The sequence below is a fragment of the Pezoporus occidentalis genome, unplaced genomic scaffold, assembly GCF_034315485.1.
Source record: "Pezoporus occidentalis ecotype Australia unplaced genomic scaffold, CSIRO_AGI_Poc_V1 ctg38, whole genome shotgun sequence".
NCBI lineage: Eukaryota > Metazoa > Chordata > Aves > Psittaciformes > Psittacidae > Pezoporus > Pezoporus occidentalis.
In genome coordinates, this window is record NW_026915702.1 from 519,035 (window position 1) to 1,062,877 (window position 543,843).

Genomic DNA, 543,843 nt, shown 5'->3' on the forward strand with positions numbered 1-543,843 from the left:
GAGCTCCCTCACCGAGGTTAGCATCTACTATGGAGGGAACACCCATGAGAGGGTGTCTGCAGTTGTGGGTGCTGCTCCAGCACCAGCCCCTAACCCACCTGCACTGTGTACCGGTCCAATGAGGTGATGCTGCCTACAAATGGTCTATGGGGTCCAACTAGACTTGCTTGGACCTCATTTTCCAATGACTGCTGATGTTGGATGGGGAGGGTGGTGTGTACACAAATGCTGCTGGGGTATTGGTGCTTGTTCTCCTCTGTGGGCTGGGCCAGGGGCTGCTGTCTGCTTTTGCACCAGCAGTTAAATACCATTGTGCTTTAAAGCTGATCTGACCCTTCCTAGAGACACCCTCACAATGTCCGTCTCTTCCTCGTCCCTTTTGCAGTGTTTCCTACCTTGCTTCTGCACTCAGCCATCCCCAAAGCCCCAAGGGAAAGCCCACATCCCAGTTTCTATCTGCTTTTTTGCCCAGACATCCACATGGCTCGTAGGAACAGCCACCAGCTCTGGGCTGGGGCGGTGAGGGCTCTCCACGGGGTGGGCAGGCTGAGCTGTGCCTCATGTAGAAGTAAGCCTCCTCCATGAAGCCTTGTGAGCAGTTTGGGAAGGTGGTAATTCGTGCCCAAGTGCTCTCAATGCAGAGCTGCTCTTTGTTACTGCCCATTTGGTTACCACATGGGAAGCAAACCAGGCACATGGGGGTGGGCGATGCCCCTCTGCCACACTCCCTGCAGCGCTGCTGCTCACCCTACAATGAGCCACCTCCTTCCCCTCCAGCCCCATGCTGATGACATGTGCTTTGGTAGGCGAGCCTCATGCCTTGCATTGCCCACTAGCATGCTGCTTGTGTCCTTCACCCTTTGTAGGTCTTCTTTCTCCCAAGTCTCATCGCACCATGCTGAGCCTGGGCATTCCCCCATGCCAAAAAAGCTTTGGCAGAGACATGCCCTGAGGAGAGCTGCTTCTGCAACACAGATGGCACCAGCCCAACCCCATGATCACCATCAGGAGGCTGCTTTGCCCCATGCACATCCTGTGCTTTCCTGCACCAAGATCCTTTCCAAGGCTTGAGCCTATAAATAATCAAGGAGCCTCTCCTCCTGCATGGCTTTGTGAGCTGCTCCCTTCTTTGTTTCAGATAGGGCTTGCCATCCTGCCAGCCAGACCTGCAGCCACCCGATACAGGCTCCCTTGGGATAAGCCTTGACTTCCCACATTACAATCTGGAGCGATGGGTGCAGCCGAGCTGAGCCAGCTATCCTATTCCAGTTGCTGGCACTCGCTGGAACATCTGCCTCGCCTGCACTGTGCTTGTTGATGAAGCTGTGAGCAGCTCCCAGCGTGTTGTTTGGGAATATAAATTGAGTTCCTCCGAGCTGGAACCACCTGCTTCAGAAAATTTCTTTGGCAAGGAGTCTTCTTACTTACTCTTCATCCAGGATTTTTCTGCCTCCCACTGCTGCCAGCCTGACCTAGCAGCTGGGGGGGGTTGGTGCTGATGGGTGGGAGTTTAGGTGGACCCATGGGAGAAATGCTGTCCTGCTGCCAGAGCACAGCAGAAGGGAAACGTGCTGTTTAAACCATGTAATTGTAGAATCACAGAATGGGTTGGAAAGGACTTCTAAAGATTATCTAGTTTCAATCCTCTGCCATGGGCAGGGACACCTTCCACTAGCCCAGGTTGCTCCAAGCCCCATCCAACCTGGCCTTGAACACTGCCAGGGATGAGGCATCCACAGCTTCTCTGGGTGACCTGTTCCTATGTCCCACCACCCTCATTATTAAAAACTTATTTCTTATCTAATCCAAATAATCTATCCAATCATAATCTACCCTCTTTCATCTTAAAAGACCTCTCAGACCTTCCAGCAGGAATGGTGCAGAGGGGCTGGGGCTTCATCCAGAGGAGTTTGCCCAAGTCCCATCAAGATGCAGGTGGGATGTGCGCCACTTCACCACCACTGACGGCCTCAGCTTGGACTCCGTTTTGCTTTGGGTGCTTTGTTTTTTGAGGTTCCAGGCACTTGCTGATGCTGAACTGAGGTTGGTTGGATGTGGGAGCAAAGCAAGCAGCTCCCAGGGAGAAAAGCAACTGTTGAAGGGGCAAAACAACCTCAGCAACCCTGATTGCTTTCCCTGCTGGGAACCAGAGGGTGGTGATGAGTGCTGCTGCAGCTGTTTCCTTTTCCCCTCCACTGGGTGACAGACACATAGCCCTCCAGGTCTGTCCCTGCCTCTGCTCCTTCTTCTGCCCCAGGAGTATCCACTAATAAATGTCTAATACGGATCCATTTAACACGTCTGAATTATTGGTTGCTGAAGTAGAGCTGAATCCCACCCTGGGATCATGCAACCAGGCACCCAGAACTTGAGCTAACAGGGAATAGAGGTTTATACCCCAAATTCCTCCCTTGGGAAACAGGCACCATGCCAGCAAAGTGCTCTCAGGGCTGCGGGTGAGGTGCCCTGGAAGAGGCCACATGTTTCCGATGCAAGTGCTTGTCTCTGCAGTGATCACTGCTATACAATAGTGTATTTTTCCCATTGGAAAAGCAAAAACAAACCAAATCCCTGAGCAGGGGTTCAGTGGTTTGCTCTCCTTGAGGGGCTGAATGTGAGCTTGTTACCATTATAGTCTCACAGGGACCATCAGTGAAGCTGCCAGGAGGTGAAGTCTCTCTGGTGGGGCTGGATCTCCCACCATGCTGAGACATGTGGATGGATGGATGGATGGATGGATGGATGCATGGATGGATGGATGGATGGAGGAGGGCACTGGGGCTCCCTGCAGCCTCTGCACCCCCATATGCAGCCCTGCACTCTGTGGGCATGCCCGTGTCAGTGGGGAGTGCTGCAGTGCGGTGGTGCACATCCTCTCTAAGGGCTTTTTTTCCAGCATTTAGAAGAAAATAACCCACCAAAACACACAGGGAGAGCAATGATCACGCCATTAAATCTTCCCATTTATCCATCCCTTGCATCCCACTGCTTTCCCATCCCCTGCTGCAGCCAATTCCAAATGCTTTTCCCCAGGACTGGCACAAAATAAACTTGCCTTTGCAGGACCTCATGCTTGGGCAGCAGCATAAGCCCATGGACAGAGGCGAACGCCCAGGGGCAGCGTGGGTGCCCCTGCGGATGGATATCCCTCCAGGTGGAGTATTGTCCTATGCAGATGGGAAGGCAAAGGTGACTGCGGGCAGTGCCTGGGGGGTAAGCAGCAAAGCAAAACCCAGCAAACAGCCCCAGTGCCAAGCTGCTTTGATTTCCAGAAATGCAATTAACACCTGCACTGATGCAACTCCGTGCCTGAGAGCAAAGCAGCGGGAAAGGGCTGATCTTCCCAAATGCAAAGCATTGCCCCAAGCCCCATCCACCGCTTGCTCAAATGATGCCTGTGGAGTCCAAGGAGTCACTGCAGAGCCAAGTCTGAGCATTGTTTTTAACTCAGTTATTGCATTTAATCCAAGCTGTAGAGCCAAACCTTGCTATGACTAATGTTCTTAGAACTATTTGTGTCTATGGTGTAACTGGTGGGTCAGGGAATAGATGTGGGCTCCAAATAAATGGGTTCTCTGCCCTTTTAGGGACATTGATTTAATTTAGGTGGTTCTGCAAAACGTGCTGTGGAAGTTGGAGAGTGAAGATCAGCTGTGGGATGGGTGGATTGCAGCAAAGAAACATAGGGGGCTGCTGGCAGGTCTGCTTGTGCCACCTAAACTGCCACCAACCACCACTGAAATTGCCACCAGACATCAGCCTCATGTGCACCTCCTGATACTCGGCCGATAGCACCAGAGACAGAGCAAACCAACCCAATCTTACCAGTTTGGACAAAGACTATAAGCACTGGCATGGCTCTTGCTTATAGAATCACAGAATGGTTTGGGTTGGAAAGGACCTTTAAATCTCATCTAGTCCAACAGGGACATCTTCAAAGAGATGAGGTTGCTCAGAGCCCGGTCCAACATGGCCTTGAATGTTTCAAGTGATGGGGCATCTACCAACTCCTTGGGCAACCCTCATCATAGAACATTAATTCCTAAATCTAGTCTATCATGGCCATGCCCATGATGATCTTGGTGGTGCATAACACAGGCGGGTCAGGGTGGTCCTGCACAACTGGTGGTGCTGTCCTGTACTGCATCCCCAGCATCCCACCCAGGGGCACCATTGGCATGACTGGGATGGGCACGGTTTGCTCCAAGTGACTCCCCACTGCCCACAGACCCTGCAGTGCTCACAACAGAGTCCAAATATCCTTGTTGTGTGAGCTGACTGGTATTAGAAGCAAAGATAATACTTTAGAGTTGATCTCCTTGAACGGGCAACAATCTTCCGGTGAGTTCTAGACCGAGGAGGCAGAGTTCAGGGTAGGAAATTGCTTTTAAATTCAGCCATTTAAGATATCAGTATTAGTTTTGCTTCTAAAACTTCCCGAGTGTGAGCAAGAATCACCTCGGCCACCCACATCTGCTAAATATTTAGTCATTTTTAACAAGTTAAACAAAGCCCTTTGATTGGATTTATGCTAATGGCTCCTCCGTAGGCATTTCTGATTCATTTCCATTTCATTTTCAAATTGCCTGTGTACACTGCTGATTCTCACCAACACCATTAGCAGATAAAAGGAACACGTAACGGGTCACAGGCGCCACAAGATGGCAATAGTTGAAGAGCAATTTGTTTCTGGAGGAAGAGATCTGGCATTCACCAGCACACCCGGCTCTGGAAGGGCACGACGCTGCCTGCGCATTAACCTTTGCTCTTGCAGAGGTGTTTGTATTGGACGAAAGCAAAGAAGTTTGTGTGTGGGTTCATCTTCCCCACAGAGACAGGGATGGAGGAGGATGGAGATGACAAAGTTGTTCAAGGGCGGCCCAGCAGTGCTCCTGTTTCTTGGAATAAAACGTGCAGCCTGAAACACAGCCTGGAGATGGATCTTCTGAATCCTGGCTGTGGGTACAAAGGTTGGGCTTTCCTGGGACTTCCTCTTGCAAGGCAGGTGTGGTGCTGCATGCATCTACCAACACCTGATGTGTGGAGTCAGGAGAAGAGATCTCAGCCCCACAGCACCCCTAGACCCAACAGGGAGTGGGTTGCAGTGGATTGAAGCATCTCTGATTCCGTGGCAGGGATAGACAGGGAAAGACAGGTTGCTACCTGATGGCTCTTCAAACAGTGTTAGATCCTACAAACTGCAGTGATGGGGTTCAGGATTTCTGTAAGGCCTCTGGTACAGTCACCCCCCAACACTTCTGCTTCTAAATTGGAGAGATATGGGTTTGATGGGTGAGCTGTTAGATACATGAAAAATTGGCTGGGTGGCCAGATCCAAAGAGCTGTTGTAGTCAACATTTCAATGTCCAAGTGGAAACCTGTAACAAGTGGTGACTTTCCAGGATTTGTACTGGGACCAGCACTATTTAATATCTTCATCAATGACATAGACAGTGGGACTGAGTGGGATTGATTGCACCTTCAGGAAGTTTGCAGATGACACTAGCTGAGTGGTGCAGTTGATTTGTTAGAGGGAAGGGATGCCATCCAGGGAGACCTTGACACACTTGAGGAGTGCACATAATGTGAACCTGAAGTTTAATAAGGCCAAGTGCAAGGTCCTGCAACTGGGTCATGGCAATCCCCAGTATCAATGCAGACAGGGGGATGAATGGATTGAGAGCAGCCCTGCAGAGGACTTGGGGAGGGATGGACAGAAAACTGGATGTGAGCTGCTTCACCACCCTCAGAGGGAAGAACTTCTTCCTTATATCTAACCTGGACTGCCTCTGTTTAAGGTTGAACCTGTTACCCCTTGTCCTATCACTACAGTCCCTAATGAAGAGTCCCTCCCCAGCATCCCTATAGGCCCCCTTCAGATACTGGAAGGCTGCTATGAGGTCTCCACGCAGCCTTCTCTTCTCCAGGCTGAGCAGCCCCAACTTTTCAGCCTGTCTTCATACAGGAGGTGCTCCAGTCCCCTGATCATCCTCGTGGCCTCCTCTGGACTTGTTCCAACAGTTCCATGTCCTTTTGATTTTGAGGACACCAGAACTGCACACAATACTCCAGGTGAGGTCTCACAAGAGCAGAGCAGAGGGGCAGGATCACCTCCTTCGACCTGCTGGTCACACTCCTTTTGATGCAGCCCAGGACATCATCATCCTTGCTGCAAGTCCATCAGACCCGCAGATACAGCTTCAGCCTGGGCTTTTCCCTGCCACCCCAAAGGGGCAGCCCTTCTGCTGTGGAGAAGGATGGGGAAAGGAAGAATGTTGCCAAAGAGCAGGAGATGGGAATAAAAACCAAGGGAGAGGGGAGACAGCCAGGGAAGGAGAAGGTCCTCACTGCCTGGCCCTAGCCATGGGGCTGGATGTACACCTCAGGGATGCCACCCCACTGGGATGGGTGTTGGGAGACCTGTGGTTGAAGCAGGAAGTCTCCACTGCTCTAAGGCTTCTCCAAAGGGACATTAAATGAGAGGTGGGAGTGATTCATCACACTCGGTGAAGGGCAGCGAAGGAGCCACGCAGGAGCTCATGGCTGTAATAAACGTTAAATGCAAAATCTATGTTAATGCACTGGGGTTGGCACAATTTATGCTCTCCAGGTGATGAAGGTGGGAAGGTGATGTTCTAGTGAGCAGAGGAGCCAGGAAATGGAGGAGGTCTTGCAGCAGTACCCAACACTCCATCCCTGTGGGATGCAGAACATCCACTGCCATATCCTGGCTCCCGTCCCTGGGGACTGGCAGCACCTGCGTTATTCAGGGCAGCCATGGGCCATTCACCAGCCTCTGCCTGTGTCCCCTTAGCTCAGGGGGAAGGAGCAAAGGACAGCAACATCCCTGAACAGAGCATCTTCCCATGGTGTTGGACCACATGTGGTAGCCTGAATCAGAGGGACAGAAAGGACACATGCATTGTGAGTCACCTGGTGTCACCAATGCTGTCCTGTTGCCTGGCCAGACCGTGGTGGTTGAGTGTATTTTATGCAGGCAAAGGGTGTTTTTAACCTGAAGACAAACCCCATTCCCTGCAGTGTCCAGCCCAGCCTGGCTGCCTGTGGCTCTCTCCGCAGCATCAGTAAAGTCAGGGAGGATGGAGATGCAGAACATGGATACCCCACCAGCATCAGGCAGGACAACGTGTGCTGCAGGGAGGTGGAGAGGTCTGCAGGCTTTGGGCATTGAGCCATCACCAAGCAAGAAGTCAGGAAGACCAAGGGTGGATGGTGTCCCCATTCTCACAGCCAAGCAGTGGGTTGGAAGCTGCAGGCAGGACCACCACCACTGTGTGCAGCTGAGGTCTGAGCACACATGCAGGAGCTCAGGGAAAGGGAAAGCAGAAGGGAAGAGAGGTCCAGCTAAGAGCAGAGCAGTTCACACATGTGCTCTGTGCCATGGTGAATGGAGACATGAGATCCAGTCGGTGAATCCTGAAATCTCTCGGGATTAAATGATTACATTAATCTTTGCTTTCCCTAAGCCGTGATAACAGCAATAGCCACGTTGGGTCCTGTCCAGGTCCCTCCCTGCTAACTTCATGTCGTGAAGCTGGCATGGGTTCACAGTGTCCTGACACATGTTCCCCTCATCCCTTCCAGCCCACACTTGCTGTCACCTGGTGCCTCCAGGACAATGCTGGACATGGGGCTAAAGCAGAGCAGGGATGCTGTGGGGTGGAAGCGTTGGTGCCAATGAGATGTTTTGGACTGATTTCCTTTGCTGGAGCGCAGGACCACCTCCCAGTGTGTGCATGTGCTGTCCATATGATGGTTTGATGATCCAGCCCGGGGCAGAGAAGGTCCTCGAGGCCACCTGAGTGTCTGTGGATGGCAGGGCTACACAGGTTGGCCTTTTCCATCCACCCTGACCTGTCCAGGCATCACCTGAAGGTGACATTTCTCTTGGGTGTGGGTGATGGACACAACTAGGGGCATCCCTGGCCATGGTGGTGGTTGCCACCTCAAGCTGCCTCCATGGCCAAGCTCCAGCAGGAGACATGGGCCACCATGGTCCTCCAGCTGTGATGGCTCTTGCTTGGCAGAGGTAGATGAAGGTCTTCACCCCAATCTGGTTGGTATCTTAAGGGGCACTGTGGCACTGTGAACACTTTAACACAAAGATGTGCTGGGATGAGCTGCATGGGAGAGCAGCCATCAGTGGACCATTCACCTCCCCAGACCTTCATGAAAGATTATGGACCAATTTGGCAACACTATCTGCCACACTGGTTCTAATCCTTGGCAGAGGTCCCTCCAGAACATCTCACAGGGCAAGGGTGACCCAAAGCAGCTCCTTCTTGGCCTAGGCCCAGTGTTTCCAGCCACAGAGCCTTGATGGCTGAACTTGCTCTCCAAGTGATGCTATTACCATTTGCCAGTTGCACCTTCCCTGCTCTGCTGCAGTGCTGGAGAGCCACAGGGTCAGCTTGAGGTGGGCTTGGACACTGTGTGGGGATTTGTTTTGAGGGCAGTTTGGGGGCAAAATAGCTCATCTGAGGGCAGCTGGACAGGTCAGATGGGTGTGATGTAGGGCAAGCTTGATGTCTGCATCCACTTGAGGGAGTGAGAGGAGCAAAGGGGAGAACGCAGCCTCTTCTCTTACACCCATCCCTCTGGTCAACAGTTACTTGCAATTACAAGCTAGTGACATCTTCATTCCTAATTAGCTGCCTTGCTTATCCTGATTCCCCTGTACCTCTGAGGATCCGGGTGGAGGAAGGAGCCAGTGCAAACACACAAGAGATGTGTCTCCCTGGTTTCTGAGTAACCTCAGTGTTAGCTGTTTTCTGCTCCTGTTGGCAGCAATGGCACCTGCATGGAGAGGAAGGGAAAAAGCTGATGGGATTATTTCATATTTTAAAAGCCCAGAGTCAATGTTTACCCACTGGAGCTAAATTATTTATACACATAATGTTACAGGTTTCACTCTGGTGGCTTTTATTAGCATTCAATGGGTGAGAAATTACACCTGACCCACTTGTACCAGCCCCAGTGTGGTGGGAAGGATGAAGGTGCTTGCTCCAGCCCTGCTGCGGGGATGCTGGAGCAGTGGGAGAGGCAGTGGAGGGAGAAGGGATGTCTCAGCACCTCCTATGAGGCATTTTGCTGCTTTAGATTTGGGGGGAACATGCATGGGGGGGGGGGGGTGGTGGTGTTGTTATTTTTGAGGTACCTCTGTCTCTCTTTGTGCAGGATGTGGCCCCATAGGTTTCTCCTAGGACCATCCCTACTGAAGGAGTGATGTGCTTCACAGTGAGGCATCACGACCTCCACACAGGGTAGGGTTTGGGGGAGAAGGTTTCTCTCCAGGAGGAGGTGGCTGTGTCAGGAGCACCCATCCCCATCCTTTTGTTTGCCCCAGGAGACTCAGCCATCCCTCCCTAAACCAACATGTCACAGGCACTCGAGATGACTTTCTTCTCGTCTCGCAATTAATGCATCTTTTATAAAGCCCAGGCTCCGGTTTCCTTTCATGTTGCAGCAGGATATCCTTTTTCCTCTGAAGCTTCAGAAGGGTTCTTTTTCACCCAAAGCATTAATCTCTAGTGTCCTGTGCACAGCACAGAGGGATGCAGTGGCTGAATGGCCCCATGAGGGTGCTGGAGCTCAGCTGGAGCCCACATGTGGGTGCAGGTGGTGTATAAACCTGTCCCCTGTTTTAAAACCCAAGCTAAACAAAGCCACATTTTGGAGCATGACTTGGAGTGCAGAGCAGGTGAGTCAAAATACTTGTTTAGTAAAGGATGGGTTTGTTCCATCCAGCTGGAAGATCCCTCATTGTGTGAGTAATGGGTTACATTCAGATCTGAAGCCAGTCTGTAGGCACATGGAAGGCGCTGGCAATCGCTGTTGACCTTGTGAGGCTGAAGGAGCAGGCCCATGTAAACCTCATGAGGTTCAACAAGGTCAAGTGCAAGGTCCTGCATCCCTGTATCAGTAAAGGCTGGGGGTGAATGGATTGGGAGCAGCCCTGTTGAGACGGCCAGGCAGCCAAGAAGGCCAAGAGCATCCTGGCCTGAATCAGCACCAGTGCGGCAGCAGGGCCAGGGCAGTGACTGTGCCCCTGCACTGGGCACTGGTGAGGCTGCACCTCGAATCCTGTGTTCAGCTCTGGGCCCCTCACTGCAAGAGAGACATTGAGGTGGTGGAGCAGGGCCAGAGAAGGGCAACGGAGCTGGTGCAGGGCCTGGAGCACAAGTGTGATGGGGAATGGCTGAGGGACCTGGGGGGTTCAGCCTGGAGAAGAGAAGGCTCAGGGGGGATCCTATCTCTCTCTACAACTGCCTACAACCTGGTCTAGTGTGAGGTGTCCCTGACTGTGGCAGGCAGTTAGAACTGGATGAGCTTTAAGCTCCTTTCCAACCCAAACCATTCTATGATCTGTTAGTAGCTCTTTCAGTACTCCCAAGTGATGATGGCTGTGCTGACTCAGGCCATGTCACACCAATACAAGATGTTCAGTTGGCTTCAGCAGATCTGTGCAGCCACCAAACCATAAGGGAAACTCTCACTAGACATTTCACCAGCCATTTATCCCTGGTGCTCTTTACATAGAGTACAGAGGTGCGCCAAGCTGCTCTCACACTTCACTGGCTCCTTGTAATTGATGGAAGATTACCAGGAACATGTTTTTTGGAGGAAGTATTTTCCAGGGCTAAACAGTGTTTGATAAGGGTGCGATAATAAATTACCACACATCCCTCTATGCAGCTACTCCAAATTACGAGTATTGGTTTGTCCTTCCTCTGTGTTGTTTCCATAGAAGCAGAGCTTAACCTTTTAAGTGCAGATTATAAAGGCACCTAATTCAATTAAAATTAGACTTGGAGCATATCAGCACTTAATACTCGAGAGTTATTATGCGATTGGATATAGACGTTGCTGTGATTGGCAGGTGGCATGGTTTTCCTCTGAGCCAGCTGGGAAAGTAGTGTTGTGGTGGTAAAGGTTTAGGGTTTTCCACCCACTAATGGGTGGATAATTCCTCTGGAATACGGGAATGCAGCACAGAACACAGGAACCCACGTGCAATTAAAGTTATTTATTGTAGTTTTCTTTTCTTCAACTGACAAAGAGGGTTTCCCAGAGATCCATACCACGCCACAACGTTATACACCATGTCACAACTAGTCCCTTGTTGCTTTATTAAGAACATAGTCATTTAAAAATAGCTAAATATTTACATATTAATAAAACATATATACAGAAGATTGAGACGTTTTTACCTAAATATGGAATGATCCTTCTTTTTTTCTCTAATAAACCTATAAAAAGATTTCTGAAGAAAGTCTCAACAGTAGTCACAGGAAGGAAACACAAATGCAATCTTCCAAAGGTACAAAATGCTGATTCCTTTGCTGAAGGGTTACGATACGGACACAACGGAGCAGTGCCCCCTGCCTAAGACAGGCAACTCCAAGCCACGAAGGAAGGAAAAGACTCAAATCTTAAGGTTTGCAGTGCACATTCAATCTATTCCACAGCTTCAGAGAGAACACAGGCATTCCAAACAGTCCACAGGAGGTGTGTGGGGAAGGGCTGGGAGCCTGGTTTCTCAGGTGCCAAGAGACCAAAGCGCTCCCGTTGGCTTCGGTGTTATTTGCGGGCACTGGGTGACATCTGAGAAACAGGCTTTAGGATTGCTAAAGAAAGAGATTCAATATTTTGACAACCATCCCACTCTATAATAGCACTTCTGTTGAGACACTCAAAGGCCAAACAGTTTGAAACCCAAAAAAGATGCAGCTAAAATATCCACAGGGAAACGAAGCACAACGGTGAAGGCTCTAGCAGCTCTCCCTTGAATTCCAGGAAACACGCTCAGACTACCTGGTGATGGATGATGCAGGTTAAGACCCGCCAGACTTTTCCCCAACATCTTTAAAGTGAATTTAGTGCTGATGAAGGTGCAGAAGTGAAGGTTTGCATGGAGCGCACATACGATTTTACCTTAGCCCCAGCCCGAAAGGACTGACCCTTCCAACGTCTAAGAGGATAGTGCAATGTCTTGATCAATTCACTCATCTTTACTGCTGAGGTATCAATCGAGTGCCAGGGAAAAGGTGACTTGAGCTTCAAAAATGGTTGAACATTGTCGCCAAGGGCAGTGGCTGAAAAATCACAGTGTGCAGACCCTCTTCCTGGAAACCAGCAAACTGATATGGTTTGAGACTGAAGTGCAGGCGAGTGAGGGGAGAACGACCAGCCATCTGCACTGAAGAGATGCTCAAGAGCCATCCCAATAGGACCACAGAGGAGAATGTGTCTGAGGAACAGCTCCTCCTTGCTACAATTAGGAAACTGGGCACTGCTGGGAGGAATCCTGGTCACTGGTAATACAGCAGCCAGGAGAGGAAAAGTGGGTCTGAAAAGACCTTGGCCAAGTCAAATGCTCATCGAGCCCCTGGGGCTCCTGATGGAGAGAGATGCCTGGAGACAGGAAGAGTCACACGGCTGTGTGTATGGAACACTGCTGGCAAGCGTTACAACCACATGGAAAAACACAATCATAGAGGAGAAACAAAGGCAAGAAGATGTCTTCAGAGTGGATGCCCTGCTAATTAAATAGTGCATTGGATGAGGGAAATCATCTTTAATTAAGATGAAGAAGAGTGAAGCGATCTGGTAGCTTTGTGATTTGAGGTTACATGGAAAATGCATGAAACGACACAAACTTGAGATGAAAGCAGTGTGGATTGTCCATGTCTTGTACACTGAAGCTCTCGTGCCGATCTGGTGGGAATGTTATCCAAAGGAGAGGATGCTTTTATCCGCTACGAATACTGATGTGGGATGTGAAACTCAAGGGGAAAAATCCAGGTTTGCGTCTATCAGATGATCTGTTGTGGTGTCAAAAAGGCTACCTGAGGGGAGAAACAGTGAAGAAATCAGTTAAAAATATCAAAATTTGAAGAAATCAGTCAATTATCCCAAAAAAGGGAAAAATAAAACTGATGGAAATTACATATTTGAGTTCTAACATGTGCTGGGGCTGAGCAGCTGGTGTGTACACAGGCAGTGGCTGCTGATTCCCATTTAGAGTAGGGCTCAGTTGGCTAAAGAAAACCAAATTAAATAGTTTTTTGAATCCATATTTGCCAGCCAAGTTCCTCACACAACATCCAGTGCCCCCACTTCAGGTGTCAAGTGCTGCATTAGAGTCCAGAACAAACTGCTCTGCAATGCTCACCCCTTTGAAGTTAGGTTCTGAAGAAGGGAAAAGGCACCACATGAATTTTAAACCTCAAGTACATACTTTGGGATCTTCTTTGCAGCAGTCTAAATGCATATGGGAGAATACATATATATATAAATATCTATCTATATTATACAGAGATATGAAAAGGTGCACGGTATGATTATATCCCATCTTTTTTAAAGCACTTTAAGAATGTGCTTTTTCTAAACAGAACAATGAAAGATGGACAGAAGAATTACAAGGAGTGTGCTAAGAACACAGGGCAAATAGGAGACAGACATCAATCAGCCTGAGAGGCAAATGCAACCCAATGAAAAGGGTTGCATACAGTTGTGCACTGAAAGGATAAAGATTTATATTACAATAAAGGATTTGTATTTAAGGTTTCGAAAAGGTTTTTTCATTGTTTGAAGTTTCATTTTCTTGATATTGTATTTCAAGAGAAAAGCAGACAACCTGTATAGAATTGCCTCGTTGCTGTTTTCTTATCATCTGGCTCTTTACCAGGAGATTGCTCTCATCTTCTCACAAAACTGTGTCACCCCTGGCCCTGAGGATTGGGATGACAGTGTTGTGCCTTCTTTTAGGGATATCAGAATTCTTTCTCATTTGGAAATTAACCCCAGTGTGGAGAAACTACACAAGCTCTCAGCACAGCTGTGGCCCAAAGCAGGGGTATAAGGAGACATCTCACATGGTCCTGGGCTGCATATAACTTAAAAATCCAATATTCAGGATGAGGATGCAAGAACAGGGTGGTGCAGCTGCCTTGCATCGGTTTTCACATGCAGAATTTAGGGGTTACATGTTCCTGTTACACCTTCCTGTTGTTTCTCTTTTAAAACACAAGATCCAGATGCTTTATGTAAACTGCAGACCAAAGAAAGATGAGCCTTTCTGCAATATCAGCTTCTACAGAAAAGACTCTAAAAGCTGCCACATCTGTGAGATAAAGACCTATCTCCCTATCTCACACCTTGCAGATGCCTGTATCACAGAACCATAGGATGGTTTAGGTTGGAAAGGACCTTAAGATAATGAAGTTCCAACCTGCTGCCATGGGCACTGAGAAACTAATCAGTCTCTCTACTTAGTGAATGATATTTACCCCTGGAGCCGTCTGACCCGTTTCAGCTCTGCTCTGGACACAGCCTTCAGCTTCTGGTAGGTGCTGTGGAAGACCTGAGCTTTGATGACATTTGTTAGAGACAATTCTAGTATTTTCTTAAGATTTATCTGTCGATGCAAGTTTAACTGCCACAGTGCTTCCAATTTCCTTTAAACACCCTTCAATCAATGGCTTTTAAAGCAAAGGCCTTCTCAGCATTGATGGTGATTTTAAAACAGGCGCACACAAGTGCTTTCTGCTCACAAGTGCTAAAATCTAGTTGGAAAAAAATGTCCCCCTTAACTTTTATGGGGATGAACCAGCTCGGATGTTTTACAAGGCTTTAGAGTTCCAGAAGAGGGTTTAGAAAACAACACAGCCCCTGTGCTCCTCAAAGCCCAGCACTTTGCTAGCAGTAAGCAGGTGCAGACCCAGCTGTAGGCAGCTATTACTGCTCACAGAGCCCAGCCCTGCTGGCACCTCCTAACATGACCTGAGCAGACCTGACCTTCTCTCTGGAAGCAGCCCTCTTCCCACCAGTGATGAAGAGCGCAAGAGCAACCACACTTCTGACTGAGGTGTCTCCAGTGAAGTGTCAGACAGAGTCGTGATCCAAAAACACAAGGGTTGAGGCATCGCTAGTCCACATATAGCCAGATCTTGTGCACAATGTCACCAGTGTCGCAGGCAGCACTGACTGAGCAGCAAAGGCTGATTAAAGGCATCCTTTTTAGGCACCAGCACTTACCGTTGGTTCAGATCATCCACTTTGGGTGCTTTTGCTTCACAAGTTTGTTCAATTCTTGAAGACCAAGAGAGCAACCATATGATGTCTCCCATAGACAGCTTCTGTACCCCTCCTTTCCCCCCGCCCCCATCTAGTCTCCTGCAAGACCCACCTCCATCAAGCAAACCAATTGAGTCTGGTTTTATTCTACCAATACACCAGGTTAATCACTGATCATGGAATTATAGAATCATTTAGGTTGGAAAAGACCTTTAAATCAAGTCCAACCCAGCACTGCCAAGCCCACCACTAAACCATGTCCCTAAGTGCACATCTGCTCATCTTTTAAACAGCTCCAGGGACGGTGCCTCCACAACTTCCCTGGGCAGCCTGTTCCAGTGCCTGACAACCTGTTCAGCAAAGGAATTTCTCCTAATAGCCAATCTAAGCCTTCCCTGGCGCAACTTGAGGTGGTGATTTATTTGCTATTAGCTATCATCTGCAACCAAGGCCCACTGCACCAGGCACTGTACAAACATAGACTCTTCCCAAAGATTCTTCAAGCTAAACAAAGACAGCTGAATAAACCACACAAAGGCTCTCTTTAAAGAACTTGCCAGTGACCACCCCTTTACAAAACCAGCTATACTGACAGGGAAAGACCCCTGTAAAAGTTATATTCCACCTCTTTTGCTACAGTCCTTGATAAAAAGCATCTGTATTTTGGCTCTCTATCATAATTACTGTCATTATGCTGTCTGAATATCACTTTAGATCACTTGCTTCCAAGAACAGTATGATATTAACATGGATATGTGCTATAAAGAGGCATGTGAACACATATAATAATGGGTGGGAACCAAACATTTGGTTTACAGCCGTGAGCATCACCTCCCCCAGCAGTGCAGACTGCAGCGTGGTTTATTTAGGTGTCCTTCCATGGATATTGTGAAGTATACACTGCAAGGAAGTATGTCAGCCCAAAAACTGTATGCATGGATGCTCAGAGGTGTACAGGCAAGCAGAACACAGTGGTGATCTGTTGTGAAGTGGAAAGGGAGTTGTCTTCACTGCCACAACCACCTCAGCACACCATTACAGATGTACAATGCGAGTAGTAACTACAGAAACCGTGCTTGAACACCACAACAACCCAATAATTCTCCTTAACACGATCACTAGAGCAATGAAAAGATAACGCTGCATCGCATCAGCCACCTTTATTAGGGTCCTCTTGCACGAGAACCACTTCCCTCCCTGATAAAAGCAATGAACAGGATGTCACTTGGAAGAGACCTTTCAAACCAGAGCTTCCTGCATCTATTATTGCAGCCGTGCCCTGAAACGCTATTCAGTGCCTGGCCAAGAAAGCAGCACGGCGGCTCCCAGGCAGCGCGTGCTCCCAGCCCCCCCTGGGCCCATGCCAGGACTAGACTATAGCTGCTTGTCCTCCCAACTGCTTCGCTGGTCCTATTCCTTAGTAACTGCACGTGCTCCGACAGCGGGATTGCAACCGGCGGTGCTCCACGGCTGGCAGCTGCTGCTCAGGCACACAGCAGCAGTGTGTGAGAGCTCCTTCTCTCCAGCCCCTATGTAAGAGAGATTAGGAGGCCCTTGCACAAGATGCTGTGATAGTATTACTACTCTCCTGTCCATCCCCATAGCCTCCAGGTAGCACGGCCTGAGCTCAGCAATGCTGTCCTGCTCTTCACAGCAAGAGCACTGCTGATCTCCAACCACCCTTTGTTGTTATACGTTAGAAACATGATAAGAATGCACCATAACCCATGATATTGTCTGTGCAAGATTCCCCCTCCTTTTAATTTAGCTTTGGGGATAACATGTAAATCACAGGGAAATGACTTTGCAATGCAGGGAAATTCCCAACTCACTTTCCCCACACTCTGGCCCCACTGTATCTTCAGAGGATGGCAGCTCAGCTCCTACCATCAGGGCACCTGTTGACAGACTGACTCTTTAATGAGAAGGTGCTTCAAATTTCAGTTTCAGCCCATCTTGATTTCAACACCATGTGCAACAACATGCAAAAACCTTCTTTCCCAGCCCACCCAGCTGCCCAGATAAGCTGCTGTGCAGCTGCTGTCAGGCTTTTGAGGGTGGCTGCACTTCAAGGATAAGCAACCCAACACTTAACTAGCACATAACCATCTCTGCAATCTTTCTGTGAACCCAATATGGTTGCTAATACCTTGGACAGCTGAGCACATGCTACAAATGATTGTGTTTGTCCCTACCAGAAACCTCCCAGAAATACCAGGGGTGAGCACAAGTCTGGCGTAAGAAGGGTAACTTATTAGCTTAGCTGCTACCATGAACCTTGAGGTTTTATGGATATGAAACAGAGGAGGAAATGGTAAGATTCTGATGCCTTTGTTTTTTAACACAGGCCGTTGAAAACTCAAAGATAGCTGGGTCCTGTGTGCAATTACCTGCCTGTATGTGCCATGCCAGGAGCATTGAGAACTGCTTCTGTGCCATAAATAAACCAATACATTGGAAGCTGATAAAAATGTGAATGCATTTTACCTGTTTGTAGGAGAGAAATGTCCGGCTTCTCATCACAGTCAGGTGCCTCTGCTGATTGCAAATATAAACAAGAAATCTCATTACTTTGACTGAATATGGGAAGGAGATTAAAAAGCTGCATATTCTAAAAGTGGTTTTGCATTTTCTATATACTTTCCTCCACTGCAATTTGCTGTTGCTCTGTTTAAAACCTCACTGTTTGCTTGGAGGAAAAGGTCATATAATAAAAATGCAAACTTAGAAGAGGGGAGCTGGGTATTCAGAAGCAGTTGTGTGCCAGCAATGGGACGGGGAAATGCTTGTTCTTGTTAAGGTTTCTGGATATTCAGATGATTAAAGGAGTTGGGATCATTTGATAAAGTCATGTCAGGAATGTCACCAGCGGTCCTTGGAAGGCTGGATCTCCACCCTCTGACAGCTGCCATCATGGGGAAAGGTTGAACACCCCCATTCCTGCACCGTGACCACAGATGAGCTTGTTTTACGGGGCACAGATTTACAAGGGTAGTGTCTTCAAAGATGCAGTGATTAAAAACGCACATAACCAGCCAGGGACAAGAACAGTTACGGTGTGTGCATACACACGTGCTTTCAACCCACAGCTTATGCAAGATCATTTGACTTCATTTAGCCCACAGTGAAGGAAGGCTAAAAGCCTAATTTGTTCATTTCGTATTTGCCACAGGCCAAGGGTATGCATAAAGATAACTGATTTGGCTCAGTGGATGTGCAGTGACTTGTTAGACTCTAGTACCCTGGAGTGCGCATGTAAACCCCAAGTTATAGGCGTGTAACAGGAAATCAGTGCCTAACCTACACAAGCCTCATTCTAAATCCTGTTATCTTTGTCTTTTGGCATTTTAGCAATGGTATTTAAGGCCTATAAAACACAATGAGATCTTTGAGAGCACTTCAGCAAACTAGGTGTGGTTATAAAGGACCAGCCCATTACAGGGTACACGGTCAGTGTGATGAATATACGCCTACTCACATCCATTTATTGCACAGTATCTACAGGGATCAAATCTGACCAAGGCTACACATGCACTGAACAACTTAGTTCAGCTCCCACTTGGAACAAAGCTAACTGTCCTGATCATCTTTATCATGGCTCTACACATGAGGATGTTGAGTCGTTGCCTTTATGATGATATTGTAAGGACTAATCCAGCTCCTGATCTACATTAGTTTCCTAATGTAGAACCACCAACCCGTGGCTATCCATCCCTGGACCAAGAGGCTGCTCTCTCTTCCACATGCATGGATGTCAGTTTAGCTTTTACCTGTCTGCTCCCTACTCAGTTCAATTAAATGAACTAAAGAAAATAGAAACAAACTAAACCCCCTGATATTAAGCAGTTTTCCTCCCACAGGAGGTTTAAAGGGAGAGCACTGAAAAGTACAAGGCACAGACCTGTAAGTGACCCTGCGCCTTGCACTGATACCCGTTTCTGCTTTCTGTGAGAAAGTGTCACGCCGGGCAGAAACAAATCAGGTGCTTGGTACAGCTTACTGTGAAAATATTGAATATTGGAAGGACTGGGTGGCTCAATACATAGGAAGAGTTTACCTAGGCTGGTTTGGATGTGGACTGGACTCCCAGTGATGGAAGGACTGGATGTGCAAGGGAGGAGACAGCACAGTGAAACGAACAGCTGAGAAACAGCCAACAGGACAGACACAGCTTTAAAACTGACAGTCTGAGGCCAACTTCTACATTATGAAGAATCTGCACCAAGTGATTCTGTGGCACAGCTACTCAGCAGAGGCAAAGATGTAACTGGCCCCTTGGGTTAAAGAGACCCAAACTATGCAAACGGGGAAGCCAGATCTGAGTGCTTGCAATGGGTTGAAAAGTCTCCCCTCTATCAATACCAGGGTTGGAGCCAACCAGGCTGTTCACTCAAGTGATAGTTCTCTGCAGCAACCCTTGAAGTAGCTCTAGAGACGGAGTTACCTTTCTGCCTAACTGCTCTTCTGACATACGCTGAACTCAGAGGAAAGCAGTGATTCAGAAAGAAACAAATGGAAGCTAGGAAAGAAGGACTTGAGCCTCCAACTTTGCAGAACCAGTTTTGTGCCATTTTAATGTAGCACAAGACTAACAGGTGAGGTCCAGCTCTCCACCAACTGTCCCAGTCCTGTTCCTCATGCCAGCACAAATGTTTATATGGTCACCAAGATCAGATCTCATTAAAAACTGACAACACCACCACGTTAATGCTTGTGCCAGCACCAGAACAGGAGTGGGAGCACAGCAGATGCCCAGAGAAACTACTCTCTTCTTAATAGCTGCCTGAATTTGTTTTATGAACCTGGATGTGTAACTGCAGCTCCAGGTGAAGTACGACACAAAGGCATGACAAACACCTCGACCTCCCAACATGGCTGTAAACCACCACCTTTCTGTATGTCATTCCAAGCAGGAAAGAAGTTTGCCTTTGACAACCGCACCCAGAGACTGCCAGCCAAGCTTTGCTTGTCTTGAGCCAGCTTGCAAGACAAGGCAAGCAGGAATAGAGCCTGCTGTGAGAATTTGGGGCCTCTTTTCTGTCCTTTGCTTAGATGGAGCTCAGAAGCTCTTACAAAACAATCCCAATAGTAATTTCCTTAGAACCTTCCCCAAAACAACAGTAAAAATAACAGTTTAGCTTCTGATGTACATGTTTGTTAAGCGTAGAGCTGCTGGTTTGCTCCTTGCTCCATATCTCAGGCTGGGAAGATGAATGCAGCAGTCACTCAGTTTAATACTGCTGGTTTTGTCTAAGGTATCACACACAAAAGCACTGTAGCATGTGTTGGACTTGTATCCTCCATCGTTCGTGGCCCTGTGTGTACTACTAAGCAAAAAAACATGTACTTGATCTCTTCAACATGTACATATTGTATCGAAGACACAAACCGGGGAACTCAGATGAAGAGAAAGCAAAAAAACCCCCATACAAAACAATGGAAGCAGCAGTTTGAACAAGGATGTGCTTATTTCCAGAAAAGAAGGCAAGCATCTTTTCTTCCATCATTCCCACTGTTTTACAGTGCAACAAGGTGATGTTAATTTTAAACAACAATTCAAGGATGAAGTGGCACAGCATGTAATTTATTTAAATTAATCCTGCCTGGAAAATGTCAGCATGTTTTCTAACATTGCCATATTTTACTTTACGGACTAAGACAATCAAAAGCTTCCAGGTTATGCACAAGGTAATCACTTTGCATGAACAGCTCTTACACTTTGTACTTTGGGCACACTACTCACACAATATCAGCTTTCCTGTCTATGCAATGGACTACTACTGCTGAGTAACGGCTTAGAGGCTCTTCAGAACATAAAAAGGGAGGAAGAACTTACTGTGAGAGACGTATGGCCCCTGACCTACTGCTTATTAATGGATGGAGAGTTTAGTAATCAAAAGGCTTGGATGCTATGTGTGGCACAGAGGTGACTGGAACAGCCAGTCAGTTCCTTCTGATTGTACCTTGTTTGAGGTTTCTATGCTGATGGTCGACTGTCTCCCTCTGTGCTGCCACTGGCAAGGCCATGAGCCACCTACCCATGTGCTCTTCTGCAGGGTGAAAAAAACACACCATGGGAAACCCACTGCTGTAAATCCCAAGGCAATTTGCATTGTAATTCATGCTGCTTTAAGAGGGGAAAACCTTTGCACACGTCTTTTCGTTGACTCATTCTCTTCCAGGGCCGCTTTGCATCTCATCCCAGCAGCCACAAAGGTTCAGCTTCTCTGCTGGTAGAAGACAAGATCTGGCAGTATGAAGCCATGCCCCATACCCTGTGCCGTTGGCATGACATGGGACCAGTAGTCAAGGCTGAATATTATCACCCTCTTTAATTTTAAGCATAACATCTGTTTGTAACATTAACCTACAGTCTCTTCTCCCCTTTGTGACAGCCAACTTGTGAAATTCTAAAGAGACTGAACAAGGCCAATAAAAATTTAATGGCAGTGACAGCTTTATTCTCAGATCTAACAAATAAAAACCCTTACCCCAGTCTCAGATCTCAGGCTAGGAACTAACAAAACCCAAAGCAAAATAAAGAAATGAAAAAGAAGAATATTTCCAGCTATGAAAAATATTGTCACTGATTTGGAAGTTAAAGGAGTTTTTATTTGGCTCAGGATAACAACATTTCCCAATCTGCACAGGGGAACTATTTGCTGGAAAGCAGCATTTTTTTTTTAATAGCTTTCAAGTAGGGAGCTTTTCTATCCTTAATTCTAGGAGATGAGGCGAACATCATAAATAAGGTTGAAGCTGGGCAGCATCTATGTCCAGCAATCATGATTTCATTTAACCTGGAAAAACTCTGTTGAGTACACCCTATAGAAAGGGGTACAAGAAGCAGACCCACCCCACTCCCTTGCTAGAATTCTCTGAAATGGTGAGTATCACTGAAAACAAGAGCAGGATTTACGTTATCAGTCTGAAATGATGTTTCACAGGACAAAGCACAGAGGGTTGCTCATGAATGCAGTGTCTTACTTCTTGGTTTGAGATGACACACTAATCAGAGGATGAGCTAAGTGGCTCAGGGGAAGGCAAACAGGATGGAAAACCTGCCCTTCCTCTCTTAAATACTTCTGCTGTTACAATTTAGCCCACTTCAGTGGTGACTAAAATGTTGTCTTGTGGCTTTGATAAAATAAATGGATTTCTTCTTTGGGCACCTCAGTCTATTCCCACAAACTAAGCCAGTATACTTCAGTGAGCAAGTGGAGACAAAACTAAAAGAGGATGACCTCGAAGTATGGACATGAGGACACTTGTTCAGGAGGGCTCAAGCCTCTGCCCCACAGTCCACACACAGACTGGAAGAGCTCAGCTGGAAGTGTGTTGAATCCCACATCTCAGTGGCTGCAATTCCCATAGTTTTCAGATTCTCAAAAGCTAAGTTTTGTAACATGGGGTCCTGGGACACCTTCTTCCCATAGCAGATCAAACCTCGCTGCGCGCCTGCCCTCCCCTCCTGTTTTGGTCTCTGTAAGTTACACACAGCTGTAACAATTTTGGTATGGTTTCACAATGAATAGTTAATACGTGCATAGTTCCCACAACACCACTTTTATATCACAATACAGCTGCTGTGGGTTGTGAGACTGGGATAGCAAACATTCCAACATGCTTCCCTCGGTCCTATAGACTGCCCCAGGTATCTGCTAACATCCATGGCTGGAAACAAAATATGGGACTAAATGGATCTGTCGCTTGATCAGCTCTATATCCCCCATATCAGAAGCTCATGGTTGTAACAGAAGTATTAACAAATCTTATTTCAACAAGATGAAGATGTTACTGTCTGCTCCTGCCCCCCTCTGCTATCACATAGGCTGGGGAAACCTCTCATTTGCTTCAGTGCAAGGGCAGGCTGGGTTGGCTTCAGCCACCAGAAGATAGGGCAGTGGATAGGGCAGTGGAGGGTAAGATGCAGATGGCCACTGAGGTGTGTTCAATCACTCCTGCACCACCAAAAAGGGCATGTATGCCTGTGGTCTATGTCAGAGAGAAACCAATGCACTTCAAGTAATGGCCAATAAACTAAACACAAAAAAGAGATTTTCTATCAATCCAGGTACTATGTACTTTTCAAAAAATAAATTATTATTATAATTAAATATAATATTATACATTTTACATCTATTATATATATTATATTATCTATAATAATATTATTTTATTTAGTTATAAATTATTAATTCAAATAAATAAACCCAAGGGGCTGATAGGTTAATTGCTGCTCACTCCTCATCCACACACATTGAGTTACCTTCCATGTGCAGGGAAAGACAGGTATTGGAGCCTATCTTATTCAGTCACCCCATACTCAGCTTCACTTATTTCTTCCTAGTCTTGCTAGCTTAGAAACAATATCATTAGCTTAACTCTCTCCTCCTGAGAAAGGACCAGAGATGGAGATGGCCCCGTTTGAAAGGCAAAAGCTGAACATCATTGTCATTTTAATTAATATCCTGCAGAGACACCACGAAAAGCAAATAAAAAGGGAGGAAGGAAAATAAAAATCAAAACAAAATTAGGTCAATCCTCTTTCCAGAGGGATCTTCTGCAGTCAGCCCAAGGACCCTCTGCTCCCCACATCTCACACTGCACTTCCACCCTCCCGCCGTGGGGGAACAGACAGCCTTGGAAGGGGCAGAACTCAGTCCTGTTGTACAACACCAGTAATCTGACACTGTCTATAAAGAGATTATCTCCGATCCCTCTCTCCTCCCTCCCCCTATACATAAGAAACCCTTTTCAAGGCTAGTGCTGGTTCACTTCTACCCAGGGAAGCTTATGCTACTGAAAAATGTGCACTTTTTTTCTCCCCCGTGTTATTTCTGTTTCTGGGTGTTTCCCATTTTCCTCATTCTTATGCTTTTCCCTCCTGGCATTAATAACATGTAGAATGATTTCAGATGCTGGTCTAAGCGTGTGTTTCAGAGGCACAGCTCTGGACAGAAAACATCATCTCTCTGACACAGGGAGCTGGAGAGGACATCTGTGATCCTGCTCAGCCCTCCCATAGCCACAGGGACCACCAGCATTCCTTGCGAAGCCACCAGGTTCACCATCCCATCAGCCTGTGGATGCTAACAGGCACTTAATTGTGGTGATGAGCAGAAGGGAAGAGGGTAAACGGCAGGCAGTTTTTATATGGTAACAGAGAAGGACCGTGTTTAAGGACACTGGCACATGTGATGTGCCTCAGACAACAGTGTCAGATGCTCCAGGGAGAGATGGGCAAGAAATACAACCACAAGACAGCATTAAGAAAACACTAGGATAAGGTAGGGTAAGTGAAGCTTCATATGAAGAAAGTCCCTTGTAGGACAGAAGAGAAGATAGGAATGGACTAGTTAAGGTTTATAAAGTAATTACATGTCTCTTAATCAATGATACTGCTTTCCCATGAATGCTACCAGGGATTTCGACACTGCATGTTGCTGTTTGTTGCTGGAGCTGCGTCCTGCTGGGGTGAAAGCTTAGTGCAGAGGCCTCACCACAGGCTGGTCCTGGTCTCAAGCATGCAGGTTATCCCAGCCCAACTTGAGCAGCTCTGCTGCAACCTCCTACCTACATTACCTGTTACTGCTGGCAAGCTCCCTCCTGTGTATTACAGAACCTTGCTGGCACAAGCAGGGTGGGCATTTGTGGGTGGTTTTTGCTACAGTGATGCTGCTTCACAAGGAATGTGAGAAAACTCATCTATCCTTCCAGAGACACACAGTTTAAAGGGAAAGGCCATTTGGGTTACGTCTTAACAGTACAGTGAGGGGCTCATCACATCAAATAGCACAGAATTAAAGACTTCTACTTGCAAACCTGACTGGATCAGCTAGTTTAGCATTCAGATTTCATGAACACTGGGAAGAAGAGTTTGGATGCTAATGGAAATGGGTTAGAGACAACATTTGAGAAAGACTCAAAGTTAACTTGGCTGCAAAGACACTTCCTGAACATCCTACTATCCCAAACATAAGGAAACACACACTTCACACAGAAACCTGCTCAAATCTTCGAGGTCTTATTTTCATAGAGTGAACATGTGCAACTCCACAGTCAACAAGAAAACACTTGTGTGGGTACAAAGGCTCTAAACTTTTAACCTTACACTGACATGTTGCTCTGTATATTTTTACATACCTGAGCCTCTTTTTAACCGTCTTCTTGCAAGTTTAATTTGATCCTGAAGAATCTGGACCCAGTCCCTAGGACCAGGCAGTTTATCCACATGGTTAGCAGTGCAGTATTTTTCTGTAAAGACTGAAATAAAAAGATACCATTTTTTTTGAAGTGTTCCACCAGGATGGACAAAAGGAGACTGGAGAGGATTTGAAACAAAATACATCAAATTAACCACTCATCAAAAAGCATTTAAATGGCCAAATCTGGGATTGAAAGAATCACGTCCAACTCAGCGTTTCATGAGTTCATCATTCAGATGGCATTTGTGTGTATAAATATCACAATACCATAGTTACTCCTTACAAAAGCCTATTCCAGAGAAACAGTCTACACCTGAGCTCTTCCATTCATGAGTTTCACACAAAACCATCATAGAAGAATAGCAGTGTACTTTGAAAAGTCTCCAGATGCGGCAGGCACTTGTAAATGCTGCCTCCCATATGGTACAAGGAGAGAGTTGAAGATCTGCTCATTCAGTGGCTTCTTGGTCATGTTCCTAAGGCTTCAGGCAAACAGATGACAGATAGAAAACCTACCTCTGTGCAAACCTTTACAGTTTTCATACTGCCAAACTAACAGAATTTTTATAAAGCTACTAAAAAAGCCTTTTCTGGGAAAAAAAGAAGTATCCTATAGGTCCAATGTCATATTTGGTTGAAAAGATAAACAGGGGCTAAACATTATAGAATCATAGAATGGTTTGGTTTGGAAAGGACCTTAAGATCATCCAGTTCCAACCCTGCTGCCACGGGCAGGGACACCTCACACTAAACATGTCACCCAAGACTCTGTCCAGCCTGGCCTTGAGCACTGCCAGGGATGGAGCATTTACCACTTCTTTGGGCAACCTGTGCCAGTGCCTCACAACCCTCACAGTAAAGAACTTCTTCCTTATATCTAACCTGACCTTCCCCTGTTTAAGTCTGAACCCATTATCTTTAATTCCATATTTATGGCAGCTTCAGCAATGTTATACCCAAAATACAGGATTATAAATGGAGTGAAACTGATGCAATCGATTTTCATCACACAACTGAGAGGTATGCAAAAACTATATAAGAGCAGAAATAGAAAAATAATGCATTATTTCTGTTGGCATTACTATTGTAGTCCTGGTCAGAGGTCTCAGAGCCCACTGTCCCATTATGGCTGGGAAACAAAGACAGAAAAGTGGTCCCAGATGAAGGAATGTGTAAACCTTGAGGACTAATGTCACACAAATAGGATGGGGAAGCATGAAACAATAAAAAAGACAATTTCAGTATTTTACACACACCCTCTGAAGCAGTGCCAGCTGGTCAGTGTAAGGGGACTGAAAGTAATCCCACCCTCCAAACTCTGTGCATGTTAACAGCTTCACAAAACCACTGCATGAAAGGCAATAGCAATACTTTCCTCTGTAGACTGATTAGCAAGGATGTCAGACCAAATGTGAGGGCTTCCTCAGAAGTCAATGCAGCTCCACACATTGCCAGTGTCTGATTTGCAACAACTATGGTCTCTCTGAAAGCAGAAATAATGCTTCCCTTCTGAATGCATATGGTACCTGACACAACAGGAACCTGATCAAGACTCCTACTCACTTCAGACATGCAACTGCAGTTCCTGCTTGTGACCAGGGCATGAGGACAATCTGTGACACTAGGCTGTACCTAGTGCTGCAAGCGCCTACAGTGGGAATTACAAATACTGCCCACTGTTGCCTGCATAGGGAGCCAGAGCCTGGCCACGTTGGAGAGCCAATGTGTTAACTTGCTTCTCTAACTTGCTTCTTCTTTGGAATGAAAGTCAAAATAGTGCTCAGTATGTGGTTAGGAAAACACCAAGGTAGGCAAAAAGGAATGGGAATGCACTAGGAAGAAGGCAGGTGAAGTGGGACCTCCACCTTCTAGTCCACCTGAACTAACAACCCCTCTTATCCAACCCCCTGCCACAGGCAGGGACACCTTCCACTAAAGCAGGCTGCTCTCAACCCATTCATCCCCCCATCTGCATTGATACTGGGGAATGTCCCAGCCCAGCAGTAGGACCTTGCACCTGGCCTATGGAACTTCAGGTTCACATTATGTGCGCTCCTCAATCCTGTTGAGGTAACTCTGAATGGCATCCCTTCATTCTAGCAAATCAACTGTACCACTCAGCTTGGTGTCATCTGCAAACTTGCTGAAGGTGCACTAGAAACCACTGTCTGTGTCCCTGATGAAGCCACTAAATTGTACTGGTCCCAGTATGGATCCCTGAGGGTCCCATCACACTTATATTTGAACACAGCTTACTGAGCTCTGCAGCAAGCGACTTCACTGCCTGGATTTCCAGTCAAACACATAAAGGAAAAATAACAGCTTTTGATATTCCTTTTTCATCTTCCCCCCCCCCCCCCCCCCCCAAGTGAAAGATTGATGCAACTCACAAGGGGACCTGACTGCCTGGGAGAAACACTGCAACTGATTCAACAGGTGCCACTGCATCCCCAAGGTCAGAAGAGGATTTCTCCCTGGCTAATCATCCTGTTGCAGGAGCCTTAAATTACTTGTAAGGACAGCAGTTAAAATGTTTTCAGACAGGAAGAGTGATGCCCAAGCAAACAGATCTCTCCTTTAAGTTCTCTGCTAGGTTTTGGCATGAATATAGCCTTTTGTATTGGTGTCATGGAAAAGGACTTAAAGTGCCACTAAAAGAGATCTGGGCACGTGGTAGAGGAATGTCCTAAGGATAATAATGTAAACAAGATAATGTTGTTCTTGTGGAGATTTCATACTGGCTCAGTTATTTATTGGAATAAATGAAACCACAGTGTCCTATAGCCCAGCTCTTGTGAGGGAAAATGGGTTCTATTGGAACCAGGCTGAGGAGAGACCCACAGGACGTCAGCCCTTGGCATCTTATTCCATCACAGATTGCAGGGATGAGCTCTCCTGTCAGGAATCAGGCACTAGCACTTGGGCAATACTGTAAATACCAATAAAGATCACTGTTACTAAAGTGGTACCCAGTAGTACCATCAGAGACGAAATTTATCTGTTGGAACTATAACTCCCCCCTTTCTTCTCCCAAACTCAAGGGAAGAGGTTAAACCAAGCCTCAGAACTTGCTCCATTACAAGCTTAGCTCCTGAGAAACATTGATCTCCGCAGTGGGTGATGATGCTATTTTAATAGTGCTGCTGCATCTACTGAAAAACATTGCTTTTATCACAGTACTGCTCAAATTAGAGTTTGTTGGGTTTTTTTTCCTAAGTAATTTTGAACTCCTTTTCCTTCCATTTAACTTATTTATGAAAGCTTTTAAGGAAGAATGAGATACAGACAGAGGAAATTCACCTTCAGATTTCTGAAGATTACTGAGCTCAAGAAAGGAAAGTATAAGAAAGTGTTTGTGATTTAAACCTAATGATAACTGTAAGAAAGTCTGTCAGCAACTCTGTGTTAGGACTATGACACAGCCACAATATAGACTTTATCACACAACTGCACAAGTTGAAAGGATTGTCTGGTGGTCTCCATGTCCAGCCTGCTGCTCAGAGCATGGCCAACTAGATCATGATGCTCTGGACTTGGAATATTTCCAAGGATGGACATCCTGCAGCCCTGTTCAACCACCCTTATGCTGAAAAGGCTTTTCCTCGTATTATGTGGAAAATTTCCATGTGTCCAATGCTTCTTGTGCTTCTGAGAAGAGTCTGACTCCATCTTCTCTACACCATCTATCATCTTCTCTAGGTAGTTTTGGACAGCTGTAAAATTCCTCCTGAATCATCATCTCTTCCATTTCCCTCTGCCTTTCCTCACACTTCACATAAGTAAGTACTTCATGACTTAGCTGCTTCAATACCGTAAGTCTTGGTGGCTCTCCACTGGACTCAAGACAGTACATCAGTGTCTTTCTTGCATGGTAAGACGGGGCCACAGAGGTGGTTGCAAAAGGTTCGTTGCCTCCTTTAGCTGTCAATCGACTTACTAAAGATCTTCTCATTGCTAAGGCAATCCTAAATTGGCAATCTGTATGTCAGGGCAAGTCACAGCCTGTCTTTTGATAACTTGGGTATTTTCCCTGCTATCTATCTCAGATTTCAACAACAGAATCCAGTTCAGAACCTTTGGCCTAATACTAGTTCTTTGTATGTTGTGATCGGAGAGGTTGAAGGTACATGTGTTTTTCTGGCAGTGAGAAACTCTGACTGCTAAGAACGCCACCCAGCACAGGGTCCTCACACTGACTTAGGAAATCTGCTTCTACAAGAGAAGGACCACCACCATTCTTATAAGCATCAAACTCATCTCAGTCCCAGTGTTATCTTCCTCCATCTCTCCCCAATCCAGCCATCAACAGCTCAACTATTTACAGAGCAGACACAATCAGATGCAGTGCAAGCCCCAGAGTTTTGGCTGAAGATGATCAGTTACACTGTCATTATGTTTTCAAGAGTTCTTTGCATCTCTGCTATCTGAAAAAGAAAAATGATTACCTTATAGGAACATTGAGTTTCCAGCCTTAGAGCCTGACTTCACAAACTGGGATCACTGGCTTAAAATTAACACAAGCTCTCCCCGTAGAAGCTATTTTTAACAAGTGAATGAAAGGGAACAAAAATAAGACTGCATATTTTAATAGATTTAACACACATCAGAAATTCTAATCCCCTTACACTCTCTGTAGCTGAGAATATGTTCTAATTCCACATATGAAAGAAAGCAAAACCCATACCTTTTATTGCACCCACAATATTTTGGTCTAGTCCTTTCCGGTTGTCATTGAGCCCTCTTTTCCTTTTGCCGTTTGGTAAAGAGTTAGCCAAAGTCTTGTCATCAAAAAATGCACAGACCAGCTTCCTAAAGAGCAGACTTCCTGAGCGAGTATAGTTTGATAATATAGAGTCCAGCTGAGATTTCGGCATGAAGACGTCAAAGCCTTCTGCAAGTTGTACTTCTGGCTACCAAAAGAATACAAATGTTTTAATTAAAGGAGCATTCAAAGACGTTATTTTACTTCAATCATGCACTGGTGAGACTTCACAATCACTTAATCAAACCCTGAAGCTTTTGCCAACTATTCAGTACCACAGCAGCCTACTTCATTGAAATCAAACCCCATCAGTGAATAAGCACCTTAAAAGGCAAATCAAATAATCATACTCCTGTCTGCCCACTGTAATAGGTGACAATTACTGACATTATTTCTAAGCGTGCAGCTAACAAAAAGAACAGAGATACCTTTCAATATTGGATAATAATGACAAACCAGAGGATCATCCCAGAGCAATATTCCCATGCAATGATTTTTGGATATTTGTCTAACCATTTTATGGACTTGTTTCACTGCCAAATGATGGAAACAAGTGGGCTGTGGGGCAGCCAGGCACTTCCAAGAAGCACAAATGCAGGGTTACTGACTGTTCCACGTGGGCTTCCAGCACAGATACAGCCCATAGGAGTAGATGATGAGTTTGAAGGTTGCTTTTGGAGTCAGCATCTGCTGATCATCCATGTTTCCCTCCTTTCCACATTCCCAAAATGCAACCTTAGAAAAGAATGATGTCAGGTAGGCAGCTTATTTCAGCACAGTGGGAAATCACAGGGATTTACACAACCACTAGAAAATGAGATGGAAGGGATGAAGAGGAACAAAACCATCCTGTATTTCACAAGAGTCTCAAGCGCATTGTGGGCCAAAGCAGACGAAGTCCTTCAAGGAAGTCCCCTTATTAAGAGTCTTTTTGCTGCCCCTGTCTGTACATACCAGAAACTACACAATCAATATTTGCAGTATTTTCTTCTGTGACTACACAAGTTGTCTGTATGAAGTAATTATGTATCTAGAATGGAGATACATCATGAATAAACTACACTTTTTAAGGTATTATGTGGAAGTTGGGGGGCAGAGGGTAACAGTGGTCATGATGTGAGGAAATAAGCTTGCTCCTAGTAACCTGCTCTTTTTTCCCCCTTCATGAAAATATATCCATCAGTGGTGGTGTGTTGTCAAAGCTGTTTACAGAGCAAGAGCAAATGCCATCTCCCATCAAATCACCTGCAAATGTCTTGAGTCTAGACAGAAGAAAGGGCTGCCAATCTCTGGAGGATTTGGCTGCGTAACTCTTTTCCCATGGATGTTTAAAACCCAGTATCAAGAGAGTTACAGCAAACAGCATATTTTCAAAGCATGTTCTATGACTGGCTATGATTCTATGATATGCATGTGTATTTTGCAATAAAACTGGAGATTACAATGCTTTGGGAAGCCAGGATGAAGGATTTTTAAATATTCAGATAGCAATTAAAATCTAAAAAGCGTATTTCTCAGCTTCTTCTAGTTGAGAACATTCAAAATGCTGGATCCAGCAAAACAGTCAGAGTTACTCTATTTGACATTTGACAGTCTTCTGATGTAGGTGGGTTTTTAACATATTACTTCTGAAGTTGCTAGTGACAGGAACGATTTTCAGAAGTAAAAAACATGGGCTAAGTTTACAACTTGGGAAAGATTCTACTTCACAGTAATCAAAACAAAGAATGTAGTTGTCATGGTGATGAAGGTATCCTGTCCTATTCTGCTATTTGGGTCTTGGGTCTCATGATAGCGATCTAAGACAACCTCCATTGTACAAGATGCCTTGGGCAGAAAAACCATCTTCACTAGTCATAGAAACACAGAATCATAGAATTGTTTATGTTTAAAAGACCTTTAAGTCCAACCATTAATGCAACATTGCTAAGTCCATGTCCCTGAGCGTCTTTTAAACACCTCCAGGGACAGTGACTCCACCACTGCCCTGGGCAGCTTGTTTCAATGCCTGACTACCCTTGCAGTGAAGAAATTCTTCCTCATCTCCAATCTAAACCTCCCCATGTGCACCTTGAGGCCATTTCCTCTTGTCCCATCCCTTGTTCCTTGGGAGAAGAGACTGAACCCACCTTGCCCCATCCTCCTCTCAGGCAGTTGTAGGGAGCAATGAGGTCCCCCCCGAGCCTTCTCTTCTCCAGACTGAACCCCCCAGGTCCCTCAGCCGTTCCCCATCACACTTGTGCTCCAGGCCCTGCACCAGCTCCGTTGCCCTTCTCTAGCCCTGCTCCAGCACCTCAATGTCTCTCTTGTAGTGAGGGGCCCAGAAATGATCACAGGATTCGAGGTGCAGCCTCACCAGTGCCCAGTGCAGGGGCACAATCACTGCCCTGGCCCTGCTACCGCACTGGTGCTGATACAACCACTACAAGCCAATTACCACTGTGGTAACTTTTCTGACACCTCCTGCTTAAAACCCCAAAGCCAGGAGGATCATGAGGCCCTGACCTCATGGTCTGTAGTTTGCCATTATGCTCCATGGGAGATTTCCTTCCTCCCTGAGCTCACCTTAGGAGATCTGTGTTATGCTTTGAAGAGGTATAACCCCCCACTAATACAACTGTAAGATACACTTCAGACCTTTCCAATGAACCAGCATGGAGGAGTTAGTATTATTTCAGCTTTGACTATTTTGTTCTTAATATAGGAATCAATTTATATATCAGTGAAATAATTTGAAGGCAAAACACTGATTTATTCATATTTCCTTTAGTAGTAAACTGTTTTTCAGTCAAAGACCTAACTGAACTTTATGATCACTTTGAATGCAATTTCTCAAAAGAAAAAGCATTTGTTAGCAGATAATGATCATGGCATAAGGAACTGGTGGGTGAACTATTCATGTATAATAAAATAAATAAGACCTGAATGCCAAAGGCTTTTGCTGTGCTAAAATTAACAGGCAGTGAATTAGATTTAATACTAGACATTTTAGTAGGTTGTACTACCTAGATTAGAAACGATTAGGTTGTAAGTGAAATACTATAACAGTAAAACAAACACGAGAAAGTTTAAGTAAGAATAACAGATTATTACATCTAAAAAGCAGGTTCTATGATTCACGGCCCAGATCAAGAGTTGATCTCACAAAGACTTTTTACACCTCTGTAAGTAGCAGTATTTCATCTCAGCATCTGAACCGGTTGCTTTGGTTTCAGTAGCCTCAATTTTATACCCATTAAACAGAGATTTTTCTTAAAGTTCAATAAATGTTTTCAAAACAACAGCAGTGCCAGTGCTGGCATATGACACAGCACACACTAGAGACAACCCATGCAATATTCTCAAGGGAACATTTAGTTACGGTGCTGTGTAAAATGTCTTTCATTTTTTTTTCAGGCACACTGGTCCTGAGCACGCTAGAGATGCCTCTGAATAAATAGGAAAAGATAATACTGCCATTCATTGTGAAAGAAGAAGTGACTTTCTTCAGCCTTCTCTCGATGTTTAAGGTCACATTTTATTTTCGCTGTTAAATACATCTATTTTCAGAACTCAACTGTTTTCTTTCCAAAGATGAAACAAAATCAATTTGTTTGTCTCGGGCTTCTGGCTCTGTAAATTCAGTCAAACAACTACTGTGGCAAGCAGGGGCCAAAGCATGGGAGGGCAGATGAGGACCTGATTTATGAGCCACATGTTTTCTCTTCTTTTTTTTTATCTTAGGTCAAATTGGCACCTTCAAAGAATTGTGTCCAGCGATAGAAAACATTCATAAAGCCAAATTACATTCCATTGCAAGCACAAAACTCTTTTCAAACCCATGTTTCAAGCTGAAAAGAGTGCCACAAGCAAGGAAAAATTAGAAGCACAAATTGTGTACTGGAGATAAATTACCAGTCCCTCCCCCGACCATTCTCTCAAACATTATGAAGCATGATACTACAAAAGGAAAACCTCTGAAAAAGACTCAAACTAGTTACTTGGTATCACTACAAAGACTATGGCATGAGACTGCAATCTAATTAGTGGTGTGGTTTGTATCTGTGTAACTGAATTAGCATGACTGCTCTTTTTCATTATTAGTTCCCTTTTCCAGAAAGGTAGAATATTATCTGCTGCGTTGTTTTCATTTACGCTTATTGGTAATGAATTTAATTACGTTTTTCTAGCTCATTGTACTTGGGAAATTGGAAACTGCTTGCTCAAAATTAAAAATATATTAGAGAAATTAACGATCAGCTTACTCAATCAGTGAACTGGTTCAGATGGCATCTCTTTGGCCATTAAACAAAGCCAATCAGCCACCGGATACATGAAATTTCTATCAATGTGTATGTATTACATGAACCAAGAGAATACGCTTATTGCAATTTTACATGTAAAAGGTACATATTTTTTTAGATGGGCAAATGTTGGACCCTTTAATCATAATGACATCACCAACAAAGTCAAGGCCCTCGTCCAGCATCCACAGTGATGAAGACCAAATAACTGTATTGAGCAAAGGCTGGAGTATGAACTTTATAGAGGTGAGGAATGCCCTGAAGCCAGTGGGACCAGCCAGGCATGAGACACAGCACATAAATACACCTTGGCAGGATAAAGGCATACATGTAGACTACATGCACTCATCAGCAAATGACAGCGCTGTGAACGGTTTATACACAAAGCACTTTTCACAGCTCCTGATCTCATGGTGGCTCTTGGCATTAAGAGGCATGAAGAACAAGTTTCAACTGTAAGCTCAAACAACAGGCAGCCTTGAACTCAAGGGAGAACTACACACTCATGAAAGCAGAAAAACAAACCCCAAACCTTTGTAATCAGCACTTCTCAAGTCAAACCCTACTGTCTAACCCTACCCAAGATTTGCTTGTTTAACAAAAAGCAGGAACATCAACCTGCCTTGAGTACTCATTCTCCTGAATGAGTTTCAAAATCCTGTGATCCCACTTATTAAAATATTAACTTACATCTGATGAAGCTGATTCAAGGATAATGCCAAATCCTGAAACAGGGGTTTCTGGTTTTAAGGGGGTTTCAACTGCTTGTAGACTCGATCGCTCTGAGTTTGTTGATAGTTTCTTTTCGTTCTCTGCAGGGTTGGGTTTCTTATTCATGGTAATTGGTTCAACAGTTTTGAGGGGCAGTTTTTTCTTTTTATTTCTCTTTCTTGATATTGTTGACTTCTGTGCACAAATCAGAGGAGCAGGAGGCTGCTGTCTGTTTTGAGTCCCAACTGAATGAAAGAAAGCAATGAATTAAACTTATAGGCAAAAGCACATGTACAAGCACACAGACACATCATTAAACTACTGACATACTGAACTTATCCCCTGGATATGTGGTATGGTTTTCAGGGCTGTTTGTGCATGTGAAACACTTACGTTTTATCACCTTTGCGTAATTTTCCAATCTGTACAATGGGGAAAATGACACTGAGCTCCACTGTGAGGTTTTCCAAGACACACTGATGAATAGCACATTAGGAAAACTAGGAATACGTAGTTCTTTTTCCTAGTGACCAACCTAGGGGTGGTGACACAAAGGGCTTGAGCAATGATTAATTTGTGTACCTTGCTGAATGACTGAGAATCTGTCTTTGAGCATCTTTTCCGGATAACGTCAGATAATATAAGTGCTAATGCAATTATTTTTCTGAACAGTTACCAAGTTAATTAGCTTAGCAAGAACATTTCAAGTACCATTATGTCAAGAACAAGTGAAAACACTATTAAATAGTTTAATTTCTAGGGAAAAAAGTAACTCAAAGTTGCATCAGTTTGTTTCACTCAGACACAGAAACTGACAGGTCATGTGCTACCTCTGCAATCTAACGAGACCAGACTTATTTATCAGTATCTTGCATTTTCCACAATCATTTGTACAAATGAAGGCATCAATCCTGAACCAGTACCAATGCAAACAAGTCCACCAGCAGAATGATCTGCAGATACAATTATATATCTGGATGAATCAGGAAAATGGAGGTCAGAACAAAAATGGCCAAAAGTGCTACCCATGCTAATCAAACTCACTCGACTCACTCGAGCTAGGAGCGAACTACAAATAATCCTCATCTATAAAGCCTGAGGAGAAACCCAACCCTTGGAATACTGTTTATTAAAAGATTTCTGGGATATTTCATTTCTGGCAAGGATTTACAAGACTGTAATGCGTAGTTTATCATTTAGATAGAAGGGTGTTAGAATACCAAAATAAGTGATTACACTTTCACTTACATGTTCTTTTTTTGCTTTTAACAACACATGTGCCAAACAGTGTTTTTCTCTCTACAAAACCATCATTTCATGCCTACCAGAAAATATGAATCAAGAGATCCACAAATTAACAAGGTATTTACACTCTAGCTACATAATAAATAAGAAATGTTCCTGCTATTGAGGAGCCAGCTTTTCTGGCATAACCCCCAGTTCTGTACCTCTCACCCATACGCTATTTTTAATCATGCTTATAATTTCAATGAAATCAGTGCAACTGTGTAAAGAATTCCCTGTCCCAGCAAAGATTGCAAAACCTGTGCTTCTTTGCAAATCAGTGACTTTTAAAAGAGCATTTTTACTCATGTCAACTGATACTACAAAACCTGTCTGATCCTTCCTGTCACTCACTGAAACACGAAACACCATGTAGACAAGGAGTTTAGTCAGCCCTTCACTCCACCCACCTGCAGTTAATTGCTCAACACTCCCTTTTCTTAGAGGTCATATCCAGCACTCTAAGAGAAAAACCTCCACGGCTCCACTCCGCATCACTCATATTGGAAATCTCCAATATCTCCAGTTCTCATCAGCATTAACACTAATGTTTAGGAAGCCTGTGATGACCTACCTAACTCTTAGCTGCCATACTCTTGTTATCTTGTTGTCTCTAGTGCTCTGTGCTGTTCTGTTTCAGCTCCTAATCTAGCAGAAAACTTGGACTCAATAGTTTTTCCCAATGAACACATTATTGCTGGTTCAGCCAGTAGAAGGAACTGGTAAACCAGCCTGAAGAAGGGTGGATGCCGCAACATGCAGCAGCTAGCTCAGTTGAGGCTACCACTGAGCTGTAACTTGAAAGATCTTTGAAGTGTTATACAATAACTTTAAGTGGCCTTCCAAGTTTCTTTCCTTACCCTTAAGATTAATGAACTGGTAAGCAGCTAACTGGTAAAGGAGCATTTTGCACCTCTGTACAAATACACCCTGAGAACAAACTGGGGATAGTTGTAGCATATAGATGTACCCACCCAGTTCCCATTAGGAATAAATTTATTCTCATTAGGAATAAATCACATTACATTTATTTATTTATTTTAGCCTTAAAAGATTCCTACAGGTAACATCCCACGTTATAGGTAAGGATCTGAGAAGTAAAAATGACATTTCCAAGAAGCTTGTGAAAATTTGACTTTGAACAATGTGTCAAGAGAGCAGGAAACAGCTCAGGTTTTCCTGAGTTTACATAAAGTTCTGTCTTACTAGACCATTCCTCCTAACAAGAAGATCATGGAATCATAGAACAGTTTGGGCTGGAAGGGACCTCCAAAGATCATCTAGTCCAAGCCCCTTGCAATGAGCAGGGTCATCTTCATTTGAGATGCTTGTCATGGATAGGCACGTCTGGGACCGGCCATTGTACCTGCTTGAATCTGAATCAATTTTCGCATGGTCTTGAGCTCCTGAAGGATAGCCTGCAGGGTTGACTGGCAATTACATGTACAGCAGTTTGGTCCAATTGATGAATTCATCATTGGGATTTCTCCTGAAAGAAAGTGGAAAGAAATGGGGGAGAGGGGATGTAACCCACAAAAACCACCCAAACAATGAGCAGGCATTTGAAACTATTAGCAATACACCAGATCATGGAATTAGATCCAAAGCAAGAAGCAAATGATTTTCAACATGGTGCCTTTTAAGAGGAAGGGACCACTAGTTTTTATCCAATTACTAATATGTGCAATTATATACAGTAGGGAATGCAATGTTACATGGGCTGAAGAAGACTGAGCATGAATACAATGCACTCTTCACAGCAGGGCTGTCTATTGTCAGGCTAGTTCATCTTGAATAACAGTAGCACCAAACCTCATTATAAATATACTCACTTTATCACACACACACAAAAAAGCCCATCTCCCAGAACAGCCTTACAAAGAATGAAGACAGACAGCATAATAAAGGTTTACACTGTACATTAAATGAGGGCCTAAGAATTTTAAACTGCTTGAACGTTACATGTGATACTTTATCATGTGAAGAATTGAGAATGAAAATGAAACACCCTATTCCAAGGGAAAAATACCCACAAAAAAACCAAACAACACCTTCTCAAAACAAACAGGCTGGAAAAGAATCACAGCAAGAAAACCTTTCAAATCTGCTCTTCTCCTTCCTAGGCTGGGATTGTTTTCTATGTCATGTTTTCCAGCACTGTGACCTACAAGATGGGCTTTCCATAGTTTCCCTTTGAAAATGAATAGATTCAACGGGTACTTCTTTTCCAGTAATTCTTACAGTGTTTATCTGAATTTACATACTTCTAGTTCTAGCCCTTAGCAATGCTTTTATTACTGCCTTGCTTTCCAGAAGCTTTGCATTGGAGGTCCTGAATTAGGACAGGCTGTAACAGCTGGGAGATTTCAAGCTTTACCTGAACAGTTATATCCTGCATGTTAGTTTAAAATAGTTATATCCTTAGCTTTACTGCTGCAAATAAAACATTCAATATTCAACAGAACACCTAGCAGTATCCGCTTGAATCTGAGGCCAGTTGGGATGCACCCCCCTTCATTTCAAAACATGCTTACAGTCATTTACATTGATGGCTGTTTTACTGCTCATCAAAGCATGCAAGAGGGATGATCATTTTATGAAGATACGTACAAATGAATCTAACAAAAATCATCTTGCTTGGTGTCTCATGTGGTGGACTTCAGAGTGTATTTGCCTTTTTTCCCCATAGCTGACACTTATCAGGTACCCTTTAATCATTACCTAGCTAAATTTAATACCAGGCAACTCATTTAATCTTCGTTCATAAATCCTCCCATTTTTCATTTGCTTTCCTCTGAAGACAAACCAGTTTATTAATACCTTTTTAGGTCTGGTCTGTGTTCTTTTCGATGTCACACCCACACAGATTCCCTGACTTCAAACCCCATTTGAAATGGATGAAATATGGCCACTGCTAAATTGCTCAGACTCTTTCCTAGTTCTTCCAGTGTCATTCCTCCATCCTCAAATCTCTCTTCCCAGGCACACGTTTTCTATCTCTTTCCATTCAGTCCTTCAGCTTTGAAGCAACATCTATCAGACTTGAGCAAACTGGTGGTCGTTCTCCCAAAAGTAAGCGACTTGTGAAGCCAAACTCATGCATTACTTAAAAGACTATTGGCACCTTCTGGGTGTCTCCTCCTTTCCTGACAGATTTAGACTGTCCACACTACTACAATTACATATTTTGGTATTTTAAAACAGCACCCATGGACAAAACCTGTTAATACTGCACTAAGATAAACAGAGTAAGAATCTCTGCAAGTCTAGCAAATACAAATACAATAGTTCCATTTGCGGCTTTTCACCAAGGTTTCAGCTGTAAATAAAACAACTTTTTCAAAGTAAAAAGTGATCTGGAAAACAGGCTGAGTCTCAAATTAAAACAGAAAGAGGTTACTGACTCAGCAGGACTCTGCCCTGTTTGATCTCACCCTTCCTTTGTGCACTGTCTATTCACTGTAAGTTCCTTGGGGCACGGATGGGATTTTATCTTTCCAATGGTCCATAAAGTTCAGCCCATTGTTACAGGTACAGAGGGAAACAAAATATATGTTATCTTTAGCTTTGCAGCAGGTTACTCAGAATCCCTCAACTTGGCTCCACCAACACCCTTTACCCTAAAGGGTAAGGCAGACTTTAAGGGTTAAAGGGAGGGCAGACTTTAAGGTAGGGGTTAAGGGTGTTAAAGGTAGACTTTTAGATAGATGAGGCTCAAGGCTACTTGGAATTTAACAGCATCAGCATAACCCTTTACCTGTCAGTAAGACAAACAGGCACCCTAGAAATGGGGTCCTAGGAAATTAGGAGAGTTTTATTAATAGAAGACAAAGACACAGTAAAAACAGCCTTTCTCCAGTGTTTTTTCAATTGGTTTAAACTAGTAAGATCCTCAGGATAAAGCCTGTTCTCTCTCTTGATCAGAATCCAATATTCTAGTGGGCTTTTGGAAATGCTATCTGAAAGACTACAGCAGGAGACAGGGCTGGTGGGCTTCTGTTTCCTTCTTAATGAAGACTTCACATAGTGCTGAAGTGCATCTGAAAACTCAGACAAGTTATATCAGTAAATACCTGTACATCTTTCCTGTTGCAATACAACATGTTCCTAATGAAAGTACGCAGTCACGCAGGCTCCTGATGGAAAACCAAAGGGTCTATTTTCCCATTGAGACATAGGGGATTTACATTATAATCCCCATTAGCATTGATAGAAATTACCCATGTAAATCTACCACAGGTACTGGAAATGGGAAAAGAGACCACCAGTATTTCATATCAAAGCAGGATTCTACTGACTTCATACATATTCATGAGGGTTTTTTATTTTCTTTCTAGCCTCCCTCCTCTGATCAGTTATTGTGTTATAAGAAACATCTTGTAGAGTGTTCTCAGTCATTGTTCCAAGCACTACCTTTATCATTTTTAGAGGACAAAAGCAACCCTTTTCAACTTGTTATAAATCATTTTTTAATTTTAAAAGGAGAACAGACTTTTTATTTTTATGAAGGAGTCTTTAAAGAGCCATCTCCCTCTCTTTGGAAGCTAGCCAGCAGGCAAATTTGATACCAGCTTCTATAGTTGAGAGAAGGAGATGACACAAGTGCAGTAGTTGCTTCCCCAGTGTGAGCAGCAAGTAGCCCAGGACAGTGGCTCTTACAGCTGGGTCTGCTGAGAGTGAGTTTACCAGGTGTAACATTGCTACCATGAGTTTATATTTGAAAAGTATGCAAGCACAATCCATTGATGTAACTTGACATAACTAAAAAGCAATTCAGCTGCTGCATCACTGCCAGATTTGTTACAGAACATAAACTCAAATGCTGCAGACAAGCTCTATGAGTTTGTTGTGTCTTAACAAGCCAGACATGCTACTCACTGGTAGTAGCTCCAAGAGGCTTCCACTAAACACAGAAGGTCACAGGCTTCTAAGTAATGACTTGTGGAACCATTGCCTTAAATATGGTTCAGAATAAATCACTTTGCTTATCAAGTACGTTCCTACTCTTTCCTCTGTTGCAGCAATGCCCAGGCTCCCCCCATTCCTCCTTTTCCCTCTCTATTTTTGGCAATACCCTTTTCATAACTGCTTTCTAAACCAACACCTATTAAACATCCATTCCAGCCTCCCCTTGAACCACCTTTACCATGTGAGTAGATAACTAGTTAGATGGACTTGGCATGCTTGTTACAATCAACTTTGAGTAATTCAGGCAGCCTAAACCATATATCTTGGCTTCCTATATTGTATGTATCCACAATGGACAGAAACAGTTTCTGGACTCATCTGTCTGATAATGCCTGGACATCTCCCAGTGATGACTTAGACCTGACAGCCCTACATAATAAGCTTACACCCCACCTGAACAGTTTTGCTCTGATGAGTTTAAACACCATGGTAAGTACCAAGGAACAGTATCTTCCTTGGAGTACTGTTCAGCATTTCTACACCCAGCTTTTAAGGACTTTGTCCATCCTCTGAATAACATCTAAAATACTGAGTTAGATGCTCAGGCTTCCAATGCAAGGGATGGGGGAACGGCCACCCAGAAGAGCTGCGTGCTGGGTGAGGAGCAGTTTCAGAGCTTGCCCATGGCCCAGAAACACATCAAATGTTTTCCCTTCCCAGAGACCAGGCTTCAGAGCCAAAGCAGCATAAGTGCTTGGCAGGATCACAACACCCCACTGGAGGCAGACACCTCTAAACAAAGAGCCTTGCAGATCATCTTTTTCAAAGGTGGCCAGAGGAGAGGGCTCACACCCACCTTTATGTAATAACCTAAAAAACTGCATTCCTTTCTGCAGCAGGACAGCTGCACAGGGAGGGGTGGAAGGTGCCTCCTGGTGCACTCCCCCAAGAGCTGGGAGCCTGGCCATTCCTCTTCTCCAGCCCAGGAGGTCACTCAATCCAACCCTTCTCCTTGTCTCTCACAGACCATTCTAACCTATAAGAGATCATAGATGAGCCGAACCCTTCCTCTTTGTATGAAAAATCAAAGCACTGACATTTTCTTGCATATGTGGCCAAATCCTGTCAACACGTTTTAGTTCACATGCTGAATCAGGCCCCTGAGGGGACAGAGGTGCTGCTCCACCTACTTTCTGGATGCGAGAACTAGGCATGTGCAGGCTTGGGCACTTCTGTGCATGCAGCGAACTGTCCCTGCCAGTGCCCAGGGACTCTCAGGACAAAAAGAAAGATGCGCAATGAATTTCGGGTCCTTCCACACTTTCAGAAGGACCCGAAATGAGTGGGATTTTGAAAGCACAGCTTTTTATTCTGGCAGTAAAACCTCCATACTGGGGAATTTTAAACAACAAGAGAAAAGCATTTTAAGGGCACACTGCCATCTACTTCAGGGCAGAATCCTCTGCCAGCATAAGACGGACCATGCTCTATACACGTCATTCATAGGTAGACTCCATCATCTCTTTTCTCCAATAGTCCCATTGGAATAAAAGCCTAAGGCTGTGGATGGGACTTTGTACCTGTTATAAGGCTGATGCCATCTCCTTCTGAAAGTCAGTAGAATCCTGCTCCACAAGTGGTGTCACAACAGAGCTACATTACTCATTGCAAAGAGGAGTGGTAGAGGTTGACATTTAATTAGCTGTGAATATAGTAACAATGGCAAAAGCTGTTTTAGTAAGTACTGTATAGAAATTAAGCCTGCAACAGCATTGAGTAATGTTGTCCTATCACCAGGAATCCATTTTAAAAGCTAAGACAGATGGCAGCAGAATGCACCGTGCCCACTTTCACACCTTTTCAAAGTGATAACTATGTGCTCATTTGGTAGACTGAACTATAAAACTGCTCTCAGTGCAGCGGTACAATATATCATCACAACAAAAGCAGAAATTTAGTACAGTACAAGGAGAGAGAGGGAAAAAAAAAGTAGCATTCTCAGTAACTAATGCAGATCATACCATTGGATGCCACGGTTCGTGTCTGATTTTGGAACGTTTTGGATCGAGTTCCGTATTGCCCTGAAAAATGGCTGGCTTGGGGTGATAATTCATTCCATGCACCGCTCTGTGAAGGATGAAGGCTCGCCTGGGACTCTGCAGGGGGATTCAGGCGCTGGGCCCAGGCTAAGTCTAAATCTTGGGGCTCCTCCTTTAGTTTTTCTCCTTCTTTGCCAACTCGTTGATAGATTCTTCCAGTGCTGTCATTCAGTAATCTTCTCATCCCTGTAATTTGTTTTTTAATTTCCCGGCTTTCATCTCCTAATGAAAACAGAGCCACAGTTATCACTGTAAATTAGCAAAAAGGGTAATGGGTAGAGATTAGAGATTTTAGATGCCAATAAGAGTTCGAGTATAAAAAGAAATAAAGATGAGAAAGAAAAAGAGACGGTTGGGCAGAAGCTGGTATGTTCCAGGCTATGCTTTAACACAGAGATGGTTGACATCTCCCACGGTTGAAAGACCTGCTGAACTTGGCTTTCTTGATGCTGTTTCCAAAGCTTTGATGAGTAAGATTATTTTTTCTGCAGAAGGAAATAATAATAGCTACCGCAGTTTCAAATAAACCATCCTTTTAAGAGACTGATCCTATTCAGCTGTTGACATCCGTGGCTATTTTCCCCAAGTAAAGCCTAAAGGATCAGATCTTCTACATATCAGTTTGTTAAATGCAGAAGGTTAGATCCTACAAAGGAAAAATAAACCACAAAAAGCATCACCCCACACAGACACACAGAACAACACTGCATCTATTGATTTTAGGATCAGTTCCATAGGCCACAGAATTGAATACTACTGGTTTATACAGGAATAAATTAAACGGCAGCTAATACACATATAACCATATACAGCCTAGCATATACTGCTGGAGGTCTTAAAACTGTGGATTATGAAAACAAAATGAAACTTTAAACAAGAAAAATTTGCCTGTTTCAAGTAAATTCAGGGCATTTAAATAATAACAATTGCATGCTTTAATACTCCTGGCACCATTTAAGTATTAATTTTACATATGGAGCTGCTGATTGCACAATGAATATATGTGTTTTGAGCAGATAGCAGCTATTTTGCTTGTTAAAGCATACATTACATCTCACTAGTAATAAGGAAGTGATCACAGCCCCTTCTGAAATAGGAAGTTTCTATTTTTTTACTGGTAATAGAAAAATCAAACATCCTAAGCAAATGGAATAAGTGGAAGAAATTGCTGAATCAGCCTTTCTTTATAATGCACTTTATACAGTAATACTTGCTATCCTCTACTGAGTTTACATTTGCATGTCCCAAAGTAAACCTATTTTTGGCAAAGCAATAGTGCAAAGGAAACTTCAGAAGGAAATGCCAACCATCCAAAACCCAAGATGCAACGTTCATCATAGACTCGTGCAATGGTTTGGGTTGGAAGAGACGTTAAAGCTCATCTAGTTCTAACCGCCTGCCATAGGCAGGGACACTTTCTACTAAAGCAGGTTGCTCCAAGCCCTGTCCAACTCTGGTTCAACAAGACATTTGACAGTGTGTTAATGCCAGGCACATGAGCAATTTTATCAACCCAACAGCACTATTCAGTTGTATAAACCTAGAAGCATGCTTAGGTAGCTGGCTGAACCAGGCAGCTAAAGAGCAGCAACCCCCTCCACAACACAGGTCAAGCTCAATGTGGCTGCAAATTGCTGTGCAAGCCCAGCATACCCAGGGAGGCACCTTAAAGAGGGAGGTTTTGCTGTAGGAGGTGAAGCAGCAGAAGGGGACACAAGCTGTACAATCTGCTCCAGCCTCTGCTGAATCAGAGCATCTCCTGCCTGACCCGGTGCACTGGTTCCCTGGGCCAGAGCCAGCTGGCTCCAGCCCACCCTGATCCAGCGGGAAAGTGGGTGGTTTGCAAGAAAGCTTCTAGTACAAGCTTAGAGAAATATGTGTCAACCCTGCACACGATACTCCAGCACTGCTTCCACTCCAGCTACAGCAGCAAGAAACCCCTTTGCAAGGAAGTTCTGCATTGTGTTTGCTTTGTCGGTTTGCCTGTGGATTTGTGTGTGGGTGTGATTTAATTAGCAAATCACAGCACCAACTCCTCTAAAATGACACTTTCTGGCCCTGACCCAACTAAGGGTTGACTGTTTGTAGTTCCCAACCTCAAAAGGCCACAGAGTACCACCAGACTCCAATTATTAAGATACTTTACACTGCCTTTCCCCTGTATGTGGCTGTATCTGCCCATATCCACGCTCCAAATGCTGTTTGCTACAGCAAAGCATGAAGCAATCCCTCACCATCGCATCATTTAGTAGTACACCAAGTTTTATGTTGTCGATTTGGATTTGTATTCAACAGCAAAATGTATCTGAATATCAAACAAGCTTCCCACCCATCTCCTCCTGTCAGTGACTGTGTGCTACGTGGCTGGTCGGGTGACATGTTGTTGGAAAGATTAAATTTCCCTTTCCCAATTACATAAAATATTAATGTTAATTGAGCTTGTTCAGCCTTGATTCTGCTTCCTTGTTCCTCCATACAGAAGTCTTCCCACTGATGAGCACACTTACTTCTAAATAGAAAAAAACCCTACATTTATGTCACAACAAACCCTGAGCGTGCATCCTACATAAGCATGTCTTTGTGTTTAGGTAGCTCCCTACTTAAAACAGGGAGATTCAAACTTCGTGAACTTATTTGTTAAGTTTGTTTTTTTTTGCTGTGGTTCTTGGTTTTAGGGATTTTTCTGCTTGGGGTTTTTGGTGGTGGTTTTTCTTTGAGTTTTGGGGTTTGTTTGGGGTTTTTTAAATGTCTTCTGTTTTGTAAGGAAGGACATAAAAACCATGCAGGCTGTAACTGTAACCTTGACTTAGTCTTCAATGCAAGTTTACAATCCCCCTCTTGCAATTACGACTTTTAATCTGTAACTGGCCAGTGACAGCAGCATCCTTCCTGACACTGTCTAAATCTGCAGGCAGGTAGGTAGTAGTAACAGGTTTAACTTCATGCCCCTTGGTTCTCTCATCTGGCTATTAGCTCTAAAGCCCAATGATAGCATTTTGTCATCAGCTATCATCAGCTGATGATTTTCACACATAATAATCACGTAATTTTAAAAAAAGTAAATTAAAAAAAAAGGAAGATGGGGCACAGAAAAAAACAAAGAGCTCAAGATACTGCGTGTTACAGAGGAACCGGCCTTGCTGTTTAAATACTGAATAGGATAATCATATAGTTTAATACAGAAAAATCTGCATTGCCTACCTCTAAAAGCCCTCCTGAGATGGATTTTGAGGCCTGAGAGGAGTGGTGCCTATTTCAGCTTCTCCCTGTGCCAGGGGTTCTCACCACTTCCAAGGGAATGGGGACACCTCTGAAGGGCAGACTACATGAGTTGCTATTTGGATTCCCCGCTTAAACCCTCTGGTTTTACCTGAAGCTAATGAAATTACTTGCAAAACACTAGAAGACTTAAAAACTACCACCCAAAATAGATAAGCTTGGCAAATGACAGCCCTATTTAGGAATTTATATGTAAAGATGATAATGGTCATAACAAAAACATATGAACCATGTTTTAAAATGACTATTATAGTTGCTTCTATGATGGCCCCTTATACAGAAACTGTTTCTTCCACATGAATAAATGCTTCCACATGTTTCTAAAACAAATAAAAGCAAAGCAAAGCCCTTTCATAAATACTACATTAAATCCGCATTAAAAGCCATTTCCCCAAAATTCATTTCATTCTCTTTCCTTACTGAAAGGGATAAAAACTTCCAGCTTTGGAAGTTGTAAAAACGTTTAAAGTTACAAGTGCACAACTGTAAACCAGAACTGCCCTAGGATGAAGCAGCATCCACAGGCTGAGTGTGTACCAGTCTGAAGCAACAGACCTGCAAACAACTCCACTTAACAAAATGTTCTTGATAATTCATTAATTCCCTGCTTTGGCCCTATGTGCCTGACCATATTTTCACAATCATGCTTATTAAGTTTGATACAAATGAAGCACACTGCCTGCAAACAAGTTGTTCTACTTTTGCCAAATAATCTGTCAAGTTATCACAGTGCTACAAAGAATTAGCAAACTATATGCAACCATAACAATATGGTAAATATTGATTTTATTCCAGTATTAGAGAGCAGTAACCACATCGTATTTAATGTGTGTGTTTTAAGTGTATAAATGAGCGCATAGGGCTAAGGTTGGACTATTGTGTGCGTTTGAGGTTTTCTTCCTTTGACTTATATAAACAAATATATGTTCTCCTGGCCCAGTATTTAGCAAATAAGTTCTTTATCTTTTTTTATGTTTCTCATATGTTTTGGGAAATATTAATGAGTAGTTGACTTTTTTAATGCATTTTCTGTTGTGTTTGGGCAGATGGAACTCATGCAGAAAGTTTTCGTTTCTTGGTTATACAAACAAGGCTTTTTCCTCCCTCAGGCTGCCTATGGAAGATACTTTCTATCTCAGAGATCTGTATCAAACTAAGCTGAAATTGGTGGACGAGATGAGAAGCTATGGGGAGGGTAGAAACAGCAACAGGCAGCTAGGCAAGCACATGTGAAGTGACAACACTAGCTTGGTTTGTAAGGAAACAAGAAACTCTGAGGTGAGAAACAGTGGAAGTAGAATGCATAATGCCTGAAAGCTCAAAAGAAAATAAATAATGGCAATGAGTTATATAATCAAAGATATTAAATGCCAGTTTATTAGATGCCACTTGAATGCTGCCCTTCCTGGACGAGGGCCAGCAAAACTTGGCTGCTGTGTTTGAAGATTTTATAAGGGCTAATTCAGACCAGCTCCAGGAACCAGGAGGCACGTGCATGCAGGGCACACGTCTCTGCTGCACAGCCAGGCTGAACTCACCAAAACACCTTTCTGAATGTTATGCACTGGATGACGACAGGCTGAAAAGTTGGAGCTGTTCAGCCTGGAGAAGAGAAGGCTGCGTGGAGACCTCATAGCAGCCTTCCAGTATCTGAAGGGGGCCTATAGGGATGCTGGGGAGGGACTCTTCATTAGGGACTGTAGTGATAGGACAAGGGGTAACGGGTTAAAACTTAAACAGGGGAAGTTTAGATTGGATATAAGGAAGAAGTTCTTCACTGTGAGGGTGGTGACGCATTGGAATGGGCTGCCCAGGGAAGCTGTGAATGCTCCATCCCTGGTGGTGTTTAAGGCCAGGTTGAACAGAACCTTGGGTGACATGGTTTAGTGTGAGGTGTCCCTGGCCATGGCAGGGGGGATGGATCTGGATGATCTTAAGGTCCTTTCCAACACTAACTATTCTATGATATTCAAGTATTTCCTTCAAAGACAGTTATCCCAGAAGGGAGCTAAGCATCCGTTCCCTATACCCACATCAAACTGGAACTTGCAAAGCTCAAGATATTTTTGCCACTGTCATCTTGTATTGCAAGTGGTCCTGAAATAGAAAATTGTGAAGGTCAGTATGGGGAAAATAGAGGAGCCATGTGCATGATTCCTTATCAGATCAAAGGTTTCCTAAATCAGATGGAAACTTGTGACTGCTCTGTGGATAATTTGAATCTGGCATCTGTGTATCTAAATTGGTGGGGTAAGCACACATTTCTCAAATAAGGGACGCCCAGTCCTTGCTGGGGGATCAACCTTGTCAACCTGTATTGATCAAGTAACACAGGCAACAACATGCTTTGCAAATTAAAACCCCAAGTCAGCAGGGAGAGCAATGGAACAATGTCACAGAATCACACAAGCAACATGAGTTACGTGCAAGGGACTTTGAGTAGCCCAAGCTAATATACAGGGATATTTGAGCTGTCTTTGTTAAGGCACCTTAGCAGTACACTACAACACCATCTAAAAGCACCTACTCATCCCCATGTCACCACACAAAGCACTAAGATTGTATCTGCAGGAAAACTGGATTACCCTCAAATTAGACCCCCTACTCCCAAACCAAGCATGTAAGTACACAGGTTGATTGACACCCCTGCTTATGGAGAGACACAAAGTTAATAAGCATCACAAGCACTAATGTAAGCAAAGCAGAATCAGATCTTTGGAACATTGAGGATCTTGGGGGGGGGGGGGGGGGGGGGCGGCGGTATTTCCCTGGAAGCTGGATCAGCCCAGGTGGTCTGGCCACTACCACTACAAAGTAACTGAAGAGCTTGGTGACACAGCTTCAAAACACGCAACAGGAGCAGATACAGAAGCATAAGTTACACAGCTTCACTCCACACTGAAACAGGTAAATCACTCAGAAAAGGACAAGTGAGCAACTGTTCGATAAATGTATATATTAATGGGGTCATATAATGGAAAAAGTAGTAGTAGATATGCAACAACTTCCCCCAGTTCTCAGAAATATCCAAGGTCAAGATCATGCTTCAGCCCCAAAGGGAAGGTTCACAAAGTGAGATCACTAGAGAGCACAGATATATAAAATAACATTTTATGCAGTCTTAATTACAGAAGCTACTGGTGCAACAGTCAGACTTGGGATACAATTCTATTAAAAGTAACAAGTAACTTCAGAGACTTGTGTTAAGGCAACTTTTTCTCTGTGAATAACTTGCAAAGGCCATTATTTCTAGGACAGAATAAATTCTTGGTATTAGTGAGTAACTTACGCATCGCTCCCCTGCTCCAAGAAGACATTATTTATTTTTACCATAACATAGAGAAGTTATTAATCTGCTGCCTTCCATTTCAACAATGCAAAGTGCTGTAAAATGCACAGACACCTGCATTACAGTACATTTCAGTTCCACTTTATATCAGTCATAAACATCTCTGCTTTGGACATCTCTTCAAAACAAACGCTCCAAGCACACTGTGTGTAGCATTGGGTTTTATGAAACTATAAAAGTTCTTCACTGTTAATTACACAGACAAATGTCTCATCACACGTTTGATTACCAGGATAATATAATTAGTTTTCTACATTAACCTTTCCAACACAGAGCCTGAATTTCAAGTTGAAAGCATTGTAAAAACACTCAGGCTGGGGGTATATTATATTTCTGCTTTTTTGTGATGATAATAAAATACTAAGACTGGAAAAAAAAAACACTTAACCCATTGTAGTATACGCAAAAGACAGACAGATATATACACACAACCTAGGTTTGATCAGCACTGTCCACAAGACATGGGTGTACAGTCCCCTCACGGGCTTCTATTTCCAAGCCCGGGCTAGCAGCCCTGTGACAGAAGGTTTATGCTGATAACTGGCAAAAGCTGAAGTCAGGTCTGCCTTAAATCTTGCCTGTACTTGAGGTTTAAGCACTTCACTCTGGGCTGCTTCCTCCTTTTCAGGTTGAGCAGTCTCTCTTGCAATCAGATAACTAAGCCCTTCCCTTCCAAACAAAAGAGATGCCAGTCCTCATCTGCAAAATACAGCAGTGACATTCCTCCCACCCAAAGGCTGTGTTTAGTATGTCCTTTGTCTAGAAAGAAGTTCTTGTTTATCATCTTATCAGAACAGAGGACTGGAGGAGAGGACAAGCTACGACATCTCCCAGTCCAACACTGCACCACATGAGCAGACTTCACAAGCTTACCAAGCTCCATTCGTCACATCCATCAGAGGGTCACATCCAGTACCTTGTCCACTAATTGTGCTGAAGCTTCCTCCAACTTTCAGCCTACAAAGCTGTTCTGACCATCTATGCTGCTGCAAAAAAGACCATATAGGTTCAACAGGTCTCTCCTGATACTTAATTTATCTGCATGTTAAACATACTGGGTTCTTCCTACTTACTCATTTACCCTAGGAGCTCCCCTCTTCTCAACAGTACAGTTTGTGGTCACCCTTCTTAACTGTGAGACCAAAACATATGCACATCCCACTCCTGATAGAGCTTCACTCGTTTATATACTGGCATTAATATTTCACCTTTTCTAAAGCTAATAGTTTCAATGATGTATCTCAGCATCCATCCACATACTAAAGTCTGCGTCACACTGAGGTTTCAGCAGCTGACCCCATGAGCCAGTTAGAGAACAAACCTACACAGGAGAACACACTGAACTCTAAACCAACGAATTGGAGTGAACAACCTTCTGGGATGAATTTTGGCATAAATCAGTGAAAACAAGTAAAGAAGCAATTATACCCTGAAGCTCCTTATTAGTGGACATGACACTGAGCTGGGGAAAGTGTTGTGATGCCACCATCCCTGAAGCACAATGAAATATTACTCCATGCACTGCGACTTTTCTAAAGGAAAGCTGGAATGCCAAACACCAATCATCCCAGATCCCCACTGAAAGGTGGGAACCCAGATTTCAAGCGCTTTCAGCTAAGTTCAGTCCCTGCTACTGCTTTCCCTGCGTTTCAGATCAGTGTCTTTGTCACTAGGAATCTGGATGAAAGCAGACACCAAAGTAACCTACTGAAGATAAAGTGAGGAGATTATGTGAGCTCTGAGTAAATTACTGAATTGAACCCAATCCCCAAGGAGGGGGAGGGAAAAGTCTAGTCTACAAATCTCACACAGTCATTTGTCATTCAGCCTTGTCAAAAACAGCATGCTTTGAGGAAATCTGAAAGTTGGACACTTAGGATATTGCCAGGAAATAGCATCTTTTCATAGCAGCTGAAGGTGGGCCCCCAGGACTGCAACACCACGCTTCAGTACCTGATAAGGAAGATCCCTGATAGGACTTACATTCGTAAAGGTTAAATTCTGACTGGCTCTTGAAATAGGTGAACTTTAGGCACTTAAATGCCAGAGCACATTCAGTTTCAATGAAAAGCTGGGCATACTCAAACCCCAAACAAAATCCAAAGACAACACAGCCAGACCAAAATCAAAATCAACTGGTCTAACTCACAGTACAGACGTCAAAATACAGACTCCTGCAGATTCTTAGAAGCATCCTGGCTTAAGCAGCTAGATGCCTAACTCCTGCCAAAGCTTTATCATGACTTACGGTTGGAAGACAAAGCATTCAAAGTAAACTTTTGGTGGAGCTCACTCCATCAGGTTTATCAGACCCCACCAAAAGTGCTTACAGAACATGAAATCCAAACACAAAGCACAGCAGCTACATTTGCTGCTCTCTGGCAATGGGTGCAGGAAGAAATGTTTGCTCAAAATCCTAATGGTGAGAAGCTGAGAATTTAACACAGCTCTCACCCTCATGAAAATACTCCAGACATCAGAAGATTCCACACTGCCCAGGACATTCTCCTGTTCTCTCCCATTTACTTCTGATCTCTAGGAAAGGTTGTGGCACTATGAATTAAGGAGACAAAGGCATTTTGCATGCAATGAAGACCGACTTCAGGTGCTGATTTACACACTCCAATGCCTCTTGCTGGCTCCAGGAGGCAACAGGCACAGATTACAGACACCTTAAATCACCCTTCAAAACGTTTAGGCTCCTGGTGCACTTAAGGAGAGGCAGACACCCCTGAATTCCTTGCTCCAAAGGCACCTGCCTTCTCCAAAGCCTGAGCAAAGTGCCCAAGAGCTTGCTTTACATAACAAGAGTCATTATGGTAGCTCAAAAATCTGGCTCCTGCTCCTCTGAATTTGGCCTGCCAAATTTTTGCCAGGAGGTGCTTTACTCAGGTGAGGTCCTACATGAGACAGGAGGGGGCTGGAAGCAGGGAAGAAAGCAGCACTCTGCAGCTGGGACAAAAAGGATGCACAGGAAAGATAAAGGCTTGCTGATGACCAGTCCTACCATGCTGGAGTGTATATCTTTGGTATATACACTGTGCAATGTATATACACTTTGTATACTGTATACTACTACTTTGTTTTCTTTACACATTTTTAACTGTTGATTTAATTTCATTTTGCCATGGCAGGATTAGCAGGCAAGCTACAGAGGTGAAAGGACATTATTACATTAAGACAGCACATTAATCCTTTATCCCACCCAAGGCAGAAGCAAAACCAAACAAATAGCAGCTTCCTGGAAATTGAATTTCTGTTATCCAGATGTCAAAGATGTAATACCCCAATTACACAAACTATTGCCAGTGAACCATGCCAGGGAATATGCAATGTAAATGGGGTGAGCACAGAGCTGCAAAACTGCAGAGTCAGCATTTGGCTCTCTGAGTGAGTGATAATTAGCACTGTGTGTAGACACTAATAAACATTTATGTCTGAAATTACAACTTTTAGCAGTGTTAATAAAGGATATATTGGCAATTCATAGAATAAAAGGGTCTTGAAAAGAATGTCATATTAAACAATGGCAAGCTCTTCCTGTGCTTGCACAGAGAGTTTTTTCCTCCCTAATTGCAAATGGCCACGCTATGTTGCTCAGAAATTAATCAACACAAGCACATACCTAAAAAAAATGGTTGTGTTTCTTTGGTCTCCCCATTAACATCATTGCTGTAGTCAGAGATCTTATATATCTCAGGGTGGTAATCTGGAATGAAAAACGATAAAAAAAATTAGAACTCAAGTGATCTGGAAAAAATGAACACTGAACACATTGCTACAGTTTTACTACATAATTTATCAATATCTCTGCAGCTGATTTCATGTACATCAAATTAACCACAGAAAATGTGCTCTGTATCAGCACCTCCTAAAAAAAAACTTTGCTCACACTGGAGAGACTCAGCTCCGATATTTCACAGATTTTAGGGAATAGCTACGCCTGCCCTAAATTACTGTGTTCATTTTCACAGCAAATTATCCCACCAGATGCCAATTATCTGGCTTCTTGCTTTACAGATGGAAAGCAGATTTATAACAAAAACTTTACCTTCCCAGAGACCAAGGGGAACTTTCAAACTTCACCTCAATCAGAAAATCAGCAGTGTATGTTAGGGCTGCATCATTCAGTTACACTAATGTGTATTTGTGCCACTGGCCTCTGAGTTCTGAAGACAGGAGGATCAGGGACACCTTAGGATATTCACCTACAGAAACTAAGGATGGCCCTAAGAATAAACACCAGCATCTCTTATTCAGAGATGTTACAGGATTAAAAAGTAGTAATAATTAACTAAAAAATTCACCACTGGATTTCTATTTCAAATAAAAAAAAAAAAGAGTATTTTGCTGTGAAGGTGTCCACTGTAATCCCAGGCAGGTGCTCTGTAAAACCAGAGCTGTGTTTACACGTGCGTACAGAGGGAATAGTAAGTCCAAGGAACAAACCATGTCTAAAGGCAGCTCTCCTGGATGCTATTTCTGCCTCTGCTACTGGCACACACTTTGTCCTTCGGCAAATCACTCAAGACTGAACTATCAATTCGGTGTCTTGAAACAGCCACTTCCCCACCTCACTCCTTTAATGCCCTCTGAGTTCCCAGCGCTCTCTGCTACTCCCTCTGTAAACTGGTTTTTATGTTTACCTGCCTCACAAAAAGCAAGGCAGAGATTAACTCATGGAAGAGCACTTTGGGGGATTCACTTAAAAGGCACAACAGAAACACAGGGTGGCAGAAGCAGCTCCTCCTCCTGCAAGCAGCACACCTGCACCACTGAGAAAACAGCTACAGAATGAGAAAGGTCTCCTGGAAGCCAAACCTTTTTGTTAGGTGCTGTTTATTTGTACAGCACGAGTGTCTCGAGGGTGCAAGAGGAGGAACAACACAGTAAGTAAATGGGAATTGAGCCTAACACAGTAATGCAAAAACAGAAAAGGGCCTGGAAAAAAATGAGCGGGGAAAAAAACACAGCAGAGTTGGAGAGGTTAGCAATGAGGTGCTACATGAAGGGTTCCTCTGCCTACTGAGCACACCCAGCAAAGTGAAACAGGTAAAAGGTGAAGTTTGAGATATGACACTGAGGAAGTAAAGGCTCCTTTCGTAAGGCTGAAACTATGGGATTTATGCTGACTGCCTCCCATGGTCATTAGATGTCCTATTGAGGAGGGGGAGCAGCTTGGTGGGTACCTGGTGACCAGCCAGGGTCAACCAGCCACATTCAGCATTTTCATCCTCTCAAAGGCCTCCAAGATCCGTTGGGAATGAGCACGTGAGAACTAGGAATTAAATGACTTACAGACTCATGAGCCTTAGATCTATAGAGTACACGTGGTTTCTTCTCTAGCACTTCTCTCTGTACAACCAGCTGCTCACAATATTATTCTGATCTACAGCTTCTACCTTAAAGTCACCACATTTCACCTCAGAAACAGCTACATTTCAGTGCAGGAATGGATTTCCCCTCGATCTGGTCATTACTGATCACCTGGATAAGGTGCTCTGAAGTTGTTTTGGGGCGTGAATAAGCACTATAGGGGCACACATCGTTAACAGATGGTGTGTTACCAGCTAACTGACACAGCATACCCTATTCTCTTTGGTTTTCTCCTTCTGCTTCAGATGTCACAGTCCAGGCGCTGCGAAATCTGTATCAATTTCACAACAGTAAACACTAAACTGTGACATTACAGAATGACTCCTGCAAGCGGCAAAGGCCAATTACAAGAGACAACTATTTATACATAATTATCTTTATAATCAACTGTGATAGAAAAAAGACTGTGAGTGCAGACTCACATGCAAAATGTGATTTTTATCTCCTCCATTCTCAAAGTACAAAGGCGTAATTTTCTCTCTAGGATATGTTTTTAGTAGAGATTTCTATAAGCCTTTCTACATCCAAAAAGAGACCCCAGATAATATGAGAATTACTAACAATCTACCATCATAACTGAATTTATCTATTAAAGCAAGGTTAAATAGATTGCCTTATTCACTGAGGCATATCTAAACTTGTAACAAGTGGCAACTGAGGATTGGCAAAATAGTTACCTGTTTCTGATAGCGCACTTATTCTTTTTACAGGTCTATTAGGGCAGAAATAAAACCATGTCTTCAATTTCAGTTTTACTTTTCCACACATTTTGCTTTCACCCACCCCCCCACCCCCCCACCCCGGTTCCTGCGCTAATTCTGCCTCTGAGTCAGAAGCAAGTTTGATATCAAAACCCTACAAACCAAACCTGTTTTCCATAGAAATCAAACCCTAGATAGGTTTGCTAATGCACACAGACCTCCAATACCTTTCAGACAAGTCTGACAGGTCGCTGCCCTTCTAGTTTTAACAGGGAGTAAGTGCAATGCTCCAGACCCCCCCATGAGGATACGACAGTCATTATTTACTATTCCTGCCAAGTGAGCCTATTTCCATCTTTAAATTTCCTTGCATCAGACATAATTATGCCAAGCTCCTGCAAAGACATTGCTCTTCAGACAGCAAGCCTTGACACTTGCATGTGTGTGTCCCCCTTCCCAAGTGTGACATTACATCCAAGCAGTCACCTGCCTTGAACTTAGCATGCAGGACACACACAGCCGTTTCATGGAGATATCCTCACCCAATACTTGGAAACACAAAAGGAAAAACAAGATCTCAAGTCAAATGCATCAGAGCAAAAAGATCTTTGGCCAGAGAAGGGATGAATCCCCAACCAAAACAAATCCCTAGGGCTGGGAAGTCCACCTGTTAAAATGCCCACCAGCGGCTGCATCTTCTCCTATTACTATCATAAGAAACCCCCAACCAAACAAGACTGAAAACAGAGCTGTGCTCCTTCCTGTGCTCCTTCCCTGACATGAATCCAAGCTCCCCCCCCCCCTCCGCGATGCCTTTTCAAATAGCTCCTTTTCCAAAAGCAAACACACCCCGAGTGAACAAGTTACACGCCAGTGGCTCTCCCCTGCCCACGTACGATTAGTTACCTGCGTGGATTGTTAATAAAGCAACCTCTGTTCTGCTTTTCTTTGAAACACGCGGATGTACACAGTCGAGGGGAGGAAAAAAACCCACCCCAAACACAATAAATCCACAGGAGTTGAATACTAAGAAGGTCCGTTGTTGCTCAAGTGTCATTATTTTTCTGCTCGCTTCCTGCTTTTACCTTTCCTCCCCCCCCCCCTCCAGAAGCAGGATTTACCACGAAACACGATCTAACTTTATTTTGTGCAAGGGAAAAAAAAAACACGTCCAGCTTACTGGGGTGGTTGGGGGTGTTGCAACAACACGGAACACACATGCAGAAAACCCGGTTAAAATGAGGAAAAGGGGGATAAGAGCAAAGCAAATACAAGGCGTGCAATGGTTTCGGGGAGTTGAAGCACAGGATTGCGGAGTTAAATAACAGCGCCGGGGAAGGGGGGAGCGGCGACTCGGGGCGCGGAGCTCGGGCGTTTCATAACGCCCCGCTTCCCCCCGGTGCAAAACTCCGTCTGCCCCCGGCGAAAGAACAAAGCCCCAGCCACCCCCGGCCGCCGCCTTACCTTCGTTGATCAGTTTAAAGCTTTGGGATTTCCTGCTTCTCTTCCTCTGCGTGAACTCCATGGTGCGGGCAGGAAGGAGCGGGGCGGCCAGGCGGCCACCCGCCGGTGGTGGCAGGACCGAGGTCCGTGTCTTTTAATCAGCAAAAAACACGCGGGGGTTGGGAGACAGCGGCTCCGGCGCTGAATAAAGGGCTCCGGGACAACTTGGCTCCGCTCTTTCCCCTCACACCCCCTCTACCTCCCGCCCTAAACTTTGAGGGAAAGCGGGGTGCGGCGGGGGCAGCCCCGAGGGGGCGATGCCGGGCAGCGCCGCCGCCGCCGCCGCCTTCACCCCCCCCGCCGGCTGCGCGGCCGCGGCCCGGCGGCGAAGGGCGGCCCGCAATGGCTCGCCGCCGGCTCCGGGACCCCGGTGCCACCTGCTGGGGGAAGGCGGCGCGCAGCCCGGCGCGCCCCGCGGCGGTTCCGCCAGCCCCGGCCGTAAACTGCCACCCCGAGACTGGCCCGCCGCCACACGCCGCACGCCGTGGGGGGAAAGGCGGCCGGTGCCGCCGGGCCCCGCCGCGGGGGTGGTGGGGAGAGGGGCTGAGGGGGCAGCGCCATTTTGTGTACCCCCTCCCGCCGCCTCCACAGCTCCCCATCCCCACACACCCCATCCCCTCCCGGGCACTTTCGGGCTCCCCCTGCCGTGCCCCGCCGCCGCCACAGCTTCCCCAACCGCGGCCTCGGCAAGGCTCCGCGGCGGACAGCGGGGGTGCCCGGCCGTGAGGGAGCGGCGGCCTCTCGGTGCGGCCTTGCGCTGCCGCCGGGCGCTCGGGGCCGCGCCGCTGCCCACGGCCCCCGGCCGTGGCGGTGGGTTCCCTGCGGGGCTGAAGGGGGAACTGTCAGTGTTTAGCGGAGCCGTTCCTGGGACAAGGTCCGGAGGGGATAGGGCTGCGCAAAGTAGGTAAAGGCGAGAAACGGGGCTCGGCTGACGCCAGCAGCGGCTCGTTACCGGGCTCTACGGTCATTATCGCAGCGGTGTGCCCGCTCGCGTCGCGGACCGAGGCCTGGAGGAGCACGCCGGGCTGGCGAGTTAAACGCTGTACAAAGAGGGAAAGAGTCTCAGTCCTCCGGAGGAGTGAGATTTAGTGCCTCTCCGATGGTCACCGGGAGGTCACCGCAGCCGTACGGATGGCCCAAAGGCTGCTTGGATTTATTCAGCACTTGACACTTCCAGCAATACTTCCAGTTCTAAATTCGTTTCTGGTTAATGTGTTTGTTTTTATAGTCAGCAATACTTCTGCCTGTTGCCTGTAGTAGAGGAAGGACCCAGGCTTTTACAGTTATGACTACCAATAACTGAAAACACAGCTCCCGATCATCATCTTGTGTTTTACGTGCAGTCAGGCTGTGTTGTGACAAGGGGAAGAGTATGTGATAACTTGCAAACGCCTACCCGAACAGATGTAAATGCAGATCTTCCTTTGGTCTCGTCACAGTACCCAGGAGAATCCCATTGGCTCCGGTAATAGTGACTGACCCTAACACTCGGAATAAAAACATAAAATTAGTGTGAGGAAAGCAATTTGAATATTAACAATAGTGATTTGTATCCTGACTGCGTGTGTGGACACAGCCAGACCTGAATTCTCTTGTGCAAGGTGCTGGTCTGAACACCATAGACAGAGCATACCTGGGTCTGAAAAGCAAGGTAGGGAAATAGGCTTAATGGTGAAGCAATGTAAGAAAATATGCCTACTGGTGAAATTTATTAGACTCTGGAAAATTAAATTCATGAGGGAGGTTATTGAAACCTCACAGATTGGGTAAGGGTGTAATTTTCTATTAAATTGCTAAGTGGAAAATCCCAGAGGCAATCAATATGCTACTTTTGGAATTTTCCTAAACTTCGTTGTAAGGCTTTGTGAAAGGAAACTGGGCTAACGTACTATTTAAAATCCTGCTTTATATATTTTTGGGAAGATGCTGAAGCAGCAGAGGTAGATGGATGTCATATGCTGTTTGCTAAATTGTGTGGGGCCGATTAATCTCACGGTGAAGCCGGGTCTGAAATGCAGAGCAGTGTGCCTATATTTTGTGTACAGAAAGAGTACAGAAAGAGTATTTTATCTTTTTTTTTTTTTTTTTCCCCTTCCCCAAGCAGTCTGCTGATTCCTGCCTGCTAACTTTATTTGCAAAAGCATTGCTGAAACTGCTATGTTTGACTCTCATCCTTGCTGGGACAATAGGAGAATTTTCATAAAGCATAAGGCCTTCATTTGCTGTTGGACTCACATGATGGGCTTTACCCTGCATTTGCCAAAGGAATGTGCCACAAAAAGGTCCTTTCTGTTTTGTTCTGTTTTCTTCAATTTTGTGAAACATTTTGGGGTATAATTTATGAAAAAGCAATGGCACTGTTCTACCAACTGCTCTCTTTCTCCTTTTAGTTCTTCCTTCTCTGGATTTTTTTGTGTAATGGGTCACTCATGACATGAAATGACTTTTCATTCTGAACACTGGACGTTGCACTTTCAAGTAGGGGTTTATGAGAATTAGCACATCCCCTTTCATTAGTATTTCTCATTTTGCTTCTTGTGAATTAGGTTCATTCTTTTCTACATGCAGAATAAGCTTGAACCCTCCACGCAAACCTAATGATCGTTACTTGAGTACATCTTGGGATTTTCATTTCTGAAAGTATCAGCCAGTTTGCATAAAAGTGAATTAGAAACTGGGACAAGGTGACTTTAGGTCAAAATCTTCTAGTTATCCACATGACATGTAGGAGGATCCGGTGGCTAAAAATCAAGCTTTCTGTCCTGTACTGCTACAGTTTCTCAGCCATCACTTAGAAATGACCACTTCCAGCACTCAAGGCTCCCATGTACAGTAATTAATGAGCCTGCTGTGGGGCATTTTGGGGTCATCTGCCCATTTGTCACAGACCACTGTTGCATTGTTTTAGCTGGGGACACCCAGAAATGAACCTTGTCTTTATCCCATTGGAATGGCTTGCTTTATGTCACCCTGGATAGTCACCGGCTGCATCACTGTGGCAGCTGAGGGACTTAGGATAAAGTGCACAGGCTCCAAGGGGCAGCCAGCTTCTAATTTCATCTTTTATTTCAGTTCATGTCTCAGTATCCCGTTGTTATTATTACATATTAAGAACCCACAGTTCCTTTTTTTCTGGTGAAAATATGGACAATTCCGAGCATTTTGTGTATATTCATGAAGAGTCACAAAGAATTTCCTCAATCAAACCATTAATTGAGTAATTGTGTTTTTCGAAATGCCATGAAATTAGCCAACTAAATAAGGGCTTTATCTTGCAACATACCCTAAGTCATTATGATTATCCCTATTTCCTAGTTACCCTTTTATTATGCTGCAAGTTACTTTCAATGCATCCCCTCCCCATTCTAACTGATTTTCATTTTCCCAGCAATCTTCTGGTGTGTAAAATGCTTTTTTTTTTTCCATTTCAGTTGCTAGATCCCAAACTAACCAATTAAATATAATTAATCCAGTAATGCCTCAGTATTAACAGCAGCAGTGCTCTCCACATCAGGATGTTCCAGACTTTTTCTTTGCTTCCAGACTCACAGATGTGTCCAGTTAATTGCAGTATTTTGATTATTAGTCAGAAAGTAGATGGTGCAGGACAAAGAAGACTGAAGAATCCTGGAGCTGAGGAGAATTATACTGGAAAAAGTACACAGACTAGATGATTTGATCTGAAGCTTTACGTCTAATATCAAGGAATCCATGCAAGGTTGGGTGAAGTAAGAGGAGGCTGCTGGCTGTCACATTAATAGCACCATGATTACTACTCATCTTGGGGCCTGGAGAGGTTCAGTGTTAGGAGGCAGAAGGGGGCTGAAGAGGTAAATTGGAGATCAGGAGCTGCCCAGGTGACAGGTTAATCAGTTAGCTATTTTGGTTAGTTATGTGTAATGAATGTCATTGAGGATTTAGGTGCTAACTGTGGTAGCGCTTTTCCCTTGCAGGTTTCCAGTGCTGTTTTTGTGGTCACATGAAATACACAGGCAGTGTTTTTCTCAGCTCCCAGCATGAAAATAGGTGATGTTGATGCTGTGTCTTACTACAAACCTTCCCTTTTGGGAGGCCTTCATGTTGCCATATCCAAGGACTGGGTCATTACAGAGGTAGGTTTCCAGATGTCCTGAAGCAGTCTGAAGCTAGGAGTGCAGTTTAGCTTTTCTGACCCCACTTATGTTTTTCCTGTACCATTCCAGTTACAGTACTCAACATCCTTCCAGTACCTAAAGCGGGACTTCAAGAAAGCTGGAGAGGGCATGTACAAGGGCATGTAGTGACAGGACAAGGGGGAATGGCTTTAAACTAGAAAGAAGGTAGATTTAGATTAGATATTAGGAAGAAGTTCTTCCCTCCCCAGAGAAGCTGTGGCTGCCCCATCCCTGCAGTGTTCAAGGCCAGGCTGGACACAGGGGCTGGGAGCAACCTGCTGTAGTGGAAGGTGACCCTGCCCATGGCAGGGGGTTGGAACTGGATGAGCTTTCAGTTTTTTTCCAACCCCAAACCATTCTATAATCTTATTATGTCTCTATAGTTACTCTCTTTTTCCTTCAGGACACTGTATTGAAATGGCTTCTTGTCCATTCTGCTGCTCATTAATCTTCCTCATATAAATTTAAAAGAAAAAAACATACAGGACAATGTTTTCATCTGTTTGCCAGCTCAGGGAGACCAAAACATTCCAGAACTGTTTCAACAATAAAAAATATAACTGACTCTATGTACAAAGTGTTCTTTGTGTGTGTGGTTACAAACCCTCTGTATATTTCTGTATCGGAATGCAAACCCCGCTGTAAGGCTGGGCTTTTCCTCCTGTCTTTTTATGTGTGGCCTGGACTAAGACTGCGAGGAAGGCCAGCGTAGTCTAAAAGTCAAAGTTTGCTCTGATCAAATACTTGTAGGATAACTGGATATTAAGGTATTAATTCTTCCCTAGGACAATCCAGTTTTCGGATTTGAATTCTGGGATGAGTGGGTGACGAGGCTGAGCTCTAAGCAACAGATGTGGTTGGAGGATAAAGAAGAAAAGGACTCTACGCTTTTATGAAAGCTAATGTGGAAGAGTAAATGAAGTCCACCCATATACATGCATGCCCTGTGCTTCTCTGCAATATGGAAAAGTCATAAGCTGCACAAATTTTGCCTTCCCTCCCACTTACAAGGCAATGTGCTTCACGGGAACTAAGGGCAATGTGGGTAGGGCTCATTATTTTGCTTGGAACACTCTTTTTCTGTGCTTTATAAAGAGTAATAGTGCTTAAAATTTTAGTCTGGATGTGTCTTTACACCACTACCATCTCTGTCTAAAGGGATGAAGTGTAAAGCCAGGCTGGCATTCCAGGAAGGCGCATGTTCGAGCTGTGGGTAGTTCAGGAGTTAATCATGGTGGCCTGAGCACAGCTAGGGTAAGCAATCCCATTTCTGATGAATTCTGCAAGCACACATTGCAGCAAGCTCAGCTCAGGGCCCAGCAGCCCAGTGAGTCCCCTGCTAGGAGGAGTTCAAAGAGGTTATGCTACTAATCATACCTACATTTTTGTGTCAGTTTGCTTCAATCACAGCAGCTGAAGGCAGATGTAAAAGTGCAGCAGTGGAAAGAGTCAGTAACTGGAGCTATGGATGGAAAATGAATGCAGAATCAGCTTCAGGCACAATAGCATTTAGCAATGTTAGACAGCTCCTTGAGGGTGCAGGATGAAGAAGCCCAGACAACAGCCATACTCCTTTAAGTCCTGACTGAGGCTGATGTGGGGACATTGTGCTGTGTGTCCCCAGCCCAGTCTTCTTGCTGTTCCCACAGCCTGTGTCTCAATTCTGCCTTGATCCTTTTCCATTTCTCTTGCCACACATTAGTAAATGCACTTGCACTAAAATCAATGGGAGTTTGAAAACTAAAAGTAATGCGTGCTTTGGTATGCTACTAATCCACTTATTTGGATCCTCTTACTGCTCCTCTGGGCTGCCCTGATCCTCTCTATCAGCCCACCCAGCTGCTCTGATCTGCTCTCTAAACTTCTGCTGTGGCTATATTAGCATCCCTGTCAACTCACAGAGCTGCTGCCTCGATGCCTTCAATCCCCTCTCCCAATGAGAGTCTCTCTACTAAATTATAATCCTTGTAGCTCAGAATACTGATGTAAGCTAAAATAAATTTATGAAAAGTTGCTACAGCATCCTACTAAGATGTTCTATTTCCCTAAATGTTTTCAAACAGTCCTTACATTTCAGGCTGCAGAAATAGCTTAAGACACGTTCATAACCACCTGCCTGCTCTTCAGGTCTAAAAAAACATGAAATCTCATTGCAAGGTACAATGTAGTTCAAAATCTACTCACACATGCACTTTTTAAAGAGAGATTATGTGAATTTAATATCTGTGTCAGGCTGGAGACTGACAACATCTGAAAATGCTGCTTTTATTCAGCAGTAAGATATATGTAGCAGCATTTTCATTAATGTGCCCACCCCCGATTTCCCTTCAGAGATGTGTAGATACTGAAGACTCCATCACCCATTCAAACCTTGACCTCTCTGCTGAGGCAGAATGGGTATTTTCTCTGAGATGGACACATCCTGCAAGGATCAAACTGACAACACAAAGTATGATCATTTAGTAACATCTTTGAGAGATTTCTTGCCTGAGTTGAATAGAAGCTAATGAACTCTTAGAAGTACAATACTTGACACTCAACCATTTATCTTCTGTACACATAAAATTGAAGAATGATAGATGTTTTAATGAGCTTTTCTACCATCCATTGAGATCTTTTGGCATTGGGGGTGGGTGTCTCTGTTTATTCTCCTATAATTTGAATACAGTTAAAACATCTCAAACCTGATGTTTCTGAAGCGCAGACTTTGCTTTGGGGAAGGCTGAGAAGAGAGACAACTGTATGGATCTAAAACTCGGTGCACAGAATCTGACAAACCTGTGTGCATTTGCAGGGATCCTCTGTCATAACTAGAAGTTCAATCATCTCCCACAAATCCCAGTAAGCCTCTTTTTCTCACCTGGAACATCCTAAATGGTGCATGACTAATTAATGATGCTCAGATAAAAAAAAATTCTTTTTCATTTTATTTATTTATTCATTTACAGTGTAGACAATCTTAAAACATGAAAGGCTAGAATGTTTTACAGGTCTCTTACTCATTCTTTGACCTTCAGGGTAGTCTTGTCAGTACTATGGGATTTTATTCCAAGTTTTTTCAATGTTTCAAGTATTTTTAAAGTTACTTTATCAGTATTCTTCGCTCCCCTCAAACTCTTCTTTCCGAAGGAAATGATCTTGACTCATCTGAATCTTGGGTATGATTGTTAAATTAATGCAGAGACATCTTGATAAGATGATTTGGATCTTTGGGACCTTCAGTCTTGTTCAACAGGAGGAGGATATTCGGTAAATACCAAATGGTATTTGGTAATGGACAAAGGAAAGAATGACATTAATACATTTCACTGTCAGCTGTAAAAAAGTTGGACAAACTGTTTTGTCATCTTGCAGGGATTACTCCTGTATCCTTCTGGGAAAGAGTTTGCTGCTTGGATAACTGTAGTGCAGACTGATACTGAGAGTAAGTATGTTCACCGCTAATGTGAACCTACCATTGCAGTATTATTCTAGAAAGAACATCAACAGAAACATCAACAACAACAAAAAGCAGGATGATCATTTTCCTGGAAGGTGTTTTGAATTCTTTTAACAGTTACAAATGGCCACTGCTGTCAAAAGAGCGCAGTCTCCCTAGTGATGGCTTGGGATGGATTCATTGGATGCTGTAATGACACAGTGACATAGGCTGAATTACCAATACAACAGAATTTTCCTAAGGTATCTCCTGTAGCAGCCTGATTGGTCATAATTAGCCCTTCTTAAATGTAAAGCTTTTTAGAAGCAATAGTGAGGTTTTTATCCCACCTCAATTTTACAGATAATAAAGCTGCTGGGATAGGAATTGACCCATGCATCCTATAGACAACCTAAACAATCCACCTAAACATTCCTTTATCAAAACCTGGTCTAGTGGAAGGTGTCCCTGCCCCTGGCAGGGGGTTGGAACTGGATGAGCTTTAAGGTCCCTTCCAACCCAAACCATTTTGTAATTCTATGATTTTATGAAAACTAGAGGATAATTATGATTCAAATTGTTACTTCAAGTGTGTTTCTAAAAGCCATGCTAGCCTTACTAACCAGTAACGTCCATATGGATGTCACTACTTTCCTAAGTCTTTTAATGGTGCCTTACAGAGGTCTGTCACGGCAGACAGGAACTGTAGGGGCTGACTTACCATGAGAACTAACGATACTTTAAAAGGCAAAACACGCTGAATTACAGTGCCACCTGCTCCTTTCACCCCTAACAGTACACGGATGTCATATACCCTTTTGAAGACTTCTGTTAGAAATCTCAGGAACTTTTTTCTGCCATTGCTTCCCCTGTGAGCTTTTCTTGTCTTTGCCAGTGGCTTTTGGACACCCATGGTGGAGTCCTACCTCCTACTTCTTCCTCGGTCTTCCCTCTGGCTGAGTTTTTCTCAGCCTGTGACCAGCAGATTGTGTGTTACTGTTTATGCAGCTCTGAAATTTGTGGGTGACACAAAGCTGGGTGGGAGTGTTGATCTGCTGGAGGATAGGGAGGCTCTGCAGAGGGATCTGGACAGGCTGGGTCGATGGGCTGAGGACAATTGTATGAGGTTCAACAAATGCCGGGTCCTGCACTTGGGTCACAACAGCCCCATGCAATGTTACAGGCTTGGAGAAGAGTGGCTGGAAAGCTGTCTGGCAGAAAAGGATCTGGAGGTGCCCACTGATGGAACTGAACATGAGCAGCTTGTGCCCAGGCAGCCAAGAAGGCCAAGAGCATCCTGGCCTGTATCAGCACCAGTGCGGCAGCAGGGCCAGGGCAGTGACTGTGCCCCTGCACTGGGCACTGGTGAGGCTGCACCTCGAATCCTGTGTTCAGTTCTGGGCCCCTCACTGCAAGAGAGACATTGAGGTGCTGGAGCAGGGCCAGAGAAGGGCAACAGAGCTGGTGCAGGGCCTGGAGCACAAGTGTGATGGGGAACGGCTGAGGGACCTGGGGGGTTCAGTCTGGAGAAGAGAAGGCTCAGTGGGGACCTCATCGCTCCCTACAACTGCCTGAGAGGAGGATGGAGCCAGGAGGGGCTGGGCTCTGCTCTCAAGGAACAAGGGATGGGACAAGAGGAAATTGCCTCGTGGTGCACCGGGGGAGGTTTAGATTGGGTATTAAGAAGAATTTCTTCACTGAGAGAGCAGTCAGGCATTGGAACAGGCTGCTCAGTGCAGTGGTGGAGTCACCGTCCCTCGAAGTGTTCAAAAATGTGTAGATGAGGCCCTGAGTGACATGGTTTAGTGGTGGCCTTGGCAGTCCTGGGATAATGGTTGGAGTGGATGATCTTAAGGGTCTTTTCCAACCTAGCTAGTTCTATGATTCTATGAAAGGTAATAAGAAATAGCAAGCCTAGTATGAGAGGCTCAAATCCCTAAATGGAGGGGAAGGGCACGTGCCCAATGCAAGCATTATAGGGAAGTGCAATTTGTAAACTTCATAAAAAGTGCTACCATGCCTCCTTAGAACAAACTGTCATGCATGTGGAAGTGACCTGTGGATGTGACAAGCCATATACCTGTAAACAAAGTAAATGTGGGGGTGAAGAATAAGAAACTGGGTAGATTAACAACTGCCTTAATAAATGAAGAGTGAGACTGGATGTGGAGCTCCCTTTGCCAAAGCAGACACATTTAGTCATATTATGAAGGCAATTTTATCAAATATCTTTCTTTTTATAGTATTTTGAAGATGAATAAAAGGACCCATGTACCTATCTGAAAAAGGTTTCCAGGAGTGATCTGTGCCCTGCGTTACCTGAAATGAGTTCTTCTGCAATCACAGTCAGCTGTAAGGCATCAGTTCTGCCTCCTGTGTATGAGTGAAGGCATATGCTGGCTGAGCTGGGGTTTTCCCCTGTTTTAATATCAAATAGAAAAGTGAAACTGGATACCCATAAAGTACTGAATACAACCTGAAAACATCTAAATATAAACTGAATGCAACTGAGCACAACTAAAATAATTCTGATAGCTTTACCACTTGGCCAAATAGATGACATCTGGGTTGTTTGACTGAAATGACGTATTTCTGAGCTGCCTTCAATAAGCTTCCTGTAAGTTGACAGTTGGCTTACAGCAGATAAAGCTGAGTAATCACTTAATCATCAAGAAACTGGAATGAAACACTTCGTGTATGTTTTAAGCTTGTATTTCTATTACATACAAGGCTCTTATGAATGTTCCAAGATTTTGAGTAACTTCTAGATTTCCCTTTTCAGTCTTAGTTTCATATGGAATGTTGTGAAACAAATTACTTCAAAGTATCTTTGTGGTCAACTTTGTGGGGTTGTTCCAGAGGTCTGCGGAAACCTGGATCTAGGAAAAACATGGGTAACACTATTGCTTCCAGACCCATCTCAGTTGCAGTGTGCTCTGAAGACTCTGCAAGTGGTTTTGGGGGAGCTTAACAGCCCTAACAGCAAATATAACATATATGAATCACATGTGAGACAGAAATACGCCAACCAATAGCAAACCAGCAGTATAGCCCTGAAAAGCAAAACAGGAGCAGTGGAAAACAAGCTAAGGATTTATAGCAGTGATCTAATTGACTCTGATGAATAGAGTAATGCCATCTATGATAAATTGGTAGTTTGAAATACAGCTTGGAAAAGCACCCATTTCACTTATTAAAAATATCTGTGCATTCATATCAGCAAAAGGGTCATTGCATGGATGAGGGACTGGCATAGGAAAGGAATTGTCTGCTTTTGTAACACACTGCTAAGCAGTTTCCACAGTCTAAAGGCTCCTTGGAACAATGGAGACTCAGAGTAACCCTGTTATGGTGTGGAGGAATAGCTTCCATGGTGTCGTCCGTGGAGCACAGCTCATAGTGTGAGCTTTCGTGGGCACCTTTGTCCAGCAAGTGGTGCTCCAGATATCACCCTACAACCAAGAAGTGTGTGTGAATGCAGACAGTTAAAGGATGAGATCCATAACAAAGAAGGCAGGGACCATAATGAATTGCTAGTATATATATACCCTCCGAAATATGTTCTGAGGAACAGAGGATCTTTTAACTGAGTCCAGCTGAGACCTGACCGAACCATCTCAACTATGCATGTCCCTCAGAAAATCTTGCCCTGACCCCAGGGCCAAGAGGACTCAAACAGATTTGCCAACCTGGAAACCAGAGAGGGGGATTTCCTCATGAGTTGTCAGTGAAATAAAAAGAAGGTACTACCATTTCTTTTACTTCTTTTGTCTTCAAAAAGAGAAATCTTGAGGATGGATAACACCAAAGTGGTTTTTTTTTTTAGTTTTCCCTCTTCAGGGAGATACTGGTGAATACCCTGAGGACAAACGAAGCAAACATATATATTTTCATACATTAACTCCTTTGGGAGATGTTGTACTTTATAGATTGCCACTTCTCTTCTATAGGACAAGACAACTGTCTTGATTACAGAGGGGATTTACATTAAAGGATGCTTTGATTTGAAGGCAAGAGAGCACAGAACCAGGAGTACTGGGCACTAAACCGATCATGGAAGGTTTCGTCATTGTTAGTGAACTTTTAGACACCTTTTAGAGCTACAGCGTGAATTTCAAACATAGCCAAAGCTGATCTACCAATGTAAACTTTTCATCTGCTTTCCTTGTCCATTCACCCCTCCTTGCCACCTTGCTGGTTTGCTTTGATTTTTATAAACTAGGAGATCTTTGGTCTAGGTGTCACCTCACAGTAACTGCATCATTCTGGTGAACACTGTGGATGAGCTGGCTTTCCTCCATTTTGTACTGTCTCTAATTGAGATAAAATGCATGTTGTGGTTTAACCTCAGTTGGCAAATAAGCCCCATGCAGCCACTTGCTCATTTCTCCCCTGGTGGGATGGGGGCGAGAACTAGAAGAGTAAAAGTGAGAAAACTCATGGGTTGAGATAAAGACAGTTTAATGGGACAGAAAGGGAAGGAAATTATAATAATGATAATAATGATGGAATTAGAATATACAAAACAAGTGATGCACAATGCAATTGCTCACCACCTGCTGACTGATGCCCAGCCACTTCCCAAGCAGTGGCCCTCAGCCAGCTTCCTCCCTAGTTTATATACTGAGCATGATGCCATATGGTATGGAATATCTCTTTGGCCAGTCTGGATCAGCTGTTCTGGCTGTGTCCCCTCCTGGCTTCTTGTGCACCCCCAGCCTCCTCGCTGGCAGGCCATGAGAAGCTGAAAAGTCCTTGACTTAGTATAAACACTGCTTAGCAACAACTGAAAACATTGGTGTGTTATCAATGTTATTGTCATACTAAATCTAAACCACGGCACTGTACCAGCTACTAGGAAGAAATTTAACTACATCCCAGCCAAAACCAGGACAAACTGGAGAAGAAAATGAAGTAAGCTCTAAGGTAATGTCTACACTACAGTTAACTGAGGGGAGGGCAGTTGTCACTCAGACACAACCATCCAGATAAAGTTCATTATAGAGTATTCCTATAGCTTCCAAATTTACGCCTTTATCCAAGTGTGGGCACAACCCTCCTTGGGTGTCTTTACTGAGACATTCCCAGATCCTTTCACCATCAGATGTGAGGTAATTTCCTTTGAGCACAGCTATGAAAAAGTGTAGGTCTGTTCGTCCTTCCTCATTGCAGAGTGATGGCATTCAAGCCTGAGATAAAGCAGGGACTGGTTTCTAAATCCAGACCCCTCCAGCTTGGGTTTAAACAACACCCTTAATGCAACAGGCCATTTTCTGCAAGAAAGAGCCACGGTGCGACTTAGAGATGCAGAAGCTGTTTTGTGCCATATACTATGAAACTAGAGGAGACAGAGGTGCTGCCACCAGCCAGGCTCCTCCCAAGCAAAGCAGAGGAGCTGGTTACAGTGACTTTCACCCTTCACTGTTCTGCCTTTGTCTCCAGCGAAGGTGTAGCCCTGATGGATTTAAGCATAGTAAGAATTGGTTCTTCTTACTCATTCTTCAAAGCTTTATCTGGACCTCTTGGAGCTTACTAGCCACGGGATGGAAATTGCTGGGCAAAACTAGGTAAATAAGCAAACCAAGATTTCTTTGTGTTATTACTTGGATCACAAATGCTGTATGCCTGGTGACAAGGACTCCAGCTAGCAAAGGCAGTAGATTTTATTTCCAGGATATACATGCTAAAGGGCTCAGTCCCTACCAGCTACCTCAGTCATCCAGGCCTGAAGGAGGCAGAAAACAGGCATCACAGTTAAATCCCAGCACAGTGTCTCAGGTACACAGGAGAGAGGGAGTACAAACCTCTCCCATCTCAATCAAACCCTACACAGTGTAGCTTCACTCAGTAGGGCAGCATAAGAAGCTGAGAAGTCCTTGACTTAGTACTGCTTAGCAACAACTAAAAACATTGGTAAAAACACCTGAAACCGATGATCTAAAAGGTCTTTTCCAAACTAAGTGATTCTATGAAATTGTGATTTCCTTTGGGGCCCTTCCCTCCAATGGCCAGGCTGTGCATTCCTTGGGTACTCCTTGTGGCCAGAGATCAGTATAATGGAATCATTTAGGTTGGACAAAACCTTTCATATCACTGAATCCAACCGTTAACCTAGGCAGCACTGCCAAGTCCACCACCAAACCATGTCCCTAAGTGCACATCTACACACCTTAATATTCTCCCTCTTTAATACACCTCTGGGCCAGAGAGTAAGGACATGAAGGGTATGGCCATTCTGTGAGATTAAAAGCAAGCTCAAGAAGGGGTAAACACAATCTCTACATCACTTATCACTTCTGTTACCAGCAATTGGTAAGCTACAGCTGTAGTTCCAAGCATTCACCTCAGCTTTATGGAAAGCTGAGTTCTGGTACCTGTGGTGGATTCAGCAGTATGGTCCCATGTCTGTCCACAGCAACACTGAGAGCTACAGCTCCATGCTAAAGCTCTGCCCCACACACAGCTCTGGCGCTCTACCTAAGTCTACATCTTATCCCTTTTTAATAAACTCCATAATGGGTTTCTAGCTGGGCTGATGTGTACAGGTAATCTAGGGTGTCTTCTGTGGGGTGGCATAAAACCATAGTGTCATTTTAGGTTGGGAAAGATCTTTAAGATCAATGAGTCCAGCCATTAACCCAGCACAGCCAAGTCCGCCACAAAACCATGCCCCTGAGCATCACATCTTTTAAACACCTCCAGGGATGGTGACCCCACCACTGCGCTGGGCAGCCTGTGCAGTGCTTGACAACCCTTGTGTGGAAGGCATTTTTCCCAGTATCAAATGTAAACCTCCTCTGCTACAACCTGAGGCTATTTCCTCTGGTCCTATCACTTGTTCCTGAGAGAAGATCCTGACATCCTGACGCCATCCCTGGGTCCAGCGACCAGCGCTGATCATTCCCCTGTTTCAGTGACCAGCCCCATTCTCTCCCTGGCCCCAGAGCATCCACACCCACCTCGGAGCATCGCCCGGCCGTGCACAGAAACACTATCGCCATGTCGCGCTCTGTCGCACACTATCACCTACCCCCCATCGCTCCTCCGAGCCACCAGGGGGCGCTGCACGTGGCCTTGCGGCTCGCCCGGAAGCGACGCTACTGTTTTGCTCCGGCAGTTCCGGTGGTGGTGGTGGGGCCGCTATGGATATCCTGAAGGGAGAGATCAGCCGGAAGCGGCAGCAGCTGGAGGAGAAGGAGCTCCTGGGGGTGAGAGGGCCGCCACCAGCAGCTGCTCGGGTGGGGAGGGTGGCGGGACCGGCCTGAGGTGGACGGGCGGGGCGGGGTGAGGTGAGAGCGGCCCGGGAGGGGGGAGGCGCTCGGGTAAGGGAATCCGGAGCTGCCGCAGGAACGCGTTTGGGGGTATTAGGAATGGGTTGGGGAGGCACGAACGTCCCTGGGTGGGGTTTGGGGACAAGGAGCAGGAGCGGCCCAGGATAGGGTGGGGAAGGAGTTGGGAGAAGATTGGGGGTGCAGAAGCAGCCTGGACCTTGCTGTAGGGCCTCATTGTGTGCCTTTGCCTTTTGGGGGTGGTTTAGTTATTTATTTGTGCAGCTCGGCAAAAATTACCCTTAAACACAGGGTGAGTGACAAAGCATCGATATGAATGTTTTCAGAATGTAAGTGGACATGAAGAGGACACTGCTCCATCCCTGGCAGTGTTCAAGGCCAGGTTAGAAGGGGCTTGGAGCAACCTGCTCTAGTGGAAGGTGTCCCTGCCTGTAGCAGTAGGTTGGAACAGGGTGAGCTTTAAGGTCCCTTCCAACCCAAACTGTTCCATGATTCAGGCACTGAGAGAGGAGAGAAGTCTGTGTGACCTTTGGTGAACAAAGTGCAGTTCCCTTTCCTCAGCACTGCTGCATTCTGTGCATAGAAATAGTCAATAACAGAGAGGTTTGGGTGTGCCAAGTGTGTTAACTGAAAGCACTCACAGTACTGCAGTGCTTTCATAGAATCATAGAATAGTTAGGGTTGGAAAAAACCTTAAGATCATTCAGTTCCAGCCCCCTGCCATGGGCAGGGACACCTCACACTAAACCATGTCACCCAAGGCTCTGTCCAGCCTCACGTTGAATACCACCAGGGATGGAGCATTCACAGCTTCCTTGGGCAGCCCATTCCAGTGCCTCACCACCCTCACAGTAAAGAACTTCTTCCTTATATCCAATCTAAACTTCCCCTGTTTCAGTTTGAACCCCTTACCCCTTGTCCTATCACTACAGTCCCTAATGAAGAGTCCTTCCTCAGCAGCCTTATAGGCCCTCTTCTGATACCGGAAGGCGCTATGAGGTCTCCATGCAGCCTTCTCCAGGCTGAACCGCCCCAACTTTCTCAGGCTATCTTCATGGATGTCTTGAGTTTGGTTTTGGTGATAGTGGTTGAAGTAGGGAGCTGGGGTTGAAGGGTTTTGTAGGCAAAGTATGAAGGAAGAGCTGGAGCGCCTCTCATATGAAGACAGGCTGAGAAAGTTGAGGCTGTTCAGCCTGGAGAAGAGAAGCTGTGTGGAGACCTCATAGCAGCTTTCCAGTATCTGAAGGGGGCCTGTAAAGGTGCTGGGGAGGGACTCTTCATTAGGGATTGTAGAGACAGGCAAGGGATGATGGGTTCAAACTGAAACAGGGGAGGTTCAGGATAGGTATAAGGAGGAAGTTCTTTACTGTGAGGGTGGTGAGGCACTGGAATGGGCTGCCCAGGGAAGTTGTGAATGCTCCGTCCCTGGTGGTGTTTAAGGCCAGGTAGGACAGAGCCTTGGGTGACATGGTTTAGTGTGAGGTGTCCCTGCCTGTGGCAGGGGGGCTGGAACTGGATGATCTTAAGGTCCTTTCCAGCCCTAACCTTTCTATAGTTCTATGTCTATCAAGGGAAATGCTTCAGGGTGTCTGGGAGGTCTCATCAAACACATTTCTGTGTGCTTGGTGCACCATCAAGCTTACAACATGCTTTATACAAAGGTGATTTCTCACACCTCCTTAATTTACTATAAAATGGCATCTGTTGTGTGGTTTATTTCAGCAACTTTGCTGTGCTCCAACCTGGGCCTGGCTGTGCACATCAGCTTTGTGCTGATAAGTACCAAGGCCTTACATGGCAAAATATGTGGTTTGTTAAAGTGCTGGTGAACACATTGTGCTTTTAAGTCTGCTCATCCACATATGCTGCAAAGTCACTATATTGCAGATTTTCAGAGGTTCTTTCAACTAGTCCCCTTTAGATGACAATGTAGACATCTCTCTGAAAGGATGTAGCTGAATTCACCAAATCAAGTAAGGAAGTTTGAGCCATTTTCCACCAGGGATGTGAAACTGAATTGTTAACAGCTTTCCTCTCTTTTAGGGAAGTAAGAAATATTTCAAACGCAGTGAGTTAGCTAAAAAAGAAGAGGAGGCCTATTTCCAGAGATGTGGCTACAAGGTATGGCACCTGCTCTTCCAGGAGTTTGCATGTTTACTTTGAAGTCTGCATTTGATTATCAACAGTATAAATGTTGTTAATGATAATTGTTGTTCTTTGTTCAATCTGTTAATGGTATGCATAAGCCAGTAAATGAGAAGCCACCTGGAGAGGTATGAGTTTCCAAACCCATTTTCAATGCAGGAAAAGATGTGCATGATATACAGCTACTTAAGTTTGTGTTATGGTTTGGCTGTTCTTTCTTTTCTTTCCTTCTTTATTTTTGTGGAAAGCATGAAGTGGCTTAGGATCAAAGCTTGTCTTCCTTTCTTTTTAAGCTGTGCTGTTAGGCATGAACACTGGATCTGATACAGCCACCTTCCCCTCTCTCCCTGCTCCCTTATCAGGAAAATAATGGATATCTTTGGATAATTCTATCCATTCAGACAATTTTTACAGTCTTGTCAAATGTCCAGAAAAAATCAGTACAGTGTGGGTGCACACTGAAAAGAGCTGCCAGCTTTCATACTGTGTATTTGGGTTTTGGCCATCAACCATCCAGCACTGAAACTGTGCAACAGCAACATTTATTGTCTTGCTGGCAAAATATGAGAAAACAATTGGTAACCCAGGGTACATTTTGCAACAAATGAGTGATCTGGAAGGCTTTATCTGCCTTGTGATGGTGTCAGGGCGATAGTGTCCTGGACTGGAGAGAATGTTTGTTTTTGTTTACCAGTGTGTGTGTCTGCCTGCTGCCTGATTATCTGTGTATGGGAGGGGGGATGCATTCCCTTGGGGAAGATAAAGGCTTGTAATCTTGTTTGCTGTTACCGGGCACAAACAGGAGCTTTGTTTTCAGCTGAACTTTACGGAGTCAGTGGCTTATTCTGAAACCTTGATCTGTTTGTATAATATTTGAACATCAAAGCCAAAATGATTCTCGGAACCTGCAGTATATAGTCATGAGAAAATGTTCTGTGAATCCAGTCACTCTTCCAAGTGGAAATACTCCATGATGCTTCTGAGTATTGGTTTGAATCCTTCAGAACCATCCATGGTTGTTCAAACGGTGCTGTCTGTGCTGCTGCAGCACCAGGTTTGGTTTGAAATGTGACCCTGCATAATGGTTTTAAAATAAGTTGCTTTGTTTAGTTTAGTTCCTTTTTAGAGCCTCCCAGATTTCTGCATTTGATCTTTGCAATCTTCATGACATGTAGAATACAGACTGATTTCTTTTTTAATTCAGGAGCTGTTTTGCTTTGCTTAAACTTAAGGAATTGTAATAATTTGACTTGCTTGAAGAAAGCACTGAAACAAAAATAACTGTGGTAAAGATATCACTTGGAGTCTAGCTGACAGAATGGATCAAATCTTTTCCCTCAATGCTGCTGTCTCTTTATGATTTCCAGAGTGTTTGTAAGTTAAATTTTGTATATATCCTTCTGCCATGGGAGTGTACTTCTTTATACCTGTATATATTTTCACAGTTGTTCCTTATTTTCTCTCCCCCATCAATTCCTCCTTTCCTGCACTGGTGGAAGTTTTCTTTTTCCCTGCCCTTTGTGTTAAGCATTGATTGGATTGTCCTTCCCTTGTTTGGAGAAACAGCTGTGCTTGTAGGATTGTTTTCTGTGTTTGCTAGAATAGTTTTGAGTATAGATTTGTGGCCAAATCTTGTAGCTGGTGCCATGGGGGTGAATCCTTACAGCCACATGGAGTCATGCTGACACCTGTGTGCAAGACTCAGTCATTGGCCTGAAAGAATAGAAAAGCTTCTTTAAAACCAAATCATGTCTGATACCTTCATCAAATTGATCAGCCTGAATGCAGACTGGGAGTGACAGTGTGCTGCCCACACAAGGAGAATGCTGCAGAGTGCTGTAGGATTAAGTTTCCCTTTTAGCAAGTATGGAAAGGAAATAAATTCTACTAAGGAATTTAGGAAAAAAACAAGATATGAGTGAGTACTGGAAATGCCCTTATTAAAGGAATACTACCAACAGCAGTCTGCTCATGCTGTCAGAAGTGTCACACTTGAGCTTATAAAGGGATCTGTAGTTCCATGGCTGCTGTCTCAAAGTTCCTTTGATCACAGAGTTGGTTTCCTTTATTAAAATATGGAGTAATGAAGAAGGAAAGCTCTGTTTGATTCAGGGACCTGCTTTTAGATTAAGAGGAGTTGCTAATGAGATACTATCCCTATGAGGAGCTGTAGGTGTCTTTTTTTTCCCTTTTTTTTTCCTTTAACCCATAAGAAACTATGACAAGTTTGTTAGAAAGATGTTGTTACTGTATCAAAGCACTTCTCAAAACCTTGAAGAAGCCATGGATCGCTGCTAATAGTACTTGCCTCACTGAAGCTATGGGTAATAAACATTTTAAGCTGCAGTTGCACCAAAAGAAGCAGTCCCATTCTCTCCCTACCCTTGGATTTTCATTTCTGCCCTTGTATTCATGCATGTGCTGTGCCTGGTGAGCTGGATGAGGAGTTAAGTGGGCTGGGAAGGGTCCTTTCTTTGTGTTTGCCAGGTTGTTTTCTGTTTAAATCATTTCCCCCATCTGGTTCATCACATGGTAATGCAGATGCTTTTGCATGGGGAAGTAGTAAAAAGCAGGGGCAGGAATCAACAAGCAAAGGCTGGATTTGCTATTTTCGGCACCAGTGCTGACATCTGCCTGTTAAAGTGGTTGGCAAACTTCAGCAATTATGCTTTCCATTTGCTCTAGAGACTGCTACCTGCAACCTGCAGAAGTGTTACTTTAATACTGATACTTCTAAAAGCTTTTATTGTTCTGTGATAGACAACAAAATCTATGAAACTAAAGGTTTCTATTGTTATATTAAAATCTGTGTTAGAGTTCTGAATCTTCACATTGCTAGTAACATATAGGATTGTTTGCACTGAGAGCTTAGTAACTGTCTGTTGAATGTAGGTACAGGAGGAAGAAGAGGAAGAGAAACCACTGACTTCGTCAAATCCAGTGCTGGAGCTCGAACTAGCAGAAGAAAAGTTACCAATGACCCTTTCCAGACAGGAGGTAAAATCAATTGTCACAGTCCTCTTGATTTTAGAGCAAGTGCATCTGAAGTCTCTTGTTAATGCTGGTTTTCCCAGTGAACTGTACTTCTTATGGCAGCTGTATTAAACAGTGTCTCAGTTGATGATCATCTTCACTCATCAAGGATCTGCTGTCCAATTGAATGCATATGGAGGTACAGATAGGTAGAACCCCTTTGTCATATGGATATGCACAGATGTGCTATAATATTTTACAGCTCTTTCAGATGGCTTCTGGATTAGACCCTAAATATCACTATTTTCTTTGGATAATACTGATACTGAAGATGGCATACTGACTTTTTTTCCCAGGAATCCCTCCCCATGCCCCCCAGCTTCTTTTTCTTAATTGTTCTGAACCTAAAAGAAACTAAGTTTTGGAAGTTCACCTTGATTTCTAGAAGAAACATTCCTGAAGTCAGAGCAGCTGCTGTGTTCTTTGGTTTTTTTTTTTTTTTTGCAAGGTTAAAAATACCTGTGTGAATATGAGTTCAGAAATACATCTATGCCTCAAAGCAGAGGAGAAGCAGGAAGCTTAGAAGCACAGACTAAATTCTAATCTTGGAAATACTGAAATTCACAGCTGAGATAATCCAGTGATGTCACATGTCCCCTTAATTTTGCTGTTTTTCCCAGGGGCATATCACAAGACTTGCAATGTTGGCTGTTGGTTTCATGTTTGGTTTGAGGCTTGGTCTCTTACGTCCTGTGTAGTGCACACTATCTCACTGCTATTGAACTACTTGGGTGGATGAGGTTTAGGTGTTGCTGTGCCAGGAGTCTCTCCATCCTTGGTTTTGTGATATATCAGTAAGCCTGTTGCCTAATACACTAAATGAATAATGGTTAAGTATAAAGAGATTTTGCAGCAATGTGTAAAATAAGGAATCAGGAGAATAAAGTTTAGTTTTTGGCTCTGCCCATGATTTTGCAAGTCAGTTGAGGGAGGCTTTTTCACCTCTCTTATATCTACTTTAAAAGTAATTGTCCCATTGGATTAGGGACTTCATATAGCAGCCTTCCAGTGTCTGGAGGGGGCCCATAAGGATGCTGAGGAGGGACTCTTCACTAGGGACTGTAGTGATAGGACAAGGGGTGATGGGTTTAAACTTAAACAGGGGAAGTTCAGGTTAGATATAAGGAAGAAGTTCTTCACTGTGAGGGTAGTGAGGTGCTGGAATGAGTTGCTCAAGGAAGCTGTGAATGCTCCATCTCTGGCGGTGTTCAAGGCCAGTTTGGATGGAGTCTTGGGTAATGTGATTTAGTGTGTGGTGTCCCTGCCCATGGCAGGGGGATTGGAATTGGGTGACTTTAAGGTCCTTTCCAATCCAAACTATTTTATGATTCTTTGGTAAATCATAGAATGGTTTTGGTTGGAAGGAACCTTAAATCTCCAAACCCCTACCACGGGCAGGCACACCTTCCACTTGACCAGGTTGCTCCAAGCCCTGTCCAGCCTGGCCTTGATCACTGCCAGGGATGGGGCACTCACAGCTTTTCTGCTTAAGAATGAGAACTTTTAGCAAATCATCTTGCAGATGCGCTGGAACAACCTGCAGCCTGGTAACAGAGTGGTTTTGTTGCCCTATGCAAGTAGGTGAGTGAGATTATTGTCAGGCTCCTTGGCGATTTTGAGAACAGTTTGTAAGCTGGGACAGAGGGATGATTTTGTGTATTTGTGTAAACAAGTCAGAGCAGGAAGAAGTTAGGCTATATCAAACAGCCTGGGATTTTAGGCAAAACTGGTAATGTTTTGAATGACCTTTCCCTGAAATACTGTGGGAATTTTATATTTAGATTGTAAAGTGTCTGGAACATTTTTCTACTGCTTAAAATATTGCCATTTCCTTTCCAGCCCAGCTCAGGTTGTTATCCTAAGCAAAGTAAATAGATCAGTCATTCTGGATTGTATTTTGCTTCCTCTACGAGTTTGTGTAAGGGAATGCTTTGATTCTTCCCAGGTTATCAGGAGGTTACGAGAGAGAGGTGAGCCCATCAGGCTGTTTGGGGAAACAGACTATGATGCATTTCAGCGCCTGAGGAAGATAGAAATTCTTGCACCTGAAGTGAACAAGGTAAGACTGGCTTGTTATGAATTAGTTACTTATTTGTAGTGGGATAACCAGTGAGAAGCCCTATAAAAGTTACTGAAAATCAGTTTCAGTAACTTATAATTTTCAGGAGGGAGGTGTAGTAAAGAGCAAAGAGAAACATCTGCTCCCTCTCATTTATTGCCTGAGAAAGTATGCTAAATGTCATCATTTTGCTCACAATTGCAATTCCTTCTGTTAAAGAGTTAAACCCTCGAAACCTTTTCAGTTGAAAAATTAGCCTCTGGGTGGCAGTAATAGCCCAGCCTGTGCTGTTAACCTGCTTTCAACCAGCAGAGACAGTCATTTACTGTTAAAACTATCCTGTGTTTGTGATTATATGCATCCCTGAGAAGGTACAGGTAAGGAAGAGGAAGGCTGCATCCTGTCTTACTTGTATGTGATGATTTTTCATCAAAAACTTGTGGAAACTTCATTTCCCACCACTTCCCTTTAAAGTTACAACCAAATAAAAAAAAAGACTAAAAGAGACCATAGTTAACCTATTTATTCCTTTTGTCTTAATAGATCAGTTAAATGAGGAGATGCAGTTGAGGTTTGCATTCATGGTTCATCAAGTTTGCAACCCAGCTAAGAAAATGACAGTTGGGATTTTCTTCCCTAATTTGTGGCAAACTGAGTTGTTTGAAACATTTTAACTGGGGCTGCCCATAAAAGAAAAGCCTTTTCCTGTTCAAGTCTTAAATAAACAGAACTAAATGTTGAAATATGAGTATTTGAGCTAATGAAAGCTGCCCCTCCAGTGACAGCAATGACAGTAGTAGGAGTATTAGGAAATAGTGAGCTCATAAATAGGATTGTGATGGATTTTTGTGTTTGTATGTTTCAGCCACAATGTGTTGCTTAAATGTAGATAGTCACTATAACTGTTTGTGGTTCAGGCGTTTTTAGACTTCTAAATGATTAATAAAACCACTCCAGACAGTCAAGTCTGATGACGAAAGAGAGGAAATAACTGTGCAAAGCTGTTCCCAGTGGAGTGGCTAAATTTATCGTAGGGTAAGAAATGTCATACTCCTTTACATTTTATGTCTCAAGATAGTAATGTCTGTCCTTTAACTGTGACTAAGCCGAGTCTTACTCTATTTAAAAGCAGCTCTGAACTTTATATATGTGATTTTAAACTGATTCTATTTTTTAACCACCTAAAACCTAGGGGATTTTAAACACTTAATCTATATGAACCATTCTGCTATGCTTAAATTATCAGTAATAAAGGGAAACTACATAAATGTTTTATGGGATAGTACTGAAGGAGTGTTAACCTTATTTACAGCTCTTTTCAGGGCAGATGGGAAGACTTGTAGAACTGGTGAGCGTTCTGGTCTGTTTTCTGTTTGTTTGGGGGTGATTCAATGCATTGCTTCAAGTAAATGTCTTGAAGAAAGTCCTAGAAGTCGATGCAATCCTCCATGGTTTTCTGGTGAAAGTATGGTTTAAGTCTTTTTCACAGGTCTGAACATTGCAGAAGTTGATGCACCTGCTTTTTGTGAAGTGCTGAAGCAATCCAGAAACTGTTCTCTGAACTCAGTTTAAATTCAGACCACAAAGCTAAACCTTTATGCACGTTTTTACAGAATTTGGCTTCTCTTAAACAGAAGTTGAATGCTCACAGTGACAGTACTGAACTGCTTTTATTTACCTGAGGGGTTTATTGTAAAATGGTCATCTCTCACCTTTTCTAGGGTCTAAGAAATGACCTGAAGGCTGCTTTGGATAAGATTGACCAGCAGTATCTGAATGAAATCGTAGGCGGCCAAGAAGCAGGAGATGATGACTCACAGAATGACTTGAAAGTCCATGAGGAAAACACTACTATTGAAGAACTAGAGGTATGTGATGGGTAGATTTTAATGAAGGGATTTTAGATGTAGTACATTTTTGTGAGAAAGCTTTTTTGTCAGGTTTGTTTTGACAAACTTACCTTGTTTTCAGCATCGAGCTTGGGCATTCTGAAGTATCCTTAAATATGGTCTTGGGTTGCACCATAGGGGCCTACAGTATCCAAGTGGTCTTTGTTAACAATACCTCATCAAAGAGGGGTAAGAGTTGCCTGCAAGGAAAGTAATGCAGTTAGGATTCCCTCTGCAGAGGAGTTAGAGTTAGAATTAGAGAATTTGATACAAATACATTACCTGGTCATAAATTCTAAAGCCTTTCCAATAGGTATCTGAGAGGGTAATAGGCTTAGTACTGCTGAATTTTCCCTATACCAGAAAGATGGGACTCTGAAAAATAGACACACAGGAAGAATGTCTGATATAAAATGATCTAGGACAAAAAAAGAAGTGAATATCAGAAGTAGGCAGATCACAGGAGATATCAGAAATGCAGAGACCATGTGTCCCAGAAACTTCAGTGCAATGGCTCCTCTGTTCTGAAGGAGCACCATGGTATTTGTGAAAGTGAGTGGAGAATGAGTGCTGTGAAATGCATCCAGCACCTGGGATTTCAGGGTAAAATTTGGAACAGCACATTAACTTCAGCTGCAGACTTTTACCCTTAATCTTTAAAATCCTTTGCAGGAGTTAATCTTCATAATGTGCCTCCAAAAGTGTGCTTAAGAAATAATCTGATTTATAATGGAAAACTTAAATGATTGAATTATTATTAGGATATAGTCCTTGGCTTTTTTGTTAGGATACCAGGGGTCCTGGTTTAAAATAACAGTAGTACCAGCACTGATAGCAGTTGTAATGGGGCTGCATTTTACCCTTCTGTTAGCTCTCAAAATATCCCCTTTTTGGGGTTGTGGGGCAGGCTTGGTTTGAGCCATGAAAGTAATCTTTTGTTTGAATACACTTCAGTCTTAATTTTATATTACTTTAACTACTTACATAAAGGCTTACACTGAATTGGGTTCCAAATCTATGAGATACTTTAAATAAGACTCACATTGGTATTGTGAGAACAAGCAAAATAGATTATAAATCCAACTCTACCGCCTGGAAATGTTTCTCTAAAGGGGTGTTAGTGTTAGCAGGTTTGAGGTTTGGGTATTGGAGCACACTGCTGGGGATTTGTGGTGGTTTGTTGTTTTGGGGTTTTAGTAGATTTGTTCACTCAATTTCACAGTTGCAATGAAATGAAATGGGAAACAGCCCCACAACAACAGAGAATTGGAATAGCTTAACAAAATAATTAGGTTAATTGATGGCTTTGGGGATCTCAGCAAATGCAGCACACCCACAGTTCCCCTTCCTGCAGTGCTGTCAAACAGCTGCTAATGATGCCAATCATTTAGTGGTTAATGAATGAAAAATTGCTGTTGCAGTGACTTTGCAGAAATAATCATATTGGCTTTTTGACTGTAATGTTTTTAATAGATTAATGAATATCAGGAGCATATATAGCTGTTGCATTCCGTTTCATAACTTGTGTGTTGGATTACTGCTGGACTCTGTTAGAGCTCACAATGCAGAGAATCGTGCTCTGCTGTGGTGGTCGTGGCAGACTTCTAGACAACTTGGAACTAACTCATAGAATCACAGAATGATTTGGGTTGGAAAGAACCTTAAAATCATCCAGTTCCAACCCCCTGCAATGGGCAGGGACACCTCACACTAGACCATGTCACCCAAGGATCTGTCCAACCTGGCCTTGAACACTGCCAGGCATGGAGCATTTACCACTTCTTTGGGCAACCTGTGCCAGTGCCTCACCACCCTCACAGTAAAGAACTTCTTCCTTATATCTAACCTGAACTTACCCTATTTAATTACCTCTTTTCTTCTGTTCTAGGCTTTGGGAGAATCCTTAGGACGGGGTGATGATCACTATGACATGGACATCATAACAAAGTTCTTGAAGGTAAAAAACTCTAATAGATTAATAATTCTGTAGCTGTGTTGTATTTTTTACTATCATGCATATATATCTGGTGAATAGAAGGGATGGTTTTGGCTGCTTGTAGAGAAAAACTCATGTTTAAGATGTGGGTTTTTTAAATGCTTTGTACTCCACAGCTTTGGTTAGTCACAATAGTGACTTCTGCTAGAGCTAGGAAAGAGTGTTCTTCACAATCTGGTCCTGCTTTTTCTAGATAAAATAAATATGGTTTTGATTTCCATGTGGTCATTAAAGCAGTTGTATGTAGTTGCTTCTGTATACTACTAGGACATTAAAAGCTTCCGAGGAGTCCCTGCTTCCCTTCCCCAGGAACAGCACAAGCTGAAATGAAATGTCACGTGGTACTGTAATGTGAAATAAGAGCATTTTAAAGGAAATCCACTGGCTTTTCTAAGTAACCAGATTCAAGTGGATGGTAGAAAATTGTTTCCTTGTTTCCTGGCAAGAAGCCTGTATTGCCTCTTATTTGAGTCAGCTGGTCCTTGTGTAACTACTGTGATGATCACAAGTCACAGTAAGAGTTGGAGCTTTAGTTTGTATTTATAAGATACACCATCATTTTAATGTAGTTTGGGCTGGGCAGGGAAAGCAGGCTCAAAAATTGCTTTCCAGGTGGAGAGAAGGCACATTTGATGTGTTTTCCTTCTGGTGCGTTGAATTTTCACTGTGATCTTCACCATCCCTTAGGCTCCTATGCAGGAAAACTGCCCTGAAACGTCAGCATCTTCTGCTTAAGATTTCTGGTCTTCTTACGTATTCGTTCTCCTTCCCTGCAGTGATACCTGCAATGATGTTTCCTTGTGGTTTTTTTTTTCTGTAAACGCCTGTTTATACATGCTCCCCCCTCTCACCCACATCTTTTTGTACTAGGAGGGTTGTTCCTCTCCCTCTTTGTGTATCCTTCTGAAAGAGGCTTCTTGGAGTCTTATTTCAGATTTCTCCAGAGAACCTGATTTTGCCTTCGTGGCTTAAACTGTTCCCATCTGTTTTGCCGAGGAAGCCAGTAGATGGTACTCTGACATAAATGTGCTTGTTCCTCACACAGTTTCTTCTTGGCGTTTGGGCTAAGGAGTTGAATGCCAGAGAAGACTATGTGAAACGGGGAGTGCAGGGGAAGCTGAACAGTGCCACGCAGAAGCAGACAGAATCCTACCTGAGGCCACTCTTCAGAAAGCTTCGGAAAAGGGTGAATCACTTTTAAATGTCACTGTCCTGTAAGAGTTTACCTTCTGCTTTCAAATGTAGTGTCCTTTCCTAAGCTAATGTTACCTTCCCTGAAGAAGAGAGGATAAGTGAGTTTGTCAGAGTTTCTGCGTCTAGAGCACACGACTCCCCTGTTCTGACGTTTTTATCTTGATCAGTGAGTTCTGCCTACCCAGTGCTTTTCCAAGTGTTGCTGAATGTCTTACCTGTTCATTAGGTTGCAAACAGGATAGAATTGGAATTTTATTTTGCACTTTGCCGCTAGCTACTAGGTGTAACCACTTAACCTCTCTTTCTTCAGATCCCTTATCTAAATGTTTTCCTTTGTTAAAGTCCTCTAGCTAGGGTAGTTGCTAAACTCTGTATAAATGCTGAGTAGGATGATTTTCCTGAGCTGCTATTCTGAAGTAAATATGTCTTCTTCTTCTTCTCCTGTAGACACTTCCTGCAGACATCAAGGAATCAATAACAGATATCATTAAATTCATGTTGCAAAGAGAATATGTGAAGGTACGTTTGTTTGCACTCTTCCAGCATATTCAGACTGTTTGGTTCTAATAGATGGAGTTTCTTACTTCCAACATTCCCATTCTTTTTTGCATTTGGAAGATGCATAGCTGGAAATACACACAGTGTATATCCAAACAAAATGGAAACTGGCTGTGAAAGGTTTGGCTCCCAGTAGTGTTTGATCCACAGCCTGTCAGAAGATCTTTTGAGGTTGGTGAAACTGCAGAGCTTTGAGAAGGGAATTTTTCTCAGAGATGGTTATATTAAGTTGCAGAGAGGAATCCTCTGTGGGAAACCCGATATTGGAAGGTTAAATGAAGGTATTGAATTAATAGGGATAGGGTGTTGATTAATTAATTAGGAATTAATTGAGTCAAACTGAGTTATTGAATACGAGATGCTGTCCCTTTCTGTGGCGATGCTTACATTAGCCAGCCTGGTATGGTTGAGGTATGGTAATGAAAAGCCTTTTGGACAAAGTCTGCTTACTGGAGGAGGCAGAAGCACTTTGGCACACAAGATCAAAGGCAGTGTTGGCTTTTGTTTGTAGCTGCCTTCAGAAGTAGAACTCAAATACCAATAGCATTTGCTTAAGCAGCTTGTGTATACAGAGGAAACCAAGCTGTGTTTTGCCTTTAAATTTCTAGTATTTTGTATTATTCTTGTGAGGAGTTGGGGTAGTTTGTCAAGTAAGCAGTGAGCCTGCTCCTGAAAATAACTTCAGATAGCCCAAGGAAAGTTTAATCTAAATCTGAAAATAGAACTGAAAGTGTGGGATTTATGATAGTGGGGTTTTGTTTGGGGGCATTTTATTTTCTGTTGGTTGTCATCATTAGGTTGAAATTCCCTTCCCAATACCTCTTCAAACAAAGTAAGGAATGTGTGGGAATGTGGTTTATCTCATGGGTTAGTCAGCTGTGCTCTTCTCTCCTGGGAGTGCTTGGCTTTATGTAAATTTCATGGACTCATTTTGGGGGATTTGAGTATACATTTGGAAGTTTTGGGCTTTTCTTATTTGTTTGCTTTTTAATTAAGTTACTGAGCCTTTTACTTTTAAAGGTACTCATATCCTCTTCCATTTTGCTTCCTAAGAGACTTGCCTTTTACTCGCTGCTGTTGTCTTCTGTGCTATTTTGCTTTGTGCAGCCTAGTGAATGCTCAGCCACCAATTCTTACCGCTCTGTTAGATGAACAGCTGGAAAGAGTTAAACTTTGAAATCAACACCTGACAGCAGGCAAATGCCAGGATACAAGTTGTGCACTCAACCTTAATTAACCCTGTTGTGACAGTCCCAGAAGGGTCTTTAATTGCATGTTCACATGCTGGGGTTCATCATGTAACTATATTTAAATCAGTTAAGTAGTTGTTTCATGAAGACTTCAGATTCTGCTTCATGTCCCTTCTTGAGATTTACTTTCAGCTGTCTGCAACCCCCTGCTTTGTTCATTATTCACCTCCCAGTGCCAGCTGGGAAGAAACTGTGTGCACTGGTCATGATTGCTGCTTCTCACTGTATAGTCTTTAAATAGGAGATGGTAAACGAACACTGCATCAGTGAGTCTTGTGGCTGCACGCTAATAGTAGAGGAATGTCCTGCTCCACGTCCTTCCTGGAGCTTCTGTGATTGCATGTGTCTGTCCCACTCACTTCCTGATTCTCAGTTGTCGTGAGTTGTTCTAAGCTCTGTATTTCTCTTCCTTTCTCCCTTTCTTTCTGTTAATTTTGCCTTCAAATTTTATCCCTGTTCTTCCCCAGGGACTTTGTCTGCTACAGCTTTAGAAACGGGGTCTGCTGTCTGGATTGGGAAATTTCAGATTGATTTACTGCTGCTACTCCTCCCTTCGTAAATGTTGTTACAAATGTGCTTATTTAACCCAGTTTTGTGGAGTGCTGGTTCTCAGCCTCTTTGGAAGCTCACCTCCCTGAGGGCTGTTGGGCCCCAGTGCACTCCTCAGGTCCACGCACACAACATCAGCCTTCAATGGGTTGTGCTTACAGACAGGCTTCCTGGTCTAGTCTGCATCTGCAACAGATCTAAAGGTGATAGCAGAAGAAAAACTCATGGGAACCTGAGAAAGCTGAGTTGAAAACAGTCCCTGCTGAGGGCTGTTTACTAATTTTCATTTTAATCAAGGTGATTAAACTGTCTCATCCAGTGCTTTCTTTCATCAGGTAAGGTCCATGGTTCTTGCTTCTGTCAGAGTAAACATGATTTGTGTTAGGAAGATGCGTTGTGAAATTGGTTAATACCATGCACTGAGACCTGATTCAGAGAGACTGGAATAGGTGTTACTGTATCCAGCTGTACAATGGATGCTTTCTCATGCTCTTTCTGTTTTTCTAAGAGTACCTGCACTGTGTTTCTTCAGGCAAACGATGCCTATCTCCAGATGGCCATTGGAAATGCTCCCTGGCCCATTGGTGTCACCATGGTTGGTATCCACGCTCGAACGGGTCGTGAGAAGATCTTCTCCAAGCACGTAGCCCATGTTCTCAACGATGAAACTCAGAGGAAATACATACAGGTAAGGTTGGCTTGGGGAATCCAACTGATTCCCTTTTGAAGTTAGGGGATCTTTGAGGTGATGTGGTAAAAAGGTCCTGGAAATGGACCTTAGTTTGGGTCAAGCATAACATCCATTTAATAGCTTATCCTGGACCTGAAGGCTCTTCAGTGCTGGGCTGGGAATGGAGTCTAAAGGTTTTTTTTACCTCTTAATTGTTGTGATCCTACATGAACACCAAAGTAGCTGTGAAGACATGCTCCTCAGTTCCTTCACTGTTTAACTGTGCAGAATGTATTAAATTTAATCTCTGAAATACAGTTCTTCTGACTATTTCTGCAACCAGATAAATGCTTTCATTTTTCAAACATGTCCCTTCAACACCATGGATTTGAAAGTTTCAGGTTCAGTTCCTCCAGTGCATATTCATACTCATATTGTGAACTTTTGAGTTCGGAATTAGCAGCAGTGGTGTTTTTGTCCTCTAACCTTTCAGTGCAGTAAGTGTACAGGTCTGAGGAAACAAGTCTTCTCTTGTTGTATTTTGACATGTATTTGCCTCCTGCCAGCTACAGTTGCATTGAGATAAAGACCTTCTGGCTTAACTCTGAAGCCTCCAGAGCAGCATCTTGGAGCTCAAAGCTTCTGGCAGGGGAAGCTTATGTAAATGTCTTCCTGCTGCAGCAGAAATACTCTCTTTGCTCTTTGACTTCTGCAGATGGCTGCAAGCAAATTGCTTGCAAAAAGAAACTTCCCCTTCCACTTTGAGTCTCTTTGTGTTAGGGTTACAAATACAGCTTCTGGTTTCTCCTTAACTTTATTTTTTAATATCATCACCTGAGAAAATAGCATCTCCTCTCATATTGGAGATAACTTGGGACTTCAGAGGAAGAAAGGTTAATAAAACAACCAAACAAGCCCCCCATCCTAACCCCAGAACAGCAGCCTTTTCCTTTTAATTCTTAAGCTTTAAAACCCTGTAGTCTGTGAGGCTGGTTTAACAGCTGCAGGTTTATCACAGGATTGTCCTTGTGTTGTTAATTCCTAGGGGCTGAAGAGGCTCATGACCATTTGCCAGAAGCACTTCCCAACAGACCCGTCCAAGTGTGTGGAGTACAACGCGTTGTGAGGCTCTGCAGTGGTCAAGCCGTGACTCAAGTTTCCATCTCCAGGATCCAGAGAGGGTTGAAGAGACAGCTTGTGCTTTAACACCAACAGAACATGGGGGGGTGGGCTTTGAGGAAAAGCACAAAGCAGCAGGTTTTCCACAGCTTCTTTTTTACAAGCCCCATTTATTTAGATTTCTCTTTAAATCTATACTTTATCCTGAACACATCCAGTCTGCAGCAGAGGGGGGAGGTTCGAAGGGTTGACCAGGTATGTCCCCTGGTATGACCAGGGGACAGTGAATCCTTGCCTTTATTTCGCTTTGTTATTCAGGGAACCGTGCAGACTGAACTGTTTCCCGTATCTTAGGAGCTTTAGGTGCGACTCAGCCCTGCAAGGAGCATATGTGGAGCTTTTCTGGCTGCTTTCCCATTGGAGACTGATGCGGGGAGGTGATTAGAGGGAAGCAGTTGAAGTTGAATCTTGGTTGTTTCTGTAAATACGAAGACTTTATTGGCTAATCTTTCATGTGGTATTTATCAGGAGGGAAAAATAAAAAGGTTTCTATATTTCTCAGCTCAAAACTACAGCCTGGCTCAGTGCAAAGGGGTTTTGATCTTGAATGCATCTGATTTGGCTTTTTCTTCCTTTTGTAACAGTGTTTTTAATAGAAGACTTCTGGGCTTGAGGGAAGTCATCTCATGGCTCTTGAGGCTTTCAAATCCCGTTTTTATACATATGGAGAAAATCCTATTCTGCTGGGTATTGCAGAGAAAATAATTAGGACCTCCCATGACCACATACAGCATTTCTGGTAGCCAAAACTCTTTACTATTGTGCATCTTGATGGTGAAGAAACTCACAGAAAGGATGATGTCTGATTCAGATGAACTTTGGAAGTGGTGCAGGGCAAAAGGCTGAACTTCTGTGTGAGGGTGGTGGGACACTGGCACAGGGTGTCCAGAGAAGCTGTGGCTGCCCCATCCCTGGCAGTGTTCAAGGCCAGGTTGGACACAGGGGCCCAAATTATTCCATGATGAAATATTGTGGTTTAATTGCAATAGCAGTGGTACCTCTGCAACAGCGCTGACAGGTCCTTCTCCTAAGGAGCCTTTCTAGGATCTACAGAGAAGCCCCAAATGGGTTGCTGATCATTTCGGTGCTGCTCATAACTGCAGCTACACACACTTCTGAGCTTCCAGACCTTGCATCTGTCTGGTCCCCTAGATCCAGTCAAGCCAAGTGCACTCTTCTGCCTCTGGAGAACTCTTTCCTGTGCAGTCAGTGGAGGATAGGGTCTGGGGTTGGGTTCAGGCAGGTTTTTGAATCTGGCATCCCATTACAAGCCGTATCTCAAGGCTGGACAGAGCCTTGGGCAACACACCCTAGTGTGAGGTGTCCCTGCCCATGGCAGGGGTTGGGACTGGATGATACTAAGGTCCTTTCCAACCCAAACCACTCTGTGATTCTTCGGAGAGTCTCTGTGTTCTTTGTGCCTCTTTGGCCACAGCAGTTTTTCAGTCTGGAGCATGTGACCCCAGAGAGAATGTCAAGAGCTTAAACAGTTTAGAAGTAATAAAACTGAGGCTAATGAGACCTAACCCGTGCCTGGGGAGGGGCCTTGGGGAACAGGCGGGGAGTTGTGGGGAGAAGCCCAGCAGATGTCGGGAGCATGGAAGAGTTTCATTAACTGTGGTGTCTGGTGATGTTTTTGCAGTGCTCTACACAGGCACTCTTCAGAGGCATGGTTACAACAGGAAACATTTATAACGCTGCAACTTTATCCCTCTCTCCACCCAGATGATTTCCTGAGCTGCTTCTAAGGTCAGGACGAAGATTTAGTTTTGAACTCCTCCTTCAATAATTGAGGGACAATATTGTCCCTTGTTTAGGAGGGCTGTAATATCCTTGGGAAGCGCGGCAAGGGAGCAGCCAGGGGATGGTTTAAGGAGCATTGTAACATCTGTTTGCAATGGAATGGGATTCCTTGGGGCATCTGTAATAGTATTAGATAGATTTTCCCCTCCCAACAATTAGCTTCAGAGCTAATTATTGAGGAGAGTTTTAATGGTACCCTGAGTACTGGTTCTGAGTGGGGATGCGCTTCCTGATGGGGTGTGAATTTGGGGTTGGAATGTTTTAATCTGCTCAGGTTTGAAAGATTGTAATTTAAATAACGTGCCTCCTTGCTGACAGTCCCTGAAATACAGCCGCTGTGCCTGAATGAATCCCGTGACGGAAGAACTTTATCCCATTGCAATCCATGGAATGGTGCTGCACGGGGAACCCAGGGACTGAAAAGTACTTTCTCACGGCATATCCATGTAAGAGTTTCCAGCTGTCCGGCACGTGAGAGCCAGCTCCGGTCCCGGCGGGATCGCGGGCGGGGGGACACTGTTACAGCAGCTGCTTTTCATCATCTTTGCAGCTGGATGGCCCCAAATTACAGCTACCAGAGCCTGAGCAAATAGCCAAAACCAACCCCAAGCCCAGCCGGGCCCAGTGTGGGGACAAGCGGGTGTGGAGCTGCTGTCACATGCTGGAAGGGCTTTGTGGGGAGGGGATGTTTCGGTTCAGCCGTTTGGACTTCTCCCTCTGGGCTTCTCCAGATGTTCATTTCTGATAATCCTGGCATTAGGAGGAAATAACTCTGCTGGATACAAGAGTTGAAGCCTCAGGATGAAGTCATGCATTTGCCAGTGTCTGGAGGGGTTTGGGGACTTTAGTGTCCCTCATTGTTCGTTGAAGGCCCTGACCCCTTCCCCAGCCTGGTGGTGGAAGGTGCTCTCCAAGTACAGGTTATCTCCCTTGTATTGGTATTGCTGTGCCCAGTGGTAGTTGAATGCCTTCAATACCTTATTTGCTCTTTTGCTCTTTGTCGCTGCTGCAGGAAAGGCTTTTTGGGTAGGCCTGTGTGGGAGCAGTTCATTTTGATTGAGGGTCTGGGTTCCTCTCCTGTCAACTGGCATATAATCATAGAACCATAGAGTGATTTGGGTTGGAAAGGATCTCAAGATCATCCAGTTCCAACCCCCTGCCACAGGCAGGGACACCTTTCGCTAGACCAGTTTGCTCCAAGCCCTGTCTAGCCTGGCCTTAAACACTGCCAGGGATGGGGCATTCACAACTTCTTGGGCAACCCATTCCAGTGCCTCTCCACCCACAGTAAAGAATTTCCTTCTTACATCCAATCTAAACTTCCCCTGTTTCAGTTTTAACCCATTACTCCATTACAGCTCCCGTTCTTGCCCAAGGAACAAACCTGTTTGAGATGTGAATGTCTGTTCCCCAGGGGCAGGAGAGAGCCCTGACTCCCGGGCCCAGGGGTGAGCACACGGCATGGTGCCCTTCCAGAGGCTCATTGCTGGTATGGAATCCGGAGCAGGCTGTAGGTAAAGCTGCTCCTGATGGGCTGTAGATACTGCAGCAGTATTGGAGCCACTGGCAGTAAACTGGAGACAAAACCCAGGAGTTAGGGAAAAGTCTGTAAAATCCCATCATGGTCATTTTGTCCCTTCCCAAACCCTTTGGGGGATTTACTGCACATGACTGGCCCCTGTGCAGTGATGCTGGTGGTGGTCAGGGTGGGCTCCTGGCTCTTCATTGGTGCCATTGGTGGCTCCCTATGTGCATGTCGGGATTGTCTGAGAGATGCTGGGGTGGAACAGAGCTGCTGGGCAGTGGGGATAAATGGAAAGAATAGGAAGTGACTGCGCTGGGCACTGGGAAGCACAGACTGGTCCCATGTGGAAAGTGTGTGGCTGTTTGGAACTGAATGGAGGGGTGCTGGGCACTGCTTGGTCACCACTGCCTGCAGAGGGAGAAACAGGATAGCAAGTGTCAATCTAATGCTGCCTAGGGCAGGGTGCAGGTAGAACACCTCCTGAGCTCCAGCCCTGTCTGCTGGGATGGGTTCTCTGTGCTTCTGCCTCCTCAGCAGAGAGTAAACCAGGAGCATGGGGGTTCTTTAGGAATTTACCCCAAAGAGCTGGTGGTTCCTTGGAGCACCAGGGGTGAGTGTGCTGGTGCTCAAGCCTCTCCTGTGGACCTTTGTGTTGCCACAAGCAGCCATGTAGCTCCTGAACATTCAGTTCCTAAAAGTGAGCGTAGTTGTTCCAAATGATGTGTGTTGGAAGTAAACGTTAACTAGTATTAATATTAATTAACTGTTATGTTTGTTTTGTACTGTGGTGGGACATCAGTCACGCAGTTTCTCACAGCTCAAGGTCTCCTAAGACCAACAATCGAGGACACGTGGTGGAGTGACCACAGATCCACTGAATCCCAGGGGATCTCTAAAGGACAGGCTTTTTGAGGTGAATCACAGAATGGTTTGGGTTGGAAAGGACCTTAAGCTCATCCACTTCCAACCCCCCTGCCATGGGCAGGGACACCTCACACTAAACCATGTCACCTGAGGCTCTGTCCAACCTGGCCTTGAACACTGCCAGGGATGGAGCATTCACAGCTTCCTTGGGCAACCCATCCCAGTGCCTCACCACCCTCACAGTAAAGAACTTCTTCCTTATATCCAATCTAAACTTCCCCTGTTTCAGTTTGAACCCATCACCCCTTGTCCTATCACTACAGTCCCTGATGAAGAGCCCCTTTCCAGCATCCTAATGCCCAGTGTTTCCTGCAACCAGCAGCAAAGGAGCAGGTGCCATGGAAGCCCTGGCCAGCTGTGTGCACATCTGGAGCAAGGTCTGGCAGAGGTGGTGGTATAAGGAGTGCCCAAGGCGCTGTGCCCTCCGGAATAAGCGCACTGCAAGGTTTCATTTTGAAAATGCTTTAATAAGGAAGTGTTGACAACACCGTTCTGCAAAATGTAAAGGTAACTATACAAATTCTTAATACAAAAAGAATAAATTAAAAGCAGATCTGTTTTAATTCTGCAACTTTTTCTACAACATCCATATCTTTTTGCCTTGATTACAGTTGAACAGAATCCAGTCAAATCATTTTCCATGCTCTAAAGTCAATTTTAGGAGAGACCTAATGTTTTTTTTCCTTATTTTTCCTTCTTTTTTATTTTTTTTTAAACTAGAGAGTCCATTTTACACAACTCGTAATAAAACTATTGACATTAATATATATGTAAAACTTTACATCTAGTTAACTAAGCAGTAACTGGTCATCTGATAGCACCTGAATGGGTATCGGCTATGCCTGAAACTAAAACTAATACAGAGTGAAAACAAATGGGACTGTTTCAACATCTTCAACACTCGACTGCATATAGGATGATGGCAAAATAAACCCTGCCTCCCTCCAGCACGGCCCAGTGCGGGATTAGCTCCCGGCTGAGCATCAGACACGTAGACTCGGAACGCGATTGTGGCTTTATGTCGGATGGAGCCTTGGAAAACAAAAAAGGACAGGAGGGGTTAAGTTGGTAGTCAAGTGCTTGTCTATAATAGCTATGTATATACCCCTCCGCGTTATACTTAAATATGTTAATCTCATCTGATTAACATTTTATGTACATTTGTGTTTTAATTGAATTGAGCTAAACAGTAAAACCTGTTTTACTTTAATCTGTCTTTACTACCAGACTGGCTGCTCACGTGTGCCTCGACTGTGGAACAGAAAAGCAGAACACAAAGCAAAACTCAATCCGTTTCTAGAAAGCTTTTTTCTCTACTTGAGCCCCTTTGCAATTCAGGCCAAGCACTGGATTCCTGTTTACACCTAAGTTCAGGGCTGCCACCTTTTCACCTGTGCTGCAAAACTGCAGAGCTGGTCTTGGAGGAATTAACAGTTCTTCCTGTAGTGCCCAGAGGCATCATAGCGCCGCTGTTGTTGAATTCTTTTTAATTAAGAGAAGGTACACAGAGAAAACAGAAACCAACCAACCCCAAAGCCACTTACAGGGGAATTAAAAAGAAAACAGACAGTTGCTCAGAGCCCCTAAAAATCCATGGGCTGAATTACTTGCTGCTGCTTAATTTGGTCCTTAGTTAATCCTTTCACTTTAGCTCCTCAGTCTTACCAGGAAATGACACTAATCAGTGCTATCTTGTAGCTAAAAATCCAATTAGGAGCTTCAGATAATTCCCATGTTAAAGACCCCAAAGCACAAAGAGATGGTGGAACTGGATTTTGCACATCCAGGTAATGGGTGCAACCTCACTGCTGTCTTTCCACGGATGGGTTGTGAGGCTCCAACTACTGTCATAGGGGGTTCAATGCTTCCTGGAGGTCCAGAAGCTCGAGGCTCACATGGCCACCTTTAAAACCCCTTGCCAGGGTAAAAACTGTTCTGTTTTGTTTTTCCAGAGGAATAATAATGATGTATGGACACGAGAGTTCCCTTCCTGGCTCTGCTGTGGATTTCCCTAGACAAACACCAGCCCTTCTGCCTGCCTGGCACAAGAGAACAGCACCGATCATTCCTGGTACGTGCTGTTGTGTGAGCTGCTTGTGTTAATGTATAGAAACCCCGTCATCTTTCCAAGCCTAATTATGCAGAACCCATTCTCTTTTCAAGACTGGAATGCAGTTTTCCAGCAATCTTAATACCAAAAGGTGTGGCAGCCCCCCAAGTTGAGGTGTTTCATTGTCGCCTTACTTTGTCTGGTAGACGCTGTTGTTATTCTTGGAACACACACACACACACTCACACTTTAATTCTTCTTTTCCTTAAACTAAAGCTAACTTCAGTTTCTGCTTTTCACCAAAGTTACCCCCCTCCAGACGTTTCTTTTAATGCCTTTCCCATAGGAAATCATCGCACAAACGGGGGGAAAGCCAGGAGCCTCCCCCCATCTAGTGGCAATAAAAACAGCATAGCACCGCGGTGAAGCCTAGACGTGCCAGCTTCAACATCCACCCAGATTGTGCACTTGTTTGTTACAAAAGTGTCTTTGAGGCCTTTGAAAGTTCCATGGCTTGAACGTGTATAAAGCATTGCTCAAAAGTACGTGTAAACTTGCAGCTCCTTCCATGATGATTCCTTTTGGTATCAGCAGGCAGCTCTCGCTCATGTCCAACACCCCATTGAGTTGCTTCTCTTTCTTGTGGTCGCTTGCACTGGGAGGATCTGCCTCTGCTGCTGGGTGTTGAGCTCTTCCTGACGGACCGGTTCTCCCACCCGGCAACACACTGGTGACGAGCCCTTTGCTACACTGGTGCTTAGGAAGGGGAGAGGAGTGGAGCAGATGCGTTAATGCGGCTTCAGGTGTTGGTTTGATTGCTGTGTGCTCTCCCTTTGATTTCACCTTCATGCTTTGTGCAGGTATTGATTAGAATTTATTGGCTGTATCTGTTTGCAGAAAGGGTTTTTTTGGCAATTTTTATATTTATCAGAGTATTAAAACCCAACCAGCACAACCCAACTTCTCCATGTAGTGGTGTGCAACCGGTGCCAGCCCCAGTACTTGCCTCTGCTTTAGATAATGGCTCTGTAAACCTTGTTTGTCCAGTTTAAAAGTAGCTTGTGGACAGTGATGCTGTGATACCAGTCCAGACCTCCAGCAGGTCTTCAGCACACTGGGTTATTTTGCACGTAGGTGGGCTCAAAGCGATGAAGGAAATGCTGTTTGACAGGAGGTGGTTGTGTCTGTACCGAGTTAAAACAGATGTTCTTGTAGCTGGAACCTGCTGAGTGAGCTCATCCTGCTGTTGGCGTGGTGATCTTTGGCAGTGCAGATCTGACTGTGAGACTGACACATCTATGAAGTGACATGGTTTTGCTCTTTCATAACAGACATGCTTTCAGGACTGTTACATCCATTTCTCAGCATTTATCCCATTTTATCCCCCCTTTAAATTAATGCTTCAGATCACAGGTCATGGAAATCTTACTGCTGTTACATGCCGCAGAGCAATACAATTTGATGTAAGCCTTGAAAGGCTTCCATCATTCCAAAGGCAAAGCAGTAGATTGCTGAGTGCCTGTTAGGATGGCTGCTCATCACATGTGCTGCTCTGGCAGCGGGGTGCTGCTGTGGTGGATGTCTCCGGGCCAGTGTGGTGTGGATGTGGCCTTGAATTGCATCATGAGGAAAGTGCTTGGAGTGGAAGCTGGTGCTGGGTGACAGTGCATCTGGGTAAGGCAAATGAGAGGCAGTGAGGTGATCTCAGAATGGCATTGATGTGGTTAACTTGAGGTCAGGGGTTCACACTAGAGTCCCAGGCTTGGCTTTTTCCTGCCCATACCACTGGACATCTGCTAATTCTGGATAGAGGGGAGAATCCAGGAAACAACTGTCGTTGTAGCTCCTGCAGGAGAAAGGAAATTTCGTTAGGACAACAAGGGCTCCTGGAAACTTCAACCGGGGCACTAAACATTGTATTACATGTGGAAGGGAACAGAGGATATTCACAGACCCCACTGTGCTCTGCACGTACCCTCAGAGCTGATATTTGGGGTGCACTCAGCATGCAAGACCTGCTTTGCCGCAGTTTGCTCTTGCCTGGCAGCCCTGTTCACCCCACAAAGTGCCTGGTGTGAGGAGGCAGGAGGAAGCTGAGCTCCAGCAGCCTCTCTGTGACCAGGATGCCCTGAGTTTTGGGGGTTGGAATGGCAACAGGCAGAGCTGCTGTTGCTTTCAGCCCACTGCTGGTGGGATGCACTACAAGAAAGCAGTGTCTGCTGCAAGCACCTGTGGCCAACCCTGCCAGAATCATCATAGAATGGTTTGGGTTAGAAGGGACGTTAAAGCTCATCCAGTTCCAACCCACTGCCTACAACATAACACCATCCTTTCCACATTGGACCTGGCATGAATCACTTTCTAGCTCATCCCTGGAAAGCCACCTAACTGTGGCATTGCCAGGTGATGCACAAGCCCTTGCCTAGAGCAGAAGAGCTACAGGAAAGCACCACCACCCTTGTCCTTCCCTGTTCCCACTGGGTAATACTGTCCATGGCCAAGATCACTGCTCTTAGGACTTGTCTGACTGATTGACAAGCTATTGCTTTCTTCCCTGCATGGCTTTTTGTTTGCCTGTACTCAGCAGGTGAGGTAGTTGATGAGAATTTTCTGTGCTGTATCTGCATAATAAGAGTCAGAATTGATGTGGCCCCTCATATGTTTTGAACCAGCTTCCGAACTAGAGATTGTTTTGAGGCCAACAGTGAGAGATGCATATTGCCTTTACTGTGGGATTCTCACCCCTCAGCTCCCTGGACTCGCAGGGACTGATCCCCACAGTTCCTGCTTCCTCTCCCCTGTTTTCCACCTGCTTTCCTGGGACCTTGTTTTGGAGGAACCTGAGCAAGGACATCACCATCTGCATGTTAAAGAGCCCTTTGTTTCCCAGCTCTGTGCTGGAGTAGGGAGGTTTATGGGTTATCTCTTGAAAGCTGGGCTTGAAATAGGTGACACATGCCAGCTGTGAATGGTTGTAGATTCAAATCAGGGTGTCAGACAGCCATGCAGTTTAATTAAACTAGAAATACTCTGAGGAGCTTTTTGTTCCCTTTGCCCTCCCTTGTTTTCCCACAGGAACAGGGCCAGGATCACTCCTTGTTCCATGAAACTACGCTGCTGCTCCTAGGCTCTGCTTCACAGCTCTGCTCTGTCCGAGGGAAGGAGGAGAATGGGGTGCTCGGTGCCATGGCTGCAGCACTGCAGGGAGCTCAGTCCAGGTCCCCTGAGTTTCCACACTCTCTCCATAGCACTTTGCCCATGCTGCTTTGAATGTCCCCAGCCACAAATTGTCACTGTCGCCTGCTCTCTGCCCATTCACCTCCGCACAAGGGCAGAGCAGACTGGCCCAAAGTCCTCTTTCAAAGAGCACCACAGCCACAAATTTGCTGAAAAGGCACAGAGAGGGCATGGAGATGCTTTCAAGTTGTTCTTCCCAGGGCTGAAGGAAGCCTTGTTGCCAAACAAGGAGGGACATAACCACAAGGGCTGCTCCTCTGGGACAGCGGGATGCTGGTTATTCACACTGTGTTCACGGACTGTAAGGCAGGAGGATGAAAGAACAAAACGGCCCCTTACTATACCTCTATTCATCAGTACTTTGGTGGGTTGGAGACTGAGACTCATCCATAGTGGGTGAGTTGTCTGTTGCTTCTCTGAACAAAGGAGAGCAAAAAAGGAAGGAAAGAGGAGAGAGGAAATGTTAAAGAGAAGAAGTGACACAGACATTGTTACGAGCTTATTAATCCAGTGGGGAAACAAGTCAATGACTCATCTTTAGAAAGAGTTAGTGACACAAAAGCATGTTGGGGAGAAGTGTCAATCTGTCTGGGTCATGCTGGGAGGGCACAGCCAGCTCCTGCACTTTGTGTTGTTCATCTGACAGCAACCTGGACCTGAATTCGTAACTAGGGTATTATGCTCAGGCACGAAGCGCTGATTTGTCTCCAGCTCTGTTTGCACTGGTTGTTGGTGCAATGCTATAAATCTAAGATAACTTCACTTTCACCAGCTGGGAATTTGGCTTGATGCATTTTTGCTATGGGAGACAGGGTGCAGGAGTTTTCTTGAGAGGAAAAATGGGAGTTGGGATTTTTCCAAACAGATTTCTCAGCTGGCTGCTCACCAGGTTTACTGCTGAGCATCATGTACATATTTAGAGGAGTTAGGATTGGGATGGAGACTGAAATCTGAGTCTAGACTCAAACCCTTCCTAGTGGAAACTTTAGTGTGCAGTGAAGATAACTGCCGTTTGCCTGTCTTGTGATCCCTTGGCCTTTTGTGAAATGGGACCAGGAAAATCCTCCTTTTCTAAAGCTGGAAGCCCATGCAAAGCTCATGTGAGGCTGGATATCAAAATCTAAGGTAGGCCTAAGGGGGTTGTGGTTATGGTGCTCCTCATCTCCATTTTACAGCGCAGTCACAAGCAGAGCTGGAGTGAAACCAGAGTTCAAACTCGGTCACAGGTGCCCAGAAGAAATTAAGGAGTATGAGATTTTCCAGTGGCTGCACAGTGAAATGTTTGCAGTGTGAACTGGGACCGGTAACAGCTCAGGGAATCGTACCTGGTTTCCTGCTCAAGGACGTGGTATTTTGAGGCTGTAGTCTGAAACTTTATAGCTGATCTCACCAAACTCCATTTAGATGCAAAAATTTGGGATGTGCTGAATTAGAGGGGGTCTGGAAATGATCTTTATTTCATGTGGCAGGCCAGAATTACTGGAGCTTACTGCAGAATACCCATGGGTGCTTACAGAATGCTCTTTGCTTACACCTGGAACTCCCTGCCTCACAAAGAGGTGCCAAAGAACCCAATTACTGTGTTTACGTGAGTAATGGCTACCTGCATAGAATAACTCACTCATGGTAAGTTAGTGGTAGCTGAAAAAAGGTGCACTTTATAGTCATTAAGATGCACTGCCAGGAAAACCTAGCAGAAAAACTAGACACAAGTATGGCAGGCACCAAACCCTGCCTTTCCAACAAAGATCCTCCTGGTCTGCACAGCCAGTGGGATAGTTGCTACAGGAAAGATCAGCTATTTCAACACAGGAAGACTGGAGGAAGGAGACTGCCCAAGCAGGAAGAACCTGCAAGGCTTCTTTCCCTGTGGATCTGGCACTGCTTGGAGCAGTGCTGCTGGTGTGGGTGGCATGGTTGTGTCTTGGTCAGCCTGAACTACAGCTCCACCACTCTGGATGGGAATTGGGAATGCTCTGTGCAGATGTGCAGGCTATGGAGGACCTGGAAGATGCTCCCCATGTGTGTGCTGTCCCTGTGCTAGTGTGGCACTGAGTGAGGTGAGTTGTTTAACCCGATGGCACGGACACTCACCCGGTCTGCCACGCGAGGATATGGTGCGGGCTGCCCGGCGGCGTGGCTGCTAGCTCACTCGACGGTGTCGAACTCCTCTGGCTGTGAGGTAAGGCAGCTGGAAAACAACCCAAGGGAGCAGGCAAAGAACCAGTGAGGTGAGGGCGTGAGGGTCAGGGTGGTCAGACCAGCATTTCAAACATGTCTGGCTGTGAGCAAACACCGCCTGGGAGTCAGACCTCATCCCGAACGTGGCACAGGAGCAGCCAGCCTACTGCTGACACTGCTGTGGGTCATGGCTGGATCCAGCCTCAGCTCTGCAGGAATGCTTTGTTTCAGCCTGCGTGCAACCACCCAGACTCTCCTGAGCCAGCCTGGGAAGCATCATGTTTGTCCCAGCATGAAAGCTAATGGGTTTTGCTGCACATCTCCATGGGAGATGGAGGAGCCCAGCCTGTCCTGCTTCCCTTGGTGGTGGGAGATGCTCTGTGTCCCTGGGAGCCAGGGCTGGCAGTGGTGACAGGATGGACAAGGACACTGCTTCATCTGCAAAGGAGGGCGACAGCTCTGAAGACTGCAAAAGCTACAACTGCCTTTCACTGTGCATAGAAAACTGAAGCTGGGTTTTGCTGACGCTACTGCTATGGACCAGAGGAAGGTTCATCTTCAACAAAGATGGAAACAAGCTGGACTAAAAATGTGCCATTGGCAGTGGTTCTTGGAGGAATCCACCTGACCAATCTTTATTCCTCCTCAAATCCATACAGTGTTGACCTTCCAAATTTAATATATGCCTAGAACCATGACTTGCTGAAGGACAGTCTGCAGTCCAGTAGACTTACTGGCTAGGGCTCATCAGCTGAAATTATGGCTGTTTCTACCTGGCAGCCTTTTGTGTGCTGTTAAATTCTTCACCTGCTACCAAACGACACTCAAAGAGAAAACCAAACTCTAATTGCTCCTTGGAGCTGACAGCCCTGGAAGTCAGTATCCTCCCGTAGCTCTAACTGGACACTGAATGCAATCTACCTGCCAGCTGGTCACCACAAGCTGTGGTTACTGAGCACATTCACCACTGTGCTGCCCAGGTATCACATTTAGATTTAAAGACCCAGCTGGGTGGGGGAATGGGCTGCTTGACAGCAGCTTTTACATGCTCCCCCCTAAACCCCCCTACATTACCTCCTTGAACTGATATGGTTTCCAAAGCTAAGCAAGGCAAAGCTTTCCTATGTTCAGGCATTTTCTGCTGCTGGGTGGAAGAGAAATGCCCATTCATCAAAGGGGGGGAACACAGATTTTCATATGGAGACACAAGATGGTTACAGCAGCTGTGTCTTGGTCCACATCTGAGCCTCCTACAAGTGTTGGCATCACCCATAAATCAGCCTCTTCTCAGGCCCATGAGGAACCTGGCGTCAAACCTCCTCTCTGAGTGCACACATGGGGCTGGATTCGGGGTTTTAGCAAGTCCTTGATGTGTCCAAACTGGCTTGTCCAGCAGTGACTGATGACCAGTAAATATTTAACCTTGGGCTGTTTCATAGCACACAGTGGCCTCCTCAGCTTAATGAATTTGGCTGTTTTCTCACCATTTAATATTAACAGCACAGAGCTCTGCAGAGCTCTGTACCTGCCCGATGGACACAACACTGCACAAGTTAAAGTGCTCTGAATTGCAGGATGCTATCAGCAGAGCTGCTGGAGCTGCAAGGGAAAGCCAAGTCCCAGCAGTGCACAGAGATGTCATTGCTCAAGCATTTTCACTGGGGGTGGAGGGGCTGGAATGCTCCCCACTTTACCTTCCTCATGCTTTTGGTATTTCACCAAGGACATGCATTCTCCTGGTCTGTGCTGAGCCCTCACTTGCTGCATCGCTCTCCTCACTGTGGTTACTAAAAGACTCCCCACTCATGGTTTCTCCATGTTTGGCTGCTAGTGCCGTCATCCAAAACCCAGCTGCACGCTGAGGAAAGACTTGATAACAACAGGGCTTTGGTCCCTCAGTGTCTTTTGAGCCCATCATTGCAAAGTGATGATTTGCATGGAAAGAATTCCCACCCGATGAGTGTGTTGGACAAGGCTTGCCCCCGATCTTATGCCTACAGGCTTGGTGAGCAACATGTGAAGGCCAGATAATGTGCTTTGGTCTAGCTTTGCTCTCCAGCATGAACCCATATGGCATGAATCATAGAATCACAGAATGGCTTGGGTTGGAATCATCCAGTTCCACCCCCCTGCCACAGGCAGGGCACCTTCCACTAGAGCAGGTTGCTCCAAGCCCCTGTGTCCAACCTGGCCTTGAACAGTGCCACGGATGGGGCAGCCACAGCTTCTCTGGGCAACCCATTCCAGTGCCTCACCCCCCTCACAGTAAAGAACTTCCTCCTTGTATCTAACCTGAACTTCCCCTGTATCCCTCCACTTTGCCCAGGCTGGGCTCTCACCTGATGTTGCTTTACACATCTGAGGCATTCTCGTGACCCGGCTGTGCGCCACAAAGGTGCTTTGTGAAGATGTGCTGTACTGGGAGCTGCTGTCCGAGGAGGTGGAGCTTGTGTGCGAGAGGCGGCTGTGCTCCTTGTGGGAGGCCGTGGACCTCTGGTACCAGAGCCGCAGCTCGTCCGACACTGCAGTCCTACCCGAGCCTTTCTCGTGACCCTCCCTGCCCAGAGATGGAGTCCTTATGATTTGGGAGCGGGAAGGGGTGAGCCTGACAGAGTCCACTTCATCCCCATGCCAGTTCTCCTTAAACATCCCCCCCGCCGTGTAGGAGTTGGAGGTTTTGAATTGTGCTTTCACGCTGTAGTGTCCCTCCTGGTCGTTCTCCAGGCTCCGCACCACCACGGGTGTGGAGCTGCCCTCAATGTACAGGGGATATTCTTTGATCCTGTACTGGGAGGAGGGTTGGCTCTGGCTGTGCAGGTACACACGGTGGTGTCCTGTCCCGTTCCTCGCAGCCAGATTGGGCATACTCCCTGAATTGGAAGAGACCAAGTTGCCTGCCGATTTGTGCCTTTGCCTCTGCCGCTCTCTGGCTTTTGATGGGGAATCCTCTGCCAGGGTAGAGTAGTTGGGGTTCATCTGAGCGGGGTAGTAGTGCTCAGAGCTGGAATGGCTGGTGCAGGAAGAGCAGTCGTCCATGGGGTCAGAGCCATTACTGCTACGAGTCCTTGGGGTGTAGAAATCGGGGCTCCCTGTCTCGTTTTCAGAGCCGAGGAGCTTTCCTTGCGACTCCAAACTAGAGCTCCGGTGTCTAAAGTGCTGAGCTAAGCTGTGCAGTCTGGTTGGGCTGATGTCTACTGACCTGCAGGGAAGAAATCCAGGCTGGTAAGTCAACAGGACAGAGCACTCCCCATCCCCTTGTGCACACAAGACAAGCTTAACAGGCAATGGACTGAGGGCACTGAAAACCTGGACTCTCCCCCCCCCGCCCAGCACTGTGTGGGGCTGCTTCCCTGCTGCAGGGTTTGGAGTGATTAGGTCCTATTCCTGTTCCTCTCCAGTCTCTTTGGTGGTGGCATTCAGTCTGCAGCACCACATGGGATATGCCCTTGCCCAGCACAATTCCTCTGTGGCTTGCCACCCTGGGAAAGACCCAATCTGAAGGGCAAAACGGGGAACCTCAAGCCCCAGCTTTGCTGGTGTGGCAGAGCTGTTTGGATCAGCCCCATCCCTGTGTACCAGGTTCACCTCACTCCAGCTCTGCAAACCCCAAGACTTTAGCCTCAAAGGTGGGATTCCCTCACAAGTAGCCTTTGAATGGTCTGCACAGGTACAATTCACCTGGTGTGAGACAGACAAACAGACAGACAGACAGCCCATTAGCCCAGAATGCAGTGATTTCTACCCTGGTCACTGAAAAAGTCGTCTCTGTTGAGCAGTTCGGTTTTACTGGGGCCCAGCCATGGGTAGCATGTGTGGGACTGCTATTGGGTGATGGCCCCTTCAGGCAACTACCCCAAATCACAGCTTACAAGGCTCGATTCATGGCCAAGTCTGGGTGGTCTCTATTCACCCCAGCTGTTTGCAGAGCTTCAGCCATCTGTTCAGGGAGCAGGAACACTCCCCAACGAGCCACACGCTGTCATGATGGATGGCCAAGGCCAGGGCATGCAGCTCATGAATGAGCCACAGAGCAGGCAATGGTTATTTCAAATACCCAAATGGTCCCTACCCAGTCAAGGCTGCTTCTCAAGCCTTGTGCCAGGCTTGTTTCTTATGCAGCTTGGCTCCAGTGTAAACAAACATTGCACTTGTGAAAGGTATTCTCAGCCAAACGCTTCTAACACACTTGACCCAGGGTCTTAATGCCTTGTATTGCCTCTGCCCAAGTCTGATGTGTTGGCATGACTCTTGATTTATGCTGAGCTGAATGATGGTAGCACTTCCCCTTGGGGCAGGGTACCTAACAACACAGCTTTGGCTCAGCTCTGCTTCCTGCAGTGTCCATGGGATTTGTCACAAGAGCAAAACAGCAACGAAGCTGAACACTGTGGAAATCCTGATGAAAATTGGACTCAAATTGGGCCATGCACATCAAATCACATCCCTTACACACTTCAGCTCTTTCCTCTGTCAGCCTTGGGCTCATTCCAGTGCCACCTGGATCCTTGGGTGGATTGCTATACACAGGCTCTCTCTCCACACAAGTTCACATGCATGCCAGCATTTGAGAGAGAACTAACGCTACACAACAGTTCGTATCAGACAGGAAACAACATGTTCTCTTCAGGGATCCATGGAGGAACTTACTGCAGAGTTTATCAGTAGCTCTAAAAGTGGTGTGAGGTTTGGAGCACCTATAAACAGTCCCTGAGATGAAAGGTCCCATTGGAAGAAAAGGTTGGCTACTTCTGGGGAAGTGATGAGGGGCAGGATCATGCTGATGTGATTTCAGGATCTCAGTTCGGGAAAGATTCCCTACTGGCAACAACCGTACATGAGCCTTTTACACGAACAGGACTGGTTTATTTCCTTGCCTGAACTGGGAATTAATACATATCCTAGGGGAAGGATAAAGCCAAGAACATTTATTCCAGGTAAGGTGAGAGAAGACTTACCGCGTGGAGTGGACGTAGTGCGGACTGCGTACCCGTAGATCTGGCGTCGATGGCATGCTGGACTGGGAATTCCAGTGGGGAAGGCTCCGGATGGGGCTGTTCTGCAGTGAGCTGCTCCCTCCTGCCTCAGCACAGCTCCCGGTACTGGGGAACCGCTTGTGACTGCTGCAGAGCAAACACCCTGTGTCAATTTCCAGGCAGGGATGGGGGAAAAGGGCTCCCACGCCTCTTTCCAGATCTCAGGCATGTGCCTGTGATCTTGAGGGGGGGAGCGGGAGTTGGGGCAGCTGGTGCTGCATCCCAGACATTGTGCTTCTGCATTAGCCAGAGGTCAAGGCCAAGCCCTGTCAAAGCCCTCAGAAGATCCACCATCCTTCCTTTCTAAATGGTTTCTACAGTAACATCAAGATATGAAGCAGCTCCTGTGTTTGCAGCCTATTTTTATGACATGCTTATTGGCCAAAACACCTAAAAACCTCCTTCTGGTATGGGATGGCTTCAGGAAGTTTGACAGGGCTCACACCCATCCCTGGTGAAAGCAGGGGATATCTCTGGAATGCAGCCTCAAGCTAACTGGCTCACCTGGAATGACTGTGTGAGGAGCGCTTCTTGACCTTCTCATAGGGCTCATCCAAGGATGACTCGCTCCACATCTTGGGTTTGATGGGGGACTTGTCGTAGTCGTTGCGGTGGTAATGCATCTGGCGGAGGCCTTCCAGTGACTGCGGGGGGGGCGGCCTGTTGTGCAAGGGGGGCCGGGGAGGGAGTCCTTTGTGTGGGGACTGGAGAGGGGAGATTGTGCTGGTGACCTGAGAGTCCTCTGTGAAGAGAAGAAGGGAGAGAGGTGATGGCTGTGTGATACCTGCAATGGCAGCACAATACCTGAACCTGCTTCCTCACCCTGCTTCCCCTGGGTGCGCTCAGGAGCAACTTGAAGACCCAGCTGTTAGTAGTGCACCAGCTGGCATTCCCATTTTGGGAAAGAATGCCCAACAAGATTGTGCAGTGTGATGCATTAAACCAACTGCAACATTAAGAGTAAATAAGGGAGATTCTGGGACTGTCTTCTGAAAGAATTCAGATTCAATTCAGCAGCAATATTCACTGCTCCAGGCCTGGTGTCTGGCTACAAGGTGGAGTCGGGGGAAGCCAAGTGGCTTTTGATACTGGGATTTTTGCATGGATTGTTATACAGAACAGTTCCTCCTTTCGAGTGTCAATCAGGAGCTCACACATCCCTCCCTTTTTCCTTCCTGCCCTCTAGAACATACAGCAGAAACGTACCATCCTCGAGAACAAGGGCGTCTGAGAGGGAGCTGTCTTCACTGGCAATGTTTCCTTCTGAAGGGAAGAAAATATAAAGATGGTCACATTAGGAAATATTGGATATTAGATGGTCAGATGGGAGATTGAGATGAGCTCTTAGGCAGATGCTCTTCCCTGTGAGGGTGCTGAGGTGCTGGCACAGGGTGCCCGGAGAAGCTGCGGCTGCCCCATCCCTGGCAGTGTTCAAGGCCAGGTTGGACACAAGGGCTTGGAGCAACCTGCTCTAGTGGAAGGTGTCCCTGTCTGTGGCAGGGGGTTGGAACTGGAAGAGCTTCAAGGTCCCTTCCAGCCCAATCCCAAGCCCGAGAATCACTGTGACTACTGAACTGCAGTGTGATCTTTGCCCACTGAGTCTGAGCCTTAAGCAGCCACCCATGTCTTCCTCTTCCCATAGCTGAGGGGCAAGATTCCTATGAACAACTGACTCAGCACTCTCAGTCCCCGAGAGCAGAGCTGCAGGCCAGGCCTCTCACTAGCAGGCTGCCTTTCAGGGAGCTGCTAACTCTTGTCAATTAATGGAGATTAAGACTGAGTCACAAGGGAGAGCTGAGATCCCCAGAGGATGCAAGATAGCATGGTGCCATTGGAAAGATTTGTATCTCGGGCCTTAAGGACTCTGGGTTTGATCCCCACCTTCTTAAAATGATCATCCTGTTGCTAAGTAAAGGCTCACACTAGGTACTAGTTTTGTGTAATTCAGGGAAATGCTTTCTGAGCATCCTCTGTAGCAGCAGGAGCAGCTCTCATATCCTTGGCACGCACACACTGAGCTGCCTCCCCCATCCCGTGTCCTCCTGGCTGCCTTTTATCCCTGACTGCGGTGTAACTTGGTACCCAGGTCACAAATACAGCAGCTCTAATCTCAGTTCCTGCTACAGAGGCACAGAGAAAAGCTCTGCAAGTCAAAGGGAAAGGGCAAAATCAGCAAGGGAGAAAGAACCACAGCAGCAAGTTAATGGATTGCATGAAAAACCAATCAACAACCCAGTAATCCATAAAGTGCCCTGAGAATTCCATTGTAAAGAAAAAATTAGAAAGGAAAAAAAAGCATTTGAACACAGCAATGACACTGCCACACTTTGATTGTACAGATGCCTTTCAGCTAGACAGCTCACCCCAATCTGTGAACATTGATTGTATTTGTACAGCACCACTCTGGAGGAGACATTAACACAGTGATGTTATAGGTGAACAAAGGGCTCACAGTCTGCTTTCCTGGCAGGCTTGTACTCTGCAGCATGACACTGCTCCTTGTGCTGTGAGCCAGCACATCCCCAGTGCACAGCATGCAGGATGGGAGAGGACAGCACCTGCAGAGTCCTCCAGACAGGAGAAGGAAGAGGAGGGATGGAGGAGGGCCACGAGGATGATCAGGGGCTGGAGCACCTCCTGTATGAAGACAGGAGGTTGGGGCTGTTTATCCTGGAGAAGAGAAGGCTGAGTGGAGACCTCACAGCAGCTTCCAGTGTCTGAAGGGGGCTACATGGGTGCTGGAGAGAGACTCTTCATCAGGGACTGTAGGGATAGGTACAAGGGGTTTAAACTTAATCAGGGGAAGTTCAGGTTTGATATCAGGAAGAAGTTCTTTACTGTGAGGGTGGTGAGACACTGGAATGGGTTGCCCAAAGAAGTGGTAAATGCTCCATCCTTGCAGCATTCAAGACAGAATTAGACAGAGCCTTGGGTGACATGGTCTAGTGTGAGGCATCCCTGCCCATGGCAAGGGGTTGGAACTGGATGATCTTAAGGTCCTTTCCAACTCAAACCATTCTGTGATTCTATGATCTGTCCCTCAAAGCAAAGATTTTGCTCCCTGCCCTCCACAGACCCTTCTGTGATGCCGTGGGTGCTGTCCCACTTACCATCTATGATCAGGGAGGCTCTCTGGGTTGGCTTCTTCCCAGACTTGATGCGATACTCATTGATGGCGTTCTCGATCTCCTGCAGCTTCTTCAGTGCGTTCAGGTAGGATGTCTTCCTCTGCTTCTTCAGCTTCTTGCTGACGTTTGGGTCACTGGCCAGGCGCCGAGCAGCCTCCGTGATCTGGGACTGAATGGCAAACTCCCTCTCCAGGCGCTCCAGCTCTGCCTCCTGGGGAAAGGTAAGTGGATTTTGGCTGCCATCAAACTCTCCCAGCACAGCTATGGGGAAGCTCTCCCTGAACCTTGCCATGGCCTCCAACTAAGGCTCTCCATCAGCAAAGCATCCATAGTCATGCTGCTCCCCTCACCTCAGGGCCTCCCTGAGCATGCCCACCTCACCTTCATCTGCTCACATGAGTGTCTGGAGCACAGCTGGTGGAAGTGATGACCCATGCAAGAAGAATGTGTGTGCTTCAGCCCTAGCCCTGATGTGCTGTTTGGATTTTCATGCAGTTCAATATGGCCTAGCTCTACTACTGACACATTCATCCTGTTACATCCCTCTATGGGTGACCCCTGCCTCCTTATCCACCCCTCCCTGTTTCCTGTCTCCAAATCTGAGTCCCATTTGAAATCAATGCTACATGCTGATGCGAAACTACAGCTTTAACCTCCTTGACAGGTTTGCTTGGCATTCACCAAACTCTTTGGGGTAAAGAAGCCAAAGATGGCATAACTCCTCCCTGGCCTATGGCTGTCAAATTCCAGGGGATAGTATGAGCTCCTGCAACTCATTGCACCAGAAAACTGTCCTCAAGGTACAAGCCAGGAGGGTGATTTCAGAGCGAGCAGTGTGTAACAGCAAGCTTCCTCTGTGCCAAACATGACTAGTTCCCCCAACATTAGCCCTTGCAGTGTCTCAGCTGAGTTTTTAAGTGCAGCCAGGGGTACCCTGGAAGCTACCTACTGGTTTTTAGTTATCCTCCAAAGCCAAGGGATTTAGGCCAATCTATGCCAATGCAGAAACCAATACAGAGCGTCCTGGTTTGCACGGGGACTTCAAGCTGTGAGCTCCAAAGATCCCTGCTAATCTGCAATGGATTTGGCTTCCTTCCCCAGCTCGATGGAGTTTCTGCTGTTAGTCTGCTAGGAAGGGGAACACAGCACATTGCAAATGAGGGGGAAAAAAGGACAAGCTTTTTTTACTGTCAGTGAATGGTGGGAGTTCAGATGGCAAGTGCTGATGGATGTGTATTCATGGAGATCCTGTTATGCAAATTCAACCCCTTTCTTTTTGTCCAGCAGCAGAGTATGCAGCAAGAGCTGTGGGATTTGATCAGACTGAAGTTGTTCTCTCAAGTTTTTATTCTGGGCTTTATCCCTTTGCTGCCGTGGTGAGTCAGCACTGCCTTAAACCCATAATGATCATTTCCCTCATTCTACTGAACACTGAACCCACCCCTCATCATTTTAACAGATCCCTTTTTGCTTTGAGGGGTTTCTAAGCTCTGTTAGTGCCAATTTATTAAAAGTGAATTTAACACCACGGAGTTTTAAGGCCTGAAACCTGATTTGCTGTCTTCTGGTAAAATCCTTCCCGGAACCAGGAATTATGGACCAGGTAGAGGCGATTACCAAGAAATACAATAAGACCCATCTGTGCAAGTCTTACTCTGCCAAAGCTCTTAGTAAAGGTACGGTGAGCTTGATGTGAGCTGTCATTTCAGACCTTCACAGATTCAGTTCTAAATCATTCAGTACATCTTAGAAAAAACATACTCATTTTCCTCTGGGCCATAGCTGTTTATTTTCTTCCAGTGAGGCCCCTATAAATAAAGCCTCTGAAAATGAGAGCTATCATCTGCCTTCAGATGGAAGGGCCTCCCTTCAGGTCCTTGTCACAGTTGGTAATATCAGTCCTGAATTTATGTGCCTGAGGGAGTATTTCACCTTTGGTTTTAAATGGAGTTTCTAATGTTTGCATTTGCTGAAAAGCACCTGAAAATCACCGCTGGCCTCTCTAAATGCTCTCAAAATGGCAGCCAAATAAACAGAGCTCATTCCTCAAGAAGAGAAATTTATGGTTTTCAACAGGGTCTTCAAGTTTGACAGATGAAAAGGGAGGCAGAGAAAAGCTGAATCAGCGTGTTTGGATTGCTGCTGCCAGAGTGCCTGCAGTGAGGAGAAGCTGCTTTACCTTCCTGCTCTCCCCACCTAACCTTGCCACTGGAGTAAGGAGATTCCTCACCTGCTGGCCCCAAAAGCTGCCCTGTAGCAATAAGATGTGGGGAAGCTGGAGATCAGATTCTAACTGAGCAGCCAGCAGACTGCAGGGGTTTCAGGAATAACTCGGCTAAGCCGTGCTTTCCCTTTGAAAAGCTTAATTAAATGTGTTGGTTCATGAATATCTGAGTGTTGGAATTCCTCTCCCAGGCTCCATTGAGAACACAACTAAAGAGCTCCAGCTGTTTATTTTTCCAGCAGCAGGAAAATGCCAATGAAACGACAAACAGTTAATTCCCTGCCTGAGCCGAGCCCTAAACCACGCAGTCACACAGCTCCAGTCTCTCCTCTTACAAAAATAAAAGGGAAACTCAAGCCTGGAATATACACAAGTGTCTTGAGACAAATGCGCCTCTGAAGACAATAGCTTTTCTGTGGATCCGGTCCCGCCTTACAGCTGCTGCAGGCCTGTTTTCACAGCCATGGTTCAGGGCACTGACCCAGCACGTTGTGGGAGCAAGGGAAGAGAACAAACACTCCCTGGCAAACTTGGGAAAACATAATTCCAGTTCCCCATAGGTAGGGATGAAGGCTCTTTTGTTTAAGGACTGGGGACCAAAATGCTTTCATCTTGCTGTTGCAGGGCTAAGATGGATAACAGTGATGCTTTTCTCCCTGCTTAGGGGAGACGTGAATTCAGATTGCTGCTGAAGCAGAGAGCAAGTGGCTGTTTGCAATAACTCAGGGAAGCGGCAGGGCTCAGATGGCTTAAGGGTGTGCTCCCTACTCACACGAGTCACTGCACTTGATCACCAGAGCTCTTGGACTGTCATGGTCCTGTTGTTCACCCAGGCTATTTGTTACCTCTAGCAAAGCCAGAGCTGAACCTTGAGGATTTCACCTTTCAGCCTGAACTAAGGCCACCAACTCTCACTGCTTTCCCTGCTTTATATCTGATTATATATATATAAAGGCACTATGACCAACTACAGTCGTTTAATGTAACTATGACTATAGGACTGATTCTTCCTATGTGATGCGTGGTGGATATCTTAGAGACCTGAGGTGGGGACACAGGGCTGGAAGGGAAGGGCACAGCCTCACCTCTCCCTTAGGCAGGATCTTCTGCTCATCCAGTTTAAAGGCAGTTCCTATTCTTCTCCTTACAATAGGCGGCTCCTCCCCAGGATCCAGGGGGTATTCTCGTGGCAGCTTTCCTGTGAGCTCCTGTAAGCAGAAAATGCTGTTAGGGGTGTGGGAAGTCCTGCAGCAGAGCAGAGCACAACACCGGCTCTTCAATCGTGACTGTAAAATGACAGGCGTTCATTAACAACACATCCAGTTCAGCGAGCTGATAAACATAGAGGAGAGCACCCGGCCCTGCAAACTCATCCCAGAACCTGACACTGAGGGTGGGGAACTTTTCTTTAGCCTGTGAGTGAATGAATGAATGAATGAATACAGATTATTCTTGTGGCCTGCCCAGGGTAGGTCTGTAGTTGGTGCCCATCCTTAGGGCGGCTGGGGCCTGAGGCTGAACAGACTGCCTCAGGGTGAGCAGGAAAGAGCTTCTGAGAGGGGAGTGAGCAGATCTAAGAGCCCTCATGCAGGATGCAGGTCTGCTGAGTCAGAAAGCCACAACAGCAACAGCCGTGCAGGTTATGACCTGCACAGCAAAACATTCCCACCTGATTCATGATGTGTCTGAGAGGAATGCACTGAAAAGGGTCACCAAAAGCAGTGCCTGGTACCTCATTACCTATCTGATAACACTTCATGTATCAGAGCCCCTTCCAAACCCCAGTGACCTCATGGGCGGCTTTGGAGCAGTATTAGCTGATGCTTTGTCAGACTGATGGGGTTATTTCTAAAGATTTGTTCAAAATCTGAAGCAAAGCCCCTAGAACTGAGCAATATCTGGAGCACAGGAAGCAGGGAGCACCACTACTGATGTTAATGGTGTGGGTTTTTTCCCCTGGACTACACAATACAGCCACACATATCTGAATTGAAGGCATTCAAATGCCTACAGAAAAAGGCAGGAGCCTCCTTGTACTCAAAAGTCTCCCCATGAAGGACAAAAGGCTTTTGTGTTCCTTAGCATCAGCCTTGAGAGGATCCAGCTGGCAGGGGAACCTAAATCATCTGAATCCCGAAGAACAGCAGCTGACCTTAATGCGAGTGCTGTGCAGCTCAGGTCCCTGCCTGCCCCGGCCTCTCCCCAGCTCCCTAATGGGGTTTTTCTTTCTGTTCTTTTCAGGTCACTCAGAAACAAGGACCTGGCCTTTTCAAATCCCTCCTTTCAGCAATTCCCTGCAAAAATGGGTTTGCAGAACAGCTCTGTGCTGAGGAGCACATCCCCCTATTGCAGGAGGCACAGTTGCAGTGTCTCAGTCCCATTCTGCTTTCTCCCTGTGGAGTTATTTCAGCTTCTCTTCCAAAGTGTATTCCTTCTAGTGAGATGTGGCTCTAAGCACAGCATCCAAACACAGATTCCTGTATCCTTTCCCGAGGGAAACAAGGCTGTTTTCTTTATAACCCCTAACTTCCTATGAAGCAGTGGGGAAAGAGTTAATATCTTCTGTAGAATGCCCAAGAGTGGAGCAGAACAAAATGAATGTGGGCTACCATGCTGCCTCCAGAAGCTGAAAAGTATTTGCAGGCATGGTCCTGAAATATAATCTAAATGAATAAGTAACTGGAGTAGTGATGGCCTGGAGTAACCTGATGCCACTGTTAGGAATGGCTCTGGCCATGCTGATTTGATTATGTCCCCACTTTTAACTCTTTTTTTATCTCCTGGTTTTCAGTCTTCTCCCTCTGCTTTGGCCACTCCTGTGCCAAAGCAGAAAGCACGAAGGGCAGCCTGAGAAGAAATACTTCCAACTACAGGCTGCTGATGAGCTGTAGGGTTGTTAAGACAGGGTCAGATTCCATGTGTCCATCAACTGCCTCTCTTGGATCATCTACAGAAAGCACCAACACTTTCTACCAGCTCTTAAGGTGCTGACAGACGGGCTCTGGCCAGCCTTGCTGCAGCACATGAAGGAGATATTGCTCCCTACCAGCAGCTCCATGCCCCAGCGGGAGCTGTTGCAAAGTGCCTGGGTTTGAAGTAAAGGCACTGGGCTGTGAGCTCCTGCAACTACAGCAGAAGCACATCTGCATGCTGCTGATGCAAGGCATTAATCATTGGCAGTCAGGCAGAGTTAGCTTAGGGTGATAAATTCCTCCAGGCCAAGTAGAGACCTCGAGACCTTGTCCATCAGCCCCTGAAGAGCACCTGACTGCTTCCTGCAGATGATCTTGGCTCTGTACTCAATGGACTTAGGAGACTGAATCTGTTCCTGTGACCTGTATCAGCACCAGTTGTTTGCTGAAGTCAACCAGGACTTCCCAGGTGGGAAAGGATTGCCTGTGTGTAGTAACGGATAGGAACAGAGGCAGCAGAGCCTTCTTTGTTGAGAGGTGTTTTTTCACAGCTTAATCTTGGTGTTAAAACTATAGACCAATCGAAACAAAGTGCAACAACAGCTGAATCAGTGACCTACTGCCCCCATTTTTGTCAAAGGCAAGATACACATCACGTATTAAGGAACAACTGGAAGATCTCAGTGCCACTGTCTGCAGCCAGCTTCCTCTTGTGTTACACATCACCATTTGTTATTAAAGTCACATTTTCAGGCCTGGTAAACAAGGGAGGACTGATGAATGACCCAAGAGTACACTGCTGCTGATCTCCATGTGCAGCTGCAGCAGCGTTGTGACTTCCCCAGACATAAAACTGATCTCTAAGCTGGTCTCCTGTGTGCGCCAAGAATGAACTGGCAAGCGAGTGGGAAGGTTATGAGTTCCTGAGCTGTCCTCCACGTCATGGGATCACTACAGTGGTTCCAGTTCACAAGGTCTGCCGCTACACTGCAATTCCTCTCACCAGTGCCAGAGTTTATTGGATGAAGGGAGTCTACATGAAGCAGACAAGACCTTGTGTGCTGTATGTAGAAATGTGTTGGGAGAAGAAAAGCAAGTAAGGTCAGGCTTGCTTCAAGAAGAAAGTGCATCAGCCTGTTCTGTTGAGTCTTTTTTTTTTGCTGATGAAGCCAAAAGCATTTGAGAAGTGATTACCAGTGTGGAGGACAGCCTTTCCTATGCCATTTAGGTAGCTGCATGTTCCCACCAAAGTCAATAAGAAGCCTGGCTGAATGCATTTAAACACTATTTCAAACAGCAGGCATGGAGCACTCTCCTAGCCCCAGTCCAATGGGCTACTTAGCTGACATGGGGTCCACTTCTCTGGGGGGCAAACATCCTGTGCCACTGCAATATGGAGTTGAAACATCTGGACCTTCCTTAGGTCTTTGTACAATGGGCCTTATAAGAGGTGACTATGGAAGGAATCTCTTCTCCTGACTCCACACCACCTCCAAACAAGGAGCATGCTATAACAATGCAAGCGACAAAGCGTTACAGGTATAAAATGTCCATTGCCTACCGCTTCCCGGAGACAGAGCTTCTTCAGCTCTTCCAAGCGCTGGCGCAGTGTCTCTTCCAAAGCTTCTTGCCTGGATTTCAGTGCAGCCAACATGTCTTTCTTGGCAGATTGAGAGCTGTCTGACTCTTGGGAGCCTGTCAATAACAATGATTTCATTAGGCCAGCTGACAGCAGAATACACATTTGGAGCACTTGTAATTTTACCAAAGCCTGGATGCAGTCCTTCCAAGGGGGAATGACTATGACATGAAGCAGGTGTTACCCAGTCATGTTTGATTATGGCAAATTCTTAACGTTTAAGCTATCAGACAGGGATTGGGCAGTGGGGCACACAAAGACACTTGTAATCATTATCTGGAAAAATAAAAGCAACACAATCATTCATGTAAGGATCCTAAGAAAGAAAATTATACCATTCCCATGCAGGTTCCCAATGGCAAATAACAAAATAACAGCATAGTTTATGGATCCATGGAGGTGCATTTTTGGGAAATTAAGCTTAGGAGAAACCATTTGACAATAAAGCTACTTCTTAAGAACTGCAGTTTTCCTTGTAGAAAACATTTAATTAGATCCACTTATAGTGCCTGTTCTGTGTGGAAAATGTAATGGAACAAAATTACCTACCAGGGTTCCTGTAAAACACACCAAACAACAATAACCTACAGGTCCCTTGGGGACAGTAGCTGGTTCTTGTGAAGGCATAGGTCAAGATATTTACCAATAAATGTCCAAATGGCTTGACTTTTCAAGTAGCAATTACCCAGCAACTTCCACTGAAGTAAGTCCATGCATTAAGTCAGACTTGGTTGCTCAATGGCAGCATTTGTAACTTCAGCTCTTTACAGGAACTTACTGATGGTGTTTCTCATGTTATTTTGGTTTGGGATGGTGCATCAATTGCTATCCCAGATCTAGCATCTCAGAGAAGCAATGTTGCTTGAATCCATTTTTGGGTCCCCAGCTTGAGCAGCTGATATACCTCTTGGCCACAGATTAAGAACATGAAGGGTATGGCCATTCTGTGAGATGAAAAGCAAGCTCAAGAAGGGGTAAACACAATCTCTACATCACTTATCACTTCTATTACCAGCAGTTGGTAAGCTATAACTAGAGTTCCAAGCATCCACCTCAGCTTTATGGAAAGCTGAGTTCTGGTACCTGTGGTGAATTCAGCAGTATGGTGCCATGTCTGTCCACAGCAACACTGAGAGCTACAGCTCCATGCTAAAGCTCTGCCCCACACAGCTCTGGTGCTCTACCTAAGTCTACATCTTAACCCTTTTTAATAAACTCCATAGTGGGTCTTGAACTGAAGTATACAGGTGATCTAAGGTGTCTGAGATGTCTTCCATGGGGTGGCACAGAATCACAGCATCATAGAATTGCTTTGGCCTCCAAGCGTACATTGAAAATGCTGGAGGAGGCTGGTTGCTGGCATTTCATGGAACTCTGGAAGGAACCTAGCTGAATGCATTTAAATGCATTTGTTTTGGCACCAAAACAAAGTGAAACTTGTGCTTTCAGCTTCATCTTTCATTGCTGCTATTCCAGCAGACCGTTAAACTGAAAGAGGACTGAGGCAAACAGTGCCATGAAACAGTTCTGCATTGGCCCAGAGGGAGCTGAGGATCTCACAGATCTCTTCCACCACTATTTTCTGCAGTTTTCATAGAGGAAGACAGCTGGCACTTAACTGTGAAACACCACCCCTCTTCCTCACACCTTTTATATGGCTGTCCTGGAGAGGAGGGTGTGAGCAAAGGGCTTTTGAAAGGTTGAGTGTCATCAGACAAAGGAGGACAACCTCATGGTAAGATGCTCCTTTAACTGTTGTAGTCCTCCTCATTTCATTTGGGTTTGCTTTCTCAAAGCAAACAATTCAATTCTGCCAACACATCTGTGCTGCAAGAACTTGATGGGATCTTCTATAGAAGCCTTGTGTTTGCACTGGCAAATGCTCTCTAGCATTTAGTAATTCTTAATGGTAACCCTGGTGAGCTGTTACTAGTGAAAGCTGAACTGCTCAATTTCTTTACTGAATTGCCAAAAAACTGCTGAGTCCTGGTAAAAACTTGCTCATGACTCCAACAGATGTTTCACCCCTTCTTCTTTTCATTTATGACAGCTTTAATGACTTACGTTTCCCTTTCAACTGCTGTTCCCCTTCCCTTCCTCTCTGCTCCCTAGCTCCACACCGGCCCCAGGTTTATTTTTAAAAGCTGTTCGTATTTGCACTGTGGGTTGCCACAGCAGCTACAGAGATGCTGAAACATTTAAAAGCATATGAATAGCCCAAACCCTGGCCAGATGCCTGCACTGAGCCAGGGTATGCTGACAAGAAGGAAACAAATGGCTTCTGGCGGAGCTGGTCCGGACCCAAATCAAGCACAGACAGTTCACAGCATCTGCTCCAGCTGTGCTTACCCTGTGTGAGATCCACATTGGTCTCAACCAGTGTTTGGTGGCAGTGTCCATTGAGAGCACATCTGACCATCTTTTTACCCCTTCCAGAAAGCAAGGAACTGGGGAGATCTGGAAGCTCTCATCACATTCTGAGTTAAGCATTGGGATTACTGCTGAAATCAAACTCAACTCCTACTTGGCATTAATCATAGAATCAGATAGGTTGGAAAAGACCTTTAAGATCACTAAGTCCAACCATTACCCCAAGACTGCCAGAACCACCAGTAAACCAGTTCAAATTGACCTTTTCCAAGTGTGTCTTTGCATCACAAACTCTTCTAGTGCAGTGAGGGTTCAAAGGCACTCAGTTCATGGCTTGTGATCCTGAAGTTTTTTAGCTTGACCGTAGCTGATCTGGACAATCTCTTGGGCATACTGCAGGAGTTCTTCAGACCTTCCTGAAGTTTCTCCTTCAGAAACTGTTCTGTCTGTTTGGGGTTTCTTAATATATTACCTTTTCTTTAAAAGCTGAACTATTTTGGGGTGTACTGTTGATTTCTACGTGTTGGATTCTCTGCTTGTTCTCACAGGTGAAAAGCAAATGGGAGACCTGATCAGTCAAGAGACTCACACCGCTGTGAGATGCTTGTAAGTGAGCAGAGAATAGTGCTTTATATTGCTGGGCTGCCTACAGCTTCCATTAGAGGCTCTTTAGTTATAAATATGTATTAATCCAGCCTCCAGCAAGGTTGTGACCACAGACCCACTTCTAAAGCCAGTGGCAACTGACCCGAAAATGTCAGAACAAATCAAAAGGCCATAAAAACAACCAGAGAAATAATCAAAGACCAGCACAAACCAAACCAATCAAGCAAATACTACCTTAAATCAGCCCTATTAAATATGATGCTCACTGAGTCATGGCTGCCCAGCGTCTTCCAAAGGGGATCATCAACAGAGAAAAACCAGTCCTGAAAGATCAGTCCTAACATGAGAGACTCCTGCTGCAACAGAGATGGTTGACTGGGAGGCTTTCTCAGGTATTTTATCTCCTACAATTAATGCTGATTCCTGATGCAGGAGAAATGTTGCTAAAATATGCAATTTCTCTGCATGGCTTTTGAACCTTTCTGTGACAATTATTATTGAGCCTCCTTCCCATTTGCTGTGCAAAGATTTACCAAACTGCATTTTAACACAAACTTCTGCAGAACCATTTGATGTCCCTAAAAGAAAAAGGGTTGTGAAAACACACCAGGTAGCAAGCACAGGACCTTCCCTCAGCAGGAACCTGCTGAGCTGGTGCTGGTTTTATAGATGATGTTACTGGTTTATTTTCAAAGCCAAGTTAATTGTACATTCTCTTTCCTCCTTTCCATACAGGGTGGGACATGGGGCTCAGTGACCTGAACATTCACTTAATACCCTATTAGTCTGTGGATACACTGCTTGTCTTCTAATACCCACTTGGCGTCTCTGGGCTCTTTCTCCATCCACTGACAGTCAGGAGAACATGAGCTGTGAAATGGAGGGAGAGCATGGTCCTCCCTTGTCCAACTCGGCAGAATGAACGGCTGAGGTTCTTCACCAGTGCTAATGTGCTGGTTTCTGATCACTCCAATACTGTTGAGGTCAGGACAGTCTTGGTGATGTTGATGGGAACATGAAGTGAGTCACACTCCAAAAGATCTGACCAAAGCAATGTGCTGTGCCTGTGCAGATCTGCAGGGGGCCCTGGCTACCAGGTGTCACTTGGTAAAGCTTTGCCTCAAAGCTTGTCAAAGGGATGAGGCCACCAATATGAACCACTGTTTGGAGAGGAAAACCCTACCAGTGACTCACTGGTTGTCCCTATTTCCTCCACCTATTGTAGCACAGTGATGTCAGCTTGGAAAAGGTATACGTGAGAAGGATGAAAACAAGCAGGGAGGATAGATGGAATGCTGAAGAGCAGAGGCAGCCAAGGCTCTAATATCCAGTCTAAACCTCCCCTGGCGCAACTTGAGGCCATTTCCTCTTGTCCTATCAGACGCAACAAGGTGGCTGAGCAGCAGCAAGGCAAAAGCATCCACGCATCTATTCTATTAGGAAAAGTTTCTTCACTGAAAGGATTGTCAGGCATTGGAACAGGCTTCCCAGGGCAGTGGTGGAGTCACTGTCCCTGGAAGTGTTCACAAACTGTGTAGATGAGGCCCCCAGTGACATGGGTTAGTGGTGGCTTTGGCAGCGCTGAGGTAATGGTTGGACTTGATGATCTTGAAGTTCTTTTCCAACCCAGCTGATTCTATGATTCTATTCCTCATTTTATGAGCCTCCCTCTCCAGGAAAAACATATCTAAATATGGCAAATGCTTCACGCTACATCTGGCTGCTGGCTCCGGCTTGCTGGCACTTGGCTGATGTCCCCTGTGCATGGCTGTCCCCTGAGCAGAGAGGAAAGGTCCCCCCACGCTTGCTCAGTGCCAGAGCCTGGGCTGACTCACCAAGCCAGGATGTCAGCACACAACAGCCAGTAACCTCAGACAGCTGCTATCTCTAGTCTTGGCCCGACACATAGGATATCCTCCAGCTGGAGCTGCTCCACACAGGATGCACTCACATATCCTGTGAGAGACTTGTCTTCATGGCCCTCCATGCTCATGGGCCATGCAAGGGCTGTTCATCCGCTCTGGCACCCACCAGGTGATCCAGCTGGGATACAACCCCTCTGGATGAAGAACCGGCTGCCTGGGCTCTGTTGTGGCATTTCACATGTAAACAGGTCCCTGAGCAGGAAACCTCCATGGCTGCTGAAGGAATGGGAGTCACTGAGCCAGAGGATGCTTGAGCGCGGTTGCAGAGCTGAAGCAGAGGTGTTCCTCTGTGGCATCTCTGAGATGAAGAAGGTAGGCTGGTGTTCAGAACAACAGTGACAGAGGGGCTCATCACTAGCCAGGAGCCCTCCAGAGTTCTTATGGCACAGACTGCTCCAAAGGAAAAACCCACCTTAGGCCTGACTTGATTTTGTTCTGATAGTTATCTCTGATGAGGGCTCCTGCCACTGTGAAAGCAGAGCTTTTATTCAGGGGCAAACCTTGCCCCAGATGCCCAGGGATGTCCCAGAGGTCCTGAGCAGATCCCTGAGCTAAATCACTGTTCTGGGAGGCCCCTTCAAAGCCAAAATGAGGACAGAAGTTAAGGAGTCAGCTTGTCAGAAATGGACCTGGGAGCACCGGTTATCACAATTACAACTCTGCACTGGACAGAGACTGAGAAGCATGGAGGAGTTCAGGCTTTGGCCCTAAACTGCTGTGACCACTGTCCCAGTGTAAGATTCCATCTTCCCCCGCTGTGTCTTGAGGCTGTAAGTGATGTGGGGCAGTGAGTGCCTCACACTGCACTGCAGGATCTTCACCAGACAGTGTGACAGCCACAACAGATTTTTCCTTGCAGCCTTGCTCCAAACCCATGCCAGTTTCAGCACACTCCTCATGGTGCTGACAGACCCTCCAGGGAGGAGGACTGAGATGCTGAGAGGAAATGACTACAAGTAATTTCCAGGAAAAAAAAGGACTGAGAACAGTAGGGAAGTGGGGGCAAACATTCAGTCCTGCCCATGTGATTGCAAGTCACTCAGGGTATTTATAGCCTGGAAATCTACTGTGGCCACTTAATCATTTGCACTTATTCTCTCCAGCGCGCAGGCTGGACCACGATAACCCATCATTGTTGTGACTGTATGCTGATAATCTCTGGCACAATGGGAGGAAATGCAAAGGTTGGGATGAAGCCAGTGACTGTGCCCAGTGGGACAGGCAGTGAATGGCCCCTCCCATGCAGTGGGACAGGGCTAGGTTACCTCTGCCAGCTGGGATGAAGGAAGGGGCTTTTGGAGCAGAGGGTGACTGGAAGCAGTCCAGAGTCTCCAATTCTATGGTATCTGTCTGGAATCTTTGTCAGATGTCTTCTCTCTCTACTTCCTGGCAGCTGCTCACAGCTGCTGGAAGGCACACAGCAAACCCCACAGCTCTCCTTAATGTTTTGGGGAGAGCCCTGACTTCACAGCTAGTAGGATATAAAAGGCAGGTCTGAACACAGGGATCTGGAGGGAGCTGTGCTCCTGGCCCACCAGCAGCACTGAAACAGAGGTTCACATAGCCCTGCACGGGCCCCCAGGTAGACAGATCCACCTACCCAGGCCTGAAGAAATGACTCACCTGGTGAATGTACTCTGCATGGGTCTACTACTGCAGCTCTGCTGAGTCTACAAACCCCATGCTCAGACAGAAGGGAGCAAAAAACAAGGCAGAAATCAAAGCATGAGCAGCTTCCAGTGTGGGATTTCCATCTACATAACCCCGAGAGGTGCTGAAGCTTTCCTGGGCCTAATTTTCTGCTGGCTTTCACCTGGCTAGTGCTCTCTCTGGGTGTGAGAGCAGAAGCAAACCCCCATGCTTCTTTCCATGAAGGCCAAAAGTCAGCATATCAACATGAAAACAGGATTACTACCAAGTAGCTCTCACAAACTAAGGAACGGTGCCCAGGAGGCTTCAGTCTTGAAAAGACCTAAAGAACTTCCTTGGGGCACTTCACGTTATTTACTTTCCAGCAGGAGAGCTGGAAAAAATGCCAAACAAAGAAAGAGCTCTGAAAACCTGACACCGGTCTGGGAGCTCTCAGCTACTGCAGCTCCCTGAGTGATGGGAGGCACAGACAGTGGATTGTGTACTTTGTCAGGAAGACTGAGGAGCAGAAAGGCATCTCTGTTTGCAGGCAAGGCAAGGAATGGCACAGCAGGCTGCTTGGAGCTCTGTAAACACTGCACATTTTTAACCCCTTGCTGGGTATTTTCCAAGCAGGAAAGTGTGGGTTTTAAGAGACAGAAAGGATACAGTGGTGCAAAGCTGATTGGCTACACCAGTGTGGGTTCAGTTTTAAAGCACTGGTGTTCTTAGATAGACTCTTCCCTTTGTCAAGCGTGGTTATTCTCTACTGTTACACATCTCAACACAGTTTTGCTAACTTGATGTGATGCTTAACAGAAGGCATTTAATTGACTGAAACTGCTAATTACAGGGATACCAGCAACCTTGCCCTCCTGAAGAGCTGCTCACCTGAGCAGCTTCAAGCTCTTTGCAAACTGTCAATTCTTGCTTTGCTCCTGGAGTGACATTTAGCACTGTTTTACACACAGCTTGCCTGGTTCAGGCTGATGTAAGAGTATCAAAGAGATAAAACCTCCTGAATTCCCTTTTCTGGTCCTTTTCTTCTATGCAGTAGTTCTCCTCTGTATCAACTTCTTTGGGGTTTCTTTCACAGATTATTTCTTCCTCATACAGGAAGGTGCTCTTAGCCACAAAAAGAAACCTACTAGTTTGGTAGAGAGTGCTAGGGGATAGCCCTTTGGAGCCTGGGACCTCAGCCAAATTTCAGCAATAGAGAAGCAAAGCAGATGTGCACTCTGTGAAGAAGCCACCCTGCCCCAACACTGCTGAGGGACATCAGCAATTTCCAGCTTCAGCTTCCCACTGTCTGACTGGGGACTCCTTCACAAACATGTCTGCCTAGGGGTGAACTGGAAGCCAAGGGGTGATTATGGTAGAAACTGTGAAGACAGATGAGGTCTCAGCTGAAAAGTGAGAGACTGGAGATGACATCCTGGGGCCAAAGAGGAAATGAGTGGTGGTAATGAGAGAAGGGGAGGCTGCTGCTTGTGCTGTTTGTGGAGCAATGTGCTGAGAGACAGACACCTGGATAGACAGAAAGGCTAAAGGGAAGTGACTTTCATTTCTGCAGTGCAGCTCCCCATCACACCGTGGCCATGGCCCTTCCCACCATAGTCTCTCCAGTTACAGGATAAAGGACCTACCTGATGACAGAAGACTCCCACTGCTGCCACTGATAATCTTGCCTTTACTCCCCATGTTGGCCAGCTTTGAGGTCTTGAGCGTTCCAGTTTCAGTCAGGTCAATAGCAATTTCGCTCAGGCTTCTTGCAGCATGAATCTTGGACTGGATGTGGACACAGGAGTTAGTAATGAGCTATTAAAAACTGCTTCTCTAAAGCTCACAGAAGGAAAAGTCCTTTTGCTGTGGCAGGAAACAGGTCTCCAGAACAAACTTGGATACTTTTACAAGAATAGAAGCAATCTGGCACGGGATTCACTGCTGCACTTTTTACATTCTTCAGTGGGTACAATTCTGGCATTGTTTCCTGTTGTTTATTTTCTCTGCTTTGCCATGCACATTTTTCCCTCTTAAACAAACTAGGTATGGAATCACTGTGTTACCACATACAATAAGAAACCTTCAGAAATGCCAACCTGCAAAGCCCAAAGGCTAAACACCATCTCTAGCATCTAAAAGAGCACAGGAGGGGCATTTCCAAATCTGCTTTGGAACAAGACATGGTGGGGACATGACTTAAAGGGGCTGTCATGAGAAGATGGAAGAAAATACTGGCAGGAAAACATGTTCAGATTATGGTCCAGACTAACAAGTTGCTCCTACTGTGAGGACCTTTTCGAAGCGTTGTTAACATTACTTCAGCAAGAAACAAGAACCAGTCCCAGCTCAGTAACTGGTCACACTAGGGAAAGGAGTCACCCGTGGTACACTACCAACTGTCAACTACCTGGCCACATCCAGGGGAAAGTAAACATGCATAATGTGTAAATGAGAAGAGAGAAGAGAGAAGAGAGAAGAGAGAAGAGGAGACGAGAGACGAGAAGAAGAGGAGAGGAGAGGAGAGGAGAGGAGAGGAGAGGAGAGGAGAGGAGAGGAGAGGAGAGGAGAGAAGAGAAGAGAAAGAAGAAGAGAAGAGAAGAGAAGAGAAGAGAAGAGAAGAGAAGAGAAGAGAAGAGAAGAGAAGAGAAGAGAAGAGAAGAGAAGAGAAGAGAAGAGAAGAGAAGAGAAGAGAAGAGAAGAGAAGAGAAGAGAAGAGAAGAGGAGAGAAGAGGATTTCAGCTGGAAGGGACCTCCAGTGATCATCTCATCCTCTTCGTATCTTAGAAGGGAATGAGTTGACTTCCTAAGATGTCATCCTTTCTCCATTGGTGATGGAAGGATTTGAGAAAACAAGATGCCCAGAAAGTTCAGGTGAGATAACTCCAGAACATTCTCTTCACTGAGCAGTGAGCTCAGATGTGTTTATGCACACAGAGCCATTGAAGGCAGAAAACACCCAGGGCATGGGGGTTATAGTGGCACTGAGCAATGAAATGGGCATGGTGGCTGCTTGCAGGGTTGGGCTCACTCAGTCCCAGCGGCTGCCTTGCCTCTGCAATACAAACCCTGCTGTTAGTAGCTCACCATCTATCTGCAGTCCATTCTCCAGCCTCTAGCAGGTACTTAACATAGACAAAAGGCTTAAGAACATTCAGTTATATCCCTAGCACTACTGGGAAGAACCCTACATGTGAGGGTGTCCTGGGTGGCCATGGGTATTTTTCAGTCCTTTTTCTGACCAGTAGAGCCTTAGGGTCACCTAAAAATGGCAACTGCCACATCAGAACAATCCTCTCAAGGCCTCTATTTCGTCTCTCATTGGGGTCATCTCCAAGCACTTCAATTCTGAGCTAATGCTTATGCTGTGAGCCCTATTTTATGTACTGCTTATTGAATTTGCTTCAGGTAACAAGCCATGCTAACAAGGGGGGAACTGAGTCAGGAAGAAGCTCACTGTCTGTAACATGGCACACAAAAATGACTGCTATTTCATCTCCAGCCTGGAAATCAGCTGATTGTTCGCTGACCCTCATGTGTGCTCCTCAGTCACAAATGCAGGGAGCCTGGAACTCAACCCACTGCCCAAATCTTGCAGGCCCCGCTGCTGAGCTTCAATTACCCTGGCCTCACAGGGCCTCACCTGAATGTTCAACTCTGCACCTTCTCAGGCCAGAAGAGACTCTCAGCTCATTCATACAGTTCGTCATTACAGTGCTAACAAATCAGAAGCTGACTGACATCCACATACCAGCGTGTGGTCTGTTCCCACTGGAACTAATAAAAGATGGGACTAGAAGGAATGCTTGCCATGATGGAATTTTCAGTGTTTCACATCTTCAGGAGCAGGAATCATTTTAACAAGAACTAAGGCTGAACGGATGGCTTAATGCTCACCAAACTGAGCTTTGCACTTAGCTCTGTCAATGATCTATTGTGGTGCTTTGGGTAAGACACTTAAGGTTAAGTTCTTAGTGATCCCCTGCCTCTGTTTGCACACCACTGAAGTAACATGGAAAGTAAAATATCTCCCTGTTGCACACTGTATTTTTAAGATTAATTTAAGACTGCAAATGAAGACAGCACTGGGAAAGCCTTACACTGAAGTATTATCATTTAATACTCTTGGGTATCTATACGCTCCATCATTACCATTCAGAAGTACCCAAGTGCCTCAGAAGCTTATTTCCACAATAACCCCAAGAACAGCGTGTGTGCACTTACTTACTCATTTGAGTGCAGAGGCTTAACTACTCGCCAAGATGTCAGAGCACATCAGGCACCCAGTTCTGACGCTCTTACACTAATGCTACAACTAGTTAGTTAGATCCTTCTCGTTTCCAACTGCTCCTTTCCAAAATCAGCCCCAGGAGAAGGACAGCACTCTTTTAGGTTCTTGAACCTGATGTTTCTGGTCAGAAACAAGGTCTGTGAAATACGTTCTCCAAATAGCTCTGGAAGGTTAGTGCCAGGTGAAGAGGAAAATCACTGCTTTTTGTCATGAGATTTCCTGCTACTCAAGTCTCAATAAGGAGCCTGAGCATGAACTGCTGTCTTGCTGCAATGCCACATCTCTGGAAGTAACAAATCTTCAGAGTTCTGCTGTCCTGCTGATTTATCCCCTGCAGGTGATAAATGCAGGGTTATGCACACCTTGGATAACCCCAGGAACAACCATAACTGATCAAACCCAGTATCTGCCTAACCCAATATCCTGAGTCCTTGCAGTGATGCCTAGGAAAGGCGCAAATCCCAAATCTGCACAGACCGATCCTGCAAGGCAGTGGTTTTCCTGTATTTACAGGAAAGTTACAGCAAGAAGCCCTGTAGTTTGTTTCCACTCATATTCAGACTGCAAATTACAGCACACTCTGGTGCTACCTGTTTGACCAGGCACCAGCTAAAAGTGCTGAGCAAAGGCAATGCAGCTCCTGCGTTCCTGGCTGATGAGCCAAGCCAGCACTGCCTGGATGTGTGCCCTACACAGGGCAAATGAAAACATGAAATAACACCATAGCCTGGCATCCCTGGAGCCAGGAGAGAGGAAAACCAAACCAAAGAGCAGGGATCAGCAGGGCAGAGTGAGATTCCTCCACAGAGGATACAATCCAAAGAGAAGACTCCAGGGAGACCTTACTGTGGCCTTTCAGTACTTAAAAGGGGGCTACAGGAAAGATGGAGAGAGACTTTTTAGCAGTGCCTGTTGCAGTAGGATGAGGGATGATGTTTTTAAACTAAAAGAGGGGAGATTCAGGCTGGATGTGAGGAAGAAATTCTTCACAATGAGGGTGGTGAAACACTGGCACAGGTTGCCCAAAGAGGTGGTGGATGCACCATCCCTGACACATTCAAAGCCAGGCTGGATGTGATCCTGGGCAACCTGATGTAGTTGAAGATGTCCCTGCTCATTGCAGGGGACTGGAGCAGATGAGCTTTGAAGGTCCTTTCCAATCCAAACCATTCTATGATTCTATGAAACCTGCTGCAGCCACAGGAGAAGGTTTTAGATTTGACTGCAGTTGTGCTAAGAGTGCCCTGCACTAAACAGTGGGAATGAAACATCTCCTGAAAGGAATGGGGTTAATTTCCCATACTGCTCAATCCCTGCTGCCTCTGCTCCCTACAGCAATGCCCATCAGCATTGGGTGGTCTTGTGCTTTGGACAGCCGCTCATGAGAGGCAGGAATCAGACCAACAGCTCATTTCATACAGGCCACTGAGCAGCAGCCAGCACAAGGCCTTGGCTAGACTCTGTACTGACAGCACAATAGCGGAAAGCTAGATTACATCCCATTAGCGCTCCCTCGGGCCCTGCAGTCCCTCCAGGCTCAGAACCTTTCAAGCACTTAGCACAGACCTGCCAAGTCTCATTTCCATGGAGGGATACTGGCTCATTCATGAGTCATTTCAAAGCATGGGGCCAAACTCATCCCCCGTGTTGTTCTGACAAGGTCAGAGGGTGAAGACAAATCCATCACTGAAATGCAAGAGTAGATGGACACTGGGGATGGATTTATAGAATCATAGAATCATAGAATAGTTAGGGTTGGAAAGGACCTCAGGATCATCTGGTTCCAACCTGTCTGCCATGGGCAGGGACACCCCACACTAAACCATGCCACCCAAGAGAAAAACAGGCAACGATGGGGGCAGGAAGGCAGCCAAGACACTGGAGCTGGAGGCTCTCCTGGCTCTTTGGCCCTGTCCAGGCTGGGTCTCGCCTGCCGGGGTGCTAAGGCTCACCAAGGGCTCACCAAGAGCTCAGTGTCCCTGCTCCCTCTGCAGCTGCAGGAGGACGAGCATTATCCCTCTTGCCTGCAGTGATGGGGCTGTGCTGCAGGTGACATTTTGGAACCCTTGGCCTATTCTCTACTGGTCCATTCAGCCAAAAAGCCTCACACTTGGAGGAACATGCTGTAGGAAATTCCCGCAAAATGGGACTTCTCAAGCCTTCTAAGCCAAATGTTTGATTGACTCAGTGCAGTCAATGGAGTAAAGGCATGCCTTGAAGTCCTGCTGCATCTCTCTTCCGGAAAACAAAGGAAGCTGACAGGTGTTCTGCACACTGACATGTTCATTGTGGGCATCTTCTCAGTTTCCACATTATGCGTTGGTTGCAGGGAGAGACAGATCAGCAGGGAGGAGATGCTGGGAAATGGGTGAGCTGGCAGGAGTTCAGTGGGAAGTGGGGCTGCAAGAAAGGCTGGGACCTCATTTCCTTGCAAAATGGTCAAAATCCAGGCAAACTTGGTTTTATTTCTTTCTAAAATCACATTAATGGGGTTGTCCAGTGGAGCGGTGCATATCCAACTGATGCCCAGTTATGTGAGGAGCACAGAGTTCAAGCTTGCTTTATCACTGCTTTGTATCTCCTGCCATCTAATCTCCATCCCTAGAGTGAAGGGTCAGATGCAGTGAGCTCCAGCAGGCTTTTTCTTCTAAGTCTGTTTTTATTATTCTTTCTTCTGTCAAAGCTATATGAAATGGCAAGTTTGGACATAAAAGAAAGGAATAGCTAAGTTTTGCTTTGAAGTTGGGGATTCAGCTGAAGTGGGGGCTGAGATTTAAGGGGATGCAAGCCCATGCAACCTGAAACTCAAATAAATGTTTGTCTTAAGCCCTTGAGAGCCAAAACGAAGACATTTCACAACACCCCACTCTGTTTCATGGTTTCAAAAAGCAAAGCACACATGAGTACAGTGTCCTGGAGTGACCAGCAGGATGAACTGATCAATTCAAATTGATGGATCTATCAATCTCGATAGTGTCACGTCAAAGACAAGGACAACAGAGTAAAATACCAGCTCCCTTCAGAGAAAGGGACACAAATATTTTGTAGGCCTTCATTTCAAAGCCTCAGCATGACCATTGGCATTATTGTGACAAAGCACACTGAGATGATCACAGATGTGACAGGCTGACAAATGGGGGCTGGTGGATGGTGCTGTCTGTGGGAGTGTGAGAGAGGGGAGACCAGATTGAAACACAATCTGCCAACAACAAAAGGAGCCACTGATGGGAAGTGCTGGGCATTTAAGAGACCCAGTTTCTTAGTGAAGAAGTGGGAGGAGGAGGGAATCTCCTTTTGTCTGTGGGTTGCTTGTGACCTAAATACCTTGCAGCTAGATCAGCAAATCCAGCTGGCTAAAAGCACAGAAAAATATAAAGTTGTGTTTGTTTGCTGAGCTGGTTTTGTTGAGAGCACAACAGAGAGGGCTGTGCACTGCCCTGGTGCAGAGGAGGGGGACAGGAAAGTGGTACTTGGTGTATAGGGTGCATTTTCTCCATAGTCACAGCTGGCACTCAGGGGTGGGAAGTTATCTAGGCCCCTAATTTCCATACAGCTCACAGCAACTATGAAGAATCCTATTTCTTTGCATTAGATGGGATATGGCCAAAGTGAGTGTAACCATGTGTGCTGCCCAAGGCACCCAAAAGTACTATCCACTTTACAATAAAGGCACAGAGATCATGATGGGAAAGCAATGTCAGACGGTTTAGAGTAAGCTGGACTAATAGCACACTCATGGCCCTTCATGTACTTTCAGCAAGCCAAGACATTGAACTGGCAGAAAAACAATGCAGCAAATAAAAAACAGGAAAAAGAAGTATTTTTCTGCCAGTTTAGTGGTCTGAACTGGATCATGAAGGGACCTCATATGTCCATGGGCTGTGCAATGGAGGGAGCAGCCCCTGCCTGAAAATACAGGCAGTGCTTTCAGGAGAGGCATGATGTTAAGACTGTTTCAGCCATTTGGAGGACCTGCCATCTCCTAGGGATGGGGAACAATGCAAGCAGCTGTATGAGAAGCTGCTCATTCAATACAGACTCTGTATTGAGTCACATCTCTGTAAAGTTAAACACCAGCAGGCTCATGTGGAGAGGGCTGTCTGCATGAGAAGTATCTCTTCTGCCTCAAAGTGTTCTCAAAGTCATCAAAGCAATCTCCTGCTGTTCTGGGTATGCCTAAAGTTACTGCTGATGAAAGGAATTAGAGGAAGAACACACACTCCTCTGGTTTCAAGGTGGTTTCTTTTGTGTATTGTGCTGCCCTTTGTGCAGCACCAGATTGAGACAGTTTCTTTTAAGGCCAGGATGTCAGAACCTGCCCCCCTGCTGTTGTGATATTCTATGTGGAGAGAGAAATAATACCCCTAGCTCTCATTTCTAGGAAATACAATAGTAGAAAGCAAGGGACAGATTCAGACACAGGTACAGAGTGTGAAGCTACTTTAAACTCAGTTACTGGAAGCTGCCCCAACTTTATGACAGACTTCAAGTACCAGAAGACATGTGGAAACCATCCAGACAGGGATGTGACCCTATCTGCTTGTAAACATTGTCTCCTCCATTTTGGCCACAGTTCAGTACAACCTTTCCCTCAATCCTCACTCCCATAGACATGGATTTGATACAAATTCCCTCAATCTGGCCAAAGCCAGTAGATATTTTGAGTCAATCTGCCCATTTTTTTGATCTCAAGTGGCATGGGAGGGCAGGAAAGGAGCCACCATCTGGACTTGGCCTTGCTGTGACTGGGAGGAGTTGAGAAGGACTCACCCACCACAACATGCACTTCCCACCTCCACCTTCCACCTCCACCATGCTTACCTTGCTTTGCTTTCTGTCCAGGTAGAACTGATGTTGACTAATGGCCATAGCCCAGATAGACTTTATTAGTGCTGGACAGGCGTACCACGTATGCACAGCAATGCCACTATGCCCAAAAGTCCTCCTGGTCACAGATGCCCTGGAGAGAAAAGATTTAACTGGGGTTATACCAAGGTTTCTTCAGGTTGTTCTCTATAGCAAAACCTACCACAGGCCTAATAGTAAAAGCTGCTGTCTTTACTGTGCACACCTTTATGCTAATGGGAAAAAATGCTTAAGACAACAGCAATAAAGAGCCAATCAGCCAGGAAAGCATTTACTCTAAATAACTCCTCAAGTTAGCAAGCTCCAGTTTGCTGGAGATCTTCCAGTTTGTCCAGTTCAGACTGTATTCCTGGGTTTGGCTGAGCTGATGCTGACCTGCTACGTGTCCCAGGGGAGTCACCAGTGCCAAAGCATGTGTGAATCCTGTGTGTCTCTTCAATCGCTGAGACACCCAAGGCAAAGTCCTCACACCCTCCACTACTTCTAGCTTTGGACAGTAGCTCTCATATATTAGGACCCAGGTGACAACTAAAGATCCATTGGATCAATGGCTGCTTTAGGGAATGTGGGAGAATCTCTTAAAATACCTTTATTTCCTCAGTTGTAAACAGATGTAGCAGGACTTGCCAAGGTGTAATGGGAAAGGGGAGTTGTGAGGCTTGGAGAGGGCTGCTTTGTGCCCTGGAGAGAAGAATGTGACTCAGCAATTAGCTGAGTGAATATAAACCCAGGAAAAATGAGAACTAAATGTTTCCTCTCCGTGACTCCCAATTGTCCTCAATCATTAGCAAAAGGAACAGGTTAGGTTTCCCCATGCTTGCACAGCTGTACAGAACTGCTCGAGTATTCCTCCCACCCCTCAGCTCCTTCACACACAGTGTTCTGGTTGCAGAACTCCTTCTACTGCAGGGATGCAGCACTGGCTGGAGTAAACCAAGCCACCGATCTACAAAGCCCCGAATACATGAGGTCCTCCTCTCTAGTCTGTTAAGAAGAGTTGTGGTGGAGTATAATTATGATGTGAGAATGGGTATAGAGGCTAGCTCAGAAACATGGCACTTCTGCTACAGCCTGTAACACGGGGACGTGGATGGTGCAGAGAGGCCAGTGCAGGATGTGCTGTGGAGGGGCTGCCACAATCCATAGTCAGCAGCATTCTGTGCAATACGGATGTGGAGGTGACACTGCAGAACAGCCCAGAAGTTCTACTGTGGACTGCAAGGGATGGCCAACTCTTTTACCAGCACTTAGAAGTCCTCAAGCATTGCTAAGACAGTGGTTTCCCTCCTGTACCTGCACTGGCCACCTCTCCTCTTGTGCCTGTGGAATACTACCTTGTAGGTGAGTATGGGGAGGCCCACGGTGAAAAGAAAGTTGTGAGAGAGGCAAGAGTGAAAGCAAAGCAAAGCTCTGCAGCAAAGTGGGACCTTCAGCCTGGGTGAGGGCTGACAGCTCTTGTGTCAGAGCCTTCTCAGTGCTGCAAAATGTGTTACAGTCCAATTGCAAAGCTACAGATTGGAGTGAAGTTTCTCAGAAAACAGCCACGGCCAACGCAAACAAGGCCTGAAACTGCTGGGATGTCATGTTTCAGTGTTACCCTGCGCCGAGTCTTTTCCATGTGGCTGGAGCAGAAGACCTGGTCCCATTATGAGTAGTGTTCTTGTGAGAAAGCTCTCTACAGATGCAGCAGGATGGCAACTGATGGTCCTAATGAGGGCGTGTGCTGGTCTCCTTCACCCTGTCACTGCACAGGGAATGTAGGCAGTGCTCTCGCATTTGAGGCTGGAAACGGGATCCCACTGTGGATGATTTATGTTCGTTTAAGGGACATAAACTACCACAGTGTATCAGGCTTTAAGGCATTAAGGCACTTGGACATGAGCTAAAGCCTTAATTCTGGTGTCATCCTATTCAGTTCAAATGCAGTTACTCATTTTGAACTCACACATTCTCTGCAAGCCATTCATCTTATCTTAAAAGCAGTGATTTCCAGTAATTTTTTCTTTTTGGGATCTGTACACGCTTCCTATCAAATCTGCAGCTCCGCTTAGAAAGCCTGCAGACTTAGCTGGTCAGAGCTGTGGACTTGCTTTTCACAGCTATCTTTTGGGGACCTGTGAGATATGGCCCGTAGGTGTTCTTCTCCATGACTCCCCTGCGTGCCCCTATGGAATTAACCCTGCTGATACCCCCTAAAATGTATCATTTCCCTCTTTTACGGTATAAGCAACCGCGATGCAGAGACGTTAAATGGCTTGTTCAGGACAGGAAGCCATGGGCAGAGGCAGGGCTTACAAACACACATTGTGCTGTCCAGCCCTGGCCACAACCATGGAGCAGTGCTTGCTCTGCTGTGACTGTGGCTTCGCTGACTCAGGCTCTGGTTTGGCTACATGGAGAGGAATGTGGAGAGAGCACTGTGTTGGCTACTCCTCCACCTCCACATGCCAAACAGCTCCTCGCAGGAGTCCATCCCGCTTGGCCACGAGGCTACAACCTGAGTTGTGTTCCCACCATGTAACTCCAATGTGCTGCGCTGCTTTACAGAGCACTGTCTTGACCCGGGTGGTGGTATTCTGTGGGTACAGAAACCAGCCACATTCATTTCCTTGTAGTGAGGAAGTACCAGGCTGACAACCTGGGATGGGGTTTTGTCCTCCTGGTGTTGAACACAATGAAATGACGAACGGAAGCTCTTCTGTGTCAGTAATTCCCATCATTTAAATACAAACAACACTGAGGAGGGTCCTCTGTGTGGTCACATTTCATGCATGACACTGAGTTGCAAAGATCATGATTCTGAGATCCCAGAGCTATTTGGTTTCTTTCCCTTGCAATTATAACTATTTCCTTGCCTTAGAATAGTCTTTCAATACCTAAAGGGGTAAATCTGGAGAGGGACATTTTACAAGGGCATGTAGGAATAGAACAAAGGGGAATGGCTTTAACCTGCCAGAGGGGAGACTGAGATGAGCTCTCAGGCAGAAGTTCTTCCCTGTGAGGGTGCTGAGGCACTGGCACAGGGTGCCCAGAGAAGCTGTGGCTGCCCCATCCCCAGCAGTGCTCAAGGCCAGGTTGGACACAAGGGCTTGGAACAACCTGCTCTAGTGGAAGGTGTCCCTGCCCATGGCAGGGGTTGGAGCTGGATGAGCTTTAAGATCCCTTCCAACCCAAACCATCTTATGATTCTATGATTGCTGCTCCCAGGAAAGGGCCAGCCTGGGTGCTGAGGGGCTTCTTGCTGCCTGTGGCTTGCAGCATGCGTTTCAGATGTTTGGTGGGGAAGGAGTGCAGCACCCACAGCTCCTATGGCTGGAAGCTCTCCCAACGTATTCTCAACTTTGCTCTGCTAGGTTTCACGCTACTATTTATATGCTTAAAATTAAGCAGATGCCTCAAGGCTCTGCTGACCTGGAGGTGCACAAGATCCGAGCTGCTCGCTCAGTTACTGCTTTAACAGAATGCACCTATGGAGACAGGCACCATTGGACTGGTGTGTTGTGTTCATATCAGGGCAAATAAGCATAGAAACTGCATGCAAAATTCTCCTAATAAAAGTACATGCATTAGCAGACAGATAGGCATGGCAAACAGGTGAAACAGGCTCACAGCTGAGCGATTCATACTCATTTTGCAAGTGGGACATTGCTTTTAGTGAGAACAACCTACAAAGCAACACACACATGGGTCACTGCAGTCACCATCCACTAGCACACACAAGCAGAGGGTGCAAATGCACTTGGTTAGATGTAGCACAGTCACTGGAACCCACTCTCTGCCGCGTTGCATTTGTAAAGCAAGGGAAAAGAAAGGCTCCCGTGCCAAAAAGACTGACGGGCTCACATCCAGCCAGCCGGTAGAGCCCTGGTACCGTGCCATTCCTTTCAGTTGCACTACTGAATATTTATTTACAAGGAAACATGTGAGTACGAGATCTGGCGCCCATCTCCGGGCTCCAAGTGCAACACGGGGACGAGGCAACTCCCGCCTGCAGGTATGGGGGTGCCGGCAGCCAAAATAGAGGGAAGAGGAAAACAAATACCGCTGGGAGCCCAGGGGAAACACATCCTGGAAAACACTCACCCGAATCCTTAGTGCTCTGCTGGAAGGAAGCGGCAGCCCCCGGCGTGGTGCCCGCTGCTCCTTCATTAGGGGTTCACCGGTTACCGAGCGCAGCCAGCCCCGCACATCAGCGTGGGGAGCGCGGCCTCGGCACGACATGGCTCGGCAAGACCCGGCTCCGCACTGCAAAGCCCGGCTCGGAATGGCTCGGCAGGGCTTATCCCCCCTAGGCACGGCTCAGCTCAGCTCCGCACTGCAAAGCCCTGCTCGGAATGGCTTGGCACGGCTCAGCCCTGCACGGAATAGCTCGAGAGGGCTCATCCTGGCTCGGCATGGCTTAGCCCTTCTGGGAATAGCTCGGCACGGATCAGCCCGACTCAGCACTGCAAAGGCCGGCTCGGAATGGCTCAGCCCGGTTTAGCTCGGCTCGGCTCGGCACGGCACGGCTCGTCCCGTCTCCGCACAGCTTATCCCTTCTCGTCCCGTCTCGGCGCTCACCTGCGCGGGTCGTGCACCTCCACAGAGAACTTCTTCTCGCGGAAATAGAGGTTCTCCAGCTGCCTCCATTGGAAGATCTGCGGGGAGAACAAGCAGGCGGTGAGGCGCCTCCGCGCCAGCCCTCACTCAGCCCCGCTTCCTCCCGGCGCTGCGGCGGCGGCGGCACCCCGCTCCGCTCCGCCCCGCCCCGGCCCAGCCCCGCGTCCCGCCCGTTCCCCTCCCTCTCCACAGCAGCCGGGGGCTGCCCCACGGCGGCCGGCTCCGACCTGCCCGGCCCCGGTGCTGGAAGCGGGGGGGACGGACGGGGGAGGGCGCCCGTTTCACTTGGCAGGGTTAGTACGGGTTGGATACATGCACGGCAAGGGAAACCCGGGATTCGGCTGATTATCCCTCCGGGAGCTGTGCTCTGGCACAGCAGCATTGCCTTCGGGGCTGTGGGTACACAGAGCGGACCTGGGAGGGGTGAAGGTGGCCTGGCTGGGTGGGGGAGACCTCCACGGGCTGTCTTATGATACCCAGCGCTGCTTTTGCCCCAAAATAAACATAAAACTCGCAGGAACAGGGTCAGTTCATCTACCCAGGCACTGGAAGACTCGTGTTGGTGTTGCCCGAGGCTCCAGCGTGCTCCCGGTGATGTGAAACGCAGCAATAACAAAGGCATATTTCTGCCTCTGTTGTACAGGCTGCCCTGCTGGGCATAGCAAAGCAGTGTGGAGACATTGTCACCAAGGGGGGAACTGAGGCATGAAGCAGTCATAGAATTATAGAATGGGTTGGAAGGGATCTTAAAGCTCATCCAGTTCCACCCCCCCTGCCATGGGCAGGGACACCTTCCACTAGAGCAGGTTGCTCCAAGCCCTGTCCAGCCTGGCCTTGAACACTGCCAAGGATGGGGCAGCCACAGCTTCTCTGGGCAATGGGAGAATCCAGTTTACTCAGTCATGGGAGTGAAATGCAGGTCTGCTGGGTACTGACTGTGCCCTGCCCCAGCATCAGCACTGGCCATGCTCAGTGTTCGCTCTGGCTGTACACTGAATGTATGCTGAGTGTAGGTGCTCCTGGATGCGCTCACACAGTCCCTGTACCCCACACCTCTGTCATGGCATAGCCCTCATCTCCCAGGCAGGAGGGAAGACTGACCACAGAAGCAGCATGAAGGATGCGGTGTCAGCTCTACAAACCACCGCACTTGCAAACCACATGTCACTGCAATGGACAGGGCCACCACCACCTCTTTACAAATCAGCCAAAATCGCAAACCCTTGCTTCCAGGCTGCGCATTCACAAGGAGGAGGCAGCCTCCACCCCTTGGGCATCCTGCATTTTGGCTTCCTCCACTACCCTTAGCAAGCAGCAGCATAACCTCAGTGCTGGGGAGCAGAGCCAGCAGAGCTTTCCTGATTTGTACCCCTTCTTCCACTACAAGCAGCTTCTGTGGAGATCCTGTCCTACCCCCAAGGAAGGCGCTGGCTCCTGCCATGATGAGATAAACCACTTGCCAGTGCCAGCGCTCTGGAGATAAGTAAACAGGAGGAGTAATTTGATTTGCACTGATTAAGCTGCTGATGGGGGTGCAATCCAGGGAATAAACCAAGCCATGGCGAGGACCCACAATTTCGTCCTCGCTGATATCTCAGGAGCAGCAAAACTGAAAATACTTGGGAAAAGTTTCTAACCAACTTATTTATTATTTATTTACTTATTTCTTACTTTGTTTTCTTTCTATAACAGGGTGTTTAGAAGGAAGGCTGAGATAAGGAGAGCACTGAGCTGCTCCATACTCTTGGGTTGTCTGTGTTGCAGGAGGGTAAGGGAGGAAAGGGGCCAGGAGGGATGGGAAGCTTGAAGGGCTGGCTCACACTCTCCTCAGAGGATTATGTTATTCCTCCACTGGAAAAATTAATTGCTGCATAAAAGTTGTCATCATCAAAGGAAGCATAGAAATACCCCCTGTTTTACCCAAGGAGGGAGGACAGGCACAAGGTGAAAGGGTTAAACCAGGAGCTGAGGTCTAAACCTTAAGTCTGTCTCCCCTGCAAGCCCCCAGCTTCAAAAGCACTGGAAGGAAGTTTGGGGCCTAAACTCCCACTGACAACTGGGGTCAGGCCTGAGACTGTGATGTGGGCTGCTGAAAACATACCTCCACACTTCCAGATGCCTGTCCCAAGATGCGGAGGATAATGTGGCTGCATAACATGTGCAGAGGACGTGTCTGGGAGGCGCTCAGACATGTGGAACACATCAGAGTCTAAAAGCTCAGCAGGTCACACCTTTCAGACAGCATCTTGCTGTCCCAGGGTCCCCTGTTGTCACTTACGACTAAACTTCAGCATGATGCAGAAAGAATTTGAAAGCCTTTTCTGAGCTGCTGGCAGCTGTGCTCCTCCGTGTCCTTCTCCCTCGGACTAAGCCAGATTGTTCCCTGTGCTCGGATCCTTTCCTATTCTACCCACTCTGCTACCAAACCTCACTGCAGCTCCGTTTCCCTTCCATGATTAACTCCAACTGTCCAAACACTCGGTGCTCTGGGGAGCTGTTCAGATGCCCAAACGTAGGCGTGAGTGCCGCATTCCATGCCCTGGGGTATCCCGGGATGGAGCCTGCCATGGCTCTGATGCTGTATCTGCCAGCCCTTTGCAGATGTCTTGGATCCCCCAGCAGTGCCTAAAACAGCATTAGACACCTACGTTTTGGGCACTGGAGCACCAGATTGCTGCATTTTTACATTAGGTTTCTTTGTTTTTCCTGGCAGGGTGTAGAAAGAGGCACCTTTGGGAGGGAGGGAGTGAAAGTGACCCCACAACCTGAGGCTGTGCCTCTTGTTCCATAGCTTTGCTCTCCAGAACGTGCACGTGCGTTTTATGGTTGCTGTAACTGCCTTTGCTCCCCAAATGTTATTCTGCAGTCTCCCATTCCCTTTGCCCACATTGATCTCAGAAGTCTCAACCTGCCTAAGGGATGCTATCTGCAAAGCTGTGAATACCCACAAGGAAGTATCTGCTTTCTTGTTCACTGATCACAACCCCCCAGGAGAAGCAAAGCCCAAGGTCTCCCTTCAGCCAGACCTCTAATGTAAGCAAGCTGTTCCCTTCACCAGTTATGTATGGTTTCAAATTGATGTTAATTCAGTGACAGATGCACAAGGTGCCATTAGTGGGTCTTCTTAAATGGAAGCATAACTTTTACCCATCAAGATCCTTTTACCACTTGCAGCCTTCACTGGGGAATATGAGACAACAGCAGGGAGCTGGTTGTAGTTTCAAGAGTCTTGTGGAAATGCAGTGACAGCAGATGTGTGCTGGTCTGGGGGCTAGTTTGGGTCAAAGCATCCATGTTCATGGCAGGTTTGCCTCTTCCTGCACGAAGGCTGGGCCTGGGTTTAGGTTATTTGGCTTATGATGGTCTTTGGCTACTTTGCAGCGCTGAATCCAGCGCCTGCTTTTGTGAATGAGACGATTCATATAGGCTTTAACTGAGTCATATTAGGGGTGCAGTGATTTTTGCCAGACAAAAGGTACCTCACAGCAGGGACTGAGACAGCATCTCCCCAGACACACTGGAAAAGAGGCTCAGGAGAGAGTCACTTCGTAATACAAGCTGAGAGCACAGCTCCCCTGCCCTTTAGCAGCTGCCTTGACTCGGAGCCTGCAGACAAGGGCACAATTAGTGGTGCTCGTGGTGGGCTGAGCTTCTGTGATGTGGTGGTTTGCCCACTGGGATCTCTTCTGAGGTCAGCAGCCCGATTTGGATCAGGGAGCACAGTGCAGCTTTCAGATGGGAACAATTTTTGGTAGTGGCCATCATTACAGGCTGCACATGAGATCATTTAATCTTCAATAGATGCTTAAGGAAGTCTCTCCGAGACTGGCTTTTGAGTGTGGCTGCACACTCAAGCATGTGAAAGGGGCTACTAGAAGGGGGGAAGTGCATTACCCTTATTTGCCTCTTCCCTGGGGTGACTGTCCCCAGTGTGGGCCCTGTTTCATTGCACCAATAAAACTGGAACTATCACTTGAATTAACAAAACTGCTTATCAACCCATGAACATTCAAGGGAACAATTGTCCCCTGTTGGACCATGTGCACCGTTTAAAATGCATTGGGGTGGGTGGGGAGGCCATGGAGGGACAGCCAGTGCCAGAAATGGCTTTTCCGCAAAGCTGGCAACTTAGAAGAGGAGCCAGGGGAGAGATCCGAGTGCTGCATGGTGTGCTCCAGAGGCTTCAGGTGCAAGCTACAGGAATTTTCTCATTGGAAACCCCTTCCAAGAGGCAGGCGAGCTTGCCAGGCACCAGATGTTTGTGAGTACTTACAAGAAGCTGCAGTCAAAGCCCTTCAGACGCAAGCTTCTTTTGTGAGTGCACTTGTGGTTTGCTGGCTGCTCCCTAATTATGCTGAGCCTGGAGGAGAGGAGGCCCCAGGATCTGCATCCACTTCAGCCATGTGAGTCTGAGTTTTACCATGGTTATTGACCGTGGGGCTGGTTCTGTGAAGCTTGCACACAGCAGCAGGTAGGGTCAGTGGGAGAGCACTGAAAGATGCTCCTGATAAAGAAGGGAGGGCGTTCTGTGAATGACGCATAGGGGAGTGTTTATGGCTTGGCCACTCCTGTTCTCGGTGACCTGGACTTTGCTGAGGTGTGGGGAGGTGAGTTAATCTACATTAGGCTGTGCTTGGGAAAGCCTTGGCTGTGTATCCCATGGAGGGACCATTTGGGATCCCCTGTCAGTAATGAGGCTGTTGCTGGCTCCTGTGTTGCTCTGCAGCCAAAGGTGAAGATGGAGGGTGTTGCTGAAGGGCAACACAGTGCTCTCTGGACTATGGTACCTAGAGAAACATGCCCAAATAGTACCTTTTGTAATAGGTAAACCTTTTGTAAAGCATCTCTACCCTGGGGTTGGGGTACTGGGTCCTCTTCTCCCTTCTGGACTTGGCACTGGGCAAGTGCACTGAGGCTGTACACTGTGTGAACTGTTCTGTATTTGATCTATTAAGAAGCAGATACAAATGCTGAGGTATTTGGTGTCATGTTTTCTTTCTCTGTGTGTCTTCCCCTGAAGCACATGAGATGGGGCACAGGCAGGACAGGGTTACTTAGCAATGCACACGCTCTCAGGGATTTCAGATACCATGCTTGGTGGCTCTTCAGAATCAAACCATCTACAGAAGTCTACAGAGGATCTACCTGCTCTTTGTCTGCTCTTGTTGGTGACCTGAAGGGGATTTACAAAGGTGATGGACATAGATAGGCTTTCCTCAGAGGTGCCCACTGAAAGTATAAGAGGCAGTGGGCACAGGTTGCAGGGTTGCAGCAAGGGAAATTCTGACTAGATATATAAAAAACCCCGAACCGTGTATAAAAAAGCACCAGTCAGTGAAGGTGGTCAAACACTAGGGCTGTGAGTAACCTGATAAACTCTGAAGTTGGTCCCAGTTTTGAGCAGGAGGCTGGTTTAGAGACCTCCAGAGGCCTTTTTGACCCAAATTTTGCTTTGATTCTAAGCATCTAATAAATGACCAACTGTAGTTGCTGTTGGACTTACTGACCTATATGGCTTCTCCCAGTCCTTCAAGTCTTGCAGCTTCTTAAGATGATTAATGCTTTGTTAAATAATACTATGCAGCAGGAACAATCATTCCTCCAAATGCATGGGCTACCACCCAGACTGAGCACTCTGAAAGCCTTCTAGGAAAGGCAGGGAAATGGCATGGCACGTTTCTAACAGCCCAAATGCAATCCCTTCCCTCGCCTACACTATGGGCAAGAGCCAACCCTGCATGACATCCCATTACTGAAACTGGTACTAAACAATGCAGCTGAACAATGACAGCATTTTCACATAGCTTCCATGAGTGCAGCTACAAACTCTCCAGTCTTTTGTTTTCCACTTTAAAGACAAAACAAACAGAACAAAAAAAAATTCCTCCTTGGAAATGTAATTCCCTCCACTGAACAAACTAGTAAGCAAAATTCAAGAGGCTGAGTTATGCAGAAGGTCAGGGTGGAGGTTCTGAGCGGTCCCTTTTTGGCCTTAAACTCTATGGAAATCACAGCTCCAGTGAAGTCAATGGCAGTTTTGTTCCAGTGATTTCAGTGGGGCCATGGTTTCCGGGCATGGATTTGTGTTCTGCCTCAAGCCAACCCTGTTTCCATCAATCATACTTCTGTCAAACTAGTTAAAGTGAAGGAGGAAGGATTTGGTCCAGGCAGAACAGCACCATCTTAGCTCAGAAAAATAGTTTCTTGTTTCAGGGGCAGATTTACCAAGAGATTTCTGTGGGCTGTCACCTATGAGTTAGTGTGACCCATTGCTGCGGGTGCCCCCCAGGTCATGAGATGGGGATGCTGCACTGTAACATAGTCCTCCATTCTGCCACACTTTCATTCATTCCTGTGTTTCTATTAGTCTGGGGGATTTCTTTTTTATTTCCCTTCCCAAAACAAAAAATAGAAGGTTTCCTGTGTAATTTGATGTGGGAAACAACCCTACCAATGATTTTCCCAGAGGCTGTCGTCCTCCCTTCCCCCATGGAATGGGAGCGTGGCTTGGGTAAGCAAGACTTGCAGTGGTCTGTCAGCAGTCCCAGCTCACTATCTAATTACTTCTTCCTTTAAACTTCAGAACTCTGTTTCTTGCCAAACAGACAAACAATTTCTGGTCCAATCTGAGCTCCCTTTTGCTGTGTGCTGTTGTCATGGGACCACACTGTCCCCAAAAACATCTTTGGCTTGACCAAAAAAATTGCATTTATATCTATATAATCAGCACTCTGCATTCATTTCCATGATGGAGAAACAATTCTCTATTAAATTTGAAAGTGGTTTATTGGCTCAGAGAGACAGCAAAGCATCAGATCACAGAGGAAAGAGCTGTTATTTGGATGAAACATTATTTGTCTACATAATGCAGCTTGATATTTGTGTTGATAACTGTATAAGGACTGGGAGATCAGGCTTTGACTTTACATACAACCAAATCCCCCTTCACTGCACATATATATTTGCTATATGCTGTTAGATATTACTTTGCTGTCACTATGCTGGATCTTTCTAAACCAGTATGTCTACAGGGATTTTCTTTTTTTTCCTGATTCTTGGAAGTTACATTTTCTCCCTTTTATCCTCCACAAGCAAGTCAAAGTGATTAGATCTTTCTGCATTAAAGATCTTTCTGATATAATTAGATAAAAGGTGGCCAGTCCATAGCTATGAATCAGCTGTGGCATCCTAGAATGATTTATCCTGCCCACAAACCATGTACATGATAATGGGCTGCAATGCCTGACCTTCTGAGTCTCATGTCCAGGCCACTGACTTAAAGATCGTAGAGTCATGGAATGGTTTGGGTTGTAAGGGACCTCAAAGCTCATCCAGTTCCAACCTTCTGCCACGGGCAGAGAGACCTTCCACTAGAGCGGATTGCTCCAACCTGGCCTTGAACATTGCCAGGGATGGGGCAGCCACAGCTTCTCTGGGCAACCTGTGTGAGGGCCTCAGCACCTTTACAGTGAAGAACTTCTGCCTAAGAGCTCATCTCAATCTCCCCTCTGTCAGTTTGAAACCATTCCCCCTTGTTGTATTCCTACATGCCCTTGTAAAAAGCCCCTCTCCAGATTTCTTGTAGGCTGCCTTTCAGTGTTGAAAGACTACTCTAAGGTCTCCCCTTAAGAAGCCTCCTCTTCTCCAGGCTGACAAAGCCCAGCTCTCTCAGCCTGTCTCCAGAGCAGAGCTGCTCCAGTTCTCTGGTCATCTTTGTAGCCTCCTCTGGAATCACTCGAGCAAGTCCACATCCCTCGCATGTTGGGGCCTCAAAGCTGAACGCAGGACTGCAGGTGGGATCTCACAAGAAAAGAGTGAAGAGGGAGAATCCCCTCCCTCAACCCAATGCCTCATATTCATAGCCAGTGAATAACTGGGCCCCTGCCTGGCTCCATCTGCTGATAAAAATGCTGGGGCCTTTGGAGCAGGGAGTCCTGCTGGGCTAAGAGACAGCATCTGAGAAGGGCGGAACACATGGGGAGCCTCCTACCCCTTCAGAGCCAAGCATAAATGCTCAAAGAGGTCTCAGTGCTGCTCCAGATCTCCACCCGAACTCTGGGCCGCTGAGGTCCAATCTATTTCACTGCGCTGTCGGAGTGATTTATCTTTGCATCTTGTTGAAGTTCTTGCTGTGCTGCAGAATCATTTAAGACTTGGCTGCTGCTTTTATAGTGAATTACCCTTTAAGACCTGAATACGAGAAATCACTTACAGCCAGCGAGTTTTACTTTGATGAGACTTTGATGAGACCTATAGTTAATGGTAGCCATGGGCTTGACTTGGCTGGATCAGGGATAAGATGTCATGTCGTAGCCTTCATGAATGTAAATTCTCACAGAAATCCCTGGGGACTGTGTGCCTGATGCTATCACCACAGGACACATAAACTTAACCGCCAAAATACAAACCAGTGCTGGCTTCCTTGTAAAACAGCAGGGCCTTAGATTAGCGTTCACAAGCATTGTACTGAACAAGCTACTTACTTACTTAGATAACGAAAACTGAGCATCATTGTTCTATGAGTGTAAAAAGTTTCTTTACCTACCCAATCTATTTAGTCCTGTTTGCAAGAGACACTGAAGCAAACTTTTCCCATACGAGAAAGAGTGATGATAATGACCTATACCTGTTAATCTATCCTGGTTCAACCTTGGAAAATTCCATGCAGCCAAACTCCTTCTGTCTTGTGCCAAGCTATGGAACCCTTGTTTCTCTCCACAAAGTTATTTTCTAGGTTAATAGCAGCTTCTTTCTCTGACTGCCCTGATTTATGCAGCCTGCACCCAAACCCAGCTCCTACAGCTCTGCTGTAGGATACTTGTTGTGGGCCAGGTGGTGAATGGGATTGGGAACCGATCAATGTTAAAAGTGACCACTCTTTATGGCTGCTCTCTGATCCCTTCTCTGGAGCAGTTTCCTTCCCAGCTACACAATTGTACCAGTGTGACTGAGGAAGGGGCCCAGGGGAGGAAATGACCTGTGGTGGCAGGACTGTGATGGGGGAGGAGGGCCGTGAAGGCCACTTCAACTGGTACTGCTGCCAATGTTCACTGAATCTCAGCCCAGTGGCATGCTCAGCCAAATCCGGTGGAAACCAGTGTCAGGGACAAAATCCTGCTTTCCAGCCCAATGTGCTCTGATTTATTCACCTCCCAGTGCGCTTGGCAGCTTTGTGGCACAGTAATGTGCAGTGGTAAAGTGTGGGGTAGAGGGTGCTGAAAGGGGGAGAGCCTGGTGCTGGATGGTAGACACCTGAAACTGAGGGCAAGCAGCAGCCAAAAAAGCGCAGGTGAGAACATGGTCTCCTATGTAACAAGGATGGAATAAGACATTTCATCAGGGGAAGGTCTTAAACTGTGGCTGCTTTTCAACAGTCACAGGACTGGGTCTTACATTTTGATATGGAAGGAAATCAGGCGAGCAACCTCTATAAGAAAAAACAGCATGGTGAGGAACCTCGCTTTGTCTAGGTCTCCCTCCTCCAGTGCTCCACATTTCCAAATACAAACCCAAGACTGAATTACTGCACTATAAAATGAGTTGAACCCGCCGTGACCTGAAGACTGGTTCAGTTTACAGCCAAGTCCATAATCCAAAAAGCATGAAGGATCAGCAAGGGGAAGAGAAATAAAAGCGCTGAGCAGAAGGAGTCAGCAGGTAGTCCTTAGCAGTCAGCTAATCACAGTGAATAATTTATCACTGCTATGCCGCTGGGACTCCACTGGCTTTTAAACCAGTACTTCCTGGAAATGTGTTCTGCTCCTCTTGTATCATTTGTAAATGTGAAGTCTTTTACCCCTGTCTGCAAGGCAAAGATATTTGCAGAGGTCTTAGGAAGTGATGCTGTTCCAAGAACAGCCCGGTTCGACGTGAGTCCAGCATATTGTGTCTGGCCCCAGTTGATTGTGGATGCTCTAGAGAAAGGCCAACCCTTTCTGACTATACCTTGTGGCTCAGTGCTATGCCAATGAGAGAAGTGTTACACATGCTCCATATCTCTGACAACAGAAACCAGGTAGCTGCCAAATCAAAGACCCTCCTTGAACATGAGGGATTATAAACTGTCCCAAAATCCTGCTTGAAACCAACCAATTTGATGTTAAAACTCTTGATGAAAGGTCACATTTTAAGTCCTATCTTCAACCCTTCTAAACTCTTAATTTCTTATGTGGCAAGGAGTTATACAAGTGACTTGGGCTCCCTGGAACGGATTTGAATTTCATGTTTCTTCTACCTTTTTTGACTGTCCTGATGTTCTGTGGTCAGTCAGGATAGAGACCAATTTGTCAGCTCCCTCCTCCCTGTCATTCACTGGTTTCTCTACATTTCACATCAATCCCTGCTTAATGTTTTTCTGCCTTACTGGTCTGTCATTCCTTCACCACAGGAAGCACAAGTTTAACCACTCCATCAATGCAATTACTGGCTTCATTATGCCCTACAGCAGAGAGGATCTCTATTTGTTCTGCAATAAACCAGCTCTTAATTAGGCTGTTGCTCCTCCTGTGTAAATAGCTCATTTTTGCCTCTGGAATTGGGAAAGCTCACTCTATCCTTTGTTTGGAAAAGGCCAAGTAACATCACACAATGATCTTTCACTTTCTGGACAGAGAAAGTGCTGATTACTTTGCTCATTCTTTGGACAAGCAGGTGATTTCTCTCTGATCAGACACTTAAAGCTCCTGATTTTACTTTGACTTTGTATTGCATGGTAGGATGTGTCCAACTCAGCTGTTGGTTTTGCATGTTTAAATGGGAAATCAATCTGTTACTGTTGCTTTGGATTCACAACAAATGAAATTCTTCTGTAATGAGAATCCATAGAGCATTGTGCAGACCTTATTGGAAGGGACAGAGTATTTTCATAACATGCTTCATTTCATCTCAGAGAAAGGATAACACTGGGAAAAAATGGCAGAAACTGATGTTTGGCTGTCATAGGAAGAATCTTTGTCAAGCCACATTCACAGCTGAATTTTGGGATATCTTATTTCCAAAAGTCTTTATTCCCCTTGGGTTCTGTTCAGTCACCCAGACAATGGGAACACTGATCATGTGTATGAGCCTGAGAAAAAAGGCTCATCTTAAGTTTCATTGCCACTAGCCCTCTGTAAAGAAAATGGGTATTTCTTGCAAAGCAAACAAACACTATCAGACTCCACTTTAAGGTGATTTTATTTCTGGTGACAAGTTAAACATTTTCTCTGTGTGTTTATTGGCCATATGGAAGTCCTTTGGCTGCCTTTGTTAATCATTCACTCTTCAGCTTGGAGTGAATTGTTTACTAACTGTTAAGCTGTGTGCACTAAAAGATGCCTTTGGGCTCTTAAATCAGTAGGAATATCTCACTAGAACGACAGAGATTTGCCTGGTGCTACTACAACTGCTTGGGCATGCAGGTCTCACAGCTCCCGGCTATGCTGCTTCTACTGCATGCACTCCATCTCTAGGGATGGAGTGGAGTTACATCCCTACCTGCTGGTTAAAATGAGCAGCCATCACTCACAGACAATAGAACCACTCAGGGGGCTGCTGTTCCTTGCTCTTTCTTTCCAATTGCTCTCCAATTGCAATTCCAAAACAAACCCCAAATGACCCTTCACTGAGAATGATGGGTTTGTTCACTGCAGCCTCAGTGGCTTTTGGGAGAGTGGTGCTGGCACATCCTCTCTGAGACCAGGTTCCAAAGATTTTGCTTTGGTTTACCATGAATATTGGATAGTGCTGATCCAAGGTGGGTAGAGCCCAGCAAGATAACTCCTTTTTGGTGGGCTTTTCAAGGCATGCCAAGACTTGAAGGGCCTTTTCACAGGGAGGAGTTTGTAGAAGCTCTGTTTAACAGAGAGGGAGATGGATTCTACCCATCTGGGTGCTGTGTTCTGATTCTACACAAATGACACTGGTTCTACAAGCTACTACTGAACTTCCAGAATGCCTCAGAATATGGTTAGCAGGACAGCAGCCATCCTTCCTCACTTGACACTCCTTTCTTCTTGTTCAGCTGCAGTGGTGGATTTTGTGGAGTATACCCAAACTCTTGCATTTATTTAATACCTAAGAATGAACATCTATCAGATCATAAGTGATATGGACAGTATCTGGGTTCAAACAGGCAACATGCAAAAGGAAGCCTTTGGCAGGGCTTGCTGAGTCTGTGAGCTAGCCCCTGAACATATGGAAGAGAGAATGATAAGCTTCAAAGTGATGGCTTTTGGTAGCTCCAGGGCTTCCATGGAATTCAAGCACAGGCAGGAGGAACAGAAAAGTAGAAGCATTGAGCCATATTAGGCTCTGCACCCCATCACAAGCTGCATTCCAGTTTAATAGCCCTACATTCCCATCTGAACCACCTCAGACTTGGTGCCAGATCCCCATCTCAGCTGCATCCCTTGTAATGCTGGAGGACTTCTGCCTGAGTGAGAACAGCGCAAGCAAGATCAGGTTCTGGCCTTGTGTCAGCCTCAATTCTCCTCTCTGGACTCATCCAACTTGCTGACAAACCTAGTTAAGTATCTAGAGACACATGGCTGATTTACTCCAGCAATTGAATAAACCATGGTTTTGACTGACTGCTAATGGGATTGACTCAGCTGCTTAGTGTGGGTTACAGCTTTCTTTGCAAACACAGCAAGCATGGAAATCTATCTAGGATGACATATAGGAAAACATTACAAACTTCTTTGTGAAACAAGCAAGGTTTTTATATGCATTTAATGTAAATATATCTTGGTTTAGGTTGGTTTCTTGCTACAATTTTCTGCTTGTGTTTCTTCCAAGGAGATTGATTTTTTCCATTGTAATTTTTCAATTTATTTCTGGCATTGGCAATATGCAGGAACACCATAATAAAGATCAGAGGAGACATAATCTCCATCCCCTCCCCATTTGAGCTTTCAGAAAGTTCAGTAAGGTTTACCCCTCCGCTTTGCACAGCAAAGGCTAGAACCAGCCCATGCTGGTGTAGTGAAATGAAGGTACTATGGTAAACTCCCAGATAGCAGGGATGGCAAGTGCTATTTTACAATCTAATTAGCAGAGGATTAAACCTTGTGCCTTGCTGAGGCAGCTGAGCTGCTCTTGCCCGAGGGGTTTTACCACCTGTGTAGGGTAAGAAGCCTTTTTATTTGCTCTGCAGAGGGTATAAGCACTCCATGAAGAAATAATGAAGTTTCAGTCACTCTATGCAAGTTTTCTCCTTGATTTAGGCTGCACATTTTGGAATAGCCCTGCCAACAGATGGGGTTTGCAAGCATCATGTAACAGAGAAATGCTCATTTAGGCTGTCTTTTCACTGCTGTGGTCTCTGGATTATGGCAATGGACAAATTCAAGCCCGGAAATTCCTGCTTTCCCTTTCCACACAACCTTCCCTCCAAGATTTATGACCACTACTGCTAAGCCACAGAATTTCTCAGTGGTTTATACATAAGGTGGCACCACTGGTTTGGGTCTCCTGGATTTCATACATCATTTTCTCCCCATAAAGAGAAAAACTACAATTTTTTAGGATTACACTTACAGAAAAAGGGTAGGAGATGCTATAGCCCCTGATTTGAGGGACAGTGTGAAAGCTAGAGGTAAGTTATGGGGACACAGAGACAGGCCAAAATGTTATCAAGCTGTAAAACCTATGCTATGATCACCCCAAGTGGCTAAGAGGAAGATAAAATAGAGAAGCTGAAAAGAAGGCTTGAGTCTTCTATTGGAAATGCCTGTCTCATGTCATACAGTCAGAGTACCTGACCTCTTCTTTCTTCTGGTGCTCTCCATCAACCTCTTAATCCCATCAGGGTTGATAAAAATGACTCTAGCTTGTGAATGGCTGAGTCCTGTCATGGCAGGGCATTATTTTCCTCCACAGAAATGTTTCTATTACTAAGACTTGACTTCTGAAGGCATCTTTTAAGGACATGTCTTCCCTGGGGTGTTGGCACTAATGGAGATATGTGGGTGCAAACACCTCGCCTGGGCATGTCTGAAACTATCGTGTGTGAGTATGGCTTGCCCTGCAGGCAATGATTGATCCCAAATAGGTGTGTCTTTTAGAGCACAGATACTCTGTGAAGACCTCCTTACCCTCCTTGTCCCTTCATTCAATGAATAAATAGCTTTCATTGAATAAAAGGCTAATCTATACACCTATTGTTTCCGGCTGTCTCCTTAGCAGTTGTTTTCTACCAAAACCTTGATTCTAATATATTTTAATATAAGATGCTACCTGTGAGCACCAGGCAGTGTCCAACTTGAATGTGATCAGAGAAGGTGAAAGAAAGGGAGGAGGGATATTGGCACAGAGGCAATGCAGAGAAATGCAGTACATAAATTCAGTGTGGAAGCATTTGCATCCATAGAATTGCTGCCTAGTTGCTCCCAATCATTCAGTTCTGTAGCCTGCAAGCAAGCCTGAAACCTTGCCTCCTGATATCTCCATGGGTTTGCAGTACAACAAATTCTGTTGCAAACAGATTGTGCATGCCCACCTACAGGGCATGTGCTCAGAGAGGAGCTCTTTCTATATTAGATGGCATCCTAGGTAGGAAAATCACAACACATGGGTAGGATGAGCTCAGAGGATCAAAACATTCCTCCTCCCAAATGAAAAAGACATTCCTTAGCTGGATTTCTCAAAGGCAATTTGGAAGGACTGGGAGAAATTCTGATTTTCAGATGCACTGAAAGCTTCACTGAAAATAGGAATAACGAGACCAGGCTGACATGGCATCACTGACCAAGCCCTGTGTTTGTAATCAGATCTGTGCATGCCATGCTTGGATTTGTGAGCTATTTAAAAGGAAAATTCCTAAACAAATTAGATACTGTGCACAAACCTTTTCATGCCTTTTTGTTAGGTATATGGTCAAAGTCATCTTTCCCTGCTAGCTTGACATTAACTCTTCAGTTAATAAAACTGTTGCTTATCAAATGTAATGCTGCTCCTGGGGAAAAAAATGCCATTTTTTTAAAAAGGAAAAGTCCTTCCTGTCTCTTTTTCTCTCTCTCAGATCATTGGCTTGAAAATACACTATCAAGGGTTAGCTGAGCACTATCAATCCCACCACAGGCAGTGGATGGAAAGCCTCCAGCACCTGAGAGAGTCAGTCAAGAAAGAAATGTAAGTTGCAAGATTAAGTGACATTTATTTACCCCCATACCATATCATTTGATAAATGAAGAGCTACTTTTGTCCATTAATTCTTTGCTGACATTCAGGCAAGTCTGGGAGAAAATCAACATCCTTCAAAATCGCATGAATCAGTGCCAACATTTGTACATCACACCCTCAAATTGAGCTATAACATGTGTGGCAAGCCCAGACCTTGATAGAAAAGTAAACACTTACCTTTCTTGGTTTCACTTTATCATGGTAGTCATATTGAAAAATCCCCTTGTAGCTAAGTCCTAACCACCAAGGAATTCCCTGCTTGTCCTGGAAGAAAGAACAGAGGGAGCTATATTGAATGGGATGGGGAAATGCTGGAGATTTCCTAGGTTGTCATTCAAGGTGAGGACTTGTTTTTAAGCAATATCTCTACTGCTGTTATATTTATCCCTGCTGAATTTCTTCAAGTCACAAAGCTCCCTGGTGTTTAGGAGAGATCTGTTTCAGTTTTAGCCATCATATATATATATATAAAACCACTTAAAATGCATCAGATGTGACCAGGGTACTCAAAATGATGCTGAGGGAGGTAGAGAGATTTGACATGGGTCCCTTGTGCTGTGGTGCATACTCTTTCTCTTCCCTGTAAATTATTCACTTTGAACACTCAGATGGGAGAGAAAGGAAAGCAAAACACCCATCTGACTTGAATTATGTGGAGGGATCTTAGCATGAATCTTGAAAATGCAGCAGTAATGGGATCTGAGAGCTACCAAGTGATAAGGTCTGACAGGCTTGGACTCAACTGCTTTGTGGCTGAGTGTTCAATAAAATGACCTTATGGAGTAATGGCTGATATCTGATACCAGCCTTTTTGCAATTTACTGAACTGGAGTCCTCAATTAAATTACATTTGTTCTGTTAATGTGATAGAGAATAGTGGGGTAAAATGCAGCAGAACTAAAACCTCCACATCAGTCAGAGCCAAACCTATTATGGGCAATGTTTGCTGCCTCATTGCTGCTCACTGGTACCTACTGATCATGGGGAGTTCACTGGAATAGCTCTCAGTTGTTTGCAGGCTTGAACACCCAGCCCAATCCACCATTTTTTTCTTGATCTAGAGTAGTCCAAGAGATCTGGATGCAAAGGGAACGGGAGGGATCCTGACCTCTGGCAAAAGACGAGGCTAATGCTTTTCACAAAATGCGATACACATTAGCAGGAATAGACTAAAAATGACTCAGGTACTGTCAGATATTTGTGTTTTTATGGTACTCCATGTGTTCAACACATTACAGATGTATGAAAAGCTGTATAGTCTGTGCAGAGAGAGAACGATGAAACACATCAAAACTTCAGGGGTGATAGATGAGGGAATATGCTCTGGGGAGTGGATCTAGCTTGATTTATATGTTTATTGATTTCTCTACTTAAAAAAAACTAACAAACAGCCTTACTCAGCTGGGAAGTAATAATAATTATATGAGACTGGAAGATCTGGTGATAAATCATTAGACAAAAGAGAGATTCCATGAATACCTGCATTAAATCTACATAGTTAGAAGCAGAAAGCTGTTTGGGGAGGGCATGTATTATCTTTAAGAGTATGGGACAATGATTTGGCATTAAAAAGATTTACTATATCTGTATCCATCTACCTATATCTCAAGTGAAGGGAGCTGCAGGTCATGGCTGGCCTTAGTTGCTCATGGATCTGCCAGCTGGGAGAGACGTGACCTCCTGGAACTACAAAAGAGTGAAGCATTGAGTTTGCCAGTGACCTGGCACCAGTGATGTTGGTGCTGGTTCACTGGTATCCCCAGATCTTGCTGCTACCTGTGGTCTGAGTAAGTCCAGCACAATAGGACTACAGGAGTTTTTATCTCCAAGAACAGGATTTTCCTCTTTGGAGCTGTATTTACCAAACATTCACTACACAGTTGAAATAAGTTTATCCTACCACAGGAAGTGAAACAAGACTTTAGTAGCAACGTATTGTATTCTGAAAGCAGGATTGTTATTTGTACCTCCCTCCAACAACAGTTTAATTCAATAAATGACCCTTTTTGTGTCACGTACCTTTACTGCGTAATAATGCACTCCATACGTTGGGAGGGATTCTACAATGCTCATGTAGCTGCAAAACAACACAAGAGAATAACATGTCTGAGGAACTGAGAGGATGTTCTGAAAAATGCTGTAATAAATTAATTAAATTAATAAATTAAAAAAAAAATATTAAAAATAAATAAAGGATAGAAATACATCAAATAAAGCATTAATGAGATGGGAGACATGGTTACATATTGTATTTACAGCCCTGTATAAGTATATCCTGGTAAAACAAAGAAGTCACTCTTATTTCACTTACTTCACAATTGCTTGACCTCTTGTCTGTCCATTTAGTTTCTTGTAATGTTCAATGACTCGATCCTCACTGGAAAGGAAGAAATGAGATGTTTTATATAGTGGCAGACTAAGAATCTTGCCAGAAATGTAGAGATACTTCTGTTAATATAGCTACCGACAGAGGGAATCAAAAGATGCCAAGCAAAAGTGTTAGAGAAGGGGACTTGATGCAGCCCAGGGTAAACAAGGGGGACTCGTAGACTGACAATAAAAGTGTTTTTCTAAGAGCTGGTTTTCTGAAGAACCCTTTTTTACTCACAAACACATTATCTTCTTGTACAGACTTTCCCCTCTGTGCATCACTTTCCTTACCTACATATGATGTCCATGATATTACATTGTGTGACAAACAGATTTGTGCTGGAACTGCTCAAGCTCTGCTTTGTCCTGACTGGTGCAACTTCTTTCCAAGCCCACCACATTATCTGAAAGCCAGCAAAGCTTTCAGAAACTGCTGGCCAGGAACATCCCTAGGCCTCACAGATTAGTTCCAACTGCAACTGCACAAAACCATGTACAGGAACACCAGTGGAAGTACTCTGGAGCAATCTCTCAGCAAGGATTTGAATTCCTAGTGTCCACAGGGGCAATGTCTGTACCAGCAGGTTACACAGTGGCAGGAAATGTTTCCAAGGCACTCAAACTTGGGTCCCTGTACTGATAAAGTACTAATGTGCCTGTGCTTACTTTTGGGTTGTACTAATTTGCATTCCCCTAGGCAACTCCTGGGTATGTATTGGGAATTAGCATGGTCCAGGGTTTGTTATTAACACTGCTTTAGAGACAAAGACATCTATATTAAGATATAGATGGAGCCTGTTCCACACCAGTGGGCCTCTGTGTCAGAGAACAGTTCTGGGGGTGTTTGATAAATGCATGTTGAGACATTTGCCTATACACGGTAGAGATGCAGCATCCAAGAGCAGATCAGCATGACCCAAAATAAAAGACTAAGAGACATGTGTAAGTTCATTTTTAAAGAACCTCATTCCTTCTTCTCCAGTAAATGGGTAGCAGGAGAGAATGGGGACAGACCTATCTGATGCATAAGATAAGCTGTACAGCAAGGTCACACTAAAAGCCAAGGATCTCCTTTTGAAGGTTCACAGTGCTCTCTGATTTCAATCATGTTCCTCTCTTCAGCCATGCAAGTCACTGCAGCCTCCAGGCCTGGTACTTTCAGACTGGTCTGATTTTGGTTCTACTCTAACTCCCAGCAATGTAATGCCCACAGGGCTAGCTCAGTTACACTGGCATGACAGAATACTCAAGTCCTCAGGTTTAAACCCAATCTCTTGCTCTCTATGTTGTAACACCAAGGATGGGAAATCTGTTGAGTACCCCTAGAGATACTGTACAGACTTTGCCAGTCCAAGAGGAAGGAAACTTAAACTACCTTTATGCCACATTTGTGCCCTCCCCACCTGGCACAGCATAAGCTTCCAGTAGTCCCAAGTGTCTGTCTAATGCCATCATGCTTCATGTGGTTTAGCCCAATGTGAACTGGCATTCCTCCCTCCCTTCATTTCCTAGGTCCAGCTGGACCCCCTTAATGGGCCTTTAAAGGCAGCCACATGGATGTCCACCATGTGGTTATTCCTTCCCCAGGCAAAACTGAAGCTGTTTTTGTTGCTAGACAGTGTGAAGAAGCAGAGGAGTGTGGGGTGGTCTGGTGGATGACCTCACTGAGACTGCTCAGAGATGCCTATGGGGACTTTTGTGGCAAACTGCAAAGTGTTTCACTAGCCCTGCTAACATGGCTGTGTGTGCTCATTGCTGCCTTCCCCGTGTGCATCTTTGTGCCAGAGAGATCTGTGTGGAGCCAGAATTTCTTTTACAAGGAAATTTCCCTTCCTCTGCTGGGCACAGCCTTCATAATGCCCTCAGGGATGTTACAGGTAGAGGCCACACAGAGCCTGCTGTGAAATCACACACAGGATGTTCTGTTCTGTGGCATCACAAGGAGGACAAACTGCATTGTGAGGTGACAAACAAGATGTGCTCATGTGGGGCCTGACACAGGGGAGGTGAAGACCATGCATCCATCCCTGGTGATGCAGGGAGAGGACCAGAAACCTCAGTGTAGACAGCACAGAGCAATTCAAAGTAGATAGTCTGTTGCATTGTCAGCAGAGCAAACTGTTCCCCAACAAGCCTGCCATTTGCCTGATAGTAACTGTTGTCCTTACTCACCAAGTGACTTTCCCCAGTCATCCTGCAAAAATAAAAGGCTTTTCTGGGGGTAAGGTGATGTCCCACCAGCAGGCCACAATAGGTACATGGTGGTGCCTGAGTCAGTGACAAATTACTTGGGGAAAGGAATGGTCCAGCTCTCCCATCATACCCCTCAGTATAATTTTAATGCTTAGGAAATGGTCTGTAAGCTGTAAATTCAACAGCTATGAAACCATATTCAGACCACTCATCCAAGCAAGTACTACAGATGTTATGGGCGTGCACATGAAGGCAGAGCTTGGGTCTCCTGCCATGATTATCATAAACAGGATTACTTTTGGAGCAATAACTGAATTACATGAGTGTTCAGTACTGGAAGATCTCCAAAATACATCATTCTTAATAAAAAAGATAGACAGAGAGGGCTTACAGCCCTTTGAAATTACCTCTTAAAAACACGATTACATGTGGATTCAATTCCTCTGTCTCAGACAGGAACAAGTCAGGAGTGGCTTCTCAGAAAACAATGGAGTTTCTCCAGTGGAAAATGCTCATAACTTTGGTTTCCACTCTGTGCATTTATTGTACAGATCAAGCTCTAATATTGATGCCATTCAAGAAAAGGATAGATGCTCCTACATGCTGATTATCTGATGTGATTCCAGATGTGCTGCTTCCTTAAAAATGATTCTTATAAACTGATGGATATGTTCCCAGACCATATCCCTTGGGTAGGGAAGCCAGTCGATGGCCCCTTTCTTTCAAAGGACACATGAGATGTCAGGGATGCTTCCTGAACAGTGGGATGAAAGAAGTTGTGTTCTCAACCCATATTAGAAGACGTGGGATAGTTCAGGTTCTACCCAGTTCTCCTAAACAAATGCAGGCAACCCTATGCTTCCATTGCTCTGTTAGGATACTGATGATCTTCCTTGCCATTGTATAAAATTTTAAGGTCTACAGATGTTAAATAGCAGATAAGAAACATCCTTGTTTCTTCTTTCTTTGGACAAATAAAGTTTATCAATCAAGCCACCAATATTTAAGGATATGCTGCCTTTCACCTTTCTAGAACACTGGGCTGGCCACACTTTAGGGACAGAAACAGGTACTCCTGAGCACAATTTATCCAATCTATTTCAGGTGGCTTCCTTGGGAGGAGGTTACTGTTGCTTCTCTCCACTGACAGTAAAGGGAGATGAGGGTGCCTAGCTCAGATGGAGAGGTCTACACTGAGAAAACATTCCTGGTCAGATGAATCATAGAATCATGGAATGGTTTGGTTTGGAAAGGACCTTAAGATCATCCAGTTCCAATCCCCTGCCATGTGCAGGGCCTCTTCACACTAGACCATGTTGCCCAAGGCTCTGGCCTTGAAAGCTGCCAGGGATGGAGCATTTACCACTTCTTTGGGCAACCTGCTCCAGTGCCTCACCACCCTCACAGTAAAAGACTTCTTCATTATATCTAACATGAACTTCCCCTGTTTAAGTTTTAACCCATCACCCCTTGTCCTACCGCTACAGTCCCTGATGAAAAGAATCCCACATCAGCTGTGTGACAGTCACTGCTCTAACAGTTCTTTGAACTTCATTTCCATTCCCCCTGCCCTGTGCAAGAAGGATCATCCAGCACAGAGATCACTTTCTGCCTCCAGCTCTGGGACACAGAGGTGAGCCTGGCATGTGCCAGTGAAAACAAGCAAAACCATTCATGGGGCAGAGGAGCATTTGCAGAGCTTATGGAGGTTGTCCCCTGTCACTTCAGCTGTTAATCTCCGAGCGGCTGCCATGCTGCTACTGACAGCTGGGGGAGGGCTGGGACACCCCTGGACCACCAGCTGACGTCTCCTCTCCCCCTGCTCTGCCTTGTTGCTGCAGCAGTGACACAGAAACTCATTCATAGCACCGGGCTGACAAAGGATGCTTACCTAATGTGGAGACACGGAGGCTGCTGGAGCACTACCATCTGTCTGCCAGCTCATAAAACATTCCCTCTAGCACTGCACAAATTAATAGATGGATGATATCCTGCAGCAGACAGCTTGGATAGAGATCTCTACAGCCACCAAGAAATCCCTCCTGCCCCAGCAGCTTACAGAACTGGACAGCAGACAAATTGCAAGCAATTGCAGGGCCAGAGTTTCTCATTGTAAGATCCAGACTTTCAAACATAATAGTTTCCCCCTCTCTCTTTCCAGCACACTGAGCTGTTTTAAGTAGCTGTCTACTCATTGCTGCTCCTTACTGCTGTTTTGTTTCTAACCTGATTTTTCCATTTTGATTATATTCATGAACTTACTAAAGTCTTCATCTGCAGTCATACGCTGTCGCACTGAAGCCAGCAGAACATCTCTTGGGCCAAAGGGACCAAGCCCAGGTCTGTGTTGTGTTAGTGAAACTAAAGATTGATTTTCAGAGTGGATTTTCTGTCAATGCTGATGCTTTAGGTTGCTAAAACTAAGCTTGCATTCAAAGTCTGCTGGGAGCTGGGAGAGGTCTATCTTCCCCCTGGTCTGTTGAAAATTCCATCTGCACTATTGCATCTCCTCCTTGCCTTACTGACAACCTACTACTGGGCTGTCTTGCTGGAGAGGATCTGAATTGAGATAAAATGGAATGACAGTGGCTGGAAAGGAGCACTGTGTGTTAACACAGTTTCTAAAGGTTCTCTCCAGTCTCTCTGTTTAGTTTTGTGTCTAAAACAATAAACACTGTCAGTTGTTTCCATGCATGGCAAGAGAAATCACAGCTCAGGGCCCTGGCTTCTGGACTGTGTGGGAGGACCAGAAGCTCAGTTTTCATTTACAAGGAAAAAACCCTAACAAACCAACCCAGCAAAAAGCCCCTTCTTGCTTCACCAGTAATCAGTGATGCTAAGAGATTCCTGAGAACAAGCATCTGATTCTTCTTAATCTGTGAAAAGCTGGAAACGGCAACTTAATATGAAAATTACAACCTTCCACTTTGTTGTGAAGTCTACAGTCATCCAAGAAGGAGTTACAGTGGAGGGTAAGGCTTGCAGCAAGAGTACACAAACAGAAGACTCAATGAAGGTGGAGCTGGAGGCATCAACCTGGGCTGATTCAGCCCTTGCTGCATCTAAGAATCCAGGACTCATCCCACTGGTCTTACTGTGTTTGATAGGAACAACTTTTTAACAGTGTATGATGGAAGTGCTGTATTATTTCCTGCAGATCTATCACAGTATTTATTTGATTATCCATTTTATCACCTGCCTTTTAGTCCATTTTAGCTGAAACAAATATAGGACAGAGCTCTTTTGGTTGTTTATTTTTAACTAGAGCCATCCCATCCCTAATGTTTTATATGTTTCTTTCCGGAGTTGGAAATTCACTTGTCACTGCCTTGAGATAATGCTGAAGAACTGCAGCATGAAACAGATTGCACACAGAAAAGAGCAGGATGAAATTTGAACAGGATGAATTGGTACAGAGTATGTTCTATACACAGTTCTAAAAACCTGTCCTCTTAGATCATTGAAGGTCTATCTGTACTTTAGAGGCTTTGTCTGATTCACCATCAGCCTAGTCTTGAGAGCATTCGGTGTTTCAGAGGGTATTTATGAAAAAGCCACCATTAAAAGGTAATGAACTACTGACGCATAGGAGGTCTCAGACCTGGTTACTGAAGTGAAATCACAAGGGAATCACAGGATGTAGCCACTAGTTTTATTACCCCATTGGCAACAACCAGCTTCCCAACTTGCGACCTCTCCTCAGTCATATAAGAACTGCCACAACATGAAGTACAGCTGCAAGAAGTGCTGTACCTTGTGTGCTGTATATACATTCTCAGCATGAGGTTTTACACAGCCCTTCTTGCTTCATGTGACTCAGTGGAGACAAAGCCCAAGGAGACTGTCCTACAGGCAGAGACAGTCCCAGACCTCACTGAGATTTCCATCAGAAGTCCATAACGTTGGCATGTTGACTAACACTTGCCAGCACTGGGGGCAGGCACCTCAAGTCCATGTTGCTGCTGAAGGGTCAGATTTGCCTTCCCTGCCCATGGCTATTTGTTCCCACCTCTCCTCCTGAGGTGCTTTTTAGCAGGAGCTACCAGTGTATCAATCAGACCAGGCTGGAAGTATACTGCTTGTCAGTGTGTGGATTTGTTTGTGGAAGAAGGAAAGCAGTGCTCTGAAGAGGGAGCCCATTCTTCTTCCAGTGAAATGGTAGCCTGCATTTATCAATTTTTCATAAAGATTTGGTTTGTTTCTTAAACAGAAACACCAGAAGACTGTGATGATCCACAGCTTTTGTGTCAGTGTTCCTAAACTCAGCTGGGGACCCTGAGTATCTCCTGATGTGCTCAGAAAGTGATTTGGAGACCTCACAGCCCAGCTTGCCTACAGCTTGACACGAGGTACAGCTAATTCTGGTATTGTAGCCATGCTAGGAAAAGCGGATGGCATTCCTGGCAAAGGGAAGAATTGAGATCATAAACTAGAAATGGATTTGTTTCCCCTTGCCATCCTCAGATTTCCAAGATGCAGAAATTAAGAGTAACAGATAAAGAAGTTCACTCCCACCCCCAGGCTTATAGCCTAATACTTTAAAGGGAGACATGAAAGAGGAACAAGCAGAAAATCAAGTGAAAGCATCTCCCCATTAATGAAGTCTTTCCCCAAATTCTTTCCTATTTGCACAGATAAAAGTCATAGGTAGGGCGGCACAAAGAATCTATGTGTGGGGCATCCCAAACTTAATTGTGACCCTGCTCTTACCCTGGGTTTAATTTTCAGTGTAATAAAGACAGAACTCCCAAGCATCCACCTCCAAACATCACCTCATTCGTATAAAAGGAGAAATAAATCCCTTTTAGTTCAGCTATGCCATACAGAGATACTTGCAAGATGAAACTCAGTTACTCAACAATAGCACAGAGCAGTGCAAAGCATTGATATTTCAAACTGGGGAAACTCTTTGCACAGATGCAAAGTGTTGGGAAAGGAAATAGCACATTAAGCCTCTTGATTTCATCAGGACACTTACATGTTTAGAACGAATATTCTGGACGGATATTTCTGCAGCCATTTGGCAGATGGGGAAACTGAGGCCTAGGGTGGGAGCTCTGCTTGTGTTGAATCATGCAATGAGTCAGTGTCAGACTCAGAGCTAGAAGGCAGGAATCCTTGCATCCCATTTCTACTCTCAGATCACTTCTTACCAGGGCCAGAACAGCATAAGACACTGAAAAAGCCATTCAGCAGCATGATACGTTACCAGTAAGCAAGGGAGGGATGCTCCTTCAGTGCTGGTGTTGGAAGCGCTGGCAGCTTCTTTAATTCATTCCTTACAACTTCATTGCTGAAAGAGAGTTCAAAAGGAGGATCAGGCTACAAGAAAACAACCACAATATTTGATATGACCTGACCTAGCTGGCAGGCTGCTACAGCCCTACATCTGGTCCTCCTTAACAAAAGGCACTGGGGTTTCCTTTTTCTTCTCTCTTTATTTGTTTTATGGCAGCCCAGTTAACTTCTCCCTCTGTTATCAGAATTAGAGAGAAGCTCTCCCAGATGGTTATGTTGAAGTGCTTCCTATCAGTGACTGGACACAAAAGCCACCATGTCACATGTCATTGAGCAGGGTCCTATGGACATCTTCATACACAGAAAAAACAAGGTGAAGAGAAGCACAAGCGATGCTTTCATCTGCAATAAAGCACCTTAATTTAATGCCTTCCAACCTGCTGCAAACAGTAATGATTTGCCTTTTAAGCATCAGAGGTTATTCTTAGCCCCTTGCCTCCACGACATGAACTTCACTGATAAGGCTCCAGCTTTAATTTGTGTCCTGCTACACAAAGCCCTATGTGGGACCAGGCGCAACCACTCCACCAGCCTCTGGTGGCTGCACTGGTCATCTGGAGCAGTCTCAATGCACATGAGAGAGTAGGGATTGCTCATGAAATGGGAGGCAGATTCTCCCAGAAGAAAGGAAACCATGGGTTGTCTCTAACCACATAAGGAAATGTGTGTGCATGAAAAAAAATCCCTGAAAAGCCTGGGAAGGAAGGCGGTGTTGCTGTTACTTTGAAAGCTGTAGAAATACACAGCCAAGAGGGCCAGACAGGACACTGAGGAGTACCAAAGAATTACTGTTTATTGGCTTACTTCTTAATAGCAAGTGTTTTTTTCTGCCTTCATGTATCCTGTTCTTTATCCTGCCAAAAAGGGTGGTTAGCCTGGAGCTGTGGACGGAGATGCCTCTTACAGAGCTCCAGATTTCCCAGGCTCTAGCTTCTCCTGCAGGGCAGCAGGGCCATAACCAGGCAGACAGGTAGTCTTGGCATCCTAACCAGGCATACTACATCTGTGAAAGGCCCAAGGAGCCCTTGAATGTTCCAAGTCACCCTGAGTTTTGCTCTTTTCTCTGGGACAGTCTATATGACAGCTTGTAGAGATGTGATACTGCTTCAGTTGTAAAAATCTTCCTACAGCATCCCCCTATTTGCACATCCTAGCAGCAAATCCCAGCACAACCTAGTAAGAACCTAGGTGGGTTTGACTAAACTGGAGTTTGCGGGTTAATTGCTAGGTTGAGCCATAGGGTCAACCACTGCCATAAATCCTGGAGCTGGCATTTTGGCTGTCCACAGGCTTTTATTATCATGGTAGTTCTCTGACAACAAATTAAGTAGTTTTAAACCAGGATCACAACTTCTAATCAAGGCAAATCTATGACAGAGGTGCCCAAGTCTCAGCTAGATTCAAACGCAGCAGAGTGAAGATGTGTAGAGCAGCACCCACAAGAAATGACTGAGGCAATCGTTTCTAGGCTAAGCCCATAGAAAACCACTCAGCAGCACCTCTTACGCTGAGTCAAATGTCTTCAGACAAAGAGTGTTTGAACACCCACTCCTGCCTAAATCCCATGGTCATTTGACCACCAGATAGGTCTTCCTTTGTAAGTGCAAATGCTCAAAACCTGTTCAGGTTTTTTCTTCCATGGCAGGTAAATATCTGCACAAGTCTGAACAAGAAGCTGCTCTGTTCCATGTTATCTGATGATCTGGGTGCTGTGTTCTGTGACTGACAGCCTAGACAACAAGCTGTTGCTGTTTGCAGAGTTTACTGGGTCTGCCCAGGGAAAGCTCCTCCACAGCATGTGCACACTCAGCTCTTACTGATTTTATTGACAGTTTAAAAGAGACTGGGGGAATAAAACACAGAACCCAGCACAATCAGAGCACAAGCAGCAGCCCCTGCCCTCAAGTGGAGATGCTTTTGGGGCTGGATGCTCATAGAAGGAAGTTGAGACATTTCCAAATCTCTTGTGGGAAAACACTAATTTCCAAACAGGGGCTTTCTGAGTGCAGAAAGCTGACAAAAAGGACAAGACTGGTGGTGGCTAACTATCCTTGAGAGTCTGGGAAAAACCTGCATTAGTAATGGCTCCCATAAAAGAAGGGGGTAACACCAGTCAGGTCAGTCTTTTCTGTCAGCAAGGACTGAAGCTTTTCTGTGCTGCGATAGTCTTTTAAGAATGAGAGAAAAAAACATTCTGAGTGATGCTGTTGAATGGGATCAGCATTTCTGCTCAGTACCTAGAAAATACTGTAAGGGTAGTGCCTCACAACATCTAATTTATTGCAGGTAATCACCTCCAGGAACAAAAACCTATTTCATGCTATGGTCCATATATTCGCACAGTCTTCTGGCAAGCATTGGCTCAGGACAAATGAATTTAGACTTCCCAAAGGCTGTCAAATTAAGGAAAAGGAGGAAAACAATGATTCAGGTTGCATTTGAACTAGTGGCCACTTTCCTCTTGGCTCCTTCTAAAGCACCAAACCCCTTCATTTTTAAAATGTTTCCAGCAGGATTACCAGTGGGTTTGTACTTGTGAAATATCTCAGTGTGTTTATTTTATTACTGTCTTTAGAAAGTGCTTGTTTAATCAGATCACTTGTGCTGCATTTATTTTCTATTCCAAAGTGATCAACTTCCAGGGTATATGGAAGGATGCTTTTGATGCTGATCTATTAATATATAGGGAAAAGATTCCAAAAACACTTTCTCTGTATCCTCTAGACCACTTTATTTCTACACTATGGTGGAAATTATGGCATTTAAAAGACTGAATGACAATTTGAAAACTGAACGGGAAAAGCCATCTGCATGGGTTCCTGAAAGTTGGTGAGATAGCCTGAAATAAGGTTGACTGACTAGAGAACAGACCTTGAAAACAGAACTCCTGAGTGCTGGTCTTAGTTCTGGTACTGCCTGATTAACGAGTCTTGGCCAAATAGTCATCACATGTCAGTATTTCTATCTACACATGGTGGTAAAAGATCCACCCGGGCACTTCATGAGCTTTTTGTGAAAAACAAGATTTTGGCAAACTGGCTGCAATGATTTTGAGCAAGATTATATATGCAGCTGTTTCAGGAAATCCATACATTTTTCAGCACAGTGATCAGGAACAAAACAAACCTTCAGGTTAAAGTTATCGACTCTTCTCAGCATGGTCATTCATTCTGGGGAATGCAAAGGGAAATGGAGAGTCTGAGATTCTCAGATTAAATGGTACCATGTTTAGGATCTTCTCCATTAGGTTGCTGAAAGCAGCCTGGGGTTTGTAACCCCTTCATAAGTTCCAACTGGTTAAATGTCACTTGGTTACACAGAAAGAAAAGTCAGCCTGAAACTATGTCAGATTACCATCTGCCCAAATGTTGAAATGATTGTGAAATTCTGCTGAACAGGAAACTAGCCATTGCTTTCCACCCTTGTTATTCTCTCAGATGTTGCTGGGGAATACATGGAGTTCACTTGAACTGTTTCCTATTGCTTAACTGGAGAAATCAAGAATGAGAGCCTGTCTGAGGAACTAGCTGCAGTGGTTCAGCTTTTGGTTTTACTTAGGGTGGTTAATTTCCCCTTCCCAAATCAAGGGACAAACGTTCAGTAGATGTTATTCCCAGCTGTTTAAACATAGATGCTGTTTAAGGTTGAAGAGCTGGATTCTGAACATGTAAACCAAAGTTGGTGTGAGTTTCCCAAGGATTTTAGTCCATGTCAGACTGGATTCTAAATCTGGTATGATTGATTTAGGGGAATAATCTCAACTATTTTAACAATATGCTATGCCTCCCCCAAAATCAGCCAGGGCGCCCTAGTTCCTTCCTCTACATAGGCCTAAAGAGAGTCACACCTGCAGGATTTGTGTTCATCTAAGGAACTGGAATTTGTCCTGTCCATGCTCTGCCAACCAAGTGTGACTCAGCTCCCAGCTAGAAACAAGATTAGCTTTAGCTAATAACCTTTACATCTGTCTGCAAGATACTAGTTTAGGAGATTCATATGTGTGATTCTGTGCCTTTGAAGTCTAATATCAAAAAGCACAGATCCAGTCTTCAGTTCAACCTGAGTATCAGCTGAACAGGGATACTCAATTGCCCTTAATTCAATGGTATGTTCTAGCCTAAATGTAAACCTTTTCCAAGCTTTTCAGCTGAAGGATCTGGGGATTCTCTTAAATAACACGAAAGACCACTCTTCTTTAATGCAGAAGACTTCTTAAGGAGAATAACTTCTATCTTAAACCTCACTCTGCCTATATCTCTATCAATCAACTGAGGGAGGTGCCATTTGTACAGTTCTGCTTGCAAAACACCGTGCTGGATCAGGCCATTTAGAGAAAACACTGAGAAATACTTTTCTTAGTTGATCTAAATGGCTTCAGGAGCTTAGGGTTTTTGATGGGCTTGGTTTTGATACAAAACACACATTAGAAATGTAAAAGAGCTTGGTCAAATTGTTCTCTTAGGTGCCAAATGGATCTGCCAGGGCTATTGTGGCATCTTAGCTGAAGACAAATAAGGTTGACTCAGACTATGTGCTCTCCAGGCTTACCAAACACTGGGAAGTCATTGTGATGTCTGAGTTAGATAGTACTCCAAGGTGGCAGGAATCAGGGATGAGATACTCATGTATGATGATATCCTACCAAAGGATTTAGAACATGTGTTTGAAACGGCACATTAGCCCCTTCTGGGGAAAGGAAAGAGGGGTACTATAAGCACAACCATTATTATGAGGCACGGGATGATTTCCTTATAAGCAGCAGTAGGAACTGCTGTCATTGCACATGCATCAGTTCAGAGGCAGAAAACTGACTGCTGGAGTTAATAAGATCAGCTCTGTTTTTTTAACTCCCGTGAAGACCAAAAAGCAGACTTGCAACTGCATTCAGGAGTCCTGAAACAACTCCTTGTGATGCACCAGTGGGGCTTGGAGGTAATCCCACTCTGGCACCATGGGCAGGTGCCAACCCACAGCTGAAATTGTGACAATTTGGCATTGGCCATGCCAGCCCCTGAGGTGCTCAGCAGTGACTCACAGGAAGGCTTCCATGAGGAACAGCAATTCTCCCATCACTACCAATGAGCCAGTGCTTATGCGCTTTTCTGGATCAAGGCCAAAGGGAAACTTGTAGACTCACAGGCTATATAAATCTGATAGTGGCAGTAGGCAGGACAGGTGTGGGAAATGTGCAGTCTGCATTCCAAGTGTGCAACCCCTAAAAATTAACTGATTTCTTCAAAACCAAAGCAGGAGTTCAAGAGTTCAGACTTCACACTATGTATGCTGCCATGTACAACATGTTGCCTTTAAATCTCAGCAGCAAGACATTTGCAACTGCAGAGCTTCTCTGTTTCAAAGAGTAGCCACTTCTGTTTTAGACAGCATTTCAACATCAACTAACTTCAAACACTGAAGCTAATTTCAGCCCTAAGAGAAGTCAGAGCATTGTCTCCATCTGCAGTTACTCTTGCTGGCCCCAGGCTTGATTTGCCTCCCACATTTCATACTGCTGATAAGAATAACCACAAATCTCAGCAGGCAAAATCTTGACCACAATGACCTCGTGGTGACTTCAGTAGCACATGGACCTCACCCGGCATATAAACCCGTGTCAGTGCACATCAATGGGGAGCTGCTGAGCACACATCCCTGGAGATGCTAAGTCTTCTTCTAGACCATGGAGGGTCATGGTAATGTTCTTCTACCTTCCTTTGAGAACAGACTTTAAACTTCACTAATATGGCAGACTGCTTTGTCACCAAAGCCCATTTATATATTAAGATCCCTGGCAGTGTCAGCAAGTTGTTACTATGACACCATTTCTCTAGATGTAAAGGTTTCCCCTTCCACTTCAAACCATTGCGATCCACAGGTACAAAGGACTAAGAGCTAACTGTTCTAATGGGTATGGTGATGACTGCCATACTGATGTGGAGGAAACAGCTAACACTGTGTGTTGAGGTATCTTGTGTGCTCTCAGAGAAGATTCCTCATTTCTCTGTGGCCTAGAAAAATACACTGTGATAAACTCAACCATTCATTTTATAAGGAACATCAAACAGCTTTTAGGAGATGGATGCTGTCCACTGGCTGTTTCCATTTCTGGTCTGGAAAAAGATACTTGAAGATAAAATGCTTTTGGCACTATGACTCCAAGCCACCTGATTCCTTTCTATTCTAAGTTTCAGACTCTGAATATACACTACCTGTGTGTGTTTTTGCAATGTCCAAGATATTCTGAGAAACATTTATATATTGTCCTTCATAACAAAACCATGTTATGGAATGCATGGAAGATGTGGTTTTTCACAGGTCTGAATGGCAAAACTTTGCTTGGTCTGGCTCTTCGGATCTGAGCACTTGGCAGTGCATTGAAAAGCAGACCGTAAAGTGAAAGAGCCACATTCACTCCAGTGCCCCTCTAAACAAGCACTGCTGATAACTGAGTTATTCCAAATGGGGTGAAACTGAAAAATGAAGCAAGACTGGGCTTGTGTTTCTGCTGTCAGATACATGTCAGGATTTTGCAAGTTGATTAAGGTTTTGAGAAGTGATAAAGCAGAACTTAAACTTCCTTTTAGGATGGGTTAACTTATGTTGTCTCAGATTCCACAATTTGCAATGCATTGTTCCTTTTCCCTGATTTGTCCCAATTTTAGCTGGCTAGAAGTCCCAGTCCACCAGAAAGTGGACCCTGCCTGTTCTTTTCAGCCTCCTACGGTGCACAGAGTATTGTTACAGTCTTCTGTTAGTGTATCTCAATGCTGACAATATTAAGACACCTCTTCAGGCTCACTGCCCATCCACACCTTGTTTTCTCCGAAACGAACTTCAGTGGATATTGTGGTCTTCCAGCTGAACTCATGTTCAGGTCAGCAAAAGTAATATATGAAGTATGTGATGTTTTTAGCATTGGGAGTTCTGAGTTTCAGATGAAGAACATCCATATTTCTCACTCAGTGTATGAAACAGCCATCTGATCTTTGGATGCTGCTAAAGTGCAACTGATAGATACTGTTAACTTCAACGGAAGTTCTTGGGCTTTTCATTAACATCTTCAAGATATGAAGCACAGTCACCTCTTTGAATTTCTTACAGCAAGTCTGAAGATTTGGCTCAAGGGATAGTGGAAGTTCAACAAAACCCATTAGCTAAATTGTGATTTTGAGAACTCTGTCCAAATTCAAGCCGAAATATCAATTAGTGATGGAATTCTAATGTTGCCACTGGCTGGATCTGTGATATTGCAGTGATTGTAGAGTCACTTCCTTAGGAATTTCCTTCTGAAGACCTTAGGAATTTCCTTCTGAAGACTAGTCTATTTCCTGAACTTCATGGGCATATAAAGAGATTTGTCAACAACAAAGTCACAAACAATGCTGTTTGCAAGGCATGCTCTGGTCAAAGGCTGTGTTTTGTGAAGAAATGATTGCAGGAAACATGACGTCTATGTTAGCAGTGCATTCCTGTTACTACACAGCTACATCTGAGTCACAGTGCTCACACAGTGATTCTACCAGATTCATTCCCACACCACACAAAAACTTTTCAGTTCACTTACCTTGAAAAGTCTCCCTTTGCCTCCTGTAAAATGAGGAAGAAAAATTAACAACATAGCATTAAAAACTGAAGGAAAATCAAGAAAATGGCTGCTCAAGAGCTTCCATTTGCAGAATTCATTTAGCAGCAATTTCCTGTTGTAATTGAATCCTCATGCACTTTTTGGAACCAGTCTCGAATGTCAAGTGCCATACACGTAGTGAGCTGGGCAAATTAACAAACAAAAGGGTTGTCTAATACAGGGCCAGATGATTCCTCATTCTGCTAGTGGATACCCAAGAAATAGCAGGAAATAATGCTGGTAAATAAGTAATTTTTGGGGTCATTGTGGTTGTTACACTACTAGAAGATCTCTGAACTCCCAATGGCTTTTCAGCTTCTGAAATTGCAACTCCCCTGACTCTTTTTATAATTATCCTGGTTATTTTCTAGTGTTCAGACTTTCCAAATGCTGGCAGATTCTGAGGTGATGCCAGACACAGGCTTCTCTAACTCCTTGCTGAGCATTTGGGGGAGTTTTCAGCTCCCTTACTTATATATCTAGATATTTCTATTTATTAGCATCACAGCCTGATGTTAAAGGGCTAGTAATCTTCTACTCCAGCAGCTAGATTAGTACCTGAGTCTTACTGCATGAACCCTCAAAATCTGGTGAGTCCCCTCCTCAATAGATATAATGTGCATTTTGCATTTCCCACAGGCAATATGAATTTCATATGATGCCTGCTAAAGCACCTCATTTGCCATCAGCTACACAGAAGCATAGTGCAAGTATGTCATTTGTGAGTTTCCACTGCCAAGAGGACAGGGGTTTGCATCCAGGCCTTTTGTCTTTACATCTGCCCGTAAAACCACAAAACCTGTCAGCCCACATCCAGTGATGCTTCAGTCCTGAGGCTGGAGTAAAGTTCAGAGCTTTGGTGGAACTTTAATTTGTTCTGGTAACACAACAACTTGAAATAAGGCTGCAGACTAAATCACTTGAGTTCTGACAATTCTTTACTATCTTCCCATTTCCCTGTGAGTGAACTGAAGGGCAGACAAGCTCTCCTCTGGTTCATAAGAAGGAGTCCTTGATCATATCATGACTGTAGTTCAATACAGAGCAAAACTCAGAGGATATGCCCTGGCCTGCACAGGGATGAGCATACCGAATTTAAAACCCAATTTTGTTGGGTATATCCTCATCGTTCAGTACTTTGACCTACATGCTACAGTCAGCAGTAGAACAAAATGCAGTATGATCCCTCTTGTTTTGCTTGGATTCTGTTACAAACATGGGTTGTAGAAATTTCTGGCTACAGACAGCAGAGGTGTGGCTTGTTTTGACTATTTCTATTAAGTTACACATCAAACTACTACAGGAATTCACGTAACATCCTGTGTTTGTGACGAGAAACAGCCACAGGGGTACAGTGGCAGATCTGGAACTGGCTGAACAACAGTAAGATGTACACAATTACTGAGTGCTCCAGTTATTCATTAGGATGAGCAGACCAAAGATTCATAACACTACTGCTGCTTCTCACAATGAGCCTGTTGTTTGATGTGTATTCCCCCAACAGCCAGTATGTGATTTCTATAATGTGCTTTTAATTGAGTCCCCCATCCTGACTCTCTCGCTCCATTTTTGTTGCATAAAACAATTTAATGAAGATTCAAATCCCTCTGTATTAATTGCTTCTTTAACATGGAAATTGCTATAGAAGAGCAAGGCATTGTTATTTATTAGTGCAGTCTGATGAGATGGCTCCTCTGCTCATATGGCTCCTCATAGGAGCTGTTCATGGCTGATGGGAAACAAAAGTTAAAATTACACTGTAGGAAAGAGGAACAAGGATCATCCGACAGTTATCTCTGATCTGCTCCCACAGCCATACTCTTAAAAAGAGCTTTCACAAAAAGCACCTCTGCTACCCTGAAAAGATTCCTCTTTGGGAACCGCATTTCCCAAAGGCAGGGGGTAATTTGCTCTCTGACCCTTTCCCTCTTCCTCAAGAGCAGGACTTTCAAAGGCAATTTTTTTCTTTGTTTCTGGAGAAGTTCTTTGGAAACTCTTTAAGCTGTTCTGCCCAGATTGGAGAATACAGACAATTGTGTATATAGAAGCCTATGGAGCTCAAAAGAAGTCCAAGCTCCACTGGGAAACAAATGCAAGTCACTGGTGAAGAACCCTTTCCATATGTATTTCACCTAGTAAAGCACATTCATCACTTAGATGTCCTCTGGCTTTACATCATACCTCAGGGTCTTGGATAACTATGTCGGCTCAAACATAAAATACATTTATGTATGCAAAGCGTTGGGCAGTGGAATGTGCTCCACGCATGCAGAGGTTTGGTTTGAGAGACTTCTGTCCTCATTTTACACCGGTATGCATGATGAAAACAGTGTAAAGACACATTTCTCTGCAGTTGGGGGAATCCCTGCGTTTCTTATTTGGGATTTGGCAAATCAAAAGATGTAATGCAACATGAGGAAGCACAAAGTGAGAGAAGGCGAGTGCCTACCTGCAAGATGTATGCAGCCAGTTCAAACACCACTTCACTGTCAACCTCAATGAGTTCCTTGAAAGGTGAAGAAAACAAGAAAGAAAAAGAAGTTGAGTGTGAGCTTCCATTAGAAGGAAGTGCATCTCCACCTGGCTACTGCATGGTGAAGCGTGCAGTGCCAGCTTGCTCCCCTGGCTGGGCTTCAAAGCATTCCCTGTGCTCCTGGAGACCAAAGTGAGGGCGAACCTGCCCACTCAGATGTGGAAAAAGCAAAGTATTCAGTGTAATGGCATGGTAAATGAAGCGTAACTGGATGTGGCATGAAGGGATTCCTGGGGAGGAAGGAGGAGAAGGCAGGTGGAAGGGGAGGATCAGAGTAATAAAAATTTTCTTGTGTGATGTAGTGAAGGGTAGTCTGGGGAATATACTTTTTCTCCCCCAAATGCTTCAGGGGAACGCAGATTGCCCTTGGCTCACAGAAGCAAGGAAATGAGAAAGTTTATCTTCACTGAGTTGTGTCAAAGCCCCTGCAGAACTCATCTGGCTTTTGCTCAGGGTAAACTCACAGGAAATAGAGCCATATTTCCTCCTGCAGGATGGGAGCTTTGGTTTCAGCCCCTTTATGCCTATGAGCACTGGGACTGGAGGTGCCTTGAGCATGATCTGTGATAGCAAATCTTTTGGTAAATCTTTACTGCTTCATTCTAGAGGATCCAGCTCCCAGTGAAAGCAATCTTGGAGGGTCAGGTGAAATTGTGAGCATTCTGCTTGGACACCACAGTCCCATGAAGGACACTGCTGGTCCCATCAGATTTTCTCAGTGTCCTTCTGTGCCTCAGATAGCAGTCATAGAACCAAGGAGTCCAAGCACTGCTCTGTCTAAATGTATGGGATGCAAACTTGGCATCCAAGATGCTTGGGACAGGAGGCACAAGCTTTAATCTTGTGGCCAAGTGTGTGTTCCTGAGTCTCTGGCCCCTGATTTTGGGAATATAGTGGGCTTTTACAGAGATACTGTTTAGGCCTCTATTCTGCAACCAGAGCTCCTGTGTCGGCTCTGACGTACTTGGCCATGTAAACTGGGTAGCTGTTCAGCTAGCTTCTGTAGTGGCTTTTCTGTTGTATTTATTTAAGCTGCTGTTTTTAATATTCTACTTCATCTGGCAAGAGACGAGTGATCTAAATATAGATGAGTGCTATGATCCATGCTCCAGCCAAGTCATGGCCACACCTCATTTACAAGCCACAATCGCTGCGTTGGCTTGTCTCTGGCAAAATCAAAAACAAAAGGAACAAAACAGAGGATAAGATCCAGGTGTCCTTGGCTTTCACCAGTGCCATCTTTTTAATAGAAGCACTTCCTTCACCTCCTTCATAACAACTCCTTGAGGAGTGAAAATGAGCTCTGCTGTGGGAGATAAACACACCCTCCCTGTTCAGCTGAGCTGCCTGCTTCACGCAGGCACCTGCACTAATGATGTGTATGTGCCCAGGGAAGTGGATGGCATGAGATGAGGATTCAGCTGGAGGCAGGGCTGTGCTGGGGCAGACAGATATATTCCATGGCAAGGAGCAATACAGAGTAGAGACAAAGTGCCTGGTGTCCCTCCCGTCTTGAAGCACCAGGCACTGCATGGACAAACCAGCCTCTGCAACCACAAGTTGATGTTATGGCGAGTCTATATGAGTAGGTGAAGTGGGTCAGAGCCCTAAGGGTACATGGCACAGTGGAGTGCATGACTAAACACTCTTCTTCCCTCCCCCATTTCTGGATAGGATTACCTCCACTGGGTTGCCTCTTGGGAGCAGGTGCTCATCCCTGAACAGTGCCCAAGCAATGCCTGGGACAGGGCTTGTTGGCACAGGCCAAAACCTGTGCCAGAACTTGTTAGTAACTAAACAGCCTGAGTGATTGAGGGATGGTGCCTGATGCCAAGCTCTGGTAGTACAAATGTGGCTTGGCCTCTCTGAGCAACAGTGGCTTGCTGGGGTTTGGGTGTGTTGGTCCATGAATGTCTCATCATACAACAGGAGGAGTGGTGAGTACCCAATGCAGAGTCAGTTGGCAACCCAGTGGACCATCAGCCCCAAACTAAACAGGCCTCAGCTTTATTCCTTCCCAACTGGAGCATGGGGACATTTGATCCTGTGTGTTATAAGAACTAACAGGGAATGTCTTCAGTGCTAGCATAGCATTATGAACCACGCATTTCACACATAGTATGGTCTTTCTGGGGTGAAGGCATACATGGTAAGTCCAATGAGAAAACTGGTGCAGCAAGGAAGCTTTCAAGATTTGGGAGCATGCAACACCAACTGCTAGCTGAAGGGATGATAAGCAATGGCTATGCTTAGGCACTGAATCCCCCTTTCTACACCTAGAGGAATCCTCCAGGAATGCTGACTGGGTGCTCGCCCTGCATCCTAGTGGAGACTTTGCACCCAAATTCAACACCTATTTTAATAGCACAGCACGGCTTACTGTGGCTGGAAGTCAAATGGGGAAGGACCCGCATGGGAGACTGGGAATCCAGCAGGGCTATTTTTGGATAGAGATGACAGTCAGCTTGAATGTGCAAAGTAATGGTTTCAGGAGAGGTCAGACCAAAATAGACCAATCTAGATCTGTAGGCACTTTTTTTTTTTTTCCCCTTCCCCTTTTCTTCTTATTAAGCTTTCTTCAAAAAAAGAACAACAGTGTAAGCTTTTCCTGGCAACGCTTCAAAAAGGAACTTTCCCCAGGAACCAAAATGGGATGCTCACTGAGCTTGTTGCTGCAGAGGGCTGACTAAGCACATCTAATTGCAGCCTTGCCAGCTAGCAAAGCTCTGCACAGCTCAGCTCAGCAGCCCTGCCTCTTTCCTGGGCACTGGAAAAAAGGCATTTTCTGACTCCTACCCTGCATTTGATGCAAAGTTAGTCCCTGCACTTTAGGGCATGCAGATGTCAGGAAGCAAGGCTCTAGGTTCGGTATAAGGTAGCTGGCTGAGCATGGCACAAACCTGCCGAGGGCTGCGGGATGGTGGTACAATCACTCCAGCTGTCTTTTCCTACCACTTCCTCCCTGGCAGATGGAGGTGAGTCACCAGGAATGGCCTCTGCCTGCACAGAGGGAGGTGGGAGGAATCCTCTCAGGGAATCCCAGCTGATGAGAAGCCTCTCCCCATCCTACACATCTGCACCTCAGCGGGTTCTGAGCCTGCTTCATTAACTGGGCTCTGCTCTTTTACTTATACCTGTGCTTGTAGCATCAGAGGCTTCATAGCTCTGCAATGAGAACTCCAGTGGGGGAGTGAAGGCCATGCCAGGACACCCTTATCTCTGGAACACAACGTGCCTTGCAATGGGCAGCTCTGAGTAGTGTCGGTGACAGCAGACTGGTGTTTTCAGTCACCTACCAGGCAGGGCTATTTCTGGCACAAAGAAACACTTCCCTATGCATGGCTTGCTCCTGTACAAGGTGATCTTCAGGATGTATCCTCAGACACCCTCACCCCTGCTCATGCATATAGCCACATACTCCAGCATAGAATAGTAGCATCTCAGACTGGTTTGTGTTGGAATGAACCTTAAGGCTCATCCATTTCCAACCCCTGCCACGGGCAGGGACACCTTCCACTAGAGCAGGTTGCTCCAAGCCCTGTCCAACCTGGCCTTGAACACTGCCAGGGATGGAGCAGCCACAGCTTCTCTGGGCACCCTGTGCCAGTGCCCCAGCACCCTCACAGGGAAGAACTTCTGCCTAAGAGCTCATCTCAGTCTGCCCTCTGGCAGGTTAAAGCCATTCCCCCTCTTCCTATCCCTACACACCCCTGTAAAAAGCCCCTCTCCAGCTTTCTTATCAGCCTTTTAGCTATCAGAAGACTCTTACAAGAACTCCCGCAACCTCTGACTCACCCTGTCACAAACACACAGCCATACGCATCCTGAGCACCCTGACACAGGCGCACAGACTCCCAGTTACAGTCCCACATCCAGTCCCACGCCCCTCACACACTCGGCACCGCGCACCCACCCCCATTCCTACACTCACACCACCTCCTGCACTGTCACCTTTCCCTTGCACACTCACACGTACATTCACAGTCTCCCCCCCCCTCCCCATGCTAGCCCAGAAGATGGCGCCCGCGCCCCAGACACTGCCGCCCTCTTCGGGCGGGAGCCCCTAAGTGAGCCCTGCGCCTCAGCAGCGGGTTCATTTAACACAAACCCAGCCGTTTCCTCTTAAGAGCAAGCCAGTTTATAATTTTAGCAGCTGCAGATTCCCTCCTGCCAACCACAAGGGTTACTTCCAGGCTTGTTTTACCTCAGAACATCTCTCTGACGTGGAAACTGATGCTAAGTGCGGAGACAGGAGTGAGGGAAGAGGAGGTTATACCTTGAATTCTGTGTTCAACCAGCATGAACTTTGGGGCAGAAAAAGCAGATTCAGGTGTCTCAGCCAACCCCGGTGACACCCAGAGCTTCCCGAATCCTTACCTTGTAGATGCAGGACTTGGCGTTCAAGAAAAACAGCTCAATGGTGGCATTGTCCTTTAGATAGGAGATGCTTTCAATGTAGAACCTGAAAGGGAAAGGAAGGAAGGTGAGACATGGGAGAACTCGGGCAAAACAAGAAAACACAGTCATTGTGTGAAAAATGTGGTCAGTGGAGTCGTGATGAGAATACTAAAAATGAAGTTTCTTTGCTTATGGTGGTGAAAGGCTTGTGAGTGCTTCAGGATGTGCTCAGTCACGACCCCCCAGAGGGACTGGGTCATCAGGTGGGTGATTTAGTTTCTAAATGATTCTTTGTTTTGTTTGAAAGCTTCAAATAATCCTTTATGATTATTTGCTTGTGAACTCCCCTCTGTCATGTTTTGGCGTTTCTCCTTCACTCCTTTACCTGACTTGCCCATTTCTGTGCTGTTGACCTGCATCTTGTACAAATTCACTGGAAAAACCCCAATTTTGGGTTGCTTTCCTGTCCACATCAGCTCTGCATAAGGCAAGTTTTATAAAGGTTTCTCTACGTATTTCAGTAGCCAGCACGTAACAGCTATGGCTGCAGAGTACTCAAACAGCAATAGTTAAGGACCGTGTGTAATGTATCAGTACTGTGAGTAGTGATGCTGGGGGTGCCAATAACCTGGTTTTATTTGAGCTGAGATGACTTCTCAGAGCTCAGTAGAAAGCCCAAACCCTCAATGTCAGAAAAACCCACCCTTTTGCATTGGCTGATTACCCAAATATTTGTAATTACGTTGAAAGCCCGTGATATGTATAAATTAATTCAGTACTCCATGTCCTGCCCACTTTGAAGGTTTGATCCTTTGTCAGTGGACTCCATGAGAGTTTTACCACTGGCTTGAATTGACTCCCAGCTCCTAATTCTGCCTTGAGACCTTTCTGGGGAAAAAACCTCAGGATACTGTCAGTTAATGACTGATTCTTACATATAAGTGTGTTGTGAGTTCCAGTAGTAACAGAGAAAGCCTGGATAGGTTCAGTGAGTGATTAAAGTGAATTTTTCTTTGTGTTTTAAGTAGAGAAAAAAACACATCTCTCTGCCCCCCCCCCCCCCCCCCCCCCGTCTTTACAGTGATCTTTAAGTCGCAGTACTATGGCAGCAATGTTCCTTACATAAATTCCAGTACTACTGTGCCTTGTCAGAGGCAATTAGAATAGGGAAGGTGCCAGAGAAATGCTGTCTGCATCAGGAACTTAAAAGAATAAGATGCCTTAGAAACATGGGTTGAGATGCAGGGTCCAGTTACAGGGAAACCGTATTCCCTGACCCTGGGAGTGGAGCCCAGAGACCTGCTGGCACTCCTGGGGCTTCACACTAGCACTGGAGGGATTGCCCATGTTGAGTTATTTGCAGAATCAAGGGCCTTAAATATAACCTTCTTAGGGGTAAATATCAAAGCTTTGTAGTGCTCATAAATGTCTTCTGAAGGCTCTTCAGAACAGTCTATTTCCTGACAGATACAACCAACTTCAGGCTCACTGGAGTGACAGGAACATTTTGAGCTCATGTTCATCTGCTGAGGAGCTCCTACTGTTGTCATCTCCCTCTTCTCCCCCTCCAGGAGAGTTCAAATGAGACATAAAAATAAACCCCAAATTAACCCCCCCCACACGTTTGAATGTAGGGATCACGAAGAACAACATGGTCTTATGGTTCTTTTCTTGGTTTCTACTGTGTTTCACCTCTTGTCTTTAAAACCACCTCTCTCTCATTTTTTTGGCAAGTAAAAATACACTGGGCTTTAGAAATGCAAAACCGGTGCTGCACTGAAAACCTTCTTACTAGATCTGTTCTCTTGAGTGCAGCTGGCTTTCCATCTGCTGAATTTGTGGAGGAAAAGGGTAATTTTTCACATTCTGTGAGTCTTGAAGAACCTCCTCTGCTTATCATCACTACCAGCGCTCTCCAAGTTGTCACAGTAGGATCTTTAATTCCCGGTCAGAAGAAAACAGGAACATTTATTTCAGTTTTTAATCCCAGAAAGCTTTTTGTTTCCTCAGATCAAACGAGAGCATCCTCACCATCACTAGAGGGCAATATTGCATTTCTTATGGCTGCTAGGATCTTTCCCAAGGCTTTCCACATAGACACACATGAACAGATCATTTTCTGTACAAGATTGAGTCTCTCAGAGCACAGAGCCTGCACATAATTCTCCATCTTCACAAAGAAAGCCCAGTTCTCAAGTGATCCCCAGAATGAAGAGTGTGCTGGGGAGCTACCGGCTCGCACACATGCACCCAGACAAATGCAAACCATGTCCACCAGGGAAATGGTGCTACTTAAAACAGATTTGCAGAGAACTCCTGTGGGATTTTCTGTGTGGCAAGCTTGGAAAACCCGAACTGGAGCAGGCTCCCCTGAATTCACAGAAGGGGGAAGGGAAAGACACATTCTATGCACTGATCCTGACTGTCTGTCAGACCTCTTCCTGTTAGTTCCCCTTCTTAAGGAAAGGAAACAGCACTTCACAATCGCCAATGTCAGTGACTAAGGAGGCAGGCAGAAGCATCCAGCTGCTAAGGCAATGAACCAAGCAAAAAAATCTGGGTTGAATTCCTGACTCGGACACAGGTTTCCTTGATGACCTTCAGAAAATCATTTAGCTGCTTGGGGCTGTTGGGCTGTGTTTGGGAAATACTCCTCCCTCAACTGCCTTCCTCTGCCTGTTTTGCCTGTTAAGCTTTTAAGCCCTTTCTTGCAGCATGTTTCAAGCTGATCAGTTTTAAGGGGCAACTCTCAGATTTCCGTTGAGGACTCCCCTGAGAGCAGCATTCCTCCATGTGGTGTGAAGTTGATAGATCCAGGGAATAATGGATGGGCTGGAAGGAGAAACAGGCAGTGCAATGTGTCTGACACTTCAGCTCTGCTAGACCTCTTGCAACACAGCCTCAAGCAGCTCCTACAAGAGAGGCTCCTTGGTAGTCAGCAACTGCTGCTATGAGAAATGAGGTACCCGTGAGAAGGGGGAACACCCCACAAGGCTTTGTGAGTGTAAAACCCAAAGAAATAATTTTTTAAACAGTTGAAAAGATCAGCCAATGTTAATCTATTTCTGCATTCCCCCTCCCTTCCCACACCCGGTAACTTCTAATTCATCAAGTACATTTTCTAAGCTTTAATTAAATAGACCAGTGAATATTACACTGGATAATGAACACAAAGTGCCTGTCTTGGCTGGGCATCTCAGGATGTAGGGATCTCAGCAGTAGGAAAATAATAATGAGTACTGCAGAAGGTAGCTTGGAAGATGCTACATCTGAAATGTTTAAGGCTTTTTAGCTGTGAAGCCATGTCTTGTACTGCTCTATATTAAGCGTTGCTTAACTGACAACTTGCTCTGAGACAGCTTAAGCCCCCTCCTGCCGTGATGAATGGCAATTCCCATTGTAACCAGCCAAGCACAGACATTTATACAGAGGTGCCTGTGAGAAGCAGCTGTGGAAAATCCCGATCCTTGGGTGATGGGAAGCTGGCACTACTGTAATCTCTCCCTTGTGTTATACGCAGGCCTACTTCTGAACTGCAACAGGGTAAATGCCTGACTATGCCTTGGACTCACCAGTTTGATAACTGGTTCTTTAGGACATGGAGAATCCCTTGCTGCTACTGCCAGCCCCTTATGTAAGCCCAGTTGTGTGTGTGTGCAGATGGGCTAATTTAGCAGTGTTGTGAAGGTGCTTAATCACCAAAAGAAACTGTCAAATAAAAAATGATGAACATTGCTTCTAACACCCAGCCCCAGACATACCTCATCAGCCTGAACTTGGCCATCAATCAGCTACCAGGGACCAGGCTCTGAGCCGTCTCTTTCCTGACTGTGCAAATATACTGTCATAGCATTTGAGATCACAACCTATGAGTTTATTTGAAGGCAGAACCTGCCAAATGTTAAAACTATTTCACTGTGATCTTCAGCATAATGATGTTTCAAAACATAGCCACAGCAAATGGACGTCTTGTCTGCTTCAGGTGTATATCTGTCCTGGGGCAGTGATATCATCCTACTTCTTGTGAAGTTTGACTCTGGTAGGACCCAGCTGGTCCAAAAGGCTTTTATCCAACAACACAACCATTTTTTTTTTCACCAAAAAGAAGCACTCCAAAACTCCCATTCTAGTGCTATGGTGCAAAACAGAGGTGAGCAGTACCTGGCAGTGATGGGGAGGCCAAGGATGGCACTGAGGGTGTTTGATGCTGATCAAGGTGACTGTGACTGATAACACTGTGGCAATGAATTTTTGGGTGAGTTCCTGCCTTTTCCAAAGGGCAGGAGCTGGGGGCTCAATATTGGCAAGGGGGGTACCTTCGCCCCAGCCCTGTGATACTGCTTCTATGCAGGGAAGCAAAACAACCCTCTTCAGCCTATTAAGACTAGGAAATGGGAAAAATTCCAGAATAACAATCCCAAGAGGCTCTTCTTTCCCCTGGTGAAAACATTATTTTTCCCATGAAAAAGGAAAATAAAGGGGAAAATCGGATTTCATGGGCAAAGTCAGAATGAAGAAGAAGGATTTTGTTTTGGTGGGGAGTCACATTCCCCAATATTTTCTCCTGCTTTAGGTGGGAAATGCACTTAGACACAGGAGAAAGGATTGAAATGGGCAGGGGTGTCTCCCATGTCCTTCCCAGCTGCCTTTTACTTCTTTATTACAAAGCGATGGATAAGGGAGAAGACCCCTTTTGTGCCTCATCCATCCTGGGGTCTGGCTCATTATCCCTCACCATGTCATTCAAAACCTCAGAGGATAATTTGAAAAATATGAGGCAATTTGCTAACCAGGAGAAGAAAAATTACATGTATCGGTATAATGGACTTAAATGTAGATGTCATTATGTCCAGTGTCTCATGCTAAATGAGTATTCTGAGCAGCTCAGGCTGCAGAGCTCCTTTTATGTTCCAGCTCTGTTTGCTAATAGTCATGGGTGCACACTTTCATGTGCTGACACTTAAAGCAGACAGTGGTCATCCTAAATAGTTGGCCTGTTAGGTTATCAGCCAGGAATGAGAATAAGCCATGCTAAGAAAGCTTTGTTTACCTCACCTTCTGCATTTATTTTGATTCTGATCCCATGCCCTGTCCCCTGTACTTGTGCCATGTTCAGGCTGCCCTCACCCAGCACCTGGGATTGGTATACAGGGGACAGGACAAGGAAGAGAGAACTATGCCAACTTTTACCTTATTGCAAAGAAGCCACAAAACTAGAGGTGAATGTAATTCCAGGAAGACAGGGAATTACAGCTAACAATAAAAGAAAAGCTGTGGATATTGTTTCACCTGAGCCTGTTCCCTCTCTCTTTCCCACGAACGGTACTATACTGTACCATATAAAGGTGAAGCTGTACCTTTACCCACAGCCCGTCCATTTTACTCAGTGTTTGTAAGAGGCTGGCCCACAGAACTCCTGGGAAACCATGTGTTTCTATGCCTCAGCTTCTCCATATACAAAATACTAAGACATCTGCTTAGGAATATATAGAGACCAGCTCTCTTCCTCTCTTCCAGGCTGTACATCCTGAGAGTTTTCACAAACTGCAAACTGCTCCAGTATTGACACAGAGAAGGGAAGGAATCAAGGTGGCAATACAGAGACATTCCTCCCTGATGTTTGGTTACAGCATCAAGCACCATCTGGAAAGGCACTGACCTCAGTGCAAGGAGTCCCCTGTCCTCTCACCAGCTGGGGAACCAGGCCTGACCAAGCCATAAAAGCATCAAGCCAGGTCAATATATTCCACAAACCACTGCACCCTGAAATGTCCTGTGGAGCTGAGCTTGCCAGAGAAGTGCATCATTGTACAAAATGACTGTTGCATCTCCTCCTGGCCTGGAGCGATGTGGTTGCCTGTGCCAAGTGTGAGGCAAGCGCAGTGACTGGATCACAGCAGCATGCTACCTTCCTCTCCTCCTCTCCCTCCTCAGTCATCAGGAGAATTTCCCCACACCCTCCTGAGCACCTGCTCTTTGATCCTTTACCAAGAGTGACATGTTGGCTATTAGAGGTAACTCGATGGGTACAGTGTCTTGTCTAATACCATCCTTCAGTATTTGTAGAGCACCTTTCATTTGAGGATCTTAAACCAGTTTAGAAGTCCCTCCATCCAGTCCACCATGTTGTTAGCAGCACAGGAAGGTATGATTTGGCAGTGAAAGCCATCATGGGGGTTACTTACTCACTGGCTCTACTCCTTTGATGCCACAGTGATGGGACCCCTCATAGACCTTTCTGCTTGCTTCTCTGATGACAGCAAATCGCACCCACTGGTGTAAGGTGCAAATGCACAAATTGAAGTAAAAATGGAAAGAATGTCTTGCATGGCTTTGACCCAGTCAGAGAATTTGTGTGTAGGCACTGACATAGCTAGTGCTGCTTGATCCAAATTAGGTACAAATCCTACACTGACAGCATCCATCATTTCTGCATAGTACCTATCATGCTCTCTAAATGCTTCCCCAAATTAGACAAGACAATGCTGCCAGCATCAACACATTCAAAATGTGGCTCAAACCAATACATTTTCAGAATGCTGCTTTTTCCTCCCTTGAGTGACTGAATGGAAAGCAAAACCAACTTCTCCCCTTCCCTAAACGCAGCTCACTTATACAAATACATTCCTAGTTAAGCAGAAAACAGAAATGATGTTATGGGACTCAAGAGCCAGACTGCTATTAAGATGTGTGTGTAATGGATGGCTTAGCTCAGAGCTGTGTGCTAAGTAGCAGAGCCCCATTAGTTCCCTTCATCAAGCAAAGGTCAGTTTTCACACAAGTAAATCTTCCAACTGGACAGAAGTTTCTCATATCTCTAAAGAGACTCTGAGGAGCAAAGCCTCCCCGCAGGCAATTTATTACACCTTCTCCCGGGTGAACAGAGCAGGGGGCCACCCTGAGAAGGCTGCAATAAATTGTCTTCCAGCACAAACAAGGTCTGAGCAGCTGTATTTATACACTGGGGCTGGCTGGGAGGAGGGGGTGTGCAGGGATGCTGGCTTTTGGGATCTTCCTGCTTAACCTACACCAACCGGCAAAACACACGCTGTACACAGACAGCTGGGTTATGGCACAGTTTTGCCAGACTGTGTTAACCCCTGAAAGCAGCTTGGTTGGACTGGATTGATTAAAACTCAGGTTTAATGTTCTGATTTTTTTGTTGTTGTTTCTATTTCTACAGCACCCCAGAAGTACATGGAGCTGTACAGATATAATGTGAGTAGCAGATGGGTTTTTGTCTCCCCTTACATGTAGCATAAATTGACTGGGAGCTTGGTGTGAGGAGTTACTGGCTCAGTACTGGTAAGTGAGAGAGGGTGAGGGAGCTGGAAGGAGCTCAGCAAAGAGATGGCCAGCCACAAGGATGAGGATGGAGCACCGTGAGGTGCTGAAACATTTCAGGTCAGTGCCCTGAACTTCCCTGGAGTGATCAAGCTCCACTATAAAGTGGGACTGTTCTTGCAGTTCCCCTTTGGAGAGGGGTCTGCAGCTGACAAGAGAAGAGCAGAGCAATTTGTGTATATATGATTTTCCCCCAGCATTTTCTCCTGGGTGCTAGCAGGTGAGATGAAGCATATCCATGGGTGAGAGCAAACTCTGCCACTTCTCTCCCTCTCCCCTGGCTGCAAAATGAATGTATTTGATAATCGACTTTGGCCTCTCTCCCCAGTTCCTGTAAACCCTCATCTCACACTGTGGGCAGCGAGAAGGCTGCTCTTTCTCCCTCCTCAGAGGGGAGAATGAGAAGCTGGCGATTCCTCATTCCCTGCCTGGAGCAAAGCAGTGGAGTGCCACATACCCCTGTCTGGTGGGGAAAACTGTGGATGGAGAAACACATCCCATTATGTGCAAGACGAATAAATTGCTCTGGTTAATTTAGTGTGGCTCTACTCTGCTCTTCCTGCTGCAGCAGGCTGTTGTCATCACCATCCCCTAATCTAATTTCTTGGAAAGAAGTGAAGCTGAGTGGAAATGAGTGGCACACACAAACATGGTGAGCTGGGAGCAGGATGTCATTACTCTGCACCCCTTACGTGTCTTCTGGCCAATGTGTATTTCATCAACAAGTTGTAAGGTCCATCTAGCTCTACCAACAATCCATATTAGGAACCACTGTCTCCCTTCCAGAGTCAGCTGCTTCCAAATGATCTCCTGCTTCTGTTATTTTTAACATTAGTCATTTTCTGATGGAATACTGGTTTAAAGTCTGGCTATAAAGGAGGGCTGGGAAACTAAAATAGCATAAAGCCTCATTAGCAGCTGAACTCTGGTCCAGTTCCATCCAGGTAGTCAGGCAAAGCCTTGGACGGGAAATGCCTCCTCAGCCCTGGCTGTACCAGCCCTGTCTGAAATCATAATCTGAATTTATAGGCTGCCTTTGATGTGCACAGAGGGGATTCATCAGGTGTAAAGAGGTAGCTACAACGTAGATGCCTACATCTGAGCAGAGGTCTGAGGTCAGAGAAGAGATGTAGATATCTTAGACAGAAACTTACCGAATTCTGAAGCAGTCATCTAAAATATGAAGTAGAATCACAGAACTGTTTGGGTTGGAAAAGACCTTTAAGAGTCCAGCCGTTGCCCCAACACTGCCAAATCCACCAATAAACCATGTCCCCAAGTGTCCCATCTCTACGTCGTTTAAATACCTCTTGGGATGGTGACTGCCACTTCCCTGGGCAGCCTGTTACAGTGCTTGACAACCCTTGCAGTGAACACATTTTTCCTAATATCCAATCTAAACCTTCCCTGGCGCAGCTTGAGGCCATTTCCTCTGCTCTTATCGCTTGTTACTTGCGAGAAAAGTCAGGTGAATTGTTTCTGAAGGGTGCCTATTTCTTTCCAGTGTTTATACAGGGAAGCTGCACTAATTAGCCCTGATATAGGACTGTCTATCAGGTGAACATCTCGGGCTTGGTGTGGTCAGTCCCATTTCAAGACATCTGCCTCAGACTTGGAGTACTGCTGGTGCATGAAGAGCCACATTCCTTCAGGTCAAAAGGGGCAATGACACACATGAGCTTTTCACTCTGTGTTTCAGTTCTGGTCTCTTATTTAAGGCCACTTTGTGTAACTGTGGTAACCTGGCAAAATCTCTGGCCTCAGTATTGAGAGTCCTGAACCCCCATGGCTCTCGTGCTGACTCCATCCTAGCCAGCACATATCAACACATGCCAGGCATTGCTGAACACAGGCATTCCTTTGTGGGAATACTGCTGGGCCATAGATACAAACTCTGCCCCACAGTGTATTTGAGTATTGAGGATTTATTTCACATTTTTTCCAAGCTTTTCTGAAAGAAAAGCCTTTCCATGTGAGAGCTGTTCTGATTTAGCGTGACGACTTCTGCGATGAGTTGTCACTATTCAGCTGGTGGAGCTACCCTCAGAACACATATATCCATTCCTGGGAAAAGATCCACCAGCAAAGTGAATTTTATTTGCTAAGCTTGTTCATATAAAATAACAGCATGACAAGCACCCAGAAGAGAAAGAGATGAGCCCCATGCTGGTGGTTCCCTAGCTAAAGATTGCTGATCCCACAAGGCCATTGTTTGAGGATGAGAATTCACTGCAAAGCCTGGTCGACTTTGCTTTCTATGAACAAACAGTGTCTATGCTCTGGTCCTCTCACCTCAAAGATTTACGTGCAGGGAGTAACTTTGGCTTCCTTCTCCTGGCTGTGTGAATCAGAGCAAAATGCTTCCCTCCCTGCCAGAAGTATAACAACACTTATCTGAACCCTTCTGACCTCCTTGCTCTTTGTTTCTCCACACTTTACTTAGGTTCCTGTCCTTTTCCAGTACAGTTTTGCTGTCCTCTTTTGGTCTCAAAACACCTCTGTAAAACCAACTGATCAAGCAATCCTTCCTTCCTTCCTCCCTGTCCTTTGACTCTCCTGGGCTTTAGCTGTGTCTCGGCAGATGCCGATGAACCTGTTCCACCAACAACCAAGCAACCAGGGCTTTAGAAAGCCACCTGCAGAAGCTAGTTGTAAGATGAGAACTAACATCACTCCCATCCAGTTGCCAGACATCCCACCACTCCTGCAAGACACAGGGCACTCCTCTTGCTTTCATGTATTGCTCTAAAGCAATGTAAATGGATTATTAGCAGAGTCTTATAAAATGACAACAGCACGACAACAGCCATGGGGCTGCACAAGCAGTTCTGATTGCTTCCTACATTCCTGTTGTTCTCAGCTTCCAGAGAAGCACTAGATGTCAACCTGAAGTCAGAGAGGCTTCAGTTAGCTGTGCAAGTATATAAGGGCAGAAACAATTTCTTCTGAACTCATACTAATAAAATCCTCCTTCTTTGACACAGCACTGTGAAATTTTTGGTCTTTGAAGTAAAGACACTAGACATCAATGTTCAACCCCAAGGAAATATGTGTCAAAAGACAAAGCTTCAACAGTGCTACAGAGATTTAAGTAAGGGAGGATAATTCCTTAAAGCCTGTGAAACTTCCTCTTAGAAGCATGATTTTTCCAAGAAGCCTTTACTTAAAAAAACATGCGTCCCTTTAGATGTACTTTTGGAGGAACCTAAAAACTGTGGCATCCTTGGTGGGCATGCTGCCCATCAACATTGCTGCAGGCATGGTAAGAGTAAAAAACACTCTGATGGTCACATAAAAGGTGAAAATGGTTCCTCTGTAGTGTCTCCTCTTCACAAACTGCAATTTACTGTTCTTGCCTGAAGCTTCATGTCTCCAGTCATTACCCAGTGTGGTTGAATTGTACATTTACTTCAACTAGAGGGAAAAACCCACATGGTTACTAAATCCTGGTACAGTAAACAGATTTCTCTGTAATGAACATCTGGCACATCCAGTCACTTGTGTTACTATCTCACCAATTAGGACCCCCAGCACCAACTTCATCTTTGTCAGCTGTGATGCTTGAGAGAGGTAATGCAAGAAAGGTATCTGCAAACACAGGCAAGCCTTTAGCAATGATATAATAGGTGTCACGGGCACCCAGCACATTTGTAATGAGGTATGGTACAGCATTAGTTACCTCTGCTTTCTACCTCATGGCAGCAGGGAAGAGGAAACATTCAGTTTATGGTATGGGTGTGGACTGCATAATTGGGTCTCTTCACAACCTTTCCTTCAGCCCCTGCTTTAGCTGCCAACCCAGAACTGAAACTGCTGGGTGACAGATACGTTAGGCCTTTCTAACTTTAGCCAGCTGGCTGGAATTGCTTTCTTCTCCACTTTCTTCCCCACTGGCAGATCTGGGGACGGACATGGGAACTCTTTACATGCTGGGAAACTTTTTCAACTTCTTGCCAGTGTCTGACATCAACAGGGGAAATACACAGTAGAAAAGCCATGATAAATTAATGCCCATTCATATTGCTTGAGGCATCTGGCCTTCCCATCCAATTCAGTTTGTAACTCAGTGTAACAATCCACTCATTACTACCACAAATAAGAGCATAATCCCATAATCAGTCTGTTTTTACACACTGACCTTTCAGATGCCGAATACTGACTTTTCCCCTATGGATTTCCCCGTGGATTGCAATTTTGGAACAGGAGAGGTCACTCATTTACTGTTTTCTGGATCCGTAGGATGGACTGTCTCTTGGCTAAAATCCTGAGAGAACTTGTCTCCACTGTGCTGCCAACTCTCATAAAACAATACAGATGGCAATATTTATGCTTGTTGAGTGATCTTTAAAATGAACATGAGAGTGGCTCAGTAGCACCAGCTTTTACTTGTTCATCACTCCTAAAATCTGTATTTGGCTCTTCCTCAGTCAGAGGTTTTCCTGCTTTCCATGGGATCCCTGCCCGTGCATGGAAATCTTGGTCCCTAGGCAAGATGCTTGGTAACAGAGCTACATGTTCTTATGTCCTTAATGAGTTAGTTAGTGTTTTTCTCTTTTAAATTTGCCTAAAAGTCTTTTGCACCCACAGTTTTGTGTAGTTCTAAGCACAGGTGGATCTGGATTGTATACACTGGAAATGTTCAGTGCATCTCTCGCTGAATCTACCCTTATGGTTTGAAGAACCCGAAAAGTAGACTAAAAGCTCTTCTGGGAGGGAGCAGGCCAGTCCTGCAGTCATGAGGCTTTGTGCACCCTTGATTTGTCCTAAAATATCTCCACCACTAAATATGTGGTCATAACAGAAAAAAGAGTCTCTTCTCTTGAGAGACCTTCCTTGTAATTGAAGTTAAATGAATGACAATCACTATGCAGGGGGAAAAAACTTAGGAGAAGAAACTCAAAAGTAGGTCTTCATTTTTTGTGGGTAGGATGGAATGAATGAGTGAGATGTCAGATGTAATATAACACTGGGGCGGAAAAGCTGACTGGAAAAGACACAGTAACACTGCACTAGCTACTTCTAGACGTGAGCTATTCATTAAAAGTAAGTCAAAGCCCTCAACTTAATTCTGTACATATGCCATCCTAACCTCCAGCCTCTCTCTGGGTGTTTTAAAACTGCAGCAGCACATTTGTCTTCTAAGAATATATCTCCCATGGAGTCAAAAATGCTTGGAGTATACAAGAGCAGCTTCTAGCGGATTTCAAATACTAAACAGTTCCTTGCAAAATTCCCAGATGGAGAGAAATTCCCCACACTGCCATGACCTTCATTAAAACCTTTGTAGTCCTGTCTGTGAATATCTTCTATGCCCACGCAGAAGCCAACTGGTTGCCACAAGTGCCATCATTTGCTATTTGCAGGTAATTCATTACATGATTGAGTCCAGGAGGCAAATACAACAGAGCTATACTGGGATTAATTTGGTTCCTGACATAACCCACACCCTGGGCACAATCCACAGGAGATGGATGGCTCACTGGCAAGGAAGTGTTTAAGAAGTCTTTGTTCTGCAGCCCTACCCAGCTTGGACATTCCAGGAGTTCAAACCCCCAAAATAAAATGTAAACACATAATGTCTGATCTTGCCCACATACCAGGTTTCTCTGTGGCCAGCTATGGGTGTGTAGCAGTCATGTAGTAGTGTGGCTACTACTTATTTACACTTGCGTGAGAAGAGTTGTCAAAGCCAAAGAGCTCAAAAGAAACCACTTTAAAAGGTTTGTTTGTCCACGGGTCTTTCTACAGCATGAGAAACCAACAGCCTCATTTCCTGCCCTCTAGGGAACAGGTTATCCATAGCTGCATCCCATGGGAAGGGCTTGCACTTACCTGACACAAAAGTACAAAACAACCGGTCCTGACTTCTTGGGGAAGTCATGTTCCAGCACCCGGCGGTCCAGCTGGAGCCAGTTCAAGTGTCCCCTGGCAAGAGAAGAGACAACATTGAGCCCAGCACCAAGAGGTTTCTCACTACTCATGGCAATGAGGTCTGAGGTGTTACAAAAGATGAAATGGATTGCATGCCATTTGCCCTTGGCTATTGCCTGGTATTTGAAAACCACACAGCAAATGTTTGAGGAATGGAGGCGATATTGTCCTGGCAACACTTCAGGCTGGGAATCGAACTGCTAAAGTTCAATCTGTCAGGGCAAAAGCGCTGAGCAGGCAGGACAGCCCAAAATGTTATGAGCTTCACCTTTTTATTACAACCCCCCGGAGCACTTTTATCATTAAAAGTCTGTCAAGATTTTCATTAGAAACCCTTGTTGCTGAGAGTTTTCTCAACCCCTGCAATATTTCACTCAAGGCTAAACCTGACTCAACAGCCCCAGACAGTTTATTTACCACCCACAAGCCTGCAATAGCCTCTCTAGCTTTGCCCAGCCTTTGTTTTTCCTCCTTCAGAGAGCTTTTGAAAAACAGCTGAAGCGTTCCAGCTCCAATTACCACATGCTGCTTTTCTCTTGCCTAGATGGTACCTGTCGCTATTATTTTCTCCTATAATTTATCCATTCGTGCCTTGCTGCTGGAAGCTTTGCTGGGCAGAAGCTCTGCTCTTTGTCACGTTCCCCACACTGAGAGCTCTGTGTGTGTGTGAGAGGTATGTTATAAATACCATTATTTGTATTACGGGGCATCTCACACGCCAGCTGAGGTAAAGGCCCTGTTAAATTAGGCACATAGGGTAAAATTCAGACCCCACTGAAGCTGATGTGAATTTTGCCATTGCCTTTGGTGATGCTGGGGCTGCATCCTGTGAGCATTTTGCTATTGATTTCAGTCAGACCAGATTTCACCCAGAGGGAGAGGCAGCCCTTGCCTTCGGTGTTCTGCTGTCTAGACAAGCAAGGGGAGAGAGAACTGAAGTGATTTTGGGGAGAATCTTGCAGCAAATAAAGCAGGAAATGGAATTCAGATGTCCTGAGCTCTATTCCAGCGCCTATTCCCCAGCTAATCCTCAAAAATAATTCTTTATTCCACTTAAAAAAAAAAAGAAGTGGAAAAAAAGGCTTGTTTCTTAAAAAAAAAGCATTAAATTAACTTCTAGGGTTGCCACAAGCCTTAGCAATGTACCCTGTCAGCAAACACACTTAACTTTCACAAGGGTCTGCCCATTATTCCTTAGCGGTGTTTGTGCTTTTGACCCCTTTGGAAAGTAAGAAACAACCTCTATTCAGCAATGCAACTGGATTTGTATCTTCCCCACTCCATCTTCTCTGGAAAAATAAGGGGGAAAACAGCAGTGTAAGGAGGCTTTGAATCACCTAAATTTCTGTACAGCTGCCCTGGCTTATGACGATGCAGAAGAGGATGGGCAGCTCACAGACCCTCCAGCACTTCCAAACCAAACCTTCCTATGATTCAGTCATTCAAAATTACTTGTGAGCCCCACTGATCACTCCAGTGAGTTCAGAATCATCAGACATTTAACTTACATAGAAGCCATCTCATCTCAGATTTTACCGTATAGAAGTCAGATGTTCAGTTTAAGCAGCCTTTGCATCTGTTTTACAAGAGTACCAACTCTCAGCTAGGTACAAGTAATAAATGTGGAGTTGGGGACTTTTCAAGCTCAACCTGGACATCTGTAGGTGTACAAAAAGGACCAAAGCCTTTTTTATCCCCTGCTGTAGACATCTGTGTGTTTCTTTCCAAGATATTTTAACTTTTAGTCATTTTTTTTCTCTAGATGAAATTACTACTTCAAAAATTTATCTATCTCTTTTGCAGCGTATGGGCTGAGAGCAAGCCTGGGACAGTGCTGTGCAGTGATACTTCCCAGGATCAGGTGTAAGGGTGGCTGTGTTAACTGGGATGGGTGTATGGGCTAACTGGTTGTGTTGTGCACGTGCAGCATGTTGGGGCCTCCTTCAGTCATTTCTGCTGCTGGGATGCAGTCACCCAGCTCGGGATGCAGTCACCCAGCTCTAGTGTGCAATCTCTGCATCGTGCCCTGTTCAGCACAGATGAGGCTTGGTTTTTAGAAGACAGATGCTCCAGACTGCTAGAAAATAAGCCCCGCTGAAAGATCCTCAACCTCAGCATCCAAAGATTGTAGTGTCCATATTTCCCACTGCATCGCCCTTCTTGAAATCTGTCCTTTTTCCTAACTCTTTTTTTTTGCCCTTAAGTGCTGTTCTATTTCTTTTAACAGGACTCAGGAAGTCTGAAATGAACTGTGAAAGCCAAAGTATGCATGGGGATTGAAACTAGACGTGCTTACCCATTCCTAGCCAACATAAAAAATAAGCATTTAACCATGTAGGCCAAGGTACAAAGCACTGTCAGAGCAAGGAAAAGCCACACTAAGCCTGACATTCTATCCTGAGCCTGTCCAGCTGCATTTATATCACCAAAATAGCAGCCACCAGCAGCTGATGGCATTACACACCGGTTCCCTCCAAGACTGATTTGTTGACAATGGACTTACTGTCTACCTCTATTTTTATTCAACAGCAATGTCTGGGTTTCCCTACCAGGTACAGCAAAGGGTTGAGAAGCCACTTTGCACAGCACAATAATTCACTTCAGGGTATTTCTTATTTTGAAAATACCTGTTCTTTTCATTCTCCCTGCATTTGAACTTGAGAAACTGGTTGATATAATCAGTAAAAAAGAAATATATGCATATACATATGCATACCAGGTTGCACATTTATGTTGCACACGTACACAGTTGTGTGTACTGAATAACACAGTTAATTGCCACTGAGTTCTGGGGTTGAAGAGTTTCATTACTCTCATCTGCTTGGAGCTTAAATCCAAAGCTCCTTCAGAGCAGGAAGGTCACTTAAATCACTGCCAGGAGCAAACTGCTCACTGTACTCAATTACCACTTACAATCTTTCATCACTGAGGGCTTCTGCACTGCAGATTGTCACCTAACTCCTTGTTTCCAAGCGTGCATGTGTGGCATGTAGAGAGCAGCAGCAGTGAGCAGTTGCTGGCATCTGCCTCTGAATGTGTTCTTTCAGGGAGCCAAACTCCAATGACATTATGCCACAGAAGGCTTTGCTCTGCAAGCTGTCTTCCTGTCTTCAGAACTATTCATGGAGCACAATCCCATGTAAAACAAGGAAAAGTATGGGCATATAACCCCAGGCATGTAGCAATTCTAACAGTTTTCATGGACCAATTTAGGCAGCTTGTACTAAACCATTCATACATGCTTATGTCTAGCTGGATTTCCTCACAATTCAATTTAGAAATACAAAGGTTTTGTTTCATTATCACCATCGATTTGTTCATCTGAGCATTTATATCAGTGTATTAACAAATAATGGTGCAAACATTTTTGGGTGACTACAGAGAGTTTGAACTGGAAGCCAGATCATTTTTCTCTGTTGACTGTACTCATGCTGGCAGTTAAACTGGTGTGTAGATAGCAAATACATAATTGCTTTTAGAAGAAGAAACTGCATCCATTTAGGTTACAGACTGAGTATAGATTTTCGTGCCCGGGGTTCACGTTGTCAATTGCATGTAGTAGTTCTGTTTTCTTTTATCAGGGCTTTCAGTAAAGGGTGGTACATCGATGAATCCTTTGCCTCCAGGTGGTTCTGGTTATGCAGCTTTACTGTTGAGTGTCCAGTTTTCTGAAAAGCAGATCCACATTGATCTGTATTTTAAAGGTATTTGCACCAATAAGCCAACTCACACCTCTTCAGTCTCGAACCCGTGTTGAGTTGAATGGACCTTAAGAAAGACCCATTCACATAATAGAAACCATATAAACAATTTTTCATTTCAGTCAATCACTACAGAAACAAAAAATCCTTTAAACTCACAGATTTTCTCATTTAAGGTCTTAAATCTTTAACAGAAATACTTTTGAAGGGGCTGCAAAGCTCAAGGAGCCATGAGTTTAACTGTACAGCTTTTGTGAAATGGGGAACTTGGTGACAAAGGAACTGGTCTAATGCCAGATCAGGATGATATTCTGAGAGCTGCACCCTCCATTGGGCTGGCTGTTCAACCAGGACATGGACACCTGGTCCCTCATTTTGGCGTTGCCACATGGCTGTAGCGTGGAAATAGGCTTCCCCCCAGTTCCCAGGTATGAAGGAGTATTCCAGGGAAGAGTGGTACAATACTCTTCCCTTGCCATCCCTTTGGCCGTAGATCTTGGGCTGAGCAAGGGCACTATCTGTCGTTACCTTGTCGCATTAGTACAGTTTCTAGCACAAGTGTAACACAAACAGTGTGGCCTCAATGTCTTGCAGTTTTTCCCTATATATTAGCTAGCTGAAGAAGATGCTTTGCAGGTTCTCCTCTGGCAAGGGAGACAAAAGCTAACCCATGGAGAGGGGAAGCTGTGGGATGCAAAAGTTGGGAGTTCTTCATGGAGCAGGTGACTCACATCTAAGTACAAATAAAGGACATGGAAAACCTGCCTGTGGCCCAGACTGGCAGCATTACTTTTCTGCAGTGAATAGAAGGGGAATCCTGACCACTTGCTCTCAGTAACGCTGGAAGAGCTAATGCCAAAGGAAAGGGCAGTTAGTGGAGATTCATAGATTCTAACTACAGCTATCTGAAAGAAGGATGGAGACAGGAGGTGGCTGGTCTTTTCTCCCAAGGAACAAGTGATAGGATAAGAGGAAATGGCTTCAAGCTGTGCCAGGGGAAATTTAGACTGGGTATTAGGGAAAAAGTCTTCACTGCAAGGGTAGTCAGGCATTGGAACAGCCTGCCCAGGAAAGTGGTGGAATCACCATCCCTGGAAGTGTTCACAAACCGTGTAGATGAGGCCTTTAGTGACACGGCTTAGCAGTGGATTTGGCAGTCCTGGGGAAATGGTTGGACTTGATGATCTTAAAGGTCTTTTCCAACCTAGATGATTCTGTGTTTCTATGATTCTATAAATAGCTGAGCTGAAAAAGAAAAGCCCTTTCCCCATTCTTTTCCAGTCTTAGTCAAGCAGCACATAGCTATTCTGGCTTTATGTGAAGCTTGGCCCCACGTGCTGTACAGGGACGCACTTTTGACCTGTGCTCTCTGCAGTTAATGGCTCACACCATAAAGTGTTCCTATGATCATTAAAATAGGAGGCGGTATTCTCTCCTCCATAATAGTCTGACAATCTAATTTTAGTCACGCTGAATGCAGTAATGACCTTACATTATCACAAGAAACTATTAAGTAGCCAACGCAAAGGTTGTTCTCATTGATTTTCTTCTTAGGTTGTCATGATAGAGCACAACTAATGAATGGAAATCCCCAGTCCAAATAATTTCTAAATAAATTACTCTCTCAAAGCTTTTACTCTTAAACAGAAGAATTGATTTAATGCTTTAGTGGCTTTTCTTCTTTCTAAACTTGCAATTTAGCCAATCCCAGACTACATTTATGAACCAGGCTTGTTCTGGTTTAGCTGGTTACATGTTCCCTTCAAGGAAGCCACACAGAAACTCAGCAAAGGGTGAAGAAAAGGAAATCCCTGAGGGCCTGTGCCACAGAATTAAAGGGTTTCTTTTTGTGTCTGTATCAGCTGTAGGGCTGTGTTAGGTACTCTGCAAACACACATTAGGAGACTGTTTTTCCTACTTTTTGAAGAAAGGTTTTTTTGTTTAAACTTCCATTTCACATTGCAGGCTAAGATCACAGACAGCCCATTTGATTTTCTGACAGTGACATGGGACACCCATTTCCAAGTCCACACACTCCCCCCCCCCCCCCCCCAGTATATGTTTTTGGCTGTGTTCAGTCAAATAAAACAATCACTGTTTGTGCCAACTCTATTCAAAGCTTTTTATAATTGAAGAGGACATATTTTTGTCGATATTTTCACTGCACTGAAGGAGCCTCAGTGCAAAAGTCAGACTCACTATGGGATGGCAGAAGGGCTGCAGACCAAGCTTTGTATCTGCTAGGACTTAGTGGCATGTTTCTGGGTTGCATTTACTAGATTTAATGAGGCCATCCCCAAATCTTTCATCTGTGCTGACTCAGCATCTCCTAAAATGCAGCCTCCTACACCTTGACTGCAGGGCAAGAAGGTGAGCAAGTGAGTGGATGCCATCACCTCACCCTTTGTGACAGTGTGCACCCCTCTGCATCTGATGCACATCTCTGAGCAGAGCCTTGACAGCCCGTGTCAGCTTCCCGTGCTTCCTCCTATCACTAACCCAGATCTTTGCTCATGTTGCTCCATTATAAACCTGGAATCCCAGGGGAGGGTGGGCTCTCTCTAATTGCTGACACCTCCTCATTAGCTTCCCTTGCACTCCCAGGGGAGCCCTGTGCCCGCTTAGCAGAGCTGAGAGCTGGGGCTGGCTCAGCTGCTCTCTAGTTGCAGTCTGACATGTGTTTCTTGTTTTGAACCCATGCTGTTAGGACTGTTAAGGCAACATTTTCATCTCTTAGCCTGCTTTAGCTTCCCTGCATGGTTCTCCTGCACCCCCCAGACAGCACCCACTGAGTAACTTGACTCTCTCCAATCAGAAATAACACTTTGGTGAGGAACCATTTCCTCCTTCTGCTTTTATCAATTGCCACTGCCTCCTGCTGTTCCTCTTGTAAGGACCAGCCCTGTGTTGGGTTGGAGATCCCCTACAGGGCTCAGCTGCTCATGTCAGTGAGATGGGATAGATTCTGCGATCTCCTCTGTTTTGGGCCCTGCTTCTGCTGGTGCCTGATGGCAAGAGCTTCTTCATCCTGGGAGCTGTGTCCTGAGATGCCCTTAGCTGCCCAAGTCAGGCACTTGCCAAAGGAGCTGGCTTTGAGGGGCAATCACTGATGAGATGAATGTGGATATGTTTGTGCAGTTATCCAACAGCCTCTGATTGCCTGGATCATTATTCCAGTGGGAGAATGGAGCAGGCTCATGACAGCAATATTGATGACTCAGCTTTTCTGGGAACACAGCATTGGCTTTTAAATCTTGGTTTTTTTTTTAAAGCAATGTAGGTGCAGGAAGCCTCTTTCTGATTAATATATCAAAAACACCTTATTGCAAACCAAGGTGGAGTACGGTGGGTATGCAAACAAGACATAGTCCGTATGCCCAGGACAGTCTAACTACAGAGAAAAACCAGGCAGCTGGAAAAAAAGCACCGAGAGGTCACAGTCTAGGACTAATCATGGCATTTGGCAGCCTTTCAATGTTTCTTCAGCGCTAATTTTATACTTGCCTTTTAAAGAGGGGGTAGAAATGGCCTGCCTCAATACAAAACCTCAAGTTTTATGATAACACTAGAACTCTGGGAGCTGGGGCACAAGGTGAACAACCAACATTGCCTGGGGTGACTGCAGTGTCAGGGTCCCATCCTTGAGTTCAGCTCAGCAATAAGGCTGTTGTGGGATTCCTGGTAAGGTCAGATCCTTCCCACATGGATATTTTATGTTTAAAAATGCATGTCATTTGCATCAATTTGGCAATCCCTTCCTTTCCCACACTTTCTTCTTTCCCTTTTAAAAGAAACTTTAATCCGAGATCTAAAACATCAGAAATAACAGAGCAATTCTATGAGGTTGGTTCTGGGTTTTGTTCTTCCCTTGAAATAATCTAGCATTACTTTTAAGGCTGCTTCAGTGAATAAACTGGCTAACACTTTAATCGAACAGTTCTGCCGGGCTGGTAATGATTTTGTATAGTGAGTGGATCTTAAGCCCATGAGAGCTTAAGCTAACATTTCATCAATGCCACATGACACCAGCTCTTTGAACACTGGATTAGGAAGGGATTGGTACCGTCTCTGTACACCTCCGGCCATGCTTAACTTGCTATGAGAGGCTTCCAGCCTTCTGAAGAAGAGGTGGTACAGGACAGACTCCCTAGACCTTGGTTTAGGATGCAGATCTACACTGGTCATTTTGCGTAGGACAAAAACACCAAGATTTCCCATGATCCATATTTCCCCAATGATCCCATTATTGGGTCTTTAATTTCTTGCACTTACGTTTCATCTGTGAATGCAATTCCAAAGTACTCCTTCTCCTTCAGGTTGAAATGAGATGCCACCAAATCAAGCAACTCCTTGGCCAAAAGCTTTGGCTGGAAAACAAGAATGAAAGGAAGTGATTAATGAGGAGAACTCAGATAGAACTGTGCTGTGCTTCTGGTGGGAAACACTATCTTTGAAGGTACCCCACTGTTATTGCTTTTATGTTCCTGCTGGTGTTCAACCTGAAGCTACAAGCAACATTAACTCCTCAAAATGAGCAGTAGTTTCCCTCCTAGGAAATACTAAAAACCTGCTTAATGTTTCTGCAGACAGATGAGCTACCGCCTGCCAGTGCTCAGGCCTACCATGACCAGCTCCTTCATGCCTCTCTGATAATTTTAGTTGTTAAAGCTTTTTATCAAGGACCTCTGCAAACACATTTCAGACACCCACTCTCACACACGCAGTGCAGATACATGCTCATAACACTAAGAAAATACATAGTGCCAAAAGATAGGATGTGACAGGACCAGATGAGAAGTAAATGACAGAACAAAATAGTTTCCCATTCAGTATTGCTTGTCATTTAGAGATAAGGTTATATCCTCAAATTTAGGCACTTGGAAAGGAGGAAAGTAACACACAAAATACTGTTTGTAAGAGAGTGAAAACTCTTACAAGCTCAGGGAAACTATTCACTCCATATGGAGGCAGTGCATTACTACCTTTTCTGCAAAATCTTATTTGACTTTAAGTCTAATGTTTCCTCCTTCCTCTATGAATTTCCATCAGCTCTGCTGAGTCCCTGTGTTTCCTTCTTGACTACTGAAGTCTTGGCCACAAATCTCTTGTCCTGACCGTCACTGGTAGGAAACAGGAGTACAAAAGATCCAGGTAGATGCAGACCATGATGCCCCAGCAGCACTGGCACACCTGGGGTCAGAGATCCCAACAATGTCCTAGTTCAATTGCCAGCACTATCCAGACTGCTTCTTTATGTACCCAATGCAAGGATGGTTTCTAGGTCACACCAGGAGAGAAAGAAGCAATAGCTGTGCCTAAATGCAGCCCTATCTTAAAGCAGCCTCCAAGGAGGAAATAAGTTGCTGTGTAGGAGGAACAGCTTGGTGGATAACAAATAGGTGGGATGCAACTAGCTTCATTTTAATTCCCTAATCAGACTTCTCAGGCGCAACCATTGGTGTCTCTGCTATGTCTATACTGCCTGCTGCAGTGCCTTTCAAGGGCTTCTGAAATAGCTCATGTAGTGTGCTTGGAGCTGAGTAGACCAGGCATGGGGCCACGGTCATGTCCTTGGTCTCCTTGAGTCCCTCCAGGGACCCAAGCAAAGACCACACCAGCTACACCAGTCTCTTTGGAGACTCCAAAGACATTGCTCTTCACCAATGGGGTGCCCTGGGGTGACTCAGTTACTTGAGAAATGAGAAATGGTGCTGCCAAGCAAGGAAGCGAGCCATCAGCCAGCCTTGTTTGTGAATGCTCTATCCCCGGCAGTGTTCAAGGTCAGGTTGGACAGAGCCTTAGGTGACATGGTCTAGGGTGAGGTGGCCCTGCCCATGGCAGAGGGGTTGGAACTTGAGTGATCTTAATGTTCTTTCCAACCCAAACCATTCTATGGTTCTATGATTCTATGATTCAGCCAACTTCCTCACTTATTTCTGCTGAGTGAAACCTGGTTGCTGATGTTCAGCATGGTGATGGCTTTCCCTTCTCCACTGGCCAGTGGTGGCTGCTCCTCTTCCAGCACAACCTGTTCCTGCCCATGGGGCTTGGCAGGGGCACGATCTCCACTGCATTTCCCCACTGGCCCTCCCATGGTGCTTCCTCCAAAGCAGCAGATAAGGCAGGATAACTCTTTGCCTTGCAAGATAAGGGAAAAGAACAATACAGCACTGGAGCAGTGCCAGGGTAGTTACTGGACCAGAGCCCACCAGCAGTGAAGTCAGGCCCCACTAGTCCCCTCCAAGATTACTTTCTGCTCTTCTCTTAAGCTCTGCAAGGTCACTGTCCTTTCATTTCCTGTGTCCTCACAACACAGATGGGCAACCTGAGTCTCAGAAGGGAGAGGAAGAAGGTGTCTTCTCCAGGTAGCGAAGACTCCTCAAAACAGGCCTGCAGAGCAGGGATGAGGGCAGGAAAACCCTGCCAGGCACAAACTGAGCTGCAGCCAGTCCTCCTTGTCTCGGGAGACCGTGTGTTCGCTGTTAACAGTTAATCTGCTTGCTGTTTGGGATGGGAACGGCTGAGCAATGACCTCCTTTCATGTGAGCCACACAGACAAAGAGCTCATTAGCAATGCCTGTGGCAAGTTGTTTTAATTCATTATTAATTCCTGGACTTCCTTTTCCAGAGGGATATTCATTTTGCATTAATAAAACTTCCACCACAGACACATTGAAGAAGATGGGGTCTGCTCTCTGAGAGCAGGGAAATCAATAGAAAGTGGGCCCAGGATCTTCTACATCCAATATAAGTGGTCAGCAAGATAGCTGTGAATTCCACAGCCACAGGGATAATCAGGAATAACAAGTGTCATTCAAACCAGAAACTGAACTGTGTCCTCAGTGCTTCAGAGCTGGACTGCGGTGCACTGAGTGCTGCCTGGGCAGCTGCTGAGACCCCTCTTTGGACTTGCAAACATGACACTTCCCATAAAAATGTCGTTCCTCAATAGTGGGTCAGCAGATCCACCTGCCAGCCATGATGAAATCAGTGCATCATCCAGTGGATTCCTGGTCATCTGTGAAGCGTGCAGCTCTTCTGTGAAGTCAAACCTGACTTGGGGACACTCTAAGATTTCTCCTTTGCCTCTTGGAGAGGCAGAAGAGCAGATATGGACTTATTAGGGCTACTTCCTTATTGTCAGAATGACCCGGACACCCTTCACTGTGCCCTGGGCCATGTTTGAGAGTCTTGTTTGAAATGCTACACAATGCAAAGTACTTCTGCCTCAGAAGTGAGGACCATAGCAAGCACATGGTCAGGGCTCTTCTGCAACCCCAGCTCCTGCAGACTTGAAGCAGTGAATTCATCCTCTCCCTCCTCTCCTAAACAACTTGAGTTTGTTCAAATAATGACTTAGAGGAAAGGAAGAGCTTTATTAGTGGTGCTGGGATGTGGCAGGGAAAGAGCTGAGAATCACTAGTGGATCTGACTTGAACTCACACCAGGAAAACTTATGAAAAGGCACCAAAGGCAGTGCAAGAAGGCACGTATGGGATCACAGCTGGATGATACTCCCAGTGCTGTCTTCCTGCATTCCCCCATTGCTCAAAGAACCCCATACCCTAGCTACAGTCACAGGCTGTGCTAGAGAGAACCACACCAAGAAAACTTGAATGCATGCAGTGCCCAAGCTCTGTCTTTATCTCTTTGGCTCTATTTTAAGGAGCATTCAGCACCGACAGATTAACCACAGGGGATGAGTCTCTATTCCTTGTGCTGTGCTCATCTCTTCAGAGACACTCCAAATGGGTGCACCCTATATGGGTGTCTGTTCCTAATTATATATGAAGGCAACTTCCCTGAATAATGCCAGAGCACAGCAAACACTAACAGCAAGTAGGGAAGAGGAGATGAAGGCTGCATGAGGGAGGAGTGATACCGATTCAACGTCAACACCCTCTGAGTATCACAGATCTTCCATGTATTTATTGGATGAGCTCTCAAATGCATGAGCCCTCTAACATAGACCCATGGGGGGAGCAGGCTGAGATCTGCTCCTGGGAGACCTCCCCAGTACTACAGAGAGGAAAAGGAGAAGGTGAGATGCAGGTGATGCAGAGCAAGCTGTTGCTACACAAGGTAACATGCAAACCCCATTTTGATGTCTCCTAACACCAGCCGTGGTCATTGTCACACAAGTTTAATGATCATACTGATATGTTATATCATGTATTTGCCATAGGATGGGAGCAGGAGGAAGAGGGATTCTGAGGAGAAGAATCTCTTGTACTCTGGAGAAAGCTGGACTCCAAGCTGTGTGGTGTGGTTGGCACACCTGAGGGATGGGATACCATTAAGATGGATCTGGACAAGCTTGAGAACTGATGCCATGTGAACATCATGAGGTTCAACAAGGCCAAGTGCAAGGTCCTGCAGCTGGACTGGGACAACCCCTGGTGTCAATACAGGCTGGGAGGGTGAAGGGATTGAGACCAGCCTTATGGAGAAGAACTTGGGGGTGCTGGTGGATGATAAGCTGGACAAGAGCTGGCAATGCGCCCTCCCAGTTCTAAAGGCCAGTGGACTCTGGGGCTGCATCACAAGAAGAGTGGCCAGCAGGTCGAGGGAGGTGACTCTTTCACTCTACTCTGCTCTCTTATCATGCAACGTGGAGTCCTGTGTCCGGCTCTGGGGATCCCAGTACAAGACAGACGTGGACTTTTGGAGTGGGTCTAGACAAGGCCATAAAATGATCAGAGGCTGGAGCACGACTGCTAAGAGGAAAGACTGAGAGAACTGTGGTTGTTTAGCCCGGGGAAGAGAAGGCTCTGGGGAGACCTTATTACAGCCTTTTAGTACCTAAAGGGGGCTTATAAGATAGATGAGGACAGACGTTTTAATAGGGCCTGTAGCAATAGGACAGGAGTTAATGTTCAAAATAGATATAAGAAAGAAATCACGTATGATGAAAGTCATGAAACACTGGAACAGGTTTTCTTGAGAGGTGGTAGATGCCTCACTGGTGGAAGCATTCAAGGCCAGGCTGGACAGGACTCTGAGCAACCTAACTGAATTGAAGATTGATGGATAAGGAGCTGCTGAGGAAAATTCAAATGCAAAAAGAGGCTTATAAAAAATGGAAGCAAGGACAGGTGGTCTGGGAAGAGTACAGGGATGTTGTCCGGGAAGCTAGGGACCATGTTAGGAAAGCTAAAGCCCAATTAGAATTAAACTTGGCTAGGGCTGTTAAGGATAACAGGAAGGGATTCTACAGGTACATAGCAAATAAAAAACAGACTAGGGAGAACGTAGGCCCCTTCAGGAAGCTACACAGGATTTGGAGAAGGCTGAGGTTCTGAATGACTTCTTTGCCTCAGTCTTCACTGGCAAAGGCTCTGACCACACCACCCAAGTCTTGGAAGGCAGACGCAGGGACTGTGAGAATGAAGACCTTGCGCCCACTGTAGGAGAGGATCTGGTTCAAGACCATCTTAAATATCTGAACGTGCACAAGTCCATGGGTCCTGATGAGATCCATCCGCGGGTCCTGAAGGAGCTGGTGAATGTAGTTGCGAAGCCACTGGCCATCATATTTGGGAAATCATGGCAGTCAGGTGAAGTTCCTGATGACGGGAAAAAGGGAAATATAACCCCCATTTTCAAGAAGGGGAAAATGGATGACTGGGGGAGTTACAGACCAGTCAGTCTCACCTCTGTGCCTGGCAAAATCTTGGGGCAGATTCTCCTGGATGGCATGCTAAGGAACATGAAAATCTACATGGTGCTTGGTGACAGCCAGCGTGGCTTCACTAAGGGGAAATCCTGCCTGACCAATTTGGTGGCCTTCTATGATGGGGCTACAGAACTGATGGATGGGGTAGAGCAGTTGATGTCATCTACCTGGACTTGTGTAAAGCATTTGACACTGTCCCACATGACATCCTTGTCTCTAAATTGGAGAGACATCAATTTGATGGATGGAGCACTCGGTGGATAAAGAACTGGCTGGATGGCCGCTCACAAAGAGTTGTGGTCATTGGCTCAATGTCCAGCTGGAGACCAGTAACGAGTGGTGTCCCTCAGGGATTGGTGTTGGGACCGGTCTTATTCAACATCTTCATCGCTGACATGGACAGTGGGATTGAGTGCGCCCTCAGCAAGTTTGCCGATGACACCAAGCTGTGTGGTTCCGTTGATACCCTGGAGGGAAGGAATGCCATCCAGAGGGACCTTGACACGCTTGTGAGGTGGGCTGATGCCAACCTCATGAAGTTTAACCATGCCAAGTGCAAGGTCCTGCACCTGGGTGGGAGCAATCCCAGGCACAGCTCCAGGTTGTGCAGAGAAGAGATTCAGAGCAGCCCTGTGGAGAAGGACTTGGGGGTGTTGGTCGATGAGAAAATAAACATGGGCCGGCCTCAGTGTGCGCTCACAGCCCAGAAAGCCAACCGTATCCTGGGCTGCATCAAAAGGAGCGTGACCAGCAGGTCGAAGGAGGTGATCCTGCCCCTCTACTCTGCTCTTGTGAGACCTCACTTGGAGTATTGTGTGCAGTTCTGGTGTCCTCAACATAAAAAGGACATGGAACTGTTGGAACAAGTCCAGAGGAGGCCACGAGGATGATCAGGGGACTGGAGCACCTCCTGTATGAAGACAGGCTGAGAAAGTTTGGGCTGTTCAGCCTGGAGAAGAGAAGGCTGCGTGGAGACCTCAGAGCAGCCTTCCAGTATCTGAAGGGGGCCTATAGGGATGCTGGAGAGGGACTCTTCATTAGGGACTGTAGTGATAGGACAAGGGGTAACAGGTTAAAACTTAAACAGGGAAGTTTAGATTGAATATAATGAGGAAATTCTTTCCTGTTAGGGTGGTGAAGCACTGGAATGGGTTGCCCAGGGAGGCTGTGAATGCTCCATCCCTGGCAGTGTTCAAGACCAGGTTGGAAGAAGCCTTGGGTGATGCGGTTTAGTGTGAGGTGTCCCTGCCCATAGCAGTGGGGTTGGAACTTGATGATCTTAAGGTCCTTTCCAACCCTAACTATTCTATGATTCTATTCTATGTCCCTGTTCAATGCAGGGGAGTTGGACTATATGAGCTTTAAAAGTCCCTACCAACTCAAACCATTCTATGGTTCTATCATAAGCTTCTAGAGGCAGCTAACGTCATCCTAAATCCACCCCAAATACAGTCCTGCAAGTAGGTATTTCTCTCTAGGAGGGCATGGTGAATGGTTCAGCTGAGGATCAGCACTGTAAATACCCAACCTGACTCGAGTCATGAAAGGGCAGTGCTGCCATCCAATGAAGGGCTACTTGGGGGCTACAAACCAGGTAGCCCAAGTGCCATCACAGGATCAACTGGGAACTCACTTCAGTGAGCCATGGGCACCTCAGCTGGTTTAGTGCCTGGAGAGTAAACACCTTCAGATCTCAATAAGCAAAATCAGAGGAGTGCAAGGCTTTCTGCATAGCTTCAGAAGATCATCTACCAGTCATTGTGGAAAATTGATCAGAAACACAAGCATTCCACTATTAAATATTCAACCTAATTAAAAGACAATGTTACTGGGATTTGAGCAGCCTGAGGAAGTCTGGAGTCACATATTTCCCCAGTGGAAAGACAGGCTGCCCACTTTTGGCACAGAAGCATGTTTCTCAGTGACAGCTTCCCATTAAACTTAGAAATGAGTGAGTTATGGAGAGAGATTATCTATCCACAGTCCAGCAGTGCCATGAATAAAAACCAGATGACATAGTATTAGCAGCTGCTGGCATGTCCCTAGAAACACAGGCACACACAAAGTATATTTTATTGTTTTATTAACTGTCAAACAAGCCTACCCATTCCTCCTCCCCCATTTCATAGCTTTTCCCTAATTCTCCATGGCAGAAGGTTTCTGGGAAATGCATAGTTTCAGCATATGGACAGATCTGCACCACCCGAATCCATCCAGCACAGAGATGTGCTGAACTGTGGGAACCAGGTAACCAGCTCACACTTAGAAACGTCTTTTTTCACTAGATTAAAAAGACTGCTGCCATCTACTGTCTCCTTGCTGGAGGGACTTACAGTGGGATGCATCATGAAAAGACAGAGATGAGACACTGCTATGCCAAGTGCTACAATACTAAAGACTGTTTGCAGTACTGGTGCTCAGCCTGCACTGATTTTGTGCTATAACCCTGCTGTAGTCAGGCTCCAGGACTCAAATCACTGGTATTTCATAGAATCACATACTGGTTTGGGTTGGAAGGGACCTTAAAGGTCATCCAGCTCCAACCCCCTGCCACAGGGAGAGACACCTTCCAATAGAGCAGGTTGCTCCAAGCCCCTGTGTCCAATCTGGCCTTGAACACTGCCAGGGATGGGGCAGCCACAGCTTCTCTGGGCACCCTGTGTCAGTGCCTCAGCACCCTTACAGGGAAGAATTTCTTCCTAAGATCTAATCTAAATCTCCCTTCTTTCAGTTTAATTTAACTGTGAGCATGTGCTGGTGCAGGATTGGTACCCTCAAGCCGAAGCCACCAGGGCATAGCCCAGATCAGACACAGTCCCAAGGATGGTAGCCCGGTTTGGGGGGAGAGGAAGTTAACCCCTAGGAACACAAGCCAGGCTGTGCCATGTGGCTTCCAGCCCAGCCAGGGAGCCCTGAACTGGTTTATTTATGAGCACAGACACAGCAGATGCTGTCCGGTGAGTTCCCAAGCAGGCTTGGTTTCTGCAGACCATGAAGCGTGTCCAGTTCAAAACAGACTCTCAAGTCTTACTGACTTGGTCCAATTTTGCTATGCATTCAAAACTTGGATGCTTGAAAACCATCACTCTGGTGGCTTGAGTTGAAATATAAGATGTGGGATGTGTGCAGTTCGGCCAGTCCATCAGCAGGAAAGGTGAGATAGAAAAAGGAACTGTTTGCATGAATAGAGAGTAATTCCTGCCTAGTGCTCAGCATTGTACTTCAGAGAACAATGCTTCTTCCTCTCACCCATCTCTAGCCTTGAGCAGTGTAATCAGGAGGAAATAAAAGTGCAAACCAGTGATTTGCACACAATTCTTCCTCTCCAACTACTGTTATCATTTGCTAATGAAGCAAACTCCAGGTCCCCCCTGCTGAATTAGATCATCTGCTAAAATCAGCCACAGAGATGCCCATACAGACTCTTTGTGTTCCCACTCTGTTCCTCCAGGCACTGGTTATCCAGTGGCCAGCAGCTGGAGGCCAGCACACACTTACACCCATATGCATTAGACAGTACGTTACCCCATGATAGTTACTGACTGTAACTCCCTCCCACCCCTGCTTCCTCATGCCTGAAACATGGAAATCTCTCATCCAGGGACCATTGAACTGTCACTCACTTGCAGTTCTCTTCTTGTCAAATTGGCTCTGCCAACAGCTCTGCCATCCTGTTGTTTAACCCTTTGTAAGCACTTTGGAGAAAAGAAAAATCCAGTTGCACCACAGCAATAGAGTCATAGAATCAATGAGATTGGACCAGATCTTTAAGATCAAGTCCAACTGTTACCTCTAATGACCCTTCCAGCTGTTGTCTCATCCAAATACAACACAATAACATTGTCCCAAACCGCTCAGGCTGAAGACGTGGGGTCTAGAGATTGCAACTCCCCTTACAGGATAGATCCACCATTCCTCAGATCCACCATGCCACATTACTGTGTCAATATATGGAGTGCACATAATTAAAGCAGGCTGGGATGTCACTGGGTGGAACATTATTCCCTGAAATCATGTGTGAGGAAGGAAAGCCTTAGTTTTTATCACGAAACAGCAGAACCCGTCAGTGCTGGGACTGGCAGTGGGAGCGCTGCTCATATTGGCACGCACAGAACTTCTCTCCTAGAGTCAGTGGTTGGCTCTAAAAGTCTCCTTCCTTCATTTACATAGGAAAATGAGAGAACTTGCCTCCAGCAGTCTCCTCAGGAAGGTGACAGAGCGCCATGGACGTTCTTCTTGGGAAGTCAACACCCACAGGTTGTGGGAATTAAGATTTATTAGGGTTAGAGAGACAAAGACACAAAAACCTCCCAAGTTTGAGAAGTCTGCTTGGTGAAAGGATTAGAAACACCCCACTGACAAGTTGCCTTAGAAATATTCAGAGATAGCTGCATCTCTGTGTTCAGCTTATACCTGACACTCTGCATCTTAAGTCAGAAGCCATTGCCGACACTCTCTAATTCCCCTACATATTAGCAATGTGAATCTGCGTAAACATTTTTGTACTCGGAGAAAGCAGAGAGCAGGAGCCAGCCACATCTGCATGGCAGATTCATGTCAAAGCCAAAATGAGAAACAGTTGGTGGGAGGAAAAAAGACGTTTTTGGGTCTGTAACATCCCTCCTCCCCTTCTTGCCTGATGCAGAGGCAGCTGCATGCTTCCCCTGTTTAGATGGGGTCTGCATCGATGCCCAGTGACCCCAGTCCTCTCTGATGTCTTCTGTATCGTCCTGCAACTCCAACAGAATTTTCAGGTGACTACATCCAAAGGGAGCAGCCAGGTACTACTGGTGCTGGAATGGGAAATCTGCCCCTTTTCACTGCTCCATGATTTGAGCTTTCTGCATGACAAAAGCCTCAGTGCTTCCCAAGCTTCCCTCTTTCCTCCTTTCTCCATCTGCCTGCTCCATCCCTTCTCTGTCTCAGCTGGGAGCAGCTAGTCTCCACATACAGCACACAGACCCAGCTGATGCACTGAGGATGGAAGAAGGATGAGCTGAGTCCTGTGGCTGGCCCTTGCTTTGTGTACATGTGTTTTTAAATCCATAGACCTGAAGCACAAGGAGATTTGGTGGCTGCTCAGGGCACTACATCCTGTGTGGATCCACATCACTGTCTTCTGCAGGGTTGGGAAGAGGGTACCGTGCCTGGCATTCAGACTGATGTACGGGTCTGCCCTGGCTACTTGGGGTGCCAGCAGGAGCAGCACACTGTAAGATATTTCTCCCTGGGATCCCCCATGAGTCTGCATCTCTGTGCTGTGCAGTCTGGATGTGCTGGTTAGATGCACATCACCTTCATGGAGCACCTGTGTCAAGTCCACTGTCCCCCAGTGTATCTCCCATATGCCAGAGCACTGATGTGTGCCTGCACAAGCAGCTCTTTTTGCCCAGGATTTCCAGAGGCCTGAGAATCAAACGCAAATGGTCAAAATCCTGATGTTCCCATTGGATAATGTTTCTGGGCAGCAAAGGAGATGGTGGAGGGTAACCCCCTATGCAGGCACCCTTGAGTCAGTTCCAACTGAGTAGTGGCCAGGAGCATGAACCAAGTGAGAAGATGTGTCCAACTGCAGAAGCAAACCAAGACCGCAAGGGCAAGCAGGCATCTTCTTAGGAGGGATTTGTTGGGAAGTGTGGAATTCCTTATGCTGACTGATGTAAAAATTGCTTCTGTAGCAGTGCCAAGGTCACTGCTGGCTCATCTAATCAGCCATGAAAACATCACTGAAGCAAGTTAAAAAGTTGCCCTGGGTCAATTTGTGCACACAACTTTTATTATTCTTTATTTAAACTTCCTAGGTTTGTTTTTGGGTGGTTGGAGGAAGCAGATTCTTCCTATATCATCTTTCTTTGGGCTTCTCCCAAAACCTAATACAACATCAAATCTCTTTTGTCCTTTACAAGACGATCCTGAAGACAATCCTGGCTGGCTGCTTACTTTGCTCTGTGCTTACTCTAGCAAACACTGTGTTTTCAGGAGACTACTCTGAACTCCATGGGAGGTTTTATAGTATTCTCAGGAGCTGCATTCCATGGATGGATGCAGGTTAATGAAAATACATCCCAAATTTGACAGTTTTGGCTGAGATTTTCTTTCGGCTTTCAGGGAATTTAAGGCAAAGATATGAGCTGCAGACTCAGAAAGACTGGTACAAAAAAGGCATAAATGAGAAGAATATGCACAATAGATTGGCAGAGCAGAAGGAATATACTCACATGCAGGAGGACTTTACCTTAGTTGGAGAGCATAAGTTTCAGATAAGCAGAAGACTTATGTCATAAGCATCTGTGCTTCAAAGCAAAACAGTGTTCTCAAGGTCACAGTCACTTAAGCATCTCCAAATTCACCTAGTCTCCAGATAACTGGGTCTGGGCATATTTCATGCTTGGATCTCATGGTTTAGAAGCACTGGCTTTACCAGTACTAGCAACCTGAAGAGGGCCATGCCATAGACTTGAGTGGTCTTCAGACTGCAGCACCACTTGCAAAATGGGCTAGCCTGTGGGAGCTAATGTTCACCCAGACAATGCCTGAGCACCATTTGGGGGGTAGCCTGGGACAAGAACTACTTCCAAATGTCATTTTGAATCTGTACACCTTATTCCAGGAGAAGGGTTTAGACAGGTAGTCACAGCAGTCTACGAGCCCTTGAGCAAATACTGACTTGTTTCTTCAGTTAGCACTGAGCCGTTGATTCTCCTCCCCTATAAACCAAGGCAGAGAAAGCATGGACCCAAATTGGCTGTCAACAGTCAAATCAGGTAAACCTGATTTGTATCTAAAGGGGCCTACAAGAAAGCTGGAGGGGGACTTTCTGCAAGGAAATGTAATGATAGGACAAGGGTGAATAGCTTTAAACTGAAGGAAGAGAGATTTAGATTAGGTTTTTAGGTAGTTCTTTACTATGAGGGTAGTGAGGAGCTGGCACAGGGTGCCCAGAGAAGCTGTGGCTGCCCTGTCCTTGGCAGCATTCAAGGCCGGGTTTGACACAGGGGCTTGGCGCAACCTGCTCTAGTGGAAGGTGTCCCTGCCTGTGGCAGGGGTTGGAACTGGATGAGCTTTAAGGTCCCTTCCAACCCAAACCAGTCTGGGATTCTATGAAACAAACACAGATTTCATATATTGCTAAACCAGAAGAAATAACCCATGTGGTAGCAGGTTTTGTAGTAACATTTTGCACAGATTGCAAGACACAGCTGAGATGTGCATGGTATGTGCCATCTTTTCTGCCTGACATCTAGCTGCAGCTGTGGCCAGCCAGCCCCACACAATGATGTCTTAATTCAACAGCCACAGCACAAGTCTTTGTCCCCTCCCCTAGGTTTGGTCCCATGGTGAAGGACACTGCAACCTGGCCAAGCATCAGACCTATGTTCTAGTTTGGGTTCAGCCCCTAGTCGTGGACTCCCCAAATACAAGAGAAACTCAATCTGTTGTCTCTTTTGTCTGATTTGTTTTAGGTGAGGGGAAGGAATGCTGCTCTAGACTTGCTGTGAAGCAGGGATATGATGATCTTCTGAGTTACTTTGGCATAACACAGCTGACTTTGTTACTGGGTTTACCAGTTTTCTGCTCTGTGTAGCTGTTCTTTTAGCATGCTGCTTCACCCTGATATCTTCGAGTGGCCTGGAAGGAGCCTGTGTAACCAGGCAACTCTTCTTCTTTCCCTTGTCCTTGCAAAGAGTAAAAAAATCTCATTTTGCCACACAAAAATATTTAGGAAGTTGGTCCTGCAACAGAGATCCTAACAGAGACATTGGGTGAATTCTCAATTTCATTACCACTATCTGTAATCAATTTAAGCAAGCAAAGATATTAGCGAGACTCGTATCTCATTCTTTTATCACAGAACTGGAGTCTGCAGAGGTTTTTTCACCTTCCTTTGCACGTAAAATGCAGCAGTGACAGAGACCAGATTAGATGGAGCTCTCCAACCGGAGACTGGTGCTAAATTAATACAAACTGAAGCAGCTCAAGATGCAAATTGCACATGCTGTGGAGTTAAGAAGTTTTTGTACAGGGCTTTGGTTCAAACCCTTGTCTTAATGCAAAGAGAAAAAGTCTCAGATACAGTCTTCTTTGCAGCATGCTGGGTTGAAAGTTATATGGCTTAGCTTAAGAAAGTGCTTCCAACATGGCAAATTTATGCAGATAATCTCTATTGTAAATGTTTGGCTTAAAGTATTTTGGGTTTTCATGTGCCTTTCAGGTTCTGCAGACCTGTATAATCTTGAAAAAGGGTAGTCAACTGCTGCGAGAAAGTCAATTGTATTTCAAACCATCTGACTGTATCACATGTGGCAAATCAAACCCTGAACATGAAGCAAGCTCCAAAGCCAACTTTCTGTGGCAGGAATCCATTTCACACTCAGCTGACAGCATGGTTTGATAAGAAAGAGCTAGGCCAGTGTGAATAACCAGCTGCTTTCTCTCTATATATTTTGATTTGGTAGCATCTGTTGAAGTTTTCTATCACTGAGAGCTTGTTGGTATTCTTTTTAAGCATTAAAGCTACCTTGACAAGGTCAACAACAATTCCTACAGAGGTCAGCATTTTTATCTTGAAATATTTGATCATAATTCTATCAAACATTAAAGAAAGAGTTTGGCTGGGGCACATAATGAAATTGGACAGCTCACACAATCCATTTATCTTTTCAACTGTAAACCTCCGAAGCGCTCTAGTTCATCCAGTTTCAAATCAGCTGTAGAAATCTCCATCTCTATCCAGTCTACAGAAATTGGTGCTTGGAAATGCTCTTGATCTCCTGTTGCTGATGTGGAAAAGGAAAAAGAATTTTGCATGACACGCTAGCTTAGCTGCATTCTTACACTGTGTTTGCTTTTTAAACACCAATCCTGAGTGAGGATGTTTATTTCCATAATGACTTGGTCACTTCTTCATTGCTGAAAATATTTAAGTGAAGTGAATGCTTATTTTTGTGGCACATTTGCTAAACACATTAAAATCATTGATTAAGAAAACCTCCATGCAAAACCTACATGACCATCTTATGAACTGTGAGAAGCTAGTCCAGATTTTAGCAAGTCTGATGTCAATAAAAGTAAATAAAATCAATAGCAGTGCTAGGTCTGCTGCATCAAATAGGATCTTCCTGTTTTATCCTACACACCATTTGTGAGTGCAGAGAAACTAATCTTAATGAGATCTACATCCCCATGTGCTGAAACTGGGGAACGAGAATGCCTTCAGAAACATAATAGGTGCACAGGCTTTTATGCATTCATTTTCTTTATCCGTACTTATACCTAGGGATGCAGTCAGGAGAGCTGACTCCACTGACAGCTTCTCCAAACATACAGCAATATTAGATACTCCCTTCCCTAAAGAGCTTGGAGTTGAAGCATATTGGTCCTCCTGGATGCTCTCATCAATTTAATTATCTGCACGCATACAGTTGCTATATTAAGAACATTCCACAACAATTTGAAGCTTCTGGATTAAAACACTCAAACATAAAGCACACTATGAAAATACTACACATCAGACGGACAATTCTTCCCTTGGGAAGGTCAGGAGAGAGAAGCTGAGCCTCACTTGCCAGATGTTGGTTACTTTGCTTAATGCCCAGTGGCAAAGCTCAAATGCTGAGCAAACTGCTTTAACCTTGAAACCAAATAAAGGTCCAGCTCCCAAGGCACGGTAAATCAGCACTACTCCACTTACACCCTCATTGATAGTCTGGCCTCTAACCTTTATGTGAGTGTGGACCCCAAATTCACTAGAGTGATGGCTAGGACCAGCCCATGACTATCCTGGCCTTCCACACACCTAACACACCTTGTCCAGCAAGAGAGAAGGTCTTCTACTCTCTTGGTGAGCAGCCCAAGGAAGTCTTTGCTTCTTGAGTCAGCAGAAGGTGCTGAATGTAATTAAGGCTTAGGCTTGTGATAAAACCATGGTTATTTCACACAGAATGGAGAAAGTCAACATCATGTCACCTACAAAAGGATAGAAACCCCCTTTACCTTCAGCTGCTCATTGTTGTGAATTAAATTTAGTTAATTGAATTCCTTTTGGACTCTTGTAACTTTTGACTGGGTGATTTTGCTTTGCATGAGTAATGGCTTCACATGGGCAGCTGAAGCTGCTGAAGCCTTAGGCCACAAGTAGAGAAAGCTGAACTAAATTTACAACCTGTACTTATTTATGTAAATGAAATTGAGGCCATTGCAAATTGGAAGATAAAGTTGCTTCTATTAGCAAGGAGCAATAACTGGAGAGATAAGAAGGAATTTGTGGCCTGCCTGAAGATAAGGAAAGAACCCAATGATGAATGAGGAGACCCCAGACCAAAATTCACCACTGGACCAAGAGGCATGTGCAAGGTATGTGAACAGCATGGTATCAGATGTGTAGAATTTAAGATTATAAAATCCTACGAATTTCTTTGTTTTGGGTCCCTCCTGGAGGCACCCAGCTTGAGCCTGAGCCCTAGTCCCATACCACTTGATTATTAGTTTTGTAAGAACTGGGTGTCTAAGACTGCTGTGGCAAACCCAGGGCAGAGAATTTTCTGTAACATCATGTTAAGTGTTACACACAGTTTTCTCTAAGGAGTCTATACATTCAGAATCTACACATGAAGCCAACCAACTGACTGTGTGTGTCCCTAAGAAGCCTTAAGACACATCAAGGAAGCTGCCTGGGTTCCCTCAGGTGGTCCCCTCTTTAATCAAGGCAGTCACCATGTACAGCAGTCACCCATGTCAGCAGAAGGACAGGGACAGGGCATTCCACAGAGCAGACTGAGTTGCAGGGGAGAAATCCCAGGCACAGACAAGTCCTGCCTGCACTTCTAGATGTTGGTATTTCATAGAATCACAGACTGGTTTGGGTTGGAAGGGACCTTAAAGCTCATCCAGTTCCAACCCCCTGCCACAGACAGGGACACCTTCCACTAGAGCAGGTAGCTCCAAGCCCCTGTGTCCAACCTGGCCTTGAACACTGCCAGGGATGGGGCAGCCACAGCTTCTCTGGGCACCCTGTGCCAGTGTCTCAGCACCCTCACAGGGAAGAATTTAACTTTCTCCTATGATATCTGCAGGACAAACACAGGGAATGCTGAAACTCAGTGCAGCTGAAATAGGCGGACCGTTCTGGTGCTCATCAGGACTGCCTGAAGCCACATGCTTCCTACCCCCTCTGAACAGCTCTGCTCCTGACAACTTTGAAAGCACCTTGAAGGTGGATGAGAAGGGGATAAGGATGCCATGCTCCATTCCCTGACTGTAGGATCACCATTGTCATAGAGCAACCCCATAAATAAAGGAGGAGGCAATGGAGAGCACTGATAATTGGCCACAGCTCACAAGAAAAGAGAGCAAAATAATACTTGCTTACCACAGGAATTAATGGGGGGATAAGAAAGGGTTATTCCCCCTGATGTTTATAAAAAGAAGTGCTGGTGATAAACCAGGCTCATTTAAAAGTAAGACAGTGAAATGTGACCAGATGAGATAGTGTGTCTGCTATTAAATGACTAAACCTCTTTCTTTGCAAAGAAAGAACAAAGAAGAAATAAGTGAGAGGGATTAGGAGAGAACTCAGGCAGGGGAAAACTGTTAGCTACTAAAACAGCTACTAAAACAACAATTGGAAGATGTAAACCCATACAAATGTAGGTGATGACCCATGAATTTGCAATAACGGAATTAGCCCATAAATGTAATGAACCGTGAAAGGAGAAGCTTGGGGACTTTATAGAGAATTGGGGAGGATTCTTCTAAGAAGGAGGGGTAGAAAGCACACAAAGGCAGCCTGGTTTCTGACAGCCTATGGCTGGTGTGATGTCTGTGGGAAGAGAGAAGTAAGATGAGTATATCAGCTTGAGATAGGGACCTAGAGCTCAAGAAAGGGATTTAGGGAGGGATGCTGATGCCAGGTTCACCTCTTCCTGTGCTTGAACACAGGAGTGCCTCTAAGGCTGGAGGAAGGGGAAGTGGTTAGAAATGGTCATACCTGCTTCTCTGCCCATGAGGTTTCATTTCAGAGAGTCCTTGGGTGCCTTATTTCCTTTTTGCAGAATGAAGGTTGAGGGCAGGGTCTGTAACTGGCCCTAGTGGTCTTTACTCACTGGTTTGGGACTGGGACTGACTTCTTTACATAGTCTCATTTCTGAACTAAAATGTCATGTATTTACCCACAGGCTTGGTGTCCCAGGGATGGAACTGGGGTCATTTTCTGTTCAGAAGTACTGCAGAGGACCCAAGAGCAGACCAAGCACAGCATGCACAGGCATGCCACAGGGAGCTGCTAGCCCCGGGCTAAGCCAGCTGCAGTTATGGGGTCTGAGACATGCTACCGCAGTGCACAATCAGTCAGTTTAACCCAATGGCAGCACAGCTCTTTGTCCCTCAGAGTATCCAAAAGCTTCCTCAGCAAAGCCAGGAATGGCAAGATGGCTTTGACCCAAACCCTACACTGCAGCTGACACTCTCTCCTTGAGTAAGGACTCACCCAACAGTGCCACCAACCCAAACACATCTCTGTGTCCTCTCCCATGACTGGTGTTGAGACCACACTTCCCTCGTGGATAGGATAGCAGCTGCCTGTCCATAAAAAATGCTGGAACTCTTTCTCTTCCCTAAGGAAGAGTCAAACCCCTGTGTCAGCATCCAAAAAAGTCTCTTTCCGCATCTCAGCAGACACCTCACTGCAAAGTGAGACTGAAGTGACTAAGTAACTATATCTGTTCATACTTTCACTAAACCCAAAGTGAAAGATGGGCAGGAGCAGATCCTAAAGCAGCATTGCAGGCAAGAGAGATCGGAGAGACTGATCCCAGCCCATCTCTTCAAGTGACAGAGCTGAAGTTTCATATGTTGAGCCAGCTCAGAGATCAGTCATGCCACTGGCAGAAAATTCTGGAAACACAAAGGCTTCCAGTAAATTATGCTGTAGATCTTGATGGCCGCCTGGGAACTGAAGGCATCTCTGCTGACCAGCCAGTGGTCATACCACCTGTGTGACAGATCTTTCTCTCCCTCCTGATGTCCTACCAGATGGCTGTGGATCCACCCCAAAACTTGCTCCTTGGAAAGAGTAAGTGCCTTTATAATTTCTAATGCTGAAAGGATGCAGTTGTGGAAAGAGTCGCACTTCATACATGAGGGTGAAGAGAATAATATTTAATGTGGTTTCTGAAGAACTGAGGGATGTGAATTTGGGTAGAATTTGGGGTTTTGTCCTTCTCTGTAATAAAACAGGAGAGATGTCTGACTTACAGTGGGGAATTAACTTTGACCACTCTGGGGTTCAAGTGTCACAGTGTCATAATCCTCTCTTCATAGTCTCTTCCACAACAGTGTAGTGGTTTCTACACCTTGCATTGAAAGCATGCCATGGACTCAGTGGGTGTCTGTCTCTGATAAGCATTCAGAGCTTCATTATTTAAATGGTGGGAACTTTGTTTCTTATTGATTTTCCTTTCCAAATAACTTAAAGGGTTGTCGATTCAGTGAAAGCTTTGGAAACTGGGTGGCTGTTATCTGAATCTGTTCTCACAATTTGGACATTGGTATTAACTGGGAACATTCAGCCATTTTAAACTCTGATTTGGCATCAGGAGAAGAAAAAAGGACTTACCCCATTCCTCCTTCCCAAACTGTCCAGGTAGCCATTTTAGAAGTAAAGGATGGGCTGAATGAAGCTTAATAGATCCTTTCTTGCAGCATAGGAAACACCAGTACGGGCTGCTGGTGCCTTCAGCTGCAAAGCGGCAATACCCTGTGCCATTAAATCACAACGCAGTCTGCCCTGCTTTCTCATGTAGTCCATATTTCTATTGAATGGACCTCAACAGGAAAATCTTTATTTCTATATATTTCCCTGCCAAATAACTATCCCTCTGTGTAAACAGAGCTTCCATACCAGCTCCTTGGTCACCTTAATGTCTCAGTGGCTGGACTCAGATTATTGAAGACTACAGGAAACACCATATATCTTTAGAAAGACATTTTCCATTCCACTTGCTGTAGGGATCAGGAAAACATTTGCTTGCCTGTCTTCTCTCCCAGGAGGCACTGAAGATGTGACTGCAGTTTATCCTAGGAAGAAGATGCCAGTATCTCTTTGAAAAGAAACTAGATAGCGAAGGTATTTCACCCTGAAATGGCTGAATCCACACAAGAACTCTTGCTGGTAAGGAAAAGTTATGAAAAAAATGAGGAGAAATCATAAAAAGCCAAAAGTTCCAAACACAGACTTGGTCTCAGACAGAAAGTGGTTATATGAGAGCAAAGAGATATATTATATCCTTGTAGTGTAAACCACTGCTGTTCAGTAGAGATTCATCCATCAGTACCAGAAGAGAAGTTGGCCTATGGCTCTTTGCTGCTTTGCCAGACTTTTATTAAATGCACAAGAATGTGAAGTCTGTAATGTCTAAAAGTGAATTTATTTAACAATGAACTCTTTGAAAAGGGAGTCCCAGATGTGTAATTAATAATGAATCAGTGATTTGAAATCTGATCCAAAGCCTACTGAAGCTGATAGACAGACTCTCTGGCTTCAAGGAGTTCAGGATAAGGCTTTCATTAGGCAAAAGGGGGGGAAGAAATAATTAAAAGCTGAGCCAGCTAGTTAGTTAGAAAAATATTACAGCTTGGATTGTGCACTAAACAGAGACACACGGTGCTCTGCGCTCACATAAACCCCTCTCTGCTGACAGGGGACTCACACATTGCGAGGTCTGAAGCTGAACTTGAAATCTAGGAGATAAAATAGAATTAAAGATAGCTGTGAGAGAGCCCCAAAAGGAAAACCTCCAGCGGTTGGAACCACAGCTCATTTCCTGTTGGCATGCGCTGGGAGATAGCTGTCATGGATGTGTCATTTGGAGGCACCAGATGCTGTGTGCAGGAGCCCTGTGGGTACCCCCACCCTGCTCCAGCCCCAGCCTCTGCACCCACCCCTGCTCTGCCTCGTCTGGCTTTATATCAGCTACACGCAACGCATGGCATGGATATAATCAACCTGAGATCCCTGCCAAGCCCAGTGGAGTGTGGTGTCTAAGGGGGGATGCAGCTCGTCTTCCATCAGTGCAGCTTAATTCGATTTGTCAGGGATGCAGATGGTTTGGGGGAGCCCGACCTAGTCACCACCATCCCAACATCAGCCAAATCTTGCATTGTGAGACTGGGCTGGGGCTGCCCCTGGTTTCCATCTGCCTTGCAGTATGAGCCTAATGGGGAGGTAAAGGAGATGTTTGCTGATAAACATTTTCGTTGTTCCATGTCTTTTCTTGGAGACACACAGCACCCACATTAAATCATCCCCTGGAGTCAAATATTTTTAAGTACAGTAACACAGCTCATTTTTAAATAATCAAATAATAATTAAAAGTAATTGTCTCTCATTCCTGCTGAAGAACCAATGCGTCTACATTGAATTTTCCTTTTTAATAGCAAATTGTAACTCAATCTAAATGTAAATTCCTGGAGAATCTGCTATCTAATTCTCATTATTTCCACTTGCTTAATGCAATTAGAAACATCTGTCACTGATCAACTGTCCACACAGTGAAAACAAGCAATAATTCATGCTATCTGCCTCCATAGTGCTTTTCAGGGAAGGGACTGCTTTAAAACCATTCACTAAAGCCCAAGAGCTAGAGCTGTGCAAAATGCTTGTGACAAGCTCTGAATCACACTGAATGTGCCTGACCATCAGTGTCTCTGTATCCCAGTGACATTTGCTGAATAAGTTGAGAAAATCTCGGGTACATATAAAAATGACCTGGAAACTGGAGGTCTGAGGTCCCCATCTTCAGGGATCTATTGTGTCCTGTTGGGGTCAGATCTCACCCCATCCTCCCAAAGTCTGGACCCAAAGCTGTGCCAGAGAACACACGTGTTTGTATTGATGGAGCTGTGGTTGCCAAAGGGGCAGCAGGAGTCCAGTGAGTGGGATATTGGTGCAGAGAGAAAGGACACTTGAGTCACTGGGGCTTGAGGGTTATCTCAGTTGTTGCCTGTGGTCCCAGTTTGGCTCTGCCTATGAGAAGAGTGGAGAAACACCAGAGTGAGGAGAAATGAGCACCCAGTCCCCATGAGATGAGCCAGGTCAGGGGCATGGATGATGAGTCCTCCTCTTTAAAGCACATTATAACCTACCTCTGTAAAGTCTCTGGTTGCTCAAAAGGCAAGAAAAATCAAAGAACTAGAGAAGATAAACCTGAACTGAACCTCAAGAAATGAGCTTGTCCATCCCCTGCCTACTAGTGACAGGGATGGAGGAGTAAAGGCAGGCTCTAAGTGGAAGGGATTCTCATTAGGCATCGACTGCTGGAACATCCTCAAAAGAGAGAACTAAATTCACCCAACCCCCAGTCTTCCTAGTAACCAAGAGAAGCTCAATGCCAAAACTCCCAATCTTTATGTCTTTGAGCTGCTCAGCAGCTGTAGGCTTGTCCCATGCAGCAGCCTGGCTGCTATGTGGGGCTGGTGCATGGGTGCCAGGATGGTCTCCTTCCATAAACATCAGAGAGACAGTCTAGAGACTGTCACAAGCATGAGAAATGGCATTGCCTACATTGCTATGTGGGTCAGAACAACTACTTATGAAATGCTCCAAAGAAAGGAGGTGAAATGAAGTGTAAATGGCTTGGCTGGTTGATCTTATTATATTCTCAAAAAAGGACAAAGGTAAGTCTGTCCAATTCACTTCTTTCCCAGCAGACAAGTGTAACTTAGAGACATTGTAAGATCCACCCTGACAAGTCCAAGTCACTAACACTGTCTGGGCTGCCAAAGCAGGAGGGTAGGGATGAGCTGAAAGTTGATGGCTGTCCGTCAGGTCACATCTAATCACTGCTGCACATCCTGCTCCCACCCCCCTTTGTTTCTCCATCTTCCACCATGACCACAGGGTTGGTTATTCACCCAGCATGGGCCAGAGGCATCTCTGCAGCTTGGCAGCCCTTTTGATCCCAATGGCCCAAATGTGCCATCATGTGAGGATGAAGGGATGTTTGTACCCCTCATCCCATGTTATTCCAGTGGGTGAAGGGGATGACAGTTCCTGAAAGCAGATGTAATGGGGACCAGGCTGCACGACTAACCTGCTGTCTGCTTGCACAGGAAGGATTATTCTTGTTCTGCCAACAGGAATGCTGGAGACAGGCAGCACAGAGGACACTTCTCTCCAAAAATAGAGAGGAATCACTAACCCAAAATCTATATTAGAAATCGATTTTCTTCAAGATAAAACCCTTCAGTGCTGGCACATATCACTGGCTCTACCTCCAAGTGTCTGGTTTGACCTGCTACCAAGATAGTGTCATCTTCAAAGTCAGGACAGAGAATGAAGCTTCCTCCTAGGGTGCATTTAGATTTGTGCTTCTTCCTTCCAAATATGGGCACTTTCCCAGCAAAGGTAATAACGGAAGTTTTTGTTCAAACATAATGGTGATGAGGCATCTCTGAGTGCAGACAGATGGAAAGTAAAAGACATCCTATCTGTATTAACAGCCTCTCATCCAAGAGGATTGCTTCTCTGGAAAAGGTCAGGACAGGGATGTAAGGGGAGAACGAGCACATCTTGCTGCTCGCGATGAGGTCATGCAGTTCTTTTTAAAGCTTGACCCATTTATTATCCAAAAGCCATCTCCTCTGTCCAGAAAATTAGAGAAGCTGATGGGTTTTGTGATGACATCCCCTATCGCAGCCAGCCTAAATGCCATCGGCAGCTTTCCTGTGCTTGTTCCTTCTTCAGGCACTGAACTTACAGCATCCTGCCCTCAGCAACTTACAGCATCCCTGGGGAGGAGGGGAATTCAGGGAAATAAACCACCAAAGAAAGAGACAAATCCATTTCAACATCAGATTGCCCAAAGCTTCCTCATAAGTAGGAGGGACTGACATGAAATAAAGATGGAAAGGGCCAACAAGCCACACACTAGATATACAGGAAAGTTTGGGGGATGGAGATGTGCTATATCACTTGAGGATGGCATTTTGCATCATTTCCAAACAGACTGGGCCAAAAAACACACTCCAAAGGCAGAGGGAAAGGATGGAGACTGCAATAGGACAAGGGGCAATGAGTTTAATGTGGTGGGGTAATGGGTAATGGGAAGTTCAGGTTAGATATAAGGAAGAAGTTCTTTACTGTGAGGGTGGTGAGACTCTGGAACAGGTTGCCCAAAGTGGTAAATGCTCCATCCCTGGCAGTGTTCAAGGCTGGGTTGGACAGAGCCTTGGGTGACATGGTCTAGTGTGAGGTGTCCCTGCACATGGCAGGGGGGTTGGAACTGGATGATCTTAAGGTCCTTTCCAACCCAAACCATTCCATGGTTCTATGATTCTATGACTGTAGAGGGAGAGGTGGGGTGGGCAGGGCTGGGGAGCACCCAAGCCTCCCTCCTCACACCCCTGCACTGCCCATCACCAGCCTCCTGCCCATTCTACGTGTTGGCACATGTCTCCTTTTCCTTGCATGCTGAGGCACACTAGCTCAGCAACCTTTCCTGGTAGCACTGATGTGCCAGATCCAGCTCTTCTTTGCTTTGCTCAATGCCACTGCATGGTGTGATGCTGAAATCCGTGTCTTTGTGACTAACCAGTCCAATGCATCACTGAGGGCAAACCATTCCAACCTGACACCATGCAGCCACAGCCAGCTGCCACTTTTGGTTACCTGCAGCAAGGGAAAGGGAAATGAAACCTTTTTCTAGTGAGATGGTAACAGTTTAAGATCCTTTTTTGCTCACTGCATGCAATACCCCTGAGCCTAGGAGCCTCACCCATGGCCAAGGCTCTCACTGTGCCATGCTGAAGGAAGAGGCTTTTGGCTGGAAGTTGAAAACTTTTGTCCAAGCTGCATTCACTTGTGGCTGAAAGGAAAGGGAATATAAACCAATTTTCTATAAGCTGAGCAATGTAGCTTAGACAATAAAGCTTGGCATCTCTCATTCACTATCAACCTAGTATTTGTACTGTGCAGTCTGATGGAAGCAATAAGGCGAAATGCTCCATCCTGAAATGCTGGCTCGGATTGGAAATGCACATTTTTCACCTTGGCTTGAAAACGGATCAGCTCTGCTGCCTTGCTTATAATGTCTTCTGAGCTACAGGCTTCCAGACTGTTCAATATCTCCTAAAATCATCTGGTACATACGTTATTATTTTCCAAAATTGCTTGCTCAGACCATGCTATAAAAATAATTTTCTATTTCTATTTCTGCTGCCTTCCAAGAGACAGCTTCTGCCCTGGGCCACTTTTAGCACTTTCTTACCCAAATTTATCATTTGGGTTTCTTGCACAGCCTGCAGGACATGAAAGGAGGAGCTGAAGCAGGACTGATCTGACCACACATCACCCTCTGCAATGTGAACACCTACTCAAGAGCTAATTGCAGAGTCCTTTGGCAATCAAGGAGAGAAAGGGGCATGACTTATTTCAGATGACCCATTTGAGGATGAGCTCAGCTGTGCCCTACAAGTGCCCCCCTCTTTCCATTGGCTGTAAAAGCATAGCTCAGGCACAGACACCCACACTGCACATGCCTTGAGTTAAATGGGATGAATCTCACCACTGTCATGGACCAAATCAGGCGAGCGCTCAGGGCAGCCAGAGGTGGAGGTGAGGGATGGGATGTGGCACCAGTGCAAGGGCTGCTCTACCATGAAGGAGCAGTAGCAGAGAGCAGATGGAGCTCTGTGTATTTCAGCCTCATCATCCTGCTGCTAAATCTCATTTATTTCCATCTTTGTGCTTGGTGGTGCCCCATGGATGAGCCCTGCTGTTGCCTTAAGAAGAGGGACGTGAAGCTGGGGGATGTTTGGTTATCCATGGCTGCAGCAGTATCTCATGGATACAACGATGTATTTCACAGCCACTAGCAGGTTAGTCCAGCATGAACAAAAGCTCCACTGAGGCCAGGGAGCAGCTGAGCTGGGCAGAAATAATAGTGAATTTCTGAATTTCTCCCATGTAATTGTGAGTAAGAGATTTTCTCTGTAACGGAGCCATTAGATGCTGGATGTGCCATTCCTGTACTGGTGGATGTGGTAGGAGGCCACCAGGACAGTTTAAATTGCTGATGCTCTGCAAAACTCTAGGCGTTAACTCATTGGAAAGAGCTTTCTCCCATCACCAGATGTTTTACTGGGACTGTGACCAGCTCCCCCCACAAGTTTGAAAAGCTCCATGTGCTCAAAATTAAGGATATTTGACGAATTTTAGCAGAACAAACGGAAACAAGATACTGAATATCTTCACCCACATCTGGCCAGCTGCAAAGAATATCCAGTTCTCAGCATAGGTGGCATGAATAAACATATGTCCTCAGCTTATCTCTCTCCTGAAAGCTCATGGATAGCTCCCCAGCCTGTATTAGTTTAAATGCAATTTATTCAGGAAGACTGATAATAGCGATATTGATTACGCAGGCCCTTGGAAATCACACCTTTGTTTCATTCCATGGAGGAACATGATTGCCATTCCTTGTTTATTCTCTTACAAGGCACTTTGCTGTGAGATCCTGTTCCCCGAGGCTCTTAATGCGGTATCTGATAGATGTGCAAGGTTTGGTTACCGGGGTCTTAGGGCATGAAAGGAAGAAACCTGCTCTCAGCTCTGTTCAGAATCCAGCAAGCAGCTCAGAAAGAGGGGAATGTGCAGTGTTATTGTGCCAGGGAAGCATCCTCCTCTCGAGTTAACCTCCTCCTAGCACAGAAATACCTCTCTGCCATAGGCAAGGTCAGCCCTGACCTGCCTCATCTTCCAGGGTCACTTTGCTCCTGGCATCTATTGCCCCCTGCCTCCATCTGTCCCATCTTCTGCTAATGCTCCTCCCATGCCTGTGCTGACCCACAGGCAGCTGAGGAGCAAATCTGGAGGGACGGAGCTACCCCTGCTGGGTTTCATTAACCTCCAGTCTTGTCTTTCCTTTCTCTAGAGCTGCTTGACCACATCAACCTTCACTGCATAGCAGATCATTTGGAGGCTCTCCATGCTCCCTGTCCATCTGGGTTGATGGATGATCTATTCCTGCCCTGGAGCTGTGTGCCCTACTGCACTTCTTCAGGTCTTGCTCCTGGTGAATCTCACTGAGAAGCATGACCTGCCACCTTGCTCTACGCAGCCTGCCATGCTGGTATCTGACCTTAGAGTATGTTCTCCTCCAGCAAGTCTATTTCTTGAGTGCTGTTTGTAGCTGTGTCTATCCTCACTGAGCATTATGGTCATCAATGCTGAGCTCAGGGGACCTGGAGCACCCAGCACACCTGAGGTTAGCTTGAATTAACCTCGTAGGGCCAGCACCACCATTTTGGCTTTGATGGAGCCAAGCAGAGGCTCTTACATCCCTAGTTTCTGAGCCCAGCTCAGGATCCCCTTCTGAGATGCTCATTTCACCTCCTGTCCCAAATCCCTTCAGTTTTGTCCTCATAATTGAGTGGATCTGCTTTGGACCTTCACCCTGCCTGACATCCCTCTGGCTCTTAAACTGGATTTTATATTCTCTACCTCTGTGCATCAGATTTCTTTCTCTTTTGCCCCTATGCTCTTCCATCTCCCAGCAAACACTCTCCCCTCTAGGCTTGACTTCTGGGTTTATTGGAACCCAAGCTGAGAAATGAACCTCCAGCCTGACACCAGATGCTCTGTAGGCCACAGATGGCCACTGGTGGATGCTTTTTGAGGGGACTAGTTTGTGAGGCTCTGCAGAGCAGCTCAACAGAGTCATCCATTGCAGGCTGGAAGGCTGGGTTTGGGAGCAGACCTGGCTCTCCTGGTCTATTGCTCATTTACCTTGTCTAAGACAAGAGGTGGGTATTGTGCAGCAGCTTTTTCTGCAGGAGCTGCGCTGACTGGGAAAGCCAACAATGCTCCCAGCACCCTATTCTCCTTGGAGCAATGCTAGATGTATTTTCCTAAGGTTGGTAAAGAGCTAACTTTTCAGCAGAGAAGCTCTTGACTCATCGCTCACTGGTTGTTCAGGGAGAGCACAGACAGGGATTGCCACTCTGGGCTCCCACCTCCCTTTTTGCTGAGCAATCTCTCCTCCATCTCCTGGTGACCAAACACAGATGTACATTTGTCCCATTTGCAGCCATGCTCAAAATGATCAAAACTCTTAAATGGGGACCTGAGGAGTACTAAGAGGCCAGGAGGAGCCTTTCCTGCAGGAGGGAGATGTCTTCACACTGTTCATCTTCCAGGAGCCCCAGGCTGTGGAGGGGCAGTTGCATGGTTTGTTCTGGTAATGTAAATCCCACCTCCTATGGCTTCCAAGCTGATCCAAAGCTGTGAATCTCAGTAATCTTTAATGCCAAAGATGTTAAAAGATCTACTTTGCAATTTTCCAAATTCTGCTTTGCTGAGCTGGACTGGTCTCATTCTTGCTGTAGTAAATCAGGGTTTGTTTCTGAAATCAGACTTATACCGGAGTTGTGACATTGCAGTTAGGGAAAATAAAGCCTCCTTTCCAGAAGGCAGATCTGAGCACCCCTTCAGCTCCAGCCCATTTTAAATTACGGACCAAGTCCAATTTTTGCCCATTTTCTCAGTGCAAGGGCCTGAATCCTGACAGATTCCTATCAGAAAACCCACTTGAGCTCAGCCTGGTCTCCAGTTGTTTCTCTGCCCTACAGAAAACATGCTTTTTGTCTCTTTGGAGAGCAGCAACACACCAACCCACAACCTACAAAGCCACTCAGAGGAAAGTTGTCAAGCTAATACTGAGGCCTTGAATTAAGACAAAGCTGCTTCATTGCAAGTATGGAGAGGCTGGGTGGTAAGAGCAGGGACTCTTCCTTGGGCACTCACCGAGGGCATCATCACCAGTCCATCCTATAGGGTTATGGGACCTGCCCTATAGAACATGCACTATACACAGCCCTGTAAAGGTAGTACTCACCCTTTGCTTGCTTGCTCCCAGCCCAGCACTGATGGCTGATGCTGCTGCAGAGATGTTTAAAGTGCTCTTGGCTCAGAGCCTGCAGGCACTGCAGGGAACAGAGCTGCCTCCCCACACGAAAGGACAACTACTGGCACCTAAACATCTCCATTTACGGTCAGGGCTGCCCAGCTTCATGTCTGCATCAGCCCTGGAGCTGGTGCCTTTAAAGGGATCCCCAGTTTTGGCAACGGAGCAGGGCTCAACCCTATTTTTCTGCAAGTTTTGTGACTTCCCAGGGGAGGCTGATTCAATCCTGGGGCTTGCTTATCCCCAGCATGGGATATAGTGCTGTGGTCCTGCTGTGGTTCACATGCAAAACCTGTGTCCAAAGTTAGACAGCTTCTCCCTGATGGCAGGCAGGTGCCATTCTAAGGGGAACCTCTGCAGTTTTTCCACTGTGCTAGCCCAGGTAACCATCCCGTTTATTGGCATAGAAAGATGAGGCAACAAGAAAACACAGAGAAAACCCCACTTAGTGGAGTTACTGCTCTTCAAAAGATGCTGTATCATCCCCAGGACAGCATACTCAGCTTGGCCCCAGTGGGGCTGAGCCTGGAGGAGCAAGGGACATTGGTGAAGTCTAAACTGAGCATCTCCACCAGAACAGCCACCCTGGTTACAGCCATCCGTATGACAGTAAGGCACCAGTCTAGGAAGCACCTCACCAGCCTGGTATCTCCCAGCCTGGCTTGGAGGAGGTTCCTGGGGTGAAATGCTGAAGCATGCCAGACACACTGGAGTGCTGGGCTCCTGAACTGAAGGAATCCTGATCCACACAAAGCAGAGCTGGCGCGTGAGGTGAAAAGGTTGGAAAAGGGTATTCTGCACATCCCATTCATTTTGGCTGTATGTATACACACATGCACCCCCCTGTAGTGAGCACAGTGAGGCCGCACCTTGAATCCTGTGTTCAGTTCTGGGCCCCTCACTACAAGAGAGACATTGAGGTGCTGGAGCAGCGCCAGAGAAGGGCAACGAAGCTGGTGCAGGGCCTGGAGCACAAGTGTGATGGGGAACGGCTGAGGGACCTGGGGAGTTCAGCCTTCAGAAGAGAAGGCTCGGGGGGGACCTCATCGCTCCCTACAACTGCCTGACAGGAGGATGGAGCCAGGAGGGCGCTGGGCTCTGCTCCCAAGGAACAATGGACGGGACAAGAGGAAACGGCCTCAAGCTGCACCAGGGAAGGTTTAGATGGAGATGAGGAAGAATTTCTTAACTGCAAGGGCAGTCAGGCACTGGAACAGGCTGCCCAGGGCAGTGTCACCGTCCCTGCAAGTGTTCACACACCATGTAGCTGAGGCCCTCAGTGCCATGGGTTACTGGTGGCCTTGGCAGTGCTGGGGTAATGGTTGGACTTGATAATCTCAAAGGTCTTTCCCAACCCAGTTTATTCTGTGATTGTGGGCTTGGATGCACTTGCATGGCAGCTGGGAAATACAAAGGTCGCAAGCTTACCTAGCTTGCCCTGAGCCCCCTGATAGCAAGAGTTGCTTAAGAAATGGCAACATGGACATACAGGTGGGTTAACCACCCAAATACAAGTGTGGTGTTGACTCCTCATCTCTCCCTATTATCTCCAAATTGAACTTGTGGTCTTCAGGGAGAAGGTTAGAAACAAAAAGCCCAGTTATTTCCTATGATGAAATTTCAGAGCCCTCCAGACCCCACAGGCAGCTCTGCTACGAGCCTCAGATGAGCTCTGTTTCTGCAATAACTTTTCCAGAGAGAAGGAATTAGGAGGCTTAACACTTTTGGATGACAGTTGCTGGAGCTGCTGCCAGATAACCGGCACCAGGAGCGATCCAGGCCTCCTGATTCAGCCAGCCCGGAAAGAAGCCCTGTTCATAAGAACCCACATGAAAAGGAACGAATTGCCAGTTATGCAAAAGTCTTTAAGTAAAGCAATGCAAATCTTTCATGTGCAGCAGACAAGTGATACAGCGGGAAATAATATAACAGATAGAGAAGCTGAGAGTGGGGAATGTGGGTAAATCCATTTTCCAGAAGCAAGAGAAGGGACTTGCTTGCTGAAAAGGATTAGCTGGATAAAGCCAAACTGTGTTAGAAACTAAACATGCATCAAACAGAAACAGGGGAAAAAAAACAGGTTGTAAGAAGATCCAGTTCTGCTCCTGCTCAGAAAGAAAAAGCTGTCAAAGGAATATCCTATGTAAACTTGCCACACACCCCAGATTGTCAACAGGCATTTATCAAATGAAACACATACCAAATGCAACTCTTCTTCCTAATCCCAAGTCAAACACGCTTTGGGTTTCAGACCCTCAGGAAGAGATTTCCGTATGATCCTCCTCTGTCTCCATTTATGATTAGTCCTTCTAAATTTCAGCATTTATCTGACAAAACACACTGGGGAGGGCTTGCTTTCATCCGCAAAGCCTGTGTTTCTGCTTTTCCTTAGCTGCTGCTCTGCCACTCTGCAGTTGCTCAACTTGGGAGGAAAAGACTTTAGTCAAGACCCTTTGATTGACTAAACCCAGGATCACTTTCCTGGTGGTGGTAACTCCAAGCCCTTGTGTTATGTGCCAACACCAAAGCAAGCCAGCATTCAAAGGGGTTATAAATGCTGCCTCTGAGCCAAAGTCTTACTTTTGGGGCTCAGTAATGCAAATAAAACACATGTGTGTGTGGGGTCCCACTCGCAATAGCTGTGAGGCCAATCTGAGGGGTCTTTGTAGCTGTGGGAAAGAATTTGTGGTGTCGAAGCATTTCAATCTGGTCTGGTGGAGCTGTCTCACGGAGCCAAGGCTGACTCCTATGAACAACCACAGGAGCACAGTTACCACTTGCTGTCCTCCTGCAGCCCGAAGTATGGTCCTCATTACCCCCAATGGATATGTTTCGAATGGCATATTCATAAACCCCTGAGCCTGATCACAGCTAATTTGAAGACAAAAAGGGGAGTGCATTCACTTAACACACTGCTTTTTGCAAACACCATGATCATTCCCAGATGCATCTGTTTCTGCCCAGCAGCACAGGAGGCATCAGGAGAGGAAATCATTTCAGCTCCCCAGAGTCACTGGCCTAAAGCAGTTTCAAGATGCTCCAGGAGCTCTCCTGCATCCATTCAAGGCAGCTCTACCAGTCTCCCTCCTTTGATCAGACCCAGCTTCTTCTGCTGTTCTTTTCCACACCACAGCACAGCAGCAGGAGCCCTGAACCCTTCTTTAAGCAGAGCACTTGATATCACACACACACACACAAGAGCTGCAAGGCAGCGTAAAGCCAGATCCAGGTTAGGATGTTATTTTGATCTCACCCATGGCAGACAAATCAGTTCTGCTGATTCCCAGCAGTCTTCCCTGGAGTGATAAATCGGCTGTGGAAAAGCTTCCAAGAAAGGTTTAGGTTGGTGGGAAAGGTGAAATTTGACATGAGAGTTAAAGAGCTCTGCTCCCAGGGGACTCAAGCCAATGCAGGTCTAGATGCTAAGGCCTAATGCAGCTATGGAGGAACCTCTTTTATGGCATAAAGCAGCAAATCACCCTTCTATTTCAGCCTGTGGCAAGGTACCCACAGGAAAACACAGCTTTGAAGTGACAGCCAGAAGCTCAGAGCTGGATGAACTTTTTATTTACAGCTTCTTATCCAGTTCAGCTATGAGATAAGGCAATAATAAGAATAGCAGTTCTCAGAACTTACAAAGCAACTTTTATCTGAAATCTCACCACAAGTTACAAACAATACAGGTCACTTGGTGAGACTTCCCCTAGCAAAGAGCACGTTGCTCCCAGAGGGAGGCTGGTTGATTGAGGACCCTGGGCAGAGCAGCCCTAGGATCACCCCAAAGCTGGTGGCTTTGCCCATGCTTTAGATGCAGGCAAAGCAAAGCATTGTGCCCAGGTCTACAAAGAGTATTGATATTAGAGACATACTTGAATCCAAACATCCTCTTCCTCTGTTGGCTGCTCCACCCAAAAGTGATTTATTTACTATTTCCCTGAGCAGAAGCTACTTAACAGCACTGAAAAGCCTCATTTAACCAGAAAGGCACCTGAGATGCCTCAGTGGACAATGCTGTACACATAGGGGCATGGTGGTACTCAGAGATCTAGGTCAAGCTACGTGCAAGAGAGGTTACTGCTTTTCCTGGGCATGAATTTTTCATAAGCAGCCCTCCTGTCTTTCCCCATTCATACGTTGCAAACAGCAAAAACAATTTATTGTACAAATAAAATTCAGCCGTGGGTCACTTGCAAACTAGTTAGTGTGATTTACAGAGCAATTCACTGTCTTTATTGATTAGGAGAAATTCCCTTCAAAGGTGTGATCAAACACTTAAAACCCCATAATATCACATGATACTGCTTCTGCCCACTCAGAAGTGGATATGGAGCTTCCCAAACCAGCCTCCTCAACTGTTATCTTCACTGTGGGCTTTTTTTTTTTGTGTTGATAAAACCCTAGAATAAGCAGGATGGACAGGGCAGATTTCCTGCAGTATATTTTAAACTGTGATTATTAATACTGTGAGAAGTGCTTTAGCAGAGCTGTTCTCCAAGAGCCCATTCATTTTTAATCAAATTAAGAAGAATTAAAAAGGCATTTATATGAAATAGGAACCCAAGTGCTGCGTCCTTGCGATGAAGGTGGCTGATCTTCCCCCAGGCAACTGCTGAGCATCAGTGAGGTGGGTGCAGGGATGCTCACAGTGCGAAGACCATTGGTATGGTGTTTGGTTTTAATTACTCATCTTGATCTAGCTGTTCTCTTTCCAGACCTGGCTGGAGCAGCCACTCATTCATGGCTATCCTGACTGCACTGTCACAACAAGCTGAGGGATTTCACCTCCTCAGTGACTGTGGACATGAAAAAACATTACCATTAACATTCGTTAATGGTGTTTTTAAGCAACTTCCAAGAAAGCAAAGCTGAAAACGTGCTTCCGGCGATTGAAGTTGCCTCCAGCAATCCCCATTCAGGTCTGCCTGTGCTGGGCAGGATCCTGCCCCCCTCCCAGCCGGGGGATTTGGGCGCTATGGGAAGTTTCATTTCCTGCTTCTTGGGCTGCCTGTAGCTGGCAGGCAGCGCTAGTAAAAGGAAAGACATTCCTGTCATTCTTGCTATTAACCCTTTGGTGGTCTTGGAGACATGAGCCAAAACCGGCAAAAAACTAGAAAACTGGATGATCTTTAAGGTCCTTTCCAACTGAAAACAGTCTATGGCTCTATCAAGAAAGACACAGACTTATTTCTGCTGTTAAGCACATTTGATTCTATCAGGAAAAGCGGAGGATGGTACTGGTGCATCAGCCCATCCTCACACAGCCAGCACAACTCCCATCTCTCCTAGTTTTCCTTTGTGCTTTTCTTTAATAAAAAGTAAGGCGGATGGAGCACAGACTTATGTTAAAGTATATTTGTGTTTGACACATGATTTTATGATTAGTGTCCCAAGCAATGCCTGACTATGGCACCCGCACTGCAGCCCCTTCTGCTGGCTGTGCTCCTGGCCACCGCCTCTGACATGGAGCCTGGCATCATACCCTGCAATTTAGGGTGGCAAGGAAAGAAGATAGAAACAAATCACAGAATGGTTTAGTCTGGAAGGGACCTTAAAGCTCATCCAGTTCTAATCTCCTGCCACAGACAGGGACACCTTCCAATAGGGCAGGTTGCTCCAAGCCCCTCTGACCAATCTGGCCTTGAACACTGCCAGGGATGGGGCAGCCACAGCTTCTCTGGGCACCCTGTGCCAGCCCCTCACCACCCTCACAGGAAAGAGTTTCTGGAGGTATTTTAAGCAATGCATTTCTCAAAGCTAAGCAACGCCTCAAAAAATAGCTAACTGATATAGTAACAGTGTCAGAAATGACCAAAACTGCTTTTCTATCCCACTGACAGTGACTGGGACAGCTTTTGGCACAGAACAAAGTGAAATATGTCCTGAATTACCCCTTCCCACGGATATATCTTTGCAGATCCTCCCCACCCAGCACGAGTGCAGCTTCCCTGAGCTCCAAAGGCAATCACAGCTTGAAGTTGCCAAGAAAAGCAGTTGAAAACCCTTTTCTCTCCCCACCACAGCAAGAACATGCAGCCGCAGCACACCATTGCGTGGAGAAACGTGCAGTTAATACCTGAACGAGCAGCTCCAGCTTCCTGTCATCGAGAAGGTGCACTTGGCATCTGCGGCCCTCCGTCATCTGCAAGAGAGAAGAGACATGTATGTCAGGGCACTTGGCTTTCCAGCCCAGCACGTGGAGCCTTTCATTCACCACAGCACTTTCAGTCTGTGGTTTGTGTTCTGGTTTTGGGCTTTTTTCCTTTCATTAATCCCCCTTCTTTTGGCCCTGGGGAAAGAAAAGGCTGGAAGAGGAAAAGAAAAGCCACCCTGGTAGCTGTCATGGAGTGGCTTCCAGGAGGAGGCTGCTCCAGTGTGGAAAATGGGGCTGTTTGCAGAAGGGCCCCAGCATTTTGTACCACAGCCTCTGGCTTCACAGAGGAGCTTGGCCAGGAGAGGAAACACCCAGGCAAATGTCCCCAAGCCCCTCAACAGCCGTGATTCAAGGTAGTTCAAAGCAAGCAAGGGCCATGCTGACAATGCTCCCTGGGGTTGCACCAGCTGCTCCTTTGGCTTTGAATCCCAAAATGGGCTTGTCCTACTTGGGGTGTCCTATTTATCACGATACTGGTGCAAAAGTGCTTCCATACAGGTATGGTTTATTACAAGAGTTAACAAATAATACCTATAAAGTTTTTCGGTATAGAAGACTTTTATGAGACTTCCAAGCTCCTGTAGATTGGGCGCTAAGAAATAAATGAGCCGTGGCCTGAGGAAGCTCCTCTACAGTTGCTCGAGCCCTTTCCTGGCTCTCTTCTTGCAGAGAGCACCGTAAGGGAAGGAGCAACTTTGCTTTGCAGTTACAGATCCCAACTCAGCCCTGCAAAGCCCTTCATAGTGCACAGGCACAATCCCACTATCTGCTAATGGGATATGGGCTGCCTAAGCCTCTTTGGCTTTTGGAAATCCCTTCTTCAGCATGACTTAGGCAGCCCGCAGGCAGCCCCCCTGCTGTGGGCTTGCCCCATGACATTCACACATGTCTGGATCCACAGCAGAATGGACCCAGCCCCACAGTATGGTTCAGCCCCACCACTCTCCAGCCAAGGCATTTCCCTGAGCACTGCAGGGATCCCCAGCTTCATTTAATGGTATTTTTTGCCATGGCGAGTCCTAAAGCATCACCAGAGTGGATCAGAGGGTCCACAGGAGCCTGGCAGGGGGAGTACAGGCTGCTGAGGATATGGCTGCCACAGCACTGCATTTCTGCCCTCACTCATCACCTCTCCCCACCAGTGCCAGATGAGCTAAGCCCCCAGTGCAAAGCCGCCTTGCAGAGATGTGGGCTCAGGGGGTTAGCTGAGGACAGCTCAGCTTTCTGCTTTAGCTCTGTGGGTTAAAAATCACGCGCTCCTGTGGACTAATGGGGCTGGATGTGCTGGCATCCTTGCGGTGTTTGGTGCACATCAACTTCACCCATTCAAGAGCCATTGCCATGGTATCTGCAACATTGACCATCTCCAGCAGCATCGCTTTTGCCCTGTCACCCCTCAGCTCTCCTGGGTGCTCCTGTCCTTCTTCCTAGCTCTGCCCCATATCCATCTCTCCCTTTCCTGGAACCAGGACAGACCGAGTCTTACCCTGGCCCTGGCCTCTTCCCCATAGCAAAAATTCAGATGTGCCAAAACCTCTGTTGAGCCTCAAGCTGGCCATGCGAGATACGGAGTTTATTATGAGACAACTTCAGTCAAAATAAGCTTTTCCCTTCAACTCACTCCAAAGTTACAATCCTGGAATGCACAATCCCATGCAATCCAAGCAGACTTTATCCCCGTTGTTATTCACACCAGCATGCCACTGGAGGATAATGTATGCTAAATAAAATTGCTTCCCTTCTCGTTTTCCATGAGCACAACTGGAGCCCTGGCACTGCAGCCGAAGAAAAGCCTTATAAAACAAGGCTACTCATAAATGTCATCCAGTTACCACCATGGCAATAAATTATCTTGCTACAAGGGTTTCATCCGGTAAGTAATGTTATGCAAAATATGGCTTCTCATAATGTGTATTGCTTGGTGAGTGAGATTTTTTCCATGAAGTCTGTGTTAAACAGCTTTCAGTTCAGCTGTAAAGCTGCTCCAGGGGCTCACAGAAGGGCTTTGCAATGGTTTGACCCACTTGGACTAAGAGCTATATGGCTCGTGATAGCATGGGCACAGGGAACCACAAGCTTGCTGGGCTTCCCCAACAGATAAAAGTCCGAGTGTCTGAGCTCTGCTTCAGCATCTCTCCATCCTCTTACTGTCACATATCTGTTGCATCCCCAAGATGATCGTTATACAGTGATGTTCCAGTTTTAATATGAGTTTACTCAAGGCAAGAGATAAAGCAGTGAGTTTATTGTGGTGGTAACACATGATGTCAGGGATGGAAACACAGTCCGGCTTGCACGTATTATGCCCCATCTATTGAAATAAGTTGATATAACAGTTGAAATAAGAATAAAAGAAGGTGAAAAGAGGAAGAGGGAATATTTACTGAGGTGTTTGGCTTTGTACTTTAGTGTTTTGGCAAAGCTGTGTGGAGCTTCTTTGGTTTTCTACTCTTTCCCAACCCATAGTTTCATATCCCCATAGTGCTTTCAGTGCTTAAAGAAATCCCAGATGCAAACAGCTGGTAACATAATGTATCTGAATAAAGTGAAGCTCTGAAATGCAGCACATGATGGTTGCCTGATTGCAAGGGATTTCATGAACGTCACCTGCAGAAGAGGAGTGAAAGCACACTGCTTTCACATCAGCTTGTCCCCAGCAGTTCTGTTCATCAGCAACGTGGCTGTCAAAGACCACAATCGTGTTCATAGTCTGGTGAGGTAGTGTGTGAGCACACAGCAAGGTGTGTACTGCACTTATTTATTGCCACCTCATTGCTGTGCCTCTCAATGGTTTGAAGGCTCATGCTACAGGCCAATGACCCCAGTTGGTGGCCTGCAGGCTGCTTCTACCTAGTCTTTTCTGCACAAGAGAGGGTGAAGAGCTGCTGCAGGAGCTGGAAAGCCTTGGTGGGGAGAAATAGACTCAACACTGGCCCCTCCTCCCAACCCCAGGTAGCAACACAGACAGTGAAGGAACTTCTGATTTTGTCTTTGCTGATAGCTAGAAGCTCAGACCACAATGTATGTGGCTGGAGATGTATGGGACCAAAATGTATGGGGCTTTTCACTTCCCTTACAAACAAATGATGCTTTGAAAGAGAAAAGACGATAGAAGACAACTTCCTGCTTGACATAAGCTAAAATATGGATGGTCCTGCCCTCCCTCCTTTCTGTTTTATTATTCCACCAGGTGTTTGCAGCCCACACTATGTGCTTTTTTGCATCATCAGACCAATACAAACTCTGCTGGTTTGTCAGAGCAAGAAATGGGAAGGTTTCAAAGCGCAGTGAGAAGGAACTGATTTAGCACAGTCTGTCTTGGTGAAAGATGCTGCTTTGCACATTGACTGATCTGTGCTATCTGCTGCTCTACTATGGATGGGGCTGTGGCCAGCTCTTGGGCAACAAGTCAGGGAACCCTTCTGCTTCCCTATATAACCAGAGAAGGGAAATCAACACCAAAGCACTATAAATGGGAACATGGGAGCAAAAGGTCACTAAACATGAGCTGAGCAGCACCAGAGTTTGGAGGGAGGATGACTACAAGTGATGAATCAAGATTCTCCTCTCTGAAGGCTACTACCCACAGAAGGATAGTAGAGTCATAGAATATTTAGGGTTGGAAAGGACCTTAAGATCATCCAGTTCCAACCCCCTTGCCATGGGCAGGGACACCTCACACTAAACCATATCACCCAAGGCTCTCTCCAACCTGGTCTTGAACACCGCCAGGGATGAAGCATTCACAGCTTCCCTGGGCAACCCATTCCAGTGCCTCACCACCCTTACAGTAAAGAACTTCTTCCTTATATCCAATCTAAACTTCCCCTGTTTAAGTTTGAACCCGTTACCCCTTATCCTGTCACTACAGTCCCTAATGAAGAGTCCCTCCCCAGCATCCCTATAGGCCCCCTTCAGATACTGGAAAGCTGCTATGAGAGGTCTCCGCGCAGCCTTCTCTTCTCCAGGCTGAACAGCCCCAACTTTCTCAGCCTGTCTTCATACAGGAGGTGCTCCAGTCCCCTGATCATAATCGTGGCCTCCTCTGGACTTGTTCCAACAGCTCCATGTCTTTTTTATGCTGAGGACTTCAGAACTATGCACAATACTCCAAGTGAGGTCTCATGAGAGCAGAGTAGACTGGCAAGATCACCTCCTTCGATGAGGGGAACTAATGGAGGGGGAACTGATAACTAACAGGCACAAAGCATGGCTTTGCTTCACCATGGAAAAGCAAAATCACAGCAAAGAGACAAGAAGCAATGGTTGAGCAGAGCTGTTAACAGAAGGACACTTGGCATGGCAGGGAAGCAAGGGAGTTTGCTCTTGATCAAGTCCTGGGTTTCACTATGAGCTCAATGAGGGGGTTTTCCTTTACAAAAACAGCCTCCCAGTTTCCTTCTGGAGGGCAAGAGCCCTCCACCCTAGATCCAGAAAGTATAAAGTCAAGTGTCTATTTCAAACTACCAGTTTAGATGCCCTTGATACTCAAAGCAGAGAGAATTTTCAGACATTTCAAGTTAAGACAGTTCGTAGGTGAGCTCCACAGTTATGCCTGCTGCTTGCTCAGCCGGGATGCTGTATCCACATCAATCCCGCAAATTCCCCATGCTTCTCAGGGCGTGTGAAGAGGTGGGACTGTGTTACACACTCCTGAGTGCTAACAGTTCATATGGCAGGGAGCTGCACACGCCGGGTATGAATATGGGCCACGTGCACTTCATGGGCCAGACTCATCACGAACTCAGATGGAGATTATGCACCGAAATACAGAACAGATTTTATTCTTTTTTTTCCCAAAACAGCTCAGATCCTCACATTTTTCTGACAAATCTGCCACTTCTTTCGGTGCCTGCACAGCAGTGTGACCCTGAGCGCCTGAAGAGCTCAACACAAGTGTGTTCAAACAGCTCTGTCGTTTGTATACATGAGTGTGTAAAGACTATAGATAATATATCTTCAATACACAAACACAGACAGTGCTTGTAAGTGCTTGTAAGGCACGTAGATCTGGAGCAGTGTGTTTGTGTGTATGAGCAAGGCATGCTTGCTTTCTCTGCTCTTTGGCTCTTGAGGATGGGAAAACTGGTGCTGACCTCCTTTGTGGGACATCAGTGACAAGACATGACATACATGCTTGTTCTATCTAATACAGGGATGCTACAGAAAGCAAGCCTCTCTTGTGGTTACTCATGAAATTTTATGAATTGTAGATGTTTTTTCTCAAGGAAAGGACGTTTTAGTTACCTTTATCACAAAACTAAATCTCTTTGGAGGCTCCTACCCAAATATTTACACAATAGGTTTCCTAGGGAAGGCCTGCTGGCAGTTGTTTTAATCTGTGGCATGACTGCCCTCCTTTCTATCCATCTTTGCTGTGAAATTGTCTCAGAGAATCCTATAAACTCTCTGTGACACAGCCCAAAAACCCACACCATGCTCAGCTTATCCCCATGTGCCTGTCACTTCATCACTGAATTATCAGCAGCTGCCCACAGAACTGCTCCATCCAACACAAACAGAGAAGGCGATGGGAGGAAACAGCTCCGAAGGGAACCTTTCCCTTTCAAAACCAAAAATCCCTCCTGGTGAAAGCACTGTCACACTGAATAACTCAAAGGCATCAAATGCAAATGCTGTTTACAATGACAGTCCTATAAATATCTGCAACACATTTCATTAGCTGGTGACTGCAGGAATAGAGGACTATGGTGTATTCTTCCATGACTCAAATCAGAAATGGTAATTGGAGGCAGAATATCTCCTAAGTAAGTGCTCACTGCCTGTATAGGAGGCAATCACTGTGCTGAATGCACAAAAACCTGTGTTGCTTTGCCTGGGTTTGGACAGACCCACTGAAAGCAGATAGGGAGAGGTAACAGCGCATTGATTACAGTGAACTATTAGATTAAACATCTGCTCCTACTTGACTGCTTCTTACTGCCTTCTCATCCTGGCAACTCCTAAGCTTGTAGGGGGGACACAAAGGGAGGAAAAGCGGTGTGGGTTTGATGTCTGCACAGTTTACTTAGTGCATGTGGCAGTACTACACTTTGCTGGTCTTGCACTGACCATGCCTCTTTGCATGCCTGCATGTCATCTCCTGTCCTACTTCTCAATATCCTGAAGGAATGGGCTATCGTTGTTTCTTATGCTGTGTGTTCACAGAGCATCCGCCTCAGTTGCTGGTCTGCACCTAATAAATTATAGTGATGGTGACTCTTCACCAGAATGAGCCATATTCAGGCAAGCTGGCTTCCACCTGAGCCTTGGTGGCTTGGAGTTCTAAGGATGGGGAGATGCTCAGGATAAACTGCTGCTTCTGAATACAGTGTTTATTTCTACCATTTATTTCCATGAGTCTTTCCTCAACCAACAATGGGAAGTCTGATTTGTAATGTTATTCTCAAGAGGGAGAAAAATTGTTTTAATTTGACACAAGGCTCCAGGCATAAGGAAAAAGGTCTATAAAGCCTGCCCTGTCTGTAAAGGTCAGCAACAGAGTACATACCATGGCCTGAGCTTTCTGGAATAAGCCAAGACTTAAATAGCAGTGTTTCTCACTACAATGTGGAGAAACCCATTAGACACCACTTCTGCCGTTCAATTTTGTTAATATGATGATTTCAGATTGGAAAGGCTATTTGGTGCTCTGGAACAAAAGAGGTTAGCTGTTAAGATTTTTCCCTAGCAAGAGTATCCCACCCATATCCTCAAGCATCTGCTGCCTGCTGGCAGTACTTCTGTAGGAGAATGAAGATGTTGCATATTCAAGGAAACAGGAATATCCTTTTCAGGTCCCCTTTCAAGGGAATTTGGTGGCAGGTGGAACATTGGAGCTGAAAAGATGGACCCAGGAAAGATGCTGTAGATGTGGATAATAGCAATGCAAAAAGAAGTAGCTGATGGCTGATGTATAACCGGACTTTGCCTTCTAAGGAAGAGTGTCTCCCTGTTATGGAAGTGCTCTGAGGCTCTGTGAAATACATGCACAATCCATAGGTGGATTGAATAGCCAGAAAATATAGGTCAACAATGATGCAGCATCTCCCACCGGTTTGGTAGGACTGGAGGAACGTATCATGTGCAAGGCCTTTGGCTTTCCCTGAAAGCCTCTTAATCCCACCCCTCGAAAAATCAATGTCCTCACCCATGGACTAAGGAATAGAGATGAAATAGCTGAAACCATGGTTACAGATAGAGCTCTTCACAGCCTCTCCTATCCTGCAGGAAGGGAGCACTGCCGTCCCTTGGAAGAGCTTGATATTACCCATAGCAAGGGGGATCTGCAGAGGATGTATTTAAGAGGGGCTGCTTCAAGTGTTGCGATCAGTTCTGCAAACAGTCATTTGTCAGGAGAGGGAAGAATCAGCCTCAGCAATTAGAAAGCAAGAGCCCTCCTTGAGAAGCGGGGCTGGGACGTTGTCAGCTGTGGTGTCACACCATGAAAGGCGCGACCCAGCCATTGTGTGGATGTCAATGGGGAGCGATGGGATAGAAATTAAGACAAACTAAAGGCTGAGTGACCTGGTGACTTCCCTGTTTTGTCTTGAGCGCTGATAAAAGAGTTCCTGGCCTGCCCAGGGGCTCCTTGCTTCCTCCACGCAGCTCTTTCCAGTCTTGCTCAGGCTCCAGCATCACCCGGGGACATCTGCACAGGTTATTTCTCATGCTTCCTCTAAACAGTGCTCAGCACAAGCATTCTGATCTAGCAAAGCACATAGCTGTGTCTATAAGTCCCTTTTATTTCAGTGTGACATAAGCAAGTGTTTAAGTGGCTTACTGTATCAGGGCTGAAATGAAAAACCATCTCCTACAGTCCTTAAGTCCATTTACAACATCAAGCAATAACTCTCAGGCGAACTTTAAAGCTGTGAATGCCGCGTCTTAACCTCAAAACACTTGGTGCTTGAGCCATGTATTTAGAATTAAACCTAATTCCAATGCCGGATTTTAAACCAAGCAGGGTATTACCCGGTAGACGCCTAAATCACTGCTCTGAGAGCAGCCAGCCTTGGAGGCCTGATTTCAGTTATATCCTGAGATAAGAAAGTCCTTTCCTGGACAGGCCAGCTTCCTCACTAGGATGGAGGTTGTGCTGGTTCATGTCACGTATTGTTTTCTCTCTTACAAATAACACAGATCTCAATCTTTTCAAATACAAAGGGAAGCAGAACATCTTGCACCCTCCCTGTCGCCTTCTGATGTTGGTGCAGGAGGAGAGGGCATTCCCAGTGCATAGTTTTCTCTACATTTCAGTCTTTTGCCCTCATAACTCTTTCCATTCCCTTTCTTGGCTAGAAAGCAAACCAGTTACCAGCTTAAAAACATACCAGCTTCCGATCGTTATTCCCACTATTACGAGGAGTGGAGAATTTGGAACTTTGATAGGGTTGGTCAGAGCATCATTGGAGCCTGGAGCTGAGGCTGACCTCAGGAGGGTGACACATTTCCGGTATTATTTGTTATTCTCACTGGCCACAGGTGTCTTAAACTCAACAGATTTCTGCGTCAGCAAAAGTGTGTCTTGATAAACCTTGACTCAGCTGGTCAGTTGTACAGGTGGTTCAACATGGAAACCAGCTTTGGGCCAATGTTTTTAGTCAAGAACATGCCAGAGCTCTTAAAGCCTTGCTTCAAATTGGGATCCTGTAGCTACCTCATCTACTTTTACCTGAGCATCCTACAGGAAGTGGAAGGAGAGTGGCTAAGGCAGCCTACGGCCTCATCCCACCTTATGGACCTTAGGAGGATTCACGCATATACCAAAGTAATGCCCAAAAGCTGAAAATGTGCCACTATCACTTAAAAAACATAGCAAAAAATAAGCCCCCTTCACCCCTATCACACAGTATCACAGTATGCTAGAGATTGGAAGGGACCTCAAAAGATCATCTAGGCCAATCCCCCTGCCGGAGCAGGAACACCTAGACAATGTTACACAGGAATGTGTCCAGGCGGGTTTTGAATGTCTCCAGGGAAGGAGACTCCACAACCTCCCTGGGCAGCCTGTTCCAGTGTTCCGTCACCCTCACTGAGAAGAAGTTTCTTCTCAAGTTTAAGTGGAACCTCTTGTGTTCCAGTTTGCACCCATTACCCCTTGTCCTATCATTGTTTGCCACTGAGTAGAGCCTGGCTCCATCCTCGTGACACTCCCCCTTTATATATTTATATACACTAATAAGGTCACCCCTCAGTCTCCTCTTCTCTAAACTATAGAGACCCAGCTCCCTCAGTCTTTCCTCATAAGGGAGATGCTCCACTCCCTTAATCATCTTGGTTGCCCTGCGCTGGACTCTCTCCAGCAGCTCCCTGTCCTTCTTGAACTGAGGGGCCCAGAACTGGACACAATATTCCAGATGGGGTCTCACCAGGGCAGAGTAGAGGGGAAGGAGGACCTCTCTCGACCTACTAACCACCCCCCTTCTAATACACCCCAGGATGCCATTGGCCTTCTTGGCCACAAGGGCAGTGTTGGCTCATGGTCATCCTGTCGTCCACTAGGACCCCCAGGTCCCTCTCCCCTACACTGCTCTCTAACAGGTCGTTCCCCAACCTATACTGGAACCTGGGGTTGTTCCTGCCCAGATGCAGGACTCTACACTTTCCCTTGTTACCTCAGGTAGACAATCTTCCTTGCTGTCATGTTCCCAGATAACACTGAAGATAACTTGCCCTGGATGTCAGCTGCTCCTGAGATAACTCAGCTCAGCCAAACTGTGTGAAGAACATCTTTATTTTGTGAGCTTTTCTCTTTTTTTCCTGCCATGGTGAACTTATCTTCTAGATAATAATCACCTTGAGGCAAGTTCTGTAGTTTCATCCCAGGTTTGCACATTATATACGAGGACCATGACGCAGCTTTTGTGTTGCCCATCCCTAATGCAGCCCAATGGAATAAATATGAAATGGGATGCTCAGAAGGAAAGAAGATACAGGATCTCTGGTATCTTAGCACAAGGAGAAGCAGTGTGGTCTGGGACAAGGTACTTCATCAACTTTTGGGCATAGATGTGCCTCAAGAAACCCACAAGAAACCCTCAAGAAACAATACAGGCAGGGTCTCACATCCCCTTGAAGAGCTATGTAGTTATGCTGTGCAAATGTCCATTCACTTTGCAAAAAGGACACTGCATTTTCTAAGGAAAAAGGGTCTGGATTATCTGATAGGACAGCCCTTTATCAATGATGGGCTCCACAGCCTTTTATGTCACATCAACTTCTCTGCAGGGACTCTTGGTTACCTTTTGGTTCATTCCCTACTATGTATGGCGGTAAGCACCGTAAGTCCTCATCATGACAATGACCATGTAGCACTAAAGTACATAGCAATAAATGAGTATTGTTGTTCTTCCCAAAGATGCTAGCATCTCTGTTAATCTCTCCTACATTTGACCTGTTTATTTCCTTGTAAACATACATAAAAGTGTAATTTTTTGTACAGTTTCACACTTCAAACATGGCATATTTTCAGCAAACTCTTCCAAATATCACTCATTTGTGCATTCAGACAGGGTGGTAATTACATGAGAGCATCCAAGTCTTCTGGGAAAACACTTTCAGGAGGTTTGGTTTAGTTATAGAGAAGAGGACAATTTATTTGTTACTAAAACCAGTGTGATTTGCTGGAGGTAAAAAAATCAATGTAGGTTCATAAGAAGATGACCAAAGTGACCCAAGGCAGTGGAAGCAGCAGTATGTGTGAAATATTTGTAAAGGACAAATTAAGATATATGGCTCAGTGTTCTTTAAGCACTCATTGAGTGTTTTGTATCTCCTGTATCACTAAGCATTTGGAGGTGTGAGCAGTGATTGCCCTGATCAATGGAGCCAAGGCACTGGGCAGTGCATCACTCAGCTATTCCATAACAGAGCAGGTCAATAGATAGCACTGAGCAGTGGTATATATGACACATAATAGAAAACACACTTGCAGAAGTCATTCTAGATGTGGAAAAAAACCCAAAGTAAAATATTAATGTGCACACAGAGTGTGGTTTTGTTTTTTGTGTTTTTTTTTTCCTTCTTCTTTTAAATAACACTCCAAGAACTGATATGCTTGCAGTGGAAAACTAAGTCACTGGGTTGTTTCCAGCCACCACTAATCAGTGGCTTTGACACACATTAGACATTGAGAGCCAGGGCTGTGGCTGGTGCCTGTGCTGGGCAGCGACTAGTGGCTCTGCCTGGTGACAGTGTTGGTGCTGGGTGGACATTGTCCCCAACAGGGTTTTGCAGGGAGGACAGGGTGAGATGCAGAGCACACTCAAATGACAAGCAGCTGCCTAATCCCCAGAGATGCAGGTGTTGTCAGAAATGAGCCCTCCCTGCAGAAGTCTGGTTTGGCCATTTCTGTTCCTGCTTCATCCTCATAGAATCGCAAAATTGTTTGAGTTGGAAAGGACCTTAGGATCATTCAGTTCCAACCCCCTGCCATGGGCAGAGACACCTCACACTAGACCAGGTTGCTCCAAGCCCTGTAAAACCTGGCCCTGAACACTGCCACAGATGGAGTGTTTACCACTTCTCTGGGCAACCCATTGCAGTGCCTCAGCACCCTTACAGTAAAGAACTTCTTCCTTATATCCAATCTAAACTTCCCATTTAAGTTTTAATCCATTACCCCTTGTCCTATCACTACAGTCCCTGATGAAGAGTCCCTCCCCAGCATCCCTATAGGCCCCCTTCAGATACTGGAAGGCTGCTATGAGGTCTCCACGCAGCCTTCTCTTCTCCAGGCTGAACAGCCTCAGTTTTCTCAGCCTGTCTTCATATCTGTGCTGAGCAGGGCAGAGCTGGGGCTGGAGGACAGGGACATGCTCTGCCTGCACACCTAAACAGCTGAGAAGCACAAAGGGGTCCCACCCACCTGCTCTTGTTCGGATAGCTCCTGATGCAGAGCACTTGTGCATCTGGTGAGATCTAGAGCTAAAAGTAGCTGCACTCTAGGCTGAAGGAGGGAAAACTGCTTCCAAGACACACAGCCTGTGTTTTTATACTCCCATTCATCTTCTGAGTAATGCCAGGATGTTGCATCACCTGTACTGAAGATGTTTTAGTATTGCTGCAAAACTGGGTCCTGTCTGCATCAGGGCACCTCAGAACATAATAAATATGGGCATCCTGTAACCTCTGCACAGGAGGAACCTGGAATAAATGCCTTGACTTAAGCCTGTCTGTACCAGATGACTCTGCCTTTTAAAAGCCAGGGAAGGATGTCCCTTTCTGGAAGAAAGCACACCAGCTCTTTAGTACTGTGCAGAATCGATGCAGAAGAGTTGAGGATGGGAAGTGAAGAGGGATCAGCTTGATGCAAAGTCTGCAAACTCAGCAGCTGGATCCGATACCCCTGAGTCCTAAGCTCCCAGGATTCAATACCCATTCTGAAGCAGCCTTCAAGTACACAGTTGGCTGTGCCTGTGACAGAGGACTGAGAAAGTGAAGACACTTCCCAGTACCTTTAGATTTGCAGATTCCCCCCAGAATTGCCACTGGCATCCCCAGAGCACTTCAGAAGTTCCGAGATGCAGAACACAGTGCAAGTTACCTTCCAAATTGATTTTCCAGCATGCTTGCACGCTGGGGTATGTGTATGTGTGCACAAAGAAAGCACTGTATCTGACTATATTTCCCCTAAATCATCCGTGTCCCCTTGAGTGCCTCATTTCACTGGGAAATGAGTGTGTCTGGTGGTACACAAGCACACACATGGCAGTCACGTGTTGAGATGATGGGCATCTTCACAATACCCTAGCTGGGGATAGCCAGGAAATGCTGAGCAAGGACAAAACTGGTTTTAAAGGTGGAAAGAGCTCCATCCTTGTTCCCCTCTCCAGGACAGGTACCACATGTCAGCTCCAGTATTGTGCTGCCTTTCCAAGCTGTTCCCTTGATGTGGCAGCTCTCCACCCATGTCTCGTCCTGCATAAACCCTGTGCGAAGGAAGCAGGGTCAGCCTGTGGCTGCTCCTCTGTCTACGCAAAGCACTTCCTGGTGTGAAATAGCTCAGCTCGGATGGATGGGATGCCAGCAGCGCCTGCAGCCTGTGTGGTACAGCTGCAGCCACGCTCAGTCCCATGTGGGCAGGAAACCCAAACAAGGGTGGGTTTATTTTGGTTGGAAGATGTGGGAACTTCTAAGAAGAGAATGAAATACATAATCTAAACACAGAGCGGGTTGGCAAGCCCCAGAGCCATTGTCAGCATGTTACATGTGGACGTGTACACAGAGGATTTCTGTAGCCGAAATGGGAATATCGACCTCTTTTTGGTTTGCAGCTGTCTAGATTTGCAGTGAGCCCTTTTACAGTGAGTTTGAGTTAAAAAAGAGTCACTTGTATCCTTTTTAATGCCCTCCAGGGCTTTTAGCAAAGATTACTACACTAGTAATCATGTGCATCCCACCAGTGCAAATACAGGTTGAAAAGAGCACTTTGCTACCCACTAGTGATCTTTTCTTGAGGGTAGGACACAGCAACTGTTTAACACCACATAGAAAATGTCCCACAGAAGCTCAGGAGAAGAGCAGAAGGATGGTGGATCTGTTAAGAAAGGAACAAGAGGGGGTTCTAAGCAAGAACATTGTGCATTGGAAGTCAGATGGTCCCTGTCCCAGCTTTGCACTTTAAAGCCGAGCACAGGCTGAAGTCCTGCCCCATCCCATGGAGATGCACCAGGGTTATGTGGCACCACACATGGGACCACAGAGAAGTGTAACACAGCTATGAAGCAGGGATGTATTGGGAAGGGGAGGTACATCAGGCTCTTCTACTTATTCTGGCAGGCAGCCTACTACAGCCCAACACAGGCAAGGAATAAACTTTCAAGCTCCATGGACCTGCAAGTAAGATGGAGCACAAAGGTGACTTGGAGCAGAGGGAGGCAGAATCAAACCTTACATGTCTGCCATTCATCAACATGAAAGTGCTCCCAGAAGCTTGCAGCTGATCAAATACCTGCCTGGGGTCTCGTCTCGGTGTCAGATCAGAGGGAAAAGCAAAGTCATTTTTGGTCCTTGATGGGATTCATCTCCAGGGCAGAAGACAGGGCTCCAACTCATTGTGCAGCCTTAGAACACTGCTTCCTGGCTTTTTAGGAAATGGCACATATTGAGATTCACAGGAGGGATTGGGATTAATTTGTTAAAATTACAGAAGGAGAAATATTGGAAGCCATGTTGGGCAATCTGCTGCTGGCTTAGGGGACTGATACGCCTGGGAAAGGCTGGGACAAATTGGGATTTGGAGCTGAAGGAGGCTTGCAAGCAATTCAGCAACAGCTTAACCTTTTCAGACCTTGCTGCCTGCTGGGCTGCTGTGCTCTGTTTGTACCTCCAGCCACTGGAAAGGAGCAAGCCAATGAGGATGACTGGAGGTTAGCATTGCTGGGTGACCTTGGGATCCAGCTGTGCACCCAAGCACAGCGCATCCTGCAGTGAAGCATGGGGACCCTGGGGTACCGCTGTCACCTACTTGTACAGCTCACACCACAGCATTGCCTCCCCCCAGGTCCCCAAGAGATGGGGCGTTTGTGGGGTGGCTCCAAGCTAGATGGAGATGTTGGGTGCAGCCTCAATCCTACAGTGCTTGAGTGAAATGGCCGTCCCAGCATCCAGGCTGCTCCTGTTTAGTTCACAAGAAGTGGGTCACACAAAGCCTTACTGCATATTCAGGGGACATCACTGAGCCTGACCCAAAATTTGCTTGGTGTTGCACCAACACACTCCTTTTATACCTTCTCTGTGTCTCTTACCCCTCTTGTAATGCATGACCCTTCCTTCTCCCTTGCAGTCCTAGCAGAGTGGGGCTTGAGGATCCAGTCCCTCCCCAGTGTCTTTCAAATTCTCTTTAACACAGCTTTTTCTCCCTCACCTATACCATGCAATTTTACTTTGCTCTCTGCTAAGCTGCATTCAAACCTGTTGTTATTCACACAGCAAGCAATAGTAGCCACAAAGGGGATATGTACGACTGTGATTACCTGTAATACTTGGGAGTAGACTCCATGACTTGGGAAGTTTTTCCTAGTCTTACATCCCTACTAACAACACTCAACGCACTAACTAATGCTCCTGACTTGGCTAAACAGTCTGACATGATCTCTATGGAAGATGCCCTCTGCACCAAGTGATGCTGCATTGCCATATGGTCCCAAGTGAACCAATGCTCTGAACAGAGGTAGCACCAAATACTGGAATCATTAATGCAATAACCAGTTCGGACACATGGCAATGGGACAATCATAAATCACCTACCAGGAGAAATGGGTAGCTTGCCCCAAAGGGTTGTGAATGACTCACTGCTGTACCTATGCCCAAAGAATGTCAGAGAACCCCTATTTCTAGCCTGGGTTAGAAACAAAATTCATATAAGAATGAAATACTTGACACGTGCATAAATTCACATGCTATGCAATACTGCAAACTTATCCCTACTGTGGGAACGGACTTTGATGGGGCCACTTGCAATGCAAAGGTTGTCCAATGCCAACTCCTTCAGCCTGTTAGGTCCTCCCAGCACCTTCAAAATAGCCACTCTCATGATAAGAAGCAATACATCCTTAGCTCCCCATGGCTTCTGTCACAGCCCCTCTTGCTCAGCAGCACAGCTGGGTGCAGGAACTGCCCCATGAGCAGCTCTCCCTCCTGCAGCACAAGGTATGTCCCTGGATGACACTGATACTTAAACCCACCCTAAAAATACTAAGATCTGGAAGAGGACAAGAAACCAGTAACTACTGTGCAGGGAAGGTCAAGGCAAGCAGCTCTGAGCCACCACACCAAGCTGGTGCCCCATCGCCTGGCCAGCGTTAGCATCGTGGGTTCAAGTCAGTGCGCAGGCAGCGCTGCAGGCAGCAGCCCTCCTGCGGGGCCCTCTGCCACAGCCGCAAGGAGAAAGGGGATCAATCGGACAGTTTTAGCTCCATCGAGATCTCTCTGGTGCCTGGCAGGCGATTCCAGGCAGGGAAAAAGGCACAGACACCCATGCCGTTAACAGCCACCTCCGTGCATGGACAGGGGATGCTCATCAGACCTCGGGGGCCAATCTAGAGGACCTGGGTCCGAGACACCCCAATATGCATCAGAGCCATGATTCAGCCGCTCTCGATACCCAAGGCACCGGGAAAGCCCAGCTCAGCCGTGCCCATGAAGTGCGGTGCGCAGGCAAAGCACCACACCCCCTTCCCGGAGCAAAGAGCGAGAGGTGCCGGGGTTTTTGTTCAGGACAACGTCCTAAAATCCCAAACCAAGCCAACGAACCTGGAGTTCGGCTTTTCCCTGTGACCTGGCTTGCCTGGGAGAGGAGATTTGCGAGCTCGCTCCCGCATCTATGTGTGTTGCATTGCTAAACCGCTGTCAGGGCTATTATTAGAATCAATTGTCTCTCCTGGAAATTGTATATAGAAGCTGGAAGCAACTTTTCTCATGCCCTCCCCAGCAGCTAGCGGGCTAACAATGCGGCCAGAAACCCTCCTTACGGGAGCGTGTCTGCAAGGCTTGCAGAGATACACCCATACAGGCACAGTTTGCAGACAGAGAGATTTATTTGCCCTTCCTAGCCCTGAATCTGTAGCAACTTTTCTACCCCTGATTCAGGAAAAGGTGCATAGGGAAAAGGAAAGGCGAGGCAGGGGCTTTACCCTTTGCGAAGCCCCCCAGTTCTGAATTAAACTTGCTGCAGCCATTTGGAAAGGGAAGGAGCAGTCCATCTTAGCAGTCACTGGGGACAGGCATCCAGATTGCTGGGAGGGAGGTGGGGGGGGGGGGGGGTTGGAGAAGAAATCACAGCACCAGCTTCTTTCCCCCACACCCTCTCCTTCCCTCTAGTGCAATAAACCTCAGCCGCCTAGCTCGTCCCCATTCTTTGCCCATCAAATTCGGGATCCTGGGGTTGGGTTTTCCTTTTAGGAAAGGACAAGGGAAGCAGATGCTGCCCACATTTCTGCTGGAGATCAATGGAGGGAGGGGGGCGTGGAGCCTCCCGCACACTGCGGCTGGGCTTCCCCCGCGGGGCCGGCTGGAAGGGGAGCCCGGCCCGCCTCGCCTCCCCTCCGCAGACAAAGACCCCCGTTACCTTCTCCCGCTCCTTCGGCGGCTCCTCAGCTCCGAGCCCGGGACGAGCGCATCCCGCTGGATCGCCGGCAGGCCGCGGCTCAGCGCACCGCATCCATCGCCCGCCTCTCCGCGGCCCTTCCCTCCGCCCCGCTGCCGGCACGCTCCCCGGGCGGTCCTAGGGCGGGCCCATGCTCCGTGCCGGGATGCCCTCACCCCCCTTTCTTTCCCCTTCTCCCTCCCTTTCCACGCCTGCCGGCCCCCGGAGCCCGGCTCCGCGGAGCTCCGCGAAGCTGCGAGGCTGGAGCCGGGAAGGGAGGAGGAGAAGGAGGAGGGAGGGAGGAGGAAGGCGGGAGGAGGGCAGCGAGTAGCAGTTGGCGCTGGGTCATGTGAAACAGATGAACCCTGCTCAGGCCTGCCAACATCTGGGCTCCCCTTTGCCGCTGAGAGGAGAATGAAAGGTTGAAAGGAGGATTCATTGCCCCCATCGAACCACACCTTGCGGTGATAAGGGAGAGCAAGGGGGATGCTCTGAGTGCTCACACAGCCCTGGCAGGGAGGAAGAAGAGGGCAGCAGGGGCCCGGGCACCCTTGGAGCTGAGCAGACAGAGCAGCTCCTGCCAGGCTGTGCCCTGGGAATGGGGACGCTTTCCCTTTTCCTGGTGATTCACCCTTGCTCCCGGCTGGTAGAATGGTGCCTGGCCATAAAGCGTCTTTATGTACTGCACTAACAGTAGCCCTTGTGCAAGGGTAGTACTATTAAATCAGTCAAGAAGAACAATATATGCGGGCCTCCATAAAGTGCTGAGATTTTGGTTTAAACAAGCACAGCACAAAGCATCCACACCACAACACCTGCACTCAGAGCTCTGACTTGCTGCTGCTTTGCCTCCACACCAGCATTTTCTTTCTGGAATTGGGGTTATTCCCACCAGGTAATGTCATGAGGTGTCCCTGTGCCATGCTCTGGCCCACGCTGGCCAGGAAGAGGTCTGCTCTGGGAGGGGAGGTGAGCCGGTGAGCCCTTCCTTCATCTGTTTTCAGTTGGCATTCATGCCACTGTGAGAATGTTCATGGTGAGGATGGAGCTAGGGCTTACATGGGATATACAAAACATCTTCTTTGCCCTGTAGGAAGATAGCAGTCACTCGACCAACACGATGGTAGTGAATGAGCTGGATGTCTGACTTTACCTGGGCATCTTTCTGAGTTTGATCTGCTATCAGAGTGAAAGCCAAGACCATGCCAGTATGGAGATGCCACAAGACTTGATGTCCTCTCTTCTGCAGCTTGAGAAGCCAATGAACTGCAAAGTGCTTTTGGGTATAATGGCCAAATACTAGAGCACAGTTCCCTATCCTGTGTTTAAGGATGCAGACACAGGCAGGCTCACCCATTGAGCTTGCTCCACCCAAGGGGCTAGCTTTCAGTAAGAGGATAAATATAGAGGCAGTTCTGAGCTCTGGCTGCTCAGGGTTAAGAACCAACAGCTGAGGTGGCCCAGCTCTGCTCTGGAGATGGTCCAAAGGTCAGGACACACTGGCAAGAGGCAGCAATGTACCCATCTCTGCTCCAGGAAAAGCAGTGGGACCACAGCTACATTGCTAGGGTAAAGACTGGGGTTTTGTGGGTGTGTCAAATGCATGTCTAGATCCAGCCATTGAAGTACCCCTGAGGGGCAAACCACCAACACACAAACCTCAGAACCTCCTGGAAGTGTAAATCCATCATTTCAGAGAGGGGTAAAACTTCAAATTGCCTCCTAAATTCTGGTTTGCACTTTTCCCTCCGCAGATACCACAACACATCTAAAGCAGGTTCTACCATCTTCAGTGGAGCTGGCAAAGAGGAATGTGTATGCCTGAAGACCAGCAGAAGCCCTGCTGAGAGCTAGCAATGAAACATCACCTTCCCAGGCTGATGTTCACCAAAACAGGAGATGAAGCTGCTTCAAAGGTGCACTCACCATGCAGGTGTCTGCTTGTTCTTGCTGCTCTGTAACAATATGCCAAGGTAATGGACTTTGGCCTTGAGGTAGGATGATCCTTCAACTAGCAGAGCCTCAAGGCTATTTCCCACCCATGGCTGTGTGGCATGTGTTGCCCATCCTCTCCTGGCAGGATCTGCCTCCAAATCCAGAGCAGAACCAGGGTGTGGTGAGGCACTATTCAATGGGTGATAAAAGAGCTCACCTGGTGGGTTTAATAAGAAGCAGCAGAGATTGGAAGCCTCTAATTGCAAAGTAATTTGTTTCATGCATAGGAGCAAAAACTGGAAAGCAAAGCTCTCTCTGTTGAGAATTGCATTTTTCAGTTTTCAGTGCAGGTGTGTGGGGTTTCAATAGATATAGCTTGAAATTATGGGCTTTCTGCAACAGTCCAATCTTCTCCTTTGGCACAAAGCAGTCATGGGTTTGGACTGGTCTGGAGACAGCAGGAAAGCACCCTTTATCATACTCCATGCTATGGTGGAATTGTTTACCAGAGGTGCCCAAAGAGCATCCCATCACTGTGTGATCCTAATGGTGTCCTTTGGGGTATCAGTTGGTTTATGCCACAGGGAAAAGCTGGAGTCACAGCTCAATTGGCTGACGTGTCATGTCATGGAGGCTCTCTGGGGTAGAAATGGAAGGGGAAATCCTTGATTTCTCATGTGAAATGGTTCAGCACCTCTGCAGCCTTTAAGACCCATCATGCAGAAGAACAGCTGGATCATGATACCTGGGAAACTACAAGGTGCATCCTCCTCAGGTCCCTTGTAAGGACATACATTTCCTACCCATCCAGGACTACATGCACAATGCCCGTCCAAAAGGAAGTTCAGTAGGATTTGGTACAAAGGCTGAACATTTCCTGCAGTGGTGGGAGATGTTCCTGCTACATTTCCTTAACCCTCCAATTCATGATACAACATTTGTGATAAAAATAAATTACTGGCCTGAGTAATTTATTACTAGATCCTGATGGAGCTAACACAGAACTCAGAAATGAGGACTGTTTCTTGTAACATGGAAAGTGGAACTTTGTCCCTGTCACGAGGGGATTATGAAAGCTCAACTAGAAAGAGCTCCTTTCCTGGACAAGGAATTTGCTCCAGATCTTCTGTTCATCACACACTTCCTTCTTATCAAACCCCTGGCCACATGTGGGCTGGTTCCCGGGTAGCAGCGTGGTGCCCTTGAGCTACAGGCACAGAGGGGTAAAAGAGATGGTCTGTGGAGGGTTCAGACCGACATTTGCAGACAATTTGGGGTCTGTCAGGAGAGAGGAACAGAAACTCCCAAAATGTCTGCAGACCTCAACAATAAGAAAACCTATCCAGGGTGGAAGAGTGGAAAAAGACTCCAAGAGGAAGACTATGCTTTTGGGATCCTTCCTTCCTTCCAGCCTTGCCTATTTCAGGTAAATCAGTGAGCTGGGGCAGCAGAGGTTGTTAGAGGGCCTCCTGGATGAAGAGCAACTGCTGTCTGCAGTAACACGGCATCACTTGCAAAGCTCTGCAGCCATGGTTAACTGAGCCCTGCAGCACTCCCATGATGCTGGGGAGAGCTGCCAGCCTCATTTCATGGGGAGGCAGAGACATGAGCGCACGATGGCATTAAAGGTACTTCAGTGCGTGGGAAATCCAGCTAATAAACTGAGCACACCAGCCCGGGAGGCAGGTGCACCCTCCTGGGTGTACAACGTGGTGTGTTCATAGCTGGGACAGCTTCAGGTAGATGCTGGCAGCCAAGAGACCACCAAGACTGGGACCATTAGCCCAAGGAGGACACCAAAGCTTGATAAAGCATTGCAATGCACGCAGGGTTCATTACTGGCTCAGCAAAACATCTGCTGAAGCCCCCTATCAGCAACATTAAAGCCTGCAGAGTGGTAGCTGCATCACAGTGCAACCGTCAGGAGTTTGCCTCCAGGAGTCTGCTCTCCCCTTCTTTCTCTCCCAGACATACACGCTGTAAGTCAGGTTTCCTCAACAACATCCTTTCAGGAAACAAAAAGCCATTCACCACATGGATATTCCTCTCTAAATTTCCTAGTTATAATTCAACAGCAGCATCCTTCGAGGAGCTTCAGTAATTCCACAAGGTCTCTGGAGTTGTCAATACCTGAACAATACATCCTGGTAACAAACATTTAGTCTGGAGGCAGCAAAGCTGCTGTCATTGCAGTGATTAGAAGCAGGCGATAGCTGCATTTCTTCCAAGCTGGTTCCTATCATGGCAAGTCCCCAAAAGAGAACAGTAGCCCAAATATTTAACTTTGACATACATAGAGGGAAGCCTTCAGCAACCAGATGCCTCCGCATCAAAATAACACCACCTCTGATTCCTTTATATTGGTTACCTATAACAAAGCAGGGAAGAAACACCATGGCCTTGTGCTGAAGAGCTGCTGTTGACAATTCATTTCCACTCGTTAGCAGAGATTAAGGTATTAGAATCCTTTACAGGGAACATGGTGATAGGGTGCCATCAGAATGTGTGAGCTGTTCCATGAACATTTGTAGTATCTTCAGAAAAGCTTAATGAATATTGTCTACCCCAGAACTGCATTAATTAGCACTAACGGTTGGAGGAGATGTCATGTCATGAAGCAGTATTCACACTTACACAATGATTTGCATCCATAAGCGGTGCAGTGCTTTACAGGAGTCAATGTCATTTCCCCACGTATGGTACCTCTGAAACCCATGGAAAGTGAGGAAAATGCTTTCAAAGAATATTTAGGATTTGCTGGAGGTACCTAACTGCCTACCTCCCTGTGGGAGGTGTTCAAGGGCCTCACTCCCATGGACTGCACAACTCTTAACTCGTAATATTTAAGTGGCAGTAAGATTAAAAAGCCCCCAAACTTTTAAAGTAGCATGGACCTAAGCAACTTGGGAACTGAAATCCATTTTCAGAGATTATATAAGCTGCCAGGCACATGAATCCCACTGTAAATCAGTGCAGCTGGCTTATTCTAACCATGACAAGGATCAGCCAGCCCTAGAGAACGCAGCATAAGGTTACCCTATGGGTTAATCCATGCAGTATATAATTCATGGTATAGCACGGTCATGTCTGCTCTGATGTAAATTGGCTGGAGAAGAAGCAATGGCCTCACCTCTTTTCATCTGGCACAATGTGTATCCTCCATGCACCGATGCTCAATGCTGGGAAACAGAAAAAAGACTAACGTGACCCAGCTGGTCACCTAATCCACCAGGCTGCCCTCACCCACTTCCATGGACCAAGGCCAGCAAGAGAGAGATGGAAGGTTATGTGGACCATTACCAAATGTGTCCTCCACACCTCATTTCCCCCTGTAACAGGTTGGAATGAATTGTGACCTTGCGAAAATTCATGCTGAGAACTTTGGAAACCATGTGGAAATCACAGGCATCTCATTCAGAGAAGTAAAATTCAATTACTCAAGAGCAGGACCTGACTCATATACCTGAATCTGGATCTGCAAACAATTTAGGAGATAAGACATGCAATACTCAATGCACTTCAAACTGGGAAGATCTCCAAGTGTGCTGATTGAACCACGGGATATTTCTAGTTAAGCCTTCCACAGAAACATTTCACTTCTGAGATGAACCATGGGTGTTATTTCCCATGCCATGCTTTCATTAATTTCCAGGACAATCCCTTAAGTAATTGGGGCACAAAAGGAGGGGGGAACATCGAGAAGCAAGACTTTAGCTTGGGACAAAATAAGCCTCCAGGGCGTCTGATTAATTTTCACACAGACTCTGCTTAAAGGATCTCAGAGAGCTGAAGAGGGAAGTAAGAAGACCTCGACGTTCCCAAAGAGCTGGTGCAATAAATCCTCCTTTCATTAGGCAAAGAAAGTGCAGGCTAGCAGGATTATTCTGCAGGCAAACAAAGCTTGGTCTTTGCGAGGCAGCTGGAATGGACGGTGGGGACAAACCAACTCCATCTGGTTGGTGCTATGGCCTGTGGACTGGCAAATCCTGCCTGCTGCCTCCAGCTCCAGCCTGGAGCTCATGTGGAAAGGGACAGGAGGCATGTGTAAGTCGCTCGTGTCCCAGTTAGCTCTGGATAATCCCAGCATCCAAGAGGCCAAAGCAAACAGTGTACATAAGAGACTGAAGATGAGCTGGGTTTGCCACTAGCCTTCCCTGGTTGACCCATGGTTCTATGGAGTGATGCTGGAGAAAGGGGATGTTCTTGCAGCCGTTTCACCTTTCACTCACCTGGGATTGGGAATGAGGGGAAGAGAGAAGGAAATCTTTCCGATGGAAGGTTCTGGGAGTCATCCTTATCCTTACAGGAGGAATAAGAGGGATGGGGGAGGTTCTCTATCTGCTGGAGGTCAGGTCCTCACCAATCACTTCTACACTCACATGAGGCAGAAGGGATACATGGGACCCCATTGCCCTTCAAAGCTGAGCAAAGCTCTACCTCAGGAACTTCTTCCTATTCACACAATATTGCCATTTTCACCTGAAAAGGCCTGAAAGCAGAACAATTGTGGAAGGAGCAGATGTGGCAGAAGCCCCTTCCATCCATAAAGAGGGCTGGGAGGTGGTGGCAGATGGGGAGGTTTTTCGCCAAAGGATAGGAGAGAGAGCTGGTGGAAGAGTGGAGGTAGATAGGAAAGCAGAAAACACTCCTGCTGCTGGCAAAGAGCACTGTTTGGCTGGATGGGACCTGGGTTGATGCTTGCAGACCACTGACATGACCACAGTGCAGACAGAAACAAAATGCAGCTAATAAGAGAAAATCTCATTCCTCCAAAAAGAAATGAACCAACCTCATCCGCGCAAGGGAGATGCTGAGTAAATGGCAAATGACTAAATGGCAAGAACCTGAGAACAAGGCTAGAGAGAGGCAAGATAGTTCTCCCCACACCATCCTCAGATGCTGCAGTTGACTGGTGCACTCAAAAGCTTTCTTGGATGACAAAAGACAGCACAAGTAATTGTGAAGGACATCAAATGAGTCACCTGAGTGATCCAAGCCCAGAAATGTGCCTCCTAAGTAAGATCTTGCGTGGAGCTACATAATGAAATAATTTCTCTTGTACAGAAGAATAAAACAAAGTGATTGCTGTTTGTTTGGCTTTTTGTACTGAAGTAGCCTTTGCATTTTGTGTGATGTCAGATTTGAAGATTATTCCTGTAGTTTTACACTGCCTTCTACTGAGGACTCCAAATCTTACACCGGTTGGAAAGCTTTCTATTCCAAAGGGTGCCACGTTCTGCAGAAAATCCTGAGAACATTCCAAAATGCCACTGAAATCATTATTAGCAGCTTTTGCCAAATAAATCTAACAAAAATCCAAAGCTGGTTACACAATGTTTCAATCACTGCAACATTAAAAAAAGGATTTATGAATATAAAAGTAACAGAGAAATGACAATTTCAGCATTTAAAAACAAAACAACAAAAGAGAGGTTGGTGTAAGCTTGATTTCCATTTTATGTCACTTTTTGGCCATAGTTCTGTATTTCTTTAAATGATTTTCTCTACTCTGTTGCTTGCCCATAAAGCCACATTAGGGAAAGCTCCTGGCTGTAGTAGGAAATAGCTGTTCTAGCCAAAGCTCTTGTAGGTGTGAGTAGGGGGTAACCTAATTTCAGATGCAGGTGTGTTTTTTCAGGTAACCTTTTCTTATTGAAAGTTTTCACTATCTCTGTGAGGCAAGATCATTACCCAAGTTGAACAGATGGGAAAAGAGAGTCATGGAGAGATCAATTTACCTGGGAATGATCCCGTATCAAATTGGAGAGAGACACCTGGGAATAAACCGCAAGCCTTGTGACACTAAAGCCTTTGTGCTAACTTGAGACCCCTCTTTTTCCCCCAGCTGATGAATCAGTGATTAACAAAGGCTGCTCCATTTCTGACAGTTTAATCAGTGATTTCTATTTTACACTTTGTTTCACTTGGGCTTTTTTCATCTTTATGAGGCAACCCGTGCAAAGAGAGGAAGCAAACACAAAATAAATCTCAGAGCAGGTTAAACCCCCATGCCATAGAAGTGCAAAGAACAGATCTTATTTGCCACAAAATATTTATCTGACAAATAATGTTTCCATTTAGGCCCAGTCAGCTGCTTTAACAGCAAATACCTAAATTACATTTAATGTGAAAACATTCAGAGTAGGCTCATTGTCTTCTAAATAAACATAGCACTGATCATAATGGTGTTCTGCTAGAGCTAAAGGCTCAATGTTACTTGATTTATTGTTTAACTCGGGTCTAATTGCTGCATATCAGACATCTCTGGGCTTCTATTGCTGGTCTGAACACAGTTTCCTTTTCATTACTGAAGTACATCAGGAATAAACCCAAGCTCTTCTGATACCCTGCTCAGGGCAGTCATCACAAGACTGTTAACCCTCAGCTAAGGAGATTGAAATGCTTGGTTAATTCGCTCTATAAAAGTTGCTGATTTCTCCTCTACACGTAGTGCTGGCCTGGTTTCTGAGCACCCCTTGCTCTGCATGGTATATTCCAAGCAACGGCTCTGTGAAGTCCAACTGTGCTTGCATGGGGCCACGCAGACCCAGAGCTGCTAGAGATCAGTCCTCAGGAGGGGAGGAGGGACTGGAAGTGGCCCATTGATGGGACTTAGCAGTCCTTGGTTGCTGCTGTTTGGGATGGGAGAGTCTTGGGTATCGATGCCTGCTTCAAGGAGTCATCGTGTCTTTCACCTAATGGCTCTAATGGACCTTGCAGGCACATGTGAGGCTATAGGATAAGTGGTGTTGATACTTCCACCACAAGAAAGAGGCGAGAAGCTCAAATTCATACATTCTGAGGGAGGTCTCAAACCACAGAGCCCCTGCATGAAAAGGGTGAAGGTTTCACCTGTTAGCTGTGCCTTCAGAAATGCTCTCCTTGCTCAAATGTTCATCTCTGCCCCAGTTTTGCAGGGAAGGATGGAGGTGCCTGCCTCCAAGCAGTGGGCTGATTCATAAAAAGTCAACATTAAACATCCAATCCCCACTTTGAGAGTAGCTCTAACCTGTCTGACACTATCTCAGAGCTGGGATTTGTAGACAAGGTATGGGACTTACACCATAGCACCTTTTCTAATGACTCTTGGAAGTGGGAAGCAGGAGACGTTTTGTCTCTGAAGACTGATCAAACCCATCAGCTGTTCAGCTACCATCAAACCCAGTACGTTTTGGCTATTATCATGCCAGTTTCTGCAGCTCTATAGAGTTGTTGAAGTCTTTGGGCTATGGAAAACTAGGTGCCCACTTTTAGGACAGGGAAGGATGTGTTTATGGTTAAGTTTGTTCTCTCCCATCTGTTTCCCAATGACATTTTGCTTCACACTATCTCTCTATCCTCACCTATAACCTGAGTTTGATCATAACACACTTTCCTCTCTCTCAGGAGTACTGTGAAATGTAACTCATTAAGGTGAATATAGACTTCAGACATAACACAAAGTCAGCTCTTGCTAATGTAATACTTTCTACAATGACTCCTTGGGCTTGTTTCATTTAAAAAAGGGAGACAAATGATAGATTAGCTGTAATAGCATATGCCACTGGTCAGATAGGATCATGGCTGTTGAGTTATACAGTAAACTAACAAATGATTGTGGTTTGGCTTTGCAGGAGCACTGTGATGGTGACTGCAAACTTTGTTTATACGATTTTCAATACATTGAAAATATTTTCAGATTAAGTGTATTGGAAGGCTGGTTATTAAAGCAATTGAAGAGGATTAAATGCAATCATGCTTGGTCAAACACATGTTTTCAGGCAAACCAAGAATTTCCACAGCAGTTTTCATGGGATGTTGCATGGCAGAAGGAGGGGAAATAAATCCCAAATGCCCCACGGTCCCTAATGTTTGCAATATCACTGCTTAGCTGCAGGATGCAACTAAACTGCACCTCCAAAATAGGGACAATCCCCTGTGAGGAGTCAACTGTATCCGTACTTTATCCTTTGCACATTCAAGCTGTAACAAGGGAAACTAATGATAAAAAGCTCCCTGTGCCTTGTCTGCAAGTTGCTTGGGAGCCTCCACCATGAATAGTGCCAGGGCTGTGCTGCCTCTGCGGACCGTGGCTGGGATGTTCTATCTGATGGGCACGTGTAGCATGTCCCCAGTGGGTCTGGACCATCTTGGAAGGGCAGTGATGCTATTTCCCCACTGCAGCTCAGGCTCCTTGCTTAAAGCAGTGCTAATTTTCCTGTCCCCTGCCTCAGGGGCAGACATTTCTTCCCCTCCTCCTCATTCCAGAGACAGCTGCCTTCCTGCAGTGACAGTGACCTTACGATGTGAGATGACAAATCTCATGATAGATGACGTTTGTCTGAAACCCTGCTCCTCTGGGTTGATTCCAGAAGATGAAGGAGAAGAGAGCCCAACTCTATGAATTTTGTTAATTCAAATATTTTAAGGCAGTGTTAATATCTTTGAGCCTTAGCAATTTTAAAAACAGAGCATGCTTTAGAATCATAGAATCATAGAACAGTTAGGGTTGGAAAGGACCTTAAGATCATCAAGTTCCAAACCCCCTGCCATGGGCAGGGACACCTCACACTAAACCATGTCGCCCAAGGCTCTGTCCAGCCTGGCCTTGAACACTGCCAGGGATGGAGCATTCACAGCTTCCCTGGGCAACCCATTCCAGTGCCTCACCACCCTTATAGTAAAGATTTTCTTCCTTATACCTAACCTGAACTTCCCCTGCTTAAGTTTGAACCCGTTACCCCTTGTCCTATCACTACAGTCCCTAATGAAGAGTCCCTCCCCAGCATCCCTATAGGCCCCCTTCAGATACTGGAAGGCTGCTATGAGGTCTCCATGCAGCCTTCTCCAGGCTGAACAGCCCCAACTTTCTCAGCCTATCTTCATATGGGTGGTGCTCCAGTACTCTGATCATCCTTGTAGCCCTCCTCTGGACTTGTTCCAACAGTTCTATGTCCTTTTTATGTTGAGGACACCAACATAAACTTCTGGTTACAGTCAAGGAGGTATAAAGATTCTGTAAGGAAGAAGTTCTTTACTGTGAGGGTGGTGAGGCACTGGAAGAATCTTCCCAAAGAAGTGGCAAATGCTCCATCCCTGTCAGTGTTCAGAGCCAGGTTGGACAGGTCCTTGGGTGACATGGTCTAGTGTGAGGTGTCCCTGCCCATGACAGGGGGTTGGAATCAGGTGGTCTTAAGGTCCTTTCCAACCCAAACCATTCTATGATTCTGTGATTCTATAAGGTAGCCTGATAGATTAGTATAAACTTTTTACTGTCTGGTGATGTACACTTGCATATGGCAGACCCTTTCCTAGTCCATTTTATAATGACAACACCCAGTTTTCATATAGTTTCACTCATCATTGTTTTATGAGGGGCCACAGTGCTTGGAAGGTTCAAAAATCTCAGCTGCCACCTTTAAAGACTAAAATAAATGGGAACTAAATGAGAGGAAAATAGACAAAGCCTATTAGTTAAAGGGTCACAGTGGCAGCTCCTTTGAAGGAGGAAAAACATTTAATTAATGTTCTTTCTTTATAATTTGCTTGGAAACACAGACTGCAAAGCTGACCTGGGTGGTCTTATTTCAAAGGAGTTAAAGGAAAGATATTTTCTTTGTGCAGAGGAGCCTGGAGAAATAGGCACAAGGTTTTCCTGTCCCAAATCAGAGAAAGGAGTCAAGTGTGGGAACAAGTGCTGGGAGGCAGAGATGGGCAGAAACTGGGAAACTGCTGCCTGTAAAACTGATCCCTGGAATCAGCAGTGATCAACCAGGAGGGCAAGTGATTAACGGGGGCCAGGAGCAGGTTTTGTGTTGCTTATGACATGATACTGGTTGTGCGTCTGAAGGACTGGGCTGAGACAACCCTCCTGCTGGAGTAGAGCCATGCAGCCTCACTTGCTGACCCAAGAAAGCTGGTAAAATACATTCATTAACAAAATGCCACTGCTATTATCATCCTGGAAAATAATTGAGAATGGCGAAGCTCCCAGTGCCCTCCAGTGCTCTATTTGTGCACAGGTCTTCCCCTATTTTGTAATCACTGTTTTCATCTTTTCCCCTTTTTATGGTTATTACTATTATTACTGGAATTATTGCTGTGCAGAGTGTCTTTCTATGAAAAGTTGAAGTTACAGCTTCACTCCTAGATGGCAGTATAAATTATTACATGGGCTACCCTATAATCTTTGGTCATGTTGTACAGCAAGGTAATTGATTCCCAAGTCACTAAAGCTAACTAACACGACTGTAAATCTAATGCTTGAGCACTGTTTGCTATTAAAAAGTCAACATCTACAATAGTTACTACACTGCAATTACTGGGAAAATGCTGATTTGCTCTAGACTTGGAGCAGGGAATAATTGCAGCCTCTCTTGAGATCTTGAGTGTGATAATTGGTGGTGAATGGTGGGTTTTTACGCTGGTGATCATGTAGGTTGTCTCCCTGCATGCTTATTCCCAGAGCACTTATAGCATCACCATTCTTGCAGCCGCCAGTACTGGGCTTGATGCTTCTGCCTGCATGTGGCCAAAATAAGTGAACCCTCTAGGAAGAGCACTCAGGTTTTGAGCTGGTGCAGACCTTCCATAGAGTCTGAGCGTTGTGCCAATACACCCTACAGAAACCTGCACCCTTCCACTTCCCCAGTCAAGTAAGAAATCTTATGACCTCTACATTCAGGCCTCTTGGCTTGAGACCAGCTAAAAATATGTCATGCCACTAGATTTTTATCTTTCAAAGGTGGTATGTTGGGTATGTGTAAAGTGTGCTCCAGCTTTTGATTCTTCAGAGCAACTGGGGCATGTGCAGAAGCCATCACTTTGCTCTTCAACCCCACAGGAGAAGCTCTGGGAATCAGGATGTACCTGGTCCCTAGCCTGCTGGCTTTCCTTCGTAGCATATCCATGGGAATGAGGAGAAGGCTACAAAGCTCCTTTGGAGAAGATGGATGGCATATCTCAAGGTTTCAGACAGTTATTTCAGCTATAAATCAGACAGCACCCAGAACTGGAGAGTGGAGACCTCACAACAGGCCATTCTGCTCCAGTCAGGGAAGGAAAGCACCAACCCTTGAGAGGAGCTGATTTCAATAGCAGTTTTCCAAACAGTTTGCATAGAGTTGTGTGAAATATCTGGAGGGAAATCTGGAAGTCATCCCCTTTCACTAGGAAATCTTTTTCCTGCAGCCTTCCCCCTGCACAAAAACAAGCAAGCCCAAGCAAATAAACAAGGCATCCCATAGGAAATATTCCTTTGAAACAAAATCCTTAAACTGGCTGAAGATGCCTTGCTGATTGTAACAAACAGAATTGAGAAGCTGCCACCACCTGCTTTGGTGCAAAATCATCTTTCTTTTTCATTTCCCAAACTAGTGAAGACAAGTGATTTCTGCAATACCAAGTGACCAGGGACATTACCACATAAATGATGGCGCAGCATTGTAAATGTCATTTTTATACACTCCCTGGCAGAAACAGTGAATAATAATAATAGTAGTACTAGTAGTAACAGTTATAGTAATGGCTTAGAAAAAATGATTCAATTGACCCTAGAGTTAATAAGTGCACCAGTCAAACACCAGCATCCTCCTTGCTGTTAGCTCAGTGTGGACAGAGCCCATTGTGCATCCTACTTTGGCTGTGGATGGCCACCAACATGGCCACGAGCTCCATGTGGCAGCTGCCTGTATGAGGACACCTTCCCTCCTTGCAGCACTTGCTCCCAAATTGTCATAACTGAGGGTGGATGCTTGAAAATGATCCTAATGAGCAGAAGTAGAAAACCATTGTGGAGGAAAGGAAGAAAAAGAAAATGGAGAAAAAGAAAACCCCAAAGAGATCCAGATGTAAAGAATACTCTAAAAAAAAAGTCTGTTTAGCAGTGGTTGTGTTTATATCGCATCTGAGCATCATTTTACTCGTGTGGCTGTTTATACATCATTGTGTTAACGAGGCAGTGAGTAACTAGGTGCCTGTACATTGCAAGATGGTTGATTTCCACTGAACAATTAAAACCCTCTCAAAATAAGGTTTGAAACCCAAAACCAAAAACAGCTGGGGTGCTTTGGGAATAGTGGTAAGGGAAGGAAAGCGAGCACTAGGCTCAGCTCTGTACCCTCAGGAGCTGGCTGGGGTCTGTGAAGCACCTTCCCTTGGCTTTCCTGCACCTACAGACCGACTGCTCTGCTCCTGCTGGGTGAATGTGAGAGGAGCAGGAAGAGGCCCCTGCCCTACACTGGGAAACAAAAGACAAAAGGAGTCTGCATTTATCCCTGATTATCCTGCAGCTGTCTGGGCCCAAGGAGCACCATGACCTGCTCCCTGACCACACTGCCTGCCACACCATCCCCAAATCCCCCTAAACCTGAGCAATTAAAACAGCGCAAAACAAGGGGCTGGGGCTGACAGTGGGACTGAAATGTTAATGAATGGAATGTCCAGCATGCTCATTTATTTATGACTTCTTCAGCCTACAGTAACTACAAGCAGTAATTGGATTGTGCTCGGCAGAGCCAGATTGATTTGCTACTTAATAATAAACCAGGGTCCTCTGTTGGTAATGAAATCCCTAGAAACAAGGAGCTAGGGTGAGAAATGCATTTGAGGTGCAATGCTGACTTTGAAAGCCCACATGGCTGTTGGTGCAGAGCAGGATCTTTGCCAAATGAAAATTGGAGACTATTAAAACATGCCCTTTGTGGCCTCCTGTGCCCTCAGTGGAATATTCACCAACTTTGTCAGGGGTGTTATTTAGAGTTTTGACTAAGGGCAGTGAACACAGTGTATTTTGCCATAGTTTTCTGAAGGTCGTGGCTAACCCTCAGTGCAATGTGCAGTGGCCTCTGGTTGCCTCTGAGTGAAAAGTGGCATTTAGACTTAATTGCAAAGCAGCACTGGGGAGCTGGACTACCCAAAACCTTCATCTGGCGCCAACTGAGCCTAAATATAACAAACCGAGCCCTCTGCAGCTGGGTGTTCATGCAGATGGGACTGTTTCTCACCTTGGGTCTCACCAACAGCTCTGGCAAAGAGATGGGAGTGGGTGGCTTGTGCCCTTCTGCTTCCTTCTTCAACCAAATGCTCTGGCTCTACTGGTAGCAGCTTAAGGACCAGAATTATGGCTACAGCATCTTTAAGATGTTTTTAAGGATGCCAGCCTGTCCAGAGGCAGAAACATAACCTTGGGCTTTGCCTTTTTGAGCAGCCATGATGCTCATGCTCTTCCCTCAACCATGAGCTCATGGCCATGAGAAGCATTGATACCTGAAGGGATGGTACCCCTAGGGCAGCTCTGCCTCAAATCACTCCAAAAAAAGTGCTTGACGGCTTTGCATCCAGCATTGGCTAGGAGGCTGGAGGAGCTGACCTTGTATTTTGGATACTGTACAAGCGTGGAAGGTGCTTGTGAAAGGGCACGTTTGTGCCTGTGCTACAGTGGTCAATGAAGCTGCAAGAGACACAGGCACAGGCATAGGCATAGCCAGAGCCTCTGACTCCGAGGGTATCTCCATCCTTGGCACAACAAGAAATGTCTTAACTCAGAACCCACTTTCCCCTCCTTGAATGTCCTTGAACAGAATAAAGCCAAAGTTTGCTGTAACAAGGCTGGCAGTTTGCTTGTTTTATGGACTCCTTCCTGTACATATGCATATGCTTATGTGCAAAATTAATGTATGGTTGTTGCTCTAATAATGGATGTATTTCAGCAAGAACCAGGGCTAATGGATGGCTGTGGAGAAGCAATTTTGAAGGCAATCCTGAAGGTGCTGTGCATTGTGTGCCATCAGTTTAATCAGACCTTATGAGTCCAAGATGACTAGAATTGCCCAGCTGCAAAAGATTGTGTCTGGGGGGTTTGAGGTTGTGGGACTGCTCCTTCCCTGCCCTCTACATTGTTAAACGGAGATGAGTAACAAGAAGCAGGCAGTGATGTGGGAGAAGCAGAGAAGCCCTTCCTGTTGAGCACCATGTGGAGCTTGCTCTGAGATGGATGGGATACAGGGCCCGCTCTGCTGGAACTTATTTGCAGAGACAACAGAGCAGGAGAGTGGGATAGTATTCCTCTAGTCCTGCCACCTTCATTGCTCTCCCCTGAAGTGGGTGAGAGATCCCTAGTCTTCTCCCAGCAGTTTGGGGATTACATGCTGCTCCCTCTTCACTTGGTTCCCCACAGTTTAAAGTCACTAATTCAGAGAGCAGAGTGTCTGTCCCCATCCCTGCCTTGGTTATCCTTAGTACCAAAGGAACAAGGGAGAAACCCCTGAGAGGAAAACTCCAGATTATTCATGGAATGACAGCCTGTCACCATATAAACAAACAGAGGAAGAAAACCAGGTCATGCCTGTCATCGCCAGTGCGAATCCCCTCTGATGCTGACAGCCCTCATGTTTCACAGTTTGTGTAGACAGTTGCCTTTCCTTGTGGGATAATTACAGACCTGGCTGGGAGATGTCGGACCAGGCTTTCTGTCCCAGGGTCACCCACAATGGGTGGCAGATGTCTTGCCTGTGCCAGAGGAGGGCTCTGCCCTTGGGAAGGGTCCCCAGATGCTGCAGAAATCTTCTGCTTTGCACCACTTTTCCTCTAGGTTATTGATCAGGGTGGAAGGAGATGGGGAGGTCAAGCAAAAATGCTATCTCAGAATTAAAAACACAGGTAAGGGCTTCTATCTTGATGTCCAAGGTTATGGGTTATGTGCATTTAAACCAGCCCTACCACTAAATCCCTGATTTTGGGAAAATTAAAGTAAGGCCAAACTTATGATGTGACTTTACATCTGAGAGGGGTAAAGTCTTTTGACTCAGCCTTGAGCTCAGTGGGACCCTCCTGAGCATCTGTCTTCACCTCACATTTCACCTTTGGAAATACATCACTCTTGCTCTGAAAATGAAACCCTCCTGGTTTGCACAAAGCATATTCTTCCGTAGGGAACAAGTTGAATGGCATAAATCTACTCTCCTTTCTCCATAGGTACCTCTAGTGAGTGAGCTGCTGTGAGGATGGACACAGCTGTGGTCAGCGGACACATTTAATGCTATCTGCATTGTCAGACCCTGGGCAAGGGGGCTGTTTTGGTACACTGGAAAAATGTTGCTGAAAGTAGTTTTTGGCAGAGAAAGCACTCATGCCAAAATGCCCTGCAAAGTCATGTTATGCTAAAAGTCACACTTGTGGTGAAAAAGTGGGAAAATTCTGAATAATCTATTTTGACTTTTCCTAAAAAAAAAAAATAATAAAAATATTAATTTACATTAAAAAAAAACCAACCACTAAAGAGGAGCATGTACTATAAACGCTGTCACGGTAAAGACAGCGTGTTTCAATTGTCCCAAACATTTGGTGGTGTATTTTAAAATCTGAAATGACTTATTCGAGGCAGGGCCCAGCATAGAAACGAGGCAAGAAACCCTCAGAGAATGAGAATCCCATTTCTGACATCTTTCCTAATCTCAGGAGGGTCAGCTGTGTTTTAGCAAGGCAGCACTGCAATAGCTGTGTCTTTCCATTCTTGATCACAAACTGTCTCCCCCTTAGGCGATGCACAGCTTCCCCACACACTGCTGACTACCTGGCATGGAGGGGATAGAACTTCCCATAGTCTGAGCCAAAATCAGTTTTGTTCTGCAGATTTGAATGTTTGAAGTATTTTATACCTCTCACCCAGTCTGTGCACATTATACATTCTTATCCTTGCATAAGAATATATAATGATAATATATTCTTATTCTTTATATTGAAGACAAACTTAAAACCACAGCTACAGGGCTTCATGTTTCAGCTCAGGTAGCAAATGCAATAGTATCGCTGAGGATGACTGATCCAGTGTGTGTGCCGTTGGCTGTGTTGATGGCCGTCACAACAGGGGTGCCAGCTGCATCATTATGATACCCTCTGGCAGCAGATCAGCAGCTGCAAGAGTGTACAGGATTAGTAATAAATCAAATGCATCCTGTGAACATTGTTGCAGGATATGATTAATTTTCACGTATGCCAAGAACACAGTAAGCCAGCTCCTCTGTTAATATAAAGCTGCCCAGTTCTTGACTTCAGGATTTGGTTTGGTATACGCTCACTTGAGACTCACAGCCAGTTTTCCCATATCAGCATATATTATATTGGCTTTTGTGTTCAAGGTCAGGTCCTGGTAAATTTGCAATTTACAGTGAGGGAAAGTTTGCCTTGCAGCAATGGATAGAGATTAATATGGGTTGCTTTGCATGCTAACTATTGCATTTCAGGAAGACATGTAAGATTAGTAGATCCAGGAACAAGGGAGCTTGCATGAATTCCAAGCCAACAAATCCAAGAGCCACAAGATACCACAATGGGCAAAGCCACCAGACAAACGTTCAGACTGAAGGAAATGATACTGTATTTCCAACACAGATCGTAACATTCCAGGGAAAGTGTAAGGGGGTGGACAATCCTCCACCTCTGCCCCTCACCCTGGTGCCTAAGAGCTCATATAACCCTATGCCTGTGGAAGCTCTCCATCAGCCCAGTGTAAATCATTAATAAGCTCACTGTCATAATTCACATTTTTCCCTGCATAATGGACAGGATTTATCCTGTTAATGTTTCTCCATTAATCATCCCCCTGTCCTTTTGCCAGACTGACTTCAAGCCTGCAGTGAGAATGGGCCTGGTTAACACTGTTATAAGCTGAAGCATCCCAGGTAACAGGGAAGATCCTAAATCTCCCTGCAGAAACTCATCTTCCTTCTCACCACCATGGATGTCTGAAAGAAGACAAGAGGGAAAGGGCTGATCCTGGAGACCTATGGAATGGAAGACATATTGTTTGAGGTGCAACTCTGTGAGGCAGACTGCATTTTCCTGGTGCTTGGGAGGAACTTGTCTTGTAACGACATGACTATGTTCCATCTGAATTGTTGGCCTTTGAGGTGCTTGAATTTCCTGGTGACTCCATTGTGAAGGACCCTATTCACTCAGGCGTGTTTACCCAGCTGCAAGAGATTTTTCTGTGCTCAGGAGAAGCATGTAGCACCATGGATTGTGGGAAAGAGAAAGCTCAAGAAGAATAAGCCTTTCAAGAAGAAATCTTGCTGGAAATGATGTTATTTACAATGCACAGGGTTGGGATTTGAGCTACCAATCAGTCTTTAGAAGAAGACTCCCACTGAAGAAAGGAAAGGATATTGATTTGAACACTCAGAGAACCATATCAGCTTGCCTGGTGTACTAGCAAGGCACTGCCTATGTACTAGTGCAGCTTCTAGCTAAGGTCTAGAAGGCCTGAACATCCTTTCCCTATAGAGATTTTTTCTGAATAACAGGAAGAAAAGGCTATCCTAACCACAACCTTAACCCTAACCCTAACCTTAATGTTAACCCTAGTACTAAACTTAACCTTAACCCTAACTCAAACCTTAAACTTAAACTTAACCCTAACCCTAACCTTGCCCTTAACCCTAACTCTAATCATAACCCTAAGCTTACACAGGTACCCCTTCTATCTGTTCATGCAAATCACAGAGCATAGCGGTTAGTCCAAACCCCAGCCCAACTGTAATTCATGCAGACATTTAAGACTGTGTGCAGAAGCATTAAATGTGCATGGGGCTTTGCAGGGAGGTGCAGTACTCTCTTGCTTCCTCCCACAAGGTGCAAGATGGTACCCAGACACTGAGTGAGCCCCTGCTCACTCACCCACACACACAGAGACTGAATGGAGCCTTTTGCTCTCACTCAAGAATATGTGTAAAGGGACCTTAATGAGGAGAAGAAATCCAGTCCTTTTAAGCCCAGCTGCTTGGATCATGGGTAAATCTGTGGGCTGAAGTATGGGGAAATTCCACAGATCTGGATTTCTTCTAATTCACTTTGCTCTGTGTAATCCCACCGTTGCCAAAAGGTGACAAATATCCCATCCTGATGCTGTGCTCGTTTCAGATAGCCACAGAGAGAGAAACGCCATCAATGAACAGTAACTGCTTTCTCTTAAAAGAGCAAGCGAGAGGAGCAGCAGTAGTAATAATAAAAGGACAAAGACACACTCAGCCTCTAAGCAGCTTAGCCTTCAATAAGCAATTCTTTGAAAGGAAATTAATGGAAAAGGTTACAAGCCTTCTCCTGAGCCGAGCATGTCACACTGCTCTGTCTCACCATTACTAGGAATGGAACAACTCCGTGGCATTTCTTTTCGTTTCAGATGCCCTGGAAGGCTGTGTTACTCACTGGACCTTGCATTTTCCCATTCCCTGGTTGCACAATGCGCTGAGGAATTCCTTGTGGGTGATTCAATGGGTGACGCCCAGCCCAACCTGCACGCTCACATAACAATCAAAACAGCATCCTCTTGCTGAACGCAAGAAGCTTGCCTATTGCATCCCAAATCTGCTTTGGGAACAGGAAATCATAAAAAGGAGGGGAAAAAAATATCAGGGTTGCTTGAACGATGCAGTCCCTTTACCTACAGGATACAAAAGCACATGTAGCACATCTGGGAAATGGAATTAAAGATTGGAACTGGAAACAGATCTTGAACTTTGCAAACACAAAGCTGCCCTTCTTATATAGCTGGGCTCTGTCACTAGGTGGTACTGTGCATCGCAGCTTCGTGCCTTCTAATTCCTCACTCCTGTGTTTATCCATCCCCCAGGTTAGATGTTTTGCTGGTAAATACTGTGCTTTGAGAGAGGGAACCTGTTCAAGTCTTCTCAGGTACTCCTGACTTCACACACCTTTGTTGCTGAAGGCAATTAAAGACTTCTGACTTGGCTAACATCCAGTGCTAGTGCCTGATTTCGGTTTCTGCTGTCAAACAGCACATGCTTAATGCGATCTCGCTGAGCCGTTTGCTGATGGGTTATGACATCTCCATCTACAGATGCTGAGGCTCGTGAAAGGGAAGGAAGACCCAAACAAATCAGGGATAGCTCTATAAAAACAGGGAAAGAAAGAAGATCTTTGATTCTCTTTTTTTAATGAAACCCTTAGCTCTTCGGAAGATCTTTATCGGTCCTACTACTGCCTGGGAAAGGACAACAGAAAGGGTTGTTGGATTTTCACTGCACTCCTTTGGCTTTCTGGCAAAAATCCATGTTCAAGGGGTTCCAAAGAACTTGTGAAAAGGGGTATTGCTTGCTTGTGCAATAAAGCCTGAGCAGTCCAAGGGCAGCAGTTCCACACAACACACCTACCCTTGTTTCCACACCAGGTCCTGCTGTACGTGTTTTGTGCAGCGAAAAACATTGTTAATCTGACTTTGCCTCCCAATGTGTGATCTCAACCCTGCACAGGCACTTTCACTTCTACCAGCTCCTGTCGTGAGGTGCTGGCACAGGATGCCCAGAGAAGCTGCGGCTGCCCCATCCCTGGCAGTGTTCAAGGAGAGGTTGGACGGTGATTGGAGCAACCTGCTCTAGTGGAAGGTGTCCCTGCCCACGGCAGGAGGGGTGGAACTGAATGAGCTTTAAGGTCTCTTCCAACCCAAATCATTCTATCATGATCCCATGCTTCTATGGTGTGGAAGCTGTCTCTTGCACCTGTAAGACAAGCCCATGGCGCAGACTGTTTTGCCCGTATGAACTAGGTGCTGAACAACTGTGTTGTCTGTCATTAAGATATCTATTTATTAAATATGTTGCAGCTTTTATAGGTTGGCTGAAGTCTCATGAAGTGCACTATTATAAACTCAGGTTGTCCCAAAACAGGTCTGAGCAATGGGAGGAGGAAACACAGATGCATAGGAGGCAATGATCATGCAAGATCCCAAGATCCTACCGTCCATGTGGCAAAGCTGATTGTAGAGCTCAGTGTCCTTATCTCAGGCCAGGAAAATAAGCCCAAGGCAAATTTCACCTGTTAAATTAGCACAGCTAAGGTCTGACTTTCCCCTCTTCCCTCCAAAATGAAGCAGCTTATCCTGCATTTCCCAGCATTCTACTACCCCCAAAAGCCTCTTCCAGTCTAAACCAGCATCAGAACAGCTGCTGATTTGAGATCCAGCTTCGTCCCAGTCTGTCTCCAGATTTTATACCGTTGTAATTTAAAACTCCCTTTATTTTCATAGCTATAAAACTGCCAAAGGATCGGTGATTCTGCAGATTTCCCCAACTGCCAAATGGCCCAGCAAAAGCCTTTCAGAATATTTTTCTGAGTGTGTTTCATTTTTCTGGAAGACCTTCTGGGTAGCATGGCATAAAAAGGAAGAGCATAAAGAGCATATTGCTGGGTGATAAGAATTAGGTCAGTGATGACTTAGATAGGAGTCTTCTTGAAATAACTGGTCCTGTGCTGCACAGCTGCTGCTCTACAATAAATGCTCAATCACTCGGCTGCACTCACTCCTGGGGTGCACCATGGACATGTGAAGCAGCACTTGGCATCCTAAGTGGCATGTGGGTTTTGCCTTAGAGAAGGCTAGAAGCACTGTCATCTGCAAGTGCTTTGATTTGTTTATGAATGGGAGATAGGGTGGAAATGGGGGTGCAGCTCCTGGCAAGAATAGCAGAGCAAAAAGTACTGAAAATCAGGAGGAGAAACAGCAGATGAAAGGGAAAAAAATCTGCCTGAATACGTGAAAGGGCAGATACATGGTATTTCAAGGGCAGTGCAGGTATTTCAAAGCTACAGGCTTCTCATCACAGGCAGGAGTTTGGTTGCACCAAAGCAAATAGAGGCAAAGAATGACTGAGGAACAGCACACTCTGGGAAGAGGTGCAAGTGAACAGAAAGATTTGGAGAAGACGTTTCCTTTGGAAAAAAACTTTGGAGGAAATCCCAAGGGACAGTCCAGATACACTCATCCCTAAACCACAACAAACGTGTAAGACATGGGAGCAAATGCCCCACTGGGAAATCTTATGTCTAGGCTATATTAATAAAAATTAATCTCTGGAGACCTGCAAGGTGTCTGGAGCCCTGTTAGAGGAGGTGGAGACTCTTGAATGACTTCCAGGATAATGAGATCCACTGAGAGTCAGGGTAGTGAAATGTAAAGGGGTGAGGTAAACCAGCAGTTACCAGCTCCGACAAAAATGAGCTGTGCCCACCCTTGAGCATTCACAAACTTTTTCAACACCAAGCATGCTGTATTCCCTCATGCATTTCCCAGCCAGGTTTCATTTACTTCCAACCCTCTCAAGTCTGATGCAAGAGGGAGAGCGATTTCCAAGGGCTATCGTGCCTTCCTCATCCCCATCTAACAGCTAAGACATTACCTATGTGTATTAATAAATGTTGGATGATGGGCCAGGCTGAAGGTAGAATGGGTGGGAGATGGTGCTGAGCAATCCTAGACTTCTACAGGGCAGATGGGTTCATCTTTCTTGGTCACCCCCAGCACTGGCAAGAGAGATTTTACATGTGAACTGTAAGATGAAACAAATCACAGGAATGAGTTTGTGTTTGTGAAAGCATCCACAGATAAATAATGTGACTAGTTTTGTTATTATAAAGTGGTGTGGCTGGGAATCACAGCCTCCCACTCAGGGAGACAGAGGTGGATTACTTTGTGGAGCCAGTGCTGACCACCAACACCCAATGATGAGTCAAGGCTTAATCACTTCTGGCTGGTTTGCTGTTCACAAGGGGGGTTGTCCTCATGGCTTATCACTGTGATGTGACTCCTTGGCAAAGTCAATGGCAGCACTTGAACTTGGGGCTTTCCCCATCAGAACTAACCCCTTATGAGAAGTAGGTATAAATCAGTGGAAAGACATCATCTTCAGGTGGGGATGACTCTGAAGTGATGTGCCTTCTGCTGGAGCTAGATAACAAAGCCCATATATGGGAAAGGTTTTGGCCTTGCACAAAGGGCTCCTCAACTAGGTGATCTGTAAGGTCCCTTTTATGATTCACCCATGCCAGGACATCCAGGCGCTGCAGCGTGAGATAGCAGAAAGAAAAAGCCCCAGGCTGCAGCGCACCCCTCTCTGGTCACACAGACGATGGCTGTTTACACTGGCTCCCTAGCAGGAATTCAGGATTTCAGTCCTGTGCTATATTTAGGTTGCAACACTACTGATATTTTTTAGGTCACTGGCCCTTGACACACAAGTGTATTTTCTGAGAGGAAAAATTTCGGCTCTCGACTGAGTGGTGGGAAAATACAACCCACAGAATGTTAAGTTTTCTCCAACTGGAGCCAGGAGTTAGGAACTGACAAGGGGAGTTTAGATTATAAATACAGTCTGTAGGCTGAGCCAAATGTTTAAGGCAGCCCCGTGGTGGGGACCCTTCGTCTGGGCTAGCAGCACTCTGCTGGATCCTGACACTTAGGACACGCTGGATATTTACATTACAGCTTTTACCATAAGAGGAAGAAGAGCTGTTAAGAGCTGATTATCTTGGGACAAAGAGGAAACGGTTTGAAAATGGACCACAGTCCTTTGCTGAAACATGCTCTCTGCAAAGCAACAACCAGTGTTTAGAAAGAAGAAATAAAAAACCCAGTTCCACTTCCAGATTCCTGCTCTGAGCGTGTTACAGGAACGGGATCCAAGGGGAAAAGAGTTCTGTGAAAACAGCTTGAATGAAAGAATCCCTTTGTAGGAGGTTATGACTGATAAATTACGGGAATGTTTGTGATATGATATAATAGTGGCAATTAAGAGACATTTCAGATGATGAATGCCTGAGAATATGCGGCGCAGCGAACTTCCCAGAACCCCTCTAGGATGAACAGTGACTCTGTTCTCACTTTAATTAGAAATTATCCAACCCTTGTGCTGCTTATTCCTCTTCCTTCTGCACTACCTCCCCATCCCAGTGGCTGCTCCGATACAAGCCGTTCCTCATTTGCAGTCTGGTTTTGCAAAGGCCCCGATTGATCTTCGGAGGTTTTGCAAAGCCCAGCTCAGCCACTAGCCCTGCCGACACCCAAAGTTGTTGTCTCAGCTGTGGCTACATACATGAGGACCTGCACAACTCTAGGCTCCTATGGCTGTGGGGCTGTAAAGAGTATTAAAGAAATAGTCTAAGAAAGAAAAAAGCAGAGGTCAACTCGAGTACAATAACTTACAGTAACATAAAAATTCCCAGCCCTCAAACAGGTCTTTCTACGGTGAGCTGCCTCTTTACCAGCATGGAAATGGCTGTACAAACACGTTAAGCCCCTGAAGACATAGAGATTGAGATTGGGCCCCCTGGAAGTGGAGCAAAACGGGCTTGCAATGACTGTAAAACCCACATTCCTGCTCTCCTGGAGCTTTATGAGACCACCCTGAGCCCCATCGGCCGGCGGCTCCAGCACTGCAGTGACCAGTGAAGCTAGAGTGTAATTGTACGCCATGGGGTTTGCAAGTTATGCAATCCTGCAGACACGAGGGTGACTCCTGCCAGGTGCTGGAGAGACACTAATTCCCCCTTGGAGAGCCAGATGGAAGTTCACAGTGTGGAGGAATTTGACCTTGGATAACTCTTTGTATTTGAGTCTGGTTGTCATGCGGAGCTTTCCCCAGGAGTGTTGGATAGGACTGTCCCAAAGCTGTGCTTCATCATATGAGTCCTCGGACTCATACAGTTAAAAAAATATACCTCCCAGACCAAAAGGAGAGAAAGGAAAAAAGGCAGGGTTTGAAATTCCATGTCAATTTTCCTATGGCTTGGGTCCATAGGCTTCCAATTTAGGAAAATAACAACCCTCCTCTGCTCTGAGCTCACGTGAATGAATGCAGTGCATGGGAGATTTTAAGAGTGTTATAGATAGTCAGAATGAGTGGACACTAGAAATGACTCTTTTTATTTAAACTTCAGAAGAAATCAATGGGCAGATGTTGATAAAAGAAGAGATAGTGTCTTACTGTAGACACCTGTGGATGTCAAAGTTGCAAGGGGTTAATATCCTCCTCATTCCAAACTGGGAGGGACAGAGGGAAGGAATGAGAGGGAGGACACACGCCAACTTCAGTGCCTTCTGGTACTGAGGCCTGGATGGCACTGAAAGCCTTTGTCCTGTTCCTTTTTCTTGCTATCACATGAGATTAATCTTTCAGTGCACAATTTGGGGTTGTTTTTTTCCCAAAGCTTCCATGCCCAAGGCCAACTGGTTTTCTCTAAACAATTGCATGCTGTTGGCTGGATGCAAAGAGAATTTCTGCAAGAGTGCAGGTGATTTGTGGCAGCATCGAATGCAAATGCAGCTACAAACACAGTTAGGGCAGGATCACATCAATGGCACTGGTCAGTTCTACCTAGGCTTGTGGAGAACATCTGAAAGAAACAGCATCCTTTGCACAAAGCCTTTGGTGCAGCAACAAATTTGTGTCGCAAACAGAGAAGGAAAAAAGCAGGTTTTTTTCCCCTAAAATCATCTTCTTTTCTGTAAGGGAAGAAACACATGGAAGCTCAATGGGAGTGGACCTGTACTGGGGCTATTCAGAGCCATATACCCAGGACAGATTTCTCTTTGAGTGAGAAGAGGTTGAATAGGACAAAAATTCTTCAGGCAAAACTTCCCACTGCTTTCAATTACTTTAGATGGCTGAATTGTTCACAAATGTCTCTCCGGGGAAAGCAAATCACTTCACCAAAAGCAGGTTCCTCGGCGCCTGTCCCATTACAGAGCATGTTGTATCAACTGCAGCAGCTGAAGTTCGATGGCTCGAGCTGCAAGGTTACTGGGCACTCTGTCCTGATGGATACCAACATTCCTGAGGGCTTCCAGCATTTTCCACCCAGGCCTTGGATGGCATGTATTTAATTAGAACAATATGACTGACCTCTTCCTCACAGGTCTGTGGGTGTTTAATACTTTGGCATCTAGTTAGATTTAAAAGTCTTAGATCTTTGTGGTTTCAGCATGAAAGGGTGGGCAAAGAATCATAGAATAATAGAATAGTTAGGGTTGGAAAGGACCTTAAGATCATCAAGTTCCAACCCCCCTGCCATGGGCAGGGACACCTCACATTAAACCGTATCACTCAAGGCTTCTTCCAACCTGGTCTTGGACACTGCCAGGGATGGAGCATTCACAGCCTCCCTGGGCAACTCATTCCAGTGCTTCACCACCCCAACAGGAAAGAATTTCCTCATTATATTCAATCTAAACTTCCCCTGCTTAAGTTTTAACCTGTTACCCCTTGTCCTATCACTACAGTTCCTAATGAAGAGTCCATCCCCAGCATCTCTATAGACCCCCTTCAGATACTGGAAGGCTGCTATGAGGTCTCCACACAGCCTTCTCTTCTCCAGGCTGAACAGCACAAACTTCCTCAGCCTGTCTTCATACGGGAGGTGCTCCAGTCCCCTGATCATCCTTTTGGCCCTTCTCTGGACTTGTTCCAACAGTTCCATGTCCTTTTTATGCTGAGGACACCAGAACTGCACACAATACTCCAGGTGAGGTCTCACAAGAGCAGAGTAGAGAGGCAGGATCACCTCCTTCAACCTGCTGGTCACGCTCCTTTTGATGCAGCCCAGGATACGGTTGGCTTTCTGGGCTGTGAGCACACACTGAAGCCAGCTCATGTTCATTTTCTCATCGACCAACACCCCCAAGTCCTTCTCCGCAGGGCTGCTCTGAATCTCTTCTCTGCCCAGCCTGCAGCTGTGCCTGGGATTGCTCTGACCCAGGTGTAGGACCTTGCACTTGGCATGGTTAAACTTCATGAGGTTGGCATCAGCCCACCTCACAAGCATGTCAAGGTCCCTCTGGATGGCATTCCTTCCCTCCAGGGTGTCAACCGAACCACACAGCTTGGTGTCATCGGCAAACTTGCTGAGGGCGCACTCAATCCCACTGTCCATGTCACTGACAAAGATGTTGAACAAGACCGGTCCCAACACCGATCCATGAGGGACACCATTCGTTACTGGTCTCCAGCTGGACATTGAGCCATTGACCACAACTCTTTGTGTGCAGCCATCCAGCCAGTTCTTTATCCACCGAGTGCTCCATCCATCAAATTGATGTCTCTCCAATTTAGAGACAAGGATGTCATGTGGGACAGTGTCAAACGCTTTACACAAGTCCAGGTAGATGACATCAACTGCTCTACCCCTGTCCATCAGTTCTGTAGCCCCATCATAGAAGGCCACCAAATTGGTCAGGCAGGATTTCCCCTTAGTGAAGCCATGCTGGCTGTCACCAAGCACCTTGTTGTTTTTCATGTGCCTTAGCATGCCTTCCAGGAGAATCTGCTCCAAGATTTTGCCAGGCACAGAGGTGAGACTGACTGGTCTGTAACTCCCCAGGTCATCCATTTTCTCCTTCTTGAAAATGGGGGTTATATTTCCCTTTTTCCAGTCATCGGGAACTTCACCTGACTGCCATGATTTCATATCCAGAGAGTGATTTGTACCAAGATGCCCATCTTGGTAGAAACCAGCATGGATGAAATGCCTAAATTTTGATAGTTAAAGGAATGTGCGATGCATCTCATGTCATGTTTCAAGACACTGAGCAGAAAATGGCTAAGCCTAGGAAGAAACAGTTTAGGCCTGGCTTCTGTAAACCCAGGGGATCAAGCAGTATTTCCCTTGCATTGCTGATGGGTGCATTTCTATTACAAGCTGAGTGAACTTCTGATCTCAGTTGAGACTGTCTGTATTCCTTGTGGAGAGCATAGTTTTCATTCCTTGCCACCCAAAGTAAAGACAGGGGTAGGTACCCCCAAGCCATTGGTGGTGGACTTCAAGAGAGCTCAGTTTTGGGACAGATTCAAATCCATCCCAAGGTAGAAACAGCTCAGCACTGCTTGTGCTTGCTCCTTGGCTGCATTGGTAATCCTAACCCATTTATTAGTGGGCTAGAATTAACACCATGAAAGCCTTTGCCCATGATCATAATGGGGACAACCAGACTCCCCTCCCATGAATTCAGACTGGAGATTGAATGTTTCTTACAAAGAGACAGACTGGAAAAATCCACACAGAGGAGAACAAAGCCAAATACACCTCCTCTTGCAAGAGGCTACTGTATTTCTTGGACAAGAAAAAGCTCAGTCATGAGACTTGACCACTCAGTCTCTTCCTACCATCCCTAATGGTTCATGTAAATACAGATAGGAGGCTCAGTGTGGGTTTAAAGTCTACCTCATTTCCTTGCTACAGCACATGGAAAGTCCTTCAGTGTTGTGTTTGCAAACAGTAAGTGTAAGCCTCAGCCAGGTGCAGCTTCACGTTAGCTTTAACAGCAGCAACCCCCGATGTGATGAAATAGTTGAAGGTTCAGCCACTGCCTAGCGCACCTCTGTTGCCTGTCCCTGCCCTCCAAGAAACCCCTATGCCCCTTGCCCTGACCCACAGCTGCCTTGGGGCAGTGGAAGGAGAGATGAGACGCAACAAGCTGCTGAAGGGCATAGATGTTTGTTCAGAAGGAAAATGCTTTAGTGCCCCCAGCTTTCCAGGTGTCTAAGCCCTCTGTGCTCCTCTGGTGAGCTCCACCACCACATTTCACCTGGAATTTTTGGTCCAGGGAAAGACATCCAAAGCGGCCCTCTAGCTTTACCTGAACCTAGTTGCTATTGGTCTATTGCCTGACACAGTGTGGGTCAGAAACCAGCCCTGGGCAGGTTGATTTAACATGCCTAGAATGGGGATAAGCACTCCTGCCTAGCTCACTGTTAACACTTTGACTTTCTCTCTACCAACATCAATTCTCTGTGGGCTATGGTGGGTCTGGTGACACTGGGATGGATCCTACCAGATTGCCCCAGTCCTTCCCAGCTCTAGAAAGGGAGGGGAAGTCTGTATCAAATGCTGAAGGCAATTTTACAGTGTTTTGTAAAAATATGTGGGGATAGGAGCTTATTGAATACTTGTTGTGCGTTCTCCATAGAGCCTTGAGTAGAAACGTGATTTTTTCTGTTTGGATGCTTTCTGGCAAAGATGAATTTTTAACATTTGTGTCCGTCCGTCCGTCCGTTGTCGTTCCCCCCCCCCGCCTGTCTATCCCTCTTTGCTCCTGCCTGTAATGAACACGGGGTGAGTAACTCTGCAAGCCAAAAGCTCCCAAGCGGCTCTTGGAAACATGTGAGGCTCATTAGACCTTCCTGCAGCTCTGGGGCTTTCCGGTGGAGGGTTATTTTCCTCTCTTTTTGATGATCTGTGTTGGTTGCTGTTTACTTTTATTTATTTATTTGTTTAAAGGGCAGCAGTTCAAGTCTCATAAATGCTTAAATATGGAGCAATCAAGCTCAAGAAGTCTCCAGGGCAACTCCTGAGCCTGTGGACTTGCTCAGCAAAGAGTGCAGGGGGAAAAAATCAGAGTTGCCCCCAACTAAGAGTGGGAATTAAGCTGCAAGCTTGGGGTGGGGGGGGTTGACCTTGTTGCAATAACCCATGGGATGTCTTTAGGGGGCCTGCAGCCTCCTGAATACCAGCTATACCCTGGCATCATGACGCTCTTGGGATAGAGGAGCTGCCAGGAAAGAGCCCTGCAAGTATTGCTCTGCAAGTGGCACTGATACCTCCATCCTCTGTTGTCATGAGTAGAACATCAACAGCCCCACTGAAAAACCTTCTGCCCAAAACCAGAAGAGAAAGGATCTGGGTTTACTGACTTAGGGGGAGTCAGAAACAGCTTCAGCTGCACCCTGAGACCTAAATAAAGGCCAATGCTCTCCAACTAGTTAGCTAAAGCAAATTTTGTTGTCTGTTTTTCTCCTGCCCACCCAACACTCCCACATGCCTAATGCCCCATTTCTGCAGCCTTCATCATGCTGGAGCTGACTAGATTAATGAGAAATGCTAATATGTCAGGCCTGAAAAGAAAGCAAAGAGCCTGTTCTGTTTGAATTACACATTAATCTGCTTAGTGATGAAGTTATAAATCAAAACCTGGAAGTTTTACCAATCTGAAATTATGTGCTTAACATTTCAGCCCTTTCCTTCCTCCCTCTTGCCCAACACTGTTTTGCACAGCCTTTTACAGTAGCAGGGTGGGCTTGCAATGCTGCCCTTGCTCCTGAATTCCTAATTGTGCTTAGGCATAATGAGATGTCTTCAAGGTAAACAGGGTGAGGCATGATGTTGGAACAAGAATGGATTTCCTAAATGGCTCCTTTATGAGGAGGAAGACCATGATCCTGGAAGGGTATGTGGGGGTATATATGAGGCCCTTAGTGACATGGGTTAGTGGTGGACTTGGCAGTCCTGGGGTAAAGGTTGTACTTAATGATCTTAAAAGTATTTTCCAACCTGGCTGATTCTATGATTCTATGATATGGGAAAATGCAGGACTGGGAAAAACAGAGGAAATGAAGTAGCAGAACAGAAGGCTCAGGGAGGACTTGGTTTGGGGTCTCACATGCATGCAAATGAAAACCCACCTTCTGGCCTGCAATACCTACCAGCTCTAGAGGAGCATCAGGGATTTAAAGCACTGCTAAACACCCTCAGTACTAAGGGGCCAGGAGTCACAGATGGCTTTCACAGCTGGAAAACAGCTAGTAAGCTGGGATCTGTGACTTGATTCTGCCTTGCAGGAGGTTTCCACAGCAGCAGCAAGCTCCTTCTCATGGCTAGGGATGCCCAGAGCCCCCAGATATCCTTCTTTTACCATAAGATATCAGCTAAGGACCTTGTTCCTTGCTCCTTCCAGCACAGCAGAAGTTCTCTTCCTCATTTTACATTAGCATCCAGCCACTAAATGCTACAGCCCATCTCCTTCCTTAATCTCATTAGGTAACAGAATATATGGGGATCAGTGAGGTAACGAAGACAATTCTGCACTTTTTTCTATAGCCTAAAGCAAGTAATTTTGTCTCTGCCTCAGTTTCTATGGATATTACTTAACCACCTTTCCAAGTACTTGGTGGAATAAGAACCAGTGTGTAAAAAGTACACAGCATTACTGTGTACAGTGTGGGAAGAATTAAACGCCTGTGATTGGTATTACAGATCCTCAAGAGACTGCTTTGCATCCAGTGGTCCACCTCCAACTTGGTAGGAGCAGTTGGTGGGATTTTAAACAAACACATAAACACACTTGTACTGAGGAGGTAAGTCCTTGCCTACTGGATGGTCTTGAACGCTGCACAGACGTAGCTGGGAAACTGAAATATTTGTTGATGGATTTGGAGATTAAATAAATAGTGAAATGTCTTTGGGATGTTAAAATGCAGAAGTGATGCCTATCCCATAATAAACCAGCCCTCCCCCAGCACTTACTGAAGTGTATGTCTGCCAAAGCAGGCACTGCGTTAGTTCACAAGGCCATTTTTCAGTAGGTCAGAGCAGTTGGACATCTTCTGGGCATTGTTAAAATACATCTGACAGGTCTGTGGCATCTCACACAACTCTCTGAAAGCCTCAACTGGAAACTTATTATGTGATATCTCCTCATTCAGATGAATTTTGACCATGGAGTCAGAAAGCCACATGGTGGATCACAAAACACAATTAAAATACAGCAAGTGCTCATTGTAATTAAAATATAACAAGTGGTGAACATGAGCCCTGCTGAAAACAGAGCAAGGCAAGTGGTTTGTTCAGACTGTGCAGACAATTGTATCCCAGGGAACCACAGCAGACCTGCAGGAGGATTTACTGGCTAGGAAGAGAAATGGGGTCTGAGATAGATGATGGTACCTTGCTTCAGGGTAGAGTACCAAAAGACTTTAGTTGTCACATGTCGTGAGTACCACAGCACCACTTAAAGAGGAATGGCATTACACAGCATCTCTGACCCAAATCCAGTCTGGAGACCAAGAACGAACAAATTTTGGTTGCTTTAACTAATTTATAAAAACTACTGTTCAGAGCACAGCCTGGGCAGTCCGGACTTCTGATTACTGAATCAGTTTGGATTTGAAGACTGAAATCTCAAGTACTTGAAACACACCTTGGCCACCACAGCCAGCATCATCGCAAAGTTGCTATTCCATCTATCTCTGCTAATGCATTGCCATTGAATTCCCAAGATCTAAGAAAGCAAAGTTTCACTTGTCAGAAATAAGTGGAATTACACTGATTATGCTGATGCCTGGAGCTCCTTTTCTTTTCAAGAGCCCATTGCCTGTTGCATTAGCAATAAATCTGGACTGTACCCTCTGTACAGTATTAGCTTTGGTTTTATGTATTTTGTATATGGGACAGCAGAAGGGAATTACCAAACCCATGGATGTTTTTCAGGGTTTGTGTGGTGAAAACAACAGTCTAGGGAAAGGATACCAAAAAACCTCTCCAAGTCAATGTCATACCCAAGCAGCCATGGTTGAGGTTGGTGGTGCAAAGGAGGACCTGAGTCCTCCCACTGATGTGTGCACAGCAACATGGGTGCTGCTCAGCCAGGAAACTGTGTTGTACCTTGCCATAGTAATCCCAAGCCAGGCTCAGCAAGGGTGAGCCAGCAGATGGTTCCAGAATGCCACAAATACACTGAGATGTGATTAACTCAATGAGAAAAGCACAAAGCATTTTTTTTTTTTGAGTATGAAATAATTTTGCTTAATTTTAAGAAGTTGATTAATATTTCTTTTTTTAAGATATTTTTGGTTCTGGTATCATGCAAAGGTCCTATAAATGATCTGCTATGCTTTCGAGATACAGTAGCAGCAGGGATTAATATATAGCAGCAACAAAAGCTAGCGTGATCAAGAGCTTCTTTGACCATGTAAATAATAAACAGTGGAAGAAGTCTCTGTCTCTGGGAAGTGATCAAACCGGCAGACTTTCTGTCCAAGCAATATTCTGCTAAAATACCCAGTCAGCATTTAAACTGGAGGATGCTGGCTACTGGAGAAAATGCTGTTAGGATTAATATATGTAAGTGTAGAGTTAGCTATCAGCTTGTGCTGGCCACTAATAAAACCGCTGCTGCTGCTGGTTGTCTGCAATGATGACCTATGAGATGCCTTTCCCAATCAAACCTTCACCAAGCAGCAACTCTCCTGGTACCTGACCCACCATTTCAAGCCTTCTCCAAAGAACTGGAAGCTCATCACAAATAAAGTGATGTGGTTTTACTGAGCTTTGGCAGACGTTCACTATTTCTGTTTGAGAAATGACAACTATTCAAGTCCACCCTGCCCTGTGAGTGTCAGGCTGCATCAATGCTCATTTGGATGGGAAGGGAGGCACCTTTACAGTCCCATTTCACTGGTGGCTCTAGCAAAAAGGGATAATATGCCAGGAACACGATAAAATGCCATAGGGGCATAGATGTGTGTGTGTTGTAATGGAAAAAGTGCTCTTGTGCATAAGCTCAGCGCTCTCAACAGAGTAAATCTGTGAAAAGACCATCAGTCCTGGGAGTTATCATAGGCACTAGCATCCCCTCATACATAGTGTGTAGGCTGGGATAGGCTATTCATAACTGCAATCTGGACGCATCTGAAAACTAACTAGCTTCTTAGTTTCTGAGAGTGTTTTTACATGGGTAGAAGGTAAAAAGGGGGTTCAGTACAGAGACCTCCTGTTTCCTCCTCCCCTTTCCCCAGCCCAAACAACTGAATTGGCTTCAGGTTCAGGCTCCTAAAACAAGCTGAAAGAGGGTGGATGGCAGCTTGGTTCACTTGGAACCATCACTGTGGTATTTCTTACGGGGGTTTCAAAACCATGCCCCGGGGCCACCAGGGCTAACAGTGGGACAAAGGGCTCTTTGGAGTAATAAGCTTGTATTATTGGCTGCAGGCATCTTCTAGGACAAATACCTAAAATAAACATGCTGACCATGGCTTCTGAATTCCAAAGGCCATAAAAGCTATTCCTGAAGTCTGCTGAAACCAGAGAATGATTTGAAGATGGTTCAAAGTTTGCTGTAATTACTAAGAGCCTTACCCTGGTATCCCTCTAAGCACCACACACAATTTCAACAGGCTTTTAATCTGGCTTCTTCTATATAACTTAGCTTCACACATGGAGACTTCCAAAGCACAGGAAAAGCAAAATGCCAAGCAAATGGGAGTAGCAGAAAATGCCTTTTCCAAATGCAAACACCGATCAGTCAATCCAGCGCCCGGCTTTAACCAATTTGTGAAGCTGATAAATAATTTAATGGGTTTGCCCCTGCAGCAGAGTCTTGTCTTGGTTGTCTAATGTTGATTTAAAAAGCAGAGGAGCTGCATACTAATTGGTTTACAGCATCATTTCAACCTGGACTCACCAATGGACTGGAATGAGTAGCTATTCAAACGGGCATCCAGTTCTAGTGTATTCTCTGTAATGCTCAGTTTATTTAACCCAGTTTAGCCAGTCTCAGAAGCACACACAGTTTATTAGAGCTGTATTGTTATACATCAAGCTGCAAACAGTTAGCATAACTCTCAAGAAGCTAGTCAATCAAGCCCCAAACCTCCCTATACTACATAAACCACACATCAAGTAAAACAAAAGTTTTAGGTGAGCAGATGCCTCAAACTTTGCAAGACTAAGCAGTCAGAAGGCATTGTACCAGACAAGTAGGGATAACTAGTGCTACTGCAGTTTAAAACACACTGTGTTTGCTCATTTTCCACAGATTAGGGGTCTTTAGGCATGATTTCCTATGAGTAAGTCATAAATGACTCTTGTGCAGCTGCAGGGACAGCCTGAAGATGCAGAACAGCTAAGGCTGTCTGTACTTACAAGTATACAGCTCAAGGAAAGGGGGTATAGCAGGGTGACCTTTAATTTTGCATCCACTTATTCCCCTCTGCTCTGTGGGACGGAGAGTTTGGACCTGTGTTCACCCAGAGGAGACACCACCACCATCCTCATACCCTGCATTTGTCCTCCCAAACCTCCCCTACCAGTGGTGTCTCCTCTGTCCTGCTGCCTGTGATGAGATCCAAAGTGGTTGGTAGGAACAGGACAGGACCCTGTGCAACTCGGCACCGGGGTTTGAGGGTCTGGTCTGGTGTTTTGTAACCCTACCTGGTAAACGGCTCTGGAAATGCACCATGGCTTCAGCATGAGCTGCAGGACCCTCAGGTTTCCAAAGCGGCAAGTCCTCAGAGCCCGGGATGTCAGGCTCCACACCAGGCTGTCCCAGCTGTAGAGCAGATCCTCAAAGCCAAAGAGCACAGCAGCCATGCCAGCTCCCCATGTGAAACACCCCGGACTCCCTGCTCGGAGGCAATCAGCTAATCCCAAGGCGCCTTCAGAACTGCAAGGTTAAAAAGTCACTGCAGTTTCCATCAAAGAAGGAGAAGGAAAAGAAAGGGGGGAAAAAAAACCCTAACCACCAAACCAAACCCGACAACAAAAACCAGCAGCCAAAATAAACTGTCTGGGGATGTGTCTTTCTCCCTTCGCACACGCCCTTCAGGATGTGGTTTCTCCCTCTGTGTATCTCCTCAAAGTGAGTTCTGCTGCACCCATGGAAGAGCAGGCAAGAGGTAAAAAGACCTCTCCTGACTTAGAGAGGCAATTGCACATCCCTCTCAAAGGGCTTCTTCTTTACACTGCATCACTTCCCAGCTTTCCGCTGCAGAACCAAGAAGCAAACTCGCATCCAAAGTCATCACTTTGCAAGCTCAGTCCTGGGATTCCATCCAGAGGGAGGAAAAAGCCGCTTGCTCTCCCTCTGCCAACATTCCCAAGACATTCCAATAGTGGGCTTAACTCTTTCAAACACTGCAGAAGAACATCCGAGCAGACAACTTTGCCCCATGCACAGTTTCATCCTTCTGTTTCATGTGTTGACTAGCCATTGCAGAGTTACATTCCAGTCCTTTTTCCAAGCAACTGTCTGTTCTGGAGTCTTTGTATGTTTTGGACTTCATGTGAGACTTATGCAACTGTCTGCAAAGCACCTTATTTACCCAAAGGGTAGTGTCTTGGAAAATTGGATGGATTGAACAATGCCCACTTAAAATCAGTCTGATTCAGCTGGTGTAGACATATTTTTAACCCTTGCATTTATAAGATTGTGTTTCCTCTTAACAAGCCCAGGAGAATGCAATACCTCTGAGCTGGATGCCAAAACACCCTTTTCAATCTATGGACGCAAAGATTAACCTTTAGGTTAGGCTTTGAGAAGAAATCAGCCCTTTTCCCCCCAGGAGCACCTCGTCTGGGTGGAGACTTCAGTGTGGTCAGCATCTATGATGGGATGAGGGAACTGGTCCAGTGAGGGTGAAAATACATTTTCAACACAAGGATTTTGCAGTTTGGTTGAATCACCAGAAAATCATGCAGTTAAACTGCAACAGCTTTTCCAACTAAATCTGATGAGTTCTTCTACCTATGGGCTAAAGTTTAATAACCAAGTGGGGAAACTGGATTGAAGTATTTTACCAAAGGCACAGTGCAAACCAATGCCCTTGGAGACAGCTGCCTGTTAGTGCTATTTTTCACTTATTTCACCCTCCCTGCAGAGGAATGTGCACAAAAAAGGCAGTAGGACTTGGAAAGAGCAGATGGGAGTCAGTTGGGAAGTTGCTTACATGAGGGCACTTCTTAGAGATAGGACAACACCACTTTGAGCTAAAATCATGAGGGACCTGCACTCACTGAGCCCCTAAAGCTGCTGGTTTGATCTCTGGTTGATTCTTCACAGATATGTCCCACACTGACCCCATCCATAATTAGATCTTCGAGGACTGGAGGATGTGAAGCGAGCAGTGACTCACAGTAATGGCACAAGGATGCTCATCAGCTTATTGACAGGGCAGGTGGAGGGCCAGGAAAATACAGCTGCAAAATGCATATTCTCAGCCTAATTGCTTCTTCAGGACATCGTTTTTAGAGTGGCATCATAAAATATGGTAATAAAATCATAATAATATTTCCTTCAAACTTGTTAGAAGCTATTTATTCTGCCAAGTGTAGTTTTCTTTCCTCCTCTCTCTGTCCCTGCCTATCAGCTTTCTTTGCTAGTCTCCCTATGCTCACCATCTCATGGTTATTTCTTTGCCTGCCTGTAAACTAGGTAACACACTGCTTCTGTTAGCAGTGATGTAGGCAAAGGGCCAGGAACATCTCCATTATAAAGTCTCATTTGGAAAGAAGGTATTCTTTTCTCTAATATAACTTGACTAGACAATATTTGCTCCGGGCTACAGCCTGGTGTATCAGATCTCTGCCTGGGAGCACAGGAGAAGCAAAGAAAGAAATGTGTTTGATAAAGGAAAACAGAGGGGGGAAAAGAAACCATAGCAAGTGATTGCTTTGGGATGTGACCTAACCCCTTTGGTATTCTGCAAGGGGGAGAGGAGGGGAAATGGAGGATATGCCACAGTTTTAAAATTAGCTACTCCACATGTGCGTCAAGTCTTTCCGTATGCTTGAAAGGAGACTATAGGCCCCCTGTCCCAACTCAGTAATTATTCAACAGATGAAGGAACCTTTTCACTTTGCTGATGACATAATCAGACTCTCTGAAAACAGTTCCCCTATGTATTTATTTAACTGATGGACTGGAACAATCTCCTTAGGACTCATATGAGTCTACAGGAGGCCCAGTGGGCATTTCAGTGTGTAGATTTACCTTCATGATTAAAGCAGACTGTTTGGTTTCCTGCAGAGGTTTTCCTGCTGATTAGACACACACTATTTTTTGAGGGGTTAAAAGCTGCCTGTCCCACCTCGCAGCTTCCGAGGGAATTGTGACTATGGATGTTTCTCAGGCAAAGACAGCCCATTCCCTCTAGATCCAAGGGACACACCAGCAAAGATGTTCTTTTCCATGGAGACACCACAGAAGGTACTCTTGTTTACCCCAAAAAGTCAGAAGAGGTCATTGCTATGGGGAATGGCAAAAGAAAGGAGAAAAAAATCACCAATAATTGGCTCTTCTGCTGATGTACACTTTGAGTCATTTCTATAAAATAATCATATATTTCTATAAAACACACCGAGCTTCACATTCACTAAGGTCAATTAGGAGAAAAAAGTACCTTTTGCTCTTTACATCGATCTATAGACATTTGCAGGTCTTTTCAGCACAGCCTTTCTAATTATGCACTGATTATTTCCCGATATTTCTGAGAAAATGTCAGGCAAAACATTTACTATGAAGCCTCCCACGTTTTACTGACAGTCCAAAAGCTGTTACTGGGGCATAAAAATAGCTCCTTACTTCCCATGAAAAAAAAAAGAAGGAAAAAAAGAAACCCAAACTCTTTGGGCTGCTGTGTTGTTTCTTGGGACTGTCACCGAGTCTTGAAGGCTGGGGATGGACTTCTCAACCCACCCCCAGCAGACAGCTCCTCCTCACTGCAGACCCTGCAGTCACTGCTGTGCACTGATGTAGGTAGATGCTTGCCTGCCCTTGGAACTCCAGAGTCGGGTTTGTGTTTTGCCTTTAGGCACATGACTGTATTTTCTGGCCTCAGAAGGAGAACTCCAGCATCCCTTTCCAGTGCTCTAGAGTAAATCTCTACCCACAGCTTTCCAATGGGTGTGGATGTATTTGGGCACATTGAAGGTGGTTTCCTTTGAGCTTGCAGTAGACATGCCAGAAACATCCTGCTTCTGCTCAACATATGGCCTCCAATGGCCCCTGAAGCTCCAGACCAATGTGGTCTTTTAGGTCTTATTTCAAACCTATTACCCTTTTTGTTCTTTGTTTCTCTATAATGGAAGGGGACTAATGTGGTTAGGTCTTCCTGTCTGAAGTTCCCTTTCATGTAACAGCTTCAGGCTTTCTTATGTTGGAGCTGTTTTTGGAGATGTTTAAACAGTTTCATTTTCCTCCTTGTTCCTTAATGGCACGTAATTTTCATGGCTGATATGATGGCAACAATTAGACATGACCCACTGCCAAGTGATCAAACACATGGAGAAGGAGTCACCCCCTTTACTTCACATGTGCCCATACAGAGTCAGGGCCCTCAGTGGGGACCTACGGAAGTGACCTCTCTCCTGTAACTGCACTAAACCACAAACTCTACTGAGATTTCCAAATGGATGTTGGGCATCAAATCCACTTGTGAACATGAGCCTCTGAGTTCCCTCATCTCACCCCAACCAAGGTGGTGTCATTCCTCATGCTAACCCATTTTGGCTTCTCTGTCTTTTCCCTGACAAGTGGCCTTGCTGCCACCCAAGGAGGCACCATGGAAGGATTCTATGTGTCCAGTGGGAGCTTCCCAGAGTGCAAGGACTATTGGCTTTATTTCTTGTACCTTTGCCAGGTTTTATACTTTGTTCATATGAGGAAAAATTTGAGGGAAGGGTTTTAAAGGAGCTGGGAATGGCATTTGAGTTGAAGAAGCAAATCCTTAGACTTTGAGGGCTACATTTACAACACATATGTTCTGGGTAAAGGAAACTCATCTGAATTTAAAAAGAGTAAAAATAAAGCATGTATGTCCATACTGTGCCTGCTGAGAGCTTTGATAAATGAAGGGTCTGCTGACCCTGTAACCATTTTGGGTTGCTGAAAGATCATGACCTTAGTCTGGCTGGGCCACAAGAGCTGGATGGGGACCATGCCTGAAGCTTCACAGACTTTTAGAGGTGGCATTGACACCCCTAGCTCAGCTCTGTGGAACTGTGGTCAAGAACCTGTACTTGGAACAATGATCTGCTGCCCCATGCAAATGTGATGGCTATGCCTGCACCCCTTCATTTACCATCTCACTCTCATCCATCACATTCTACCAAAACCATAGATCTAAACAGCCTCTACCCCTCACTCCCTGGTCTGCCACCACTGACAGCCCTACACTCCCCTGCAGAGAAAAAATCAAGAAACCAAAGGTTTTTCTGCTGGTTACATTTTAGGATGAACATCAGGAGTCAGGAATACTGGCCAATTTCCTCAAGATGTTCTCATGCATCCATATGGCCTAAAATGTTCCATAATGAAATGAACTGCTGCTTCACAGTAATAATTGCATGAAAATTTGCTATTCCAGTCATCCACCTTGATCATAATGTTTCTAAAGCTCTTTGAAAATGTAAAGTGCTCTAGCAGTGCTAAGTATTATCGTTATGTGAACAGCAGCTCCTTCTGTGTAAGGATGTACGTGTCCTCACTTGAAAGAGATTTTTATTGACTGACACAAGAGAGTATGTCATATCCTCAAATCATACACATTTCATTTCCTAAAGTAAGCTGTGTTAGCAATTTAACAAGGTTTAAAAGTAGGTGAATCCTGTAAAGCCAGGCTTGTACTTGTCCCTAATATTCCACTACCCAAAGTGATTTGCACTTTTAATGTGAGGAAACATGGAAGAGATTGAGCAGAGATTTACTATTCAATCCTCTTTCTCCACAAACACTGTGGTGAATGAGTCTGCAGGAGGGGATGTAGGTCAGGATAACGTATTAAGTAAATAGTGCAGAACAGCTGCAGAAAGTGAATGGCAAGATCTTAAATATGATTATTCACTTTGGAAACCCAAGCTTATGATTAACTCTGATCCCGCTGGGGGCCGTAATGTCCTGTGACCAGGGTGTCCAATCAAAGCAGCACGTGCTAACACATGCCCATCACCACAAGGTTTATTATTGCACTGCTCCCTGCTATTTTGTGCAGAAATGCTCGGGACTACTATTCCTGGCTAAAAGGAAACAAAAAAATCATGGCCTACTTAGGAGGCAGGTATGAACAGGGGGCAACCTAAAGCTCATCCAGCAGCTGGGTTGTTTTCCTTCCATGTTATTCAGCTGCTTCTAAAATAGCCTCTGGCAAGGTTCAGGGGTGAAGAAATAGGAATCTGAGACAAGCCTGTGTTTGTGCCCATCAGGTGGGCACTGATTTTCAGACTGTGGATCAAACATACCAGACTGTTCACAGGAGTCATGCACTTGTTCAGGTACAGTTTTATAGCTTCAAGCTTTTGTTTATTCCTTTGGCAACTGGAGCAAGTATTTGCTTTTATGAGATGTTCCCCTGTACCCTGTGTTTATATAACATTGAATCATCTAGCTTGTGCTTCCCACCCCAAGCTGATGGCCAAGCTGTCAAAATGGCCTTGGCTTTGGGCTGTGGTCTGAAAGACACATTGCAGGTGTCTCTTAACTGCCACTATTTTCTTGGCAGAGAGGACAAATCCGGTGGCTCATATAAAGCCAGTTTGCAGTTTTGCCCTATGGCAAGATGGATAACGTAATGAAGGGCAGCCTTGCTGTCTATGCAAAACAAGACACCGTGCAGCACAAACGGCCCATTGCAGCAGAACATTTTCTTACAGCTTATCCTGCAGATATATTTAAGTAGTGTGTCTGATTCAGACCCAGTGGTAACACTTACTGCATTCAATGACTAATACAAAGTCCTTTCTGTTCACAGACAAGAGCTGAACATTTCATTAAAAAGGAGGAGGGCAAAGGGAACATGTTTAAAAAATCAGTGGCCCCGATTTCTCACATTTGATCTTGCTTATGGGTTGGAAACACTGCCCCTGCCTAAGCTAAAGTGCATATATTTGATTTATTCTGAAGATCCTTATGAATGATCATTACAAATAAATATAATCTTGCTGATTAAGATGTAGTTGTCACTGGACAGACGGGAAAGACAAAATATAAGCATGCCAGATATAACCTTCAGAGTGGAAATGAAGAGGAATCTAGTCCTATTGCAGGAAAGTCATCAGTTTCCTGAGCAACATAACTTTATGGGTCTCCATTTCCTCAGTAGATTAATTCACTGACATTTGCCAGGTGCTATGAAATCTCAGGAGAACTGTTTTACCTTAAAAGCAAATATGTGTTTAATCTACTAGGAAGCCAAGTGGTCATATTCCACTGGAGTTTTGCAGCAGAAAGAAATACTTAAGATAGCTTGGATCGATAATGTACCCTCTGTGTTGAAAACTCCTACACTGATTATCAAAATGAGCATAACTATGGGTAAATAAATGTCCTCTGAGGTGAAGACTGGTTATGCATACATATGCTCCCTGTGGGAATAGTGTTGTATACATCCAGGTGGTGCTAAATGCTTGTAAAGAGGGTGCCATGGATGAAGGTTATGGCTAGAGACATCTCAGAGCGAGCCATGCTGAGCAGTTAGCACCACAAAATGCAGCACACACCCATTCATGGCATCTGCACTGGGGTGTTTTGGTTGCTTCTATTGCCACAACACAATTAATCTGCAGATGGGAAACTCAGGAGTCAACACAGGGGGACTACTGTACTGCAGCAGATCTTCACGCTGAGAACATCTCCCCAGCTGGGACCAGTTAGATCTTCTCCGTAGAGTGTAAAAGTTGACCTCTACTCCGTTTGCTCCCAAAACACAGACCCCTGTGGCTTGTGCTAATGGAAAATCTCCATTTGCCTCGTAGGACAGCACTGGATCCACGCCATCTACAGTGATAATGCATGCACAGTTGACAGAAGATGATAACTTGTGCTTCTGTTGCTGTTCAGCTTAAAACCCTGTACAAACATCAGCTTCTATTGCCTCATGGTGCATTGAGAGATCTGTATTGTTGCGCTGCTACCAGAGCTGTGGATAAACAGGGACAAGAGGACTGAAGTGCTGGGACAGACCAACCAGAGCCTGGCAGACCTGGCTTTCCCTTTCTCTGGATGTTTTCTATAGCTACTAGTACACCCACTTACCCACCAGCATATCCAGACAGGGTGCTGAGTTTCAGGAGGTATAAATAGCATCCCAGACTCAATTTGCAGAGGTGGAGAGCAGTTAATCAAAGTCCCCCACACTCTGCTTTCCAACCTGACGATTTGTAATGTGGAATCCAAACTCACTGCCTAGCTTGTTGTTTGCTCCTACCTCCTGAAAAGAGGATAAATGGCTCAAAAGCTGGCTGATTGAAGCAGCAAGTCGCTCACTTCATTGTCTCTATGGACAGCAGGCTGAATCCGATCAGAAGTTAAAACAAAGAGGATTTACAGTCTTGATTTAGAAATTTATGACTCATTCCCATTTCTGCTGTTAGAAACGGCTGCCATTTCCCCTGCCCCCAAAACATCCATGCCATAAAAACTAAAACCCATAAGCTCTTTGCTGTCCTTATCTTGATGCACAAAGAATTCAAATGTTCGCTGTTGCTATCCGAAGCTTAACTTCCTGTTATTAAGAAGGACATCCTAGTATTTAGCAACACGAGATTTTTACTTTTTTCCCCTTCTTCAAGCCAGGCAGAATGTCTAATGGTTCTGGGGTTTGTTTCCTGCTTGTAATTAAGTAGGTCACAGCTGCAAAGCAAGAGAACAAGAAAATATTCAGATCACACAAAGCCAAGAGCTATTAAATCATTTGCAGCTGAAGGATATGGCAGATTTTCTTTTTTATTAAAAGAAAAACAAAGAAGTCTCAAGTCTAAGGAAAATAAATGTAGGAACTTTTAAGAGAATGATGAACTTGGAAGTTCTGCCCAAGCACCACAGTAGCTCGGAAAAAAAAGTGATCAAAACCCAGCTAATGTTGTTCACAAGTTAAACAGCTTTATGTGGTTGGAATAAATTCATTTCTCCATTGCTTAGGGCCCTATATTCTATCCATGCAGTTCTCTTTGAACCACATGCAAAACTGCCTTCATTTCTTCTGGGCAGTTCCCACCAGGCCCTCTGTGCCATCCCGAAATACCATGCTATGCCCTCTCCTGTAGGTCCCACACAGCACATACCCTGTGCAACTCCAGATGTGACTCAATCACAGCCCAGTCTCTACCCAGACATGAAGCTCCCATGGGGTTGAAAGTCTTTTGATCTGCACTCATGGCTCTTGGTGTTGTGTTGCTCTGATTTGGCTCCTGCTCCATCACTGTTTAGGATGGAGAGCTGTTCTTGGTCCCTGCAACACTCCCTTTACCCCACAGACAAATACTGGCAGTGCATAGTCCATTCACCTTAGTAAGCCATGCACATGTGTGTTGCAGAACAACCGCTTAAGGGCCTTGATAGTAGGGGCAGAAACTCGGGTTCACCACATTATGGACAGGCATCAATTGACAAAACCATGCCACAACCTTGCAAAACCAGGAAAAACTTCCTCTGTAGAGCCAAGGTGTCAGTCTGCGTGAACCAGGCACTTGAAGAAAAAGCTAATACTGACTAACCTGATTTGGGATATTGCAGGATTCGGGAGGAACATAAATGACTGCACATTTCCATCTAGCCTTTGGTATAAACACTCCTCCAAGCTACTTCGCCAACAAGAAGGAACATAGAGCAACAGCCCCATCACCCTCACCTTCCCCAGGTACAGTGCCTGGCACTGCTCTGCTCCATCATGAAAAGGAGATGAAACAAGGTATTCAGCTATAAGAACAGCCTCATTGGCTGCCATGGTCTAAGGAGCAATGGAGACACATCTCAAATGCATTGTAGCTGTAACAATAGGGCTGTTATTCTGTGCAGTGAAAGAAACAGTCTTTGGAAAGATTTATGTCTGAAGCCCACCAAAATCAACAGTGTACAGGGAAGTGGTCCAGTCAGACAAGAATCACTGCCTTGGCAGGGAACAGCCTCTATGAATCTGTTTGATTTCAAAATAGGGTGTTTTTGTCAGAAGAGTGGTTAAGATATGTGCAGAATAGCAAGAATGAAAGGCTGTTGCTGCTTCCATAAAATGTGATCAGGAGAGGCATAAATCTCAACAATTATAAACTGGTGATGACCTCATATTTACTCAAGCTTTGACTGGGAAACTGTCATGGGAAAGAAAAGCCCACATAGATGGTATTCTGGGCTCTGTCCCTGTCTGACCAGACGTGGTCAGTTCATTCCAGGATAAAAGAACAGGGACCTTTTCATGTTGGTATTTCTTGGCTTCACAAGCTAGGAACTGGGAGGGAAAGATGGTCAGTGCCTCCCCAGTGGGCAATCATTATGAAACACAAACAACAGAAGGTTTCTGGGAGGCCAGTGCCCAGGAATCTGAAGCCAGTCCTGCAGTCTTTTCTTGACCTCATGGGAGAGGGGCTGCATGCGAGAAGGTGGCGGTACATACCCTGGGCTGCAGAAGATGTCTCATCTATCTTCAAGGGATTCAGGGTACCTGGATTTGTGGATTTCCACCTGGAACCTCTCTAAAAGGTGCTGACTTTCAGAGACGTTTTGCTCCCTTCTCTCCAAAATGTTTATTTCTTTCCCCTTGAGCCCCTTAAATAGAGGACTCTTGGAGAACGAAAGGGGCTGACTTCAAAGAAAACACCAGTGTTGGGCTCTGTAGGGGATGTTCAGACACCTCACAGCATCTCTTTGCCTGTGCAGAAAAGCATTCATGCTGCCTATACCCCTGTCCTAAATCTCTCACCAATTTTCCTTCCGGTCTAGGGTGGATAACAGCATCTGTGGATTAGTATACAGCAAAGCTCAGGAATTAAGTTTGCAAAATGCTGCTGCAACCCACACTCTGGCCAGCTCCACACAGTCTGCTATGACTGAGGACTAGGTCATCTGCTGGCATCAGCCTGCTTATCTTTCCTCAAACACCATCCTCCAGAAGCTGGAGGTTGGTCCCAAGGCTACTTAAACCCCTCTCCGGTGGCTGATTGGATGCATTGGAATGCACTAACATAACTGCTTTTAAAAAGCAGTGTCCTCTAGTTTTATGACTCTTCTTGGCTAGGTTCCCACTGGCCCTAACTGAAGCAAACCCTTTTTCATCTGCAGGAAGCAGCTGCTATTGGTGCATTTGAAAGTTTACAGGAGGATACGCGATGGCTGCGTTACAGTAAAGTCCGGGATGGAAAAAGGAGGTTTTCCAGCATTTCAGAGTGGAAATTATGAAAATTAGAAAGCCTCCTCCCAGTCTCTGATGTGGTTTGCCAGTGAGTTGGGTGGAGAGATGCCTGAGAGGGAGGAAGGGGATGTGGATGTGCACTTCCAGCTAACAGGAGCTCTGAAGTTTGATCCTGCTTCAAAAGCACCCAGATTTGCACCGTGTTGCCAGTTCATCTTGGGTTTACCTTGAAAGCATCCTGGCTGCCAAGTGGGAACAACAACACTGGCTGGGTCTTACAGAGCTCTGTAGAGGATCAATGCCTGCAAAGCCTTTGTAATATGTAAAGCCTGATGTATTATAAGGAATCATTTTAAATTGTGACCTAGGATTGCCAAGCTTCCCTTTTGCAATAGCCCATCCATCATATTAGCCTTGACAGGCTTTCTTGGATGGTATTTTCAAAAATTGGGAACTCCAGGCTCTGCCCTCAGGCAACAGTAACAGCTTTGAGCTCAGCTCTGAGGAAAGGAGTGACTCTGAAAACTTTGCAACTCACTTTTCTTGGGTTTCTGTGAAAATCTGGACCTTTAATGAAGACAAACTACCTGTGGGGTTTTAACCTTGCTCCCCATCCTCCCTCCTGTCTGCTGGTGCATTAGGTTTGATTAAGGGAAGTTTGAAAAGCAGAAAGCCACTTGTTTCCATCTCATTCATGTTCCTAAGATGTTCTATAGCGTCGTGGATAGTATTACAACCCATGCAGAACAAGCCTGGTAGTTAGAGACATACTGTGGTTACCTAATGTACAGCAAAAGGATTAATACAAGCAAGATGTTGGAGAGGTTTTTGGAGTGCTGTAGAGTAGGAAAAGGATATGGGCATTCTCCTCTCTGAAAAGTGATAATTTCTCATGACTCACACTGGTCAGATGGGTACACTGACCCTGAGCTCTTCCCCATAGCATCTCACAGTGTTGTTACCCAGCCAGATCTCAGCATCTACTTCAGATGCAGCAAATGCAGGTATAATGCAGAGAAACTGATAAGAGGTACATATTACGTTGGATATCAGATGGTATCTATGCTGCAATGAACGATGGGCCTCCAAGGACAGACAACTTCCCTTACAGGTCCCACAGCTGTCAGAGGTGGTAGTGGAGGACTGCCCAGGACAAATCCTGGACTGATAAACCAGAGATTCATAGGGCCATGTGCAGAGCTAAGTGAGCACACAGTCATGGGGGTCAGACCTCTGTTGTGGGGATGTTCACATCTGAGCTGGGCTAGTCTGGGTGCCTCATCTGGATCTGGTGTACAGGAGCAAGCATGCAGAGCAGGTATGGCAGAGGTGTTTATCTCCTCTAACTGGAAGTGCCTTTGTTCCCTCTACAGTTAATGGAATGTGGATGTCAACACAGAGGACAATTCATCCCATCCTATATTATCTTTGAAGATGTTAGGATGAGTTGTCACACACATCACTTTTTCTTCTTTGACTATTGAAGAAGCTTAAAATGGCAGTAAAAATTACTACAGTTGCATGACAAACTTGTAAATGTTGGCTGGCTGAAGGTACTAGAAGACAGCTGACATGGGAAATGCACACTAGCAGGAACATAATCTACCTTTAACCTCTCTTAGATGTGTTTTGCCAAAACATATCTCGTGCCATCACTTTCTGCTGGGAATTGGCAGAGTAGAAACTCCTTTTGGCAGAAACTTTTGAGTGAAGGCTGGTTTGGTTCACTCTTGCAGTGATTTCTATTCTGAACTAAAATGGTAAAGTAGTGAAATGGTTCTTGTTCTGCACATAGATTTCTAAAGGGAAGATACTTAGTGCATCAACATTAATTGCAGGTCCTTAGCTACTGTTTCACATGGAATTTACCTAATAGATGATGATGCAAAACCTGAAGAGAAAATAGATGTCCACAGTCCCACCCTGTCAAGACTTGGTGGCTTTTCTAGAGGTAGTGCTGGAAACTAACGTGAATTTCAACCTCAGTTAAGAAACTTGCTCACTTACTCCAAAACATGCACAACCCTAATTGCACCTTCTAAATATATTCCAGAAGTACAGCTGGATTGTAGAGTGTGTGCGGTGACTAAATGGCATCATTTGCAGCCCATTATCTTTTCAAAAGCTTTTCATGTGGTATCTTTGGGAAGTGGAGACTAATTGCGAGCTTTGCCTGTTCAATTTGGAGAGTTTGATACTTTGGTCCCAACAAGAAAAATAAAAGCAGAAGAATAACTCCTATCCATCTGCTGGTAAGATGAAAAGTCACTGTTTCTTTGAAGCCATTAGAAATGACTGAGACAATGAGGATAATATATACTTCACCAGGAAATAAGCTAAGCTCAGGCACAAAGTTTGGAAGCGTGTTTGAAATCTAAATCCAGCTTTCTGAACTGGTGTCAAACCAGACTTGTGTTGGTGGCCTGGGGTAGACCAAAGACATCTCAAGAGTGAAAATGGAAAAGCCTCTGAGAAGGCTAAGTTTGCTGCTCATCCACTGTTTTCATAGAATCATAGAACAGCCTGGGTTGGAAGGGACCTTTAGACCATCCAGTGGGCTGGGACACCTCACACTAAATCATATCACCCAAGACTGTCCAACCTGGCCTTGAGCACTGCCAGGGATGGAGCATTTACCACTTCTTTGGGTGGTTTTTTTATGGTGTTGTTTTTACTTTTCCCCCATATATTTATAGTGTCCCGATCTAAATGGATGAAAAGATTAATCAAGAAATTAAGAAATAAATAAAGGCATGTTTTACACTTTGCTCTTTATGTCTGAAAATACTGTTAGTTCAGGAAACTGTTGAAGTAACATGTAAGAAGTCCCTTGTATGGATCATGAATTGACAAAGTCTAGAGGCTTTCTATGCCTGGACTTTAAAACCCAGCTGAAGGCATGCGCAAGCCCTTTCAGGAATAAGTCTTGGCTAGGAGCTGAGTTAGAACTAGGTGTTCAGGGTGGGAAGCTTGGAAGACATTTCAAATACCCAAGCTACCAATTTTCATTATCTATCACTTGCTGAGTTTGCATGAAGCACGGTCTCTGCCCTTCCAGGTAGCTCCTTGTAGGGGTGATAAGCTCTTGCCTTTTGGACTATAGAGCACTACCTCCAGACAAGCTACTCTGGTACTACACCATCATATCTCTTGAGCTTTGGGGTGCTGGTGGGGGTATGACCCAGACATGGTACTAGCTACCTGAGAAAGCCTTTTGATCAGGCTTACTAGCTGGAAGACAAAAAGAGTCCATGAACTACAGGAGCCTTTGTATCCTCTCCAGAGCTTTACAGCTGGATTCACATGACCCCTCTTCCTCTTTACCTTTGCCTCATTTCTGGCTCCTAGCCTCTGTCCTCTGGCTTGCTCTTGCTCTGCCACCCGGCCTATCATTGCTGTTCCAGGGTCTGGCCAACGTGAAAGCAACAAATGCCAAACTGTAATGAATAAAGCTTTTCATTTTCTGATCAAAATAAGAATCTGAAGCACTGGAAATTTCACAGCAGAGCCTCTGCTCATGAGGTCTCCAGGCCTTGAGAGCTTCCGATAATTCAGTTAAGCTTCAACCATTTGAAAGCCAATTTGAGCAGTATCCTGGCTCTGAACTCTGTGGAGTTCACCAGTCACTATCCATTAGTCTCTGCTGTGCTCTCGTCTCCTGCACTGTTAACCTGAATGCATTTTGGGGGGATAAAGTCTGGCGCAGCTCCTGATCCGTTTCACAGGAAAGTCTATTCTCATTTGTTACACCTTTTAGAAGTGTCACAAAATATTACAACTTCCAGATACCCAAGAGGGTGCACCGAGCATTTATCTGTCTAGGCCGAGTTCAAATTAAAACAATTTCACCAAAATACCTGTGAACAGGTCAGAAAAGATAAAGCTCAGATGAAGTAGATAAAATTGATGTTTCAGTAGTCACAAGTGATTATATCAGAGCATTAAACAGGTAAAGGTTTTTCTACTTAAGCTTATCCTCCCATTCTTCTTTTAATGATAACAATTATTTGTCTGTAAGGTTGGTGAATAATTCATTGCAAATAAAATGTTTTGCAAAATGCTGCTTTACTTGTCCACTGCTTTAAGTTTGTGTATTTTTTTCATCACCTTGCAACTTGAGTAAGTTCCAGAAAAAAATCTAAGACAACAGGAGTTCCTTGCTTCAGGGTTTCTGCTCTGTCTTGGGCAAATTCTATACTCAAACACAGAATCATGGAACGGTTTGGGTTGGGAAGGACATTAAGATCATTCATTTCCAACCCCCTGCTGTGGGAGTGGACACCTCACACTAAACCATGTCACCCAAAGCTCTGTCCAACCTGGCCCTGAACACTGCCAGGGATGGAGCATTTGCCACTTCTTTGGGAAGACTTTTCCAGTACCTCACCACCCTCACAGTAAAGAACTTCTTCCTTATGTCCAACCTAAACTTCCCCTGTTTAAATCCATCATCCCTTGTCCTATCACTACATTCCCTAATGAAGAGTCCCTCTCCAGCATCCTTATAGGCCCCCTTCAGATACTGGAAGGCTGCTATGAGGTCTCCACGCAGCCTTCTCTTCTCCAGGCTGAACAGCCCCAACTTTCTCAGCCTGTCTACTGCTCTTTGTTATCCACACTCTCTGAGTAAATGTCACTTCAGCAGTGTATCAGATTGACAGTGATGCTGTCAAGGTAAAAGGCTTGTCCCAAAAAATATCACTGCAGGTGCTAAGCAGAGGTCTTCAGGACCTGAGTGCCTGTGTAGAGTTTGCAAGTAAATAGCGTGAACTGGAAAGATCAACTTCCCCTGAAGCACTCGCTTTGTTGTGGTGTCAGAGTGAGAGCCTGGGCACAGAGGCTCGCACGAGAGGCTTTAACAAATGAGGACCACTCCACCGTGAATGCCGCAAGGCCTGCCTCGTTCCGCCCCGTTAGACCCTGCACTGCAGTCCTTGGTGTGAGAGGTTTCCAACCACATTCCTCTTCAATCCATGCTAGAAAAAATGATTAATAACAAGGCAAATGCTGATTTATGCTTTGTCTGGTAGAAAATCAATAACTCAGACTAGTAAAAACCCTGCTAGATTTGTGCAACAGCGAGACATACCCAAACTCTTTTGCAGGATTTGCTTGAAGGCAACCTTTTCCTTGACAAAAGCAAAGGTCACTATAAGCTGCAGAATAGCGTGGGAAAACCTGCCTCAGACTTGGCCTGCAGAGCAGAAAGACTGGCTTTTTTCCTCAGCCCTGGGCTCTCTCTACTCAAGAGAAATTTATTTATAGGAGGAATGACGTTTCCTGCCGCATTCTTAACATGTTTGCAGCTTGGGATAAGAGCATGGGAGCTTTGTCTTCTGCCATCTGTTTTCTACGGCAATAAATATCCATTTACAGATTTATCTCTGCCTGGTGTGTTTTAAAGTCATGATATGAATGAGTGTTCATGGATAACCATCCTGAGAGGAAGTGTCATAGGTAAATACGAGTTCCAGCTCCATGCCGCTGCATATTTACACTTGCGTAATGGACAGTGGAGTTCTGGCTTGGAGCTCTGGCTGCATTTTTAATCTTAGTTTATCTTCTTGAAGGCATAAGAAATAGAAAAGCAATCTGGGCTAAAATCCTACTGAGCTGCAAGCATCCACTGACATAACTGGGCACAGGGCCTTTAATTTACTGTAACTGAGAGCCGGGACCTAAAGCTGGGTTGCAAACTGCAAGACCTAATTTAAAATGGCTTTTCCAGCCGTATCTCTCCCAGCTTAATTTGTTTCTTACCGCATTTCATTTAGTCTGGAGGTGGCCTTCCTTTCTATACAGCATCTGTAGTACCATCCTTTGAGCCTTGAAGGCAGAAGGGAGGGCAGACTTGTTCTTTTTTAATACAAGAAAGCCTCATGTTTTCCCTCGGCATTTTTACTCCAAAAAAGCAATGCCTTGTGTTTGTGGTAAGAAACATTCCCATGGCTGGAAAATAGCCAGTGAGGTCTTGAGAGAAGGAGTAAATATGTGTTCTTCTTTACCAGTGCCTTGCAACAGCAGAAAGAGATCACTGAATGGTGCTAAGCATTTGTTAGACATTAGCAAGACTATTCATCTTCCTCTCACACATCCGTAGCACATGGATATAATAAAGATAGCTCTCAGGCATAAACCAACTCACATTAATAATGCAAAGACAGAAAGGACTACGCATTTAATGTGCCTGTTTACTGGTGGGAAAAGGAGATCCAGAGAAGGAAGGTCTGATGGGGAGGGCTTTGTGTTGAGAAATACTGTGCTAGGGATGGGGTTCATGTCTCTTGGTTTGCGGGGGGTGGGCTTTTCTGACCAAGAGGTCCCTCTGTATAATAGCTAAAAGAAAGCTGGCTGGGGTTGAGGAGATCACTTCTGCTACCCCTGCAGAGTATGGTGACTACCTCTGCAGCGACCCCAAAAGCAGCCCAAGGTGCTGGCCAGAGTGGAGATGTCTCACAGACTTCAGTATTGGCTTAGATGAACTGAACGCATCTCTCAGTCCTGACACCGTTTGCTGGTGTGTCCCATGGCACAAAGCTGAATTCTGACTTAATGGACATGTCTGGTGTTCTCTGTGCCATAGCAACTAATATTTAGCACTTCAATTTTTTATTTGGACTTCTAAAAGCCTTTGCAAAACCATTTCTTCTGCTGGATGTATGCCATGCATTGCACAGATCTCTCACATCTCAGACTTTACACATAAGACTTGTTCACTAGGGACCATATTTTGGGGTCTTTCATTCCTGCAGTGGGACTCTGAGCTTAGAAACACAAGTTTTGTGTGTCTTCAGGACCCCAATTGCAAGGGACCTGCCCTGCCAGCTCTAGCTGGTGGGGACTCTAGAAGAGGGACCATGATGCATGCTTCAGCCAGGTTCCCTACAACCTCATGGGCCAGGTGCCTGATAGGGCAGCTCTATGATGAAGCAGAGAATAACAGCAAAGATAAGAGATTTAGGACAAAAAAAAAGCCAGCTGCAAAAACCATCCTACCAAATCCTCTGGCAGCCATTATAGCAAGGCTCTAGCATTTGCCTGACAAGAAGCTTAAACCACCCCAGCCTTAGGTCAAGAAGTGGGAAGGAGAGAAATAAACTGTGGATGTGAGTGAAAATAAAACAACAGAGCCCCCCTGACAGCAGCTGGTGACTTGGGCTGTATGCAGGGCTGTTAAGTGTGTACACACGGCCAAGTCCCCTGCAGTTCTGGTCATCCTTGTATCTGTTGTTTCCTCCTGTATAAACACTGACCTTCTCCAACACCTTCTGCAGGTATCTTCATACTCTCCCTTTCTCCCCACATTGGGGTTACCTTCTGGAAACCCCCTGTGAGAGTATTGTTGTTTTTTACCCCTCTCCATCACATGGACTAATACACACAGGAAAGAAAAGACTTGTGCAGCTGTTGCTCAGGTAGGGATAGCAAGTTTGCAAAGGGGATGCGTGTGGGCATGGAGAAGAGTGCTCTCCCATTTTCCACACTGTTATATGACTTGTCTCTAGCTTATCAGTCTCAGGTAGTCTGTGGGAAAGCACGAGCCCTTCCAGATGGGCAAGGGCTCGCTGTGGCCAACAGCAGCAGAGGATGGTAGCCCCACAGAAGCCACAGAGAGCTTGTTCTGTCCAAAACATCATCTGCCGCCTTGCAGGAAGCTGCCTTTGAAGGAGACACCAGTCTTTGCCTCCCCACACTTGCAATAGCAGCTGCTGTCACAGACCCCTGTGATGGGGCTTAGCAAACACAGTGCCTCTGTGGAGAGGGGAACACTGTCCTGTGTTATAACGGTGCTGGGCACTGTATATGGGACACAATAAAACCTGCCCCTGGCAGCAGCATCTTGAAACTCAAAGCTTAAATTTACCAGGAGGGCCATTTCTGACTGCCTTCCAAAGCAACAACCAACCATCAAACAATGGCAGACCGAAGCTGTGTGAATAATTGATTATCTTTGATTTGCTTGATGGACTGGAAAGGCAAAGAAAATATGTTCCAGGTTGACACAAAGTTATTCTGCTTTCCCTTCTGCCAAATGGAGTTGGAAGAAAAGCAAACAAACAACAACGAAAAAGGGCTTTGTGTTTAACAGAAACAGTTTCCGACCTGCATTTAATTTTGGGGGATTTTCTTCATATCCATTAAAAAAAATGAAGGCATTTATCCAAATTAAATTGCACTGATTGAAAGAAGAAATGAAGTAAAAAAAAAAAAAAAGTTTGAAATGTCCAAAAAGAGATTTTGTTTTTATTTGAATGACACAAGCAACAGAGTCAAAGTAAATTCACAGGTTGTTTCAGCTGCCAGAAACCTGCTGTTCAGCAAAAGAGATGCCTTGAGCAAAGGTTTTGCTCCATCCTGTATGGAGAAACTCTGAACTGCTCTGGGCTTGCAGAACTTCTACATGTGCCGCCAGGTATGCAGCAGTGGGTGCAACACCCCTTGCCCACCTTACCTATACACACAGAGGTATAGCCCATAGAGGCTGTGAGAGTGCAGCTCATATCCATTCCATGCTGAGCACAGGGATATCATAGTCACAAGCAGAAGGGGTGTGCAAGCTGCAGAGCGCTTTGCAGTGTGCTGGGACTTGTGTCCCAAACATCACCTCTTTGCCTGCCTGTCAGCACTGCAAAGAGATGGGATCCCCTTTGGTCACTTGGGTGCTGCTGCTAAAGCAATGTGTTTCCAGGGAGTTAATGACATAATTTCAGCACCCCTGAATCCCCCTGCTATGCCTGCTATGACAAGGAAGCAACAGCGTCACCTCAGCTAACGAGGGACTGACAGTCCCACAGGGTCACATTGGCTGGCACCGTGCAGACCAATGCTTCGTGCACTGTAGAGCCCATATTGCATTGTGCAAGCACAGCTAGGTGTATGTCTCAGCTGAGACAGACACTAGTGGGCATCTGCCTCTGTGTTCCCTCAGAGAGCCCTTCCACATCACCCTGAGCTTTCCACTGCCTTTAACTATTTGACATTACTATTATTAAGTCCTCACTCCACAGGTCAGTGCTGCCATCACCCTTTCTCAATGAGTATTGGATATTAGGAATTACCTTTTTCAGAAATTATTACCTCCAAGCCTTATCACAGAGCCTATAACTAGTTTTAATTGCTGCATGTTATCTTACTGTTCCTGCTGGTACCAATTTCTACTCTAAGTTATCTCAGAGGGTCTGACTAGTATTAATTCACATTCATCATACAGATCCTACCAGCAGTAATTTCTCCACACTGTGCCATACACCAATAGTAATTTTTCCACACCGTGCCATACACCAATAGTAATTTTTTCGCACCATGTCATACACCAATAATAATTTGTCCACCATGACATAACCCCTATTAGCTCAGACTCCTAACGGGGCAGACAACTGCTATCAAATGGTCCCCTCCTCATCCTCTGGGCATGCATTCAGGACAAAGAAATCATGGCTTACCCTTTCCACACTGCGTCTCCTCAGTGATCCATATGGTATTTTGAATAAGAGTCTTCGGGTCCTACCCGGAGTCACAGCTGCCTGTATTACCATAGTCCAGAGCTAACTCTGGTGCGTGTGTGAGCGTGTATGTGAGAGAGTTCACAGCACACACAGGCTTCCTTTGAAATAACTTACAGTCTCATCTAGATTTCCCAACTATCAAATAGCTGAGTGGGGTTTCACATCAGACCGTATGAGTCAAGATGTGGCTTGTTTGAGAGAAGGAGGGGGGGAAGGGGAAAAGGAAAAAAAAGACAGGAAAACCCAAGCCTTGTAACCTTAACAACATGCTTCGAGCAGCGTATCTTTAGCTTCCTTCTGTTTCTCGGTGTAGTTTGCTCAGCAGGATTGCTGTGCCACAGAGGTGGAAGAATTAAGCTTCTGGGGAAAATGTTCCAAAAATGTCAAGCTTGCTTCTCGTTGCTACAGATGGTAACCAGGTCAGTTGTCTAATCAAAGCTCTATCAGAGTTATTATACATTTTGCCATGTGACTGCAGACCCCTCTGGTTTGCTGTACAGTAGATCACATGTTCACCTTAAAAAGAATATCTGGTGTATCACCATCTGGTGCAGAGATTAATGTTAAATCCTATGTTCAGATATTTCTCTCTCCTAAATGTTGGGAAACACGTACCCCAGAGCACATGGTTCGAACAGATCCTCCGGCTGCTCAGCGGAACGCGAGCGCTCACTGATTCAGGCTATGTGGTCTGTATGGCACAGAGCAATGCATGCATAAGTACAAAGAACAGACATCACCACTCACATACGTATCAGTGAAAGCCTGCTGGGTGGTGCCTACAGCTTCTACGTGCACTTATTATTATATCAGAGTCTATAGTTGTGAAGCATTGCCTTCACAAAGCCAGTCTCAACATCCACTTCTTTTTTCTCTTATGAAACTACTTTAGAGACTCATAGACAATGATATTTTCTTTGTCTGGAACACAACTTTGAACCTATATTTATACTATAAATTGTACACAAGTGTTTTGGAAATGAGAAAAAGACTTTCTTTCCCCTTCCCACAGACTTCCTGCAACACCAGGACTCCAGGTGTAATATGTCCATATGTCCTGTATATGTCCAGGTATAATTCTCTGCTTTTGTAAATATTTGTTTTGGGTGTTGTATTCATGTCCATTCTCAGTTACAGGTACTGGTCCAGATGCAGTTTGGAATGAATGTATCCAAAGTGTGAGCTCCTCAATGCATCAACTCCATAGCAGTGTCCTGAATTTGCTTAGCCAAATGGAAAAGATGTTGGCCCACACTCCTTTCCTTAGAGCAGTCTAACTGGGAGAGCAAAATCTGCTGAGCTGTGGGGCCAATCCTTTTCTCCATGTATTGTTCTCATTTTAATGCAGAACCAAAAATGTTTTGTTTTGATCCTAGTCCAAAAGCCAGGATGAAGGTGTTAAGGACATGACATTAAAGCAGCCGTTTCAAATAAAGAAGAAAAACTCTGTATCTGCTCAGCATATGAACATGCATTAAAACCAGCCAAAGAAAAAAACCCAGCAGCTTGATGTGGAAAACTCTAAATATTAAAACAATCGGCCTTTGTTCATAATTAGTTCCATATGTCTCTTGCCAAAGAGAGTGAGAGAGGCAGGAAAAGATGGAAATATCTTAAGCATGACTGAGCTATATAGGTTCTTTATGTGGAATAGGTGCAGTTAGGGTCTGTGCTTCTTGCAGGGTTTTTTTACAATTGCTAATGCACCCCTGCCATCTCACAGCTTGCCTACCTGTTTCTCAAGCTGGCATTTCCACGGGGAACCCTCACCTATATGAGCAGTGCCACTGGGGATTTACTGGTGGAGAAGGAGGGTGAAGGCGGGCACAGCCTGCCTTGCTGGGAGCTGTGCTTGAATAAGAACTGCGTCATGTCTGAGTCACGACCTCAGAGGTGAGTGCTTCACACGAGAGCAGAGTAGCAAAGATCTCCCTGCTCACCCGATCGGAAGCCTTGGGGTGGGAAAATGCCAGAGCCCTTTCCCATATTCCTGCAAGCAAGGTCTTCTGCAGGTCCAGCTCATAGAATACAAGTCCAGCCTTGTAGGTAGGACTTCATCCACTAGAGGGGACAAAGAGCCATAACACACATCTCCACCTGTGTCTACAAGCAGTCAAGCTATGGGATCAGAGACGGACAGTCTAGTGGTACCAGTGTGAAGCACTACAGGAGGTATGAACCCGGGGACAGAAAGCCAAATTGTAATCATCAGAACTGTGAAAACCATCCTGAAGTATAAGATGTTGTTTTCTAATTTTTAGAGTTGCTCAAGGCACACTGGTGGGCAAGTGTAAGGGGCAATCTATTAGGGTTTATTTGACAAATTGCCTATAGGGTAGGCAGTGCAAATCATGCTCTCATGAAAGTCTCTCTAGTTGCTCCCAGAGAAGTTTAGGTGTTTGTGCCAGATGTAGGCACGACCAAGGGTACTTCAGCCCATCAAATTCTGAATTTCCCTATGGAGAGCCCCCTGTATTGTGTAGCTGACTGCAGATGCAGATTAAGATGAACAGACTCATCACTGAGGCTTCATTCAACTCATTGTCTGCAGAGGCAGACTCCGACCAAAGAGCACAGTAGGAAATAAAAGTCAAACTACTCTAAGGGAACATCTTGGCCTCTCCATCACAGACCCTCAAAAGAGTCATACCGTATTTACTAACTGCTGAAAGACAAAACTCTTTAAAGCAAGGGATGCTTTTCAGTACTAATAGCAGGCTGCCAGGAACAGTGGTTTGCGGTAACAATGCATCAGAAGAAAGTACATTCCAATAGATTGCTATTTAGACTAGAATTTCTTTTCTGGTCTTTAATGAAAAAGAGAAAGAAATCATTTACTGCTGGAAACTGTGTCTTATATTTGCAATGGAGGAGTCAAGTTTCAAGTCAGCGTATGCCCAGCGGAGATCAGTGACTGGAAACCGGTGACACCAGTGGCTCAGACTGCAATGTGGCATGTGGTATCCTTCTGAGCTATAAATAAGACATGATTTTGTAAAACTGAAAAGTCACCCAGAAAAACTCAAGTTCTGTACTCCATGAGTATGGAAACACAATGAGAGGAGAACAAGGATAACTTGCAGCTCCTGACAGTATTTTCCATCTTGGATGATATCTATGGTTTCAATCAATAGCAAAGCCAAATTCTTCCCTGGAGTCCTGGTAAGTAAACCACTTGCAGTTGAGCTCTTTAACAGCTCCTATTAATCTTGGTGCAATTTCTTACTTTCCACTGTAAGAAATCCTCCCTAGCTGATTTGTTAGGGTATGGCAAAGCAATAGGAAGACAAGGAGAACAGGCCAGTGCTTTTGGATTGCAGTCCCTACAGTGACTTAACTTATGTTTTATTGTACCCAGAATCAGACTGTAAAGGAAACTGCCTTGTTGGGAGTAAAAGGTAAGCACAGGTTGTCATTGCAGATCTAGCTTGCCTTAAAGTAAAAACAAAACCAAACAATTTTCCAGTCTTACATGTTGTTTTACAAAGAGATGTTATGATCAGTGTAGCCTGGGGAGGGATGGGGAAAACACATGGAGTGGAGTTCCATTCTTGTACAAGCCTTTTCCATCAGAGCTGGCAATAACCCAGCAGCTTGCTTGGGTGAGAGTGATCATTCATGGTCCCCAGCCACAGAAAGCCCAGGGGCTTCTCTATATGTGACAAGGCTATGTCACATCTGGGGGCCATGGAGACTGCCACCTCCCTGTCTCCTCTGGGCAAGAAGCGCATGTGAGTGCCTTTGCTGGGTGCAGCAGTCCAGGCTGAATATGAACGTCAGCCCAACACTTGATCAGGGGTTCTTGCTTTGTTTTACTCTGTTTTGATGCTCTGCATTATGCAGGCATCAGTGTGGTGTTTGGAGGCATGTGAAGCATGTCCATCACTTGTACTGATGAAGTCAATTGGGAATTTAGGCTCCTGTGATGACTTTGCAGTGTTTGTCTAACCACCTGCAGTTCACAGACATGTTAGTAGGTCTGAGTAGCATAAGCCTAAACAGAAAACCAGGATCAAGCACTTCTGGACTCGGAGAAATTCATATCTGATGCAGACTGCTGTAGGTCAACTCAGAATGTAATGTTACACATTCATAAATTTCCCCATTCACTGCTACTCCACCTGCAGTCCTGCATTCAGCTCTGGGGCTGACAACGCAGGAGGGATGTGGACCTGCTTGAGAGAGTCCAGAGGAGGCCACAAAGACGCTGTGAGGGCTGGAGCAGCTCTGCTCTGGAGCCAGGCTGAAAGAGCTGGGTTGGTTCAGCCTGGAGAAGAGAAGGCTCCTTAAGGTGAGACCTTAGAGCAGCTCCAGTGCCTAAAGGGGCTGACAAGAAATCTGGAGATGGGCTTTTGACAAGGGCCTTTACTGACATGACAAAGGGGAATGGTTTTAACCTGATGGAGTGGAGATTGAGTTTAGACATTAGGAAGACATTAGGGTGCTGAGACACTGGCAGAGGTTGCCTGGAGAAGCTGTGGCTGCTGCATCCCTGGCAGTGTTCAAGGCCAGGTTGGACAGAGCTTGGAGCAACCTGCTCTAGTGGAAGGTGTTCCCTGCCCATGGCAGGGGGTTAGAACAAGACAACCTCTAAGATCCTTTCCAACCCAAACCATTCTGTGATTCTATGAAATATTCACATAGCTGTTCATCTGTTGCTTTTTGTACTCAGCCTTGGGTTTGCTGCTAAGCCTGCACCCAGCCAATTGCAAAGACCCATCAGCTGGTATGTCCACCAAGCCAGCAAGTTCTTGGCACAGCCTCTAGTGAAAGTCATGGTACGAACGTAGATGAAAGTCATGATACAGATCTAGACATGCCAGAAAATATCTTCAGGAAAGAGGACAGAGCAACTTCCTTTTCCCCTACTGCCACCAAGCAGACTCTGCAGATACAGCCTCCAGTTGTCCCACTCACCCTCCATCCCGTGTATGGTCCTTGCTGCAGAAAGCATCCAAGCCTCCGTGCATTCAGGCAGACAGGCTCCTGGAAAACCCTGCCCAGAAGAACAGCAGCAGATAGCAACTAGGGCCTTTGCTATATGGAACAACATTTCCCTTGTGTTTTAGTGTGCTGGTAGGTCTCCTCTTTTCCCACATAGCTTGGGGAGACAGTAATTAATGAGGGAGGGAACTCGCCTGACCCCATTGCCCTGGAGACGCCCCTGTAAACATCATGAAGGGATCACAGAGGCCACCTCTGACTTCCAGGGCTTATATAAACAAAAGAGGAGATATTTGGCAACAGCACCACATTCCCACATAGTGGATGTGTAGTGGAGGCTGGATGTGATGCATACAATAGCAGTCATGCAGTCAGCTGGGGTATGACTGCGCACTATTTCCATCAGGGCTCTGGTCTAAAGTCTAATCCCTGTGACTGCAAGAAGCACTCAAATACTTGGTGCATCTCAGTATCAAGTCTACAACGTGAGTGGGCTGTTCCTGTGTAGTGCTTAGCACTGCTGATTGGCTTCAGTTCCTGAAGAAAAGGTTTGCTCAGCATGGCATGGAAGGTACTCAGCCTTAAGCCTTAAACAGGATATGTGACATATGGACTATGTCAAACACTGGGAAGATAAATGCTTCTTTGTTCTGTGTAATGTTCTCCCTTTTAAAACTTCATCCCTGTTATGCTTTGCTTTGATTAATTTTAATATCTAGTGGGAAAGCATATGCGTCTATGTGAGGGAAGGAGAGAGTTTATGTTGCCCTAAGAGAAAGACACATGAATAGAAGAGAGGCCAACATGTCCCTAAAGAAAGGAGGGAAGTAGAAGACCCCTGAGAGATGTTAGGAGGGTTTTTAAGCCTTGCCAGACCTGGTAAAGAGCTTTTCAGGCAAATTTTGTTTTGCAGTTGAGGTTTCACAGGCATGCAATAATGATGGCTTTCCTATGAGTGGGAAGAAAACTGCATTTGCACAGTTGAAACTGCTAACACTGGCAAAATACAAACCCAATTTGGTTATGTTCTTATGGATTTATATGGACAGATTGAGAAAAGTGAAAAGTGTGTCTGACTCTGGATCTTCAGCCTTGGAGTCTCTCCCTGTAATTCCTATCAGTCTTTATTTTATTCCTTTAGCTCTCCTGTGTCTGCTGAACTGTAGTATCACCCTACTGCCTTTGTAGGAGACATCTGGAGTGGCATTTGCCTCTCCAAACTTTGGTTCCTTTTGTGTGAGCTTGTCATCCGGACTCCTTTTGTCATCAATGAAGAGAAATGGGCACTTGGAAGGTTTGAGAAATGAGATGTGCTTCAGCTGCCTACTTTACTGGGGGGTAAATGATACCTGAAAGTGTCTATGTCTCCACACTGATTATAAAATAAGCTTGATAACCGGCCACTCTTGCCCTTCCTCTCCAGCTATCAGAAGTTCTGCTGTGTCCCTTGGTAGCTGTACTTCTTTACCTTGTCCTTGTTATAACATCCCTGTTGGCATTAGTACTCTCAGCTCTTCATTTTCACCATCTACTTTCTGTGCATTGTTCAGCATGGGAGAGCAAGCCTAAAATGCTCCACAAAGCTCTTCTGTTCCACAGAGGCTTTCTGAGGGTCAACAGCATGACCCGACTCTCATGGGAGCAAGGAGTTATCTGCAGTTGATGGCACTGAATGCAGGGCTGCAGCACAACACTATGGCTTTTCTTCTGCTCCAGGACTCTTCATGGCAGCTGTGCCTGGAAACTTGTGTCCCTGGGGTGGGTTCAAACAATGACTCAACAAATTAATGAAAGAACATCTACTGTGAGCTGCTAAATTCAAAGACACCAATTCTGGGTCACGAAACCCCTGAATGCAAACAACTTGTGGTTGGAAGATAACTGTGGGGACTCTGACTATGTACTTGCTCTGTTCTTGCATTTGCCTGTATGTTCCTAATGTCAGCTGATGCCTGAGGCATCATCAGCAGGTCATTCATTGGAAAGACTTGGTACATAGAATCACAGAATTTTTGGGGTTGGAAAGGACCGCAAGATCACCCAGTTCCAAATAGCTTTCATTTTCTCATTTTCAGAAGTGCTGAAACAAAACCTGACAAACAGCTACCTGTTTGGATCTCTTTAATGGCACAATCATGCTGAGCAACCTCAGTTTTTAGGGCAGGTCAAAGGGCCTGTTTCTGCTTACCTGGCAAAACTCAGGCTGACACCAGTGGTGGAGGATGAAGCTTTAAATCACTTGCAAACTGGATGCTGAGCATAAACTGGAGGATGCTGCTGTTGCCACAGAGAAACTTATTAAGAGCTGCTTCAAAGAACTGATTTCACTGATAAATAAACACATGGGATTACCCATTACGCTGCAGAGGGTGAGGTTAGCACCCATGTTTTTGCATTATGCATGATTTGTGACTGCTCCAAGCATGAACTTGCTGCTTGCTTTTCCATTAACAAGTCCTGGCAGCCTGGCAAAGCCACACAATTTATTGCCACTAGAGAGGTTAATGGATCTCTTTACATGTTGATAATGTCTGATTATTGCAATGGTTATTAAGAAAAATGTAACACAGACTCCAGGAGTTGATAGTAACTGCAAGAATGTTTGTTTTATTATGGCAGGGATGGAGACTGCTGCGTGCACCGCTCGCTGTGCAATGGTGGTTGAAGCAAGTTCATCACATCCACCTTTCTGCACCCCTCCTTTCTGCAGATTCACTTATGAGAACGGCTACTGTTTACCAGTGTTGATGGCATAAGAAAATAAAAAGGTTAATGGTGTAAGTAAGTAAGTGCCCCAAAAATGGACAAATATAAAGCCCATCTATGCCAGAGCCTGCTAAGACTAGATCCAAAGCACTCTTCATCCTTGGCACTGGAGATCTGTGCCCCACACATTGATGGTTGGATTATTCTGTGATTGTGGCAGAGTATTATAATCTGTAGAGAAAGAATCAGAAAAGTTGGATTTCAGGGCTCAGATTTCTATTCCTTCTTAAGTGGGAAGATAGAGGAGAGTGCTGCTCAAATGGCTTAATGCCCCAGGAGATCACCGCTGCTTTTGCTGATATTTTTCTATTATTAATAAGAGCTGTATAATGCCCCTGTATTTGCAGTTTGGTTTTAGGAGCTGGAACATGTGGACATTAGTAGCCACCACTCCAGACCCTTATTAGGACATGGTGGCTTTGTCCACCTCATGGTGCTATCCCCATTGCCAAGATCTCCTAGGGAGTCTGGACTCCTTTGTCACCAAAGCCCAAGGGACCTGGCTCTCATTTTGAACTCTTTAGTGTTAGGGTTGGATTTCTATTCCTTCAAATATCCAGCTTTATGTCTGGCTGAATATGGGAGTTTGACTCAGACCTTAATTCCTGGTATGAAGAATGCTGGCAGAAGAATGAGCCAGAATACTTGCAGCATCCCAGGTAATTTCCTCTGACTTCCTCTGACTGTTATAGTATTAGCAACAGAGATTAAGTTTCATGTCCTTGCTATTTTGGTATTAACTCTGCCAGGACTTGACAACATGGGGAGGGAGAAGAGCAGCTGTTTCTCAGGGTGATGGGGATGGCTGGACCATAGCAAATCTGGACTGCTAAACCCACCCAGGGCGAAGCAACCACAGCCCCTCCTCATGCCAGGAAGCCCTCATGAATGTAACTTTCATCAGATAGTCTCGTATATGCATATGTATATGTATGTATATATATATGTATATACACATACTTTAAAAATAATATTTTAAAAATCATATATATTATATGTTTTCTATATATATACACACACATACATGCATATGTATAAATTTATCTGTGCAATGTGGTGAAAGGAAGGATGAGGAGCCTGCTGTGGAAATACTTGTCTGCAGGAATGTAGAAGCAGCAATGGAGTGTACTGTGGATTTGGCAGGCTTGGTTGTGTTGGATGGTGTCTAAGACCCCACAAACCCCTGTAGATAAATTGCTTGTTGTTTCCCAGGTGTTATTTGGAGTGGGCCTGGGATATAGTGTTCATGGTTTAAAGACTTCATCTAGGTCTCTCTTTCTCTCTTGGGATACCACTACAGATCCATCACTCCTGCCTGCAGAAATCAGTACCTTTTTTGAAGTCAGCTGGTGCTTGATTACTTCAGGCCCACTTTTCCACTAAGATTATAATCCTTTTGCCTCTTTGCTTGAGAGTCTGTTTCTTCCACATTTAAAACCACATCCCTAATGCAAGGAAAAGCATCCCTCAGTGGGACATGCCTTGCAGCCTACCTCACTCTCAAACCCTCCCATACATCCCATGCAATATGCCCCAGGAATGCTAGACATGGTGTATCATGAGGCTCACTCTAGCTGTGCCAAAGGCAAGGCTTGGACGGCAGTGAGGTTGGTCCTGAAGTGTACCTCAAAGGCTTCCTTTCACAGACAGCACAAGAATAATTAGCGTGTCTGGAGGCAAGGAGGCTTTGGCTCAGGGATGCTTTTTGCAAGCAGAAAAACAAGGATTCAGAGCACGTGTTTCTTATCCGGACTTCCTTTTCCCCTTAGCAGAGCTGAGGGACCTGCTGAGCTTGTCCCTGTGCTGCCTCCCTGCTTTGTCCCCTGTATCCCTGTCCAGATGCCTCGAGGCAGCCAAGTCCCTGCTCATCAAGCAACTCCGTGGCAGCCCGTCGGTGATGACAGCTAATTATGAAATGTCACATTGGAGGCCTCCCTTTTATCTCTCCTTGTAGAGCCCAGCAAAGCTTTCCAATGCCCTTTGGTAATGGGGGAAAGGAAGTGTCAGTGCAGCAACAGCTGCTTCTCCGATAGCAGGATGACAACACCGTGCGTACACCATGTCCTGGAAGGAAGTGGCAGTTCATGCCATGTAGATGTGATTCTCTGGTCTGTTAAAGAGTGTTCTGGTGTAAGATTAGCTTTCCAAAGGACATGTTAAACACACTTGCTGTCAAGGCTTGCCATCATCCCTGTGAAACTCTGCTGAACACACTCCAGGTGAGTTCCTGCAGGACAGCTTAGCTATAAAACTATTAGAAATGGCACAATCCCATAGTCTTTCTTCAGTCTTCATTCCTGGATTAGCCTGAGCTGAGCTAGGTCTCAGTTTCTTTTAGAAACTGGTGGTTACTTCTCATGTGCTGTCTACTATAACCTTTCTACAATGTAAAAGAATGGGCTTGCTGGCTGGCTACAACCTGTTGAAGTGGGCTTTGTCAGGGTCCACTGGTCTGGGAATGAGTTACTGTCCCTCCAGTCCAAGAAGCATTAAAACTAGGCTTCTTCAAAGGAAGAAGAAGACAAGTCAAGGCTCCATAGACCACAGTTTCCAAAGTTTATAGGTAATCACCTGGTTTAGAGCAGTGAAGGGCACCGAAGAACTGGAAGGGGAGCATTATGGTGACAGATGGCTTCACTCCTTCAGCAATAATCGTGACCTGGATGAAGATGCATGGCACGGAACAGACCGAGATCGTTCCCATACGAGTCCTGTTACCTGGCAGCCCCCATTCAGCCCTGCTGGTCTGGTCCCATGCTTTTCACCCAAGTACAAGGTTGGCTGGTAACAACAAAACACTTGGTAATGGATTAATGACCTCAGATGAACCTTGCTGCTAGAATGATCTGTAACAGCCAGAGATTTATATTTTACCCTTCCTTCATACTGAATTTCATGTTTACTTTTCTGTATCCAGTAGGAGAGATTATTTTCAGCATTACTTAATGGGGAGGTGGTTTAAGATCAAACATAGCCACAAGGCAAGGTGATGAGTAAAGCCTGAACATCGTGCCTGATAGTGTCAGACAAAAGGATTCTGCATTTGGAATATTTGGGCTAGATTATCCAAAATTCTTCCTGCCATAATTCCTAGGCAGTGTTCAGAAGAGCCCACTTTGCTGAAAACACATTTGCTCATCAGGAAAGACTTATTTGCATAGAGCCTAATTTAGATTCACAGTCCTTGATGGTCAAAGCGAGACATGAAGCCTGGACATGCTACCCAGTCTTAGAGTCCCAGGCTCTGCAGAGGGACAAAAGGGTGAAGCAGTGACACTATTACAGTGTGCCTGTGCACAATGCTGCACAGACACACCAGCTCTTGAGAGCCAGATGGGGCTCCAGCATGGCACAGCATGGCACTGCATTGACATGTCCCTGCACCACAGTTTCAGCTGTGATTGCAATGTTCCAGCTGGGTTTCTGGAATCACACATTTGAGGGGCCAGTTCCAAACACAACCTGAGAACAGCTCCATTGGTTTAAGAAACTGAAGTCACCAGAACCTCTAGAGAGTTAGGACATATTTATTCTGTCTACTGTCCCACTCTGCAAAAACCACCCCAACCCAAATGCAAAAGCCATGAAAAAGACACTTGGAATGGAATCAAGGGGTGGACATAAGATTAGACAAAGCTTAGACACAGCTCCAAACCACTGCTCACTGTGGGACACAAAGAGCCAAGAAGAAATGCTGTGCTATGGCCTGTCTTACAGGGCTGGGTGGTTCCCAGCAGGGCAAGAGACTTTTCATGCCCTTCAAACACAATCAGACACAAGTAGGACTCTTCAGCCTCAATCAAATCAGTCAACCCTGGCTTTCTAGATCTTGGCAGTCTCAGAGATACTGCTTGGAGCTACCCTGCAACTAAATGCCTTTAATGACTGACTGTTAATGACACCTGCACATGGGAGCTTTTAGTCTCCCAGGTGTCAAGCACTCAGCTCAGTGAAATGATGCTAAGCTACAAACATACCAAGAGAGATTGTGGTGCCAAGTTTATCCTACAGCAACTGCAAATAGTCCAAAGAAAGCACTGGTCTCTTCCCACGCCGAGTAACCTTCACAGCGTGCTGTGGTCATGAGATGCAGATGTTGCATCTTTGCTTCTCATGGGGATTTAAACCCTTAGGAAGCTTCTCTAGTGCTCATGGTACTCAGAGGCAGGGAAAGGAGCTGAACCCAGTGTGACAAATAATCATTAGGTTTGTTCAAATCTCACAACCCAAAAATTATTTCAACATTTCATTCCTTAAATAGAGGCTTTGATAGAGCAGCCTCCAACTGTTTTCCTCTATCCCTTATCTTAACAACCTGTGGGAAAGGCGACAGGACACTCCCCAAAATGCTGAGGAAAGATGTCATTGCAGGGAGACTTGAATCCATTTCACAGCACAGATGGACACCTAAGGAACTGGACCACAGGCTAGGAAGCTGGCAAGATCTCCTGTTTTTGACTTTTGTGGTTGATGTCTAAGATTCCTCATCACTAGACCCTGAAATTCAAAGCATTTTATTTAAGAGATGCCAAAATCTCTCTTGAAAATTGAGAATGGCACTTGCCATCTTATTTCCTATAGCCTGAATTCAGACAGTGCAAATCACCTTGACATGGCTTTTTCTTTGAAGAAGATAAATGATCTGGCAATCCCTCATTGTCTTCCCCGCACCACCCAAAAAACTTCCCAAACATGGATATCTCTGACCTTTAGGCAAAACCCATCCAGTTATGCTGGAAAAAGCAGGAGTATGTTTTGAAATGTTTTGATATTTTTAAGAAACTTTTAAATAGAGATGATGAGACTGATTCATATCTCAGATGTGCAGAAGCAAATCGTATGTTGCTTCACTGAGCTTTGATGATTTGAAGGAAGCAATTACAGATTAACACAGTGTTTGATATATCTAGGAGGAATAAACCTGATTTTATTGAAAACATGAATAGTTTTTTTTTGTTCCTCTATCTCTTACAAAACTAACCCAGAAGTCAAAGCGGTAAAAGACTGTAATCTAACGAATGTCAAAGTCCTAAAGCCAAGGACTCTTGATGCTAAGCAATGCAGTTTAAATCTCTGTCAATGCACTTCTTTGACAAAGTTATTTCTCAAAATGACCAAATTTCTCCTCCTTTAAAATACTTAAAAGTAATTATAGATGATACACAAAGCCAGTGTAGAATGTATGTTGCCCTGGAATCACACTGTTCCAGTTTTTCATATTGCCACTTGCAGTAGATGCCTTAGCTATACTAGAACACATTGGTAGTGCTGGACACACAGTTTTAACAGGAGATGTAAAGGAATTAAGTCAATGCAACACTTGGATACACCATTAAGTTTGTACTCTGCCTTGTAGATTATTAGCATCTCACTTTAAATAAGAAATTGTAGCTTACTTACGAACACATCCATTAGTAGGTGCTCCAGCGTCACTTCAATATCCTCTAATTTAGCTGCTAAAGTCATTGTGAAGTCAAATGTTAGCTCCGGACGGAGAAGAGCCCCCAATCCAAACCGTCTGTGGCCAAAGCTGGCTCTCAAACCGTAGCAAAGGAGCTTCTCACAGCTAAAGAAAACCCGAGGGATCAGAACTCAACATCTGAGTCCAGATGACGCCTGGACTCCGTGCTGGCTGTCAGTCCTGCTTGCGGGACTGAGGATCATTCCATGTGTGCAAGATGGGAGCAGACGCTGCACTGCGTGTGCTGCTTTCCTTTCAGAGCTCCCCAGTCAGAAACATGGAGTTACATCTGGGAAACCACAACAGAGGGAGGGAGAGACACACACAGAGGGAGAGAGAGGGAAGGGATGGAATAAACTGCCTTTGACTATGACTGATATTTATAGGACTACTTGTTTTTGACTCTAGTCCATTTCTCTGTTCATTTCTGACCTTTCACAAATGGCTCAACACACTGGAGTGTATTGTAAAACAGGGGCAGCAGGTCCCACAGAAGTTGGCTGTGACCAGTGCTGGGCCAATTCACACAAGCACACCATCAATAGCTCTTTGTCAGAGCATACCAGGCTCTGTACTGTAGCTAGTGATAGAGGAGAGCACAGACGTGTAAAAAACAAGGAAACAAAAGTTGTTTGGATACTAATTTTTTCCTAAGTGTATTAATAGATTCCCTTACCCACTCCCCAAAGCACTGGACTACAGTGGTGACTGCTGAGGTTATGTACAAAGGGGAATAACCTCAAATAATCCTACAGGGTTTATCTCTGCAAACACCCTGGCACTCCCTCTGAAATGTCTTCCCACCACTCAACCCCTTCAGCTCTGCAGCATCCCTGTCCAGGATGCTAAGCACTTCTTGGGGCTAAACCCTTCCTTTTATTGCATTTATGGGAAGTTTAAAGCATGATCCTAAGTGTTTGCTGTTCCTCTGCACATCTGCTCCTACTTAATTCAATGGAGAAAAGGTGACATTTTTTCTTGCATAGCACTATTTGTTTGTAGCTCTAACAGCACCACATGTAGTGGCAAGGTATTGATAGACCCGATCCAACTGAAGCTAAACCCAATGAGGATTCTTCAAAGAATTTGGTTAACGCTAGCTGGGAACCAAATAGAAAGGAAACTGAGGCACAAAAAGGAGAAATACTGAAAGTCTTGGTATAAAGGGGTGCTGGTGAAGTCTGTTGCATCCTAGACAGTGCCAAGTTCACCAAACTGCCTTCCATGATGTCCGCATTATTCAGCCAAACTCATTCTATTTATTTAATATGTACTCACACAGTTTGAAAACTGAGTGAAATCTTGCATGTGATGTATTCCAGGCAGTGGAAAAAAACACGAGGCTGCCCTAAAGGATTCAGAAACTGAAGACCAGTATTATTTATAAAGGTGTGAGATGGACAGAGTTGATGGAGCTTAGAGGGACTTCTAGTCATAAATTCCAACTAAACATTCTCAGAGTTATAGCTGAAATCACATTTTCAGACACCCAGCATCAGCATCCGAACAGGATCTGCCTCTGATGGCCGAGTTTTACTAGACAACATGATAGACCATCTGGGACATGATATGATGGATAGGTTCAATAGCAAAGAAGGGCATGTAATTCATTTTCCGGATGGACCAACTCTCATTCATTCATGCAAGGCCCTGCATCAGATAATAAGTTAGCTGCTCCAGAAATACAACCAGCACAGGAAGCTTGTCTACTGTGGAGAAAGATTGTTCATCATCCACTTACTGGCCTTTCATTAAAGCTTTGAAAAAGTGTCTGCCTTCACTACCCTGAGTAGAGGGGTTTTCTAATGAGTGTGGATCAAACCCCGAGGAAACATATTTGGAGATTATTACACTGAAGGTGGCCAAAACTCAAGGAACCATAATGCAGTGTTCTGATGAGTGAGCTAGCATGCATTCTCACCACTGTAAGAGGCCATGTGGGTACCACTGCAGACAGGATTTCACATGCTCTGCTCTCTAGGAAGTATTTGCAGAAGACCTGCCTGCTGGTAAGTCTTCCTCTCCTGTGGTACACATGGCCTCTTACAGTGAGGCCAGAGATCAGAGATCCTAGGAAGCTACAGTTTCTACTAGAGCAGACTGGGTACAAGGATGCTTGACTGACCTTTTGCAGGTCCCCATCTCTGGTCCACAGCAAGCAGTGTTCAGGCTGTGACAGTATGAGCCAACAAAGGTCCATCAGGATTGAATCATGTGTTTGTCTGCTTCTAACTAACTGATACCACTGTCCAACCAGTCTGACCACAACAAGAACTTTACTGGAACCAAACATGTGATCCCTTGACCCCCCCCACCCTATTGACTGCACAAAGGCCATGTGTTAAGTACTGAAATATGAAATTAAAGATCCTTTTCTGTAGGATCCCTCTGTGTAATAACATGGGGCAACCACGTCACTTGTGTTCCTTGACAGTCCCAGTAGCTGCATTGTATTGACCATAGAAATGAACAACAGGAGACATCTTCCAGGGTCAGAATGCAGTGTCCATGTGACAGCCTTTTTGACTCCAACACAGGCTCATTTTTGTCTTTACAAAGATGAATTTCAAGATCATTTCAAAACTGGTGTCAGGCGCAAGCAAACGGCTCAAGGGAACACATAAAGGCTTCCCTGATGCCTGCTCAAGAAACACCTGGCACTAAAACCACCACGTGTGCCACCAGCGACAGCAAGGAGGATGAATGGGTTGATGGGTTCTCACTCAGGCTCAGCTTTACATGGCCTGGACTTCCATTATCACAACAATAAATAACAGATATAAGACATATACCAGCTCTTAAATTCCTGCAGTTGCAATATTCAGCTTAGCAATTTTCCCACTGATCAATATTAACTGTCTTCAGAAATAGTCAGAGTTTTGGGGAAAATACTGTTGATGTAAAAAGTCGCTTCGCTGAAATAAGCCCTGTGGAATTTTCCTAACTCTTAGACTGCAAGGTATTTTGTGCCATGGGGTATTTCTCTTTCAAATTTTCCTTCAAATTGCAATACAATTTCAGATTCAAAGCAAAGAACAATATGAAAAGTTCTAAAATACAGAAAATGTGCAGAAGATGAGAAAAAATTCTCTCCTTGTTCTAGTGATAACTGAAGCAGTTGGTGTGGCTGTAGTACAAATATACTGATGGTAAAAAACAAAGGTGACCAGAGAGCAGAAAGTAATTTCACTCAACCCCTTGCAAAAAGTGGAAATTAGAGTCACAAAACCAGATCTAAGCAGAAGAACTTCTTCAATAAACCGAAGCTTGGGGACCTCTGAATCTATCCCATTGGCGTTCATGTAACTCTCACTTCAACTTACTTACCCCATATGACCTCTTTTATAGAAATAGCCTCTCAACTACAATAAACAAGAAACAGAATTTCACTGAGTTCCCCAGGGATTATTCCCAAAACCTCTGCACATGTATGCATGTATGCATGTGCATTATAAGTACACATGAACTTGAGACCACGTGTGATAATGCAAGTTCTGACTTATCTGATTCTTCAGTGCAGTAAGTCCACTTTCTTTATTAAATCATTACTTACATCTTTTCTAATTCCTGAGAATTTATTATTTTGGCCTTTGCAAGCATGAGACCTCTTCTATTTAAAGCAGAGCATCCATCTGACAACACACCAGGGTATTTGTGCAGAACAGGATGTTCTCCTACACCCACATTTTCCCCTCACTTCCTTCCTAGTTTTCTTCTACCATTTGGGAATAAGAGCCGAAGAGAGCTGAGGAATGGAGACTGTTGGAACATTTTTTTCCAAAATGAGATTTCAGCAAAACATGCTGTTTTTCAAAAGCTGAAATGTTACGTGGAAAAACGCTAGGTCCCAGGATTGTTCTCTTAGGGGAGTTTCAGGGGTGAAGGTGACTGGAGATGGTAGGAAAAAGTCATCCTGGAAGGGCTAGCTTACAAAGACAGTGGTGTGAAAACAGAGCATAAAATTTAGTGAATAAAGCCAAAAGCTGACAAGAAAGGCTTAAAGAGCAGATCTAAGCCATGAGTCCCTTATGCTATGTTTGGGCCAGCCCAGCTTGCAAAGATGGGAGCTGAGGAGTCTGGGGAGGAAAACAGGCAGATTATTCTTGTATGAGGCAAAATGCATGCTGGCCTCATGGAACCCACAAGAAAAGGGAGCCTGGCTCACCTCTACCGGTTTAGTCAAGGGGTCAAGTCTGCAGTAACTGTGGATTATAAACACGTATGACAAATATGTGTGAAAACTCATTTAGGACAGTGCCTTTGCCATGCCACAAACTCAAGAGGCAATGGCAACTCAGCTGCAGCAAGCTGGGCCATGTTTCTGCCTAACTAGTAGAGAAATTTTATGACCTTTTCTGCTTTAAATGATTGGAGTGAGGATTCAAATATGAGTCTTTTTGATGTCCTGCACAGGTTTTTCTATGCTATTTCTTTTTGAGAGCAAATAATAGATCTGCTGCAACAAAGTGTGAAGCTGTTCTCTTTGAGGAAGGTGAAGAGGGAGGTCCCATCTTCTTGGTAAACTCGGATCACAGGGAAACATCAGCCTCCAAAGCCCTCTTTCTACCTCCAGCTTTCCTTTCCCTACAAAAACCTGGATGCAGGAACTCACCAACCTGACACCTCCAGGTTGGACTGCAGTAATTCACTCAGTATGGGGCTAAGCGTGAAGCTTAGCAGGCTCCAGCTGGCTCAGAGCACAGCCATCTGCCTTCACCTTGGTTCATGATGCTGTAAGTCAACCCCATCCTGCAGTAGCTTTCAATGTCAGTTGAAGGCCTTGATGATAGCTTTCCAGTGAATTCAATAACCCTAATGCTTCATCAAACACCTATGGCCCAACCTCAAAGCTATGTTCCAGGTTGCAATGCAACAATTTCATCTGATTTATGACACAACAGGCATCTAGCTATGACACAGTATCTCCAGAGGAGTCCTGTAAACCTTGAATCTGTGCAATCAAGGCAATGAGGAGAAGGCTTTTTGTCTTTTTCCATGTGTATGGGTGAGAACATTCACTACTCAACCTAATCACAGACAACCTGGGAAAGGTGGCAAGCAGTGAGGAAGCACAGTTTGCAGGTGACACCATGGTATTCAGGGTAGTGAGAACAAGGGCCTGCAGAAAGATGCAATGAAACTAAGTGAACGAGCAATAAATGAGCAAATTAAACTTAATGTAGCCAAATGTGAGGTAATGTTCATGGAAGAAAAAATGTTCTGAACTTCACGTATAAAATTATGGTCTCTGGGCTCACTCAGGAATAAGATATTTGGATTATAATAGTTCTATGAAATACCAGTTCATTGCTCAGTAGTGGTAGAATAAGCCAATAAAATATTAATAATTACCATGGGTCAAGCCAAAGAGAATATTAATACACCACTGAAGCAAATCTGGGTTCACTTACATCTTGAATCCTCAATCCCTTTATCTCCAGGAAAGATACAGAGACGATGGACGGGATTCAAGAAAAGGCAATAAAAGTGATTAAATGTAAGAAAAATGGCTCATATAAAGAAATGACTAACTAAGCAAAGTGGAGTCTTTTGTCTGGAAAAGAAAAAGAAAGATGCTTGAAGGAGAAATTAAGGAGATCTACAGAACAATAATAAGGGTTCATCAAATGAGGCTGTCAGGAGCCACACTCAGAATAAATCAAAGGAAGCAATTCAAGCAGAGCTGATAGTTGGCACTCCTTGCCAAAGGATGCAAGGATGCAAAAGTTTACCTGGGTTCAGAAGAAGACTGGAAAAATTACAGGGTTATAAATGCATAGAGGGATACTGGATGTCTAAAGGCCACATCCAACAGGGTGGTCTCCAGACAGAAAACATGTGGAAGGTGGGAGAACATCCAGGGAAGTATCATGTGTGCTTTCCACTGTCCTCTCTGCATCACTCATACCCACTTCTGGAGATGGGACATTGCAAGAGCCTTTGCTCTGATGTGGTACAGTTGCCCTTAAATTTCAGTCCCATATGAGAAGCTGCCCCAAATTTATAATGAATTTCCCCAAATGTCCAAGCCAATTCCAGACTCTGCAAGACAAAATTTTCCATGAAGTGCTTGACCCCCCCAAAAGACATATTCATCAGAGACTCTGTGAAGTCACCAGACCTTGGGGTACTACTGCTAGACTTGCATGGAAGGTATGTGCATGCCGAAGCCATGGAAGTGGTGTGACACTGGTTGCTGATCAATGGCCTCATCAAGCTGTAGCTCCATCTACTGAACAGGAGGTACTTGTTTCTCCCACAGCAGATATGTTTTCTTTTAATTTTATTTATTTTTATAGGAGGGATTTGGGTGTGTTTATTTCCTTTTATTTATAAGTCTTGCCTTTGTCCCAGAGTGATGACACCCTATGGAGGCGCATGTACTTTGACCTGTAGATACACTGCTGCTGGCAAAGCTGATGTGTGAGCCCATCTGCAGAGAAAGGGGCTGAGCATAGCTTTCCTTTCAGAGCAGCTCCTTCCAGAGCAGCTCCCCCTCCTCAACGGCATAGGCCAAGCCTGCAGGTACACAGTGCGCTGCCAGGCAAGGCTACAGCACATCTGAGGGCTGCTCACCAGGACAGGCGAGATCCCATGTGTCTGTCCATCCCCAGGCTGGCAATGGGACGGAGAAGTCATTGCTTGCAGCTGACAGGCTTGCCAGGCTGGGGCAGATGAAGAATGAGTGTGGGAGTCCCATTCCTGACCTCTTGCCTGCAGTGGGTTTGACATAGCTCCATAGAGGAGGAAAAATTCCTCTTCCACACGACAACAAGATAAACGTTTTTATAAGGAAGTCCCCAGATGGGAAGCGCCAGAAGCCCTGAGGTGTTTTAGAGACAGGAGTCACACTGCCCTGGCAGGTTTAGCATCCAGGCTCACCCCAGCCTTTTCACAGCCTTTAACAGGGATGTTTCTGTTTGTTTTATGAAGCGAGCTTAGCAAAATAGAATCATCCTGCCTTTGAAGAGTCCCAGGTGTTGTAGAGAACTCAGCTTTCAAGTTTAAAACTCATGGCTATCACTTCTATTTTATTGTCACTATATTCAACCAACTTCCCATCTTCTTGGGCACAGCTGCCGCTGTCTGACTTTTGTTCACTGCCCCCACTGCATTACTCTCTCCTCATAGGTGGTCCCTTTTTCCTTGATGGCCTCACACAGCTCTCTGTAACCAAGACATTGTTTTATTTTCATAATTCAACTGAGAGTCCTGAAAGCCATCCTTTGGCTAGAAGACATCTGTCTCCTGTTCTTCTCACATACACTCTCCTTTAAAGGCCACTATGGAAAAGGGAGGGGAAACCTCAAGTTTTCTCTCTTCCAGACTTCCCCCCAGGGCCAAACAAGCCACCCACATTTCGTCTTTGGCACAGGCAAGCTGAGTGGGTGATGCTCAAATGGGTCTTGTCTGTTTCAGCTGGAGAGAGAGGGCAGTGATCATGGTGAACATGGAGGAATCAAGAGTCCCCCAGCCTGGTTAGTCTCTGTGTACCCAAACCTGCCTCTCATGGCAGCAATCTCTGCAACACAATTCACCTACCCCAATCACAGCAATAGAAGCACACTTCTAATACTATCAAGAAACCCTCCCCTTTTCTGATCCTATTTGCCACAATTCAATGTCCCACCAGCTTCTCCCTTTGCTTTCCTAAAGCATGGATCTCCTATATCTCAAGGTGACCTCTTAGGCAAGGCTTCTGCAGTGATATTTCATTGGGAGGCTGTTGTGCTGCTCACACTCTCAGAGAAGCCCAGATGCCACTGAACCACACGAGCTTATTATTTAGCATCTGGGAGGGATCCCTCTTCAGCTTCTATCCTTGATGTAGGAAATCAGCTGCAGCAAATGACTAAAAATAGACTGAGCTTGCCCAAGACTGCATCTATAATGGACCAATTGCTTTTATACATTTTTTTGGCTCGCTACAGTGCTGCTTTGTCATGTCACTTTCACTTGTTTGGGCGAGATCTTGAAATAATAGGCACATTCAGGGGATATAAATATAGCTATTTGTTGCCTTAAAATGGGTCTGCAGACAAATCACAGTCCCAGCTTCAGGTATTAGGAAGTTAAATCTTCCTCCTCAGACCTCTCTCTTTTGGACCTGTATCAAACTTTGGGCTTTGCAGCTTGAGGGCTGCTTTATCTTAAGCTATAGGCAAAAGCTCTTCTGCACAAAATTCAGACCCTCATAGATGTTGATTTAAGCAGCTCTTGATGCTAGTCAGGATTTGATTCTAATCAGAAATAGCGTGGAGTTAACATTGAAAAGCTGCAGCACAGTGAAGTAAAAATAAATGCACTCCATTGTGTAGCTTAACGGGGTGCTAATTTCTTGGGAGCACATAAATAGGAGGCACAGAACACATCTGTTTGCTGGCATTGGGTCGGGAAAGAGCAGGGGAAATTTGGAGCTCTGTCACAGGGACAGGCTGAACTTTGTTCCCATGTCTTGCAGTACTGCACAAAGTCTTCTCTGTAGAATAGCCAGTTAATTAAAAATGATATTTATGGTCCCCTGGTGATGCATGACTGTAATTCTTCTATTAGTATTTCTACAAAGTCTGGCAGAGCAAGAGGGTTGGAGCCCCAGCAATGCAAACAGCAGTCCTCATCCTCTGTGCTACCTATGTGGCTGGAGTCCATACAAGAGGGGCTTTGGGCAGCCAAGCCCCTCTCTATCACACCGTATTTACCAAACAATTTTATTGCCCAGGTCTTCCACAGTGAACATGGGACACCCTCTGCTACACTTTTAGATTCCCAGGTATTTTGCAAGCAGAAGTGAATTAATCTGCCTGATGTGGTTGGTATGATGCTCTCAGCCCATGTTATCACTTCCTCACACTGAGACACATGGCGGCACAGGGGAATCCAATGCAGCTTAAAGTACCGACACCATATCCTGTGCTTGACCCACCAGACTTCACATCCCATTGCCTCCTTCCTCCTCCAGCTCACATCCAGCACAGCTTACAGGAATTATCCTCAGGCACTGACAAGGTATTTACTTGCAGTAAGGCTGGGCATTTAGAAACATCTGCAGTGTTTCCTGCTATGTGATGCATGGGGTTTTGGATATCAGATGACCTGAGAAGAAGCAATGTCCTGAAACTTTAAAATATGCACATGACAAAACATAGAGGTGATGGGAGGTGGAAAGGAGCAGGGAGATTTCCAGTCATTTTAACCCTCTTGTTTACGCAACTGCTCTGCACATGGTCAGAAAGAGGCAGAGATTTCCCCAGAGGCATATACAAGCAGGAAGACAGCAGATGGGGATCAGGGAGGACATTTTTCCAACCTGACCACTCTCAGCAGCCCCTGTGGGCTCCCACTTGCTGTTTTAGCCTGAATTTTAAGACACATAATGCAGTGAAGCAAGCTCTCATTTAACCTGGCCAGAGGATGTCCCAGAGTTCTCCACCTTTCAGGGAAGAGGTCCTCAATTCCCCATCCCACTCTATCCCCCTCCCTCCTCCATCTCCAAAAGATTTCAGTTTTGGGAAACTCCTACAGAAGTCCATAATTAAACTCTACCCCATCACTGCCCCATCCCACTCCTCCACATCTCACATCGCCCACCTCCACCCCGGTGCCAGCAGCTCACCTTTGGCAGGGATGTGCAGACCCTGAACTCGGCAGGTACCCGTGAGGGTCTGCAGAGCCGTGGCAGCTTGCGCCTCATCCTCCTGTACTTCTTCATATCCTTAATTTGTGTTAAAGATAAAGCTCCTCTTATGGTACGTATCCAGTTGTCGGCAGCATCTATTAATAGCTGTTAGTTTGTCCTAATAGCTGGACACTGCAAGTACGCTGCAGTGATTTGTTATAAGTGTGTTAAACGCAAGTTTACAGTTGTTGAATGTTTCGCTAATACATAAAGACTCTATCTTGATACCACTGAAAATAAGACTAAAAACCTCTAACATTTTATTAGCAAGCCCTCACCTCTATTCCTTTTTGTGCACTGCTAGTCAGTCTGCTCATGGAAAAAAAAAGAGATGATGAAAGCTAGAGAAACTCCTTGACACACTCCTTTTGGCTTTGTGTATTTCACTTTGAATTAGGATGCCAAACCAGGAGAACGACACTGCAGACTTCTGAGGCATTAAAAAAACATGAATCAGTGCTCAGCATGACTTGATTTGCTAAAAAAAAAGGCTTCAAACTAAGGAACTCAAAAGAAGAAAATACTGTTCAGGCTCTTTCTCATTGTCTCCTGGTTTTGTCGTGCTTCCCTGTGCTTTAATGCTCTTCCCCAGGATGGTGAAAGGTAAAAAATCTGGTTTTCTGACCGAGTTTGGCATTGGCAGGTAATCACTTGGTTGGAGGATTCAAGGCTTTAGGAAGGGTTCAGGGAATGTGAGACTCCCAGAGGGATGTGCCATTCTCCGTGACCTGGCATATGGTCCCCTTGGATTCACTGAGCCCTTTACAGGGAGGTATCTTGGCTAACACAAGCCTCACCCGGCTCTCCATGGTTAAAGATGACCAACAAGCACTCTCAGGAAGAGGTCATTCATGCTGTGGGCCTTCAGCCTTTCCCTCCACTGACTCCTGGGGGGAGCCTTGGCAGTTCAGTGGGATGAATCCCCCTCCTCAAAGCCTGGCAAGGGCTAGCAACAGATGGGAAGGACCACCTTGGCTGGCTCAGCTACTTCACAGTCCTGCTCCTGCAAGTAGTCCTAGGAATGATGTTTAGTTTAGGAAGAGCCAGAGGAATATCTTCCCATGGCCCCATCATCACAAACCCCACAAACACTCTGTTGCACGTAAGACTGGAAGCCATGGCAGAAGGCATCGAAGTATTGTCAATACTCCTACACAACCATAAGATGCAGTAGCTGAATTTCCTGGATGGTTCTAGGGAGCAGACTGGAAGGCAGAGCAGGTAAAGGCACAACACCCCTGACAATATGATCTGGGGAAATGACTTTCTGATCCCATGTCTGGAGTGTGGCTTACCTCTGAAGGTGTTGGATCACACAATTCAGGCACCAGGGAGAGTGTCTGTGCCAGTGCCAGTGCCAGTGCAGCCGATCTTGCATCCTCTTCCTACACAACTCAATCCCCAAGGTGGACTGACCCCCATGAACAAATGACTGATCAAAGAGAAACGCATTCCTCTCTCCTTGTCCCAGAAACTGAAGCCTGGCTTATCATGACATAAAAATAGCTCGAACAAGCAGCAGTCTCCTCTATCATGGCGTTTGGCTGAAATGATCAGCAGAGATTCCTCCCCATGCCGCAGTGATGGAATAGAGATGACAAATCTGTCACTGATTATGCTCCATTACATCCTTACAAGATTTCTTGTGCTCCCTGCAGAGTAGATGTTCTTGCTTGGGTTTTTAAAGGATTTTAGGTAAAACAGACAGCCAACATCTCTGGCACCAGCCAACTGGTGTTCTGGGGTTTAATTCTTTCTCAGCTCTTCCCTGTGGATGTACAAAGGCATTGGGAATGCAGAAATGGCTACTTTTCTGAGTCATAAGGGCATTTATTAGGAAAATACCTGTGAAAAGCCCATGCTGTATCCTCTTTACACTCTTTAGCAGGAACCTTGCTCAAAATCAGCCTCTAGTATGTAGAATGGCGGGACCCAAACCCTATGGATCTGTGGATGCCTGTGAAAGTGGCATTGGGAGAGAACAGGGCTGAATCCAGAGATACCAATTCAGTCTTAACAAATCATAGGGACTGCAGTGGCATGGATGGACTTGCTCAAGTAACCAATTCCCACTCCTGAAGAGCATCTGTTAAGCAGAACTCTCTGAATATGGTCCACAGTCAGTGCTGGAAAGCAAAGAGTTGCAGAGAAGAGCCTATACTCGGTGAGTTCAACAGGGGACAAAGGGAAAGTGCTTGCAGGAGATAAAGCTAATGGTCGCTCCGGGGAGTGACAGATTTTGCTGTCACGGGTTGCTCTGACAGATCCATCAGGAGGCACTTATCTATAAACCCCCAAGATCTCTGCAAGGGAATCCTTGCCCTGCTTCTGTGTTTATGTTGCTCTGAACTGCCTAGTTAATGCAAGAGCGAAAAATGGCAAAGTAATGGGCCTCTTTAGAAAGGTTTTAGGCACTTAGAGGAAAGCAGGAAGCCAAGGCCTGTGTAATTGAATTGCTAATCTCTTATCAGATCTGGCAGGCTACTTACACTTGTTAAAAACAGGTTTAAGCCCACAGCAATTTTTGTTTCTACTCTAGGTACAAGCCAGGATCCTTGATTCCTTCAGCCCTGAAATGCTTGTAATAGTGGCGTGCCCTTCTTTAAAGAGCTGCACTCTGGCAAAGCCCAGACAGCATCAACATGGTCCTCTTCCTCCTTAAAATAAAGTTATTAATGTGTGAACGTGTTTATGCTCCCTGATAGGGCACAGTCTCTCTTGAGGCTCCTCTCTTGGTAATGTTCACTCACATCACCTTTGTCTTTCCTCTTTGAAGTCTAAGTCACTTGCATCAGAGACCCCAAAGAGCTCAGCAGACTGGTGTGAGGTGTCACACAAACACCTGCAGAAGGGTTTTGTTGCTGTCTCTGTGCCTCTGCACACTTTGCATACCCTAAAATAAGTACCAATTGTCCTGCTGGCTAACCTGATGAAATGGCGTTCCATGAGGCACTGACCAGTTTTGCAGCTGAAATACATTCCCTGCTGATACATCACTCTTCCTATAACAATCACATCTAAAGCTTGCAGACTACTCTTGCTTTGCTGAGGAAAACAGACAGATGTAGAAGGATGAGATGGGATTTGGGTTAATCCATCACCCTAAGAAAAGTGACCAGAACAAAATTAAAAGATCCCCATTTATTTCAGCGTCCTGGTCTCATACTGTGGTGTTTATATTCCCCTACATGATTCTCTCACCTGCTTGGAAGTCAGGAGGGAGAAGGTGTCCCAAGGAGCATTGTTTGCTCGGAGACATGCTTCCCTCCTTAGGTGAAAGAAAGGGGCAGTGCCAGGCTGGAAATCAAGCTGCTCATCACTGTTGATGGGAGAGGTCCCAAACAGTTACATGCAGCCATGTCTCCATTGATACTGATGGGTTTGTCAGGGTAAAGTGCCCTCATCAAAGGGCTCCTGGAGGCAGAGGGGAAGATTAGTGGGATGGGGTGGTAAGAGATCTCTGAAGATTAAAAACCATACAGTACAGAGATGTTACACGCACTAAAAAGCAAGAGGAAAGCATTCAAAGCAGCAGCTTAATGGGTGGGACCACAATCCTGGAGATCTCTGCTGCTCTGGGATTGCATGGCAAAAGCCTTCAATGCCACCTGAGCAATCAGATGAAGTGCCTGAAATCCCACTTAACATCTGCAGAGGATGTTTGCAGCTCTGGTGAAACTGCTCAGCCTTTCTGGAAGGTGCGTGAGGTACATGAGACCCACCAAGGACAGATCTGGGATGGGTGTCACCAGCCCATCTACTGAACTGGCCTTGGATGTGGCTGGTGGGAGACACTAGGGAGAATTAAACACTTAGGAAAGAAAATCTCTGGTTTGTTCTTAGGAGCATCATTCCGATGTCTACAGACATTAAAATATATGGTCTGCTTCATTTCAAAATGGTGTTTTAGAATGCCCTGACCCAAGCACCAAGGACATACAAGTTTTATTCATATCGGTACAGCAGTCACCAGTCATTGGCTAAACCAGCATTAAACATTTTGGCATCTCAAGAAGGGGGATGCACTGCAAGAGTTGAAGTTATTGTGGCTTAACAAATTACTAATCATCAGCTTGAAGATATTTGCATGCTTCAAGCACATTATAACAGAAAACATTATTACTTTTAATTAATAGTAACAACTTCCTGATCTGTGATAATTCAGTCACTTGCAAGCATCCCTGTGTACCCCTTAGTTTATGTGATCACTCTCACTGGGTTGAGGGAATAGGGAGACATTCACATACAAAGAGAATTCCCTTTTGTAGATCTATGATGATGACCCAATCACCTAGAAAGGTATCTTTATGATGTTCTTAAATACACATATTGCACAGAGAGAAGATTAATAGTTTTAGGATGAACAGGCCAATTTTGATAAACTTGCAATGGTTTCTATGACTAGCAAAAGACTTTGTTTGTCAGAAGAGGAGAGAAATCTGTGCTTCAGCACTCAAGCAGGTAGAGTGCAGGAGGAGAGCAGTGGCAATCAAGTAGGGCTCTCCCACTTCTCTAGGACCTCCTTTGTCACTCATTTCTTTAACGCAACCCATTGCTTGTTCTTGTTCTGTCTCCCTTTTTTAGCTGTTGTCTCCTAAAGTTAGGAAAGTCTTATTTTTAGTTATTGTTTTTTCTTCTAGTGTGAAAGACTACTTTGAAAAATGAAAAGGGATGGGAAAAGGCAGCTTGCAGGATTGCTGAAGAAAGCCTTTCTCACCCAATTTTAGACATCCAGCTTCTGAGAACACCTGAGCACAGGGAAGTGAACGAGAAGGACACCCAAACTGTGGATGTGATTTCCAACCTTGAGTTATTTTGACTCTGTCGTGTATATCTGGACTGATCATTGTAAATCCTGAGAAACTACATTTCCTAAGGGCCTCTTTGGGAGCTCTGACCACTAAGCACATTGTGGACTGCAGTCTGAATGCACCAGGGTAGCTTCTGTTCTACGTGGCTTCTAAGAAAAGAAACAAGATCTGTGGCTTCTCCTAAAAGGTTTTGCAGATTTGTGAGTCCCAGAGAAGCAGCTTTTCTGTCTCCACAAATGCATGTCCTGAAGACAGTATATTTGAACTGGCTTATTACTTTCTTGTCTCACGCATTTTCTCCACAGTGCAAGGTGAATACAACTCTTTCCATCCTCTTCTCTGCTCAGTCCTGCCACTAGGTACAGCCCAGTGCCTGCTGTGTGCCACCTCAAAGGTATCTGTGCTTTGGTACTGGGCAATGGGAATGTATCCTCATTGAGTGATGCAGCAACCCATGTTAAGCTTTAACCATAGGCTCCCTATATAGGCAGGAAACAGTGTCTTATGTAAATAGGTAAGCAGTGCTCAGTCTAGGAAAATGGGCACAGGGAAGATACAATCAAAGTGTATAAAATCATGAAGGACACAGAGATGGTTGAATACAGGAGGATTAGAGTATGGAACTCTGTCTAGGGACAGGTGAGCAGTCAACAGAGAGTTTTTGGGTCAGGGTTAAAGGGAATATAGCTATGGGAGACATTACTGTGGGGATCTGTTACAGACCGCCTGATCAAGGAGAACCTGCAGATGAAGCACTCCATAGACAGATAGGAAAAGCCTCACGCTCGCAGGCCCTTGTTCTCATTGGTGACTTCAACCACCCTGACATCTGTTGGAAGGATGGTATGGTCCGGCACAAGCAATCCAGGAGATTCCTCGACTGTGTGGAAGACAACTTCCTTCTGCAAGTAATAGAGGAGCCGACAAGGAGAGGTGCCATGCTTGACCTTGTGCTCACCAACAGGGAAGGGCTCGTTGGAAATGTGACGCTCCAGGGCAGCCTTGGATGCAGCAATCACGAGGTGGTCGAATTTGAGATCCTCAGGACAGTGAGAAGAGTGTGCAGCAAGCTCACTGCCCTGGACTTCAAGAGAGCAGACTTTGGCCTCTTCAGGAACCTGCTTAGGAAGGTTCCATAGGATATAGCCCTAGAGGGCAGGGGGCCCAAGACTGTTGGTTGATATTCAAGGATCACCTGCTACAAGCTCAGGAGTGTTGCATCCCAACTAGAAGGAAGTGCAGCAGGAGGGCCAGGAGACCTCATTGGATGGATAAGGAGCTGCTGAGGAAAATTCAAATGAAAAAAGAGGCTTATAAAAAGTGGAAGCAAGGACAGGTGGCCTGGGAAGAGTACAGGGATGTTGTCCGGGAAGCTAGGGACCAGGTTAGGAAAGCTAAGGCCCAGTTAGAATTAAACTTAGTTATAGGTATTAAAGAAAACAGGAAGGGATTCTATAGGTACATAGCAACTAAAAAACAGACTAGGGAGAACATAGGCCCCCTCAGGAAGCTCTCAGGAGAACTGGCTACACGGGATTTGGAGAAGGCTGAGGTTCTGAATGACTTCTTTGCCTCAGTCTTCACTGGCAAAGGCTCTGACCACACCACCCAAGTCTTGGAAGGCAGATGAAGGGACTGTGAGAATGAAGACCTTGGGCCCACTGTAGGAGAGGATCTGGTTCGAGACCATCTTAAAAATGTGAATGTGCACAAGTCCATGGGTCCTGATGAGATCCATCCGTGGGTCCTGAAGGAGCTGGCAAATGGAGTTGTGAAGCCGCTGGCCATCATATTTGAGAAATCATGGCAGTCAGGTGAAGTTCCCAATGACTGGAAAAAGGGAAATATAACCCCCATTTTCAAGAAGCAGAAAATGGATGACCTGGGGAGTTACAGACCAGTCAGTCTCACCTCTGTGCCTGGCAAAATCTTGGAGCAGATTCTCCTGGATGGCATGCTAAGGCACATGAAAATCAACAAGGTGCTTGGTGACAGCCAGCATGGCTTCACTAAGGGGAAATCCTGCCTGACCAATTTGGTGGCCTTCTATGATGGGGCTACAGAACTGATGGATGGGGTAGAGCAGTTGATGTCATCTACCTGGACTTGTGTAAAGCGTTTGACACTGTCCCACATGACATCCTTGTCTCTAAATTGGAGAGACATCAATTTGATGGATGGAGCACTCGGTGGATAAAGAACTGGCTGGATGGCTGCACACAAAGAGTTGTGGTCAATGGCTCAATGTCCGGCTGGAGACCAGCAACGAGTGGTGTCCCTCAGGGATCGGTGTTGGGACCGGTCTTGTTCAACATCTTTGTCGCTGACATGGACAGTGGGATTGAGTGCGCCCTCAGCAAGTTTGCCGATGACACCAAGCTGTGTGGTTCGGTTGATACGCTGGAGGGAAGGAATGGCATCCAGAGGGACCTTGACACGCTTGTGAGGTGGGCTGATGCCAACCTCATGAAGTTTAACCATGCCAAGTGCAAGGTCCTCCACCTGGGGCGGAGCAATCCCAGGCACAGCTCCAGGTTGGGCAGAGAAGAGATTCAGAGCAGCCCTGTGGAGAAGGACTTGGGGGTGTTGGTCGATGAGAAAATGAACATGAGCAGGCCTCAGTGTGTGCTTGCAGCCCAGAAAGCCAACTGTATCCTGGGCTGCATCAAAAGGAGTGTGACCAGCAGGTCGAAGGAGGTGATCCTGCCCCTCTGCTTTGCTCTCATAAGAACTCACTTGGAGTATTGTGTGCAGTTCTGGTGTCCTCAACGTAAAAAGGACATGGAACTGTTGGAACAAGTCCAGAGAAGGGCCACGAGGATGATCAGGGTACTGGAGCACCTCCCATATGAAGACAGGCTGAGGAAGTTTGTGCTGTTCAGCCTGGAGAAGAGAAGGCTGCATGGAGATCTCATAGCAGCCTTCCAGTATCTGAAGGGGGCCTATAGGGATGCTGGGGAGGGACTCTTCATTAGGGACTGTAGTGATAGGACAAGGGGTAACGGGTTAAAACTTAAACAGGGGAAGTTTAGGTTGGATATAAGAAGGAAATTCTTTCCTGTTAGGGTGGTGAGGCAATGGAATGAGTTGCCCAGGGAGGCTGTGAATGCTCCATCCCTGGCAGTGTTCAAGACCAGGTTGGAAGAAGCCTTGGGTGGTATGATTTAGCATGATGTGTCCCTGCCCATGGCAGGGGAATTGGAACTTGATGACCTTGAGGTCCTTTCCAACCCTAACTATTCTATGATTTATTCTTGTTTTAAAAATTATTTGATTCTATAACTCCAGGACTATGCAGTGACATGATGAGGCTGCAGATTTAGAATGAGCAAAAGCTCTTATTTGAATAGGTAATCGTAAAAATAGGGGAAGTATCACGAGCGGATGCAGGGGAGGCCAACAGCATAAGTAGGTTGGAAATATAATTAGACAAATCCACACAGGAAAAGTTCATAAAGGGTTGTTAAACATGATGAAGTCAGGAAGTGGCTGAACTAGCGATGTGTGGGCAGTGGGAGGATGTACTGAGGAAGCATCGCTCCTGACTTGCCTTGTTTCATGCTTCTCCTCAGTGTTTGTGGCTGGCTGCTGCTGGAGGCTGGGTTTTGGGGCAGAAGAACCTCAGTTTGACCTAGCAGAGCTGTGATGTTATGTCACAGGTCACATTATCTCAGAGTCCTCCTGAGCATGATTCAGAGCAGGAGTTTGATGCAGCTTTGCCTTCCCTCCCACACCCTGCACGGACTGCAGAGCAATGTGGGGACATCATAGTGTATTTAAGCAAGTGTGTTAGACACCTGAAGTTGGTTAGTTTAAATCTTTCCTTTTCTGAATATGATTTGCAAAAAAGCAATAGCAAGTTAAGTGTCTAAGCTCCACCACTTTTAGTAGGACTTACTACACTTACTCTGATTATACATCTTTAATAATCTCTCTAGGCACCACCACAAAGCATCTATGAAAATCCGGCCTAGATTGATTTCTTCCCTTTTATCTTCTGATGCTCAGATAATACTTGCAAAATGCCTTGTGACCCATAGGTAGAAGCTATGGTTTCTCCACACTTTGCAACTGTTATTAATGAAGCTTTTAAAAAATTAGATTGCTTGGAAAAGGCATATTTTGTCTGTTTGCAAGAATTATGTGAACAAGTTTTCTTCCTACAGATTATAGACAGCGAATGCATTCAATGCAGCAAAACCCAATGATATCTCCATCAATCTCTGACTTTTAAAGCTGCTTCTTACACCACTTATCTTTCCCACCTCATAGGAGCAAGGTGAGAAAAGAGGAGCTTTCAAGCTTGGCTGGGCAGATTGCATGTAGCCATGGCAGGCTCCAAACAGAACCACAAGCGCTAGAAACATAAATCAGGTCTGTAACGTGAGGCTGCTGGAGGAGAACTCTATTTTACGTACTTGACCTGTATCCAGGGTTCATTTCAACATGACTCTGGTGTAACTCGCTTTATCAGCTGTAAAGACAAGCTCAGCAGCTGTACATTATGTTCACACTCCAAAATCACTGGAAAAAGCAAAGCCCCAGAGCAGACCTGTGGGAACAGACCAAGGAAGTCCCTTCTAAATCATTTGTTTTCCCTGCTATAAAGCTGAAAGAATTTAGCTGAGATGGACCCAAAATAACATAAATTCATTCAATTTGGGGATATGATTTTTAAAATAAAGAAATATCAAGCTCAATTCTAAGATGAAGAGTTTTATTAAGTAAATAATTTCAATGTTTCATGTTGAAATGTTAGAACAGAGCTTTTCTGGTTTGTCAGGAAAAATAATGTCCCTCTTTTGGTAGCAGAAAGCATTAGCTGCATTCAGCCTGAGTCTGTGGATAGTTTCAGTCAGCCTGAAACTGCATTTATTAGCAAATAAACTATTCATCTGAAAAATGTTCTCTTGTTCTACCCCAAATATTCTTCCCATTGCTTAAAATATCCTATTTGTAGACAAAGCTATTGTTAACCATAGATTTAAGGTATTGTGGTTCACTGTCTGGTACAATATCTCCTTGGGAAAGCAAACCAGTTATGCTCTTCTCTTTTGGAGCCTCGGTGCCTGTTTGTGCAGTTATTACATCTCAGAAGGGACTATAGACTTACAACCTTTGAAAGCTAAGACTGCACTTGCTATAAACAAATACCCAAGTTTCAGTACCTTTGAGGTATAAATGGTCACAACACAACTTAGGAAGGCAGGAACAGCTGAAATCAGTGGAATATCCTGTATCTAGGTCTCCTGTACCAAAAGTAAGAACCAAAGTAAAAGCATTGGTCCTAACTAACAAACATTTCATTATAGAGCCAAAGAAAAGGAGAGAAAAAGATAAATGGAGAAAAAAACCTTAAATCTGCTGCTTGTAACACTGATGGTTTTCATTATTTTGATGATCTTCTAAAAGCCTGGTTGCTTGCTTTGGCATTTGAAGTTTTCTGTCTTTGTGAAATGCGTACAGCTTGGATAAAATGAATCATACCTGCCTTTCCAAGGTGTCCTAGCCTTCTGTTGCAGGAGGCAAGAAATCTGTGCAATGTGTGGCTTTTGGGATAGGGTGGAGGAAGCAGGGCTCGCTGAAGATGCACTTTTTACTGTGACGATGGCCGAGCACTGGCACAGGTTGACCAGAGAAGTTATGGAGTCTCCATCCTTTGGGATATTCACAACCCAGCTGGACATGGCCCTAAGCAATCTGCTGTATGTAGGCGACCATGCCTTAAGCAGGTGGTTGGATGAGATGACGTCCAGAGGTCTCTTCCAACCTTCTGGTATGAGCACATACCTTGAGCATGAGCATGGTTCTTTCTGTCAGCGCACTCTGTGACCACACTACCTCCGGGACAGTTACTGGGCAGTGTGTGCAGGTCCCTTATTAACACATGCCTACTCATAACCTGCACTTACCCTCACAGGGTCCACAGCTTTCATTTCACAGACAACAGGCTAAATCCATCCACTCATTTTATATTTATTTTATCAAGCAGACAAAAACGTGCTTGTCACTTTTACTGAATCACTGCTTTTGTTTTGCCTAGCTAGGCAGGTGGACCAGGTTCCCAACTGCCTCATGCCCCTGGGTGACCCAAGTCAGCCTTCTTACCAGCATCTGTTGGCTGCTACTAACTCAGATAGGATAAAGCCTGATGACCTAAACAGCAGAAACCTCTCATTTTCTTACCAGTCTGCTGCCAGTTTTGTTTTGGGTTTTTATTGCTGCATATAGTTTTTGCTTTCTTTTAAAATGCAGCATGATTTAGTTTTAGGTAGTCCTGAGAGGAGCAGGGAGCTGGACTCGATGATCCTCATGGCTCCCTTCGAACTTGAGATATTCTATTCTATCTCATGGCTATTTTTCAGCCATCAGCTCAGGAATGGGGTTAAAGAGGCAGACAAGAGCACAGATTTGTAAATATTACATTTGCATATAAATTATTTGGTTAGCTGTGATGGGAAAGAGCTGTTGGTCAGTTGGACTTCCTGGCTCTGGGACTAGCAGGTGGCTTTTTGGGAGTTACCACTGTTTATCATCCACACACAATTTATGGAGCTCATCTTTTTCCAGCTCTCTGAGATCCACAAGACACAACCTGTGGCTCTGAAGCTATGTGAGGTTTGTAGTGTGCTAAGGAAGGCTAGTGGTTTGGTTCCATCTGAGAACATCGTTCATGTCCCAGCACATCCGCAACATGCTTGCTAGCAAGTGAAGAGCCTTCAGAACATGATTTGCTGAAAGAAAATTGTCACTGAAAACATCCAAACCCTCCTCAAATAAGACGTGCTGCAGAGACCCCACGAACAGACAGAAACCAGCAAAGGTGGCCTATGTTTAGGCAGGAGACTGGACAGGAGGCTGTGGATGGTCCCAGCTGATCTGTAGCTGGGTTAACTGCACCAGACTGGAGTGATGGGGTAGCACACACAGACAGGGTGCAGCTATAGCCAGGCTTAAGAGCATGAGGTGGCACTACTTGCAAAGGCATTTCCCTCCACACTGGTGGTTTAACAATGCCATGGCCTTGTGTTGGTCAGGTGCAGGAGCGATACACAGAATGGTCTTTGAAGTGCCACAGCAGCTGCAACAGCTCCCTGCTAAATTAAAGAAAAATGCTTAAAGCTCCTGTGTGCTGCTCACACAGCAGTGCATTTTACAGAGCTCAAAATCCCCACACTGATTTCATGTATTCATTTAAAAGCCTTAGGGGGGCCACAAGCCGTAGTTTATCAGCGGCAACACAAAGAAACTCTTCTTTGGGAGCAGAGTTTTCTTTGCTATGCGAGGGAGACAAAGCCAATACACCACTCATTTGAGCTATTTCCCTACTGAGAACCAGGGTTACTTTGCAGCAGTTTCCTAAATGCTCAGCCTTAAGGTAGCCTGAGTTCAAGTATTCAACAACTTAAAGCAATACAATAGACTCAGAGCTGCCTCCTTCCCAGCCCAGATGGCATTCATTTGTACACGCGGTTGAGCTCGTATCCTAAGAGTATTCCCACTTTATTTCCCCTTTTTTTGATGGGAATAGCAAGAAGGATAATTAAAGCCTCTGAGCTGTTGCTGTTGTTGATTATTCCTTCCATATAATGTAAGCAGTGTTATCACATGTCTGAACTCAGGAGCTCTGGTTCTTTATAAAGACCTGCCCTGCACCTTTCCCTCTGTGCTCAAAGCATTTCAGGCAGCAAATGCAATTAATTTCCTAGCAAGAGCACCCAAAGGGTGTAATCAAAGTTCTCTGCTAACCCACAGCAGAAAAGCCCCTCAGTTCCTGCGAGAAATGTGCAATCCAGCCCCAGCACCGCTATACAAGATCTTGGGGAAACAGCACGACCTAGTGTTCCCTCTGCTTCTCACTGCCTCTCGAAGATGGGTGCTTCGCGGGCACGTCTTTATAAATGCTACCCCTACCAAGCCCCCACAAAACCAGGATTTTCTTCTGTAACCCCAGTTTCTTTTCTTCTTCCCTTTAGAGGTTTATACCTCTACCTTGGGCATGTCTTGCCTCTTTGTCCAAAGGAGGATCTTACACAGTCCTGTACAGCATGAATGTATTCAAAAGCAGTGTGCAGTCAGGGAGGAGTCTGCTTCACAAGCACACTGCAAGGGATTTGGGTAGTTTTTCATATCCCTCTGTGAGCACTTAGCAGGAGGTGTCTGTGAACATCACCCACTCCAGAGATGCAGGGCATGGGAAGGTGTTGGTACTCCTTGTCCTTTCTGCACCTTATCTGTGCAGTACATGCACCTTGGAATGACCAGTTCTGATCTGAAACACAGTATTAGGCATGTCACTACACAGCATATGAAACAAATCTATAAAATGCCTTTTTAAGTCAGTTTAGTTTGTCATCCTTTCAACTATAACCCAGCTTCTTCTACACTGCTGGTGTGGTCATACATGTCTGTAATGGCAGGGTTGCCCACATACTTCCCTGCTATTAGCATGACCCATAAAGAAAGGCTCCATCACAAGCACCTTAATGTGAACACACAATACTGTCTGGATCTGCTTTGCTCGGCCATCACTAATACATACAGAAATAGTCTGGGTAGGTAAGTGGGCAGCTTCTGACTACTGTGGTCCAGACTGACCTTATGACAGGTATCTTTTGACCAGCCCTGTTATTTATCCGTTCACAAAGATCTGTCCTTAAGACACAGCTCCACACTGGAAAAGCTTACCTGTTGCTGGAGGCTTAGGACCGTGAGCTTTAAAAGAAAGCACTGGAATTGCAAAGCAGCCCTAGCTGTGCAGTGCTGCCTTAAGGAACAGTGTTTCTGCTTGACTTCAGGATTGATCACCTTATTCCCTGGAGGCTTAAGGTGCCTGAGAGATCATTGCTGCAGCCAGTGTAAATGTTAGTGCTATTCAGGTAAACTCAAAAGCAGAGGAAGGTCCTCCTACATGCTCCTCAACAAAGATTCTGATGAGATGCACCATTAGACCAAAGCCAGATCTCCTGCACAAAACCAGATACATAGGGAGCTATAAAAGGCCATTTGTGACTTTCTCTATGGACAAATTGCAACTCGTGTGTGTACACTGGCTGACCTGGGAAGGAAAGGCAGATTGGTTTGCAGATCATCATGGCTGTGGTGGAATGACCACTGTGTTTATTATGTGACAAACGAGCAAACAAGGATGGAGTTAGTCTTTAGGCAGAGCTTCCACAAGCCCCAGACAGGCCCACAGCTTTGGCAAAAGTCACTCCTGCTACATCTGGCATTACACAGCGTTGTATGATAGTCATGTATGATGTAGCCTGGTTGTCTACCCTCCAGCTCTCAGCTGCTAGCCCTCTAGAAAGGGGTGTTAACCCATCTTCACTCTGGCAACAGTTTCTCTCTTCTCCATTGTATAAACACAAAAATAAATAACCAGACCTCAAAGCAAGACACAGCTTGCCTAACCTTTAATCCAGGCTGGAAACAGCACTGCCCTGGCAGCTCCACCAGCACCAAGCCCTGAATGAGATCTGAGTCGGGCACAGAACTGGATGAACGGATGGCCTGGCAGCAGATAAAAAGGATGACTCCTTATCTATCACCTGCACCATCTGGGAACCCCACTTCATGCCTCCCCAGCCCTAATTATTCTTACCGCTTGATCTCAAGAGCTGTTTGTGGCACTACCCGTAACCAAGCGAGCCTGCTGTTTCTTGCCCTCTCCCTGGCAGTTGGCTTTTCAGCCACTTTATTACCATCTTCACCTGCGAATCAGATAATTGCTCATGTGATCCCAGAGTATTAGTCGCGCTTGTGTCGTTGCAAGGGTTTGGACATTCCAATTTTCAGGGGATTATATGCAAAGCAGAAAAGACATCAACTGTGCCTTTCATGCTTTCCTGCCGTCTCTCTTTTCCCTGAGGACAAGTCTTTTATCTCAGAGAGCCTTACAGAGAAATCAGCAATTCAATTGCACTATTTTCTTGGCCTTTAATTTCAGATACTTATTCCTGTTTGATCACGTCACACAGCAGCTCACAGGAAAAGAATGAAATTGTTCCTAGTTGCAGATGTCAGTTGCTTGCTAAAGCAACAGCAGATTGCAGTCTTTTGTCTCCTCTGCTTGTATTTTATGCAGTCTTTCAATCTGCCAGTCTTGAGGTCTGTTTCTGTGAAATACAGACTTTGACCTGCTTTAGGTGTGAGTTCACCACCACTGACCTGGCTTAGCTTTAAGCTCATAGTGGAATCCTGATTATGAACTTCAGTGAAAGGAAAAGATAGGTCTATGAAGCAATTTCAGCCTGGCTCCAAAAACCCCAAGCAGAAGAGATCATAAGAATCAGCATTACAGCATTACACCCCAGAGCAAGAGGCTGCTCCTGTGAACGAGCATCTTCCTAAAACATCAGGATTTACTTACAGTTAATGTCTCTTCAGCCTCTGTGAAGGCTGTGATTGTCATAGAATCACAGACTGGTTTGGGTTGGAAATGACCTTAAGATCATCAAGTTCCAACCCCCTGCCATGGGCAGGGACGCCTCACACTAGACCATGTCACCCAAGGCTCTGTCCAATTCTGTCTTGAATGCTGCAGGGATGGAGCATTTAACCACTTCTTTGGGCAACCCATTCCTTACAGTAAAGAACTTCCTTATCTCCAACCTGAACTTCCCCTGTTTCAGTTTGAACCCATCACCCCTTGCCCTATTTCTACAGTCCCTCTCCAGCATCCAATAAGACTGGGAGCTGGTGGGGCAGGAGTGAGGCTGCAGGTCTGTGACATGTTGCAGGGCATATTAGCTGGTCATAATGATCCCTGCTGAACACTTCATCTATAGTCAATCAACATGGTATATTAGATACCCATAAGACAGTTCAAATTTGCCTCTGGCCCAAGCTGCTAACAAGCATGGATCTCAGCCATCTGCCATACAGCCCTCAGGGATGTGGATCTGCAAATGCTGTCACTGTGTCCACTGCATCACTGTGAGGTGACAAGGTGGCTTCAAACCCTCCTATGTGGGTCTATGTGTATGAAATAAGGATTGAGGTGTGGGTGATTGATCTCATGGGGCACTGCCTAGGGTGAAGTCTGCAGAGCAGAGGCAGATGAGAGCACCCTACAAGATCAGGATGATGCTTGTGACCTGTCCCCTGCCATGTGAGGGAAGCTCAGCCAAGAACAAACCTCACCAAAACCCTGTGCTGAATCAGGGTCTTGATAGTAAAAGGCAGAACAAGTCTGTTAATTGCTGCTCTTACTGGTAAATCTCTAACTGAACTGAAAATTGTAAGGCAAGTAATTTATTTTATGCACAGATTGTATCTATTTTAATGAGATCCAAAAATAGAGCTTTTAAAGTGGTGGATTTAGGCTCTGACGTTACACAAGGGTTTTTTTTTCATGTGAAATTTTCCAGGGTGTTTAATGAGGCTGTTCTTTCCTATAGATAAAAATCTGTTTTTGTGTCACAGCACACCAAAGGGGCCCATGGACTGAACCTCGCCTGCCTGGTAAGTCAAGGACTTGGGTTGGTCTTCATGGCTCCTCTGATTCAGGCCCTAATCCTGCATTGCTGGGAAACGGATGGTCTTAGGGTGCAGAGGTAACTTCATGGTCTGAGGCAATTCCAGCTCCATCATGAGTTTTCGTTCTCCTGTGTGTGAGAAATCCCTGCCTCAATTCCCCATCCAAAGTAAGAGATCATAGAATTACAGAACGGTTAGGGTTGGAAAGAACCTTAAGATCATCCAGTTCCAACACCCTGCCAAGGGCAGAGACACCTCACACTAAGCCATGTCACCCATGGCTCTCTCCAACCGGGCCTTGAACACTGCCAGGGATGGGGCAGCTTCCTTGAGCACCCTGTGCCAGCACCTCAGCACCCTCATAGTAAAAAACTTCTTCCTTATATCTAACCTGAACTTCCCCTGTTTAAGCTTGAACCCATCACCCCTTCTCCTATCACTATAGTCCCTGATGAAGAGTCCCTGTCCGGCATCCTTGTAGCCCCCTTCAGATACAGAAAGGCTGGTTCGAGGTCTCCACACAGTTTTTCTTCTCCCAGCCCCAATTTTCTCAGCCTGTTTTTGTATGGCAGGTTTCCAGTCCCTGATCATCCCCATGGATGGTAAAACACAGGACTGTGTTCCTTGGAGATGTCCTCTGAGACAGTGATGTGCCCCTTGGCTGTACCAGCGATGCCCTGCCAGTTGGCAAGAGTTTGCCCAGGACTTGCAGGCGACTCCTATTAACTTTGCCACCCTGCACTTTATACAAGGGCCACAGAGGTATGTTTAACCTCATTGAAAAAGCCACTGCACCAAGACCCACCAGGCAAGACTAAGATGAACAGTTGGGATGTTGTTTCAGCTTCTCTTGGAGGATGCTCCCAGAAGGTTCATCCCCCAAGAGCTGAAGTAACCCTTCTGTTGTGAAAGCCATGGTCACTGGCAAAGGGACTGTCAGGGATTTCCTTGGGGCAGGGGAAGGGATGCTGCGAGCACACAGCCTGCACGGTGTCTGGGGATTTCTGGATGGCATTCCCCACTCAGCTTCCTTAATATAATCAAGGCCAGGACTTATTTAGTACACATCCAGTCAGTCATTGTGAAAGGGCTGATTACAGGCTGCTCTCCTGGGGCACTATTTCAGTCTGGGACTTGATGGGGAGGGGGTATAAATAGCATGGCAGGCTGCACTGAGGAGGTATTCCTATGTGACAGAGAAGCTAAAGCCCATGTCAAGGCCTTGCTAATTGCTCGAATTATTGCTGCTGTTAACAGGGCAGCAAATTATGTCAGGGAGCCTTTTAGTAGTCACATTACTCCACCTAGAAATGATATACACTCCTGAATTAATCCTGACAAACAATAATAAAAAGGGGTTGAATTAATAAAATCTGAACGCTGGGAATAAATGTCAAATTAAAAGCAAACAACACCTAAAACATTGGCTTTGACAAAATAAAGTGATACTAAGAGGGAAATGTTATGGAGATAAAATTTAGAGCACAGTTATTCTCAGGGCAAGTTTTACCAAGCACTTTGGAAACAGAGCTCAGACGTGCCCATCTGCAACCAAGTTCTGGTCTGCACTGATTCAGCTGCAAATGTCTTCTCCTGACAAAGGCTATGAGAACTGGAGGAGTAACCCCAAGAGCAACACCACAAGGCTTTAGTGCTGGAAGTACCCTCTCATGTTATGTTCCTGGAATATTAAATATCACCAGTTCTTCTACTTCTTTTTGGGTGAAATTCTTCCACATTATGATGTCAACAGACCCAACAGGTCAGGGATGTATATTCCAAGTAATACAGTCATTCTCCTTTGGAGGAGCAGAATGGTTCCCCCCATTTTATTGTTGGGTAACTGAAGCTGAGAGATGGGGAGCTTTGCCTGGGGTAACTGAAGATGTCAGAGACAGTAACAGGAATTAGATCTGTCAAATCCTACCTCTTCTTTCTTCATGGGACAGTCTCCTACTCCTCTAAGTTCAAATAATGATAAATTTAGACTAGTGCAACCACTATGGATACAAAGGACCTGGCTGATCTCTCATTTACAGCATTAAAAAGCAGGACCAACTTATCCAAACCACTGACTTACATTGTTTTAGATCCAATCCAGGAGGAGACCCAGCTCCACATTTGTAGCTGCCTGTCCCTTAAAGATGGAAGGTCTTTAGGTCTCATTCCTGTCAAGTCTTACCTGAGAGTTGAACCCTCTCCTCCTAGTTCCCATTGTTACAGCTGCCATAAGCAATGCAGTTCACCATAAGCTATTCTTTTAATAACACTCTGCCCTATCTTCTTGCTTATGCTATCAGAGGTTGTCAATGTAAAAGATACCAACAGTATCTTCCTCCCCCCACATATAGAAATGTGCAGATGTCACAGTACTATGAGCAAACTGCTAAAACTCCTTGGTTTCATGGTATTGTAGAAATCATGATCTTACACTGGACCACATCTAGCTTGACTACCTATATGTACGAAATAAATACAGCTAAACTAACATGGACCCAAAAGTCGTTCTCTTTTCAAACACTGGAAGCTCCAGCACAAGCTGAATTGGACATTCCTCTTCAGTGATGCTTGGGGTAAGTGTGTGTTGAGACAGATTGAACTGATCCGCAGAACAGGCACAGCACAAGCAGCTTTTTAGCGTCAGTTGCTGAAGGAGAGACGCTCCCACACATTACTGTAGTCTCACAGCAGGAATAAATAAGAGCCTCAACCATTGTGTTGTAGTGAATCCCACTGCCAAATCAAGGTTGAGATTCTTCTTTCACTAAGCAGTGCCATTACTGGCATTAATTGGGTAGGAAACCTGTCATTATCTGTTCTGTGTTATCAAAAGGCTTGGATCTGGCTGCCAAACATATAGGAACATCCTGCCCTAAAGCGGCTAAGACCTGAGGCACATGGCACAAGGGATGAAGAAGGGACTCCAGGGGCCAGGGACCTTCTACAGTTTTAGTCATAAACTTAATACTTTGAATCTCTTTAAAGGATCTTTTCTTGTGTTTTTTTTTGAGAGGGATCTGAGAGTAGGGACTTCTGAGTCTGATTTATTGAAAATCTAGACTAAAATCCAGCAGTGCCATGGGCCATATGCTCCCCTCCTCTACTGAATGATGTCATCCCATGAAACCAGTGGCAATTGATATATTCTCAAGAGCATGTATGAGTAAATCAATGTGGTTGGCCACAGTGGAATGAAGGATTTTGCAGGTATCCCTTGGTGCATCCCTTGGTTATCCCTGTGGGGGTATAGGCACCACTGTGACCATGCTGTGTGAGCTCACCTTTAATCATCCTCCCTGTTTTCTAAGTCCTGTACTGAATTGGGATTTTGGGTCTCTCTCGAGGGCATTAGAGTCCATAATCTCATTAGCAAGTAGCAGGCTGTATTTCTGTCTTCCTACATGGCAATGTAAGAGGTTTTTGTAAACAGCTGCTTGTAAGGACAACACCTATGAATAGAAGGAAATGACGATGCTGTCCATTTCTCATCTGTATTCTCAGTTCTCTGCTAGTTTTCCACGGCCTCCTTTTTACCTGTGATATTAAAATGTACCACAAGCCTCTTTGCTTCCTAAGCCAGTGCAATCAAAGGCTGAAACAATCCTCGCAGCAGAAACCAATGGCTTTGCAATAATTAGCAGCAGAGTCTTGCAGAAGATGCAGGAGTCCATCACTTGCAGTAACCTCACTTTTAACATATTTAATCTTCTTAGTGAGGTGTAAGTTACATCACCTCAAACCAACTTTGAAAGCTCCTGATCAGCCACATCAATAGCACAAGCACTGCAGGCAATTCTATGCTCTGGTCTTTGCTGAGCTCTGTAGTAGCAAATTAACATGGAGCAGCTGGTGCTTTCAAAATCTTCATGTTCAAAGTAACTGATGCAGATTTGGAGTCCCTGATGGGTTATGAGCAGAAGATGGTTGTTCATGCCCAGGACTAAGGAGTCTGATGTTATCAACATCAGTGTTATTGCTGAAAGTTCATTTTTGCCTCTCCAGACAAATCCAAGCCCTGGCATTGCTTGATCACAGCAATTTTAGGAGGCTAATAGCAATGAGATTGAAAGACTGCTGAGGCTTCATGGGGAAACAACTCATGGCTTCATAACAAGCATGTATAAAGAATAGTGCTGTTTAATATATTTATTGCATTATAGCAACTTCATTCTAAGTGGGCATAAAGGACAAAAGAGAATAATTTCCTACTCTCAGTACTTGCCCTGGGAAGTCATGGGAGTTTCATACTCAGTGTCATTGAGGCTGATAGAATCTTGCACAACCAACCCCCAGGAACAGCCAAGATACATTTCAGGGGATGTTACCTCCCACTAAACTAAGGTAAATTTTACACAACTGAAAATAGCAATGTTTTGTTCATCTGTATGACACTCCAATGTCCTGCAGGAAGGGAAGGGTATTGAAGGGTGCGATATCTCCATGGTGTTAACTAACCTGTAAGTCTATCTAAGCAGCAAATATTTTACTTGAAGCCAGGCTTTAGAAATGAAATTCAACTAATAATAAATTCTGAGGGCTATAATGAAGCCAGGGAGGATTTGGCTTTGCAAAGCTATTTCTGTTTATAAGAGAGACTGATATGAGACATACAGCTTTGGGCTTTGGGTCCATTCTGTCTCGTTCATGCATTATATCACTGAAATGTGAAATAATTAGCCTTCAGCAGGTCATCCAGACCTCCTAGAAAAAGAGCCTAATTTCCCCCAAAAGCCAATAGAGAAAGTGGCCCCTCCAGAGACCTTCACTTCCCAGGTAGCACTAACTAACTCAATCTCATGATTTTAACCACTGTCATCTCTCATTAGAGACAAAGGTTGTGAGATTGGGCTTTCAGGGCTTCTCTGGGGGATGTTGCAGTTGGTGCCTATGAGGAATATTCTCACCACCAGACTCCTGGGCTTTCTAGGTGCAGACACCTTCTCCAATCCTATGGAAGACGGATCTTCACTTGGCCATGAAGAAAGAGCCATAGATCCAGCAAGACAGTGAGAGGGACTCTTGTTTTTAATTTGGAAATGCTAGGGACAAACAAGAACTACTGCTGTATTCCAGGGCTTGGTCCTCTGAATCTGTATTAGGTCATGTTTAAATTTGATATAAATGACAGCAGATGGTTCTCTGTAGTTCAGAATTCCTCCCTGTCCACTGCTCCAGTGAGCTCTGTGTTGACGCAGTCTTAGCTCATTGCAAAAGTGGCATCCAAGCTTTGTATTTGCACCAGGGGCACCCTGCTGTGCTCCCTGGGTCTGACAGGGAGCTTGGTGTTTTGCGTCTTCATGGCACAGAGGGTTTGGTTAGTTTGCTCCTTTGTGGGGCCCAGGATGAGAGATGGCCAGAAAAGAAAAAAAGACAGAAAATTCCCTTCTGAGCAGAAAGATGAGATTTTAAATGTGGTTTTTGCTGTATTTCTGCAAGAAACAAAACTTGAGAGACTTCTGTCCCATTCCTCAGGTGCCTGGAGAAGTGTCCCTGGGCCAGTATTGCAATCCCTGCCTGGACTGGGATGGGAGCTTGAGGGCGCTGTCTTTCTGACTACTTACCCTGCCACACTCCTTCACACTGCTGGCCTGGGAAGTCTCCTGTGGCGAGCTTTGTTAAAACAAAGCTATTTTGACAAATTCAGGTTTGACAATCTGTCATTTCTGACAGCGCATCCCACAGTGACTTCTGCCTGGCTCTCCTCAGCCTGCTTTGACAATGTCCATGGGGAACCTGCAGGGAAAAGTCTCCTGGCAGCAATTAGCACCTTCTAGTCCAACACAGCGAGCGGTTGGATTAATCTCAGATATCCCTGCACGCTATCTGACACAGTGCTGCAACTCCCAGACAGCACACATGGTGCAGAGCAGGGCACTGCAACCAGCCATCCACACAACAAGGATGGAGAGGGGCAAGCCAGGTGCCCAGCTTCACATCAAAGACTTACAGCCACCACTGAGCTTTCTCATTCAAACCAAATGGCAGATGCTGAGCATCTGATGGGCAGTTGGGGCTGTTCAGCCTGGGGAAGAGAAACTGCATGGAGACCTCGGACCAGCCGTCCTGTATCTGAAGGGGGCTACAAGGATGCTGGAGAGGGACCCTTCATCAGGGACTATAGTGATAGGAGAAGGGGTGATGGGTTCAAGCTTAAACAGGGGAAGTTCAGGTTAGATATAAGGAAGAAGTTCTTTACTGTGAGGGTGGTGAGGCACTGGTGTAGGTGACCCAGGGAAGCTGTGAATGCTCCATCCCTGGCAGTGTTCAAGGCCAGGTTGGAGAGAGCCTTGGGTGACATGGTTTAGTGTGAGGTGTCCCTGCCTGTGGCAGGGGATTGGAACTGATTGATCTTATGGTCCTTTCCAACCCAAACTACTCTGCAATTCTATGATTCTATGAAAGACAAACTACTCTGCTGGCACTGAAAATGCTGCTATGGGGCTCATGCACCCAATGCCCTGGGAATGACAAAGGGGGCTCCCAGGCTACTGGGCATAAAATATCCCTGCACTTTGGAGACCCTTTGAGGTTGTTTTGGGGTTACAGCAAAACTGGACCCCAAAAGAAAAATGAAATAAGAGCAACAAACTGTCAAACCAACTCTGCAGAGGGAGAATTTGTGAGGCAAACTTCTGCATCCCTGCAGAAGAGCTAGTGGAGGCAGGAGTTTTTTCCATCTCAGAGGCCAGTCTGGATGGAATCTTGGGTGATATGGTTTAGTGCGAAGTAGGGGGGTTGGAACTGAATAATCTTAGGTCCCTTTCCAACCAAAACTATTCTATGATTCTATGACAACCACAGCCTTCACAGAGGCTGAAGAGACATTAACTGTAAATAAATCCCGATGTCTTAGGCAGATGCTCTTTCACAGAATCGGCCTCTTGCTCTGGGGTGTAATGCTGGAGTAAGCAGCTGGTCTCAGGTTTATTGGGTCCTAAAATGGGGTTTCTAATACATTTGCCTCTGCTTACTGCCATCTAGTGAAGCTTGCTGGGAAGACTATTGAGCCCTCCCCCTTGCCCCCCCAACACATTAAAATGAGTAGGATGTCCTTTCAGGCAACAGTTGTTCCAGGCAAGTCAGTGTGCAGCAGCAGATGAGAGACAGAGAGGCAGGAAGATGCTTTGTACTTGATCCCATTTCCGAAAGGTTTACTGACTCCACAGAGAAGATTTCAGATCAAAGAGCAGTTTAACCAGCCGCCCTGCATGGCTTTTGCTCATGTGATGATCCCTGTGGATTCCTCTGACATAGGTAAAGCTATGGATCATTTAACTGAGCCATGTGGAGAGCCTGGTGTGGGGCTGTGATGGCAAAGGGGGCCTGCCAAAGTAGTTTGTTTTCTTAAAACAGGTTAGGAAGATGGAGCTATTTTTTTCCTGTTTTTAAGCTCTAGAACGCTATTATAGATGTTGGTGTGCTCAGAAGATGGGGATCTGGGTGAGGGCTGTGGGCAGCTAGGAGCACGATCTGTTGCGTGCTGAGCTAAGGTCTGCAACAGCCAGACCTAAACCAAGGAATGCAGGCTGGGAGCAAGGGTCCAGTGTGAAGGGAGGAGGGATCCCACCCTGTTGAAGCCTAGAAGATGCCAATTTTAACTTCTGAGCACAGAAAGAGAAGTTTATTATGCAGAGCTCCTAATCAGAAAGCTTTTATTATAAATAAAGCTACATTAAATTGTGAAAACAAACATGCTTTGTTTCTGATATATAAATATATATTTATTTACCACATCAAATAAGAAATATCTAGATGTTAAAGAAACAAAAGAAATGTGGCCTTTTAACCATCACTTGTGCTGAATTTAAAGCACCCTGAAATTTAAGCTGCACATGTGTAAATTCTCCTCTCTTGTGTGCTCCATAAAAAACACTGGGGCACCTTAGATCCCATCCTGCCTCCAAGCAAGGAAACAACCATAGGGTCGTTTGCTTGAGAAATATACAGCCAGAGAGACTATTCCACAAACACCGATCAGGTTCATGTCCTTCACAATGCACAACTGTGCTGACTGCAGCAATTATGTGATGTATTAGCCCAAAGCCATGGAACAGATGAACTTCAGGTAGATGAAAAACCCAACCAGGAACAACGTAGCCCCAAAAAATCAAGAGAGAATTGAAGGTACTGAGGACCTTCCTGCGGCTAGATCCTGTCAGACGTGGTTAGGAGTCAGGTAAGAGTTGCATACGAGGGAGGGATAAGGGAGGAGATGTGGCCTCCACTCAGATCTCAACTTAGAAGAAATGCCCAAGTCTGGAGGTCTTGGTATTGAAGGTTTTGGAGCAAAACTATCTTTTACAGAGTTAAGTCCAAGCTGGCTTCAAGTTGAAGTTGTCACCACTGAGGTGGAGGGGTTAAAAGTCCTGTTGCAGATGTCCTACCTATCAGGGCACGTTGGGCTGGAGTCTCTCAAATTTTTGTTGCCTATCTTGCTTTTTTCTGCTATTTTAAGCAATGTCAAGGATACTCAGAAATAGGCTCTCAGAGTAGATGAATACATAGATAAATGTGATCAGTGTGCAACTTTCAGCGCTGAGTTTCTAGGAAGCAGGAAGGATAAAATTTTTCCAAGTCTAGCGCCTGTGAAAGCCATCACCAGGTGGTGGAAGGGTTCTCCAAGCTCACTCTACACTAAGATACACACAAAGCCCAGCTGTAGCCAAAGGCCTATGATATTGCCAAGCCCCATAACTTGATCCTATTACAGCCCATTCTCACTGAGGGTACTTTGCATGTTGCAGAATCACTCCTTCTGATATCTGAAGGGGACCAATAAGGATGCTGGAGAGGGACTCTTCATCAGAGACTGTAGCAATAAGACAAAGGGTGATGGGCTCGAGCTGAAACAGGGGAAGTTCAGGTTAGATATAAGGAAGAAGTTCTTTACCGTGAGGGAGATGAGGCACTGGAATGGGTTGCCCAAGAAGTGGTAAATGCTCCACCCCTGGCAGTGTCCAAGGCCCATAGCCTAGGGTGAGATGTCCCTGCCCATGGCTTGGAACTAGATTATTTTAAGGTCCTTTCCAACCCAAACCATTCTGTGATTCTATGATTGTTCAGTCACAGAGCTTTGTTTTAGTACCAGACCAAACGTTTGCAGTCCCATTCTGTATAAAGAAAAACCCTTTGGCATGCACACGCACTGAGTGTGCTATCTAGTTAAGTACATGTAGTGGTCTCCAGCACGCTGACTTGTATATCAGCTCCTTCATTACACCAGACTTTATTCTAGTGGTTGACAAAATATTTCTGTGAGGCCTAAAAGCACCGAGGGAGCTGCTGGAGCCAGTGCTTCATCCAGATCAATATATAGGAGAAGGATAATATGATTACCAGTGGATTAAATTGGACACAATAGCAATATCGTGATGTATTGGGAATGTGGAGCATTTCATCATGAGGAAGGGGGGGGGGGGGAACCCAATATGTTAAAATTGCCTTTGAAAGAGGAAGAATGTTTGCATTCCTGGGATACCTTCAGGATGTTTTTATAGATTCTCAAGGCTACCATTTGAAAATTTTCATTATTCAGCCTGACCTGTACACATCATCTCATAGAATTTTGTCTCATCATTCCAGCTTTCAAAGGCTATTTCCATTTTTACATTAATTCGGTGGCAGAACCACAGATAACAAGAATTTCCTATTCCCACTGAACCATTTTGATATCTTCTGTAGGAAATATTTTCTAGAAGCCTTCCAAGACATTTTATATTCAACTTCTGACCATTTTACAAAGCCCTGTCCTGGAAGTAAAGTAACAACACATATTGATTAAGCATTTCTGAAAAGTAACCAAAGCTATCTGCAATTTTGGATAGAAAACTATCTGCCACTTTTGGATAGAGTTGAATGTGTTGGTTTACCTACAAGAAAGGTGAAAAACTAGTAAATATGCTAGAATGTTTTGCCATTTCATTTGGAATTGTGGTAGATAATTAGAAAATGTTCCAATGGAATTAACCATTTTTGAACTAGGAACTGATAACTGACTGCAATTTAGCACAACAAATATGCATGCCTGTCATGGTCCCGGAAGCCAAGTATTTACTTCAGGTTTTATTTATAGGCAATAGTTGGGGGGTTTGACTCACTGCTGCCTCTGCCAAACAGATATTTTAATAACTTCATAGTGTTTCATTACATGAAAGGTATAATCTTTGGAATCACCAGTTTTGTTTAAATTGAAGGCCATTATATTTTCCAATCTGCCAAAAGTTTTTCAAACCATCCCCTTTTAAGGCCAGCATAGTATATTTCCTTTGACCTGAGCAGACCTTTACGTGACATTCTTCAAGGGTTGATGCCATCAGTGGACTTAAGGGTGCTTAAGAGCGAACTGTTCATAAATACATTTATGAAGAAACAGGCTGTCTTCACATCTTTGACTCTTGAAGCTTCACCTCTGGTACTCTTGACAGGTATTTCTGCAATGGTCTTACACCTCTAAAAGCAATGCCCATAATGAATTTATAGGTTTTATATTGTTTGGAGCTATTCTGGAAGCATTTCTATTTTTAATAGTCTGAAGACATTTCATCTCTGCCTCTGCCTTGTCTCAACCTCTTTTTGGAAAGACACAGCATTTTTGACAGAAAGAGCTGACCCCACTAACCTCTGCAGATCTGCTGGGGGCTTGGGCAATGGGAGAAAGACACTATTCATAGATCACAATGAGGCAATTGGCTTTATCAATGCCATAGTCATCTTCCATCATTTGCTTTTGGAAACACTGCTGTGGAGGGCAAAAACTTGACGTCTTGTACTGCAGCTCATCTCCATCACGTCTGCTCTTCATCCTCCCCTGGGAACAACTTCTTGTCTTCACTAACCTTGAAAAAGCCTACTCAGCACAAATTGTCCATGTTCCTGTCACTGAGAATCAGGCAATGCTGAATACAGATAATAGCCCATTTATGTGGACTCTTGTTTTCCCACTTTGTAAACACCCTCTGAATTTATATTCCTGTTGTTCTTGCTATAATATTGTTCCTTAAGCCATAAAAAGAACAATTCTAAGCTTCTTGACAGCTAATATTTCTGTTGAGAGATATTAATGCATTGTAAGTCTGACCTTAATACTGATGCATCGCAGCCTGATCCTACCCAGTACTGAGTTCACACTGTGCCTCTTAATGTGCCCTGATGTTTGTGGAAGGTGAGGGTGCTCAGCAATCTGCAGGATTGGACTCCAAAGCAGTGGTAATGGCACAAAACCGAACTAAGATGTTAACTGTCAGTCTCGTGTAAACGTGAGACATGAGATTGCAGGAGCTAAACTGTACTGGGAACAATTCCTATAAGATACAGCATCCCCTTGGGATACATATCAGCAAGAAAATAAAAAGCTTTACATCTTTACACTGCAGTGGGCAAAAGCAATATGCAAGTGAGGTCTTTGTAACGTGTAATTCTAACTAAATACCAACAGTTCACATGCACAGCACGTTCGTGTGGGCAAAGTTTAGCTTTGGGTTTCTTTAGGTCTACAATTCATTTTTATGCTCTTAATAGCTTTTCAGTGTTCACACTACATGAAAGCCATGATGACATCTGGAATTACAGTTTGTCTAAAGAGCAACAGGCATCTATTAAAGAAACAATTATTATGAGCTCTAAACGCACGCACCCCCACATGTCCTGCATTACATCCATTTCTCCCACATATACAAGAGCCATTTTGTACCTGAAACTAATTTACACACAAAGACATTCCAGCTTGGTTTCATCGCAGTGGCCTTTAGACCAAAGGGGTCAAACCCCTTCAGAAAAAACCAGACAGCTCACTTGATTGACCTGATGGACAGAATCATTCATTTCTGTGCAAAGACATTTCTAAGTACTACTTGTGTTCTAGTACTTCTTTATCCTTCCTCCTGCCCACCCTCCCTTTTGGGGGGATGGGGGTTAAATTTTCGTGCTCTTTAGGCCCTGAGAACTTCATTGGCAGAGACATGGAACACATCCATTGAGAATTCCCCTTCCTTCTAAAGGACCTTAATGCAGTCAGAGCTGTTCGAAGTTAGATTTATTTTCTGGCTACTCCTGCACTGATTGATAAAGCCATTGGGGTAATGAGAAGCTTGGCTAAATGAGAATTAAGGTGTCAAAAATTAAGGTTTCCCAACTGTATGCTGGGAGGGTTGGCTCTGCTCTGCATGCTGCAAAGCTTTCCTATACTGGTAACCAAGGATGGGAAAGTAGAAGTAGCTTTCCCCAGGCCAGCTCCCTTCCTGATCAGCTGATGGTTGTATCCCAAATCCTGTAGGTGGGGAAGGCGACAATGAAGATTAAAATCTGTTTTCTGCAGTAAGATTCTTGGTTCCTTTCCTCATCTTGTCATCTCACATTTGAAGCAACACCCAAATTGGGTCCCTAGACAATTTATTAGAAGCTGAAAACTGCAGCCAAAGACTGACACATTTGGGTACTTTGGAGGAATTAATGGATTAACTCCCAGTCAAAAGCACTTTAGCATTCTCTCTTCACAGTCTGCAAAGTTAAATGACTCTGGGCAGCGAGGTAGGGCTCTGCCAGATTAAAAAAAAGCCAGAAACTCATCTACAATTTTCTCAAGAATCCAATAGAGAGTGGTAACAGCTTTTGCTCCTATAGCACTTTGCAGTGGCATCTTTCTAAACTATGCAACAGACAGAAGGAGTTGAGGAACATGGTGCCTGTGTCAGGAGCCGGCACCACCATGAGTCACTGGTCTTCAGGGAGGAAAGGTTCAGGGTAGTGCAGGGCTGAAAAAACAGATCCAACAGCTGGGTATGGCAGGCACACAGAATCGGACTGGGAACGTGGCACTTGTTTCTGACTGGCAGGGATGCCAGCTATGTGAATGTATCTCCCAAGGTTGTAGCAAGGATTTACCAGCACCTGAGGCTTCATTTTTAATTCTTATTTTTAACAGAGATCAATGTGGCTTCTCCCAGAGAAAAGAGCATGAACTCTGGATGGAGATGCTTGCTCCCCAGCTATGCAGGGATGCAGATCAAAGTCTTCACTGGACTAAATCTGACTTTAGTGAGCAAGTAACACACTGGGAAAATGCACTCGTCTCTTTCTCCATTAACCAGGCTACAGGAATGCTTTCTGCTGGCAAACCAAGGAGCCACTCAGCTTGATTTTCAAAACAGACCTTTCAGCATTAAAAATCTGTGCCTCTGTGGTGGGAAACACAACAGCAAAAGGAAGGGCTGGCTGAAACATCTGCTGTTATACCTATGACAGCTTCATGGGGCTTTTCATGCAGCAGTGCCACTGAGGCATGCTGCCCTGGCATTATCACATGCAGGTCACCCAAAGCATGTCAAAGCAAGAAGGGAGTGAGCTGTAGTCTCATTCATTTTGTCACAGACACCCCCTCACACACACAGAAGATAAGGTTCATGTTTGCAGCCCATGGGTGTTTTAGACTAGAAACTTACATGCATCAGCAACCATTTGACTGGCAAATGTTTGTACACCCATGGTTTAGGTGGAAAAAAATGACGCCCACATTCAGAATTGCTTCCTGAGCATCTGTCTTATGCAAAAGACTTTTTTTAACATCTCTCAAGTACTTTGGGATGCCTGCCCATGGTCTGCTGAGCCTGGAGGCTCCTGCTTAGTTTTCCTTTTTTCCCTTGAATGCTCTGGATGACAGCAGCTACGTTTTGCTGCAACACTATGTGCTGTCAATGCTTACTCACTGGGGTCCCCCACTGAGACATACATTTCGTGTTATTATTGTAGCAGGTAAAATTTTAAGTGCTGCGATGTCAATTGCTGTAAGTCAGCGTAAGGTAACTGCTATATTGAACATGTCCAGGTCTCTGGGTTTTCCCCTCTAGGAACTGTGCAAGACTTTGCTGCCCCAAAACAATGTGCAGTAGTTAGGTGTCTATCTTGTACCTTGAGCCATGCTTGCCCTTTTAGATGATGTGATCCTTAGATCTTTCACTCTCCCAGGGCCAAGAAGAGGTATCCCATTTATTCTCTGCTTTACAAGACAAGGATGTCAATGCTGACTTGTGCATCCTGGATATGAAAATTAGCTGTGTTTTCTAATGCTAAGAGAACTCCATTATAGCATCATATTTGCATGTAGGCTAAAGCAGTTTTGCATCATTTTTCCTAACTAGGAACAGTCATAAGTGTAACACTGAAACCCAGAATTCGGGTCCTGAAGGTTTTTGTTGTAAATGAAACATCTAACGATATCCCTATCCACACTATGCCATTGTCAAGCCATTAGACAGAGACCGAAATGCTCTCTTCAGCAGTTACATCTGGAAATGCATCTTGCTGAAGGAAAGACAGAGTAAGGAAGCTGCAGAACAGTGAGAAGAGAGAGATGGCTGAAAGCCTTCATTAAACACACTGAGGAGACACATTCTGTGCCTTGCACTTAACTGAAAAGCTCCTTTCAAGTTTCCCATGTACCATGTTAGAAAATTAAGCTGTCAGATCTGCTTATGGGCAACATGCTAACCTATGAAACACATTTTCTCTTCTCACTAGGATAGTGCATTGGAGCAAATTTTCCTTCTATTATTCCTGCAACATTATTGTCATTCCTAGAATGAAAGTCATCTTTGTTGAGTGGGGTGTCGCGGTCTGACGCTCAAGGTGCTCAGAGTTGGTAAGTAGTGATAGTGGTGTAGGTCTGAAAGATGCCAAGGACCTACATCAGTTTAACATCAGCTCTCAGTCTCAAGTTGAGTAGAAATATACTGAAAAAGGAAGCACTTGTGGTATTCAGCCTGACTTCTGCTCCCGCCCCTAGTACTCTCTCCATGGAGTACAGAAGGTGCCTAGGGCAGACAGCACTTCTCAGTTATGTCTTTCAGATAATAACAGCTGTGATAAAACCAGAATACAGCTTCCTGATGCTCTGTGTGTGCTGAGCACAGAAATTTATCCCACTCTCCCTACCCCAGGGGGTGGCTGTAGTCACAGGAGGACAGAAACCACCAAGCAATTAGCTGTAGAGGAGCCTGATTTCAAATAGCCCTACATTTGTATGAGGCAGGAAAAGGTCTGATTTTTGTGGAAGTGTACAACACTACAATACTTTTAGCTCGGTACATGTTCCTGCAGGTATAATTTTCTTCCAGCTCAACAACCTGCACTAGAATCCATCTAGAGCTGTATTTCATCATTCCAAAGATATTAAAATTACTGTGCCAGTGTCCTCCTTCTTATGAGCAAGTTAATGGAATAGGACAACCCAAGCTGTAATGAGCAAAGTGGTGTCAATGGATAGCATAGAAGGCAGTTTGGCTGAAAGGATTTTGATGCCAAAGGGATTAGCTCAGGGAGCAGACTGGGTTACAGGAGGGTAAACTGAAAGATTCATCAGATTACTCTTTGTGTTCTAGGAGCTATAAAACGTTTGTGAATATAATGAATATCTAACAGCTTTGAAGAAATTTACCATGGATAATTCCGCATGTTGCTTTGGTTTTGCTACTCTCCTTTTCAAAAGGAGGAGATACAAAGGACATTGCAGGAAATCAGGGATGTCAGCATTTTTAGGGTAGGTTCTCCACTGGCGTAAAATAGCTGCATCTCTTTTCATTAAAATGGAATCTGTGATGGGAGTGAGATGACTTAGAAACCACTGACCAACTGAGGTTTGTCAGCATAAACTAGTGAATAATTGGGCATAAGTAATGCGTTACTGCAGGGAAGAGCAGCCTATGGTGCCCTGGCCACGGCCAGCATCCATCTGGCAGAGGACGAACAGAGATCTATCTGAGAGGTCTGGCACCAGGAACAGTGTTGGAAGTGATGAGCAGCACTTGATTTTGGTCAGTGGCCTCCTTACCTTAGCCCCATACACTCAGCTCGAATAGAGCACCACAGTTAGAAGATGCTGCTGCCCCTGATAATAGGCAGAGCTGTAAAGAAGGGTTCAGGTTCACCTACTTTGTTCTTTCACTGTAAATGATTATCTTTAGTAATGACTTCAAAGCACTGGCACTGAGAACTTCAGATACCTCTTGCTCCTCATGTGACTCTTCAACTGGCCAAATATTGTCACCAGCACCAGGCAGCATAAATGCAGAGAGGGAAAAGCCAGGACCTGCTGGACCATATTGCTATTAAGTATAATACCAGCAGGAAACTGTTTCAATACCCTACATTAGAAATGTGCAGATCAGTTTATGAGCAACCTATGGACTTGGAAGAACTGTAATTTCCACATTGATCTACAGAGCATTACTTTCAAAAGCAGTGAGTTTGATTTTCTTAATAGGAAAACAATCTTGATAAGAAATAACATTTTTATTAAACACTTCTGTCTTGCCCTTTTTTTGTCTCAAATAGCACTGACCAAGCTGCTAAAGTGTCGCTTGCAGAGAAGTGTGTAATGAATTGGAGCGACTTGGATGTGTAATGAATTGGAGGGACTATGGGCTAATTTTTAATGTCTGCAGGTTCATGGAGACCATGAACTCCAGGCTTTTACTCTTACCTGTAATCCTTTGCAGAGCAGTCTCTGCCAAGAAGTACAGTGTATTGGTGATAAGTGAGCAGTTAATAAAAGGGGAAAAAAAATTAAAACATTAATTTTGGGGAGCAAGCAGTAAATTTTAGCCTCCACTGACTCAGCCAGAGGATAACTTTGCTTACAGTTCCTGTTGCTTACAGTTCCTGTTGCCCGTGTACTCAATCCAAAACTTTCTGCAGTCAGGGTGAATAATCCCAGTATTTGTGTGGCTTGTGGACTGGGAGAAGAGTCAGTCCTTGGAAGGGCCTCACAGGAGCTTTGTTTCCCTGTGTGGCTGAGCACTGCATGGGTGCACAACCTGGTAGCCTGTACATGGAATCTCCCAGCCAAATCCAGGAAAGGAATTGGTTAAAATTCATGTGGTTCTGCATCACAAGGACATCCTGTAGGATACTCTAGTTCTGCTTTCAGTCACTGGCATAATTATAATCATTACGTGGAACACACAGAGGGGTTATTAAATAGCTGTACTGTTTGAGTATGCACTAATTACATAAAGCATGGTACAAGGACAGCACAGAATGTCTTCTAATAAGAGTAGCCTGCATCTCTGGCATCCATCTAAATTAAAAACCTTCTCAAAATGATAACCTTAAGTAACTGTGCATTTCAGAGGCAGCTGTGAAAGAGTTAGAACTAACTGAATCAACTAAATTATGTGTAAATGGCTCCATTTTTATTAGTGGTCTCCAAAGTATACAAATTTCAGTGGTAAAACAGTCACCACTAATAGATTACTCCATTATCTATTATCATCTCTTTCTGTCAAAACATTTCTCCAACCCTAAGGACTAGTTTATGAATAAAAAAAACCCCAAACAACAACAGTAGCAACAAAAATCCAAACAGAAAAAAAAATATCCCTGCTTAAAATTCCATATCTTGGTTGGTTTTCCTAAGGATAAAATATGCACTCTGCACTGGGATAATTGAAAATGCTGTGGAGGGAAAGCAAGAAGCCATTTTTACTAGGTACACTTTGATAACAGCATTTCTGACAATGATGATACTTGCAAATGCAATCTGATCCAAGCAGTACTTGTATAAGAAATACAGGGGAAATAGAAATTCCTGATCAGCTTCTTTTTTCTCTCTTTAAATAGAGGCTGCCATGCCTCCTAGCAGGAAAAAGGATCAGTATAAAAGAGATTTTCATTGATCCACAGCAAGGATGGGACTTCAACTGCTTGCGCATAGCTGCCACATCAGGTACTATGCAATCTGGGCAAGGACAGGGAGCTACAAGGTTCATTGTCCAGGTGGTGACTATATATAATGAAAGTGATTGGATGCACTCTGAAGACATGTATGCTGTTATGAGAGGCAGAATATCAAAGAGAATAAATGTATGATAGGTCCAAGCAATTTTTAATTGAGATAGGGAAGAAGAAAGATGTCTGCCAAACTCAGTACTAAAATTTAGCCTAAATTTGATTATCAGTTTCCTGAAACAGAAGAATAATGGTGTGGAAGAGATTGCCTTTGGTTGGTAAATGTTTTCAAGGCCATCCAAACAGATGACCTGTGTTAAGCCGTAGTAATGGGGCAGTGTTTCTTTTCATACTTTATGTCTGAAAGGCCCAATGCAACTCCAGAAGACCCAACTGTTTGTCCCACTGTGAGGGGATACATGGACACAGCCATGGTTTTTAACCTGCAGATATTTTGTGGTTGCAAGAGAAGCTCATTTTGGATGTCCCATAGATGAGTTTGTGATGTAGAAAAGCAGCCATGGTTTAGTTCTCTGGGCACATGTATGCTTGTAGCAGAAGATGCTTTAAACATCCTTGAATAAATTAATGTCTTAAGCTCATGCTGCACCTCATGAGTGTGTTCCAGGATCTCTGTGTGGAAAAACATCTTTGCATACACGGAAGTATATTCATAGCTGTTTCCTCCACAGCTTCCATGGCCAACTAATGTCAAAGGATTAAAGTTGTAAATGAAGGTAGCCTGGGAAAAGCCAGAGCAGAAAGTAGGCTCCAGTTCTTGGTAGACTTGATATGCTGCATTTGCAAGTGCTTCATTCTTATTTATTTTCATAACACATTGCTCCCTCAGAATTGCCCATTATTCAACCCAACAAAAATGTGCCAAGAGTAAAGCAAAGAGGAAGCTACTATTTAGTTCAGTAAGACAAAGCAGGCAGAAAAAGAGAGAACTGGTCATGTTTCACAGATGGGGTATGGAAGGATGAGGGACAAAGAAAACCGAAGACACAGAAAATCTCACACTGGGAATGGAGCCCAATTTTGCTATGTACCAATCTAGCATCTAGGGTCATATGTTTTGCAGTTGTATTTTTAAACCTTGTGAGTAGATGTACTTCTCAAGCCTGTCAAGGTCCCTCTGGATGGCATCCCTCTGGATGGCATCCCTTCCCTCCAGTGTGTCAGCACAGCTTGGTGTCATCAGCAGACTTGCTGAGGGTGCATTCAATCCCACTGTCCATGTCAACAACAAAGGTGTTAAACAGTGCTGGTCCCAGTGCCAACCCCTGAGGAACACCACTCATCACTGGTCTCCACTTGGACATTGAGCCATTGACCACAACTCTTTGAGCGTGACCATCCAGCCAATTCCTTATCCGTTGAGTGGTCCTTCCACCAAACCCATGGATCTCCAGTTCAGAGACAAGGATGCTGTGCAGGACAGTGACAAATGTATCCACAAGGATCTCTCAAGGTTGACCTGTAAAGGTCATTACATAGCAGCGAGGGGATGACCTCCAAAGTTTGGGATAAATGACAGGGAGTTAAGTAACGTGACTGCCTCTATCAGCTTTTCTGAAGACCTGCTGTGTGATCTCCACCTCTAAAATACAGATAATAACTCTTCCTGTACATCATAGGGTTGTTGTGATGCTTAATTAAAGCATCTACAAAAGCTTTCAGGAGCCTCAGTCTGTAACTGTTAAGTGAGGCTGTTATTCTTCTTCTCCATAGTTACTGTCAATTGTTTTATTGATCTAGTCCATTATAGACTCAGGAAAAGAGTTGTTTATTACAGTGAGAACTTGCAATTGAAATACTTCTTTTCTCCTCACTAGACTCAAAACTTGCTCCCACAGGTGTTTTTAATCATCAAACATGTTGACTTCAGTCTACAAAAAGGGGCAGGATTGACACTGGGTATCATTCCCTATTAAATAAAGCCTTTTTTCTGGTCTTTCTGTAAGAACTGACATGCTCAGTTTACTGGCATCTGTTGGAGCTTTCATACGAAATAACAACAGCAAAAATATTTCTGTCTTCAATTACAGCTGGATGAAAAACTTGTTGATAATAATAGGAGGCTTCTCACTGTTACACAAGGCTTTAAATCAGATTATTAACGTCCTGCAAGCTGATGGTACATAAAAACCTCAAATGATTTCACTGAGAGTTTTCCATGCAAAGAAATTGCAACATCAGTCCTCAGTATTTAAATGCTTTTAGGACAAGTGAATTGATGCCAGTGTAAAGAAATGATTAATAGCAAAATATAATTTAGCTACAAGCATTTAAATTTAATTTCTCGTTGCTATGACTGTATATTCATGCTAAAAATCACAAACATTTACTAGCTCCATGCAGAAGCAGCATTTCTAAGGTGGTGAAGTATCTTGGTAGTCCAATTATTACGTACAGAATCCCTGAGAATTCTACCTACTTACATTATTCAAAGGACTATTTTGAATTAGTTCACTAGTTAGGCAGCAATAACATAACATTTAACATGACACTTCAGAGAAAGCTGAGCAATAAACAGGTGCTTTTTTACTGCACTCCTTTCTTTTTCAGTTTCAGGGAGAATAATGTTTTTACAAGGAATCAACCAAAGGTTAATTTGCAATTAGAGCTTTATGATGGGAAGAGGCTCTGCTGGTGAGGCCTATGACCAGAAGTCCATCATTGAGACACAAAAAGGAAAAGGAGGTTAATAAATACTCCACAGACATGTTCTGATGCTTGTCCATTGGTTGGCATTTCCTAGCTCAATTTAGGTCCTATTAATGAGGCATTAAGCATGTACATCAGAGGTGGACTCTGGAGAGTGAAGATGAAAATTTACTTGTGTAAAATAGAGATTAGGAGAAAAAGTGTCATCATCCCTTGACATGAATGGGAAACTGTGAAATTAGGTGGTTTGCCAAAACATGCAGCAGGTATAGGAAGAAAACTCCTGCCTGGTTCCTAGCTTGATGTATCATTATAAGGTAAATTCTGATTCTTTGTTCTTTCTTCTGTGGTCCTACATAAATCACTATGGACTAGGTGAGGATTTGAATTTACAGGATGGCAGCTGATCTGCAGAAATAGTCCATAGCCATTTACTGTCATGTACTGGAAAGAATGGGGAGGAGGTGTGAACCTGTATTCAGCTATCTGAATATAGCTGAATATGGGAGACCCACTCTTGCCTGTCCATACCTGTAGAAGATATACCATTGCCTGCATGGCATTTTAAGAGCTCTGCATTTTGCTTCGGTTCTGAGAGACACTTGGTTACCTGCAGTGAAATAACTCTGCAATAATGACTAATGCACAGTCATTCCCAAAACCAGGATGCGTGCAGAAGAAGGAAGATTCTCCTTAGAAAGCAAAATCTAAAATATAATAAGGTGTAGTTAAGCCCTAAGAATCATTTGTAATGGTATTCTGTGGTCTACAGTGTCCTTGGCTGACATCAGCAGCCCTTCCCTGATCATTATGATAGGAGGACACCTCACTCGCTGTCAGTGCACTCATCAAAGGTGATCTTTAACCCTCCTTAGAATGGAAAATCATCCTTGTTCCTCCTGACAGACAGGATGCACATCCTTCTGCTGCTGGTGTTATGGGTCTGTTTAATGTGCAGAATATTGCTATGGCTAACAAGTTTGAGGCTTTTGTCTTTCCTCCAGTAACAGCAATCTGTATGTGAGATGGCAGAGTAGGTGTGTTTGAGACTGGAGCTATGTCTGTATTCTGCCACCAAGGGCTGGGAAAATGATTACAACTCAAATCAGTCATCAATATCCTTATTCTATAATAAAGACTGAACAGATCTGTAAGACTTCTTTGTTACCCAGCTGAACTTTTTGAACAGTGCAGTTCAGGCAAATTTCTAACCAGCTCTTGAAATGGCCGAATGTGAATGATTATCAGAGGTTGGCAAAACCAATGCCAGGTATGGCCACACAGTGGCAAGCAAAACAATTATGCAGCATAAGGATATACAGCCTCAGCAATGGGAAGCTTCTGCCATGAAAAAGGAGTGTACAAGTGCTACAGTTACCTCGGCTCAATGGTCTATGAATATTTCTGCATAACTTAAGACATTGATGTTCATCATAAATCAGGAAAAAATAGTAATGAAAAATACAACTTAACGTTTGTATATGCTATCTGACCTTTAATCCTGCAATAATCCTCAGGGTTTTACTGTTAAGCTTCTTCTAACAATCACAGAGCTAAATTGCACTTTAAAACTAAATATGGAAGACAACTTCCGGTATAACTTGACTCTTGGATCTAAGGATCTAAAAACAATTCCAATAACATAAGGTTCATTCTAAAATTATTCTAAAATTCTGGGAGCTGGCAACTGCAATCCCATAAACTGGCACTTTCCAAGTCCTTAACAGAAGGTGGGGAATAAAAAAAAGGAAAAACTAGTCTGCATCCAGGTTGGAGCTAACATCCACCTACTTCTTCCTCACGCCCTCATTCATCTGGAGAAGAGTATAATGGCAAAGTAAGAAGCTTTATTATCAATGCATGCCTGTTCTTCCTCCTCCGGAACCCCAGACCTGGGTCTTGTGTAGGAGTTTAAAGGAGGTAGGAAAATGACTTCTGCTGTGTACTCAGGAGCTGAGCAGGTATGAGCAGCCTTGTGGCAGCATGACAAATTACTGAACATCTCCTCAGTGACTGCGTACATGTTGGAAACTTGAATGCACTTCTTGAAGGTAATGAACCATCATGGAGCATGGTTAAGCTAAAGCATCATCCAGCACTCCTGAAAGTTTGCACCAGCCCAGAAGATGGTTCCAGAAGAGGAACCCTTGATAGGTATCATCTGAAGTGGAGCAACTTCTCTTCAGCCACCCTAAGTCAATTCTGTTTCTAGACCTTTACTTGTTATCTAGCTTGTGATTTCACTTGAGTCTAATGCAGGTTTCAAACTTAATGATGAAATTTAGAGAAGAAGCCCAGAGGATCTTGAAACAAATCATGGAGTGGCACAAATGCTGGGTGCTCATCAGCAGGAGGCAGGGTCATCCCTTGCTATGATTGATGGCCAATCATGGAGTTTGGGCAGTGTGCACACTGCCACACAACACCTTAAATCAGCCTGTCTTCCTTTACATTTAAAACTTCCCTTGATTAATGGTGCTGGAAGTCTGATAAATGAGAATCAGCTGAGTTGTGCATACAGATATCTATGCAGATTAAATAATTAATCATCCTGTAATTAATAAAGACAGATACTGGCTTTTTCTGAACTTTCCCTCCTCCTCTCCCTGCACAGACTTTCAAAAGGTTTTTGACAAAAATAACTACAGACACCAATAGCTAATCCTGCTTTGTGGGGGAAGGGGGACCCGCTGCTTTATTAATGTGGCAAAATCAGCGCATACATTTGAGCAGTAATGAGATCTCCAGGGCAAAGTACGGCATCTGCTCCAGAACTTCTAAAATACAGGTTAATTTACACCAGACAAACTTCTTTGAAGCCAGGCGGTTTGATTTTTACATGTGGACTTAATGTAGTAGCATCTGACAAGCATCCAGCTCTCAAAGGCCTTGCCATTGCTTAGCTCCCAGTAAACGAGCCTATCAAAGCACTTTAGAAATAATACAACCAAATAATCCATTGGCAAAGGAGCAGCTGAGTGCTTGGGCATCATCATGCAAGTGGTCACTTGCCCCAGAGGTGGCTATGTCTACAGGGATGGACCAAATGCCAACATCGCCATTATTTCTACGGTGATCAAGAAAATCAAGCATGTGATGACTAAATAAGAAATGACATAAGGAGGATCTAATAGAGCTGGGAATTAAAGGAAAAGGTAAAACTGGAAGCTGGAATCGTCTTCCTTCAGGGCAGATGAAGATACTTACTCCCCATAATTTCCTGGTTAAAAATGTGTGTCCCTTTTCTTCTTTTTTTAAAAAAGGAAGAAAATAACAAAGGTATTACAGAAGAATTATCAAATTAGTTAAATACCTTTGATGCATTTAGAAGGTAGATTAAGCTAGAAAGTTTGCATCAACAGGGATCACTTGTGGTGGGTGATGGCTGAACTGGGTTACTGGTTCAAGTGCTCTAATGAAATGCTTCTAAGTCCATTCCTAATGGTCTTTTCACCGCTTTGCACCTTCTTGGCAGAGTACACTTGTTGGGTCCCTGCAGTTCAGGTCATTGTGGGACTAGAAATGGTCCTTAGGTGAAACACAGTGAAGGCAAAGCAGTATAAAAGCTAACATGAGTCAGACGCTTGCACCCCAGCAGAACTTTTCACTTTTGTTAAACCAATTTATTTCAAGTAGTTTGTCCTTGGGAAGGCTAAGAGTGAATTCAGTTGCAACTTATTGACACACTCAAAACCAACCTATTAACACTTGCATGAGGAAATTTTGTACAGGACTCAGCTCTTCAAGCTGAAGTAAGATTCATCATGAGCTCCAAGAAACAACAGTTGAGGCTGGGCAAATTCAGATGGCAAATAAGAATCTCAGGCTTTTCCTTGTTTCCTTTTGTTGTTGTTTTCTTCTCTTGTTTTGTTTAAGAAGACTGGTTACAAATATCTAGAGCAACTTGCTAGTAGATAATAGCCTCTTACCGACCAGCTGCAGACCCCCAAACTGCTTACTCTGAAAACATATGCCACTGCCCTTTCGAAAGTTATGGACTCGATACCAAAATTACTGTATGATTTTCTGATGCAGAAGGATAAAGGCTCATAATGCTTTCTGGCCTTTAAAAGCCATAAACTCACAAACCTGAATGAGGTAAAGCAACTGAAAAATACAGGCTACTAGGACAAAAATGAAGAATGAGTCATGTCCAGATGTGTCTTAGATGAATCAATTTATTTCCCCGTGTCTGCAAAGCCCTTCCAACAAATTATTTAATGAGATTATTCTAACTCTTTTTCACAAAAGTCAGTCTCAAATCTGATTTCAGAGATTACCTGCTGTAATAATCCAGCCATAATTCCTAAAATGCGCCCAGGAATGCTGGGTCAAGTATAGGACATATCTAGGTTACAGAAGAAGAGCTCACTGGGGTTCTATGGGAAAAGGTGCTGTTTATTTTACACACTTGCCAAACAGAAATGAAATTGTTTTTTAAAAGAAGCAAAATTAATGGAGCAATACAGACACTATTAGGAATGCAGCAGGAAGTAATCAAGCACAAGATCACGTTGTTCCGTGACTGTTGCCATGACATTCAAAAAGCACTTACTATTATCATAGACTATGAATATTCTGTCAGCTGATTGATAGTCTGTGGCTTTTTTTTCCTTGTAAGCAAATGCAATGACAATATTAAGCAATTACCGATAATGTCACACAGCTGCTTTCCTTCTGCCTGGCTGAAGGGATTTCTGAACTGCAGAAATAACAACAAATGTATTAAAGCACAGGGCATCCCTCTCTGCTCGCTGGCATTGCATTTGTCCGGTTACAGCACAGCAGAAGGTTTCATTATAGCAAAAGAAAGAAATACATCATCAGTAAACTTTACTATGGGAAGTACCATGGGGCTTATTTAGCTTTGATCAGATCAATGAGACTCTCTAAACACAGCAATTAAAAATACAATTGGTAGCAATGTAGCCTGCTTTAAGCCATCTGTGTGCCTAAGAAGTTTGTACAGGATTAAACTTCCTAAAGTACTCTTCCTGATTAGTAAGTAATCAATATGTAAGGTACTTTGTAGATTCACATAGAGCAATGGTGATGGCCAGATTTTCCTCAGTTAAGTGTCACATTAGCAACCTGCCAAGAGCCATTGTGTTGGGCTTAATTTATGGGTGATTTACCAAATTGTGTCCATTTTTTCCCTTAATTATCCAGCAAGGACTATCTGTCCCATGCAATGGCTTGCCATGAGCCAAGAAGTTTGGGCTTGGATCAAAGACCCAGTGTTGGCACCTGTTGTTGCTGGGTGCGATGGAGCCACTGGAAGCATAATGAGAAGGTCTGCAACCAGCCTTGGTGGGAGATCTGGGGTTGGCTTTGGCTGCAAGCTAGGCCTGGATCTACTGGTCAGCATCTTGTGTAACTACCTGCAGTGCTGAGGACCTGGAAAATACCTCTGTTATTTCATGCTTGAAAAAGAGGGAGTTTTATCTGCATTTGTTTTCAGATTTATTACTTGTTCTGGAAAAGAGAAGTCCAGGTCACACTTCAGAGATGCAAACAGGCCACCTCCTCCCACCACTTATGCTGCTCCCTCCTTGCACACAGGAGGTTCGCAGGGTGTGAGAAGATCAGATCCAAAGTGTACGGTTCTTAGCCCTGACAAGCACAGTTCCTAGGGCATGCAGTAGAGATTAGAGGTTGGCTCCTCACTGTGAATTAGTACGGCTATAATGAAGTCTAAGAGGATACAAGTTACACAAGCCAAAGATTTAGCCCCAAATTCATAGGGGTTTGTTTGAGTCACTCTAAACCCCTTTAAAATGTAACAGAGATGAATATTCTGTTCATGGGATTGCAAAGGATTTTATAGAGGGGCTTTTATTTTATATAAATTTTTATAGGGTGGTTAAAGTAAACCTGGAACAATAATTGCATTTTCTGTTAAATTTTACACCCTTTGCCGATAAAAATTGGCATGTGGATATGAATGGAGAGAAAAATATTGGAGGCTGGCAAATTAGAAAAGTGTGAAAGGTTTGACAACAATGAAAGGTAACAGCTTAGTAGTAGGATAAACCTCCACAACATAGAGAATATAATTTATATTGTAGTGTTTAGAAATGCAAACTTTGGGAAGAGGGCAGTGGGAATGATTAGAGTTTAGAAAATGTGACCATTGAAGAAAGGTTAAAGGATGTAGGTTTCTGTGGTCCGGAAAATGGAAGCCTGAAGGCTGTGAAACAGTTTGTCATAGAAAGGTGGTAGATAGGGCAAGGATTAATTGCAATCTGTCTTACTCTGCAGGGAGAAAAGAAATGGGCATTAAGAATCCCTCTTTAACCTTAAGGCTAGTTAAGCACTGGGAGAGGAGATGGTTACCTGGGAGTCAAATCCCCCATGCTAGAAGCATTGAGAACAGTTCAGACAGACTCCTGCTCTGAATTGTGTTTTTCCTATTTTGTCTCTGAGCCTGAGTGCCTTCTAGACCTATTTTTAAAGTAGATTTTGCTATATGCAAAGAGAGTTTGGAACATGCTATTTCCTGAGCAGTTTACAAACAGACAGAGCTTTAGAATACTCCTCTGAAAGGTGAGTAGGTGGGCAGGTATTACAACTTCAGTTTAGAAAACCAGGGGAGGTTAAAACAGATTTAAGTAACTTCCCCAGGGGTAGGGAAACAGCAAGCATGTCAAGAGAGGTTCAACTAGAAGTGATTCTGAATCTATCAGTGTTTGGGAGCTCACATCCACCCTTTCCTTCTCAGAGAACCAATCTTTTAGAGTTCACTTTTCACCTGGCTCTATTTTCATGCCATTGCCTGGCAGCTTCCTTGTTTTTTCCTCCTTAGCACTTTGCTAATCACCACATTAATAATGGCATACCTTAACTTTGTAGCTGCCTAATTACTGATGAATACAGCTGCTAACCAGCTTTCCAACCCTGTTATCAAAGCTCTGCTGAGCTGCATAAAGCATAGGAATGACCCATGTTTTGCCTCAGTAGGCAGAAGGCTGCCACCAATGATATCACCAAAGCTTTGGTACCAAAAGCTTCAGACCATGAGCTGGTTGGGACTGGAGAAGAGGTGGCTTTCTCACCTGGAAGATGGTCTGGCCAGCACATACCAAAAGCATACGTATCAGTGCCCATTGCTTTTCTGACCTGTTCCCTTAAACAAACACCTAGGAAAAAAACCTTCCAGCCAGCTCAGACTACCAGTTTCAAAGGAGAATAAACAATCTTTAGAACCATAAAATCATAGGTTTGGGATGGAAGAGACCTTAAATCTCATCTAGTTCAACCCCCTGCCATGGGCAGGGACACCTTCCACTTGACCAAGTTGCTCAAAGCCCCATCCAACCTGGCTTTGTGACCACTTTAGGACTTAATTGAATTTCATTACAGCATTGGGATAAGGAGAGAGCTTGTCCCTTGTGAGGTTTTAGTGAAGGAGTTTGCTTGCTCTAAGCATGTCATGAACACTTTTAAAATAAAAGCCCTGCCCACCAAGCCCAGCAAGCAGAACAATGGCATCACTTCAGATTGACTGCCATTGCTTTTATTCTTTATTCCCTTCATGGTTTTTCCAATTCCTTTATAGGATACCCATGGCCTTGGAGAACTAGGAACAATAACATTAAGAAATAAGACAGGTGTAATTCAATACTTTTGACCCATTCCTCATTAACACTTGCTCATTCACCAAAATATTCTTTCACTTTCTTCTTTCTACATAAGGTATGGAATATGCTCATGTTTTGTTAGGTTTTAATTAATCTCTCATAATCAGCTGACTGGAGGACCCTATTATTAACATGGTTTCTTTTGCATGACAGTCAAGCCAGAAAATCCTTATCCCTTGTGCCTGAGGATTAATACCAAACCATGGCTGACTTCTCTATGGAATTATCTCTTGTATTTGTGTTAATACCAGAGGAGTTTTTCCCAAGCAGCATTACCACTGCGCACACCAGCAATCGCAGATGATTTGTACATATGCTTCCATTGGACAGGAGCCATACAATTAGGAAGAAGCCCTCGAGGCATTAACATTTCTCATCTCTTAGTAAGTGCAGTGGGAGAACACAGCAGAAGTTTATAGGGTGTTATCCATGGGAGTGTGTTATTTCAACAGTATTTCTGTGAATCTGTGAGGACAACTCAGAGCAGGGCAGGGAGCCAACACAAAGAGGTTTCTGAGGCCACAGTGGAAATCTGCTGGGAGAAGAAGACAAGGCAGAATGGGGCTCCGGTAGTGTTGGACTGGAATACTTTCTGTACTGGCCTATTCTCTCTGGGATCTGGACACCAGGACCTTACTCACACTCTTCAGGGTGTTTGTAAATCATAATCCCAGCAAAGGGCTTATCCCTGTGAAGTCCTGGATACAGAAATGATATCAAGGTCTTCACTCCTCCTGGGGAGGAACTGTGATACTTAACAACAAGGCCACTAGTGTGCTTCAAGGCCTCAGTACCAAACCAAAGGGTCTGCAAGCTCCAAAGGGCCAGAGTAAAGACCTTGCCATGTTTGGTCTTTTCCACCAGAGATCTTGTGGGATGCAGGATGACAGTGGATGAGCTTACTTGAGCCCCTAGACCCAGGGAATCCACCGTATGCTCTAGGATGCTACTGAAACCTTGATGTAGGCTGTAAGAAAGTCTGCATCTAACATGTTTTGAACAAGACATCTTGGAAGCAAACAATCTGGAAAACCTTTGACAGGAAAATTTTAAGCCTGATTTCCACTCTGTGTGGCTCTTAGAAACTCAGTGAATCCCATTACTCTCTGGCAGAAGGATCTTGGCGTCATGGTCCATCCCAAGCTGTGTCCAGACTGTTCATCTTTAGAGCCACCTGTGAATGGTAAAAGGCTTTGCCTTTGCAAGTCTGGTATTGGCAGGACTTTGTCTATCCTCTTTATTAATGTATTATAAGGAGGAAAACACTTGAACCCACTCCCTTCTCGCTGTCTCACTCCTACACTTTAAAAACCACCAAACATATGGAATAAATTAGTTCAAATACTGCACTTTCAGCTGCACTGACTTTGAGAGAATAACATTCACCCCCCACTATCATTGTATTTGTCCCACAGGTGTTAAAATGATCTATATTGAGGCCTCAGCGCTACTGGCTAATTTAAGAGTGTTGTCATCATCATAAAAGGAAGGGAATCAATTCAAATTAAAAGCCCACAAAAAAACTATGACCTTACTCACATCATTAAAATACCCCAATCCCAACCTCTGACAGCTATGGTAGGCTGTCAGAGAGGCTGAGAAGCCACGCAAGATGCACACTATTGATTACAGTGTAATAATGATTTCCCTTCAGCCCACAGACTGCACCATACACTTCATTCTGCATTCCAGAGCACGTCCCTGAGCACCGCTGGGGCTGGGAAGTAACACACACCAGACATCGCTGGGGGTTGCAGGTTAAGTACTGCTCTTAGGTTTTATGGAGCAGAAGAGTAGATAAATTCTGTCAAACGAATGTTAATGCTCAGCATTAATTTTTGCCCCTGAGAGTCTTTAACCATTTCCTTAGGTTTTTGGGAAATGTTTCTAAGATTTCTCAATGTGTGAATGGCCGTGAATCTCTCCTTGGTTCCAGGTTTCAGTTTGGTTTGATTTTGGTTTTGTTTGTTGATACTAGTGCAAATATTCTCTAGAAGTGAAAGTTTAAAAGAATTCCTAATTTTTGGTCCTTACTCTGTGCTGTCTGGAGCATCGCATAAACAAAGGAGTGGCCACATTCCTGAGCGAATACAAACTGGCACAGTTCCTTTAGGGCTGGTGGTATAACACAAGTTTGCTTTGCTCACTCTCTGCCCTGTGTTTCCTTCCCTTTGGGTTTGGTCTTTTCTCCACTGACAATAATTCTCTTGCAACATACGTAATAGTAACGTAACTTTATTTCATCTCCCTGTTTGTACTGTGGGTGATATCTCCCAGGAAAGATTAATGGCTTAAGCTGATTTAATGGCGTACTTGTTTTTCACAGTAAAAGAAAAAAAAAATTGTAAATAAATATTTTTTCTTTTTCAGTCCAGATTGAAAAATGTTATATTTTCTTCATATTTTCCTTTGATATTGGTTGTTTTCCAGCCTTTGATGGCCTCCCAGACAACTTCACCATCTTTCTGTGCATCTGTGATGTTCCCATGTTAATGTGAGTCATTCTTACAAACAAGCCTGGGACTCAGTTGCGTGTATGAGAAACTATAGTTTATCTCTACTGAGTTTCAGGAGCTGTGCCAGCAGAGACTCTGACCCTACGCAATATAATCACAGTCACCTGCTTGTTCTGCCACCTGTCCTTCTCTTTTCGCTGTGTTCAGGAGAAAGGCCGTCTCACTTGGCAAGGGAGGTTTGTGATGCCTATGGGAGAGGTTTGAAACATTTGGCTGTCATTTCCCCTTGTGCTTGTGGAAGCACCAGAGCACTGTTATTATCCAGGTAAGAGAATCTTAAAGAAACCCCTTGAACCCAGGCATATGTGACAAAACTGTGGTGTAAGCAATAAAATGTATTTAGAAGCTGGAAAGAGCTGGTTGGAAGTTAAATAAGTTTTGCTTAATGCTTTCTTCTTAATCTACCTGACAATCTACCTTAATAATACTGTGTTTACTAATCAGAAAAACTGCACTCAACAAGATTGCAAATACCATCACTAAATGAGTGATTTAAAATAGAGTAACTACTGGCATATGCAGACACATATTTCTAAAAATGAGTTGCAAAACATTGTTAAAGTCACTCCCATTTCATAGAGCTTTTTTTACTACCCTATCAAATGAGGACAAAGAATCAGATGCAGCTTTTCTTGCGGACAAAGACATCTATTCCAGGCAAAGATGGTATACAGAGAGATGCAAGTGGAAGGACACAAATTCAATCCCCACCATCAGCATGTGGTTTTGCCACAATGCTGTGTTTTGATTTGCACATTCAAAAGCTGCCTGGCCTTTTCATACAGTCAGCTCAGCTCTGCTCTCATCTACTCCCACAACTATCTATCTGTTTTGTCAGTTTGAGTTACTCCACGAAGGTGCAAGAAGGAATGATTGACTGCAGTGAATTTGCTTGAACTCTTAGAATTAATAACATGAGGATAAGTAAAAAATAGCCACATGACAATAATCATGTGGCTGTTGGTATTATACATGTGGAATCTGTACTGGGTGAATATCAGGGTGAAGAGTTAGAAAATGCCAAGCATAAGTGGATGTTTTATGTTGCGGGTTTTAATTGCATGATGATATACTCTCTTCACCTTAACCTCTGCCCCTATGGTTTCCTTTTTTCTTGTGTAGGGTGGAGCTGTCTTAAGGATGAATCAGTGAAGGCATCTGCTTTCTAAAGGGCTCTTTGGTATTTGTGGCAGACAGAAGGTACACAGGGAGCTGCAGAAGATGAAATAGTCTTTGGGTGAAGACAGTTGGTGATGGGTGATTCACATATCCCCAAATTTTGCTAATGACCCCTGACATCTAAGTTTTATTTTCAGGTTTGTGAGCAACACCCCTGGCATGTGACTTGAAGAAAGCCTGGGCTTTGCCAGAGGTAAATGATCAGGGGCACAATGAGCACAGAAAGCACTGAATAATGTTAAGGATGCAAGAAAGTCAGAAATGGCTCAAAACTGGTGTAGATCTTTAAGATTCCTTCGTGGCTCAATTCTGCATCAGTTAAATAGGGACAAATCCAGAGTCTGATTACCTTTTAATGATACAATTAATGCTACAGAAAAAAGTATATGAGAAAATGAATAATTCTGTTTTCAGGGCAGTATTCAGCAAAGAAGACCTAGGGTTACTTACTGAGAAATGAGGAGAATACAAAATCAGGAATAGCTGCTCATTATCTGAGCACTGTCCATTTTATGCACAAGATGAGAAGAAACCTGTGGGAAAATGGTATGGGACTACATAATTAAATGGGACAGGGCTGCAGGGATGTCCCTTCCTCTGATATTTCCCAGCTTTGCATCTTTATGGTGTTCTCTCTTTACAAAACAGCTTTACACATGTGCATTTTACCACCCACATCAAGTTGGGACACAGGGTCTGGGCTGAAGGAGGTTTCCATGCAACAGACACAAGTCCCCCACTTCGTCTTTGCCCTCCACTGCTCACTCGTCCTCTCCAGACCTCATCTATTTAGTCCTGGTTGCTGCTTCTCAGACTCATTCCTCCATTCCTAATCACCTCTTCACAACCTCCCCTGTCTCCTTGACTGTTTATTCCAGCTTGGATTTTGCTTCTGCTGCATTTATGCCTTATTTTCCATGTTGCTGCGGGCATCAGCAGGGATCCAGGGGATGTAACACAGGTTTCATGCCCCATGTGTTGGGAGTCATTAGTCTAATAGAGACAGGGATAGATCTTGGCTTAAAGCTCATTTGGGCTGGCTTTGACCCGGATGTTTCTGAGGCACCACTATCCCAGTTGATACCTACTGATATCCTCACCAATAGGTATCTACCCGCCTACCAGCAAAGGTGTGAGGAAGAACATTGAGGCACTGGTGCCATGGAGAGGTATCTGACTTTATGAAGACAATGTTCAATCTCTCATCTCACCTGATCTCTCTTTAAAATCACAATACATTATGGGAGGGTTTGTGCCAGCTGCAATGAGGTTGATTATTGCCCTATTTGTGGCATATAGTTCCTGGGCCTGAGCATGGAATATTTACTGAAAAGATTAGTCCTGTAAGTAATTAGTCTTTCTGGAAAAGAGTTTCAGTGGCTGCAGATAACACTCTAATTCCCTGTATCCAAAATAATTTAATCTCTTCTAAATGAATTCCATTTTTCTAAAGAAAAAATGACTTCCATAGTGTTACTCCAAACCTGACTGTGAAGAGATCCAGCTTTAGATGAAGCAGTAATGATTTCACCTAACTTTGCTTTCAGCTCCTAAGCTACTGGAATTAATTGAGCGTGTAATTAAGGAAGGGTTTTCTTACCAATATGATCATGCCTATAATTAAAATCTCACACAAATCTGTATGTGGAAGAAGAATGGGGCAGGGCAGAGCAGGGGAGAGACCAAAGAGTCTGACAGGTTTACATCAAAGTACCTGAGCTCCTGCAGCTCTAAGCCAGAGGGAGGGGAGGAAGGGAAGACAGGACTGGCTGATAACTGACTTGATATATTGTTTTTGACCTCCTGTCTTCAAAGCCCCATGTGGTTTAAGTGCTCTCTATGCAGCAGATTGCTTCTACCTTTCATGTTACTTCAGCAGAGTCAAGCTTTGCCAGCATTTGTGGTACCAAGCCCCGGATGAGAAGAAGAGAGATGACATCTGCCTGTTTTCAGAGAGGGTGGAAAGGGTTTGGCTGCTGCTTTGGGCTGTGCCTCATCAGTGCTGCAGCCCAGGGGACCCCATGGCATGTCACAAGAGCCACTGCTTTCCTCTGGGTATTGTTGCATGGGAGACCCATGAGCAAGATTTCATAAAAGGAGTGGTGATGTTTCTTACTGCTATTTATACTGCCTTTACTATGAAATCAGCCTTTAATAGAGGTATTCAGCAGGTGATGTGTGACCCATATCAATGGTTCTGACTAGGAACAGCAACATTTTGCAAGGTTTTGCTGCAACACAGCACCTACACAGGAGGAAACGGACAAAGAAGGGAGAAAGGCTTTCCCTAAAAATACCAAATGGGGACCTGAAGCTAGAAGAGAAGAAGGGGTTAACTCCCTTAGCTGGTCTGCCATATGCTATCATACCCTATGACAATGTTAGGGAGAGGAAAAATCTTCTCTCATAATATAACCAAGCAAAGGGCCAAGGCACCAAGGAAAACCATAGGTAAGGATGGGTGTTGCATGAAAGAAGGCACCCTGAGCAGAAAACCTGCCCTCTTGTTTGTTAGATACCTGCTCTGCTCAGGGAAACAGGACTTCGTATGGTTGTTGACATTATTATATTTATAAATAACAAAAAGGCACCTGTATCTGTCCTCAGGTCTCCTCTGAACTGGTACAACCTGTAGGGCCTTGGATTTTTGTCTTGCTGGTTAAATCCCAAATGGGGTCAGACTTTTGGTCTCATAGGTTTGGTGGGGTTTATATTGCAGTGTAGATGAAAGAGGAATGGAGGGAAGGTTAAAGTACATTAGGTGTGCATTCTCAGGAAGAAAGCCCATGTGCCCAGCTGCAGGCATACTTTTACATTCATCTTAAACCAGTAGAATATTATAAGGAACAGCTGATCACTAGTGAAGTGTGGGCCGAGGTGCTTAAAGTTATGCTGGTATGCACTGCTCATGGATCAGATTGTATGTGAAATATGCAGTGTGCAAGTGCTTTATTGCATTCCGCATAGTCCCAAACATAAACGCAGAGTCCTTACCAGTAACTGCCTTCAAAATGGCCTAATAGATCAAATAGCCATGCAGAAGAGCTGTTTTCCTCCATAGATAACTACTAGGCTGGCATTTTGGGACAACCATCACTTTTGTTTCATAATCATCCTCTCAACTTTCCCATTTTTTCGGCATTCCCATTTTTACATCAGTGACGACTTTATGGCTTTCCCCAGTGAATACAAGCTGTGATTCACAGCTATCAGTGGACAGCTCTGTCTGAGTTCTGCTTTTGAAAGGATGGCCAATTGCCTCCCCAGCAGCTGCCCATTAAGCAAACTGCTTAATGAAATGACTAGGAAGATGGGTGCTCACCAGTGCATTTTCTCTGCACTTATTAAAACCCCCTGAAGCCTGTAATCCACACACTGAGCTAGTGAGCCTTATACTCATAATGCCTTGTCTTAACACATTTTAAATCTCACTATTATTATCATTATTTTTACTATGCTATTATTTGTATGTTTCTATTATTAATTTCAATTTGATATTACTGTGGTCTTTACATATGCCCCCAGTGCGCTTTTCTGTGAGGTCCCATGGGAGCCAAGAGAAGATCCTTGGGCACTTCCAGGCAACCTCAGCTGCAGGAAGGATTTGGGGACTTACTTGAGAAGTTCCTGGGAACCTCTGCTACAGCCAGGGCTTTGCAGAGGCTGAGTAAGACATGGAGAATCTAGGCCAGGATGCAGGCTGGCTTGAGCTGGGTCATGGTGTCTGGACAGTGGGAGGTGAGTGGGGCACTTCAGAGAAGTTCCTGTTTCCATCCCCTGAAAGGACCCAGTGGTATTTAATACATGAGAGCTTTGGTCATCAAGGTATGCTGTGATCATTCCAGGTTCCAATACAATGGGGGTGCCAAGCCTATTTACATCTCCCAGTGATGTGGATCCTTCAGCTGGTGATGGCAGAAGGGGGATCCCCAACCAGGTGACTATACTCTCTGTGAAAGTCAAAGCAATCCCATCATTGTGGTCATCCTGGTCCATCTTAAGGGTTGTCGTCATGGGAGTGCTCGGCAAGAGATGAACCAACTTAATGTGGTGTGAACCCAAGGGTGCCTCATGCTATGATGGTATAGTCTGGACTCAGCTGTGCTGCTGAGGATGCTGAGAAAGAACAGCATCACCTGGCCATTGAGTTGTGGGTGAGATATCAGAATCTGCACTGCAATCCTTCCTCCTTAAACAACAGAGGCAGAATGCCCTCGTTTCCTCTCAACTTCAGAAGGGAACATCTGGGGACAGGAATTGTCTCCTCATCATGTGCTTGGCCTGCACTAAGCATATGAGTCCCCATGCTGGACTTTAACCTCCTGATGCTACCACAATGCAATTCTCATTAACAGCACAGTGTCCAGCTCCTGCCCAGGAGGATACGGAAGGATGGAAGAATGCTTTCCCCCTGTACAATAAACAACCACCCTTGCTGCAACTGTGTGTGAGGGCAGGGCCCGGTCAATCATGGTGTCTCACTGCACTGATACAAAGCACAGCCGGGGAGGAAAAATAACCTTTCAGAGTTATGTTCAGTGATATATTGCTTGTAAATCTGAATGGGTTTGAGAAATGTTACAGAACAGAAAGAGCTCTGCTTTTCCAGAGGCATAATGTTATGGTAGAGTTATTTCAAAGCCAAACTGTGCTGAGTTATGCCCTTACATCCTCTCTTGCAGGTATTTATAAAGTTATGATTAACAGTAGCAGACACGGGACTTCATTATTTCTTGAATTGCCTTTCTTTTTAACGGCCTACAAGCTCAGAGAATTACATATGGCCTCATTAACCTCTGTGTCAAACTGCTAATAAGGCAAGGGAGGAGGTTCCCCCTCAGCTGCTTGACAGACAATGTGTGTGCCCCATGGAAGGGCTGCCAAAGGAGCACTGGCACTTCCCACACCACAGTATGGACTTCACATGGCTGTGTCAGGTCATGGCTGATAGCACAGGAACCTGGAAGGTTTTGGTGCTCACTGTCTATGTGAAGTTACTCCATCTGAGAGGTCTGAATCATCAAAATGACTTAGGAAATCCCAGTCTGAGCGTCATTGCCACCTGTATGAATTTATTTCAATGGAATATTCAAAATGGGAGTTAAAGACACAGTGGTATTGAAACAGGGACCTGAGGTTCCAGAGAAGTAAGGTGCATGCTTCTTGGAGGACAGGTGCCCCCTTTTGCCATTTTGTCTTTTGTCTTTGTAAAAAGGCCATCAACATTTTCACAACATATACAAAGGACTTTGAATCTCGCTTTGTACAAGAATGCTGTAGGGTGAATTGAAGATGTGTAGCTCTCCATAAAGTGCAGGATCCTAACTTCAACTTTTACAGGACAGTTTGAGAGCTTAAGGTTAAGAATCTGTTCAAATGTTTTTCTAGGTGTGTCCTCACACCATGATAAAAAGATGGCACATGTAAACCTCTTTTCAGTTACAATCCAAGGGGTTAAGGACTACAGCAAACCCATCCATAGGTGTAATGCAGACTCCAGACTTCCCTTTCTCTGGGGTAATTTTCCCTTCAGATTTCATCCCCTGGTGATCCCAAAGGCCAGCTGCCACAACCCTCTGCTCTTTAAGATTCACAGGGGATGTGGTATCTCCCACAGTTTCTCAGCTTCAAGCTGTTGTGAACTTCTCTAAGTGAGGCACAAGGACAACTTAACCACTCTTTTTGAGAGACTTAGTGGCCAAAAACTAAACTGCTTTGAAAGCAGAACCAATGAGTGAACAGGAACACCATGGGAGTGTACTAATCCCCCAAGTCTATAATAAACAGATAAAGTTAGTAAGATTCAATTAAGAGAGAACAGCCCCATTAATGTTTTAAGAGCACTGTCTAAACATTACACACATTATTTACCGAGTTCCCAAGCTGAATTCTCTGTACACAGGAACACTCCAAATTCATTATCTTTGGATGCAAAGCTTAGTAAATTCAACGGTAATTAATCTCCATTTACCCTCTGTGTGTGTTTCTGAACAGATGAAAAGTTCATTGAAAAAGTTCTTTCAGCCAGTCTGAAAGAAAAGCAGTGCTTTGATAAACAAAAAGGCACCAAACACAGGCCTCTCAAAGGGAAACAGAACAGCTAGCCAGTTTCTGTGTGGTTCAAGCCAGGTGCTCATTGCAAATTCAGTAGCATGCACTGGCAAGTGTCAACAGCAGAGGAACTGAAATGACTGAAATTCTTATGCCAGTGTAATTTGCTGAAGGCAATGAACTGAGGGTTAAGGCAAATTGTGCATGTGTTGAGGATTATGAAACAAATTAAAATGGAGGCTAACAAAAGGAGTGCAATATTTATGCATTTCTTCATGCTTTTCAGTCCGTGGTACTCAATCAACTTCATAGGCTCTTAAGGTGGCATGGGAACACTGCTATTATGTACATTCATTTGCTCCTGAAAAGGGAGCTCAGGTGTAGCAGGCTACAGAATGCAGCTGATTCTGGCAATATTTATCAATATCACTGTTAACCCACCAAATATTTACAGCACACAATTACTTCTAGTCATGTGACATTTAAGCAACACCAAAAATGCAGGGAGTTTTCTGTTCAATGCATTCCATTTAACTGTTTCAATGTTGATATGCCAGCCCATTTTACCATGTATTCCTCCACTTTCCCTTAAATTCCTGCATCCATGGATCCCAGATATACAAAAGTATAAATGCATTAATCACCCATGACTTACTGCAGTGGAGTCTATTACATGGTGTAATGCACTTAATGTTTGATACCTAATTTACTTCAACTTTCTAAGTTATTAAGCACCCCACTGTATGATCACCCAGCACGGCCCAGTAACCAAATAGGTTATCACTTTGTGGAATGGGAAACAAGTCCCCTGTGAAATATGCTTTTAGTTATGTATTCCCAGCCCTCTGCTGGCAAGACCTGCCATGGAGCTGAATGGAGATGTAAGGACATGTGCCCATGTCTCTGCCCTGCATGTGCATGTGCCCATGTCCAGCCCTTCTGCACCATAAATTGGGGTTTTGAAACCAAGATGTGCCCACTTGTCCCTTTTCCAGTGCTGATGTGGGGTGGAAACCTCTACAAGCAAAGGGGACCAAAGAGGTGACAGGAATTGTATTTTCAGTTGCCACCACAATATTCACCCAAGACCAGCAGGGAGTTGGACCTTCTTTTAATTACAGAGACCTTTGCATGTTTGGCTATGAGAGGCAGAGGCATGTTGTCCTCACCCTTTGGTGACAGACTGTCAGAGGTGTCTGCAAGAGTCAACCCCTACTCCTACCCAAGGAAACAAAACAAACTGGGTGGTTTTTCATTTTCTGTCTACATTTGAGCAGACTGAATACCACTACCTGAGACACTAAAGATAAAACAGAGAGTTTATTTACATTTCACTTTAACGTGGAGATATTTTCACACTGGTTAAAGTCTTGGAGTTCACAGATGCTCCAGGCTCACTCCAAGCAGCGCTGCCAGAGATGACCAGGAGCCCACCATCCTTCATCTCACCATACAAACCAAAGGGCAAAAAAACTTCCAACTAGCCTCCAACAGTTGCAGCCTAAGTGTAAAACAAGTGACAACAGATGGGATCAGACAGACGGGGGAGGAGAGGGGGAAAGATGAGGTAATATTAAGGAGTGTGACAGGCAGGGGTCTCAGTACATCGGCAGCCTTGCTGTTGTCAAGCGTTTTTTTTTGTAGGCATCACATATTAAGGTTGTATTTGGAGAATTATAGATTTTACACTTGATTTTCTGGCAGGGAAACAGGGAGCTGCTGCCAGCTACGAGGCATCTTAGAAATGAGATTAGTTTTCGAACCTATTCAAGTGATCTTCTCATTGTTACTTCTTTGTAAGGACCAAAGCCTGATCTTAATTACACAAAGTTTATTTGAATATCTCCATCAACTGCCATGGAGCTACTCCAGATTAACACAAACGTAACATCAATGTCAGGACCTGGATTTTCAAGAGAAGCATGACAGTTTCACATCATTGCAATCAATGGTTGAAAAGTCGCATTGCTTTGGCTTAAAAATACTTTCCCATACACAAAGGAGGTCAGAATCTGCACCATTCTTTGGTATTAGAATAGATTGGGATCCAAAGGATCAAGTTTATATATGCAGATTCTTCTACAGCATGAATAAATAATGCAATAGTGGTAATTGAGGTTACACTTTATGAACAGCATTATTAGGATTTACATTCTATATGAAGCAAGTCAGATGAACAAATATAATACCCAGCCCCGGTCCACTTCCCTTACTCTGTCATTTCTACAGCTGCCCGCATGCTGCAGGTGCTGATAGTACACACGTCTGACTGTAATCCACGCGTCAGCCTGATAGCACACCAGTTCTGGGAGAGACTGCCTCCAGCAATCATTTCAAGCCTGGTTAAAGCAGCAGAATGGAATCATCAACTCAAATGTTGAAAGTTACATGTTCTAATAATGGAAATGAGATCTGTTAGGCAGTTTTTCTGTTTCCTATTCTTTGACTGAAAAAAAAAATAAATGAGAAATGCCTTACAAAGACTAACACTAATGTATGTATCCCTCAGTAATGAGAGGTATGAATGGCTGGGTCTATAACCCCTTATAAATCTTTCATTCTACAAACTGCCCGTTAGCATTATTCTTGGTAATGGAGATCTATATGAAGTTGGTTGGTCCTTTTTTTAATCCCCAATTTACTAAGCAAGACAAAAAAGAGCTGAATTACAGTGGAAAAAAATTACTCCCCTGGAGAATTACAGTAGAGCCACTTGCTGACAAATTGTTATTATTTAAATCACTTGTCTAGCTTTTAATATTGAAAATACTTTCAATCACTGAAAAGTCTTTAATTTAGGATAGTGGATGGCAGGGATATCATAGAGGAGACCAGACTAGCTCATCTGCCTCAGCACAAGGACTGGACCAGACGATTTCTCAGGATTTTTTTTTAGTCTGGCATTTATATGAAACAACTCTGGTGTGACTACACCTTCCAAACTGCATGTAAGACATATGATGATACCCTGTTGCCAGCAAGAATTGTCACTGAATTCCAGCTCTCCCAGTCCTGAGACACAATAGCACAGGGTTGGATTGCATGTGGGGATGGACCGAAATCAGAAAGATTTACCCCAGGCAGTTACCACATAGGATGGAGGCAGGGGCTAAATAAATAAAATACAATCAGGATTCAGTCTATCCCCAGGACCACACAGCTATAATAGCGCAGAAGGTGATTTTACAAACCAAACCATCACTGTATTTGTGTCTGGCTTTTCCCTCCTGGAATTCAAGTTTCTTTAATACCAAGAATTAATGGCAAGCATTTAAAGAGAGTTGAGAGCACAAGAAAGCAGCAGACAAGTGCAGCAATTCCTTAGGTCTGCCCACTCACTTTCTCTTTTACAGCTTTGGGTCCACATCAAGAGGTCTCCCACCCAGGCAGGGTGCTGAGGCACAAAATTACCCTCTTTGCTTGTCCAGGCATCCCTTGCTGGTGAACACCCTGTACTGGGGTAGCCCACCTACAGTATCCCTCTCCGCCCCGCAGGTAGCTTTCCGGTACAGCTCCCTGGGGATCACGCACAGGCACACAGACACAATGAGAGCCTCCGACTGGAAATTCAAACAAAAATATGGCTGTCTACTCCAAAAGGCAAACTCATTTACAAAGGTCATCTCTGTTGAGGAAGAGTGATGGGTTACTCCCCTCTTGGAGGTGACTGCTGTCGCTCCTCCGCCGAGTTACATTCACAAGCATAGTTTTGAAACAGAAGAAAGAAAAAAAGAGAGAGAAAAGAAAAGAGACAAAAGCTCGGCAAGCCCCCTATTCACAGAGCTAGCCCCATATCTCTCCTTCCCCTCCTCGGGTAAAACCAGCTTCAAATGACATTAACATCTTCCCCTACCTTCGTTCTCATCGGAGACAGAAGCCCTTCCATTTTGCTCCGATCCTCATGCCAATCCTCGTGCCCCAACTTAGTCTCTCACCCCTGTCTCAAGCATCCCACACGAACAAGAGCATGTCAGGGACCGCCAGCAACACCCTCACGGAAGCTCGGCCAGCAGCCAACCTGCCAACTTGCAATCCTCAGTTACGTGGAGCACCGTTCCTGGAGGGAGAGACCTTCCTCCCTCTCCCTCCTCTCTCTCTCTCTCTGCATAATCTGCCTGCAGCTATGTTTGTACCATCGCGGCTGACAAACGATCCCTGCCTTACGTAATGCATTCAGCACAGGACAAGCGATCCCAGCCCAGCCGCGGGGATCCGGTCGGCAGCAGTGATGGGAAGGTGTGGGACTTTGCCCTGCCTATTGTGCCGCTGGGTTTAATCTGGCAACATCCCCCCACGCGGGGCTGGCGCTCACTGGCTCTCTGTGCTAGCTAAGAAAGCCCTGAGAAAACTTCGTCATCATAGGAAGATTGTGGATTCCCTGGGATTGACTTAAAGAGGGGTAATCCTGATCCCAGGCTTTGGTTTTCCCCACTCGGGAAACACCAACTGTTGGAGCATTTTCTGCAGGGCGGGTTCGCTGTCAGCGAGTGACTGAACCCAGCCTTGAAAGGGAGTTCCTGTCAATTGTCAGCCAGGAATTGAGAGAGAGAAAGGAAGAAAAGAGAGTGAAACAAAAGGAATGTAGTCCTGCAAAGTTGGTCAGCAAAAGATACCCGCTGGATGTGTTTCTATTAGCATTTTAATTCAGATCAGAAAACGCTTTTGTGGAAAATTCCCTAATTGCTCCCATTTTCCTCATTTGGTTTTGCATCAGGGTGATGCTGGTATTGAATCTCTTTAAGAGAAAAATACAACAGGAAAATAGGCTTCAGACCTGCAAACACAGCAGCGTTTGGTCCACAGGGTGAGAGCAGATCAGTGCAAACCCCTCTGAAATACCATCCAGTGAACACCAGCTGCCAATCACTGCTCCAAAGGTCACTGGTTTCTCCTGGGGCCACCCTTTTTCTATTAAGAAACAGCCACAAATAAGGCTCCCCTTCCCCTGCCCAGGGGATAACCTTCCACATACCAATACCCAACTTCTGTCCAAAGATCAAATTAAAAACCCTGTTACACCACCAGAACCTGATTTGCAGCGTTAGAAAATCGCTGTCAGGCTGGTTGGAGCACACCACAGGTGGAAATTTCTAACGCCCTTTAACATCAGCTCTTCTTTGATGCCCCAAAGCTACACACTCAGGCAGAGTCACAGTCTGAATAAGGCACTGAGCTGGGACATGGTTAAACTGCCGAAATTGCCACATGTTCCCTGGATGACCACGAGGATTCACCTCATTTAGCTTTCATCTGCAGAAACTCTGCCCTCTGGTCCGAGACACCCACTAAGGCTCCTGCAAAGCCAGTGAGAGAGACAGGCTCCTTCCCAAAGTGATTCACCCCAAATGTCCAAAGCCAAAGAGAATCTTGTCCTCAGGTCCTCTGTGGCTCCTTACTTCTCCATGCTGTGGTTTCATGCTTTGGCTGCTCAGGCCAGGAAACATCTCTGCCTATGTGCATCCTTTATGTACATGTACACCTCTGCCCATGTAGCTCCTGGATAGCTACACTGAGATGGAGGAGGTAAGAGGGAATATGTTCATGGTGGTGTATGAGGATGCACGGTGCAAAGCCTGGGATGAACCCAGGGATAGGCATGACTCCTGCCCTGGCAAGCCTCAGCAAGTGACACAGATGAGGGTGTTCAATTCCACACATCCCTTTTCCCCTCTATCTCTCCTGATCCTTTCAACCCTGTAGATAATGCAGTTTTAGGGCATTTTTCCTTTTATTTCTAATGGGGTGAAAACAGGGAGGGGAGGTGCCCCCTACAGTATTTAATATTAATTTCAAAGCTAATTAACTGTTCTCAGTCAAACTCAGGCCCTTATTAAATGTGAACAAATCTGATCATATCATATTGAAGGCAGAGATAGGTTTTCCAGAGCTAAAGAGGCACTGTACAATGCTGACAACCTCATCTCTTTCTTCTTGGGTGTATAGAAATATGCTTTGTTGCTGGTATTTGCAAGACTTTAATAAGACCTTGAATAAATGGCAGCAGGAATTCCAGGTTCCAGCAAAACATGACTGTTTTTATTTTTCTGCTCTACAACGTCATGTCAGACTCTGATGTGAAGTTTACACATCTGTGCATCTGTAAAACATCGTCTCCATACCATCCAGGGAATTTGACTTTACAAAGTATTAAGGGGAACCCAAAGAGACATGAGCATTTGGGAATTTTGGAGATCTCAGGCCACGTGGTCAAGCTCTGATGCAACATGATAATGTGGGTGGCGCACTCAAGGTAGTATAGGAAAACCCAATTCTCTTTTAAATGTCGGTTCTGCTTTGAACTAGGATAAACCATGGCATCATGAGGTTTCCTGTGTTATCTCTTGTTTACAAGTGAAAGAAAAAAAAGTAGTTTTCCTAAAGGCCAAAAGACTAATTTAGTCTGGGACCAGAAAAGCAAGCCAAGGCCTTTCCGGTTCAGCAGCACTCAAAGCCTCTCTGATGTGAACGGACTAGGGAATTGTGCTGATACTGCATGAGTCAGAGCAGAGCCCAGCTCAGCAGGATGAGCAGGGAAAGAGGATGGTGCTGTCTGAGCAGCACCCGTGCTTGTGAGCCGGCAGCAAGCCTGGCTTGGGAGCACAGGCTGCGACCCCCAGCTGCATCCCAGAGGATGCTCTGGGCCCCTGGGTCTGTTATGAGCCCCTGCATATCATTACTGTGAACCACAGCTAAAGTGGTGCGTGACAGAGAGGTCTGTCCACATTTGCAGTCACCAGCAGGGACAGAAAACCCAACTGGCTTTGCCTGGGCAAATTTCAGCGTGGTTGAAAGTGTTGGGGCTGACAATGTCCAGAAATTGTGAGAGATGGAGCAGCAGTGGATGGATGGGGATTGTGTTTCACACAACATCCTCCCCTCAATCTCCAGGTAGGACTTGAGCTCTACTTGTATCTAGGCATATACTCTGCTTTAGCCTATGCAGCCACCAACCTGTCCTGCATGTGCTGCAGGAGCAGGATAGCCACCTTCTGCATGCGTTCAGCCTGTTTGCAAAGTCCTTTCACAGCAGAGCAACAACTTTACAACTGTGAGGGCCAGAGAAGTTTATTCTCATTTCAAAATGAAAGTTTAAGTTGCTATAGCCAGGAGAGCGGTGCCACAATACTGTGTCCCATGGTCTGACACCTTGCTCCTCCCCAAGGCTGCAACTCATGGCATTGCTCACATTACCACAGACTTGTTCAACAGCCTCCACTCCTGCGATTTTCAGATCAAAGGCACTACAGAGGCAAAAGGAGCATGTGAACACTTGCTTTATCATTCTCTTTCTGGGGAGGGGAGCAGCATTTGACTCAGAGCTTGGTCAGCTACACCCAGCATATCTCAGGTTCTTTATCTGGAGAAGAGGGGACCCACTTGGCTGTTACTCAGAGATGTTGCAGAGGTTCATCCGGTCCTGGATTCAACCCTTCTCATCTTACAAGTGTTTAACCTGGGAATATAATTACTCTTGGCTCCTTAACTAATCATGGGAGCAAGATAGATACCTTGAAACCCCTTGTATTGTCATAATCTAACTATCTGCTTGATCTAGACAGAGGATGAAGGTAGATGTCTTTCTGGAGCCAGGCAGATCTTACCTGGATTCAGTCTTATAGCTGAATATCTTTCTAGGTTCTGCTGACTGCATTGACAGCCTTCCATGGACCAGAATGAGAGCAAAGACATCTGCTAATATTTAGCCAAGTAGATGTAAATGGCCAAATTTAGGTGACTGACTCTGGAGCTGAATCTAGTAGTGAGGAAAATGGCCCAAAAAAGCCTTATGTTCACTGTTGGCTATTGGCTGAGTGTCCTAGAAGCAGCCAGACAATATGGTATATATTTGAACTCTCAGCTTTCCTCTTATTTACTCAATGTGGGCGCATCCAAGCTGATACAAAACTTCTTTAAACCAAAACCTTTCCTAAACTCTGAGGTGGGGATCCCAATGCAGAGCCAAGTTGTGCCGCCTGTACCAGTCCTGGAAAGTGGAGGAAGTCTGTATTTGGACTCAGTCTCCATTTTCCCTCTGCTGCAAAGGGCTGCCACCACTTCCTGCATGCGTACCCCTGAGCTGCTGGTGGCCAGGACAATGGGATGGGTGCTGATGCAGCCTGGCTGTATCATGAATGCACGCCACTGGCCAACCTCGCAACTGGTCATCTCATCCAGCAAACAAAAGGTAGCATCACAGTGTTGCCATGGCGATATCCCTCCATCCGGATGGCTATGGCATCATATAAAGGAGAGGGAAACATCCCAGTCACATACCGGAGCTGGCTGAAATGTATCTTATATTTAGAACAGGCATCATGGGGAATACTAATGAATATTTAACACCCGGAGCGCCCTTCCTGCTTGCTTTTTTTATTTTTGTTGCATACTTTCCATAAACACAACATTTACCTCCTAATGGCTTGAATAATATTGGTGCTGCTCTTCCCTTGTCACTGCTCCTCCACGTTTCCCCTTGCTTTTCACTTCCCTTGTGTGAACGAAAGTGGAAACCAGCGCACAGCCCTCACAAAGGTAGCCTTTGCAAATCAGGACTGATGCCTCCAGCAGGTCAGGGTGTTGAGGAGGGAACTGGGATATTTGTGTGTTCCAGTCTCCCAGCCTGGCTGTGCTGTGTTTAGGTTGTGGTTTTTACTACAAGTCTACTGACAGGATAACAAAGACAAAGTTTTCATGGGCTACCTGAAAATGAGCAAGATTTGCTTATGTATGTCCTACAAGAACCAGCCCATATTAGAGCCTTTTTAAAATTATTATTATTTTTTTTCTCTTTAAACAAATATCTGTGTTGTGGATAAAAATAAGCTTAATTTTGTTTCACTCATCCAGGAAAAACACACACTAGAAAATGTCCTGAAATTACTTTCATGCATTGTGCTGATGGCTGGGTGAATCCTTTCAGGGATGGCACTACCTCTCCAGTCTTCTTTTCAGCTACAGATTAAGTTATAAACAGGGTTAAAAACGTGGTATTTCAGATCTAGTTCTGAAGTCACCTCCTGGCATATATAAAGCTTTATTCTTAGAAAGGCCATATTCTCAGCAGTGATTTTGAGAGTGAAATGTATGGTTTTTACTCAACACTGGCAGAGCACTGGGGTCTTTTTTTGATCCTAGAAGCCCTGCAAAAACTGCTGGGTTCCTGAAGGCTTATCTATATGCTTCCTGCTTGGTACCACTCCAAGGCACCAAGGATACAGGCACAATTCAGCTGGCAGCTTTGTCAGTGATGCAAGGGGAGGAACTGTGCTGTACTGGGTGTGTTGCTTTGGCAGCACTGAGAAACTGGAGCTATGTTTATTTGTTGCTGGTGTAGGGTGTATTTACAAAATGGTGAAGGGTTTTTATCTCCAAGATTGCTGGTGCAGTCCTTTGCCCCATGGCTTCAGAGGGAGAGGGACTTGCCTCTGGGGCAGTAAACAAGGGGCAAACCCATGCTCTTTGCAAGCTGTTCCACTGACACAGCATTTGCACAAGTAAATGCTGTCAAAATCATTTGCCAACTTATCCTTGTATGGCACCAGTTCTAGTGAGGGCTGGAAACACCAGTTAGTTCTCTGGAGTTGATCTTTAAAGCTCTGCTTTTTCCAGAACAGTCATGCTTTTTGCACAAAATCAAAGCAATTTGATGAATATTAAAGTCTCAATGTATTAATAAGATTGATTCAGCTGCCTTCCTGATTTAGAAGGCAGACATAAAAGAGTCAGATCTGAAGATCATAGGTGTCTGTACAAGTCTGAGAGACTGACCTACAGCTAAGCCAATTTAGTGTCTTGCCCTGCTTAGCACAGCCATCAGGGTTTGTCCATCCTCCCCCAACAACTGAAAGCCATTTATCTCTATAACACATCAATGATCTCAGCCATTATTACCATGATTCCTGTCAAGTCAGTGAGGTAGTTCAGGAAAGAAAAGCTGCATGCATCCAATCTGTTTGCAAACCCCCCTCGACCATGCAAATAAACCACCTCAGTGGAGATGGGGACCACTGTATTTGAAGAAGAGCTCATTCAGCTCAGCAGGGTCCCCAAGACCAGTCTCCATGACCCGCGTAAGACTCTGACTGCCTTCTTTCTCCTTGCCTCCGTCCCAGCTAACCAGGAGGATCTGTAGATGCTTTGAAGATCTATAGATGAATAGATGAAAAATGGGAGCTGTAGATGAAGCTTACATATTCAAAATAATAGCTGCTGTCCAGAGTCTGCCCCAGCAGAGAAAATGGCCTTGGGCTGTTCTGGCTCCCAGCAGGTGCAGCCACAAGGCTTGAGCATCCTGCTTAGTCTTCTGACAAAACATGCGCTGGAAATAAGATGGTGCTTTCTTCCCTAAATATTAACTGGAGCTGTATCTTCCTTTCACTGGTAGGTATATTTGCCATTCTGGATGTTAATAGTTATAACACATAGAAAACCTTTTACTACAGCATTAGGTCTATGTATGCATTTTCAACAGTTAGATAGATGATTTATTCATCCACTTCAGTAACCAAACAGGGCACAATATTCACTACAGTGTAGAAAGCAACAAACACTGAGTGTGTTTGGTTTGCAAGAATAAATCAACAGAACAGGGTAACAGAAGCTCTTTTTCCAACGCAAAGGACTCCACTGCCATCCCCGTTAATATCTCTGTCAAATTAAACACTGTTTCCCAAAGCTACAACTCTGTTAAAGCACGGCTATTAAGCTCTCAGTTAGAAACCTGATTATAGCCACTTTATGTCTGTAAAAACACAACCTCTGATGGAAGGTGACTCCCAGATGCTCTGCAAACGCTCATAAATGCACTTGATGCTCTGCAGACACATCTCTGTGTGTACTGGGGGAGGAGACCCTGCTCTCTCAGGGCAGACAAGTGAGAAATAGTGATTTCTCTGAAGTGTAATGTCATTACAACAGTGCAAATCCTGGACTGTGGTCATTTTGGCCTGGGGAAGAGGAGTGAGGAGGGAATGAATAGAAGTGCTTAGGTTAAAGCAGAAATAAAATGCAGAGGTAGGGGGAGGAAAGTGGTTGACAAAGTACAAAAGAATAATAATAATAATCTGGGGTTGTCCAGGAGCAGTCCTATAAAATACCATTTCGTGCTGAAATGCTTTAAAAGTTTGGTTAGTTTTGAAGCAAATTAGAACCACAAATGAAAAGCAAACAGAGATCATCTCTGCTCCAAAACATCCCTGCAATTTGGGGGTGAAGGCTGGGAGAGAATCTTAGAGCTACCCAGCTTTCAGAAGAAAGACCCCTGTATGCAGGAGGATCACCTGTACAACAGAATCTCAGGTAGATCCTCCAAGCCTCTTATTTGATGGAGGCAGGCTGCCTCACAAGACATTTCCAGATGCATGAAAACAGGACTCAGGGAAACAAATGATCACTTTTTTTTTCTTCACAATGATCCTACAGATTTTCATTTTACAAATTTATCTTGGTTTGTTCAACCCTAATGAATCCCACCCTCAAGCACCCATGAACTGTTTGTAAACTCAGAGTCATCTCTATCTCTGTTAGATTTACCTTCTGGCATAGGGGACAGACACCCCTCCCTTTCAGCTCAACTGGGGCCCCTGTCACTCTCCCAGATAAAGGCTGTGTTCAGCTGATGCCAGTAGCATGTTGCTGCTTTATGCTGTAATGGATATTTCTAGCTATACACAGGCACCTGCTTCAGCAGCTGCCTGTGAATCCCTCCTTAGGTCACCATTCCCTGTGAGCTCCTTAGTGATGCCTTTGACTGACCAGCTATCGGCCACTTCATGTCCCAGCTGTGATGGTTTCTGAGCAGGGTTTCACTGGTGCTGGAAAGATGAAAGCTAAGGCGACCCAGAGGCTGGAAGTCACCTCTTTCTTCCTTGATCATCTACTTTTCTGAGCCCATTCAGCTCATTTAAACACTTGGTCCTCTCAACCCCTTTCACCGCCTGGATTCAGTTCTCTCAGGCAGGGTCTTTAAGTGCCTGCAGAGGTGCCAGCCCCTGTTGGATGCTTATCTCTGCACAAACCACAGTCATACAGATATTCTTTTAAGAATATTTCCAATCCTAGGTCTCCCTATGGTCTCATTTCTTCATTTTTACCAGCTAATGGGACATTTATTCATCTCCCAGAATGTCAATAAAGATGTAAAATAATGATGCTGGCACGGCATCCCCAGCAAGGCACAGGAGAGCTTCTACATATAATGAATACATATCATCAGCCTGTTTTCAGCCCAAGCAACAATTCCCGCTTACATCAAAGCCTCGTCTGAATTAATATTTGATGCTGGAATTCATGCTACCATTAGACACTGTTAGAATTCAGAGACCCCAGTCTTTCTTCATCTGGAAACAACAACAGAACTCGCTGAGCCAGGTCCATCTTCAGAAGTGGGATTCATCTCAGCTGACTTCAAATGTCTTTGGTGTGACTGGCTCCAGCTTAGCTGCTTCATTATAATTTCTTTATAGTAAGTGGAGTGAACTGGCACTTCTAAGGCTTAATTTCCTTGAGTTGTGTTAGGATAAGGTGACACATGTCCTAGCTGCTTAACAGAATGCATGTTTTGTGTTTCCCATGCCACAGTTCTGGCAGAAATAAGGATGACAAGACCTCATTAAGGTTTCTCCTCATTGTCCTAACATCTTGATTGCCCATCTGAGTTATCCTGCATGCAGTAAGAAAGGCAGTCATGTGCTGATGGAGCTCAGCTTCTAAAAATACTTGTAGTTGATCTGTGGTATGGGACAAAAGCCAGAAATCATAGTTGGAGAAGAGGGGGTCAAATTTTACCAGTTGCCTGAAACCTGCTTGTAACGCATCATATTTGCAAAGCAGTTCAGTAAGTTAATCAGCTAATTCACACTAAAGTCTTATCATCACCTTGAATTAATGACTGCTGGACACCCCATTTTTATGAGTGCTTCCTCACCTGCTTTTTATCTGGTACTACATTTGCGGTGTCACCACCACTTCTTAACTATCCATCCCTCTTTAATTTACTTTGCTGATTAAAACAATTTAAAAGGCAGCATAATTCTAGAAACACACAACTGAAAGTCTAAGGAAGGATTCCATTTAGTCAAAGAAAGAAATCTGTTGCAGGGGAGTTGTCTCCTATTGATTCAAAGGATGCCAATGCTTGTCTTATATTAGCCCTTACATTAGTTACGCAGGCATAACCCCAAGTGCGTATCATGTGTCACCCTCTGACTCATAACAGGTAAAAGTCTCCCATACCTTCCAGGGGGATGAAGTTCAGCTTTACAACTGGAGGACTGAGCTTTGATCCACCTGAAGAACTGTAGCCAGGGCTGTTGCATTGATCTCTAAAACATCAACAAGATCAATACAGCTGGTGCTGTGGTGCAGTTATTGATGCTGGGATAACTGAAAATGAAAGCTAACTGCACAGAATAATAGAATGGTTTGGGTTGGAAAGGACCTTAAGATCATCCAGTTCCAACAGCCTGCCATGAGCAGGAACACCTCACACTAGACCATGCCACCCAAGGCTCTGTCCAAACTGGCCCTGAACACTGCCAATGATGGAGCATTTACCACTTGTTTTTGCAACCCATTCCAGTGCCTCACCACCCTCACAGTAAAGAACTTCTTCCTTATGTCCAACCTAAACCTCCCTTGTTTAAATCCATCACCCCTTGTCCTATCACTACAGTCCCTAATGAAGAGTCCCTCCCCAGCATCCTTATAGGCCCCCTTCAGATACTGGAAGGGTGCTCTGAGGTCCCTATTTTTCTATAAGCCCCCTTTTAAGAACTGAAAGGGTACAATAAGATCTCCCTGTAGCTTTCTTTTCCTCAGGCTGAACAACCAATGCATGATGGTGGTTGTAGCACTTCTCCATGAGCACTGGCCTGACTTGTGCCTCAGGGCTCATATGCATGGCGCAAGAGAAGCTCAATGCTTCATGCTCTGGCCAGACCCAGAAAGTCCTTGCTGAACATCTGGGGCATTGCTGCCTTCCACGGGGTGCAGCATGAGCTCTTACCCACATGGAGCACTATTTCTTGTGTGTCTCTATAGGAAGAGGGAGCCCACTATGGGGGTGCAGAGCAGGGACCCAGGTCTACTGTGTCCTCCACCTTGTAATCCCTTGAGGGTTTAGAGCAAGTTACGTCAAAACCCCCTATGCATGCATTCTCATCACTCTGGAAGTGGAGATAATCTATACCTCAGAGGAACATTGCATGGATAAGTCAATTAACCATGAAATCACAGATGGAAGATGCAAAAGAAATGCAAAGGATTAGTTCTGCAGAGCAGCCCTGCCAGGCACAAGTACATTTTTTGATCCTTTATTTTTTTCCCCTAACTAAAAATCACCATCAAGCTGCTCCTTATAGTCCCGCTTAACCTGTTACTGGGACATCCATGCTGATCTCAGCTACATTTCAAGCTGACTGTGGAAAGGTAGGAGTGAAGCCACCTGGGCTCAGCACAGTTAGCTGGGCAGCCCGGCCTGTCCTGGCATCAGGTTACCAGTTTGCCTGGCTAGTACTGCATGTCAAACAGAACAGTAACCTCATGTGATATACATGGACCCAAACCAGGCAGAAACCTGTATCAGGAGGCAGAAAACTCACTGCTGGTGTTCAAAGGTGGGATGAGCTGAAGGGGACCCCACATTATGGACCTCTGCTCTCGTGGGGTCCCCGATAAGGTCAGGTATGGGCAAGGTCTTGCTAAGAAGACAGATACTGCTGCTGGGTTGTCTTTTATGCTGAGCAGATAAATGATAGGAAATATTATTAACAATAAGTTCTCGATAGTAATGAAATAGCAATAGCAATGGACAACCTACTGAACCACTTCTTGCCTGTAATCACCACTAACACTTTCTTCCCACTTGTGGACTCCGTGTTCTTTTGCATAACAGTGGTCTCCAACAAGGTCAGCTCTGATACTGCAACACTGACACCCACCTGGTGCTGTCCCATTGCTATTATTAACCACTGCTATTATATGGATCTGCTCTTGGAGAGCCAGAACCTGGGGTTTGTTCCTGTCCTCGTCTCTGACTTCTCTAAAATGAATCTCTTCTTCTTCCCTTGGAGCTACTCTTTCTCCAGTCAATGGTCCTTTGAAGTAACTTTGCTGTGTGTTCCCCAGAGAGTCTCCAGGACCTTGCTGTGGCTGGGCTTGGAAACACCCCCTCAAGGCTACTGCACCACAGCCTTCATCTTCACCTTCAGGGTGTGTTTTCCTGCCAGAGCTGACCACTGCTGTGTAGCTATGGTTCCTCCTCAAGGTGCTTTTTATGCCTTGTCGTGGTTTAAACCCAGTCAGGCCACTTGTTCACTCACTCCCACTGAGTGGTGCCGGGCTGACAACAATCGAGCCCCCCCCCCCACCGGGGCTCTCCCCTTCCCCACTCCCGGAGGAACGGGGAGGAGGATCGAAAAAGTGCAACTCCCACGGGTTGAGACAAGAACAGTCCAGCAACCAATGTACAACACAAATCACCACTGCTACTACCAGCTACAACAACGATAAGAGAAAATAACAAGGGAAGAGAATACGAAACCACAGGCCAAGAAACGAGTCCCACCTGGAAGCCCGTGTCCTTCCGGGTAACTCCCAGTCACCCCCCCGGACATGACGTGCTGTGGTATGGAATACCTCTTTGGCTAGCCTGGGTCAGGTGTCCTGTCTCTGTTTCCTCCCAGCTTCCCCTCCTCCCTGGCAGAGCATGAGCCTCACAAAGTCCTTGATCAGGGTAAACATTACTTAGCAACAACTGAAAACATCGACTTCACCAACACTGTTCCCAGGCTGGAAGTCAAAACACAGCACTGCACCAGCTACCACAAAGGAGAAACATGACTGCTACTGCTGAACCCAGGACATTATCCACCCCTTATTCCATACCATTCACGTCATGCTCAGATCCCACATTTTCAATACACCATTGCTCTCCCACATATATACATCCATATACACACAGACCAAGAGAAAAAGATCATTTTCTTAGTGCATGGACCAATCCCTATAATGCTGCCGAGTCCATTTGTTCCGTGATGTCAGGTTCCATCTCTTGTAACAATCTTTCAGGGCAGGAAAGGCTGTGTGCAGTATTGGATCGTTGCCTGCTGATGCTGGTTGTTCCTTTGATGCAGAACTCATCTGGTTCTATCAAAGTTCATTCTCTGTTGGGATGATGGTTGGAGGGAAGTCAGGGCTAGTCGCTGGTGACCTGGAGACATCTAGTTGATGAGCTATAAAAGTATTACACAGCAGGCAACAGCATACAATTGAGTTCACTGGCTGTTTTCCCCTAAAATCAAATCCCCTTGAGGTATACATCGGACTTCCCCATCTTCCCGCATTACCCACCAAGTATATCCAGGTCCCTGAGCAAAAGCAATCCCACGAGTGGGTTTGCCTTTACCTGAAGCAGGAATAACCCAGACTGTCTTCCCCAGCAAATTCTTCATATGCACCACGGGAACTTTGTCCCCCTCTACAATATGTAACAGTTCTGACTGGGCTGGGCCAGCCCTGTTGGCAGATCCTCTGGTGTTGACCAACCAGGTGGCCTTTGGTAAGTGTGTATCCCAATGTTTGAAAGTTCCCCCACCCATTGCTCTCAGTGTAGTTTTTAACAGCCCATTGTACCGTTCGATTTTCCCAGAGGCTGGTGCATGGTAGGGGATGTGATATACCCACTCAATGCCATGCTCTTTGGCCCAAGTGTCTATAAGGTTGTTCTGGAAATGAGTCCCATTGTGTGACTCAATTCTCTCTGGGGTGCCGTGTCGCCACAAAATCTGTTTCTTAAGGCCCAGGATGGTGTTCCGGGCAGTGGCATGGGGCACAGCGTATGTTTCCAGCCACCCAGTGGTTGCTTCCACCATGGTAAGCACATGGCGCTTGCCTTGGCGGGATGTCGGCAGTGTGATATAGTCAATTATGTGGCCCTCATTTTAAAAGGTCACTTAGAAACACCACTGAATTTATTGCCCACTATTGATAACCACCTGGGAGGTAAAATTATCTCACCCAAGGAAAACTCACCCTGTTGCACTGCAGTCTGTAAACACTACTGTCAGACATGGAGACTATGGTTTTGCGTGATGATTTATCTAGCAGCAGTAAGTGAAGGGGCTCCTGTCCTATCTCAGCCTCCCTGAACCTAAATACATTCCGCAGTCACAGAGCTGGTGTGAATATTTGTCTGGGAGATATTGGATTAGAAAAATAATCTCAGCTAAGAGAAAAAGATGCAAAGGAAAAAAAACCAGAAATTAATAAATAGGTGTTATATTATATTTATATTATTCTGCTGTAACAGTAAGTTACAGCAGAAGGAGAAAGCAGCCATGAGAAGGAAGGGTTTCACCTGCTCTAGAGAAAGTCTAACTCAGGACTCCTATTTCTACTTGCAATGTTGTCATTTTGTTTTCAGATCATTGGTGAGAAGCAGCTTACTGTATTTTGTTGTTTCTATTGTTTTTTTTAAAATCATTTTTTCCTATATAGCAAAGTCCTTAGGCACATTTGCACTGGCTTTTTCTGGTAATTCATTTTGATAGAAAGCTTCAGTAAGCTACAGCAGACAAAGACCTCTTTTGCCCTGGGCTGCCCAACCCAGGAGGGTTGGGCTGTAGATCAAACCTTTACCAACAAGCCTTTAGTAATGTGGAATAGGCTATTGTACGGATTAACTGAGTTTCCTATAGAAAAGAAAAACTGTTTAGAGTCCTTATGGTAGCCTCGGGTATCTAAAACTTCAGTATCACTACATCTTTTAAAATAGGGAGGCCAAATACTCAGTTGGTCAGGTGTTGAAAGAGTCCGCAGTGATTCAGTACTCAGTGCGTATCTTATAAACATGATTGCAATAGGAAAACAGGAAAATACTCAGAAGTGAGCAATCTGCAGGCTGCTTTCATACCTACTTGTCTGTCTGAGTTTGCTGGCAACATTTCCAGCTGATGTGAATAGCCCACTCTTATACAAATGACATTAGCTTGGACCTGATAATGACATTTCCAGAGCAAATATGCATTCTCTCTGCATAAACATAATGATTTCCTTGTCAAAGATGTTTTGTTACAGAGACAGGAGAGTGACTGTGGTCCAGAGAAGAGACCATCCTCTTGTTTCTCAGTGCTGGAGTGATGCTAGTGTTATCAGAGCTCAGTTTGGGATCTGATGGATTTAGAGCAGTTGGCCAAGGGCTTTATGGCCCCCAGGTTATCCCTCCTATAGGAGGGCTGGCTGAGCTGGATGGGTGATGACTTCCCATTCAATCCTGATTTGAGTGCAGCCTGCCAACATAAACCATTGACAACACTGCAGCTCAAGCAACTTTGTGAAAAGGAACTTGGTTTGCATGATATAACTATTGGTAGAAAATGCAAATATGAGTACATTTGCAAATATAATCTTCCCTCCTGAAGACACTGCTTCCTGCTTCTTGTCATAACCTTTTTCCTTATGTACTCTTCCTCAGACTGCAAACAAAGAAATGAACCAAGTGACCGCCATACACAGCCTGGACTAATGTTGTGTATGGCCATGACTTTATCCTATCTCATGATTTAGCATACTGGGCCCTCTTTGCACAATGAAACCCTCAGTACTGTCTTCACAGGGCCAGGCTGTGAAATGCTTCCTTGCACTGAAAGAGAGCAAACTCGAGCAGAAATGACTCACATTGAGTGCTGAAAGCCAGAGAGATCTGTCTCTCCCATTGCATGTGCTCATCCTGCAGGATAGCTGTGAGGCTGACACCAATTTTCAGGCAGTTCCATCTTGGTTTTCCAAGCATTTGCTTATAACATTGAACACTATTTGGTTTCAGAGCAGAGGCTTCTACTGAAGCATCCCATCCTTCCAAGTACTGTTGCTCCCCATTTCTCTCCTGTTGTGGTGGTACTTCAGTTATGTCAATAGATGTTCCCTAAAACCATGCCCCCCTCATGCCAGGGGAGAGTTTCTTTATACACAAAAATGCTTATCAAGACAAAAAAAAAATATGGATAATCAACAGTCTAGTCTCTCAAAAGACATTTACCAGAAGCCAAATGATCAAACACATACATTAATCCTAATTGTGTGTCACCATCTCTTGAAAAGCACCTATGGCTCAACTCTGCATATTTCAGCTCTTTTCTGTTCTCTTGTCTCCTGTGGATAAATAAGGTTTGGCTGCAATTATGTGTTACAGCAAACTGAAGAAAGCACCCACCTTTCTAAGGAAATACATCATTAGTGTGTGATCATGGCAGGACTGTTATTATTTAAAAGCAACATCTTTCTACCTGTATTTTATTTTCCTACAATTACATTTTTAACAACCAAATTAAAACCTGCGTATTTTCCTACATCCAGGTATTGTTGAACATGTCACATCTAATAAGAGCACAAAAAGACAGATGAAAGCACCGTACTCATTTCTGAGTAGCTGGGAACCTCACTGAGAAAAGCACAGCAATTGAGATAAAGAGAGAGCCTTCACAGTTCAAGATAACTCAGCTGCTTGGAAAATCAAATCTATTGAACATACAGATTTCATGCAACAAAATAATGCTTCACTAATAAAGGAAAATAACAATGCTCACGCAGAGCTGTATAGACTTCGATTCAATTTGGAGATAAATGGTCAGTCCTATATTTTTCCTCTTTAGAAAAAGTCAGAGTTAGCTTTCCAGCTGTGACTGTTCATTGCCTCTTTTTGCCAGCTCTGAAAGATAAGGTCAGAGTTTTTCATCTGATAAAACATACCCCACAATTTACTGGAAAGGGCACTTGCATAGGGAGGTAGGATGTGCAGGTTCCCTTCCAGGGTCTCACACTAGCTTTAGGTACCTCCTCCAGCTCTCCTTCCCCTCAGTTCCTATGCTTAAGAGACATCAGTGCCTTTGTGAAATGTTTTGACATCTCTAGAAGAAAAGTGGTGTACTACTATCCCATCATTTCTGTGCTCCTAGATAATTCATGCCAAGAAGCCAGGAATAATAACAGGGTATACAAAGCTGATGGGAAAATGTTTTTCCCTCTGATGTAAACTGTGTACATCATAGGGCACTACAATTTTCTCTGAAAACCACTATCTGGGCCCAAATGTTTTTACTGTACCTACAGTGAATTTCTGGTCCAGGTATAAAGTATTCATCATTCCCACCCATTCTCCATTCTTTTTTTCCCATGTGGAAATTATAAGCACAAAAGCACTTTTCCAACAGCATGACCCAGCCTTCCTTCCCAAACTTGAGGAATACATCAAATCCTGAACAGGGAATTGTAAAACTCACCTTTTCTTTACTTCAGGAGACTCTATTTTCAGTAGCCTTCTAATAACCTAGGAATGTGTGTAATATTAATTGAGAAAAATAATACTTCTGGAGTTTCAGCTGGATATTGAAGAAATAGAATAGTCGTAATTCCTCTAAATGAAGCCTTTTATATTTGCATGAAAAGACACCTAATATGCTCCCTCTGATAGCCTTTTGTTAGGTGTTTGCATTGTAATAACTAACTAGTCATTCCTGCTCTGTTTTAATACGCTGGCCAGTTTTTTAATCAATGACACAATACTTTACCTTTCACCAAACATCTCTGGTTTCCTGACAGCCTTTATAAGAAACTTCATCAAAGAGTTTGCAAAGTCCAAAGAAATTATTGTTGACCACTTTTCTTTCAAGTCATTTTTGCATTGGTGCTAAAGACTTCAGATAGGTTGGGGGAAGAATACCATGCTCCCTAGAATAGGCTGTTCAAGTTACAGGTAGAGTCCCCTGCAAAAAGCTACTGAAGGTGCCACAGTCAGAGTTCCTCCCTGTTCTTGCTTAGACCAGCAATAATAAATATTACAACTTGTAGCCCTGAAATTACCCTCTTGGGATGAATTCCTAGCACCATGATTTCTTTCCTGAAGGATATAATTATAATTAACAACGGTTTGATTCTCCCTCCTTTCTTCCTGGCAAATCTGGACTCTGGCCTTTACATCTTTGCTTTGGTATCCTCCAGCCCTTGTGAAAATGATGTGAGTTTTGGCCTTAATAACAAGCCATGTAAAACCTACATAATTGACCCCTTTTCTGAAAATATTTCAAAGCTTTCTCTTTAATCTTTGCATATGCATGTGCAGAAGGAATGCCCTCATTTCAGTAGACCCCTGTTGCATATAGCAGCCTCCTTGGTAGCATACAGAAAAAACAACTAGAGAGTTGTAAGAAACAGGGGGGTTTGCCTCCCAGATGCCCTACTTATGCTTTCTGTGTGATTTTATGCAAAGGAACTCAATCTTTTTATTTCTGCCAATGCATCAGTAACATTACTGCACATAATTTATATATCCATGGGATATTAGAGTGACAGGGTCCCATATTGAGATCTATGGGCCACTGGTGATCTCTGGGGCTTGAGGAGTTTCCATGGTTATTTTACAGCACCACCCAGGATCACAGGCGACAGGTTTACACCCATGTTTTCTGCTCATTCATTATCTAAAGACATCTATAAACATTGCCTCCATGTCCCTTTTCCAGGAATGGTGTTACCATGGGAATCTTGTGCAACTGACTGTGGGAACTGATGGCACGTGCCATTGTGAATATAAAAGAGAAGATTGCTGTGCTGTAAACGGGAAGAAAGGGAAACTGTTGTAGAAATTCTGGTAGGGGGCATCCAGACTGCTCTATCCAGATATGGCTCATGGCTGGGGATTCATCCATAAGCCATAAATCTACAGGGGACCCTTTGCAAACCATGAATGGAAAATCACACTCCTAAGTTTTCACTGATTGTCTTTCCCAGCTTCTCACAGCTTTGTTTCACCAAAACCTTTCTTCTGTTTCCCTTTAACATTTCTGTGTCATTCAGATGTCAACCTCTTCTCAAGCACCAGATAATGGTTCACTTATTAATTGCTTACACTACTCTGTTCATTGTCCCCCTTCTTTTACCATTGCATCTAAACCACTTCCTTCATTCTTCATTCAGTTACAAAGCCCTGTGTATGTATGCCTTTATGTGACAACAGGACTGAGAAAAAGGATGCTGGAAGCAGACTGTGCTTTCATATCTGTGACTAAAACCTGTCTTACCCAGTTTCAGAAAGGAACTTCCACTAATCCATCCTTTGGAGACAGTCAGTCCTTCTACTTGTTAAGAGACAGCTTCTCCAAGTCAATACTACTCACGTGTTTATTCAAAATCAATACTGCTTATTACAGCTTCTGCAATTGTCTCACTATCGCTGTCACCTAGTTAGCTCACAACCTTCCCAACAGTCTGCCAGCTTGCTCTGAAGTGATGGACTTGCAAGACTGAGAAAAAGAGATCATGAAGACAGGCAAAGATAGGGACCTGCTGATGGGGGATGTCCCATAAGACAGGTTGACAGAATTCCCTATCTGATTCTCATTCCCTATGCTCAGACTCATTTGACCAGAATGAGAGATAGTCACGATCTTTGAAATCTCTGCATTACTAACAGCTTCTGTTCTCCCTCCTGAAAAACAGAATGCCATGAAAATGTTCTGAGGGCTGGAGCAGCTCTGCTCTGGAGCCAGGCTGAAAGAGCTGGGCTTGTTCAGCCTGGAGAAGAGAAGGCTCCTTAAGGGGAGACCTTAGAGCAGCTTCAGTGTCTAAAGGGGCTGACAAGAAATCTGGAGAGGAGCTTTTTGCAAAGGTGTGTAGTGACAGGACATGGGGGAATGGCTTTAACCTGCCAGAGGGGAGATACAGATTAGATCTTAGGCAGAAGTTCTTCCCTGTGAGGGTGTTGAGGCACTGGCACAGGGTGCCCAGAGAAGCTGCGGCTGCCCCATCCCTGGCAGTGTTCAAGGCCAGGTTGGACACGGGCTCAGAGCAAGCTGCTCTAGTGGAAGTTGTCCCTGCCCGTGGCAGGGGGTTCTGACTGGATGAACTTTAATGTCCCTTCCAACCCAAACCATTCTATGATTCTACAATTCTAAGTGATAACTTGTACCTAGTTCAGGGGTCATGACAAGGATCAGATGATTCTCAGGAAAAAGCACTATCTAAACAGTATGTAACACTTTTATACCTTGAGGTTGCCCCTGCTGAAGCAGATGGCAAGCTCCCATTGACTTTAATGAGGCCGTAAAAAGCCCATTATGTGCATGCAATATGTAACAGCTCCTCTTGCAGCCCACACGCTGTGAGCGCTGCTTTCCCTTTTGTTGTCTCCACAGATTGAGCAAACCTCCACCGAACCCCTGCAGAAACCCAGCCTCCTGTATATAGAGCTGGAGAAGACCAGAGACCAAATTCACAGCAATGGTAGTGTCTGTTCTTCCACCTCTGCTATTTCCCTCTTCTCCTAAACAACGCCAGAAAGGACACAAGTACCACAACTTGCAGGTAACACAAATCATTCAGGAGAGTCAACTCCATAGGCAGTTTTAAGGGGCTACAAGAGTATTTTGGAGAACTGGATCACACAGCATTAAAATGGCAGATGAAATTCAGTGTCAGTTAGTGTAGAGTCATGGGAGGAAAAATAAACCTACCTACATGTACACAATGGTGCTTTTAAAGTGCTGATTTCAGTCATGAAAGAGATGGTGGAGACATCATTGGCTCATACTGAGTGGTGATGAGAAAGGCAAAGCGAACATTAGGGAACCTAAGAGAAGGGTTTGAGGATAAAATGCAGACTTCATTACAGCCCTGCAGAAATCTCTCTGTGCCTGTATTTTGAAGATTCTGTGTTCTGTTGACTTCATCTTGAAAAACCAGAGAAGACAGAGATGAGAGGCAGAGATGATCAAAGATGTAGAAGGGCTTTCACAAAGGAGGAAACTGAACAGAGAACTTTGGGGCTTGGAAAAGTGATGAAGAGGAGCTAAAGACAGAGGTCTGTAAAATCACAAATAGTGCAGCAAAGAGGAATAGAAAAATAGTACAGGTTTGTTTCTCTTAATATAGGAACTAGGAGGCATGCAACAATATCATCAAGCATTAGTTTAAAATGAACCTAAGAGAGCACTTTTCATACAGTACGTCATTAAAATGGAATCTGTTGCTTTCACCTTGTGGAGCCCAACGTGTAAGTGATTCAAAAGGAAATAGGTAAAGGAAACAGATAATTTTAGAGTGCTTAAGTCCTTTCATGGCTGTTAAACACAAGGGTCTGGCCGCATCTTTTAGCTTAGGAAGAAACCATATTCATTGCTGGGAAGCAGTACGATGTACATGCTTATTCCTCTTTGCAAGCACCATCTGTGCACACTGTATGATGGGCTTGACTGCTATTTTGCTCCACAATTGCGGGGGGCCTCATACACCTGCACATATTATAAATCCTATTGTATGGAAGTAGCACAACTGCAAAGCAGAGCTCTCTGTGATGGCAAAATAGACAGCCTTTTTGTCACCAACAGAGCTGTTGTGGTCTTGGCTCATGGGCAGCTCATGAAACAAATGTTTTGTGTAAATGTTTCCAGTGAAGACCCCTGCCCCTTGTGCTGGCAAAAGGCAGGAGTAAACACATTTATTTGTAACCTTTCAGACTTTGAGCCTCATTTTTCCATTGATTACCTTAAAAAACAGGGGCTATTTATACACATTACAGTCTATAACTGTCAACCTTGTGACAAATCACCCACCCAGTGCCTTGTCAATGATGTGGAAAATAGTGGCCATATAAACAGATCAAATGAAGTGGAAGTTAGACCATACAATGGTGTCAGACGGGAGCCTTTGATCTTTAAATGCCAGAGGTCAAACTTGTCTGCACCAAGAGTAAAAATGTCTTGGGGAGTTCACCCTAGTACGCTGAGAGCTATGAACCAACATCTCTTCTTGGGAGAGGGACAGAGGTAAAGTCCAGGTTGCATATGAAGTTTTGCATGGGGATTGGAGGAGCTCTAGTTAGAGAAGAGTAACTCCAGTGTTGTTACCAGACTGCATGGACGCGAAGGTAAGTCCTATAAGAAATCTAAATATCTTGGAGAGGTCATATAGGGCTAATAAGAGGTTTGTGGGGAAAGGATGCTCCTGTGTGTGGCATATTTCAATCAGGGGATAACGGGCAAAAACACTCAGAATGCAATCAGGAGAGTCTCTTCTACTGTTTTGTAGCAGTTCAGTTTTACGCAGTTACTGTGGGGCACTGGACAAGGAGCAGTATCAGTAAATCACTGCTGCTTCACCTGTGTTTTAATATATAATGAAATATCCTTGACTACTGAGGGAGAAATACATAATTTTCAGGCAAAAGCACTGGCTTTTCTGTGCCACCCAGGGGACCATCCCTCTTATTTATTTTTATTGACCCACTCTCATTTTCCCATCTGATTTACAATGCAACAATAGCTACTAACTGCACCTTTAGTGGTTTCTCCTGACAGCTTTCAACATATGAATGTTACATACTGGGACAAAAACTACATTGAAAGCCGTTGCAATTTTAAACACTAGCAAGCCTACCAGCCCTCAACCTTAACATTTTCACCTATATTTCCTCTTGTATTTGATAAAAGTGTGTTAACTTGGATGCTGTGCAGTGCTTGCTGTACAGAGGGGAGAGGCAGGACAGACAACACAGTCCTCTTCCACCCTTACTGCTGCCATTTTCACCTTTGGGACAACACTGACCCTTGGTTGTATTCTGCACTGGATGAAGAATCACAGGTGCAAAGGATCACTCTAGTCCCTCATTCCAATCTGCCCAAGGAGCTCAGAAAACCCTTCACTCTGTTGGAGCAGCCAAAGACAAGGAAATGTGTTTTCTTGGATTCCAGCCTCTTGGGGGGGGGGGGGGGTTAAAGCACTTGTCCTTCTGTTTGACAGCAGACCACCTGCTCTGCTACACACAGTGAATAATCAGCTCCATGCAATGTGCCACGGGACTTGTCTGGCAGTAATTCTCTTGCAGTCACGTGTGTCAGAGTTAGCAGTCAGGTACAGCTGCTGCCTCACCTAGGTTGTCATCGCTGCTTATCAGGTAGGAAGTTCATGGCCCAGGGGCTCCCAGCAAACTGCTTTTTCAGTGATGGTGAAGTTGATCTAGTGTGCCAACACAGAGCAGCCTGAAGCCATCTGGCTCTACAGATGCGGTGCAGCAGAAAAGCTTCTCACAGCACTGAGGGACCTCACATTTTGCCTGGGGGAGGGTTCTACCTTCCTTATGGGACACTGACAGACCTTCCAGACCCTCACCTCTGTGATCTACCACTGCAGTGGGACAAAGAGACAGGTCTCCAAACTTTCTCCTCCCTTTACTCAGTCCAAAACAAGGGACAGTTGTCATCTGGCTCAGAGAAAAACTCTAATATGCTCTGGAAAGACTCCAGACATTCAAAACAGAGCTTTCCCCAGCCCAGCCTGGCGATGTGAGTTAGGCTTACTCTGAGCAAAAATAGTCATTAAGGAAAGGATTTCTCTCATTTGAACTTTGACACGTCAAAGTCAGATGCCTAATTTTAAGTTAGTCGCCCCACACTATGCTTCCTCCTAGCCGCAGGTATTCAGAGGCCATTCATCTGGTCTTAGATACTAATTTTAGGATGAGATGAGCCTCCTGTTGGAGGTACCTACTACTTTCCATTGACTATAGGGAGACAGTAGGGTGAATAGCTCAGAATTAGATATCTTATTTTGAGACGTCCCAAACTAGGTCAGAAAAATCACCTCTGGCCCTTGTGGGCAGGGCTGAAATGCTTGGGCCAATGCTCAAGGGACATGAGCACCACCAAAGTGGATGGTGGCAACAGGAGACTGGATGAATGGAAGGACAAGATTGTCCTGTGCTCTGAATTAGGTGAAGGGTAGTCAAACCTGAATGACCTCTGGTGATGGATCCAGACTATATAATCAAATATATACAATATATAATCAAATGGGGTGTTTGGGGATCTATCCAATGAATGCAATCTCAAGATGATAGAGTACCAAGAGCAAACAATGCAGCAGAGGAGAAGCTGCTAGGGTTAATCTAAGTGCAGGGTTATGATCTTTTTTTTCTTTTCACCTATTCTTACCAGCTTTTCACCTGTGTTTTCTGCTTTAGGTTTTATCCATTTGCAATTTAACAAATAGGGTGTTAAAGACATTTTAAGCAAAATGGGTAAACATTATGGTGGAATAGCATAAATGATATTCAGGGTCTGGGCCAAGACATGACTTCTCTTTAGTATACTGTGTTTTATATAAAAAAATAAGTATATATATTTCAACCTCATGGTCAGCACCTTGGTGGCTAGCAGTGATAGGCATACGAAGAGCAGTGTTTTCCAGTGAGCGCTGTCAGCCTGGAAAGCACTCCAGCATGTGGGAAGAGAGTAAGAAACAATGCTTAACACCCACAGTCTCAAAAGGGCTTGGCCACAGCCATGGAGCAAGTGGCTGTATCATGAGCCAAAGCAAAGTGGAGCTCACGGAGTTACATTAATCTATTCTTTCCCAATCAATTGCTTCAGTGAGATTACTGCAAACATGATGGATTGGATCACTTAATCCAGTTAGACAGCAGCTCAAGCGGCTGGGTAAATAAGGGGAGCACGGAGCCTGCTGGCCTCTACTGACCCGGAGCAGCAAATAGTCAGCAAATAGCAAACAGCTTTCAGTGTTTATCTTGACCTGCGTCTTGGCATTGACATTGCTAACAAAATAAATGCAAGTGACACAAGATGTGTATGATTTCAGGCAAAGTATCTATCATCAGAAGTCCAGAGGACGGAAAAGCCAGTGGTAGCTTTTTCTTCTTCACCTCATGCACGTTTAAGAACAAGTGAAATATTTCTCATTCACCAAATCAGCATCAACAAAGAGAAAGAAGGATAAAGCCTGACAACCCATTTAGCTACTCCGGCCTAAGATATAGGACAGTGCTTTGAATACAGGGGGGGAAATGGTGATTGCACAACTGGATTTTGGAAGGTAATGCAACACAGCTGAGCTCCATTTAATGAGGTTGTTCTGACACCACTAGATCCCCACAGCAGTCAGTCCCTTGTGAGCAAAATGCAGTCACTCCTGCTTTGTGTTATTTAGTATTAATCAGCACAGTCACCTAAAATTTAACACCTGAATTAGAAAGATTCTGATCATTAATGACTGCATGTGATGCTGCACTCAGCATGAACCATCAGATAAGCATTTTCATTTTGTGTATGCAAATCCTGCAGCTGGAAAAGGCAGCGTTGGGATTGGTTTCTTCTTAACTGAAATAATTCCACTCCTTACACTTGGTAACACCAATGAAAAGTGTGCTATGTTTTGTCCTTCTTTCTAACATAATAAAGAAAGATGCTCATGGTGAAATTAAAGCACCGGTATGTTAATATAACATATGTGACCCATTATGGTCTGATCAATCATGAGATGTGGCATTCAACTGCCCTCTTACAAAGGTTTATTACATGGAAGAATTAGTGCCTAGGCTGGCAAAAAGGAGAAGGTTGAGGTCTAGAAACCTCTATATTTATACTAAGTAAGAGGACATCAAGGGACTTTTCAAGCAGGTTTTGGGTGAGGATTTTGTTTTGGGAGGTTGAGAGCAAATCTTCTTTCAAAAGACCAAAAAATTCAGGGAAAGAATATGCATTTCGCTGACACCAAGCATTTAACTGCCACAGTCAGAAAGTGTAACCAGAGCCAAATAAAAAGGAGAAATAGGAGAAATGAGTAGCAGGAATCCATTCTCCTTGAATAATCACCACATCCATGGGCATGTAACTGTATAAATACAGAGTCAAATATATTCAGCTTACAGATGTTTTCAAAACTTTAAAAATAAATAAGAGGGTTTTATAGTCTGGCAAACCCTGCATTTTGAGATAATTAAGGCTGATTGCTTTCAGAGCAGCCTGTTAATAGGCTTTCCTTATTTATCAGGGGTCATTTAACAGTGTATGAAACATTCCCCCAAATCATCAAGCCACTTTCCCTGAATGAGCCTGCTTAAATAAATGACATGATGGGTCTGCATTGGATGTCTCTGTGGCTCACAATGCCTGATGCAACTGCTCAATTTATTCTGCAGTTTCCACTCTGAGCACAGGAGAAACTCCTCATTATGGGTACCTTGAGCTGCCTTGCCCTTAAAGCTGCCCATGGGGGGATTTCTCATCTCTGTGGACTTCAAAGTTTGCTTAAGGCTGTTGACCTACCTCCTTATAGTAGGGGCTGTGATTGTGGTGCCCTTGGGCAATATGGGCAAAAAAGCTCAGAGTCACTTCCAGTAGCATGAGATGAAAACTGTGCTCTTCCTACGTAAAGTTTGCCTTCAAGTCAGCCAGAGGAGCAATGCCACCCCTTCAGGGTCAGAAGGAGGAGCCAGCATCCCACTGGGTCCATGCTGAGCACATCTAAGCACCACGGACCTCAGAGGCCATCCTTGGAAGGTTTGCAAGAGGAAATTGCTGGCCACTGGTGGAGCAGAAAGGCTGATCTGAACATGTGGGGTTGCAAAATGTCCTGGTCTTCAGGGTGGTGAGGGGCAGAGCTCTGCTCAGATCCATGGGAGCCACACGACTAATAAGGGCTGTTCGAAAGAGCTGCCATTCCCAAGAGCAGCCAGCCTGCAGGAAATAGGTAGCAGCTGTTTTATGCAATTATTTCTTCATAATACGAGTATTGTAGGAGAGGGCATGAAGATGCGTGTTTCCACTAAGAACCTCTCTTGTGAATAGGTAATCAGCAGTAATTAAGTAACTCCAAACTGTTTCTTGCGGGGGAAATCCAAATCATACAATGACAGGAATATGAGCGCAACAATTTGCTTCCTCTCCTGCAACAACAGCTTTTCTCTAATGATCTGGCAAATTCATGCAGGCAATTCAATGGGTTTTGTCTGAAAACCACACAAAATTCTGCCTGTTTTCTGAAATCAGCTCTTGTCTTAAGTATCTTAATTTATCAGCTCTGCTCTGCTCTATAGTTGGATTGCGTTTGCCAAGTGGAGAGCAAAAGTGTTAGGGGAACACTAGAAAAAACACAGATAATACTTGACTCTAAGGGAGGGTGGTAGAAGACTAAGAGATACACAAGAATAAGACTAAACCAAAATAATTTCATCCTAGTTGAGAACTGCATTTTCCATCATTGTACTGCAAATCTTACAGCATTTTATATTTCTTTTTCTGAAAGCCCCAGAGAACAAAAGGCTCACTTTTACAGTGATGTAACAATGTCTTGTTGTTACAAGGAAGACAATGAAAATAACTGCACGACTCTAAACCCCAAACAAATAGAAAGCGGCAAATAAACAGACCTAACCCTCTCCAACCTTATTTCATACCTACTCTCCTATTCCCTTAGGACTTTTATGTGGAATTTGGCAGCTTGAAATACATGATAGCAGAATGAAAATAGTAGCTTCAACCTCTGTGGAAAGATGAGATTTATGGCAAATTTAGCTTTTCCAGTGGTTTTGCATATGCATTTAGGAAAGTTTGAGAATGTTTATCTGGTTTGGTTAAAATGCCAGAGCCTGAAAGCCAAACCAAGAGGTGAAAGATACTCAGCTTTAAAGTATGCAAAACCAATCCAAAAGAAACATAATCATGTTTTATTTAAAAACACACGCATACACACTCTCTGATGAATAATATACGCTGAGTGAAAATCACTTACTCTCACTACAACAAAGACTGAACTTGTGTACTTTGTGACACAATTGCCAATCCCTCATTCTCATAGAAGACCATACGCCCTTGAGTCTCAGCTCGGGAGCTTACAGACATGTTTTTAGCATTTTTGAACATGTGCATGTCCTGCCATTTCCCTAACAGCCCTAGAATGGCTGTATTTTTCTCTTAAAGGACAGGTAACAATTAAAGTGTCATTAAGTTTCAGAGTTAAAATCCCCCCGAGTTAAAGGGGTCAGAATGCCTCTTTCATGATTCTGTCTCTCTAGATGCAGGAACATGCAAGCTCAAATCTCATCTAGAAGGCTTTCTTCATGAGAAGACAGACATGACATCTTTTAAAGAAAGATAACTCTGAGAGGACTGATGGGGTCACTAAAGAAATACTGACACAGTGCATTAGCAAGGGCCAGTCTGATGTGACCTCTGCCTGTACCATTGAATATGGTGGGATTGCTTTTAATATCGACTGTTCTTCAGGGAGCAGGAGGTCATGAGCTACATTTTTCATGCGGCATGTGAGTGGTTTGCAGATGACTGATGCCTGCTGATGGTTGGGGCTGCATGGATCACTTGTGGTGAGAGGCACCACGTGTGATTAAAAATAATTCTCAGCTAACTCAGGATTGCTATGGGGCAAAAGGTTATTAAACCTGGCTGAGTTCATACTGAGATGGTTTAAGGGCATTCACACGAGCTCTTAAGACAACTGAGGTTTAGCTGTTGGCCCAACAACAGCAGGGACATCATAAAATTGCTCAGATTGCATCTATGAGAGTACATCCACCTTCAAATTAGCAAAGCAGTCATGCCATAATCAGTCGTCTTTTATTCTGAAAAATTACTGCCAAACTCTGAATATTCATTTCATATGACTATTAGTTTGTCCCATTGCTGTATCTTGTAGGGCTTACCTTGCCAAACCTATGTCCTAAACAAACTTTAATGTCCATAACTTTAAGATCCATACCCTATAAAATATTGACAAAGGTCCTTTCGCGTCTGCAGTCTGATTGGTTGAAGTAACATTTGTGCAAGCTAGATTACAACAAACCTATCTACTCCAGCCTGTAAATTTGACTCAGGAAAGCAAAAAACCTAAGAAATCTCTTGAAATCATACCTCTTGCAGGACCATAACGGCTATCAAAAGATGTATGGTGGTGCTAAGACCTATACCAACATCTGGAGTAGATATAGGAAGTATGCTCCTCCATACCCAGGTCAGCTGAAGGTTCACAGCAGCCTGAAGGTGCTACCAATGAATCAAGTCATCCTCAGTGACCTGTGTCTTTATCAGTCCAGATGAACCTTACCCTGTTTTATACCTGCTAGCATACTACATGGCCAACGTCACAACTAGAGAAGAGGATGGAGCTCATGGGCTTTTCTCAATAAGGTTGATTGACAAACATGGTTTCTCCTCTCTTTGTTTGACTCCCTGTCCATTTCTAGCCCATTCTGATCTTTTTCTAAGTACCTGAGTACTTTCATTCTGACTGAGATGTGTGGGACAACCCCTGCTGATCAGTGACGCTCTGCTCTAGCAGCTCTCATCTGTGAAGCCATGAACCACCCAACTCATGACAGATCCCAGTGAGGAAACAGCAGCCTCTCTAAGCATTGTGAGGACCAGCAACACAGGTATTGCCAAATGAAGGAGCAGAACCCTTGCAGCTCTGCCAGAGAGCACAGGCATGGAGCCAGCCCTCTCTGCCCAGACCAACCACTGCACTTTGCCAACCAGGAGTGTGTGTAAAGTCATGTTTTGTTTTACACAGGGAATGCTCTTCTGGAGTGAATCTTCTGGTTGTCTCCCCTTACTGCCATGTGGTTGAGCTCACAGAGTGGTCTTGGAGCAAATTATCTGGATTTCTTCCAGGTGAACCTCAACTGCAAGATGCTGCAGAAGCATTGCAGGAACACACCTAATGTGCTCCAAACACTGATGGACAAGACGGTTCATGGGATGTGGCTAGCTGTAGTCTGGAGTAAATGCCTTGAAATTATTCTAGTGTATCAAAGGGGTCCTCAGCACCAACCATTATAGACCTCCTGCTGGTGGGTCACACTACTTGCTAAGGACACATGGCCAAGGGCTTCAAACACTGCCACTGTGCCATAAGACACATTATTTGTATGATAGAGTGATATTATGGTCTGATCACAAGACAATTTTCCCCTACTGCAGAGAAAAGGATCCCAGCTCTTCCAACTCAAAACACAGATGCAGTAATATATAACAATGAATCTGTACTAGCTCAACCTCATTGGCACACAAGAGGTGCTCATGAGCTTATCACGGCAAAGACCCCAGATTCATATGCTGACAAATGATAAATCACTTGTCACTCCATCTTCTCTGCTCTTTTTTTACCCCACTTATCATAGAAGTAGTGCACACTTGCCTCTTTTTTTACTTTATACATGTTTGAAGTTGTCAAGGACTTTCCAAAGGTTTCAGAGGTCACATTAAACAATCAGGTCTGGATGTCAACAGATTGAAGTGCACTTGACTGATGAATATGGTAGAAAATGCTGGTTTCAGTAACTGAAGAACTAGGGGAAGGATGGGCTGGTGAATAAGGGCTTGAGCTAAAACATGTGATAGGTGAAAGTTCATTAAGGACCAGAGAGTCCTGCTGTCCTGACACAGATGTGATAGCTCCATACATTACATAATGGAACAGAGTAGCATAAACAAAGCAGGGGAGTTGAAACTAGATGATCCTTTCCAACCCTAACTATTCTGTAATTCTATGACTATATACAACATATATATCAGGCATTTTATATTTATTTATATTTATATTTATATTTATATTTATATTTATTTATATTATATCAGGCATGACTGTATACAACATATATATCAGGCATCATATATATCACGCATTTTCTTTGTTGAAATGTACAGCAGTATGGAATTGCCTGTATATTGAACCCATAGTTCGGGCTCTTCAGCTTTGAGCCTGATCCTTTTCTTAAAAGCCAAGCTCTGGGAGACATGGGATTAAAGTTCCCAACATTTGTTCTTGAGGAATAAGCCTTCAAATGGGAAATTCCTAAATGCAGGTGACAAAAATAAAATAGAAATGAAAACACAAACAACCACAACCTTTCTGCTAATGTACTTTTTTAACCGATACCATTAGGGAAGGAAAATGACTCATGATTTGGAGTGCATGGATCTGGCACTCCGTTATAGCACAGAATTTAAATGAGCCTTTTCTCATTTAAAGGACAGTTAATGTACACATGGTGTTAGACTCTGTATGACACTTGGTAGGAGCACAACTTGAACGCAATCGAGACCTGCAGAAGAAAGCGGGAATTCAGGAGGAAAAATTCAATTTCACTCTGCCCGTGATTCAGTTCTGACCTGAGGTGTCAAACAGGCTGTGTAACACAACCCACACCAATTCTATAGACTGTCTATAGCCAGAAGGGGCCCACAGTGGAGACTGAAAAATTAATTGCATCCACCCCTAAGAAAGAGGCAAATGTCACTGAGTTAGGGATAACAGAGAAGGTTCATTGCTGGGGTCTCTCTGTACACGGTCTAACACAAGCCCATTAGGATAAGAATCACAGATAGAGATGCACCAAGACCTTTCCTTTTCCCTGAGTAAGAATGTGTTTTATAAACAAATGCACAGCTCCCTTTATATATTGTTTAATTTAGATCCTGTTTTCTTATCATAAAGCCCTGCTTTCTTGTGGCTTTTAACGATGTCTTATGTAAACTGCTTGGACACCCTATTGCAGCCTGAGCAGCTGCAGTAGGTTGGTTGACTTCCTGCACTCAAGTACTGGGAAACAGGAAATGCACTTGCCTGGGGAGAGCATAACCCATGTGGGATTTCAGAGCACCTTTGAGCAGTGCATCACCAGCAGTCCCAACCCAGCTCTGGAAATGTACATTTCCAGGATGCTCAAACCAGAGCCCCATCCAGGGACCCCAAAAAGCAAAGAGCATGGAGCAAAATCAGATATTAAATTCAGGACAAGGAGGCTGAGTCAACTCCACCACCAGCCTACCACAGGTACCCAATTGCAGCAGCCTGCATCTCCTGGAGGCACCTACCTCTCCCTGCTGATCACACAGGGATTTTCTGCCCTTCCTCCCGGGGTTGGGTTGCTAGGTGCTTAAATGATAGATACAAATTGTGAGCTGAAATTAGGCAGGTTTAATCCCACACCTGGTACTTATATATTGTGAAAGAGTCTTTCATTAAACAGTCGCCTTTGTTTTTTCCTTCCTGGAGGATTCATTTAGGATGCAGCATGGTCAATCACTGAGGATGAACTGTGGGTGAGTAACTGAGGAGGGTGGTGTCCATGACCAGCTGAGTCTGGGAAGTAGGCAGAGTGTGGCATAAAGGTATGGGAATTAAGTGGTTTAGGCTTACTGCAAGCGCAGGCAGGCTTATAGAGAGCTAAACAAGGGCTCCTATCTTCTGCAAGGTAAAAATTTGGATTGTGTTTGTTTCCATCCCATACCAGAATGGTGAGATGAGTTCCTAAAAAGTGCCATTCAAACACTCCTTCCTTCCCCATAATGCATCGATCACTATTTCAGTATAAACTTGGATTTTAACTGCACCAGAAATGAAGAAACTTTTCCAAGCAAAAATATCAGTTCACAATGAAAAAGAAACTGTTCATCTGAAAATGTCACAAGTAGCCATTTCAATCATTCATATATTTTTTTCCCTGCTATGTGGAAATACATTAACATTGCCTTTTTTCTACAGAAAATGTCCATTTTAGCTAACCATCATTTTCCTGACCATGACACCCTTTGACACGTCTGTTAAGTGTTCCTTATTAGATCTTACTGAACCCCCTGGGGGAGGCCGGAGATCTGCCCCTTCCTCTGCCACTGGCTTCCTGCATGGCACTGGACATCTCACTTACTTAATCCTCAGCTCTCCCATATCTTGCGCTTTCCTCTTTCTCCAGGCTGAAATCAAGAGGAAATCCAATCTGGAATTCAATCTGGAATGACACTGAGTACTGAAGTCAATCTTAGTGGTGCTTCGAGTTTATATTGCATCATATAATGCTTTGAAAAATCAAGTTCTAGGTGTTTCCAATAATGTAGCTAAATTGAGTGGACATTTTTAACCTTAAACTCTCTTGTACTGCAGGTCCTTATCTGTAAAATGGTGGTAATAGCATCTTCCCTTCTCAGAGAAGTGTTTATAAAGATGACATTTGTGAAGTTTTCTGATAATACATAGAAGGGGTACATTAAAAGCACCTGTGAGGCAATTTATAATCCTGCCTTCAAAGCAGCATTTCAATAGCACTCAGTAACAGTGTGCATCATTTTATACCTTTTTCTGTTGCAAGATTTTTCAGTGTCAGTCAAACAAGAAAGTAGAAAAGTTTTTCTAAGTGATATTTTTCTATATTCCAATGAGATCCAAGCTACCAAAGAAATGACTTGGTCCTAATTACGCTTTGTGCATATAAATCATCCGTGAAATAATTTGTAACTCTTGTGTGTTTGGGATCTTTATCAATGAGGCAGAATAATTATCAACAAGCCTCCATTAAGCCTCACTTTAAAAAGAACTCATTATTAAATATGAACACAATTCTGCACTTCAAAGTCAGAATGACTCCCCAGTGGACTGCGCAAATACCAAGGCCTGTATGCATCAATGTGCATATCTCAAAATAAAAATTAAATTATAATTATTTTATGTTTAAAATAGGAAATTCCCTCCTTTACCTCTTATCAGGACAAGAGATTGCTGTGACCTAGAAACAAAGTTAAGCTTGGTCAAATACAACACAGCAGTCAACCAGCCAGTCGACATGTAATGTCAATAAGCATAAAACAAGCATTGATACAATTCTCAATAATGCAGATTCTCAATAAACATGAAATATTTTATCTTCCCAAGCAGCAAACCGTGTATAGATCAAGCGATAAAAGACATCAGTTTCTCTCTTCTATCTGGTCCAGTGAACAGTGATGATAGATTTTGCAAGACAGGCTGAAAAAGGTCTATTACTGAACATCAGCAATGAAATGTTAAATTAAAAGTTCCTATAAACAGATCCAGAAGACAAATAGACAGCTCAACAGAAACCTCACCACCCTTTTCAGAGAAGGTAAATAATCTTCCCCTGCTTTTATGGTTGATGAAACAAGCGCCTGGGAATGAAGACTCCTGCCGCAGTGTGGTCAGAAAGCTCCTTCACTGCCTCATGTCCCCATGTGCTGGCCATAACCCACCTTCTGTGGTGACCCACAGTGCTCCCCACATTTACCATCTGCAATACAGGGGCCCATCAGTGCTAGGAGATACTGCAAGAGCTGCTCCCACAGACTATGGATACAGGCAGAATCCCAGATTCCCTCCTAACTCGTCACCCATTTCACAGGGAAGCAACAGAGACCCCCAAAGGCAGTGCGGCCAAGGAGGCACTTGCAACTCAAGGCCAAATCTTGCTCCTGCCTTTGAGAAGGGGCAGTCCTTGTTGTCTCCCTGTGTGGTCCACCTGAGTCTGTCTGTCCCCCCAGGCAGGCTGTTCCCATGGCTGTAATGCCCATGCACAGCAAGGGATGCCGGGCTCTGCATACGACTTTGCAGACTGGAGCTTTGCTATCCTGAGAAGACAATGCTGCAGGCACAGGACGCATATTGCTTGTGCAGGAACAGTAAAGGAGGGACCTGGATGCGCTCCTGGCTCAGACAGCTGGGCAACCCTCTGGGAAAGCCTGTGCCACAGCTCCCTCTGCGGGCCCTTCCTCCGGATGGTTAGAAGCATCCTCCCTTCACACCCTCCACTGTCCGAACACAGAAGCTTCGGGGTGGAGGGGGTGCTGCCAACCCTGCCCATGACACATGGTGACGGGACGTGGAGGTTTATAGGCAGATATGCTTGCAGATCCTTATGATATCCTTAGTTTAACAAGTGAGGTAGTAGGACAATAACATTGGCTCCTGTGAGTTTTAAGCATTTATCACTTGGCAAGGAAGAAGCAGCCCCCTTTCAGGATGGAGCCCACATTTATAGATAGCAGAGAACTTTGACTTGGAAAATGTTTAACCTTTCCACTGGACTTATCCCGCAAATCAGTGTTGTCTTTCTCCTCGCTAGGGCAGCTTCATCCCTTCTGATAAGCCTGGGAGAGTGCTGTGTCTCAGCATGGGAAGACTTGGGACAAATCCAGCTCTCCTTCCGAACACAAGCTATGTTGCACATGTAGAAATCAGTATTTCACAGCACACCTGTGGGCTCCCCAGCAAACCTAAGTAATTGCATTACATTACTATGCCCTTCTCTGTGCCTCAGCCACCTCCTGCTCTCATTTGCAAATGTGAGGTTCAGCTAAACTCCTGTTTGGCAGAGGATGGATGTCTGCTCCGGCTCCCAGCTGGGCAGGGTCTCCCCAAACACACCTTGGGGTGCTTTCAGAGACAGCACACATGGCTGCAAACAGAGTTTCTCACCAGAACTAGCTTGGTGTTAGAAGGGAGATTATAGCAGTAGATCTTGCCTTTTTTCATGAGATTATTGCTTCACTCTGACAATAAAAATACTCCTGATTGCTCACAGAGGAGTTGTTCTCACACAAAACATCACTCTCTTGCTTTCTACAGAAAAGAACATGAATAACTATCATAAAGATGAAAAATGAAAGCAGTTATAAATGGGTATTTGGAATCAAATATAGGTGCATGTTAACTTCCTTATAGATAAACTCCACCTCGTATTCCCCAGTCATACCTTTGTGTTCACATAAGGGACGGGAGGACAGGATGCATTGCCAAGCAAAAGCCACTGGATCCAGGATGCCATCTCTCTACTGCAACAGCAAAACCTCTTTATGCAAGGAGTATTTTGTGTGCATTGAAGGAATCCAGGCTAGTTCCATTCTCCTCTTTAGATCCCACTATTCCCCACCAGTGTACAGGTAAACCTACTGTGCAGACATGCTGCACAGCCTCACGCAGCGCTGACAGCCCTGTCACTGCCTGTCATCCCACTACTATGACACACAACAGCTCCCCAGCCAGCTCAACAGACAAAAGGGATTCCATATTCCCCTAAACCAGTCTCTTGCCCCTGGCACCCTCACACGATTTAATGATTCTGGGTCTCCCGAGGACAAGGATTTTGACTCAGCCTCTCCTGGCTGCTGTGTCCTGCTGTGACACCCATTGACCTGACACAGGGCTTCCTGCAAAGTCCACATATGATCGTGCAGCCGCTGCGCAGTTAAGCTTTAAAGGCTTTAAGTCTAGAGGCATTTTAACACTCCTATTGCAAAGGTCTCCCTGCTGTAGCAGCCGCAAAACTTACATTTCAAGCACATAATTTCATTACTGAACCTAGGCCAAGGGTCTCGTCTTCTGTGGTCTCTGTCTTGCAAGTATTGATTTGAGATCTACCTTCCTATCTTTGAGTAAATGTAATTCAGATCTGAAACAACCAGGTCTAGCCTATTTAGAAGCATTAATGTTCTGTGAGGATGGAAGCTCCATTACTTTGACATCCCACAGCTGAAATTCCCTTGTAGCTGTTTATTGACCTATAAAGATGTGACATAAATGCATCCTTGACATGAAGGAAATGGTGAGGCAGGTATGACATTTCTCCCCGAGGCAGCTACTGCAGCTTCAATTATCTTATCTGCAGGAAAAGTGGCTACAGAAACCTAATCACTGCTTAATTTACTTATAGCCGGCCGAAACCAGAGCACTCAGAAACTGTTCTTGGCTCTCTGTCCCTGTACACTGGGAAGTGACTATCAGGTGTGCTAACAATCATTGTACAATTAAAAAGGGAATAATTGGGTTGCACAGTCATTTCTGACAAGTTGGCATAATTTTCTAACCAAGATGTGCTACAAAATAGGACATTCAGGGGGAAAAAACCCACCTCACCATCATGAGAAACCCACTGCCCCTAAAAGGCCAATAATGTTTCATTTGGTCCTGAATTAACCTGCAGTTTAACATACTGTATGAGCCCTGACATGAATGCACAAATTATATTGATTAGTCAAATTGGAAAGGGTAATATGAAGAGGGGAATTAACATTCAGGCAGTAGTTAAAGAAAAGAGCCATAGGAGAAAGTGGAGACATAGAGGCCCTTACATATCCCTCCCCCTTACATATCCCTCTTCTAATTACATTTAGCTAATCCGTTCAATTAACATTGATGAATTTTATGATGAAAAGCATAATGAATCCATTAAATACAAAACAAGCATTGGCATAAATCCTTTTCACCCCAGGAAGTGAATTATATCAGAAGAGCTACAGTAATTTACTAATAAAATGATCTAATGATGAAAAGAAGCCATTCATTTTGCGGCCAGTTACGATCCAGGCTGGCAGAGGCTGGATCCTCCAGATGAGGTGCTGATGCTGAGGATTCACTCCACACCCAAGCTGCAGCAACTGGCAGCAGAATTGGGCCAGCATGTTACGTCACTTGCTGCTACCTAATAATAATGTTACTCTGACACTGTCAGTATTTTTCATCCCCCTGCTCCTGTTAGACTCTTCTATAAAAAGCCAATTTGTTAAGCAGTTAGGCACTGCTTCATAATTCAGAGACTCTCCCAAAAGTTTAAATGAGAAACCACCAAAGGAGGGAAGTATGGCCTGAGATGACTATCTATAAGCCAGCTAATACCCTGCTACAACAGTCTCCTCTCGTGACGTGTGTGTTACATTTCTATCATGTGCAGTACTAAATTTATATGTCATGCATTTCCTTAACAAGACTATTCATACAACTATGATAAATAGGGCCATAATCTGCAGCGATTTCAATCCTTCTGTATGCCAGCAGAAGTCTCTTAGCAACGGTTGTCAGGGGCAACACCAGCATCCAGCATCTTTTGTCAGATTCAGCAGCAACTGAGCTTCCACCAGCTTACGATGGAGGCTCCAGCTATACCTCAGAGAAAAGGGAGCCTCCCTCCCCCTTCCACACATCCATGCTACCAAGAGAGACTCGTGCACAGTGCGTAAGGCTCAGCAATTATTAAAAATCATCAGTTTAGCACAATCCAAGCGGCCATTCTGGATGTGACGGGTACCCTGTGTCCTATGGCACTAGAGGGCTATTAGCTTGTTTTGCGTGATCACAGCAGCCTTGTCCTCTCCCCAGCCTGCTTAAAATTCATTACATTGTCTTTAAACTGGGCTAGGGAACCTCTGTAATGTGGTACAAAGAAATCCCTTTACTAGTTCCCTGCTGGGATATGTCACCGATGCACTACCAGAGCTGTGGCGTGATGTGTGTGCCTGTAAGGTGCAGCCATGATCTTAATACTCCTTTAATTTTTTATTCTGACTGTAGCCTAATGCCATTCCCTAATTGCGGAGCACCCCCCACAAGAGGAGTTGCTACAATTCGTCTGGTTTTACAGGATGCCATTTTTTATTCAGTGGGAGCACAGCCAGCGTTTCTGAAGCAGGAGTCTCCAGACCATGCCACAAAACCAAACAGTTGTCTGGATTAATGGAGAAAAAAAGTAAAATCTGGTAAAACTGAACCAAAAAAAGTGAAGGGGATCCTATGCCAATCAAACCGAAGTGTGTATTGAGCAACACCAGCTTTAATGATGACATCTGTGATATGGGCTGAGAAGGGTATTGGGCTACCTCTTCCCTGGGGATTATATGAATATTTCATCTCAAATCAATTACTGATTTGCTATTCCCACTGCTGTCCTTAAGGCTGCCAGCCAACTCACTCTAAATCCCATGCTCCTAGGCAGTTGACATCTCAGCCTTAACATGAACCCAAAAGCCACACACACAAACCCTACTCTGTCCTGAAATTTGATATCAGAAGAGTTTATCCTGAAATCACAGCACACTGTTGGGATGAGTGGCAACCTTTTCTTCTTTCAAAGAACTCCCAGTAATTTTCAAATACCTTTTTCTTCATTTGCATTTAAATTACTTCATTAGGCAGCGTGCTATTTTCCTTATGTTTTATTTGTCTTCTAGGAACAATTTCTTTCCTCTCTCTTTTAAACTTGCAAATTTTGCAAGTTTAACCCAAGCCCAATGTTGGGGCAATATTTAGATTCAAACCAAAAAGAGCAAGACACGTCAAAGTTGTGGGTGACACTCTCTTCATTGTAAGCAGTTGCACAGCTGTCAGATCAGTGTAGGAGATGAAATACTATTTGCCATAATACTTTGGCATTGCTGGTTGATTTATGGATCTTATGTCAGACTTAGATTTTAATTTCCTTGTTTATCCTAGAGTTGAATCATGAATGTCTTGTTGCTCCCTCCCACAAGAGCTAGTCGGGTGTTTCAAGCTTCTAATTGCCGGACAAGGAATCATTCTGCTCTGCTTGGAATTAGCATCACTTGCTCAACCTCAGTTGACTAAATATCCTTCTGTATCTCTCAGCCTTCAGTCCTCATCAGACCTTCAGGATACAGCAATGAACCTAAAATCCCCTCTTCACACCTTTCAGAAACTTTTTGGCAAGGAATTTTCTCAGCTAAACTTTAGAGCCTTATAACATAGATGTTACAACCTAACCCTGATCCAGTCCCTCAACCCTTTCCCAGAGTGGGTTTGAAGGAGTGACACCCAGCAGCTCAACCTTGGGATGAGTGGGATATAAAAGGGGATGATAGGGCCTTTTAGCATTCAGGTGTACAAATTTATGCAAAACTCTCTGCCTTTATCACTTAATGGAAAAGCAGGATTATGAAGCAGAAGATAAAAAGTTAAATCTCAGCTGTAGTGTGACATTCTCCAAGCAATTTAGGGTTAGACACAGTCTTTCCCATCTGGAAAATGGGAAAGTCCTTCTTTTCTCCCAGTGTTTGTCTCGCCTTTAAAAATCCAATCTCTTTTGGGAGGTGCTTTGGGTGTCTTTGTACAACCCCCAGCCCTGTACAGCCTCCTCCTGGAAAGGATTTCTGCATGCTGTTCCAACAAGACCCTTGGGCTGAACTCAGTCCCCCGCAGTGACATAGACCCCTGTGCAAATGAGGGTGAGGAATTACCCAAGAAAAAAACATCTTGCTTCAGCAATAACTATTCTATGATTCTAGGATACTAAGAAAAACCGAAGTGTGGAGGTGATGAAAACAGCAGAAGCAGTGATTAACCCCTTTTCCCCTGAGCATCATAAGCAACTCAAAGAAGCATGTTCTTCACTTCCAAGAGATCACAGTCACCTGATTATTTATAGGGTGATCATGGTTTTGTTCATCCTTAACTGCAAAGCAATTTAAGTCTTGGGGAAAGAAGGGAGTGGAAAGAAGGAGGTAAGAAATCAAGAAGGGACAGGGGAAAGAAAAATAAATAAATAGAAGGAAGAAAGATTATACTTCATAAAAAAAACCCCACAACCCTCTTATAAACACAAAGATAACTTGTCTCTAGATGCTGTCAGGATTCCCAGGTGGGTTATTCTTTTTGTTTCTTTATTTTTAATTACACTTCTCAATTAAGCACACCTACAGATTGAATTAGACCTTCAGGATGTTTTTTCTGAAGTTTCTAGACACAAAGAAGTTTTAGAAAACAATGATTTATATAGTGCACGTTAGACTGACTAGTACTCTCAGTGCTAAGTGGTACCATCTCTTTAGTATCTTTAATGTGGAGGTTCTTTCTAGAAGGTTGTGCATGCTCCCAGATGTATTTGATTTCTTGCATTTTACATGAAAAAGCAGCCTTCAGGAAAATTGTAGCTGTAGGTTTGCATTAGCTGTAGAACAGATACAATTTCTTTTGTGACTAGAACTAATGCAATCTGCAAGAAAATCAATGCAGGTTCATGAGGAAATAACCAGACAGTTCTGAGAGTGTACTGAAGTCTAACAGAGACATGGTCTGCTAACACTGAAAAATGCTCACTAGCCATGCTTTTGATCTTGCTTCCCTCATATGCCAAGCCTTCCAGACTATCAGGAGTGCATCATGCAGCTTCCAAACATAAATCTTTCACTCATTTTTATTGTGTTCTCTGGTATTTGCATTGTGATCTGATTATTCAGTGCTGGATCCAGGAGTGTTCTCCACGTCCACCTGGATTATCAATGTGAAAATCATACTGGAAGGGCTAGAGACTGATTACTTTAAGCTTCTCCTTTACAAAGGTGCTGGCTCTAATTGCTCCACACCTCTTCCAAATACACTAAAACACAGGCATGGTGTTTGTGTGTAAGTCCTAGAGCTTCTTTTTATGCTCATTTTAAATTCAGCATTGAGTTGGGTGGTTTCTAAGTTTTAAAAGGCTCTAAAACAAAGATTTTATGATGTCAAATCTGCATGGAATGAGGAAAAAGTAACTGGTCCTAAATCCTCAGGGCAATGCTGGAAGAAATGCATGTCCCAGAAGGGGATAAAAGGAAAGTGAAAGCAAATGGTGTAATTCATGCAGAGCTGAACATGGTCCTGGAAAGGTGGAAAAGGAGGTGCAATACATAGAGAGGAAGCTTGATTGTATTCAGGAAAAGAAAGTATAGCTGACACAAATGGATTCCCTTTGCATATGGGACCACAAGACTGTTGGTGTGAAAAGCCCAGAGGGAGAAAATACATCACTGCTCTTTGAAAATACCTGTATGTGTGTTAATCTGTAAAAGACAACATGTAAAAACCTGTTGCTGTATTTGATGAATGAAGAAGGAGCAGCAAACATCTGATATAAGTGGATACTTGCAGGTCAGGAATAACTTGCCGAGGACCACTATGGAGATAATATATTATTGAGGGTGTGTGTCCCTCCTGAGCTGGAAAATTCTTTCTGGCTTGCTAACGATTTTCTTAGGTTTAATAATTCAGGCTGAAATTTCCATTCTGGATGATTATTCCCTCCTCCCCCTAAATTCAGGCAGAAGTTACACTTGTTTATAAGAGTAGGAAATGAGGGCAATGAGGGGGGTGTAGTGAAGGCATTTTTCAATATTCCCAGTAATGTGTGGAATTGTACAAACCTCAGGCCAAGCAGCAACCACCTGAAAGTTGTTAGACATGATCTGTGCACCATAATCACACTGAAGAGTTTTGCTATTCCATGGAAATCTGCCCCCTCAGTTAAACTGTGAATCTTGCCAAATAAAAACAGTTTGCGTTTGGTAAAGACGATGTAGGTCCAGTGTGGGCCCCTCATGGGGTCACAAGTCTCGCAGCAAACCTGCTCCAATGTGGGCTCCTCTCTCCATGGGGCATCGGGTCCTGCCAGAAGCCTGCTCCAATGAGAGCATCCTCCTGCTCCACTGTGGACCTCCATGTGCTGCAGGGCACACCTTGCCTCACCATGGTCTGCACCACAGGCTGCAGGGGAATCTCTGCTCTAGTGCCTGGAGCACCTCCTGCCCTCCTTCTGCACAGACCTTGGTGTCTGCAGAGATGTTTCTCTTACATATTCTCACTCCTTTCTTCTCTGGCTGCAATTTCTTCTGTGCAGTAACTTTTCCTCCTTCTTAACTATGTTATCTCAAAGGTGCCACCACCATCACTTGTAGGCTCGGCGTTGGCTGGTGGTGGATCCATCTTGGAGCTGCTGGCATTGGCTCTATTGGGCACAGGGGAAGCTTCTGGCAGCTTCTAACAGAAGCCACCTCTCTAGCCTTCCCAGTAGCAAAACCTTGCCATGCAAACCCAGTACAGGAGCATACACCAGCAGGGCAGGGCAACAGCAGGACACAACTGTGTAAGCTATTTCTGCAGTTGCTCAAAGCATTTCCTAACTTTCAAGTGCATGACCGTGCTGCTTAATATTACTCATTCCATCTATTTCTAATTACTTCATTAAAAGGCAAAGAACAAGAGAGTTTCTTGAGGCAATAGCAAAATCTTTCTCAGAAATCTCCCGGGATTCATTGCAGGAAGCTGTATTTAATACCGTGATTGCTGATGCACAATGATGGGTCAACAGAAGGGCAAGAATCAGTGCACACAGGGTATGGCACAGAGGGCTTGCTGCCGTATGCCAGTGCAGCACGTTTGGTATCTAGGACAGCTAATAGCAGCAGACTCATAAGCAGGCTTTTGGAGATGTGGATGCATCACAGTGTCCACTAAACCCAAAGATTCTTGGCTGAGTAAGACAAAGCCACAATAACATAGGTTGTTCAAAAGGGACCTCATGTTAGGTCCTCAACAGTCAAGTCCCTATAGTACAGAGTGATGGGTCTGGTTGGATTTCTTGGAAACACTAGGCATGGGAATTCCCTTCAACAGAGCAAGTGGAGAAATACGTGCTGAGATTTGTACAAAACACAAGAGGAGGCTAACCCTAAACCCAACTGCCCTTACCCCCTGTGGTGGTCAGTACCAAGGCACTGAGCAGAGGAGACCTTATCTTGCAAGAACAGAATGTGACAGGCTGATCAATTCCCTGCAGCAGTTCCAAGAACTACAGTGAAGATGAAGCTGGCATTGAACACTGCAATAGCACACTAAAAAAGAGTAATTTTTGCCTCCAGTTGGAACAGCAGTTGAATAAACAGTTTTTAAGATAAAAATAAGAACTGAGGTCCATCAGACCTCACCAGGGCAGCTTGCTCCAGGATATATGGTTTATAGACGCTGTATACAGCAGGTTCACTATCAGCTTGGCATCCGCTCATGCTTGACATGGATATGAGCACGTGGTCTGTGTGCAGACACCTTCTGGCATCTTTCTGGTTTTAGGCACTAAGCAGAATCAATAGTGATGTATTGAGAGAAATTCTAACACCTAAAAAAGGATTTGAAAACTAGGAAAAGATTATTAATTGCTGGATATGGATTTCAGTTCTGAGAGGATCAATTAAGCAGCATAGGCTTTCCTAGCTTTCCTGAATTGAATCCCAACCAGGATAAATTTACTCTCACAAAATTACCTGAGAAAACCTTAAACTAGGTACAGATGAAAGATGATATCAGCAAGGCAAGTTGCATAAGCATCTACCAGCTCTCTACAGGAGGGATTTATGGCTCCCATAAGATCCCACTATTTCATTATTATCAGTACAAAACTGGTTAGCATCAAGCCAGACAAGCTTTGGATTTGATCTATAGTTACACCTTGCACAGCAGAACGGCCATGAACTCCACCAGCAATACCTGGTTTTATATGAAATGTCAAAGGGACTGGTTTTAGTTCTTAGCCATAGGGAAAACATACAGGTGCACTAAAGCAGATCAAAACCTCCAGCTCAGTATGCAAACAGATACAGGAGCAAGCAGATACAGACTTCCTTATATTTAAAGTAAATTCATTTGCAAAGCTAAAACTTCAGACTGAAGATAGTAGCAGCTCCTGATTTGGGATCCAGCCACCATACTGAAAGTCTTCATACCCAAGGAAAACATCAAAAGCTTTGTCACATACAGCCGTAGTCTCCAAGCCAACAGCATGGACCAGGCAGTGGGGTTGTTCTGAAGCATCTCATGCTGTCAGTTACTGCAGCAGGTTGCCTCATTGCTTGAGGACAGCCTGCATGGGGACACAGGCAGCTCCTGCCATTAGAGGAGCCCCCAAATCACAGTTGTATCTCGCTCCTTTTATGAGGTTGTAAATTCTGTCATGAAGTACAGATGACCTTTAACAAACATATCTTCTCCATATACACAGTGTCAGTCACAGTAAAACCCTGTTGGGCTGTGGGATTATGTTGGTCTACAGATATTACCTCAATAAATGTGATTAACTGCAGCTATAAAAAGCACTTTCATTCTGACTGCTAACCCCACAAAAGAAAAAAAGGTAAGTAAACCAAAGAACAGGCTGCAATAGGGCATTTTTACATCCCCTTTAGTTTGTTGTCTACCTTTGGATTGTGAATCTGATGGCTCATGGTGGGAACAACAGTTGCTTTTGCATGGTCGGCCTTTGCTATCAATGCTCTGTGGGATGGAGGTGCCACAGGTAATTTCCATTATAAGAAAGGAACTACAGCAGTTCTCCAAGACTGTTGTAGCCATCAGCAAATGCTGGTGACAATTATTTTGTTCTGATGTACCAAAGCAACAGGGGTCCTTCGCCAAAACAACTAAGTCAATCTTGCAAGGTCAGGTGACAAGTAACCTCTGCTGAATGAATGGAGTTGCAAAGGGCAGGGCTGAAATTAATCCTGGATTTACTTCATCTAAATACAGGCTCTTTAAAGGAGTCTGTTGTTGAGGCTCAGAATATATAATGTCATGAACATACATCCAATAGAAACTGCATGGAGAATACAGCCCTGTGTAAAGTAGTTCCATTTGCAGGAAACTTCAACCAAACTGAACTTCAAACTGGTATTTGCTATTTTCTTTTCTTTGTAGCCTTTCACCAGACCATGCACCCATGAACAGACCACAATTTATCTCTTTGATCATCTTGAAGAATTCATGTAACATAAATGACTTTATTCAAGAGAGTTATTTTTAATTTAGCAGAAATTGCTGTAACAATACCCAGTGGCTGAAAGCTGAGGCTTGCAATATAAATTGAGATGCATATTTTTAACAAGAATAATTATTGGAACAATTCACCCTAGAATGAGTTTCTCTGTCAGTTATGGCCTTTAAATCGTATTAGATTTTTCTTCAGGATTGGACACATCAATGTCAAATGTTTGGAGTGAAGATACGAGCAAGGACCTAATGTGTATGGGCTATGCTGGAGTAATTTCCTATGACCTACATGTCTTCACTGAAGATGGGATTTTTCCAATGTTTTTTTGTAGGTTTTATAGCCCCATTTACCAAACTCTGTATGCCATTCTCCTAACTTTGCTAACAAAGCTGCATTTATCATGTCCTAAATTAAAGGGAAACTTGAATAGGCACTTCATACAAAATATTCACAGCTGCATAAATCAACTCAAAGAGAAAATTAGGTGTTTATCAACAAAAAACCATAAGCTGTAGGAGCATGCTTTGTACCTTCATTTCTTTGTGCTTCTCTTGTAAAACATTAAGGATGTCCTAGGATACGAGGTAATTAGACAGATATAGTGCGTAACGGCCAAATAAATGCCACAATACTTCCTCCTCTCTGCATAGCTTGTAACTCACTGTTTATTTCCTCACTATGATACAGGGCTCTCTGCAAAGACTGCAGTGCCCTGATATTGTGCAATTATTATTTTACTGTCCCAAAGTTGTAAAAATATATAAATATCAGAATTTGTTCTGTGAAGACCATTGAAATGCCTGTGAAGGGGTGCAATCAGGATTTAAGATGTACGGGAAGCAAGCAAAATCTGAAATGTGAACCAGACAAATGTGTCTTCCCTAAGCATGCCTTCATTCTGCCAGTTTAAAAGCAATAGAAAATAGCCACGCATGGCAGCATGAGGTTCACCCTCTGCACCAAGCTGATAGCAGGGGAACATAGAATCATAGAATGATTTGGGTTGGAAAGGACCCTAAGATCATCCAGTTCCAACCCCCCTGATTACGAGATTGAGCTTTAGGTTTTCTGAGTCAGGGGAGTTGAAACCAGCATCAGGCACTCATCTCCTATGAGAGGGATCCCATAGTCTTGTTCCATCCCACTGCCATCCCTTTTCTCTCTCTCATCCTTCTCTTGGCAGTCCTGAAGGGTTTTAAGGGGAATGTGCCGTAGCTGAAGTCTTGGTGAAAGGTTTCACTCAGGTGCATCCAGATCAGCCTCGGTGAACAGACAGCAGACCCCTGCCAAGGGGATTATGTTGTCAAGGCAACATTTTACCTGAAAAACTGGACAAGAGAGACCTTTTATCATATAATGGGATTATGTTTCCTCAAGTGATCCTCTGCCATTACTTCTGTACTTAAGAAATGGAATGCTGAACATCTGCAGATGGACTTTAATTGCTCACCTGGGCTCTTTCTTATGGTTTCCACACTTTTAGCCAGGACAGCTTTTCATGTTAGGCATTTGCTCCTAGACAGAGGTTTCAGCTTTCATTGCTTCTCTCATCCTACCAGACAGGCTAGAGAGACCAGAGATGCTTGGAGAGAAGCAGGGAGGGCAATGGGTCGGTGACCCATTTGGACATCCAGCAAAACCCCTTTTAGATAGATTACAGGGCTGTTAAACCAACCTGGAGACAAAAAGAACCCAGAGGGTCAGCAGCTACATAGCTAAACTAGACCAGATAGCTTTGGAGAAAAACCTACAGACAGACTTGACTTCACAACTAAACTTGAGTTTATCCATTAATGCATTCAGGTATTTAAGGCAATTCCAAACACTCAATGTATCAGCGTGGGTTCATTGATTAAAAGGAATTCATATCTAAACCCCTTCCTTTTTCTTTTATATCAGATTATATCAGGATAATCCAGATTCAAATATGGCTATGGCAAAGAATTTCAATAAACACTTCTAAATTCATTGCATGCTGGTCTCATGAACAATGGCGTAGCGGTGCACACTAGAGGCTGCACCTAGGGCCTCCTCACATGTGGAACAATGGAGAAACCTCTGTACCATCAGGGGTCCATGTACATTTAAGGATTTTAAGGCCAGAAAGGAGAAACTTTATCATCCAGGAGGTCTCATGACAGAAAGGAGAGAAGTCGTCATCCCTTCTCAGTCAACAGCTTCTCAGACCAAACCCTTCTTTCAAGTGCTGAAAACACGTGTATCTCAGCCGTATTTCCAGATAAGGTGCTCTGTTTTTAGTCCATGGCACATATAACCCCACTATTATATTCTGTGTGATCAGAGCCATGTCTGCAGTCCAGCAGTAACTGATGGAAAACCAGAAACAACATCACATTTATAAGGCCATTGGGTCTTCTTGGGTGGATCTTGGCCTCTTCCTTTCAACTGGAAGAATTAATAATTTACGTTATTAACCTCTACAGGGTTCTTCTGATGACAGGGGGCTCCAGGCAAATATCCAAGGCTCTCACCCCAGAGCCTTCAGGAATATCACCTCTTTTCACCCAAACAGCTCAAACTCTCTTGGAACAATTCACTGTTCTCACAGGAAATTTACTGAGCATTAATTTGTCACCATAAAAAAAAAAAAAAAGGAAAACAAAGGACTCTTTCAAAAGTTCTGTCAAAATACGGTAACCTAAGATGTCTTTTTTTATGTATACTTTCCTATTTTGTACCCCCTAGTACTCAGATATTAAAATCCAATGTGCTAAGGGGTTTCTGATGCTTTCACATTCCCCCAAAAGGAATCCATTTCCAGGCTATGCTGCCTTTAGACTTTCTTTAGCATTTACCTATGTTTGTCTGGTTGTGAGCATTAGAAATTCAACTCTAAACACAGAATGACCCCTTCTTCCTAATCTATGACAACTAATGCATCATGTCCATACAGTAAATCAGCCTTATTATAACAGTCGCATTGTGGGGTTTGTCCTTTTCTTTCTCACAGTCTCTGCAGGGTAATAAAGAAGCAAAGCCAGTTAAGACATAGGGCTAAGACAGATGTTGATTTTGGCCTACATTTATATCAGAGTGACCCCATACTTCAATTATTTATCTGTGTTATCACAGTCTTTAGGAGCAGCTGCCATGTTGTTATGACACTAGAAAGACATTATTTTTCCAAGTGTTTCCTCACTTAAAGGATTTAAAGCCTGAGACACTACAAGGGCAGACAGACAGACAGAATGGAGGAACCAAGAGACAAACAGATAAGCCATTTGCCAGCAGTGAGCTGCTAGAATTGCCAGCTGTGCTGTGTCAGTCCACAGCACAAATCCCTCTTCACCCAGCGCTGGCTGCTCAGACACAAAGGTATGCATCATATCTTCATCAGGCACAGCCACTTCTTCCAAACAAGTTCCTTGTTTGGACTTGATGAACTGCTATGGGGTTTTTGTCAGTGAAATCAGAACTTTGGAAATGTGAGCCCTGGAGGCTGCTGTTTCTGTTAGGAAAAGCAGGGACATTGCTTCCTAAGGGTTGTGCCTCCAGCATCACTGGAGGTCCTCCTATGGGAGCATGATGAGAGGGCTGTTCTTGACCTCCTGCCATGGATTGTACCACTGCCACATCCTCTCTGCCATCAGGAGCAAGGTCTATGGAGCAATCACCTGTGCATCAGAGAGCCCCAGCAGTGATGGAAATGACATCTGGGACAGAGCAGTGACTCTTGCGATCAACCTTGCTCTACAGGCAGCAAGGAGAATGAGGTCAAGCTCATCCTTACCTTCAACTACCCAGGTGAAGATGGAAGGGGCAGCCAAGACATGAATATTCCAAGCTCAGCTTTCAGGCATTGACAAGGCTTCAGAAGGAAGCACATTTGGTTGTGCTCGTTTGATGGGTGATACCCCTGAAACATATGCAGTAGTTTATACATGAAGATGTCTCCCCGCCTCTCCAGGCAGCTGAAGTGAAATGCACCAAGCATTGCTGTGCTAAAGCCTCAGTGCCAATCATTAGCTGCGAAAGGTCACAGTAACTGATGCAGTTGGTTGGAACCCCTGTGTGGTTGGGCTGTTTACTCTGCAGGGACAGAATGACCTGCCACAGAGAAGGAATTTCACTTCTCAAGGCCTTTCTGATGCAGAATTGCTTATTTTCCTCATCGATAGCTGCCTTTGCAATTTACTCCACGCAAGATCACCGTCAGCCTCATTTTCTTTGCTTTTACATCCATGCAACTGGGATAACAACTTCAGTACAAGAGGTCAACTGTGTAAAGACAGAACAGAAAGGTCACTAAAGGCAAGAGCAGGCTTTGAATAGGCTCTGCCTTGGAAATCTTTCCAGCTGTATTTCAGGCTGACCCGGCATTTATTTTTTCACAGATTTCTTTTTTTGTCCACTCAGTTTATTCCACCTGAATTCTGAACAGGTTGTGCTTGCCCTCATGCAAACTAATAAGGAGGATTTCAGGCTCTGTAGCAGAGCAATTTGGCAGGAGGGGACAGGTCAGGTTTCTCTGGCAGATGCAAATATTTACACCAGATAGCAACCATGTCACAGGGTCGAGTAACAGAGCAGCTGCAGTAGTACCAGCATAAAGCCACCTAATGTTCTCTTTGGCTTCAGGTTCACATAATTGATTGAATCAGCAGATAATCAGTTACATTAAACACCTACTAAATCTTTTCTTTGTCAGCGAAGACGAAGCTCCTTATAGAGAGAGATGTTTAAAGGATGAGATAAAGCTATTTCCTGGAGTCACGTGTAAGTACAAATGCCATTATTTAAAGCGCGCATTGCACACACTTAAACCAGACTCTGTGACCTATGGCACAAGGCAGGATACTCATAATCTGATTTTCTCTGCAAATTTTATTGCATAAGGAAAAGACAATTTCATAACACAAGTCTGGAAAGCAATGTTCCCAGCTGATCCAAGCTGGCTGCCCGAGCTCCCTGTTCTCTTCATGGAAACAGGAGTGTTTAGGTCATGAACTGTCTTGTCCTATTTTAGCTAAATTGGGATGAAGTGAGTCAGGTCCTTGAAACATCTGTTTCTCTCCTCTGATAATACAAGGTGTTGAGACAAATAACTCACATGTAAGCATATATATTGTAGAGACTGCACTGGGTCATGGTTTCCCTGCTCAGCATCCAAATGAGCCTTGTTAAGCACTAGCAATAAGAAACTAACAGAGAAGTCACTGGGCTGCCAGCTTTGGTCAAAATACTGAAGTTCTATAGATATCTGTCTTCCTACTTGACTTATTTCCCAAGTCTCATTCCACCTGGTTGTCCGGATTTCTGCTCTTGTCTACCCCAACTTTCTGCTAAAAAGCACCACCTCTGTGCTAAATCCCAAATGCATTTGGTAAGCCTTTGTCCTGGTTTATACATCTCAAGAACTCATTCCTGCCATACTGTTCATATCAACACTGGTTGATTTGCTCAGAAAAAAAACCTCTTGTACTTGCTGTTTCTCTATCCTGATAACTGCCAAGCAGCAGACACCTCGTGGTCCTAAGGTATGATATTCCTAGGGCACACACCACTATTTAAGAGACACCTAGAAAACTTTCAACATCTCTACAGCACACAGGTTACATACCTTACTGAAACACTGGTGAATCTGGGCCAGTTTATAGAAGTAGAGTAGTATATAGTCTGCACTACTATAGAAGGTAATACAGACACCTGGCTTGAGCAGTTCTGCTCTGATGGTTTTCATTACATACATCTTAGGAAGAAGGTTTTGACTCAAATGGTACCTTTGGGTCACTCCCAGACAAAGACACTACATTTCTTATGGCTCCGGAACATAGTTTAATGCTGGGATTTCTTTTCACCTCCTGAAAAACTTCTGCCCAAATTGAAGAATTTAACACAAAAAAGAAATCCTTCAAAATGAGCTGATTCCTGACAGGGGAGGACTAGTGGGAAGATTTATAAAACTCTGCTTGGCTTGAGAAGTGTGCTGAAATTGGACTTTACACACAGATCAAGGAGATCACACCCATGCAAAGCCATGCATTTGTACCCTAAAACCTTTCCTTATATTTGTACATCTCCCCCAGTCTTCACTCCTCTTCAATATTTGACTCCTTCTGTTGTAAAGAAATATTTCTCTGTAAGCCAATATCTATGTGAGCTTAAATGGAAGGAAAAGGGGATGAAAGACTCACACTTTGCAAATTCATAGATAACAGGAGGCTTAAATGCTGCTTTGAACCTGTATCTGTGTCTCCACAACTGTTTCCCTTACCTGCAAAATCCACTCTAGTAAGAAAAATACATTCTGAGATCAGCTGAGGTGATTTCTGTGATGCTAGGACAGATCTGTGGTTAGAGTTTTGAGGACAGCTTTGAAGGATGCTGCTCCCCTTTAACATACAACAACCTTTACATTAATGATGAAAGTTTCCTCCTTGAAGAGCTAAGGAATAAAAAGAAATCTAAACCACGAAGTTGCTTTATTGTGCTTAAAAGTGGGAGAATGGAAAGTGTCAGCTGATGCTGTCCCACAACCTTTCCTTTTTGCTGGCTAATCATTTGAGCATTTCCAGGAGAAACAATGGTGTAAAAGGACATGATGTTTAAAAAAAGGAAACCCCAGAGTTTAAACGTATGGCTCAACATAAATAAGCCATGAGCAGAGGAGCTCATTTGAAATTGATAGATAAATGAAAGGAAGTCGGGAAAAAATCTGCCTTTATGCAATAAGCTTCACATCTCTCTCAGGTATAAAACCCCGTTGACTTCAATGGAATTGCAACAGGGATGGATTTGGTCCCATATATTTGCCTTAAAGAGTGTATCTGCCCAAAGCAATAGGCTGCCCCTGAGGATGCAGTAGCAGCTCTGAAGTGCTTAATGGGGGAGTGTTGGTACCTTGTTGTCTGAATTAACCAAGTAACATGATGCATTAGTGAGACAGGAGAGGACTCTGGAGGAGACAGGTTTGCAGGGGGATGCTCCATTTTATAACAGCAATTTGTATTCAACAGCAGCCATGAGCTACACGTGTTGCCTGTCTCATTATTCCCTCTGTACCTGGAGATGAAATGAGAACACCTAAAACTGAACAGTCTGCAGAACCGAGTTTGGTCCTCAAGTAATTCCTGCTTCTGCCCCAGGTCTGCTTCAGGTGTGAAAGTGGAGCCCCACTGGGAACAACAGAGCTGGCAAAGCCACCCAGTAAGGCCAGATACAGGTTTTTTTTTTTCAGAGCAATTTGACCAGTCTCTGTGTGGTTCTCCCACCTTTCATGTGCTCATCTTTTTCTGCAGTATTTCAGTTTATCAAAGCTCCCCTTATTTGTGCTTTTGTTGTTTTGTGTTGTTTTTTCCCTCTGGGGCGTCCAAGACATAGAAATTCAGGCCATCTTGGACTTCAGTTTCAGTCCTTGCAGTTCAACAATTTGCTGGGAGTTTTAGATATAAGTGGACAAGACATTTTAGGGGAAATAGTAAAGGCAAATCTGAATCCATCATTTGTAGAACCCGCAGCTGAGAGTTAGGTGTACAAGGTATTCACAGAGGACTAAGCAAATGTTTCTCTAATAGGTTTATAATATAAGCAGAACAATGTCAATTAATACTAACAAATGCTGAGAAAAAGGAAATAGCTAATGTGAGTTTGCCAAAGACCATACAGGCACTGGGTGGCAGAAACAGGAATTCCTGCAAACCCCATCCCAGCATCCTCAGCACAAGATCATTCCTTTGCCAGCAAGATCCTCATTTATAACATTGTTATTTTGTAGCACTGTCCAAAACTGCTAGTCCAGAAACAAGCCACATAGAATCATAGAATGGTATGGGTTGGAAAAGGCCTTAACATCACCCAGTTCCAACTGCCTGCCATGGGCAGGGGCACTTCACACTAGACCACATTGCCCAAGGCTCTGTCCAGCCTGGCCTTGAACACTGCCAGTGATGGAGCATTCACCACTTCTCTGGGCAACCTGTGGCAGTGCCTCACCACCCTCACAGTAAAGAACTTCTTCCTTATATCTAACCTGAACTTCCCCTGTTTAAGTTTTAACCTGTTACCCTTTGTCCTATCACTACAGTCCCTAATGAAGAGTCCCTCCCCAGCATCCCTATAGGCCCCCTTCAGACACTGGAAGGCTGCTATGAGGTCTCCATGCAGCCGTTTCTTCTCCAGGCTGAACAGCCCCAACTCTCTCAGCCTGTTTTCATACAGGGGATGCTCCAGCACCTTATCATCCTTGTGGCCCTCCTCCGGACTTACAAACAACTATATTGCTGAATGTGACCTTCTCGTGAGTCTAGGTCTCAAGTTCATCAGATGGTATGAGACAACAAAAAGAAAAAGCTACTTCCTGATGTTAAAAAAAAATATACTTTAGACTTTGGACAAGCACAGACATTCTGTACATCAGAAGGAAGACTTTGGGACTGAGCTTGGGCTCTTAATGAATAAAATTGTCTGCCAAAAGAATCAAAGCTGGTGCACCTTTTTCCACTTCATGTTCTTAAGACTCCTCAGACTCTATTACATACTTGGAAAGAGGTTAATTCAAGTCATTGCTTACTTCATAGACAAAGCCACTGGTGAAAGATAGGAAAAAAATAAGAAATCTAGTTATTTGCCTACTATATTAAAGAGAGAAAGATTTCTTTAGAGTGATGCCTCTCGATCAGCCTGGGAAGAAGAATCAGAGACCACAAAATGAAAGGTGAGAGGATAGACCCAGCACTGGTAAAACAGAAAATGGCTTGTACAGTGATTACCTGGTGAAAACACAGCAAGTTTAATGAAATCTGTCACTGCCCTGCTAAAGAATGCCTTTGTCTCCATAAAAGCATTGAACTACTTTAATGGTATTGATTTAGGTCAAAGTGTACAAGCCCTCCAACTTGGGGAATCTTATGTTGCTATAAAGAGGCTTTATTTCAAATGCAGGTATCTGGAAAGGCAAATAAGTAACTTTCCTGTATTGCTGTGTTCAGTCTGGAGATTATCTTGGTATCAAGATTTAGGTTAAGATTTTCTTACTTGAGAAAAAAAAAGGCAAAAGAAAAAGCTGAACTGAAGTAGTTAAAACACTAGCCAAAGTGTTAAAAATCACTGCAGAACTAGGACTAAATACAGATTTTTTTTTCTAGTTCTTGACTTGTTAATTCTACTCACATTAACACAAAAGGTTTTAAAGTATGGAAGTTCAAAAAGGAATATATCTTCTGTTTAGTTGTTCCAATGGAATGCTGATGACTCCCTAGAAAAGAATCTGCCAATGTAGTAGCCACACTGACCATCCAAGTTGCATCCACTCACATATGAGAGTGGGACCCTTCAGTTTAGTATTGTCATTTATAAGAGACTTTAAAGATTTATTTCAAGAGGGAGGGTATATTTTGCCCTGCAGATGAACAGATTAACCATCCCCATTGTATCTCAGTCTTTTCCTCTGTCTTTGTCCTACATCTCTTACTCACACAAGGGGGGGTGTTCCATAAGCCATGAAGACTACCTGCAGAAGTGAGAGCTATCTGTAAGGGAACAGCAGCTGGGTCAGGCCCCAGCACATTTACAGAAGGAGATTAGTGCTTAATGGGTAAGAGTGTATCTTTGAGACTTGGGAAACATAAGATAAATAATATACCCCCAAACCAAAATCCCCTTTTCAGACCAAGAACCACTAAATTGTTTCATAAGACTGTCTAGGATTATAACAAATATGGTTCAGAATACATCCCAGGGACTCTTCCTTGCAAATAAATAAGCCAGATGAACATGCTGTGCCACACTCCAGTTCATAAAGAGAACCAGAGGGCAAACTGTAAACAGAAGGAAATTGCAAGAAGGCCAATAAAATGCAACTCTGATCTGATGCCATTAGCTGGACTAGGCAATAGGGATAAATAAAGTCACAGACTTTTCCTGTATTTATGATTCCTTATTGTTGTGGAGCTCTCCTCAGAACAAAAATGAGTGTGGAAGGGAAGCGGTCATACTCCTTTCAAATGGCAATGTTTAAGAAAGGAGAACCATATGGTTTTGAGTTGGCTCAATTGTGGCAGCTGGGAAACTAATCCACAGATTTATTAGAACTGGCATATGTAACAGAGCGGCAATGCTGCTTTCATTTGCTGCCAGCAAACCCTCTGTGGTGCAGAGCTTTACCTTGAGCAGCAATTGCTTACTGGGCATATGGGCCTTGTTTCTGCAAATGGGAGTGGAAGAGAGTCAATTTGCAAATCAAATTGGAATTCTCTTCCTCCTGTCACTCCAATTTACTACTCAGACTTTATTCATTGTTGAAGGAGCCTGGATTTCTGCCTCCTTTTTCTCTAATGGACTTGTTCTCTTTATTTAGCACATCCAAATGAGAGGAATATGATGAAGAGAGAAGAATCCATTTAAATCATTGTCACTGACCACATAAAAGTTATTGCAATAAGCACTTTACCTAATAGCTTGTTACATTGTGCCCACATGCTGGAAGACCCCTAGCTATTATCATTAGAGTTCCTGACATCCTTTTTTTTCTTGAAAAGGTCATATGAAAACGTTGAGCGGCAGATCAGAGTCACTGATCTGTCTAAGGTGTATATGAGCATCTTTAGGTGGCTTTTTCATCTGGGACATAAAGTGCAATAAAATTCTCAAGTATCCTTTGGGCATATCCAGAGAAGGGTTTTCAGAGTTTCCATGGGCTTCCCTGGAAAGAGGTATCAAAGGCTTGACTTCTGAAGAGAGACAAGGTGGCAGGGGGTGATTGATAGATGAACTGCCACATTAGAAGTGCAAATGGAAATATGATCGGGGCTTGGGATCAGCCCCATTCACCTGGGGAACATGCAATGCTGCATTGAGGGCTGCAGCAAGGCAGGGAGAGTTTTAGGGGAAGAGAGATGATACAGTAACATTAAATCTGTTTCAAAGATTTCCTATAAGCAACAGCTAGAGACAGCAAGAAATGTATGTAATTTCTGAGGGAAGCTATACCTGAAAACCATGTTGATCTATTTTACAGGAGGTACAGCATTATTGCCTTTTCTTCAGCAAAAGAAGAGAATAACAAAAGAAACTGGAAGCACTTTGCTTGTTAAGATCAATCATTGATCATACGATAAACCTATTGTGTTCAGCGTGCAAGCTACCAGACACATCAGAGAAAGGCAGGAATGGCCATGCACAGAGAGTTCTTAATATACCTCTGCCAAACTTATATTTGTGCCCATTCCCCAGGGGTATGTGTCTAGAAACATCAGGGTATCCAGTAACAACAATAATCTATGAATACAACAGCTCCATCAGCCCCTGGTGCTAATCAGCAGTAGTCTGCAATGAAGTAGGGGAAGAAATCATTATGTTTTTAAAGGTTAATATTTGCCATGTCTCTCTGCAAAATGATTCCTTTGTGAAGTTAAGCATTGCTCTCAACACAAAAATATTATTGAAGAAGTTAAATGGTCTTATGAAGACTATGTTAAAACTGAAGATGGCAGTCGAATCAATACAGTATGAGGTTCAAAGCAGTCAGCAAAGACAGTCCGATCTACAGGGACTCTCATAGGTCACTCAAGCCTGCTGTGACCTTATTTCAATGCATCTCTTATAAAATGGGTCAGAACAACATTTCTCTTCAGCAAATAATGCACATATTCACAGTTCTCTCCATTCATTACTTCCTACAGGTAAAAAAACAGAAATATATCATCCGATGTGAACTCAAAGGAATGAAAAATAGATCATATTTGTAAATCATCATATCTATATATATGTCAAAGTATAAAAGAGGTGCTTGAGTCTAGAGGAGTCCAGTATTCAAGCAGGTGTAAAAGGGTACTTTGATTTTTTTTGTCTGTCAAAGCTACATCATTCAACGCAGGTAACAGTAGAGAGCTCACTGCAAACAAACACCATGGTTTTCATTCTCCCCTCATGAAGAACAGGCTTTGGGTCAACACCTCAGCTGGAGTCAGTTCCCATTCATGCAACAGGGAGTGAGAACAAAGTGAGATGCATTTTTATACCTGAAAAGTCTCATTACTACGTTGAATTGCCCATAGGTAAAACTGTGCATATTTTCTCTTCTGCCTACCAAAGGGGCAATAAAGCACACATATGCATATACAGACAATGAAAAATTAATTACATGGGATTAATTTCCTATTTTACAACCTTATCACTTTGATACAGATGGCAGTAAAAATTCTTCATTTTGATATAAGTATCTACACATACATAAATATATTAGTCTATATACTTGTGCCACTGAACTGAAGTGCCATAAAGGAAGATTTCTATCATCCACCTCATGAAATTAATGTTTCTTTGACAATATAAATGATTTTATTTCAAGAGGTGTGTTTTGAAAGCAAGTGTCTATAACAGTTATAAGCCACATATGTCAGAATTTGTCTGCAATTTCTGTTATGAACATTAGGAACAATGAATGATAAAAAAAAATCAGCTGTCACAATAACCACTCACTGTGCAGAAAAAGGGAAGCAGAAAACAATATCTAACATCTGTACCTGTTGCTGAAACGCAGCACATGAGCTAACATTGGCCCATGGTAGCCCTAATACCAGGTCCTCATCTGAAAGACAGAGAACAAAACCAGTCTGATAAATTCACAAGAGACATCTATTCACCAACGAGAGGAGATACAGACACTGATGTGTGTCCTTTGATACTGCTTGCAGGAGGATGTGAGCAGACCAGAAACCTTCACATTCCCAGGCATCAGTTTATGTGCCTTTCCTCTCTGAACTAGTGAATTTAATAATTTGGAATTCAGAATAAGATCACCATCCAATGAAAGGAACAAATTGCCCTGCACATGCACATGTGTCCTGGGTTCAGCAGTAGCAGTCAATTTTCTCCTTCTTAGTAGCTGGTGCAGCTCAGTGTTTTGACTTTTGGCCTGGGAACAGAGATGATAACAATGATGTTTTGGTTTGGCCAAGGACTTTGTGAGCCTCATGCTCTGCCAGGGAGGAGGGGAAGCCGGGAGGAAGCAGAGACAGGACACCTGACCCAAACTGACCAAAGAGGTATTCCATACCACAGCTCGTCATGCCCAGGATGTAACTGGGAGTTAGCAGGAAGGGCTGGGCAACTGCAGGGTTGGAGGAGGTATCGGTCAGAGCTTGGTCGGGGCTGGGGGGGCGAGTTATCGGTCAGCTGGTGGTGAGGTGTTGTATTCTCTTCCCTTGTTATTTCCTTTATCATTGTTATTATTGGTGGTAGCAGCAGTGATTTGTGTTATACCTTAGTTACTAAACTGTTCTTATCTCAATCCGTGGGAGTTGCATTCTTTTCGATTCTCTTCTCCGTCCCTCTGGGAGTAGGGAGAAAGAAAAAAAGGGGGGGAGTGAGTGAACGAGCTACCTGACTGGTTTTACATCATGACAACATGGTCAGGGTCCCTTTCCTTCTCCTATAGTATACTCTTTAAAGAAGAGACTTCCCTGACCCTTCCTAGCCTAATCCTAGGGTGAACAGTCCTCTTCCATTTATACGATGTAATCAAGGAATGGTTACTGCCCATGCCTGGCCACTGGCTCTAATGGGACTTCTTGCAGTTCACAGCACTTCACTGTACCTATTGAGGAGTTAATCAGACAGGGTGAGCACTGAGGTGGTGGGAATGCCCTGCCCTGGTACCCAAGAGAGCTGACCTGGGGTTTATGCATGGACAATGTCACCATGGATCTCCATCAGGGCTAGGAGCTAGAGAGATGAAGGAGAGGGTGAATGCCTGTCTGCCCAGCTCCGCCACTGGTTTCTGCAACGGTAATCGCTCAGGGAATTCTCATTTAAGCAGGCATAGCATTATTCCATTATATATAATTATAATTTGGTTCTATTAACTATGAAGCACAGCTTTTGCAAGCAGCTAAGCAAGAAATATTTAGTGTCAGAGACACTACATACATTATTTTAATTGCAGCCTTTTGAACTCACCAAACATGTCAAGTGTTGGTCTTGCAGACGTTAAAGCAAGCAGTTTGGTTTGCAGCATGGAGAAACAATTCAGACATTTCATGTAAACAGGCCTTTTATTAAAAAGGGATCATGTTTCACCTAGTTTCAATCTTTTAAATTTAATGATTGCTTGCAAAAAATGGAGTAAAAGGAACCCCAAAACCTTGAAGCTTCCAAAAGATTCTCCTCTGCTCACTCCGTGTTTAAAATAAAAGAGCTTATTTCAGTCCACAAAGTCTGCATTTCACCCTGGCAGTAAAAGAAAACCCTCCAAAGATGTATTCTACTGCTGGTTGTAATCCATAATCAAAATGAATGACAGATTACAGCAGGATTTTTGTTTGCAGATCTCTGAAATCAGTGAACGTATCTTAACACCTCTCATCTGTATCACTTTGTCCCCAGACATATTTGCTTGTTACAAACAGGCCTGAACACCCCGATTTAACAGATTGCTGAGCTCTCCCGCTCACTTCTCTTCTCATTAATCTTCATAAAAGAATATGGCAGTGAGAATTGCAGGAGTTCTCCCTATACCACCTGCTGCACTCCAAGCTCTAGTGAATAAATGGAGAGTATCTAATACATGGAGGGAAAGGTTTAAGTCCGTATTGTGTTATGCATTGGAATGTCTGCAGCCTCTGTCCCTGTGGAAGTGGAAAGCTTTGTACAGACTGATTTGCTATGCAGTGCACACTCAGCAGGACCGCCTGAAGGCATGTTGCAGAGGAGTTAAAACAATAAGTAAGTTACAGGTAGCACAGAGCTCCGTGCAATGTATAAATCAGCCTCTGCCACATGGTGGGATTGTTTCTTCTAGGCAGTGGTTGCATTAAACATATTTCTAAAGGGATTTTCAAAACCTGTTATGTTTAGTCCAGTGAAAAGAGGATTCCATTCAGTCTTTTGCTGCAGCAAAGGCATCTGCAGTCTGCAAAACTTGATCCTGAGCACAGATTTGACATGCATGGAGAGCTTCACCCATAGGTGGAAGCCCAAAAGGAATCAAATCACCTGACTTCATGTCCTACATCTCAGAGTAGCAGGACTGCCAGTGCAAGCCCCAGGAGGATGCTCTTGAAAATGAAGCAGTGTCAGCATATGCTGCCAGCAGGCTGCCAAAGGCAGGCCTTGCACTCTGCTTGTGAAGCATAAGCTTGGTTGGCCTCAGCATGCCACCTTGAGCTTTGCTCATCATGTCACAGGATGCTTGAGGTGGGAAGGCACCTCTGAAGATGATGCTGTCCAACCTGCTGCTCAAAGCAGGGTCACCAACAGCAGGTTGTTCAGGGCTATGTCCTGGTGGGTTTTGAATACCTAATAGAGACTCCACCACCTCTCTGGACAACCTGTGCCAGTGCTCAGTCACTTCCACAGCAAAACAAGTTTTATATCTAAACAGAATTTCCTGTGTTTCAGTTTGTGCCTTTTGTGTTGCCCTGTCACTGGGAACTGTGGTGAAGAGCCTGGGTCCCTCTTCTTTAGTCCATCCCATCAGGTATTTACACATACTGGTAAGACCCATGACCCCGAGCCTTCTCTTCTTCAGGTTGAATAATTCCATCCCTCTCAGCCTCTCCTCATCTGACAAGTTCTCCAGCCCCTTCATCAGCTTCATTATCCTTTGCTGGACTCTCTCCAGTATGTCCATGTCTCTCGCATACTGGGGAAGCCCAGAGTTGGGCACAGCACCCCAGACGTTTCTCCCCCATGCTGAGCAGAGGGGGAGGATCACTTCCCTTGACCTGCTGGCTACTCTACCTAATGTGGGCCTGGTTTTGCTGCAGGGGCACACTGCTGGCACATGGGGTTATTATTCCCCATGTTTAAGACTCTGCATTTCACTTAGCTGAGCGCTGTGATGTCCCTGTCAGCCCATCCCTCCAAGCTGTTGAGCTTCCTCCAAATGGCAGCACAACCCTCCTGGGGTATCAGCCTCCCCTCCCAGTTTCTTATTGTCTCATTTTGAACACTGATTTGAAACCTCAATAGCCCCAAATTAGGAAGCACAGTTGTCTGTCAAGAAAAATTCTTCTCACTCTTGGTGCTATCCATCTGACGTGTTTTACATCTCTAGAATGGGCAAAGGCAAATTTATACAGTGTGTGACAGCAATTTCATGAACCTGAAGTACTCAGCTTAAGCTAGTAAAATGTGGCAGCACTAGAGATGTAGGGAGCATTCCAACAATGTGTTAGTATTAAAACTGACATGTCTTTTGTCCTAGTTCAGAGACAGCAGGCTTCATAGGCTCAGTCAGAAAAAAATTTTCTTACACAGGAAATATTGCTCAGGGACATGAATGATATTGACTCTCCATATTGACAGGAGGAAATAAGGGACTTGAAAAAACACCAACTACCAGTGCCTAGTTGAAGAGAAATTACATCTTGAACTATATTGGACATGTCCTAGATGGTAGGGAGGTAAAGGCAGCTTGCGTGATATCCATCAGACCACTTACTCCCACATGTAAATGGCAGTTATCTAGCTTCCCATTTAATTAGAAACAGGACTTCAAATTAATTTCATCCTAAAAAGGCACATGAAATGGTTGACCTATGCTCCAAAGCTGCCTATTTGTCTGTGCTGTCTACAAAGGGAGGTCAGAGCAGCTATTTCAGGTGACTCAGGGACTCATACCTAAGTGAGAAGAGTGAAAAGAGAGAAAAGGAGGAAAAGATACAATACTCAAAAGTAAGACAGAGGAGGACTGTGCATGCACAAGTGCTATTGCACACTGCTCAGCTCAGTGTCATACCTAAGAAAGAATTTTTCATCTTTTATGGAAACACTGAAAAGGGATTTTTCACTGCTTTAATTTTTTTTTAAAGGCTATATTTAAAGGCACAAAATGCAATGAAAACCACCCCTTTCTTAAACAGGGAAGAAAAACAAGTTTTGATTTTTACAGCTTTACTGTAAACTGTTTCAATATGAAATTGCTGATCAATAATTACATCACAAGAAACAGGAACTTTCCTAGGTACTCATTTTGAAAGATGATATAAACTGATTCAGCTTGCTTTTGCCAATATATATCTTACTCTGCACCCGTGCTGAAATTCAGATATCTTGTGGTTTTAACTTTTCAGGATACACAAGGCTGGGATTCTCCTGCTTGTTCAGGGTAGATCTTAAGACATTTAATAAAAGGACATTTTGCATTTCAAAGTCTTCTGCAATTTTTTTTTTAGTTGCCTTTTAAATAGATCACAAGAAACAAATAATTATCATATTCCTCACTGTTATTCCCTCCCAATGCTTCCTCCTTCTGAAGCCCACATTTACTCTGCACCTTCTTCAGGGTATACCCTGCTTGTTTGAACAAATTTAATTAGCAAATGTCAATAAGTATACATGTGCTCACTGCAACAGTGTCTAATCATTGGGATTTCCTTGGAGCATTACTGTGCTTGGTATGAGACCAAAAGGTTTCATGCTCTTAAGTGTGAAGATTTGAGAAATGGATCCATTAAAAATAGATATATCAATGCATGATAGATTTTCTTCCTAGGAAAACTGTAGTTTTAAGAAATGTGTCTACTTCAGTCTTAATATACTTTTATTGTGTATTTTTAAACTCAATTTGTGCAATTTTAAACTCAGATTAACCGTGACTTAACTTCCATGGCTGTGCTGAGGCCGTAGAATCATAGAATAGTCTGGGTTGAAAAGGACCATAAGATCATCCATGGGCAGGGACACCTCACACTAAACCGTGCCACCCATGTCTGTCCAACCTGGCTTTGAACACCAGACCAACATCCAGCAGTTTTTGAAGGATCTGTATGTGGGAAAAGTAGCCATTATGTTTTCTTCCCCACCCTATGAAGCAATAGAGATTTGTCATGTACAGAGAAGAACAGAGATGACAGAATTTTTAGAAAGGACTTACAAGACAAGAAAGCAAAAGCAGAAACACACAAAGCTTTGAGCAGAAGGGGGAAGAAACAGTATGTTTTTGTAGCTAAATGGTAGATTAGAGGGGACTGTACTTGGGGGTTCAAGCTAAGAGGTGCACACAAGAAAAATCTTGTGCCACAAAAGAGGATCCAACACAGACTGCCAAAATATGACTGAGGAAGGAAGGAGGGGAAGTCGATGAAACACATGGAAAGCTTCTTTATACCCAGAGTCTCCTGCGCCTCTCTCTGCTGAGCAGAAAAGAGAGAGGTTTGTGGTAGCAATGGCAAGTATATTGCATCAGTATTTGCATTAACATTTGTAGCATCTTCTGGAGGATTTAATTTGCAACCCAGATTAGCACAGGGAGCAACGCAGCTAGATCCCAATGCAACCTTTTGTGAATAGATGCTGATAGAATATTTCTGCCCCAAAAAAGAAGGTTCCAACATGCCAAACAAGGAAAAGAGCTGAGGCAATACACTGGGATATTTAAAGCTCGCTCTTTTCACCTTTGTAGTACATATCAGAATACATGGACAGGCCAGATGGGTCTGTCTCTGGAGCTGGACCAAAGCAAGCAGAGCGCTGGATAGGTAAATTGTGCATTTGTGATGTTCTAGTAACAAAGCACCAGCAAGTGCCTTGTTCCCAGAGCAGAGCGTAGGCATTCGTTGTCCTGAGTCTGGGAGGAAAAAAGCAAAAGCTGAGGGTGTGAAGGAAAGCTTCATTTCAACAAAGGCTCTTTGATATAAAATATCACAGGCATGGGAGCAGAGCAGGGGGGGAGAAAAGAAAATGGAAGGGAGGGCAGAAGAAAGCAGGGGAACAGGTGAAGTCTTGATGTCAATTTTACAGCTGAAAAGCATCTTTAAAGCACATCTCTGATCTGCCATTTATTAGGTAGCATGTGGCAGGGTGATAGAGTCTGCTCCTGCTGTTTTAACCTATACACACTGACCAGGCAACGCACCTCATGTCAAAGGTTACCCATAAATGCCAGATTCCCCTGTGAGAGAAGCTACTGAGTTGCAGGAGGATGTTGGCTGCACAGAATCAGTCCAGACCCTATCAGAGAGGCCCTGATCCTCCTCTCATGGGATGTGACGCATGGTCATCTCTTAACCTCCGTATTTTATCCTCACTGCTTTACAAAAAGATATTGCAGCAGCATCATGGACTTACATTGAGCTGATGAAGTTTAGGAGATGTTTTGTCCATCACATAGGTCAAAAAGTATTTTCTCCAGCAAAAATAAGTTGATTTGGTACTAAAATGCAGCAGACTACCCTTCAGAGAGCAGCCTGAAACTGCATCCCTTCCACCCCTTTATCCCTGTCTTGGTTTCATTACATTAAGATGGTTAAAACCACCTGCATTTGTCCTTGTGATTTGCAGTTTTTCAGCTGAAAAACAGGAAAAATACTCAAAACAACAAAACCCCCACATTTCTCATATTTACTGAAGATTAGGAACAGGAGACAGATAACTGGTTATTTTATGTGCAGAAATAGAGAAAAATAAACTCAGGACTCTCCTAAGGAATGCTGCTACTAATATTGCTAATCTCTCCCATATGACACAGTCAAGCCTGGACTGTGGATTCATTTAATTTTCATGTTTACTACTAGCATTCCAGGCAATCTTGTACACTCTCAAAGTGGAAAACCAGGTAAGCTGTGGAGAAACACGCAATAAATGTTTCAAAAGCACAGTATTTGAGAGGTTGGTGGAAAATGTTGCTGTTTTCTAAAAGGAAAGTTGTATTTTTGTCTATTTTTTGGATAAAAATTACTAATTTATCTATTCGAATATGGATAACTTTGGTATTTTTTGCAATCCCAATTCTTGATACATAAATGAGGGGGGGGTTTCCTCCTCTAAAGAAAACCAAGATTTTTTTGCTGTACTTGAAAGAGGACTCTTTGAGGTGTGAAGCTCTTGGTGAGAAATCAGCTTTAAACTTCATAGGTAATATGGCCAGAAGTTTTCCCAGGTGCATACCAAGAGAGTTTCATAAGATCCAAAGTAGTCATGTACATTGTGGTACCTGAGGACTTGAATTAAGTTCTTGAAGGGGAAAAATTTACACTTTGAAATTACACCAAGAGATACTTGAGCTGTCTATAAATTAAGACACCCTCTCACAACTCACAAATAGAACAAATCCTTTAACAAGTGTTAAAAATTAATAGGGAGAAGAGATCAAAGCTAAGGTAGATGCTTCAGAAAACTGTCAAAGCATCGACAGAAGAAATCTTTCAGCTTGATTTCATAAGAAAAGACCAGAAAAGCATTACCCCTTTGGTGGAGTGAAATGAGTTTAAATCAAATAGAAGAGAATTTAAAATGAAATGTCTATAAGGAAAGAAGTATCTTAATTCTCCTACTGAGGAAAACTTGCTTGATCCAAAATCAAAAGTGGTGAACTGATCGTTCACTTTCTTACCCCAAACATATACAATTGCTTTCACCACTGAAGAAAGAAAACACATGAAATCCTTTAGACCAGGATGCACACACTTACATACAGAACACACACTTACAGCTGCAGAATTATCCCACCAGGATGAAATGATTTTGGAAAGAAGCTATTCTTGCTGCAGGTCTCATCTCCCAGGGTCCTCAATGTTTATTACAGAATAAGCTTTCTGCATAGACTGGCCATGTACTTGTCGTTAATCATCTTGATTTATTCAACAACTGACACTGTTGGGTGATGAGTGCCATGATCCATCACTAACACCCCATCACTGCTTCTGGATAGAGCTCCCTTTTTAACGCGTTCAAAGAAAAGGATCCTTGGAGGATTGGTCAGATCAGCAATTCTTGGAGATAACCACCAACCACAACTGTAAAGTACTTTGAACAGCACAACACAGGCTTCAGAAATACAGTGAGGAAAAGGGAAGAGGAATTCTACATTCATAGAATCATAGAATAGTTAGGGTTGGAAAGGACCTTAAGATCATCAAGTTCCAATCCGCCTGCCATGGGCAGGGACACCTCACATTAAACCATGTCACCCAAGGCTATGTCCAACATGACCTTGAACACCGCCAGGGATTGAGCATTCACAACTTCCCTGGGCAACCCATTCCAGTGCCTCACCACCCTCACAGTAAAGAACTTCTTCCTTATATCCAATCTATACTTCCGTTGTTTAAGTTTGAACCCGTTATCCCTTGTCCTATCACTACAGTCCCCAGTGAAGAGTCCCTCCCCAGCATCCCTATAGGCCCCCTTCAGATACTGGAAGGCTGCTATGAGGTCTCCACGCAGCCTTCTCTTCTCCAGGCTGAACAGCCCCAACTTTCTCAGCCTATCTTCATACGGGAGGTGCTCCAGTCCCCTGATCATCCTCATGGCCCTTCTCTGGACTTGTTCCAACAGTTCCACGTCCTTTTTATGTTGAGGACACCAGAACTGCACACAATACTCCAGATGAGGTCTCACAAGAGCAGAGGAGAGGGGCAGGATCACCTCCTTCGACCTGCTGGTCACGCTCCTTTTGATGCAGCCCAGGATACGGTTGGCTTTCTGGGCTGTGAGCACACAGTGAGGCTGGCTCATGTTCCTTTTCTCATCAGTCAACACCCCCAAGTCCGTCTCTGCAGGGCTGCTCTGAATCTCTTCTCTGCCCAACCTGTAGTTGTACCTGGGATTGCTCTGACCCAGGTGTAGGACCTTGCACTTGTCATGGTTAAACCTCATGAGGCTGGCATCAGCCCACCTCACAAGTGTGTCAAGGTCCCTCTGGATGGCATTCCTTCCCTTCAGCATATCAACCGAACCACACAGCTTGGTGTCATCGGCAAACTTGCTGAGGGTGCAGTCAATCCCACTGTCCATGTCAGCGACAAAGATGTTGAACAAGACCGGTCCCAACACCGATCCCTGAGGGACACCACTCGTTACTGGTCTCCAGCCGGACATTGAGCCATTGACCATAACGCTTTGAGTGCGGCCATCCAACCAGTTCTTTATCCACCGAGTGGTCCATCCATCAAATTGATGTCTCTCCAATTTAGAGACAAGGATGTCTATATATGTGTGGGACAGTGCTTCTCCTCGCCGCTTACATCATGTGGGACAGTGTCAAACGCTTTACACAAGTCCAGGTAGATGACATCAACTGCTCTACCCCTGTCCATCAGTTCCGTAGCCCCATCATAGAAGGCCACCAAATTGGTCAGGCAGGATTTCCCCTTAGTGAAGCCATGCTGGCTGTCACCAAGCACCTTGTTGATTTTCATGTGCCTTAGCATGCCATCCAGGAGAATCTGCTCCAAGATTTTGCCAGGCACAGAGGTGAGACTGACTGGTCTGTAGTTTCCTGGGTTATCCATTTTCTTCTTCTTGAAAGAAGTCCAGAATGCAGAAGCCCAGATGTTAGGTGTTGGTGCAAGGTAGCCATCTGGGTTCACATTGTGGCTGGAGAGAAGCAGATGTTCCCAGAGGGGGGCTTGTCCCATTTTTATATAAATGTCTAAAATAAAGGACTAGTCCCTTTCTCTTGCTCTCCCCTCCCATACAGAAGGTGCTCCATCAAACCAAAGTCAAAGTCTTAACAACTGAGAGCCTGACATTGGAAGAGAGGAATCTCACCCCATACAGATTCCTTCCCAAGGTAACAGAAGCAGCTGATTGCAAAGACAGCTCCTAAATTCCTGTTGAGCTCAGGCAGTTCTTTGTCACTGTTCCCTGGCAACAATATAGGACTCAGCTTCAGAGCTTGCATTTAGCTTTGCAGTCTTTGCATGCATGGCTAGCAGAGACTCATGCAGCCTGTGACAAGCCTTGCAGCATGCAGACAAGCCAAGGAAAGATGAGGGCAGGTCACAGAACATATCTATAATTCCTTTAAGGAAAAATAAGGAAAAGGAAAAAAGAGAGTTGTTTCATCTCAATTTTTCACACCAACTCCATTTTATTTTAGGTCCATCCTGCCAACAAGTATTATTTTGATTTCTATGAGCAGAATGAAGACAATTAAGCTTCCAAACCCAGTATTTGGTAAAAATAGCCATGGCCTTATTTAGCAGTGTACAGCATTTCCAAAGAAATGTTCTAGCTTCCATCCTCCAGTTAAAGGGCACTTATTTTTTTCACTGCCAGAGTTATCAAATGTTTTCTGACTTGAGACTATTAGGGAAAGGAGAATGATAGGGAGCTAAGAGCTGTCCAAGATGTGCTGAAAAGGTAAGAGTTACTGTTTCTGTTCAAGCAAGTACCAGTAATATACTGTACAGCCCATGTCTCTTGGAGAGCTTGACACAGTCTAGCTCCACTGAACCACTTCTGGTTTACACCAGCACTAGGAAGGGGAGGGGGGAAAAAAAAGTCTGACATAGTAAATCTTTTCACTGAGTGACATTTTGAAAGGCTTGTACATCACTTTGAAACTAAGGTCTAGACTCACAATACAGATGACCTGAAGAATGGCTTATATGCCCCAAAGTCTCTTTTCCTCAGATATCATTTGCTTTAGTAAAAGGTATTAACTCTTACAAATCCTATCTCAATGGACTCGCAATGGCATTTAGAAGCCAAAGTCCCACTGACTAACACTTACAGAATATTTACTTAATACAACCCTCTAATATTAAAGGGACAACATTTTCGTGAGCTATACAGAAATTTAACAGCCTGATTTTCTTTGGGCATCAAGGGAATAAGGTTTCTAGATGATTTGCAAAAGTATCAGCCTCTGTAGTTCATTATTTATACTGCACAAAAGAATCGTGAGTTGGCAGTGCATGATCTGGCCATGCAAAGACACAGCTGTGAGCAGAAGAGATGTTCATCATCATGCACTCAGTGGCTTTGCCAGGGTCTCTGCACAAGAAACAAGATGAAGCTGTGTTTTATTCTATGCAGCATAGCCCATTTCCCATCGTGTTGGAGGCAGAGTAATAGAAGAGGTGTTATTCCAGCCTGCCCTAGCACATGCATTTTTTATACAACAGTATCAGATTTTTTGTCCATTTGCCATACACACCTTCCCCACAGCTTAACAGTTCATACAGATCAGCAAATGAAGGCAACACCTCAGCAAAGTGGTTTCCCCAGATCTCTATTTCCCAGCTTTGATTCCACGTGTTTGAGACACTTGGGTTAAGTCTCACTGCAGTAAGGATGCTGAGCATCATCATATTCAGCAGCACTGTGTAAGACCTCAGTTCTGAATATGCTTTTGGGCAGAATTCAAAGTCTTCCTTAGGCTGAGACTTTGGCATCCAGACAGGTAGAATGGAAACTGTTATGGAAAGACAGAAAGGCGCTAGACCACTTTCTACAGAACACAAGGACTACTGTATTATGTAGTGCTGTAATAATGTGCAGTTTTAATGAGTTAATGGTGGAGAAAGAGCTTCCAGTCTGGTAATCTTCTCAGTGATAGGCTCTATGTCACTTAAGATTACATGCCCACAGCACAGAGCCAAGCATCTGAGCAAATTATCTGAGACTCCCCTGGTGGAACTCATCTAGCCAAACCTAGGCTGCACTGACAAGAGTCTGTATTTGAATATCTCTATTTCTATTATAAAGGAATCCTAGGATCTCTTAGATTTATACCCTGTAGGCACAACAATATTTCAGATGAATCCCTGAGTGTTCCAAACAACTAAAATCTGATTTGTTGTATACAGAAAAGGATTAAACCTACCCAGCTTGAATGACCCAGTATAAGATTAAGGTGAGGAAAGTGTTAAGTCCTCAACCGCAATAGACCTCAGCTACATAAGCACATATGGCTTTAAACCCAGAAAAATCCACAAGCACCAGCATGATCAGCAGACAGCATACCAATATATCCCCACACCAGCACTGAAACTTGTGAGATTAAAATGGGGTTGCAAGTATCCATTACCCCTAACTCAGACATGAGGCTGACACACTATACTTGACCAGATGTCATATTCAAGCTCAGAAGCTTAATGTAACAGTGATGATAAAATTACTGATCTGCTGGTGACAACTTTATTGGTCCTTAAAACTGCATTAGCAATTAATCTACTCAAATATTAAAGATAATAGTTACAGCTCCAACACAGCATACCATTATATGGTGCTTCAGAGGCTGAAAGCATAACCAATTATAGATGGAATTTTGCAGCAAATACATTGGTAGGGCTTTAACCAATATTTAAAGACATGTGTGGGCAGTTACAAAATACTTCCAGAAACCTGAACAAAGACTTTTGCAGACGATTATAAAACTAAGTCTTTGAAGAGCAGAAGTGGCATGTTAGCCACGTCCCTTCCTCACATCATATTACTCACTGTTGCTTACTTAGCAATGGATTAAAGTGCTTTGTACTGGAATCCTATTAGTTACTCATACCAATGCAATACCAATTCTGTGTCTTGGAGGTGTAATGTTGCGGCTATGTCCTGCTTGTAACATTGGAAGAAGTGATAGGAAAAAATGATTTAAAAAGTAAAATGAAGTTAGAATACCTTAGCATAATTTTTAAAACTTGTGTCTGTTGCTGCCATTTTCCTGCCAATATATTACTAATAGACTCTGTGTTCAAAACTAATAAGCACACATATGAAAGTATTAATAATCCAGGAAAGAGGGCAGTTAGGGTAATAACTTGCACTTATTCACAAAGGCTTGATTGCGTTGTTGTGTACAGTCTCCTTACATCCTCCCCAGGAAAGGGCTAGCATTCAGCTGCCCTGCTCCAGTGGAGGTCTAAGACTTAGAAACATCACTTTATTCACTACATTTTCCCCTTAAGTGTAAACCACATCCTTTGTCCCCATAGCCCAGTCTTTATTCCCTAAGCCTAACCTATGGCAGACCTGCTCTATATGGTTGCACAGAACCAGGAAGCAATCTTGCCTTGAGTTATTACCAGGATTCAGAGATGTGCATCACTATTGATCTGTCAGAATGGTTCTAGTGTCTTGTCCTGGACCCCAGGATGTAGATTTAAGCCTCAGCCCAGACTGAAAGACAAGGCTGATGAGAAATGCACTTCTAGAACCTAAGCAAATACAAATTGGATACTGCAAATGTGTATCTCATAAAATGTCCTCAAAGCCTATGTTTTTTATGGTGAAAAGTAAGCCTGAGGTTTCTCAACTCCCCTTTTACTACACAATAACCTTCTGAACACAGCCCAGATGCCCGCACATAGGAACGTAGGTCTTTTTGAGCTGCCTTTTGGAATTTTGCCCTGCCACCAACTGCTACTGCAGGGGTCTGGAGGTCACATCCTCCTGACACAGACACCTTGGATATCTTAAAGCATCTATAGGGGAGCTAGACACCTATGACTAGTTCACCAAATCTCATTCACTGCACATTAGTCAATACCATTAGTAGGGATTCAGTTCTACCTAAAGCAGATGCCTCTTGTTTGGACCATGTCTCAGGTCCACTGTCTAAATCTCCACTAATGGTAACAACATAAAGCTGTACTGCACATGCAGCTATCCTAATGGAGCATCTGAACCTATAAGCTGCATCTTAGGGAGCATGGATCCCAGTCTCAGAGACTTAGATTTTAGCATTCTAAGGATGCATATTTCTTGAGTTAGGACTAACAAACTTACTGTGCAGCAATTTCTATACCCTTCATGTCCCCCAGTTATTTACACTCTCTTTAAACAACATTAAATCTAATGCAAACCAGAGGAGTGCTCAGGTAGTCCAAGAAGTTTTTGCATACAGTATTGAAGTGTTCAAGTCAACTCATGCATTATAGCTGCTGGATGTGAAGTGCATCCTTAGTAGGCTGACAGCTAACCTAACTGTGTACATTGAGGGCCAAGGACACATCAACTTACAAATCTGAACCATGCCCTTCTGCCACTCAGATCTCAGGAGGAACAGAAGGGTGAAGTGTTCAGTATTTCAGCACATCAAGCCAATTGCTCCAAAGTGGGGTAAAACTTTTATTCTACTACAGAAAAGCCGCAATTTGCCACAACAGCAGCAGCTTTCCTATAGCCCCATGGAGCATCTTGCCCACTGTCACTAGAATATGTATCTTACTGAGGTTGCCTGTGAATTTCACTTCCTTTGGGAGTTTATTTAGGAGAATCTTGCTTAAAGCCACCGAAGAAATGCAATTCTGCAGTCCTTGTTTACATGTCTGGTATTACTTCTCTTTGTCAAGGTAGATTTAAAAAGAATAAATCACCCAGTAATCAAGTCAACCCTGATGGTATTTTCTATCAGCTGACATCCAGATTGCTGTTTAATTTTAGCCATAAAACAGTTTATACAGAGCCTTTCTCAGTAGCATTGTCTAACAGTCAAAGCAGACAATCTTTTAAAACTTGGCTGTCTGCCATGACAACTTTCCTGGTCCAGTTTCCGTTCATTAATATTTAGCTTTGCAGTTTTTCAGCCTCTTCACACCAAAATAGAGTGTTACAAAGAGATTGGAAGTGTCATAAGAGACAAAGGCAACATTATGAAGAGCAAAATGGCCCTAAATTTCCAAGCAAAATTCTGTATGGTACATAGGAAAAAAATGATGCAGTTGCATTTCTCAAGTAATAGCATCAGTACTTATAGTCCCGAGTGTCATCATGTTATTTCATCTGTAGAATATCATTTGTAGAGACTCTAAAGAAGAATCCCTGGGGATAAAACTTTCTTCTGTTTGCCTGATAATATACAATAGGTTGGCAAACAGGACCTAGCTGAATCATCAAGATTTGCTGATCAGTCTTCTTATTCAGCCAGTCTTCTTATTCAGCCCTGTCTATAACTTCCCTACACAGCGTCAAGTGATGTTCATAGCCCAAATTGAACCAGCCAGCCAATTTCATTCACTTTTGTAGGCCAGCTGGAGAACTAAAAATCAGATATTTTCCAAAAGAATTAGGCTCCTATTTAAGCACACAACAAAAAGGAATTCTTATTTAAATGTCTCTCTGAAACAGTACTTAGCACCTTTACACTCAGAAGAAAAAAAAAAAAAACAGGAGATAGTTGCTGGAAGATTTGATGAAGTCCATCTGAAAATGTGATTTAACAGAAAAAAATGTTATTTTCTCTATTCTTATAAAGGTTATAAGGACCTTTCTCCATGTTAGGATCTTGATGTCTTGCCTTTCACCCTCACGCAATCTCTGGTTGCAAGGGTGGGTAGCAAAGGTAGTTCATATCACAAGTTTATAGGTGGACAACCTGCTCTGGGTATGATCATTTTAGGAAGCTTACAGTGATTGTGCTGATCTTGTAACATGAATAAATAATAAAGATCTGCAACAACTACACAGTAAAATTGAGGACACAATTTCACAACAAAATGTGCATGTTTATTGCTTATTCTAAGTTTGAATTCTGTTTAAAAATTAAAGACTACCACATTAGCTGGTAATTCACTTTTTATTTCCACCTAATTTATGAGTCCTGAGGTGTTTGGACAGGGCTTAACATGACCAAAAAGTTTGCTATATTCAACGTCCTTTCATTTGTTTTTGGTGTGGTACATGAAATAATCTCTTTATTTTAGAAAGCTTTTTCTTTATGAATGTCGTGGTTTAAACCCAGTCAGGTAATTTGTTCGCTCACTTCCCCCCCTTTCTTGCCCTCCCCCTGCTCTCGGAGGGACGGAGAGGAGAATCGAAAAGAATGCAACTCCCACGGGTTGAGATAAGAACAGTTTAGTAACTAAGGTCTAACACAAATCACTACTGCTACCACCAATGATAATAATGATAAAGGAAATAACAAGGGAAGAGAATACAACACCTCAGCACCAGCCGACCGATAACTTGCCCCCCCTCAGCCCGACCAAGCTCCGACCGATACCTCCTCCAACCCTGCAGTCTCCCAACCCTGCAGTCTCCCAACCCTGCAGTCTCCCAACCCTGCAGTCTCCCAGCCCTTCCGGCTAACTCCCAGTTACATCCTGGGCATGACGTGCTGTGGTATGGAATACCTCTTTGGTCAGTTTGGGTCAGGTGTCCTGTCTCTGCTTCCTCCTGGCTTCCCCTCCTCCCTGGCAGAGCATGAGGCTCACAAAGTCCTTGGCCAAACCAAAACATCGCTTGTTATCAGCTCTGTTCCCGAGCTGAAAGTCAAAACATTGCACTGCACCAGCTACCAAGAAGGGGAAAAATGACTGCTACTGCTGAACCCAGGACATTATCCACCCCTTATTCCATACCATTCACGTCATGCTCAGATCCCACATTTTCAATATACTCTTATCTTAGTGCATGGACCAGTCCCTATAAAGCTGCTGAGTCCATCTGGTCCATGATGTCAGGCTCCATCTCTTGTAACAGTCTTCCAGAGCAGGAGAGACTGTGTGCAGTGTTCACACTCGTGAATAACCTGGGCAATAGTGTCCATTGCTAAGTCCACCCCTCGATCATGAGGCCATCTCTGTGTTGCATCTCTGCTCTGCTGGCCTGAAGTGCATTGGGCCCACCAGGCTCAAAATAATTCACTGTCCCCTTCAGCAGTTTCTGCAGCTTGTTGCTGGGGACTCCACACAGCTGCCTTCCATCTCCGATGCTTCCAAAGCACTGGAGGGGCCCAGTGGACTAGATACTTGCCCATACTGTCACACACACCCTGCCACTCATGACTGTCCAGCCTTGGAGAAAACCTTTTGGCCCCCCTATATCCTCGTCTAACCGCAGACAAGACCCAAACCTGACTCTGCTTAACTTTTGAGATCAGACAAAATGGTTGTGGGTAGAACACAGTCTGTGTGTGTGCCAACATGCTGATCCCCATCACAATCAGCAGGCAGGTCCCAAGGGTACCCAAAGGCCATTCAAAACCTTCAGAACTCTCAGTTGATGCTGCTGTGCTTGTCACTGGGGCTGGTGTAGCTGCTGTACTTGCCGGCTCTCCCACCGCCAGCTTCTCTTTTCCTGAGTCCAGCTCTTCCTCCTCTGCCTTGCTGGGAAATGCTGCGTGGTCTCCTGCATCCTCCTGGGGCTCGGTGGGCGGCTTCCGGGAAACGCTCGCGGCCGTCGCGGGGCTGGGCTCGGCCGCGGGGCTGGGCTCGGCCGCGGGGCTCGGCTCTTCCGCGGGGCTCGGCTCCTCCGCCGCCTTCTCCCGCTGCTCGGCAGCCCCTTCCTTCTGCTCCTCGACCGCCCCGACCTCCTCCACCGGCAGCCGTCCCCTCGCGGCCTCCGGCCCCGCTCCCGCCGCCGCTTGGTCCCCGGGGCCGCTCTCCCGGGCCGGTTCGGCTGCCGCCGGCTCCCGGGGCCGCTCCCCCTCGGCTCCCCGCAGCCTCACGAAGATGGAGAGTAGGGTGAGGGCCAGGGCGGTGAAGAGCAGCCGGACGGCCACGTACAAGTCCAAGGCCACGTCCGTCCCGCCCTGCTGCTGGAGCCCGCCTGTATTACAAGCCATTGCCATAAAGCACAGTGAGACAAGAACCTTAGCCCAGGCCCCATACTTGATAAACACTATCACAGCAAATACCGGCTCTACGTAAGTTACAACATTCTGAAGCTGTGAGATCAAGGAAAACAACTCTGAGAGCCAATAAATCAGCATTGTGACGAGTGACTATTAATCCAGTCAGATCTGTCGTTATCTCAACCCTTCGTGCCCCACGTTGGGCGCCAAAAAAAAAAACTGTCGTGGTTTAAACCCAGTCAGGTAATTTGTTCGCTCACTTCCCCCCCTTTCTTGCCCTCCCCCTGCTCTCGGAGGGACGGAGAGGAGAATCGAAAAGAATGCAACTCCCACGGGTTGAGATAAGAACAGTTTAGTAACTAAGGTATAACACAAATCACTACTGCTACCACCAATGATGATAAAGGAAATAACAAGGGAAGAGAATACAACACCTCAGCACCAGCCGACCGATAACTTGCCCCCCCTCAGCCCGACCAAGCTCCGACCGATACCTCCTCCAACCCCGCAGTCTCCCAGCCCTTCCGGCTAACTCCCAGTTACATCCTGGGCATGACGTGCTGTGGTATGGAATACCTCTTTGGTCAGTTTGGGTCAGGTGTCCTGTCTCTGCTTCCTCCTGGCTTCCCCTCCTCCCTGGCAGAGCATGAGGCTCACAAAGTCCTTGGCCAAACCAAAACATCGCTTGTTATCAGCTCTGTTCCCGAGCTGAAAGTCAAAACATTGCACTGCACCAGCTACCAAGAAGGGGAAAAATGACTGCTACTGCTGAACCCAGGACAATGAATCAACATCATTAGCAATCAAAGAAACATCTATGAGCATTCAGTGCAAATGTTTGAACTTCTATAATTTGCATGTCATTAATAAGCAGGCTGGTAGAGTTTGGTCATGAAGTTTACTTTGAAAGTTCCCATTGCTGTTACAGCTTGAGTCATGGCAGAAACACTGAGGTTCTTGATTCCAGCTAATGAATGGGTTTAGGAGTCACAATTAGCACAGTGGATGGCAGCCTGGGGGTTGCCCTTTACGGCATGAACCTCTCCTCACACAAGTCTCTCTTGGTGAGAAGACAGAGTTTGAATCCACTGTAGCACAATCTCACTCTTTTTTGCTATGTGTACATCTTTGTTCATAGTCAGTGACCTGTTTTATTTCTCCTCTCTCTCGTTATTGGATTATTGGACTGCCAAAATACCTGCCACGCTGGAAATGCTCAAAGTGGTCCTGCAAAAAGGGCATTGAACCCATTTGCAAAACCAGAACATAGTAAGGAGTGAAGGAAATTGCCCAAGGGCATGCAGAATATGCATGCCAGTGTTTGAAAACAGGTCCTCAGAATTCAAGCCTAGTATCCAGAGGCTTAGAAACCAAAGAGTAAGAGCAGGCAGCTGTCACTAAATTATTGGTAGATAGCCTTGGGGAAGTAAAGTATCTCATACAATCCAGAGCCAAAGACGGAAAAAAATCAAACATCAAGTCAAACGAGACTAGTTACCTGGGCTGGGCTGATTTTCTACCTCTAAACTTTGTGATCTGGATGGTTATTTTCATCATCTAAGTGGGTTGCAATTAGCAGCAGAGGGACAAGGACAAAATTGACAATAGGCAAATAACTCTGATCCCTCTGATTAAAAATAATCAATAATGCATCATGAACGGCTTCATCAGGTGGGAAGGGCTGACAGCTTAAGGGGGCACAATAGAAAAGGCCAAGGGAGTGAAACACAGCAGTTTTTCCCTCCTCTCCCACAGCTGCTGGCTCATGGAGTGGGGACATGTCTGTGGCTCATAGGCACATGTGATAACTGTGCCGAATATTGCAATCTATAGTTCACTGATCCCAAATGATTGCTGTTCTCCCCTCATGTGTTCAGTAACTTTCTGTCCTGATTCAGTGGGATTCAAGTGGGCAACCAAAGAGAAACAGACCCATTAGCCCCGCTTAGGAAAAACAAACATAAGGTGAAATCCCCCTGCTTCCCTTCAGAAGTTTTAGTGTTATGTTGTTGAGTAGGTTTTAAAGCATCTTTCAAATCTAGCACAAGAGTAGCCACCTCGCTAACTCACTATGAAATGGTCTCATCAGAGAGGCAGCTTAAGACAACTTCCACACACACTTGTGCCTCAGCTCAGAAACATGCTGAGGGACAGGCTGAGCCCCTGCAATCACTCTGGTGCTCCCACACCTTGCAGAAGCCCTGAAATCCCTGTCATGGGCAAGCAATTAGTATGACATTCAGACAAAGGGTTTCTTCAAAGAGAATAAAGTCATAAAAGAAAAAAGAGCTCCAGGCATTTGCACAGGCAGAAATTGGCTGCTGAAGTCCACAAATTTGAAATTGCATTGTTTTTCCTTTCTTTGTATTTCAAGCGGAAAAGTGGGTGGGGTGGGGGAGGTGGGGAGGGCTACATCCAAGGAATACTAAAAACTATATTTTGTTTGCTTGTTTGCTTGTTTTTGTTGAGTTGTTTGTTTTTTTTTTCATGTAAGAGTGCCCACATTGCTTAAACACAAGACAACGTCACCAAATAAGTGTTCTGATGTGCCTGCCCCCAGCCATGGGGGTACCATTTCCCCTGCTCAAGAGGGACTTGGGAAGCTGTGACAACACATCCTCCTGCAAGAGGCTATGAATGTATTTGCTGTGACATTTGGACCCATTGTCATACTTAAGCTGTGCTCTCCTTGGGTTCAAACTTAAGCAGGGGAGACTTAGGCTGGATATAAGGAAGAAACTGTTTTTTGTGAGGGCAGTGAGACCCTGTCACAGGGTGCCCACAGAAGCTGTGGCTGCCCCCTCCCCGTCAGTGTTCAAGGCCAGGTTGGATGGGGCTTGGAGCAACCTGCTCTAGTGGAAGGTGCTGGAACCAGATGAGCTTAAGGTGGTTGTTGATGCTGTTGTTATTATTATTATATTTCAAATACTAAACTGTTCATATCTGAACCCATGAGTTTTCCCACTTCTAACCTTCCAAATCTCTCCCTCATTCCACTGGGGAAGGGGAGTGAGTGAGTTGCTGCTGGATAAGTGGATGATGCTCAGTTGCTGGATGGGGTTAAACCACTACAGTCCTCTAGGCTTGCTGGTCTTGCCATCTGTTCCAGCATGATCCCATAGGTACAAGTCAGCTGGCAGGCTACAAACACCACCGTCCTTAAGCCAGCCCCCTGGCTTAGCCCAAGGCCAGAAAGCAACAGTGAACAGATTCTTAATTGTTCAAATATTCCCTGCATGCAGCAAAATTTCATATGAATATTTCATAGAGGCAATTTTTAAGTAAATTGCTGCTCTCCACTGAATCTGCTCTATCCAGGAGGTGCCACCTGTATTGGTCACTAGGAATTACAAGAACACTGCTTTTCCCAATGCTAGGTGAATAGTTTATCTGCAGCTTAATATTATCTCCTGGTTTTAGTGTAGGCAGCAGCATTCTCTGTTGTTAACACTGAAATCCATGGGAGTTTTAATTCTGTTCAGCTACACAAACACATGCACGTTTCTCCAGTAGTCAGGAACAAAAGCAAAACAGACTCAACTTCCATAAGCATCAAGCACAACCCACATACCTGAGATACTTAAAAATGTTTGGCACAGTACAAAATTTATAGCAACTTTCAATGCAAGATGCATGACAGCAAAACCCTGATTTGACAAAGTGTTTGATATTCTCATACAGCCACTACTGCCAACAGGATTCATAAGTCACATTCCTTTAGCATATGTAACTTTAAAGGGGACCATTCACTTCATATTTAAAACTTACTGTAAATTTCCCCAGAGGAAAACCTGCAGTCATCCGTACCAGCCAAGGGAGACAAATGTCCAATTTACGATGATCTAAACGATTCAGACTTAAGGATGAAAAGGAAATATTGAATGTTTTCATAATGTTTGCAAAGCTGCTGTTACAATAAAGCTCCTGCCCCCAATGAGAATCTAGGTGCCATACTGACGTAAACACAGTAGCAGGATCACAGCTCATATATGTGCTACTGTCAGCAAGCAACTAAGTTTTATATGGTCCCAGATGATTACAGGGATGTGGGAAAGGAGATAGCAGTGAATTCCTAGCAGGAGGTTGATTCCTGGATAAAAGGGGAAAAGAAAGCAAATCCATCTACCACTCCCAGTGATGCCCCATCCTGTGCTAAAAGCTTAGGCTCACCTTCAAAACATGGCATTTCTGTTTTCTTAGATGGTTACATTAACAGTGCAATAGGGGATGATAAGAATGCCTTAACCATTAGAGTTGAAGCAGCTGAGGCTACTGCTCTTCACCTGACACCTGGGAGTTAAATTTTATCTGCTGCAAAGTGAAGCAAACTCACTCAGGCTAGAAGATATAAAGAGCAGAAGGAGAGCATCCACCCTGCCAACTACTGCATCCCAGATGGGATGCAGTTACTACCTACGATGGGCTGATCCCTTGGATGGCAAAGATCATCACACAGGATGCTATCCCTTGTTCCCCACAAGCTTAATTTTCAGCTACAGTTATCTCGGCTTCTGTCCTGAGAAAGCTTTTTTCTCCACAGCTAGAAGAGATTATTTCTTAAGAAAGAAAGAGAGCTCCTAGGACAAGAGAGCATCGATTTCTGCTTCCCAGAAAAGCCCTTTCCACTCCTAGAGGAAACTTTTGATGGGAAACAGTCCCCAGAATTGGGGAACATAATAGTAACGTGTAGAAGCAAAAATAAAATCTGTTTCAGCCATGGCCTGTATCTTGAGACACTTTGTATTAGTTTTTAGATGAGAATATTGACAAAACCCAACTTAACTCAAAAAGGGATTTAAAGATCTAATACCACCTCTCCTGTACTCACCAATTCAGGACTCAGTGGAGCTCGTGCTTGCTACTCACCAGCAGGACACCTTCAGATAATTTGATTCTGGGAATACCATAATGCTTTTTCTACTCCTGGCACACTCCCCCACCAGATGTTGTGCTCTGGAAGCCCTTGCTGCGGTTTCTCTCGCTGTGGTGCCTTTGTAAATGCTGCAGCTCATAGCTGCCGCGAACAGCACCGCATAAGAGAAATTAAGACACTTTATGTGAAGCTTTGAATGCTTCTCTGAGGGGAGGCTGCCTTCTTATTTAGACTGACAGAACCAGAACTGAATCTAATAGAGCTGTAGTGGAAGAGATGTGAAGGAGAGAAAACTCGCTTCTTCCCACAGGGAGGTCTTTTCAGCCCACTGCCTGGAGGAATGAGGGTCTAATCCTCTAGGATTGATCACCTATTTTTGGGGATTCAATGGGAATCGCAAGTTGCACTTTGTTAACACACAAAATAAACTGAGCAGTGCTGCAGAGGATCAAAACAACTTTAAAGGCTTCTCATGAACCTCTATATTCATGTCCTGTTCATGCACTACATGTACTGTGAGAATGCAACCTTCCCCTCGCAGGCCACCTCAGTAAGCATAAGCCAAACCTGAAGATGAACCTTTATACAATAGGTATATTCAAAAGCTTGTTACACAAATCAGATAAAATAAAAATATTTAAATAAATAGAATAATAAAACAAACGAGAACACACAGCATTGTGAAATTTCTTTCCCTCAGATCTTGCCATCTCTCTATGATACGGAGCCCAGATAGACCTCAACAAGAAGTTACACAGTTAAAATTAACCATACATTGTGCTGTAGCTGGATTTCTGTTTATCATCACAGAGCACCCAGCATGCCTGTGACTAAACCTCTTATTGAGAAAAGCAGTACATCTTCCTACTTCAGACATTTAACAGCATTAACATAGTCAGATTTACAGCTTCTCCCACATTGTCTCTGTTTCTCTCTAACTTGGTGGGTTTCTTCAGACAGTAATAGAGATGTAAAAGAAAGCTTGAACTGAACCAGACTGATCTGTAGTGCTCTGCACTCCGTTTCCTTAGATCTGGCAACATCTCCCCATCCAAACACTCCCCTGCACCTCCTGTGCTTTCCTTCTGCAGCATCCTTAGCTCCTTGCTTGGTCCTTTGCTTATACTTTCATCAGAATTACATGCTGTAAACATCAGCCACGATGCCCTTATGATTTAGACTATTGTCATTAGACACATGAAATGAGAGCAGGGATTCAAGCCTTGGGAAGTCACAAGGGGTCCTTTTGGATTAGGGTGGGTGTCCTGTACAGGCAATGGCTCATGAAAAGGGAAAAAGTTGAACAAGATGGACCTTGGTTTCTCTGAGCGCACAGAGAGCTGACTTTTCCTGTGAGCTAGGCACTGGCTCAAGAAATGATTACTCAAAATATCACTTGCAACAAAGCCAGATTCAGATTCTATACCACCAGTTTTTCTTTTCTTTCAAGCAGAATGTTAAGCCCTGCACAACCATTGCTGCCTCATCGTGAGTTTAACTGATGTGCTAGAAAGCCACTGCTGTCAAAAGGAAGGGCAACAATATAAAATAGAGCCATTGACCTCCTGCCATTGAACTTACTGGTCACATTTGCTCTTATTTCAGCATGAGAAGATTCAGGTCTAGAGCATTCGCAGAAGGAGGATCTTAGAAGCCAGTCATAGGGCAAAATTAACACCTGCTGATTGATCAGAATTCTAGAGATTGAATTTCCTAAATGTAATGACAACATAAGAAAAACCTCATAGTAGGACTCTTCTCTTTTCCCATCTGTCCAGAACTCACTGCTCTGGTGTTTTTGGTTTAAATACTCTTTGCCCTAGAGAAAATAGTTCCTTTGACCTTTTGGGAGGGAAAAACAAACACCACTTTTTTCCTTTCATCCCACCTACATCCTACATTTAAATCAGTGCACAGAAGTAACCAGGTTTGGCATCAGCATTTTGTTTTCCCAACAAGCTTTTCTGTATTAAACCTTGACTCTACAGGAATAAGCACTCTTTTTTGAAAACCTGTTTCTCACTTACTGGATTCATATAAGATTTTGGTTTATCCACCTGTAAACTATCTTTTAATGAATCCACCTTCCAAATATTAGGAATGGTACTGATGCTTCTGGTAGGGGACACGTGAGGAGGAAAATTCTCACATGGGTATTTAGGATCATACTGTATAAACAGTTGCAGCTTTCAGTGTCTGCAGAAAATCAAGTGGCAAATCAGCAGTGAATATCAATTATACATCTGCTGCATCGCAGAGGCAGATGGCACTTTAATTGTACATCCAAAACATTATATACAATTTTCCTCACCCCAGCATCATTGAAATAGGGGCTTTAGCACCTAAAACTATCAAGGCAGGATAAGTGCACAATGACTCATCTAAGAATTCATTTCAGTTTGGAAATAAATATTCCACCAGTAAACCAATAATAAACTCCAAGATTCACAGCTCATATGCAGCAGCTTGTATTATCTTGATCTAGGTAAAAACTTTTATTTATGAAAACCAATCGAGCAACTGTATGGGTCACACCACTCAGCTCAGAGTGTGAAATTGTCAGAGTTTGAAGATCAAAGAACAGATTGCATCTGTAGAAATTGGAAATGTCATGGAGATAAATGAAATAATATGGATTTACACTCTCCTCCCAGCTTGATCCTAAAAGAAGAAACATCAAATCCTTCTCCCTTGGACATCAGTGGTTTTCTGCAATGGAGGAAGTTTTATGGAGCTTAAACAGACTCAACTATAGCTACTGACCACAGAAAAATCAATTGACACTAGTCTACATATGAAAGAATGACTCTGGCTACCCAGAGACAGTTGTGTTAATGCACCAATACCAGAAGCGTTGTGAACGCTCACTTCATTAAAGATTATTAAAAATTAAAACTGACTGCTCTCTTATTCAGACATAACGCTTTATTATTCTGTTTGCATAGACTTTGTCAATTAAGCCCCCCCCCCCCCCCCCCCCCCCCCCCCCGCTTTTTTATACAGGGAAAACAGTGCAGATTTCAAATAGGATTTGTTCTTTAATCCCATTTTATACAAAACTGGGTTTTTCATTCATCTGCATGGTCATAAAATCTCAAAATGTCCAGTAGGTCTCCGACATCAGTTTACTTATCATGCAAGTGGATAGCGCTCATTTCCTCTTCTCCTCCACAAATACATGTAGGGCTAGCCACAACAGACATGTTTTATTTGCAATGTGAGGACAGATACATTTCCTTGGGAGAAATGTAGAAAGTTAATTACCAAAATCTGTATTTACAAGTGGTATCTCAGGTAAATCACTACACAGAGACAAAGCAAACAGGAGCATTCAAAAGACACCAGGCACCTCTCGCCTGTGCAGCTAAGGTTTAATTCCTACCAGTGATTCAAAGTTCCCAGGCAAATTTCACATGGATGATTCTTTATTTAGCTCTTCAAATTAAAATGGCTCATCCAAACCCAAGAAACCCCCCTAAAATGACCTAAGCACCGCCTGGCCAAAGTAGAACTTTGGTGAAAATAATCAGTCAAAATATATCCACAATACAAAAATATTTGTGCTGGAACTAGTCTAAGCAGCAGGTTTAGCTTTTTCCTTCTTGCAAATGGACATCAGAGTCTGATTCTGATATTAGGCATAGAATAAGAAGAGAATTCAAAAGGAGCAATCCATTCATCGAGGCGTCTGAACAAGTAATCCTTTCTTTATGTACTGCAATGAGGATGGTGACAAACTGAGGTTTTATATTAATCAATAGGCCAATACAAGTCTCTTCATATGGAACTCTTTAACTACTGATTCCAATACAAAATTTCAAAGTGGGGGAAAAACAACAGTGCTAGGAACTTCAGCAAGTTACAAAGCTTCCCCATCCTTTTCTTGTGCCATAACTGTACCTTCTGCTGTCTGCAATTTTGTCTGTTCAGAGCTGAAGTGTTATCTTGTCATGTCATTAAAGCCAGCAGTCTCAGAATACTGATTCAAGGACATTTGTCCGTGTGAAATGCCGTATTTTAAACATGCGATTAGAGAAAATAGGATTCAGCATAAACCTGTGTTTAACATAGTATTTAATGCACTATAATTTGTATTTAACAAGTGCATTATTATTAGTATGTTTACAAAGGAAGGTACTAAAAAAATGTTTTTTGCTATTCTTTTGGCTTCATTACCACTGTCTCTAACTAGAAAATAAAGAATTCACAACCATACCAGTTTGCCAGGGGAGGAAATACAACTAATCCTCCTTAGAACTGTCAGGTTTTAATTCTAATTTTCAACAGAAACATTACCCTGCTGCTCTGGGGACTCTTACCTACAAAGCAGTTTGAGGGACAGCACAAAAGCAAATCTCCCTATAGCTCCTGCTTGATCTGGAAATCAGAATACCTTCCTGACGCAGTAGATAACTAGAACAAAGGCTGGTTTTCATGAGAGGGGTGATTTTGTCCCACCACCAAAACCTTGGAAACTCAATCTAAGCCTGAGATACCAGGACACAAACACATGGTCCAATACGTATCAACAACCAACCATTTTCCCTACCCAGTGTCCAGTGCCTTGCTGCTAAAGAAACCAGCAGCAGAGGTTGGTTGGGTTTTTGCTCAGTTGTTGTCCAGCCCCTTGGATGGCCAGTAAGAGCCAGTGCCAATCTTTTGGGAAGGCCAACATTTTTGCCTGCATAAAACCAGATCATCATCCTCTCAAACACTTCAGCTGATTGCTCTCTGTTGTTAAGAACGTGGCCAAAATCTAATCCCTTGAAAATCAATGTAAATGTGGAATAATTGGGAACAGCCTTTGTTCACAGATCTCTGAAATGAGAGCAGGACAAGGAAAATGGGGTTTTGAAAAGCTCATGCCAACTTCTTTCTATTACAATAGCTCATGTAGCAGCAGTAATAATGACCTTCACTAGATATTTCCATGAGTACTAATGACCTGGGGTTAATGGCCCAAGGCATAGTTTTATGCAGTCAGCTATCACAGCCAGCAATTAATTACCATGAAATACAATGTGCTTTGACCACTATGGCTCGATTAACATTATATTATTAAAAATGAAAAACATTTCAATCTTATTTACTGTGAAGCTGTCCTGGATTTTACTTTACTATATTAGACAAAAAAAAAAAAAAAAAGAAAAAAAAGAAAAAAAAAGCTTGAACCTATATTAAGCCAAACATATGTTCTACAGCACTCCTCCATTAACTTCACACAAATTATGGGGAGCCAAAACCTAACGTCTTGCAACACGAGGATTATCACAACCTGCCCACAGATAGGAAAATATTGTGGAGCAGAGCTCTGTGTGAATTCTGCTTCTGCACCAGCAAAACCTCCCTGAAAACCATTTTCAGCTCTCTGGTGGCTGTAAATGGATTGAGAGAAGGGAGAACAGTGAAGGACACACTGCAGAGAACAGCCCTTCATTGGCAAAAGGTGGGTAAGGGTAGAAAGGGAACGAGATAGTCTGTTTTTACCAATATCTCTCTAATTGGCTTGTAAAGAATATCGGGGTAGATTACTTTTGCACCCAGATTCATGTTCTCTCAGTTTACTTCATTGCATTTTATTATTTCAGTGAGGCTTTTGCAACAAGCCCTGAAAACAAAGCACTTTGGGCTCAAGTCTCATGGTTCCTGGTCAGTTGTTGGTATTACAGCATGATCATTAGCCTGTTGGAGACCTGAAAGGCTCAGGCCAGGCACTAGAACTAGCATTAGGAGGTGCTGGCTTTAATTTGGGGGTTATCAGCTTTAATACCATGAAGGATGCATAAAATTGATGGGATTTTGTGTGTAGATCCGTTGCTCGAAATAAGGTTCTGGCATTCACTATGGGTTTTGTTTCCATTAAATACAGACAGGCACTTCTGTGCTCCTCTTCCTGTCTAGGAGGGCTCTCAAGTAGGGCTTTGAAAACACCACTTGGTCTCTGCTGGACAATTGTGTGCTAACAGAGCTCTCAGTAGGACTACCCAATACAGTACAATATGGCATTTCGAACAGGCAAGCAGGAACCTTGCTGTATGTGTTTTCAGAGCTCCAGCATCAGGCCAACTCAAGAATTCATATAAACAAGAAAATTCATCTCTCTTGAAGGTGATGATGGGTTCAGGTTAGTTTGACAGTGCCAGTAAAACCTGTTTGTGAAATGACTGGTTTCAACAAACTTCTGCAAGTTTCCATGCTTGTTGATGTTTAAAAGCAGAGAGAATTAAGACATTTGGGGCAAGATGCATGCATCTTCCTGGAGAGGTGCAGGGAAGATGGTTACCCAAGGTGTCTGCCAGTGATGGCAGGGATGGAAGCATCTGATCCTCAGCAGCATTTATGATGGCCATGGAGAGCCAGGGACAGCATGCTGCCTGAGGAAAGCCCAAACCTCAGTCCAGTCCCTCTGACAGACCCCACATCCAGCTGGTGGCTTCTGTTTTCAGTAAGGCATGAAACAAAGCATCCATCACTGGTGTTAGAAGACTCCATAAGCACCCACAGAACCATCCACCTGGACACAGCACCTATAGGCACCAAATCACAAACCCCTGCCTTTTCATGGGATGTACCAAGGAAAGACCCATGTGGGACTTCTGTACATCTTTGAGCTCTGATGTGCGAACCACACTAGCCTGTCAGAGGGCTGGATCATTGCCTTGCTGAGAAACTATGAGTACAGTAATTATGGGAATATGACATTTGTAACTAGAAGGCAAAGAATTGAGAAATTGCAAGCACCCAATGTTACGAATTTTTCCTGTATATTAGTAGCTATTCACAGCCTTGCATTTAAATTGCGGCAATTACAGCATTTTTAACATTTTGTTTTGCTTTAGGGATATCAGTCGAGCTTTCCAATGCATTTCATTTCTGAAAAGTGAGAGTGACATTATTCTTTTATATATTGTCAAAAGGAGTTGTCACATTTAGCGATCTTTTCAATCTGTTAATATGTTACTTTCCTCCTAACTGTAGAAAGACTCCAATTAATCATAATGATCATTTATTCAAGTGCCTGCTAATTCTCTTGTACAAATAGCGATGCTGTAGAGCATCGGGGAAAAAAATCAATGGCCACATCTCTGATGAGATAATTTTTTCAGTCATTCAGAATGAGCAGCTTGAAAAAGCCATATTCATAATAAAAATGTATGTAATAAATCAGTTATCCTTATTCCTGCTTTAAAGCGTAGTAATAATTAGGAGAATTCAGATGCACAAACATCATGGTCTGCTTCTTCCACAGCATGCTCATGCAGCGAGACAAGGAGAGGGAAATTGATGGCATGCACTGAAGCAGAATCGAAGGGATAACAATTTCACAGCCCTGCAGCTCAGATGGGTAAAAGGTGACATCCACCACAGGGAAGCCAAGAGTAATTCCAGGGAGTGTTTAATCTCATTCAGCTGAATTAAATCACAGTGTTTGAAGTCTTACTGATAGTTTATGGAGGAATATAGGAAACTTCATATAGAATTCCATGCTATGGGGGAACTTATCAACAAGAAATGGTTAAATTCCCAGTCCACAGTAGCAAGCAACCACAAAGCACCAAGCTGGAATTTGCTATTCCCGTCCCATCCTCTAAGACAGCAACCAGCACAGCTCAGCTAGTGCTATTTGTAAAGCCCATTAGCAAATTACTGACTGGCTGGAGAAGGAAGAGCCACAGAGGAAGGGAGATTCCTGCTGGCACAGCTCCTTCCCAGTGACCTCGGGTGCCGCAGCGCATTATCATCTCCTGGCCAGACCTTCTGGGAAGGCTGTGGATGAGGCCCACACACCTGCACAGTGGAAACATTTGCAAAAGGAGCATGGAGAGGGATGCATAAATCAGTGTTCAAGTATTGCCATAGACTTCATTTTGGGCATGAAGCTGAAGTGGACCAGATGTCAGCAATGCAGCTGATTCCTGCTGGAAGGCATTACTCATACGCAAGCAATGCTGCTCACGCCCAGACCCATGTATTGGTCATGCACTGCTGACATGTCACACTGCTTCAGCATCAGACGAGAGCTGCATTAACCTCTACACCACGCAATGGCAAGGAATGAGTGGGGTTTGTTGTCATGGAAGGAGCGTACTAAGCATAGGTTCTCTTCAAGTTCAACGTGGTCTGCAAATGAGGTCGCAGCAAGGAGATTTGAATGTCAAGGGCTTTTGCATATACTGTCAACATAAAGATAATTTAAGCCTGAGATGAAAGAGGCAGAAAATGACCTCATCCTTCCACTGTAACCTTGCTGCTCCCAAAGGTTTTAATATGATCCTCCAAACTGAGCAATGCTGCTTCAATCTGCCTAGAGATTTGAGTGGGACAGAACATCATAACATTATGTTGTGCAGGATCAGTCCTAGGTCTAAATGGAGCTTAAAAGCCCTGTATATTTTTAGTTACCAAATTTGCCTTCACAAGTTGTCCTGGTTTAAATCACAACAGAAAAGCAGACTTTGGCCATAAACACTTAGTACTCAAACATATGAAATGATTTGTGAAATAGTTTATGAAATATCGAGAACATTGTTAAGTCCAACACCTCAGAAGCCAATCAGTCAGAGTGTGGCCCTCATGGCATTTTGTATGGATACAGTCAAATCTGAGTGTGTTTTAAGGGCAATTCTACAGAGTTCAGTGCTATGCTTCAGAATAATAATCAGATCAAGAAGAATCACCTTGTTTTGAGGACTCCAGCTTGAGGGGGGAAGGATGATTCAGGAGAACCCTCTTGGAAAGGGAGACTAGAAGCACAGCAGCAAACTGGGGTTTTCAGTGGACGACAATCAGTTGCCAATTGTGTATGCTAAGGTTTAGAAACAGCAGTTTTCACATGTCTTCCTGTTGTAGTCTGCCTTAGACATCTGTTGCAATGCCTTCAACTCAATAGAAGAAGGAAACACGAAGGCTGGCAGCCCCAAAGTGGGCTGGATAGCTAATTTCTCACTTGTCATCCTGGCCATCATGAACACCGTGGGCTCAGTTAGTACTCCAAATTTGCTGTTGGCACTGTTTTCCTTCTTGAACAACAGAGATAGCCAAGCCTTACGTGGTGAAGGTCACTTAAGATATCTCACATGTGACACTATTCCAGCCTCAGTGAATGCAACTCAGACACAAAAGAATGAATTTTACAGTCCCATGAAATGAAAGATGCTCCTCCAAACGCAAGTAGTTACCATTAATTTACACGTGCACTTATTTTCTAAACGGTAAATTGCTATTTCTTCGAGGAAAGATTTATGTATACAGACCAGAGAGAAAAGCTGGATTGTAAATATGGAAAATACTCCATTCATACAATTGGATAAGAGGGGGTGAGAGGAGCTAGCTGGAGCTCCAGCTTTTCTGGAAACAGAAAACCACGCTCTTCTTCCCTACTGTTTTAAGATCATTGTAGATTAATCGGTATGCACTGAGCTGTATACCTTGCTCACCTGAACCTCCATTGATATTTAACACACATTAATTAGTGTTGGTGTTATGACCTACAGTAGTTTGAAGGTCAAGTCCCTAAGATCTGTTTTCATGAGATGCAGTAATGTTGTCTCAGGAGACACCAAGTATCATAACTTATTGTGTTGTTAAAATCCGCACAATCAATAAGTCTGCAGCTTTAAAATTTTACAATATGCTAATAAGAGAGGCATAAAATCTTACTGATATTTCATTTACTCCCATCAGCGTTAATGATCTTAACACAGCAGGTGTTACCATTCCTAACAAGACATGGTATTTGCTATTTCATGCTTAGGTGCTCCCTCCTCTTGGTTCACCGAAGCTGAGGAAGCTCTGTTTAAATGATTTGATAATGCTACAGGCAGAGCCACTTTGGGCACAGTTCAGCCCAAATTTCTCCATGAATTAGGCAACATCCTTCATCTACTGTGATCTATGCAGCAAGGTAAAGGCAGGAGTTCCACAGACCTGTCACAGTCTGGAGTCATTTGTAATACAACTCATTTAACAGAATGGAGAAGCAGCGGTTCTATTTCAGATTGTAGTCTTTGTATGGAAATAATACATTTATGTCAGGAAAATATAAGCTTAAGTTCTTCATTGAGACTTTCCCTGGCCTAGGACTAAAAATAAGGGGGAAAGAATCACTGAAAGCAGGGGAAAAACAAACCTAAACACCTGAGTGTAATGCTGGCTAGAAAACAAGATCAAAATAAAAACAGATTCGATTTTGATAGTTTGTTGTAAGGTCATTTTTTTTTCACTAAACTGAAGCAGGACCTGTCCACATGAGGCTGCAGGTTTAATGAGATCTTCTGGTGTGCCAGTGGCTGCAAAAGCAATGTGCACCTCCTCGCTGACTTGCTGTCTGGGAACTGCTTTAGGCCATGTCAGCTCCACGTCCTGGCCAGCATTTAGCAGGCACAGGTAGGTCATTGTGAGCTGTTATCACAGCAGGCACCCAGAAATCCACTAGGTCCCATGTGCAGTTTTAGCTACTGAGGCATACTGATGCTTGGTACCTATGTCCTATAGATAGTCCCATTATAGGAAGGAAACTCCATAACTTGGACATGTCCACCTTTCTCAATTGAAAAGAAAGAAATTTGGGATAAGCAAGCTGCTAATTTGGATCACTCAATTCACTGCTGAAAGTTCCAGGGAAATCACATAATGGCTCTGTACCTTGGTTTCTGTACCTGCAACACAAAGTGCTTTGAGGTACCCTATTGAGAAGGAGATATTTTCAGATTAAATATGATGCAGCACTGCCAGATGCTGCTGCTGATTGGTTCTCATAAAAAGTGGATAGTTGGATGCACATACTGCATCCTATTGCAGGGGGAATGCAGTACTGAAATATTCCTCATTGCTACAACAAAACCCTCTCAATGGAAAAAGCCCATCAAAGTATTAAAAGCTACTTCTGCAGACTTCCTGAAGACATCAATTCCTTTAATCTCTGGACAGCGGCTGTTTTAGAAGAGATGCAATTATAGCTGCTTATGGTGGGATGCATTATGCAAGAATTTGTTATTGATTCAAGGGGAGCCTGCTCAAGCATGCAATCAAAGCCAAGGCAGAGCAGAGGGAAAAGGATGAGGTTTCTATACTTAACTGAATAGATTCACAACACAAGAAGAATCTAAGGCAAAAGAAGCAGTTTTCAAAGAGAAGCATTTTACACACCAAATCACTTTTTCCACACCCAGTACCAGCCTCTAGCACCAGAACATCCTGAAGCAGAGCCCAGAGAGTTACACAAGTCCTCTCACAACCCCAAAATACATCCCCACCATCTCAACCATCCACAGGGGCAAAAACGAAGACTTCTTTGTTTGTGGACCCCCAACCCAACCCAGTCCATCCTTATGGCTCTTGGAGACCACAGCAGCCCTGTCCAAGGCTGTGCCTAAGGTGATGAGACTTGAGGCACCCAGATTACAGGCCAGAGCTGTAGAAACACCTGACCCACCTCAAAATTACAACTGGGGCAAGGCCATGCAGCCACACAAAGCCACATTTTAAGGCAAAAAATTATGGTCAGCTTGGCACCACACCAAAGTTTGACAAGGTCTGTTCAAGGAGGACTGAGACTGGGGGAGGAGAGATTTAACTTGAGAATTAAGAGGTTAGCAAAACTAAAAGCATGTACAGCTCAAACAGTGATACTGGGGTGATAGGCACCCATCAATTTATCTTTGAGAGAGAAACAGAAAGAGGCCATTTAAAAAGGCAGGAAGGCCGGAGGTAAGCAAGAGGGAATAAAATGAGCTTAGACAGCAAGTCAGTCACTAGCAAATATAAAACAAACCATGCAGAGGCTTAATAGCGTGTTTAGCATTTTGAGTAATATACATAAAATTTGCTTTCCTCAACTTGACCTTTGGTAACAACCTTAGGCATGACAAGGATATTATCCTGCAGCATTCCCTTTACTAAACTCATCATGTCCCTGAGTGTTAGTGTCCATATCCTAACACAACCAGCAGAGAGATCAGTAATAATAATTATATAAATACATACATAATGCATATATCTCTCTGCATTCACACACACACACGTGCACGAACACGTGTTCTTTGCTTATAACAGCTCTCCAGTGGAAACATTAGTGACATCTAGGCAGAAAAATATCCATCAGAGATCTTATGTTACCAACACCCCTGATACTGCTGCATAGAAAATGGCAACAAGAGTAGGAGAAAGGGAATAAAACATAAATCAGTAAAGCTAAACAACTCCCTAATATCCCCCCCCCCCCCAAGGGTTTATTTTAATTGGAGCATGACAGTGGCATGTTTCTGGGCTCAGCCACGTGTTTTGCTAAATAATCTTCTTTAAAATATTATAAATATGCAGAACTTTGAGAAGTAGGTCAGTGGCTCAACATGTTGCAGCAAATAGCTCAGATATATACCAATCATTACCCTGTGGTATGCAGCCAGTGGCAGGTCTGACACACTCTGCAGCTAGTTGCATGGCGATTCACTGCATTAGAGGACCATACTCCAAATGGTACAACATCTGAGTACCTGGTTGCAGCTACCAACATAACCCACAGAGAAATCAAACTCTCCCTCTCCTCATTTAAGTTGTCACACAATCAGCAAGGGCAAAAGCAGGAGAAAGCAGAAGGATGTGAGGATTTGACACTGATATAATGAACACAAACATAAACCACAGCTCAGGATAAACCCCGAATACAAGTGCCAGCTCTGCCAGAAAGGTGACTTCAAAATGCTGCTTTAAACATTGGTCCAGATGCATTAAAACCCATCATGGGAGGAACATCTCTGTGCAAGCACCAGACAAGTCCTTTGCAAAGTTCCCCGGGACCTGTAAAAGCCAAGTGGTGGCTCCTACAAAATCCTCCCATGGATTTGGTGCCCTGAATCTGTGCGGTGCAGCTCCCCTTGCCCACCCCCCCTTCCCAAACAGATTTCAGCAAGCACTCACCATCAGCAAGCTCAGAGCAGATTCGGGAGCACGCTGCACAGCCATCTCCTCTCTTCCTATGTACAAATCCTTCCCACGACTCAGTCAGCCCTCGGCCCTCCGTCACAGCAAAGCATCCACAGAGCCCACAGCTAACTGCAGGGAGAGAAACCCCAAATCAGGGTCGGAGAGCATTTGCAAGAGGAGGAGAGGATGGATGAGGGGGTGGGGAGGAGAGGAGGGAAGGAAATAACCTTCTCAGCCAGGGAAAGAAGCTTAAGCTAGGCCAAATTTTACACTAGAGAGAGGAGGAAAATGAAATGGAGAGCCTGCTGGAGGAGCAAGGTATCGGGAACTGCAGGATATTTAAAGCTCAGGTGCATGCCTCCACAGCAAGCAATGCAGGACACGTATCAAACACCTACATGACAGGTTAGGTCCAAGCCATCCTCCCCCTGCCCCAGCACGCAGACTATAATGAATTGCTGTTAATTGCCACTCTCCTTCTTCCACTAAACGAATGCCTGTGTAGCATAAAACTGCCATGCCCCTGACTTTGCATCTCCCTGCCTACCCTGGTGATATTAGCGAGAAACAATGTCAAATATCACAACATACCGCTTCCAACAGGGTCAAATCTCTTCTCTCTTCTTGCAAAGCCCTGCTTCATCTGGTTTTGAAAGCAGACGCCTGCATAATACAGACATGAGCAATGAGTGAGAGGAGCCAGAACCAGGAAGCACTCGGCGTTCACTTGAGAACAGCAATTACCTTTATCATATTCAAGCAAGAGCTGGGTTACGCGCTGACCCTTTTCACCTTACAATACCCCACCACCACCAAAAGAAAGTCTCTTCCTCCTCCTCTCCAAATGGACTCAGCTCCCTGTGGAGCTAACACACTTCCCAGAAACATGTAATTACACAGGCTGTTGTGTTAGCGCTCTGATCACGCTGCCTGTACTGCATGGAAACGGCAGCCAGGCAGTGTGTGTGTGTGTCCCCCCCTTCCCTCCCTTCGCAAGGAGACATGCTGCAATCCCCCACCGAGCTCCTGTGGCTTGGGGAGCTGGAGACAGCTAATTGGGAAAATGGGGCTGGTTAAGACACAACGACAAATTAGCCTTGAAAATAAGCCCCTTGCTTAAACATGAGCTGTAAATGGGAGAGCGCTAAAAATAGAGCATCCTGGTAGGAAGGCCAGTACTCTCACCCACGTGTCCTGCCTGTAGGACCCCTGTTTTGTAGGGCTCAATCCTCAGTGCATCAACTCTTGCACCGCCCCTCTGAACAAGCAGAATTTTGGCTTTGTTTCCTAAAATGTTAGGCTTCGCGTAATCACAATGTCTGTTCATCTGCCAAATCTCACCTGCACATTCCCCCTCCCCCGTGATTTTGGAACCCAATTAAAGTTTCAGACAAATTCAAGCAAAGCTGAATTCTCTGACACGTGTCATTCCTGCATCTGTTACAGAGATTGGTACCAGGGCAGAAAAGAGAATAGAATCACTTTCTCCATGAAGGTGGGTAGCAGTAATCCAGCCCTTGTGCTCCAGAAACTACATCTGGCACGCCGGCTGTGGCATGTTCCACACTGGAGTATTAGTATCTATTTATATTTATATATATATATATATGTACATGGATGTATTCGGATGCATTTGCCCAACCCCTTGTTGCTCACTTATCACCATATTTTAACAAAGAGGACATGGGAGGTTGCAGACATTGCCCTGGGAAGGTCATTCTGATCAGGTTGAAGATGTCCCTGCTCATTTCAGAGGGGTTGGACTAGATGACCCTTGAAGATCCCTTCCAGCTCAAACTATTCTATGATTCAGGACATCTGTGGCATACCCATACCTCCCAGCACACTACTCTTGAGCCAGGGGACCACCCTTCTTGTAAGGCACGTATAGCATGTGACATATAGAGAAGTTTGTTTTCTTTTCATGTAAATACACAGACCAGTGAAGTCCTCCCCACACCAGCAAGCTGCAGCACCAAGCTGGGTGTTGCATGATGATGGCAAGGGCTTCCTTATCCCAGCAGGTTCTCCACCAAGGGGTTTGGGAGGAAGAAGCCATTTGCACACAGAAGGGACACCTCTCCAAGAAAGTGTGGACTCACTTATGCGCACATACACAGAAAGGCAACTTCTGGGGTCCCTCCTCCTTAATTCTGGGTGACAGACATCAACACTCAAGGATAGTCCCTTGTGTCATGCCTGAGGGTGGCATTTACTGCCTTGTTTCTAAGAGCTGACCTTCACTACAGCGAGCACACCTCCTATGAATGCATACTTGCGCCACCAGCCACACTTATCTCTGTCTTCAGGTATAAGTCATTTCCATTGACAGAGAATGGGGGTTCAGCTTCTCAAGTGCATTAAGGTACCTGAGCACCAAAAGAGCTCCGATCTTCAATCAGACCAGGGAGCTGAAGCAGAGTTTCACAGTGCTTTCTAACTGTAGGGCCCACCTTGGCTGCCTGCAGTAGGTTAAAAGTGGGTTATTCTTTACTTCACAGTCATATGAAGCTATGAGCTATAATGCAATGATGTGACCTGCTCCCTTCCCTCCAAAGAGATTTGTCCTCATCCCTGAAGATGAACAGGTTGTTGACTGTTACAAGGAGTGGAGAAGCAGGTTACTTAAATGTCTCTTGAAAGTGGAAAATATGTAGAATAAAAAATGAATGTAAGTTTTAAAAAACATCTCAAGGCATCAAATTATGAAATATGTAACTAAATCTTTTTCAACAGTACCATGACAAACATCCCAAGGCTATTACATTTTTCCCTACGTTAACACACTCTGAAGAGCTGTAAGGAGGTGGCTGCAGAAACAACACTTTCAGTAGCTCTCAAGTCTGACAAGCAAGCTTTCTCCTTTGCCAAGTGTTTTTAAAGAACCATCCCTACAGTTTTGGACTCGGATAAAATGAAGAATCTGGAATTATGCATGTCTCTTCCCTCTCTAGCAATTCACTCTACAGTTAAGCAAGGTAAAATCCCAGTCAAACACTAGGAGCTAGTTGTGACTTGTGGTGTCCTTGAAGATATCCTAGCTTTTTCCTGAGCTCTGCAAGTCTTTGGGGTAATGATCATACGTAGGGAGCCATCTGTGCACAGGTATATGATCTATAGCTTCAAGGTACACCTTCAAACTTACCTACAGGTTTGCCAGTTTTGACTATTTGGGTGAATAAATTTCATAGTGTGAAAGGAGGAAAAAAAAAGATCATAATTCACTGTTTTTATCTCTTGACAACCTACCATCTAAAAAGGAATCTTACTGGGTAGATGGTCAAAACTAGACTTACGGTTTTCTTTCAAGGCCTAACACTATTGCATTAGCAAAAGAAAAGGGTTTACTGACTGTGTTTCCCCCCACACACACACTTTAAGAGAAATAGATGCTACAACTGGTTGATAAAGTGATTGCTTACAATCACTCAAATAAAACCTATTATGGCAAACTTTTGATTAATTGATACCACTAACAAAGCATAAAGAACTTTTAGACTGGTATATATAGATAGATCCTCCAATTCCAGTGTTATTCACTGGCAGCACTCTGACAGCATAGATGCGCTGGGCCACGGTGGGTTACTAATGTTGGAGCTGGTGGTTGTTGGTGCTGTGATCTTTGGTTCTGGCAATGCAATGTAGGATGAAAACCCTCTTACTAAAAGCACATTATTTGTTCATGGACATACGGTGCCTAACAGGCACTTATTGTCCTCAACACATTGTTTCAGAAGCCAAGAAGGCAGCATTATTAATGTTACGAACAAAGGCAATACAGAGCTCAGGGTTAATTGCAAGACTTGATTTCAGGTGGTACAGAACTTACATTTTTTTATTAACTTTTTAATTTAGCAAATGCAAGCTCTAATTTCCAGTGAAATGCAAGCAAATTTCCTATATGTTGCTACCATACATATTTTAAACAGTAAAAGCCACCTGTAATACTAGTGAGAGATCAAAATCCTGATAAAAATTTTGATTTGCCTTCTTGAATCACAGATGTGAGTGAAATGTTATCTAGTGATATGACAAGTGCCAGGAGATCACTTATTTAAGCAAAGGTGTGTACAAAGAAAACTATTTGATCAAGAGGACTTTAAGTTTTCACCTCAATTTACAAGGACTTAATAAAACGAGTCCTGCTATTTTTTTTTAGCAGGAAAATAGTCAGTTAAAGTTGGTGGTACTGCCATAAGTAAAGACAACCAGAGTCACACACATTTACAAGACACTCACCTGTAGAGCCATAGAATGGTTTGGGTTGGAAAGGACCTTAAGATCATCCAGTTCCAACCCGCTGCCATGGGCAGGGATGCCTCACACTAAACCATGTCACTCAAGGCTCTGTCCAGCCTGGCCTTGAACACTGCCAGGGATGGAGCATTTACCACTTCTTTGGGCAACCTATGTCAGTGCCTCACCACACAGTAAAGAACTTCTTCCTTATATCTAACCTGAACTTCCCCTGTTTAAGTTTCAACCCCTTACCCCTTGTCCTATTACTACAGTCCCTAATGAAGAGTCCATTTCTGACATCCTTGTAAGCCCCTTCAGATATTGAAGATACTGGATATTCCCTATTGAAGGGAAGATATTGAATATATCCATCCAAGAAACCGATGGAGAACCCAACAAGCATCTCTAGAACTTGAGAGATGTCAAAGTTTATGCCATGTTTGTCGATGTTTAACTTCAAATTCAAAGGACAATGAGCTTGTTGAAACTTAGGTGACTAGTTTCAAGTATGTGCTAGTCACAGAAATCAGACTTGCATTATGAATGGCGATGGCAGAAATGCTTCTGCTTTAATCCACAAAGGAAGAATCACTTCATACAACAAACTGCAAATAACAACACAGCTGGGATGTCTAAGATGCTTAACCAAGCTATGGAGAATTACACAGAAAGAAATATTCACATAATTCAAACAGATAAATTCGAGGACCTAAATTTTGCTCGTAGTATATTCCCAAAGAAGATAAAAGCCTGATGACAACAAGTAAATTATTCATTGTGAATTATTCACTCAGTTTTAAAAGAGATCTGGAAGGAACTTAATGCATTAGCTCTGCTCCTTACCTTCCTATGCTCCCTTCCATCAACCCAATTGCTCAAAAAATCCTTTGTCAGACCCACAAACAGATCCCTGCGGAGCTGGGACTTTTTCTTTTGAAAACTCTCTTTGAAGCTTTTGATAACTATAATTGCAGTGATAAGGATGATTTTCCAAGCTGCCAAAGAAATACTGTATAGGAAGAGAACCGTTGTTCCTTGAGCCAGCAGACTGTCAAATGAAGCCACTGCGTGTGGATGTATGAGAGAAAGAGTGTTTGGTCAGCCTCTTCGTCCACTGTCCCTGGATGAGGAGTTTATTGAAAGGCCCCCTACTAAGTGTTTCGGAAAATATTTCCTTGCCTTTCTCAAGGATGAGGTACCACAGAAAACATTGCTGAAAGTCTATCCAGGTTAGGTGGACACTTGGATTTATGACACAGGCTAAGAGAAGGATTCATCTCAAACTCATCTCTAATTTCCAGTTTAGCACTGATTGGCACATTTCCATTGCTTTGCTTTGCTTTTTTTTGGCAAGAGTTCACAAAGAAAATAGTGCTGTTCATAAGTGGCATAAACCAGAGGCTCTGCTCTCATCTGAGTGGTGAATGCTTCCCTGATTAAACCTCTCATTTGTCTTTAGAGCTCTACAAGCAACTCACAGGCTGCTCATTGCTAAGCAGTCCCACTCCTGAGATGACTTATATCTGAGCATTAATTAGCTTTGATAGGCACTGCTTTGGAATAGTAAGAGTCCTAGAAAGATCTTACTGTAAGGACAAGGGGGAGATAGCACAAAAGTTTCCACCATACCTGGAGGCAGAGAGATTTCTTGGGCCCTCTGAAGGCACTTCTTCATGACAGTGACTGCCACTAGAGAGCAAAGATCCTTGCAAATAAAGGTCATTGCACACCTCTTCCACATGTGTGAGGGTGAGACCTGGCAAAGCAAAATGACTGTCCAGAGTCCTCTAGCAGATAGCAAAGAGAACTGAGACTTCTTGTGGACTCTGTTCCAACCATGAGGCAATGCCTAGCCTTAGGCCACATTCAAGAGACCTAAGCAGGCCAGAAAACACTCTTGTGTGTAAGTAAAAGAACTGGCATGTCCAGAGTTAGGCCAAAAATAAGAGCTCAAAGTAACAGGCTTACAGAATGTATACCATAGTCACATGCAAGAAGCCTGTTGGAAGAGATGTGGCTTCCCATTAGAAGCAGTGAATGACGTCTGAGCAGACCTATTGTTCTTGCACAAGGCCCACTGCCTCAGCTGGTACTGCCTCTCATTTTTGAGATGAGGTTGGTCTACTTTTGGACTCCTGTCTTCCAGGTCCCCGTTCAGCCTATGCTGTGCAAGGTTTCAGGAATCCTGGTGGTCTACACCCGATATCTGGGAGGCAAAGCATCTCCTGCTGAACTCTGGTCAGTGGGAGCTGACACCAAACAGCACCTCCTGCATCTCCATTACCCTTCTGTTCTGCACTCGGCAAGAGCTGGGCAACCTCTGACATGAATCACTGCCATCCTGAACAGGGACAGTTTTAACAAGACATAACATCTCACATCAATCGTAAGTGGCTGTTTCAGCCCACATCAGGGCTGAAACTGGTTGGCACTCATACATCTCAGACCTATGTATGACTTTGATCTGATCTCTCATTCCCTGGTATACCCACACACAGCTATCACAGTCCTCATCAAGCAGGCCGGAAGAAGAAGCCAGTTCCTACCAAAACTCTGAACTACCTCTACTTCATGAAACAACCTGTGGCATTTAAACCTGTTACAAGAAAAGATGTAGATTAAAAGAAAAACCTAACATAAAAGCATTCTGATAGCTTACCTCCAGTGTTTTTCCAGCTTATGCTCTATTTAATTTAGCATTCTAGAACTTGACACTAATGGTGCCCTGAGACAACCCTCATTTAAAAAAAACATGAAGGTTAATAACTAGAAAATAAATATGTCATAACTCAAAGCATGATTTAATAGTGGGGCAGTAATTAACATTCAATAACCAGCTTACTCAATTTGAAAACCCTGGCGTTCATATTATGATTGCTTAATATTAATTTGACATTTATAAGGTGATGGCCTCAGCAGATTCGGATATCGTGAGTCCAGAGGCCCAATACAGGGTGTGGAGTCTGCAAGTATGCATCACAGCTATGGTTATATCTGTGCATTCCTTAGTGCTGTCGCATGATGTATTGAGCTATACTTGAGCTACTTGATCTGATTTGCACCTGTGAAAGTGTAATCTAAGTACAATAAAACAGCACTTTGCAACCAGTTCCATTTGCAGTTTTTAATTTACTTTTTCTCTTTCCAGTATTTATTTAAAAGAGCCTGTGGGGAGCGATCCTTCATCAACAAGGTGAGTTCCTCTTCCAAAGTCAACCTCTGCAGAGCTGTGCTGAAAAACTTACCAGGTTTTGTTTTACTGTGCATTTTCAACTTCCAATCTGTATTTATTCATAGCCAGTTCTTAATCTTTGTGCTGACACTGTGTTCCAACTGAAGTAGCTCTAGCTTCCAAGGATTTATCTCTAGATGTATTTGAGATAACCAAATTTCTTCTGAGCCTTTGTTTTGACACCTGTGGGTTTCTAGTATGCTGCCAAGGAGGACACTGTTTCTTTCCCTTAGAAACCCTTTGCTACCCACAGCAACTACGATTCCCTGAACATCATTCACCATCTACATTATTTCAGGTGAGACCTGACATCTTATACTATGCCATGTATTTGTGCATATCATGCAGCTGCCTTTCCTCTGGGCAGGGCTTGAGCATTTTTCTTCTCAGTGCACCTCATTAAGCCCTCACCTCTTAAGTACATTCAGGTTAATGCATTTCACCCATCTCTAGACTCATCAAAAAATCACAACGCAAACAGGGATGAGTACATATGCACAAGACTACATGTAAGTGGCTTTGCCCCATGCACTGTTCTTGGTTCTGAAAGATGTATTTGACCTTTTAAAACTTTTCTAACAAAAAACTAAGCACACCAAATAGACCAATTTTCAATGCCTGAAAAGTGAAGGTTTGAAGGCTCTACGCATTGAACTGAATCCCCATGGGTCCTTTTAAGGCAGCACTATAATAAGAATAGCCTGTATTCTCAAAGAGAGTCTGTAATGCAACTGGGAACTGGATGTCCATTACTTCAGTCCTACCTATGCTCCCCCTGGGAAATCCCTTCTTCTTACAGAGGTTTTGCCTTTCAGCCTCAGAACAGGCTCTATACAGTGTGGACTTCACAAAGATGCTGTTGGCTGGGTATTACCTAAAGTGACTTCTGCTACACAATGCCCTAGGACAGAAAGTGAGTCAAGTTAGAGCCAAAAAAACCTACTCAGATGCAAGCGCTACTGAGAGCAGTCTGTTCTCAGCTTCTGTACTTAGACCAGGAGTCACCTAACCTAGTAAAAACAAATTATGAGTAAGATGTCTAGCCAAAGACAGCCAATTAAGGCTTCTTCACCAGTCAATGAACTAATACACACAGCTCCAGAGGGTAGGTTATACACCCTATTAATCTTCAAATGGGATGAGTGCTCTCTGGAGAGCCTGGACTCTCCCTATTGGCTACTGCAGAATCCTAAATGACTATTTTAACATTGTCAGCAAATCTCAGCTTGTGCATCAGCCTCAGGAGCTACCCTCAACTACCAGTGTTGCTGGTTTCATGTGCTAAGAGCATCTCAACTCAGGCCAGGAAAGCATCTCTCCAGTGCTGGATGCACAACTGAGGATGCATACAAGCCACAGGCTGAGTGAGTCCCACGTCCTGGAAGTTGCTGACCACTCTGGATGCTCCCAGCATCAGTCTCAGCTTCCAGAGGTCACCTGCCTTCCCTTATGTTTACCTTCTCCTCCTGGCACAATTTGGGGTAAGCCCAGAATGAGCAAAAGTGATTATTAGGAAGGTTCCCTTAGACAAACATGAGAACCACATTGAGAGCTGTGGCAAAGGTGGGCTACCCAAAGAGTAGGTCATCTGCCTTGGGCTGAGGAATGAAAATAGCACAGGCTTCCAGATGAAAGCCAGCATGAACATCCACTCTTGACCTCTTTGACAAAATTGTTTGTACCATAGTTGCATTTTGGATATCCATCAGATATTTAGATGATGCTGTAGTGTTAGACATTGTATGCAAACCTTACTAGACCTGAGATGATGTTACCAACTATTTGTTACTACTTACACATCAGATCAAATCAAGAGTGCTCATCTGTTTCAGAGCAAAGTCTGGGCTTAAGGAAGAGGAAAGTGATAAATACTTTGACAATGTATTCACCTGACTTCCAGCACAGCACTGTAACCTCTCAAAATACCGCGGCTATTTCAGCAGTGATTGCTGTGGCACAGCCTAAGATGCATTGCTCACATGGAAGGGTTGACAATCCACAGTGAGATGAAAGGACTAACAGTGTTTTAAGAAGGGGAAAAAAAATGCCTTCACAGCAGGAAAATGGAAAGGCTTTCTGCCCTTGGAATATTCACAGCAATCCGCATATTGACATTTGCCAGAGCAAGTTATCAAAATGTAAAGAGTTTATCATTCATCTGCTATTTCATAATGCAGTCAGAGTCAGTGTCATATTTAACAGAAGTCAATTTTAAAATAAAAAGGAAAATTAGTTTAATTCACTTATGAATTACTGTTTCAAGTAACTAATTTATAGGAATAGTAATAAAAGCAGAACTGTGTTCACTAGGTAACATCTACAGTTCTGGAAGAGTATGGCCATTAATAAAGAGAAGTGAGTGCAGAATTTTAAGTACCCTTTCTTAATCTAGAAATATGTTCTGTGAAAACCTCACATAAAGGAGTGAGCAATTCAGCTCAGCCCATTAATTGCCCTAAATATCATGGCTGGTAATCTGCAAATTAGATTATAAAACCTCATTGCATTTAAACAAACGCTAAGATAGATTGCGTCTGCTTTCTCGGCAATTAGTTTGCAAAACAGTTACTGCATTTTATGCTTAACAGTATTAAAGAGCCAACAGTGATTTCACAGTAAAGCAGCTTCATAATGAATATTGTTTTAATGAATCCTGAGTCCAGTTGTTATATGTTTATGGTTGCCCATGTTACTCAGCTTTGAAAGACACTTCTGGTGTTCACTTTATCTAATCAGATCCTCTTCTACACCACTTCTGGGCAGTCAAGAACTGGCACTCAGGCCCATGTAGGGACATGGTATGTCCAGTTTTCCACAGATGGGCGGGGGAGGGGGTTTATCCTTGTCAGGAACAAACTGGTGGGATACTGACAAGTTTTCACATCAGCCACAGATTTATGGGCATCTGGTGTCTCTGACAAGTGAGGCAGACAGATAAGAGCTGTGGCTGGGATGCTCTGCATCTAGAAATCGGGGTGTCCATAGTGCATATGACTCACAGTAACTTTCACATCTGGGGAAGAGTTAAAAGTAATTGCATGCCTTCCTAGACGACAGCAGTTAACAACTAGGTCCACAGAGTGACCACTCCTTCAGATGATGCAGATCTAAAGGCCTGTCCACAGACCTGTTCCTCACTTAATTTTCCAGATTCAAATATGGCATTAACACAGAAAGTTTTCCCCCATCTCAGACACAACTGCTTGATGTGAAAAGTATTGTAAACTTTGCACCAGCAGTTTAAACGTGCCGCTTCACTTAAACAAACGGCTGACCCCCCATGCATCGTTCCTTCCAAAGCAAATAACATGAAATAATATTTCATCCTGCATTTTCAGCTATCCTGGGAGTCTAAATTGGGGGTCTGCTGTGCTCAATAAGTTTTCCTACTGAAATTAAGGAGGATTTAGATCAACTTCTCTCTGAAAAAATACATTTCAGCTCTTCTAAGCACACACAGATAGGGGGTAGCTCAGAGATATGCATTTCACTTGGAGTGCCTTCCCTTGGATAAGCAAATGGCTGTTAATTTCTGCATGTTGCCACTCAGGGAAGCACATGCTTGAGATGAGGGCAGTGTTATCTCTGTGACAATGCACAGTCACAGTGCTACAATGCCTAAGTGCTCAGATGTGCAAAGCCCATGCTGAGATATACTATTCAGTCCATGAATTTTGCACCATTATCACAACTTGACAGGTCTCATTTCCCCAATGTCCTCAGCAGAACATGAAGTGGTGTGGGTAGGAGTGTAGAAGAACCGTGCCTTTAGAGTGATCATTAACAAAGACATAGTCAAAGCTTGAAAAAGCCATGGTGTTAGCTTGGAACAGTGTCACTGGGAAACAACACTCCTCTGGCATGACTAATAGATGGGATTTTTAGAAGAGAAGTTTGTCACCACATTTCCTTGAGTGCTTTAACACAGTCCCTCCAAGAACATCAGCACATGGTTCAGGAGATTCCAGCTGGACTCCATGCTTAGAAATGGGAGTGCTCTCCCTTCACATTGGAGGTCTACACCAATGCTCAACCAATGCTCTCCATGCTCAATGTGGCCCTGACAGCCATGCTTTCCCCGGTCCTTGTAACTGCTGAGACATTCAGGGCAAACCCAGGCTCAATGGCAACAGCCTAGTTCACTCAGCACTCTCCTGAGCAGGGCATGTCTCCAGCCCCTCAAGGTTTACCCTACTTGTGTTTAGTGAGAGAGTCACTCTCTTGGGCAGTATTGCTTATCAGTCTGAGCACACAGTGCACAAGTTGTGTATGGCTACATTTGATCTTTGCCTATTTGAACTCCTTATGGCTCCATGGAGGAGCCACCACAGAGATAAGGCATCATGGGGGACCCATTTGTATAAGACAACTTTCTATAACAAGCAACCAATCAACCAAAACGCCACAAGCCAAGTTCAATTGGCTCAACTACAGTTTCCATGGCCAGTGAGTTTTACCTGCCTGTTGCAAATGGAGTATCCTTGGAAAGGAAAAGCCAAGCCCAGCATTTGGAAATCAGGAATCAAGCAGCTGAAGGTTAGGCGTGAAACCTACATCTCTTCTTTCCTGATCAGGGAAATGCTAATATTCTATAACCCATTCTATCTTTTGCTTCAGTGTGTCAGGTTTCCTATACAAACATAAAACTGCAACCTCACACCAAAACAAAGCTTTTTTTCCAAGGCCCCTGAGATGGTAGAAACCTCACGGGTATTCCTGATAACAATTGTTATTCTTTCCCAGAAACCAGCCCAATTATCCCTTGCCACACTCCCTTATTTAAAGTCTTCAAAGGAGTTTGTAATCATTGGATAAGTATCACCTGGGAGGTGTCAGAACAAGCACAGGTCCAGTCATGCCCAAACACCACCAAAACACCAGGCATCTCCTGAGAATGAGGAAAAGATGCCAACATGCTTTTTCCCTTGTAGCCTTAGACAATGGTAAGGCATTTTGCTATAGGATGTGCAAGCACCAAGCAGTGTCCAAGTATGCAGATGGGTACAGAAGGCCTCGTCCTTTGGGATGACGCCATGTAGTTGGAGCAACCCCAGCCTGCTGGGTGGATGCACCCGTACACGTCTTTATTAATAGATGGCCTTGTCTTTGTTTGAGGAACAGTATTTGAATAGATAGCACCATGCAGAGATGAAATAGCCCCTTTCCCTTCTTGCACTGAGTTTAGCAAGAGACAGGTAAAGTCAACATAGAGAGTAAGGAGTTTCTTTGCAAAAAAAAATGGTGCCAAAAAGGGATGGTGCTTGATTCTAAGAGCCAGTGAATTCTCACTGTACACCAGCTGGATCTTCGTATGTGGATGCCACTGGGAGACCACTGAAAGCAGTGTCCTTCAGCACCTTGTCTAAGCTCTTCTCAATAACGATGGCACTGAGTCTGTGGGGGTCACACATGCTTCCTTCCTTCCATGGTGAGAGCATCTCAACAGCTACTCCTAAATGCATTCAGTCACTGACCAATTTTTGAAGCAAGAAAATTCCCATGTTGCTGATCTGTAGCTGATGAGCTTAAAACAAGGGAGAAGCCTGAAAGTATTTAGATGGGCTCCAATGAAAGCATTGAGGAATGCAGCCACATCAACAAAAGACACCAACACCCCCAAGAACTAGATTGACCGAAGCTCTTCACAGACTGTCATCACATTTGGCACACGGTGTCCAGGGGAAAATGAATGAGACAAATAAAACAGAAACAAAATGTTTTGCTTCATTAAATTCTGTATAGTGAGGTTATATTTAGAATGTATTTAATATATCACCATAATAAAGACATATGTGTTTTGCTTGGGGAAAAAAGAATGTTTAATATGATTTGAAAGAGAAAAGAATGAAAATGAAAAAGATTCTTGTGGTTTAGGTTGACCTAAAATGTTCCTTCTACCTCTGAATTTAATCAAACAAACAGAAAATCAAGAAAGTCAATTATATGCTAAGCCTTGTGAGTGACACACACACAGAAACAGGCAATTGAACTTCAGCCTCTTGGCTTTATCTTTCCATCCTCCCTTTCTTTAGACACAAAGCACACTGCTTTCATTACAACACAGTTAAATAATTCTACTAATGCAAACCTTTCCAAATGTATTTCATAATTCGAGGGGGTTTGCTCAGAAGCATGTGACCTTTTACAGCTCTGGATCTGAGTGAAATGAAAACTGTTTTCTTTACAGTCATTCTGAATCACTCTTCACGAATTAGATAATGACAATTTCCTTTAAAATGTCAGACTAACTTAAAATCAATTTAGTGCTCCCAGTTTGTGTTATAACTCAAGTGTTCTTAAGGAAGTTCTTACCCAGACAACACATTTAATGCGATGTTTGCCGCAAACAGCATAAATAAAAGCTCACTTTAGGTACTGCTGTTTGTTAAGCAAAAATATGATTTATTCGTTTTGTGTTCTAGGAATACATCTGTGAAGCAATTTTCAGCCTCAATATTACCAGTGGTTGAGTGATTGCTGCATGAGTGTAAATGCTGTGTGCCTTTTAGGAAATAATGAGCCAAAACGTCTATACTGCTTTGCTAATTAATACAAAGTTTAGTTTAGGGCTCTAATTTAACATGAGATGTCATGTGTTTGCTCAGTAAAAGAGTGCCTGAGCTTCCCTTATTGAGTTGTAACAAGAGGAATATAATTTCTATGGCGTTTCTAGGGTGCTCTGCGGAAATCAATAGCTCGGCTAAAATGTTCTGCTCTGTTTTATCAGAGACTGTGAAATGCTAAAAGTGAAATGGGGACTCATGTCATTGCTATCGCTACTGGAGGCATTTAATAAGGCCAACAAAAAACCCCACAAGAACAAAAGAAAATGAAAAAAAATAAAGACAAAGAAAAATCAGATGAAAACCAGATAAAGGAAACATTTGACAACACTTTTTCAAATGAGGGAGAAAAGGCATTGAAAGAACAAAGGAAGAAGAGAGATTTTAGCAAAAAAAAAAATAGATTTGGCAGCTTCATCCCCAAGCTTCCTTTTAAATCAGCAGCGCCAGTAACTCACTCTGGACTCAGCTGACACTAGTCAGCATGTTTTGAAGGAATTATAACAACTGATGTGTTTGTGTGTGCCAGAGATGCAATGAGAGGGACATGAAGAAAAATAAAATGAACTCTGGGAGATCAATAAAATGTAATCCTTTGACCTTGTAGATGATCCCTATCCATTTTTCAGAGTTAGGCGATAAAACCAGTACAGTATAAGGTTTTAATCTGGCCATTACTGCTACATTGCATCTGTGAACTTGTGCATTCATTTGCTACACGGATCTACTTTTAAATGTAGATATAGTGCCTCTAGAGAAGAAATCAAATTCCCAGTTGGTATTAAACGTGGCTTTGGTAAAATTAACATTTGTGCTCAAACTGTTCCAGTTCTCAAAGCTTATCTCAGAAAAAAAAAGAAAGGGCTCCATCTTCTCTGCTAGGGGGAATAAAAAACGCAAGATAACAAGAAGCAGAGCAGATGGAGTAAATTTTCAAAGCTGTGTGTGGGAGTCAAGCATTCAGATCCCATTAACTAATATCAGAGTTGGAGGATCAGACTCCTACTCACCAGGCTTTGAAAACAACAGGTTCACATTTCTCCAGCTTCACTTGCTTCTTACGTGAACCTGACGTCGCCCTGGCTCCTCTCTAACAGGCTGACATTTACACAACAGCACAGGGCCAAATGTGTCTTTATACTTGCGGTAGGGATCCTCATCCAGCAACAAGAAATGGAAATATGTGAAGCATATTTCTAAGCTTATGTACATACCATGTGTGCTTATATATGTGGTATGGAGAAGGACCAGCAACATGCAGCGGCTGCATCCCACAACCAGAAACAAGCCACATGTCATCAGTAGTTCAGTATAGATGCTCTTAATAGTCATACTTTACTCCTTTAGGACAAATGAATAGTGAAAAGCAAGTAGATACAGCCAGTATGGGTGCTTGGTGATGCTCCAATGTCTGTTATACCTGGCTGTATGCATCTATTGCAACCCCTGAATCTTGAGAAATGCAATGACCTCTGCAGGTAAATATGTCTACTGTCTGCCTCTTGCACAGGAGCTAGTGAGCACAGCTTTTGCCATTTATATCCATCTCCTGTGTGCTATATGAATAGAGGTCATATGCAACAGCCCCACACGTTCAGCTGGAACGGGCACATGTCACCCGGGATCCATCTTCTCCCCTAGGTCATCTTTACAGTTTTCTGATTTGTAACTAAACATCCTCTTCTGCCAAATCAGGTTCTCTGTCCTTGGTGGCTAACAAGAAGCAATCGCCTTCAGCTCCACTGTATTTTATCATGGCAGCTTTAACTGACATTAATCACCCAATTATTAAGAGTGGCACAACACTTACACCCTATCATTGTACCTAATTAATTTCCAATCCCATAAATCAGTCTTGTACATCAAGTATGCAATATCTACGGTCTGAATCTCTTATTTGCTCCACAGGGACACTCTGCAGTATTGGTTATGACCAAAATGTGGTACAAAAGGCAACAAAGCACTTCTTGAAGAAGACATGGATGAGGTCCTCTAAACACAGATAGGAAGAGACTCACATTCATCAGAGACTGTAGCGATAGGACAAGGGGTAATGGGTTTAAACTTAAACAGGGGAAGTTCAGGTTAGATATAAGGAAGAAGTTCTTTACTGTGAGGTTGCTGAGGCACTGGGACAGGTTGCCCAAAGAAGTGGTAAATGCTCCATCCCTGGCGGTGTTCAAGGCCAGGTTGGACAGAGTCTTGGGTAACATGGTCTAGTGTGAGGCATCCCATGGCAGGGGGTTGGAACTGGATGATCTTAAGGTCCTTTCCAACCCAAGCCATTCTATGATTCTGTGATTCTATGAAATAACACACTTGAACAATCTGGTTATAGGGAAGTCAATTCTGCCTGGTTTCTCCGTGCCTTTCTCTCACAGCATCACAATGACTTGCTGCACACACCATCCTGATGCAGCCTTTGTCAGGGGTCCAGTTTGGACTGCATCCTTAAGAGAACCTGTTAGATAGCGCTAGATTTTATAGATAATTTCATTTTTGGAGCCTCAGGAATGTCTGGCCAGATTTATTCTTTCGTGTTGAAAGATATTTCTTTCTAACTTCTTTAGACAAAAAAAAAACCTGATGTGGCTTTAATAACAAGCATTGTTCCACTTCGTTGGAGATGCAAGCACAGCCTTGCTAGCACAGATGTCACATCCTTAATACTCCTTTACTCACTGAGGGGGAAAGTTTCCCCTCCCTTCTCTCAGTATGAACTGTATCCACAGCCTGAACCTTATTCTTTATATTCATCTGCACAATAGCTCATATAGTATCAACATGCAAATGCAGTGACAAAGCTGACCGACTACAAAGATGCTTCAAGGCTGTGGGAGCAGTCAACAATCGCTGAATTAAAGCATGGAAAGTGGAAATGAGGAAGGGGCTTTGACTCAATCTGGCAAGGAAATAAATGCCATGGAGTTCAACAGAAGCTGTGTTTGCACATGAGACACTTTCTGCAGAAGGACCAGGGCTCTGATCTCATCTCCAGAGGGAGATGATGGCCTGAAGTTGCAAGCAGAGCATAAGGAAACTCAATATTGTTATAGAATCATAGAATCATAGAATAATTAGGGTTGGAAAGGACCTTAAGATCATCCAGTTCCAGCCCCCCTGCCGTAGGCAGGGACACCTTACGCTAAATCATATCACCCAAGGCCTCGTCCAACCTGGTCTTGAACACTACCAGGGATGGAGCATTCACAACTTCCCTGGGCAACCCATTCCAGTGCCTCACCACCCTAACAGGAAAAAATTTCCTTCTTATATCCAACCTAAACTTCCCCTGTTTAAGTTTCAACCCATTACCCCTTGTCCTGTCACTACAGTCCCTAATGAAGAGTCCATCATCCCTATAGGCCCCCTTCAGATACTGGAAGGCTGCTATGAGGTCTCCACGCAACCTTCTCTGCTCCAGGCTGAACAGCCCCAACTTTCTCAGCCTGTCTTCATATGGGAGGTGCTCCAGTCCCCTGATCATCCTCGTGGCCTCCTCTGGATTTGTTCCAACAGTTCCATGTCCTTTTTATGTTGAGGACACCAGAACTGCACACAATACTCCAGGTGAGGTCTCACAAGAGCAGAGTAGAGGGGCAGAATCACCTCCTTCCCTCAGCCTGCAATTTTAGTGGGTGCAAGAACGTTCATCTATCACTGCACCACACTGTAATGCAGCTCAGAGCCTCTTGGCCAGCCCATGGTGGCTGCTTTGCTGTGAGCTTGCTCACTCCAGTCACATCCAATGAAACGTGATGGTCTCAGTGAAATATATTTTGCTTCCCTTGACTAGATGATCAGTGCTCCTAGCAAATCTGACAGTTTCAACCATCATCAATTACAGCTTTCACTATGCAGTGACTCTTCCTGTGTCACACTTTCTATTACAGAGACCTTCAAAATCTGTTTTATTTAAAATGGGAAGAACTAAATCAGGAAAGCTCAGAGTAATTCTTTTCAAACCCATCTCCTCCTAAAAATATTTCACTTTATAATAACAGGAACCTGGTAAGTCTCACCTGATGTGGGAATTCTTCCCCACAAAGTTGGCAGGCTGCCTGTTAGAAAGATGTTCTCAGAAATGCAAGGCTATTACCCCTGTCATTTTGTTCTTATAGCTATGGGTTCACTGCTGAGCAGAGTGAAACTGCCAAAGAAAGGTCCTTGCCTGCAGAAATACCTACATCTGGTGGTGTTCATGGAGAATCATTGTTCCCCTGCCCTCTGGATCCCTCTATAGCAGATCCTGATGCTGCTCATCACAAGAGCATAGGTTTTGTGAGATGACTGAATACAAACTGCCTGCCAGGCATTAAATCGATGCACTACATCTCCATCCTGCATGGCTACAGGGGAAGGCTTACAGGGTTCCATCTTCTTGCCATGCAGAGACATCTACCCTGTAGGATCACTATCCCAGGAGGGACAATAAGACTTTTGTCCTGAGTATTGCATTGAGGTGAAAGAGAGCCAAAGGGTTTCACAAGGACATACCTGAAGGACTTGGCCATTCCCCACTTCTCCACATCTCCATTCCCGGAACAACCACTGCAGTTAACTACGATGGCAAGGCCAGTAAATGTGCCAAGGATGAAGCAAACCGGAAGACTGGAAAATCACTCTGAGAGGATGCCATGCTTTCAATCAGCAGCATGGTAGGCTTATCTGCCATCACAATTGCTATGTGGGAGGCAGAACTTCACTCTTGGGAAATAAACATTTGCTCACTTCAAACAAAAAGAAATCTGTGAAAACACCAAGTTTGGTGTATATACAGAGATCAGAAGTCTCAACTGCGAGGCTGAGGTCACGGAGGCTTCAGAAGACAGGGGCTCTGTTTCTGGCAGAGCCATTGGTCCTTAAATGACAGAAGAACAAGTTGTTTTCCTGCTCCGTGCCTCAACTGCTCCTCCCATGAAATGGGGCCAGTGGTAACAGTTTGATGTAAAATCTATGATGGGTGAAAAATCTTATATAAGAATTGTTACTATTATTATTTTTCCCCACCCAAACACAACCTGTGAGGCTTTTTTTCAAGTATCTTTAGCAATAAAGAAAATATGATCTTGTTCACTAAATGCAGGTCTGTGTGAAAGCATTTCGTGGCAGCTTTTCCTCGGAGTGATCCACTGGGGTCTTTTTGAGGAATGTGGTTTTCCGTCTCAATTCCCTGCTTAAAGATTCTTCATGACAGCAGTGTTATGTTTTCGCATATAAAATAATGAGCTACCAGCTACTCCAGACAGAGTGACCTTTCATTTCCTAATGGGAAGGACAAAACAAAAGCCAGCAAGGAGTCTCTACCATGCAGAGGAGTGCGTGTCCCAGCTCTCAGCAGTGAGCAATACTGGCATCTGTCTCCAGCTCACCATCTGCCTCCCAGCAAAGGAAGGTGCAGCACAAACATCCCTCATGCAAGGCAAGCAAAGGGGGAGAGGTCTCCAAAATATTATTTTACAGGGTCTCATTAATGAAAGATGCAATTGAGAAAACTCTTTAAGTTGTAACAATCTCCATGGAAGTCTCTTTCAATGCCATTATCCACAGCTCACGCTTAGATCCATACCAGCCATCTTCAGGGATACTTAAATGCTGTGGTTAAGGTTGGTGTTAAGTTTTGCACATGGGAACATCTTCCAAACATTGCAAAACTCAACAATTAAGCAACCTCAAACTTTGGGCTACTCAGGGGCCCAAACCTGTCTCTGTTACATCTTTCTGCCATAGGAGGCGACAACAAAAGCACTCAGATGCCTCTTTTGCCTGATGCATGCAGAGCAGACATCACTGTATGACTCCCAGGGCTTCAACTAGTCCACAGGTCTTCGTATATCCTAATCACAGTGCAATATTATTCCTCTTGTCAACAGTTAGGGAGGAATTGACAGATTCTGGTTTAACTATTTAACTCTGCCAGGGGTAGTAAGTTCTCTCATGCATTAAATTAAAAATGACACTTGAAAATAAGTACATTATGGATCAACTGCAGCACACAAATGGGGGTTGGGGGGGAGGAGGGGGCAAAGATTTAAACTGCTGCCTAGTAGAGAATTGCTAATAAAGCAACATTATCCAGACTTACATTGAACACATCCTCCAAGAAGACTCTTTGCGTAGACGTGCATTTGCTGTGGGTGAGTGCCTGCTATCAGCGTGGACAAACACAACTGTTTATTTTCCATTGTAATAATGTTTGAGTTAAAAAACTCAAGCTCAAGGTGCTTGAGGGCTCCTTATGATGGGTAAACTCTGGACAACGCAGCCCCTGCTCACCCTTGGGCCCCATCAGTTTTGCCTTGCAGCACAAGGTCTGTTTGCAGAGCTCCCCTTCTGCTAATATCTGGCAATGGAGCAGTGAGCTGATAAGACACACTTAAACTGATAGGAGAAGCAATAACATTAATACAGACAGATTTTATTTGCAAGTGGAGTGCATTCCTTTCAGAGCAAGGAGATTACAAGCTTTGGGTCTTGAGTTATGCTACCTTCTTCCACTGTTACTGGGGTTTTTCTTTCTTTTTCAGCACTGTCCCCTATGGAGCTGCAATTTCATACACAGATACATAAGTTTATTCCCTCCTAGTGCTGTAGCATGTTTCCAGTCCATTGATAAGCCTTTGGAGTGGCCTTTGTACTTCTTAATTCAAAAATATATTCATCTCCCTGTGAATTGGGCTTCTTCATAGTCAATGGAGAGTTACAGGAATTTAAAAGGAACAATTCCTCTGGTCTTTCTGAATGAACTGAATTACCCAGCCAGTAAGTAAGTCTTATGAGCTGAATCACTCCACATTTTTCCAGGTTGCCAAACAGCAGCAGGAAGGGAATACTGTGATAGAAAAGACTGTGGACAGCCAAGCCAGCTGGCTCATTATTCTGCAGACATCTGAAGTTAGGCAACAGGAACCTCCCCATGTAAGTTACACTTTTAAATGAGAAGACACCTACAAAGGGAAATGCTGGGTGAAGAACATGTGAAATACTAAGGGCTGTTAGGATGAAATGAAAAGCAGGAGGTAAAAGGAGATGCTATGAAGACCAAAGTTTGCCAAAAGCTGAGAGCTGGAGTTGGGAGCACGCAAAGGCCAGTTTTCATAGTTAGGTTGGAAGCTGTGACAACTGACTCAGGTATTGATATACCTTCCATGGCAGGATATAGATGTCCTGAATTGCTTAGGCAACATGGGCAGAAAGCAAAGACCTGCAGACAGGTACGTGAGAGTGTTTCCAAACAACCCCAGTTGAATGTTGGCTCTGTGCTGCATCCATCTGTTCCAGGAGGAGGAGAAAATAAACACCAACAAGTTACTCTTACAATTGCTGCTGGGTTCAAGTCTTGCATGTCCTCTCATAATTGCTTCATATCTTTCATGTCCTTTGAGAAATAGTCACAATTGCTAAGAGGTTACAGACATTTGAAGAATAATATTGAAAATCTTTCTGATCTTGAAAGTTTTCTATTGAAAATGTGTTCTTTAGTCAGTGGTGGAGATTTGTCAAGTGACATACTTATTGATTGGACACCCTTTTAATTCTATGAGGAATATAAAATGAATTATCTGAATGAAAGCAATTCTAATTAAATCACCCATTATGAGGTTGCAAGAAGATATTGAGACATTTTGTTTGACCACATGCCCACTGAAAGTAGGAGAAAGACACGTATGAGTGTTTTAGGGGTCTGCACATTATGCCACATGTGTGAAGTTACCAATCTCTAGAAGAAATAAAGACATTTATTCCCACACCTACTGAAGGATTTCTAATCAGGGTCCACAGCCTGGGTTTGGAAGTGTCCTCCTGAGACTATGAAACCGAAACATGATAAAACAAAGGAAAGAGGAAGATCAGTAAAACTAAACTTAAATGTCAAACAAAGCAAGTCCCTCTTGAGGCTTGTTTTCATCCTTCATCCTTACATCCAAGTCATGCTACGAAGACAGTAGATGTGTAAGAGAAAGCAGTGAGTGGTCCCACTCATTTTGCTGCCACACACTGAAAACTGGGTCCCCTCCTTCTGGAGACTGAGGGGACACCCCACCACCCCACTCACAGCTATGTCATTACCTTACGTTTGCTAAGCTGGTTCACATTCCCTCTGGCAAAGCATCCCTTCTGACTGGTTCCTATGGGCTATCCCATGGAATAAAGCTTAGGCATGACCCAGAAGAACCCACTGGCAGCATCGAGGGTCCTGCGGGATGGGGCATGCAAGAACTCCCTGCAAGGGACACTTGCTTTTATGGGTCCAGAGGGTAGAAATCAAAACCAGTCTCCTCTCAGCAGTGCCCATGTCACATCTCAGCTCAGTGCTGCCGTGCCAGGCTCTCTTGAGCAATGCCTTAGGTGCAAATAAAACTCTTCAGAAATCCTTTTGTGGATTACTCAGGGACATTCATATTCATTAGCGGTTATCAGCACACAAGCAAGGCCCATATTAATTAAATATCTTTGCCGTTTGGGAATAGAGGAGTTTGGTCTTGTTTTGTTCAAGTTTGCTTATTGGAAGGAGTATTAACTTATTCTGACCTAACTTTCTCTGACACCTTTCCCTCTTACAGGAACACAGGCTTATAAGCAGGATATTTGGTAATGCATCCACAAAGATGCAGACAGTGTCACAGAAACACTGAGAATGAAAACTCCCAACCTCCATTATTTAAAGCTCATTTTAAGGCATCAAATGGGAAAAACACAGGGGAAGTCCTTCCCCCCCTTGGCTCTTTCTCAGGAAATCTTTGCACCAAGGATGTTAATTACCTCTGAACCAGCTTCTAAATGAATTGCTTCCATTACCAAAGTAATTCATACAAATTTAACTATTGCCATTTCTTTAGACATCTATTCCCAGTAGTTAATAGCACTGTGGTCAGGGTGTGAATGTGCTTGCAGACCTGTTGTAAAAGGTGAATTCCCATGTTCAAAACCAGCGTTTTCACAAAGTTCATCACCTGGCTCTATTTTCTTTAATAGCATCACTCTTCTTTGTTGCTTAACACAATACCACTACCTAGATGGCCTGCAGGGTCTCATTTCAGCAATAATCCTGCAGTGACTGCATCTTGGCATTGATTTATGCTTGCATTTTACAAGATAGAAAACCTTTCTATCGTAACAGTTTCCTTATTTACCGAAGGGCAGAAAAAACAGCTAAATTATTTCAAAAGCATGAAGTAATTTGTAACAGGAGCTGTTTTACTGACATGAAACGACTGCTCTAATGGGGGATAAACTGCAGAAATATTAACAGTTATGCAACTTTGCATCACAAAGAAACTGCAGAACGAACCTGAAGCCTTCCCCATCGACAATGTCACACCTCTGTCATTAAAATGCCTCATGCAGCCTCAGCTGCTGAAAGGGCTGAGGATTTGAGACAGGGGTTGAGATTTATGATTAAAGGTGACAAAGTGATACAGAAAAAGCCTCATAATGCTGCTGGACCAGACTTCCACAGCAGATGATGGGAGATGAATGGGAAAGAGCAAAACACATCTCAGTCCCAAGAGGTAGAGAACAAGATTTTCACCCTAGGAAATCACTGCTCTTTCCTTACCCTTTTTGCACCCATACCTATTTCTGCTGCTTCTATACTAATAGCACATGACACTTTCCTCTAAGCCACAAGAGTTACAGATGTTTTATACATATATTCATAATGAGGTGGAATTTTTATTAAACTTGTCTGTGGAAGCTATTGTGGAGCCTGAATTTTATTTACTACAATATAATAAATTTCCAAAGCAGTGGTGACACCATGGTAACAATATTGCTCATGTAATTATTCTTGCCTCTAAATAGAGTCAAGTCTTTGTAACTTGCAGCAATGTTATACAATAAGTGAATATGATTAGGAGGTGAGGAGCTGAAAATACACCTCTCCATGGTAATTTGAATCAGTAATTATTTACAGACATCAATGGGAAGAATTACTTATTCACACCCATAGCTTTCTGTTTGGTTGTTTTTCCTAAGTCAACTAAAGCTGAACAGACAGTGATCTGGGCATCCTAGCAGTTCAGGAGTGAAGAGGCTTGTTCAAGGTGTTTGCACACACACTGGGAATCATAGCTTCTGCCAGTACAGATTTGTGCAGAGTTAATCAAATAAAAGCTTTTTCATGATTTACATTTTAACATTGTGTTGCAAATTTCTGGAATATAACAACGTATATAACGTATAACAATCTTATTCAGATAAATCACACGCACTTTGATGAAGTAAATGCTTAGCGGCACTGCCAAATTTAACCTTCACATGGAAGTACCTAAAAGGATTTTATGAGGCTTCTTACCAGTACTGGGATAAATGTCTGGCTGAGGAGGATCTATGGAATATCACCAAAAAACATCATCTGTGAAATGACCAATGTCAATAAAACATTTAGAAGTCAGTGGTAATTTTTTACTATTCTCATTATATTTTTATCTGTGTGACTGTGATCAAACACTTCTGCTCCTGTGATACAAAACAAGGGATGGACAAATGGGCACGTGAGCCCCTCAAGAAACATTAGCTTTGTATGTGTGCACTTACATACATAGCTACTAAATGAATGCAGGAGCTACTGTGTTGGGAAATACATTGCTGTAGCTCAGCTCAAGCTGATTAAACTCAACTACAACCTGCACCAGAAGATGCATCTTTTTCCTGCATTTTGCTAATGAGAAGAGAGAAGTCTTTCTAAAATTGTCCTTGTTAAAAAATAAGTTTCCTCATTTAGTTTCTTTTATGCAGAGAGAAGGCATTTGCTGGAGTGGGATGGAAAATCTCATGGAAGAGGGATTGGATTGGTCTGTGGACTGGTTTGTGCACACCCATTGGAGTTAGACCTTGGACTCAGAAACAGTAGGAAAACAAGAATACTACAAGGGCTGTGAGTAGGGGAAAAAGCTGTATCCCATGTGGACACATCTTAGCCCCTTGAGCATGGCAAAGATGTTGGCTGCATTTTAGAAGGTGTATTCAGTAGTCAACTTTGTCCATGTCCTTCCAAAAACTGCTGGGCATTTGTTATTCCCTTGGAAAGATGGTCAGGGAACACCTGAAGGGAGGCAGTAAAGGGACCTCTATCAAAGGAGGCTATTTTTGTCAAGTGCCCATTGCAGTCCATAGCATTACTTGCACGATTAATGTTAAATATGCACTAAAGTGCTTCGCTGGACAGAGGCCAGATGGATCAACACTTTGCAAAACTGAGCTCTAAATGAAGCTTCTCTGGGACCTGGCTGTCCTTCAGCATGGTCCTCCTTGGCCTTGTCACACCGCAGCTCTCGAGAGATGGAATGCAGACCTGTTTCTCATTTATATGATTCAGAAATAACCCAGCCTCTTTGCTATTGTGATCACAGATCCTCTAGAAATTCCTAAAATAAACAGATGCAAAAAACTGTATCTCTTAAGAGAATATTAAACAGGGAAAGTTCAGGTTAGATATAAGGAAGAAGTTATTTACTCTGAGGGTGGCAAGGTGCTGGCACAGGGTGCCCAGAGAAGCTGTGGCTGCCCCATCCCTGCAGTGTTCAAAGCCAGGATGGGCAGCAGCTATGTGAGTTTTAAGGTCCCTTCCAACCCAAACCTTTCTATGATTCTATGATTCTATGACTGACAATTCAGGAGTATTCCTGAGTGTTGTTCCATGTAAAATATAACAAAGGTGCTGAGCACTGACAGTCACCCCAGAACTTTCCTTTTTCAGACAGATATTCTAACTGCCAAGCTCAATTTCTACAAATACACTTTGATACACTGCTTTCTTAGAGATGCTGAATTACTTTCATTGGATGGCAACTGATGAACTTCAACATCTCATGGTTGAGATGATGCTGAGTATGAAATGCTGTATGCAGCCCAAGGATGCAACTTCAGAAGTTCAAATGCAGGTGGGGGAAAATGAGTCCCTTGCATAACACTTTGTACTGAGAGCTTACTTGCAACCAAGATAGATAAAAAAGAACATTATTGCTTCTCACTTTAAAACCCTGTCCTTTAATTTCTAACCCTATTGCTAAAGTTATTCAGACAGGAGCTGTCTGACTGCGAAGATAAGGATAGATGTGATGACTGGTCTGTACACAGTGATATATACTTTATTGTCAAGCTGGGTGCTGTGCGAGGTCAATAAACCACATAGTTATTGATCATGCTGGAAAAGGAAATTAATGCAGACACGGCTTGTTTTGGCAGTATGATAGGTATGTCTGTACGTCATCACCTGCCAGCCTCGAGCTGTTTGTTCTTGTTTGAGTTGGATGGGATGGAGCTGTCCAAAATCTGGATAAACAATAAAGATCAGTGGTGACCTTTGAGAAACTTCAGGGTTGTGATCAGAATGTTGGGAGAGGCGTCTGGGACTTACAGGATCTTTTCTGATTAACATGGCACATCAGAGTTAGAACCAGTGTAGTGAGAAGTGCTCCAGCCAGCAATGATTTGTGGATTTCATTGCATCCTTTTCAGGTCTTCACCATTTCTTTAGCACTCAATAGGAGGAAACTGCTCCTTATGGTCCTCTCCATGGCACTTCTACATGAGCCATGTCCAGGACTGTCACCAGCCTCACTCCTGGCACTACAAAGGAGCAGTGTATGGAAAAGCAAGCGAAGCAACACCACAGAGGTGCTTTTCATCCCCCACACCCAGCCCAGCTCCTCTGACCTGCTCATGAATGAGTAGGTCCTCCCTTGCAGTCAGGACATTTAGATGGATGGAAGGAAACTTTCCCTCTGTTATCACTCATATCCATCATACTGTAAGGGACGTGTGATTTTCATGAGTTTGAAAGATCAGCCCATATGTTTTAATTTCTGTAGGCTTAATGTGTGGGGCTTTGCTGTGTGGCTCTCAAGTGCTGTTCGGAAGAAAGTGCTATTGCAACTGGCTGCTTCTAGCGCACAAATTAGACATCTCAAAGAAGTTTAAGGCTATTTGAAACTGAGCTGTGCTGGGGGTATATGTAGATGTAGAATGCCCAGAGGTCCTTAATTCATATTTGAACTGCTGATAGTATCTGTTAGATACTGTTAGTATCCCTCTTCTTCCAAGCATTGACGTGAGTTCCTTAATACATATTTGCACTGCTCATAGTTGTAAATCAAAGCAGTATTCCACTTCTTCCAGTATAGATCAGTATATTTATTCATAAGCAGATCTATAGGTATGAACTCCAGCTGAGGGCATAAAGTTTGCAAAGCACTTTGTTTACTTTCCTCAGTGTGCTTGTATTAATAATGTTACAGATACTATAATAAAGGTCCTAGCTGTTTTTACACTTTGGTACATTCTTCCAGTAATCCATCACAAGCTATGTCAGGGAAAAAAACACAAAACTCAATCAGGTAGAAGTCGTTTGTTTTTCAAAGGAAGAAATGTCCTCAGAACCACAGTGCATTATGAATTTTCCAGCCCTGGTAGATCGACAGAATGATATTTGAGTCACAGTGAGAAATGGAGTTGCATGGTTGGATGAAAGCAGTAAAAACAATCAAGTGCCTTGCTGGGCATGTGGTGCTGCTGTTCTGCTTTGCTCCATCTCTCCAGGAATTACAATCAGCTTTGCTGCATCCAATGAAGGAGGACACTTTGGAAAACCACTGAGCAGAAATATCCCAACTCTGAACAGATTTCTGGACTTGTTTGGTAGGTAATTTAGATGAAAAAAGGTTCTTCTTTCAATCTTTCAGTCTACTAGCTTGCAAGTGCCATTTCTGGCTGATATCACACAATCTGCAGGGAGTTGGCATATACACGCTCAAATCAAACCTACAAAATTAAGTGATTATACCGGTGCTTGGCATTTCACTCGCTGATCTTACAGCAGTGCAGATGGCATTAGCAAAGCCAGTGGTAGTAAAGCACACGGTTACTGCTCCTTGCATACCACAAGGCATGAACCATGATCCCTTTTTTATCTGCTTTCACAGCCCTGACAAGTGTGAGGCCTGCAGCGGATGTCTGCACTTGTTCTATAGCCTGTCCTGCCCTTGGATGATCACACACTCGTTGAGATAGGAAATATGAGCTGTCAGTATTTGCCTTTTCTGGAGCAGGGAACCTGCTTCACAGTGCAGCCCGTGGCTTCATGAAGTTCTGCAGGCAGGGGAGTGGGACTGGAACCATCGTGTGATGATAATTCTCATTTACAGGCTTTGCAGCAAGCTTGAATCTTTCCTAAGCAGCTCTCTATGGTTCCAAAGGGACACATCTGAATGGCCCTAATAGGCTGTCATCATTTCACTAATAGGGGTTTAGAACCTGACTTATGGACAGAAACCTAATTCCACTTCTCAATGATGCCCTGCAGAAAGAGCAGCCCTGTTTCACCTTTCCCCATTTCCCTCTGCCAACAGGTGATTTTCCTGGCATTAGGAAGGACTTTGGATGATGACCCCAATTCCCTTCCACAATCTAACTGAGAAGAGGACTTCGGCCATCAAAACTTTTAGTAGAGTTGGGTAGGGGAAGAATTAAAATCTTTCCATAAACAGATCCATGCAGTATTCCTATTATTTGTCTTAGTAGTACTCCAAATACCTATGAAAGCCACACACAATGTGATGTCCAGCATCTCATTAGGAGCAGACAGGCAATGGAGGAGGCACAATGAGAGGAAAAAGTGTGATTATTAAAGGACACTGAGAGGCTCTGCATGCAGAGACTTCAGAGAGTGAACTGGGCACTTCACTAGGTCTCCATTGAAAATTTTCTCCCTGTTCTTGGCAAATAGCTGGAAATCTTTCACTGGCATCATATCTAGCTACTGTTGTGCCTGTGGCTGTTTTCTGTATTCTTTAAGAGCCTTCCATTGGAAGAGACACCAACATTTTCTGGCATTAGGAAATAAATATTTTCAGGCTCCAGCTGCCAAAACCTGCACTAAAGGTTCGAGAGCACATCTGCTGCAGGATGCCCTAGGGCTGTGTGGCTAACACTGCCCCGGTGAAGACATTTGTCTTGTTGCTAGCTCTCACTCTACCTGCAGAAGATGTTGTGTCCTGTTCCTCTTTGAAGAATACCTTGAGGAAGGTATTGGGAGGTTGGGGGTCAGCATTCTACTTTCTAATGGTGAGGATATAGATGAGACAGAGATAGTTGCCAGGAATGCACAGTGTAACATGGACAAAAGTTATTGAACAAATGCTGGAAAAAAGAAAGGTACAACCAGCTACAAGAAAATAATTATAAGAGTGGTTAAGGACTGGAGGAGGATGCCCAAAGAGGCTGTGCCACCTTCATCACTAGAGATTTTCAGCGGGATAAAAGCCCCAAGAAACCTGACCTTATTCAGAGGTTAGACCTGCTTTGTGCAAGAGATTGGACTATGGATTTCCTGAGGTCACTTCAACCTATATTGAATAATGAACCTATGACTCCATGGGTGGTTCAGAAACTGGGCTATCAGCATTAATACATCCAGAATTATAGAATATCCTGATGTTTATCCTGGTCCCTTAAAATCACCCTAAATTTCAGATAGGTGAAGCTTAATCATAGATCTTAAACTCAAAATAAACAAAGAAAACCAAAATATCTACTCATTCAAAGACTAAATTAATTCATTCCTTCTCTATGTCTATGTGGGAAGATGAAGATCTACCTCAGATAGAGTACAGTACCCCAGCCTCCATGCACACTGTATATCAGGGTGCAATTACAAATGAGGAATCATTTGTTGCCAGGAGATCTTCATATTCAGTAATTTTCTTGGGGTGTCCTATGGTTTCAGTTCAGACTTTTCCTTCTTAATCCTTAATCTCTCTGCAGGCAGGTTCAGCACTCACCTAGGAATGCCTGTGATCCTTTGAGTGGACAAAATCCATACAAGGACTCACACCTATTCTATTAGGAACTGATGCAAACCTTTTGTACTCATGATATTTCATACCAAGATGCGCATACACAACAATGCTTTATCCAGATACAAACAAGAAATTACATTGTGCTGCTGCTTGCTGACTCTCACTTTAAGCAAGTCATAATGATAATAAAATAATTGGAGGTCATACTGGGTGAGGCATGGCTAAACCCAGCTTAATCCCCAAACCCATTTTTTGATTACTCCTTAATTTAGAGAATGTGACTTATCCCTCAAGCAAAAGCTGGAACTACATTGTATTTCTAGTAGATAAAAGGTGGGGGTACTACAGACATTAGCAAATGAAAAGGCTGACGGTGTTAGTCAGTGCTTAAACCACAGCACACTGCTCAGTGTGGACTAATTGACCCAGTTTTCAGCATCACATCATAGGCTAAATTACCCAAGAAACAGTGCCCTGACCTTACACCTTCTGCTGGAAGAGAAGTCCTGCATCAAACACACATCCTGAATTCACTGGGGGCTCTTAGGAGAGTGCAGAACATATCAACATTAAACAGTGTTAATGCACATGTAATAACCCAGCAGTGGGGATCAGCTGATGAAAAGTGTATCCAGAGCAACGTTGTAATTGCCAAGTCCTGCCTATGCCTCCTATAATTCCAGCTCAAATCATTCCCTAGGCTTCCACCTGTAATTCCATCTCAGGTTTCCTAGCTATGACTTTTGTAGTAAAACTGTGAGAGGTTTCTACCCTGTGGAGCAGGCAGGAGAACGAGCTTGGAGAAGCTGTAGTTACCCTGCATCCACCATAAGAGCTGAAATTGTTTTTTCCTCCCATTTCCATGACCCTGTAGTTTTAATTCACTGATGTCATGTTTTTCAACTCTATGTGCCGTGGAGTGTTGTGCTTGATTGCCGGGAAAGCAAATCCATTTTCTTTAATACCCTATACACATAACACATGTATCAGTAAAGAATGCAATTTCCCCGTAAAATCTATGTGTTTCATTATGTGCTCCATATGATCTATATGGTCTATCATGAAACGTTGCCCTCTGCTTGCTACTTTATGTTACATTTCTCATGAGGTTATCTTGACTTTCATGTGGGTTCTGTACTAGATATTTTTTATGTCCATACAGCCTTTTAAGATATACATGGGTTTTTGTTACAGGTACAAAAGAGTTAGGTTCACATATTGCAGTTTTTATTAGTGCTCACAGAGAGGTCTCATCAAGCTGAAAGAAACAATAATACCTGCTTTAAGGAGAGGTTTTGTCTTTTCAATGGCCATATATGTTCCTATTGTCTGCAGAGTAATTTTTTTTCTTTTGGTACTAAAACAGGAAATGTGCAGAGAAAAAAAAAAAGATCTTTTCTTTATTGACTTCACACAGGTTTCTTCACATCATTTCAAGGGATGTAAACCATTGCAAAGGCAGACTTCACATCTATAGTGCAGCAGCACTTCAGACAGACAGCAGTTCCTCAGACTTTGCTGCTGAAAAATCAATTCTGGTCCATTGTAGTCAAGAGCCTACAACGGTATAAATGAGAGAAGCAACTGACCTATTTTCTTAGCACAACTTTTCTCAGAAGACTAATTAATTAGCTCGTGGACACCCTTGGAAATGGCAGCCCTTTGTTTTCCATCACCTTGTCCCACTTTTAGACTGTTACAACACCACCAAAGTCACACTGGTGAAAATAGAAGCAATAAAGTGCTGGACCACTGTCACCAAGTCCACAACACAGGCTTGGATGTGATGGACAAGAAAAGGCACAATTTCCTTGGCACTGAATGAAGGTGGAACCAAACTCAATTTCTGCAGCAGGCTGCTGTGTGCATTAAGCAACATCATGCACCAGGTAATGAAAGGCAACTGACATACGTGATTGTCCTGGGTTCAGCAGTAGCAGTCAATTTTTCTCCTTCTTGGTAGCTGGTGCAGCACTGTGTTTTGACTTCAGCCTGGGAACAGTGCTGATAACACCGATGTTTTCAGTTGTTGCTAAGTCATGTTTATGCTAACCAAGGACTTTGTGAGGCTCATGCTCTGCCAAGGAGGAGGGGAAGCCGGGAGGAAACAGAGACAGAACACCTGACCCGGGCTAGCCAAAGAGGTATTCCATACCACAGCACGTCATGCCTGGGGGATAACTGGGAGTTACCCAGAAAGACACGGTCTTCTGGGTCAGACTCTTTTCTCCACGGGTGGGATTGTATTCTCCTCCCTTGTTATTTTCCCTTATCATTGTTGTCGTTGGTGGTAGCGGTGGTGATTTGTGTTGTACATTGGTTGCTGGACTGTTCTTGTCTCAACCTGTGGGAGTTGCACTCTTTTGATTCTCCTCCCCATCCCTTCAGGAGCGGGGAAGGGGAGAGCCCCCTGAGCAGGGGGAGGGCTCGATTTCTTCCAGCCCAGCACCACTCACTGGGAGTGAGTGAACAAGCTGTCTGGCTAGGGTTGAAACCATGACAATGATGTGCGTAATAGTGGACAGTCTCTTATGATGAGGAGCTCATAAGTCATCTTTCTGTCTGATATGTGATTTTGGGGAGCAAAACCATTTATGAGATGTTCAAGTACCATACTGAAAAGCTTCACAAAGTTTATATCGCAAGAGGGGGGAACTGTCGATTTATTTTTCAGTTGAGGCATAATACACTGAATTCCATACACTGAATGAAAAACACATCAGGAAAGGCAAGAACCGCTGCAGTGTACCCTGAGAACACGTGTTTTAAGAGATAGAGTACATATGTGAAAAGGGCAGAGTTAGCATTAACAAAATCATCCTCATTTTGTCCTTTATTAACTCCTGAGCTCAGGGTTAAGCTTGTCTGCCCTGGTAAACGGAAGAGTTTCACCAGGAGTATTAATAAGAAACAGTTTATTTTCTCTTTTTCTGTGCAACTCCTACCAGTATTAATGGTCAAACAAATACAGGAAGGAAACGAGGAAAGGGCAGGGGAAGGAGAAGGGGAAAGGAGCAAGGACAAGAGAAAAGGAAAGAGAAGGGGAAGGAATTTTCATATTCAGATATTAACTTTCAATCATAGAATTGAAAAAATGAACTGTGCTTAACCACTGCCCTTGGCACAAAGAGAGCCCGGTGTCCTTGGTTTTCCTTTGCCTTTCATCTGGGATACTCCCTGCACAACCACAGCAATATTCCCATTCTCTTAAGATGTTTTATGCTCATTTCCTAGGAGTCATCTACTAAGAAGATGGAGCAACAGAAGAAAAGCTCTTCAGATTAAGAACAGAATTCACATATCGAGGATGATGCTTCCCCCAAAGAAGAATTCACCCTTCAAAAACATTCCTAAGCAAAATACTCCAAGCAGTTTAGAGTTCATGTTGCTGAAAATGCCTTTTGTCTGAAATTCCTATCATGTATTTACAAAACCTCTGCCAATACCAGATAATAGCAGATTACAAATTAAAGATGAATGCAGCTGTATTTCATTATTAATTGTAACATGTTCCCAAGCTGTTAAGCCTCATGGTCCGCTGATCATGCCTGACCCACAAATGGAAGTATGCAGCTCAATAAAATTCCACACATTCTCCATGTCCTTTCTAATTAAGGAATGAGTCATGCCCTAGGTCTCCAGAGCGGAACTGCTCTTCCTTTTTCTAAGAGCATGTATAGATTGGCATGCAGGTATCAATTCAGAGTGTTGCACAGATTTGGAAGGATCAGCAAACTGGGAGCTAAGTTTAATGTTAAAGCTTCAGGTACCTCCACGTGTCTCCTTTTGGAGCTCGCTCCTTCTAAATCTGTCTTGGGATTTGATCTTTTAACATTAGGTACATTAGGGAGGTTTGGGTGAGCCTGAGCATAGCCTGACCCTGTGCTTGTCCTTTCGCTTGCGTGTGCGAGAGTGTCCTTCAGGTGGAAGCAGATGCGGGGAGGCTGTTTCTGAGGGTGTTCTCCGAACATCCCCACATGCTGTATGCAATTAGTTGTGATGTCCAAATCACTTCTCCAGCTCAAGGGCTCACTGCTGACAGCAGGGCTTGCTCTGTGACTGAGAGGACTCAGTGCCAAACAGTCCCACTGCACAGCAAGAATAGGCTAGTTTAAATGAGGTCACTAAGTCACTTGGCCAAATTCCCACCCCCAGCATTTGTCCTAGATGCCTCCTCCAATTGTGTAGCACGACTGTAATTGAAAGCTGTATTTTGCCTGACAATGATACAAATCTCAGCCCTCCAAGCTCTCTGAATCACCAGGAAACTTGTAAGCCTCAAATGCTGATGGAGGCCAAAGTGACCCTTTTCCCATATGCTGAGGCACTGCCCAAATGCCCATGGCATAGATTTATCTCCCCAGACAACACAATGCACAGGCAGTGAGGAATCTCCCATTAAGTTACTCCAGCAAAAGTCCAACTGCCTTCTCTAGCAAAGCCTTCCAGATGGGTTTCACCTGATACCTGATCAGACGGGTTGATTATTTCTGACCCATTGTCTCTCCTTTCTTCTTCTACAGCTGACTGGATCCCACCTCTTAGCTATGACATGGATTAGAAAAGAGCAACGAGGGCACAGCAGAAAGGGAAAATAGCCCTTTAAAGGTGATGAGTTTACTCCAACCTCATTGAATTTTCCGAGTTTGCACAAGAAAGGGACAGTTCTTAAGAGTAACACCAGCTGAATACAAGCACCATCACTCCACTGGGCAATTGGGGTTTGCTGTTGGCTGTTCCCCTGACACCAAGCTCTGTGAGAGCACAGGAACTACCTTTCTCTGAGCAGAGGTGTAGGACTGCACAGCAGCTTTGTATTTCAGCCAAATGATGGGTTCCCATTGCAAAACCTTCATGCAGGTTCAAAGAGCTCAGCTGTTTTGCTCTGAAGCTACTTGACTTCATCATCCCTGTGTCACACCACACACATGATTATCACAGAAATACACATGTTGATATACTAGGGGCATGAAAGAGAAATGGAAATTAGGCTATCTAGGATTTTAATGGCACTAGTATAAATTAAAATGTTGGGTTTTTTTCCACCAGTCCCTTTCTTTCTGCATTATTTTTTTTTTTATAGATCTCTCATAAAATTCCATCTAGTTGTGTTTCTATCAGCTCAGTAAATTTTCCTGGTGGAATTCTTAGCCTCATTTTTATCAGCAAGTGCAGGCAGAAAGAATGAGAATGAGAGAAAAACACACACAATGCGGGTATGAGGCTGAAGTGAGCTCTCGTATCAGGTTACCAAGTATTGTCCCCCCCAAATGGGCCATAAATGGAGCATAAACCACAAAGCATCATGTAGCCTGTGCAATGTCTATGGGTTTTGGCTGGACAGATGGAACAGCAAGGTATGTGGGTCTTGGTGTGCAAGGAGGAAATCTGGGGTCTCCACTCACCTGATTCACTGTCCCTCTTTTCATCTCAGACCTTCCTGGGAATGGTTTCATTCATACAAACACTACAAAATGCCTTTGAAAGTCATCTCTATGTGACTTGCTTAGAGCCACGTATAAACAGTGACCCACATCAGTGCCTTCCCTATGCTGTCCACAACTCATGTAAGTGAGAGCTTCCTAGGGGATTTTCCTAATGTCATTGGGAAAAAAAAAGGAAAATCCCTGAATGTTTTCACAGTTTCACATGACACAGGCTAAAATTCTTTACCAAGACACACCAGTAGAATAGCTAACCACTTTCTCATTCTCACACTCCAAATTCCCTGACAGTAACACAGGGGAAACATCTAATTCTCAGAATGAAGAGGGACAAGCTCAGTGAAGCTAAACTTAATTACACTATGGTAGATGTAGGGCTGCAGTGATTTAGATCTGCCCAATTTAAACAGCCAGTTCTCAGGAGATGTGCCCAGAAGTAATCACCTCCTGATGCTTCTGCCAGGTAGAAGAAACCAAAACCCCCTTCACTGACATCCCACTCATAAACTAGGAGCATCAAGTTCATCACATATGATGATGGCTTGACATTGGCCTTTTTAGTCATCAGTGCACTTCATCACATAGAAGTTCTGGGGGATGGATTATTCCCCACTAACTAAACTAATAGTAACTATTTAATACTGCAAGAATTTTACAAAGAGTGGGAAAATGTGCAGGACTTGATATAAATTTGGAAATCCATTCATAAATACATAATAATATAAGGTGGAATTCACTCCCCAAGGCCACAGGACAGAAGCGCCAGCCGATAATTGGTAGCAGTTAATGAGACAGCCCTTAATAAGTCCATTGTTCCCCACTCAGAAATGTTTATCTAGCATCAAAGGGATACAAAGAGAGCTCGGGTATCTCTGTCAGCCATAAAGGACCTTCAGCTCTCAGTCCTGGTTGAAGGGGTGATTCACGTGGAGTCACTGCTGAAGCTGCAATTCCATCAGACTCCTAACTAAAGGCTAAAAGTGGTTGGAATTAATTCCCTTTTTGAACAGCGGATGACATGAGTTCCTCATTTTTTAAATTAAATAATAACGCTGCCACATCCCACCAGGAGCTGTGAGGCATAATAAGCATTTTAAGGTAGTTAGTTATTCAGGCAGCTAGAACAATCTCTGTGCAAGAAACAAGCATCGCAGATACCCCTTCAGAAATATAGAGGAGCTTCGTATCATAAAAGAACACGCCTACAGGAATATTTAGGTTGAAGGGACCTTGGGAGGTCTCTCAGTCCCCTGTGCAAAGGTGAGGTAACTTTTTAGTTAGATCACATTGCTCAGGGCTGCTGCCAGTTGAGTGTTGAAAGTCTCTGAGGACTTCCATCTACTGTGTGACCATTGCATCTCTGAGAAGAGCCTGGCTTTGTCTTCTGTATAAGCCCCTCCAAGTATCAGAAAGCTGTTGTTACACCCTCGCTTATCTCTCCCAAGTTAACCAACCCTGGTTCTCTTTGGCTCTCTATACCATGTGCCCATGGCAGGGGAGTTGGAATTGGATGACCTTAAGGTCCTTTCCAACCCAAACCATTCTATGATTCTATGTGCTCCAGCCCTCTAACCATTTTAGTGGCCCTCTATTTGACACTCTCTGATTTACTAATAAATGCTTATCTTGGTATGAAAATACAAGGTTTCTAGACCCACAGTTTAGAACTGCCACTCAATTGTGTGCTTGACTGGTAGTTTAAGTGAGTTTATCAGCTTCCAAATGTATTAGCTATGTATGTCTTTATTTTAATCTTCTTAACTCATGTAATTTGGACACCTGGCTTTACAGATGGCCAGTCAGTAAAAATATAATAAATATTCCTGGTACATCTGCTTAAACATTTGCAAAATAGTGTCTCCTTAAAACTTATAGCATATGCAGCCTATTGCTGATACTCATCATTTATAATAGCTTCCAAAGGCACCACACAGGGGGTAATTCTTTCTGGGTGCTGCATTCCCTGTGGGAGGAAACCAAATTCTCTCAAAGAGCTCAGCCCAAGGAGTTTACAAACTCAGCTACAAAAAGGAGAAAACGAAGAGGGAAATGGAATACCATATTTACAGGAATTATCAACTGCTGCGTGGAGACCTCATAGCAGCCTTCCAGTATCTGAAGGGGGCTTATAAGGATGCTGGGGAGGGACTCTTCATTAGAGACTGTAGTGACAGGACAAAGGGTGATGGGTTAAAACTTAAACAGAGGAAGTTTAGATTGGATATAAGGAAGAAGTTCTTTACCATAAGGGTCGTGAGGCACTGGAATGGGTTTCCCAGGGAAGTTGTGAATGCTCCATCCAAGGCCAGGTTGGACAGAGCCTGGGGTGACATGGTCTAGTGTGAGGTGTCCCTGCACATGGCAGGGGATTGGAACTAAATGATCTTAAGGTTCTTTCAAACCCTACCTATTCTATGATTCTAAATAAGATCGAAGTTTCCAGACTCAGAGATCACTCTTCTATACGCATCTTCTTTTCCTTTCGCTCACCTTTTAGGGTTTACTTTATTTTCTATCTCTCCATTTCTGCTATTTTCTTCCTATTTTTCTGTATGTTTCTGCTATTTTCCTTCCTAGTAGGGCAAGGGCCAATGCTGAACACCTTAATGCTATTTTAAATTTATGTATTTGGAAGAGGATAGGGAAAGTATGTTCTTGGATTAATTTTAGACACATAAATAAAGGCAATATTGCTGACCTTCAAAATGAAACTTTGCTCTTGGCAAAGCTGACTGTGAGGCCGAAAGGGATTTGAGAATTCAGCAGGAAGGTATTAGCACCAAAAGCCATCAAATGGATGTCTGGGACGACTTGTAGGAACACAGGACAGCAGGAGCTCCTTGACTCACCGGCTGAAGACAGAGGTTGTTCTGACAGGCAGTTGTGTCATATAATCTCATTCAAAAGTTTGTTTTTTCTCCTTCTTCCTTTATCAGTTCTGTATTTGGGAACCAACATAGGCAGAGGAAAGAAGGCTGCCAAAGCCAAAGCACCACATGGGATCACTGGGTGTGAATAATGGGACTCTGTGCAACTTTCTCCTGTCCTTTCTATATGTTGAATCAATTACTTATCCCTTGACATATCCAAGGAGTCTACTATTTATAGTTCAGTAGTCCCCCATCCTATCTTTGCAACATCTCTCTTCATCCCCTGAGAAAGTCTGGCATATATAATCTAAATAGATGCTTTTCCGTACAGAGGAGGGCTTCAGTTGCAGATGGCTGCTCAGAATGGGTTCAAACTTAAAAAGGGGAAGTTCAGGCTAGATATAAGGAAGAAGTTCTTTACTGTGAGGGTGGTGAGGTGCTGGAAGAGGTTGCCCCAAGAAGTGGTAAATGTCCTCCCCTTGGCTGTGTTCAAGGCTAGGTTGGACAGAGCCTTGGGTGACATGGTCTAGTGCTAGGTGTCTTTGCCTATAGCAGTGGGTTGGAACTGGATGATCTTAAGGTCCTTTCCAACCCAAACCATTCTGTGATTCTATGATTCTACACATACCATATGCTGGTGATTCAGATGTGAGTTAATAATCTTCCTGCATCTCCTGATGTTCACTCTCCTCACACAGGTCCCACCAGCTGCAGTTACTGTACATCATCTGAGCACCTCGATAGGGAACTCTCCTTTTCCTTCATATGAGGAGCCCAGCAGTAATAAGAAAAGTGATTTTAAACAGTGGCAGCTCATACAGGCAAGTGGCAGGCTGGGAGAGATCTGCTCGGTGTCTGGTATGCTTCAATAACTCTGCTACCTATGATACCTGCAAATGAAACACAACTACTTTAATGGGAAGGCAAACTGCAAGCAGAGTGAGTAGGCACCAAAGAAACAAATCTATTTAATCTATGAAATAAAGCTTTTGATATTACAATGCCAAATGAAATATCCAGGAGAATGTGCTGAAAGGAAACATGCATTTTGCCTTTCAACATTTATATATCCCTAGATATACATATATATCCCTTCATGGGGATGGATCTGTCAGAGTTTCAGTGCTGAGCATCCTTTATGGTTAGTTTCTCAATTTTATACCTATCAATAAATGGCAGCAATGCTTTCTATTAGAAACGCACAACAGCTGGATTTGGCATCCAGATCAAAATCTGATTCCAAAAATGGCAGCAATTTATGAAGCTTTGCCAAAAATAAATCAATGCAATAAGAAAATATTGATTCTTCCAACTTCCGCTTCACAGATTTGACACATGCACTTATGGTGCAATATACATGAATTATTGCAACAGTAATAATGATTAGTTTCCTTAAAGTCCTCTCAGACTTCACCTCTGAAACTGTGCACAGCTTTTTCTTACCTCCAATAATGTTCAAATTCCTGCACGTTAATCTGTCTTTTTATATTATTGGCTATGTTTGCAACATCTCCAGAGGCTGCGGAAGCTTATGGCTGCATTGTTAAAAAATTGGACCTATTTGTTCTGTTGCCAGCACATAGTCTCCAGAACAAAGAGTTTATGACCTAATTACAGGTGAGACACGAAAACATTTCCCATTGTCTGTTGTATTTTGCCTTAAGTCCTCATCTATCTCTTTTATTCATCTTGTCATACTTTGTATGGCTGAGATGTCTTCCCACTATTGGTGTACAGGATCTGTATCAGCTGAATTCAGGCCTTAGCTTAAAGCACAGTTCTTGGTGAAGCTCCTCATTGCCAACTCGCCAAAGGAAGACTTCATGCAGATAGAAGCATCATGGTTAGGATCTTAAATTTGGATCAACACTCAGCATCAACCCAGGAACTCATGATTACTGTTGCAGGTTTTGGCATCACAACTTCACCTGGCCAAGAATTTGCTTGCTCCACAAATAAGATGTGAGATAACATTGACCAGAAGTGCTGATAAGAACCACTGTTTCTTGTTCCAATAGTTAGCTTTGAATGAATACATTGGAATCCTGGGAATTTGAATTATTTTTTCAGTGAGTTTTAAGGCAGTTTGCCCAGAGTGAGAACTTTGGCTGTCTTAAAGAAAGATGAAGAGATTCCATAGCTGTCCAGATCAAAGAGGAAAGCTCAGAGAGGTGAGTTAATACACAGAAGTAAAATCCATAAGATAAGATAAATACAGCAAACCCACCTTTCCTTCTTATTTTTTAAAAATCCTCTTAATTCTTGGGCTTCTTTGATGTTTTTTTTAAGGGCATAGATCTGACAGCATGGAAGTTCAGATTCTTGGTCTGGAAACCAAAAGGAACTTTAAAAAACTGGGATTTGTCATAACTTGTGTCGAGTTGGAGACTGCACAGAAAACAATGGCTCACTGGATGTTCTTGATCAGTGCTGAAAACAAGGACGTCCATAGACATTCCCAGCAGAATTAATTAGTAAGAGCCCAATAAGCCTTTTTTCTAACCACAATTGAAGAGTTTAGAACAAAGTCTTGTCTTTTTAGCTAGAAATTATAGACTATTTAAACTTGCATTTTATTAAAAAGTCTTTAGAAGACTGGAAAATTGACATCAAAGAAGAAGCAAATGAAATGCCTAAAAGGAGAGATGATTTTCAGCTGTTAAAAAAAACTACTGAAATCCAATATACTGAGCACAAATATTGCCACCAGGCTCAGGATTTCTGCCTTATTTTTCCATGTGATTTGATTCATAGTCTTTCATATACCTGAGGAAAAATTGCTCAAAAAAAGACTTTGATAGAATTTCATTATGTCCCTTAATAACGGTTGGGAAATATTTATAATATGCATCAGAGATCACTGAGTCACACTCTGAATCAAAGAGCAGAAGTGATTTCTTAATGTATTAAGATGATAAGAAAAAGGGGCATCTTTCTGAGGAAAACCAAGACAAAAGAACTTTCAGACTTCTTTTTATGTGTGGAGAGAAGCAAACCAACAGGGGAAAATCCTGGTTACTTTCTTCCTTTTTGAATTACCTTTAACTACTGCAGAATGTCACCACTGCGTTGCAGGTGACAACTACATCATGCCTTGTCTGCTTTGCTGATGTAATGCTTCCTTACTGCTCCCCTGTTAACAGGGAAGGCAGGAGACAAGAGCTCAGCAGTCAACAGCTTTGTGGTGAGATTGCTGTGTGTCTTTGGGCTTCAATCCTACATCATTCTTATCTGCTTCAGAGTAGCCCTATTGATTTCATCCAATGCCCTGGTATTATTTGTAAGGTGCTTTGAGCTCCTCCAACTGAATCTGCTTCTGGAGTGAAAAATATTATTGGATTGCCTTTTGGGGCTGCAAAAATCTGTGTTTTAAACTATGATTTGAGAAAGAGAAATAGATAAAGACAACAATCTGACAGCTATGTCCATCATATGACTTCCAAGAAAGAGGGTTTTTTAATACATCAGGTGTTTGAGGATATTTCTGATGGATCAGCCTACTCATTGATATTCTGAAGGGGCTCTATAGAAGTTCAACGATTATTTCTTCCATCAACACAGTTTTCAGCATCTTCTTAGCATGTCTGACATATTATGAACATATGGTTGTGGAATCAAAAATAGATTAGAACTGAGACATACACTTCTGGCACTCGCTGTACAGACTGAAGGTATTTTACTCTCATAGGAATCCCAGCATCCTTTTTAGAGGTGTCAAGCATGAGAAAAGAGAACCCCATACATTTCCTAGCTAAGCTTTTAAATATTAAAACCAGCACTTAACAGGTATTTAATTTCCCCTCCATTAGAGTAGCTCATAAAATGCTCTGTTTGATTAAAAAATGTATTATTTTATTATAGCAATGAGGTTTGCAGTGCTGCAAATGCAAAAAAAAAAAACCCAATAAAACCTGTATCTATTGAGTTCCATTTCCATACCACTGTTTTCTGCTGAGCTGACCTCCAGGCAGACCATGGACTACCCATTTTTCTAGAGAAATAAAGGTTTTAAAGCAAATTTGCTATCTGTTTGTTTTTTTTTTTTTCATGGAAATAAAGGACTTCTTCTTACAACCCAGTAGATCAAATATTCCCTATTGAAATAATGATACCATATAGCATCCCCTCACAGATTAGGGAACCTGGGGATGCAGGGATGGAAGCTGGAGTTTAAAGGTGATTGCCTGGGGAAAAACATCCTTAGAGAAATGCTGAATATTCTGGCTTTATAATACAGTAGTACCTTCATAATGCCAAGGAATCTTTGAAGTAGGCTTCCTTTGCAACAAGATCTGGTTTTGATCTCACTGTCCAGTGATTACAGATCCTTGTGCAGCTTGCAGAAATGCCTATGCTTTGCTAAGGGAAAAACTGTTCTCAGTGTTTCAGGCCCAGTTTGAGCAAAATCTCCTCTGTGGCATGGTCCTTCCTTCCTAAAGAAGGCTGTGCACTGAGGAGGTGCTCTGGAGGCGAGCTGGTTGGAGGAGGCAGGCTCTGTACCAGTGAGAGAGCTGGTAGCTTAGTAGTTCATCTTAAACCAAAGACTCAGACTTCTCCTTACACCAGGCTTGCCATGTTCAGGGAATCAATAATCCCTACCACAGCTGCGTCTGTGTCAGTGCATCATTTTTCCACCTGTGTATTTTGGTAGGAGTCATACCCCTGCATGATAAAAGGTTGGAGTTGCTAAAAGTAGGTTTTCACAGGATGGCCTTTACAGCAACTATCTACATGAGTCCCTGCAGCAATAAGGTCTATGATAACATTGTCTTATGTAGTCTGCTGAAATGGACAGAGACATTTGGATAGCCCAAATAGTTTGGACCAAGGTTCAGCTGATGCACTTTTATACAACAGCTAATATTGGATATTAAGAGATAAGAAACTGTGTGATCCTTACCCTTGGGACCTCCACAGACCTTCTAACCATCAGCAGCACAGGCACTTCCAGCGTATCAACCAGACCAAACAGCTTAGTGTCATCAGCAAACTTGCTGAGAGCGCATTAATCCCACCGTCCATGTTATGACAAAGGTGTTGGACAGGACCGGTCACAACAATGATCCCTGAGGGACACCACTCATAACCAGTCGCCGGTTGGACATTGAGCCATTGACCACAACTCTCTGTGTGCAGAGAGAGTTATATATTTCCCTAATATATTTGTTCAGGTGTCCACTGATTATTTTGTATTACAGTTTCAGCTGATTTTCCTGGTGCGGAAGCCAAATACACTCATCACATACGCTAGTAAACAGACATACTTGCATAGGTACAGTAAATAACTATTTCAGTCCAGCTAATAGTTCCCTGGTCTCCCCAGAGTCCTTTTTAATGCAGAACTGATTTTTAACAGAATTCCTCTACCAGAGCAATTGATTCCAGCGATAGGTTACACATCACTGCAGGTAGTGCAGCAATTCCCTATAGGAGCTCCTTTAAATTGAAAACCTCCTTTGCTCACTTCCATCCACACACCCTTCAGAAGGTCTGCAAACCAAGAATTTGGGATTCATTGAAGAGTGTGGGCTCTTTTCCCCCATGCTAAGCACAGGGTCTTCTCTAGTCCCAGGCAACTGCTGATCAGTATAGAAGCATGTAATAATCTATATCCCCTTATCAGAAGCAATTCATGCATTTAGGTCCTAATTGCTATCCTATTTCAGCTAAGGCTTCGTCTTCAGTGTCAAGTAATTATGTGTGGTGATATAGCAGGAGATGGAAACTGTCAGTGATGAAACCCCTGCGACTCTTCTATGGGCACTTCAGGGGGATTCAGTTTAGTCCAGTGCCTTGCACTGAATGTCTCCACTAAGCAGATGTTTTCCGGATATCTGGAGGCAATTGCTGGAACTCTATGTCCCCATGAGGAGATGAAGAGAATTAGCACTGGTGGTAGAGCTTGTGTGTCCTCTGAAAGGAATCCAATCCATGCACACCAAAATCAGTCTGAAAACCAGACTAAATCCTGCCCAGGGACTGCTTCTGGGGGATTCACTTCAAAATGTGCCCAAGGCTCTGAAGCAAATGGCTAACGTGGGTATAGCTTTAAACTACACAACTTTTAAGCAGAGTTTGCATCTTACCAAAGCAAGGCTTTGTTCCTTGCTGGGATTGCTGCATGCAACTTTACTACACATTACCATCTTGATAATGCCACTCTGTCCTTTAGGAGCAATGTGCACATCTAATTTTGCTCCTATTTATGTCAACTGAAATAAGAATAGCTTCATTTTCAGGGCCTGAAAAAGGCCATTGGATCCCCATCAGCATGGCTGGAAGTTTAGGGGATTTTGAAGCTGCTTGTAGGAACATTCCCAATACTCCTGCCCTTATTCAACAAGCATTTACACAACAGCTTCTTTGTCTTGCCCAGAGCAGTGTGGGTCCACAGGGTTCCTGTACCATGTCCCCCCTATGTGAAAGTTGATCCTGGTGTGTGGTCGCTCCTTTGGTGGTTGGGAAAGCGGATGGTTCCCGCCTTGCTAAATGGCTTTGGAAAGGAAGCTGGAGAGAAAACAAGGCACCAGCAGCACAGCCTGGTCAACAGCTCCCTTCTCAGCTTTGTGCTTCACCACCGGCTGTGTTTCTGCAGCCAGCTTTAAGTATCGTGGGTGGCCCCTGGCCCTGTGATGTGGGGGAAGAGGTGAGCCTGCCCCACAGAACAGGCTGAGTCTTCCTGGGTGGTAGATGTCAGGACTGTCTCCTATTCCTCTCTGTTGACCAGGCAGGATCCCTGGGGCAACAGATCTGCTTTCGGACTCTGGAAACCCAAACAGGAATCTGAATGGAGATGGGCTTTTTTTGGAGCCTTTTCATCCCTTCAGATGGGGATGTTTACAGTGTGCCGAGTTCCCCTTCTTAGTTGGGCTGTCTAGATCAACCCAAGTAGGGAGGGCATGGAGTGATGCAGGGATAAACACCCCCAGAGCCCTGTCATAGAGCAACTGAGCTACGAAATGATGCTGATTCCCCACTGCTCCTCCAAACCACAGCACACTCCTTTGAGGTAAGTTTCCTTCCTGCTCTGCATCAGTGGAAGGACAGCTTGGGAGTGCTGAGTCTGGCCAAAACTCTGCAGAAGAAGGAGGATAAGGAGCCTCTGCACTGACTTCAATGAGTTTAGGGTCAGGTCTGCTGCAGCTCTCTCTAGAACACACTGAGCTTAGTTAAAATACACTCACAGCTTATTCCTTGTTACTGTTTGAGGAGAAACCACTTTTGTTTCGTAGCCTAAGGTCTTTCACAAGGTACTTCTCAGGTAAGGCTGTGAAACAGAAATAACCCTCTTCTTCAAAAGGAGTAAGCGTAAGGATGGGGCTGACACACAGAAGTGCTTCCTTGACTCTCTTCTGGCCTGCCATGACTTGAATCCTAGGGACTTGGTGAGCTGGGGTGATCCCACTGCACATACATGTTGCCTCTGAATGGCATGGCCATAAGGGTAGCAAACAGCAATGCATCTGTCTGCAAGAGGGACACCACCAAAATCTAGAGACCTGCACAGCAGGGACAAGAGGTTGTGACCCTTACAGCATCACAGGGATGTTCAGAAAGCAACAGGATCATCAGGCCATTCAAATTCAGGTTTGGTTTAGAAGTGCAGACAGTTGGTTGCTATACTGATTGAGAAGACAGCTCCAGACATGTCCCTTGGGAACAGCTTTGTGTGACATTGCTCTGTGTGACTTTCATTCCTGGGAATGAAAAGGCTGTTTTCTCAAACCCATACCAGTATAGAGCTGGAAGATGAGCCTGTTGCTGCGGGGGAATATTTGGTGATGTTGGGGATTCCTTTAGTCCCCTGCTTTCCTCCCAAGGAGGCTGCCCCTCTAGCAGAGGTGGTCGGGTACAGAGGGGTGATGTTCCTACATGGGGGCTCCACTGCTGCCTCTGCATACCCCAGCCTGGGGATGTGCCAAAGCAAAGGACAGCACTGAAAGGCCAGGCTCTAACAAGATTAACCTTTCTTTCATGTAAGCTCTTGTGGTTCCTAGGACTAATGAACCACAGATGTATCAAGAAAGACAGACTAAATACACCTGCAGGAAGCAGGCTACTAAGAGTGCATCACAGGAGAGAGGTACATGTATGACACCATCCATAGAGAAACCTTTCATCTGAGACGATGTCTTAGGGAAACATGGGATACTGCTCTGAAGGACTCTATTTGGGCCCTTTAGCCACAGGATTAAACACCATTTGCTGTCTTTGCAGTCACCCACGGGTGCAGCAAGCCAGGCAGGGTACCATGAGCTACCAACCGAGCCTCACTCATTGCTCTGCATCAGAATGACAGTCAATCACACAAAGAATTGTATCAGCTCACATGACAGGGATCACATTGGGTTATAATGCTGACCCTGCTCTCTCCTAATTTAAAATGCCTGATTCCTCACAGTTAATGTTTCAAAGCTGTATTTCATATGCTGTGTTGCAGGAGTCAGGTATTTACACACCCATCCCTGTATCTCTGCACCTTAAGAAAACACAGACTCCGTGCATATCAGATGCTTAAACTGTTGTTGGGGATCACAAAGCTGCAGAACACTGAGCCCTCATCTCCTGTCAGAGAAATCTCTTCATCAAGGGATGGGTCCTGAGCATCACCCAAGGACAAAGCAGCTCTGCTTCCTCCTTCAACCCTGACACCACAGCCGTGGCCTTGTAAGAGTAAGATGTTTGCAGATGACAAATAGGAGAGGGGAAAAGGGAGACTGATAGGGGAGGAGGTGCTGGGGAAGAAAGCAAGCAGCAGTGCTCATTAGAGACACGGGGAAACGATGCCTTTCATACCTGCCCCACTCCCTTTTGCTCCTTCCATTCTTCAGACAAATGAGATACCCACGGCGCACTCAGTGTGCTGGTGCAATTCCTCAATTATTAATGGGAGATGCTTTGTTTTATTTAATGCTGTGGTTTTGATTAGTTTATTCTCCTTGGACATGCTTCCCACCTCCTTCATCTCCTTATTTCTCCTCCTTTCTTTAGTCTACCTTTAACCCTTTATTTTTCTTGCATTACAATGCATTCACATTGCTGCTTCTGACATCAGGTGCTTTGCTAACAAGGGCTCAGGTGAGCCAGGCATTTCTCCAAAAGACCATATATTGCCATAGCTCCTTCTTGAGAGAGGGTGAGGCTTGATAGAAAATAATGAGAACTGGCAGGTCTGATGATCCAAAGCTGAGAAACATATGCTTGGGCTGCCTCCTTCATCTCTGTAATTGGGTTTTTCCACTCCTGTCAATTAGGGCTGATTTTCTCCCCTCCTGCAGCAGCGTGTCTCCTATGGAGGGCACTGTGCGAGTGGTTGATCACAAGAGTGGCCTTGGGATAACTGGCACGAGGGCAATGTGCAGAGGTAGGTTTGTACAGGACCATGGAAAATCCTCTGGGCACATGGAAATGAGGGTCTTATTTTCTCTTCTTGTCTCCAGAGCAGCCTGGGTGCTATGTGGTGATATACTTACAGACAGGGCATGGTTTTGTCCTACTTCTGCTTAAAGTCATGAGGTTTATTTCCAGTGGTGCACATAGCGGGGATTAATCTTAGCTGCAGCAAAGAACCCCGCTCCTGTGTCAGTGGTCAAATAGGGGCTTCAGATAGGGTAGTATCTCTTTTTGGAGAGCAGTGTCTGCAAAGGATGACTTCTGCAAAGGATGACTTCCCCTAGGTTTGACCTTGCACCTTTTCCCTAGTCCTAGCCCCATCTCTCAATGCAGTCAGAAGCCATGCAGTCAGAAGCCAAGTATGTGGGCCAAAGCTGGGGGAGGCTGAATGGAGGAACCATCCACCCATTGCCTCCTAAAGACAAGCCAGGTAGAAAACATATTTCTTGTCATTATTTGTATTTCTCAAGCCTTTGACAAAAAAATCACTGATTTCTTTCCATGAACATGTCTCCTGGTGGGAAATGTCAAACTCGGCAGCTCGAGAGTTAGGAAAAAAGGTGAGGAATGCATTTTAAATTCTGCCAAACAATTTGGATGGCTCATCCCATTGCTGAGCAGGACAAAACTCCTCACTTTCATCTCCCATCACACACAGCAGCTCATTTCAAAGGGGAATTCAAGGCTGCAGACCCTGTGTTGGGTGCAGCAGTCACCACTGTGGTCACCAGCTCAGCCACTGCCCTGCACATGCTGTTACAACCAGAAAATACTGAACTGGATTTGAAGAGATTTTTGACCTATAAAAGCAAAAGAGTTAAAAGCTATTAACTCTGAAAAAGTATTTCAAACTTCACATTGTGTAACATGAGCCTGTTCTTCTTTTTTTATTGGAAAAATAATGTGAATATTATTATTATTATCAGTAGTAGTAGTATTTTTCTTGGCAACTGCAAAACAAGTTTCAGAAAGGGCAAAAATTCCCATTATAAATACAGCAGCAAAACGCTGACAAAACCTTCCCTTCTTCTTGCTCTTTGCTTGTACTTTTTGAGCTGGTGTTCCGAAGTCTGCCAAAGGTATCTTGTAACCTGAGACAAATATGAGGTTGCTCAAGGACCCTTCTGGACTATGCATTTAATAGCTGGGTGTTTGCAGTTATGGATCCGATCCAGTAGAGTCCAAACTCTCTGCAACTGCCCAAATGGAAGGATACTGATTTGCCAGAGAACTGGGTTATATTACAGATATTGTAGCTAAAGCTCTCCTCTCTTGACTAAACAGTGGAGACACATTAAAGATTGATTTACATGTTGTAAAAAAGAATTCTCCATGAATGTTACTGTGGGGCTGTGCCTGGAAGGGGCACGCCAAGATGGGTTCTGCACATCTGTGTATGCAGGGAAGGAGTGAGCACACGCACTCTTTATACTCCACCTGTTTTTCACCTGAAAAGATGCTGAAATGGCCAACTACTATTGTATTCCATATAACACTCATGTCTGCACAACTAAACAGGTTTATCTGAGGAGCTGTCAGCATCAGACATCTGGGGCAGTTATACATCAGCCTGGCTGATAAAAACTGTGGTCACCTTCAGAAAAATTATTTCACAAGCCTCAACACCAATTAAAGTGCATTTCATTTTCATATCATATATTGCAGTTATCTGTATAAAGAGTGAAGGGAATATTGCTGGCTGGCTCCTTGTCTGCATATGTGAGTACCCCCCCAGTTTGCTCCTCACAAATACATAGGTTCTTCCCAGACCTTTGTTCTGAGCACATTTGCAGAGATGTGCTGGTTTTCCATAGACACCATGAAGAGGAGCCACAATTCAGATGGCATGGAAAAGGGGCTTCCCAGAATGGAGCATTGGAGTAATTAATGATCCTGAAGAATGAACTCCAAGGAGTCTGTGACTGAGAATAGAGATGCACTGACATGTCTGTTTAATCAAGGTAGAGAAATTAACAGATCCACAGAGTCTGTATATAGAGCAAATTCCACTTGGATGCTGTGATTGAAATGAAGCCAGATTCTGTTAAGTCTTAAGGAATCATTCTAATGTTTTAAGAGAAAATGTTCTACCTGCTGCGGACTGACATCTTTCTGAATCCCATTGGAGCAAGTGAAAATGAGAGAAGAAAACTGGATACCACAGCTGAGATGTTCTGCTGATACACAACAGTACAGTTAAATAATAATTTTTAAAGCTATGTCAAGGTAAAGCAACTGTTCTTCTTAGCAGAAACTCTACCCAAACACCAGGAACCCAAATAAAGAGCCACAAAATCAGGCTTTAACCTGAACCTCTGCATCCATCAGCAGACAGTGGCTCGAATGTTAAACTCCGCCTTAAAGCTGGTGTCATGCTGCCAACCCACCTTTCACATAGTGGTGATTGCATAATTAATATTTAAAAAATTGGCAACAAAATAGATTGTATCAGTTGAAAATCTAGCTCTGAATTTTCCTGAGGAATGATCGACAGTGTATTATTACCTGGGATTATAAGTACTGGGCCTTCAGATCACTTACATTGTTTAAAAGACCCATAATAATTTTATAATGCCTTACATTTGCTGCCCTTTCTAAGCTTTCTCATTTAGTTTCTCTTCTTCCATCATCTCAATTATCATGGAAAGTGGATTAATGCCAACAAAGACAGACAGAGCTTACGACATCTCTAAACGCCCAAGAGGAAGGTAAGTCCCTGGGGAGGCAGGAGCCTTGAGCTCAATGCAAATTTCAAGTGAAGCAGAGCAGGGACCAGCACCTGGCTCTTTCACTCTTGAGAGACTGATCTAATTGCTGGCTATTAGCCCTCTATATGACTCAGAAATCTGCCCAGGGCCTTTTCTTCTTAGCAAGTCTAAACCCAGGAGCTAATCACTGGGACTTGAAATTAGATGCTTAAAATGTGCTGTTGATCTGACAATAAGCAATACGTCAGAGGAGGAAAACTGACCCTGTCCTTTATCTCCTACATTGGTTGCATACCTGAAGCATGACCCAGCTTATATGTGTTTGGCACAACAGCCTCAGGATTTTCTGTCCCAGTTTCCAGACACATTGATTTCTGCTTTGGCAAGTAGATCCATTATCCGTAAGAGGCACTACTGCTACTCCAGAAACTGCAGACATCACTTCCAGAGTTAGATTCCTGCTTTCCAAGGCATGACGCTTTTCTAAGATGTATCCCCAGGTGCCCAGGTCATATCCCCTTTGTTTCATGTCAGCCTCAAGGAGCTCCCACGATCTCACTTGTCCAAGTGTTGATACTAACCAAATTCTGACCCCTAGGGACCAACAATAGTGGAGATGGGGGATATCAAAAACACAGAACACACAGTTTTGGTAGAACCCTGCATCTCCTTCACCCTTTAGCTACTCTTGCTGAATAAGATTCAATGTGAAACAGCCATAAAAACAGCAGAGGTGTTGATTTCCCACTATACCTCTGTTTTTCTCTGCTTTCCAGCCTGCCTGAAATCCTCTGATCAGCTTCACTATGTCTTGGCAGCTCCAACATCTTGGTGGCAAGAGAAGGGGCCCACTGAGAAATGACTGATATGTTCCTTGTTGCAGGGCTTGGAAGGGGCAAAAAGGGTGTCTGAAAAGAGTCAAGTGCTGGGATTGCCTGGTATGGAAGCATGCCCCACAAACCCATGGCCAGGCTTTGACTCCTCAGCCTCCTCTCCTAGCAGCCCATTACACCCCCCTGAGACACAGTTTCTTCCTCCCATTCAGAATGAACAAAGGATGGTCATGATGTGTGAGTGGCAGCAAGTTAAATGAAATACCAGTGCTTCATAACTGAGAAATCCATACACACAGGAGGCAGTAGGGAAGGAATGGCTTTGAAGTTAAGCCAGTTAGTGCATTCCTCTGGGTTTTGGTTTTCTTATGCTCATTTTTTTGCTATTTAAATATATGCTTTTATATGGTTGTGTAAATAAATGAGGACCTGGAAAAGATCAGTATAAAAAGTATAGAAAGCATATATATATATATATAATGTATAGAAAGCCACAGTATAGAAAGAAAAGAAATTCCTATGCACCAAAGAACTAAACCATGACAGTACATTGTACAGCCCCCTCTCTCAGTAGCAGGCATTAATAATACCATGCCGGAGCGGTGGTGGTGTTTGGATGTTCTCACCTTTCCATCATGCACTTCTCTGCACCCTGGTGTACTCCTAACTGAGTGTTTGTTCCGCTGAAAAACCCCAGGTGAGGAAACATGAAGAAAGGAAAGCTCTGCTCTGCTACTTGCTCCCAATCCAAAGTTCAGGGCAAAGCCACCCAAATCTCTTCCAGTCTTTCCGACAAGCAGTAGAGCAAAACGTGAAGTGTTCCTCCAGGATCCAGTAGTTAATAGGTATTCTGCAATAATTTGGGATAAAAGAAAAAGAATCAGGAAAAAACACAGTAGGAGGAAAGAGATTTTTACTCTGTTCTGTAAGATATTTATTTCCAAACTGAATTAAAAATCACAGCAAACTGCAGTCCCTTCAAACAAGAACAATTTTTAAAATTGCTTTCCAGATTTATTTGGCATTTTAATAAATCACTACTTATAAAAATAAAGTGTTAAATTACTTACAACAAACTGAGCAACGCGTGGCTGAGATCATTCAGCATAGCGACAGACAAGGTGCTATTCCTTTATGTTGTGTCCTTTCAGACTGGAGACCAGAGAACAGAGTGCTCATGAGTTGAAGAGTAAATCAGAACAGTTCCAGCACTGGAGCTTCATGCCTTCTGTGAGATTCTAAGGTCATCTTACTATACAAAAAAGGAAATGATTACAGGAAATATTACACGTCACGCTTCTGCAGCTGGATTAAGTATTTTATTACTCACCACCGAGGACACTTCTGCTTGACACAAGCATATTTGTTAGAGTATTTTATTAAATTACAGCAAACATCTGAATTCAGAGTGGGGCTATTGAAAAGCTAAATGCAAGAGGAACTGACACCACAGTGTCTCAGCAGCAATAAAGCTGTAATCAGTTTTGACAAATCTTACTCATGTGCTTTAGGCTCATCAAGAAGTTGTTTAGATACCACCATGGTGGAGCGGAAAGGAACAAAACATCAGGAGCTCCATAGAATTGCAGCGCTATGGAGAAAAGGTCCCCAGAGATGCTTCTCCCTTTTATTCTCCAACAGCACTACAAAACTGAGTAAATAACTGGTAAATACTTTGATATTTAGAAAGATTTGGCATATTTGTTAATAGCCCTGCCTCCTGACCTTCCATGACTGCATGGACAGTTTAACTATCACTTTACAACATAAGGTTCTGGTCCCAAAGCTGTAGAGAAACTGTAGGTGAAAATAAAATTATCCCTATATATTATATCCCTATCTATTAAATCCCTATATATTATATCCCTATATATATACTATATATATTATAGTGGTTTTAAGGATTTTTTTCAAGGCTTGTTTCATGAATTTTGTAATTCTTCTTTGGTTTTTGAACGTTTGAGACCAATAACTTTATGTTCTTGGTTTTGCTGTTTCAGGCAGAAGGATTAAGAGCTGGCACTTGCTGTGCCCCAAGACAGCCTGGTAGGACCAAACCCTAGGTAAGGAAGGCTGAAGGGCAGTGGCCAGTTCTTTCCTTCTCCCTTGGACATGACATGCAAAAAAAGAGGTATAAAAAATCACTGGCTTCCCACCGCCAGTGGTGGTGGACACCCAGTGGATCCCTGCTTAGAGTTAAGTCGTTTTTCATCCCAGTCCAAAAGGAAATTACATTCAGCAACAATTAGACCAGTCTTCTGTAAGGATGTGGGGTGCAGTATGACCCCATTTATTGTTATCTATCTCTCACATGAGAACTACCATGAAGGGAACATTTTTCACATCTGCAGTCCGTAGGAGGCATTTTTCAAGGGTTAAAGGCTTCTTGCTCATCACAGGACAGCGAATTTCCCAGAGGAATGTTCATCCCTTATTCCTTTCACTCTGCTTTGTATTCCTGGGAGTCATTAGAGCACAGGTACATCTCGAGTCATTTTTGAAATACCATAGGAATTGCACAGCTGAGATTACCTCCTCTGTCTAGCATGCAAATCAGCCCTAAGAGGGCTCTTCTGGAAAACAATTCCTTACATTTTTTCCCAAGGGTATGTGTTCTTTTATTTGCCAGGGATCAAAATGCTTATGTGACAATACATGAGGAGCTATTTAAACCTGCATTCCTTTGAGGTGGCAGCAGCTTTTTCTCCTCTTCATCTCTTCTCATTCTTTTTTACCCATTCATAAGGTTTCCACTGAGCCCAAAACTCAGAAAAATATCTTTAAATGGTTGTTCAATGTCTTTGTGTGCCAAAACAAGCCAGTTTCTCTGCAGAATTCACTTAGGCACCAATTGGCTACGTGTAACTTCTTGTGTGTAACTTCATAGACTCCTTGGACTTTTATTTTCCCTACTCAAAGCCTGCAAGTAGTCAAGAATATCTCTTACAGTGAGCTCCATTCCACCCAGGTTCAGTGGTGCAGGATTATCATTGGATATCTGCTGCATTTCTGTTGAAGTCTCTTGACCATAAGCATGTCCTTTAAGTCTCCATCCAGAGCTAAGTAGCAGGTGCCAGATGTACAAAAGAAGATACAATGTATTTGCTCCTAATGTAAAATCCTCTTAAAATCTAAAGCTTTTCTGTAGTCAATGGAGAGGGAAATGTGCTTGGAAGATTTCCAGGGATCAAACCCAACTAAGGACCTTTATTTGATTGCATCTCTTTGAAGACAGACACAGACACTCTCTCCCAAGGTTAAATGTCCTTCTAGATAGTGACGTTAGATGCATGCTCATATTCCAGTGTTTCCATAAGAGTTAAAGGCCCAGACCCAGGTCACTAATAAATCACAGTTTGGCCACTCCATCAGGACTGAGATTTACATAACTAACCAAGAGCTTTGGTGTCCAATGAACAGAGCACTTCAGATTCTCTGATTGTTTCTGAATCCAGACAGGCTGCTGGCTCTTTGGGTTGGGTCCCCCACCCCATGCCAAACGCACAGGCTGTGCTACTGGGAAGGAGCCGCTCCATTGACCAACTCCACAGCGAGTCCTTCCTCCACACTTTGCCTTGTTACTTCACAGAAATAAAACTGCTTCAGTTCAGGCAGCATTTCTAGCTCCTGGAAGGCTCCCCCAAAACAGAGCTGACTGATAAAGCTGTGAGCTGCTTATTCCTGGTGTTAGTCACCCCAAGCCAAAGCCACTGGAAACGATGGCACCATGGAGAGGAGTTCAAGGGTCTAACGCAACGAAGGACCTGTGTGTTCAGCTCTTTTACTCTCTCACAGGAGCAAAGTTTTATTCTTTTTAGTTTCCCCTCTGGAGAAAGCTTTATTTAAAATTCTGTTTGTACATCTCCTTTTTTTTCTCTTTAGTGCCCTTGAGCCTTGAGAAATGTGGAAGCTCAAGAATTCCAACTTCAAGGAGGTTGTTTAGAAAAACTTCAGTGTGTTACAGTGTTTTGTAAGCCCCAGATGCAGGCTGGTGCCTTTGATTATTCATACATGCCATTCAGACTCTGCCTCTGTCAAACATTCTTTCTTTCCACACTATTGGACAAAAAAGTCCTCATCCAGCAGGTGCCTTGTGAAGCAGAAAATGCTAATGTTTGTGTCTGGCAGCAAAAACAGAGGCTCTGTGCAGGGAAATCTTGGTGTTGTCAACCCCTCTTTTTCAGGTAGAGCATGCACCTATATCACATTTTTATATCATCACTGTAGATTTGGCTCAGAAGAGAATAAAGACCTTAAATTTATGGCCTGCCTGACAGTGGCTGTCCCCTGCAGCTCATTTGACTATTCATCTTTCTCCACACAGTCAGTTCTCCATACAGCTGAGGATGTTGCCTAGCAGAGGATAAAACCTTGGTTATGTTGTAAATTTAACATTATACATTAAATATCTGTGCTATTATAATACTGATGTAAGATATTTTATATGTATTAACTCTCTAGAGCTCCTTACAAAGAGATTTTGACTGTCACATCCTGCACAGGTTGCTGCTCCGGCATTTACACAACATTCCCGTAACAATAGACTTGAGTTTCAACTGGTTGAAAAGCCAAATCAATGTAACACCAGTACCACAGCTCTACTGATTCACAGCAGGATGGGCTGGCAGCACTCTCCTCCTCTTCATCCTGTAGTGCGAGCTCTTACCAGCTCTCCAGGGACAGAACCCAAGCTCAGTGTTACCCGTGCCTCAAACAGCACAGTTCATCAGCCATGGGAAGGAGGTTTGCTCCCTGCTGGGAAGCTGTGAGGCCATGAATCCTTTGGCTTGGCTGCAGACAGAAGATGCCACATCTCTTTGAATCCATAGCTGCCCATTAGTGTGGGTGACCATGCTCCCCTGTTGCACTCCTTAACCACCTGTGTGATGCTGAGACACCAGTACCCACTACCTGCAGACACTTGTGTTGCTTTCCCCTTTAAAGATCATGCCACCTCCTGCTGCTGTTGCTCCTGGGACCATGCCCCAGACACAATCCATGGTATCCCAAGCCATAGCTCCATGTTGAACACTGCTGGTGCAGCCCAACAACATGGATGTCTCCACCAGGAATATTTTCTTGACATGGGATGCTGTATCGCTCCATATATCTTCACCCCTAACTCCATGCAACCCTGTTAGCAGGCATCATCTGAGTTGCCACCCCCCACTGACACTTAAAGCGGGACTAGATATCAATGTTTAGGTAACTCCAATCTACCAATATTTAAGCAACTCAAATCTGCCAATATCCTTACCTAAACAAGCCCAAAAATGGAATATAGAAAAGCAAGGTAAGCAACAAACTGAAAGGTGAGGAGCGTGATGGCTGCTCCAGGAGCTTGTGAAATCTCCAGCTTTGGAGATAAAGGTCTTTCCCAACATGGTTGATTCTATGATTCTATATTAAAAACTCATCTGGATGTGGCTGTGAGTGACCTCCACTAAGCTGGCCCTGTTTTAGGGTACACACCAAGGTCCCTTCCAGCCTGAATTATGCTATTCCATAATCACACAGAGGGTAAGTGAAGATAAGGCCCATAGAAGATTGGAGCTGCTAAGGATAGGTGTTGCTCTGGCTCCTCCAAATGACAGAGAGGGAATGGTACGCATCTCACTCGGTGCTATGGTATGATTTGATTTTCCAGAGAGAAGCCATAGCTTAAGAACAAGCGTATTTATCTGATTTTCATTAGCCAGGCACAGAAATCACTCATGTCACTTGAACTCTCCCCTTGCTTTTCAGTTCTACAGATTTTCCTTAGAAAGCCTCTGAAATTTAGAACCATTCCCAGGCAACTTTCCAAATCTGAGAAAGCAGAGAATACTGAAGAGCACTTTTCTTCCTTTAGACTACTTCATCAGTTTTAATCACCAGAGAATATACTTTCAAAGGGGCACTTAGAGGCAAACAAATCACACCAAAGAGTAAGGGGATTTCCATCCCTAAATCACCATAGCCAGCTTTCAATCCTACCTGAAGGCAAAAAGAGAGGCAGAGGGAAAAGCTGCAGGTGCAGCAATAACTAGGAAGCTTTCTTTCTTTGGAACCCACTTTCTTTGCTCATGTCTAGGAAGGATCCCAGGGGAAATGGGTTCAAACTTAAACGGGAGATTTAGGTTAGATACAAGGAAGAAGCAACCTGGTCTAGTGGAAGGTGTCCCTGCTCATGGCAGGGGGTTGGAACTGGATGATCTTCAGGTCCTTTCCAACCCAAACCATTCTATGATTCTATGGTTCTACAATCAACCAAAATAGCATCCATCTTCTCCTTGCTGCAGACAAGGCACCAGCTTTAATGGTATTTTGGACTTGCCTTCTAACACTGTATTCCTTTTTTAATTACACCTCATTAGTTTTTGCCTTCCAAACTATTACACATGGCAATCAGAAACCCAGATACAAGTACACTCACCTCCATTTTTCATGTACATTCATATTGTTTTCATGCACATTCATATTGTTTTCATGCTGGGTATGTGATATACACAACACGTTACTACTAGAACACTTGGCACCAGAAGGCTGAGACCTGAACACAAAAGCATTTAGTCTGCTGGCTTCCTACTGAACTCAGTGGCTGTTCAGTCTCAACAGGAGCGAAGAGCTTCAGTGTCGGCTGAATCACAGCCTCAAGGAGGAGGCCAGGACCACACAGAGAGCTAGAATAGTGCCAAGAATAAAACCCAGGAGCTTCTTGGCTCTTTGTTCCCCATTCAGGACATGGGATCAGGCTTCTTCACTGATTTCATGTAAGAGGAATAAGGGATGTCATTAGGAGCCAAAGGCATGATTTGGAGATGGCCTGTGCATCTTTTCAGAGTGGCTAATGCTCCAGGTAACCAACAGAGAGAACAGTTGAGGAGATGGATGTAACCAAATCAGCACAGCTCATTGAGAGGAAATGAAACAGAGCTGCACAAAGAACTAGGTTGAAAGCTAAGATCTAAGCATAATAAAATACACAGGTCACAATATTATTTGGTAGAACAATAGAGATTAAAACAAAGGATTTCTGGGGATGTGACATTTGTAGATCTGCAGGAGTATTTACAACTTTGTATGAGGCTTAAGGTGGTGGTTTCTCAACTCTCCTTACAAAACAGAAATGTTAAAATACATAAAAGAGAGCACTGAATTTTTCACAGAAGAAGGCCATTCATGACACAAAGCCTCCCATTAAAGCACTTTCTTAGCAGAAAGAGAAAGAACAAACTACACATATGAGATGGTCCAAGCAGCTGCCTCTGCTTTGCTCTTCTTAATGGATGACCTCGAGGCAGTTTTCCCCTGGCACACACACAAAGCCTCACACTGCATCAACCCTGCTCCTACTGCTGTGGGCTGAAGCCAGGCTGAAACACAATGGAGAGTGCTGGAGCTCCATGTGCATGGAGCACCATCTGCAAACAGATCCAGCACTGCTCCTGGTGGCTTCTGAAACTCTGAGTTCACACAGCCCACAGTGCATGCTTCTGAGCTTGAAAATAAGCTGAGATAGCTCTGAACTGGCTTCAGTGCCCTTTCCATGTGCTAACCCCTGCCTCAATAGAGGGGAAAAACAATGATCAGTCACGGCTGGAAGAAGGGTCATGCATGTCTTCTAGTCACAGTCTTGTGACATTTGGGATAATCCTGATATTTTCAAGATAACCAGTGATTTTTGAGACTTACTTGGCTGAATACTGGCTGCTTTGAAGGAGTTGTTATGTGCAAAATGCCTTCATAAAATCATGGAATGGTTTGGGTTGGAAAGGACCTTAAGATCATCCAGTTCCAACCCCCCTGCCACAGGCAGGGACACCTCACACTAAACCATGTCACCCCAGGCTCTGTCCAACCTGGCCTTGAACACCACCAGGGATGGAGCATTCACAACTTCCTTGGGCAACCCATTCCAGTGCCTCACCACCCTTACAGGAAAGAACTTCCTCTTTATATCTAATCCAAACTTCCCCTGTTTAAGTTTTAACCCATTACCCCTTGTCCTATCGCTACAGTCCCTAATGAAGAGTCCCTCTCCAGCATCTTCATACGCCCCCTTCACCGAATAGCTTTGGTTAACTATGAGGGCATCTTCTTAGATGCTTTCCTCTTATTTGAATGCTTGGACATTCCAAATATCTTCAATTTTATTAGCGTAAGTGTAAGGATGCCATCATTGCTGCACATCAACAGAGTGATAACAGAATCCAACTACAAACTCAGCCCAGAATCCAGAATGAAATGTCGTAGATTTTGCTGAAATCTTTAGGATTTATAATAACTGATGATAAAAAATCCTTACGCTTTCCTGAATGCTTGATTGCACAAATCCAACTCAAGGCGGGAAGCAGCAGATGTGGGACAACCTCTTTGACACAGGCTAGTTGATATGAATGATATCTGAAGCATTCTGGTTGGAGGCAGATTCTGTCCTTCCTCAAAAAACCACCCCAAATTTGGAAGTCCCTGATAAATTGAGGAATAAATCATGGATTGACTGAGGAATAGATCACAGATTGGTAGAAGGGGAAGCCCAAGATTGCCCTAATCAAGAACAGTAGGTCTATGCAGGAACTGTATCCTTATGGGAAATGGTGCAAGGAACTAAAACTTCATCTACATGAACAGGTGACTCTAAAATGCTTTGTTGTGAGATCAGATGGGAAGTCCTTAGACTAGTGAGGAACAAAGGCACTGGTGCTGTTGGACAACAAGGATGCTGTGAACGTTTGAAGTCTTCCTCCAAAAACCTTTGAAGTGCCAGATGGAAAGCCAGGATCCATTGTACAGACCTATTTGGATGGGCTCAAAGAAAGAAATGCTTTCTCTAGAGATAACAGGTGATGCAGGATCACTGGTGTCAAGGTGATCTATCTGCTGCTGAGATTTCTTCCATTTCACTGGGCAAATCAACTTAGGTCAAGGGATATCTTCTGTGTACCAAACCGTATCTCTCCTTGTCTGGCTGGTCTTGTTCCTGCCTCTGGGGCATCCTAATGCTGGGGAAGGAGCTGGAGATTCAGCTGGGAAGCAGCAGGTTGGTTAATCAATCAAAGTGAGGACAAGAATGTCTGCTTCAGGATGTCAGGATGGCGCAGCCTGGACCCAACATGTGTTTTACCTGAGCTTCCTTGGAGGCACAGAGCACACCCATACAGAGTTGCTGAGGGTCTCCACTTAAAGGAACAAACCTCTGTGTGGAAAAAGAAACAATAGCACTCACCAGCTTCATTAAAGATGTAATCACTTCTTGCTTGGAGGATGGAACACTCAGCACCCAGGGGCACCATTCTCTGTGCTCCCAGTGGGGAGAACATATGCTTCCTCCTGATGGAAGAGTGACAGGAGCATTTCAAGTTTGTCTTGAAACTTTTCCCAGTTATCAAAACCAGGCTGTGTGAAAAGTCCATCTGTACACCAAGCCAAAAGCAGTTTACACCTAAAAGTTGTTTTAAAACAACTAGGAATGTTGGTTGATGAGAAAATGAACATGAGCCAGCAGTATGCGCTTGCAGCCCAGAACGCCAACCGTATCCCAGGCTGCATCAAAAGGAGCGTGACCAGCAGGTCGAAGGAGGTGATCCTGCCCCTCTCCTCTGCTCTTGTGAGACCTCATTTGGAGTATTGTGTGCAGTTCTGGTGTCCTCAACATCAAAAGGACATGGAACTGTTGGAACAAGTCCAGAGAAGGGCCATGAGGATGATCAGGGGTCTGGAGCACCTCCCGTATGAAGACAGGCTGAGAAAGTTTGGGCTGTTCAGCCTGGAGAAGAGAAGGCTGCGTGGAGACCTCATAGCAGCCTTCCAGTATCTGAAGGGGGCCTATAGGGATGCTGGGGAGGGACTCTTCATTAGGGACTGTAGTGATAGGACAAGGGGTAACGGGTTCAAACTTAAACAGGGGAAGTATAGATTGGATATAAGGAGGAAGTTCTTTACTGTAAAGAGAGGCACTGGAATGGGTTGCCCAGGGAAGCTGTGAATGCTCCATCCCTGGTGGTGTTCAAGGCCAGGTAGGACAGAGCTCGGTGTCAGGTGACATGGTTCAGTGTGAGGTGTCCCTGCCTGTGGCAGGGGGGTTGGAACTGGAAGATCTTAAGGTCCTTTCCAACTCTAACTATTCTATGATTCTAAAAGAGATGAGTAGCTTTGCAATAAGGGAGCTCTCAAAACCAGAAATCCAAGCTGAATTGAAAGAACCGCTCTTTAATCCAAAACTCCATATAGAAAGAAGTTGATTTATATTGTGGTTGAGGCCACAAAACCCACCAAAATATCAGTAGCTGGTACATAGTTCCAGCTGCAGGTGAGACTGCAGAACCAGCTCATGGCTACAGGGAGCAGAAATCACTGCATTTCAGCTTGCTGGGTTTGAAGTGATTTCACTTCAGTTGTTGAGGATGCGATACATGTCAAGGGGCTGGAGAATTTACAACACACACAAGAGTGCTTTAGGGGAACTGACTCTCAGCAGGTCTCTTTGGCCGTGCCCAGGCACTTTGTTGTACAAACACAGTGCTGGAGGAGAGCAGGTCCTGAGGCGTGCTAGCACAGCAGAGGAAAGCACACAATTTAATGTTTGGTTTTGGAAACCCACAGGTTTCCCCTGGCCTACAGCCTGGCATGGAAAACACTACAGGTAAAGTGACAGCTGGAGTGCTTTGATATCCTGAGGTGATGAGATGGCAGAAGACATAGAATCATACAACTGTTTAGGTTGGAAAAGACCTTTAAGATCACCAAGTCCAACCATTACCCCAGGAGTGCCAAGGCCACCACTAAACCATGTCCTGAGCACCACATCCACACATCTTTTAAACACCTCCAGGAATGGTGACTCCAGCATTGCCCTGGGCAGCCTGTTGCACTGCCTGAGCACCCTCTGGGGAAGGAATTGTTCCTCATCTCCATCTAAACCTGCCCTGGTGCAGCTTGAGGCCGTTTCCTCTTGTCCCATCCCTTGTTCCTTGGGAGCAGAGCCCAGCCCCTCCTGGCTCCATCCTCCTGTCAGGCAGTTGTAGGGAGCGATGAGGTCCCCCCCGAGCCTTCTCTTCTCCAGACTGAACCCCCCAGGTCCCTCAGCCGTTCCCCATCACACTTGTGCTCCAGGCCCTGCACCAGCTCTGTTGCCTTTCTCTGGCCCCGCTCCAGCACCTCAATGTCTCTCTTGTAGTGAGGGGCCAGAACTGAACAGAGGATTCAAGGGATATTTCCTAATTCCCCACCAGTCTGGTACTCACCTAGAGGCTGTCTTAAGTCTTCTACAGCACAGTGGTCAGAATGCCTCATAATTAGCCCCGAGGGCAGCAGCCTTCCCAAGGAAGAGGCAGCACAGCTGGATTTCAGCAAGGACAAGGAACTTGGTGCCACACTTTCCTTGCCAGAGGGGAACTTGCCATTTCCAGCCTGCATCTTCCAGTCTGCTGCTGCCAGCCCCAGAAAGTCTTGGAGAAAGGACTTTCAAGAGGAGCTCACAACCCAGGGGGAAAGGCACCATGGACACCTGGGTTTAACAGGGCCCTCGGGAACTCAAGGGTGGGAGGTACAGCAAGCTCTGCCCACAGCACCTACTGCTTGCAGCAACAGAGAGGCTTTACCCAGCACCAGCAGATGCTCCATGGGCTGGACTTGAAGCTCAGACCATAGGGCAAGAACATACTGTCATTTTCCTGTACTTTTGTGCAGGACATGCCTTTCAGACCAGGTTACTGCCCCAGATACATCTCTTTCATTATATTTCATAATATATTTCAACAAATCCTCCCATTTTCATGTATTCATAAATAAATCTGCGTGGGGTTTACGGACCAACAGCAGTGCTTTAGCTCGGGGGTGTGTGAGACAGTAAATGTGGTCCATGTTGTGTATGGATGTGGCTGGGGGGCTGTGAAGCAAGCATGGAGGGGGAAGGAGGCACATGGGGGTTGCAGAGGGCCGGCAGACCCCCCCGACAGGAGCAATCACTTGTAGGCAGATGGTGAAGACTCGAGGAGGAAGCGAGTGTATTCGCACATCGGGAGGTGGTTTGGATGCTGGCAGGGAAGTGTGGCGGAGGCTGCCCGATTTGGCCGGGCTGCTGCTCGTTGTTATAGCAACCGGAGGAGGCTGCTCTCAGCCAGAGGATGGAGCGAGGACGGGGAAGAGGAGCAGGTTTATAAAGCAAAGGAGGGAGTTTGAATAGGTGAAGAGAGGGAGAAGTCAGAGGGCTGGAGCAGGATGAAAACTGCAGAGGGATGGGCAGGATATATGGGAATGGGGGATTCTCCCCACCTTTGTTCAGATGGTGTCCCATCACATCCCTTCCCTGGGGGAAAGCAAGGGTTGGGGTCCCTCTCCTGCTGTGAACAGGAGGGCACAGCAAAGCTCCCCAATGGCAGCAGAACAAACACTGATGACGGTGTAGACAGTGGGAAGGGGGCAAAGCACAAGGAATCGTCTGCAACAACTCCATAGTACAACAGTGGCTGCTGTTGCTGCTCAGGGGGAAGGTCCAGTTGGGAAAGGCTGTCCCAGCCATAACCCTGGTACATGCGGGCCTTGGATCTCTGAAGTGATCTGCCAGTGCAAAACGGTCTGGAGACTCCTCAACAGCCACCCCAGACCCCCCTGCTCCCCCATGGTAAACCAGATTCAAACACCAAAAACCCCGTTGTGAATCCAGCTCCGGAGCTACTGAGACCCTGGAAGACACTCCAGGCTTTTCAGGATGATGCCTCAGCACAGCAGAACTGTTAATGACATTGACATGACAAAAATCACTGCATAACCTCGCGTTCATCCGGCTCACAGCACAGCCAGCGCCAAGGGCTCAGCACAGCCGCGTTTTCAGAGGACAGGGTTGGAGAGCCCTTCCCAGGGTCATCCCGCAGGGCCGGCTGCTCCAGCAGTCGCGCTTTGCCCAGGAGATGGCAGCAGCGGGTGCGGGTTCCAGGCGGGAAGCCCCGGGAATTGGGTGGATAACCTGGATAATGGTAAATCATCAAACAGGCTTTCGTCCCTTTAAGGTGGACTATTTGGCTTTGCCCAGGGATTGTCTCTATGTGGTTTAGGCTTCTTGATAGTCACACAACTCCCATCCTCATCCGGCTTTTATCATCATGCCCCTTATTTCAACTGGGGCTCTGAGATAAAACCTCAATACAGCTCTACAGGCTGCTCATTTACGCGATGTAGACATCCACTCTGAATGTTGATTCCTACCTGCTCCTTCCCCCTGCATACACAGCATTCCTCATTTCCACTCCCCAGAAGCTGAGGCTTCAGGCTGGGTTTCCCTTCCCTACCATCAGCCTCAAACACCCATTTTAAAGACCCATCCCAAGGATTTCTCACTAATTAAATGCTTTTCATTACAATCCAACCCTTGGAAACAACCCAAGGCCAGGGAGACCTGAATAGGCAGCAAGAGCTTGGAGTGAAAGGAATCAAAAGCACAATGGGGCTTGAGGGAGAGGGGGAAAGACACAAGGTGCATTGGATGTGAACACAGAACACACAGGCTGGGCATCATCCTCACACTAGCTGTCTAACCTTGGGTATGAGGTGGAAATCTTCATCAGTCAGCGACTTGTTTTCCCACTGTCTATTCCTCCTTGTTAGCTCCTCCTTTTCCCTCCCCAGACAGCAATTCCTGCTCTTCAGGATCAGAATCAAGTGGGTCTGCCCACAGAGGAGCCTTTTAAAGCTGGGGTAGCTTGCAGTTCACCACCAGTCTGGTTATCAGCTCCATTTCCTAACAGGCAGGGAATAGAGTTGTTGCTACAAAAACCAGAAGCAATAAGAAAATGACAAAAAAAATCAAGATCTGTGCTTCAAAAAGAATGTCCTGCTTGGTGTTTTAATGAGTTCATTTCATTTCTATTAGAAATGAGAGGAAAGATTCCCTAACAAAGCAGCCGTTGTGAAGGAAAAGGCCAAAAATGCTTAGCAAATTTCCAAAAGCCACTTTTTTGCTGAGCTCTGCACTTTGGAATTGTACAGAGGAGAATTCACTCAAGGATTAACACACAAATAAAACTGGATGAAGATGTGGGCTGAAACCATGCATCCTCCTCATGGCACAGGACTGAAGTGATGAAGGGCCTTCCAGGTTTGATAGCATTAGTTTAAAGGGCTTCTTTCATTTCCTGCTGCTACTGATGAAAACAAATCCCTGATCAACTTTTCATGGGAGACTGTTTCAGGCTTCATTTCCCAAAGGAATTTCAAAGGCAGATATCCTGTTGGATGTAACCCCTTTCAGATAGGCTGGGTTGCTCTAGAACTGGTGGGATCCAGATCCCTTTGCCTTTCTATACCGAGTGATACCACTTCCAATAAACCTTGCTGAGGGCTTAGGCTTGCTGGGTGCTCTTTAATTTCCGAGCACAATGAAGCAGACTTGGCATTTCAACTGCATTATGAAAGATGTGTTCCTGAACAGCTGAAGAGGGGGAAAGAAGCATGTTTCTGCTTCCCATCTAATCAGGCTGCAGTTTCCCAGTGCCAGCCTCAATCTGTGTTAAATTGATTATGCCATCCACCAGAAAGATTGGGTACATAATAGAAGTTAACCCCAAAACTGATTACTCAGATAATTAAGTATTAGAGCTATAGTGGGTTACTCCAGCTCTTGGTGCCACCTCTCAGGTGCTTTATGTTTTCCTTCCCTCACCACCACTGCAGAGACCCACCTCCCATTCCCTCCAAGTCAGGCATTGCAAGCTTTTTTGGAGTCCGAGGAAGGAAGGGAACTGTGCTCCCCAGGGCTGGTTTGTCTGCACTGATCCAGCGAAAAGCACATTAGCTCAAACACATCTGAAGTTAAGCAAAATGGACCCTTGGGTACCCAAAGAAAAACAGAATCAGTCCTCATCTAACCTCAGAGAGGCAATACAGGCAGTGATGGACCCAGTGCAGCCTTTACCTAGGTCTAAAGCGATGCCAAAGGATGAGCTGTTGAAGACAAGCACTGGAATGGGAGTCAGGATGAAGGATGTCTGTGATCTATTACCACCCCCAAATACTTCCTCTGGCCCTGGTCTCCACCACCTCCATCAAGGAGAGTCATCCTTAACATTTACAAAGGCATCACAAACCTTTACTCTGACAGATGAAAGATTTCAAGTAAAACCTCCTCCAGATCTCATTAAGCATTCATGCTCTTCCTATTGCAGGGCCTTGGGAACCCAACTTGCCTTCCCGTTCTTCACCCCAAAGACATCAGTTTTGACCTGTGGAAACCACACTGAAGCTGTCCTATCTCAAGCTGTCTTGCTCCATTGTTTTCTTAAGTGCAACTGGTCATCACAAGTGCCATCGGGATGCCATGCTCCTCATTTTAGGTTGGGAATGCTATCCATGGACCCTGTAACAGCATCTAAAGGGACCTCAAGGTACTTCTTCCCACATAGCTACGGCATGACACAACCCATGTGCATATGACCACAGAAGCACAAGCAAAGCCCCCACTAGACCAGCCCCTGCAAAGCCACATGACAAAACACATTAGCTCAATGCAATATGCAAAGGGAAGATCATGTTTTCCACTGGACATGCTACAAAAGCAGATCACATGCCCTTACTGCTTGCTTTCTGGAGTGAAATATCAAAGGATAATTCAAAACACACTTGGATGTGCTTGAGGTAGGAGACTGCAGGGCAATGGCTTCAACAGGCCTCAGAAACCCACCCCTCATTAGCTCTTGTGTTTTTTTCACCTTCCCCACGTTTGACAGCTCCTGGAGTGGGTCCAGCGCCGTT

The 543,843-nt window shown here is 44.5% G+C and overlaps 3 protein-coding genes and 2 long non-coding RNA genes across 20 annotated transcripts; 2 read left to right on the forward strand and 3 right to left on the reverse strand.

Annotated features, from left to right (window-relative positions):
* Positions 1-11,032: 11,032 nt before the first annotated feature.
* Positions 11,033-57,849, reverse strand: BEND7 (BEN domain containing 7). Of its 9 annotated transcripts, none has more exons than XM_062631881.1 (9): positions 57,524-57,843; positions 53,608-53,691; positions 43,277-43,576; positions 37,714-37,836; positions 35,043-35,308; positions 29,992-30,217; positions 25,246-25,365; positions 17,587-17,634; positions 11,033-12,869 (listed from the first exon to the last, which is right to left on the reverse strand). In XM_062631881.1, the coding sequence occupies exons 1-9, from the start codon at positions 57,582-57,584 to the stop codon at positions 12,808-12,810; spliced, it is 1,290 nt and encodes a 429-aa protein (XP_062487865.1). In that variant the 5' UTR covers positions 57,585-57,843; the 3' UTR covers positions 11,033-12,807. The 9 variants fall into 9 exon arrangements, with proteins under 9 accessions (XP_062487865.1, XP_062487864.1, XP_062487871.1 ...); XM_062631880.1 differs by having other exon boundaries at positions 17,587-17,637; positions 57,524-57,839; XM_062631887.1 differs by lacking the exon at positions 57,524-57,843 and adding an exon at positions 52,437-52,517 and having other exon boundaries at positions 17,587-17,637; positions 53,608-53,697.
* A 3,388-nt stretch (positions 57,850-61,237) lies between these two features.
* LOC134170504 (uncharacterized) lies at positions 61,238-71,788 on the reverse strand. The gene is made up of 3 exons (XR_009967281.1): positions 71,509-71,788; positions 63,094-63,178; positions 61,238-61,411 (listed from the first exon to the last, which is right to left on the reverse strand). It is a non-coding gene; the product is annotated as an uncharacterized LOC134170504 (long non-coding RNA).
* A 413-nt stretch (positions 71,789-72,201) lies between these two features.
* Positions 72,202-89,130, forward strand: PRPF18 (pre-mRNA processing factor 18). Of its 3 annotated transcripts, none has more exons than XM_062631931.1 (11): positions 72,202-72,342; positions 74,467-74,544; positions 74,674-74,696; positions 77,461-77,565; positions 79,547-79,660; positions 81,382-81,528; positions 83,438-83,506; positions 84,591-84,731; positions 85,187-85,258; positions 87,629-87,784; positions 88,812-89,130. In XM_062631931.1, the coding sequence occupies exons 2-11, from the start codon at positions 74,532-74,534 to the stop codon at positions 88,890-88,892; spliced, it is 921 nt and encodes a 306-aa protein (XP_062487915.1). In that variant the 5' UTR covers positions 72,202-72,342; positions 74,467-74,531; the 3' UTR covers positions 88,893-89,130. The 3 variants fall into 3 exon arrangements, with proteins under 3 accessions (XP_062487915.1, XP_062487913.1, XP_062487914.1); XM_062631929.1 differs by having other exon boundaries at positions 72,203-72,342; positions 74,670-74,696; XM_062631930.1 differs by lacking the exon at positions 74,674-74,696 and having other exon boundaries at positions 72,203-72,342.
* Positions 89,131-92,037: 2,907 nt separating this feature from the next.
* LOC134170525 (uncharacterized) lies at positions 92,038-94,407 on the forward strand. The gene is made up of 2 exons (XR_009967289.1): positions 92,038-93,186; positions 93,520-94,407. It is a non-coding gene; the product is annotated as an uncharacterized LOC134170525 (long non-coding RNA).
* Positions 94,408-96,927: 2,520 nt separating this feature from the next.
* FRMD4A (FERM domain containing 4A) lies at positions 96,928-477,834 on the reverse strand. 6 transcript variants are annotated; one of them, XM_062631904.1, is made up of 25 exons: positions 477,780-477,834; positions 477,627-477,698; positions 477,030-477,164; positions 231,146-231,211; positions 196,711-196,805; positions 188,639-188,731; positions 175,442-175,526; positions 170,981-171,037; positions 168,472-168,494; positions 160,822-160,905; positions 153,361-153,426; positions 153,069-153,126; positions 151,227-151,313; positions 135,849-135,925; positions 131,244-131,382; positions 123,778-123,919; positions 115,524-115,657; positions 112,136-112,258; positions 108,809-109,037; positions 106,905-106,961; positions 106,203-106,440; positions 105,621-105,785; positions 103,005-103,864; positions 100,579-100,675; positions 96,928-97,093 (listed from the first exon to the last, which is right to left on the reverse strand). In XM_062631904.1, exons 3-25 carry the CDS (start codon positions 477,072-477,074, stop codon positions 96,991-96,993), a joined length of 3,123 nt encoding a protein of 1,040 aa, XP_062487888.1. In that variant the 5' UTR covers positions 477,075-477,164; positions 477,627-477,698; positions 477,780-477,834; the 3' UTR covers positions 96,928-96,990. The 6 variants fall into 6 exon arrangements, with proteins under 6 accessions (XP_062487888.1, XP_062487885.1, XP_062487889.1 ...); XM_062631901.1 differs by lacking the exons at positions 477,030-477,164; positions 477,627-477,698; positions 477,780-477,834 and adding exons at positions 98,829-98,900; positions 283,992-284,184; XM_062631905.1 differs by lacking the exons at positions 477,030-477,164; positions 477,627-477,698; positions 477,780-477,834 and adding an exon at positions 384,949-385,482.
* Positions 477,835-543,843: the final 66,009 nt, after the last annotated feature.

Coding starts and splice junctions, on each gene's coding strand:
- PRPF18 (XM_062631929.1), top strand. CDS start 72,277: ATGGATATCCTGAAGGGAGAGATCAGCCGGAAGCGGCAGCAGCTGGAG. Junction 79,661..81,381: donor TTGCACCTGAAGTGAACAAG/GTAAGACTGGCT, acceptor CACCTTTTCTAG/GGTCTAAGAAATGACCTGAA. Junction 85,259..87,628: donor TGCAAAGAGAATATGTGAAG/GTACGTTTGTTT, acceptor GTGTTTCTTCAG/GCAAACGATGCCTATCTCCA.
- FRMD4A (XM_062631900.1), bottom strand. CDS start 284,150: ATGGCTGCTGTGCTCTTTGGCTTTGAGGATCTGCTCTACAGCTGGGAC. Junction 153,127..153,360: donor AGAGGTCAAGCAATTGTGAA/GTAAGTGAAATA, acceptor GTTGTTTTGCAG/CTACATGAGCATTGTAGAAT. Junction 123,920..131,243: donor TGGACAGAAAGCAAAGCAAG/GTAAGCATGGTG, acceptor GTCCACATCCAG/TCCAAGATTCATGCTGCAAG.
- BEND7 (XM_062631880.1), bottom strand. CDS start 57,584: ATGGAGTTCACGCAGAGGAAGAGAAGCAGGAAATCCCAAAGCTTTAAA. Junction 53,692..57,523: donor CTTTAAACTGATCAACGAAG/GTAAGGCGGCGG, acceptor TTTTCATTCCAG/ATTACCACCCTGAGATATAT. Junction 30,218..35,042: donor TTGAATCAGCTTCATCAGAT/GTAAGTTAATAT, acceptor TTCTTTTGGTAG/CCAGAAGTACAACTTGCAGA.